Source organism: Equus caballus, chromosome 8 (genome assembly GCF_041296265.1).
Source record: "Equus caballus isolate H_3958 breed thoroughbred chromosome 8, TB-T2T, whole genome shotgun sequence".
NCBI classification, from domain to species: domain Eukaryota; kingdom Metazoa; phylum Chordata; class Mammalia; order Perissodactyla; family Equidae; genus Equus; species Equus caballus.
This window is the reverse complement of record NC_091691.1, coordinates 70,549,100-71,125,815: the sequence shown is the minus strand read 5'-3', so window position 1 is coordinate 71,125,815 and position 576,716 is coordinate 70,549,100. Positions and strand designations below refer to the sequence as shown.

The window sequence follows — 576,716 nt, the reverse complement described above, 5'->3', positions numbered from 1 at the left end:
AACATGACTGCCATCTACTTTAAATTGACAACTCCCCTTTGCAAGAAAGGTGAAAAGGCTAAAACTGACATGGGTGTGCTAGAAGCAAAGTGGGGTGTAATGAAATTCAATTCAGGGGACAAGAGACTGCTCCTTTTGTTGTATTGTGATTTGAAATAACTTCCAAGAGATGAAAATGTTACAATAGCATGATATGTTCCACACAGGCTTACAACTCAACAAAGAGGGTTTAGGTCTGTGAGCTCAACGGAGCCTAAATGCAGAGAGCTCCTCTCTATTGTGAAGGATGGCCACTTCCCACTGTGGCATCCTTTAGTCCTCAATTTCCCAAGAGTACCACAAACGTGCAGGGCTGTCTTACAAAATTTCAGTCATTAATCAAAATATAAGCTATAGAATTTTAGGACTTGCAGATATCATAGAGATCTAGTTAACCAAACATCCTCATTGAATAGATAACAAGACTTTGGTGAGGTGCCTGATAAACAACAGTGTCACCAGTGCAACCTACTGACATAGAGATCAGAGCATTACATACCGCTTTACAGAGCTAGCTTGACACTCACAAGCAATGTGCAAGTAGTTTTCTAGTACTTCATGTTTCAGTCTATCTGAATAACTTATTCATTACCCTTTGCATAATTACAAAGAAAAGCCTTGGCTTGGTGGATGGTTTAGTTTGATATAGAGTTAGAAGTTTAGAAATGGATGATTTATTGAGAATCTGAAGTCCAATCTGGCCAGATGAAGAGCAGCATAAGGGTGTTTGACTCTTCGTGAAAGTGAGGGTGTGAGATAAGCGCCCCAGAAAATAATGCAGAAAGACTAGGAAGGGAGACATCATCTTTCACTGACCAGTTGTGTAAAAATTCATTTCGCTTGACCTAAGCTTCCTTATCTTTAATAGACTATTATTTTTCTGGCCATACCAGTTATGGATGACAGCAGTCATAATCAGTAGTCATTGGAATCCTCCCTCAAATGGTTCTGATTCTAGCATTCTCAGTTCTCTCATCTCTTTATTCCCAACCCCACATAATCTTCTGTTTCTAAAAGCTCCCAGGAAGCATTACCCGTATGCACACAAGTGCGCTATTAATGCTGGCCACTTTATTCTACTCGGTAGACATCTTCTCTCCCTGTAGTGATGTTCTGGAAGCTTCGAGGGCTCCAGTGATGCTCCCATAAAGTCACAGTGAGCTTCAGACTGCCACTGTGCCAACACTGCAGGCAGGGCTCACATTGCAACCAACAAATGGCTTCCTATCTGAAGCTCTCCATAGACCCAGAGCACCAGCGTTGTCAGTGTGAGCAGCGTGGTGTTGTCCAGAGCTCAGAGGTCACACTGTAACGTGTGGAGAATTTCCTATCCCTTAACTTTGTGTCAAATTATGTGCATCCTGGAGAATCGCCCTCTCTTGTTGCTAGGCAAAGATAGTTCTTTTCAGAGCCTTCCAGTTTTCACTCTGCCAGTTAGCTGTGGCCACAAGTTATGTGTGCCATTGCTCAGGGATAAGACCAAGGGTGCTGAAGTGGAAAGTAAGCTGAGGGAGCTCTACTTTGTGCTACTAATCATCTTCTTCCACTATCCCCCATATCTGATACACTGCATTTGGATTAAGCTTATACGTCCAATGTTCTCTCCCTTTGGATGGCTGGTCTCCCTTGTGATTCTATAGCATCACATAAATAGAACACTGGCAGTACCCTTGTACGTGCCCTACATGTTTTCCAAACATCACTGAATCCCAGCGTGAGTGGAACCCAGTCTTGTACTAGGCAGATTCCTGTTGCCTATAACATTAGGAGAGTGGCTCAGATGACCTTTATGGTTCTCTCAGCATCAAAGCACTGGCCTCAAGTTAAATATTTTCCAGAATTATCATGGTGACATCATGAGTAACCAAGTTCCTTTCTCTGAGAAGCTAAACTAGTGCTCTGAGATTTTGAAATTGTTCAACTATCTAGAGCTAAACAGTCTGGTCTTCCAAAGATCCAGGGATATTTCACAAGTAGCAAGTATAATTTGTGTAGTGGCAGGGTACTTTGTGTAGTCAAGTGACATGGGAGAGCAATGGGAATTTATTTTAAATCAAGGAAGGCATTAAGTGCACAAATGCTTGGAGAATTGTAACTGATAGGATCAAGAGATCAACAAAACATGGTTCCTGTCCTTAAGGCCTCACAAATATAGACATACATGCAAGACAGAATACAGGGCAGAATGTGTTCCATGTTATAATAATGATATAAACTATGATGAGATTATAGGAAATGGAGAGAGTAATCATAACAGAAAAATTATACTGTTATTGCAGAAATAATTTTAAGCCAAAACTTAAAAGTTTGATATTAATAGGCATTTATACAAGGAAAAATACAAATACAGTAAGAGATAGTACATGACTTGTCAAACATTATCAAGCAATCCATTGTGATTAGGGGATAAGTACTTGGGGAGAAAGTTAAAATATATACTTTGACTAGATCTTGGAAGGCTGTGAATGATCTGCTAAGGCACATATGGAGTAAATTGGAATTTGTTTGTTATTGTTTCCTTATCCCTTTGGGTTCTGATCTTTAACCAAAAAATGAAGGAAACAGATGAATAATTTTATTTATTTATTTTTTATTTCCCCCAATAAAACATAATCTCAGTAGATTGCTGAAAAATGATCTTTCTCTTTAAATACACATTTCTAATTCTAAGCAGGTAGAAACAAAAGTTGAACCTGAAAATTAAATTTCATATCATACATTTTTTTCCCAGGGTTGGTTATAAATTGAGCACTACAGTGACAGTATATCTTGATGAATGGTTGCTATTAAATCATAGACTTCCACTCCTTCCATCCTCTCCTTGCCAAAGTGGACGTCTCAGTTCTTTGTTTTCTGTCTGTATGAAGTACATTGTTTCTTGGGGCTATAATGTAAGTTAATCAAAGGAGCGTGTGGTTTAACATCTCTAAGGGCTCTAAAGAAAGTGACTTCTGTCCCCCAAAGTTTCTTACAAGAACTAATGTGATGATAATGTAAATGTATAGAATTTCCAGATATAAGATTATAATCATTACCATGATTACTAATATTACCAGTAATAATATTAAGAATTAATTTGAGGAACCGCTCTGCCTCATCCCTTTGTCCTTGGACTCCAGCTTTGGTGCACTCTTCCACTGTCCTCCCTTACATGTAGGGGCATCAAATCCCCCGAGGCCTTGGCTCCCAGTGCTGAAACATCCTTCTCCCTCCCTTACAACAACATGGGCAAATACCTGTCTTACTATGACTAGGCTCTGCTTTTTCGGTGTGGTAAAAACAAGCTTCGATGAGTTCATTGGGTAATCACATATTCAACGTTTTGGGCTGATTTGTGTTACCTTCCTGGAGTGGGAAAGGATTGATTAAGTTAAAAACTAATCTGTTTAAAGAAGGCTTCCAGGATACCTGCTTTCTGGCAGTGATGGTAGCTGATACTCGGACTCCTTTTGAACAGGAAGGCACTCATCTAGAGCACCGCCGCCTCACTCTACATCTACCGTCCCTGTAGTAGGTTTCCCAGGCACACACGTTATAAGTTAACTCTTAGACTAGCAGGACTCTTCCCAACTTCCAAGCTCCTTCTCCTTCACCAACATAAAGAGATTACTCTTCCCCCAAATACTTGAAGATGGATGAGGCATATGATTTATTTGGGTCAATTAAATGTATCCAAAAGTTATGTCAGGGGCTAGCCTGGTGGCGCAGCGGTTAAGTTTGCATGTTCTGCTTCCGTCGCCTGGGGTTAGCTGGTTCAGATCCCGGGTACGGACATGGCACTGCTTGTCAAGCCATGCTGTGGCAGGTGTCTCACATATAAAGTAGAGGAAGATGGGCACGGATGTTAGCTCAGTCTTAAGAAGAAAAAAAAGGAAACAAAGTTATGTTGTCATTTTATGTGGAAGTTTTAAGAGCCAGGAATTCTTTGCCAGAATGTCCTTTTCCTCTGCTCTGGTTGGTATTCAGTGATGTTTCAGATGGAGTTGTTGCTCTATTATCCTGGCTTCCATGATGTGGAGTTGAGCTCATGGCTAATCCACTATGGTTAAAGTCACTGAGATTTAGGAGTTGTTTGTTACTGCTATTATTCTCTAAGTCTCAAAACGCTCATCTAAGGAGTAACATGACTTTTCCAAGGTCAAACTAGTTTGAAGCAGAGTACTCTAGAATCTTACGATCAGTTCTGTGATTTTCCTACTCTGCTCTTCTCCCAGACTTAAATTCTAACATTTTCTTACCAATTCTGTTCATCTAGCATGTTCTTTTGGAACCATTACATCTTCAGTCTTTATCAAGATTGCTACCATTGTTTCTCTTTGCAGAACTGCCTTCTTTTAACTGTCTAAATTTGTTCCCTTCAAGCCTAATTTTAGCATGCTATAGATTTTTTCAAGAGTATCTCATTATAACATAAGTGGAGGACCAAATACCGTTTTTAAACCACAAATTTAGGACAATTTACTTGTGCGAGACAGAGATGAAAGGAAAACCTGGGAACGCTGAAATTACGAGTTGAAAGTACAGCTGGGCACAGAGCTCAGGTAATCTTCTGCCAAGCATATTTATTTTCAGATCAGATAGCTTGCTATTCAAATTATGCATATTTCACTGAAATTTATTCCAGAGAATAAAAAAAATCTGCACAATTCTCGAAGAGTACTAACGAATCTGGAAAAGAATGAATTAGTCAATCATTTCATTGTAGCGGGTGAAGAAATTTATGTTACATTTCTTGAAGTGTTTGTGCACATATTTCTAGTTATATTTCTACTTCTAGGTATTTTAAAGCAAAATTTTTATATTATTAGTTCTTAGTGTCTCTCTTTTTCATCAGCATCACAGCTTTTCAAAACTTTTTGTTAATCTTGTTATGTTGGCAACCCCTTATTACATGTAAGCATCATTCCTGGTATAAGTTTTTCTTTTCCTTTACTCCCAGCTCACAGCAACTTCAGAAAATGACCCCTAGGCATTTAGCTTGGATTCTTACCTACCAAGAGAAAGTTTGGCACAGCTAGAAAGTGTACAGACTTTGCCAATAGACAGATCATGGTCTGAACTCCACCTTTCTCAATTATTCGCTGTGTGACTTTGAGCAAGTTATTCTGTGACTTGCTTTCTTCATCTGCAAAATGGTGCAATGAATACTTATCTTGCAGGTCTTCATGAGAAAATGTAGTGTAAACTGCTTGGCAAATCATAGGTGCTCAATCATTGGAAACAATTAAAATATCAGCTCAAGATTTGAATCTGCCCTCTGCTGTACTGCAGTTGTCAGGCCTGGCTCTACAATACTGGCTCCCTTCGGAAAACATTCACCCGTATCAGGCCCTTTTTCATTTTTTCTCACCTGGCAAGGGTGCTTAACACCAAGGTCAAGAATAGATAACACCTAACTGGGCACATTTTTCCTGCCATGGTTAGGCTTTATATGGGCCAACACATGCGAATCAGCCTTGGATCAGCAGTACTGTCATAAGTCTCCCTGTCTTATCTCCTTTTCCTACAGTTAAATTTTTCCTCCTTGTCTTTTAGATAGAAACTCCTTTCCAAATTCATAGGCTACATCTTTACCATACTTTGATTATATTTTATTTCTTTTGACTCAACATCAGCAGACCTACTCACACCCTATATCATAAGGTTTCCTCTACAGTACCCCCTCCCTTATCCACAAGGGATATGTTACAAGACCTGTAGAGGATGCCAGAAACTGTGGATAGTACCATACCTTATATCTACTATGTTTTATCCTATACATACATACCTATGATAAAGCTTAATTTATGAATTCGGCATAGTAAGAGATTAACAATAACTAATAATAAAATAGAACAATTACAACAATATACTGTAATAAGGTTACCATAGATTTTAGCAACCTCAGCATGTGATTCCTTTTCATTCTTTATTGAGTCAAGAACTTTTGCCTTTTCACTTAAAGAAAACACTTTATGGCTTCTCTTTGTCATATCTGAATAACCAGCATCACTATTCTTGTACTTTGGGGCCATTATTATGTAAAATAAGGGTTACTGGAACATTAGCAATGCTATAATGTGACAGTTGATCTGATAACCGAGATGACTACTAAGTGATTAATAGGCGGATAGTGTATACGTATAAATATAATGCATATGCTGGACAAAGGGGTTATTCTCTTCCTGGGCAGGACAGAAAGAGATGGTGGAAGATTTCATCACATTACTCAGAACAGTATGCAATTTAAAAGTTATGAATTGTTTATTTCTGGAATTTTCCATGTAAAAATTTTCAGACGACAGTTGATCGTGAGTAACTGAAATTGTGGAAAGCAAAACCACAGATAAGTCAAGACCACTGTACTTTGGCCCTTTTCAGATGCCAACATGTAATCTCCTGAGTCATATTTATTTTTTTCTGGTTTGAATGGAAAACTTAAGCTCTTACCTGATATTTACCTTCTGAAGTCCGTAAAGCCATGTCTAGTCCATCCTGCAACTACTTGCTTCCTGCTACCAATAGCTTAGCACTGATGCTGGGAAATACAAAATGTGGACTAAAAGTCATGGACGCTCAACTGTGGATCATAAGCACATAAGTACGTAAGCACAAGAAACGGACCAAGTGAATTGAATCATGACCTCATTTCCTTTTACCTTACACATTTAGGCACCAATGCTACTGCCATTCCCACTCCTCCTAGATCATTGAACATGGCCCTGTTTCCAACTGGGAACGCATCTAAATGGGACATAGGGTACTGGAAGCTGAGCATTTCTGCCAACTTTTCCATCTGAGAGCAGCTGAGAAGACCAGAGAATATTCACGGAGAGGCTGAGCTGTGTCTCACTCAGCAGGCTCAAGACCACAGATCATTTGAATAAGCAATTTTTCCAAGGCTGAGATCCTGACCTTAAAGGGCTCATCAATATCCATAATGTCAAAAAAGATACTACACTTGTGGTATGTCTAGCATACAGACATTAGATCTAGCTTCTATTGAGACCTCAATGAAATTTCTCTGGCTTTGTGTTAAGTGTTCACTCATTGATTGCTACTCTTTCAGTCAAATCTATCCACTGAATTGACGTGATTTAAACCTATTAGATACATTTCTGTGTAAGCAGAGACTTGTTTAATGAGATGTCAGACATTTGCAAGTAAATTTAAAACTGAAAAGTCTAATTCTTGGATGTTTAAGAAGCGTCCAGATGACTAGCAAATTCTTTATGTCTCCCCCATCCCCTAGAGTCATGGAGGGGCTCCATGTGTAGTGTGGCGCGCCAATATTCATAAGGATCCCAGTGACTCTGTGTGTGTGTATGGTGAGGTGATTAACAAATATTTGTTAAATACATGGGTCTGATTTACTGGGTTATAGAAGTGGAGAGATAGAAAGGTTAGAGTCATCTCATTGCACGTGTATTTCCCATTTACCATGACCTGATGTGCATGTTTGATAGTTGTTTACTAGAATGAACCAAAGTCTTGAAATGAGGAGACTGATTTCGAATCTTAGCTTTGGAATTTCCTAATTATGGGACATTCAACAAAACATTTACTTTCTCTGAGTTTCAGTTTTCTTATCTGTAAAATAGGATAATAATATCCTACTTTTCCAGTCTGTTGAGAAACCTGTGGGTAATATGTTAAAGTGAGTTTTCAAGTCATTGCTGGGATTAAGGAAAATACTTCTGTAAAATTAGGAATTGTCCTCGCAGCAGATAAATGGATCCCACAGGCCATGACATTTGCTCATGTGTAATATATCTAATTTGACTCAGTTCAACTCACATCCATTTGCTGAGCAATAACTAAATATTTAGTCATGGGCTATTTGTAATGTATGATTTCTACCTGAACCAGAGGGGAAGCTAAGATATAGAGAATTAGCTAAGAGCAGTATGCAAGTTTAAAAGACTAGAGGAATGCAATAAATAAATGTAGGCATATTGAAGAGTGAGTCGTTATTTCTATCTAGGATTATCCAAAAAAAGAGAGCAGATGAAACCAAAGTCAGTCTTAAGTTACTAGAGGAATTTTGAAGAATGGATAAAGGAGAGGCACTCTAAGCAAAGACATCAAACCAAGTATGTTCTAGTAAAAGATAAATAAGATTGGGCTGAAGGCCAGGACATGTCTAGGGAGAAGTGAGATAATCCTGGGAAGGTAGATTAGAGCTGGATCATTGAGGGCCTTGAATTCAAGGACAAAAGGACAACATTCTATAGACAGCGGAAATATGTAAGTGTTTGAGCAGGGAGCTGACAGAATCTAAGCAGTGCTAAGATAAACGAATTAGCAGTAGTCTATAGGAAAGACAGATTAAGTGAAAAATAAAAATGGGTAACTAGGATGCAGAAAATGGGTTAGTTTTTCCTCTTCCTATTGTTATTGTCAGTAGTCAAGTAATGCAACATTATGTAGTGTGAGAAAGAGGCTGCAGGTAGAGAGCTTCGCTATGCATCTGTACTAACATATTACTTCTCACGTTATTACTTAATGACCCCTATCTCTTACTTTTGAAACAGATTTTTGTTTGTCTTATTTGTGCTTGTATCCTGCCCAGTAGTCTCCACTATTGTCCTTCTTCCTTCCTAAATTCAGCTCATCTCTTTAATGTCAGATCAAGATTTACCATTCCTGTGAAGCCACCACTGGCTCTTTCAGCTCATGTTATTCTTCCACTTCTTTGAATTCATTGTTAATTTATAATCTAATGCACATAAATAAGCAATCTAGTTATGTTCATATGTTGCATGGTTAACTTATTTACTGTGTGTTCATCTTGAATATATTTCACATCTTTGTCTGTTGTGTTCTATAATATACAGTTGTTTTTGTCTTGAGCATGTGGTAGATACTCAGGGAATATGTGCAGAGGAATTACTTTGATTGGGTTATGGTAATCCTTTCACTGTAATAGCACCTATTCTCATTCTCCAGCTCCTGGAAATCAGTCAGTCGGCACAGGTGGAATTTTCAAGTCAGATAGAGACAAAGAGATGTTCAATTTCAAGTCTCCAATTTTATAGGAGAAACAAACAAGGCACCAGAAAATAGGGACGGATCACGGAAAACAATTTAACATGGTTCCCCTCCTAACTGCTGGCAGGGTTAACAGTCAAAATCAAATCTTCAGATGCTGGAGAAGATTTGATCTTTGGATGTGTGTTTAATCACCCAGATTCTTACTTTTCAGATATACGAGTATATGGATATTTCTCCTCATGGACAAAGAAGAGAAGGAAGTTATTCTTTTTCAAATCTTGGAGGGAGATAATACGAAAGGTGAAATTAATCAGTCTCTTTACTTATATCCATAAAATGAAAGATCTAAACAGAAATTCATCTGAATTTATGATGGCTCCCTCCTGCTGCATGGCTTGGAGAGTTACAGATTTTAAAGGGCATCTTATGTTTTATGAACTATAGGAAAAGACAAACAGAAAACTTCAACTAAGTCTAAATTATCTATAAAAACACACACAGTAAAACGTTAGTATTGATGAGGAAATAGAGGCTTAAAGAGATTAAGTTACTCTTCTATGGTCATTCTTTAAAATATGAAAAAATAAAATAAAAATACCCGATATGTTTAAATTCATGAGATGATAGCTTCTTTCCACCTCATTTTGTGGTTATTTGATAGGGCATCATCACTTCAAAATATTCTGAGCCTGTAAGTAGATCTAAGAGGAAAATTTATAGGGTATGTATGAAGGAAGTGAAAAATCTAATTTTCTAATGATTTTTTTCTATAAAAGCAAGAAAACACATGGTTTCTACATCACAAAATTTGGGATGATGTCTTTGAATTTGGTTACTACTTACATCAATGTGGATGAGGTGGATACACAAGTAAACTGGTGCACGAATAGGACTTCAATAGTAAAGGTGGCAGAATATTTTCAAGTTCTTCCAAATTTAATCTAAACTCTAAATTCATTTAGAATTTATTAGTTTTCTGAGGATATTGAGCTAATTGAATACCTAAATTTAGTGATAATTTTCAAGCTCCAGATATATTCGAGTCACAAAATTTGACCAGGTCAACATGGGGCTATTTAGATTAGTTTTTTACTCCAAAGAAGTAGATATATTTTCCTGAGAAATTGCCAACGAAAGTTGAAAAGACAGAAGAGGAGAAGTAATTGAGTTGGAATTTAAAAAAACATTTGATACAGTACCATATAAAAGAGTAATATGTAAGTCTGGCAGGTAGTCGGCCTTGATGAAATAGTGAATTGGGTAAAAAATTGGCTGGCATACAGAGGCCAGACTACAGTAGTAAATAGCCCTCCTAATGGAAATCGCGAAAGTTCCATCACTCAGGTCATTTACAATTGAGTTGGTCAAAGTATTAGAAAATATTTTCTGATAACAACCCTGGAGGAGATGGAGTAGATATTTTAGTAGGTTTTTCTTTTCTCTGCTTAGGACTCCAAGTGGCTAAGAATCAAGTAAGAAGTTGACAGGTAGAATATTAAAGAGAATAAGCTCTGAGTACAAGCCTGCTCATGTGAGACAGTGTAAGAGTAAGAGAAAAGTACTGCTGAATGCTGTCTCATGAGGCAGGTAAGGACTCCATATTACTTGCTTTAAATTTAAGGAGACCAGCGCAATTCAGTATATCTTAATTCAACAAATAAGTAAATTAAATAAGTAAGTAAATAAGAACTCTCTTATTCCAAGTTTGTCTCAATTAAATACATATAACCAGATTAAGTTGACAACAATTTGCAACATACTTCATAAAAAGAGCTATTTTTTATTGGTCTTTACAATTTCAGTCTCTAGCACAGTGTCAGACATTAAAAATTCTCATTGAATTGATGAGTTGATTAGTTAATTAATTGATATACTACACTCTAGAAACTATACAGGATATGAAACAACAGAAGACATGACAGGGCTAGGAAAATGCACATACATATGACAATAATGCTATTTCCTCTATGGTGAGAACTAAAAGCATAAACTAGAATGGAATTCAAAGAGGAGAAATTAACATCTGGCCAGGGAACTCGGAAAGTCTTCATGAAAGGCCATGTTTGTGATGGACAGAATTTTAATAGCTTGAGATAGAGAAGACATCTGTGAAGAACAGAGAGATGAGAATGACAAAGAAGTTGATAGAATGTGTAGGGACAATAGTAAGTGGTGTCAATTTCATTGACTTGTGCATATGTCTAGAGAAATTTGAGGGGACAAGCTGACAGATGGAACTTCAGGTCTAGTACTCAGTGGCTTTTCTCTTTTCTCTATCATGTGCTTTCAAAGATCACCTCTCTAATAAATTAATTGCTTTCAGGAGAACCTAAACAGAAACATGCATAAACACAATAATATAATAAACATCTACATTTGTGTCATGTCAATCGCTACTGTTTTGTTACATTTCACTCACATATATTTATATTTATATAAAATAAAATATTATCTCCTTTAATTCCATTATTATTCCAAGATATAACCTATATAGACAATTTCAGGGATGTTCTCTCAGTCCATTTTTGGGTTTTATAATCATATATATGAGTATATAAATAATATATTGGATTTTTTTGTATACAATGTAAAATACATGTGCAACTATTATGACACTTTGTGTAATATTTTTTCATTTTTTTCACCCAACATTGTATATTTAAAATTGTTCTATATTTGTATAGTACTTCATTGTGTGAATATAACATTATTTATATATCTAATCTCTGCTTATGGTCATTCACCTTGTTTTCTTCTTTTGCACTATTTCAAACAGTGGTGCAGTCAGCATCTTTGTACTTTTCTCCCTGGACTCAGTTCAGAGGTTCCTCTAAGGAAATGTTTCTCAGACTCCAGCATGAATCAGAATCACATAGAGGACCTGATAAAACAGATTTCTGGGTTCACCCTCAAATTTAAATACAGGAAAGTTAAATAAGATTTTCCTTGAATTTAAATAGAAAAGGCATGGGCCCCAGAATTTGCATTCTAACAAGTCCCTGTTGATGTTTATTCTGCTAGTCTGAGAACTATACTTTGAGAATAACGGCTCTCCAGGATAAACGAAGAAGCAAAATTTCTGCAATGTAGAATAAGTATATTTCCGGGGTTGCTAGATACTGTCAAAGTACTCCTAAATTGCCTATTCCCTTACACACCACAGAGTATAAAGAAAGTATAGTTTTCTCCATCTTGGTGAATACTCAGTAAAATCAGCCTTATTAATGTTATTGTCAGTGTGAGGAGTGAAATTATAACTATTGTTTTAATTTGCATTTAGATGGTACAAGTGAGGATAAATGCTGCCAAAAATTTGGGGCTCATAGTTTTCCTCTTTAGTGAATTTCTTGTTCATATCTTTTGCCCATTTTTTCACTGAATTTCTCTTCAATAATTTGTGTGATTTTTTTTTATTAGTGTGGATCTTAAGAGTGTTTTCTGTTGTATATGTTACAAATAACTTTGACCAGTTTCTGTCTTATCTTTGTCATTTCACATTTAATCTTGTTGGTTACCTTAGCTGGGATGCGTTTTCTCCATTTCACAGACGATGACACACATGGTCCTGTGTATGACAGCACAGTCACAGGGTATGAGGGCAGGATCCAAGTTGAGTCTTTTTTTCTGTCTTTCTACTCTCCTTCTCCAGTGTCTTTCTAGCATATTTATTCTGGTCATCTGAGATCCCAATTAATACACCTTGATTCTCCTGAATATTCTTGAATATTTTTCCACATTTTGGCATTTTTATTTGGATAGTTTCTATGAAGGGTACTGCATAATAAAAATGGGACAGTCTTAGCATATACAATAAAACACGTGCATAAGCTAGAAATCACAAGCCTGTATTACACCAGTAAGTAGGAAGTAGCTACATTTAAATGGGCAAAACGTATGAATTGAAATGTATGTAAAATTTAATTGTTCTTCCCATGTTATATTTGCTCAACAGAGTGGTTTTGCAGACATCCATTAATTAAATTAAAAGAATGTATTCTCCTATTCAAAAGTAGTTTTAGGCAATTGTTCACAGATAGGCTGCCTTAAAATTGTTTTTTTGATGATTTTAGTTAAGGTGAAGACTCACTGTATGCTAATTACCTATCTCATTTAATCCTCTCAAAATAATCCTGCATTTCTCATTAAAGAGTTTCATTAAGTAAGTAATACAAATGTGGCCCAAAACTGTTAAACAACCTGACTAATGCACAGAGCTAATAAGAGTGTGAAGTCAGGATTAAATCTTAGTCTTTTCCATTTTTTTTTTTTAAAGCCTGTACTCTTTAGTAATACCAAAACTGCTTTCAAGAGGAGAACACAATTTAGTTTTCAAAAATAGGACTAGACTACCTAAATTGAGGACGTGCAATTTCCATTGTTCTTTTCCTTGGTTGAATCACATCCAGGGCATTGAGTTAATTATAGGATGCAAAGTCTGTCCAGAAAAGAACAACTTGGCTGCTGAAGTCACAAATAAACCATATGACGGGGAGAAGAAGGAACTAGAGGCATTTAACTAGAGCAAGAGGAGGTTTAAGTCTTAAATTATCTCCAGATTTTTGGGATGCTGCAGTAGTAAAGGGGGATTCATTTTATCCTGTGAAATAATTCAATGAAAAGAAGAAGTCACAGAAATTATTTCAAAATGAGAAAGGATTTTTCTCTTCCAGAAAAGCTCTAGACACATATTCTATCCATATCTTTATTATCCTTGCTTTGTCCCAGACAAGCTATAGTAGATGGGGTGTTATACTGATTTCTCATAGGATCAATGTAAACCATTAGAGAAGATTTCGCCCTGATCAAAGGTTAGTTTAAATGTTCTTTTTAGTAAGAGATAGCTTTCATTGATGAAGTTTCCTCCAAAATACATGCAAAGAATAGTGCCTTCAATCATCTGTTTTTCCATTTTTCCTACGTATAAGTCAAAGTGGACCTGGCGATGGTTACATCCTCATATGACTTGCTTTAATGTTTATTTCCATATTATCAGAAATACCTATTCTTTTCTTGAACTCTTAAAGAAGTATTTGTAAGTCCAAACTTCAGTGATGAGTCTGCTTAAAAATGCTCTTTAAGAGCAAAATTCCTGTTAACACAGAAAAACCAAGATAATGATCTCAGACACAGTTTAGTTCAGACACAGCAAATGACTTAAATAAGAAAAATATTAACCCTGGAGTGATATTATGCCTCCTTTCTCAGATCTGCTCAGTCAAACTTGGATTCTGCCCTTGACTTTCTGATTTCTTGACCATCGCCTATTTTTACCCTCAGTGTTCTCCACCTACTCTTACTCTCTGACTTTCCTGGCCAACTCTCAACCCCTTCTATCCCTGTCAATTGCTGGGCCTCTCCTCTTATGAATGAGAAGACTTCAGACTCAGAATCTGACTAGTCTGATGAACCAAAATATTCTACTCCAATGGTTCTCAAATGTTATCGTGCACAAAAATCACCTGAGTGTAGAGAGAATGTACAAATGCAGATTCCACAGACCTATCCTCCCCAAATTTGACTCAGTAGGTATAGAATGGAGCACAGAAATCTGCAATTTATGAAGCAGTCCAGGTGATTCTGATACAGGTGGCCCATACCAGTTGCCTTATCATTAAATTTGGTAGTATAATAATAACATCGTTTCTGCTTGTCTCAAGGGTTTTTGTGAACCTCAAAGTGAGACATTTGGGTTGATGACTATGATGCTTATCATGATTATTATTGATGTTTATGTGTTTTGTCCCAGGCATATTGCTTATTCTTTTTGTTAGTCTAGATTTCCCTCCAGTAACTAGGTGATGTCAAGAACTGTAGAACTCTAGAGATGGAAGTAATTGTGGAGATTCTGTGCATCAAACCTCTTTATTCGTTAATTCATCCATTCACTCATTTGTCTACTCAGTTACTATTCTGGAGCCAGGTAGAGCATTTATGGAGAAGCCACAGGAAAAAGTTACCAACTTCCAGGTGAAGCCAAGAGAAGATTTTCAAAAGCATACTTTTGATCTGGGTCTTGAATGCAGAATGGAATTTTGGCAAACACTTAAACATGGTATGGGTGTAAGGAATGATTTGAACAAAAAGACATTCTAATAGAGAAATTTGATTCTGCCATGCTGCTGGATGAGTTTGGAATTAGTCCAAGAGGCAACAGAGAATTATTGTATATGTACACAAACAAAATGTGTGATGATTATGTTAGCCATGTGAAGAACTGAATGGAATGTGAAGGTGAGGAGACAAGTTAGGAGTTTATTATAATAGCCTAGGTACAGAGTACAGAAACCTAAACTAAAGGTGTAGGAGTGAAGAGGAAGAATGTGATTCAGGAAATACAAAATTAAAATAAACATAGTTCGTCAATGATAGTCCCTACTAGGGGTTAGAAACCAGAGCTTCCTGATGTCTGCTATACTTTGTGGTGGGAAAAGAGCCAAGAATGGGAAGACGTCATTAGTTGGGGAAGCTAGTAGTTAATGAAAGCCACTGGCGGTAGGTGGTAGTTAAGCTCTTGAGAGAAGGTATCATGTGGAAGAGGAGGGTAATGCTGGGTGTAAGCTGAGCTAGATTAGATTCTGAGGTTTAAACCCAGAAAAATCAATTTACCAAAGCAAAACTTGAAAGCAAAGAACTACAGCCATAACATGGATCTTTTGTCCTAAATTAAAAGCAACGTTTCTTTGTTTCTTATGCCTATAATTGTCTGCAATATTGCTTTATGTCTTGTGCCCACTTTTTTCAAAAATTGGTCATAAATCATAAGATTTAAAATAATACCCTTCTACATCTCCCTGTAGCAGGGGTTTCAAAATAGTTGGAGATTTTTTTATTTTAAAATATATTCTAAAGATTTATACCCATTTAAATATTTTTAAAATAAGATGGAGAAAGATCAAAACAAAACAAAATGAAGATGAACTCAATTGTTTAGGACATCAAATTATTTCTTTAATTCTTCTACTTGTTTTTTAAGTGTCAATCTAACTTGAATTATTTACATTCTGGACTTGGCCTAACAGTGAAAATGTTCTTTTTGTCCAAGGAAGAGAGACTGTTGGTTTTAAAGATAAGATAACCATTTACAAGTCCCTATAGTTGTAAATACTACAGGAAAATGCTGAATTATTTGTTATCCGAAAGTGTATAGTTAACTCTCTGAGTAACGGGAGGAAACTGAAAAGGGTAAATTGAAGGGATTCTCAGGGAACCACTCCCTCAGGGTGAGACATATTAGAGGGCTGATGCAGAAACTTCCCCATGTGCAGTGGGAGCTCTGGTATTTTAACTACTTCATTCACACTGGGAAGAGGCTGAAAATACTTGCCAGAGGAAAATGATCCTCTGAGAAAAGAAGGGACCCGAAAAAAGTTAAAATCCAATCGTGTCACGACACTCAGATTCATCCAATTTTTTTCATTACTTTTCAAAAAGGGAGACAAGATTGAGGTGATCAAGGCTGTACATATCATTACAACACAGGGTCCAATAGACGTCTGAAAGACTGAACTAAAGAAAGCAGTGTGTGTCGCCAAAGCCATCAAATGAAATTTGCAATTTGTGATTCTTCTCTTTGATTTTTTTGGAGTTTTTACCTTGAACTAAGCCTCCACCATTTCTGCACGTGCACACACACAAACACACACACACACACACACACACACACACACAGGAACCACCTCTCCCCTCCACATACATTTCTTTCTCTGAGATAGCACTGAGACTTATTGTAAGCACAATGAGGAAAAATAAATGGGAAAGCTGTTTGCAAACTATACATGGCTCTATAGAGAAGCTTGCTAATAATTGAGGACAATTAACTATTTCACAATAAAACCACATGCCTGTAAGTTAGTAATTGCACTTTTTTTTACCCTTATCTAAATCCAATTAGGTGAATTTGCCAACAGTTTCCACTGCAATTTTGGTGTCTATGGTAACCCCTGAGAAGGCAAAAAAAGGACAGCCTTTGTGTTGTTCTGACCTCACATTTAAGGAGTTCTTAGAATGTATATGTTTTAAGCTATAAGAACTATAATAAGTCACAGAGTGTTTTTGCTTAGCAGCGAATCATGTCCCTTAGGGAAGAAGTGTCATGTTGAAAACAAGCACTATTTGAATTAGTGGTACCAAAGAGAGGTACTACAATGTACCTTGCCCTTGAATATGGCCAGCCACAGCTGCAGAGGTGCCACGATGCCACACTTTCTGAGATACTAGGTGAATGAGACAAAGAGAAGGAGGGTCGGGTCAGACATCTCCAGACATTCCATGAACTGTGCCCCATAGTCATCATTTTTGTGGTGCTCGGTTGGGTATTTTCCCTGTCTTATGAAGGGTGATAGAAAGGGCTTTCCCATATTCAGCCATTTCTTTCCATTGTCGAGAATAAAGGAGAACATGTTTTTGATGTCTCTTTCTGTTCACTTTGATCAGAGTTTCCTTTCACACCAGAGTAGCAGGCTCTGTTATAAGGCGGGAGCAAGATGGAACTTTGGAGATCTGACTTGGATTATAAAGTTACTATTGAGTAAGGCATGGATGGTAGTGTGTAAGAAACGGTAGTGAGCCCCAGAGAGAGAAAACAACTGTCCCAAGATTTATCAAACTAGTCAATGGAAAAGCTTTTTCTGACTTTCACTATATTTCTCCACTCCAACATTCTTGCAATGAGAAAAGATATAAATATACGTCATGGAGGCCCTTATAGGACCAAAATGACATCCTCTTGCATAAATTTTTTTCCTCACAGTTTAGCAGGAGCATGCTTTGATTCATATCTAATTAGAATTTCTGGTTCAATTGCATTTTAATTCTCTAACAATTATTTAGAATTCAATTTTATCCTGAACTGCATCATTTAATTTTCCACCTGCAAATTACTTTGCACTCCCCAGAGATAATACTAACCAAGCAGAGGACATCATTAAAGTATTCCTATTACTTGATTGCTACAGGTACTGATGAATAACACCAAGCATGGTGGCATTTATTTTCTACATGATGCCTGATGTCAGCAATTCTCCGTCGGTCTGACTAACGTCAGAAGTTGCCCTCAGTGATGTAGGAGAAAGGGGAGCGTATGCTCTTATTCCCTATCTAGATTGAAATATTCTTAAGAGAAAAGACCATTTCTCATGCAATTGTAATTTTTCAATGCCTAGTACTAATAGATATCATTTACTAAATCTTAACTCTGTGTTAGGGAGTTTAAAAACATTACTAATCCTCATACCAATCTCACAAAGATGATATTAGCCATCTATCTTCTCCCTTTTTTATTACAGATAAGGATACTAATGAACATAACAGTTAAGTAATTTATTTAAAAATCTCGCAGCTAATATATGGAAGAACAGATTGAAAACTATTAGAGTCTCTTAGAGTCTGTCTTCCAACTTTGTCCATTACATCACACGCACAGTATCTCATTCCATATAGTAGAATTTCCATATTTCTGTGATGTGCAGAGTATTAGATTAGAGTTAGGGCTTGTGAGTGATGAAAGGACTCTAAAAGGAAACAGAAGGCATAATCAATTCCATAAAGAATTTTGCAATTATAATACAACATCGCATTCTTTAACATTCTCCAATGCATTCTTTGAATTCACAGTATTTTCTTTTTTTTTACGTTATGTTAATAAACGTTATTTTCTACATTTTTACACAAAATGGTGCTGTTCCACAGAAAAAAATAATCCATGGCTGCCAGCCCTGAAAAAGAGACTTTAGGGATTAGTAGACACACGTATAACACGGAACAAGTAATAATCATGGGAAATATTTGCTAATTGTTTACACTGTGCCCGCTACAGTGTTAAGCATGACAAAAGTTTTATTACATCTAATCCCAATGTCACACCTGTAAGGTTGGGGATACATGAAGTTAGAGAGGTAAAGCATCTTACCCAAGCACAAGTTCTAACTAGAGGAAGAGTAAGTGTGAGGATTTCCCCCTGAGTCTTGGATACAAGCCTCCTAAATCTTGTTTGTGTTCTTTCCTGGATGCTTAGTTATCACCCAAAATATGACCACTTTCCTCATTATAATGGCCTTTTCCTAAGACCAGGCCCCATGGTTTAGAATGTTACGAGAAAAACATAAAAGCTTTCCTGTAACTTCAGCTGCACTTCCACAGCCTTTAGGTCTCTTGTAAAGCTTTCTTCTATGGACTAGGTAGCTAAAGAATGATCTCAAATCACATTTCCAAATATTTGGGGTATCAGGAATGATTTCTTCTGGAAGTAGCGGGCTCTGCTGCCTTCTACATGATTGTAGTGATGCAAATGTGTTTTAAGGTAGTCCACCGCATAGAAGTCTTGCCTCCTCAGAGATCTTTTACCCAGACCAAAGTCAGTGAATCAAATTTGAAAATATCATCTCAAAAACGACATTTCCCTGCTTAAAACCGTTCTCTGTCTCTCTCTTTCATTACAATGCAATCTGATCTCCTTCCAGGAATGTGGACATCTGCTACAGTTTCTGTGATTTTTTTCTCTCTTGTTGGAAATTTACCCATTCCTCCATCTCAGCCCATGTGATTGGGGCTGCGCTGACTTTCCTCCCAGTACCATTGAGCCGTGTGTGCTCAATCAGCACATTCCAGCTTCATGGCCTGGATAAATGTTTATGGATACACATGTGACTAAAGCTTGAGCAATGAGAATCTTCACTGGGATAACGGAAAGAGTATCAATTTCTCTTCTGAGAATGCCAAGGAGAAGTAAGATGAGAGTTGCTGATGGCCGCCTTCCCCACTACATCTGAATGGAGAAAGTGGTTGAGAAGAAAGGAAACAGTAAAGCCGGCCTGAGAAACTGAGAGAGAGGTAGAGTCCTGACAGCTTGCTTGCATCCCTACATCACACTGTATCTTTAAGTGAGATCTACTTCGGAATTTTCAGTGATTTGAGTTAATATAATCTCTTTCATTACTTTAGCTAGTTTAATTTAGGTTTCTAACACTTGAATCTCCAAGGGTTCCATGTAAACCCATATGGGTTATAAGTCCCTCCTTGATCTTTATGCTGCCTACTTGCCAGTCTTGCCTGAAATCATCCTCCTATTTGCTTACTCTGCTTTTACCTCACCGACTTTCATTTTCTACACGTCAAGGTCTTTCCCAACTTCACACATGCAGTCCATTTGCCTGGAATTCCCTCTCCCTGATACTTTACATGGTTGGCCCCTCTCTATATTTAGATCTCAGCTCGAATTTTACCTACTCAGACAGATGCACCCTGACTGCTCTCTCTAAATAAACCCTTCCTACGTATTGTCAATTGTAGGTGTCTGTCAGTTGCTTTGGTGCAGTTTCCTAATTTTAGTTTCATATATATTATTTCCGTATCTTATTTTGCCTTGCTCTCTCACATCTAAATGTATACATGCTCTATGATACTTAGAATCATAAGTGATTTATTCACTACTTTGTCAGAATATAACACTGTCTCTGATACATAGTAGCCATTTATTTTTGAATGGACAAATAAAAACATTATCCTCTAAACTGTAGACTGGAACCATACAAAGTAAATTAAATTGGAAAAGAGAAAGACAGAGATGCAGACTGAGACAGAACTCCTGAAAGTTTTCCTATGAGCAAATCAGATAGCAATCATGAGACTTCAAGATAAAAGAATCTTCACACATGACTTATTTTTTTAAAAGATGTTATTTACTTGAAAACACGCTGTTTCACAAGATAGTTAAATAATTCAATGTTCATTACTTAATACTTTTTTCTTTTGCAGGTAGAATATGTATTACAGACTATCCTTTTCAACTTTTTCATTTTATAGGTAATGAAATACAAGTACTAAGAAATTAATAAAATTTCTAAGATCACACAGCTACTTAGTAGTAGAATCATGATAAAACTCACTCTTTTTATCCCAGCATATTAAATTTTATTTCAGCTATATCATAATCAATGTCTCCAGTATTTACACTAAGACTGGATATAGATGTGGATACCATGTATGGATTCCAGTGAATTGGGTACTTAATGGACACTCTCTGCACTAGTGACAGGACCTCTGTGGTATCTGGTCTCTCTCCCCATTCTTCCTCTATAAATTTCTCTGAAATAGCCAGAAGAAATTCAATTGCCTCATCTATTCATCTACAAATAGAGACAACTAACTCTCAACTTGATGCCTTTACTCATTTCATACCACCCCTAAACTTCTTGCCCTCCCTTCTGACTAGTCAAATCCCATATAGCTTTCAAGAAACACTTCTCACAAGACACCTCAGCTGGCTACTGAAGCCTACACTGCTTTCCTCCTCAGAAGTGAGTATCTTTTCTAATGATTTTAGCAGTGAAGCTGGCCTTGCTCTTAATTTGCTTTCTTCTCTCAGAGATGTCTTCAAAGTGGGAGAATGATTTTTTCCTTCTGTGATAGTTTCCACAATGTTGAGCATATAAACCCTTAACAACTATTTTTTTGTGCATCAATTGATTTATTGACCTTTGTATAAACTTAGTCAGGCCAACTGAGTTTAAGCAGGTTATAATGAAATCCAGGGATAATCCCCAAGCCCGTGTTAAAGTATTCAGTCTTATGAGTCAAAAGAAATATTGATAAACAAAATCATCGTGTCAATTAAATTTCACCTTTCTTGTAATGATATGATCAGAGACCAGAAAAGGAAACAGATAATCCTTCTCTGGAGAGTGCAAACACCTTAGGATGCCAAGAAAGGAGTTTACAGATAAAGCTCTAGTCAACTGTGATTGTTCACAGTGCTAGAGTTTGGTATTATGTGCCACTATCATGTTTAAAATCCAGTGGCCTCTCTTCTGTTCTGAGACATAATTGCCAGTGTGAAAGTTCGAGGGACGCAGAGTAAAAAATGCAACAAAACAAAACAAAACCCACCATGAGTGGAGATTAAGAGGGAGCTGTCAGCAGCAGGTATTAAAATAATCATCCTTCAATCAGTAAGAATGATTTTACTTGGGGGATCTATTATTCAATAGTCACTGCCTGGAATAAAATTTTTATTGGGGCGGAAGAAAAAAATTAAGCAATAAATAGACTGTTAGAAAAACTGTAGCCTGTGTGATTAGTGCCGCTTTATGAGAAAGTCATGACACAGACAAAGAGTAATCTGTGGGAAATTTCCTCCCAAGGCTTATAAAAACCATTGCTTCTGATTGACTTCTTTTATTTTTATGGACACAATATTGAAGGATGAATTATTTATTGAATATAAGAGGCAAAAAGACTAATGAACAGTTTCTAGATACCCTTATTAAACAAACAAAATAAAGCAAAAAAACAACTCAACTATTCATGCTGCGACAGGAAATGTGTTCTTCCACGGAAATAAATGCCCATTGACTTCTGTGCAAACTTTGGATTTCACTCATTTCTGGAGTTTTACATCAGGAAAGAAAGGGCATTCATCACTGCCGCTTCTCCATATGACCTTTTTTGGCCTATGTCTTCCACGGTCAGAATGGGTGACTTAGTCGAATAGAGAACACATGTACCCAAAAGAATCTAATTGGATTGAACAAGAGATGACAATTTAAACCAGATTTGGTGATAATTTTATTCAAACAAACTTACTCTGCTCAGGGCTCACCTGAAGAGGCATTATCTATACTTCCCTTGTCAAATCGTGATTCAGTATATTCCTGATCCTTCCTCTGTCATCAATCACCTCACCATCCTCTTCTGATGTGGCTCTGTTCTCTTAAATTAACATAGAGGTAGAATGTCGGAAGGTAAAAGAAAAGGAAAGACACATGAGAACATTGTTACAGGAAATCGGGGAATACAAAACAGACTTTGAGGTTTGGTAGAAGAGTCATTAGGGACAACCAAGAGATATAGTTTAACACAGGAGAAGGAAGGAGAGATGTCTGAAAGTCCTAAGAAGGAAAGCGGAGGGAGCTAACAGTTTGTGAGACCATTCTAAACCAAGTATTTCATATACACCCTCAATTCACAAAACCTTAGGGAGTAGATGTTTTTATTCCTATTTTAAAATGAGAGAACTATGATTCCCAGGGACTAAATGACTCTTCAAAAATTCACGTAGCTGCTAATCAGGGTTCTAGGCTGGATTCAAACACCATCCATCTTACTCCAGAGCCCATATCACTGCCCCAACCCATCCTTTCTTTGTTATATCTCATTGGTAATTTCCTGGACCTCAGGTTGCCTTTGCTAGTAATTATGTATTTTATTATGTAAGAGGCACAGTTTCGCTGAAATATTAAAACTCTTTGATTTTGACTGGATGCATGTGTATCTAGAACATTTTCAAGCTTCTGTGAGATGGTGAAAAATGATAGAAATTGTCTAATTTTTCCAGTGAAGTGATCAGAACATGTTTATCACTGCCTGCTCTGCCTAGTCAGTGGATGGGCTACCGACATGGAAGCCATTCTTCTGCAGGTGTTCTGCTCTGAATGCTGCTCCAGCTACAGACCTTCAGACATCGAAGTAAAGGGATGAGGTAAAGGATGGAGGGGAAATTTCTATGCAATTTTTAGTACAACTGCTGGTCTAGGCAATTCTAAACCAGTCCTCAAAAACAAAAGCCGTTTTTCCTGTGTCTGCCCTCTGCTAGAGGAAAGTGTTCTTGGAAAGAGAGTTCATGGGCTGACCAGGAGTGTGGCATCAAGTAAAGAGACACTGGAACGAAGCTTAGGAAACAGTATTCACTAAATCGCTACATGATCTTGTAAACTGTTTAAACTTGCTGAGCCCTGGGATCACACCTGCAGGTAAAAACATGTTTATTTTATGCATACCTGACTTGATCAATCTGAAGTCAGGTGAATAGCAATAAGCAGTGTTTCTCTGGCTTGCCCCTGTTGGCTATTGCAGGAGTTTCTGCTTGCCACCTATTGCTTACCATCACCGATCTCTCTACCATTTGACAGAGGGTCTCTGTAGGTGCCTTACATGTATAAACATCCTTTCTCTCTCTTTTTCCTTTCCCCATACCCCAGCTATCACTTTTTCCCACGAAGCCACAGAAAATGGTAGTTACTGGTTCCTTCTTTTTCAGATGTCCACATCCATGAAAAGGGTGCTTACCCATCTCCAATTTGAGGCCATTACAAATCTTTTTCCACAGACTGAACTGTGTTAATGACAGATTTTACCAAATTCACTGAATTTTTGTGTGTGCGAGAGCATCTGTGGAAGCAAGATAAGATGAAGTGGTCTCTACCCTCCTTATCCACATTCTGGTTTTGAAAACATACCACATGTGGAATGATGTATAATCAAGATCCTTGAAGAAAAACATAAGATGCAAGTGACTATTTGAAGTCCTACTGAAGGTAAGTCAAGGCCTGGCTGCTGAGAGGAATGGGGCACTGTAGCTCCAAGGGGTCAAAGAACAACCAGGGGAAATGAAAAATATAGACTGGGGTTAAGGAAATACAGGAACAAATGATTGGAGATGGAATAAAATCTTGATTTACTTTACAATTTGACTGGGAGTAGCCCCAGAAAATTGCAAGGGCTTCATGGACAGGAAATTACAGCTGAAGGAATTTGAAAGATTATAAAAGTTCAAGGTGATGAGAGAGAAATTCCAATATACATGTGTGTCATGGGATATTAAAACTTTAGAAAGGCCTTGCTCAGAAAGGGGTCAAGTTGGAATCTAACAACAGGCTAAGGGTAAGCAAGAGAATGTGTAGGCTGAAGGGAAGAGAAAAGAAAAAAGACCTGAAAAAAACGAATTACACAACTAATGAAGGAGATCCTGGGAAAAAATCAACTGAGAATAATCCCAAATATTCAAATAATTACAAAGAAAGCAATCCCGCTAAGAAGGGAATGCATCTACATTTGTTTTGAGAGAAAATGACTTTAATGGAATATTAAAATATAGCATATCATGTGCTTCTATAGTGGGAAAATAGGAAAGTTTAGGAAGAAAGGATCAGCCAAACCCCAGAGTCAACTGAAGAAATAACTGTTACCCAAGTCAGCTGAAGAAATCTCAGTGAATGCCAAATTAATACAAAGTCTCTTAAAGAAGTCTTGTAAAGAGTGCTGTAAGTAAAAAAAAAAAAAGAAAAAGAAGTGAAAAGAAAAGGAAGAAAAAATTTGTCTGGTAGACAACCCCTACCTAGACAGTTGAAAAATATTAATACAGGTCACAGTCTCTGGTACCTTTATGTATGTAAGGACATCTTTGAAATGAAATGAAATGTAATAATAATATGAGGATAATTGAGATAACATAAATGGAAGCACTTTGAAAGTTTTATACATTATTATTAATGTAAATATTATTAGGATGTCAATGAATGGGATTTACAAAATAGAAACCAATTACTGTCCAAAGCCAAATGATTACTATAAAAAGTAAATGAATAAATTGTTTACTAAGGAAAATGGTGGAGTGAGGTCTTTATGGCAATAAAGTGCTGTGTTTTAACCAAACCATATCGACTTCCAGACATGGGAAAATTATGTTTCCCACTCCCCCTGGTGTTTAAGCTGGGATATATAACTCATTCTGGCCAATGGATTGTGAACAGAAGTGATATGAGCCACTTCTAGGCCTAGCCATAAAACTTGTCTTCCCCTAGGTGCTTTGATTTCTTCTTTTATGCATCTGGAAGCAAAGGACTGTGAATGCCAGAGTCCTCTGCAAGACAAAGGTGAATCCCTGAAACACCACATGGAGGAAAGTGGCCCTGGAGAACTGAGCAGTAGCATACATGTTGCACATTACATACTGATGATATAAACCTCTGTTATGCTAGTATACTCTGATGGGGAGTTTATTTGTTTTCACCAGATAGCTTATCCTACTTGGAACAGTATATTGCTAATTACATATACTTTCCAAGAAACTCTTTTTCTTTTTCCTGACAATAGGAAATGCAGTTTTACTGGTGATACAAAGTCTGAAATGTCAACTTTGCCCAAGAGTTTTATAATTAACTTTATGTCTCTTTCTCTCCATGATATCATCCACACACCTTATTCATGTGAAAATGTGGAAATAAGATCTAATGTGATTTGACTAGCACAGATTCTATTGTAATTATTATCTGCTTTTATTCTGGATGAATATCTTCAATTAAATGAAATCTAAGAATTAATTAGACATTTTTAGTAGCTGCCACTACAATTTTGTAGTTGACTCATGTGATATTGTGATTTATAGTAAGAAATATATATTTGGTCTTTGACTCCTTTCATGGCATGGAGCTCCTAAAACCCTTGAAGTTTCCTGTGATGAGAGGGATAAAGTTGTGGTTTATTATGTTAGCGAGGTGACTTTTGGAGCCCACCTAAGGACTGGGGTGGGTTGCCAGTGGAGCCAGCCATGTGATGACAGGGTTGCAACTTTCAGTCCTACTCCCACACCTTCCTCTGGGGAGGGGAGAAGGGATGAAGATTGCGGTCAATCACCAATGGTCAATGATTTAATCAATCACGCCTATGTAATGAAGCATCCATCAAAATCCAAAAAAAGTGGGTTCAGAGAGCTTCCAGGTTGGTGAATATGTCGAGATTTGGGGAGAGGTACTCTCGCAGAGGGCATGGAAGCTCCATGCTCTTTCCATGTACCTTGTCCTATGCATCTCTTCCATCTGGCTTTTCCTGAGTTATACCTTTTTACAATAAACCAGTATTCTGGTAAGTAAAATGTTTCTCTGAGTTCTGTGAGCCTCTCTAGCAATTAACTGAAGCCAAAGAGGGGATTGTGGGAACCTCAGATCTATAGCCAGTGGTCAGAAACATAGGCGATGACCCAGACTTGCATATGGCATCTGGAATGGGCAGTTTTGTAGGAGTGAGCCCTTAACCTGTGGGATCTGATGCTATTTCCAGGTAGATTGTGTCAGAATTGGGTTAAATTGTAGGACATCAGCTGGTGTAGAATTGCTTGGTGTGGGGAAAAAACCTACATGTGAGAACTGAGTGCAGAATTGTAACTCAAGATAGGTTTGTAGTCATCTATGATATCATTTATATTAATTGTGGTTAGGGTAGATTATTCAGAATTATCCCTCAGTATGCAGTTTTTACTCAGTTCTCTTGAAGAGTTAATATAGGTTTATTTTTTTAAGACTATTTTTTTAGAGCAACTGCAGGGTCACAGGACAATTGAGCATAAAGTGCAGAGTTCCCATGTACTCTCTATACCCCCACATGCACAGCCTTCCCTGCTATCAACATCGTGCATCAGAGTGGTACATTTGTTTCAGTGAACCTACACTGAGGTAGCACTATCACCCAAATCCATAGTTTACATCAATTCACTCTTTGTATCATACATTCTATGGGTTTTTAACGAATGTATAATGACAGGTATCCACAACTATAGCATACAGAATAGTTTCACTGTCCTAAAAATCCTTTGTGTTCAGCCTATTCATCCTTCCCTCTCCCCCAACTCCTGGGGACCACTGATCTTTTTACTGTCTGAATAGTTTCAGACTTTTCCAGAATGTCGTATAATTGGAATCATGAAGTATGTAGTCTTTTCAGATTGACTTATTTCACTTAGTATTTTGCATTTAAGATTCCTCTATGTGTTTTCATGGTTTGATAGCTCATATCTTTTTAGTACTGAAAGTATTCCATTGTCTGGATGTACAACAGTTTATTTATTCATTCACCTACTAAAAAATGTCTTGATTGCTTCCAGTTTTAGCAATTATGAATAAAGCTGTTATAAATCTTCACATGCGGATTTTTGTGTGGACAAAAGTTTTTAACTCATTTGGGTAAATACCAAGGAATGTGATTGCTCTATTATATGGTAAGAGTATATTTAGTTTTCTAAGAATCAGTCAAACTGTCTTCCAGAGTGGCTGTACCATTTTGCATTCCCATTAGCAATGGATGAAAATTCCTGTTGCTCCACATCCTCATCAGTATTTGGCACTGTCAGTGCTTTAGATTTTGGCCATCCTTTAGATACGTAGTTGTATCTCATTGTTGTTTTAACTTGCAGTTCCTTAATGACATATAATGGTGGGCATCTTTGCAAAGGCTCAATTGCCATCTGTATATCTTCTTTGGTAAGGTGTCTGTTCAGATTTCTTGCTTATTTTTTAATAGGGTTGTTTGTTTCCTTATTGTTGAATTTAAAAAGTTCTTTGTATATTTTGAGTAATAGTCCTCTATTAGATATGATTTTGTCAATATTGTCTCTCAGTTTGTGGCTTGTCTTCTCATTCTCTTGACAGTGTCTTTTGCAGAGCAGAAGTTTTAAATTTCAATGAAGTTTAAGTTATCAATTATTTCTTTCATGAATCATACCTTCGGTGTTGTAGCTAAAAAGTCATTGTCAATTCCAAACTTATCTAGATTTTCTCTTACATTATTTGCTGGGAATTTTATAGTATTGTGTTTTACACTAGGTCTATGATCCATTTTGAGCTAACATTTGTGAAGATTGTAAGATCCATGTCTAGTTTTATTTCTTATATGTGGATGTCTAGTTGTTCTAGCAAATGGATGTCCACTTGTTGAAAAGATTATCTCGTCTGCATTGTATTTTCTTTCCACATTTGTCAAAGATTAGCTGACCTTATTTGGGTGGGTCTATTTCTGAACTCTCTTTTCTGTTTCATTGATCTATTTTTCTATTCTTCTGGTTAGTCTAGGTTTTTAACATTACAGCTGATTTCTATGAGAAATGGCTTCAACATTTTGCAAAACGAGAGTAGGCTGATTTTCAAGTCTTCCAAGACTTACTATCTTTTTTTTTTTCCTGAGGAAGATTAGCCCTGAGCTAACGTCTGTGCCTGTCTTCCTCTATCTTATATGTGGGATGCCTGCTACAGCATGGTTTGATAAGTGGTGCATAGGTCTGTGCCCAGGATCCGAACCAGTGAACCCCAGGCCACCAAAGTGGAACACATGAACTTAACCACTGTGCCACCTAGCGGGCCGAAGATTTACTACCTTTTGAAAGCCATACCAGTTTTCCACCTTTGGAAAATTCATTTTAATGGCATGTACACACTAGCACATAGGACAAGGTAACCCAACTTATTTTACCCAATCTTCTTGTGAATAAATATATAGTCAACTCTCTTGGAAAAAATCATGTCTTTAAATCTAGAACTGACTACAGAAAAGAGCAATCTTTTACTTAAATTTTATGATTAATTGAAAATTACCTCTGAAGTGGAGATTGACCAAAATTTTAATTTGCCAATTTTCTTAACAGTTAGAACCTTTTTTATCATCCAAACTGAAATACAACCATTTTAACCTTTCCTTTCCAATCTAGTTATAATTTAATCACTGAACGTGCTCAGAAATTGATAATACTTTCTTCCACATTCAGCACGCATTGGATTGTTTGCAGTACTTGATTACTGTTATTTCATAAAAATGTTCACTTTAATATACAGGAGTGAAACAATTTTAAATATGTTTAAAATTGATTAGATTTTGTTCATTGAAATACTACCTAAGAAAGACTTTCACTTTTTTCTCTTTTTGCCTAGAAAGAAACAGAGAGAACAAATCTCCCTATAAGGTGTTTTTGACCTAGTTACTTAATGCGTTCATTTGCATAATTTAAATAGCGTTTTCTTCATTGTGAGTCTAATACTAGGTATGAATCCAGGTGCAAAACGTCTCTGCCAATTATACTCTTGGATAAATAACGCTGAATTGCTATGATTATGAGGAGATTCTTCTGCTATTCCCTTCTAAGGGCACTCAAGTAACTGGGGAAGTAAATTCTTCAACCTCTTGATGTAATGTTTTTTGAATAATTGCTGAAATACTGAAGAATATTTCTAACAGAAAAGATTTGTAAATCTTGAAAGTAACTTACTCTTCAAATATTAATTTTAAACAGATTTCAAGAAATTGCGATGTATTATTTTTTATATTTATGTAGTTGATTATATATGCTTGTGAATAGTTTATCATTATAAAAATATTTTAATGTTTCTTTACAAACCCTTTAAGGCTTGAAAAACATGGAAAACAAAAGTTACATTGCAAACAGAGTAACATACATTCCAGACTCACGTAAGAGTAGAATTGGGAAAGAACTTAGAAATCAATCAGTATTAAAGCTTTCATTTTCTAGATTGGTAAACTGGGGACGAAAGAAGAAAAGCCAAAGTCACAGACAACAGGCAAAGCACTATCGCAAATCCTGAAAGATGGAAAACTCAAGAGATAAGTCTTTAAGTTGTTCATTTCTTTGCTTGACGAAAGCGAATTCATTACAGCACAATGAGCTAGAATCCCTTCAGAATACAGGAGTCTTGCTGAAATGAGGAGGCACAGAAAGAAAAATCTGAGCCGAAACTGAAGCAGATGGTATCTGCAATGCAGCAGAGATGAGGGAACTGAGCAAGTCATATCCAGAAACCTGTTTGGGTCTCAAGTGAATCCTTAGCTGAGGGCTGAGCAGCACATGTACAGAACAATACTTGATGGTTACCAAAAATAGCAGCTATGAAGTTGAGAGCAGAACAGATATACTAGAGGGCTAGCGATGCTGGGGGTAGGAGTAGCATTATATTTTCAAAAAAGTGAGAGAACTACCTAGTACCTTATTAACACTCAGACATCCTGCTGAGACACCAGAAAATTCCCCTGTAAGAAGCAAGCACCACACCCTAGAATAGGACCTAGTCTGGATCCACTGTAACAAAGTTTAAACCAAATCCTTACAGATAATGCAAGAAAGTCAGAGTTTGGAGTTTGAGCACCATCTAGTTAGAGGGGCTTGAGAAACATTTTAGGTTTTCCAGAGACCTGCCCTAACAATGCATCAAAGCAAGCCTATGGTGGGATGCGGTAATCACTCAGGAATTATACTGCCGTCTACAAAAATCAACATCCTTCAGAGGAAGATAACAGAATCCAAAATCTTTACAACATACTAGCTACATTGTCCAGTCAGCAAAAAACGAGTTACTAGATATGCAAAAAACTTGAAAATTTTAACCATAGTTCAGGAAAAAAGCAGTCAATAAAAATTGACCTTGAAATAGTCCAGATACTGGATTTAGCAAACACTTTAAAGTAGTTATTATAAAATATGTTCATATCATTAAAGGAAAGTATAATTTTAATCAGGAAATAGAAAACTTAGAGGAAATATAATTATAAGAAAGTACAAAATGGATGTTTTAGAAGAGGAAATTGCTGTAAGAAAAAGTAATAAATATGTACGCATATAATAACAGAAATATCTAGATTACTATAAAGTTAAAGAAATTTAAAAATAGTTATATTTATATAGGAATAAATATTGAAGATAATGGAGAAAAATAACAGTCCAGAAATTGATAAAACATCTATAAGTTCAATTGTTTTCTAACCATGGCACTATCGTAACCCAATGGGAGAAATTGTACATTATTTTAAAAGAAATGTGACTGGCATAACTGAATATTCATATTAAAAATATAAATATTGACCCTTACCACATATCATAAACAGAAATTAACCCCATGTGCGTAATAGACCTAAATATAAAAGTTTAAATATAAAACTAGTAGAAGAAAACATAAGCAAAAATATTTATAATGAAATTCATCAAAATAAAAGTTTTCTGATCTTAAAGCACATTATTGTGAACATAGAAGAAAGTCACAGAGTAGGAGAAAATATTCACAATACATATATCTGTCAAAATATTTGCATCCAGAATATATAAGAACATCTAGAACTCAATAATAAGAAAAAAAAAAACCTAATTTTTAAAAGTGGCTAAGTATTGGAGAGACACCTAACAAAAGGAGACATATGGATGCAATGACATATGCCTGAGGTTATTATTCATCTGGTAATTTCAAATTAAAATGCAATGAAATACCACTAGACACCATTAAATTGCCTAACATAGAAAAAGAAAAGCTTAACAATAGCAAATGTTGGTGAAAATTTAGAGCAACTAGAACTCTTACATACTGCTATATTTGTAAAATTGTAAAATTAAACAACCAATTTAGAAAACAGTTTGGCAGTTTCTTACAGAGTTGAAAATACATTACCATGTAAGTCAGCAATTTTTCTCCTAGGCTTTTTCTCCCAATACAAATATTTGCCCCCTGAAAAGTTTTTTTTGTGAATTTTCATAGTAAATTTATTCATAGTATCCCAACTTGGGGGAAAAAAAATGACCATTGACAGGTGAATGGATAAACGGATCGTGGCATAGCCATACAATGGAATATTATTCCACAATACAAAGTAACAAACTATGGATATATACAGCAACAAGTGTGAAATTCAAAAACATTAAAATAAGTGAAAATAATTCAGTTATACTAACTTATAGTCATAGAAAATGGTGAGTGGTTGTCTGGAGCCAGTGGTGAGTTTGGGTGGATGAGGGAATTGGGAACAGATTGAAAGTAGCAGGTGGAACGTTTTTGGTTGATGGAAATGTGGAAAGGTTATATATGTTGAATAGTAGGTGGCTACAAGGTGATATACATTTGATAAAACTCATCAAACAGTTCTAGCTAAAGGTTTGTCAATTTTGCTTATCTTCTCAACAATCCAGCTCTTAGTTTCATGGACCTTTTTGTTGTGTTTACTAGTCTCTATTTCATTTATTTCTGCCCTAATCTTTATTGTTTCCTTCCTTCTGCTAATTTTAAGCTTAGTTTGTTCTTCTTTCTCTTGCTCCTTGAGCTGTAAAGTTAGGTTGTTTATTTGAGATCATTCTTCTTTCTTAAGGTAGGGATTTATGACTATAAATATCCCTCTTAGTACCGCTTTTGCTGCATCTCAAAAGTTTTGGTATATTGTGGTTGTACTCCTGAAAAGTATATTTTTAATTTTATGTAAATTATATTTAAATGAAGTTGATTACAAACAAAAAAACCAAATATGAATGAAGGAAACAAACAAAATCAATAATGAGCCTATCCTCCACTATTTATTTGGTTACTCAGTGAGCATTATGGAAAGCTCAAATGTTAAGAAGAGAATAAAAATAAATATAAGGCAAAAATGAAACATTAATCACAGGAAACATGTCTGTAAAATTTAAAAATAATGCCAAAAACATAGAACTTTGATTCAACAAAAGCGTGTATATAGTAGGTAAGACATCCCAAATCACTTTTTAATCACTATTTGGAGCAAGATGGTTAAGAAAGAGCAATCACAAAATGTAGAAAAAAGGGAGTGATGTTTATATGATTCCAGTACAGGATTACAGACTGTAAAGATATTTTTATCTCTTTTCCCTTCTATGATAAATAATGAAAGTAATTTTTTTTTTAAAAGGTAAAAAACTTCAGTGAGAAAGAGAATGGAGATAAGAAATGGAATACTAAGATAACGACATTTTTTTCAACGGAAAACTGGTGAATGGCAAGGATTTTGTGGTTTGAAGGAATCTTTAAACGTATCTATTGGCAGAGTGCATCAGTGCAAAGGGAGAGAATTCATTCCACTCATCATTACCCCACAAGACCTGGAAACATAAGCTAATAAATTAAAAAGCAAATTTGTTAATTTAATAAGAAATTAATTTATTTATTAATAACAAACTAGTTTATCTACAGAACAAAAAGATTTGATAACTCAATCTAATTTAAGCTATATCTTTGAATAGACAGATGAAAATACAAAAGTGGCTAGTATATATACTTTTATTTTGAGGAAGATTAGCCCTAAGCTAACATCTACCACCAATCCTCCTCTTTTTGCTGAGGAAGACTGGCCCTGAGCTAACAATATCTGTGCCCAATTCCTCTACTTTATATGTGGGACGCCTGCCAGAGCATGGCTTGACAAGCAGTGCGTAGGTCTGCACCTGGGGTCCAAACCAGGCAACTTGGGCCACCGAAGTGGAATGTGCAGGCATACCTGCTGCACCACTGGGCTGGCCCCAGCCAGTATATTTTTTAATTGAGAAAACACAGCACTAAGTAATGAAAAATTAATAGAGTATCAATGAGCAAAGATGGAAAAATTTTAAAATATTCATATATATTTATGTAATAAATTTGAAAATAGTGATAGAACTAAAAATTGCATAGAAATATGTAAATTATTAACATTTATTCAAGGAGTTACCCAAAACAAGATGACTAGATAAGTATTTGAAAATAAAGTAAAAAAGAAAATACTAGATGACATTGAGACAAGTTTTTTTTCAATTTCTTTAAAGGTCAAATCATTTATTTGCCTTTTATATACTTTAAAAGCCTGGAAAATGAAAACTCATATAGCACAAGTCATTTTTCTAACTTAAAATGTATCTGATTCCAATACTGTATGTAAAGAGACAAATCTCATAAAGAAGATTTTAGTAAATTCAGTTAATTAGAATAATGGTACAAGCTCAATTAGAGCTTATTACAAAAATGAAAGAAAGGCTATTTATTAGGAAATGTATTATTATAATTCATTATATTAAAACTTCAGAAAATAAAAAAGTGATCAGTGTAAAAGATGCTAGAAAAATATTTAATAAAATTCAATATCCATACCAAATCTAGCAATAAGAGACTATCCTCTTAAAACAAATAAAATGTGTAAGTCAACCAATGATTGGATTCACTTCAAACACTAAGATCAGAGAAAAGAAGTATCTACTATTTTTTGGCAAAATGAAAAGATAAAATAATCACATAACTGTTATTCTATATTGGTATAATTATTTACCTAGGAAACAATAAATTTTGCTGAAAAATTTATGAAATAATAAAAATGTTTAATACTGTGATCAAATAGTCAAAAAATACACAGACATCAAAATTATCATCTTTCCAGGATATCAATAATAAGCTACAGGAAAAATTTATGCAAACACAGGTAATTTATTATTTCAAAATGATTTATATTTCTTGGAGTAGCATACAATTATATATTATATAATATGATGTATAACATTCAGAGTATATTTTTATTTGAATTATTCTAAGTACATGAAGAAAATTACACTATTTTCAGGAATATAAAGTAATATTTGAACAAATAAAGTTGTTTCTAAGATAGTAAGATAGAATATTATAAATAAAATTATTTTTAAGTTAATTTATTAAATTACATCATTAAATGTCAGTAAAACTTTTTAAATTAATAAAATAAAATCTAAATTTTGTGAGAAATAGTACGTAAGTAAAAATTTCCAGTATTATTTGAACAAGCATATTACCCTATATATTAAACATATATTAAATATGTTAAAATTGATGCCACAATATTTAACATGATATGATACCAGCATCATATTGTACTATCTATAAGCAGATACAAAATATTCAACACTTTAGTAAATTATAAAAATGGCATTTAAAATAATTGGAGGGGCCGGCCCCATGGCCAAGTGATTAAGTTCATGCACTACACTTCAGTGGCCCAGGGTTTTGCCCATTTGAATCCTGGGCTGGGACCTAGCATCACTCATCAAGCCAGGCTGAGGTGGCGTCCCACATAACAGAACTAGAAGCACTTACAACTAGATTATACAACTACGTGCTGGGGGGCTTTGGGGAGAAGGAAAAAAAGAAAGGTTGGCAATAGATGTTAGCTCAGGTCCAATCTTTAAAAGAATAAAATAGTTAGAAAAATAACAATTGGTCTCAAGATAACTGCATAATCACTATTATATATCTTATGTTATGGCATATCTAAAGAAAAAGATATATATAAAGAGGCAAATAAAGATTTAGAGACACAGAGAAAGAAAAAGAGAGAAAATGAGAATAGATTGAGAAAAAGTTGAACTATGCAAATCTGTAGTTTGCTTCTGAGTTAGCCATCAAAGTAATTAGTTCTAATTAGAGAGAATAAATGAAATTTAAGTTAAAACTGAAGATGGCTTTAATTTAAGTAATTCCTGATTCCATGTCAGCCAGTCATGTAGCTAAAATCTATTTGACCTCTTGGGTGTGTTATTCCATATCCCCAAACTTGTCATATTCTAATGAAATGAACTTCTCTCCAGAAACTTCTCAGGTTAACACTTTTCAAACAGTGCTCCTTCATATGTTTATCCACAAGTGCTAATTTAAACATTAGTTTTTAATGTATTCCTAATAATTTAGGTCATTGAATTTGCAAGATCAATTTACAAGATCAATTTTCAATTTACAAATTAAATTTAACAAACAGGAAATGACCAACAAATTGCATTGGCATGCCAGGTTTAATTTGTTTCTGTGCAGGTCACAGAATAAAACTTGTTCCATTTGAGCTCCTTGTAAATGTGTAAGAAAGCTCTCTACTGGTCTTTGTTTTTTGTCTGTTTCCTTTATTGTTATGTTTATTTGTTTGCTTATTCACATGAACTTACTGAATAAACCCGAGACCACAAGGACAGTCACCTATGCTGAACATGGGGAAAAAGACTCAGGCCTGCCTTCTAGGCTCACATTCTTGTCTTAGTGTGATTGTCATACAATAACCGGTGAACATGGAACCAGTTACCTTTTCATAATACTGTGTTATAATTAGTCAACTTTGGGGTACTTCCTGTTCATAATTTACTAAGATAAAGAATCACCATTTAGATGAGCTGGGTCTCAAAGTTACCCTGTTTAAAATTAGACTCAACCTGCAAAACTAAATAAAATTTTCTGTTTGGAAATTTTGAATGAATGTCTAAGAGGTATGGGCACTGAGATGTCTGACATTTTCAAGATTACATCTTTAACTTATTCATGCAAATATGGGATACACTATCTTTGGAGGATAATTTGGCAATATCTATCAAAGTTACCTGAACATGAACTTTGACTAAGTAATATCAATTCTAGAATTTATCTGTGATAGAGATATATATTGTCCCCACACGTTCACATCTCCTTTCCTTCTGTGCAAGTGAGGGGAATTATAATTCTACATTTTTGGCAGTTAAACTCATATAACTAATTCTGGCCAATGAGTTGGAAGAAGTAATACGTATCACATACGCACTGAAGCGTTTGGTTACTGATATGATTCCTCCGTCTCTCTCCCCTTGCTGTGATGATCATGGAGTTGGCCAATGGTTGAGATAACAGAACCACAAGTTCAAAGTAGCAGAACCACTGTGTCCCCACAAGGAGGACAGTTCCTTATGAGATTCCTTAGAACTGCAGCTGACTTTGTGGATGAGAAATAAACTGATTAAACCACTGAGACTGTGAAGTTGCTACTACAGCACAGCATTCTTTACAAAAACACTCTCTTATGCACTCCAAGAAATAAGTACAAAAATGTCGATTGCAGTATTGTTATAATAACAAAAAACTTGGAAAAACCAGATTTCCATAAATAGGAAGCAGACTAAATAAATTATAGAACATTTATACATTGCATATGAAAGAATACAGAATAAATTTTTGACAGTAACAATTTTCGAAGAGCCATGGGATTTGGTGTCAAGGTAGAGACTCATTTTACAAGATAAAATCTTCTGTATTCTTTGAACTACATAATGTGCTAATATGTTAATTCCATAACAATCCTTTTTTAAAAGTTTAAAGTAATATATACTGACAGTCTACTATGTACCAGGTATTTTCAGACCTTAAAATTTTATAAGATGTATTAGAAAAATTATTTTGGCTAAACAATGAATATTTAAATATGTCTGACTAAATTATTCACTAACTTCAATTTAGGAATTAAAAAAGCTGTGTAAATATTAAAATTAAAAATTAAAATTTGAGGGGCCAGCCCAGTGGTGCAGCAGTTAAGTGTGCACATTCCGCTTCAGTGGCCCGGGGTTCGCTGGTTCAAATCCCGGGTGCAGTCAGGACACAGCTTGTCCAGCCATGCTGTGGTAGGCATCCCAAATGTAAAGTAGAGTCTGTTCGTTCAGGGCCAGTCTTCCTCAGCAAAAAGAGAAGAATCGGCAGCAGATGTTAGCTCAGGGCTAAACTTCCTCAAAAAAAAAAATAATAATTAAAATTTGAAAATTGAAATTGAGTGTTCAGAATTGAAAAAAAATCTAATTTTCAACTTGAGACTAATTTGATGGAAAGTAATTCTAGATTTCAAATGGATTAAAAAGATTATCATTTGTAATATTATAACTTGTTAAATCATGATTTTCAACCTACACAAAATACAGAAGTATATACTGAGCCAGATAATTCATGTATAAACCTTTTGATTTGAAATTTTTGTGGTCATAAAATAGAGATTCTTTCTATTGCTTGGTTTTATAATAAATAAATAATTATTAATTTAAACTCAAAAACTGCCTTTATGCTTATCAAATACCGATCTTATGTATTGTATTACCACTTAAGATTTTACTTGCACAAATTGTTCTCTAATGAAAACGATCATGATGGATCATTTTCCAACTCTAAGATTCAATGATTCTATGATCATTTTCTAATAATTATAAGCCAGAGTTGATAATGTTCATCAATCTACTTAACACCTGACGCATTAAATATACCTCTTCAACAGAGCTCAAATCAGAAAATTATTACCTTTTTTGAGCCAGAAGACGAATATTCACGACACACAAATTGCTTAGTGTTGGAATAACTCAGTGAAGAAAATGGAAATAAAGAACGTTTGACAGGCTTTTCAGAAGCAGTCTTCAGGGGCAATACCCTGTTTACGTTCATTTGTGAAGTTCCTAGTGATAATAGCTTCACTTAAAATACTACCAATTGTTTAACAAGCGGGTCATCAATGAAATGCAGACAGTTTAAAGTTAAAATAATTCTTTGCAACTATTCTTGAAGTGTTATGTTCATTTCACACAGCTTTTATTGGAACTTAATTTCAAAGAAACTTACACATCATAAAATATCCCAATTTAGAGACTCAAAGCATTCATCTCTAAGCTTTTAAAATGCTTTTATTGGGCAGCAAAACTATGCTTTCTTAAGATGTGATTTTCCATGGTAAATTACTACCCAATAATGTCTCTGTTCTCTCGTAAATTATCTTATAGTCTCTCATTTCAACCATGTTGTATTTCAGAAACAACCCTAAGTGCCAAGCACAGTGCTTGGCTTGAAAACATGATCGCATAGGTCTCCCCTATTGAAGAACTCCCTGTCTATCTGTTATTCTGGTCTCTCGTTCTGTCTGCCTGTCTCTTTTCTATACAGACATATACAAATAACATGCACATGCATGCATGTACACGAACATACACTCAGACTATTACATACAAGGCTGCACTTCTCCAGAGCTTTATTACTAGTTTTGTTCTGACATCATTAATTTTCAGCGTTATAATAGCTGTTTTCAAGTAGAGAGGGTGTCTGGGTGCCACTTAGGAGAGGCATGGCTTCCTGCCACAGAGCATGTTAATTTGTCAATCTATTCCTCAATCCAAATGATGGGTTGCCTGTAGGAGGATAAATGGCTCATAGTTTTCAATAGACTAATAGCAGGATCATCTCTGGAAGACACCGACGAGTTTTTGGCAAAGGTTGGCAGCCGGGGAGCCTTTAGTTAATCTGGTTTTCTTGTCATCAGTTAGGGATATCTGAAATGAGTAGAAACGATGATGGCGGATTTTCAGGAAATGTATATAATACCTTCTCTGTTCTTTAAAAGTCAACTTCTGTGCATCTAAGTGGTCCATATTGACTTTATGAAACTTCTCTGTTTATATTGATTATTCCAATTATGGAAACTAAGAAGAAGATGTGAGAAAGATGTAGCATATCATTACCTGGTATGGTGAATTATAATGACTTGGTTCTCATTCAAACGGATGTGTTTCTCTCATTTTTTCCCTGCCTGTTTTGTTGTTAGCGGTGATTTGGAAGGAGAAGAGAGAAAGATGCAACTCTGAGAGCGACAAGGAACATTTGAGAATTATGCAAAGACAGCATCCAAAAGTGTTACCAGGGACTTGAGTTAAACACAGGGTGAAATTCTAGCTTGAGATGCTGTCTGAATTTTAATGATATCATTTGGTTCCTAACTTATGTCTCAGGCAGTCAAGTTTAGAAAAATGTAAAATATCTTGGGAATTGAGGATGACAAAGCCTGACTACACCTGTCTCCTCACTTAATTCTGAAGCGTTTGTCAGTTTTACCTCCATGTGGCAACTCTTTTTGTTATCATCCCGTGGTAGTTAAAGTTTCTAGCTTCATGATGTTTTGCTCAAATTAGACTTTTCTTTAGGAAGGCATCACTAGTGGCTTAGGGTACTCCAAAATCCATAAGTAAGCCCCACTTAAGTTCAAGTCTGTAGTGTCATAAAAATTAAAATTAGCCAAAACGTAAAAACAAAATCATAACTTTGTATATACTATTATCAGAGAGTGAGAATATTTTTAAATAGCTATGCCAACATTAAATTAAAATAAAGGTGAGTCTTCAGAGAACTCACTCTGAGAGGGAGTACGCTCATTCTATTAGTGCAGCTTTTCTTAAACCTATTTTTGAGACGTCCTGGGAGATTGTCTTTAAAATAAGAGTATAAGTTGTGTAAGAAATTAGACTTCTACTTAGACTTCTACTTTGTGTTAGGCTCAATGAAATATGTCTCAGTTTGATTTTTATGCATGTACCATGCACCAGTCTTGAGTATAGAGGATACAAAAACAAATGAAATAGTCCACCAATGAACATCCTGGACATTATTGATCCCATCATAAATACTGGTGCAATGAAACTTACATGCCATGGCAGACACAGATATTAATCAGCTCATCAAAAAATAAGCCGTAAATGGGGCCAGCCTGGTGGCGCAGCCGTTAAGTGCCCACATTCCACTTTGGCAGCCTGGGGTCCTCCGGTTTGGATCCCGGGTGCGGACATGGCACCGCTTGGCAAGCCATGCTGCGGCAGGTGTCCCACATATAAAGTAGACGAAGATGGGCACAGATGTTAGCTCAGGGCCAGTGTTCCTCAGCAGAAAGAGGAGGATTGGCAGCAGATGTTAGCTCAGGGCTGATCTTCCTCCCCCCAAAAAAAGTTAAAAAAAAAGCTCTAAACTTTCTTTGATATAAAGAACTATACATACCTATAAAGAACCCTGATATAAAGAATTATACCTTTGACATTAAGAATTATAAAAAGCAGTACATAGTGGTGTGAAAGTGATAACAGATAGACTTAATTGAGAAAGAAGAAAATAACATTTTATGTGGGATGTAGAAGATAACTTTCTAATGTTGGAAGAAATTGGAGATAAAAAAATAATAATTCCCCTGGAAGGTAAATCATATAAAAAGTATCTACCCCTTGAAAAGCACTGCGTATTTAAGGAACTGAAATGTGTCCTGGGGCCGACTTGTAAGCTCCACGAAGTATAGTGGTCTTTCTCCTAAGACCAATTGTCTTCCACTGTAGTGTTTTATGATGGGAGTGATGTGGACAATTAGGAGAAATCAAAGATTTACTGACTTGGTCGGCTCAAGGCACATCTGGCAATAGTTTTATTTCTGTACTTCTATATTCCTCACCCATGGAGAAGGGAAAAAATTCATCTACCTCTGCAGGTATCGGTCCAAATTTTGGGTAGACTGAATCTCAGTAGGAAGTTTCAACACAAGCGAGGCTAAGGGAGAACAGGGTTGCCCCCAAAAGATGAGTCAAATGTGCACTCTGTTCCTAAATTAATTATGGTTTGGGATGGAAATGACATCATCATCATTATCATAATTGGTAAAAATTGGTACAACATGTGCTTGCTATATTCTTTGGGAGTATTTATTCAGCTCTATTAGGGAGAAACACATGGAATGGATGAAAACCATGAGAAGGGATAAATATACATAATAAGTAGGTTAGTAACTTGTGAGACATATTAGTCATAGACAGAATAAATGGAAAACATGCGTTCTGAATATAGATAAAAAGGATGGAAAAATCAGGAGAGTCTTATAAATAGAAAAGGATAGAAACACCAAGTAAATCTGAAATACAGGGAACATATCATGACGGCTCCAGATTGACAACTTTGTCAAAACTAAGTAGACACCCACTGATGTAGGATTGCCAGATTTAGCAAATAAAAATATAGGACACACAATTAGATTTGAATTTCAGATAAACAATGCCGTTTTTTTTTTTTTACTTTAAGTTTGATCCATGCAATAGTTGGGACATATTCATACCAAAAAAACTTATTCTTTACCCAAAATTCAAACTTAACTTGGTGCCTGTATTTTATATGACAAACCTGTCTTGTGACACCCATTAGGGTCCAGTTTTGGCCCTATGCAGATAAAGCCAAGAGCTGCTAAGCACTTCAGTTGGTGAGCTACAGCTGTGGCAGGTGTTACCCCTTCAATTCTGCAGCACTCGCTGTAGCTACCTTGCATCTGTCTCAAACCTCAATCTCCTGTCTCAAACCTCAACTCTAGTCCTGGTCAATTCTGGAGACTTGGAGGTCCAAAGTCAAGAAGCTAGCTGATTTTGTTCCTGGTAAGAGCCATCTTCCAGGTTTGCAGACAGCTGCCTTCTTGCTTGGTGCTCACACAACCTTTCTCAGTGCACAAGCTCTCTGGTTTTGGCTCTTTTAAATACAGTAATCCTATTGGATCATGGTCCCACCTTTATGACCTCATCCAACCTTAATTATTTCCCTAGAGGCCCCAGCTCCAACTGCAGCCACACTGGAGGTTGGGGCTTCAACATATGAATTTGGTGAGGGAAGTGGAGGGAGTACAATTAGGTCAATAAGAGGCAGAACAGTATTTCAAACATATGTGGACTCTCCTCCAAAGGGGCTAACTTGCTGCATCTCATTTTCATTGATTCTTGCTGTATGCTTTTAAATGGTATGACTTGAGCGTCTTGATTTGGTCTTCCATCTCTCTGTTCCATTATTACTGGATAGATTTTTAGGTAGGCACTTGTTGGCAAGCATTACATCAGCATAATTTCCTACACACAAAAGGTGTAAAACTGGTCAGATTCTTTAATCAAGAAATTCTAGGGGCTGGCCTGGTGGCGCAGCGGTTAAGTTCGCATGTTCCGATTCTCGGCAGCCCAAGGTTCGCCGATTCGGATCCCGGGTGCGAACATGGCACCGCTTGGCAAATGCCATGCTGTGGTAGGCGTCCCACATATAAAGTAGAGGAAGATGGGCACGGATGTTAGCTCAGGGTCAGGCTTCCTCAGCAAAAAGAGGAGGACTGGCAGTAGTTAGCTCAGGGCTAGTCTGCCTCAAAAAAAAAAAAAAAAAAAAGAAATTCTAAAATTCTACTTTCTACTTCTAGAAATGTATTCAAAGATAATAACAATAATAATAATGAGATATGTATAAAGATATTCATTGTGTTATGTTTAAAAAAGGTGAAAACTATATAAAATTTAATACACTAAAAGGATTTTTAAAATAAATTCTAAAACATCCAAAGAATTAGACACCACGCAGCCACTAAAAATGATGTTATAGAAGAATATGGATCAAAGGAAAATTACACAATTTTATGGTGAAAGCCAGGGTGCAATGCTGATGGAAGTATAAATGGCTACAGTCTTCTTGAAAAATAATCTGGTGTAATATGTTAAGTTTTTAAATCTATATTCCAGCATTCCATCTGATCTAGGCCATAGACTAAAAGTGTCAGTATGTAAGATTACAGGTGTAAAGGATGTTTTTCATTTTCTGCCCCAGATCCGCACTGCCCCTCCTCTACCCTTTTGCCTCTCCCCCTCCCCACTGGGCTAACCTGTAGAGATTATCTTAATGTTCTCCTGTGCCATCTGGCTCATCTGGCTTCTGGTTGGGGAATCATAATAGGGGGTCAGGGGAGAATCAGGTAAGAGAGAGATCAGGATATTTATTTTCTTGGCTCCATTGAGAGGAAACATGAGGCTGGCTGTGTTTTACAACTACAGGTCATTTGTCATCTTAAAGCAGTCATTTTTACATGATTCTCTTCTAGTTTCTAGAAGGGACATCTACCTCTCTATGTGCCTTCTGACTCACAGCGGGTAATAGCTCCATACTACTAGCCCAGGTTATAGGTATAACCCTTGTGGTGTCCTTGCAACTTCACTTTTGAAATGATCTTTGAGGCCTGATTGACTGAAATATAAGGATATTTATTGAAGCATTGTTTTCAAAGTAAAAGCAACCAGAATTACAACAAAGGGGTAACGGTTCATTTAATGGAATGCAGCTGTTTTATAGAATAAGTTAGATCTATGTTAGTTAAGGTAAATAGATTTCCATAACAAGCTGTTCAGTTAGAAAATCAATTTAATGCAGTACAGAAAGTACAATCCCATTCTTTTCCAAACAACCAACAATATCTCCTATATTTGTGTGCATAATTTTATGTATATTTATGTCTGTATATCTTTAAATATATGCACATATTTTGTTTACGTTTAACTTCAGGGGCATTATTTATTGGTTGCAGTCAGCACATGTTGTTTTCATAATTTTAAAATAGTAACTTAATAAAAAACATTTAAAAATGCAGGTACAATCTGTTATTTCTATATACTGGTAATGATGCTGAATGCTGAACATCAAAATTCTAACAGTATATATTTGTGTGTCCTAGCATTACAGGTGACTTATTTTCTTCTTTGAGCTTCTTCTACTTCTTCTTCCTCCAATAAATGGAAATTATATTTGCAATTAATTAAAAAAGATTTTATTTTTAAAAGTATATATCATAAAAGAGATACAAAGTAAGTTACAACTTAGTTCTGACTGGGTGCAACAGAAGTGGCTTTAAGCAAGAGATGTAATTTGAACTGACTCTATAAGGTTGTGAAAACTTCAGACATGGAGACATTATGGGGGCACACAGCAGGGGGAAAGAACAGTGTGGGTGAAAGCATTGCATTTGTAAATTGTGGGATATGCATCAGTCTTAGTAAGCCTTTTATCTTGACTGAATTATAGAGTGTAGGAGTAGGAAAGAAGGTTTGAAAATCAGCTTGGGATCAGGTCATGGGAGGTCATGTCATGGAGGGACTTACAGAATTTAATGGGATGCAATGAGGGTCCATTGGAGGGTATTTTGTTTGTTTTTGTTTATCAAAGCAGTGTCATATCAGGAGTGGTGCTTTTGGAAGATCACTCTGGCATCATTGTCCTAGGCAGACTGAGACTTTTAGGCAAGGTGGAGAGAGAACCGAAGACAAAGCGTGAGAGAGGAGGCTGCTTCAATGGTCAGGAGGAAGTGGAGAAGTCTGCACATCACAGGGGGCGTCTGTACTGAAAATGAGGAGTGGACATTAGAGGTATGTAAGGAAACAATGTATTTTCATGTGGTTGCTGATTTTTTTCAAAAATATAATTTTTGTGAAAAGGGTGATGGAAGAGTCAAAGATATCCAAACGTCTGAGCCGGGTGACTAAGAGAACCCTGAACGTGTTGCTCGAGCAGAGAACAGCAGGCAAGGAGGAGATTTCACTGGTTTCAGGGTCATTGTTTTGAGCATTCCATGTGCCTCCTTTGTTAGCCTCTCTTTTTTCTTTAAAGTAGCTATCCTCAAGATTGCTCGAAATTAGAAACTGTTTAAACATTCCTATTTTAGGTGCTGATAGAACATCTGTATTGGAATACATGGGAGTAGAATATTGGAAATGGGAGAATCTAGTCCAGAAGAAAGTGACCAAAGCTGTTGAAATAGATGAGGGAGATTTCCCACAGAAAGTTGATATCTGATGCTTGAGAATTGCCTGAGATCATCCTCAGGGCACAGACGGACAAGACTAAGGCAGAAGGAATGATTTCCCAAGGTCAGAATGAGAAGAGCAACAAAGTGTCATTTGAAAGAATATGTCCCAGACACTAAAGTCTATTGACAAATTGAAGCTGTAGATTTTTTTTTCTTTAAAGGTTGGCACCTGAGCTAACATCTGTTGCCAATCTTCTTTTTTCTTTTCCTTTCCTTCTTCTTCCCAAAGCCCCCCAGTACATAGTTGTATATCCTAGTTGTGGGTCCTTCTGGTTGTGCTGGGTGGGACACTGCTTCAGTATGGCCTGATGAGCGGTGCCGTGTCCGCGCCAAGGATCCAAAGTGGTGAAACCCTGGGCTGCTGAAGCAGAACTCGCGAACTTAACCACTCGGCCACAGCACCAGCCCCTAGACCTTTCTTTAGTGTACTGTTTTGTGTTATTTAATAGGACAAGGACTCTATAAGAGGGGAAAAAAAATCACTTCCAGAAACATAAGGACAGTGAATCTCAAACATTAGTTTGCATCAGAATCGCCCCTAGAGCTGTTAAAATACAGATTGCTGAGCCCCACCCCAGAGTTCCTGGTTCAGCAGGTATTCAGTGGGGCCCGGGGACTTACACTTCTTACAAGTTCCCAGGTGATGCTGATGTGCAGAACTGGAACACATTTTAAGAACGTCTAGACTAGGAGATATGAGAATTGAATATTGTTATTCATCAAAACTGCTTTTAACCAGCTGAGATTAATAAAATATCATGTACTTTGAGCGATTCCAGGACAACATTCCAGTTATTGGACCTAACTTTGAACCAACTTGTGTAAGTCTGTGAACTCATTCTGACCTATCCAATGTGCTGTCATGTATGACCATTGTGAACACCCATGTTTTAGCTTTTAAAGCATTTTTTACATTTTTTTTTCCTCAGTGGACTATTCACTGGACTATTTATTCACTGATATATATTTTCTTCCTGGTGAGTTAACAGACTCAAGTTACAATGTATCTCTGGTTGTATTTCTTATGCCCTTTGATAAGTCTTTGATCATTTTAGAAAACTTATAATGCTAGAGGTTCTTCAGGGGATCCCATTTGGATGAACATTACTAAGTAAAACCTTCTTTATGTAGCCACTTATCTCTCCAGATATGTTTATCATAGCACAGTCACTCTCAAAATATTACATTTTTTAGTGTAATTATGATTATTGTCTTTGTTCTTTACAAATGAACAAGGAACTATCAGAATCTGGTAGTGCTTTTTTTAGTCATTGACACTTATGTATTTTTCTGTCATTCCCCCTCTAGAAGGAAAAGCGAAGTCCTCATCTGCTTCTTTACCAGTGGACTCCCAGAGACTGTCTTGGAAAGGAATTAAACATTTTTTCTGTATTGCTATCTTGTGGAAAGGAGATATCATGTGGACATTTACTTGGCTTCCTCTCGCACTTCATTCTGTCTTTGTGTATGACATTGTACTTCTCCACATTAAGTGTTTTCTTGAAGTTCTTTCCTCTTTAAGAAAAGGGATTCTGTGATCCATATATTATTCGTAATACCTAAGAATAAGCCTTTGGCATTTTTCAGATTCTATGCTAAGCATCTTATATGTAATAAACAATGCAATATTCTCAACAACTCTATGAATTATGTTCTAATATGATTCTCTTTTGAGGATGAGAAACTTAGAAGTTGAAAAGATAAGTTTAACAAAGATCACAGAAAAAGCAAGGGGCAAAGAGAAGCCACAAACTCAGAAATTTCAACTCTTAACTTCACTGACCAGCCAGCAACAGAATTAAGTTTTCTTTATCTTTTTCTAACAATCCATAGGAAAAATAATTTACTTTATGTTTCTTATAATTAGAGTTTATATAAACTTAGCATTCTAACCTATAATGCAATACCAAAATGGTAGCTCATATTACTTAACATTTATAGAGGTAATGATCCAGGACCATGTGCCAAGGCTCTTCTATGGCTTCATGGGTCCACTTTTCACACCTGGGTATGACCAGGAGTATTTTTACTATAGTTGGAAAGCATGGTTATATGAGACTTTAATAATCTTATTATTTATGTTGAAGACATCACATCTGCCTTCTAAAAGATTAATTTGGAACACAAATCGCCTGTAAACTAATAAGTGGAAAGTGAAAAGAGGTACCCTGTATCAAAATGTGATAATTGAACAAAATTCTATTTATTCAGGTTCCTCTTAACTGGATCTGGTAACACTACATTCTTGTGCTTGATAATTTGCTTTTTAAACCAGAATTTGGATGAGACTTACCTGTACAATGGGGCATCAAAGTTTGCAGTTTTGTTCTCTTAACTGAGACTGCTAATCTTCTTAATTGTTGAAACAACATCTGGTAAATATTAATAATGAGGACAACAGTGATGAAGATGATAGTAATAATAGTGGTTGTAATGTCCAAATCCTTCCCACGCATCACCTAATTTGAGGGTCCCCTCTTTATTATGAGGTGATTATTTTGTTTTCATTCAACTCTAAGAGTTTTGGTTCTCTGATTTAGAAATTGACTTGCAGTAAATCTTAATCAACAATTTCTTTGGAATTTTACTTTATTTCTTTTATTTATGCAGCAGCTAGACTCTGACACTTACGGATTATTAATGAGGGATATATGCTTAGTTTTAGATGAGAAACATGAATCCACATAGATATTTTATTCTTTTAAACTGTATCATAAACTATCACAGAGACCTGCTTCAATTGTTTGGGCACAAGACAATACTCCATAGTGAAGAAACCCACTTCCAAGGAGAGCGAGTGCTTTAAGAGTGCTGATTTAGTGACTTTGATCCAGGGGTCTGCTACAATCTAAATACTAATCTTATCCATTTACATTAATCATAATCGCATCCATTTACATATCTGAATAGAAAACCATGAGTCTGTTTTTTATTCAAGTATATAAATATAAGACACTAAATAAATTAACATAGAGGAAAAATTAGCCTACATTAGTTTGAAGTCCTTTGATGGACATTGAGTCTAGCCACTTCAGGAGACCAGAGCAATATCAAACTTTATGAGGGTGATCAATAACCATTCAATTCCAATTACTTAGCTTATATGTAGGTATCTCCAACTCAGTGTGCATTTAAAAAAGTAGCTCCTTTTCAGACAAGTTGTTTTCAAATTTAAATTCTCTCTAATTTAAATTGAACTTCTCATAATCGTCTCAAATATGTTTGATGTAACTTGAGTTCATGGTAACAGATGGGAGAGTTGGTTCGAGAGAGAAATGTCATTTTAAGCTTTTCCAGCTTGTCTACACTATAACTAAAAAATGAATCCTCAGAACAGCAATATCTGTTAATATTTGGCCCATTGTTCTACAATAATCCAATTTGCTTGTTTGGAACGCGGTATGGCTAATGAACTGAACAAAACATGTGAACCAGCAATTGAAAAGTTCATATTAAAGATAGCGTGCAGCTTTCTGGGTAGGCTCGGGGCTCATCTTTGGCACAACAGCTATTGAACTGTGGCAGATATAATCCAGGGCCAACTGACAGTGGAAATGGCACTCATAAATTACTGCTGGGATTGGTTATTTTTGGCTCTGGAAATAAAATCTACAGACACTAATGTAAAAACTCTGTAATAAGAGTTATAATTAAAAATATGGGCAGAATTAAGTTCCTCATACCCACCACCTTGTCACGGCAAAACAGGGACATATTGCAATGTTATCAGCCAAGTTAATATTTGAGTTCAATTGATTTTACTAGCGATACACAGACATAATTCTACAAATTTTCCATAAAAACAGTATAGAGAAATGAACCAAAGTTCCAATTCAGAACAAAGGATCATCTTCCCTGAGAGAAGTCAGAAAATAAGGATGAAAGTGCCTAGAGTGAAACTAACTTTAATTCATAAAGAATCTGACATTCAGGCTTTATTTCTTAGGTTATTTATTTACCCCGCAAATTTGTATTGATTGTCATTGTGTACCTGGCATCATTTTAGGCCCTGGGGAGGAGACAGAGAATGTCTTAGAAAATCTATAAAACTGTGTCTGTGGCCTGGTCCCCTGCCTGCCAGCTCCTTAGCATGTAAAGGACTTAGTTAAACCTTCAATATCCCAGGAAAAGTTAACAACGCTTATCTTAAAATGTCTGGAAAATGCTTAACACGATGTACAACACAAGGTATAACGCAAGTCTGTTAATACTGGTTGATTCTCTTATTTTGACCTTATTTTGGGGATTTAAGTATGACTAATACATGATTTTTACCCACAGGAGCTAAGAAACTAGGGTAAGATATGAACGTAAACAAGTACAAAGGAGTATGATGAAGAATCAACGTTGGTGAAAAGGTTCTCAAGGCCAGACACAGGGCTATGAGAATTAAATATAAATATTATATATATATTTATATATATAACAACTTCCTGAATTTCAGAATGGATACAAAATACAAACCACAAAGCATGTATGAATATATGATGTGGACCAACATAATCCAAACATACAAGAGATGATGGTGATGAGGATGATGAGGAGGAGGAAGATGAAAATATTGTGTCTAGCATTGGGTTAAATGTTTTATATGATTTTAGTTATCCTCAAAGTAGCACAATTAAGCTTATGTTAAGATTATTGCCATCTGTAGAAGTCAAATATTATAAATGTAAAATAAGTTTCCCCATATCACACAGCAGGTGAGTGTAGAAGGGATTAAACTCAGCTCATGTTCGTAAAAACTAATCTTTTATTAACATTCCAGCTTAGCCCTACACCTCCACTGCCATGTTCTCAACTCAATTTTACATTCATATGATTTGTTTATTTGTTATCTAAAATGAAGACTGTTTTAATGTTTACAATATTTTTATTAAAAATAGTGAAAATGAAGATTATAACTAGAGATTTTCAACACAGCATTCACTTTATAAATTAAAAAAATAAATTTATTATTAAGATGTGATTTTAACCATTCTAACTGTAAAGACATTTACTGCACACAATGTTGTCTTTATGTGTGAGAGAGCTCTAAAACAACCTAAAATGCACATACATCTATCTTGGAATAACCTAGAAATTACTGAATTCAGCCAACTAGAGGCCTTCCAGCTGTTTTCATATATAAACTAATCTCACTTTCATTTCTTTCCCACTGACTTTCTTCTCCGAGGTGAATTTTCTCATGATATTACATTGTTTTTTTCCTCCCGAGGCGCCAACAATAATGTATTCTTTATACTTCAAGCGTGCATTTTAAGTGATATCTTCTTGAAATCCCTTTCATTTTACTAACTTAACAAATTTAGACTCTATTAATAACCTAGAATGCTTTAAATAATATAATATAGACATAATTTCTATAGGTAATATTCATTACTTAATCAATATCATATAGATTTTTACTTTTAGAGATGATGATTACTTTCATAAGATCACCTGCATAAACAAACGCCCAACTACTTATTGGTCTGAGAAGTAAGTGTGGCAAAAATATAATTGAAATACACAGATAATTGCAGGGGAAAAGATATAAAATTTAGGAAATTATTACAATAATACAAATAAGAAATATAGTAGACTTAAATTAGTACACTGGCAGTGGGATTGAAAAAAAGCACAAATTGAGAAACATTGTGACATTGGAATGCACCTAATTTGTAGAAATGGTTGGATGTCTGTGTAAAGAAGGAGACTAAGATAAGTTTTGGATTTTGAACTGACTTGGGGCACTATGGAATCATTGCAGCACAGAACAGGAAGGATGTTGGAATTCACCTGGTTCTGAGTCTGACGGAGGTATTTGGCAGTTAAATGACTAGTCTAAGGTTTCCAACTAGTCCAAAGAAAAAGACTCAGAATGCTGGAATGAGAACCCCAAGCTGCCAAGTGTTCAATCAAGTGTGTTTTCAGACATCCTTGATTCATAATCAAAAATGGGAGAATCAGCAGATAGAGGTGAATGTGTGTGTGTGTGGTTGTTTGTGTGTTGGGAGCTGCAGGTGATGATTTTTATATGAGACAACAGATTGTAAGCAGAAAGTTTGTGTTTTTTAGTCTATTCTGTTTCAGAATCAGTGAATGATAAGCTATAATTTGTTCCTAATATGATTCACCATGATGATGCTTTATTTTTAGTACATTGACGTGTAAAGGTGTAGGTTTCTATCATTTGAACATTTCCTTTTTGAGGACATTCTTTTCCTACAATATCAGATAAATATGATGGTGGTGGTTTGTCTCACATAATGTAGAGACCTCTACAGTTAGTCAAAATTTACTATCAAAGTAACTTCTGTTATTTTTCTAATATAAGAGCAAATATAACTGACTAGACTTTAGAAATCTGACTTAGCTTTCAGTGTTCAGCTCTCCTCCTTTGCTGGTGGGAGCCTCAATACTACAACCTTTGCTGAGGACAACCCAGCGAGATCCGTTGACAGAGCAATGTTCATCCTCAGAATGCTGCTTCAGCTATACCTCTAAATGTGTGTAAGTGGACGTATATGAGATTACTGATTTCAGCATTGTTTGCATGCACAAAAGGTTAGAGTCATCCCAATCCCTTAATGCAGATTTTTGAAAATCTAAAGAATAGAGTTGGAAATCTCTGTCTTTTTTACTGTGGAATGCTATCCAAGGTGTTTTATTAAATTAAAAAAAGCATCATTTTTCTGAGAGGAGAAAAAAGCATACACATGCACATACACATGGACACACGCACATACACACACGTGCTTGCATATGTATAAAAACTTAGGACTCATATAAAAAACCACAATAACAATGGCCTATCTATTGGGTAACAGGAAGAGGGTGGATAGGACAAAAGAACGGGTGTGAAAGTTTTCACTAAAATCGTTCTGTATTTTCAAGGGTTTGAAAATATGTGAATCTATTAATTATGCAATAAATAAGCAAAGAAACTTTAGTTCTCTACTTTCTTGGCAAAGTTTTTTTTTTTCTATTTTAAGACAAAAATTTTCATCTGGTCAATTTCTTTCTTTCTTTTTCTTTAAGGTTTTAAGACATTTAAAAAGTCTATAATGCTAGCCTCACTTAGGAAGATATAAATAGACACACCAGACTTGCCTTCTGAGGAGTTACTTTATAAAGACATGTTTCTTTGTACTCTGATTATATCGTGTGCAAGTCTAGGACCAAACAATGTAATTCACTTGATTTATTCACTGGCTTTACCAACTACGTTGTAGCAAAAACTAGTCCCTCTTCTATTGCACCTGATCGTTCAGATAGTGAGTAGTAACAGAGTGCTTAAAGCAAGATGCCATGTAAGAAGGCAAAAATCATGCAGTGATAATTAATGTTTTTAACATGCTTTAGAATTTGCAAGCACTGTATATTACTTCCTTGATTATCTCAAGTAAATTTCATTATATTCATTTTCTAGATAGGAAAACTAAGGTTTTCCTTAATGTAGCCATTTGTTTAAGTTCACACAATTAGAATATTAATGGGATAAGTCAAGAGACTAGGTCTACTTTTAAGTCAGCATCGTACTAGATTTATGAGATATTAGGTATATAGTTATTAATAAGCTTCACTACACAAGTAGAGAATTTACAAGGACCTAAAATGGAAAAGAAAAGCAGAAGAGTGCCCAATTACTGCAAGTCTTGAGCCAAACTTCAGTTTAGGTTTAGTTGGAAAACAGAGGTATAATGTTCCCTAACAAGACTCGCTCCTCCATTCATTTCCCCCCTGTTGACCTCATACAACCATGAACGTCTCCCCACCCTGAACTCCATCAGTTTCCTCAGCATTTCACTGACTAGAACCTCCTTTTCTCTTCCTTATCCTACCTATTTTTGACTTCCTAGGTCAAGTGCCACCTTCTCCACATAGCACCTATCTAGAAGATGGCTTCTGAGTTGAAGGGCAGGAGGAAAATAGTGTTGTGTACTAACTAGTACATTAAGACATTATTCTTATATTAAGGTTTTTTATGTCTTGACAATTACACAAAAGAAATTTCCATGTGAAGAATGCTTAATGATGTTACTAAAGGTATCTGTATTCTACAAACTGATATTAAAATCTTTTAACTCAAGCAAATGTTGGTCTGATGGCGGAAAAAAATAGTTTGGCTGGGGGAAAGGACATTTTTCCCAGTCTCAAACATAAGATTTATTTCTCCTTCACATAGTCCAAAACAAATTTTGCTGATTAGCAGGCAGCTCTTCTCCAAGTGGAACTTCAGGGAAAAATTTGTGGCTCCAACTTTTTCAACGTATGGTTTTCAAATTCCCCTTAATCATGATTTCAAAGCTTGCAGGATTGGGAAGAGTATGGAACATCAAGAATGAGAAGGTTTTATGGGCAAGACCTAGAAGGGAAGCACAATGTTATACTCATTCCACTGGCTGGAACTTCACATAAGGCCACAGCTAACTGGTTACGAAGTTTCTCCTTTAAGAAGAACGGTAAATTGGTTTGGTGAAATGCTTGCCAGTTTCTGCTACAATAGACATGCAAATAATATCAATGCCTTTTCTTTCCACCAAAACATACTTTATTTAGACTTCCTTTAAGAGGCAATTCATCATATATAAATATAGTTAGTAATAGAGTACCTTTCCAAAAATTTGGACTAGGGTTTTCACTCTTCTTAGTCAACTCATCTAAAGGCTTCCCAATATCTACAATAAGTACATAAATAAATAATCTCTCCAAATTTTATAACTTCATGTTTAAGATCTTTTGCTACCTCATGCCAACTTAACTTTGTAACAGGTGCTTTTCATCTTCATGCACTCTACACTCAGATTAAATAGAATAGTACAACTAGTGTGGTAAAGGTGTCATTCAAACCATCCTGTATTTTGGTCCATGTATTTATGTCTATAGATCTTGTGGTTAAGATTCGGCACCCTCATTGCCCTGGTCTGGATTCATTTCCCGGTTAGAGAACTACACCACCTGTCCGTCAGTTGTCATTCTGTGGCAGCTACATGTTGCTGTGATGCTGAAAGCTATGCCACTGGTATTTCAAATATTAGCAGGGTCACCCATAGTGGGCAGGTTTCAGCAGAGCTTCCAGACTAAGACAGAGTAGGAGGAAGGACCTAGCTACCTATTTCTGAAAAAATTGTCCATAGAAACCTTACAAATAGCAGCAAAGCATTGTCTGATATTGTTCCAGAGGTGAGAGGATAGTGCAAAAGCACTGGGCAGGGTTCCGCTCTGCTGTGCACCGGGTGGTTAGCAGTCAGAATTGACTGGAGGGCACTAACAGCAACAAATTTGCATCCATAGGGATGACACATTCTTTAGTTTTAATATATCCAAATTCTGTCTTCAGGTATTCCTTGTAGACCAGTGAGGCTTGGTATATAATGTTCGCCCAGAAAGAAATAATGCCTGTGGGGCTGGCCCCATGGTGAAGTGCTTGAGTTCGCACGTTCTACTTCTCATCGGCCTGGGGTTCGCTGGTTTGGATCCCAGGTGCAAAGGTGGCACCACTTGGCAAAAAGCCATGCTGTGGTAAGCATCCCATGTATAAAGTAGAGGGAGATGGGCATGGTTGTTAGCTCAGGGCTCGTCTTTCTCAGCAAAAAGAGGAGGATTGGCAGTAGTTAGCTCAGGGTTAATCTTCCTCAAAAAATAATAAATAAATAAAAATAAGAAATAATGCCTTTGCCTATAGTTGTGGTATAACACACTGGGGTAAATTATTGGATGAAGTCATGAAAGAGGGAAACCAGAAAAGAATCAGAGATGCCCTAATAATCTTGATTACTGAATTCAAACAGTATTAAGTAGAGTCAAGAAAATTGGGCTACCCAGAAAGGAAAGAAATTTTAAAGGATTGGAGAAAGGCAAGTCTGGCCAAATGTCTGATCCCAAGCATTGATTGCTCTTGGTGCCTTTTTCCAGACTACTCAGAGTCAATATATGAACAGCTGGGACTACTTAGAACCTCTGAAAGGCAGGATATTCTCACTGTCGTTGAGTCCCTGGACCAATGTTGGCACTTCTGTGGAAATTTCCTTGATTCTTTCCATTGAAAGTTAAGTTTTCTTTTTTAGAACTGACTTTTACCAAACAGCTCCTATAAATGCTTTGAAACTTACTATATTTTTGTAGTATTCTTATTTGTATTCATATCATAACTCTTTCTACCAAGTCATCCATAAATGAGAATTTTATAAAATACATAATATATTTAAAGCACCAAACACACTATTGACTGCATAGTAATAGCTCGCAAATATACCCCCTGGAGGATTCCAAACTCCTTGCCTTCTTTATTTCTTACAAAAGAGTTATTCAAACAATATTTTTTAATGAATGAATCAACAAATGAATGCAGTAAGGAAAATTAGGAAATTAGCAGGTAATAGTGATGACAGAGTCACTTATAAACCATGACCTAGGGAGAAGGTTTAACTTCCCTTAAAGTTTACTCTCTTCATAGTAAATAAGTGTTAAACAAGAAAAGCTCTCGAGGCTCCTGCATACTGCTAATGTGTATTTTTTTTTATTGTTTACCAAATTATCACTAATTTAGTGGCTTAAAAGAATACCCATTTATTATCTCACAGTTCCATGGGTCATAAGTCTGGGCACAGCGTGGCTCAACTGGGCTCCCTGCTTGGGGTCTCACAAGGCTAAAGTCAAGGTGTCAACAGCTAGGATCTTACGTGGAGGCTCTGGGGGAGAATTCACTTCCAAGCTCCTTTAGATTGTTGGCAGAATTTGGTTCCTTATGGTTGCAGAACTGTGGTCTCTGTTTCCTTAACATGGCACATTGACCCTTTCTCATGCTTCGGATCTCTGACTTTCTCTCCTACTTTTAATTATGTCAGAGAAGTTCCTTTGCCACGTGACATCATACTACCACAGGAGTAAAACCAAGGAGCGAAGATCATGGGGACGAAAGTTCTACCTATCACAACATTCTACAATGTCACAGACACTGTGATATTCAAAAGACCTCTAGAGCTGTACAAAGACAGAATGAGTAGCTTTCAGAAGTAATGATTGTCCTCTAATTGGAGGGTTTCAAGCCGAGACATTTTAGAGAGAGAACGATTGAAACATATGCTTTTGCGGGGGGTGGTGGGACTTTCCAATCCAGAGAATAAATGATTGTCTGCTATATAATTGTGATTTAAACTATTAACTAATTGAAGTTTTCTATTTACTGAAGTCCAGTGGTAGCTATTTGCTGTCATGGACAGAATAAGGACGGTGCAAAAGGTTCTCCAGGGCACAGCAGGTTCAATAAGGAAAGAGATCTTTGAGCTCCTTTCTCTCTTTCCAAAGCTAAGAAACCACAATAACATCTTCTATAAAATGTTACATAAATGTGCACTTAATTTATGCCTCCTAGTTAATTCATCTATCTAAGCCTGCCTGACATAAGCTTAAATATTAATGCACATATTGCAATACAGCTACTAAACTTGGAAAAGTATGTGAAATGTATTTAGAAATAATGCAAAGTGGAGAAAGGAATTTTTCAAAAATATCTGGAATGCCTCTGAATGCAGAATGAGCATCCTCTGGGAATATTCCAATTTCACCTGCTGTCATCTCTCTCCAAATTACTTCAGAAATGCCACGCTTGGTTGAATGCTGTACCTACAGGTGGCTCTGTATCAATGGTGTTTAATGATGGCATGCTCGAGGAAGAGGAAGAGTGAAATACTGTTTTAGAATATGTGACTTTTAGTAGAACTACATTAGCAAATGTAAAGCGTATTATAATAAAACCTCTATCATCTGGAAAGCTATTGAAGAAGGAAAAGTGTTCCAGCCTCCTGAATTTCCTGGTCTATGGCTGATTACTCTGAATTTCTTTCCTGCTTGCACACTTGTTGAAACACTTTTTAAAATGCATGCATGTACTTTCCTGGATTAAAAACTTCATCATTAAGAATATTATTGAAGTTTTGTTCAAGGAAATCTAATACAGATCTTTGCTAAAGATTGAGAGTAGAAAATAGATGAACTATTTTGAAATAGTTGAACTAGAAAATAGATGAACTTTAAAATAGATGAACTAACTAAAGTGGATTAGATTGAACTGCCCTGAGCCCAATACGTGGCTCAGAAATGGTGTGTGCAAGTAACATACTTGAGGTGTCAAATATATTTGCAATATTGACCTATGTTGTTGTCATTTAGCATCAACATTGTAATGTGATGAATTCAATTAGTTTTGGATATCAGTGAATAGAAGCTTGTTTTGCTGTATATGTGTACTCACTCGCAAAGTAGGAAATCAATGCTGTGCTGGCTCTATATTCTTTTAACCATTCTTGTCTCTGTGGCCAGCTAAAAATTGAGGATAGATATGCATTGTAGTTAGGTGAAAATCCTTTTTTACAATTCCTTATGGAACCAGGGACATTGAAGAAATGGCTTCAGAAGTCATAAGACAAAGTGTCAGTTGAACCACTAACTAGTAATGTAAATTTGAATGCTAGTTTTTTCATCTTCAAAAGAAAAGGGCTGGATTAAATTAATAATTTTCAAACTTGAGGCATGTATGTTTAATGATCATACATCCCAGTTTGCCCAGAAAAGATCTGATTTATGCTTGGTCTCATCAAGTAATTATCATTTATGTTCCCCTTCACTTTCGGAAGTATCCCAGTAGGATAATAGATTATATATGTGTCCTATTTATGGGCATTGTTGAGAGGGAAAAACTTATTCCTGGATCCTCAGTGTGCAAAACTAAAGCTAAGTAAAATCTACATATGATTATAAATCTTACATAACACTATAAACAGAATAAATTTACAAGTGAGTTAAAACCACAAAACCAATAAATTCTAACAACCAACATTAATTTATTGTCATAGATTATGTTGTTTTTCTGAAATTAAATCACTAATGTTGGGCCTAATGGTGTAAAAATCTGGGTCGAGAACATTTTCTACATTTAATCTGTGTTTTGGCTGTTATATTTTTAAATATATCCATAATACTTATTTTGAGAATGCCTATTCTCCTAAGTTTTTTCATACAGATGTTACCAATAATTTCAAAGCTTTGTTTGTTGGGGAAAATCAGATTTTGAATTTTACCAAACTCTACCAGTAAGAGATTCTTGAATGCCATTTTTCCCCCTCTTTTTGCTTGAGCAAGATTGTCACTGAGTTAGCATCTGTGGCAGTCTTTCTCTATTCTGTACGTGGGATGACACCACAGCATGGCTTGATGAGTGATGCATAGGTCCAGGCCTGGGATCTGAACCCGTGAACCCCGGGCCGCCAAAGTCGAGTGTACAAACTTAACCACTATGCCACCGGTCCACCCTTTTGAAAGCCATTTTAAATGAAGTTTACTTGATAGCTCTGTAAAGTTTTTCCATTAATATTGCAACTCTATTGAAATCTGTAATAAAAAGTTACCTAATTATTTGCTAATATTGGAAGCACAATATAGTTTATTAAGTATTCATAACTTATTGTCAAGAACTATTGCAAGGTGACTTGCCTAAAAAGCGTCTCTGGTTCCTTGATCTCCACATATCTTTGCCATTACCATCGTGAGCCATGCCCACACTCACTGCAATTCTCTATCTTAGTTCAGTGGAAGCATCAGATGCTAGATGCTTGATGCTTGATGTACTGGGAGATGACGGGGCTTTGACCTGGTGGAAATATTATCTCAGATCCAGATGCAGAAGAGGGCATTAAAACTATGGCTGTATTGGGTTACAAATGCAACTGGACGAGGCAGAATATGGTCATATTATATGCTATCACTACAAATGAGAACTGTGAATTCAAACTTTTTAGAGAGACCTCAAGAACCTCTCAGAACATGCTTGGGCAACCCCTTACATGTTGGATTGAGAAGCAAACTTATTGGAAATTCTAGTTATAATTTGGTGATTCTAGTTGTAATTTGGTCTTTAGAAATGAATTACAGCACATTTTATAACATTTTAAAATGATTTGGAGAGTAAGGTACATTAAAAAAAATGATTTGAAGTTCATTGTTTCATCAAGTCCTAAGGTGATGTGAGTTTGGCAGTTCCTACTTTTTAAACTTTATTAATTTTTTTCAAGCAAATGAGACTTTGAGAAGACTGAACAAAAATAAATCACAAAACAATTTAGAAGTAAGCCAAGGAATTCTTGTTGACAGTATTGGGGAATCAAAGATATTAAGCAGAGTGGTAAAAAAAAAAACCCAAAGCCTGCAGTTCAGAGACCCCCAAGTCTGCCACGTTCTTGTTTTCTACTTGTGATATAGATTTTGACATGCCATTGTGTGGTGTCAAATACCCCATGCTGTGCAAGAAAGGATATAATCAAGAAAATACAATTTGAAATGTCTGCAAAGTGATTTGCCAGCTAAAATTTTTCCAATGAATCCCACTCCCTTTTTCTTTTCCTTCCTCTATATTTTCCCTATTCACCTTTCAGAGGTAAATCAATGCCTTCAATTATCAGCAGGATTTTTGTTTCATTCCAATAAACATTTGTAGATTCCCAATCCTTGCAAAGTAGCTATTCAGAACTGTTGGGACTTGGAGTGAAATAGGATATAATCAGTTCTCTTACTTATAAAACAATTATGACAATAATATTTTCCTCAAAATAAAATTGGAAAGCCTATTTATTGTAGAAAGATTGTAGGCATTCCTGAGTTGCTGAGCATAACCTGGTTTTGAAATTATTTTGAATTTACATTGAGACAAAGAGGGAAATGTGTTGAGAATTTTTTCCTCTGCATTTTGAGAGGTAAAATCATGAAATATAATATTCCTAAGAGACAATACAGGCTGAAAATTACATAACTTCAGATGCTTAACTGCTGTGGGAAAATAGGGAATTAATGAATTATTTGGACCCATTATTAACTTACAGAAATATCAAAATTTTTATATCACACTAAAATGTAAACTTCATAAGGTCAAAAAATCTGTCTTGTTCACTTATGTATCAACAGGGCTTATACGGTTCCTTGCCACAGAAGGTACTCAACACGTGTCTCTGAATGAGTTGGGGTCAGCAACATAATTCTCTGTGCTGGAAATCCAAAGGGAGTCTTCACTAGATTATCCAGTTGGGAAGATAGGGCTGAAGTTATATGTTCTGGCTGAAAATTACCAAACCATTTAAATAATAATCCTGTTAATTTTAACATTTTAATAATTGCCTACATGTTAATTTCCCACTGATTCTCACCCAGTTTTGTACTAAACCTGAAATTTTAACACAGGGAAACTTACAAGTCTTCTAGACAAAAAGAGAGGGGAAATGATGGCAGGAGAGTTTAAACTATTTGATAGGAGTCACTTGAAAGATTATTAGAGAGAATGATACTATTTGACTCCCAGTGCATGATGTCATCTGTGACCAACGTAGGCCCAAGCTATCCATTCTTCTAGATCATCCAGATCATGACTTGGTTGAGCTGCAAACTAATTGATTAAAGGGACTGTCCATGACTAGACATCTATAAGGGTATGTGATTGACCTGGTATCATTTGCTGATAAGACCATACTTTCTTCACTGTTCTGCAGTATCATATATGTTGTAATTCTTATTTCCACATATGTGTGGGACTATTTTGTTCCACTGGTATGTTGGTTTATTAATGTCTCACTACCACATTGTTTTTGTTATTCTTTTATTTATTTTTATTTATTTATTTTTTTTGAGGAAGATTAGCCCTGAGCTAACATCGGCCACCAATTCTCTTTTTGATGAGGAAGATTGGCCCTGACCTATCATCTGTGCTCATCTTCCTCGATTTTGCCTGTGGTTTGCCTGCCACAGCATGAGTTGATGAGCGGTGCATAGGTCCTCTCCCAGAATCTGAACTGGCAAACCCCAGGCCACCAAAGTGGAGCACGCAAACTTAACCCCCATGCCACCTGCCTGGCCCCTACTCTTTTATTTCAATCATTGTTGATAGCATACCAAGTCTTCCAATATTGTTGTTCTTCTTCAACACTGATTAAATTTTCTTGATTTTTTGTGTATTCTTAGGAATTTTAGAGGTAGCTTGTCAATATCTACAATGAATTTCTGTAGGGATTTAGATTAAGTCTAGAATGAAATTAAAGATTTATTTGGTGAGATTGACACTTGTAATACTGTTTTATATATAATTTAAATTTATTTCAAAATTTTATAATTTTCTAGATGAAGGTTTTTCACATCTTTTGTTGCGTTTATTTCAATGAATAACTTTTACTTCACGTTTATTTTTAACATTTTAAAAGGAATCCACTTGTTAATTTCATTTTAAGTTATTATTTGTGTATGGAAAATATGCTGTTTTTCATATTGAATTTATATCAGATTGTAAAACTTCCCTCAAGCATCACATAAGCCGCATCTTAAAAGTTTGGGTATATAATTTTTATTGTTAAAGTTGTTTCTTATTTCCTTGTGGTTTCTTCTTTGACCATTGAGTTATTTATTACTGCTTTGCTTAATTTCCAAACTTTTTATGGTTTTCTCTCTCTAATTTAATCTTCCTGTGTTCAGATAACATTTTATGAATTATATCAATCTTTTAAAATTTAATACTTGCTTTTAGGCTAAGCTTAGAGTACATTTTAGTAATTTTCCATGTAAATTTTAAAGAAATATGTATCTTGAAAATGTTAAATCAATTTTTTCAAATTTATGTACTATGTTGTTCAACTCTTCAACATCCTTACATTCCCACAGTTGTGTATGAATGTTCCAATTTCTCCAGATCCTTGTCAACACTTATTGTTTTCTGTCTTTTGATTATAGCCATCCTAGTGAGGGTGGCATGGCATCTTGTGGTTTTGATTTGAATTTCTCTGACAACTAATGATATTGGTCATCTTTTCCTGTGTTTATTAGCCATTTGTATATGTTCTTTGGACAAATGTGTTTTTGGATCAATTGCCCTTTTTCAATTGAGTTTTCTTTCTATTAAGTTGTAGAGTTGTTAATATATTCTAAATACAAGTCTCTTATCAAATATAAGATTTGTGAATATTACTTCCCATTCTGTGAGCTGTCTTTTCACTTTATTGATAGTGTCTTTTGAAGCACAAAAGTTTTAATTTTGATTAAGTCCATTTTATCTTCTGTTGTTGTTGGTTGTAGTTTTGGTGTTATATCTAAGAATACTTTGCCAAATTCTAGGTCAGGAAGATTTACTCCTATGTCTTCTTTTAAGAATTTTATAGTTTTAACTGTTACATTTAGATTTTTAATCAATTTTTAGTTAATTTTTGTACATGGTGTGAGATACGGATTCAACTTTATTCTTTTGCATGTGGATATCAAGTTCTTTTAGCACCATTTGTTGAAAAGACTATTCTTTCCTCATTGAGTTGTTTTGGGACCCTCACCAAAAAGCATTTGACCATAAATGTGAGGGTTTATTTCTAGATTCTCAATTCTATTCCATTGGTCTATATGTCTATCTATGCTAGCACCACACTGTCTTGACTATTGTTGCTTTGTAGGAATTTCTTCCTTAAATGTACTTGGATTAGGGACAGTTTTCCATAATTTGTATCAAGGATTGAATTAATTAAAGATTGCATATACTCTTTGGAGGGATGTTGCTTTATACTTAATCTAGGGGTACAAGCCCTTAGAGTTTTCCCTTGAAACTTGGGGTGTTTAAGTTGGTTTCTCTACTTGGCAGAGCCTGAACTCTATCAGCTATCTCCTTCATCCTGTCACATTGCCCAAAGTTCTGTTCAGCTCCTGAGACACTGCCTTTGAATTTGAAAATGCTGCAAGGCAAAATACAGCATCAAGTGTCAGGCTCACCTATCTGTACTTTCCTCTGTCAAAGAGCTTTGTCCTTCAGATCTTGGAGGCATGGTAGCTTTCTAATGCCTTCGATCAAGTTTTTTTCAAAATATTTTACAAAGCTCTTCTAGTTCTTCTCAGTGGGAGAAGTGGTCAGATATTAGCTTCTGCCAAAGCCAGAAGCAGAAATCAGAATTGCCTTCAATGCATTAATAAAATTACAATCTTATTGGAGAAAAATTAGCAGAATAGCCTTTGATAGAAATTATGCATATAATTTTGAAACTCATCATAGAAGCATTCTCTAAATTTACAAAGGAAAAATAATATTGCGTTATACAGGGAAGTCTTCCTCGAGGACGTAGGACCTGAGTTGATCTTGAAAGAAAAGTAGAATTCTCAATAGGCAAAGAGCTATATGGAACCAAACATTCAGTAATAGCTCTTTGATAAACAGCATGATGAAATAAAAAGTCAAAGAACAGAAGAGATCTTGGGACAAAAAGTACACCTGGTGGAAAAAATTCTGATTCATATTATAAATCCTGCAGTCATTCTACTATTGCAATTAAATCAATTACTTTATATCAATTATATCCTTTGAATTCTGTTATCAGACTACAGATAGAACCTACAGAAATAAAGTCTATCAATTAGAGGGGAAATAAAATTGGGAAACAGAAGAAGAGTAATAATTTGTATTATTTCGATCAGTAACTAATGCTAAATCAATTAATGCAAATAAAGCTCCCTAAGATGCTTTGATCGAAACATCTTTGAAGTATCAACTTAGTATTATTATTTATTTAAAAAGAGCTTATTTAATTCATTGTGCCCACATCTGGAGGTGGCATATATTATAATATAAATAGGAGGAATTAGTGATTTATAATACACATTTTTCTTTTCTATAAGAGCAACAGCAGTGTTCTTTGGATGAATTCCTGGTAAACTACAGAGCGCTGTTCTTTTCTTTCTATGCCCTTGTCAGAGCATTTGAATCACTCCATATTCCATTGAATTTGACAAGAGCCCCACCCCCTGTTCAAAACCTGTTTAACCCGTATTATAAAGCAAAGCAAGGCTTTTCTCAGGAAATTCCTCTCCATTTTTGAATGATTGAAAAAGAGAAGTAAAGAGAGGAGAAAGGTGAAGGAAAGGCTCTACTGAAATGCTTGTAGATCTGTTGTGGTCACAGCAGCAGAGACAATGGCTCTTGTAATTCATAAGGTACTATCAAACTTTACGGTGAGGTTACATGTCTCAAGTCTCAGTTCAGAATATCCTATCATGGTTCTTTGAATATCAGTTCATGGTTCTTTGCTAGGTACAGATGTAATTGTCAATATTAGCAAATTTTCAAAAAAAGAATCTTTCAATTAGAATTTCAGCACGAGCCAGGGTTTAAGTTTATAAACACGAGAAGATAATACAACCAGAAGACAAGCAACACCTCCATGGACCATCACCATTTAATATCCTCTGAAAACATTTCCCATTTTCACTAGATGTGCCAACATTCTCTCTCTCTCTCCTGAATTCTAATCAATCACAAGAAGACTGGCTGCCAAGAATGATTTCCTCAAACCTGGAAAAAAATTGTACTATCTCAGGCTAAGAAAATCATAACACATATATTTTCTATATCACTTCTGGACTTTCTCTCCATGTGCATAAACTCATACCAGTAAGAGGATGTGTGTGCTAACAAACTAATTTCACCAAAATAAAGAGTCAGGCAAATGATCTTGATGTCTCAGAATATGTATTGTCAAATTATGATATCATTTTTAAAGTTTTTTACCTTGGTTTTAAAATTAATACATGAATGTGTAAAGCAGGTTTTTTAAAACAAAATATGAGAATCCCCTGCGGGGTAGATTGCCATAATGGCTCTAAATCTATTCCTGACTCCTTTGCCATGTGACATTGCAGGAGCCTCTCACCATGAGAGGAATGACTTAGTCTACTGCTTGACATTGGTATCAACCATATGATCTACTTTGGCTAATGGGAAGTGACAGGCATGACCGTAGCAAAGGTGTGAAATGGGCCTCTATATTGGGGCTTTCCCTTTTGTACCTCTGCTGTCACCATGACAACATGCCCAGGCTGCTCTCTGCAGAGGCAGAGATACTATGGTGGTGTGCCATAGTTGATTCATACAGGCTTGTAAGACATCATTGTTTATTCAAGATTTCAGGAATTTTGTGAACCAGTCGTTAAACCACTGGTAGCTTGAAATTGGCTGTGGTGGGAGTATTTATACCATAGAAATGAGCAAATGCTACAAATCAGGGCTTCTTTTTCCCTTTTTTTTTCCTGGAGAGGCAATTTCTCAACAAACCACTGTTGGAGAAGTAGAGCCGAATCCCTCCGTTTGCCCCAGACACCAACCAGTCAACTCCCGAACATGTGAACAGACTCAGCTAAGATCAGTCAATCTGCATTACAAAACTCTCATCTGACCCCGGACATCTGAGAAACAAATTTATTGCATATCACTCAGGTTTTGTGGTTCCTTTTTACACATTATCGTGGTAATATATAACTGATATAACAAAAAAAGAGTGTTTTAAAAAATAAATGTAAGCAATCACTGTGATGCAAGCCATGAGGTTTTTGATGCTTCTTAAGACTTGGATCAGACATAAGCAAAGAAGACTATATAATAAATGAATAATTACTTCATTGTTTACTAAAGAGAGAAGATAATTAATATTTAGTGGATACTTACGATGTTCCAACAATTGCATACCTAACACCCACAGCAAATGTAATAATGTTATTTACCATCAGACAGCAAACTAAGGCAGATGTAATTTTCTAAGATGGCTGCAACAAGATTTCCATATTGTATGTTCTTCTTATAACGTGACATTGACTCTTTCCCATTGAAAGGAACACTCTCTCCTCTTGAATCTAAGAATTTCTATGACTATAGTAGAAATGATGCTATGTGACTTCCAAGGCTGAGTCATAAAAGGCACTATAGCTTCCACCTGATTCTACTGGCAGGCTCACTCATGAAAACCAACTGGTTTTTGGGGGCCCAGGCCACATGTAGGTGTTCCAGATAAAATTCCCAACTGAGGTACCAGATGACAGCCAGCATTAATTACCAGACATGTGAATGAGGAAGATTTTGATATGACACCAAGCTCAGACAGAGTAATGCTAAACAAGTCTTGATAATCTGTATCACCTTCTGGGCCACCTTAAAACCAATATCCAAAGTGGAGAAACTATGTAAAATTTTCTGTATTTTCAAACCTCAAATATTTTTATCCCAGAGAAATTAGATTGTGAAAAACAGACAAATTTGAAGAGGCAAAACTCATGCAAGGTAACTTGAGGCCCGTGCCAAGAGAATGGTCAGCCCTAGTTCCTTTGGTATCCTTCTCACAGAAATGGAAAGGGAAAGAGGAGATTTTACGATTCGCCTGCATCTCAAGGCCTCCTAAAGATGTGCTAGGTCACAAACCTATAAGTAAAACCCAACTATTAAAAGTCTGCTCATCTTCAAGGTCGAATTCTCATTTCGCTTAGTTTTTAAATGTCCCCCAACCTCCTCTCTCCCTCTCTGGCTAGAATTCGTTACTGCTCCCTCAGTGCTGTCATGCAGTTGTGTGTTCTAGTTAAAGCATAGCACGTACTTAGAACTTCATATGAGTTATCACATGTTATGCTCCTGACTATGTAATGAAGCAGATATTGCTTTCCCTATTTTACAGATGAGGTTGCGGAGACTGGGAGAAGGTTAGTGACTCCCCAGTGCTTGTTTCTGAACCTTCTTCCAGCTCAAAACCAGAGGCTTGGTCTACTCTACCAGTCTTGTCCTTGGCTCTCATTATTTCATGAAAGAATTATGTAAAATACTCTTGAAAATGACCTAAGGGCCTTTGCTTCACAACACACAATCTTTCAGGATATCCCCAATCAGATGAAATTTGTGTAAATAATTAAGCATATCAAAATCCATCATTAGTTTATCTTAACAAACCACAGGAAAGAATACAAATTTCTTCACCTGATTTTAGGAGCCTCCGTTCTTTAGCCCTAAGACTCCCTGTTAGCTTTCTCTTTCAGTGACCACTTATCCTGCCTGATCCATCCAAGGTGACTTCTCCTTGTGTTCTAAAATACTCCATGTGCTCCTGCTTCCATGTTTTATGTACATTATGTTATTGTACTTTAAATATATATAAATCATAGATTTATATATATTAGAGATATAATAGGTATTTTATTTATATTTAAAAATAATATATTTTATAGGGCAATATATATATATATCTAATATATGTAAATATATAGAGAGAGAAGGAGTCTCAACTAATTCAGTAACTATAATGCCTAAGAACTGTGCATTTTAGTTATTGTGAATTATATTTCAATAAAAATATGAAAAACAAACAAAACCCTTCTCTGGTTTATACTTCTTTGTCCCCTTCATTGTGCTATGACTGATTTTCCAAAATTATAGACGTAGAAGTTGCAATGGTGGAAATAAATCCAGAGTTATTTCAGTATATTTCTTGGATATTATCTCTTAAAATATAGTAAAAATACAGCCAAGATGTCATCTCCTCCCCGCTTTAGAATATACCACTTTCTACAAAGCGTGTGCAATAGAATTCAGATTCCATTAAATGAGGACTCAACTGGATGAACTCCGATAAACGGAGGTTCTTCTTGCAAGGGAAAAAAGAAGGGCTGCCCAGCGCTTTCCCAGTCTGTAATCCTGCCTCCTGAACAACTCAACCTTCCATCCCTCGTTTTCTAGCTCTTGAAGAAGGAGATAACTCTATAAAATAGTTCCGAAGTTTTTTTGAAGTCTTGGAATACAGTCAGTAGAAAAGTGAAAATCATTTCTGGTAGTAACTGCTTTGGAAATAATGTGGTATTTAAATAAGATATAATAGTCAATTGTTCTAATAATAATGTTCTGACATGTGGAATCCTTAATGTCAGATACATGGATAGTCTTTTCTAATCTCACTTTATGTTACATTATTTTCTTTGTGAAATGGTTTTATTATTCTTCGTACATTAAGTTCAAACCAGTAACCATATTTCAAGCCTTATCATTCTGAAGAAGCTATCTTTAGTGCATTTCAGATGGTATTAAGACACTAGACTGAAGTTGTAGTGATTTCAGTTATGCTGAATTTCCTGAGATAGCCTATCTTATTGCTGTCCAAAAATAAAATTTGGATATAAAATGTGAATTCTGATTAGTCTTTCCTGCAGTCAGTATATTTATGGTTAAGGGTGTGAGATTTCTGAAAGCTGCTCAGAATACCTCATTGTTCTCTATTACAAACCCACTGACACCAACAGTGTTGCTTGAATATGCTAAAGGAATTAAGAATAAAAACTATAGTTTCATTTGATTTGCAGGGTATTCTAATACCAAAAATATAATGCTCTTAGATTTCTGCTTTTTGTGGGGGAATGGCATGTGACATAGTAAAGGAAATTTCTTCCTGTATGTTCTAAGTCTAATAATAATGTAAAATAAAAACAAATCTGGCCTTAAGAAAGGATAAATGTTATTTAAAAAAGACTATTGCAATAGGGCTCCAACCTTAGGATTTGCAAGCGTTTCAAAATCAAACAAAGAAAAGACTTTTTTCTTTACAGGGAAGGGCAAACAGGGCTAACAGGAACCATTGAGGGAAAAGTGTGCAAGTGAACACACAGTGTGATCAGAGTGGTTTGAAAGGAAATATTTTTAGCTATGGTCTGTCGATCTTCAAAACAAACTATTAAGAGGGGATGTTCTGTACTTTAGTACTTGCATAGACTTGGGGACAAGACAAATTTCAGGGACCTGTGGGCAGGAGAGAAGTCTGACTAAAGTTTGGTCACATTATGTCAGTGGGTAAGTGATGAGCAATTGTGAACACTTGGTCAACGGTTTGCCAAAAGTCCTGTTTTTAAATCAAATCGAAACCAAGTCAACAAATATGTTTGAGTGCCTATCATGTACAGGACGCTACGTACTGTGGAGAATGATAAACCCTGAGGTAATCCTATCAACCATGACTCTCTCTTTCTCCTTGGAATTGACCACTGGGAACTTTGTGTTCTACTGTGCCTTGATCGCCACTTGTTTGCTGCCACTTGGAATGTTTCAGTGAATAAGTGATGATGAGGCAGTAGAAATAAAACAAAGTTAAGATTTGGGAGTTCACAAAATAGCCCATAGGCAGTAACAGGCATTGTGCCAGTGAGTGCATTTTTCTTGGGTGAACTTATAAATAAGTTACGGCAATTGGGTATCATGGTGTATGTGTGTGTGTGTGTGTGTGTGTGTCTACATATGTGTTTCATGTATTGAGATGGTGCCTAAAAGAGGCAAAGAGGAAAGATGCAAAGTTTCTGTCAAGGACAAGTGGTCCATGGTTGGACTGAGTGCCTTTTCTTCAGGTTATAAGTTGAGGCTCCCTGAACAGAGATAATCACTGAATTCACACACGCGTTGCCCAAGAAACGATAGGAAAGAGCAATAGGCAAGAAGCTAGAGTTCCATTTTCTTCTACAACTGTCTGTAATAATGTAGATGATGTTATGCAAGTCACTTAAACTCTTTGAACTCCATCGCTAATATCTACAGAATGAAGGTATTTGATAAGATTTAGAGTTGCTTCCTCTCAAATTTAACAAACTGTGATCATCATTGATGATTACAAAGTTGCACAATAAATTGTACTTGCATTTGTAGAGATGAAAGGAAAGTTAAAGAGCAACATTTATTTGCTTAGAGACAACACACCAGATGCCAAATAGTGCATATATGTGATTATCAAAGAAATACTGCAGACATTTGTGTAGAAGCAATTCATAGAAGAGCGAGAACACTTCCAAAATGCCTGAGAAGAAACTGCAGAGCTCTTTGAATTTTCAATTTAGTTTTTTTTCTAAAATATGTTAGGGAGTCTTATTTCTGCATGTTTGGAAGCTGGTACGTCAGAAAAAAAGGCACAAGACTTATGATTTCTCTAGTTTGAGAAAATTTAAATGGAACCACTTGTGAAAATGCTTTTTCAAGCTAATCCATGTGTTTATGAGAATTAGATCTGAAATATATGATCCCTTTGAATGTATAGATGCAATTTTAATCAATATTTATGATATTTATATTTACCAGCAGGGTGATATAATGTTTAACTATGAAATATTGCTTACAGGTAATAATAATATCAACTTTCAAAACCTAAGTAAATGAAAAATGAACTTGATAGTTTTTTGATGTTATCAACCTACAGATAAACAATGGTTAATAATTAATTGTTTACTCTCAAATTGTATTGAACTTCTTAACATTTTTGATAGAATCTATTCAAATGTATCAGAGGAAAAAATAAGTTTGCAACAACACACATAAATAAGCTGTAAATACAATTCACTTAGATAGACGGTAGTCTAATACACGGTAGTCCTCTTAGAGTGGCCTGAAAGATGACATATTCAAAATAGCATGTGGTTATTATAGATGAAATAAGAATGAGAATACAAGTAGCCATGGAGGTGGAAGAATATTAATCTATGTTTAAAGAGAATGTCTGACTTTTGGGGAGTAGTATTTTGGTGTAGGATAAGATAAGCATTACATGATTTGCTATGAACTAGCAAACAGGATTAATCTCTGCCCATCTATCAAAAAGACTGATGGCCCCCTTTTGCTGGTTAACGCAGGGTCCATTTTCAAGTATCAGATGTCTTTGTGATGTGAATTTTATGGCTCAACAACTTTCCAAGGTTGCTCTATTTATGGTGGAGAGTAATTTGCCAATTCAACCACTGTTGCTTGGAATAACATTCATTCTGATCTCCAACTATAAGTTCACATTTATTGTGATATATGATGAATTACCTGTCACAACTGAGTGAGGCCCAGAAAGTTTCCTGTGGTGACTAAAAAGCAGTCAAAGCTCACCCAAAATTGTTCTTTGGATTTAAAATATAAATGAGCTAATATTCACATCTATTTTTAACTGATTCTCATGCTTACCTATTTATGCCACAGAATTTCCAGGGTCTTTATTCTGTTCTTTGTTACAATCGGTGAAAATAGAGCCAGTATTATTTAAAACTTCTGGAAATTTATATCAAAATTCAGTGAGTTTCAACCATGCTTTATAAATACACTAGGTCTGGGAGTGGGAGAGAAAGCTAAGCGGGCAACTAACATCTACTGAGAGCTTGCTGTGTACTGGGCACTGTGTCACATATACCATTTCATTTAAATCATAAAACATGTTGTTACTGTGAATATTTCATGAGTGGCTGTAGGACACAAAGGTGAGTTGTCTTTTGGAGAAAGAGTTATAAATACACTCATATCTCAAACAGGCATTTCCACAACTAAATGCAAAGTTATTTTGATTTATATGTGAGCAGTAGTACCAGCCAATTCAGAAATCTGGAAAACCATACAGAGAAGGTTCTGAATTCAACAATTATTTACAAAATGCTGTTGAGCGTCCGGCACTGTCAAAGGGTGGATAGGTATCAAGTGATAATTTAAGAATTCATGGAAGTGAGATGTCACCATGGGCCAAAGTAGTTTGAGAAGTTAGAGAGGAATATTTTCAGGTAGAAAGATGATAGAAACAAGGAGTGCAAGGTAGAAAGGAGAAAGAAGATAAACAAAAAGACTGGAGGTCATAAGGAGCAGGCTAGAGTCATGGTTCTAAGATAAGGACAAAACAAAGAGAAGATTGGATAGGCTTTGGGTAAACATATATTTTCCTCATATAGTCCTTCTAATTTGACAACTTTTTTCCTGTTCATGCCTGGTTTCTCATTAAAATGCTTCTGCAAAGCCATCACGTAATTTTGCTTTTCTGTCTGGCACTTTGTAAATGTGAGGGTGGATGATGACTCTTCCTTTAATGAAAAGACAGTGGTTAATGAATTTTTGTCATCAGTTTTATTCACTGCTCTACCAAATATTCCAGTTTTCAGTATTTACTCCTAGAGAAAGGCTAATTTTCAGCAAAACTTCTCTGTTAAATCTAGAAGTATGAGGCTTTATTTTAGACAAAAAAAGAAATGAACAAAAAGGCATAAATGACAATGAAAGAAGTCAATTATTAAACTGTTTGGAGCTGATTTAAAATGCAACAGGCTTCATAGAGAAAGTACAAGTTAAATTGGACTAACTTTTACTCAAATTAAGTGAATCTATTGCTTCTGTTTTATGGCATATATATTATATGCTCATGAATAAAATTAAATCAGCAAAGAAAACAATCACAGAGAAAGTAAAAATCACCCAAAATTCATCACACAGAGTTAATCACTATTTTGCTAATCATCCTTCTAGGCATTTCTCCCTCTTTTTTTGTGTGGGAAGGTTCAGTCTTTACTTCATTCAGGTCACTACTCAAAGCTCACCTGAAATCATACTCTCCCTTGTCACACACTATGTCCAAGGCCTGCTATATTGTTCTTCAAAGCACGTTTCCTCACTTGACTTATTAGGAATTGTTGATTGTCTCACCCCCACTGGAGCATAAGCACCGCTAGAGCAGGGAGTTTGACTGTATTTTGTTCGTTGCTGCATCCTCAGAGTAGAAGATACCCGGCCCATCATAGTTGTCAATAATAGATAAATTAAAGTTGTGCGTGGTATTTTATCCAGAAAAATTCCATTTTAAGCATTTATCCTCAGAGAAAAATAGAATAAGTGCATATATAAACACAGATATTAAAATTGGTGTTGTTTATAGTATATCCTTCATTTGAGAATTTATTGGTATCTCCAATGATGAAATAATCAGTAACTAAACAAATTATTTGTATTGTTGTTGGACATTGAAAGCTACATCTGCAAGACTTCCTCTAAAATAGAAAAGGAACATCAAAAAGGAGCATTTTAAATCGGCTCCAATGGGATGGGGACTCACCCTTCCACACCGAATCTGACTGAGCCTGGGACACATTTCAATAGATACAAGGTGACAGAAGTGACACTGGGCCCATTTGTGTGGGACCTACATCTCTAGCAGGCCTGCAAGTTTCTGCAAGTGTGCCTTGGGGAGCCCTGAACCTCCACCAAGTGGTGCAGCTACCCCACATGGAAAGGGAGAGGCCCTGAGACCACACATGACATACATTCCTCCAGGGGATCAAAGGCATTGTAAACTTTACTTTTGATATAGTCAAATTATCCTCCAATGTATTTACACTAATTATACTCCCCAACAATGTATGAGAGGCACCCTTTTCTGGAGAATTATCCTTGACTGACATCAGCCTTCTGGCCAGGGCTTCAGGATGCCTGGCACCCATTCCCTCCCCACAGCAGCCCACAGGAGAGGGTGGATTCAAAAGCCTGTTCCTCTGCCCCAGAGGAAATACCCCTGCAATGTTCCGCTCCAGAGGCACTCCCCTCCCCACAACAGGTGAGGAAAGCTGGACTTTTCTGAGCCCACATTTTTGTTGTCCTTCCTCTTCCCTATCCTGCTTTCCTCCTTTCTTTACAGGCTTTACTCATAAACTCAAAGCCCTATCTCAGGCTGTTCAAGGAAATCCAACTCAAGACAAGAAGAATCTTGTAGCAAGGGGTCAGCAAACTACAGCCTGAGGGCCAGATTGGGTCATTTGCCTATTTTGGTAAATAAAGTTTTATTGGAACATAGCTTTGCCCATCCACTTGTGTATTATTTGTGGTTGCTTGCACACTACCATGGCAGTTTGACTAGTTGTTTCAGAGACCATGTAGTCGGCAAAGTTGAAAATATTTACTCTGGCCCTTGACAGAAAAACTTTGCTCATCTTTGTTCTATGACAACTTTGGGGGATTTTATTTATTGCCATGATTGATCTGTGCATTAAGTGACTATCTGCTGTGCCTCATAAAGTATAACAAACTGTGAGAGATAATTCTATCCCTCAGACAATTTTCAGTCTAAAATAGGACAGATACACACGAAGACAAACAATAAGTTAAACCAGGGTAGGAGTTACCTCTCTCTTCTTCAACCGTCTATTCCTAGGCTTAACAACCACTTGGCATATCTTAAGTAATCGTATACTTGTTGAATTGAATATTAAAAAGAATATTAAATAAAGGTATTGTTTCGTGTTGAATTAAACATTAAATTAGTTTGATGTATTTGGGGACTTTTCAGAAAGAAGGAACATTTCGATCTGGACTCTGAAGAAAAGTGAAGATTTTAAACAGTGAAGAATGAGGATGGATGATCAGACAAAAAAAAAATGAACTAAAATACAAACCTGAGAATGCATATAGCGGGTTTGGACACCATCACAGAGTAGTGTTCCTAGTCTTGTTTTTGTTGTTTCTTCTTTTCTCTTTCTTTTCCTCCTTCTTCTCTACAGTTTTGTAAACTAAAGTTATACAGAAATATACAAAGAAGTTTTGTTCAGTTTATGAAAGATCCCAGTGTAGGCTGAGAAACTTTTATTTATTCTATAGACATTAAGGAGGAGATTAAATGATTGTTTTTAAGGAGGTAATAAGTCCCATAACCAAATGGACTCTCACAGTAAACTTTATAACCGTAAGATTAGCATATTCATGAAACAACTTCTTCGTGAAATCAGGCAATGATTACCCTTAATTTATTCTTCTAATTAGAAGTAACATATACTTATTGGAGTTAATATCTATTGAATAGTGTTTGTTTATACTAGCAACCACTTTATGGTATTTTTTTGTATTTGCCTTAAAACATAAACATCATTTACTAATTTACTTTCTTCTTAAGAACATGTATATAAGAACTTGCATACTCACCATCTTTAAAACCTAAGGCTCATTAGACATTTTCATGGGCACTTGGTAAGTCCTTAGTGTCATGTATCTTTTCTGCAGCCATCCTACCTCACCATTCTCCCAAGCAGAATACAATCATGAAATTACCCAAAAAGAAATATGATTAATATAAATGTGACACTTACTCCCATAGTTACATTCATTGGTGAAACGATGGGTAAAATTCCAATGTAGTAAATTTTAAAAGGAAGAATCCTTGGTAGAAAAGAGGAAGAAAGTATCAAGGGTGAATATTACTAAAAAATGAATCTCCAGTCTTTAGTACCTATAATTTTCCTGTTTCCATCGATGCACAGTCATAGTAATCCTCTTTTACTGTCTCTTCTGGTGAGATATAGATTTTATGCTTTTGAAAAGTCCAAAACGATAGACTAGTTAATAAAGTATAATACTGATTTGGCTGTTTATGAATAGTAAATACATAAAAGACTGGAAAATAGAAGATCACATGGATAAGATAAATGAGAAGTTGGCCAACGTGTGGAGACAATATATATGCAGAGTTGAAACACAATAATCTAAGATTACTTTGTCAACAATTCTGGCTAAGACTAGGTGAATGGAGAAGTTAGGCCAAGATCATGCCCAGCAATTTGTAGACTAAATAAAATCTTCTGTATCATTACTAAAATGACCTTTACTGCTGGACAAAAAGCATAGTGTGGGCACAGTGTTGAGGTATAGTCATATCAAAAATGTAAAACACTGATAAATACTGAGAATATTTTAGTGCAGGTAGGAAACTTCACGGAAGAGCAGCGTTAGAAGGTTCTATCACAGAAGGAGGGACTCACAAGTGTATAGCAGAGGTTTCAGTAAGTCTGGGTTGTCTATTTAAGTTGCCATGAGACTGTTTCCAGAGCTTAAGTGCCTATTGAAAGAAAGGCTGGCTGGGAAGCTGTGTTCATTCTGTTGCTCCAGATACATAAGGAAACGTCAGTGATTATCCGGACAGGGTCTCAGAGATTAAAATCTCTCCTTGGATTTTAAGATCATTTTTGGAATTAATTTTTAGATGTTTTAGCTATTGTTTATCTCCATAACTCCAGTAACTAATTCAGAACTTTGCACACAGTAGTAGATTAGTATTTTTTTAAATCAATGAATAACATATTCATGTCTAAGTGAATTTTTAAGGAATTCAAGAAAGTTTTCAGGGAAAAAAAAGTAGTGAAAATATTTCTCAATAAAACAACAGCAATAAGTTCTATATCCAAATGAACTTGACTCTGTCATGCTCTCAATTGGGTCACTCTATTTCAGGGGAAATTTGATGGTTCATCTGTTTCTCAAAATTCCACTACAAATGATTTAGCTTTCTTGCCTGGCTTAGACAAAGAGAATCTAATGTTTTGGACATCTTAGAATATTTTATGCCTTTCCCTTCTAGTGGTCATAACTCTTACAGATCGCTTATTCCTAATGCTATAAGCCACAGGCAAAATGGAAATGCTAAAAAGTAATTTGTGAAAGTCAGGCCTGTTTCACAGGGGCTTTGGGTTAATGTGAACCATTAAGAACAAGTGTGTTAAATATTCACTTGAATATTTTTTTCTCTGTATTTTATGTTTTTTTTTACTCTAACTTTTTAAATTTATCTTAAAATCATTTACTACATGGTATAAAATGAGGTGATAACTTGATTATTCCCCTAAATAATGTTAGGTAATAGATAATATGATGCTTCTCTTACCCTGTATGTATGTCACCATTGTTTTATATATATATATATATATATAAATTCATATATATATGGTATAGGATTATCTGTTTTACCCCACTAATCTTTCTCTCAATTTTTACAAAAGCCCCGCATTGTTGTATGAATATTGAATAAAAACGCCACTTTTTACTACTTTTTATTTTTTCAAAATATTTTAACTGATCATTGTTTCAGACAAATGCATGTTCTTTGTTTTATCCAAAAACAGATATCTACTGAGGAGCTACAAGGTACTAAGTGCAACAAATAAGACATATGTGGTCTGTTCTCATGAAGCTCAGAGTGTAGTCAGTGTATATTCCTGGCTAAAGCCTCTGTTCAAATTCTCCTTTGTGTTTCTCCTGAGGTGCACTAGCCCAGACTTTGAAGAAGTCTCATAAATATGATTTTATCTTGCTCCCTTCATGCCTTAATCAGAGCTGGAATTTATCAGGCTACTTCATCCTTTCACCTTGTCTGCTCATCAGTCACTTTTGGATCTAGAGCTGAGGCACTCGCAAAAGTAAGTTACATCTCTGCAGCCTCAGATCCATGGGGGCAGGAGCTTGATCTTCCTTATGCTTGCAGTATCCCCAGCTCATGACACTGTTCCTGGCACAAAGTAGACAGTAAGTATTGGTTTAATATAACAGACTTGTCATTGTTATCTTGACCCGTCTTACAAACATCAAACATTGTTGCCAGATTGATACTCTTTTTAGGTCTCCTCAACTCAGAATGTGTTTATTCATTCACTCATTCATTCAGTCAACAAATATTTGTTGGTTACTTACAATACACGAGTAATTTCATGCTTCCACCAAAAATTCTAGTCCTTCACCCTGAGGCAGGTAAAAGCAGGTCTTATTTTACAGTGGCTTCACACTGAGTGTGCCCATGCTGCAAACATTTCATCCTTAACACATCTTAGAGCTCTTTCTTGAGGAATTTTGAGGAAGAGAATGAACGCAGCTATCGATGTCTATCAAAAGCCTGATTTCTGGTACCACAGATAAAACTATTTTAGACAACTGCCCATCTAAGATAGAATTCTTTGCTGGCTCTTTCCATCAACATCATTAAATGGAAATGGATGAGCATAGCTTTAAGCTGCTGACTTATCCAAATGAATTCATTTCTTTCCTATTGCAGAGGAGTTCTTTCCCTCTTCATTGTCTCATCATCCTTATCCTGTCTCTTATGTACAAGTATTTGCAAGATTTTCCCTGTCTCCCAAACCGTTTCCACCAAATTACCAAGTCCCATCTCCATTCAGCACATCACTTGACCCAGTGCCTCTGCTTTTTCCCCACCCCAACATTATTGTAGATCAAGTGTATCACTGATGTTACACCACCCAACCCCTGTCCTGGCCAAATGGTCTTCTTTCCTGCTAACTTGTTTCCTCTAATTAAAAGTATCGGTACCCAGTTGCTTTTCTAAATCATTGATCTGATCTTGTTCCTGATTAAAAATTATAAGACAAAAGGCTGTTTCTCATGAGAAATAAATTCTCTTTTTATAATATAAAATCAATAACTCATTAGATTTCTAGTTTTCCTGGACTTGAACTAAAATCCATGCCCAATTTCAGCAAGTGTCCTTAGCTGAGATTTTCTGTTAAAATTACCACAGTCACTTCAGTTTTGGCTATCTTTTTTGTCCTTTTACAAGAATGTGCTGTTAAATCTAAAATCCTTTAGTGAAACTGGACGGATTAAAAAAAATAATAACAACTGTAGCTAAAATTTGAAGCATCTTTGTTCTCTTAAGCAAATTAAATTTAAATGCATAATAAAATTTAGCTTAAAGGTAAATTATTGCTTTTTATTCTCAGAGAACCTCTTAACAGAGCCATCACTCTGTGGTCTTCAATTCTGTTTGGGGACAGGAAGCTATATCTGCATAGATCTACACTTCTTATATTATAAAGTATGTAGTGGTCTCACCGAGTTATGTATTTCAGTGGACATTCTTTGTTGGCTGTTCCAGATCACTCACCAGTCCTCTTTTAGTGCTGACCTGTATAGACTTCATCAACTGGGACCTTGGCCCTTTGCTTCTGGTTGAATTCAGCCAAGGAGCTGTACCAGCAAGAGATCAGGAGAGAGAAGAAAGAATTTGGGGTATTTATTCCTTTAGTTCTCTCCCTTGCTCATGGGTGGTTGTGCAGCAATGGTTGAGTTTCTATCCTCTGTCGGATGAGCATCTCCTACACTTACAGGTCTCACTGGGTACATAATAGCATTCTCCTCTTATAGTGGCTCCCCCATTGTTACTAGCTGTACCATTCCTTGTTGGCCTTCTTTAATACTGCTCAACTTTGTAAATAGTCTTTATTAAACACTCTTTAATTACCTTTTTGAGTTGCCATCTCTTTCTTGCCTGTGCCTGGCCAATACATGCGAGTTCTTATTTGCTCGAGCAGGAAAATTAAAGTTGATATCTCTGCCCATCCAACCCATTCCTTTTAGGCTGCTGAAAGTCATGAGCTTCACCATACATGAGAGAAGAGTCAGAAAAAGTAGCTGGATTGGACTAATGATGTGATATATTATAAAACTGACTAATTTATAATGTATTAAATATAATAGATTAGTCCATTATATTTTGATGTAATTTAATTGTCTTAATGAAGGTTCTAGGCCAATATAATAACTCATGGGAGTGAGAGGTTTTACTCTTCATCAGCAACAGAAAGAAATGATTCTGTGAAAGGATGTGAGAATGTAGGAGATGGGCCTTAAAGGAGAAAGAAGAAGAAACGTTATTTTCTCTCTGAGACATCATGTTAGGTGGGCCTGGATTAAATGGCATGATAGATCTGGGGCATTTCTAGGGGATATAAGCTGAGTTTGCATCGAGTGCAGTATTAGATAGGAAGGCAGCCTTGGCAATTCCAAATAATGCCATTTCAATTTGAAACAGTTCTCTATGTTGTACTTGCCTTCCTTATGAAGATTTTGTCAAAAGTTGGATTAATGCAATGATCTGGCCTATTGGGTGGATTAAAGTTTTGGCGGCCCAGTGATGATAACTGAAGGATAGTCATCATCAAAAGAGGTAGCAACAAAAGCACATAGAGACCAGGAGCCTGGTCTTGTGCCTACATGTGGTAGTAACTATGGGTACTCAAACTTGGGAAACATCTGAGGTAAGCTAGTTTCTGGCAATCAGGCCAGAAAGAGCTAATGCATTTAAACCACAGTTCCTATAAGAACACTTGACTCTATTTTATAATTAGCCATTGACAAAATGAGGTCATTTGTATTATAATTGTTTAATATCTGACTATACTCTAAGTTCTAAGGTCACTGTAAGCTGACCTTTACTTTTCTTCAATTCTTTCTGGCTATTGAGATTTGAATAAGAATAAATGATTAGGTATACACTCAGTAAAATATGTATAAAAAAGAGGGGAAAATATTAGATAGTTGAAAGAGGCACTATTGTATAGTGGGCGAGGGCCAAGAGGTTTAAGAGCTGTGTGACCATAAGCAAGTTGCCTAACACCTCTCTGCCTCAATTTTCTCATTCGTGAATTGGGCCTGATAAAGGTACTTGATATGTAGGTAGGGTTGTTATGAAGAATTAAATCTTTTTTTTTTTTTTTTGAGGAAGATTAGCCCTCAGCTAACTACTGCCGGTCCTCCCCTTTTTGCTGAGGAAGCCTGGCCCTGAGCTAACATCCGTGCCCATCTTCCTCTACTTCATATGTGGGACGCCTACCACAGCATGGCGTGCCAAGCGGTGCCATGTCCGCACCCGGGATCCGAACCAGCGAACCCCGGGCTGCCGAGAAGCGGAATGTGCGAACTTAACCTCTGCGCCACCAGGCCGGCCCCTAAATCTTTTAATATATGTAAAGCACTTAGATCAGTGCCAGTCGTATAATAAGTTCCAAACATGTCAGCTATCAATATTATAACTACACTTGTTATTATTTCCATTACTACCATATTTAAGAAAATAATTACAGAAAGTAATTGGATAGAAACAGGATAGCAGTGTCTTCCAAGAGATTTTTCAATAATTCTCACTAATTATTTTCATTCACAGTCATCTCTCTAGTGTTTGAATCACTCTGATCTCATTATGCATGTATACAATTGGGCATAGAATGACACATTACTTTACTTTTCCATTTGTCTCATGTGTTTTACTGCCATGAGATTTCCTCAAATTTATCATCTCCTTAAAGACTAGGCATTTTCTCTCTCTGCTCCTTTTTCACTCCTTCTTGTTTCTCTTATATTGTTAAATAAAGAGCTCGAGCACAAATTGTACTTGCAAAACCACAGAAAGTGATTAGACAGGAAATTATTATGAACATTTTTATAATTACTACATATTTCCACATCATTATTTTAGATTTAGTAATTAGAAACTATAACTATTGCATTAATAATACTTAATAGACAAATAGAGGATTTGATTATTTTTCTATGTCTATAGTTTCTCTTTCACTATAATACATTAGATAAAGTGAAAATGCAGGGGCTAGAAGGCCAGAATGTACCTGTTAGCTTTGGGGGAAATAATGGTGAACATGACACAGATGAAATACATTTATTTCCAAGTATGGATGCCCTGAGGGCAGAGGAGCCCAGTTTGCTTGGACTATAGCATTATCACCATCCCAGCACACTCCCTGGAGAGATGGGCCTTATACAGCAGACCTGGCAGCTGTTTATATTTTTATTCACCTTATGATATTTGAGAAAGCCATCTCCCCAACAATTATAACACCAGAAGTTCCATCATTAATTTTTTTTCCAGTAGATGGTGAATTGCTCCCCCCACTTACTTTAAAATACAAAGAATACAGATGAGAGAAAAAATAAGGCCTTATATAGGTTAAATAACTCTTCAGGTCTTCCCCCCAAAAGGCCGGCACCTTGGAATGAGATGCAATGGATACAGGTGATTAAAGAGAAAGAATCTGGCCTCATGAGTCAGGCCACCTGTGTTCTAACTCAAAGTCTCCCACTACCTCAGTATACAAACTTCTGCAAATGTGTTCATTAGTTTTAGTGTCATTTTCTCACTCATAGAGCACCTCTGGGTGAAAAATGGTTCACTGGGATAAAATAGCTTCCAGTCTTGAGAATATTACAGCCCATTCAAGGAAACAGGAGGGGCCCACATCAAAAGTTAAATACTGGGGCAATGCAATATATAATTTTCAAATGACTGGTATAAAAATATAAAAATTAAAAGGATAGAGGATCACGGTGAAATGAAGGGTAGTGGAGATAGGATCTGTGGAGACTCTGAAAGATGAAAGGGGCTGAGGTCAGGGAAAAAGTACGACGTGAACTAGGAAAGTGCACTATATTAGGTAAGACATCGGGTATAAACTTGGAATACAAACTTTTACTGACTCATTTGAAATGACTATAATGAGGGCATTTAGTTTTATGATCTCATTAAAATTCCTGATAGTTTATATAGAATCTACAGTTCCATCTTCATTCAGTTTGTTAGCCAAGAGTTAGCATTCACTATATAACTCAGGATTTATATGGGAGGGAAATAATTGTGAGATCTAGTTCTTTCTCTCTGCTTTAATACAAAAAAGAAAGAGAGATTTTTTAAAACAATTCCAAATGGAGCCATTGATTTTTATTTCAAACTAAGCAACTACGGTATATTCTCTGATAAAAATGAAGAATTTCCTTTTCAGCTGATAAGGCATAGAGTATTTATCTTTGGCTGATCATAGAAAGAAGTTGGCCTGGGCTATCCATCTGCTTTTATGAGGCTTTGTTAACACAAAGAGACAATGAGGCTAGAAGTGGCTTTTGACTTAGCGGATCCTTATCATTTCTGGCACCCTTTCATGAAGGAAAATAAAAGTCAGATGGCACTTAAATTAGATGAACTTTTCTAAAACAAAAACAAATGTGGGAAATGGTAGGTTGCTCCCCTTATTTTCAGGCACCATATGAGAATTAATGTTGCTTGTTACTTCATAGAATAAAGTTCACTTTATCTCCTCGGCCTTGATGGCATGTGCTTAGCACAGCATGTGAACAAGGGAAGAAACATAGGCATTAATCCCACACCAATCTGTTTTAAAAGCCTCCTTGACGATTATCTTAGAGGAGCAGGTTGTCCTCCACAGCTGGAGGTTGTAATGCGGTTACTGCTCAGGGAAGGCAAATACATCATGGGAAGAGAATATCATTTTTTTCTGATCTTGTAAGTTTGTTCTATGCTATACTCAGAACTCAAGAAACATTCATTTTAACATACTAAAAAATTAGAATTTCTTAGAAGCATTGATTATTTAAATGATAACTTGTGAGATTTATTTTAGAAACAAAGTCTCCTTTCTGATTCTTTAACTGCTGCATCTACATCTCAGGATGCAGAGAAACAACCTCAACGGCCACCTTATCTGAAGAATTAGAAGCTCTTCTTAGGATCCTCAGCAGGTGTTTCTTTAAGATGTGTTCGAACAGCTCCATTACAGGGGTTTCCTACCCCTGGATTCATCTGGTCCTGTTGTGCCCAGCTTAAGTTGTCAGGCAACCTCTCTTTGAAACTTCTCTGAATATACACCAATTATTAATAGTTCTTACAACATAAAAGGTTCTCTGTCTACACATTAGTGCTTCCAATATTTGAAGAACTCCTTTTTACCTTAATGTTCTCACCTCCTATAACTCTTAATCATGTAACTTGGTTTCTAAGCTTCTTATCATCCTGGCCATTCCACTGTGGATTCACCTTAACGTAGCAATAACTCCTTTAAATATTTTATCCAGAACTGAACACTGTACTCCAGGTGTGAGCTGATGAGTGCAGAATACAGGAAAGTTTGATTTAGACAGTATTTTTGTTAACGTACTCATGTTGATTTTCATAGCAGTCATATTGTGTAACTTGCAGTCAACCAAACTCTCGAGATTTGTTTTCAGCCTGATCTGCTGATACATACTTTCAGATAGATACTTAAAAAAAGAAAATCCGGGTGCAAGAATTAACATTATTTCTGTTAAATTTCAGCTTGTCTTTTGGGCCTTGAAATTGCTACATGCTGAATTTGTATATTTATGATTCTAGGACTTCTGAGACATTGTCTAAAACACTAACTACAAACATTGTAGGCAATCGTCATGGAAAGAATTTTCAGTGGCTTTCAAGCCCTTCTTTGTCAATAGTCGCAGTAGAAGGCTCTTCTCTCCCAGACTTTCTTTGCTGTTCCTTAACCTTCCCTAAAGTCATTAGGCCCTAGCAGTCATGTCAAGTCAAGACTAGACTAAAGGGGAGCTTCAGGAGCAAAGGCCTGTCCCTTTCTCCCAAACCCAGAGATATTTTCCAAAATTTTAAGCGTCCAAAGAGAAAGTAAGATAAAGGAAAGGAGAGTATTCATAAAAATGCAGTGCTTTCAGAAATGAGATTTTTACACCTATAGGATAAGAAAGTCCATTCAAGGAAGCTTCATCAAAATAGTCAATTAGCTAGTAACGGTAAACCGATTAGTGGTATAGGGCATATAGAGGAGGCTAAACATGATTTGTGCTCTAAAGAAGCATACCTTCTAATCAAGGGACTCGGGGGAAAAGACGAACAAGTGAAGAACTTGAGGAATATGAAATGTTTTAAATAGATATTTTAGCTGACAACGTAGCCGAAGTTACAGACAAGTGGAGGAGTAATTGTCAAATGAGGGTCACAGATAATGAAAGAGTAGGTTACGTGGTGGCACGGTCCCAGGAAGCTCTGACAGGAGGGACAGCTTGAATGAGGCTTTTAAGGGGAAGATTGGGGACAGTTTTCTAAACAGAAGAGCAGCATAAATTGTCTTAACTGGCACCTGCTTGGTTCATATCCGGCATATTTTGCCACTCCGTTCATACGATCAGGGTCATATATATTTTGGAAAAATAACTTAATTTCATTTTGTTACAACTCTTGAGACAAGGAATTATTTATGGTTCCAAGTAGTGCGACTGAGTTTTAAACAAACGTTGGATTTGCATATCCCACTGAAAGTTATGTTTTCTTTCTTTCCAAATGAAGACCTTGGGAAGCTACACATCCCTTCTGGAATGCTGAGGGAATCAGAAGAGCAATGGGCTGGAGCAGTACCAGAATGCTGCAGGAGCCAGGCTACACGCGACCGCGACCTGCGGCGGCCTGCTCTGGGGAGGGCCGTGAGTCTCAGGAACAGAAATTCAAGTGGGTCCACAGAATTTTGTAGAGAGCTTTGAACCACACAGTCCAAGAATAAGTCTAAATTTAGGAATGTTCCACTTTGTCAGGAGCTAAAGAATGTAAACTTGACCTTAAATAAATTTCAGGATTTCTTCAGATCTCCTTCCTCTGAACTGTTTTTATGAGACTCTTTACTGAGATACTCTTAGTGGGTACCAATGGGCCTCTTATACTATATACTTAGACCAAAGATGCTGTTTTGCTGAAAGCAATCTTAGATGTTCTCTTAGGGAATTTCCATCAATTGTGAGGTGTGTTTGAAATATGGTCATTGGATAGGACAGTTAACAATTTGAAACTCAGTAAATCCCATGAGGCTTGTGCTTTATGCATTTTGTGAACTGGATCTGAAGATAAGTTCAAGAGGGGAGTTGGTGAAATATTTGAGCACCTTGTGAATAGCTACAATAACTGTAATAGTGTTACATGGGGACTACTTTAAAGAATAGTGTTCACCTGAGTGCATGAGCTTTAATCTACTTATAAACATCTCAGTCCCATTAATTTAAAATCACATCAGGTATTATAATTATGAGCCTATAGAATTAAGAGGCAGGTAATTCTAGGTAATTCTACATTTTTTGGAAAAAATCATTTATCTTTCATTTTCAATTTAGAAATTATTTTTCTTCATATTAAAAGGCCAAACTTGTATTCATAGTCATCTTCTTCTAACTAAAACAATTGCAATTTTTAAAAGTCTGACTGATTTCAAATTTGGTTGAAACATTAAAATGCCAAAATCCTATATGTTAGAAACGATCCACAAGATGCTGCACTAAATAATGCTGCCAGGGGAGGATGTGGGAGCAGGGGATGAGGACATCATGGGAGACCAGGTGGATCACGTACCCTTCACCCTGATCTATAAGTACTTTTCAGATTCAATAACTATCACTTGTCTCTATCAGCAAGGTAACAAAGAATGGAATGGAATGGAATTTGACCATCCTGAGGCTCCATATGCTTGATGACCACATGACTTCCTTTGCATTCCTTTTCAGTCTCGATACTGAAATTTTTGACCAACTCAAACTTGAAAGCAATTACCCTGGGATTTCTGAGCTTCAAAGTCCTCATGAACTACAGACTATATCCTGCACTTTTTTTTCCTTAGTACACTGACATGACGTAGAAGTTTTGCATTTATATGCATTTTAATTCAGAGATGGTATGAAAAAGTAAGCTATTACAGAAGAACAAATGTATTGAAGAGTTCAAGAAGAAATTTTCTATTGGTTGAAGAAGTGGAGTCCCTCTTGCCTACGTGAATCAGTGCCAGACTCAGGGAAAAGGATTGTGTCCTAATGAGTACAGAGAGCCTGGGAATGCAGGGGTGCTGCTTTCTCCTCCAAGTTCTGCAGGGCGAGGTAGCTATAGGAACATACCCCTAGAATGTAGTATCTCCTGTATTACTGCGCCATAGCACATAGCAGAAAACCTCAGAAAATGTGCAGCCTTTATTTGCTTTTTACAATATGCCTACGTAAAAAAGAATAGGGAGCCCTGAGGCATAATTCAAAGACTACAGACCAAGTTTGAATCCTGTCCCCGCCTTGATGGTCCTGCGTGTGGACCTCTGTCTCCTCACTGACAAACAGTAATATTAATCCTTACCTCATGCGCATTGAAGTGAGGATTAAATGAGAGAGTCAATGCAGTATCTGCCTGAGACAGAGGTGTGCCCCATATCACCACTTTTTTCCAGTTCTGTGTCTGGACTACTTTTCCTTCAGTTTCTTTCAGAGTGCATGCCCCCAATCAAATACATCCTCCTTCATGAGGACGTTTTTTTGTCTCCCCAGAGTCTAAGGGGCTCTGTCTGGAAGACCAATCAATGGTCTCCTCTTAGCACCATCAAGGTTTACTTTTCTTTGAGTTGTTTATTGGCGTGGTCATCTTCCTTTGTAGGCTGTCAAACCCTGGACAACAAGACCCATGTGTGTTACACATACTTGCAGGCTAGGTCCTCCTCCCTCTAATAATACCCACGGCTGGTACCCAGTCTCTTCTCCATCCAGCCAGGATTCCTCCTTGGTGAAATGAGAAGGTTGGAGAGGTGCATATTAATAGAGTCAAAAGCTAGCTCCTGCTCAATTTATTTAAATCCCCTCTGGTATTTTTCTTTTACTATTTTCTAGCTCCGTTCCTCAGTTTTTCTTGCCTTTTTTAGACTTATGCCCTCTGGACACATCCAGTGCATTTGTCAGCCACATTATCATTGTGTCTCTAATCAATCAACTTCTGACTCAACAAAAATGAGCTGGTTCATGTTCCCATTTACATTGATTTGACATACGATATTTTATGTTAAATACCAGAAGAGGCACAATTATAACGCACTTAATAAAATTAAATGGGCGGGAGGATCTCTTTATTATCGAAAAAAGAGGGAAGTATAAGTACTTACATGTCTGATAGGAGGGCTCCAAGGCCTGCCAGCAGTATCTCCCTCTAGACTACATTTCAGCATGCAGGAAGCTCACTTCCACACTCAAAATGGCATGTGAATGCAGCTGGCTTCTGCACTTTGGCATTCATGTTTATTATAGCAATTTTTCCCCTAGGGACTGAGGAGTCAGGAATGGGAGAAGGATGATCAAATGGAAAGGGTATCACCCAAGAGTTCTCAGTCATGAGGGAGCTACAGTGGTTTGATTTAACAGTATCTCATTAGCAGCAGTTGCTTTGAAACAAAGTATTTAGATGGTGAAATTTAATTAGTCCAGGTGTAATTTTACCCCATCCCCCAACCTATGCTTTTTCAACTGGGCCATCTTGCAATTTCCAAGCCATCCCTGGCTCCTGGAGTTGATGCTGGGAACCTGAGGGTTCCTGTAGATATTCAATAAGAACATGATTGCCTTTTGACCTTGTTATGAATCTTGTCAATTTTCTGTTTTCTGGTTTAACTTGAGGGGTGACTATGGTCTTGCTCAGGTCAAGTCTCAAGGATTTGTGAGTTTGTTTTGTAGAAGAAAGAGAATGCCTTTGGGAAGGTTGTGAGCACCAGATGGCTGGCCCCAAGCAACCACTGCAGATTGCCCAGGGCCTTATCAGGAGTAACTCCTTTGTTACCTGGAAGCTCCTCCTGCCAAGCCCCTTAGCTCTATGAAACCCCCCTGCTTTTTGCTCTGGTTAAAGTGGTTTTGAGCAAACCCATGCTCCCGCCTTGGCCAACTTGAAAGGGGCCTTTCTCCATTTCCAAGCACAAATGCCTCAGTGCTTGGCTGCACATCGGACACACAAATTTGAGATTAAGAGGTTCTGTATCAGCGGGCCCCAATACAATGTCCGCATTTAGGAAAGTAACGGAAGGAAAAAATTCTGGGCTGGTGTCTGAAACTAACTTGTTTTAAGAAAGCTCAGATTTTAAAAGTAGAAATTAGGCAGAAGCAGCAAAGCAGTCAGGTAATCACTAGACTGGGAATCAGGATACCTGGGTTCAAGGTCTCCATCCAGCGACGAACAAGATAGAGAGTGAGCCTGGACAAGTCACCCAGTCTTTCTAGATTTTGGATTTTTAATGTTTAAAATGAGATATAAATAAACCATCTCTAAAAATTGCTTTCGCCTCAAATATATTGTGAGCATATAAATCACCAGACTTCACAACACAATGACCCCATATGAAGTAGACATTTGAAGTTTAGATTCCCTTCCTAGTATTCTCAAATCCCTCATAAAGGTGACCATATACTCTGCTTATATGTAAGACCAATTTACACAAGATCCCCACACAATCTCAACTAACAGACAGTCCTGAGCAAAGTAGGCAAATTCATACACGGATATATGAGTGGAGAAGTGACCGGACACAGGTTGATACCTAAAAGAATATCACTGAAAACTGTGCTTTACACATTCGAAATGCTTGAGAAATATCTTTGAGATGATTTTTAAATAAAATCAGAAACAGCACCTGAATTATTTTCCATCTGCAAACTGGTAATCAAAATTTGGCATACTTTGTACATCACAGTAAAATTTTCTTATTTCCCATTTAAAATTTCCTATTTTCCATTCAAATTAAAATGCATATTTCATCAACTTCTTATTTAGAAATGGTAATGAAGCATTTAAATTAAAATCAGATCATTCACCTGTGGCATATGCTACCAGGAAGTGGGAGGTGGACTTTTTCCAGCCTGATTGTCAGTTTACTCAAATCCAGTTTCATGGAAAAACAAGGCCATATCTAGAGTTGTTGATCTCCAAGTTCCTCTTCCAAATGCAAGTTTTTGTTTAAGTTGGAATTTTTATTCTAGCCTTTCTTGGCTTACTAGAATCTGTAAACTGTGAACAAGTATAATGTTGATTATTTTTTAAAGAGCTAATATTTTATTTAGAAAGAGAATTGACAGAGAAGGAAAACTCCAATTAGGCCTGTTTGCACATAGGGTTGATTTCTTTCCTTTTATAAATTCAAGACTAGAGAGAGCAGCATGCAAATTTTGGTCATTTTGTGAAAATCAACTGTTTTCAACTGAAAATGTAAACACTTCTTAGTGCTGAAGCTTCCCCCAAAGCAGTGTCTCATCAGCTGGAAGTGACAGGCTGTTTCCTTACACAGACAGCTTGGAGAGGAGACGCCTTGCTAAGAGGCCCAGTTCCCCGATTTGAAGGAAACTTTCATATCTTCAAAATCCTCTCCAATGGAGCTCCCTGGGGGGCTTATTAATCTCAAAATCGCAGTCCGGAGAATCAGGCTTGACCTTCTGCCTCAGAAAGCCACATGTTCCCTCAGCTGCAAGGGCAGCTTGATGCTCCACTGAGTCGGAAATCTTAAGTGCTCTCCTTACCACTGCCGACGCAAGGGGCGGCCAGGTTCCATCTTGGATGTCTTACAGCTGACTGAATCTAACCTCCTCTGTGGAACTACCTCCAAATTTCATGGGGGGGGTGACAAGAAAGTCTCCAACTGTCTAAAAGCGATTCCTTGATCTGATAAAAATGTCAGAATTTGTGTTACCAAAGAGTTGGCTATTTTCCTAAAATAGCTTTAAAAAAAAGAAAAGAAAATGCTCATAATTTGGAACACATTGACTTAAGAATGCTGAGAGGAAAAGAAAAGAAAGAAGGAAAGAGAAAATATGAGAACGAAGGCTATATTTCAGGTAATGTATATGTTAATGTATATGTACATCACGTAATATATATTAATACATTAATAATGCATGAATATAATATAATACAATATAATATAATGCAGTATAATTTAAATACAGAGGATATAGCAAAAGAACTGTCATTTGTGGAAAGGATGGACCAGGATACAGAAGAGAGGGCAAGTTGCCCAAACCGGCTCAGTTCACTGGAACTTATAAGGAGAAGCCCTGCACAGTGGTGGGGGTTTGGGTAGGGGCTGAGCACCTCCACCCTGGGTAATCAGTGCCTCCTGCAGTGCAAGTGAAACCTTTGCTTACCTGTGACTTAGATCTTCATTGCCAGATGCTCAATGTTTTTCTGATTGATCTTCAATTAGGAATGGCTCCAAACCCTTTAGCTTTAAGTTTCACTTCTCCTTCTCCCTATTCCTCTTGGTCTCTCAATCAAATGGTTAATGATCTGAAAACAATTAAAGGTACTAGAAGACTGGGATGCTATTAAGGGCCCTTTGAGAAGTGGACTTTTTAAAAGAAATAATCATTTGCTAACGTATTAGCAGTACTGTTCCAGGTATACGTATTTTCTTAAAGAGGCCAGCTTGTCCTATGCCTTCATGTGATGCAATGGGGATGCTGTTGTGTGGCTTACATATGGACACTGTGAATATTCACACCGCAGGCTTTTATTGAACGTAATTTAATTGCATTGGAGGTAGATGATCTTTGCCAGCCCCCTTTTTTCCTTTCCTGTGATTCTAATTTTCTTACCCTGTGTGAGAAGAATATTCAAATAAATGACTCTAAGAGGCTGCTGGGACATTAGCTAGGCTGTTGTCTATTGAAATTTCAAGTATGGTTTAATTAGATTCAATTTAACTTGTTATCTCTTTGAGGACCTACTCTGAGCCTAGAACTATGCCAGGTGCCATTAGTTTCAGAGGAGTAATCTTTACTCTTAAAAGTTTGACGATCCATTTAGTGAAATAAGTAACAGTCATAAAGTAAACAGTAAAAGCAGGATTTGAATGAATATCCATATGCAAAAATTAAACAAAAAATTATTTTTTTAAAAAGCACAGCTGTCTAAGCTAAAGATGCCTAAGTAAAAGCATAGAATCCTGGTTCTGAATCATCTCACTATCCAGGAGCACTCAGTGATACTGGAAGTGTTATGTCCACCATTGTAACACTGAGAAACCAGATATGATATGCACAGAGGAAGGTGAATAGTGTAACAATGTGTGTGTCTGGCAAGAGAAACCCTTCTGGTAACGTAGGGTACTTGCCTCCAAAAGACAAATCTAAGCTGGTGAAAAATAACTACCTCCAAACATTTGAACATTTACTTTTGAGAAGGATTATATTTGCATTCTGATGCTGCGCACAGTAAAACTAAAGCAAATGCGAAGAGATTACAAAGAAACTATTTTTACTTCAATACATTGTAGTCTTGAAAAAATTAATAACGAAAGAACCATATACTATATGTTTGTTTTGTATTTTGGAACAAACAAACCTCAGCTATCTTCTTATAGTCTATGGTAGATATTATTCTTATTTTATGATTTTTAAAATGTTTTAATATATATGTGCGTATATATATATATATAATGGAAATTTTAAAGCATAGGACTTCATCCTTGCAGTAAATGCAGAGCTAAGAATTAAATCTTGTTTTCTGGTGCTGGGTCCCTAACTGAGCCATCACTGGCGCCTTGGATTTGTGCTGAAGACTGAGTTTGCTGTCTGTCACTGAAGAGATTCAAGCAGACACAGCAGGACTGTCTGTGGGGGTCCCTAATTAGGAGGCAAATTTTGCTGGGACAAACTCTCAGCACCCCTGGCAGCTCTACGACTCTTTTTCATTAGTTGTAGAATCTTCAAAGTGGTTCATAAGACGATTTCTGTTAAACTTGTTCAGGCTAAGAAGGACTTAGATGTGTTATTTTCTACTGATCCTTCTCTTTTTTGAAAATCTAAGTTTCCTAGTTCTACTGTCTATAGATTGCCCTGCTGGGTTTTCGGTTGGGAGACTCTTACTCTCTGTTTGAAGCATCGAACAGGTATCTAATAATATTTCTGCCTCTGTCCTTAGCCAGCCTCATTCTGTTCAGAGTCTGCAGAGAATTGAAGGCTGTAATTCTTGGTGAACAGTGATTCTTTTAAACGTATCCTGATCTTTCTTCTGCAATACCCAATAATACCTCAGCAGCATTTCTGATGCTTTAAGAGGCTTAACATGTGTACTTAGACTCACAATTAATCAATACCTACCATTCTCAATAAGGATTTTGTCTTAGTTTTTAATTTGCCTAACATTTAGTCCATGCTATTTCCTTAGAGTTGCCACTGTCTGTCTTCTCCCATTGGAGATTGAGATTAACCACCCAAATCCACTACACTTTACATTCCTGGTCTATTTTGAGGTGTTTATGAGATGCACGAAGTGCATCAGCAAGCAAGGAGAAATGCACAGCGAGTGAATATTTCATGGCTTCTGCTGTCCAGGAAGTTGGTGGAGGCATTTCTGCATCCAAGCACAAATCTACGTTTGGGAAAATATGGAGGCTGAGCCCATGTGTATGTAAAGCAGCAATTAAACCCAAGAATTACTGCAGTTGGGACTTGGGGCCACATAGAACAGTGTGGGATGTTTGTTGAATACTATGACTGCAGGTGACTTTTATCACTTTCTCCAGTCTTACTGTAAGGAGGACCGTGTTTAGATTAGTTATCTGCGTAGACAAACAGATAGTGTATGAGTTTTCTAAGATATAGGAATAGGAAAAATTTAGAAGAGGACTTTTATTTACGGGTGACTATGGTACTGAAAAGTCTTTATCCATGTCACAAAAGTGTTTTGGAAACTAGTGGTGTTGTGCTTAGAAAGAACAAAAGGAAATAAAATAATTCTGTTAAAGGATGCAAAGGGCTCTCTCATCAAAGTGGGACTAGACTATTTCCATCTCACTTCTTTTTTTCTTCTTCTTCTTGTCCCCAAAGCCCCCCAGTGCACAGTTATGTATTCTAGTCGTAGACCTTCTAGTTCTATTATGTGGGACGCTGCCTCTGCATAGCTTGATGGGCAGTGCTAGGTCCATGTCGAGGATCCAAACCAGCAAAACCCTGGGCCTCCTACGCGGAGCGCAGGAGCTTAATCACTCGGCCACAGGGCTGGCCCCCCCATCTCACTTCTGAAGGTAGAACTAAGATCAGAGAAGATAACAAGAGAAAGACGTCAGCTCAATATAAATAATTCTTTGCAGTAATCACAATGGTAAAATACTGAGTTAGCTCATGCAGAGCTCCAGGTCTCTGAAGTATCAAGCCCAAGCTGGATGAATGCAAATCTGGAGTGTTGCATTCCCAACATCCTGGGGAGGGTGTTGCCAAGATGGGGACATGGGTCCAGGTGACTGAGAAAGTCTGTCTTGAAGTTCAGGATTCCGATTATCTTCCTGGAAGGGCAAATCTCAACCAGAATTTTGTTCAATGGGCACAGAATTAATACGATCCAAGTGCTTAAGGGAGCGGTGGGCTCTGATGTTTCCTAGAACTCTCCCCAACACAGGCAGAGCCTCATGATCTGACACAATCTACATGGGCTGAGGCCCTGGTAACTCTTTCTCCACTGACTCCCATTTCATTTTTTAGGTTTCTTGCTTGCCATCCGTCTTTATTAGATCAACACATTCTTTCCTAGGCATCTGAATGAACTATTCTCACTAACACAATAAGGCCTCTCATGTAGGCTCAAAACCTGATTGACACATGAATTAATTACTTGGATTTATATAAATAATTTATATTTCCTGGAAATCAGATCCTTTCCAAGCAAAGTTGGCTCCTGGAAAAGCTATCTCCCATAAAACATGTGAAGACACCTAATTAAGCAAGGATTTATCAGTTGAGGAAATTTCTCCTGGGTAGCTCTCCCAGTGTCTGATTTGGATTCTGTTTGTTCTGGAATTTCTTTGTTTCCACATTATTGGTGTGATGTTGGGCTCCTTCCTCAGAGTAGCCTCTTTTGGCCTCTGGCTTGATTTCTTTCTAAGACGCTGTTTCTTATATTTCTTCCCTAAGTAATACTCATAACAGTTAAGACAAGAAAAAATTCTACTTCCTACCTACCCTATACCTGCTTCTGCAGCAACTGGCTTCTGACTTTGTGGTTTAACTGGAGCTTTGCATCATATCTAATGATATGCACAGTGTATTCACCCTCCACTTCTCTGAGAAGAGTAGGAGAAGAAAAATGAGTTAGGTGAAAGTTCAGTGTCCTCCAGCTCTATCATTTCTTTCATCATTATCATCAACTTTCTTTTCCTCTGCATCCTGGGAGGAGTTCCTAAGTTTTTCCTCCACTCCACTGATTCAAGTTTTAATAATGTCCAATATGATTTTACCATCTTCAGTTTAGGTTTAAACTCCACTATTGAAACAGAAGTTTTGTTGCATTTTTCAATAGTACTTCTTATTATTTTTTAATCAGTCTATTGTAAATGCATATAGGAGCTGATGTTTGATGAGAACCTACTATGTTGCAGTCCTGGTACTAAAGTACCATGCATTACTTTATGATCATCACATTGTATCTCCCCCTACTGTACTTTAATCTGAGATTCTTCTCTTTATATAGTGTTCTACTTTTATAGAGAGACTCTTCTCTTTTTATAGCTTTCTACTTTTCTATAGAGGCCATATTCTGGCATATTCTGAAGAATTTGTAAGTTTTCCTTTGGAACAAAAATTATAGAATTTTAAGATTTTCAGAGGTCTGATTTTCCTCTTTGTGATTGTGATGTTTTCTTTTTTCTTATACCACCAGCACTTTTCAGAAACTCCCTTTCTTGTTATTCATCCTCAAATGCATGGATCTGGCTAAGCCCGTTTGACCAGACAGATTGGTCATTACTATTTGTTTCCTATAATAGCAGTATTTAGATAATCCATAATATCTAACATGTCTTCCTCCTAGGGCCATCATTTCTCTGGTTTTGTTGAGACTAATCTTCTAGTTTGCAATACTTAACTATCCATGCCCCTTTCATGTACTGATCTACTGCCATTTTCTATGAGTTGCAATAATGAATAGATTTTTTTTTAAAAAGGTAATGGTTAAGCAGGCTTCTGACCATCTCAAAAATTAACATATAGAAATTGGAATGATCCATGTCCAGTTTCACATTTGGTGCCAACCCTCGTCTCTAAGCCAGGGGAGGGTGCAGAATGTGCATAAGTTTCACACTTCTCCTTAGTAAGTTTTGGGACAACAGATTGGTTGATTTCATCAACCAAGTCCAGAAATGTCAGTGATATTTTTTTTGTCTAGTTAGCTTTGTTTTTCCTTGGCTTTGTCTTCAGTGTCATTGCTTGTCTATTTGCTACATCTTCATACGCATTTTAGTTAGAATATAGGAGAAGCTATATCTTTGCTCTTTGCTAGATGTCAGTTCAAACCATTAGCTTTCCACCATGATTTCTCTTTGCAATACTGACAAGCTATAGAGGTTAGTTGAAAAAAAAAAAACAGAAGGTCAACAAAATATATCCCAGGATTAGAGGACAAGACATGAGTTGAGACATAAGGGACTAAATTTATACAGTCTACAAAAGAGAAGTGTCCAAGGGAGGCTCTCTCTGACATGATCTATAAATATCATCAAGGTAACAAAATAAACAAAGCAAATTTTTTACAGTCACAAAAGATAATAGGACAAGAATGATTGTGTTGAGCTAAGTGAGGGATAGTTTACAATAGGTTATAAGAGAACATTTTTAGCCAAAAGCAAAACCCAGCAATATAACTAACACACAAAAGTCAAGATCTATCACAGACTTGTGGTAAAATATAGTTTAAAAAACTTACACGAGTAGCAAAGAAATGTGTATTATTTTTTTGACAATGTTTACTGTCAAAATTAAGACCAAGTGTTGATATTTCCTGTTCCCTACCTGTAGGATCTTTGACAAGTTATTTTTAAATATGTATAATAGAAGAACAATAATTGCTACATATGAATATTGTGCCCACTATATACTAAAAAGCATTTCCCATCAATTCTATAATCACTTCAAGTCATATTTTCAACAAGGGCAATATTTGGTCTTATCACACTCTTTTCTGTCACTACAAGATTTTTGAAATGAAAAGTACGTATGCCCATGCTTAACTACTCACCTCCATCTCTTATTATCTGATTTCCATTCTCACTTTTCTACCAAGAGTGCTTTGTTCACTAATGAGCTCTCACTTCCCAAATGGAACGACATATTGTCACTTTTATTCTTACATTACCAATATGAAGCATTTGAAAGCTTTGGCCAATTCTTGCTTCACGAAGATTTCCCTTGCTTAGATTCTATTCTTCTGGTAGCTTTCCTAAGTATCTGTATATTTCTTCTTTATCTTCTTAATAATATGGATATAAGCCTCATAGGATTATTTGCAGAATCAATAGGAAAATGCACAAAAGAATTCTTATCAAAGTACCTTTCTCAGAAAACTCTACAAATATCTTGGTTGATTATACTCCATCTATAATGGCATCCTTTGTTCTCTCCTCTTTCTAGCAAGCACTTCATAAAGAATCTCACTTCCTGCTGTGTTTTCATTTACCACTAATAAACTGAAGATTTCATAATCCATAATCCATATCTCTAAGCCTCACCTCTCCCCTGATCTCCAAACTTGTGGTTTGAAACTGCTTTCCTTACGTATCTAACTAGATATTCCAAAAGCACCTCAAACTTACTCATTATTCACATCTCTCTCCTTTAGTGTACTCCTGCCCACTCTTTCTTCATTCTGTTTCTCAAGCAATGGTACTGTTACCCACCTAGTGTAACCAGTGATCCAAGCAAAAAACCTCAGCGGCCTTCGGTTCCTGCCCATTCCTTATTCCCAAACACCTTCGGAACACTAACACCTGCCAACTTTTCTCTGGTAGTGCCATCTGGGTCACATTCCCCTTTCTCAGTTCCTCAGCCATGTACCTCACTCATCTAGTTCAGATTATTGTTTACTCTCTGCTGGACGACTGAAAGCCACCCAACCATTTCACTGACCCCTAGATTATCCTCATTGTAATCCACTCTCCACGTGACCTCTCGAGAGAGCTTTGCAAGTTTTGTAAATCACACACTTGTTCATATTCTATCTCTGCTTAAATACCACCCGTCTTCACATCACCTGCTGGGTAAGTCCAAACTTCTCAGAATTGCAAAAAAAAGACAGCCATCAGTTGACTTCCAAACTGTCTTTCCTGATTTCTCTTCTACCACACTCCTACACATAGTTCATACTGGGCAAAGCAACATTCCCCAAGCATTAAATGCCCTTTCTTCCATAATTTTGTACAAACTGTACCTCTCCCACTGACCTTTCGCTGCTTCAACTCAGTGTTCACTTTGTGTGGGACTAAAATGACCAAGACCCTCAGACCCATTTCTCTGTTTGTTGGATGGTGCTTGATAAATGCGTGAACTTTCTAATATTTTATTTTATACCATTAATGAGTGTTCCTGGGCAAAGAACTATATCATCTCCCTCGAACCCCAAAAAAACAAGTATATTAATTTTCTGTTTTGCAGATGAGAAAGTAATGCTCTGAGAGATGAAAAGATTTGTCCATTTCCATACTTTTAATAAGTCAGCAGAAGAGATCAGATCAATAATGAGGCCTCTCTTACTCCAAATCTGGCTGTCTTTCCACCCCCTTAGGTGGTCATAGGGGGTTACTATGTAAAGTAATGGATTCTTTGATACTCAGTATTCAAAGAATAGAGAAATAATCTGTGATTATGAGATCTCTTCCCCAGATGGAAGGTTATACTAAGTATTTCCAAGGCACCACCCCAATTCTAATTTCTTATCTCTCAGGGAAGCTGAGGCAGTCTCACAACTAAATCATAATAGAATTATAATAATATCTCAATTTTTAAGCACTAGAAAACTATTATCTTAATTTAAATAGCAAGGCTGTGTGGTGGCATTTGCAATGGAATATAAAATTATCCAAGTACAATATTACAAAGTTTGATTACCTATTTAGTCTGATGTAATGCCATTTTGTGCATTAATGTAGTTATGGTAGCCTCTTATTTATCCAGAATTTGAACACAATAATATATTCTCATTATTCAACTATTCAAATTGATAATTAATTCATAGCATCTATTTTAAGGTAAAATCATAAAAAGTTGATTGTATCAAAAGTATACTGAATAAAATGAAATATTTCTTGGACATTATATTACAGGATCTCACACAGCCTCAGAGTCATCATTACTACCTACATTAATTATAATTGTACCGTAGACATATGCAAGTAAAAGACAATTGAAAACTCTGGAAAATAAAACGCAGATAGAAAATTTGTATATTTCTCTGAAATTTACCAGTATACAAAAAAGTTTTATTATCATATGGTTTCAATAGTCACTCCATTATCTTGTCCATGTCTTTAAATGGCCTTGGCCTCATATTTTGCTTTTACAAAGTGAAAGTCAATTTTGATGATTGAATAGTAAAAATTGCACTCAGTAGTACCATATCAGATTTTATTATGAAACATACTTGTCAAAAAAAATCTTAGTTTTTTTTTATTGATTCTTTCTGATATGTCAAGACTTGGGCCCAGAACCATGGGATATATAAATAAGAATGGAACAGCAGCTCCTTTCTCAAGCGGATTACAATTAAGTAAACTGTAAAATGCTAAGTGTCAAATTGGTGACTATAACAATAATAAATATATAGAAATTTAGTTTAGCTACAAATTATGGGAATTTTGGAAAGCCACAAAGGCTCAATGAAAGAAAAGTAATTTGAGCCACATTTTGATTTCCCTGTAATCAGAAGCTTGTGTTTCTGCCTATTGTACTTCAAAGCGGGCACTGTGCTTTGCTTAAAGATAAAGGTAAAAAATAAAAATACAAAAAATGAAGAAAAGAAATCCAAACTCAGTATAGTATAATTTAAAGCTCTCCATTATTCATCTATAATCCAACTTTTGGACTATGTTCCTATGTTCTTATGCATCAACCATAAATTATTAACTTGCAGTTCATGAAACACCCTATTCTCTAAACTGTGAATACACCTATCTTTTGTAATTTCTTCCATTTGAAGTCCTGCTTTAACTCTAGCCCGAGGAGACCCCTTTCCTTGACACCCCACCTTGCCTTCCTCTTTGGAATCAGTTTCTCCTTTCCCGTGTTCCTGTCAGACTCTTCCCATTCATCTATTCAGTTACCTGCCACATTCTGGTTTATTCCAGATACTGGTATGCGGATATCTTTCTACCACATGAGGATATAGCCGCTTCGAACTCATGGACTATGTTGTGTTTTCCTTTGTCTTTCTAAAAGCCGTAACACAGTTGAATGAATGATTTTGAGAGTGAGCAAGTTAATCCATATTTAATGAGTGCATTTGTGTTGAGTGAATAAATGAATGAATGTAGAGTAGATAGATCACATGTAGATCCCTCTTTCTGGAAATTGTAACTTTAATAAGCCTCAAGAATAAAGTTGAATCCTACCACAACTAGAAATATTAGCACCTCCTGTGAGTTTTACTGAATATGCTTATGAGGAGGCCTCCCACTTGCAAAATGATCTCTTTTCTGTTAATCCCTTGGCTTTGCTGTTTCCAGTTTCTTTTTTGTCTTGAACAGCTGTGCTCTCTTCTCATTTACAATCGTCTTACATTTCATGGTGAAAACACGCACGCCAAACATTAATTTACCCGGAGCTTATCAACAAGTTGCTAACTGTTTCTTCTCTCCATGATTTATCTTTTCATTAGGGTATAAATAGTAAATAATACACTTTGAAAGGTTAATTTCATGAATAGTGGCAGTAGACAGTCACCCACTTGGTGCAATTAATTCCCTCATTTAACAAAAATGTCTTTGTCGTCCAGCACATGCCAGGCACTGTACTAAATTCTGGAGAGATAAAAATGAATCTGGCAGGGTCACTGCTTTTGAGTAAAGTGGACTGGAATGTAAATAAATCATTGTAATAAATATCATAAATGCTCTAATAAAGGGAATAGTGGCTTCTCACAGAAAATCCTCAGGAGCTCTGCCTGTCATGACTGGAGAGGTAAGAAAAGAACTCTGGATGTGCTAAACTTCCCCCTACAGTGAAGTAGGATGTCGCTCACAGAGACTGGGTGCCTTAGCAGTTCCTAAAGGAGCTTAGAAAAATATCCGTATAAATAAAGTTAATACATTCCTTTTGAAGGAATTGCTTGTTAAATTAGTTTCCCCTTACGTCCTCTAAGAAGGACTAGAAAGGAGAGCAGCAAGTGACAGAGATGAGGTGGAGTATACTTGGACCTTGCTGGGAGAGTTGAGTGGCTTTGAATGAACATGGAACACCTGGGTCTTCATTTGATGGAGATGAGCACTCAAAGGGAACCACGTGACATTCAAAAAGGATGGCAAGTGCCAGGGTAGGTTAGAGGAAGTGAATGCAAACGTCAATTATTGAATAGTTTTCTTGAGAGCAAAGCCATCTGCCACGCAATGATTTTGGTTACTTAAAGATTCCATTTCAAACATCATTTATTCACTCGCAAGATACCTTTCTCTCTCTCCCTCTCCCCGTCTCTGTCTGACATGCACACACACACACACACACACACACACATCTCTCAGACTCTTGGGTACACTGGTCAAGGCACAAGGCCTGCTAATTTGCAAAGTTCACTTGCTAAAACTGAAAATCAATAGCATTAGAATGCTCAAAAATCAAACCATTATCAATCAGGGGGTTTTGTGTCCCTTAGTAACTCAGGGGAAGGGGCTAGTGTGGAGTGCCTTAGAATTTCAAAGAAGAGGTAGATAAGGAGGGCTTTATAGCTAGGAAAGTCTGCCTGCACCTCTTGTTTTTCATCTTCTATGTAAATAGGGAAAAATTCCACTGACTCTCATTTGAGGAACATGGACAGACAAATTAACCATTGAGAATAAAGCCAATTCACTCGTTAAATTTCCCTCTCACAGTGCCCACTGATATTTGGCAAGCCGTTCATTTATTTTCTGTTAAAGGACATTTCCATGTACTCCTTTCTTTGAACCGATATTAAAATAAGAGTGCCAGATAAAGAAGAGCACCAAGGACACAGCTGGCATGACAATTCCTGCTCTTTACCACCAAATCAGAATGGCTGACATGGAAAACAGAGTAACAGATGGCAGGACAGATAGCTAGAGGGGTAAGTGATTTGTTTAAGGTCATAAGAATTTTGCACCAGAAGTAGAAACAAAAACCAGAAAGACCTTGAAGCTAAATGCTATTGTTTACATATCTCTTTTCGTTGAGGAATAAAGTTTCAATGAATCAATTAGAGGATAATTACAATACAGCTATAGTTCCTTATCAGATCCAGTTATGGAAATGACAGTGTTTTGGAGGACAGGCAAGTAGCTCACTTTGCCTGACTCTATTCTATCGAGTGTAGGACATGAGACTGGAATAAATATTTTGTATCCCTATGTGCCATTCTAAGCTATTGGATTGCATTATGTAGGTGTTTGATTTATGAATATGTGTACAATAAGGTCAGTCAGGTGGACATTTTAGGTGGCTTTCCCAACATCATGGTCCAGGATGAATTGAGCCATGTGAAAGGGGAAAGAGCAGGGCAGGTGTACTCAGGGAGGGTAACTTATGGAACTGTTGCCATCATATAAGAAGACACTGAACTAAAGCTAGGATTGGAAGATGGCAATGCTCCCTACAAAGATAGAGAACAGTGCTGACCTTGATAAGAGTGATGTCTTTTTGGACATACTGAGGTTAAGATACAAGCAGGGTATCCAGTTGGGAGTATCCAGGAGACGGATTCATGTTTGAAGCTCAGAGGGAAAATTGGATCTAGTGGTACAAACTTGGCAGTTAGCCACAGAAAGGTGAGAAGCAGAGCCATGACAATGGGTAAAGTTGCAATGAACTGGTAAAAAAGATGAAAAGAGAATCAAGAATAGAATCATTGGACAAGGTATTATTTAAAACCTGAAAGATTACCCATAAAAACACAAATTGAACTCTATGAAAATTTAAAACTCCTGTTCTTTGAAAAATACTGTTAAGAAAAGCCACAGACTAAGGAAGAATATTTACAGAACACATATCTGATAAAAGACTTACACCCAGAATATGTAAAGAGCTATCAAAACTCAATAATAAGAAAACAAAACACTTGATACAAAAATAGACAAAAGTTTTGAACATATATTTCAGCAAAGACGATATACAGTTGGCCAATAAACACTTGATGAGATGATTTTCTTTTTCAATGAGTGCTTATAAACGGTGGGTTGGGAGCATCATTAATTAAAAATAATAATAAAGTAATCATAATGCCATACACTGATATAGTGCTTATAATTTGCCAGGCCTTGTACTAAGCACTGTATAAACATTAAATTCCTTACTGAGTTAATAAAGTAGAGGTTTAACAAGCCATTTCATTGATGAAGAAACTGAGGCACAGAGAGGTAAAGTAATTTACCCAAGGTCACACAGCTAGTAAGAGGCTGAGCCCACTGAACTCAAGCAATCAGACTCCAGACTACGACTTTATACCACCTCTCCAATTACCAGCAAGAATATATTGAGTACCTACTCTGTGCCCAAAACTTCGTCATAGACTATAGAGTCATAAGGAACTGATTAAATCTAGTTCCTTTCCTAGAGGAGCTTAAAATCTCGATTGAAAGACAAGCCTATGTCCACCAAACACTTGACTGCATCTAATCATAATCCAATTTCACAATCCGAAAATAGACAATAAACACACAGCATGTCCTCATCACCCTGTTTGAAGGACAGGGTCTAACAATGATAAGTAGGGATTATTGAAAGCATCCTAAGACCTCTATCATTTAGAAGCTTTCCACAGAAAAGCAAAGACCCCAAAGCTTTTAAAGAATTTAAATAAGAGGTAGGAGTTTGGACATTTGAAAAATAATCTTCTGTGATCTTTTATGCTACCAAAATTGTCCGCAAAAATATTTAGCATGTATGTCTTTCATGTTGGACAGGATCCTTGTGTTTTAGGTTGTTCCTAATAACCCAGAGTAAACAAGGATGAGCCATGTCCAAACACGACAATGACCTAATTCAAATACCTCCTTATGTTAGAACTGCAACTGTCAAATGAGCTGACACAATGCCTGCTAGCCAGCTTTTATTTCAATAACACTAAAGACCCATCCTTAAGAGCCCTGAGTTACTGTTTTGTTTTTTCTTCTAAATTGGTAACATCCGTTTTCCCGGAATGAGAACTGTGCAAGAAGATGGTGATAAAAAGCAAGCAGATAAGCAACAGACATCTTTCTTAATTAATTGACTCTGATTAAAAGAAAATAGTGTCTTTGAAGCTGTAGCTACAGAAGTCAGCCTGTGAGACATAGCATCTTCTACTAAGTCTCAGATTCAGTTCATTCTAGCAGCTCAGCCTGGAAGGTGGCCAAATATGTGTGCCTCTAACAGCTGTGACTGTGCAGGGGGCAGGACAGAGAAAGGAGAGAGACAGAGAGTGAGGAAGGGAAATGGAGAAACAGAGGAGGGAAGGGGGAAGAAAAACAGAGAGAGAGACAGACAGAGAGACAGAGAGAGAGCGCGAGAGAAATCGTGGGAGACGTGAAAGAGTGAAGGATCGGAAGGAGGGGGGGGATGTAAAAGCCAGATTTTTATTGGAAGCAATTGAAGTGGTTGCTATGAGACCCGCTGGAGCAGAGGACCAGCAGCCAGCTCGACGCTGATGGTTCTTACCTCGTACTAAACCTTTCTTTTGACACAGTTTTAGAGTTGCTTAATATCTGAGCAAGCACCTGACACGGGCGACTTTTTCCTTCTTTTTTCTCCTCCGGTCCCTCGGGTAAGATGGAGGTAGAAAACGAAGCCAGCTGCTCCCCCAGCAGCGCATCAGGCGGGTCCAGAGAGTACAAGGTGGTAATGCTGGGAGCAGGGGGAGTTGGTAAAAGCGGTAAGTTTTAATATCAAATGCTGGGGAAGGAGGGACCTCTGTAGAGGCAACTCTATACAGTGAATAATAATAATAATAATAATAATAATAATAATAATAATAATTATGCTGATGCTTTCAGGGGTTAGCTGGCTGTAGCAGTTAAACACCAAGTATCTGGCAGGATGTTTAAAAGTATAAGGACTGTTAAAGGGCTGCTGATGAATCAGGAGAATGGAGAGATGGCCAATGATGATATAAAGAACTTGAAGAGGATGATTTTTTTCCTTTGATTTCCTGCCGTTTGATGTTTGATCTTAATTTATGTATCTTTTTAAAAAATAATAAGATGATATTTATGAAGTAGCCATGGTATGAGAAAAAAATGTGCTCCTGTTCTCAAAGACAGAAGTGCTATGAATATTCAATGAAACACACATATACAAACACAGACACACATGCAGGATTATCAGTGCTGATTGTTGTGTTTGTTCCTTTGATTAGGGACTTCCTGTCTCCTTTTCCTTGTCTGTGATCTGACATAGCATGCGTGGGCTTGAAATGCCAAGAGGAAAGTTGGGTTTTGAAAGTGACAGGGATTTAAGGAATGGTGTGCATTGTGGGACCTGTGCAGGATGTTCAAACCAAATTTTGTGGTTAACTGAATTCAAAGAGAAAGACACAAGAATAAAGGAATCTGGGATGCTAACGAAGGAAAAGACTGGCTAATTTGTCTTGATATATAAAAAAACAGAAGTTGTCAGTTGTTGGGTTTCTCCAGGGGCTGAAAAGGACAAATATAACATTAAAGAAATAGGTATGAGGTAGTGTTTGAGGCTGAACAAATGTTGGATACCTTGGGATTATGGATATCGCCAGAAAATAAACAGGTAAATATAACTTTTTATATAAATAAAAGAAGACCCCCATGAAGGATACATCTTTGGGGATGCCAAGAGACAGAAGAAATGGTAGAGTTAGCGTGGATGAAAAGTAGCAAAAATACTCAATATTTTTATTGCTTGACAAAAAGATTCAACGTTGAGGCCAACATTCTTGATACAAGAATCCCCCCCCAAAAAAAAGCTGATAACATTAGTAGTGGGTCCACAAGTGATAAGGAAGTTGATCAGTAAAGAAAGAAGAAAAAAGAGTGCGACTTTAGAAAACAGCAAAGGTGAAGAGGTTAGAAAATAGCAAAAGACACGAAATTGAACATCCCCAACACCGCCCCCCTCAAAAACAAACCCACAAGGGATTACTATACAAAGAAAAGAAATAGGTGGACCTGGATGTGGTCAATCACTAAATGCTTGTCAAAGTGAGAAAAATTAGTCATCTCTTCTAGAAAGGAAACGTGAAGTGAAAAACTTCACAACTGTGTATGAATGAGGATTTTTCTAACAGCTTTCCTTTTTTTTTTTTTAATGTAATGGTTGAAGGGGAAAGAATCAAAATAGGTGAGGATTAGAGAGGCAGGGATGGAGGAAGGAAAAAGAGAAAACAATCCATATAAAATAAGACTAAGTTTTGAAAGAATATAGTCATTCAGACACAATGAGGAAGAACAATGTGAGAATAAAATAGAAGAAAGAGAAACAAATCTAAGAAAAAGGCAGAGACTAATTCATTCACAGAAATGCCACCAGCAGCTTGTGAAGTCGGAGAGATCCTGCAACAGTCCCATAATGTGCCCATGTATTACCTTTGTTCACTGGCTTGGTATTTTCTTGTTTCACTAAGAGCTTGGGGGATGTGGGAATAGAGTGACTAGTTTGTAACCATTTAATCCATTGAAATGGAACTTGGAGAGAAGACGTGTGGGATAGGAGCATCTTTTTGTAATATACTTATCCTAGAGGTGATATTATGTCTATGATTTTGATTTCCTCCGTGTATTATTAGTACTGACTCATCATTGTCACCATTCTAAAGGCTAGAAATTTTCAACATCACATTATGGTCAGCAGAATGGTGTGGGTTGGTCTCACCCGCATGTTATACAAAAGAAGCCAGTTCATAAGTAAATTCTTGAGCAAAACTTTCCCAGTGCGATAAAGACACGAGTAACCAGCTCACCTCAGAGATGGTTAAGAATAAAAAAGGGTAAATAGTTCAGTTGCACTGATTTTATAAACAGCTTACTTGGCTGTTACTTCAGAGAGAATATAGTTCATAGTATTATTCCAGGCCTGGAAAATGCCTTCCTTATGGCTAAGTCTTTGGAATCAGAGCCATAGAATCACTTCTTACACGTGGACTTTGCCCCTGTGATTCATTTGGTGTTATCAGTATGTAAATATTCAAGCACTGATTCTCCATATTAACCTTCTTTTGAAGGTTGAAATGTTTGCTTTCAAATGAACTAAAATGTTTTTTAAAAATTAAAAAGCCACTTTTTGTATTGTCGAAGATCTGGATCAATAGAGGTGCAATTTACTTTTCTACCCACAATTTCAGTGCTTATGAGAAAAGATTGTATAAGCCAATTATAGTGGGTTGTATGAAGGGATTTCAAGAAGTCTGCTGTTCTGAAGACACTAAAGAAGATGGATCAAGCTATCATCTGTTTCCTATTCTGGGTCCGTTCTGAGTCAGCCTTGGACATGAATGAGAAACTCAATTTACTGGGACCATAATTTTTAAATGAACAAAATCTTGGAGATTTTATGCTTACTGAGAAATTAGGGTTTTTTTTTTCTCTCCATATTTTACTAAGACACACTTTTATGAATAGGAGATTTTGAAAGGATTTGCAAAGGATAAACTAATTTACTGGAGCAGAAATTCCCGTAAGATTTAAAAAATGAGGTGAATAAATGTACTGTGTGTGAGAAACTTCAAACCACAAGTAATCAATCAAGTTATTGGGCATACACTATGCACGGGCCCTGTAGTAGTTGCTATAGAGGGAAACAAGAAGGAAGTGAACCTTTATGAAGCACCCACTGTGTGGAAGATATAGGTTACATGGTTTTCATGGTTATTTTCATCCTCACTAAAACCTGATTAGGTGTCACCATTTGACAGATGGGAAAATTGAGGCCCTAGGGAAACAATTTGTGGCTGGTCAAGGAGTTATTAATTTATAGAGTTCTGTGGAGTTTTATCTAACTCCATTACATTATGTTTAACACCCTGGGGAAGAAGAACAGAGTTCCACCACTTACTATTAAGAAGAAAACAGGGCTGTTGGTAATGCATTCACTACTTCCTGAATGTTATATTTCGAAGAGATCTAAACCATCTAGACTAACACCCTCATTTATACATCTATTCCTTTTTAATCTTTAAATCAATATAATTAAACATTATACATAATACTTATATTCTGTATAAGTAAAACCATATGTTTATGTTGTATTTATATAATTAAACACTACACCTAATATTAACCAAGAATGCTATAAGTGCTGAGAAAACAGGATAAATAAGAAATAGTCCCCACTCTATTTGAAAGATGTGGAAACTGAGGCCCCGAGAGTTGAAGGGGCTTGCCAAATCCATGCATACAGTAGGGGCAGAGTCACAGCTAGAATGCAGCCCTCCTGACCCCTTTTAAGCCGTTTTTCCACCACACCCAAATTTGTACACAGGGTAAGCTAAGTAAAAATTGGACTCATTATTCAATGAATTTCATGTAACTTGGGCACATTCTTAGCCTTCTATCTCACTGTGTTCCACTGCCTACCATCCCTTCCCCTCTCTCAAAAAAAGAGAAAAAATCAAAATCTCAAAGCTATAGTTTAAGAGTTTCATGGAGTCTAAACAATCCTAACTATTTTAAATATTGACCTTTGCATATCTTTGTAGTTTGATATAAAAGGGCTGTTTCTCAAGGACAGAGCATGATTCGTGTCTGCCTGCTTTCCCTGTTTTCACATCTGGTTCTTCCAGGGCAGACTCAAATTATTCAGCAGATCTTATCCAATAATAATAATATCTTACTTTCCAAAATACATTTTACCTATTCGGTTTTGTGACCTTATTTGAGGATAAACTAATTTAAGGAGACGAGTGGGTCATCTATTCCCTCTGTTCAGATGAGGCATCTAAAGCACAGAAATGTTAAGAGATTTATCCAAGAGTACTCAGAAGTAAGTAAGAATTTGGAAAGAAACTCAAGCTTTCGAACTCTAGGTTGTTTTTCCATCATATTTCATGAGAAAAGTAGAGAAAGTATCTAAATATCTGATGAGATCTCCATGTTCTTCTCCAGTCCCTAGGACACATCTTGGAATTATCTTGGTGACATGTCGTTGTGTGAAATATGTATGAAATATTATGCAAGTCATTGGGAAGGGAGAGGCTGTTTTTCCTAACTCCCATTCCAGACGTGACCTTTGCCCTCTAGGAGCTCACCATCTCATGGGGGAAATATAACGAGTACTACAGACTGATAACTTTATAGCAGCCTCTGTCATAAGAGCTGTGGAAGCTCAGCGTAAGGGGTGGCTGAAATCACATGTGAAAGTTAAGAAGGCATCACAGCAGAGATGATATTTGAATTGTGTGTTAAAGGATGAGGAGGATTTCTTGCGGTTGAGAAGGGAAAGTATAGGGGAAGCCGGGGTTGGAGAGGAGGAGAGTTTAGAGGGAACAGGGCACGCAGAGACAAAAGGGAATGTGAGGCTTATCATTTTTCATGAAGGGATCTTGATAACTCTGTCTTTGGGGCAGGGGCAGTTGGAAAAATCTCTCCTGAGATTTGCTTAAAACCTATCGTAGGAAACTGTGAAAACTAAAACAAAAGAAAACAAATAAGCTGAAAACATAAAAAGTGTTAGGGAACTCAGAATTTATTAGAATGCATCCATTTCACAATGGATTTCCCTTTTTGTAAAGGGAAAGCTCGTCTGTAAAATAAGCAGTCTTACTCTGCCCCACCCCCTTCTCTTCTCTGCAATTTGTCTCTTTTATACACTGAGTTTTGTGTAGCAGGATTTTATAAAATAAAGCAACAACAGTATTTTCTGAGGTAAACAGAAAGCAGTGCAAAACCAATTCCTTCAACATCAATGATCTGGTATAAGCAGGTAGAGAATCGAGCCTTTATCTGATGAATTAAATAAGGCGAATCACCAAGGGCATTGTTCAGGTCCCTGAGGCTCCATGTTTTACCTCATTAACAGGGCTTTGGATCTGATGAAATGGAAGAATTGTCACATCATAAGCATGTGTTATTTGAATCCTTTGAATTGCAAAGGCAAAAGAAAAAGTAAACAAGGGAAAACTGAAAAGATTTCCAGACTCAGGGGTCTTCTGCTCTCACCCTTAATTGTCACTACCCTCATTATGCTGCAGATCACCACTCACTGCAAGACTGTCAGTGAGAGAGGTCCAGGTAAAGCTCAGTGGAAAAGTAAATTGCTATCTACTTGCTCAAGGAATGATTGGAAGTGTAATTCAGGTAAAATGTGTTGACTGACAATATTTCCAAGATTATAAGCACTCTATAGATTTTAAATTGATAAAAAAGAGTTAATACAGCTCTATGTCTTTATCAGAGAAAGGTTGGAGGTGAATGAACTTGTATTGGTCCCTGACTACCCACATGCTGCTGGGCTCCTTACATTTACACATTCGCTCTGGTGTCCCAGTGGCCAGTGGTCTATCCCACTCACCTGGCCTCCATTTACTCCTCACCTTCATCTTATGAGATAGGCATCAGTGTCTGAGTTTTATAGATGAGAAAACCGAGGCCCCCAGAAAAAAGTAATATGCCCAGAGACACAGAGATATTAAATGATGAACCCAGGGTACCTACACATATATATCTAAGTTCAATGGTTATGCTATTTTTGTTTTCCCACCCTAAGAGTTTTTATTTTATTTCTTGAGGAGATGGTACAATGATCCTGAGATCTAACTTTAGCTGAATCTTCATAGATATATTTTAGACATCAGACAAAATCATGTACACCAAAATACTTGACAAATTTTAATGTTGTACAAACAACAGGAGTGTTACTCTTATTAGGTCAGGTAGAGGGTAGCATGGGAAGTTCTGACCAAACATTTCAACATGTGGGTGCCAAAGACATAATACATTTTGGTCCATTCAGGGACACCTAGGAGCCTTGACCACATAGGGAAGTGATGACAATCCTCTCAACTTGAGAAAATCAAGTAACCCAGTAATGATAAGAAATTATTAAAACCTGGAATTATGCTAATGAAGAAAGTAAACAAGGTATTAAATACATCAGGTGGATTTTTTAAGTCTATTAGGTGCTGATACATCATCGGGAGAATGTCCTCTCTCCCTCTGTCCCTGTGTGTGTGTTTGTGTGTCTATTACAGAGTAATTGATAGGGACTATAGGTCACAAATGGAAAATACCTTCCCTGTCTATTTATTAATGAGAATAGAGGATTTGGTGTGTGTTTGTAGGTATGTGTGCATGCCTAGACCTCTGAAAGGCCCTGAACTATTACCAAGAATTAGATACAACAGCTGCCCTGTCTAGTTGGATAAAGAGGATGTGTAAACAGAGAATTCTAATGCAATGGAGTACATGCAAAGATAGAGTTGTACACATGGTATTTTTGAAAGCAAAGCAAACCGTGGATGAGGAAGTAAGAGGACCTACCATAGGTTGCTCAGCTGCTCAGCTGTAGCATTGGGACAAAAAGCCTCCTGAGTTCCTGGATCATGGATTTTTCCATTAGATCATACTGCCTCCCATAAACCAGTATAAAATCTTCCTCTCCTAACTGGAGTTTAGGCCGCTCATGGTGACTGTTTTTGAGTGTGTGTGTCTTTCCAGTGTGGTGGAATTGTGACTGTATGCACTGATGGATGGCAGTCCTCTGCATTGCTTACGTGCATGAAAGAGACTCTCATCACTGAATTTGGCTGTTATTTGCAAAGCCCATCAATGATCTCAACTCAATCACTCACGCTTTGCTCATAAATGTCAGCTTTCTGATGACCATCACCTAAGGTGCCATCTGCTCTTCCGGTTTGTCAGCAGGCACCAGTTAAGCGGCATTACTGGTAACTGTGCCAGGTAATCTCTTCTGCCCTTTCTGTCTGCCATAACCCTGCTCCAACTAATACCATAGCATTAGCATCAGAATATAACCTGTTCTGATCTCCACACTCAGAGGTGCTTCAGCATCCTGCCACTGCCAATTGTACTGGAGGGAGAGCAGTATGTGCCCGATTCTCCCTAGAGTATGCATGAAGGGTGGAGTATGCTGCAGTTTGCTGAGGAAAGTGGCTTTTCTGGGGATGTTGCATTGGGAGGGGAGTAAGAGGAATCCCAGGAAAAAATCATTAATTGAACTGGAATGAGATTGTATAGAAAATTTGTGGTCTGACAGTGAAACACTAAACAAGGATCTTTAACTAGTTAGATACATTGTGGTCATGCGAGGAGGGCTTGGTTCAGTAGACTGCTCATATAGGGAAGGTGTTGTTTGGGTAGTTACCTATTGAATGGATAAGAAAACCTTAGATATTTTATTACTCCGTAGTTCCTCTTAATACGCTTTAAAATGAGAAAGAAAGATGTCAGTGTATGTGTGCATCAATCTGTGGACACTCACAAGGAGGAATGTTTTTATTTTGTCTACACTATTACTCTTTCAATTGCTTCCCCCAATGAAAGCAAAATAAGAGTCCACATTTTTTGAGTCTCACATACATCTGTCCCTGTTCTAAGTGCTTTATGTATATTATTTTATTGAATCCTCATAAAACTCTGTGGCATAGGCATGGCAATTGTCCCTAATTTACAAACAAGAAAAGTGAGGGTTGAAGAGGGTGAGTAATTCGCTCAGGAACCTAGACCTGTCATGTCTGTGCAAGTCTTAGCCACCCCCAGATCCCAGGCTCTTAACCACCATCCACTATGCCACTCAGCATCCTATGTTCTAGATCTGCCGTGATCTGCAGGACGAGGCCTCAGCATAGAAATGATGAAAGAATAATGTGAACTAGAGGCTTGGACATCCTAGGATATCCAGACTTGCGTTTTCTTATCTGTAGAACAGGGATAACAACAATAACTCTGCGGTGACTCATACTTGTAGAGTATTTATAACAAAACCTGGCACAAAATAATCGCTAAATAAAGCTTGTAACATAAATGGATAACTTTGTTTTTAATTATTTGTCGTTAACAGTATTTGACCTTGCACAAGTCACGTAAGCTCTTTGAGTCTCCATTTGCCTCGTGTTAAAAATTACGTTAGTTAAAATTAGCTTACAGAGTCGCTGGATAGATGATATTAGAAAATACTAAATAAAAACTGTGAATTACAGTGCCCAAGATATTACATCCTCATTAAATCTATTGCCTGCTGTCGTTCCTCCCTCCCTTCTTCCTTTCCTCCTTCTTCTCTTCCATACCTTCACCCATGGCAGTTTACATCAGTAGGGTAAGGGAGGGTGATGGCAGAAGGTCTTTTAGATGGGTTCTAGGAAAATACAGTTTGGGTTGAATTTTGTAAACATGGTATTGTATATCCACCTGCTCTATGCCTACTCTTGCTCTCTATATCGTTATATTGATTGGTTTCAGCTTTAATCTCTTGAGTGGTAATTTCAGTGACAATAATAACAGTGGCTTGCTAGTTATCCTAGTAAACAATCCCTTTATTCATCCTAATTGACCCATCACACACACACACACAGCACTGCCTGATAGAGAAAGCAATGAGGACTTAAAGGACAGTCGCCTGGCCTGCTACAACAGCTGCAAAGGGCCTCCTTAGAGGGACTGTGGTTTATAACAGAGCATGCCTGTGCATGAATCTGGACTGAAATTAATTTTCCCAATATATGTGTTGTTTTCATAAATTTTGAATAATAAGATGTTTACTTTGTTCTCCACAGTAGCTACGTTTAAATGGAAAGAGTCAAATTTAATGGCTGCAGGAAAAGCTAATAATAAGCTGCACATGTGTAGATTTTTTTAAGCGGAAGAAATCAGACTCCTTATTGAGAAGCACAAAGGCACAACTGCTATTTGAAATTGTAAAGATTTTAGCTAATTGAGCCCTTCCTATAGTTTCTAACCCACCACATCCCGCCACTTTCTGCTCTTTACACCACTGTCAGGCCGAGTGTCCTGAGATTCCATTTTGCTTCTTTCTTCTCCTGCTCAAATGTCTTCAGTGGCTCACCCATTGCCAAAGATCTGACATCCAAAGCCCATAGAATTCGTGACGTCTGAGATGTCAACTAGTCATCAAGGAGGCATCCCCGAAGCTAGTCAGACAGGAAGCGCTTTTGTGTTGGATGGCACAGAGGAGTCAAGCCAGAGAGGACAGAAATTTGGGGGCCAGGGAACAGAGACAAATATCGGGAGTCAGGAGGGGTCAGTGAGAGATTGAACTGGAAAGTCAAGAACACCGTGGCAACGGCATCAGATGAAATACAAGTGGGAAGATTTAGAACGGAGGTTGCAAAGGCTGAGGTGCTGCAGAAATGTTATTCTCTGTGGGCCTTGATATGATATGATTTGTTGGACTCTCTCTCTCATCTCTCTCTATGCCAGTGTTTATCTCTCTGGCTCTCTCTCCCCCTCTCTCAGTGTGAGCTATGCCCTGACCTAAAAAGGCCCGTGACTACTGGAACTATCCTTCTAGCTTTGTTTCTGTCTTCTAGACAAATTATTCTACTTTTAGTCCCTCCAAATTCTTGAGACTTCTCCTCTGTATTATCCATATAATTACCCAACATAAACTCTCTCCTTTCTCTCAGTTTATCCAGTTTTATCCATCCTTCCACATGCAGAAGTGTTTCCTGTTCCTTAATGTCTTCCCAGTCTACTCCAGTCTGACATAGTTCCTCTTACACTTAAAATTCCTCCTATTATTCACTTAATAACTGCTCACAATTACACAGGTTCTTCCAGCATCTGGTTTGTGGTCTTAAAATGTTACTTAAATCTCGCATTTTTATTTAGCTTGTAACCCTTTTTATATTTGATCTCCCCATCTTGATTGCAAATTCCTGCAGGATAGGAAATAGATTTTATATTGTCTTTTCTCCCCCATGAAACTTATGGCAGTAAATTCTCAAAAATATTTATAAATTTAATTTTCTTCTTTCATCTTTGAGAAAATGCAGAGAGTAAGACGCCAGACATATGTAATGAAATAAAACTAAGCAATATTCTAAAATTTTATGATATAAAGAACCATATGTAGAGAGAAACGGGCACCAACAGAAACGTGACAAGTATGTGAGCACCTGGTAGTTTGTAGCTAAGAAGGAAACTAGATGTAGCCAGCATACATGGTCTTTGGTGACAATAGATTTGAAGATGAATAAACCCACCCTATGTTTAGGATGCTCAATAACACAAGGAGGCCAAAGTAAGTTTGGGGACCAAAACCTGGCAGAGAGGCAAGAACAAGTATGATGCAAATGCTGCGTTATGAGAAGGAATTGCATGTCAGGCAGATACTGTAGAGTCAGGAGCAGTGCATGTTCATTGAAAGCCAAAGGACAGAGACAGCTGGCAACAAAATACACAGAAGATACTGAAAATAACTCATCTTTTATTTCTCAAAGGATTTCCCACTGGACACCAGAACTGTGAGCTGCTCCTGAAAAATAAGGTTTCCCATAGTGGGGGAAAGAAAAGTATTTTGTGAAATGTTCTGGGGAAACCTTAGTAAATAAGCCTGTAGAACTTTGTTCACTCCTGTATTTTTGAGTCCAAAATGCTTATGAACATCTCAATGAACAAATGTTTCTTGGTTAACACTGAGAGAAACTGAGTTAGATGATGATTGCAACTCTGAACTCTGAAGCAACCACAAGCTTCCATGTATTTTTCCTTTAAGGGTGAAAACCATCCTGGGCCCTGATTTAATTTTGACAATCTCCATTCTAAAATGAAAGGAAAGGAAACCCTGAGACGGTAGACAATCACAAGACCAGACTGTAATCAAGACGTCACAGCTTCTCCCTGATTTCAGGATACTCTAAAATCAAGAAGGCAGGATCCATTTCATAGGCAAAATTGTTGCTGCTGTCAAACAAAAAAAAAAGCCACAAAACCTTCTTTGCCAGTGTTAAGAGCTTTCCTTTCTGCTTTTTTCCCCTTTTGCTAACATACTCACTCCTTTCTACTTGCTTGGTTATAATGAAAGAGCTTAAGAAATCTAATATCAGCTTTCACCGTCTCTTTAGACCCACTTCACAAAAGCCTTTAATATTTTTCTGCCCTTAAAAAATATGTCTTCCACTTACTTCATCACAGAAAAGGAAATGGAAAACATTTTTACATTGAATACTCTGCTGTGACAAGCACACAAATTATCCACCTCTCTGAGCTTATTTGCATTTTCCTTGAGTGTAATTCTGAGGCAGCCCAGCATCTTTGAAACAACGTGGACTTCGAAGATGGATAGAAGTATATTGAAATTCAGTTCTGCCACTCACAAGGCAGGTGACTTTGCTGGCTTTTCCTCATCTTCCTGATCTCTTAATGTTGGAGGACCGAGGCTCATTCCTTGGGCCTCAATTCATCTTTAATTTCCTAGATTATATCCTTAGCTGTGTTTATATATCTTTAGATTAAATTAAATTAAATTTACATCTAGATTAAAACCACAATGACACATCACTAAAATGGCTAAAATTAAAGAGACTAACAATACCAAATGTGGAATAGGATTTAATAGAAGTATATATTATACAATCACCATGAAAAATGATTTGGCACTAGGTATTAAGTTGAAGAAATGAGTAAGTTGACTATATGATCTGGCAATTCTACTCCTAGCTATATACACCCAACAGAAATTTACATATGAATGAACCAAGAGGCATAGCCAGAGTGTTCATGTCAGCATTATTCCTAATATCCAAAGTAAATGTCTAAATGCTCATCAGTATAAGAGTGAATAAATCAATTGTGTTAGAATTGACTTAATGTAATATATGTATATATACATATATATTTGGTATGTACATATACATACATGTATACATATATACATTACATATTATATAAATTACATACTCATGGATACATATATATATAAAAATATATACAGAGAACAAAAGAAGAAATAACTATAAAATTGGGATATTAGTGCCCTGCTGAGGGAGGGAGGAGGCAGTGATTGGCAAGGGCATGGGGGGATTCTGGAGTTCAAGAAATGTTCTCATTTTAGTACGGGTGAGGGTAGCATGAGTATTCACTTTGTGATAAACTTTAAAATTGTAAAATTTTATTTTGTGCATCTCCTTAACGTATGCTAAATTTCACAAAAGAAAAGATTTATGAAGTTTTAAAATATTGTATCTCCAGTCCAGACTTCCTTCCTAAACTCTTGTCATATGTTCAACTCTCTACTTGGCATCTCCATTTAAATAGCTAATAAAAATTTCAAACAAAAATGCTGAAAACTAAACTATTGATCTTCTTCCCAAACTTGTTTCACCTACAGGAGGAACTTCCCTCCTATCAGTTGATAATACCTCCATCCTTCCAGTTACTCAGGTCCCAAACCTTGGCCTGATCCATTGTTCCTCTCACTCTCTCATGCTTCCACATCCAATTCATAAGTAAATCCTTTTGACTTGGTCTTTTACATATATACAGCGGTCTCCATTTCTCAAAACTCAACTATTACCACCCTGGTCCAGCTACCATCCTCTTTTGCCTGTATCTGCATTATTGCCCTAACTTGTCTCCGTGCCTCTACATTGCCCCCTAGAATTTATTCTCAACGCTTCTTTCAGATTACATACATAAATGAGATCATACAGTATTTGTCTTTCTCTATCAAGGTCCATCCATGTTGTTGCAAATGGTAGAATTCCTCCTTATTTATGGTTGAGTAATATTCCATTGTATACATATTTGTTGTTGTTAGTGCAGTCAAATGGATTCTGATAGCTAGTGACCTTGTGTATAGTACGGTGAAACCCTGCCTAGTCTTTTGCACCATTCTCTCATCTTCCAGAGCTGTATCAGACAATTCTTTGCAACTATTTGTAGGATTTTCATGGCCAATGTTTTCAGAAGTTGTTGACCAGGTCCTTCTTCCTAGTCTGTCTTAGTCTGGCAGCTCCACTGAAACCTGTCCACCATGAGTGTCCTGCTGGGATTTGAAATACCGGGAAGCCTCAGTTTCTTCATTTCTAAATTATAGATAATAATACCACTCTTGCCAGTGGATTGTAAGATTCAGGGTGGTAGCAGTGCAGATGAGAAGTGATAAGATTCTGGATATATTTTGGAACAAATACCAAAAGCATTTAATGATTGATAGGAGAAGGTTGTTGGCCCAAGCAACTGGAAGGATAGTTTTGCCATTGACTGAAATGGGATTGTTCTATGTAAAGTTCTCAACACTAAAAAACCCAGAAGCGTATTCTTTTAATCTTATCTAGCAAAAGAAAGTGTACATAGCTCTTTACATTGCAAAGCAACAAGACAGAGACACATTTTATGATCACTAGCTGCTTACATTCCAGTTGGGTTCAAGACCTTTTCAAACAGAACTAATACTGTAGGTCTGATGGAAAGATTAAATCCAAATAAAGCAGTCATACTTATAGTAGGTGTTTGATAAATGTTTGAAATGCTTCTTCTTCTTTATATTAATAAAAAGGCCCATACTTGAAGTGAATAAGAAAGGGGAACATTAATTGGTATAAGACAAAAATGCAAATTTACACATTCTAAAGGAAAGAGAGTAAATGAAAGCTATTTATAGATCACAGTAAACTTGGAAATCTCTCTCTATTAAGGAGGTTTTGAATCAAACCATTCATTCATTTAATAAGCAGCTTAGATGTACTGAGTTCTTGCTTTCTAGCCATTGTTCTGGGTACTAGAAACACAGCATTGAATTAGCTCCCAACCTATCTTCAGAAAACTCTGGCGTAATGATAAAGAGGGACAAATAATTGGGAAATTACAATTACGGAAGCTTTAAAGCTGACCTTGCTGGTGTTCACTTCCTGCTTATCTTTCTCCTGTAAATTTGTCTTGTGTAATTTATGTAGAATCAAAATAGAAAAGCAGACAACTCCATCCCCTCCTGTCCTTACTCGGTGCTTTCTTGTCACAGTCATATGCCAATAGCATGAAGGTTCCCCCCGATGTGCACAGCCCAGATGTCACCTTCCTGTTTCTCTCTTTTATCACCAATACTCACATGACTGTTCACTCATCCAAGGCTGGGTTTGTTTTGTATAGAATGCGCTTAAGAGCACAGTTTTGAGATCCTGCGACTAGCATTCAAAACCTGGTTCATTCACTTAGTGGTCGTGTCATCTTGGGCACATTACTCAGCATCTCTGAATCTCACTGTCCTTCACTGTCAAATGGGTTGATAATACAATGGTCTTACAATCAGTTAATGAATAGGCTTCCAGTGAATTAATGAGAGTAAAGTGTTCAGAACAGTACCTGGCACTTTCATATAAGTGCTAGCTACTCTTGTTGTTAATGTCATCTCTATTTTTACTGTCATTGTTATGTCTTTCCAAAAACACTATTCACTCCTATTCAGGCTGAAGACTCTTTTCTACATTTTGTCCAAGGCAATTTTTCCAATGCTGAGATGACTTCCTTTTCCTCTTATTCTCAGAAAAGCATTTCTCATTTACTTCCCTCCCTCTAACAACTGTTACTCTGAGTTCAGGGTAAAAAACATTCATGCAATACTGAGCAAATGGGCTAGAGAGATGGGGACCAAAGGCCACTTTGACTAACCAGTTCCTAGGGAAGAAGGCAGTTTCTGATTGCCAAGCTACCAGTCCTTCCCAAAAAGGAAGAGACCTGTTTCTGTACTTTTTGAAAACTCTGCTTACCCTGACGAGTCACTACCTGGAATCATTCTGAGCACTCAGAGAAGGATTTTCTAATACTTCTTCCAAGACTGCAAGCTTTTGTCTAGTTTTTTATGTGGAAAAACTCAGGTGTAATAAGATTTTAGAATCAAGTGAATTCAAAGGAGAATTAGGGAAGCCAAGATAGCTCCAGCAGTTTGTTCAACTGGAGCTTATCATGGAAGGTCACACCTTTTACATCTCTCTGAGTTTCTCTCCATCACTCCTGGTATGTGCAATTATTTTTAATTTTCAAACTTTATAGCTAGTGCTTGAGCTACACCAGCTAATCCTTATCTAACTAATAAGGTCCTCTGCTTCCACCATTATTGATTAATCATCTGTTGGAGTTTTTAATATCCATTTGTGTTTAATTGCTGATATTAAAAATGCCTCATTCCTGAAAGTGATGAATGGGCTTCCAAAAGACAGGACTTTGGTTTTGATTTATGTAATATTAAGTTCACTGGAGTCTGACTGGAAATCTGCCATTGGAGATCAGTGTAATAAAGAGCCCTGTAAGGGACAATTTTCAAGTCTTTAAGAACTTCCCTACTGCCTGGTGGATAAACTGTTTTTTTAATTCAGATTTCTATGCAGCTCCTCTAGCACCAGCTTTCAAAAAGACTCCCCCAAAGGTAACTAATGTTTCTTCGCACATACTCTTTGCTCCAGCCAGTGGGACCTGATTGTCTCCCAAACTAATTTTATGCATCCCAATCTAACTTTCACATAAGTGGTCCTACTCAATGACCTTCCAGTTCCAATGATCTTCTGGAATTTTCTCTGCTTATTTAAATTCCATTTATTTTTCAAGAGCCTAGAGGTGAACATCCAAACCTTCTGTAATTTATTCTTCCTCTCAGTATTTCCAGCTTCTACTGTCTGTACAATTCATTTTATCTTTAACATATTCTGATATGAATATTTAACTTTCTCTGTGTGTGTCCTGTCTGTTCACTATAAAGTAAAATCTTTTAAGTTAAAGTCTAGTTTTGTATACTCTATGCCAATAGTTCTCAAAGTGTAGTTTATCCCCTGTAGCATTTGGGTACTTGTTAGAAATGCAAATTCTCAGGCTCCACCTCAGATCTACAGATTTAGAAGCTCTGAGGTTGGGGCCCAGCAATTTGTGTTTTAACAAGCTGTTTTGGTTTTCCCAATATAAGTTCAAGTGTGAGAACCAAACTTGTCCGCAAACTTGGCTGCATGTCAGAATTGCCTGGGAGAGTTTTTAAAATCCTAATACCTGGGACCATTCCCAGAGACTTGGATTTTATTTGATCTAGGGGGCAGCCTAGGCATTGAGATGTTTTCAAAGATCCCCATATGATTATATTGTGCAGCAGCATTGAGAATCACTACTCTACACCATACTGCTTTCTTTCTTTTCCAGAATAGCCAGGGCTAGGCGTGTACTGCACACTCACACATTTGTAGTTAAAATGAGTTTATTCTAATTCTAACAAGAGCTAAAACCTTTTGGATAGGAACAAAGACACATCTCTTCCTAAGCATGAATCTGGTTTGGGAATTCTTTTCCCATTTCTCTTCATTCCTCCATTACCTTCCTCTCTCAGTCCATTAGATTTCATCTTCAGCATCATACTTTCCCAGAGAACTCCAAATTTGCATATAATATACTTATTCAAGCAACTATGACATAAAAGATTTTATCAATTATGTTAAGTAATTTTCCTGAGATTTTATTTTTTATATTTTTTAGTATGAAATACTTGATACATATAAAAGAATATATGTAACCTTAAAGTCAAGAAGAATAATAAACACCTTAGCACACCACTACTCAATTTAATGGGTAATTTTAATTGTTCTATGAAATATCTTTAATGACCGAAAAAACCAACATGATTATCAAACCATTTTAGATATTATTAAAGACTGATAAAAAAGAGAGATAAAAAGGCAAGAGTATCTCCAGCAGCCACTAAGACATAATACGTACAGAACCTCTTCCCATGCTAGTGTGTAGCTTTGAGTGGTATGAAAATATAAATATACATTGTCACTTGAACAGGAATTTGACATGTTATGAAATAATCTTCACAATCCTTCTGCGATATGAGGAGCATGCTTTTCTCTTCTTGAAAATGTGGATAGGTTTTTTGATTCAGGAGGCCTGTCACCCTTCTAAATCTCAAGGGATAGTGTTAATAACCTGACAAGGGAGAACATGGTCCCTGGCTCAGTTCTGTGAATTACTAACACATGGACCATGGAAATTCAAATAAGCCACATTTTACAGTTCTATTCAATTCTTCTGTGTCTGTTTTGCTGGTGCTGATCTGGACAGCCTTAATTAGAAAATATTCTTCCCTAGACCTCCTAACAGACCCTAAGGACACACTTGTTGACAAATTAGTGCTAATATTCACTCCTCTGTTTCCTTCCTTCCATCTTTTGCTCCAATTTGGAATGTTCTTCCTGCTCTGGTTGTCCTGTTTCTTGAACATGTACTCTGTAGGAGACTTTTCCTACTATCAATAGCTCTGCAAACTTTTAACTATTATAAATGCAGATGTATAGAAATAGTCACTGTGCCCTGAGAAGCCAGAATCTTTCAACAGAGAATTCAGAGACCAGCATCTCCTAATTTTAAATTCCTCACCTTTGACAGTAGAGTAAGGGAAAGAGGTAAATTAGATAATATCCAAATTCCATATACATTTTTTTTCATAAATAATAATGTTAAATACCTTATCTAATCAAACCATCATGGCAATTGAGTTAAATACTTAGAATCTGCATCTTTGAAGTATTCCTCAATTTACCAAATCAGCCAGTGCATGAAGTTATCCTGCAGATAAATGCGTAGATAGATATTATAGGTATAGTCTCCCTGAGGCCATTTTAGTCTAGATAAAATGATTACATTGAATTTAAAATGAAGTTTGCTTTTTTTACATATAAACTGGTGATTTAAATAAATTTTCTCCTAGGTAGTAAGTTTTAAATTTATTTGTGTACTTGTATATATTTTCAATCTGGATTTATCACCTCAGTTTTTCTAATTGATGGGAATAACAGCTTGCTAAGTCATGTCTGATATTTGACTTATTTTTAGGTCAAAAATGCCGTTGTATAATAACTATAATAATTAATTAGTTAATTGTGAAGTTTTTATACAAACAATGCAGGCACGTTCTCAACACAATTTCCCAAAATATGTTTCTCTGTGAAACTCAACATCATTTTCTGTGTCATCAAACCTCTATTGTCCTGAATGTCTTCTTTAGTCCTTCTGATGACATTCAACTCAATTCAGAGCAATTCAAAATTCATGATGTTATCAAGAACAAGTGAAAGAGAAAATATATTGCACAATATATGGCCACTGATACACAGTGTGAAATGACTGAAAGCAAGAGGGAGGTGAATTTGAAGCTGATCTATATGCAGGCATTTCATGTCCAGTTCCAACCAAAATTCTGTAAATAGTCATCCTGTATAACCCCTCTCCTATGATGTTCAATGCCATGAAACTAGATAATCACTCAATTTCTCTTTGGCTTCCCTTGATCTTCCATCAGAGCTGTACTGAACTATACAGGAGCCCAAGGCAAAATAAAAAACCACTAATAATGATTTTGATGGAGTTTTTGCATCAACTTTGAATTTTAAAATATAGTATTACAATTAATTTTCTTGATTACTGACTTTTTTGGCTCCTGCTAAATTTTGTGCTTGCCTCACGCTACTCCCATCCTGGCTTCCATTTTCAACTTTTGTCTACACATACATCATTTTCTATCTAATCCAAAGCTTGATGGCTCATCTTGCAGAAAGTCTCTCAATATAATGTAAAAATGAAGATCATGTAGTGATGGTAAAATTTAGTCTAACAGGCAGTGTCAGTACTGATGTTAGTGACAACTAGATCCCGCAACAATTTGCATGACCTTCACCCAGTTCCTACTGATGTCTCTGTCTCTCATATATCCCCTTAACCATATCGTTGGAGGTAAGCATGCAGAAACCAAGTTTTCTTTTCTTCCACTGAGCTAACACAGAATTTACTTCTTGGGAAATTTCACTTCTGAAGAAAGCATTGTTCCTCCATGTTGACAGGTTCCATCACCTCCAGGATATTCATTTTCTATTCCCTTCTCGCATAATTAAATGTGCTTCTGAGAAACACGTCTCCCACCACTTCTCCGTTATGAGACGCGGAGACGGGGAATAAATAGAAGAGAAGGGTCTATACAATAAATCGTGGATGGTAATAAACATTTTAAAAAACACATTTCCCTGAAATATAGCCAAAGTAAGGGTGATTTATTGCTAAGGAAAATCAAGGAAGCGCGTTTTCATCTTCTCAATGAAAACTGGTTGTTAGAGGTTGCCATTGTTAGCAGAGAGTGAGTTACAGCAGACTCTGATGGACTCAGGGAGATGAGCATTTTTCCTTGATTGACAGTGACACAATTTAATAAGAAATCCCACAGTAACCTTGACTCCTTTGGGGCTCAGTTCTCTCATTTAAAAAATGAAAGCACTGAATTAGTTTAACTTGCGTTGTTTTCCAGCAACTTAAAAAAATTCTCCCACCTATTCACATGATTCCTCAAGAAGTTTTTCAGTTTGATTCAAGCTAAAAAATAAGTGGTAGTGGGATTACGCTGTAATTTATTCTTTTTTTTTAATTATGATAGCAATTGTGTGGAATTTGTATAGAAATAAACCTGCTTACATACAAAAACACACCATATCTTTATCAAAGCTTACATTAGCTAATGGTTGGTGATGGAAATTGCATCATTTAAATTGTCCCTTTCACTAACAAGAAAGGCTGAAACTTTCCTTGACCATTCCAAACTGATCCAACACACAGGCAAAATAAGAGACCTATTATAGGAACTAAGTTTCAGCCATGATTCCTTGCTTTAGTGCTGCTGGATTTCTTGAAATTATATAATGCTATTTCACCTCACTGTCATTTCTCAGGCATTTACTTGCCAATAAGAAACTCTTTGGGCACAAAGTGTTGCTCGCAAGCTGAGCTCCTATTCTCAGGAGTCAATATGGAACTTATACTTGGAATCATGATCCTCCCAATTTGCAATCACACTATTCTTTCAGCTGAAGGATGACTTAAGATGTCCAAAATGCTCCCAGGGTCCCTAGAGTTCATCTTGAGACTATCTCTAAGTCTCTCAAACATACATTCCATATTCAGTGAGAATCTAGTCCTCCATTTTCATGTGGTGAGATAACTAACCTGATTTAATTAAATAGATTTCAGACAATAAGAGCAACTTTTACACTGAGTATCTCAAGGCATCTCATTCAAACCTCATAACACTGTGAACCTGTCAGCCAGTTATGATTCCTCCATTTTAAAAATGAAGAATCAAAGCTTGGATTGTGCGTCTTAAAATAGACTAAACCCTGAGTCTTCGAACTCCAACAGCCTCAATTTAGGGGATTAAAGAGTTAGATCTCTAAGGAGGTTTTGCTAAAAAAGCATGTTCCCTGGGATGGATAACTGTTTGGGCATCTTCAGAACAAAGAATTTCTTTCCGTGTGCTCTAACAATTTTACAAAGCGGGTAGATATTCTGGTACCTTGGAAAACAGGAATATTTTTAATAGTGTATCTATGTGTGATGCTATAGATAGAAGAGTTCTGTGACCTGCTCTAACCATAACCATCATTATAATTATCCATTAAGTAATGCATATGGAGCGACAAATGCATCAGGATATCAATGCTTGGAGTTATTTCACTTAGATATATATAGCTAGTGCTTAGCTAGATGTAGCTAAGATCCAAGGAAAAATGGAGTTATCAGATGTTTTTAAAATATTGCTAAAGGAGGAAAGGTTAAATAAAACAGATGATATCTTCTCTCAATTATCACAGGCAGGGATGGGACCGGGAGCGTTCAGAATCCTAAATAACAGATAATCCAAAGGTCATCTTTGTCTTTGGAGCATATAATGCAATTTCTTTTGTAGCACATCTTCTTCCTGCTATGTAACTGAACAGCCAATTTTCTTTTAAGTTCCGGGGAATGATCCAGTTTAAGGTGCAGGGCTTAGGGGCACACGTGGCCCCCAGGAAATCAGGCTCACAGTCACAGTCACAGGAGAGGGCTCGAATAAAGGTACAGTAGTCACCCCTCATTTGCAATTTCACTGTCTGCTGTTTCAGTTACCTGAGGTCAACCTCAGTCCAAAGATATTAAATGGAAAATTTCAGAAATAAACAATTCATAAGTTTTAGATTGTGTGCCATTCTGAGTAGTGTGATGAAATCTCAAGCCGTCTGGCTGCATCCTGCCTTGGACACTAGGTCACAGGGCCTATGTCATTCACCTCACTTCATCTCGTCATGTAGGTGTTATACCAACACACATCATCACAAGAAGAAGGGTGAGAAAAATACAACAGGTATTTTGAGAAAGAGATAGAGACTACATTTATATAACTTTTATTACTGCATGTTGTTATCATTCTTCCACTTTATTCTTGGTTATTGTTGTTGATCTCTTACTGTGCCTAATTTATAAATTAAACTTTATCATAGGTATGTTTGTATAGGAAAAAACATATTATCTATAGGGTTCAGTACTATCTGCCATTTCAGGTGTCCACTGGGGGTCTTGGAACTTATCCCCTGCAGATAAGGAGGGACTACTGTAATCACACTTACTGCTTATGTTTACATTTACCAGAAGCAAAGAATTTCCAAATGGGGAGATGGAGAAGGCTGCGTTATTCATCACTTTATTTCTTCAACATCTTTAATACCCTCATTTGTTATATCACCCAAAGCAAATCCACAGCGTAAGTGCCAAGGCAGATAATCAAACTTCTAACTAAGGGCATTAGTGAAACTCACTGGGCTTGGTGAGAAAAAAACAGAAACAGGAACAAAGCATGCCACTGTCTCAAGATCTGCGTGTGGAGTCTAGTCTCCCCCAGGAATTAGTGTAGAAACACTGTGAGGGCAGCAATTATATTTTCTTTGTCTTGCATCATAGCACAGAAGCCAATGCCTTAAACAGTGTAAATATTCAATTTATATATGTTAAAAAAAAAAAAAAAAGGATGAACAAATCACATTCTCTTTATTTACTTTTAAATTTAGAAGGAAGAATTTGGGAAATTGATTTAAAAAACTACCTGAAGAAGTATACATTAACATTTAATTAATGGTATTTTCAATGAACCTTCATTCTACATTTTCCCCCAATAATTGAGGACAAAAATTTTACAATATATTTTTTCCACAGTTAACAGTTTCACATACATTTCCTTTGATTGCCTCTGTCAGGGATAAATATTACATGGAGAATCGTGAATGTGGATATGTTCCACTCAGGTTTCCCTTTGTTGGTTACAATGGATTCAGTTAATTCAATGTGGTTGTTTGATAATGATCCAAGGAAAGTGGAATGGGAACTGCGGAAATGACAACAAATATTTTTGACCAAAGGCATGGTGTTCATCAAAGTTCACTTTAAGTTGAAGAAAATATTTACGGATAAATTTAATGAATAATTCATTTTGAATTTTGCTATTAGCTGTTAATGAAAATCTGAAAAGGATTTCTGATAGACTAACTTGCTAAAACTTAGTTTATTTCCCTCTATCCTATTTCTATTCTTGTCCTGAATTACATCAGTTCTTTTTCTGTGAGTAAAAATCTATGTAATAGAGATATCCATAAAAGCCAACCTCCTATGTTCATACAATATAGGGACTAGGCAACTTTTCATGCTGGTTCATTTTTCTAACAAATAACTCTTACTGTCCAGACTACAAATAAAATACAATTGATTAGAAATATTTGAGCACTGAATAACTTGTAACTGGACATCAGTGTTATATACATCACCATTATTAAAACATTGGGCAGCTGCAAAACAGCTCCAGAAGCCTGCTTCAAATAATGTCATTAATAATTCTTTTTTTTTTTTTTTTGAGGAAGATTAGCCCTGAGCTAACTGCTGCCAGTCCTCCTCTTTTTGCTGAGGAAGACTGGCCTTGAGCTCACATCCATGCCCATCTTCCTCTACTTTATATGTGGGATGCCTGCCACAGCATGGCTTGTCAAGCGGTGCCGTGTTCTCACCTGGGATCCAAACTGGCAAACCCCAGGCCGCTGAAGCGAAACATGTGAACTTAACTGCTGCGTCACCAGGCAGGCCCCAATAATTCTTTAATAACATTTGAAAGTCTTTAAAGTTTTGCATTGTTCCCCTAAGAGCCAAGGGAAGATGGTTTATGGAGTAACTGTGTATTTCAGAGTAATGCGTATTTCAGGAGTAATGTGTATTTCAGAGATGAAGAATCAGAAACACTGATAACAGTTTTGCTCAAGACTACATGGCAGGAATTGAACTAGAGCCCAGCCCTTCTGATTATTGGCTATTAGCTTTGTAACTGTTCCTAGATGAGGCTGGTGCTTGAGTCATAAAACTAGTAAGACACAACATAATTATTATGACACAATAGACTACTAATTGTGTTTAACTTGAGGCAAACTTTGACTTCTAGATGTATCTACCATATCACTTTTACTTGGTGTGTTTCCCAAAACAGGTTGTTATATTTGTCAATGTCACCGAAACAATACACCCTTCTATGGGAAGCAGAGTCTCCTTACCTCCCTCCACACCTGTGTGCTTCTCTACTCTGACTCCTGTGTGTGCACTTGTATAGTGGTGTTGAGGCTGGTGAGCAGAACGCTATCTGGCCTCCAGCATTACCACACCAAGAACCACCAAAACACCTGCAGCAACTTTACTGCAGGAATGATGAAAAATAACAAATACCAATCGATAATCGTATGAATGTTCCCTATACTATTGGAGCAGTTAGAAACATTTCCTCAGACCCCTAGCTGAAACTAAGAGGAGGAAGATAATACAAGAATCATATCTGTTGAAAGGCACTTTTGAAATATGGTCACATGTGGTTGTCAGTCATAATGTTATTGAATACAGATACTCTAGCATCAGAGAGAAGAAAGAACTACATCGCTACTTTTGGGTAGGAGTGAGTAAGGTAAACTGACCATTGACAAAAATTAATCAAAAACCAAAAAAACTTGTTTTGGGTTCAAAGGGAGAAATAGGTGCTTAAATGCCTCATAGGGGTGTTTTGAAGATTAGCTACGTTAATATGCATAAAATGCTCAGAATAGTGCCTGGCACATAGGAAGAGTGGTTTGTTATTATTTATAGCAAATACTGAAACATATCTAAGTGTTATCATGATTATTTTTAAGATAGATTTTATTTTCATCTATTTAATGGTTTATGAACACCTACTCTGGGCCAGCTGTTGTATCAGCCATTGGGAATCAAAGATGAACAGCATATAGTCCCTGCCCTGAAGGGAGATTTGGGCTCTCCTTGAACTCTACTTAATCCTGTTGTTTCTTCAAATTGTCTCTGAAAAGCCACTGAGTGTGGCCTTTTTCCTCTTTCTTCACCACAGCAATGTGCCAGATATAGCATCATCTTTATACTCAGTCCTCAGGCTTCCTAGCATGTGTCCACAGCCCTCGCTCTGGTTCCCTTTGGGTGCTTTATTTGACTGGCCAGTATAGCCTCCGAGTTTGTGTTCTGGGCAGCTCTTGAGTACCCTTTGTGGCGATGCTACTGAACCAAAGTGGGTTCCCTCCGGGCGAGTTAAATCAGCCTCTCCACCAGAAGTAGTTGTCTCAGTAAAGCATATTTGCAGCAGAGAGGAAACCATGAGGAATCATTTCCAAAGTCATGCTGTCCCTGAACAAAGGGAAGCAGGGATATTTATTTTGGATGGGGAATGAATGCTCAAAAGGGAGAGGTGAGTATTGTCTTGCACAGGCTCAGTGGGAAAACATGCTTCCACATATACTGCGGGTTAGGGTAATAAGACCTAAGTTCCTCCTGGAGAGATCTTGCATTAACAACAAGGCAAAGCTCATAGGAGTAGCACTCCTACTGAAGCTGAGTCTGGTTCAGTGTGGTTGGTGATTGCGTCTCCTTAACATAACCAAAGAAAAAAGAATAATTTAGAAAAACAGTTAAAATATCCAAATCCACCCTTGAGTTCCTCGGGTAACTAGTTGGTGACAGAGTGAGATGTCATCCCCTCCCCAGCCTTCACATTAAAGTATGAATCCTACAGGGGGTCATAAAAGCCTTCAAGATCTGCCCCCTTTTGCCCGACTGGCCACGTGTAAGTCCCGCTGCAGAATCTCTCTTCTTTCATTCTTCCCTTGATCTTGATCGCCTCCTGCCTGCCTACCTGCACTGCCACCATGGCGCTTCCTCAAAGAAACCCTCCCCTGCCTTCCGTTACCCCTCCTTCCTTCTCTTTTTTCTACCTTCCCCCCTCATCCCATCTCCATCCACAGGGTGAAAAGGTGTTCCCACTTCTCCTCACACATCACTATGGTGCAGACTACAGGAATTCTTGATTCATTGCTCTGCCTTCCCCAGTAGATCGTGTCTTAAAAGAGTCACCTTATCTTTGAATGGCCTGCACTTAGCCCAGTGCTAAGAATCAAGCAGGTACTCAAAGATGTTAGGTGAGAGAAGGCAGGAAAAGAAAGAAAGAAAAATGGGAAAGACAGAGGGAAAAAGGAAGGAAAGAAGGGAAACTAAGGAGTACAAGAAGAATCGCGATTGGTATAGGTCTTGAAACACACATTAAAGGGTCAGAGCAAGACCTTGTGAGTGATTGTGTTGATTAAAAATAAATTTATTATTCATGAAGTACTGTGTGGTAAAAGAGAGGAAATAGGCAGGAAATATAAATACTTGACTTTTAAACAAAGCTCTCTCACTTAGTAATCAGGAGACTTTTAGGAAGGACTTGGCCTCTCTGTGCCTCAGTTTGTTCATCCATGAAAGTGTGGGGGACTGGAATTGACCACCCCAACATATGTCTCTTTGGCATGAGGATTATTTGGGGCTGGTTACTTTTAAAAACTGCAGGGGCCAGCCTGATGGTACAGCAGTTAAGTGCACACGTTCCACTTCGATGGCCCAGGGTTTGCCTGTTCGGATCCCGGGTGCGGACATGGCACTGCTTGACAAGCCATGCTGTGGCAGCCAGCCCACATATAAAGTAGAGGAAGATGGGCACGGATGTCAGCTCAGGGCCAGTCTTCCTCAGCAAAAAGAGGAGGATTGGCAGCAGTTAGCTGAGGGCTGATCTTCCTCAAAAAAAAAATTAATAAATAAAAAATAAATAAAAACTGCAGACATGAGAGAAACTCTGAAAAGCAGAAGCTACCCTTTGTTAAGAGACATTTACATTTGTAAGGGAAATATCCATCTGTAAAGGTGTCTCCCTCTCTGTACCAGGAAGAAGGGGGATGACCTTATCTCTGGAAACTCTTATCAATGCATAAGGCAAGGACTTAAATCTACATAATAACCTTACTCTTGTCTACTGTACTTTTCTGATAATCTCCCAAAACTGACTCCCCCACCCCCAACATCCTCCTTTGTCTTTAGCTGAGGATGATATTTAAGGTGAGAGCTTCTGCCGTTTTGGCGAGTTATTCAGTTTTTCTGGGTCTCTCCCATGTATAGATGTTATAAAGCTTTGTTTAATTTTTCTCCTCTTATTCTGTCTGATGTGAATGTAATTCGTTGTCTGGCCAGAAGGACCCAGAGTAGGTAGAGGAAATGTCTTCCTCCCCTACGGAAGAAACAGGAAAGATGACACATGCCCTGTTTATCTCAGGGTGAAGAAACTAATAACAGTGTTTAGAACAGTGTTAGAATCTAATAGTAGTGGTTAAGAGCACATGTTGGAATCAGAGTTAGCAGCACTGTGTCAAAGTTACCATACCTCTTTGTCCCTCAGTTTCTATCTCTGTAATGTAAACAAAACAAATTACTCACTCCTTACTTTACTCAGAAGATTGATTGAGAAAACACATTTAAAGCATTTAGGATATAGCAGTTGCTCAATAAATATTAACCATCATTATTGTGATCACCATGATAATTAGTATATAGTTTTAAAAATAATTATATTAGCTGCTTACAAGAGCAGTAGAAAAATCATAAAATGCTGTGACACAAGCAGTGCTACAATTACTGTTCTAAGTATTTTTATATAAAAAAAGAAATTTAAAATTGTAAAATATTTTAAGGGCTTCTGACTAGTGTTTGTACACATCCATGAATAAACCTATATTTGATGATTATTGTATTACTGAGAAAACTGGATTGCTTTTGTTGCATAACAGGGACCATCACATGTCACTTGAACTTCTGGCAACTTGCTAATAAGCATCATGATTTTTTAATGAGAACTGCAGCTTCATTAAGACTTCTATATTGACCATCTGCTCAGATTTGCCCAGGAATCCTGGTTTATTCCTGTTGTGCTGGCTTAATTATTAACAGAAGCCCCTTTCATTCTCAAAAGTGTCCTGGTCTGAATAATAAATTATATGGTCATCCTCCTTAAAAGAAAGAAACCCCAGGAAAGGAAACAGATCATAATACGAGTAAGAGTCTGTCCTTACAGTAAGTGGGCGGCAGCAAGGGACATTAAGCCAGTCACTGAGCTGCTACTGTGGGTTTCAATTTCTGTTGCAGTAAATTGGGAAACTTTAAGTTTCCCTTCCAGCCTTGCTTTTTGAACCCATCAAGTGAAATAAGCACACAATGGATTTTGAAAAACAAAATGAGTGACTTAATGTCAATGTCAGTTTTTCAAATTTAATGGCAGAAAAAACAAGCCACAGAAAAGCAGTAAAGGGGGAGAAAGGAAAAGTTATGGGCGGGGGTGGGGGGGTCGGGAGGTAGATTATTTTGTCATTTAGCTTGGGTTGCTCCAGGCTGGATGTCTGGTTCAATATGATCAAATATCCCAAGGTTGCACAAAAGCCCTACTCAATGGTGAAATTCAGAAGCAATAAAAAAAGGGACAAAGAGTGTGAGGAATCAGAAAGACCTGGATGCAAATTCCACATCTATCACTCACCTGATGTGTGGCCTTGGGCCAAACATTTAGACCCACTACAGACCTCATTGTTCTCATTAGCAGAATGGCAATCATACTACTTGCCTTTGCAGAGTCCAGGTGAGGAATTAGGTGATGTGCGTACTTTCTCTAACAGAGGAAGGTATTCTGGCACAAGGTAGTGACTGAATAAAGATTAGTGGCCTAAAAGTCAGTGAGACCCAGAAATCTTAGTTTCTAATAAATAAATAGAAAGATAAGAGCTGAACGTGGTGAATACTGTGAAATTTAAGGTTTGATGTCTCAGTTCCCTCTCATTGCTTAATTTTTGGAGATGGAAATGAACCAACATCTTGATGAAACTACAATGTCTAAAAACATCTTTTGTCATGCGTGATGGTGGTGAATGAGATTTGCAGTCTCTGTGAAAGACCCAGGCATATGACAGAAGGCAATTTTGTCAGCTGAAGCAGCACACTGATGCTCAGGAGTCGTTCTCATATTCTAATCTGACAAGAACTCTGAAATTCAGAGGGGAGACACTTTATTTTCTTTATAAGTGAGAAGTCCAATAATGTTGAATTCTCTGGCCTTTAATGAGTCTGATGAAGCTAGAATTATAGACTCCAAACTTACTTTTAAACATAGTGTGTCTCTAGCTTGCTTAGACATGCTGCCAGAGCTAAGAATACAAAATAGAAAAATGGCAGTGACTTTAGATGTGGGAAAGGAAAACCATTTTTTTTGGTCTAAAATGTCATAAACCATGTCGTCCTCACTTGCAGTTACTCCATGGCACTCACTTGATGGCTTTAGTTGTCATCACAGCTGTACTTAAAGATGACCCTGGAGGATCCTGCCAGCCCTATAGAAAAACTTAGAAATTTCCCACTCTCAAATTAGTTTTGTCTTAATACAGATGAAAATATCAGGATAATGTACATTTCCTTAATGTCTGGTCATTTGACCGCCAAAAATTTAATACTGGATTAAAAAAATATTGATTATATTGCACTCAATTGATCCTTTCTGATTTTTCAGTTTAATCATCCATGTTTTATTTCCAGGCTTATTAGTCAAAAACAAATAAATCAAAACAACCAAAACCAAAACAAAACAAAATACCCCCCACACACGTCTCCTCATCCCTGGCATTCAATAAGGGATAATCGTGAGTGAGTTTTATAAACCCTTGTGACTTTGTTTTGTTTTATTTTGGACTTTCCTTTTTGGTTCTTCATTTGAAAAATTAAAAGATTGATTTAGATGATTTATAAGGCTCTATATTCTATAAATAATTTGGATACCTCCTGAAACAATATTTATAAAGTGACTGTGAGACAATTGTTTTCTATTAAATGAAACTATCTCTTTGATGTTTGCCCAAGAGAGAGGGAGTGCTAAGTATCAAAAGACAATGTAATGTATCTGACTTGACTCCACTCTGTCACTGGAATTATGTTTAATTATGGTGTGGATCCCCCAGTTCAGCCACGGCACATCATTTAGATTTTCCATGCCCCTTGCTTTGCTCCCCTCGGATGTACACTGGCCCTTCTTGGCTCTCTAGATGCCCCCAAACAAAGATTGATGCAGCTCAGATGAAAGGGGGCATAGTCACAGAGAAATAAATCAGAAGAATATTAAGAAAGAAAATCTGAGATGCTGCGTCCTGCTCTCCTGGGTCCAAAGTTCCATTGCTGAGACCAATAAGGTCTGGAAGAGCAGGAGTCGAGGATGCCCCTCACCCTTCTTTTTGTTTTCCTGCAACTGTGTATCCGTACTCTATTCCCGGCCTCCTCCGGGAGAAATTCAGGGTAGGCAAGGTACTATGTGGAACCAGCAATGTTTAGCATGTGCACAGTACAAGGATCAATGTGGCTTAAAGGAACTTACAGACTATTTGGGGATGTTGGACATGTCCATAAAAATAAATTTTAGAGTTTCTGGAATTCAGAGGTTATAGATTTATAGAGGTTTCAGTGATTAGGAAAGGCTTTTTTGTAAAGGTGGGAATTTAGCTATGCCTGGAAGGAGGACTTGCTGAAGGAAATGAGCAGACCCTTCCAACCAGGCTTGTGCAAAAGTCCAGAGGCAAGAATGCCCCTGACATGCTCGGGGAGAGGACTGGCTCCATATCTGGAGGGTATAGGTTTGTGGAGAGTGGAGATGTGGTTAGAGGAATGGAATGGGGAGAGACTATGGAGAGATTTGAAATATCAACCAGGGAGGTTAAAATTAGAATATTACATGTTAACAACGCAAAATAAATATTTACAGTAACAACTTCAAAAGCAGAAAGCTTAACTGTCCATGATGCACAATATGCTGGGATTGAGTACAAGCTTGGGCCTGGATGTGGGAAGACTCTCTTTTATTTGCTTCCCTTTAGGAAGAAAACGTCTTTGGGGGAAGCAAAGAATGTCTGTTCGAAAAACACAAATGTTTTAGTAAATTTGAGCATTTGACGGCAATATTAGTCTAGATTCGCTGATAAGAAGTCAACATCTAGGTAACTTTCACCTCACCTTGAACAGAAAACAGAAACATAATACCATTGAAAAAATTTAATGTCCTAGAAAAAATGTTACACACTATTTATTCTAGACACTATTGTTTTAACCTCCAATTCAGTCTAGTAAAGATTACATGGGGAAATATACGGAGACTTTGTACAAGAAATAGACATGAGACATGAGGATAGGACGGTGGGCTCCATAGCTATCAGATAGGTAAAGGGGCGTCAGATAAAAAAGGACTCAGGTTGCTCATGTTACAATTTAAATCCTAAAGATCTTACATGAGTCATCATAGCTGTAAAGCTAGTTAGTGTTCAATCGTGGACTAGAACTTGAGTCTCCTGACAATGCTTTATTCTCACTAAAAATATAACAAAAAATGAAACAGATAGGATCTCAAGTAACAAAGGGCCAGACTTAAACTCAACATGAAGTAGTCCATTGGGATAAAAGCTACCCAACAATAAAATACCACAGAGCAAAGTGTTCAAGGCAGCAAAGCTTTGGGCATCTGGTCAGGGACATGAGCAAAGAATTTCTGCCCCAATTGCACGTTTGCACTAGATGCTATTAGCTACCTGATAGATGGACACTTTGAGGCTAAATTCTCTAATAAACATCTACATATGCACAGACAGAATTTGTCGTCTCAATAGCTACCTCTAGAAATCACTCTTATGGGTCTTCTTGACTTCCCATCATCCCGTACCTGGACTTGCTCTGACAGTGCTTGTGAAGAAACAGAAATTATAGGTTATATCAGTATTCGATTGATTTGGACTTGAGCCTCTTAAAAAGAAACAACTGTCTTTGTCATTGTTGTCCATGTCATAAGAGAAGGTGCCATGGGAGGGAGGAAACCCCCACCCTAACTTAGGAGGCAGGAGTGCTCAGTGAGCAATGAATACAGCTCTAGAGGCAGACACGCCTTAAAACCAGGCTCTGAAATTCATACATGGCGTCACTGTGGCAACTTATTTAACGCTCTATGCCTCCGTTTCCTCTTCTGTAAGATAAGATTAGTATGTGTACTTACTTTGTAGAATTTCTATAAGGATTAAATAATGAGTTAATGAATGTGAAATACTTATACATTTTTTATGTTCAAGGAGTATTAGCTGCTGTAAGAATCATCACTGTTATCATTAATATGATATTTCTTATATTTTTGGCCAGGAACCTGTATACCTTTTTTACACTTCACGTGTTCCATGGTTTTACATGCAAAAATTCTGTCATAGGAATTCACTATTTCTACTATTACAAGATATGCGTGTGTCTGTGTGTATGTGTTCATGTGTCTGCGTGCTGTTAAAATTTTCATGGGAACAATTTTAAGCACTGCCTTATATATAGTAACAAGGTTTTCAAATATGGAAATATAATATATTGGTGACTCTCAGTTATGCCTACTCTCTTTTTTTTTTTTTGTTAAAGATTTTTTTTTATTTTTTCCTTTTTCTCCCCAAAGCCCACCGGTACATAGTTGTGTATTCTTCGTTGTGGGTTCTTCTAGCCGTGGCATGTGGGACGCTGCCCCAGCGTGGTCCGATGAGCAGTGCCATGTCCGCGCCCAGGACTCGAACCAACGAAACACTGGGCCGCCTGCAGCGGAGCGCGCGAACTTAACCACTCGGCCACGGGGCCAGCCCCAATGCCTACTCTCTTTTTAGAAACTTTAGAACTGAGCTTTAGACCTAGTGAAAAAGAGTTGTGGGTTGATTATCAAAGAGCAGGATTCAAAACAGATGCCATTAATTATTAAGCAGGTGACTTTGAGAAGATATTTTCACAATCCTAAGCCTACATGTCTTCATTTGGAAAATAAGGATAACACTTTATCAATATCATGAGGTGGTTATGAGAGACAAATGAGAATAAATGTAAAATTATTTTGAAAACGGACTGACCTATACAAATGTTATTCGTTCTATATGTGCATACGTCCAATGTGTGCATCTCAGGATGTGTGGGTATTTGTGTGGCACAGCAACCAGGAATTCCATGACATGGAGGCCGACCCACACCTGGCTTGGTTCCACTGTTCTCTAGCTGAGCACACATTTCAGTGCCTTCCTGGGTAAATGAGCTCCCATGGTTTGTCTCAGAGAATTGATGAGAGGATTAAAATAAACACGATATGTAAAGAACGTAAAATTCCTGACAGGTATTAAGTACTCAAATGGTTATAATAATTTCTACTATCTCTCAGGAAAAAAAAAAAATGTGATCAAATCCCCTGGGCCTATATGTGATGTCTAGTAGCTCAGTGAGTTACTCAGAGATGCAACAAGAAGGAGTAAGTAAATTCTAGAAATTCTGAATCACCTTTAGGATTTAACTCGTGTCCTCCCATTCTGGTTACAGGAACCTTCCCTGCCGTCTTTGGAGTCGTGGACTAGAGATATCCCTCCACATGTCTGCAGGGCTTATTACTTTACATCTGTAGGGCTTTGATCAAATGGTACCTTTTCTATGAGACTGTCCCTCACAACCCTCCCATACCCAGACCCTGGTCTCTCCTTAGCACCCCCCATAATCCACCGTAACTCACATTTCGTGTCCTTCCCTATTATCTGCTTTTTACACCCTATCATCTTCCCCTGACCACGCAACCTAATTAGAATATAAGCCACATGGGGCAGGGATTTTGGTTTTTCTATTCTGTTCACTGCTGCTGTCTCAAGCTTGACAAATAATAGATGCTCAGTAAATACTTATTGACTCAAAAAAACCATCAATTTCAGGGGAAGAAGGCTATAGCTATGCGGTTCTAGTACACGGACATTTCATAAGCACCTAATGAACTGCAGAAATAGGAGTCAACACATTTTGGGGACTGCTCTGTTCCTGCCACTATCCTATATATCCAGATTTTATTCCTATTTTAAGCTCTTTAGAAGGAAGACATAATATATTCTCAGAATCCAAATAATGTGAAGCTGCAAGTACCACATTGTAAAGCAGAGGAAATTGAATAGAACTTAGATATGATCACAAAAAGGAGCCTTTCTAGGAGAGCCAACAACACTCTAAAGCCAGGTCTATGTTTAATTGTCCTCCATCTCAGCTTGTTTCTATTGAATTGGCTCCCCATGTTAAAATGATAAAAAATGATACTCGGTGTTGCAGGATTTTGCAAATATCCTTTTATTCACTAAAGCCAGAAAGGAAATGAGCTTTGGATTCATACAGAATTCAATCATCATCAAAAAGCCCGTTTTTCTCCCCTTACCTTTTTGTGTAGTGCAACTTGAAAAAAAGCTAGGGCGGTTCTGCTCATTTGATGAAGCTGACAGGGTTTTTAGACAAAGTGGGGGAGGCAGAATGAAACTTTGTGGCAAGAGGCAAAATGGCAGCAATTTTGAATGATGACTGCAACCACAGTTCCAATTAGGATTAAATTATGCTGAAAATAACATGCGTGTATATTTAGGCTGAGAAGCAAGTAACAGATTTAAGCAAAGTCTACAGGAACTGCATGTTTTAAATTATGTGCCTTAAGACAGAATTCCATTTAATAGTCTATAAAATACCATTCCACTTAATTTTTTGTAAGAAGCCAATCTTTAAAAAATATAAGATGTGTGTGTATTAAGTATGCTCAGGACTAGCTATATCTAAGCCTCCTACAGTTTCTGAACGAGTTAAACATTAACATTTACAAAGGAGTCAATTTCTTGTCAAGGGTTCATTCATGGACAGAGAAAAAAGGAAAATGCTAGCAAACTTGCATCACCATAACTTCTATTCATCACCAAAAGTAAAGAAAACGCTAGCAAACTTGCATCACAAGAACCTCTTCATGAGAGGACAAACTAATATTTTTGTGCTTGTATTGTACATAGATTGGTGGGAAAGAATGGAGTGTTCATTGGGAACAGTGGTCATATTAGAAGTAAAAGAGGCAGAGCTATTTATTTAAAAATTAAATATACTCAGAGAATATGCAAGCCTGATACCAAAATATGATGTATTTGAGTTTAAACAACAACAGCAAAACTAAGAATGACAAATGATATGACATATTTTGGTACTGTGTCCTAAAAATAACCTTATGGCACAAAACAAAGAGGGACAGCACACACTCTGCATGGGATCCCAGTACAGACAAATGAACTCTAAAAGACATTTTAGGAATCATTGGGGAAATTGGAATAGTCCAAATTTCAAATAAAATAAACATTTCTTGAAGTGGAAAGATGGAAATTATTCACTGAAAAAGTAAGTTATAAAACAGTATGTACCATATGATCTCATTTTTTGCTTAAGAATGCATATATGAGTTGGAGCAACATTCACTGGGTCCACCAGGACCAATACCAAGCACTGGGACACTGGGCTGTCATCTGACTAGGAAGATGCGGGCAATAAATGCTCCCTATTATGCAGCCCGTCCCCCTTTCTCTTCAGACAGCTGGAGTACGGCCCACTGGAGAGTCCTGCACTTGAGCTGCACTTCCAGCTAGAGATAGCCGTTTACTCTGAGGTCACTTTTAAAATTCAGATCCTCATGGTATCTGTTAAAACACACCAAAGGCGTGTGAGGGTAGCACAGTGCAGAGAAGAGGGGTCTGGGGGCGTGTATGAGGGCCTTGAGGAGGGGAACCATGCCTATTCCTCTTTCCCTCCACAGTGCCTACCACCCAGCAAGTGCTTAATAAATGCTGAACGAAAGAATAAGTGGATATCTTTTCTCTATTAGTATCAATTCCATTAGGAGATTAATTAGTTGCCACCTTGCAAGATATGGGAAGTTGCAAAAAGCCTGAGGAGAAAAGATTCAGAATAAGCAGATGCAATGAATAGCAGGGATTTTGAGAAGGGACAAATTTGCGGAAGAAATTAGGATAGGAGAAAAATCCCCAATGTCCTCTGGCTGATAGCTAGACCGGCAATTCATGTAGCTACTTGGCTGGAGTTGATGACTAGCTCGCTAATTGATTGTTTTGTTTTTCACTGTAACATGAAAGTTGTAATTTCCTGAGAATTTGAAGGGCTTCTTTCTTTTTATCTTTGAGTGATGTTTTAGTTCCCTTATGAAGTTCTGCATAGTCGTAAGAAGCTCAAAAGAACTCTTAACCCTAAATGACTGGCTGAATTTTTAACTCTGCTGACAATCTTAGGAGCACATTGATCTGAAGAAAGATTTATAAGGTAGATCCCAGCTCTGGACTTCTCTCGGTGAACTGCTCAGGAATAAAACTACCAATAATGAGAATACCTAGAGGTGTGACGGAATATTCTAAAAACTCTCAATTCTTTTGGTAATAATCTGATTCAAAGGGGTCTTAGTTTGCGTGAACAAGAAAGAAACAGGCTACTCCAACCCCATCTGTCAGATTTTGAGTGATAGACACCTTTGACGGTCTGGTGAAGTCTATAGAACCCCTCCTCAGAAAAAAGCTTTTAAACACATAAAATAAAGGAGATGGAGTTACAAAGGAAACCAATTATATTGAACTACATTTATCGCAGTCTTAATAAATATAATACGGTAATGTTTCTCTAATAACACGTTAAATCAAAGCAATCAGAAGGAAAAATAGCTACTGTAATTTCAAAGTAGTGATAATCATTAGCTGCATCTTGAAATAGCTACACAACTTGCAGATGATTTGAAAATAACTGTCATTTCTATTGGTGACAAAATCACAAGTACTGTGAATAGTACTCTGGTTGGTTGAATGCCAATTGTCAATTAAAGCTTAGTTAAAAATAAAGGTGTTCCCTTTTTGTCCCATTCAAATTCACAGAACACCCTAAATTGAGAACCTGTGATCTAGTTGCATTTATTTTGGCATCTCCAGGGATAATACCATAGATTAGCATTGAAACAAAAACATGAGACTCTCGCAATTCAGAGTTATCAAAGAAAATTAAGGCTGATTCCAAGGCAGTTTTGAAGGAGAGGATCTTTAGGAATTTTAAAGATAGTGAGTTCCAAGTTTCAGAGGAATTCAGCCACTTAAGCAAGCCTCCGGATTAGAAATTCTCATCCTTCACAGATGCAATGGAATAAAGGCTACGTGATCTCTATCAGATGGAGGAATCCAGAAAATTATTGGGAAAAATAAACATTTCTCTTTGAAGTAATAAAAAATACAAGAAGAGCTAGTATTCATGTTTGTTTCTCTGTTAAGTTGTTTCAGAGGCAGGTTTTATACAAGTGTAACAAGAAAAGGTTAATTACCAGCTCCTTTACGGGGTTTAAAGGGTGATAAAACTGGCTGTATGTGGAAAATAAGCTGATAAATATAGAGTGGGCTTGGAATTGCAGGAAGCATGTGGACTGTTACAGCAATACCCAAATCTATGGGCAGACATTTAACTGACTGGATTACTGCTGTATTTCTCACAGGCATTATCATTCCATAAAAGGGCTGCTCTCGTAATTTTCAACTGAATATATTCATTGTGTTGGGGAAATTCACTACATAATAGCTGATGCACTTAATGAACACTGCAGTAAATAGGCAAATCATGTTTTCATATAAATAACAAGATCAATAAAAGCTGCTCTTCTTAGCCCCTGCTGCATTCACTCTGGTTAAAAATACACCCTGTGTGACCTGAGAACGAATGTGATTTCTTTTGGTCAGCCCATCATTTTTCTTTCTAGAATGGCACTTCCTTGTTGGCATCCAGCACAGCCCTGGGCACTCAGGGACTCACTGTGGTTTTGGTGAGTTGAACCAACATTATCACCCTTATAATTACATTCTGCATTGATATAAATAAGTAATTTAGAGGACCATAGCAGGTTTTCTCATCTGAAATATTTCTTTTTTTTTTTTTTATTTTAAAGATTTTACTTTTTTTCCTTTTTCTCCCCAGACCCCCCCGGTACATAGTTGTATATTCTTCGTTGTGGGTCCTTCTAGTTGTGGCATGTGGGATGCTGCCTCAGCATGGTTTGATGAGTAGTGTCATGTCCGTGCCCAGGATTCGAACCAACGAAACACTGGCCCGCCTCCAGCGGAGCACACGAACTTAACCACTCGGCCACGGGGCCAGCCCCTCACCTGAAATATTTCTATGTGAAGAAAAAGAAATTGTGCTTACAGTTCTTCTTTGCATTCTTAAGCTTTCAGATCTCGGTGAACTGATTGTAAGCTATTGATTATCAATTCCTGCTACCTTATATTGTCTATTTGATACTGTGGTGATATGCCTTCTTAAATGGCAGCACGGAAAATTATCTGCCAGTTGAAAAGATTTCTAAAGGGAACAAGGGGCCTCCTTATTTTCCAGCAATGTGCAGCATTGCTATAAATGTGTTTTCCTTTCTTTGTCTATTTAGCACATATTTTTGAGTGTTAATCTGTGCAAAGCTTTGGTCTAGCTGCAGGAACCTGTGGAATTTACATTTTAGAAGAAACAAACATATACATATAATGTATTATAATATATAAAATATAAAAGACAATGAGAAAGGCTATGACAAAAGTCAGACGGGAAAAGAAGGGCAGGGAGTGTTGGGAAAATTATCTTATTGTGTTCAAATATGTCCTCTCTGAGGAGGTGACATCTGTGCAGAGACTAGAAGGAAGTGAGGGGAAAAAAATCTATGTGAAAATACATAGGGAAAGAATACTCCAGAAAGAGGCCTATTAAAGTATAAGGTCACAGAGGCAGCATAGCCAGATCAGGCAGGCCGTGAAGGCCTTGGTCAGAATTTTAGATTTTATATTAAGTGTAATAAGAAGACATTGGAGGATTTTGAGCTAGGATATTACATGCTTTGATGTATGTTGTCCAGGTATCATCCTAGTTGCTTTCTGAAGGTGGGCTGTAGGTGGGTGAGGACAAAGCAGGGGGCTTCCGTGGATGGTGGAGATGAGTCGAGTCCAGTTGGAATTAAAGAGATGGTGATAACTGATTACCAAGTTAACAGAAATAGCACTAAGCGTTATTTAGAAGAAGCTGAATTTAGGGAAGGTTTGGGAGCTGCACAGCCACGCAGACTGGTGCCAACACAAATCAAAGCTTATGGTCTTTCTCCTTGAATCTCTCTCTTCCTTTTCTCTTCTTAACTTTCAAAACAGTATTTATAATCACCTCAACCAGTTACCACCTTACCAATTATAATACCTCTTATATTCCAAAATTCTATGGAAGCAGCTTTCACAAATGTCATCTCTTAATTGCCAAACAAAATGACTTTTTACTGGTTTCTCAAATACAGTTATACTATTGACCACTGCTTTCTTCTCCAGACTTTTTTTTTGTGAGGAAGATTGGCCCTGAGCTAACATCTGTGCCAATCTTCCTCTATTTCATGTGGGCTCTCACCACAGTGTGGTTTGAAGGGTGGTGCTAGATCCGACCCCGGGATCCAGGCCTGTGAACCTCAGGCCACCAAAACAGAGCATACCAACTTAACCACTAGGCCACCAGGCCAGCCCCTATTCTCCAGACTCATGACCACCTTGACACTGTGCAGCCTGGTTCTCCGTGAATCTCTCTGATCTGTCTCATTCATAGAGTCACCTTTCAACAAAATGAAAAATAGGAAACATGAAATGCTGGTGCACCCCAGGGTTCTGCCATTGCCCACAGCACCTCCCATTACATATTTTCCCAGAGAAGCCATATAGTCTAGTGCTTGGGGTGGGTTCCACGGAGTTAGGTTTCTTAAGCTTCAGTCTGAGCTCCAGCCCTACCAAGCTGTGTGTCCTTGGGCCAATTCACCTCTTGACACCAATCCCCAATTTCTCATTTGCAAAATGGAGATTTTGCTAGTATCTACTCCATAGATTTATTGTGAGTCTTAAATGAGATCACTCATTTAAAGGATTTTGGAAAGAGCCCAGCCTCCTGTAATTGCTTAATAAGTTGTACCTATCTTAAACAGCATCATCAGATTGTTCAATTATTAGGCTATCAAATCTTAAACTGTATTTCTAGGCCATAGCATTTGCCCAAGTTTGGGGATTATATATTTGTCTCCCAACCAAGTTTTTAATTGGATATCCCACAGGCCCTATACTCTCAATATGTCAAAAACTAAACTCATCATTTCCTCTCCAATGTTTTTCGCATTATATTCTCATTCTCAGTTGATAGATATCTCTAAGCTGGAAAAACTAGTTTATCCTTGATTTCTTCCTTTAAATCACTCTTCATGTATAGTGACTATCCTTCTTCTTAAATATAATTTTGATCCTTCGATTATCCATCTCTGTCACCAGCATCCTAGCCCAGGGACTCATCCTCACTCTAAGTAATACTATGATAGTCTTCTGTCTACCCTTTCTATTCTTCTCCTCAGTTATCTCACTAAAATACCAAGTCAACTTTGTCATTCCTTGGTTCCCATGCTCCAAGAGCTCTCAAAGGCTTAAAGGTAAAGCCAACATCTTTTTTTTTGTTTGTTTTGTTTTGGTGAGGAAGACTGGCCCTGAGCTAACATCTGTTGCCAATCTTCTTTTTGCTTGAGGTAGATTGTTTCTGAGCTAACATCTGTGCCAATCTTCCTCTATTTTGTATGTGGGATGCCACCACAGCATGGCTTGATGAGCAGTCTGTAGGTCAGCACCTGGGATCCAAATCTGCAAACCCAAGGCCACCAAAGTGGAGCATGCAAACATAATCACTGTGCCACCTGGGCAGCCCATAAAGCCAGCAACTTAATATATTGCAAAATATTAAAATATTAAGGTTTAATATATATAATATATAATATATATTATATATTATATAGTTATATAATATATGTATAATAATATATAAAATTAATATATAATATAATATAATAGGGATCTAGCTGCTGTCTACCTTCCCAGTTTCATTTCCTAACATCCGCTGCTTCAAACTTTTCACTTTAGTAATGTCAGAAGAACAGTTATTCATGATGTTCTTTCTTCTTTAAGTGCCCCATCCCTGCCCCTACACACACACATGCTCAAACTTAAATACGATTTCAGTTCACTGTTTAACACTTAGCCTAGTCATTCAGTCTTCTCTGGCCTCCAAGCTGGGTTAAATGGCACTTCTCTGTCAATCTCTCTACCATTGCATCTCCATATTTTATTATTCTTATATGTCAGGAAGACTTTTTTCTCAACTAGACCATGAGCTTCTTTGTGGCAGAACCATGCATTCATCTTTGCTTCTCTACCTAGCACTTAGGTGGAATTTAGGGGCTTAGCTAAATGTTAGTTGATAGAATAATTTAATGAATAAGTTGTTTCAAAGATTCCCCAGTGTCTCTTAAGAGGAAATTCTCTGGAATATTTCTTCTAAAGTGCCAATTTGATTGTACTTTTACACTCTATGGCTCTATGTTGACCATGAGGCAGTGCCTCTTAAATTGGGGTGTACAGATCCTTGCTATCAGGGTATGAAATTTCTCTATGGATTTTCTTTATAATTTTGTGAATTCATTTAAATAGCAACTCACAAATCAGTATAAGCATATTCTAGATCATTCTGAATGGCCACTTTGCAATCCAGATTTGCTACTTGCTTTCAATGCATGTGCTTATATTCTTATTACAACGATGATGTATCAAGGGTTCCCTTAGCTAGTTATCACTCACTTTTTAATTTAACTGAAATCTATGTCTGTGAGACTTTTGGAAGTTTTTTTTTTTTTTTTTCAGGAGATCCACAAGGTCTTCAATTTGAGAAATACTGTGATACGTTAAAATCTGTTGTCTTACAATTAAACCACGCTATTGATCTGAACAAAATTTTATGGTCTAAACATAAATGCTACCCATTAAACATAACATCACCATGTTTTTTTTCTACCTCAACTCCATGTTTTGGATTAAGCCATTATCTACATAGATCAAAGATGTTCCACCTGTGTTTCTGCCTTTCTGAATTCTATTTATTTTCCATTTCCTCACTCAAATGCTATGTTCTTGATAAAATTTCCATGATTGCAGTAAATAAGTTGAAGTTACCTAGTTATACTTTCTTTTCCCCTCTTTTGTTGCTTGTAACACAATTCCTAATAGCATGTAAATATGCCTGCTTAGTGTCTTCCATTCTTTTACAACAAAATTTGGGGTGGCTTGTTGAGGACAAGAATGTTATTCATTCAAGTGAATAAAAAGATAAACTACTTTGATTACTGTTAAAGTACCTGTGTAGGCACAAATGGTTGAAAATATTTTCTCCACATGCCAGAAGGTTGTACTTATTAGCATTAACTCAAAGAAAGTATAGAGAAAACAAAGCAAAAACACAGAAGTATCCTTTTAAATGAAGTAAGCTGTGATCCTGCGATTTATTTTACATGCTTAGAAAAGGTGAAAGTGGGGCAGGACAGAGCTCATGATGAAGAAACTCAGTAAAACCTAACACCTCCTAATAAAATAAATCTATTTGAATTTTTATTGTGACTGTTATAGAATATAAAAATTTTGGTTAAATTGTAGTTAGAGTGACATTTGGCCAATTACATCACTAAGCTTTAGAATTTGATGCTTTCATTGTGACTTTTTTAAAAAAGATCTTTATTGGGACCATCATTCTTTTAGAACTTCATTGTAAAAGGTATTTCTGTGTTAAAACACATCATATGAACCCAGAAGAAAAATTGCTCCAGAAGTCATATTGCTCTAGTGTTCTTTAAATGTTTTATGGAGACCTGCCTGGCATCTACTGATCCCAAGTACTGTGTTCTGTGTGAAATTGCATCTCTTTATTTAATTTCCATGTTATCCTGAGTGAAATGTGCGTTGCTTAGTAATAGGATGTAAAAAGAGATTTGTCACCTCCAAAATGTACATTACTTAGAGCTACTGCAGTCAGGGGAATAAGCTATTCACCAATAATAAATGCACTTAACTCTCTTCTGAAAAGGCCATGCATTACTCTAACTTGAAACCAATGCTTAACAAATGTTTTTATTAGTTTATTATATATTCTGGTCTATGACTTCATGGTGAGTGGAGATTTCTGGAGTTGGAAAGATGCCATCATTACCCCTGCTTTGATCTACTTCCTTTCAACAAAAATTGAGATTCCATTCATTTCTGTTCTGAAATTTGTGACCACCTTTATGAGGGCATCCATCCTTTAATTTAACATACATTATTGATTGGACGTTAGGGAAGTCGTGAAATCTCGCGTCTGCTTCCAGTACTGCCAAAGCTTATCTGTATGTCCCTGGCTAAATCCTTTAGCCTCTCTGGACACAAGTTTTTTCATCTGTAAAATAAGTGGTTGAAGTTTGAAGATGCTTTTCATGTTGAGACATTGGAATTCTGTACTGAGGTCTTGGCACCTGGGTGAGGCCTTACCCCTCCCTGTGATTTCCACCAGCCTCAACTCTCAGCTTTCATGGGTCCCTAATAGACATTTCCATCATCATTCCCACAGCCCGCTTTTCACTATTAACATCATATTCCTGGTTGTCTGTTTGGTAACAAAATGAAATAAGTCTCTAACTCTTGAATTTGAGAATAGTGTTTTAGTCCTCATTATTTGTTAATTTTCTAAGCTGTCACTCAAGAACTATATTATTTTCATCTTAATATTGCCAAAAAAAAAAAAAATCTATACCCTACACAAATGAAAATAACTTATGAGTCAGAATTGAACTTTAAAGTCTTTGGATTGCATTCCTGATTGGAACATATTACTAAAGAAGGGGCCATAAAACATCTCCAACACAGCTTAAAGTCAATTTCAAGAAAGAAGTCAAATAAATGACTTTTATTAAATGTGCCAGTGGCTTAGAGTCACTCATCCCCACATTATTCATTACACAAATGGAGAGGTCTTGTGTTTTAGTTTCCTGTATATAAACCAGAGATTGACAACTTCTTCAATCCCAAGGGTCACACATGGAGCCAAGCAGGTCAGTTGATATTGGTTAACACTGTCATCAAGCTGAAGGCATAGACCCTGTGCTTTTGATGGCTGGCTGGGGATAAAATTTCCAGACACACATATGATGACTCTTATTTTAAACAACCCTCTCCCCTTGATAAATTGTACACCATAATGATTCCATACTGAAATTCATAAAATATATTATCTCTTTTGTTACCCAAATCTACTAATAGCTACTGAGAGATTTTTCAAAGCAAAGCATGACTCCAGCCACAATCTCCTCTTTACAGTTTGACTTAAATCTGCTCTTTTGTGATTTAAGCTTCTTGCTCTTGTTTTCACCCTCAAAGAAAATATGTAACTGCTGCCAGAGCCACCTCTTCATTATGTCCCTAACTTCAGTATGTCCTTAGCCTTTCCCTTTTTAAAAATAACCACAAGTTTCTAATTATTTCTTAATAAAGTCCATTTATCTTGTCTGTCACATACTATCTAAATTATCTACATCTTGGAAAGCCTTTGTCTAATCAATGTTATCTATGCCACTCTGAATCCTATTTACGTGTCAGAATTACTTTTTCCTTTTTATGCATCCAGTTTATCCTGCATCACTAGCCAATATTTAAGCAGGTAGTCATTCCTTTCTGTCAAATAAGATGAATATTTGTCAAAAGTATATTAACTTTTTCCAGTGCTTTTCTACAAAGACTAGGCTGTTGGAGAAGATATTTAAAATAATGATCTCTGTGTTGTGGAGCTCACCAATTTACTAGTTCTCATGGGGACAAAGGGTGGCTTCTCAAGTCTCTGGGAGTATGTATGTGATTTGAAAATGCACCTTCAATATTATAATCCAATATTTATTTTCAGTAGACTATCAGGACTCATAATTCCCATACTATAAACTACAAAAAGTAAGCAAAATCTCTTCAGCTACTGAGGATTATGGACTATAGGCTGGCTATATGAAGTTATACAGAGTATATAGAGGAGGAGGGAATGTGGTATTCTTATTTGTAACCGGGACATAGCTGGCCATCATGAGGAATTTCCTCACCTATTGTGTTGAGACACAATATAGATATTTACTCTCAACTCTCTTGAAGGGATAGTGAAGGGGTTTTCACAATACATCACCAGCAAAATGTCTTTTTTTTTTCATCCACCCATATCCCCAGTATCTGAACAACAATTCACATAAAACATTTAAGACATGTAATCCTCCTTGCAGCATTCAGGACCCTGACAAAAGAGGATGGTCTCACAGGCTTATTATTTTTCTGTCATGGACAAGAGGAACCTGGGTTTTCTGTGACTAAGTTTATATATATGGAAAAAAAAGCTTAAGGGCTTAAAAAGATTGAGGAATAGTAGACTATTTAATGGATCATTCTTCCACATGAGTCTAATGAACGTGAGTGCAAAGTCATTACTATAAAAAAATAAAGAAATTCAAATTGTCTTAGGGAGCCAGAAAATAAACCATCATACAATGGTTGAGAGTACTGGTACTGGTTTTGTATTCTGGCAAACTTAAAGTTAAATTATCTCAATTATTTATCAGTTATGCGACACTGTGCTAGTTACAGTGTCTCTGAGCCTCAGTTTCTTCATATATAAAGTGAGGATTACGATATTTTGGACACTTGTATTGCTATAATAAGTTAAATTAAAGTGTGTGGGAGGCACTTGCCGTAGGGTATGCCATACTCAACTACTTAATTGCTATAGTATTGATTTTAAAAATTCTGGGCATCTGTTCTCTACCACACTCATTTATGGCCTATGTCAGGAATAATGATGCTTTTGTTTTCATGTTGGAGTGGTGTGGGACACTTGGTTTTATATGTGGGATGGAGCTGAATAAGGACAGAGTTTGATTGCCAAGCTAACATCCATGAAACCCTTTTCCTACCGTATACAACAGAGACATCTGTGACAATTTTGGTTGTGTTCATTTGCTTATTTTTTGCTGAATTACCTTGGATGTATTTCATCCTGTTACTATGTGATCATATTTTCAAAGCTCATATGTATACTAATCCTTTCCTCCGTGGAGTGAATGTCACTGGCATCAACCAAGTGATTGGATCTAGCTTTGTCAGTGGAAGCTGTACCAAACATCCTCTGGAAACACAGTGAGGCATTGCCACTTCCCTCAGAGCATCTCTTGATCTGATCACCAAACACTTGGGAACTCAGTTATAAGCACAATTTTATCTGCTGGATTATTTTGGCATCATGATGACTATTTTGTAGAATTTGGAATCAAGTGCATCATTAAAAGAGATTAGTGACATTGAGCCTCCTGCCTGACTAGAAGTTCTATCACTCAGTCAAAACATTATCACTCAGTCAATTTGCTTGACTGTGGATACAGTAGCAGATAGCGAGGATAATATTGGACAGGGTATCAGGAGATCTTGATTCTAGTCTATCTTGTTTTGCTGCGTTGGGCAACTCCCTTACTGTCTATGAACCCCGATTTCAAATTCAGGGAATTGGAATGCTATTCTCTCTAGTTCTAAGATTTTATTGCTCTCTGAAAAGTACCTTTCAAATCTTCCTTTCAAGTTACTTATTTAGTTAAAACTCTGTGCTATCATGGATAAATTTCAGTTAACAAAGGGAATGAAGACTGCACCTTAAGCCTAATTGTCCCTGATGCAAGCTTCCTGGAACTTGTCTGAGACACCTCCTTAGACCCTGAGGCAGCTGACCTGTAGCTTACTTCCCACCTGGCATAAATGTCTAAGTCCCTGAACCTACTCTAGGGTGTCCCCTAAAATCAAAGATTACCCAGAGCCTGCGAGTCAGTGGATCTATAAACATGCTAAAAAAAAGCTAAAGACAGGACACAGTGACATCCACTCTCTAGGATAAAAGACTAAGATGTGAGAACGTTTCCCACTCCCTCAAGAAGCTCACAGTATAGCTGGAGAAATCACACATTTCTCATGGCAATAGAACAATTCAAATTAGTAAGTAGTTAAAGTGATTTGAGTCCAATAAGTCTTTATAAAAGTTCAAAATGGGTTGGAATAGCTCTGCACCAGTTTAAGAAAACTCCATATAAGTGTAAAAATTGAATTGATTTACATAGATGGAGAAGAAAGTGGACTTTCCTTGTTCTGTTTGCTGTCCTATTTCTAACCCAATAATACTATCTTGGTCTGATTCCCGATGTATATCTTATCGATGATAACTCCCACTAAATCCTGATATTGCTCAAGCTTAAACTAGTGCCAAATCCCTGTAATTTGGTGGCTTTATCTGAAACAAGAATAATATAGTGGCTATGTTGTGTGAGTCCTGACTCCTCCACGTGCTACGTGTGTGACCTTAGGTAATTTACTTAAAGTTTCTGAAACTCACTATCAACATCTGTAAATTGTGAATAATCATACTCATGTCACATTGTCATTAGGGGGATAAATTACATGATGCACGTGAAACCCTGGCAAGGGAAGTTTGCTCATTGTATGTGTTCAATAAACCCTAGCAATTACTCTTATTATCTTAAAAAAAAATTAAGATGACCCTTATTGGAAGTATATAGAGGACACTTCATTCCTACACATTGCTCAAGTCTACAGCCCCAGCAGAAGCTTTCCCTTGGTATGAGATCAGTAGAGATAAGAGGCCATGATGAAGATTTGGGGCAAGTGGTTTCTGAGGAGCAGGAGGCAGGAAATGGTATTAGTTACAGGCTCAAAGATGCAATGTATTGAAAAATGAAACAGCATCTTTTGCAAACTGAGATTTTCAATGATAGCATGATTCTTGTGTACGGGTCCTGCACACTCATATACACAAACACAGACACACTGGATTATCTTAGTGTAATTGAGTGCATCTCAAAGTTCTATGTGCATACAAATCACCCAGGGATCTTGTTCAATGATATTCTAATCTAGTAGGCCTAGGGTGGAGTCTTAGTGTCTATGTTTCTAACAAGCTTCCTGATGAAGCCAAAGCTGGTCCACTCTCATTACACGACTCATTACTCAAGGTAATGTAGAATCTTTATTTCTGAGTCTGATAATTCATAGCCGGGCCTTTTGTGTTAGCCACTTATTTGACTCTTCCTTCGGTAGATACAAAGGTAATTTTTGTGTCACTGCACATTCAAGTAATTAATTTTATCTAATATATACATATATGTATATATATATGTGTGTATATATATATATATATATATATATATATATATAGGGGCTGGCCCTGTGACCGAGTGGTTAAGGATGCATGCTCTGCTTCAGTGGTCCTGGGTTTGCCAGTTCAGATCCTGGGCATGGACCAACACACTACTCATCAAGCCATGCTGTGGCAGCGTCCCACATAGAAGAACTAGAATGACTTACAACTATGTGCTGGGGCTTTGGGGAGAAAAAAAAGGAAAATTGCCAACAGATGTTAGTTTAGGGCCAAAAAGCATCACTAGGCTTAAGGTGCATCACTTCAGCACCAAAGAGCATACCTTACAAAAAATAATATAGATAGATAGATGGGTAGATATGTTAAAGAATGCTTCAACACTACCATCAACAAAGCTACAACCAGGCTTGTGGTTCTAAACCATCTAGAATGGCAGGAAAGTACTTCTGTCCTAAACTATTATCTACTTCATTTTTCTCTCATCTTAATTACCACTTTAGTTATAATAAACTGACCAGATGCTGTGCTAAACATAAAATCTTCCTGATTCGGTTCCAGTTAGCTTTGTTTGTTCATTGTATGTTGCCTCTTCTCATATAAATCCAGAAAGTTCAATATTGCATTTTGTGTTTGCCCAGGCAGGACACACCAAAATTCTCCTAAGGATATTTGGCTTCTGAGCTAATTCTAATTTCTTGGCCAAAGCCATTTGCTGCATCAGGCTCTGCTTTAGATGATATACAAAAAAGGAAGTGTCAGTCCTTTGGAGGTTAGCTCCATTGCTAGAGAAAATATCAACATCTGCTGCTCCATGATTGTTTGACGTTCTTGGGTGGACTGTGGAAAGCCTCAGGATGCTATCACCAAATCTTAAACCCAAATGAAAACGCCTTCTACTTTTCCTGCTAAGTATTAAATGCCTGTTTAATGCACACACATGATAGATCCCCACCAAAACCAATCCAAAATGATCCCTGCTTAATACTCCCAATTCCTTTACACTATTGAGAATATGTTGAAACATGAGATTCATATATGCCTAACTTGAATAGAGGCTTGCCCTCTTTCAATGTGAAGTAATATCAAGAAAGAATGTGGTGCTATTTGAAAAGAAAATCCTGGAGATGAGGTTGACAGGTTTATGGCGCTGGCCTTGTCTTATTTGCAGTAACTCATTTTATATATAGTGCTTCACATTGGGAAAGCCAAAGGCTAGAGCCTTCTGTGACTTAACTCAAACAATAAGTAAGACTGTGGTATCAAAGAGGGCAGAAAATAGGTTTGTTGATTAAAACAATCTATTAGAGGACAAGAGGATGCAAAAAAAATCTGGATACAACAAATATGAGTAAGCATTTCATTCTGTTAGCAATCCTCCCTGCCTTAATGAATAGACAACACAATGTACTATATCCAGAAATATTCTGCACTGGCGTCCCACATTTATATACCCCCTGGGATGTTTGAACTTGCTTATCTAACCTCCATCATAAGAACAAGAACAAGGAATTTTTTTTTCCAGAACTCAGACCATGGAAAAGCAAAACTATATGAATATAATTAAGTAAAAGTTTATTTTGGACCTTTGAAGTATCAGAAGGCAGGAGTAATGAAAGAGGAGTTTGCTTTATTTGCTGAAGGTGACTCAAAGATTGTAACAGCTTTTTTCAGTCAAAAGCCATTGTCCCTGTCATTCCTCCTGGCAAGGCCTAGGGGACGCATGACGGCTGAGGTCCTTGCTGACGCCCAGAGCAATTCACACGTGCTCGGTACCTAGAATCCATCTTCTGAGTCTCCATAGGATTTGAGTTCCCAAGCCTAGGGTTTCAAAAATCCAAATTCTTTACTACCTTTGTGATTTATTTGTTCAATATGTTCAAAGTGTAATAAAACGGCTGTCAAGTGCCGACTTCTTGTTTCATAAGTGCCACCACTTACAGTGTCCCCTATTGGTCATTTCTCAACTTAAAATATGATGGGTGATAGAGTTACCTTTAAACCATGACTCCTGTAAGTACATAATTCCCTGGGAGAAAACAGCTCTGGGAAGCTTCCCAATAATCTTTTGCAATAAATGTTTATTAACTTTGATGACAGTGTCTGCAGAGTCTTGGGAGGAATATTACTTTTGTTGGTTTTCAGATTCAGCGTGCTGTGGTATTGATGGGTTTTACAGTGATGGCCTAGCTTTACAGAGAGCTCCAGTCATCCTGTAGTACCCTGGGCTTTGTCTTTACCAGTAACATTTTAAAATGTAAATACTTATTTATACCATTACATATATCATTGTGCAAGAAACTCCTGGTCAGCTTAGGCTTCTGCATGTGTAATAATAAGAGCCAGTTATTGAGTGTCCACTATGAACAGATATAAGCCTGTTATTTACATGTCCTCATTTAATTCTCACTTTTGCAAACAGGACTGACTCTGTCTCTATGTAAACATTCACCTCCACTCTCTAGGTCACCCACATACACCATGGAAGCCAATAAAATTCAGAGAAGAGTTGAGGGCTAAGTACAGAATTCACCTTTACTGGATCCTAGTCTTTAGGTTGCTATTGCTAACCCATAACCTTAAAGACCTGTTTGCCAGCACCTAGAATATCTCTCCACCCCTGGCTCATTTATCCTACTTCTCCAAACTCACGCTCTTGCTTAGTAGACCCATAGTGAACTGTTATGTTCCTTTGAATCCAAGTTCTTCCCTCCTAGGCCAACATCATGTGCAAAAACCTCCTACAGCGCTGTCCCTGGTACTAGATGATGTCGTTTATTCAATGTGAGAACTGAGGATTTTCACTTTATGTTGTATTTTAAACTATATCATCTTCTCCAAACACAATGGAGAACAGTTTTTGTCTTTGTCTTCAAAGAGTTACAAAAAAAAAAAAAAAATGTAGCATGCATCCTCCCAGTCGTGGATAAGGATGAATCTATTTTATTTGATCATTTTGTATTCTTTTGTGGGGACCTTGAAGAACATCATGGGCACCTTCTTCTGACTTAGAGGTAGATACACTTGAAGTTGAGAGATTGACCTAACTAATCTGCTCCTAATTCAGCCTCATATACAGAGTTGTCAAACACTCACAACCATAATTTCCATCTTGATGTCCTAGCACCATTTTATCATTGTTTTTGTCACCAGGCATCCATCAAGCACTCCCAGAGGACGTGCCCTGGATGAGGCCCCATGGGGAGGGCAGAGGGAATTGTGCTGCTTGCACAGATTTTCATCATAAGAAGAATATGGTGTCTCTTTCTGTTTTTTGAGGTTGTTATTTACATAAACAATTGAGAAGCCATCTCTAATTTATCAGGCTACCCTTCTCTCATAAACATGGCATGATTTTATTTCAGAAGGCATAGTGAAGACACCATGAGAATCAACAGAAGAATTTTTTTAAATAACGATATATCAGCCCCTTGCTGATTCCACGCTTCTGTAAGGGTATCCATGAATTGATACATTTAACAGCAACCGAGGTGAATCCAATGCACAGCTAGATTTGACAACCCCAGTGTAGACAAGAAATATCAACAGATTGAAAGCTACAAATATCACCATGGGGGCATCTCGACAGATTCAAAAGCTTCTTCACTTTTCAGATTCAGAAACAAACTTTTATGAGTGTACCAGGGGAACAATAAATCCTGAGATTAATTCACTGTAATCAAATTTTTTTGTAAAAAAAGAATAATTTAAGAAGCAGAATGGCCAACTTACAATGAGAGTTACTTTTTTTCAAATGATCAGAAACTTATTTTGGGCTATTTCAAGAAGCCCTTTAATTATCAAGGTATCAATTAAACAGAATAGGAAAACAGACAAGTTTTAGAACATGAAAGAGTGTAAGGAATTGGAGAGGGCTGTGGAAAATTTTACCTAGATTATTTTAAGGATCTGCCTTTCTGATTATTAAAACACTCATTTTCCAGATATCAATTATATCTCCTTAGTCATTGCTGAATGAACCCTGGCATGTAACTCCTCTTCAATTAATTTTCTTGATTCTATGTGGACCAGCTTTCTTTACTACAATCCCCCCACTTTTTCTCTTTGTTTAACATGTTACTTTGACATCATCCAATTTAACTTCCAGGAGTTACAGGTTAGTCCTTTCTCTGAGATATAGTGATGTATTTGTAACACATTTATAAATTGCCTCAAAGGGACGCCTTTGGATCTCATAGTAGAATTCTCTGTGTCCTCAGCTGGATGATGTCATTATCCCATCTACCTTCAGGTCTTCCATTTTTTCCAGACAGGGATATTTGAGTTCTGACCCAGCTGCATTCTCTAGCCTTGTCACCCTTGCAACCAAAGACACATATTTTCAGGGAGACTGGATAGAATTCGGAGGTGAGGATACAGTAAAACTAACTTTCAACAAAGGGCTGACTCCACAGCTTTTCCTTTCCTGGTATAGAATTGCAAATCGTCAGAGAGTTCCACGTATCCAGTGCATGCCGGGTGCTCTACTGAGGGCACTGTTAGATATCAAAGTGTCCTAAAGGGAGTAATGAGAGAAAATGATGGAACAGAGTCCAAAATACATTTGGGTTGCTATCTTCTAGGCAAGTATGAATAAAGCAAGTATGCAGATTTTGAGGTTGATCATGTTGATGGTTTCTGCTATTGAAGGTTGCAAGATCCAATAAGGAAATTTCTCCTGCAAAGAGCTCTTTCTCATATGGTAGCAGAAAACAAGGCTCCATTTGTTTACTATGGTTTCCTAAAATAATTTAATACTATACTGATGTTTCTGTCAATATTTGATAACACCCTATCTTTTTCCTCCTTACCATCTTTCAAAACAATATATTAAGTAATGAAATCAAACGGTATTTATGAAGCTGTAATTGTATACACAGAACCACTTTTTGAAGAGATAAAAATATCTAACCTATGTCCCCGGCCCTCCAGACACCACAGTCAAATAATGAAAACAACAAACAGTATTTACTTAGTTACTATTATGAGCAAGTCATTATGCTTAGTGTTTCCCTATCATCCCATTTAATCCTCAAAATAATCTTGTATTCATTTTATACATAGGGATATTGTTGCTGCTTAAAGGGAGTGTAGTAGTTTTCCATAGTGGCATAATGATGATTCTGAGCGTAGGCTCAGACTGCGGGGGTTGAAGTCCAGTGGTGTCTCTTCTTCTATGACCTTGAGTGGATTACCTACACTCCCTGTGCTTCTGCTTCCTTATTTATAACGTGAGGATAATATTAGTATCATGGCTTAGGGCTCTTGCTCATAACTTTACCTATAATAAAGTTGTGAAATCCTTAGCAGAGAACGTGGAAAATGTTTAATAAATTAGTTCACACAGTCGCTGAGGAACAGCATTGCAATTTAAACCCTGGCACCCTGATGTCAGAGCCCATGCGCGCTACACTGGCAATGAGTAAGAGGAGGAAAAGCATACACCAGGTGGTACTGGATTCAAATCCAGCTCCTTATTAAGAGCTGAGGGGGTTTGGACAAGCTATTTGAACCTCTCTTGGTCTTATTTGATCATCCACAAATAATAAAATCTATCTGAAAGTACTATGAAAACTTGAGAAAACATGTAACGCACCTGGAACTGGTAGGCAAGATCTAACTGGTATCCTCTGTTCACTCCTGGCCCCTTTCCCTGCCCTCTTCATCATAGACTACATGGAGACACAGATATACATATAGCAAGAAAGTGAGGAGTGAGACAGAAAATAGAGCTGAAGGTAATTAGAAGTCTCTGAAAATTGGAAGGATCAGTGAAGTTCTCAGAGAAGAAGAAAAACTGAGCTAAATGTTGTTGAGTTTAGAAGAGAAGGAAATAAGCAAATGGAAACACGGCTGGGTCCAAGTCAAAGGTGGAGGCTAGAAAGGAGATGGGCCACAGTTCACAGTTTTATGTTTAAATTCTGTCTAACAGGTTAGAGTGGAATTTTTGAGCATCAAACTAGGGAGTTTGAAATTGATCCTATGCAATGGAGATTAGAGAGTCTTACATGACGGATTATATGATAAGTCTAATGAAGGATTTGGGAAGTTAGAATTAGGAAATATCGTTGTCTGTTTTCAAATTAGATTTTATGTCATATAAGTTAGCATGGATATTATAATAGAAACAAATAAATCCACTTAATAAATCATTCCTATATGTAGCTCTTTATTCTTTACATAATCCTAATTAAATTTCTTGGAGCATCCATATTTTCGTAATGATTCAGGTTCCTATCTTTTTCACATATATCAATGGAACTATTTAACTTTTTAATTATATATGTAATAAAAGTCCATGCCATAATTAAAGGTTGATGTTGTGAGAAGGAAAAAGGACTTGATTGTTATTTATTAGTCATTGTTGAATAGAAGGACATAAGCAGTAAAAAGACAAAAGCTTAAGATAAATTCATGAGAGAAGAATATCATTGTCCAGGAAGCTATTGCCTGGCAGTACTTGGCTTGTAGAACTTTGGTGGAGCCCTGGGTACCCTGTCTGTCTCTACATCGTACAGGAAATGAAGAGTCTTGTCATAACCCAAAAGCTGCACAGAAAGATAAGGAGTAGAAAATAGAGTAAAAGGAAGCTTTAGCTTGAAAATGTAACAATTTCATCTGGATAAAACTTATTGCGGGGTGGGGCTGGCCTGGTGGCGCAGTGGTTAAGTGCACATGTTCCACTTCTCGGTGGCCTGGTGTTCGCTGGTTCAGATCCCAGGTGCGGACATGGCACTGCTTGGCAAAAGCCATGCTGTGGTAGGCATCCCACATATAAAGTAGAGGAAGATGGGCACAGATGTTAGCTCAGGGCCAGTCTTCCTCAGCAAAAAGAGGAGGATAGGCAATAGTTAGCTTAGGGCTAATGTTCCTCAAAAAAAATCCAAAAACCAAATTGAGGGGTATCCTAAAATATGTTAGACTTCAAAATGGGGGCCACCCCCATAGCATAGTGGTTCATGTTCTGCTTCAGTAGCCCAGGCTCATGGGTTTGGATCCAAGGTGCTGACATACATCACTCATCAGTCACGCTGTGGCAGTGACCCACATATAAAGTGGGGGAAGATTAGCACAGATGTTAGCTCAGGGCTAATGTTCCTCAGCAAAAAAAAAAAAAAAAAAAAGACTTAAAAATGGAAACGTCTTTTGGCATTTCTGATTTTTTATTTTGAGGGTTAATTATTAGACAATAAGGCTTATATTCCTTCTGAGTTAATGAGCTACTTTAAAGCAAGAGCAACACATATAGCAAATAAATAATATTCATTTGTTCAATTATTTAGATTTAAACTGGTGGCTACCACACAGCCAACACTAAAAAGTTTTTATTACTTAAGTAAATTTTTTTGGAAATTGAGTTATAATATTATTTGAAAAGATGTTTTAGGGTTCATCTCCTGATCTCTAGACTCATATGCCCAATTTTTTGATGGATAACTTCCATTATAAATCCACAGGAACCTTAAACTGAATCTGTTCAAAATGGAAATTCATCATCTTTTCTAACCTTTTCATATTCCTGTGGTCTCTTGGCAAAAGGCACCACCTCATCCACCCAGAAAAATAACTCACTTCCGTGTCTCATACGTTTAATCACTCTTTAATTCCTACAGATTCTTTTCTGTAATATTTATCACTTCCATTCCTTCCTTCCCACCTCTGCTGCTGGAGTCTTCTGTCAAGCCGTCATCATTTCTCACCCAGCTTTCCCACAGCACCTTCCTAACAGGTAGCCCTGCACCCAGTAATGCCACTTCCTATCTATTCCTTATTTCTACCAGGGGGTGTTGTGCAATGCAATTCTGAATATGTCACTTCCCTCTAAAAAATCCTTTCACGATTACCCACTGCTTTCAGGAGAAAATCTAAAATGTTTAGCAGGGCATAATGGGCCCTTAGCCCTATGACATTGGCTTCTTTCTCTATCTTCCATCTGGCCCTTCCACACCCAGGCTCCATCTAAACTGAATTACCAGAAATTCCTGAATGTTGCTTGTTTCCCGAGCCTGGGTCTTCTGAGCCATTTCTTTTGCCCGAGAGGTCTCCGCTGGTCTCTACATCATGCACATTATTAACACATAGTCACTCTTCAAGATTCAGGGAAGGCCCCACCTTCTCAGGAAAAGAATTACTTACCTCTCTGGTTAAATTGCACTCCCTTCTTCTTTGCCTAAAAAAGACCTTGTGATTAATTATCGTAACATTTATTGTCCTTCACTCTACTGTGAATTCCTTAAAGACAAAGTTTACCTATTTCAACTCTGTGTCCCAAAACTTAACAGGGTACCTAACTGTAGTGTAGTTGTTTGTTGAATAGAAGTACAGAGAATAAAAGTTAATAAAATATCTAGTACAGCCCTCGTGGTTTAGAGTGAAGGAATGAACGAAATCTGTTATTGTGATTTGTCTGAATTAACTTAATGAGCTAGCATTAGCCATTGTGAGAACTCAGCTCTCTTGACACCATTGCTCAATGATCTCTCTATCAAACCCTGGACAGATTCCAGGTAGTTCCTACTGTGTCATTGTTTATGAAAGGGAAGACCAGGCTGTCTGTGAGACTTCACATGCCAGGATTCGCTATTGTTACGTCTGTCAGTGCTGGTGTGCCAGTTATCTCTCTGTGATTCACTTAACTTCTGCTCCAGAGTCAGAGAGCTATACTAGTAGTGCTACAATTTAGAGATTGGGAAAAGCAAACAACAGGAAACAACCCTAACCAAGTAAACAGGGTGTATGTTCTAGATTCAAGCAACGTTTTCAATTTAGTGTGACATGTGGTCGAAATTATTTTTGAAACCAGTACCTTGATTGTATTCTCTTCTCTACTGATTCATTAATTCAACAAAAAAAATAAATGAACAACTGTCATTCCCATGATAATACATGGACTATCAAACAAAGTGTGCTCACAAAAGCAAAACATCAGTTGATTGAAATGTTCTGTTTCAAACAGAAGGATAGCATCCTATGGACATATGTGAGTTGTGATTTACAAAAACATCATATTCTAGCTAATTTGACCCTGAGACCACAATACAATATTGAAATACAGAAATCATATAAATCATTCCAAATAAAAGAGTTTTAAGAATCATGGTAAATAATGTTCATTGAGAGCTTAGAATTGCCCAGTCACCAGCCTAAGTTCTTTACATATATTGTTTCACCTTCTTTTCATAACAACCAAATAGTAGGTATTAGTATTAACCCTATTTTACAGATGAGGCAACTGAGAAACAAAACAGATTATTTATTAACTCTTCCAAAGTCACAAACATGTAAGTCATGGAGTCAAAATTCAAATCCAGGAAATGTCTTAATCCTCTAGCATTTGCTTTCTTAACTGTTTCACCAGACTGACAATTGAGTGCAATCTTACAACCTAAACATTCATTGCTTTGAATTAATGGTTTAAAAAAATTTGATGTATTTATTTACGTCAGGGAAAGTCAGTTACCAATCTTTGCTGAATACTTATTACACTTCGTATCATGTTTGATAATGAATATTAATAACAGGATACAAAAGAGAAACAGGTTCCTTGTTCTCGATCTCAGTTGACTTCAAATCTCAAATTACATGTAGTTGAAGATAACACTAACCGATATAATGCAATGATAGTTAAAATAACTGGAATAGAAGTCAGAAAATCTCTCAGTTTAATGGTTCAAACCCCAGTACAACACACTGTGGGAAGATCAGTCTGCCTTTGTCTAATTTTTGGTGATTCCAAAGGTGACATACATTTCCCTTAGTCAATCTACATCAGCAGCCACTTCATTGGTCTTACGTGCTTTGAGTTTTGCTATCAGCCCCAGGGACTGCCATCATCTTTAACCAGAAAGCCTCCATCCTATGGTGGATCAAACAGTAGAACCCCCCAACATTTTGTGTGTAACGTAAGTTTAGTAAAGAGAAGAAACAACAGAGTATAACTTAAAAATAAAGTGAGAGCACAAATTTGACATCTGTCATTAAATTGTCCCAAATTTTCTAGCCATACCCAATTGCAGAGTTTCTTCTTAGCATTTCCGTTCTCTCTGGGAGAAATCATTCCAACAAAACATAATTTAAAAACAAATCTTGATATATAACAAGCCTCTGGCTCCAGACTTTGTCACAGCAATTTCTTCCTTTTTCTTCACATTTCACCCAGTCTTCTTTTCTGAAGACTCTTCACTTCCTAGTTCATAAATAAAATAATTTTCTTTTATTTTTACATTATTTTCTCTTTGTGCTGTTCTAAGAATGTTAAAAAGTGTCTTGAGAAAAAGTCAAACATGATATTAAAGTATAAATTAGAAATTTATTTTTGGTGTTTTTTCAGGTTTTCAGGAATGTCACAAAAATTTTAATTTTAGCTATCTTAAGAGGAGAGCTTTGATTGAAATACACTAAAACTTTATTATTAAACAAAGCATTTATTTTTAGTTCCATAATTTGATATTATGTGTATTTATGGTAGTAGTGATGTAGAAAAATATGGCAGCAAGTTCTGGGAAGGAAGAAAGAGAAGGACAGGGAGAAACAATTGGTTACTGAAAGGAGATATTGTGAGTGAAAAAAAAAAAGATGAAAAGGAAAATACATAATCACAATAGCCATGAACATATGACATAGAGACAGAGAAGAAAAGATAGAAAACAAAAGGAAACGAGAAAGAAGGAAAATAGAGATCGGGACTCATATTTAGGTATCTTGACCCAGTGGGCTTTCATTATAGGCTTTTGAAATATTATTAATTGAGGTATGATATGAATAATAATAGTTCTTTCCACTTACTTTTATTTAACCAGGATGAGATTTCACTTTAGATGAGAGGTACTCAAACTTTTTGGTCTTAGGATAATTTCATTCACTTGAAAATGATTAAGGACCCCCAAAGAGCTTAGATTATACAGGTTGTTTCTATTGTTATGTGCCATGTTATAAATTACAACTAACATTTCATAAAACTGAACTAGTTTATAAAAATTTATAATAAATATTAATTTAAAATATATGTGAATTTTTAAATCTATAATTTCCAAAACAAAAAATAAATGACAATGACATTATTTTACATATTTTTAAATCTTCAAAGATATCTAGCTTAAAAGACAGTTGAGGGGCCGGTCCTGTGGCCTAGAGGTTAAATTTGGCACACTCCACTTCAGCGGCCTGGTTCAGTTCCCAGGCATGGACCTACACCATTAGTCAGTGGCCATACTGTGGTGCGACCCACATACAAATTAGAGGAAGATTGGCAACAGACGTTAGCTCAGGGAAAATCTTCTTCAGCAAAAACAAAACAAACCAAAAAGACAGAACTGTCTATCTACTTCTCTATTCAATATGCTGCAGGATGTTGTTTTGGTTGAGTATATAAATAAAGTCCAGTTTCATAGAGATATGAAGTTGGAAAAGAGAGAACATCATTAACCCTGTGAAAGGGTTTCTCAGACTCCTAGGGGTTATTTGACTATACTTTGAGAACCACTGCCCTAGACAGAATAAGGATGATTCAGTTCTGTAATGTTGAGAGAGTAAGGAACTGTGTTGTCTGCCAGCACAGGGCTTCCAGTCTCCGGGAAGCCAGGCCCCTGGCCTATCAGCTGTTTGTAGTTCGGCAGAATCAGCCCAGCAGTATGCAGGCCTCATCTCAGGGTTGTGTTGGGGTGCAAACATATTCGTCATGGGGGCTGGATGAAATCCAGTCCAGGCCGGAATCCAGCCAGTGGATTTGTTCATGTTACCATAACAAATCCAGTATAAAGAACCAACCAGTGATATGTTGAAATTCAATAACGTAGTCAGAAGCTGCCCTAAACTGTGCACCTCCTTCAAATTTTTTCTTAGGTCAGATAATTATGTAGACCTAACCCTAACCCCCACATCTTTCTTTATTTGAACAGATGTCATACTAGGTCTACTCATTCTATACTTTTGTAATGATAAAATTGATTATTTGAACTAAAATACAAAACTTTTGTGTTAATCTGTTACCTTTCATCTTTCTAGGTTTGGTCCATCATTCCAGCCTGTCAGGATTACCCTAAATCTTGCTTCTGACACCCAGTCTACTAGCCTTTGCCTTTAGATTTATATCATCTCACATATGTTGTGAAAAGAAGTGTATAGTTTAAAATAAAGTATAAACCAATTGATGCCATGAAAAAGTGTAGTATTATAAGGGTTATTATAATTATTAACATTATTAATGTAAATAGAGATGATCTGGGTCAGGCCATGGAAAAAGTGTCTTTCATTCAGGATATGGCCCATCCTCCCTTTTCAGAACTTTTCTCCCTGGCTGAAGCATCTATTGCATCATTAAGGGCTATAAAAACTGATAGAAGCTAATGGAGTTTTAAGAAGAGAGTCCAGGAATCCAGAAACATTCAAGGTACAGTCACTAAATGGAAAATTTCAGCCAGGAAGAAGAGAGATATAATGGGGCAGGAGAATATTGTTCATGCCTTCCAATGATGCAGCTGACTAGTGTAGGGGAGGAAAAATCTCTTCCTCTACCTGTCTTAGGTTCTCATGCTGGAGGTCTGTAAATTGGACTGACAAAGAACAGATTAACAAGAGAAAGCACACAAACTTATTTAAAATAAGTTTTACATGACACTGGAGACTTCCTAAAGAATTGAAGATCAGAAGAAGTAGTTAAGCCTGAGAATTTTTATGGTAGGTGTGATAAAGAGCATAAGGTCATGGAAAATGTGATAAGACAAAAGAGTATGAGCTAAGAATAGTATCCTGAGGGGCTTAGCAAGGACTGTTTGTTCTGATTCCTCTTGGTGTCCCTCCATCATCAGAGATAAGGATGCTCTTTTCCTCCGGGTATAGAGAGGGTGTCTTTCACAAGAGGGTCTTATGGCCAGCTTCAAGGGAGCCTAGGAGGTCAGAGTCCCTCCTGTACCTACTGTTTCTCAAATTCCTTTAGCTTAAAATATTCAAAATGCCAAAGAGCCATATTTTGGAGCAGCATGTCATGAACCCTGTCACTAGCCTTTGACCTAGTCTACAAAGAGAATTAAAAAATTCTTAGAAATAAGAAGGAGATTCATCAAATAAAGGAAAATACTTAGCAAATATGCAATAACATAGCAACACTTAAATCCTAGGTGTTTTATGCTTTGGGAATATTCATCTAAACCTACTAAAGGAAAACCTTCAGCCCAGAAGATATGTTGTCCATTAGTTACTAAAATGATGAAATGCCAGAAAATGCTTTCACTGTTGGATCAGGATGTCACGACAGACTAAATTCTTATTATGGCAAATAAAAAGAATATAAATTCTGATATAGACTAGATATTAATGTCTATCATAGCTCCCATGACAAATAATAAACATTCTAAAATCTGAGCACTTTGGTACTCTTTCTGATTACCATCAACCATTCACACATAAAAGAGAATTCAATAATTGTCTTCATTAATTATTGTGCTCTAAGAATGGAGCTAAAGAGAAAGATATATTTGTGTATGTTAGTACATGTATTCAGGGCATCAACAGTATTTCATTTACCTAAGGAGATGAGATTTATCTTAACTGATAAAATATTTGAAAAATGATTGGTGAAAATGTCTATTTTCCTTCTTTGTTTCATTGAGTACAAAATAAACTGTCAGCATAGAGCAAATAAGCAATAACTGGTATTACCAAGTTTTAATATCCACCACTTCTTTTTGTGTCCCATCAATCATCCTTGAAAATCACTTAGTGAAGATGAATAGAATTTTTAATGTCCTGGGAAGCACCATTTCTTTCTTTTAGCAGTGGGTTTATGGGGAGAGGAAGAGAAAAGGAAGTGAAGGAGAGCATTCCATGGAAAGGGAACCCTCAGGAAAAGGAAACTGCAAGGGTTGCTCTCTTATCCAACCCCCTAGTTTAGTGCCATTCCCACAACCAAATGGTTCCATTTTCTAATCTATCCCTCAAACCCCAAATCTCAACCCCTCCCTTCTCAATCATCCTCATCCTATATCCACACGTCTAGTAACATGGAAACACCTCAGGCCTTCAATCTATGTTTTATGAGTAAATGAACAAATTAAATTACATTATCATATTACCTGTATATCTTTGAACTGTGATGATTCTGTTCCAAGAAAATCGTTGATGGAGAAAATCCAAATTTGTAGGCTTAGGGTTGGCATATGCCTAAATTCCTGAGCTTCATGCATCTTGAAGTAAATATGTTGATTTATGCTTTTGATGTAGAAGGCACCAAACGACCCGTGTTGAATTCCTCTGTCTAAATGTTAATTTTATGGATTTTAGAACCTGTAGTACCCCTAGAGAAAACAGGAGAGAACCCTATTCATGTTAGAAATGCATTAATTAGAAGAAAGGAATGGTGGCATTAACATGGAAATTAGGATTCCTCTCACCTAATTTTGAATTCAGCATTGTTTTCAGTCTATGCAACAGTTCCACCTCTTCAGCACTCAAAACTGCAAAGAGAAATAAGGAAGACTCTTTGTATATCTTTGCCAAAATTCATGAAGACCCTACTAGACCACTATTGTTAGTGTTTCTCTATTATCTTGACTTTGGAAGGGTCCTATCATTCTGTTTAGGGGCATTCCAGGTTGGTGGCCCCTTCATCTCAATCAAGTTACTCAGGAGGGTGGCATGCCCTCTTTGGGAAATATCCCATGCTAGGGCTTCTCATGAGGCTGTTTCTGACCTTTGAGGCAATGCATTTTGGAAAATGTTTGTAAATGTGAGTTACAGTGGAAAAATAAAACTATTAACCATTTTCACTTGAGTTTAACTGTAAATCAAGAGATGATAATCTGAAAGAGGCAAGACAAGCAAATATCTTGGAAAAGAACATTCCAGTCAGGGGTAACAGCATCAGCGAAGGCTCTTCCTTGAGATGGATTGTGGCTTAAAAGGTTTTGAAAAACTCCTAGGAAGAGAGTGTGGCTGGAACAGAATGACTAAATAGAAGATGCAAGTACAAGAGAGATAACAGAACCAGACCCTAAGTGGATGAAGAACTAATGATGATGGTGACAATGAGATGAAGACAGAGGTATTGCAGAATGCTTAACCTGGATGCAGCTTTAAGTTGTCTTTCCTTCCTCTTGTCACTGTGCAGACAAGAAAATTGACACAAAGAGTTTAAGTAATTTTGTCAGGGTTCCACAACAAACCAAGAGAGGAATGAGGTTAAATCTTAGTGATCAGATACCCATTTCATCTTTCCCATTCCACTGACAGGCCATCAAGTTCCAAAGGAAAAGAAATTATTTGCCAACCTCTATCTCTGTGGTTATTAGATTATACCATTCTCCAAAGTGTTTCTGCTTGGTGTTTTCCATAAGTATCAAATTCTTTAGAGCTGGTGGGAGATAGGGAGAGTAATAATGAAGTAGTGTGATTTTACGCAGCATTTTAATCCTTTTAAAAAGTTTTGTAGACAATGACTTCTTTCTTTCCATAATTTTTCTTTTCCGTAACTGACAGTTTCTGCCTCTGGCCAAATACCACTGACATTCCAAGGAGGGTGATACATAATGTTGTCAGATTTTTCATATCGGTAAATTTGATGGCTTAATATTGAATTATGCAAAGCAAGAAGCAGTTGATTTAAACTTAACTTTAAAAGGAAATAGTAAATTATTGGGATACCTGAATAATAAAATGGAAATTTAAATAAAAACATATGCATAAAAAAGAGGAGTCCAATCATAATGCGTTTGCTTAAAAAAAAGATTGTATTTAATCTCTCACCACTACTTCTGTAAGAACATTTAAGATGCAATTGCCCATTATTTATTGTATGTATTTAATGAATATTTTATAAAGTCCTGGCAAGTGCTACATTTATATAACATATGTTAATGGTATGACCACTAATAAAGGCAAAGAGTCTTTAATATAAAATCCATCAGGCACTTCCTGATGGTATCTGCAGCTGAATATTAAGTAAATGTTCATTTCTAAAAGGTAAAAAATTATTCTTGTTTCTAACCAGGGTCATCCACAAACTGTAATAATTTTGGAAGTCAAAAAGACCAGGGCTATTTGAGTCCACCAAATATTCTGTATTTTCATTCCTAATTACTTTTAGTAAGGTTACAATGGATTACTCAACTTTCCTGATCTTTAAATGTCTTCTCTACTTGTACGCATTCTGTACTTTCTTTATATCCATGAAGCCGGGGAAAGACAAACTGACATAAGAGAAGCATTTATGTGCACAGAGTGTGACAAACCTCCTATCACTATTTCTTATCCAGGACTTTTCATGATGACCACAAAGTTGACCTGAAGAAAACACTTCACCCATCACTTTACACATATTCCTAGCTATAGAATTAATTTTTAAATTTATAAAATTTATACAGATTTCTCTCATGTAGATTGCTGTAACTTACAAAATTTAAACAAGTGTGGCTTCTTGTAATAATTCCTGGAAGTATTCAGCAAAAATTAAAGGATACTTTATTTAGAAAAATTTAGAAGTATCACTTATAGAAATAAGTATGGAAGAGAGTAGCATTAAGACCGAAGTCGGTTTTTCAGATAATGATTTCTCTTTTTGGAGGGAGGAGGATGACATTTTATTTTCTTTCATTTGACATTTTCATATTTCCTTGCATGTGCTAGAGGCTGCTATGTGTTCACCAAAACCCATTTCCTTTTCTTCTTGACACACACCTCAGCCCCATAGCTGTTAGATGGAACCAAGTAACTGTGCCTGATTAAAAAAAAAAAAACATAGATATAGTAATATACAACATTTTGGAGACTTTTTCCTAAAAATTTTCTTGCACAATATTCCATGAATTCACTCTCTTCACTCTTCTGCCATTTTGTTGCAAAGAATGCAGTAAGAAAGCTAACAAAACATATACAAAATCTATATGAAGAAAAATATAAAACTCTGATGTATGAAATCAAAGAAGAAATAAATAAATGGAGAGATATTCCATGTTCATGGGTAAGAATACTCAATGTTTTAAAGATGTCAGATCTTCCCAACTTAATCTATACATTCAATGCAATCTCAATCAAAATCCCAGCAAGTTATCATATGGATATAGACAAACTGATTGGAAAGTTTACAGTGAGAGGCAAATGACCTAGAATTGTTAACCTAATGTTGAAGGAGAAGAACATAGTTGGAAGACTGATGCTACCTGACTTCAAGACTTACTATAATGCTACAGTAACCAAGATAGTGTGATTGGTGAAAGAATAAACAAATAGATCAATGGAACGAAACAGAGAGCTCAGAAATAGAGCCCCACAAATGTAGGCAACTAATCTTTGACAAAGGAGTTGAGACAATACCGTGGAATACAGATAGTCTCTTTAACAAATGGTACTGAAACAACTGGACATATACATGAAAAAGGTGAATCTTGATACAGACATTATACAGGTCACAAAACTTAATTCAAAATGGATGGTAGACCTAAATGTAAAATGCAAACTTATAAAACACCTAGAAGATAACATAGGAGAAAACCTAGAGGACCTTGGGTATGGTGATGCCTTTTTAGATACAACACCAAAAGCAACATCTATGAAAAAAATAACTAATAAGCTGAATGTCATTAAAATTAAAAATTTCTACTCTGCCAAAGACAATATCAAGAGAATTAGAAGATAAGCCACAGACTAGGAGAAACCATTTCCAAAAGATATATCTGACAAAAGACTGTTATCCAAAATATATGAAGAACTCATAAAACTCAACAATAAGAAAAAAAAAAAAAACACAATTTAAAAATGAGCCAAGGACCTTAACAGACACCTCACTGAAGAAAATATACAAATGGCAAATAAGCATATAAAAAGATGCTCCACACTGTATGTCATCAGGGAAATGCAAATTAAAAAAACAATGCGATACTACTACACACCTATTAGAATACCCAAAATCCAGAACACTGATGACTGCAAATGCTGGCAAGGATGTGCAGCTAAAGTTCAAATGAACTTTAGAAGATAGCTTTATGGTTTCTTACAAAACTAAACATACCTATTATAAATATATCCAGGCTTTACCCAAAGAAGTTGAAAATTTATATCCACACAAAAACCTGCACATGGATATTTATAACAGGTCTCTTCATAACTGCCAAAACTTGGAAGCAACCAAGATGTCCTTCAGTAAGTGAGAGGGTAAGTAAACTGGTACATCTAGACAGTGCAATATTATTTAGTGCTACGAAGAAATGAGCTGTCAAGTCATGAAAAGACATGGGGGAATGTAAGAGCAGGTAAATATGAATAAATTTAACTTGCCTATTGAAAGAAAACAATTTTCAAATTGTCTCAAACAAAATTCAACATCATGTAATATACAGTAGACACACCCAAATACAATGATTTAAAATGTTAAAAGCAAAAGAGTGGGCAAAGATAAACCAAGCCAATTAAAACAAAAATAAAGCAGTGATTAAAATCTTGACATCAGACAAAAAAGAAAAAAAATAATTAAATGAGATGAAGAAAGAAACTTTTAAATAATACAAGCAGCAAACCATAATTAAATTACTACAGTTAAAAATACTTACACACTAAATAACACAACACCAAATATATGCACCAAATATAGATAACACAACAGTTATCTATAATGGGTGAGTTTATACATCATTCTCAATACAAGACAGAGCAGTGGACAAAATATAAATAAGAATATAAAAGAGTTAAAATATAATCAATAAAGACCTTATTGATGCACATATCAATATGAAAACCATTAAAATTAATTATATATTAAGAGACCAAAAATTGTAAGTTACATAAAGATATCAGAAATAATGCTCTCTGATCAAAAGACAGTAAAACTGAAATTAAAAATAAAATAAGAAGCTATAAGTCTCGTCCAGCTGGAAATTGAAAAGAGCTTTCAATTTATCAACTTGTAAGTGAAAGGAAAAATACAAATAGAAATTATAAATTTCTGAAAAATAATATCAGAACATACAGGGGATATATAAAGCAGAGATCAGAGGACAGTTTGTATCTAAAAAACTTTTACCAACAAAAATTAAAAGAATGAAAATAAATGAACTGAGTTAACAAAAAGTAAACCAAAAGAAACACAACTAGGGAAATCATAAAGGCAGAAGCAGTAAGGAAAAGAAAAGAAAATCAATGGATAGTAATAACAATAGCAGTAGTGGTAATCATAATGAAATCAAAATTAAAATTCTTTGAAAATTAAACAAAATAGACAAACTACTAGCTAATTTAAGCAAATAAAAAATGGCAACAGCAAACATAAAAAATATAAGGAGGAAATAACTAGAGAAAAAATGAAAATTTAAAACATCATGTGATAAGCCTGTATACTTCTTTGAAAATAAGATTGAAAACCTAGATGGATAAGTTCTTCAGATAGTAAAATTCCTAAAATTGTCTCCAGTAGAGTTATAAAACTTAGACAAACATGCACAGAATAAACAGAGAGAAGTATCAAGCAACTACCTCTATTAAAAAGGCAAATGGCCCAGATGGTTTCACAGGTGATTCTACCAAAGCTTTAAAGACCATATAGTTCCAAAGCTATGGAAATTATCTCAGAGCATAGAAAATAAATGAAAATCTCCTAAATTATTCTATAATGGAAACACAAGATTGATACCTAATCCTGATAAAGATAACCTAAAAAAGAAAACTGTAGACAAATATTACTTATGGATAATAATATGAAAATCCTAAATAACGTATTAGCAGACCCTAATACCTCAATAAAAAGTAAGACATCATGACCAAATATATTCCAATCCTGGAATGCAAGGTTGGCTCAATATTAGGATGTCTATTAATATGTCACCATATTAGTGATTCACAGTAGAAGAATAATGTGATTATCTCCAGTATACTAAAAATGCCTTTGAAAAAGTACAACTCTTGTTTCTTATTAAAGGTTTCAAGAAAGCAGAAATGAATAGCTACTTTCATAATATAATGAAATATGTAAATATATCACAATACTAACACCAGTGTCTCACTGGGGAAAAAAAAGTTATTTCCACTAAGGTCAAGAAAAGTCAATGTTGATCACTATCTGCACTACTATTTAATATTTTACTGAATGAGTTAACCAATGAATATACACAAAATAAATTAATTATAAAATAAAAATTGAAAAGTAATTCTATTTGTAGATGATATGATAGAAACTCCTAAAATATCATGATAAAACAACTAAATAATAAAATGATTTAGCAAGGCAGAAGACTTTAAAATTACATCTAAAATCAATAGTCTTTCAGAAAACAAATGATAACTATCCTAGTGGTTCACTTTGATATAGAGATTCAGTTATCTAATACCAGTATTAACCTGATTCATACACACAGTTTTACTTTGATCAAGGGCTATAAGATATTTCATGAGATTAAATCAATTCTTGTGCTTGCCTCCCGTCATGTCATTCCTTCCTCAGCATTCTTATTCCTGGCTAATATCTGTGGCCTCCTGATGAGTTCAGTGATCCAGTCTCTGAGATAAGAACTGCTAAATGTGCTTTGGCAATGATTATGACTGAGTGAATCTCTGAATACAGTAAGTCCATCCTTGTATTATCCAAAAGCTCAGTACTTTGCACAACACTTCTTAAGTATTTCAAATATATAAATACAAAAAGACTCACCTATTACCAAAAGATGGCAACTTCTAGTAAACTTTGAAAAATGGTGTGAATCTGTTAACATAGCAGATTTTCTAAAGCATGTGGAAAAGTTATCTTGGCCTCAAGTAAGATTGCTCCTCTTCAAAATTTTCCAAGGTGATTCTTGTTAGTTTTTACAGAATGGCAAATCCACAGCCAGGGTGAGTTCTAGGATAATATTTGTGAAAAATATTTCTAGTACTATCCTTCCCTGGTTTCTTATGTCTTTCCTGAATATACTGAGTATAGGTTGGCCACCCTTGCTAGGTGAGTTTTCTCAACTTCATCCATTGAACTGGTTCACATTCAAGAGTAAGGAACTTTCTATACTACTCCTCAAGGGAATACTTTCTTTTTAAAGATATATATGCAGTAAGATATAAATATCTCAGCTGAATTTTAGGAATTCCTGAGAGGTAGATTTCACATTGAGGTTCTCAGATGCTCTCAAACCTGTTCACGGATGTCCTCTTTTTAAGAAAAAGGTTGATTTCTGACATATGTAGGTAATTTCTAGGACAAATGTTTTTACTTGAGAGCTATTGATTCCTACTTATCTTTCAATTTTGTGCACATATGTGTATGTGAATGTGTATTTTGGGAAAGAGGAATAGACCCTCATTTTCATTACATTCTTAAAAACCAATGAATTAAGATATTACAGATTCAATACAATTGTAATCTCTGAAAAGAGAGAAGGAGCTGGATTGAGTTTCTCACAGAATGACTCTTGGAAAAGAAAAACAGAATCCTCAAATCTTTAGGATATAAACCCATACATGGTAAAATGAATACAATTTAGTATTCAGTCCAATTGATAGGTATTTATCAGATTGCTTATTTCCAACATTGAATTTGATAGATATTTAGGAGAGAGTTTTCAAACATTCTTTGTTTTACATATCATCTCTGCAAAGGGAAACGGCTCTTAGATGTTCCATCAGGCATCCACTTTGTAAAACACAAAAGAAAGTTTTACAGATCAATCTTTCTAAAATTATCTTTTGAAGTTCTAGAACAAAGCTCAGCTGGCTTTCTCTTCTGTGGTTCCGTCTCAGTGGTAGGTCAGAAGATTTGAGAATTGAAGGGCTTGTTCAATATAATAAGCAGCAGGTTTCCATTAAAGCACAAACTCCATCATCTAAATATATGCTAGGAGTTCTTATAAACAAGTGTAACACGTAAATCCTTGACTGATTCATTTATTTCAGATAGTCCTCTGTGATTCTCAAGTCTAATATCAAATACATCTATCAGTTCTTAAAATGCTTATATATTTTTCCTTAAATTTGTTCCAAACTTCTTCAGCCATCAAAATTATTTCGTAAGTTTATGGTAATTAACTTAGTCTGTAATTATACCCAGTGTTTCCTAAGGCTTCTTGGTAGCTTCCATGACTATCATGTACTGGCATCTGGTAAATGAAGAGTTTAAATGTGTTGATTGAATGGTATGACACTTGAGTGGAGATGTGGAACATTATTAACATTGCTAAAGAAAAACAGGGCTGAACAGTAATTAAAGAGGTGAGAATAGATTTTATTCAGGAACTATTGCAAAAGGGAAAAGAAAGCTCAATATACAACTAAGCTCAATTCCAAGTTCAGGAATAACAAACGGAAATTTATAGCCAAGGAGCAAGGTGAGGGTCAGTGGATGGAAAATCACTAAAACGTTAGGGAGAATTCTGGTTAAACAGACTGAATAGAATTCTTGCTGAAGGCAGGCCAGGGTACCAGATAGCACATGAAGGATGATGGAGAATGAGGAGTTTGATCAAATATCAAGGATGATCACATATACAGTGTGAGGAATTCTCTTTAAACTGACTTCTTAGCAGAATTCTTTCTAAAAAGTGGCAATTGAGAGATGAACATGGAAGCATAAAAGTCAAGGCCTAGTTTAGAGGAGTGCTCAGAAGGGCCTGACTGAAGTTTCGTTAAGGACAGTCTCTGTCAGTATGTTATCAAAATGAAGGAGAAGGTGAAGACCATTCTAAGCCATAGGATATAGGCATGGTCATGGATGGAAAGTACTTCAGTAAGTCTGAGGACATAGAATAGCTGTTTGGACAGTGATGAAAGCCGAGGCTGAAAAGGTATGATGGGCGTAAGAAACACACATATGCTAACATATCGTGTTAATAACTATGGTCTTTACCCTAATAGCTGCTAACATATGAATGAATGATATGATTGTTTTTAAAACGATGATTCTGGTACCATTGTGAAAGTTCTAATGGGAGGGAAAGAAAATAGCTACAGAGAAATCAGTTTTGAGTCTATTGCAATAGAGATTTTTAAGAGAGAGATAAGACTCTGGACCAGAGTAATATCAGAAAAAATTGAGTCATATATGAAACATATTTTGGAGGTGAAAATGAAAATTCAAGGTAGTCATGGTGACCAGACAAAGGATATGAAAGGGGAAGTGTCCAAAGACATTCTCAAGATTTTAGTCTAAATAATTGACTATCACAAGATGGATGGCAAGGTTCTTAATCACATTAGTGAACAGACATATATCTCTTTGCTTTGAGTAGGGTGGAGTGGGAATTTTAGTTTCAAATTTTAAGTTTTAAATTTATTGAGTCTGGGCTATCTTTGAAATTTAGTTGATTGATTAGCCAAGCCAACTTTTCACCATGAGGTCACGCCTCTGATCTCTGTGCTCTACTTCAGAGTCAACCAGCCAGGGATTAAGAGATAGAGGAGACTGCTATTTTAAAATTCATGAAAAACATTTTCCAAATTCTCCTTGATATCCACTTAGTAAACATGTTGCTTTGGCTTGTTTACCTGAAATATTCTAACTCCTAAGGCTATCTGTAAGGAATGTTGATTTGCATTTCAAAAATTCACCCTAAACTGTCAAATTGAATAATACTTTCCTTTGGAGACTTCCTTTGTCAATGCAAAGACAGGAGGTAAACACTGTTAAAGTGTAAACATAAATTCTCTTTCACTGGGTCAGGTTCCATTTCTTTGCATTTCTCAGCAGGGTTAGGATAATGCCTTGTACAAGTTTGTTGAATTTAACAGCCTTCCATGCTCTGAACATTTGCTGATGGGTGTATACACTTTGAAAGGGAAGCAGAGCCAGAAGTAAAGTGGAAACAACAAATTTTATTCAGGAACGATTGCAATAGGGGGAAAAGGACTTCATTATAGAACTGCACTCAATTCCAAGTACATCAAGGAAAGGTGAGGAGTTACAGGCAAGGAGAAAGGGTGGGCATTGGTGGACAGAAAGTTATGAAGAGGAGACATCAAGAGTAGGTGGATTCTTGCTAAACAGATTTAGCTGGATTCTTGCTGGAAGCACAAGACCAAGGTGGTGAGATATCAAGTGTGGGGGATGAGGAATTTGATCTGATAATGAGAGTGATCAGATGTCAAGGGTAGGAGAATCTCACTAAACAGACATAGCAGGATTCTTGCTATAGCTGAGCTATCCAGGCCAAGCCAAGACAGGGGCCAAGGTCAAGGCTTGGTTGAGAAGAGGACTCAGAAGAGCCTGACTAAAGTTTGGTCAAGGAAAGAGTCTTTGTCACACATACACACACACACACACACACACACACGAAAAAAAGGAAAAGACTTTTATATACTAATTTTTCCCCTTAGTTTGTTCCTTTACTTCAGAGTTCCCTTCTCCTAATAATGGAAATTTAAATGAGGAAACTCTATAATAGAGACAATACAAATGTTTTACAAAAGTATAGATTTGAAAAAAATGTGGAGAATTTAGAGGAGATATCAAAAAAAGTAATGAAAATTAATAAAAGGTTCTAAATAACATGGATTAGGCAAAATAAAAGTGACAAATAATTTTAACTACGAAAAGCTGACTAAGGATAAAAACTCACAGAATCATCTGCCTTATTACCAATAGAGACCTGAGAGATTCTCTCTTTATTTTAAATACAAAGAAGTTAAGTTCCAGAGAATGTGCAGGACCTTTAATGAAAAGATCTTTACAATACCAACTGTTTAGCCAGAGCAATTCAAGAAGGATCCTACAGTTAGCTGACACTCTCATTGTGTCGAGAGCCTCCTTATTTTTACTCCAACTCATTTTTTATTGAAACACACTTAAAATTTGGACATATTTATTCCAGAGAAGTATCTGGCATTGTTTTTCACTCTAGATACAGTTTTTCCTTCTAGAACTTTCTCTTATTATCATCATTTGTGGTTCATATTGTGTAATTAAATAAGTCACTCACAGAAATAAGTCATTCGCTAGAATCTATTAAAAGACTGATGAACTTACATTGGATGATAACTTGTTAATGAATTGGTGAATGTTTATTAAATTAAAATTCTTTCTTTTTCTTCAGCAATGACAATGCAGTTTATTAGTCATCAGTTCCCTGATTATCATGACCCTACTATTGGTGAGTAAAAGCTTCTTTTCTCCTTTAGCCCAAATAATGACATTGTAAATAAGTGGTTTAGAAATATTGTTGGTGTCTGTTGAGAATGAGAAATGTATTTTACACTATGACTTAACACAAACAGATATAAATGTGTAATATGTAAGCTACTGCAATAAAAGCTTCAAGAAATAATATTTGTCCTTACTTCTTGCCATACACTCTCCTACTCTCCGTTCTATTCTGTTTCTTTCTGATATATGATGTTTGGAATACCTTAAGTTGATTTCAGGATGCACTAATGGATAATTACCTGCATTTGAAAAACTGTGCTCTGGATAATAGAAGTGATGCTATTGTATGCTTATTTGGTCATTTTCTCCCTTTATCAGTCTCTAGATCTTCTGTTGTAGAATTGGTTAACCATGTTAATGGTGCATTTGGAAATGACGTAAGATATAGATATAGTTTTATTCAATATCCTCATCTTGTGGATGAAGAAACTGAGACTCAAAGAGTCAAAATATTGTTAAAGCCCTAATCCAGTCATGTTTCATTTTTCCTACTCAGTTTTCTTTCTACCATATATAATGCTGGACCATTGCACTTGGGAACAAGTTTTCTTCCTCAATCAAAGCAGAAAAGATTTCTTTAAAACTGCTTTACTCTTTTAAAGAGCTACTTTAAACAATCAGTTTAAAATTCCCAAGCAGAGCCTGCCATAGCATTCTTTGTCTAGAAACACATTGGCATTGAAAACACATCAAACTTTATTTTGTGGAAGAAGGAAACATATACCTTCTGGACTCCTCATAATTGCCTGCTTGCCTGGACTGTGCACTCCTTGGACTACACCTCATCGCTTACCCTTTTTATTTCCTCAGTCTAAATATCTCCTACCCTCACTCCCAATGGATACGATCCTCCAGTTCTTGTTCTGCTCATCAAGCAATTTTAATTCAACTTCCTACTGTGTATACAAAAAGTTATCCTATACATAATTCTCTTGCATCATTTCCTGAAAATCCTCCGGGATGTTTGCTTGAATACTATTGCTAAAATGAATAAAATGTACTTACTTTGTAATTTCCTGTGGGGAATCAGAATTGGCTGCCTCAAAATAGGTCTCTTTGGCTTGATTATTTTTAAGAACAAAGGACTCTGAAAGAAACTTTGACCTTTCCCCTAACTGCCTAAAAGAATTTAAGATAAAGGGCCTGTCCCCCAGACAGGTCATTGCCATAGAGTAGACTATGAGGGTCCTTGTTAAGCCCATTCTTATTAAAGTTCTGTTTACCAAACATTTGTTTTTCTATTTCCATGTGAATTGCCTTCTTCCCCTTTGAAGTCCCAAAACACCACCCACAACACCCTCCTTTGTCTTTAGCTGAAGATGATATTTAAGCTGGCAGCTTGGCCATTTTGGTGAGTTACTCAGTTTTTCTGGGTCTCTCCTATATATAAATGATATATAACATTGTTTGATTTTCTCCTGTTATTCTGTCTCATGTGAATTTAATTTGTAGCCCAGCCAGAAGGACCTAGAGGGTGTCGACGAAAATAATCCATAACCAATCTATAAATGAAAATTCGGGTGAGTTTATTCTGAGCTGACATCTGAGGACCATGGCCTGGGGCCTTTCTTCCAGAAGGAAGAAAGGGCACCAAGGAAGTGAAGTATACAGAGTGGTTATATACCCCCAAACAGGCTGTTTCACATATGATTGAAATGTCCCTCCCACAATAGTCACAAGATTGCCCTGTCGGCACAGCGCTTGATGGACACAGCAGGTAGTGGGTCTGCTCTCTCAGAGGGCATAGCAGGAGGCAAGTCTATTGTCTTGAGCTGGGTGGTCACAGGTGAGCGCAGCAATCAGTTTCTAGCCTAAGGAAAAATGCTTAATCTTTAAAGAAATGCCAATTTTGGGAGGGGGAGGGAAGTTGCACCTTTATCTCAAGGGCCTTTGCTCTTGCCATAGGGAATATCTAAAGCAGATATACAACGCATGCTCAATGGCCTCAGTCAGGCCGTTTTGGAAAGACAAGGTCAGGCCGAATTAGGTTTACACAAAATGGCTTCCTCGTATACTCCAATATATCCTATTACTTGCCATTTTTATTTGTCAAGGGTAAAGGATTTGTCTTCCTTCCCTACAGCCCCGTAATTCAGCAAGACCTCTTCATCAGTTGAACTGAATTAGTAACATTTACGTGCAGGCGATTAGTATGTTGTTAATCAAGAAGGATTTCTTCGATGAGTTCAGTTTTGTTTCTGAAGGGAAAATAATCATTTTGTAAAGTTTTAGAAGTAATTAGCTACAATTCTTGTTTGATAATCATCTAAATCCATTTTTTAAATATCTTGATTCTGGAATGTTGGTAACTTTGCATAACCCACTATGAGTTACAAAATAGGAGAAATTGTGAGGCAAAAGTTCTGAATATTTTAACTTGTCAGAAAGTTCAACAGAATAATATATCATTTACAAGATCACAAACTCACTCTGTTGTTTGTTATTTTTCATTATTTTTAAAACTTTATATGCACTGGTGTTTCAAAAACCTTACCTTTTTCTTACCAGCCTCTCAAGTCTAATGGCTTGAATAGGGCAACACATGTGAATAAATAAAAAATGGCTCCTTCAAGAGGGAGAAATGAGAAGGATGTGATGATGACTTCTTTAGATATCCATGAGACACATCCATCATTTGAGATTAAGCTAACTGGAAATTCCATATTAACAGCTGAAATCATACCTTTATCTGGCTATAAATAAAATAGCTTCAGAGGAAGAAGTTTAAAAAGGGAGACACAGAGCACTTTATTACTTTCAATTTGATTTTCCCATCATTTCATTTCTTGGCATCTCTAATGGGAATATTGGTTAACAATTTTCCCTTGGTATTCTGCTCAAGGAAGATGAAAGTCCCAAATAATTTACTTTTTACCTGCTCAAGCTGCATAACTATAACAGTCTAGCTATGTTTATGACCCCTAAGGGGAAATTCATATTAGTACATTTTGAAAATCATACAAATTAGAGAAGAGTGTGCCTATCAACTATACTTATTTCACAATTTATATAGGAAATGAATATTTTTCAACCCCTGTTCAGATCTGTTTGTCATCCTACTGACTGAAGCTTTTGAAGTTTTTCTCCAAAATCTTTGATGCATTTGCATCCTTTTTTCTCCCTTATATTTGGCTTAGAATTATTTTTCTTTCAAATATACATCAATTCTGAAAGTTTAGGTTCCCGTCATCACTGACAAGAATTAGGGATATTATTTGGTACCAATGTTCTTTCCAAAAGAGTAATTGCTCTCCTTGTTAACCGGCAACATCTTCAAAGTTGGTAACCAAATGGATCTAGTGTGTGTAAATCCACAGAAGATATCTATGAAAGGAATATTGAAAGGCATTGATTCTAGTCTTCCATGCAAGAAGACCTCACTCAAAACTTAAATTAAGTTCCTTATAAAGATGCCAAATATGGATATATTCAAGTTTTAATTTAATCTTTAAAATGGAGTTATCTCTAAGCATTAGGCATTGTAAGTATGGTTTGATTTTTCTGGAGTGAAATAATTATGGAAATAATAAAAAGAGATGTTTTGACCAAAGGCTTGATGTCCAACCCTTCTTACTAATAAACACATGTGCCATTTTTAATTAACAATAAATCATTAGAGTTAACCATTATATGCAATTCAATGAGCAAAAAAATATTTAAATGCCTACTATTTGCAAAGCAACCTGTTTGTCCTTTAGAAATAAACAATTAAAATAGCACAGTTCATGCCCTTGAGGGATTTTCAATTCAGGAAGAGGAGTTAAGACAAATACAGGAATATTTATAATATCTTTGAAATCTGTTATTACTGTAAGAAAGAAGCAAAGTCCTAAGGGATTTTGACAGGAAGGAGAGGCAGTTCAGTGATCCTCTCTTAAGTTGCATTCACTGAGTTAGGATCACAGCTGTTTATATAGTTTAAGAGCCAAGAAACTCCTGCTATCCATTCTAGAATTCAAGATCCTTTGAGGAGACTTCTCAAAGACTTTTGAGAAAGTGACCAAGGATGGTTTGTTTTGCTATGTCCTTTTAATCTTATGATAACTTTCTTGAAATTAGAAATCTTATTCTATATAATTCTAGTTTAACGTGAATTAGATATAAAGTTATTGATTTCTTCTTTGAAGTAGAATCTGGTGTCCCTTTCCTCAAAATCAGCAATATAAATAGCAGGTTCTCATTTGTGGACTGTATATTTATTTCAAATTCTTGTTTACTAATACCTTCATACATTGAGAATTGTTTCTGTTCATGCTTACTGATAATCAAATGAGGGCAGGCATGTGAGCATAGAAAACCAGCTCACTTCACTTGGCAAATTAATACAGATGGAAACAAGAGAGAATCTCAAATAGCTTGCTCTGGATAAGACATTTGATACTGGATGGGAAATTCTGAACCATGAAGGATTTGTGTTCCCTCTTTAGTTACGGAGCATGATAATTTTGATTAAGTAATATATGTAATTGGTGATTATCTCTCACTGTCCTCAAAGACTTTCATTTTAGCCTCCTTTCTCTGCAAGCCTGTAAAAAGTTTTCATATATAAATATATTTAGAACCTATTATGTGCCAGGTACCATGCTAAACTTGGAATATATAGAGACGAAAACACAATCTGTGCCTCAAAGCATTCCCAGTTGGGTGGGGAAGATAAGCAAGCAAACAAGACCACTACGAAATAGAAAAGCGCAAGGTGCTGAAGAAGACAATGTAGGTACAGCTCACTTGACCTGAAGGGGCATGTAATACATGTGGAGCAGATGCTCTCCACAGCGGTTTATAGCATGAATAGGCATTAGACAAGTAAGGAAGAAGGAAGAATAGATATTTCCAGAACAAATAGTATAAACACCCAAGCAAGACAGCACAACATGTGACTGAGATGGGGCATTTGGGGAACCAGAAGTCCTAAGGATGAAATAAATAGCATAATGTGTAGGGTAGCAAGAGAGAGGTAAAGATATTGTCAGGGACCAGATTTGTAAACATCTTGTAGGACTAGCTAAGGGTTTAGATATCTACAGTCTTATACTCGCTTCTTAGATAAAAATGAATATACTGACAGCTTGCTTAACTTTTACATTTAGACAGCTGCAAGACAGACAAAGGAAACACGCCGCAACTTGTGCTAGCAACCGACTATCTCTAATAGACCATCGCTTCCTTCAGGGTTCTTCATTGTGGTGAAGCCCCTTCATCCACCAGGACCTTATGCCCATACCCAAGAGGAATCCTTGATACCTGTTTCATCTTCACCTACCTTAAATCATTCACCAAACACTGTTGTTTCATTCTTCTAAAAATATCTTGAACCTGTCCCCATCTCTCTGTAACCTCTGCTGCCTTCTTATTCTGAGCCACCCTCATTTTCAATTTGGACTAACTCTTCCAATTTTTTACAGAGAATCCAGAAATATCTTTAAAAACAGAAATATGGCCTTCTTAGCTCCCAATGTTGTCAATTATGTTTAAGATGAATAATAAAATACTAAGCATAGAGTGAAGACTCTCATGGTCTTGCTGCTGTTGCTTACACTCTTGCCACCTTCCAACTCCTTTTTGAGCTTCAACCGCATCCACCTTCTTTTAGACTCAATCCTCTTTCTGCCTTAGGACATTAATGTAATTATTTTAACTCTGAATGCTCTTTAGCTTTCCACCCTACATTTTTGCCTGGTCAAGTTTCAGCTTAAATATTGCTTCCTCGAGAGAGCCCTCTTTACCTACCCAAAATAAATGAAGTCCTTCTTTCATTCATTCTTTCGGAATTTTGAATATTTACTTAAAATCATTTATCTCTATGTAATTAAATAATTTCTTACTTAATTATCTCTTCAATTAAGGTGTCCTGAGGGTAGGAACTTGCAATCTGTTATTCACTAATGTGTCCCCAGACCTTAGCAGAATGCCAGGCAGATAGTAGATCCTCAATTAATATTTGTTGAATGAAAAATGAATGAGCAAATACATTTCTGGGAAAGCATTAATCATTTGTAGATTTTTCTACGGTTAACTTTAGAGTCCTAGGGAGCAACTAAACTGATAATTAATCAACAATGTGCTAGAGTTCTTCAGCAGAAATTTTCTGTGTATGTTAATAGCTATTTCTTGACCTGAAATGGTTACCAGAAGAAAATTTCTTTGAAAAATTAAAAGCTGCATGCTAATGTCAATTATTATTTCTTCTGCTCTTCTTACTCTTTCTCCTCTTCTGCTTCTTCCTCTCCATTCAATATCAATTAATTAATTAACAAATATTTGTTGGGCAGCTATGGTGTTCCAGGCATTGTTCAAGGCACAGGAATCAATGGTGCACAAAAATTGGCAGAATGCATTCCAAATAGAGCTTCCCTGCCTAATTTTATTTCAGCATCTCTAAGAGCTGATCATATCTCTTTATCTGGAGTCCAATTGTCCTTTTTTTCTCATTGTATCAGGATGACTTGAGGTCGTTATATAAGTACAACACACAATTTGATTAGACTAAACTGGCCTTAAGGACCTATCCAATTGTTTCTTTGGGTTGTTTTTCCTGCAGAAAGAAAATACCCTTAAGAACCCAGGACTCAGTTATTATTTTATTAATCTACCTGCTCATACATTTATTCAGTACTCACAGTGACCAGAAATTCATATGACCAGCAAGTTTTCAGCTGTACTTACGTATCCTATTTTCAAGGAACATGTTCTCGTGTAATTGACTGAGCTGTGAATACTTTTCTTCTTTTAGTGCTTTAGACCTCCAATTTCACTTACAACCCATGAATACTGCATAATACACTCATCTGAAAGATTTATATTCTTCTTGAGCAATTGGTAAGGACTGTAACGTGCTCTATAGGAAAAGAACAAAGTGTCCTATGTAGAGTTAAGTCTTCCTGAATGATTTAGGAAGCTTGAAAAAACAAGGACCTCACATAAGTGGCAAAGTACATCAACAATATGGACAGGTCATCTGTGGACAGCATCGGTTCCAATGACCATCATTGCACCACAATGCATGAGCATGAAAAGTATCAATGTGATTAGACCAGTGTAGGACGAACATAACACATTAAGTACACATTTCTCAGTATCTCTGGTGGCATACAAAGTTCCTAAGCTAAGGAATTTAGAGAAATAGTGTGTTTGAATCACAGTGAAATGGTCTTCTCAGTGTCTAAAATGTGCACTAATAGAGTCACTTCTTTGTGCTACTAGAAAATCCCTGTTAAAATGTAAATGCTCAGGGGAGAGGTAATGCCCAGAACCATTAGGAGTCATTTATACATTAGCCTAGATTAATGTATCCAATTATTCTAGTGAGCAAACCACAAAACTATGGTCTACAGAGCAGCGCTGAGGGATAGCATGAGATTTGGAGAAGGGAGGGTATTATCGCCAGGTAGAATAGATGCTTGGTATAATTCTTGAAGGCAATCAAGGCTTATAAACTGAAATTGAAGATTTATATTTATTAGTGACTCTGGAATGCTGAACACAGTAGAATAGAAAGGAAATTAGTATAAAATCAGATCAAAAATTGAATTCTGCCTTCACACTGGCCCTTGATTTTCTTTTGAGACTCATCCCATACGTTATGTCTCTTGTTTGCTGTGCTCCAGTCACACTAGTCTTCCTTCTGTTCTTAAATATGACAAACAAGTTCCTCCATGCCTTTCAGTTTTTCCCAATGTGCCATATTCTCTATCTTGAACACTTTTCCTCTCGTCTTCACATAGCAAGTTCCTTTTCATCCTGTAGGTCTCAGCTTGCATATCACCTCCTCAGAGAGGTCTTCTTCTAAATCAACTGCTCAACACATCAACATACACATAGGCATGTGCATGTGTAATGTACATGCTTTATTCTCAACATCAACATGTGGTTTGTTCCCTTAATAATATTTATCAAATTCTGCATTAAAAATTGTGTTATTCTTTTGTCTGTCTCCCCATGTGGGATGCAGGCTCCATGATGGTAGGGATTGTGTCTGCCTTATTCACTATATTTCACACAGAAGGTAACATAATGCATGGTTTACAAGGGATGCTCAAAAAACCAGTTGAATAAAAGAATGTATGAATGATTTCGGTGTTCTCTTTTTCCCTCTTAACCTAAATTATATTCCATCATCACAGAATTTCAGATCCCTTAGCCTTCTCTATAGTAAGCTAAGCAGCACCTAGGTTAAACCCAAACCTTCAGCTGTTCTGCCACTGGTTTGGGGCAACTGAACACGACCATGCTGCTTGGTGTCACTTTAAATTATTACTAGGGATCTCAAATGGGCTTTGACTGATGCCTGGAAAACACATTTCGGTCCTAGTCTCCTGGCTCTCTAATACCAGCAACGTCTCCCGTCTTCACACTCTCCCTAATGACCTTGCTTGTTACTTTAGCAAGAAACACTAAAGCGATCAGATGATAAATTTCCAAAGACTCCCATCCAGAAGGTATTTCCAAAAGCTATTCACCACTTTGCAGCCATACTTGGTCTTCCCACTAATTTTATGACTTAGGTGAAGCACCCATGCTCCTATATAAGCCAGTACCACACTGTCCATTCAGTAGATCCCAGCCCCCTCTCCTGCTCAGGAATTTTACTCAAACAAATTTTCTTTTGGAGCATTTCTCCTCATCACAAAAACATGCTATTATTTCTTTTACCCTAAATATAAAAGGAAACAAATTTAAAAATCTTTTCTTGATCCTACTTCCTCCACCAGTTCCTGACCCATTTTCCACTGTCTTTACTGTAAAATTCCTCAAAGTATTGTTTATACCAACAGTTCTAACTCCCCTTCTCTTACTTTCTTCAATCAACTCCAGCCAGGTTTTCAATCCCATCACTCCACTGAAATTGCTTTTATCAAGGTTATCTGGACTCTGTAGTGGCTAATCCAATGGTCAATTTTCATTCCATCCATTGTGATCTACCAGCAGCATATGGTATGGTCTACCACTCTTAGATGTCATTCAATTTTTCCCTTGGCATCCAGGATGCCATACTCTTGGTTTTCTTCTAACCTCTGTACCAGCTTCTCTGATTCCTGGCCTGGCTCTTCCTCTTCTTGATATTGAAGCTCCCCTGTGACTCAGTGCTTGGCCTCTTATTGTTTCAATCCACATTCCCTTCCTCGGTGATTCCCTTCAGTGTCATGGCCTTGGGTGTCATTTATACGCTACAACTCCAAAAAGTGTATTTCCATCTCATATTTCTCTCCTGATTTCCAGACTTGTATATCTAACTTCTTCCTCAAATTCTCCATTTGGATGTTTAACAGACATCGTAAATTACCCTGTCCAAAACTGATTTCTGGTTCTTTTCACATAAAAACCTTTCCATTTATAGCCTTTCTTATCTCAATGGCAATCCCATCCTTCCTGATGCTCATGCATAAAACTTTTCAATCTTCCTTGATTCCTCTATTTTTCCATACAGCATGCCCTTAGGAAATCCTGTTGGCTTTTCTTTCAAAATATATCCAAAGTCCACTTATTTCTCACTACTTATACTGCTACCATCTTGATAGGAGCTGCAGAATCTCCAGGCTGGATTACCACTTTAGCTCCTATGAGGTTTCCCTGTTTCTACTCTTGCCCCACTCGCTAGTGTATTTTCACAACAGCAGAAAGAGTGATCTTTAAGAAAAAATAATCTACATTATGTCTCTTTGTTCAAAACCCTCCAGTAATTCCCTATTTCACTCAAAGTAAAAAGTAACACACTGACAAAAGCCTATAAAGTCCTCCAGGGGCCGGCCCAGTGGTGCAGCTGTTAAGTTCTCACATTCTGCTTTGGCGACCCAGGGTTCACCAGTTCGGATCATGGATGTGGACCTATGCGCTGCTTGTCAGGCCATGCTGTGGCAGGCATTCCACATATAAAGTAGAGGAAGATGGGCACGGATGTTAGCTCAGGGCCGGTCTCCCTCAGCAGAAAGAGGAGGATTGGGGGCAGATGTTAGCTCAGGGCTAATCTTCCTCAACAAATAAAAACATAAAATAAAATAAATTAAAAAAAAATTTTTAGAAAGTCCTCCAGAATGGTACACCTTGCCCCTCTGACTTTATTTCTAACCATTCTCCTTCATTCATTTGATTTCAACCACACTAACCTCCTTGCTGTTTCTGGAACATGTCAAATAATTTCTCATCTTGGCCTCTGCAGTCGCTGTTTCCTTTCCTGGAACACTTTCCCCGGATACTCACAGAGCTAACATCATTACCTTCTTCAAGTCTTTCCTCAGGGTTCAAATGCCTCTTGTCAGTCAGGGTTATTGTGACCACCACCAGAACTCCTGAAAACACTCAGCCTCTTCTATTTTCTCACAGCATATAGTACCTTCTTACTGACTATATAGTTACATCTGTCTTCCTTAGCTGGAACATAAACTCTGTTTTGGTCACTGAAGTCTCCCAACAATCTAGATCAGTACCTGCTTCACAGCAGGTGATCAATAAGTTGGATGAGTGAATGTCTAAAGTACTCACTGGCCCTTCAACCTTTAATAAATTAGCACAGATTGCTGACTTTTCCTCATCTTAAAAATGAGGTGATGATACTATTTCTCATTATTGTTCTGTGTGATAACATAGATATAACTGCTTCACATTCCGCTCAAGACAAAATGAATATTATGATTTCCTCAGTAGGAATCAATTGAATTGGAAGATAAAAATGGTAACAAGGAAAGATATCAGGAAAAGACCACCTAGATTTTGTGCTCTTTTTTGAAGACCCAGAGAATCCATCCAGTGAGGATGGCAAAATAACCAGAATGACAATTTATTAACTCGCAATGATGTTACTGTCACTGCAACTGGAATTACTCAAAGCGCTTATAATTATGATCATTTTTCCTGTGGCCAAACTACGTAAAGGAGGACAAATCATAATTACAAATCCCTGATTCAATTTACTATGTGAAATCTCTATCAAAAAACTGGAAATGAGTAGCATATCACCTCCACGACTGCTGTTTTACATGGGAATATAAAAGTCTGTTAGGCATTGAATCAGTCCAAAGGAAGTTAATAGAACTGAAAGTTCAATGATATCAGGCTAAGAACACGGAACGCATCCATCAGGACAGCACTGGCATTGCACTGAAGACCATAGCATCTCCTTCTTAGCTCCAAAACAGACTATAATTAGATCACTCCTGGAAATATTGAAATAACACTGCTATTTTCTCAGTATTCATGATAAGCCAATGTCCTGAATGAGACATTCTTTGTTTATATATGGCAACCTAATCTCATTTCTCTTGAGTTCTGTGGGTTACTGGTAATTCCAGCTCTTTCAGGTTGCTTTTCCTATCAGTATTCTGGCTCATGTCCATTCATTCATTCTTTAATAAATAATTAATAAGTACCCAATGTGTGTGGAGAACTCTTCTTGGAGCTGGGCTACAGTCATGGACAAAACAAAGCCTCTGCCCTCTCAGAGAATACATTTCAGCGGAGGAAACAGATATTGCAAACATAGCAATAAATATATAATGTCAGGAGGTTAACTTGAGGACATATTTCACCTGAGTTGAATCATATATATTTATTTGATTTGCACTCACTTCCATATATAGTCAAGTTCTCACTAGCCCACTTGATATGGCTTCCGGAAATATTCCTACCTCTTTAAGAAAAAAAAGATAAAATTTTGAATGCAAAATTAAGAATAGAGCTTTGGAAGGGATCCCTGCAAGTGAGCAGCCCTGAAGCTTCAGCTTCATGAGTATTACAATCTCTTGGGGTCTGAGGTGTCCTCTGCCTCTTTCCCAACCCCTCCCGATATTAAGGACAGTGTGAGAAAGGGAGTCAAAGTGAAAGGAGACAGTGGTCTGAACCAAGTGGGGTTATTTTAACAAATTTTACCAAACTGTTTGACCTTGTGCTCACATTGCCAGGGCACATATGTATCAAATCTTCAAGAGGTAAAAAAGAAAAAGAAAAAGGAAGAAACTTCATATCAGCACAGACATAGTAACACTGCAGCTCTGGACTATACTGTCTACTGTTCTATTCTTGCAATGTGTGTGTGTGTGTGTGTGTAAGCTTGCAAAAAGAATTGTCTCCCTATAGTCACCCAAATGAATATTATTATTGATTCATTGTGAATAACATGAACCTTATACAGCTAGGGGCCAGTCCTGCCACCTCATAGTTGAGCTCTAATGGATCTGGCCTTAAATACCTGTGATTCCCAGCTACGTGACCCGGGGAAGTTGTCTACATTCTTAGATCTGATTTATTGGACTCTACTTCTTCACCTGAAAAATAGAAATAATAATTGTTCCTATCATAGAAGGCTCTTATGTGGATTAGTAATCATCTCATAAATCAAAGTACTGTTAGTACTTAAATAAATAAATCTTAGTACTAAATACTCCTGTTGGAGGAGGTCATTGAAAGGACATGACCCCAGTGGACACAGAAACTGGACTCAAGCAATCACAGCCTCCTCATCCCCTCCTGTCCTTGGAATGGACATTCTGCCCACCATTCCCACAGTGGGAACCATTTTCCAGGATGCAGCCTTGAGAGAGCAGTGTGTTGTTGAGACCATCTGCACAGTACACATGACTGAACCCAGTTAAAGTCGCCACAAAAACTTTAAGACTCTGGTAGGCAAGTACTAAGATCTACCCATCTTGCAGCTGCCCACGACAAGCCTCTGGCACATTGAAATGGCCCCCTACCAATCTGAAATGATCTGCCTCTTCGGTAATAGCTACCTACCACCTACCAGTCTGAAATAATCTGCCTCTTTCTTCAGTCTCTCCTTTTCCTCCAAGTACAGGGCTAATTTGCAACAAACAATTGGTGAACCATCCAGGAAGCTGAAGAAATGAATCTTGGGAAAGAGGCATCTGAGGGGGAAGTCCCTAGTTGGCCTCTATGTGGGGAGGAGTGGCCCATATGTTAGATATTTATGGACTGCTGCGTGAATACAGGGACATGATGTAAACACTGACTGGTCTAATGCCCTTGTTTGAGGAACTGCATTTAGTACACGGCAGCAAAGAAGAGAAATGAACAGCTGCTGTAGTGGGATGACTTCTACTGTGGGCAGTTCAGCTGTCCACTGATGCCCAGGTGGGGGCTAAAACTCAAGTTAGAAAATTGAAAGAAAAACTGAGATTAAAGAAGGACATGCAGTTGTCCACTACTGTGCTAGCTTTGGGGCTAACAGACAAGGGGGGTGAGTGGGATAATAGATTGGAGACCTTAGTGTGCCATTTTGAAAATCTAGGAGAGCACAAGCTGCGGCAGATTAAGGTCCAAGCACTTGTGACAAAACCTGATTGAGACGCTAAGAGGTGGAATCCCTGGGAAAATCAGCATAGCAAAGGGGAGGATGTTATGGTGATTGACAATGAAATAGACAAGCACCCCATGTCCACTGACCCCTAATGTAAAGAAAAATTTTATAAATTACCCTAGACTTTTGATAATAGAGAAATATACCCCAAACTCCCAGAGAGCAAACTTACATTCTTTCTCTCTTCCTTGAAGATGTAAATCTTATCTTGTCTTTGAAATGTGAACACCCTAGGAGAGAACTAAAACAATGCCCACAATTACCTGAGAAGAAGGCAAAAAAAAAAAAGGAAAAAGAGGCTTTTTAAAATACAGACTGCTTATAGAAGATCCCTTGCCCAAAATCTAGTCCACAACTGCTATGTTAAATAATAACAACAATGTTCCTATAATTATTCTTTTAATAGAGTTTTCAGATAGTACCATAACCATGAAAACTTTTAGTTAACCATCTGTGATCTTGACTATAATCAGTAGTTGATTAAAATTATCTGTGGTCAATGTAAAGAACTAGAGACATGCTCCAATTCTGTCATTTTGTGTGGATGTAGATGGCCTTGAGGAAAGTAGTGTACCTACAACAGAAACACTTCTCAAAATTCCCTTTGCTTGTTTAGTGATCATAAGTGAGCACTTAGTATGAAGTTAAATGATTTGTCTTTTTATCAGCAGTTTATTTTTAAAGACATCTTTAGTATTCTATTGGCTCCTAATGAGCACATTTACATAAACAATTAGACTGAGAAAAAAATATTCATACTGGCGTGACCTAAAAGTTGGCTGATTGCTTATGAATGCACCTTGTGATATAAAAATTATTTTAAGCGTATCTTAAAAGAGCTAACAAAATTTATATTTATCTGCTGTAATTCAAGCAGTTAAAAAAGTGGAAAGTGTAAAATATTCTACTTAGGGAAACATTTAGAACTGTAACATACCTCTTGGTATCTTAAATCTTTTAGTGTTATTTAGATCCATTTACCCAACGTCATTTGTTTAGAAACCTGTAGAACTGGAATCCAAATCCATATTTTATTTGACCCCAAAGTCAGAGCTTTTAACTATTGCCTCCTAATTTATGGCCTCTTCAAAGGGAACATTCAAAGCCTCCATTATTAGCCATGGCTGATTCTACTTAAGGCTTTTAATTTAATTAGTGTAATTTTAACTACTGTGTTGAAATGACTCTTGGACAATACAGAGGTCAACATTCTGACATTTCACATCAAAGTCGTCCATATCAGCGTGTATTTACTCAGCGTGAAATGAGGACATGGAAAGAGACATTTAGAAATATTTGGTTAGTTTGATTCATATAAATGATCAAATTGAACATGTAATAAATATGTCCATGTTCTACAATTTGCTTTCTTTGATTAAAGACGTTTCCATAGTGTGCATTCTCACTAGGACAAAGATAGATATTACTCTTTAACATGGAATGTTTCCTGGACTCAGCAATTTAAGCTGATGCGCATGTGATTTATCTGGGGAAAACAAAACAAAACCTTCTTTGATAACTTTGTATTACAACATAGCCAATACAAATAGAAATCATATGATGGAAAGAGACTAGACTAGATGTCAGACACACGGAGTCTGAATTAGTCATGTCATCCTCCACAAGTCATTGATCCAGGGGAACCTTTGTTTTCTTATCTGTAAAATAACGCCTGCCATGTTTGTCTTAAAAACAAAATTGTTTTGAAGCCAAAATTAGTTATGTGGAAAATCAATTTGAAAATGATCAAGCACCATACCAATGTGAGCAACTATTTTTATATTAGAAGACAGTTCTGAATTTTTTAACTTCCTATTTTTGTTAGTCATGTGAAATGACAGTAATAAAATTTTCAAGATGTGCAGTTTATCTACGAACATCAGAGATATTTGCCAAGTGATTTGGGGATAGACTCATGCCCTACATAAGAAAAGTTGATTCATCTTCATGCTTACTTGGCTATCTGAATATCTTATATGTTAAAAAAAAATACCATCACTCTGTTTTTATTTAGAAGCTGGATAGTAACATTTTAAAAAATTATTACTTTTCTAAGGTCCTATATGTCATACATCTAGGGATAGTGAAACCTCCCTGAATCAGAACCAAGTTAGCTCATTAAAGCCTTCTTAGCAGTGGACATATGGGGCCATGGCAGACTGTAAGAAAGGCCAGTTCTACAATTATCAGCATGTGGTTGGTGCTCTTACCTTACATTTTTCCATACACTGTCATATTTCATGACATACCTTCTCCTATTTGTGTTAATTTGTCAAGTTGTGTTTTTCCATTGAACTACTCCTTTATTCTCTCTTTACTATCACCTTTTACTGGCCATTACATCTAGACATTCCTCAAGGCTTAATCTCAGACCCTCTTCTCACTCTTGGCTCTTTCCCCAGACAATTCCACCCATTACCGTGGTGTTAATTACCATCAATATGCCTATGATGCCCAAATTTAGATAACCTGAATATATGAAAAGAATTATGTCAGATTTCTTTTCTGACATCTAGACCTACACATCCAACTACTTTCTTGACATTTTTATTTGCATCTTAATGTAACTCAAATTTGACCATTTCAGATTAAACTCATGATCTGACCCCTATCAAAATTGCCCCTCTTGCAGTATCCTCTGTATCAGTGAGTGACAGAGAGTATCCCTCTAGTAATTCAGGCTCTGGAAAGGGTAGTCATTCTTGACCCCTCTTACTCACCCCTCATAACCATACCATCATTGACCTACTGATTCTAGATCCTGAATATCTTTCAAATACATGTTCACTATCATAACTGCTAAAGCATCTCTCTTCTTGAATTATTGCAATAGCTTTCTCACTGAGGTCACTGTATCCACTCCACCCTGCTCCATCCATTCTTATCCCCACCCTGCAGGTAAAATAATAGTTAAAAAAGTAAATTGTGATTATATAATAGTGCATGTCTCTATCACCTTGTAAAAAATTAAGATATTAAATCTTCCTTTAATCATCCACTTGCAATATCCTCCTGACTCCAGAGATGATGACCAGTATTGGTTAGGAACATATACTTTGCCTTTGCATAATTACATATTAGGAGAAAAGATATAGTATTGCTATTTATGTCTTTTTAAATACATAAATGGTATTCAATCGTGTGCAACGTTCTACAGAACTTTTTTTTTTTTTTTTTGCTGAGGAAGATTCACCCTGAGCTAACATCTATGCTAATCTTCCTCTAATTTTTGTATATGAGTCGCCACCACAGCATGGCCACTGATGAGTAGTATAGGTCTGTGCTTGGGAACTGAACCTGGGCTGCTGAAATAGAGTGCACTGAACTTAACTACTAGGCCACAAGACTGGCCTCAAATTGTATTTTTAAATAAAAAATATGTCTTGGAGAACTGATCATGTCAGTATCTAAAGGACTACGTCCATAGATAAAGAACTTGTCAGGTCAATACATAAAGAGCTACCTCAATCTTATTAGCTGATATATAGCATTTCATGCTATATCATATATATCATAGTTTTTTAGATATACAATTATAAACAGTTAAATTATAGCAATTTCTAAGTGATGTATTAATATTTTATTAAATTTTAAATAAAATTTTAATTAAATTTTTAATTAAAAATTAATTTCTAGCCATTTCCTAAGGATAGACAACTTATTTATATCTAGTTTTTCTCTTATATTAAAAATACTGTAATAAACATCCATCTTGGACACATACATGAGTGTTTCTATAGGCTACATACTGATAAATGGAATTACTAAGTCATAGAACATAAATATTACATTTTAATAAAAATTACAAAATTACCCTCTGAGGATGCCTACTAAATTCCATGACAGTTCTTAATTTTTATAGCTTGCCCAACACTTAATATTCACTTTTTTCATTTTTTGGGCAAATGAATGAGATATTATATATCATAGTTTTTTTTGGTTATTTTAAACGTTTTTGAATATGAAGCATATAAAAGAGTGGACGAAATGAAAATCACTGCTCAGTAACTGATCACACAGTATCCACTCATATAACTACTACACAGCTACAACAATGTCACTGTCAGCATCTCAGAAGCACCCTGCATGCCACCGTTAACTGCATTCTCTATAACCCAAAGTTGTCCTCGCTTTTCTTAATAGTTTTTAAACTGAGCAAGCATCCCTAAACATTTGGCTTAGTTTTAACCATTTTGTAATACTTATACAAATGGAATTGTCCAGTCCATATTCTGCATCTGGACTGTTACACTCAACATTTCATTTATGAAATTCAACCACGTGATTGCACATAGCTGTAAAAATTGTTAATTTTTGCTTCTCTATGATATGGCACAGTTTATCAAAGGTTTTATTGCTGTGTATATATGTAGTTTATATGAGAATTTTTCCACTTAATCAGATCACTTTTCTTTTTAATCGATTAGTCTAATCCATCACATTTTTTTGATTACTCGTGTCTTTGGCTTCATTGCTGCTGTCCTATTTTGTGTTTTCCATTCACCCATGGTTTTCTTTGCCTTTATTCCCACTTTTCCTTCAGGTATTATTCAAAGTTTTTAACCCACTGAGAGTCTCTTTCTTGGCAAAGTTAGGGCACTATTGATTATATTTTTAAAATACTGTTTGTTTTTAATTATTTCTAAATATTTAGGGCAGGAGTAAAGTCCTCTATCTTAAAATGAAAACTTCCAGAGTGATCTTTTGAGAATTCAAATATGATCATGTCTTCACATACATTCACACAACACAAATACACACACACATATACACACATTCACACCTTTCTTTCTGCTTAACGTTCTTCATTGACTGTCCTAGTCAGTTTTGGCTGCAAGAACAAACTACTACAGATGAGATGGCTTTAAACAACAAATATTTGTTTCTCACATTTCAGGAGGCTGTTAGTCTGAGATCAGGTGCCAACGTGGTCCAGTTCTTGGTAAATGGCCTCTCCTTGGTTTACAGATGGCCCTTTTTATGCTGTGTCTTCACATCGTGGAAAGAGAGCTAGCTAGCTCCCTGGCCCTTTCTTATAAGGGCACTAATCCAATTCATGAGGGCTCATCTTCATGACCTAAATACCTCCCAAAGGCCTCACCGCTAACTACCATCACTTTTGGATTAGGGTTTCAACCTATGAATTCGGAGAGGATAAGAACATTCAGTCCATTGCAATGACTTTCTTTGGCATTTGAGAGAAAAAAATTAGTATATCCTGCTAAACTCTACTTGGGCTTATCTTTATCAACTTTTAAGCCTCATTGGGCACCACTCTCTCTCCTCTTTCTGCCTTTAAGCAATACTGTCTTTCTTTTTGTCCTAATCTCAGTGCCTTTCTGCCACCCACAGTGTTCCTTCACTAAGGGCTATTTGAGTTTAAAGTATGTTCTTATGCCTTTCTCCAGCTTTACCTTTACCTCAATGTTCTCTTCTTCAGAACTCAGCACAAATATTTCCTCTTCAAGGATCAGTTGCCTGACACTCTCCTTCACCACAAGCCACCGTGTCTTCATGAACGTGATTATTGGTTTCATGAACATTTTTGCCTTTGAAATCCCAGCGCCATGTCCAGTAGTGAAACGTTAGAGAAACTTAATTTGTATTTGGTGAATGAATTTAGATATTTTATTTTTAGTCCTCAAAAGAAGCTTAGGCAATATTAGGGCAATATTTCACATACCCAGCTTAGAGCTGATGAATCTTAAAGAAAACAAAAAGGACCCAGTTTAGAAAAGGTATTTAAAAGAGAGGATCTTGGGCACCTTGTCTAAGTCAGTTTACCTTTTACTTTATCCATTCACAATTTTCATACACTTATTTATCTAATTTCCAAGTCGGTAGCATTGGATAATAAAAATTTCAGTGGAATAATAGATAATACAGATGATCGCTCTTATACTACAAAAGTAATAAGTTTGAAAGGAAGAGACCATGAGTCATAAAATCCCAATGCTTTGGGTCCATATAATGCAGAACAAAACAATTATGTTATAGAAATGTTTCAAAAATTTTGGCAGTGTAAAAAAATATCCCTGCTGTCTTGCCCTCAAATGATCGCATGTCTTCCTGTTAGAGTTGCGTTTTCCTTTTCTGAGCTCACCTACAAATATAGGAACAGTAAATTTTGTCAGCGGATAATGAAAGTTCAACATTCTCCCTGCTGAGAATCAGAAACTGCAAGAGCAGTAATTCTTAGTCCTGGTCTCCACACACTATAATATCACTAAATATCATGAGGAAAAGTGAAAATGATTGATATGTATTTATATTCACCACACACATGCACATTAGCTAGCTAGCTATATCTCATATTCAATTTGCTTTAAAAACAAAGAAACCATTGTGGTTGATCATAAAACAGTGGAATATGTGTAAACAAAAGTACCAGAATCAAGTATTGAGATAAGATTATTTCCTTGAAAGTCATCTCTTTGAATAGCCGTCATTTCAGCGGTGTTGCAATCTTTGAAAAGATGACTCTATTGTGCATTGTACACACACGTAGACACAGGAAATATTCACTCTTAAAGAGAGGATTTGACTTCTGGAAAGGGAGAGGAATTAAGTGATCAGTTTGGAGAAGCACATCTGGTACACAAAATAACGTGTGCTAATGTTTGTTTTTTTTTTTTCCTTTATATGGCTTACTGTCAACTGACACGGGAGCTTATGTGACAGAAGAACTAAAATACCTACAAAATCAAATATATTGTGATAAGTGTGTAGCATCTTCATGTGATGGATTTTTTTCAAAAATGCTTGTTTTTAGCAGATTACTTATCCTTTTGGAACCAGAGTATCTTTAATTACAAAATGTGGTTAATATCTATCTTATCAAAATGTGGGATTGTGATAAGGACTGATTCAGATAATATATGTGACTGACTTTATAAACTATCAAAAGTCCTGATTTAAAGATTACTTTAGTCTCTATTATCTTACTTAGTACATAATGCGAACTATTATCTATATATAAACTAACACGTAAATATATTTAGCTACATTATCCTTGGGGGATAGAGTATAAAAAGTAAAACCAATAAAATGAGTAGGGATAACACTCAAAAAGTCAGGAATGGGAAAAAAAATAGAGATAGTACCATGTATTTCCCTAAGTTTAACTTAAATTTGAGAATTTATTATTTTCCTTTAGATTCTCGGAAATATACAAATCTCCCAGAGTAAATGATCTCTGCTATATTTTAAACAGACAGCTCTATTGCACATCAATTTGAGTTTAAAATGCAGCTCTGAAGAGGTCACATATAGATATTACTTTTCCCATTTGAAAAATACTGTGATTTTGATTTATAGAAGCAAAGGAAAAAAGAAAAGAAAAGCAGTATCTGAAGGCAATCAGGTATTTTTCCATTGCTTTAGAATCCAGTAAATTTTAAACAAATAGTCTTGACCTTTACACAATAATGCTCAGTCCCCAGTAATTTATATTTCTAGGTTGCACCATCTTAAAAAAGAGAAATGGGATGAGCATTAAAGAACCTTAAGTTTTGGGGCCAGCCCAGTGGTGCAGCAGTTAAGTTCGCACCTTCCGCTTCTCAGCGGCCCGGGGTTTGCTGGTTCGGGTCACGGGTGCGGACATGGCACCACTTGGCACACCATGCTGTGGTAGGCATCCCACATATAAAGTAGAGGAAGATAGGCACAGATGTTAGCTCAGGGCCAGGCTTCCTCAGCAAAATGAGGAGGACTGGCAGTAGTTAGCTGAGGGCTAATCTTCCTCAAAAAAAAAAAGAAAAAAAGAACCTTAAGTTTTAATGTTAACCCCTTCACAAGTAGTGAACCCCTTCACAACTAGTGTTGGTTATAGATGAACTCTTCTTGATGCTGTCCTAGGGTGTGGACTGAGTTGAGCACAGACATGGAAAGAATAGACAGTTACCCAATGGAGTAATTTCAGGGACTCCAGAAAGCTCTCTGACCTTAAACATCTTACCATCTGTATCTCATACAATTTTTGGTTTAATATCAAAATATCGTGCCCCCTTTTAAAATACGGAAGTATACTTAATAGGTATTCGTTAACACTCTGTTTCATATTGCAAGGAAATGGTATTTATAATAATTGTCCCGGCACTTTAGAAATCAAAAATGATCCTTCTGAGTTACAGAAGTCTCAAAAATTGCTAGGAACACATAAAACTGGAGCTGACGCTGAAATAACTCTAGGATTAGTAGGGGGAAGGAGTGTTTATGGGAGTGGAGTGGGGAGTGAACAGAGATAAAAGGCTCAAATTCATATCAGTGGAGTTTAATGTAAATTTCTTCAATTAGGCCTAGGAATAATTCATCTTCAGGATAAATACTCCCATTTGCTTGATTTTGGTTTCTCTGTTATTCCTCTTTACCAAATTCTTCTTAATCAAAATTTGTTTGAGATACAATAAAATAAGAAGTAGGAGAAGATCCTGCAGTTTATGCTAGAGATTACAATTCCCCTGCCCCATGATTCTTTTCTTGTCCAGCTCTGGTCCAGCTTCCATCCAGTAGCCTGAGGGACTTTTCTGTCCTTTGCTTTGTATTTCACTTGGAGTAACACCACTGGCTGACACCTTTGGTTGCATTATGTGACTTTGCCTGCCTCTCTGATCTCATGCTGCATCCTGTTCCACTCTAACCCTTGCTCATTATTCTCCAGTCAGCATCAACTTTATGCTATACCTTGAACACACGAAGCTTGGTCCTTATTCTGGTGCCTTTACCCTCTAGCTGTAGGGTAAAGGGTCTTCGTCTACCTGAAGGCCCTTCCACCTATTTCCTTTGGCTGAATCCTTTTTGTCATTCAATTATCATCTTAAATGTCTTCTCTTTAGAATCTGTTACTCTATCATACCTCCTTTATAAAATGTTCTGCATACAGACTTATCAAATCCACTATTTTTCTTGGACATGTATTTATTGTTGCATTGTCTGTCACAGGAACCGGGACCTTGTCTGTCTACCTCAGCGACATGTCCCCAGCATCCAAAATTATATCTTGGCATCAGCTCTTGTTTGCAAAGCCATAGTTCTCCCGTCTTTCTCACCAAATTATGTAAAGTTGACAATGTGGAAACTTTCCAATCACAACACAATTACCTCTGCAGTTGTTTTATTTGTTTTTAAATTTTATTCCCGTAAAACTTATTCATGGCCTAGAGCTCTGGTATGTGTGCATGTGGGTGCATTTTCAAAGAAAATATCCAAAGGTCTTCAATTAAACTGGTAGTCTACCCACAAAAAGTACAGAACCAAGATTCCCAATGGCTAGTATTCCTTTGTGAAACAGAAATACAGCCTGGGACTTCCACTGAAAATGTAACCATTTTGTTAAAAATTATTTTATTTTATTTTCAAGAGTTTGTAATTATTATTATTGACTCAAACCTGAACAAAACTGTTGCAGAGGAAACACAATGGTTATCTTTTTGTATTATGCATAAGCTGGAAAATTGTCAATTAAATTGAGATGATGTGAAAGGCAGAACAACAGAACTTAATTTTCATATTATGGCTGAATGTTCAAGGAATAGAAATTTGCAAAGTTCAATCGAGTTAGTGAGAGGGAGAAAAAAGAATAAAATATGCCAGTGAGAAAATAACTTGCCTCTTCAGTTTTCTCATTATAAAGCCATTTTTACATTTATTCTTTTTTATTAGAGGACTGAAGCCTAATTCAAGTTCTACAGCAATAGCTCATTATGAGAATTTCCCTACAAACCTGCTGTGTTTTATTTAGAGACTGGGGGTGAAGGGCATGGAGTACGAGTTTGGAGTGTGATAAATATTGAATATTGAGTAGTTGAAAGGTTTGGTCTATGGAGTAAGGGGAAATACTTGCTGATACACATTTTAACAATTAATTATCCTCACCAATGGAAAACAATTTCTAAATTGCAGTGGATGTGATTGTTTTCTGGAACAAATGAACAGGCATAATTTGTACTGTGTGCAACCACTTGGCAACAGCTGGGAGAGTTAATCGAGTGTGGTGATGGGAATAAGGAGAACATGACAAAGTCGATAAAACTGGACACTCTCCAAGATGCTCATTAATCACGTGACTAATCTGAAAATGAATGCATTATGTAAATTAGAGGTGAAAGTGGCTTCCTGGTTTGGAGAGATACCAGCATGTGAAATTGTGTGGATTCTCAACACTGCATCAGGCGGGGGCATGGGATGTGTCAATGTCATGCTTTAATTGGAATATGGTGGTGGGTGGAACATGTTTTAGAATTAAACATAAATTTCCATAAGATTTAGTCTGGTTAAAATGGCATCCAGTGATGCAGAAAAGCATTTCTGAAACTGTCTTTAATAAGACCATAGAAATATTCAGGCTGTTCAAAGAAGACATGGGGGTAGATTGTGAGAATATTCCAGCTGCTCAATTTCTCTAAACTTACCAAGGACCAACTTTCTGTGGTTGGACACTCCTCTTTTTCTACTCCATTTTTATTGAAAGTGGAAGCATTTTAACTCTTTCAAGAAGTCTGCTTCTTCTTATCCTTGCAAAGCTGGCGTGAGAATACACAAAAAAAATTCTAAGTACAAGTTCTTTTGGGGCCATTTTGTCTTAAATAACCCATCCATTCAGTCAGATCAACATACTGAAAAACATAGCTGACATTTTCTTGCATTTATTTTCCTTCTTTGAAAACAGCAACAATATTACATTTTTAAAAAGTTGTTAACTGTGACTTGGTTGTGTATATTCAACCAGAATATCAGTTAGACATGGGGAATTGGAATGTCTTAGATTATATTTAGATAAGTTCGAGATTGTTTACTGGCTTTCCTACTGATTTCTTGGTATCTAATTCATATTTGGAACACATACAAAATATTTAAATTTTTTACTATTGGAAGATAATTTAGAGTAGTGGGAGTATGGCACATTTCTTATTGATAAAGTAATGCTTTGTGTTGGTTTTTCATGTTTTCAAGTCAATATTTCATCTGATCCCCATACAACTTTAACAGGACAGACATAATCCCTTTATTTTTTAACCCATTATGGAATTGAGCTCCATGGAGACTGCAGATTCCTCTAGTCCACATAGCTAGAAAATAAGATTTTTCGGAATCCTTTGTTTTATGTATTTGTTGTAATAAAAAAAATTGATGCTATTCAAGAGTAAATTATCTTATTTATCAAGGGGATATTGCTATCTTTTTTTTAAAAAAATTGTTTTAGGACAGAAAGAGATTTACACAAAACTATCCAAACTTTGCTTTTGATAGCTCGTAGAAATATAAGATGTGCTCAGGGGTTGAATGTTGAATGGTATAGTAAGGTTTACTTCAGAATGAAATTAAAAACCTGGATAAATAGAATAAGCACTTTAGCTCCTTTTCTTTACTTTTTATTGCTCTTTATTGAAAATAACATCAAACATGGTATAGCTTAATGAATTGTTATAAGGAAAACATCCTTGTAACCACCACTCCTGAAAGAAGATTGAACCTTGTCACTCACCCCCAAAGCTCTCCTTGTGCCCTCTACACTACAAGTTATCTCTGGCCAGCTTTTATGAAATTGCTTCCTAACTTGGAAACCTAAATTTTCATTCAATTCACTATAGTTTAGCCTTGTCTTCCCAACACCCCCATGGATATGTTATATACCTATATGTATATATAATTACATATAAGATTTTATATGTATGAGAACTTGTATATATACATACGTTTATATACATGTTGAAGATAGTTTGTCTACTGCCTTTATACCTGAAACTTCGTTTTCAGGATATAAAATCCTTGGTTCTCATTTTCTTTCCTTAAGTACCTGAAACAGATTACTCTGTTTTCTTCTAATGAAGAGTGTAATGGCAATCTACTTTTCTTCATTATTTATTACTTCTTTTTTTGCCTAGATGCCCCAAGAACTTTTTGTTTTTTAATAAAGTCCAATGATTTTATGAGGCTTTGTTTTAATGATGGTGGTTCTGGGTTGACTGTCTCAGGTACACAATCTATCTTTTTAATATGCGATTTCAAATCTTTTTTAATTTCAGGGAATCATCTTGAATTATAGTTTTTAATATTTGCTGTCTTCTCTTGCTTTGCTCTCCTTCTTTGGAGACTACTATTATTAACCTTTTGAAACTTCTATGCCTGTCTATATACTTGTACTTCTCGAATCATTTTCATTTTAAATTTTCTTTTTGTTTAAAAAATTTTTCTATTTTATCCTATGCTATTCTTAAGGCATTGCATTTATTTACTTTTTTGTTCTTTCTTCTTTAATATTTATTTCTGACAAGATTTCTTATTTCCTAAGTCCTATCATGTTGCTTCTGAGTTCTCCTAATTCTGATTTATGTTATATAATATCTTGTATTATTTTCTTAATGCATTTTAACTTATTTAAAAAATATTTGGTAATATTTCAAAATGTTGGCCAGCTATCATTCTAGTATGCTTTTCTTGTCTAGAGGGATGTTATTTTCTCCTTAAGCCTTTTTTTTCACTTATATTTGTATAGAAATTGGCTTCAATACTGCTATACATTTTTACGTGAAATTAGTCTTCCTAAACTTTTAGAAAGAAGCACCATTTAAGATAGATTTCTAACTTTACAACTATAAAGCACAATTTTTCTGTTCGAGGCTTATTTTCTGGGAGCTTCTTTCTTTGTTCTCTTCATCCACTTTTTTCTAAACCTTTATCCTTTGTCTCTATTAAGCCTGTCATGCTCAATACTTTTTCTCCAGAAGTTTCTTTCCAGTGTGGAACTTGTCATGGAAGAGAGCTGCTTGCTTTTGGAAGTATCTGGTGAGCAGTCTACCCTAGCACTTTCACACTTACTGAGGATCCCTTGCCCTCACTGACTACTGAAGTGTGCAAATCCCTCCCAGTTTTAGCTGTTATTCTCCAATTGGCTTTCTGATCTTTTGAGTGAATACCAGTTGGTTATACTGGTATGATCAGTATACTTGGAGCCATCAAACCTCATGTTACTTACCTCTGTTTTCTCCTGCACAGACGCTGATCCCATGTAGGACTTGTAGCTCTTAGTAAAATGTGTCTAGCCCACTCATATTTTGGGGTATACAGGATACTTTGTCATTTAGGTTATGGTTTTGCCCTTGGGGCTTTTTTTATGGGGGAATCAGGAAGATTCAAAATCTATGTCTTCTCATCTTCCCAGAATCCCACTTTGACTTTTTGAGAAAGACAACAGTAAGTTTTTTATCTTATATCATTGCTGCAAAGTTGGGCAATGCCATGGGGCTTACATGGGACTTGCTTTAGAGTAATGGAGTAAACCTTTCATAATGGAAAATGGATGTGTAGTTGTCACACTGTTTTCTCACTATCCTTCCCTTCAGACATATTATCTCATAGTCTCAAAACATGGTCTTCTAATCTCAGCGATGAGAAAAATATTTATTGTAGGTATTTAAAATATTCTCTTTGTAAACAATTGCTTATATATATTGAAATAGAAAGCAATAATACTTTATTAATAGCCAGTTTTCATGCCATTTTTATAAATCAACTTTATAGTATCTATTCAACTTGCAAATATCGCCTTTTTATAGTTAAATTTTATATTCTCAAGCTTTGATTATCAAGAGTTAGTCACAGCAGCATTTGAAACCAGATTGAATAAAATGAGACAGAATTATCTCAAGCATTGACAGTAAAGAGTTGAGGACTGAAGACACTCTATAATTTAATAATTTTATGTCATTATTTGGACTATTCTATTTTCCCTACTCTCTTACTTCCCTATCCTACATTGGGCTCCCTCCCTTCCATGGGAGGACTATGCACTATTCAGTTAAAAGAATCAGTTTTTCAATTTCTCTAGAGCCTTGGAAACTGCACAAGGGAACTTAAAATACATTCTCTGTACTATTTGAAATGAACCGTTGGTGGGAAGATGGGTGCTGATAGGAACATTTCTGAGCACTGTGACAAAGGGAAGCTACCCATGATCGTTACCAGTTACATTTTATTTAGCTATGAGTAATAGTGACTTATAAAATGGGGTTTGAGGGCCGGCCTGGTGGCACAGTTGTTAAGTTCACACGTTCCACTTCAGCGGCCCAGGGTTCACCAGTTCGGATCCCGGGTGCGGACATGGCACCGTGTGGTGGGTGTCCCATATATAAAGTAAAGGAAGATGGTCATGGATGTTAGCTTGGGGCCAGCCTTCCTCAGCAAAAAGAGGGGGATTGGCAGCAGTTGTTAGCTCAGGGCTAATCTTCCTCAAAAAAACAAAAAGAGGGTTTAATCAGAAAAGGGAAATTGTTCTCATATATCAAGAAGTCTAGAGGCATGGAATCCAGAAATTGTGACAGCTAAGAGAGGCAGTTGGGCCCAATATTCTTATGAATTCTATTCCTCCTTTGTCTTGTTTGTAGTTATAAGCCTGGTGAACAAAGGGTGGCTCCAGGAAATCTAGACACTGCAACTACATTCAAGACAGAAAAAAGAAAGACAAACTGCAAAGGATAAAACAGAGATGCAAGATTTAAAGTGCTTTCCTGGAAGCCTCTTCTAGATAATTGTCATAAGTGAGTCATATTGTTATCCCTGCCTGCAAGAGAGTATCAGGGGCTGATAAGTATTATGACACAGCTATTCTGAAGAAAATTGAGTTCTTCTTATGACAAGCAGATTTTTAAGATGACTTGCAAGGACTTATATCCTTATGTAATCCCCTCAACTTGAGTGTGGGCAGGACCTATAACTTGCTTCTAATAAAATATGGCAAAAGTGATGGGATACTCTGCTCATGAAATGTTACACTATATGGCAAAGGTGAAAGGATTTGGCAGGTGTAATTAAGGTTCCTAATCAGTTGAGTTTATGTTAATCCAAAAGGAGATTGTCTTGGATGGTACAGACCTTATCAGATGAACCCTTAAAAAGAAAGTCCAGAAGTCAGAGACTAAGGAAGTCAAGAGATTCTCTTGTTGGCTTTGAAAATGTAAGCTGCCATGTTGTGAGAGGACCCATGTGGTTAAGCTATGAGAGTGGCCTTTAGGAGCTGAGAATGACCTCTAGTCAACAACCAGCAACAAAACAGTGATTTCAGTCCTATAATGCAAGGAACTGGATTCTGCCCATGACCCAAGTGAGATTGGAAGAGGATCCAAAGTTGCAGATAGGAACACAGCCCTGCTCACACCTTGACTTCAACCTTCTGAGACTATGATAAGAGAAACTAAGTGTGTCCTACTCAGACTTTTGGGCAACAGGAATTGTGAATTAAGAAATGGGCATTTGTACTAGCGTCTTGGGCTACGATAACAGAATACCACAGACTGGTGGCTTAAACAACAAAATTTATTTTCTGAGAGCATTGGAGGCTGGAATTCCAAGATCAACATGGCAGCAGAGTTCATTACTGGTGAGGCCTCTCTTTTGGCTTGCTGATGGAAACCATCTTGCCATGTTCTTATGGGCCTTTCCTCTGCAGAAAGAGAGAGTTCTGGTGTTTCTTCTCTTCTAACAAGGACGTCTGCTCTATTGGATTAGCTTCTCACCCTTATGATCTCATTTAACTTCAATTACCTCCTTAAAGGCCCCATCTCCAAGTACAGTCACAATGGGGGTAAGGGTTTCAACGTAAGAATTTTGAAGGAACACAATTCAGTCTATAACAGCATTGTTTTAAGCTGCTAAGGTTGTGGTAATTTGTTTTACAGCAATATAAAACTGATGCAGTAATAAGAAGGATAGAAGAGATACTGGGCAAGCACCTTTACAAGATCTACACAAATAATGGTGGTTACAAATACCAGGAAACCTTGGAGAGGGAGATGGTACAATAGCAAAGGCTTGCAATGCTAAAGTTTCAAAGCACTTTCCTATTATCTAAGTTTATTATAATAACCAAGTATGAGGTAGGGAGGTTATATATTTCTGTTATCATTTTATATATAGTCAGTTCTGCTAACACACCATACCTTTGTAAAAGTCATTGCACTATGTAAAATTACACTAATCAGACAAAAATGAGCTTATGGAAAAAATGGAATAGGGAATCAATGCTCAAAAACTTTATCAATGACTTTTTAAAAAAATGATAGGAATGTAATAAGAGAAGCACAGTTTCATACACGTTAAAAGATTAAGAACTACATAAATACTATAATAGCAATGGCTCTTTTCCATGAAAAAAATTTAAAGGTGTCTGTGTGATCTGAAATTGGGCAGAAAGTTGTAATACCAGATGTGGATGGGTGAGGCTCATGATACATGGTGAACTGAGGTAGCTAGTAGGTTGGTGGATGTCTGAGATGTGTGTGTGTGTGTGTGTATGAAAGCGTGTATGTATGTGTGTTTTCTATTTCTACATAGTTCGGTTCATCTGGATGAAGTTCTCCGCTTTCAACTAGTATTTCTCAAGGAACAAATCATGCTAAAAAACATGAAATTTACTTATGCTCAAATTGTCCCGATATATCAATTGCTTTGAAACAAATTTGTCCTTACAAAACAAGTGATATAGCAGAAATCACTATATAAGGAAACTGAGTCTCCGAGGACCACAGTGATTTGTTTAAAGGTAGACAGCTAAGAAGTATTAGAGCTTACAGATGAAAACAGTTTTTCTAGATTCTGGCAACGTTGTTTCCTCTGCCCAACCACTCTCTCTGGTAATTTGATTCACATTCTATCACCCACTTAGTGTGTTCAGTGTTATAGAGATATACAAACTTGAACAAGACACAGTCATGGAGCCTGCAGATCTGACAATCTAATAGGGAAATAATAGCCAACATAAATAACTACAACAATAAAAGCAATGTGAAAACCTTACAACAAAGGATAATCAGTGAGTGAGAGTAACAAGGGGCAATTGTTACTTTGTTCTAGTGAATGGTCTCATGAAAAAGGAGGAAGTACCTAGCCCAAGTCCTGGAGGATGAGTGTGAAGCACAGGTGGAACAAGGGCATTCCTGAGGGAAGATGAGTGTAGGAGCAAAGCCTAGAGTCAGCACAATGGACTCATTGGTCTTCCCAGAAAGCACAGGGCACACTGGGGGCATCTGAGGTCTCCTAGTAGATTTAAATCCGCTTACTGGAAAGTCCTGCTACATGGTTCATGCTAACAATAAAAACAAAAAGCTTTTGAATTATTTTTAAAATGGTTATAGCACCCCTTGAGATACTGGAAATACCATAATGTATCACACTCCAAGTATTGGGGGTCATGTTTCCATAAGACATCTCTAACTGCAGTTCTGAATGAGCTAAATTTCCTCTAGGCAGGGCACCGAGAACTGACCTGCCAAGTGTGGGCCTCCCCGAGATAGGCGTGTTGCTTCAGGCCAAGGAACAGGAATGGGAAACTCCTTAATAGCTGAATCTTTTTATTATAGTCCCATTCTTCAGGGTCCTCTACCCTTAAAGGTGGATTTATAAATAGTATCATGAAATGAAAGCTCTTTTCACAGAGACACAGTGTTTTAAGCAGAAAAGTTCTCAAGACTAACCAAAATAGTCATCTCGACTGATGAAGAGCTACCTTAGGAAAAAAGCAATATAGGTCATACCCAGCCCCTTCTCCTGATCTGATGAATGGGGTACAGAAGAGGTAGACAAAGAAAAGACCTGTTGCCACAGAATGAGATCATACTGACTATCTTGAGGGGAGGGAGAATGAGATGTTTTTTTTCTTTTCAAAGTAGGGATTAAGACACACTATTCTAGACCGTAATGCCCGTTCTTCAAAATCTTGTTAAGTCCACGGGAACAACATCAATGTGTGTTTGTGCATATATCACTGATGGGAACAAAATTGAGAATGATAGAGAGGAGAGGATTAAAGCTCTGACATCAGAAAGACAAAGGTTTGAATCTCAAATCATCAATTTACTAGCTGGTTGAGCAGAAGAGGCCCTGAAAGAATTGTAAATTCCTTCCTTTCAAATTATTAAAGACATTGGCCCCAGGGTCAGTTAAATGGAAGTCAAGAAGCAGATGTGATTAGCACTGAAGAAATTCATTTGGATTCAGTGAATTTTTGCTGGGGGAAAAATACCTGTATGAGACTTGTTAATATAAGAAATTTCCTTCTGAGGGGATTAAACAAACAAGCTCTGATTATTGTTCTTAAACAAGGTATACCAAAATCCTTGTGTTTTCACTCAAAAAGATGTTACATATACGCAAGTGAGAGAAGAAAATTAACATTAGCAAATCTCTTTTGTAAAACTGCCTTGAAGTGAAATCCTATTTCTTCGCTAGTTTTGATATGTCCCTTTGTCTCCCGAATAAAGCTAAAGGACATTAGGACTGGATGTTGCACTAGTTTTCTATTTCTGCCATAACAAATCACCATAAACACAGTGGCTTAGAACAATACAAGTGTGTTTTAGTAGATTTCTAGAGGTCAGAGTTGTGACACAGGTCTCACTGGGCTAAGATCAAAGCATCAGCAGGGCTGCATTCCCTTCTGGAAGCTCTGGGGAGAATCTGTTTCCTCACATTTTCCAGCTCCTAGAGATTGCCTACATTCCTTGGCTTGTGGCTCTCCTCCTCCATCTTCAAAGCCAGCGGCATAGCATCTCTCCAGCCCTGCATCATTCTCTGACTCCCTTCTTTGGCCCCCTCTTCCTCTTTAAAGGCCCTTGTGATTACATTGGGAAGAGCTGGATAACCTGTCTATTCTGAGGTCAGTAGATTAGCAATGTTAAATCTATTTGCAACCTTAATACACCGTTGCCATGTGATGTAATATATTGATAGGTTCTGGAGATTGACATATATCTTGGCAGGGGAGCATTATTCTGCCTACTACAGATCTTAAAATGGATCACAATATCTACGCCAAGTAAAGAAATAGAATGGCTCAGAATACTCCCTCCTCCACTGGCTCGGTGATGCACTAGTCCTTGCAAGGGCTCAGCTGGAGGGTAAAGCGAATTCTTTCTATCGTCTGCTCCTTGAAGAAGTCACCTTCAGGCAGAAGGTGATACTGTGTCAGTCATATCTGGGTATTTTAAAATTACCTTTGATGTGGAGGAATACCTTTGAATTTTTTTCTACCTCCTAAATTCTGAAATTTCCATCTTATTTTACACACGAACACACGTGCATACATATCAGCAGGAGAGGCTGGATTCTTAATTCTCTTAATTTTGCCATACCTAAAACAGAACTTTTTATAAGTGCTTAATCCTTGTTAACTCATGAATGGCCCTTCGAGAAAAGGCTAAAAAAGTATTAGTTAGAGGATGTAAGAAAAAGAGAAAACAAAGAAAATAAAGTTTCAAAGAAGAGAAATTAAACTTTTAAGTCCCCAGAAAAAAATCTCAAATGCCCTGATGGACTAAACACTATTTCTCATTTAATTTTTATTCTAAATTCTCTTTAAAATTATCTTCCTCAATTCTGTTTCTCTGATCTCCACTTAATAAGGTGGAAGAAATCTTACAGATATCCAGGCTAACCACCATCTTATGTTTGAATCCTCTTTACCGCGTCTCCTCTACTACAACACATGCTTGCCTGCGTCCACTGTCTTTCAAGGAAACCCATCTTATCTTTTGTTAGTTCCTTGAGTAGATATATATTTTTCTTATGTTGAGCTAAAATATTTTTCCCTGTCCTTTAACTAAACAATTTAATTATTCGTCTTCCTCTTCCTCCCTTACAGCCACACAAAAAAATGTCTAATTCTTGTCCACATGAAACCACTTAGAATATTTGAAGATATTAAACATTCACTGTGTGACCTTTCTCCTCTCCAGGCTGAGCATCCTCCATTTCTTCATCATCTCTTCTAAAGTCAGGCCTCAAATTCAGATACCCGTCTTGTTCCTCCCTGTGTACATCACAGCCTATCAGTATCTCGCTCAGAGTGGTATCCCATTGCAATGAATGTAATATTTTGCTTACAGCCTGACCAGGAGGGAATATGGTAGGTTCTCAACTGCTTGTTCTAAATAAATGTAGATAGTTCCACATTCCCAATCCCAACCTGCAACAACTCAAGAGACCTTGCCTGGTTTTTATAAATATCTTACTTTGTTGACTCATATTGGCATCCTTATCAATAGAAAAATTTTCAGATATTTTATCGTAACTAGTGTATTGAATCCAAATCTCCTCATCCTGTCCATAGGCATTAGGGAAGGGACAAAAAGCAGCCTCAGAAAATTACATTGATCTCCAGTAACTGTTGTCTTATTATAAGCAGTCCATTTTTCAACCCTGTCAATGACCTTTTGCATACCAATTGTGTTATTTAATTATTCACTATTCTGTATTTTTAGCCGCCTTCCCATATGAACATGTATTATTCTGTACCTTCATTAAAACCATTAATAAAATGGAAAAACATGTTGTAACAATAGACAAGGTATATAGAAAACAGCTAGAAAACTTCCTACATCCTGAAACAATCTACCATTTATTGCGGTTGATAGAGTAATTCAAACATTTACTAATCCCTCCAGTCGTCTTTGTCCTGAGTTTATACTTATCCATTTTATCAACTGAAATTACAAGTCAAACACCTCTCTGAAGCCCATTTCCCAGCACAGTGATGGTTCAAAATGCCATTCATGCATTTTTAGAAGTCTAAAATGTCATTAATCTGAAAAAGCAGGTTTCACTCCATTGGCGTAGCTATTTACTCCTTTAAAATCTAATCACATATCTTAGTTTATTCTCTCTTTACAAATGTTAGTTTTATCTTCTGATTCTCATACAATTCTCCTACTAAAAGAGGATAAGAAGCCAAGAAATTCTGATGTTTTGGCCATTCATCACCCTTTTTCTCCCCTTCTTTCTGGATACATTGTCTTTTGTATCTTTTGCAGATCTTGACTTCTCTAAAGTGAGATTGAAACCTTCAACTCTTCTGATAAAATCCCCAATGTCCCTGGGCCAAGTACTGTTTCTCATCCAATTTCTAGTCCTAAATCACTTTATGATGATCTTGGCCCTCTCTGTTTTTGGAACTCCTCCTTAACTTGTCAACTTGGGTGGCTTGACCTTATCTCTCCAGTGGACATGCCCTCTACTGCCCCAAGAATACCCAATACTTCTTCTAGCTGCAAGTGGATGGGACATGCACATTCATACATAAGTGCATTACTTGTTCTCTCCCTTGCCTCACTACCCAGGGCCTTTGCTTTTTATAACCCCAGGTGATTTCTTTTACACGGAGTTTAAGGGAATGGGGGCCCTCTGCAGTCTGTGCTATATATAGCCTATATGGTCCTTAGCATTTGCGTTTTTAAAAAATGTGAACGTGCATTTTGAATTTCAGATTAATGTGAACTGATCAAAGTAGTGAAGAATATTATTTTCTTCTTATTGTTCAGTGCCTATGGAAAAATCATAGCATAAACAGAAGTTTAAGTCTTCTTATAGAGGTGTGGAAAATTGATTTGGAGTTGTTGAAAAGAGATATATTAGACAAGAAAAGGAGAGGTAAGTCACATCCTTACAAATCCTTACAGAGGAGATAATATTTGGACTGGGCCTTAAAGCTTGATTAGCATTTTCCATGATAGACATGTAGAAGAAGGCATTTCCTAGTAAAAATAGAGACATGGAAGCTTTTGGTCCCATGGTTTATTAAGGCAACACAAAACAGTCCAGTGTGCTTAGAATATAGGATGCACAGCACAAAGTGAAAGTCAGTTTGGAAAGTTTATTGCGGTGAAAGTGTCAGGAGCCTTATTGCAGGCTTTCTTGTACTTCGCTTTGGAAGATTTGGGGAACAATTAAGTTTCAATTGTTTTTCACTGAAATTCTTCTTCCTCTGCTTTCTCCTCCTCTTCCTCCTTCTTTTTCTCCTCCTTCTCCTCTCTTTTCTCCTCCTTGTCCTTCTCCTTTATCAATGACCTGTCAGTTTTAAATCCCAGCTGTTGTTAGCATCTCTTCATCCTCATTAGTTGAATGTCTCTTGGAATCACTGACTGTTTTACAAAAGTTGGTGGGAACACCTTGATTTAATAAAAATGCACCTGAGTATTTATCATCTTTTATTATTTTAGGTTCTCTACCTTTAGGTTAAAAAAATATGAGGGCAGTGATGGTATCTGTTTTGTTCACGTTATTCCCCAGAAGAAGATATGTACAAGGTGCTCACACTATTTTTTGAATGAGTAAACGAAATCCCTGATGCCTCATGTAGGATACAAGGTTAACATCACCAGCTGTTATGTCTGAACATCACCACTTTTATGTCTGATATAAAAGTATGGAACAAAGTGAACTTTGAGATAGGTGATAATTCCAGGTCAGTTTTTGTTTTTGTTTTTCTTCTCAAACATTCCTTTTCTCCAAAATTCAACCATAACATTGAAAATAAGAGGGAAGGGAGAAGAAGAGGCAGGAAAAAGAGTCACATCTATAAGTACCTCGCAACAGCACCTAACCAAGTAGGGGGGAAAACGTGCCAGTTACACAGCCTCCAGACTTGGCAAATATCTTCTACATTTGGTGCCCAAGAAGGGAGAGAAAAACTGAAGTGTAAATTATGTACTATAAAAATCAATCAGCAGTTGCATGCCCTTGTCTTCTGGCTAAAACACCAGGCTTTTCCCACTGCGTGGTGGAAAGGTAAATGGAGACCAGATGTTGGAAAGTGACACATAGACTATAAATGAGAACTGCTGCTGTGGACAAGAGAAGAAAAAACTAAATCATGCCCATAAGAAGGAGAAGGGATTAGTGCTAGCTCTGGGAAAAAATCCTTGTCACTAGAAGAGCTGGCCTAGTGGGTGGTCAAGCTCCTGTCCTCTTTAAAGAGGTGTGGGCAGTCACTTCTCTAGGATGATTTGAAGATGCCCAAAATTGGAAAGAACTTAGGCATACATCACTCACATAACCTCCAGTGGATACAGAAAAGTGAATTCTGAGGATATGCATCCTGAATCAGGCGTAAATTATAGTACTGTGGTTGCACCAATCGAGCAATGAAGCTGCCATTGCTGCCACTGTGCATTGGAGTGGTGTTTGCTATGCTTTATAATTCCTCCAGAAATTCAAATACCCAGGGCACAGACATCCTCATATGGCTCACATTTGAATCAAGGATTTGATTGGATATATCTGCTTGGCACAGCTTAGGTCACATGCTTGTAACTTTGTTGTAAAGAAGCCTGGGAAAGTGAGTTGTTGCTTCTCCCTCAGTCATGGGATGTAGGGCTTAAAGAAGTTGAGTGGCTACAAAGTTAGCAATTGTCCACTACACTGCCTTTTCCTGTCTTTTACTAAATGTGATTTCATGAAAGATTCAACTCTCTATTATTTACATCTAAATATTAATTTAATCTTGGAGCAGATTTGAGAGTTATGTATTCATTCAATTCATCTAGAAGTAGCATCTAAACTTCAAAGTAAATCTCTTTACTCATTTGATTAATCTTTGAAAAGCAACCAGTGTAGCAAAAAAGAATAGGTTTTGGGGTCTAACAGATCTAGTTTAGTCTCCCAACCAGCTCCTACTGGCTTTATGAGCTTTATAAAATTTAATGCCTCTCTCTCTTTTTTCATATTTAAATTGAGCGTATTGATATATACACACTGTGTCATGCAAATTAAATAAGCTAGCACATCTGAAAAAAATCAAGCAGAGTGCCAGACACAATGAAAGAAGAAGGGAAACTGAATTTATTGGCCACTTACTATGTGCCTGTCAGAATGCTAGAAAATGCATATACAAAGATGAATAAGGCATGCTGGATGCTTCCGAATGGCTAAGACTAAGAACAATATTGAGAACAGAATGTTTAAAGTGCTTTAATGGGACTGTATGCAAGGTGTTTTGGAAGTACAGGATGGGGCATAAAGTTCCTCACTGGGCAAGTAGAAGAAGGCTTCAAAGGGAAGCAAGATCAGTAATTTTATGTGTCAACTTGATTAGGCTGAGGAGTGCTCAGATATTTGGTGGAATGTTATTCTGGAGAGTCTTTGAGAGTGTTTCTGGATGAGATTAACATTTGAATAGTACTGAGTGAAGTTGATTGCCCTTCCTAATGTGGGTAATCCTCATCCAATCAGTTGAGAACCTAAATCCAATAAAGAGGCTGAGTAAGAGAGAACTTTGCCTGCCTGACTGATTGAGCTGGGACATCCGTCCTCTCCTGCCCTTGAACTGTAACTTACATCGTCAGTTACACTGGCTCTCCAGCTTGCTGACCTCAGATCTTGGAACTTCTCAGCCTCCGTAATTATGTGAAACAATTCCGTACTGCAAACAAATAAGTAAATAAAATCTTACATCTTAAGATGTAATTTAAAGGTTTAATTAGTATTTTATTAAATATTGGTTCTGCTACTCTCAAGAAGCTTGACTAATACAGGAAATAACCTATGAAATACTACCTCAATAATAAACAAGAGTTTAAAAAATAATTAAGGATGCCATTCCTTTATATTTTAAGCTCATATTTGGTCTTCTTTAATCAAAAAGGCCATCAACGACAGTGAAAGAATATTCTATATTTGTATTTTCAGTCTATGGAGATATACTGTCTTGCAACAATTTATCCTCTCTCTAGATGTGCCTTGGCCAATACAATAGCCCTGAGCCACATGGGGCTGTGGTGCATGTGACAAAATTGAGAGGTACTATAAGTGCAAAATACACAGTAGCTTTCAAAAACTTAGTATAAAACAAAAGAACGTAAGATATCTCATTAATATTTTCCTAAGTCGCTTACAGATTCAATGATATTTTAGATAAATTTAGTTAAAAAATATATTAAAATGAACTTTATCTATTTCTTTTTACTGTTTTAATGTGGCTAGCAGAAAATTTAAGCTGCATATGTGGCTAGTATGATATTCCTGTTGGACAGTACTGCTATAGGTCCGATAGCATGGGTGTGACCTGGTAGCTTATTAGAAATACAGAATCCCAGCCCCCAACCTACTGAAATAGACTGTGCGCTTTAACAAGATCCCCAGGAGATTTGCATGTACAGAAAAGTTTGTGAAGTACTACGCTAGTCCATTGTCCTAAAAATACCCCGTTCTTCCTCCATCCATAGAGTAAGTTTCATTTTTGCAGCCCTTATTCCTAGAGAGACTGACAAGGAAAGACTGATGTCACAAAAGGCAAGCCAAGAATTCTGAACATCGTATTTCTCTATGTCAGATTAATCTTTGGTATATGTACCAACATAGAGTTCAGTTGTGGAAACACCATACTCAGCACGCTTGGGACACAAAACAACTTCCTTTTTTCATCAGTTTTGAGAAGGAGGAGGGATGAGCCGTTTCCTTCCATGCATACATTGCTCTGCAGCAGGCTGCTCCCAAACCTGGGGTCCTTTCTGGTTCTCAGGTGCCCACATGCCTCCTGCATGTCCTTTGTTTCTCGGGTACTCCCCCAGTCTCTGCACCCACAGCTGTCAGCAGGGTTTTCCCTCCTCTTCACTCCCTTTGTATCATCCCTGCACATCATCCCCTCAGGCCCTGCTTTCTGCTTCCTCTCATGACAGCTAATTTTGTGCAAAAGTAATCTCAGAGTAAGGTGTTTGTGCTTGATAATAGCTTAATATTTTACCTCTCCTGTAGTTTTATTGCATTTTAATAGAGAGTTCCTGGAAATAAAATGGCTTATCTCAACTAGAAAGAATGAAGCAGAAAGGGTAGAATTTGGGGCATCACGCCACGCCAATAAGAAAGATATTTTGGACAGAAAGGTCTTTTAGTATCATTCTGTTTTCCGTCTCTATAACCTGTATTCATCAAGATTGCCAGATTTTATTCAACATGAAGATTAAATATGTAGAAGTTGTCATTATGTGAGATAAAATTGATATAGACTAGACGAAGAAAGAGAAAATCACTGGAAAAAAATTACTTAAGTCACGGACTAATTTTGTGCAAACATTGTGCTACTGTAAAAAATACAAACAATTAGAGAACTGGAACTGAGCATTTTCTCCTTTTTCTGACATTTGAGTTATTTAAAACATTCCCTTTTTAAAATGTTTTTAAAAAGTAAAGTATAATACAAATATAGAAAAGTATACAAAACAATGACTTATCACAAAGTAAACATCCAAATAATCTCCGTTCTGGTTAAGAAAGGATTTTCCAATAAATATAGCTTAGTTCGGACGTTTACTTTTGAATTTTTTATGAATGGAACATACTATGTGCATTCTTCTGTGTCTACCTGCTTTCACTCAACATTATATTGCTAAGATTCAACCATGTTTTAGTGTGCTCTAGTTTTCTAAATTTCATAGCAAAAATAATCCACTGTATGAGAACACTAGAGTTTATTTGTATATCAACTCTTGGTTGTTTCTAGTTTAGGGGTAGTTTGAATAATGCTGATATGCATATTTTCATTCGTGCCTTTTGTGCACATGTATGCACGAAACTGTATGCGTGCATATATTCCTGATGAGTGAAATTCCTTATAACTAATTGCCAAAAATCTGGTAAAAAATAACATTTATTTGTCCCTCACAGACCTGTAGATTACTTGGGATGTCTTTTCTTCAAACTGATATCTATCTTGCTTCTGAAACCAGCTGGCGTCTCAGGGCATATTCTTCTCATAGTGATGAAAGACTCAAAGAGCAGAGCACAAGTCCCACTTCATGCCTCTGCTTACATGAGATCCGTTAGCATTCCATTGGCCAAAGTCAGTCTCATGGTCAAGCCTAAAATCAAAGAACAAGGAAGTACTCTCCCCCCACTAGAAATCTATGGCGAGGGAGTATATATATATATCTGTACAGAGAAGAACTTGGAGCAATAATTCAATCTGGCACATAGGTTATGTGCGTGATCAGCTTTAGTAAATTGTCCCAAACAGTTTTCTAAACTGGTTGCATCATTTTATACTCCATTTGTAGTATATGAAAGTTCTCCTATCGCCACAAGCTATTCCCCACTATTTGAGGGTCAGTTTTTTAAATTTGCCATTCTGATTGGAGAGCATTTGCATCATATTATAATTTTAATTTGTTTTTTACTGATTATTAATGTGGTTGTGCAGCTTTAAATTTATTTATCAGTTGTTTGAGTGACCTCTTTATAAAAACTCAATCTCTTGTGCTCACTTCAGCAGCACAGATACTAAAATTGGAACAATATAGAGAAGATTAGCATGTCCCCTGTGCAGGAATGACATGGATATTTGTAAAGCATTCCATATGTTTTACCCCATCACCTCCTCAATCCCTGATGCCACTATCACTGCCTCCTAACCTCAAGGGAAGGAAGAGAAGGCAAAAGACTCCATACTTTTTTGATACTGCTCCCCCTACCTGGGAGACTCCTTCCTTGTCACCCTTCCCCAGTTCCCTCAGTGAGATAACTCTTAGGATACCTGAAGTGTCACCTCTTCTACGAAGTCTTTACCCGTTCACCAACCTCCATCTTCAAGTGGACTTATTGTATGGCTCTCGTTGTGCCCTCATTTAATGATAAAGGTCACATCTTATTGATCTTTATATCTCTAGTCCCCAGCAATATTTTCAAACATATTAGAAACTAAATAAACCTTTCATAAATGGATAACAAGTGAATGAAATTTCCTCTACAATACCATGGCGATTAAGACTTTGGATTCAGGCAGGCCTAAACCCTGTTTTTATAAGTTGTGAAATTGGGCAAATTATGTAACTTCTCTGACTTTTAATTTCTGATCTGTAAATGGAGGTGAGAATTTTTCCTTCATATGGTTTTTACGAGAATTAGATGACACAATTAATGTAAAAAATATACATATTTTTTACCATGCTTGTACAGTTTCAAGCTCAATAAATGACAGTAATAAATGTTATTACTTAAAAAAAAAAACTGTGACACCAGCCTGGTGGCTTAGTAGTTAGGTTCTCATGCTCTGCTTTGGTGGCCCAGGGTTCATAGGTTCAGCTCCTGAGACCAGACCTAGCACTGTTCATCAAGTGACACTGTGCTGATGCCCCACATAAAATAGAGGAAGATTGGCACAGATGTTAGTTCAGTGACAATCTTCCTCAAGCAAAAAGAGGAAGATTGGTAACAGAGGTTAGCTCAGGGCCAATCTCCCTCACAAACACACAAGCACACAAAAGCCCTTGATCTCCTGCCTACTTTTCATTGGAGAAGGTTGCCTCTCTCTGATTAACTTGTAGGAATTCTTTACATATTGTGGATACAAGTCTTTTGTTACTACGTGTACTTTATTCCACACTATGGCTTGCATTTTCCTTCTCTTTGAGAAGTGCGTTTGGTGAACCAAATTTTTTGTTTTAAGGTAGTCTCAATTTTACTAAATGTATTCCAAGTTGTCAATCTTTCACTCTGTAGTTAGTGTGTTTATATTAATTTTTTAAGAAATCTTATCACTCAAAGCTATGAAGGTGTTCTCCGACAGTACCTCCTGGAAGCTTTATTGTTTTGCTTTGCATATTTATATGTACAACCCATCTATAATTTATTTCTGTGTATATTTTAAGATAGCAGTTAAGTTCCATTAAGTTCAGTATTTGTTTGTGACTGATAGGACTACTTATTGAAAATATTTTCTTTTTCCTATTACTGTGAAATGCCAATTCTGTCACCTGAAAAAAGGATTCATTACAGGTTGGTCCCGTGGCATAGTGGTTAAGTTCATACTCTCCGCTTCATAGGCCCAGGATTCACTGGTTCGGATGCCCGCTGTGGACTCAGTCACGACTTATCAAGCCATGCTGTGGCAGGTGTCCCACAAATAAAGTAGAGGAAGATTTGCTCAGATGTTAGCTCAGGGCCAGTCTTCCTCAGCAAAAGGAGGAGGATTGGCAGCAGATGTTAGTTCAGGGCTAATCTTCCTTAAAGGGAAAAGAAAAAAGTATTCATTAATGTGTGGGCTCTCTATTCTGCCAATTTTCTATCCATGTGCCAATATCACATTGTCTTAGTTGCTGTAGATTAACAATGTCTTGATATATGGTAAAGTTTATTGTTCTTTTTTGAGATTGTCTTAACCATTCTTTGCCTTTTTTATTTACCTATTAATTTAGAATCATTTGGTGAATCTCCATCCTTCCCCCACATTGGTTTGGTATACATTTGTAGATCAATTAGAGGAAAATTGGCATTGTTGACATATTGAATCTTCCCATCTGTAAACATGGTATACACTTCCACTTACTTATATCCTCTTTAATTTTTCTCATAACATCTTACAGCTTTCTTAGGAGAAGGCTTGCAAAACTTTTGAAAGATTTATTCTTTGAAATTTGGTATTTTTGATGTTTGATATTTTTTGATGTTATACCATTAAATCATTTCATTTTCTATCTGTGTTGCTCACATATAGAAATAAAATTGATCTTTCTGTATTGACTTTACTGCCAGAAAACTCGTTAAATTCATTAATTTAATCTTGTAATTTATCTATATAATTTTGGAAATTTTCTACATACCCAAAAGATATTTTCCATAAATAGTGACATTTTTCCCTTTCTAAGCTGTTTTTCACATCATATTTTTGCCTAACTGAACTCATTAGAACCACCAGGACAAAGTGAATGAAAGTATTACTAATGAGTATTCTTCTCTTGTGTCCAATTTCTGAGGGACGGGTTTTAGCATTTCTCCATTAATCACGTTTGCTTTAAGTTTTGTTTAGATACTTAGTATTAGATAAAGCAAGCTGCCTTCTAAGCCTAGAGTTTGCTAAGATTCTTCTTTTTTGAAGCTTTGGATATTTTTAAATATAAGTGAACATTGAAATTTCTAATTAACTTTTTATTTTGAGATAATTGTAGGTTCCCATGCAATTGTAAGAAATAATACAGAGAGATCCCATGTTCCTTTATCGAGTACTCTCAGTGGCAACATCTTGCAAACTATAGTACGGTGTCACAACCAGGATATGGATATTGATACAATCAAGATACAGATCATTTCCGTACCGACAAGGATCCTTCCTGTTGCCTTTTAATTGCATACTCCCCTCCCTTCATAATGTCTAGCAACCACTAATTTATTCATATCCATAATTTTGTGATTTGAAGAATATTATATAATTGAAATCATACAGTATGCAAGTCTTTTGGGATTGGTTGGTTTCAATTAGCATAATTCTATGGAGAGTTATCTAGGCTGTAGCATGTTTCAACATGCCATTCCTTATTTTATTGCTAAGTCATATTCCATGATATGATTGTATGACAGATTGCATAACCATTCACCTATTGAAGGATATTTAGGATATTTCCCATTTTTAGCCATTTTGAATAAAGCTACTATAAACAACTTGGAAACTTTTTTCAATTTGTTTTTGTGTGACATAAATCTTCATTTCTCTGCAATAAATACCCAGGAGTGCAAATACTGCTTTATATATTACATGCAGGATATATATAAAGAAACTTCTAAATTGTTTTCAAGAGTAGCAGTACCATTTTACACCGCCACCAGCAATGTGTGAGTGACCCAATTTTTCCATATTCTTACTAGCATTAAGAGTTGTCACTATCTTTGGGGCTGGCCCCGTGGCCGAGTGGTTAAGTTCGCGAGCTCCGCTGCAGGCGGCCCAGTGTTTCGTTGGTTCGAATCCTGGGTGCGGACATGGCACTGCTCATCAGGCCACGCTGAGGCAGCGTCCCACATGCCACAACTAGAAGGATCCACAACGAAGAATATACAACTATGTACTGGGGGGCTTTGGGGGAAAAAAATAAAATCTTTGGAAAAAAAAAGAGTTGTCACTATCTTTTTAGTTTAGCCCTTCTGATAGGTATGTAGTGATAGGGTGTTGTGGTTTTAATTTGCATTTACCTAAAGATAATAATGTTACACACATTTTTATGCACTTATCTGTCATCTATAATCCTATATGGTAAAATGTCTCTTCATGACTTTTGCTCTTTCTAGTTGGATTGCTTGTTTATTTGTTTCTTGTTATTGTTGAGTTTTGAGAGTTCTTTATGTGCACTAAATACTAGTCCTTTGTCAGATATGTGGTTTGTAAATATTTTCTCCCACTCTAGCTTGTCTTTTCATCCTTTTAATGGGGTCTTTATTGAGTAAAATCATTTTTTTTTATTTTGATGAAATCCAATTTATAAATTTGTCTTTTTATGGACTGAGTTTTTGTGTCAAATACAACAACTTTTTGCCTAGCACTAGATCTTGAAGATTTTTCTTATGTTTTTTCTAAAAGTTGTAGAGTTTTACATTTCACATTTACGTATGTGATCGATTTTAGACTAATTTTTGTATAAGACTTCCCTGGAGGGTCTTTTTAACCCCCTATGGATGTTAATTTTTCCCACTCCATTATGTTGAAAAGGCTATCTTTCTTCCATTGAATTGCTTTTTCACTTTTGTCAAAATGTAGTCAGTTATATTTGTGTGAGTTTATTTCTGGATTCTCTGTTCTATTCCATTGATCTATATGTTTATACCTCTGTCAATACCACATAGTCTTGATTACTACAGCTATAGAATAAGTGTGGAAATCAAGTAAACTGGTTCTTTTCACTTTATTTTTCTTTTTCAAAATTGTTTTAGCTATTCTAGTTCCTTCCGTCCTCATAAAAGTTTTAAAGTAATTGTGCTCGTATCCATACACACAGACAAAAATACATTCTGGGATTTTGATAGGAATTGTGTTAAATCTTTACATCAATTTGGGAAGAATCAACATCTTTACCATGAAAATCTTATGCCTCTGCATTTATTTAGATCTTTAATTTCTTTCATTAGTGTCATGTAGTTTTTAGCATGTAAGTCCTGTATGTGTTTTTTTTGCACGTACTTGGGTTTTTAAGCTGTCATTTTATTCAGTTCCAAGTGTGAGATATATGAGGCAAAAAGAAAACCCAAAGAAATCACCACTTGGGTCCTGAAGTTCCTAGCCAGTCTGCCTCTTTCTCTCCTCCTTTCAGAATCTTCTTATGCTTGTTTTGTATATAATGCTCATGGTTTTATGCTGTATATAGCAGGAGGCACATGGAAAAGTATATTCCATCTTCCCAGAAACAGTAATCTTGGTATAAATTAAACCTCTGCTACTAGACATTCTCATATTGTATCTTTGGGATCCAGAGGTCCCTTGGAGCCCTTCTGGAGGTGTCCATCAGGTGAGGGTGAAGAACCAGTAGGACTCTGAGACTCCCATGATTGCCCTGAACGTAAAAGCTCTTTTGATTTCTGTGAAGAGATCATCTGTATTTAAACTCATTCTATCTTATAAAACCTCTGGAAGGCAACTATTGCACAGATCACGCCCTTAGGATCATCATAAAGACTTCCACCATGGGCGTGGTGAATGGGGGCAAGAAAAGTAGAACAAGTGATGCCATCTTTCTCTGCTGAAGAATCTGGGAAGTAGAGAACATCTGCTTCTTTTCCTCCTCACCCAAGAGCAACAATCAAGTAAGGCAGAAACAAGGGTCTTGAGACATTCCACATCAGTGCCCGTGGCCTAGTCTTGTTGCCTCTCCTCTCTATTTGACAGAAGAGAGCCAGGGGATCAGGTTTCCTGTGGATCCCTCCATCTTCTTGGGCTGAAAAGTAAGGGTTATAGGGCACTGACATTGAAAGGATGTCCTGAAACATTTTCTGTAGATGACAGCTTTGGGGAAGAGCATTGGTTTGTCTGCTGTCTCAACAACCTCTTGCCCAGGCTGCAGGTCTATCACTAGAAGATGACTAATATTTCCTATCAAAAGCTCCGTCAGCTTGTCCTTGCTCTGGGAAGCCATAGTTGGGAATGTCATCTTCCAGTAGTGGTCCTCTGCAAGTGAAAACCTCCAGATGGTTTCCTGAGGTTCCAAAGGAAGCACTCCAGCTTGTGACAACTCATTGGGTCTAATGTGTGTGACAAGACCTCCTGCAAGGCCAGGCAGAGTCATTCACTGAAAAATCTACCTGCAGACCCTTCAGAATGCATACAGTTGGCCACCATGGGATCAGACATCCAGCAACATTTGGCTTCTCCCTGGTGGTGGCAGAGAGATGCTGGTTGGTATGGCCTACCCTACAAGGATCTGCTTGTATGTGTAGGGGAAAGATTGCAATTGCTGTATAACTCAAATATCATCAAGAGACCTTACCTCTCACAGACCTAAAAAAATTTGACTCACTCTCAATTTTACAGCATGGCAAAAAAAAAAAAAAAAAAAAAAAAAAATCTAAACTCTTCCTTATAACTCCTATGAATTTCCAGGACTTATTTTCTAATGGCACCTCTTTCTTCAGCTGTTATTTCTATGGCAGGGAACGGTGTTCTTTTTCATCCTGAGTCATCTTAGAAGCTAAATTCAGTCAGTTTTCAAAAGCTTTTCCCTACCCAATTAGTATATAAATCCAACAAACATGTATAAGATTTCACAGAATGTTTAGGTTCAAGAGGAGAGGTTCTATGAGAACACATGTAACTCTCTTTCTCTTTTTTCCTGGCATCTCTCAGCCTCCCTCTTTCTAAATCTTATTTTCCACCTGCTTCCTTTGAGGGCTGACTTCAGCTCTACTTCAGTTCCTCTGAGCATCTTCTGTCTTCCCAAATAAGCACCTTTCAAAATGTATGTGCTTCTAATGTAGCACTCATTAAAATACAGTGTAATTGCCATTCATTTTTATGTATTCCACCAAGACTATGAACTCTATGTGGGTAGAAATCAACTACGTCTTTTTCAACATTGTAGACTCTGTGCCTATCAGAAGGTGTAGCACAGATTACACACTCAAATAAGTATTGACATCATTATTGATAAATATATTGATACATTAGATTTGTGTCAGTCCTGATTCAGCCATGATTTAACTTCTTGTTCAAAAGAAAGTGTCCAGTACAACGTGTTCCAGGATGCTTCTGCTTTGTACACACACACACACACACATATATACGATTAGGAGGATTTATTTAAGTAATTCTTTGAGAAAGTTCTTATAGATACATTATTCAAATAGCTTTATATTTTTTATTATCTTTTTCTTAATGGGTCAGTGATTAATGTCCTAGAAATGTGTAATAGCTCAGAGTTATAGAAATATATCTTTGCAACAATATCAATTATACATGTCTGATATTTGGGTAAATCATATAATTATTCAAGTATCATAAGATTTTTTACAAGTCATTTAGGGAAAATTCAACAATAACCTTCTAATATTTTCTCTCAGTTTCAAATTGTGGTTTTAAACTATCCCAATTTCATAGTTACAACCAAAATATTTTAAAGGTATTTAAATACATGTTTGTCCTGTAAAGAAATTAAATGGATTATTTTGGGCAAATTATCCAGAACACCTTAAAGTTTTTAAGTTAATTAAAAGCTTTATTTTTTCATGATTATTGCAAATATATCCTGCTAAACTCTCTGGGACTTACTTGTTGGGAAAAAGCTGTTCCCACATGGGTAAATATAAATTGCAGAAGTGATTTAGTTTTAATATAATTTCATGCTTAATTTGAAGCAATATTTTTAAAAAGTTACGACATAGCATGCCTTGAGTTTGAATTTTGGTTTCTTTTTTTTATAGGACATCATATATGCCATTTTTGTTGATCCTTATAAAACTCTTATGCACTGGCTAGCATGTACTATTATCTCCATCTTACAAGTAAGGTTAGGTGGCTGGCCAATCATAACTCAATATTTAGTGATGGATTTGAGGCTTTAACACAGGCCTTTGGTGATTTCTTCCTGTAAAATTCTGCTGAAGATGGAGAGTGAAGAGGACACATTTTAAGAGAAGCAATAGTCTCAAATCAAACAGTATTTTCAAATGGATTTTGAGGTGGTAGATACCTCCAACAATGTTACTCCATTGTGTTTTCTTGTGCAAACAATATAGCAGGCAGTTGCTACCATTTCTGTGTTATAAAGCTTTGTGCACATTTGGTCTCTTGCTCGGGAAGATAAATGAGCTCACTTCAGGGTTAGGTCTATAGGCAGATGATTGAAATTCGGCGAGTTGTTTATATGCATTCAAGAGAGTATTTCTGTCACTGCATTTCTGCATGGGAGGTCTCAAAGGGAGTGGATGGATGGCAACAGATGGGAAGATTGTTTATTGGGAGGAAATGAAAAGGATTAGTTTCTATGGAGGCCAGGCAAGTGACCTAGATTCACATCACTGGCATGTGTACTCTGATAGATACTTTTTAAAAGAGAGAAAGAAATTGGATAGAAGGCCTGGCTTAATTTCCAGCCAATTCATATCAAGTCTCTTTGAAAGGGTTTTCTGATCCCAAGAGAAGCTTTTATTTGATATACGTTTCATGTGATGGGTTTATCTAGGGCTCAGATAATCACGCAGAGCAGTTCTCCTCTGGGTTACTCAGCATGCTCCTGGCCTCAGCAGGCTCTTTTTTGTGGTCTTTGTGTTTAAATAAACAAACATGAAATCTGAAAGACTCACGTGTGATCCTTGGGTCACAGTGCCCTTTTCAGAGTAACTATTGTTATTTCCCTATGAAATCGAAAAACGATCTTATGCATCTTCAAAAAAAGATTACAAGTAATTCCACAAGATTTCTCTTTTTGTGAGAGGAAGGTTAGTGAAATCACAAAGAACAGTGGAATGGAAAATAGAAACTTGTGTTGTTCATACACTGAATGGTATAGAATGGCTGGTAGTTGCTAAAACCACACTAGATTGACTTCCCTGTGATTTATACTTCCCACAAGTTCATCTTTCTGGAGTACAGTCATAAGGAATGAATTTCCTCGAAGGTAGGCTATCTTCCCTATAAATTTTTGAATCTTAACATCTCATTGCATATATATGTGTCTTCCACTATGAAGGTACAAGTTTCTTGAGAGTAGAGACCATGGTTGTGTGTGTGTGTGTCTTTATATCTCCAGAAGCTAGCAAAAATCCAATTTTGAGGAGGTGCTCAGTACTATGCATTGAAAAAGTGCCTCCTGTGGTTGAGCATTACTACTGTCTTAATTTTGAAAATAATTCATTTGTTTATTTGTACTTCACAATCAACAGCATGAATAATTATTGAATTGTGCCCAAATTCAATTCTGTTCTAAATGCTTTTAGTAGTGGTTCAGTTTGCTCTTTATTTATAATATAAATGGTGAGTAAAACAAAATTGATGTAATGAAATAAAGCTCTCAGATCTCTCCCCAGAGCTTCAGAACCAGAAATTCACTGTTTTCACTTGAATGACACATAGACACCGCAGAGTCAACATTTCCCAAATTGAGCTTGCGGTCCTCCTCCTTTCTTCCCTCTCTCAGGAAATGTCATAACTATCTGCCCATCTGCCAATGCCAGAAATCTGAGAGCTTCTCTTGCGTCCTGCTCCTTCCACCTTATATGTCTCCAAGTGCTATAGGTTCAACTTTCTAAACATCTTGCAAATCTGTCAGCTTTCCTCCAATGCTATTGCCACTATCATGTTATAGGTCTCCATCATTTCTCACCTAGATTACCAACTATCTACCTAATCTTTCTGGCTTTCTACCTTAAAATTCATTCACGATATTTCAGCCAGAGTAAGCATTCCAAAATGCACATCTGATGATGGTCGCATAATAGAGTCCAAATTTCTTAAAAACAATAACTATACTTAACCCTTATTAAATGTTTACTACATCTAGGATATTGTACTGGTTGCCTTCCATACATTATCTCGTTGAACTCTTTGAACAACTCCATGAGGTAACTACAAATAATATCATCATAACTTTTTCAATTGAGTAACATACATTTTAGAGAGATCATGTGATTTTCCTAAACTTAGACAGCTGGTAGTGGTAGAGCCAGGGTTCAAACTCAAGCAGTCTGACTTCAGAGGCATCACTCAAAAATATGAGTCCACTTAATATTTATAAGCAAATTTAAATTCTCAAATTTTATCTACCAACATTCTCTTTCCTAAGTTCTAGGATTTAGCCACACTGGAATTATCTAAGTTTCTCTTCTGTTCCATCCTCTTTATAACATCTGGGATTCTGGCTTTCAATTTTTCTTTCTCTCTCTTACTTCTCTTTCTTCTAACTTCTGCTCAGTTTAGGTGCTACTTCTTCCAGGAAGCATTCCTTGATTTTCTAAGTGTATGTCAGAACAAAGATTGAAGTCATGCAAAGAATCTTTTCCAATCACAATGGAATGAAACTAGAAATAAAAAGGAAAAGGAAAATTGAAAGACTTATGAATATGTGGAAATTAAACAACAAATGGGTGAAAGAAAAACATCAGAAAGTAAGTTAGAAAATATCTAGAGATTAATGAACATGAAAACACAACATTCCAAAACTTATGAGGTGACGCAAAAGCAGTGCTAAAAGGGAAATTTATAACTGTAGATGCTTCTTTACAAAGAAGAAAGATCCCAAATTAACCACCTAACTTTAAACTTTAAAGAACTAGAAAAAGAAGAACACATTAAACCCAAAACTAATAGAAGGAAGGAGATAGTAAAGATTAGAAGACAGGTAAATAAAATAGATAATTAAAATCAGTTGAGAAAATCAATGACACAAAGAGTTTCTTCTTCAAAAAGATGAACAAAATTGACAAACCTTTAACTAGATTTACTAAGAAAAAGAATTTACTCAAATAACTAAAACCTAAAATTAAAGTTGAGGACTACCAATGTCACAGAAATAAAAAGGATAATAGGAGAATCGTATGCAAAAGAATGAATTTATACCCTTACCAAACAACATATAAAAATATTAACTGAAAATGGATTGATGACCTAAAGAACAAAAGTAGAATTATAAAACTCTTAGAAGAAAACACAGGATTAAATATTCATAACCTTGAATTTGGCAATAGATGCTTAGATATGACCCTAAAAGCAAGAACAACAAAAGAAAAATTAGATAAATGGGACTTCAAAAACATGAAAAACTTTCATTCATCAAAGGCCATTATTAATAAAGTAAAAAGATAACCTACAGGAGAAAATATTTGCAAATTATATATCTATAAGTGTCTAAAATCCAGAATATATAAAGAATTTGTACAAGCTAGCAAGAAGTACACAACCAAAACATTTCTTAGTTTTCACTATACAAGTCTTCACCTCCTTGGCTACATTAATTCCAATGTATTTGATTCTTTTTGATGCTATTGTAAATGGAATCGTTTTCTCAATTTCTTTTCAGATTGCTCCTTGTTAGTGTATAGAAACATAACTGATTTTTCTGTGTTGATTTCATATCCTACAACTTTGCTGAATTTATTTAGCAGTTCTAACAGTTTTTCAGTTTCCTTGAAGACTCTTTAGAGTTTTCTGCATATAAAATTATGTCGTCTGCAAGCAGAGAATTTTATGCCTTCTTTTCCAACTTGGGTGCCTTTTATTCCTTTTTTTGCCTTTTTGTTCTGGCTAGAACTTCCAGTACTATGTTAAATACTAGTGGTTAAAGCAGGCAGCCTAGTCTTGTTCCTGATCATAGAGGAAAAGCTTTTAGTCTTTCACCATTGAGTATGAAGTTAGGAGGCAGTGCAGTGCATGATTAGGAAAGAATGGATACATTTGTTCCACAGCTTGTTCTCTAGGTAGCGTGACTACGGCACCTCAAATCGTGAAATTCTTCTGAAGAAGAAATCCACCTGACTTCATTTTAAGCAGAAACTACTGTTTCTATAATCCCTGGGGTACATCCTTCTCAACCAACGTACTTTAAGTAGATTCTCTGATTCTCTTAATTAGTAACCTATTTAGAAATTCTTCTTTGTTATGAAATCTAAAAATAAATCATACATTTTCACTTGGATCTATTTAAATGTAAACTTTGTCTTGTGTTTTTTCAGAAGATGCTTACAAGACCCAGGTTAGGATCGACAATGAGCCAGCTTATCTGGACATCTTGGACACTGCTGGTCAGGTAGGTGATTTTCTTAGATGTCTCCAGTCTCTGAGGCCAGTTTGAGCTTTACCCTCAAATACCTTTATCACAAAATGCAAGATGAGTTTAACTATTCGAACAGAAGAAGAACTAATTTGCAATAGCAATCAGGAATTAAATAAGACAAGAATTGGCAGGAAAATGTGACTCTTTGCCAACCAGACTATTTCAATATTGCCATAATTGTCTTAATATAAAAGTGTAGGTGTAATATTGCCAGTGAGACAGTAAAATCGATGAAATGGTTTATTACTCTTCTTCAGATGTGCACAAAACTCTGTCTTAGACCCTAATCCAATGATGATTTTTATTGGAAAACTTTGATTGAATAGGAAAAAGGAAGATCTACTTAGCAACTGTGCTCATGGAACCAAGTCTAGGGGGACCGTTTACTGGAATGGGGGACATAACCAAACTTTATCATAATATAATACATTATTTTATAAACTTGTAAACAAAAACAAGAAAGAGGAGGAGAAGAGACTAATTTGTGGGATATAAAAATAAACATAGAACTGAAATACTACCCAATAATTTTAAGTAAAATAGGAGGAAAGGAATCAGAGTTAAAACATTTCAAAGTCTTGATGTGTTGGGAAGGAGGATATAGATTCTATTTAACTCCATACTTTTAAAATAATCACGTTAAAAATATAAATACATTGAGGCCAGCCCCGTGGTGTAGTGGTTAAGTTCGGCACAACACACTTTGGCAGCCCGGGTTCATGGGTTCAGATCCTCGGAGACGACCTACACCACTCATTAGCCATGCTGTAGCAGCAACCCACACATAAAGTGGAGGAAGATTGGTACAGATGTTAACTCAGGGCTAATCTTCTTCAAGCAAAAAAAATAATAATAATATATATATATATAAACATATCTATTAAACTCCAGACATAAAACATATAACTCTCTAATTTGTTGTAAATGTGAAACAGCTCTAAAAAAATGAAGTCTTAAAGACTATAACTTAAAAACTAGCAGAGGGGAAAGGGAAGAATAAATTTTAAAGAATTATTAATAAAATATACAGCATAAGAGAAAGAAGGAAAAACAGGGTAAAAAGAAAACATAATATAATATACAAATATAAACATATCAGGAACTAAAATAAATGGAAATGGATATCTCTCTTCCAGAATAGGCAAGTATTGTCGAGGTCATACAAATAAAGAAACAAAACTAACGTATATTTGTTTGGTTTAAAAGATACATAAAGGTACAGAAAGGTGGCAAATCAAAGAATGATTAGAAAAATGTAGGCTGAAAGTAACCAAACCTAAAGCAGGAATACCTGTATAATATCAGACAAAATAGATTTTATGGCAAAAAACATTATTACGATATAAAAGTGTCAGGCTGTAATGAAAAAAATCGTCAAAATCATTAAAAAATTCTAGCATATAATATCCAGGTCAAATGGAGAGAATTATACAGAAAAATATATAAATCCAAAATCATATATAGTGGGAAATTTTAATGCACCTCTGTCAGTGAGCGTTGGATCAAAATGTAGTATAATTGTAGCAGATTTGAAAACACATTTAACTTAAATAGAATGCTGTAGTCAATATGAGTAGGCATTCTTTTCACACACACATTGTTTACTTTTTTATTGTTTTCTAATCTAATTGTGAAGAACGTGGTCTGTAGAAGATTGATTATTTGATGTATGCAAAGTTTTACGTTTTGGCTTAGAAGATGATAAATGTTTATGATATATTTAAGCTAGTGTTTACCCCTTAACAGGAAAGGAGAGAGATACAAAGTGGACTTCAACTCTATTATAATGGTTTATATTTTATAAAAGTTCTAATTAAATACAAGAAAATGTTAATAGTTGAAAACTTATGTCATGGGTACACAGGTCTTCATTATATTATTTTCCTTTGTACTTAAACAAATTAATATCTTCCAAAACGTGTTTTATTATTTCATCTATTTGATGAAACTATTTAAAAATTAACAACATTAATTGAAATATTGATAATGTACAAGCCACTGGATGTAGGTGATCTCTTTCTATATTTATAAGATATATCAAGACTGTTTGAAATCTATATATTAACAAAGTTATTTGTTTCCAGGGACATTGGGATAGTGGACTTACAGGGGGGAAAACTGTTGAAACTATTGGGGATACTTCAAATGGAAAAATTATTTCTATTATTTGAAAGAGCTGTCATATCCAAGGGAAAGTGCACTTTTTCTTTTAGGGAAACTTTAGGCCAAATTGGAAGATGTCTGAGTAGGTTAAATTTCACTCAACCTAATAAGGTATTTGTAACAACTAAAATCCTCAAGCCAAAAATGACTGCTTTGGAAAATAGCAAACTTATATCCATGAAAATACTCAGCTAGAATTATGCTTTGGTAGAAAGGAAAATCCTTCATTTTTAGAATATTCTTTTAGTCTACAAGTATGTATGAATGTGTACCTGGTCCCAACTGTGGTGCTAATGTAATCGTGAATAGTGGAGATGATTTTCCTCCCCAGTGGTGTACGGTTGGTCGTGTTACTGCTTAGGTCAATGGAATGTAGGCAGATGAGGCAATCTGCTAGTTCCGGGCCAAGGTCTCATGAGGTAATAAGGATGTTTTTGCTATACCCAAAAAGAAGAGCATGAGTTAGGTAGTCCTTGGCCCCAGGAGAATGAGGAAGAATGTGGAGCAGACCTACACCCAAACCAAAGACTGGAACAAAGCCCAGCCCACTCACAGCCTGAAGCAGATCTGCTCCAGCCACCAGATAGACTTAGAAAATCATGAACAAGAATTGGTTCAAGTCCCTACATTTGAGGTGGTTTGCCATGCAGCATTTTTGTGGCAATAGCTGATCGATCCAGCATAGTGGAGCATTTGTTAGTTCAGTATGGCTAGAGATGGAGAATACTACATGTTTGTGGGGGAAGTGGTGAGTGATGAGAGACAAATCTGCATACATTCACTGAAGTGCTTTCTAGCTCTGAGACTCTGTGCTCTGAAAAGAATGAAAAACTTGCAAATATACAATTAAAAAGATAGAATTATTACATTTGCATACTATTAAGTATTTTTCTAAGCCAGTCTCAACTGCAGCCAAACATACATCAGGAATGCATCAGGCTTAAAAGAGGGTGACTTGTTGGTTCCCAATCAGTTGTTATACTCTCACATGCAAGAGAAAGTCAATACAGCTGAGTCAACAAAATCCAAGGAGACAATACCATTGAAATATTTTTAGTAATACATGTTGTGTTCTTTTGGTACTTTTACTTTTTAACACTTGTTGAAATTTATCTTTACAACAAACCCAGGAAATAGATAGAAAAGTTATTATTACTGTGAGCCCCTAAAATTTGAGTAAAATGTTATGCAAAGAAATGAAGTGGCTCTCCTTTTGGAGACAATTTTGTACTTGGGCTAAGTCCCACTGTGCTTCAGTGTTTGTGCTATGCACATAGACTTCTAAAGCCTCAGTAATCCCATGGGACAAAGGGGCCATCACCAAAGCTCATGTTGGAAAGGACTTTTACCCTAACCATTCTTCCAGTGTTACGGTTCTTTTTTCAATGCCCAATGCTCCCACCTAATGCTCATGAAACCTATGTTTGGTCACTTCAAGTGATTAGGTACTCTGCTTCTGGAAGCAGATAAGGAGAGCTTTTAGGAAGATTTAATTGCTAGAAAGTGTTTTCTTGCAATGAGCTAAAATTTTCCTCTCTATAGATTCTACCTACTTGTCTCAGATCTATCCCTTGGAAAAAAATATATTACTCCTTTTATAAATGGAACATATAAGGCTCATAGAGATTAAGTGATTTATCTGAGGCAACACAGCAAGCTTTTGAGCCAGCTTTCTTGACTCCATCTACACTCCCATTCAAGTTCTTTCTTATTTCAGTTCTCCTATAGAATCCCTTAGTGTGTACCAAGTACTATCCTAGGTCAAAAAAATGCAGAATAGAGCAAAATTGAGTCTCTACTCTCAAATGCTTGAGGTTTGGGCAGTAGGAGGACACTAAATTAAAAATTGCAGCAAGTTGTGATAACAAGTATCATAAAAGTATACAAATTTTAGTAATGGGTTATCTCCTATGCCTAAATTATTTTTTGTCCTGGCCTAAACACAAAAACAAACAAAAAAAATATGTTATCTAAATCAATAGTAGAAGAGAGGGTTCATTTGTTTTTTATAATTGATAAGCATACTTAAACAAACCTATAACAAAATATATACAGTAAATTTAACTTAATGACAAGTGTATTGAATCATCTTTATCCTTATTAGAACTAATAAAAGTAATTCTCCTCCACATATTCCAGATTCTACTTTTTTGATGTGCTAATATCACCGAAATTCCCTAGATCTAGGCATTGTCCCCAACACCTGGCTACTGCCTGGATTAAAGTATTCTGAAGCAATGGGAAATGTAATTGTAATCTGGCATCTCACTTAGCCTAACCATCTCTGCAGTCAAAGCAAGTCCTTTATCCAATCTGGACTTAATTTACTCCTCTATGAAATGAGAGCATTGTATTTAAAGTCTCTTCCAGATTGTGATTTTCTCAATTCCTACTAGCCTGACTTTTATATAATTCTTCTCTGAAAGCTTTAATTGCTTTTTAGCCACAAACTCATTGGGTTTTTTTTTTTTTTCCCCCTGTATGTGGTTTATCCTTAAAGGGAATGCTTTATGGCTTGATCCCTTGGTCAGGAATCATCTCATCCCACCAAAGGTTGTGAGTACTTTAGTATTCAAGACAATAAAACTTGGGCTAGAATTGTTCTCAAAGTGCATATAGATGACCAAGAGTTCCTGTTAGAGTGTTATTTAGGACAGCGTCTCACTAATTATATCCTATTGTCAAGGCACATTCCCCATTTCTTCAGTCAGCTCTTATTACATTTTAATAGGTTTGATTATTTGATAGATGGTAATTCACTAAGAGTGAGTGCAGGCAAGGTCACATCAAAGTTGAAAAGCATGAGACATGGTGCCTCTAAGAATGCTCCCAATCTTCAATTTGACAACAGTTGTCTTCAATTAGATATATTGGGAGCTGGGCATTAAGGAAGTCTAGAGATTTCTGCTGTCTTTCTCTTACCTCCTCCAGTATCCTTATCCTCACTGCTGCCTACCCAACACCACACTCTAACACAGGTGTCCTATACTATAATCTTCAAATGTGTGTTCCTTTCACGTACCTTTCAAATCACACCATGCAGGTATCACCTCCACCTAGTCCTTCTAGAAAGAAGACACATTGTAAGAAACTTTATTTTTTATGAAGATTGCCCTGAGTTAACACCCGTGCCCATCTTCCTCCATTTTATATGTAGTACGCCTGCCACAGCATGGCTTGATAAGCAGTGTGTAGCTCAGTGCTGGGGATCCAAACCAGTGAACCCCAGGTGGCTGAAGTGGAACTCAGGAACTTAACTGCTATGCCACCTGGCCAGCCCTAAGAAACTATTTTAACTCTAGAAATAAGGCTTTATCTGAAGGGTTTGCTACAATCAGAAATATATGAAGAAAACATAAAAGAAAACTTTTTACAAAGGTAAAAATACAGCCAGAGATTAAAGTGCATACTAATACTGTAAGCATGGTCATTAGGGAATCAACAAAGGTCAATCCAACTCTAAATGTGAAAAGACAGAGCATGTTCACAACCTGACACATGTCCTGAATTGATACAGTTTAATCATAGCCTTTGATCTTGGGAAAATGGGCCAATGTCATGGTCATCCATTGTGTTGGGTCTGCGACACTTGAAAACAATTCACTATTAACATTACTGCAAATAGGGTGGTCATGAATCTTGATTTTATAAGAATATTCCTAGTTGATGCCTGGTGTAGATCAATGAACAGTCTTGTTTTTTAGCACTACCTTTCACTCAAAAGTGCTGTTTGCGTTATCCAATTAACTACAAACTATTAATCTTTCTTCTCCATTAAGGTGGCCCTAAAACATGGCTATAAAACCACCTGTGATTTAAATATAAAAGGCAGGAAAGCAAACCACTGTAAAAATAAGACCACAGACCAGAAACCAAACAAAAATGATTCTTAGTAGCCAAAACAAATGTCAAAAAGTTTCATAAAATAAAGTTTCCTGTGTTCTCTATGAACTTTCTCACGACAAGGAAGACTCTTGGATTCTCATTCTCAGTCTATTTGACATTAGAGCCAGAAATAAGATGCTGATTACCTATTTTTTTTTTCAGTTTATGACTTTTAGAACCAAACTTTCAGAAGTGTATTTCTAGAAGCAAATATTTTTATAGTAAAATAAAATGACAACCTATAGTTTAGGATCACGAGAAACTTATTTTAAAACACAAGATGAAACACAAAAAAACATTTTAGAAGGATGTAAGTCTGGGGTCATTTTCTGTAAAAGCAGGCATTTCTATAGCTAGGTGCAATAATGATATTCATAAATAATATTATTAAGTGAACAGGAAATTATATTTTGGATTTTCTGCTAAAGAAGACAAAAAATGTGTAATTAAAAAATAATTCTACAAGATGACCACTTTTAAGTGATGCTTTAAAGATAAATTTCTATTGACTCAGGGAAAAAATAACTAGACCATGAATTGTATACAAATCTATAAACGATTCAGAGGTCAATCTCAATGTCGTTAGTGACTCAGTGTACATGAGATGCAACTATGTGAGATTATAAGTCTGTACATATCTGTGTGTGTGTGTATCTCACAGTCTCAACATGATTAATTGGGCATCCATAGATTTACAACATTGGACTCATTCTTCCACAGGGATACAAAATAAATAACATCTCTGTGGTTCCTTACCTTAAAGAGCTTACACTTTTATTTTTGCACGTGTTTAAGAAAGAACTCTAGACTCAAAACTGAAGAAAGAAATGTCAAATGTCATTGCCATGTCTTTAATCACATCGCCTCTTTAGCTTTCTTTCATAAACGGTCAGTGTTCTTTATCAAAGCATGTTTTAAGAATCTAATTACTCAGCAATACAATATGTAGAACATTAAGATTTATATTTATCATTTATATTTTGAGCTGAAACTTGGCAATTTCAAAACTAAACCCACCAAATTAAAAAAAAAAAGATTTGATTTATACTTAGCATAAATGTGCTAAGTAAAATGACTACCAAGACTCTCTGAAGCATGCTTTCGATAGAAATAGCTAGAAAACAGAATGTCATTCAATGACCTCATCACTCAAAGCATTTCCTTCAGTATTCCATTTTTATGGTGGACAATGCCAGAGTTTTGTATCCTATAATTACCATTGGGCCACTGTGCAAACAGATCTTTCACTGAAAATAGTCCTTAGTAGGAACTCTGTGGTCAATTCATAAATGTTTCTACCTCGTATCCATGTAAATAACTATAATTGTGAATATTTAAAATTAGAGGGTTTTAGAGGTCACATATTTTAGTTCCCTCTATTTACAAATAAAGACCTTGGGGCCCAGAAGAGGATAGTGGCTTATCCAAGGGTATGTGGCTTCTAAATGCCAATCCTAGTGCTATGCCCATGAGGCATTCCTGAAGTCCCAAGGTGATGTGGCTACATTGCCTTTTCTAAAAGCCATCTCTGTGAACAGTATTGGACTATTCATGACTAGCAATGCTTGCTATTTGTATATTACTTTTTTGACAATGTCAGTGATATTTTGATTAAGAGGGTGTTAGTTGAAAACCCCTAGTACAGAAAACTGGCAAGAACAGTAGCTTAAAAACCCAAGATGGTGGGGCTGGCCCCGTGGCCGAGTGATTAAGTTTGCGCGCTCCGCTGCAGGCGGCCCAGTGTTTCGTTAGTTCGAATCCTGGGCGCGGACATGGCACTGCTCATCAGACCACGCTGAGGCAGCGTCCCACATGCCACAACTAGAAGAACCCACAACGAAGAATACACAACTATGTACTGGGGGGCTTTGGGGATAAAAAGGAAAAAAAAAAATCTTAAAATACAAGAATTTGTTTACCACTATCGTTTTTTCATTCTTTGTATCTTTTACAATATCTTACACGAAGGGTTTACCTTCCCTAATTCTATCCATCAGGGATATTTGTTTGTTGTTTTTCCTTGTATTACATTATCGATAAATTATTCCATCAGGAAAGAATTTAGATGATATAATTGATAAGTGATCAAATTAGCAAGAACAATAGCATCAGCCCAAACCACTTGCTGTAACTCCTATGCAGCTATATCATGTAGCTGGGACCCAGTTAAGAATAAGTACTCAGTAAAAGTGAATGAAACATTTGCGAATATGACCTGTATTTTGCCCATATCAGACATTAATGGGAAATGTAGAATTAGACAAAATATATATTGTCTCTGTAATTCACTTTCTTCCCATTTTTTAAATAAAGAGTATGAATTAAATGCTATTTAAGACATTTTGTTCTCTAACATTCTATCATTCTCAAAACTGGTTCATTCATTCAACAGTGAATTATTATGTATTGTATTGGAAACTGAACAGTGTTCTGTCAACAGTGCTAGTAGCTATGACAGATTCAAACAAGTTTGAAAAATGTTTCTTGCCCTCAAGAAATTTTCAGTTTAGTAATAGAGGCAAAATGTACCCGGTTCATTAAGAGAAATGTCACTAATGCGTTGTAAAAGTAGCTCTCAATTAAGTTTAAGAATAAAAATCAATGATGTTTGCTCTGGCAAAATGATAACTAGTTAAGGATAATGCAGGAGAATTTCTCCCCACAAACTGATACTTTCACTGAGGAGATATATATATACACACAACTCCCATCTCTGAGTCTGTTAAAAGAACAACCAGTGGGTAATAATGCTTCTCCTACAGACATTTAGGAGTAGGACATTGTGATGATAAAACCAAAGGTCTTATAAAAACTTTTCCTTTGACTTCTCTTTTTTCTTCCTTCAGAAATATAGCAATAGTATGACGTTAAAACTTGTTTTCTATGTTCTTTTGTGCGACTAGTCAGAAGGTGAGAGTGATTCTAAGTGTGTTTGGAGCATCTTGTATATCTGGAAAGCTACCAGGGGTCCAGACAGGAATCGGAGGAAAGGAAATGGAAAACTGGGTTATTGAAACTAAATCAAGGGTTAAGAAAGAAGCTTGATGTTTCTTTCTAGATCGTATTTCCACACTTTACAGCCCAGTTCAGCAGGTTGGGAACATATATGATAATAAGGGGAAAAAAAGCCTTACCCAGAAATAAGGACATGCCTATGGCGGGAGTGCCTTATAGATCCTGAGTATGGTAAACAGAATGCAGTAGAAAATCACTTGGGAAATATCAAGTAGTCCTTATATTACATACTTTATAGCTAACACATCAAAATTTAAGTAGGTCAGTTAGTCTCCTTTACAAGATTAAAAAATCCTTTAAGTGAGGAACCATGTCTTCTTTTATATCACCGTCTATGTCTGGTGTCTCGTTGGCTATATTGTAGGTGTTTCTTAATCATATAGCTTTTTAAATCAATTAGAGAAGAAAAGAACATGTCTGGCTTTTTGTTGTTGCTGTTCAAGACTCCTGATAAACTTATTTTGTGTTAAGCCTATTCTTATTCCTAAGAATCTTCAAAGCCCTAGCAAATAAGTATGTTGCATTTCATTTGAAATTCAGAAACAGATGAAGTTTGGGGAACCAAACTTCTCCAGTAGAAATTAATTCTGCAATTAGGCAGCAGAGCTGCTGGAAAGCTCTCATTCAAGGAACCTGGGTTATTTGCTGGACCAAGTACTGGTAAATAGCATGCTAGTTTTCCTTCAATGAGCAACTGGAAACAAAGTGTGACAAAACAGTTGGACAATATATTGCCCTAGAGCTGTTAAGTGCCTTCAAAGTGAGTAAGAAACTTCTTTTAATCAATAAAATTTGATGAGGAGCCACTTAATATAGGATTATCCTGGAGGCTAAGTTTATTTGTATCCTAAAAAATCCTCTGAATTCTGAATTCTTTTTAATGTAAATAAAAGTGATCATGAACATCTCATTCAGAGATTATTCAAACTAATAGGGGGTCTAGGTCTCTGTTAGAACGACAGTGTGAAACTAAATGATGAGTCCACCCACTAGGCTAACAAGTATCTTTAGTATCACTAAGAAATCAAAAGACAGGGGCCGGCCTGGTGGCGCAGTGGTTAAGTTTCCACATTCTGCTTCTTGGTGGCCCGGGGTTCGCTGGGTTGGATCCCCGGTACGGACATGGCACCGCTTGGCATAAAGCCATACTGTGGTAGGTGTCTCACGTATAAAGTAGAGGACGATGGGCACGGATGTTAGTTCAGGGCCAGTCGTCCTCAGCAAAAAGAGGAGGATTCGCAGTAGTTAGCTCAGGGCTAATCTTCCTCAAAAAACAAAACAAAACACAAAAGAAATTAAAAGACATATTTCTCCTGCCAGGCCCCTAAGCCAAAAATTTTGCACCCTCCTTTCAGCTTTGAAGCAAAACTATTTGACTCCCAAAGTCTCTTCAGATAAACACACTTTCAGATCCTGAACATAATACTTCTGTGAGTTGCTCTGACAATTATCTGTTTCTTTCAGCTTATTATCCAAAAATGCTGTTCTCTCATCCTGGATCAGTTCAAGTTTCAAATGAAAGCTATAACATCTTGTCTAATGGAAATTCAAAATGCATTTTTATTGGTAATATTTTTAATGGCTCATAAACTGAGTTCTTCAAAGGATAAAAATAATTTTGAAACCATTTAAGTGGGTTTCCCACTCCCACTTTCTTTATTTTTTTTCCTACTGTAATGCGGGAAAGCCCCATTTACGATAAAATGCAAAGTGCTTTTACTTTTCTTTGCAGATATCCAACTTTGATTTCAAAATCAAGTTGTTGTTCTGGGAAACCCAAAGTGCTTCCTTGTAGAATGACTGACTATTTTATTTTGGGCAGGTTTCCTGTATGAGTTTGGTATAGGTCTGCCTTTATGCTACCCACACTCACTCCTAAACTTTTTTCTCCTTTACTCTCATACCTAAAATTTCACAGAAAAAGTGTTGAGTTATAGAGCTATAAAAACTAGGCATGACACAGGGCCGGCCCCATGGCCAAGTGGTTAAAGTTCTGTGTGTTCTGCTTTGGTGGTCCAGGTTCGCATCAGATCCCAGGCATGGACCTACTCCACTCATCAGCCATGCTGTGGAGGCATCCCAAATACAAAATAGAGGAAGACTGGCACAGATGTTAGTTCTGTAGGTTAATCAATAGATGTTAGCTCAGGGCAAAACTTCCTCACCAAAAACAAAAATAGGCATGACATGAGTAAGAAAGTCATTTTTGTCTAAAAATCTAAGAGAGCTAAATCCAGCCAAAATTATCTTCTCATTAAACTACAGGAAGTCAATGGAACCAATATGTTTACAGGAACTCTGGTGCCATTTCTATGTAGAAGGCAGGCCATCTCTCCCCTCTGAGAGAATAGTGTATTAGTCAGTATTCTCCACAGAAACAGGACTAATAGGATAATTAGATATATATATATATATATGAGAAGACTTATTATAGTAATTGGCTCATGCAATTATGGAGGCCAAGAAACTCCACAATCTGCTGTCTGCAAGCTGGAGAATCAGCAAATCCTATGGTGTAAGTTCAAGTGCAAAAGTTTGAGAATTGGGGGCCTGATGGTGTAAGTCACAATCAGAGTCCAAAAGCCCAAGAACCAAGAGCTCCAATGTCAGAGGGCAGGAGATGTTGGGTGTCTCAGCTCAAGCAGACAACAAGCCAATTCACCCTTCCTCCCTTTTGTTCTATTTGGGCCCTCAACAGATTGGGTGATGCCCACCCACATTGGAGAGGGTCATTTTATTTAGTCAGTTCAGCAATTCAAATGTCAATCTCCCCTAGAACCACCCTCAAAGATATACCCAGAAATAATGTTTTTCCAGCTATCTGGGCATCCCTTAGCCTAGTCAAGTTGACACATAAAATTAACCATTACAAATGCCTTTTGGGGAGGCTAGTCTACTAATTGGTATCAAAATATCAGATGAGTTTGTAGGGCAGCAGAATTTTCTACCTCAAAATTTGTCTCTTTGGCATGATTATTTTTAAGAACAAAAGGCTCAGAAAGAAACTTTGAACTTCCCCCTAACTGCCTAAAAGAATTTAAGATAGAAGGTCTATTTCAGGAAGGAATTAATATCATGGATATTATATTATACTATAGTTATAGTATAATATAAACTAGGTGTGGTAGACAAGGAGGAACCTAGCAAAGCCCATTCCATCAAAGTCTTCCCCATGTCTCATTATCTTTGTAAGGTATGGTAAACATTTGTTTACCAAACAATTGCTTTTCCATTTCCATGTGAATTGCCTTCTTCTCCTTTGAATTCCCAAACCACTACCCCCAACATCCTCCTTGGTCTTTAGCTGAAGATGGTATTTAAGGTGGTGGCTTCAGCCATTTTAGTAAGTTACTCAGTTTTCCTGGGTTTCTCCATATACACACGTTATTAAATTTGTTTGACATCCTCATATTATTTTGTCCTATGTCAATTTAATTCTTAGGCCAGCCAAAAGAACCTAGAAAGGTAGAAGAATATTTCTCCGTCCCCTACAACTTCATTTAGTAGTTACGGTAGTTAAAGAAAAAATATTACTTCCTTCATTTTGTGGCTCTGGTGAGACCAAATGAAATGTAGTCTAAACAGCAACACACCTGGTGGCTCCAGGGTTATGCTTATAAAATTTAACTGTGGAGTCAAATCATTCATGGGGCCATGTCTTCACCATAGATCAACATGATCATGATACAACTATTCTCGTGACTTGGTCATAAGTGCCATGTCTGTTTCTACCTTGATCTTACACTCCTATTGAGATAAGAGAAATGTGTGGTTACATTTGAAAGTCAGCCAGCAGAGGGGTAGTCTTAGAGTAAGCTTGCTTGAGTCTTGAATAGCTTTAACTAGGTCTTGATGAGAACTCTCAATAGGAGTGAAATCATATTAGGGATTTAGCATTCCTCTGTTGAACCTGAGTTGATATGGCCAGCTATAAGTTGACCTGCCTTACTGTGCAGTCATTTCCAAACTCTGCCTCTGGAGAAGCTGGTAACAACTTTAATAATATTTCTAACAAGACCATTTATGAATCTTTGAGATAATAAAGACAATGCAGAATTTGAGTTGCTTCAAGAAAAACTGAAATTCTTGAATTGCTCTTACAGTAGAGAATTGGCATTAATGTTAGCTGGGTATATAGTGACTATAACATTTATGGCTTCTGATTATTTTATTCTTTTATGTATAAACCGTATAAGCCAGAATAACTTTTAAAATAATCCCCAAAGCTATATTATCTGTTCATCCCATGAATAATATAGTCTTGAAATATGGCACCACATCTGGGATCCTACAAGTCAGACTAAGATGCACTGAGAAACATGAGGATCATAAATAGTAAACAAAAAACTATCAAATGAGTAATTTTATACATTAAAAAAACTCTAGAAGAAAAATGATTGATTAAAAATATGCATATGTATGATACTTTGAGAAATAAGTTTAATTAAACAAAGATGATTTTTCCTGTATCCTGAGGGAATGATGAGCAATACCTTCTGTGAGAAAAAAATAACATACTAGTCAACATATTTGCTGGTAATAGCAAACTATATATAATCTTGATGAATATGTGCTAGCCTACACCATTGGAATAGGTTCTGTTAAGAAAATATAGTTTGGAAATATCTTCACATCTTATTAGTATTGTAGAGTTGATATCAATCTTCAGCTCAGACTCATGACCATTTATAAATACTACTACAAATGTTGGCAATAACTCAAAGAATTTTCCCAGAATCTTCTGAATTCCATATGTAAGTTTGCCCACATAAGTTTACTAATGATGTTAGATAATGTAGACTTCTGTGATAAGTCTTAAGTTTCTTTCTGAGTGATTCTCAGAACAGTGCAACTTCATGAAGATTCTGTGTCCTTGGAAACTTACCATGAAGTTTGAACAGGGCTTGAGACATTCCAATTACTCTATAGACATGAACATTCTGATTATTTGCTATTGATATTCACTTTTCAAAATATCCTCTTTTATCTCATTGCCTGTTTGGTAGGGTTTATATTGTCATTCATATTTTCTTGAAAATTCTCTTTTGCTGAATTTACTTTAGTGAAGAGATACCAACTAATGGCATCACCAAAGGCTGCATAGTGATCTCCCTAGTCATCATTTCAGAAATTTCTCAGAAACTCATATGAGCATAAGGTGAATAACTCAGTTTTTTTTCCATAAGGCGTAATGTCTTCACGAGGTTTTGATTCCCTTTGAAAAGGTAAGCCTCTAAGCAGTGGTTCATAGTGGAAGTAAATTATGAACTTTTATTAATGCACAATTTCATCACATGAATTAATCTTAAATGGAGTACAACGACCAAAATGTGACAAATGACCATTAGAGAATTATGACAATAGCGAGCTTCTAGCCTGGGCCTTCAATACTGTTTGCTTCCAAATAGAATGAATGCCTCTTAACATGTAAATCCCAGAGAGTAGACTGGCATATAAAAATTTTCAATAAGTCACAAAGCTGTCATTTTAAATTTAGTGTCTGTTTAGGATCTACAGTGAAAGCTGTAGCTGTTCAACTGTAGGGTTGAAGAGTAATGGTACATAACTTGTCATACTTATCATTTTATGTATATTATCTGTATTATGTATATTTTATGTATAACATATCTGTTTGTGTATTTTAATACTTGAAATCAGAAATGAGGTTTCACTTTCAATTTTTTTAAAGTCATGAAAGCATTTTATTTGTCATCTTAAAATGGACTATGTCCTAATACTGACAAATTTCCTGCAGTTTTTAACTCTAGCAATTAAAAAGCCAAACAAAAAGACCCTAAATTGTCTTGTAAACAGTAAAAATACCTGATTATTCAGCAAATTTTGATTAAGAGACTACGACATTTACACATGAACCTGGACACAAGGAAGCGGATGAGCAAAGCAGAGACGGACTCTTACCTCATGGAGCCTGTCATGCAGAAGACAGATGAAAAATCTATAAACAAAACTAAACTAAACTAAGCTAAATGAGTAATTGAAATTGTGCAAAAGGAATTTGCCTAATGTAAAGGGTTAAGCTTAGCAAAGGCTTTGAGACATGAGTTTGAGTTCATGAAGCAGATAGAGTGGAAAAAATTAAAACCATTCCAGGTACAAGGATTGGCAGGTGGGGGTGTCTGTACCAGGGAAGAAGATGGTAGGTTTGCAAACTAAGAGATGCCCAGTACTTCTCAGACAGGGATCATGTGGGGGTCATGTGACAAGACAGGGCTAAAGAAGTCAGTCTGGTCATACCAAGCCAGGTTAGTAGCATGGCTGGGTGGAGGGAGAGATGTAGCTCACTCCAGAGTCATTTCAGACATAGAAATAAGATCAGGGGAAATGTTCCAGAGTGACAAACTTGGCAGTATCGTTATGGTCTAGTCATGGTCTGACATTTAGTATTTTTCATGATCAAATTATATATTGTTATTTTGTAGGATTATTTTGCTTTTCCCTAATTTTTATGAAAAGCACTCCTAGTTTGTTTAGGTACTGTAAGCATGGGCTATGTTATTGTATTAGCTCACTCTAGTTTGCTGATACTTTTATGCTAATGCTGATACTTTTTTATGCTAATCAGAAATGATATTATACTTATCCCAGCTCCTGGAACCAGCGAAAAGAGCATTTCTAGTTTCTGAATGCATTTGTAGGCATTGAAAGGCTAAATACCTTGGTCAATATTTTTTTATATATTCTGCAATAAAACAGATCCAGACCCTCAGCCCTATATAGAACAATAGATGTGAATTGCTGAAATGCTGTTGCAAAATTACATTTGAAAACAGAAATGTAGATCTAACTTTATAAACCTGCAACAGTCGCAAATTGCTGCTCTTGAAATAAAGCTTTTATAAGAAACTCATTTTTACACACCATTTTTGCCTTGTAAAAGTGGGCAGTCCCTGGTTTCCAGAGCCCATGGCGGAATACCTTACTCTGTTCTTGCTCCCTGTTACAGTAGGATCTCTTTTAACCAGGCTTCTCTTTATTTCACCCACCAGGCTAACCAGTGGCCCCTACTCCCTCTCTAAATCATACAGACAGCTCTTGGCTGCCTCATTGCTCTATTCCACATGAACTTTGACTCTCCCCAATATGCTTACCAAGAGTTGGTGAAGTTTGCTCCCCAACCAGTTTATCCCAGTGGTACATAATTTTGTAATTATATAATTTAAGTAAGTTACATCAACTGATAAATATTGTGACAAAAGAGTCAACATTTAAACTAAGTGGAGTGTTTCAAAATAGTATGTTAATGATGATTCTCTGCTCCCCCACCTCGCAAATCATCATTAAAATAGGGGTGGGCAAGATGATTAAGAAATTCTCATTAAGAATTTATGAATCTGAACTCAGATGAATTCACTAGTGTCTTCAATTCTTGCTTCGCTTTAAAGATATCAAAACTTTAAAACAAGAATGATGCATTATGAATGTTTTTTGCAAAAATAAGACTCCATTTGGCAGACTTATTTTTGAAAAGGGGTGTGTTGGCTCACCGTCAAAGATTGGGAGATGAACATACATTTGTATGTTTTAAATGAATATAAAATGTTTAATGTATGTATCACTTAAAACTATTCCACTTCTCAGCTGATGCCAATTAACCAACATGAGGCCAGATCCAGGCTTTTATTGTCGCTAAGAGTCCTTGGCTACACAACAGCTCAGACACCAAATACTCTTTGCTTGAATCATCAGTAAACATTCTGTCCTCTAGATCTTTACTTCCCTGGGCTGGAATCTGGCTTCCCTGATTTACAACAGTCTCCACTTTACCTCCTACCAAACAAGCTGCTATTCAGCTTGCTCTCATCTCTTCTCTTACCTTCTTCTCTTCTCTTCTCTTCTGTGACTCCAGGATTCCATTGCAATTTGTGACACATGTGAGGATCAAACCTTTCACCTATGCCTCATACTGCCCATTGTGAATAGTGAGAAATTGAGGACATCTGAGCTTTTTTGGCTATTTTTCTCCCGCTGGGTACCAAGAGAGGAATAATCAAGATAGCACCAGGTGCAAACATACCCTCATCCAAGAGACTGCTGCCTGATGCCTGTCGATGGTGCAGCTCCCTGCAATAATTAAAACAGGCAATTTGACCACAGATGCATTTCTCTTGTTAATTATCAGGTCATTAGCCTTAATAAGATCAATCTGTGATTAGATTCGCCATATCTCAAACCAATGAAACAGAGCAGAGAGGAAATCAAATTTCAGCACGTTTCATTTATCTCTAACCTTCATCTTATGCCACAAAGCAGGAATAGTCTGTGGAGGTTATCAATGTACTATCTTGATGCCTAAGTGATCAAAGATTCAACAAAATGACAGCAAAAGGGGGACACATAGAGGAATAAAAAGGACTTATTTAGTGATCTGCTCTTATTTCTGGAACACTGAACCAAGGTTGGCTGAATTACTAGGGATTTGACCTATTTCATTTAATCACTAGTGTCCTCCAGCAGAGATGTGAGGTGTGGATAGAAACTAGCATTGCTCTTCTGGTGCTAAGGGAGATAGATCTCTCCTGAATTTCAAGGATTGCCTCGAAACCATAAGTAAACCTAGATCCTCAGATCCCCCAGTGAGTCAGTCTTATATCAATTATCCAGGATAGGCAAATCCGTAGAGACTGAAAGTAGATCAATGGTTGCCAAGATCTGGGTGGAGGGGGAATAAGGCATGACTGCTAATGATTTGGGAGTTTCTTTTAGTGGTGATAAAAATGTTCTGGACTTGATAGTGATGGTTGTACAACTGTAAATATACTAAAAAACACTGAATTGTACACTTTAATGTAGTGAGTTTTATGATATAAGAACTAAATCTCAATTTAAAAAACAATTACAATTTAAAAACATCATGAGGATCAGGCTACACCAGACCAATTACATCAGAAGATCAGGGCAGAGACTCAGGCATATAACCAGGAAATAGAGATCCCAGCCTCTGCTCTTACATTGACTTGCTCTTTCACATGGGAAAGCAATGAAATCGTAAAAGGTGAGAAGTGGAAGGACTTTGTGACCCTTTTGTTCCTGCCTTAACCTAACAGTACCCTCTTTACAACTTAGCTGGAGAAAGTTTTGGGGCAACCTCAACACCCAAAAAAGATTAGTTCGTAGTCAAGCCGCTATTCTTCACGTGCAATCATCGTCAATGACATCATGGTCCACTGGCCTCTTGCCATCACATCAAGCTTGTATCTTTGTGGATTCGTTTTCTTACTCACTTATCTGTCAAAATTTTTATCTGAACCCTTGGACAGTCCAGCCTCCACCCTTCTGCCTGCATTTTGGATGTCAGCAGCAGTAACTCTTGGCTGAATTAGCAGCAGTACTACCAACAATTTCAATCTGTCGGTACAGCTCTTGTGGTCTCTAATTTGAAACAGCTTGAACTATCGTACTCAACTGCTTTTCTGATAATTTGATCACTGCTTATCTGACTTCCTAAGAAATATGTTAAAATAGGACCTCATGAGACCTAATTTAGCTTTCCATATCTAACATGGAGACAATTGTGTGACCTCCTGGAGAGCTCCACATATAATAGATTGTCTGATGTAAAATGCTTTGATATGCCCAATAACACAAGTATTATTAAGCAAAATATAACCTATTGCTTTCTCGTTTATTGTGACCTAAATCTGCTATACAGAGAAGGAAAAATAATACATTGATGATGGTAAGATGATGAATGTAAAGTGATTTATAATTTTGAAAGGATAAGGCTGACGAGAGATGATAGATGTCTTCAAATTAATGAAGATAATAGAAACAGGGAAGATGGGCTCCATTTGATCCTTGACAGAGGCAAAGTTCAGTCTCCAGAAAGAGCATTCAGTACACTTTTACAGTAAAGAGAGTAAACTAATGAAACATGTATTTCTAAAACAGTTTAGATGTATTATGTATCTAGTTCATGAATATATTTATTCAGAATTCCACCTGTATTTTAAGCTACTGTTTTACATTTACTAGTACACTTTTGCTTTTGGCCATTTCTATCTATTTAACATAAGTTCTCAAACGTTCCTGCATGATTCTAAAAGAAGAACAGGAAAGGGTGGGGACAATTCCTTGTATATTAGCAATTGTTTGCACAATCCTTAGCAACATTTCAACTGACAGTGTTGCCAGTAATTAGGGCAATTCCTCAGCAATGGTGTTGACAAGAATGGATTTGAGGTGATATGATTTTTATGTATGTTCACTAGAATTGAAAGTTCAGTATCAGTATTAGAAAAAATAAGTGCAGAGTTTCACATGAGTCCTTTTAAACCAAAGAACGTGACAACAATCATTGCTCATCCTCCTATGAGCCGAGTCTACTCTAGAAACACCTTTCTGATAGAACATGGAGGAAGCACTGACTCGTGGGATGAGCTGGACATCAGGAACCTAAAAATGCACTGGGAAAATCAGTTAAAAGTCTGTATGGTTAATACAAATCTCATTAAGACTTTCACTTTTTTTTTTTAAAAGGAGAATGAATGTTCAAAATATATTCAGCTTCAAGCTACTAAGAGATGGCTCAAAAACTAAAAACTGGAAGTCTACATAACGTGGAAATTTGGGGGGAGTGTGCATCTTAAGTAAGAAAAAACATGCTTCATGAGACAGATCATATACTCAACCAAATTTTTATCATTAATCTTTCTGGTTTCCTTTGGAAGCTGATACTCCCTAAAAATTTTATTCGCCATATTTTTCAATTATATATAGCACTTTATTTTTTCTTATTCTTCTCTATGAGACATTTATTTAAGGAACTTCAGGAAATTAATTCTTATGGTTTGCAAGGGAATCCTGTTCAGCAAACTTGTGAGCCTTTCTTTTCAAGTCTCAAACGAGAAATAGAAGCCCTTTTGGAAGATAAGGAAAGCAAGATGTCTGTACTCAGCCTGCAACATTGTAGCCAGAAGAACTCTAGATATCATCTGATTCTCAGTGTTATTCTTTAGCACTTTACTTTTTAAATCCCACTCTTTCTGATATTTCTTTTAAACCTTTATTTATAGAGGTAATAATTGAAACTTTTTTAAAGGATAGCATTGGGAATCACAACTAAATGTGGAAGAACGTGGTGGGTTATAGGTAAAAAGACTCTGTGGGACATACCCCAGGCCTTTAAGGTTGGTGTTGACAAGGCTGTTCCGTGACACGTGTTTTGGTGACTCTGTAAGCAAATGATCTTAACCAAACGTGGGGTCCTTTTAAGCATTCCTGCCCCTGATAGGCCACAGTCAAAGGGCTGTGGGCATCAAAGGCTCTGACTCCTCTGCAAATGCCTCCCACGCTTTGATAACGCTCTCTTTGTCTTCCCATATTTCCATGGCAACAGCTATGTCTGGCCTTATGTGTATATCACACACTTTCAGGTAACACTGAGCTGGCCTTCTCTTCCATAAAATATCTTCCCTTTCTAACGGTTGATTCTTGGAATCCCTTCGTCAGAAGTCAATACCTTAACAAAGGATAGGTCTTTGGTGAGAGATTCAAATTTATATTTAAATGATATATCAGATATTGACTTACAGATAAACATTGCAGACTGTTAACATGTGTCTATTTTCTCTCCCTTTCAAAATGTATTAAAATTATATTGAAAGACTAAGACTTGATATTAAAAGACTAAAACTATGTAACAAAGACAGAGAGAGGACAACAGATGAGAGATTGCAACATGTTTTTGGAAGAAACAAAGTGAGCAGATGAATGGAGCTGATCTTGTCGATTGTGGGAAGCTATAAGCTAGGTGCCTGCAGAGAGATAACAATGAAAAATAATGTGATTTATTCTGTAGATTCCTAGAAAAGCTCAGAAGTGGAGGTATAATATACTGAAAAAAGAGGGAGCATATAACTCTAAAGAAAAGAAAGGGAGGGTAAAAAAGTCAGGATAACGTTCCCTTCAGGAAGAAGAGCCTTGTTCTCTGGGAGAGACGTATAAGAAACTTCAATAGTATAGTAATATTTTATTTCTCAAATTGGGTAGTGGCCAATATTATTCCTTATATATTATAGATGCTATTTATATATATCTGTATATACATGTATGAATGTATATATAAAATTTTGTATTTGATTAAATTTTAAGAATATCTTTTATTACGTTGAAGAGGATAAGGCTTGAGGTTAAGGATAGAAGAAGTGGCTGAAAATTTATGCAGAAGGATAAAGTATGGGGAGGAGTAGGAGAGGTAACTGGTGTTTTTTGGTATAAGCCTTGAAATATGATTTATTTCCACCCTGTACATGAATTGTTTTAATTCGAAAAAACAAAACTTAGAACTGCTACGAAATGCTTCTCTATTTTGTGGATGTAAGTGAGAAGCAGATATTGATTCTTTCCCTCCGGTGTATACATAGTGCAAAGGGAAAGAAAGCGCCCCTTGGGAACAAATTGGAGTGCAGATCAATTGGGATGGGGATTCAGTGTGATTTTTCCTTTTGTGTTCAACCACATTGATTCTTCAAATATTCTCTCCGCTGGGGAGACAGTCCTCAGATTACGAAATCCAAAGTCCCACGTGGTCTGTCCTTCTGCAGATCTGTCTTTCAGAGTTTCCGACCACCCTCAATTCAGAAGGGATGGACAAGCACTTCACTGGGTTCACCCCCCCCCCCCCCCCCCCCCCCGCCCCACATACACACCTTTTGGAGCACGAAGATGTGTGATATAGTTCTTCTTGACTTAGAAGCCCTAGTCTATGTCGCAGGGTATCTAATTAGAGCTCCTCGTTGTGAGTATTGCTGCAGCAATCTCTATTTTAATTTCTCTCCAGCTGTGCAACTGGCTGAAACACAGATGGGAAGTAGAGCTGTGGGAAATCAGAAGAATTGAGAAGTGAGTTGAGAAACCAATGAAGCTGTAACAAGAGCAGAGTTGCTCTGAGAGTTCCCAGCTCCCAGGCTGGGCAGGATTCTCTGACTTTTTCATTTATTTTCCTATGCTTTGGGGTGTAGCTGTCTTGAGGTGTAATGGGGAGGAAAGTGGGTGACTGGGGAGTGACTTGGGAGAAGGGTCTTGCTATCAGTATGTTTTGCTTGCTCTAGGTTCACTCCAGCTGAGGGAGCAATCCCCCAAATGAAGTCTTTTTCTCTTGATTTTTCTATGATGAAGATGACCATGTACTTTATCATCCAAATGACACACTTTTCAGGATATAAGGGAGATATTAATAAACAACCAAGAAAGTCAGGCATAATCCAGGACTCCTTGGGCAAAACTAGGACATTCTCTAGTTTGCATTCTGCCCAGGTCCGTTAGCTAGAACATGTGTGCACTTCCTGAACTTGTGTTCTGTGTCTTGACTTCCTTTCTCATCCTCCCATCTGATGTAGCTCATTCTTAGACTGATAATTCAATGATAAGTCACCTGATCATCAATGGTCCTGGAAGCAGCCAGACTGGTGCTTCCATCTACCTGGCAAACCCTCCCATGCTCCTTAGGCTTCAGACTGTCACTGAGGAAGATCAAAGATCAGGCCCAGTTGTAAATTTGTAACAGCCAAACCTCCCCCCTCTTCCCTGACTAAGCTTTCTAATACCCTTAAACATTTGAGAAATGTGCCAGGCCATTGTTTTATAGGAAAATTATTCCCAACCCTTGTTTTCCATCTCTCATTATACTTAAAGATATCACAGATGCATCAATATTCTCTGCATAAAATTGAGTTTAATTTATTCTAATTAAAAACATACTTATGTGCCACCATTAGCATGGTAGGAGGTATGATGTATCACACAGAGACAGAAACAAGTCTGTTGAAAACTGCATTTTTTACATAGTTCTACTCACTTTTTAGAACGGGCACAATCCATCTAATTCATATAGATAGAGACACTGATATAAGTATATATAAATTATACCTGCAGGAGGTATTTAATTCAGATATTTAGGTATAGGACAAAAAATGATAAAAGAGATAGTGTCTACCCTCTAGGATAAGGACTAATATATTTCCTTCTTCTGTTTACTTAAGCATATTTTATATTCAGCTACAGTGAGCATTGAATATTAGTGTTGAGTATCAATTCTCAGTTCCTCCGCACTTCTCTGTCTTGATGTGGTTTGGGCTATACTCCGTCCATGTACCACTGACCCTCCTTTTTTTTTTAAGTCTAACTCCTTTGTCTGCCTCATGGTTACTATTCTGGAATAGTAGCCGTGTTACTGATGCATGGCCTCATTCTCTGTGCAGAAAATCCTTCATTTTTATAACTTTACCTTTTAAAGTTCCTATAAAGTGCAGTGTTTGTCAAGTGATTTCTAAGGGGCTTGTTTCCTTGAAAATGCTGAGCAAAATCAGAGTCATGAAAAGGTACAGGAAGTAACAAAGGTTAATACAAAAATCCAAAACAGACCGCTGGAGAAACTTAATTCCAATTTCTTAACGTGCTCAGCCACAGGCAAGGAAAGATTCACTCATTGAAATGTAAAGAATCAACTGATCACAACATTCAGAAACAATTTGACCTGAACTCTACAAATGAATTAATCAATCCAGCTGTCAACCTTGTTTTCAAGACAAAGGAATTCAGTTTGCTCTCATTTAAGCCTTCTCTCCAAATGGAACCACTAGGCATTTATGCATCTTGATTTCCAACCTCCTTGCCTTTGAAATACTCCTGTGTGCTCCTGTAGGGTCAGTTCCCCCCATGTCCACATGTCCAAATTCTATCCCTGGGTCAAGAACTAACAGAAATCTAGCTCTTCCATGAGTCACTCCCTGACCTGCTCAGCTGGAAATTCTGTAGGGTCTCCTTATCTTCATAGTCATACTTTTCACACTGAGATATAAGAGAGAGAGAAGAGAGAGATCCTTTCTGGTCCAAAGTACCTCTTGCCAGGCAAAGAAAGTCTAGAATGAAGATGAAAACAGAAAAAATATAAAAAAGCCATCTTCTTTTGAGCTTCTAAAAGCTTAGGTCAGGAAATTCGAGGCTATTAAGAGATTTCCAGGGCTAATTTTGACCCTCCTACTTTTTTCTTCACTATCTTTGGATCCTAACTGATTGATTGCACTTCATTTACATCACTTCTGAACTGGCGGGGTACTTTATGTTAAACCTTCTGTGGCAGGCATGATACTTTTGAGGTTTTAGGCCAATATATTATCCTTGATCATTCTTAGTTCCTAGGCTTTTACAACTCCCTTAACAAGAACAAGATTCAAATTGTAGAGCCTCTTATACTGTTTAGCAAGAATATCTATGCCTAAAATAATACCCTCATTAGCAAATAAGAAAATAAACAATCTTTAACCAATTGTAGCCCCTCCGAATTGTAGGAACAGTATATGTGACTAAATAGAGCATTTAAAGAATTTACCCTGTAAATTAGTTTAATAACTGACAGGAAACATTAGATTCACTGGGTCTTAAAAGAGTAGACTATTTCCTGAATGCAAGATTTTGTTTTGTTTTGTGTTCAGTAGAGTCTTAGCAGATTTACCAAAAAGGAGGGATGTAGAAACACATCTGCTACATCAATGGTTTTCAGCGTGGACCCTAGACCAGCGGTGTCTATATCACCCGGGAATTTGTTAAAAATGCAAATTCTGGGCCCAGCGATCTGAGTGTGAGGAAGCCCTCCAGGTGATGCCGACACACGCTAAAGTTTCCAAACCACTGGTTTGCATTGAGTTTGCAAAAAGCTTGACTTTTTGATAAGAACGCCATATCAGTTGCAAGTTTGTACCCCTTTAGACTAATCTATTGTATTTTTCCATAGTGCCTACATATCATGGTCAGTTTATTTAATTTTATATTTGAAGAACTTTAGTTTTGTTTTAAAGGATGGTGTGCAATTACATAAAATGTATGTCCAAAGTATTCATAACATTGAAAATTTGATTCTGTATGATTTTTTTGAAAAGAACTAAAAAATAAATAAAAACATTGCCGAATCAGTGCTTGTTTGTCTAAAACAACCCAACTTATCTGACATTCCTCTTTTTATGTGTTGGCTCAGACAAATATTTCAACTGGTACAACTACCTAAAAATCAATCAAATAATGTTTTGACTAATTTTTTGCCTCTTAGTTGTTGATAAACTGATTTGATCTGACTGTCAGATTTGCTCTGTGTAGCTTGCTCATGTTGTAAACACAATCTTACATAGATACAATAAAAATGAATCCTTGCGCACATCTGAGAAGGAAATAAAAAGTATTCGTTTTAAAAAGGAAAAAAAGACCAGAATTGAAAAAAAGACCTCTGTGTGCTCATGTAGGTTTCCAGCATTAGAAACAACCATTTCATGCAGTGTTGGTGCACAGAGTCTCGGAGGCACGTTCAGCCTGCAATGTCCTAACAGAAGGAATCTTTGCCAGTCTGTTTCTCCTCTTCAAAGAAGAGTCCTATGCTTAAATGAGTGTTATACTGACATCCCAACATTTCCTCTCCTGTGGGACAAGAAAAGATTTGTTTCTTTAAAAAGCTAGATTCACTCATTGGCTATGCATGTTTGTAGAATGTGATTACCCTTTGCAGAAAATCTCTTATGGAATAGATATCAGTGTGCAGTTTAATTAAGTTAATGTTAAAAGGTCAGTGACATAAATGCACCTATAAAATATGTAATAAAGTTCAAGTGCTAAAGTTATCAGTTGGAAAGAAATTACATTTGAGTAAAAATAAAATTAGGTAGACATCTACCACAATTCAATAACGTAATTAATTATTAAGGAAAATGTTGAGAAATGCTATTTTATACACAAAACAGAACAAATCCCAAAAACAGAGGCTTGAGTTTTATTAGTACGCAATAATTAAGACAATCACTCTCAGAACTCCTTTAATCATTGTGAGTGCCTTCTTGCCTCTTCGAGATGGCTTAATGGAGAGACTTTCCAGAAGTGATATAATCTCTCTCCTAGGATGGTTGAAAGTACTGACTTTTATAAATTATACATTTTTGTGGCCCTAGGTCAGTGGGCCTGTGGAATCTTTGAGTGTTAGGTCTAAAAGGTTTCTTAGCATCTCAGAGGCTCAGAGTAGAGCCACAAAACTGGTGACTTGTGGACATACCTGTCCTTGTCCATATAAGGTTTGTTTGGTTTGAGGCGCTAAAGCAAAACAATAATAAAAAACTTTTTTGAATCATTTTTCAGGCTTAAAGTCAGGAGCTACCTAACAAAAATCCAGATTTCTGGGCCTCCCGACTGTGTGAAAACAGTACATTGGAGCTGAGTAGAGCCTGCCTCATTGAGCCGGACACTGCTCTCCAAATCACAAGGGCCCACTCGGCCAATCACCCCTTCCTTTGACTCAGTGATCACCTGCCTTGTGCTGGGCCTCGTCTAGGGACTAGAGGCTATAGCTACAAACAAAAGGGACACAAATCTCTGACCTCAGGAAGCTTACATTGCAATAGAGGAGACAGATAATAAACAACATATATAAACAAACAATAGTCTGTTAGATGAGATAGGAGCGATGGAGAAATAATAAGCAGGGAGTGTGGAATTGGGGAAGAGTTTTAATGATGTGGTCAGAGAAGGTCTTTCTGGAAAGTAACATTCAAGTAAAGCCCTGCAAGATAGGAAGGAGTGTGCCATGTAGACATCTACAGACAGAAGGAGCATCTAATGCTACAGCCTTGAGTCAGGAGCTTGACCAGCATATTTAAGGCACAGATAATAGGCCAATTGGCTGCAGTGGGATGAGCAAGAGGAATGTAGTAAGAGACATGATCAGAGAGTTAGAGTGTGAGGGGCAGTCTGCATAAGGCGCCATGGCCGTTGTCGGGACACTGTTGTTTCCACTGAATGACTTGCGGAGCCATTAGGCAGTTCTTAGCAGGCAAAGGACACGATCTGGCTTATATTTAAGAGGCTCACTCTGAATGCTGTGTTGATAACAGACCTGAGAGGAACAAGTGGAGGAGCAGGAAGAACAGCTGAAAATGAGAGAAAAGTTCCTGTCAAAATAATCCTAGTTCTACCACTAACCAGCTATGTGATCTTGGATGAGTTGCTTACTTTCATGTTCCTTAGTTTCTCTTCTCTTTAGTTCCTTAGTCCTTTCTTCATACAGTAGTTCTGGAAAATAATTAAAATGATATATACAAATGTATGTATGTGTGTTTATATTTATCTAGCATAGAGTAACACCTGACTGATAGTAACTATGAAATAAATGTTGATTCTTAATTCTACTTAAAGAGGTAGGTATTTGTATTTTTAAAGCAAATAGTAATGTATTACATTTGTTTAGTACTTTTTTGCCCATAGAAAATTGATGTAGCTCATTCACAACAATCCTGCTTGTTAGGAATAGAGATGGTCATCACCTTTTCTAAAAATGAAGAAACTGAGCCTTTGAACACTATTGCTTGTTGAACGAGATCATCAAGAGGATCTAACCTCAGTTGACCTGGGAGCTGGCCCCAGGTAATCTGAGGCTCCTCCCCCACCTGCCCTGTCCTTGGAATATGTGTTCTACCCACCATTGCTTTACGGGGAGACATTTCAAGGACGCAGCCTTCAGAGAGTAATATGTTATTGAGACCATCTGGGCCATATATGTGGCTGTACCCAGTTAAGGCCGCAATATAAACTCAAGATTCTGTCAGGTGTTGCAGAGATCTACTCATCTTGTGGCCACCTAAGAGAAGCCTCATAGATATGTTCCCTCCTTATTGAAATCACCACCTAGCAATCTGGAGTAGCCACCTCTTTCTTTGGTCTCTCCTTGCTCATCATCTCTGGGGACGAGTTTCAGACTTCAACCAGGGAACTCATGAGGTTGCAAACCAACAAGGATCACATAATGTGTGGCAGAGTTTCAGTTCTTTCAAGGACACCCTGTTTTCCCTGGAATGTTATGCACGTGAGATTGAGACATCCTGAGGCTGTTCTTCAAGTTCTGAATATCTATCCATGATTGCCATGGCCAATGCTGTAAATGGGTAGGTGAGTAACAAGAGCAATGAATTCAAGGAAGGTGTTTTTAGAAACATACATCTACATGCCTTATTCTGGATTTATTTGTGCTATTTTAAGGAATTCATTACCCCTTGCTAATCAACTACTCCACATTATGTTTATGAGTGGCAAACAATGAAAGATTTATCCTTCTTAGATAACGGACTTGTCTGTGAACAGAAACTTTTGATGCTCTAACTCAGAAAAATAAGCAGCACTGGAGGAGGAGGGAGGTCAGTAGTAAAAGTATTTTTAGGCAAAGAATGGCTTTTAGTCTCCTTCAAATCATACTATCTTGACAGTTTCCTATCCTGTGTCTATGTACAGCCGGTCTATTTTCTTCCCTGACAGAAGCTCTTGGCTCCAGTCATGCAAATCTGCTTAAAATGATATACTCCACTTGCTCATTTCTCTTTTGCTTCTGTAAAGTCTCAGTCCGGATATCTCTTCCTCAAATTCAAGATCAAACTATGCCTTCTCTCCCTTAGATGTGGTTTAAAACTCCCCTTCTGCTGAATAATGTCAGTAAGCCAAATATATGTGTTAGAAGCCTGAGTGTCAACCTGACAGAATGAATGTGATATTCTAGGTTATAAACCAGAAATAAATGGGACCCTGGTTTACACTATCAGAGGGTTGCATTTAAAGTCTTACACTATTGGGATTTTGTACAATAAAACAAATGGCATTGTTGCTCTAAGAGTCAGCAGAATTGCCAGCATGGTACTGTGGGAAGTGCACCAGAATTAGCATCAGGTGGTTAAATTCAAATCTTTCCACTCACTCACTGTGTGATTTTGAACAAGGTACTGAATATTCTTGAGCTTTATTTTCTTAATCTTTAAATTCTTGATACCTTTCAATACTGTGGTATTAAAGAAACAAAGTTCGTGAGAAATCCGTATAAACTGTAAAGGACTTTGTATGAAGCGTGATTCTTCATTTCCTTAACAATCATTTCTGGAGGACCTACTATGTGCAGTGCACAGGCACCTTACCAGGCAGCCTGCCATACAGTAGAGTGTAGATCAGGTGTGTGTGTGGGGATGTGTGTATACACATGATTGTAGATATAAACATGTTGTGAGACTTCACAAAGCTAAGAGAGCATTTCTACTTTGAATAGCAGCTTGAGAAGATGTGACCTGCAACATTTACATTGAACCTTGAGGAGTGAGAAGGGAATTTGAGGTGCAGAGAACCACGTGAGCAAATGCATCCAGGCATTAAAATGCATCTTTCCTGAGCCATTGTTATTCAGGTTTAGTTACATTAACTTGCACAAATACATTAAAACGCCTGTGTTGGCTTCTTCTCAGAGTGTTAATCTATGATTTATGTCTGGAAGACTTCCATTCAGGAAGACAGACAATAGCGGAATGGTCAGATTAATGCAAATTGCCGCAGACTTGTGTGAAACCCTCTCAAGCAAATCCTTTTGGCTGTAGTCATTATATTAACTGTTATACTTACAGAAATTTTAAAAAACTCATGTGTTTTCATTTTGTTTTCTCTATTGTATGATGTGCCGAGAGCTACCAGAGGTCATATTGTCTTCTAGCGCAGTGATGAAGGGAGAATTGTGTTTGTAACCAGAATTGCAGTTCAGTTTTTGGAAATGAATACTAATGCTACTGCAATAGATTTAAAAAGAAAAATTATAAAAGCCTTTTTACTTGAAATAAAGAACAAACACTTGAAATCAATATGAAATAAAACAATTTTTAAATTTAAAACGTGTCTTTTATTTTAGTAGGAATACTGTATTAAGCCTTAGTAAATCATTTCAGAGGATAAGTAAAATTTCCTTCTGTAAGAACTGTCTATGGCTTTAGACTCATTTGCAACTCTGTCAGCCTAAAATAGGTAATTAAAAAGAACAAATCCAAACTGCAAATTCTGCATCCCGTTCTTGACCATTTATGACAAACAGAGCCGATAGATCTATCTTGGGTTAACCAGAAGAAACAGACCTAGCAGGACAAGCAATATTAATAATAGCTGAAGTGTATTGGCTCTTATTGTGTCAAAACTCTTAGAAGTGGTTAAAAAATGAAATCTTCACTGAACTTAGTCGTATTAATTCACTTGGTCCTCAACACTACGTTATGAAGTAGGTACTCTTATTAAGACCATTGCATAGATGAAAAACTGTGGAGCTCCAAGGTGGCAGTCAGAATTCAAACCCAGGCCAGTCTACTCCAGAGCCCCATGCTCAATGCCCGCCTCTCCATCCTATTGCTAGTTGTAATTCTGCTTGTTTTCATACTTCCAAATCATCTGCTTTCTTATGGCATGAATGACTCTATTACAAAATTTCTAAGTGAATTTTGTTACCTAATCTCTTCCAAGCAAATCAGAAGTAATCTACCCTGTGTGATACTGATAATCTTCTATCAGAGTAGGTTAATATCTCTGTTGATTTTTGTTGTTGCCTAAAAATAAATAGAATATTTTCTGTATTTGGACCATTCTTCAGTTAATAATGCTAAATTCTAACACTGGAGTAGACAGTTTGCTGTTTGTGGAAGCAAATTCATCCCTTTTTCTAATTCTTTTTTCTTTTATCTGTTCAGCTTGGGTGATTTCCTCTAGTCTTTTGTCCCACTTGCTGATGCATTCTTCTGTATCATCTACTCGGCTATTGAGTCCCTCTAGTGAATTTTTCATTTCCTGTATTGTATTCTTTATTTCTGATTGCTTCTTTTTTATATTTTCTAATTCTTTGTTGAAGTTCTGAGTTCATCTGTTCTTCTCCTAAGATCAGTGAACATCCTTATGACTTTTTGTTTGAACTCTTTGTCAGGTAGATTGTTTAGTTCTGTTTCATTTAACTCTTTTTCTGGAGTTTTATCCTGTTCCCTTACTTGGAACCTATTCTTTTGCCTCCTCATTTTGCCTCATTCTCTCTGCTTATATCTGTATATTAGGTAGGTCAGCTACGTCTTCTGATCTTGGAGAAGTGGCCTTATGTAAGAGGTGCCTTATGAGGTCCAGCAGTATGCTTCCCTCTTGTCTCCAGTTCCAAATGTTCCAGGGGTGTCCCCTGTGTGGGCTATGTGTGTCCTTCTGTTGTGGCAGGGTTGCTCTTGCTGCAGGTTCCCAGGAAGGCTAGGCTGTCCCCCTAGCCAGCTGGTTGTAATGCTCAGGTTGGTATGGCTGCTGTGGACCCTTCAGTCACTTTATCAGGCATGGGGAGCCCCAGCACAGTTGGCATCAAGGTCTAATAGCACATTCCTGTTGCAGTTTTTCTGTTAAATGAGTAGGCCCTGAGCATGGCTGGTTGCTAGACTCAGGGGCTTACAGTTGCTGTAGGGCTGCAGCCTGCAAGGCTCTTGTCAGCTCGCTCAGGATTGCAGCTGAGTGGAGCTTGCCCCAGGCACAGGAGCACCCAATTGTTTTAGGCTTTGGAAAGTGGGGCTGATCCCTTATGTTGCTGTTTCAGAATCACATGCCTTCTGCAGCTGACAGGCCCCATGGCCGACATGTTCATACACTGTCAACAAAGTCCTTCCCCATACATGCTCCCTGACCCCTAAAGTGTACCCAGTCACTCCACTGAAGAAGTCCCACACACTCCACCAACACCCCACACACTCCACCTGCTCCTCACGTATGCCCTGCCCCTGAAAGGTGGACCCACTTGCCTGGCAGCAGAGGATACAGGCACCCTGCCTATGAAAGCCCACATGTTGCCAAAGGACTTGCTGTTGGGTAGAGCCAGTCCCTAGGGCAGGCTGCCTGCCCTGGCTGAGCTGGATTAAATCAATTCTCTAGAGGGTGGGGCACCCCCTGGGCTAACAGGCCAGGGGAGGAACTCCAATGGCATCTGCCAGCATCTGTGTCAGCATGCCTGTACGAGGTCGCAGTAATGGCTGCCATCATTATCTCAGTTACTGTGGAGTTCCTGGAGAGGTCTCACCTCTCACCAAGATGCACCCAGAGCCTATCAGCTGAGTGTCTTTTCACCAAAGGACAGTGCACCTTTCTTTCTGGTGATTTTAGGTTGCTTTCTAAATGGATGAATTTGCGTGTGGGCTGTTTAAGAGCTGGCTTTTTTCACCTCATGTCTGATAGCTTTTCTGGGGGTATTCCCTGTTGTTGTTAGTAGTCGGCAAAGCTAGATATGATGCTTGTCTCAGTTGTGCTGAGTCCAAAAGACGCTTATAGTGGTAATCCTTTCCCACTCACATCACCCAATCCTCCAGGGAAAGGTGCCTGCCTTAGGATTGCTCCTGGCTGGCGATGAAGTGCTGTGGCTTGTGAAGGTGGCTTTTTTTTTTTCTCTCAAGGAAGGAATTTCTTGCTCTTCCACCTCAATCAGAACTGTCCCTTGTTGTGGGAGTTCTTTTTATCCAGTTTTCAGTTCTCTCTCAGGGGTAACTGTTCCAGGGTAGTTGTAAATTGGTTGTGTTCATGGGAGGAGGTAAGTTCAGAGTCTTCTTATACTGCCATCTTGACATCAACTCCATCAAAATCAAGTGGAAACTTGGTTATCTGGTTAAATCTTCCTTCAGCAGCTTTGAAGGACAGTATTTGTAGGAGAGAGGAGGAAAGGACTTGCAAACTTTGGAAGTCCCAGCCAAGTGTTATACTCCCTACCGAATCTTGAAAACTAAGGGAGACATTTTATACTGTCATGTTGCTGTTCCCCACCTAAGAAAGAAATCTCATGAAAAACAAGAGTTCTTGCTTATTAAGTTTCATTGCAAATATCTCTGGGACTAGCACTTATATCATCATATTTTCTGCATGTGTTGCTTGATTCCTTTGTTTTTATTTTCTCTCATTATCCTCCTCCCATTATTTTGTCCCCTTAGTCATACTCATCACATTATCTCCTTTATCATGTATAACTTTCAAATATAGAATTTCAAACATCTATTGTGTCAGGTGGAGCACAGTTGCTTTTTTTTCCTTTTTCTCTCACATCAATCATATTACCTTTGCGTTAAATACTGAACTCCTGGAATACCTTAGAGACCTGTATTTGAACGTCATTCTATTTATCTACTCTGCACCTCATGCTGGGTTTTGTTAACACAGGACAGTCTTCTACAACCATTGGAGTCCTCTGTCAGAGGCAGAGAACTCTTGGCATTGACCGCACCTTACATTTGCCTATCAAATAACAACATGGCCAATTCCTTGCCTCCTGAAGGGTTTTATTTATCCTATTACCTCCCTAAATAGTCACAATTACTTTTTCCTGGGTTCTCTGATAAGATTGGGTTAGCTTTTATTTTTCCCCAATGCATTTTTATCTGTTTGCAAATTTGTATAACTTCCTGAAATATTCCATTCATGTCTTGTTTGCTCTCTTTTCTATTCAATCTAGATCTGAGAAAATTGGATGCAACCCTAAAATATGTAGAGCAGGAAGCTTTGTGGTTAGTTGATAACTAAATCAGCCTTGCAGATGGATTTGATGTTCTCCAGAGCACATCTCCTACTTATCTTTTTTTCCTCTCCTACTTATCTGAATCCATGCTGGCCAGCCTACTGGCCACCATATTGCCAGGAGAGTCAAGCTCTTACTATCCCCTTCATCAGCCTCTCTGATATACCTCTGAGGTTCAAGCACATAAGACATAGTTTTAGAATCACTCTATAAGAGTGCTCTCCACATGGGCACTGTATATCAAAGCAGACATGTTTTCAGGGATTTTGCAAATAAAATTGGTGAACAAGTTATTTAGTAATAAAACATTAAAATTAAATTTTGTTACTTTGGTTTCTATGAGGATGGAAAAAGAACAATAGGAGGGATATAGCTTGTATTTTTCAGTGGCGAGTCATTTTAGAACCAAACAGAGTATAAGGCATTTTTATATATAATGACATGTCCTATCATTTAACGTTCATATTGGTGGTATTAAAGAGGCATAGATTTTTCATATTCCAGATGAAGAAATAGATGGTTAGCAAAGTGAAGAAATTTGCCCAGCAAATTCAAAGTCATGTTTATGGGGCTCTCAAGTCATCTTTTCTTCATTATATCACCAGTACTCTGATCCTGATGCAGATTTGGAGTGATAAGACTACCACATGTAATATACAAATATATAATTAAGTGTTATATTGATGATCTAAGTATGGTAATTAATGAAATATGGAGATCATAAAGTGGTGAAGATCAGGAAAAGTAGGAGGTCAGAAAAATTTGCAATATCTCCTACAAAAATTTGTAATATCTCCTCCTTTTCACTTCACTAGTCTAAAATTTCTGAGAATGATCCATATTCATGAGTTTCCTGAATTAAAAAAAAAATACCCTCTTGTACTTTTCTTTGTTTCAAATACTTAAATGAGCTTCTCTAATATTACCCAATGTGACAGGAAATTTGGGTTCTACTTTTGTTATGACAAAAGCTGGTTGGGAAATGGAAGTTTTATGCATCCTGAAAATTTTGCTAGTTCAATGCTAATGCACCTGATACTGTGATTTTAAAAGTTCATTCATGTATTAGTTAATTGACATATGATATGTCTAATATTATATATCAGACACTATTGTAAGAAAGCTATATAAGAAAGAACACACTAGACAAGTCCCCTCCCTTATGGATCTTAGAGTCCAGCTGGGGTGTGACAGACACCTGTGCTGACACTGTCCGTTATGCGTTGTGATAGATTAGTCCAGGGCATCATGGCACTTTACCAGCCCCAAGGCGTCAGTGTATGCTGAAATCTGAAAGGCTAACAGGAGGTAGACTTCCACAAAAAAGGCAAGAGGGGAGGAGGTATTTGTTCGAGGGATGATGTAGGGGATTCCATTAGTACATTTACCATCTCAGCAGGATCTTCATTCATTTACCTCTGCCCTGCTCTACTCTCTTGCGAAGCAGTTCAGAATCACCTCAGCACCTGCTCTGCTTTCTTTCTGAAGTCCCCAGCCTCCACACTGGGATGTTCCCCAGCTAGATCTTCCGCCTTCCTTAACAGGATCAGCAGGGTTTTGATCAGGGGGAAAAAGCCATGGCTGCTAAGGTGGGGTAAAGGGGTGTCATTTGTCCTAGCTATTCCTTTATTTAGTTACTCAGATAACTGCCCCCTGCCCCACCCTTACTTTTTCTATATGTTGGTGACTCAGTGTTTGAAGATTCCTAAGTCTTCATTAGGAAACCTTTTAATAATCTTTCTTTTTTCTGTTTTCACCTTTCATTTTCTAGAAATTTTGAAGTACTATTGCCATCATTTTGTTTTCCATTGATACTATAGATATTTACAAAAATTCTGGGATTGCAGTTGCATTTTGAGGAGGAAAGGACAAAGGAATTGTCTACCATTTGAAAAGCACAGTTACAATTTTTATATGTTGCTGCAATATAGACAGTTTCAGAAAATGATCGCTTCAAATTTTTATACGTACTGGGTGCTAAAGTGAATTTTTAAAATAATAAAGTCTATACGTTATACACACATATATTAATATCTATGCTTTTTTACTGGCTATTGCAACTTACTAACAATTCACAAGAACTATTATCTTCCCCTGTGAATCTATTTTGAGGCATCTCACAAACAACAATATGACAGTAACTAACCTTGATAGTTTTCAAACTCAATTTTACTCATAATCTTCTCTTTCTCTGTTATTGCCATATTTTTCAGCTTTAACTTTATGCTATAAGCTGTTTCTTGGAATAATTGTAGCTGAATATTTAATTCTTAAGTTATCACATTTTGAATAGATAGATGAAAGTGATTCTAAAATTATGAAACTAATATTACCATGTTTTGTCTGTTAGTGAGGAACCAAGTATAAGAGTGCAATGAAACACAATTACTTCCGTGTAACCAAATTATTTGGTAGAGCACGGTTACTGTAGGAAGTTGAAATGATTTGGGGCAAATAATGATTTTTGTGCATTCAAAAAATTTTTTTAACATATTGTTATACAAAATTGCAGACACTTTAAAAAGAGAGATATTGGCTGATTTGAGGACAAATTCTGATTTTGCTTGTGCAGAATTTTCAGAACTGTTTCCTCCAAATTTTGCTAAATTAATCAAGGAAAATGTCTTTACAAAGTCTTGTAGTATTAGAAGCTTGCTTATTATCTCTACTCTAGAATACATACATTCTCCATAGAACAAGGACAACTATTTACTTATCTGAAATGGCATTTATCCATTCACAAAGCAGCAATTTAGTTAAATTTTTCACCTGTCCCAAATCTGGGCAATATAAACATTAAACACACTTTAAGCCTTCATGTCAACCCCCAGAATGTTTAAACTCTCCTTAATGTCACAAATCTAACTCACTTAAATAATAACTATATGAGAAAGATATAATTGCTAATTTTTAGGTTCATAAGTGATGAAAATATACAATACAGAATAATTATAAGGACTGGGTTTATTAGGCATAGATTAATGAAAGAATGTAATTGACTATGACGAGTGTGTGCAACTCAGGTCACTGAAGGAGAAGGGTGACTTCGTACACAGTATCAAAGTGATTGGAAGACTGAGTTTTTTGACCAGGCCATGTTTTAATTAGCTATGAGAAAATGATGTCATCACTATTTTTCTGGGCCTTGATTTTTCTCATCTGCAGAGTAAAAGGGTTGTAGCCAATAATCACTAAATGTTCTATTAGCTAGAAAAAGTTCAAGTGTGGGGAACAATGCGAAGGCACAAGAGTGAGAGGAGCCAACTAACGTGATCAAGGCTTGAGAGAAGTGACCCCATTAGAGTAGAGAGTGCCTATTCAGGATTAGTTGGAGATAAAGCTGGATATGCAGCATGATATTAGATTATATAGGATCTTAAAATCAGGCAGATGGGTATGGATTTGATGTGAAAGCAAATAGGTACCATTGGACCTTTGGAGGCAGAAGAGCTGCATAATGAATGTAGTGCTTAAAGAAGATTAGTCAGACAGAGAAATAAATGAATGATGGATTGATTGGAAAAGAGAGAGCCTGGGGTTAAAGCAGCTGCCCAGCAGGCTGTAACTAAGCTGGAAAGAGAGGTATAACTAGCACTTTATGGGGGTCAGGAACCCTGTAATATCCACCTGGTTGTTAGAGAAAATTAGAGCTGGGCACTAGTTAAAATGTTAAAAACACATTCAATTCAGGAATATTGCATTAGGGGAAAAGAGACCACAGTATAGAACCAGGCTCAGTTCCAAATACAGCATGGGCAACAGGGAATTTATAGCCCAGGAGCAGGGTGAGGACAGCTGGATGGAAGATTGCTAGTAGGAAACATCAAGAGTGAGGGGCGATTCTGGCTAACCTGTCTTAACAGGATTCTTGCTGAAGGCAGGCCAGAGTGGTCAGACATCACCTGGAGGATGGTGGAGGTTGATAAACCCAGTTAGATATCAAGGATGGGAGATTCTGGCTAAACCAACTTAGCAGGATTCTTGCTAAAATTGGATAATGCAGAGACAAACATGAAAGTCCAAAAGTTGAGACCTAGTTGAAAATTTCAGGAGATCCTAAGTAGAATTTGGTCAAGGAAAGAATCTTTGTCCTTGTAATTCTGATATTACAACGGACAGATACATCTTCTTTGGGCACCACTTTTCTTATTTGTGTGGTGAGGGAGTGCTGGCTTCTCACTAGTACAACTCTAAAATTTTAGGATTATCTGGAGACAAAGTATTCTAAGTATTACAAAACAAGATGATTTTGTTTTTACCTGGGTTGGAACCAAACAGTAATTTACTTTTTTCCATTTAGCCAATAGAAATATGAATTTTGTATGATAGCCTTTTTAGAGCATTTCATATATACATATTGTATATCATTTTTCTTTATTTATAGTAGTATCCTATCATATGCTCTACATCAACTGTCAAATATAATTTTTCCATGAGGATTTTCTCATTCACTGTATTTTTGTTGGGATCATCCTTCCAGTATCACATTGGGAATGACTAAAATGGAGTGATGAAATCCTTTCATAATACAGTTATGCTGCCTTCTTCCAAGACGTGTTCCTGCAGGTTTTCTCAGCAGTAAAGCAGCTCCCACTATGAGTGACCTCCAGGATAAACAGGAAACCAGCTGTAATAAGAAATATCTTTTAGTGGATTTGTACCACCAGAGGCAGTCATGAAATTTTAAGTCTTTGAGGAAGTACAAGTCAAACAGATAGGGAGAGGCAAGCAGACTTCTATGGAAAAGAAATCTGATGCAAAGACAATAAGATTCATTTTTCCTCTCTCGTTAGAATAAGACAAATGATTGAAGGTAGAGAATGAAATAAGAAGCATTAAATTGCTTTTTAATTGATGCAGATGTCAGTAGGATGTGCATTTACATAAAAGTTAAACTAGACCTGGCCTTACTTGTATGAGAATGAGTAAATAACTAAAAGCTTTATTTATTTAGAGATTTGATTCCCTTTTCCTTTTATCTCTAGCCTCCAAACCTCACTCTCTTTAAAGTGCATATCATCCAGGGAATGGTAACATTACTCAAAAACATTTAGCTTAAAGTAAGTAATTAACCAAATGATAATATAATTATCTATTGGGCTCTGATCCAGGCACCATCCCTAGTGCTTTGGAGAGTACAATGCTGAATAGTCCTTGTCTCAGGTAATTTAGAGTGTAGTGATGGGAATGAGAGCAGAGCCCATGAATCACAATACAAAGAAAGAGATGTAAGTGCCAAAATCTGAGAACAGTTAAGTATTGAGCGTGTTTGGCAAGAGGGAATAAAACTAGACTATAGCTATCAAAAACTATTTTCATAAAATCTCCTTTAAAACTGATAAATACACTCTTAACGGGACAAAGCTCCATATTCCAAAAAACAAAAATTGGCAAAAATAATCCCTGTCTCCCTAAACTGATTCAGGCTAGTTAATTTTATTCCCTAATTCCTGTAGCTGTAATCAATCCAAAAGACTTGCCCCCTGATTGTGGCTTTCACCCCTGCCCCATTCAGAATTTATTCTTTCACGTAAAAGATATTTCCAGTTACCTATGGATAGTTCCTTTTAGTTATCTAGTGTTGACTCTAACTAGACAAGTACAAATCTGTATGAGACATAACTGACCTTAAGTTATATACTTTCTGAATCAACTTATTTCTGTTACTTCTGCTGTTTTCTGGACTCCACAGCTACAAAAACTGGAGCCACATTTAATTTAATTCTTCCTTTCCTTCGAAAGTCAGTGTAGTATGTGTCACTGATTTCCCAATTGGTAGCTCTAGGACTTTGGCCATATCATTTAGTTTCTCTATACTTCTATTTTTTCATATCTAACGTGGGAGCTCATAATATAACCACAGAGGTAGGGCATGTGCAAAAGCCCAACTTATCACCTAGAATGATTGATTGGACCATCAATAACATTTTTCCATTTCCTTTCTCTCTTAAGCCCAAACTGTTGGACATCAAGTCTTTCTTCCTTGAAATATTAGAAATAGTTCTCCTCTCTCCATCTCTCTGTATTGTGACCTCTCACTCAAGTATTTTTCCTATTCCTTCCCCCATGGAAACTCACTTCAGGATTACTGCAAAAGCCTGAAAGATTTTTTTCCATTCCTTAAACCTCTCTTCCCTATATTACTTCTACTGTTGCCAGACCAATTCTACTGAAATAGGGCTGCATATTACTTTCCTCCTGAAAATATTCTCTTCAGTTCATGCCTTACTGTCACATCAAATCCAAAATCAGGTTGTCAGAGCTTTCAATAACCTGACTTCACTCAATAAGAGCAACATAGATGCCACCCACTTACATGAGCCATACTCCTGCTTCTTTCTGTAACAACATTTCCCATCTGAAGTACGTGTCCCAGTACCCCACCATGTCTCTCTCACTTTCTCCACAACCCCATACTTCATGCCACCTTGCGCATCCATTACTGTCCAGTCTTGTGTCCCTCACTGGGGTCAGAATGCTTCCATAGTGACTTTGCTTCTGAGCAGAATTGTTACTGCCCCTTCCTCTGGGAGACCCATCCAGAGACCTCTCTTTGGAGTGCTCCTCACATGTGCTACTTGCTTCTATTTTGTGATTATACCATTTCAAATGGGCTGGCTTCATGGGCCTGGAATTTGCACAATTGCCCAGGGATCCATGCTCAGAAGGGCCCTGTACTTGGTTTAATGCTTTCCTGTTGTTGTCTTGAAATTCTTAATTTTTCAACAAGGGGCTCGACATTTTCGTTTTGCATTGGTCCCCAGAGATTATGTAGTCAGTCCTGCATTGCAACCTTAGTGTTTTTTGTTTGTTTGTTTTTCATTTTCAGTTGTATTGATGTAGGAGCTTTCACAGGAGTCATCTTCATTAAATCCAGAGTCCAGGTCATCTTCCAGTGTTTAACACCACACCAGAATCAGAGCCTTCCTAGTTTTTCAAACATTAAAATCAAAAGATTTTAACCATCTTCCTCAGTCTTAATAAACTCTTATTTCTACAAATAACTTTTCTGTTATCTCACTTAAGCCTTGCAATAGCATCATTGAGTAAATCTACAGAAATGTTTAGTGAGACTTACATTGAAAAATGCATTCGCAGACTTAGTCTTAGGAAACCTGCTACTACAGATCGTGTTGACATTGAGGATATTGTCCTTTTTCTGAAAACCCATAAGAGAAATTGCTTTCAGTTCTAAGTGTTTAGGGAGACTGTTATGTCACCTGATATATAAGTATGTCATTATTGACAGCAGGAGTGATGTAGTTGATCTTGTTTCCATTGTAGCTTTGCTTACCTAGAAGCTGATAGCCAGACTTGCAAATCAAACTCTGTGTTCTCACTTTATCTTAGTTTTGATGTTCTAATTTCTATTTGTTTTCTTCCATATTTATCCATATTTTGTTTTATTAAGTGCATTATTTTAAGCCATCTCAAAACTTACATGCGTGTCATCACATAGGAAGTGCTCAATAAATATTTGATGAATGAGTTAGGTAGGATTCCATGATTTACTGCATTCCTGAAAGCACATGAGTGTCAAATATTGAAAGATGATAGATAAATTTATAACCATGGAGATGGCTATGTCCTCTGAAAACTACAAAATAATATAAATTGCTTAACTATATTTTGTCTTTTAGACACAATCTTTGATAACATATTAGCATTTATAGAAGCTCTTTGTTCATTTCCATTTCAATTGAACATTCTTAAACTGCTTGAGGCATCAGATTGAGCCTGAAGAAACACCACTCCTACTGATTCCAATCTTTGTACTTTGCATAAATTCCAGTAAATTTGTGAAACCTACACTGTCCTCACTCTCATGCCATTTTTATTTTCTATTTTAAAAAAGTGTGCAAACAACAGCAACAACAAACATGTTGCTCCTCTGACAGCCCCCAAAAACTGAACTGTTGACTGGCATACAGACCCTAGATGTTTAACTGCCATGCAAATGCTGACTTTGGATCATTAAAGGTTGTTTCAGGGTGACAATACATAATCTTTGGAGGTGGGGTTGCATGAAAGTTGAGGAGCTCTTTACAAATAATAAACTTAAGAAAAAATAGCACACCTCATTTCTTCCGCCAAGCCCTCTTTGCCCTCTTCCTGAAAACTGCCCTTCCCCATCTGTGAACCCCTATGGATCATTTGGCACTTAATTTAATTGCTCTCCGTTTGTTATATCCTGGCCTAGTTGTGTTTCTCCAACTAGGACAGGGACGTACTATTTTTTTACTTGTTGTATATCCCACCACAGGGTATAGTGTTAGCTGCCTGCCAGACATTTTTTTTTATTTTCTTTTTTTGTAGTGGGAGGATAAATTTGGTGTGGCGATGTGGTTATGTGGGTATAGCAACCAGTATAGACAATGGTGTGGGTGTGTTGCACTAGGAGGCAGTTGAAGGCTGGTCTGACAGTAGTGCTAGTACATTTGGTAAATCGCAAGGCTTTCATACGATGCAGTACCACTAGTTGAATAAAATGGGGAGCTGGTTCAGTCCCTGTTTCGAATATCTACTCAAAATTATTACTCTGATGATCAAGAAATGGCATATGAAATCAATCAGCAATTCTTTCTTCAATTTCATAATTAAGAGAATTCTAACACTATTCTAATACAAGAAGCACATCAAAGGGCACTGATCAAGCTGCAGAGTTATACTCAGAATTGCTTGGAAGATATTAGAAATGCTTATGTTTGTAGCACCTTACACAGTGGGTCTGTTTCATAGATATTTTGCTACTTATGGATAGCAAATGGAATCTAGTTATGTTCCTGAATAATTAACCAACGAGTTTCATTTATAGCAGGAAGCAAATGAAGAAGATATTAATTAACATTCAGGATACACAGAACATAAAGCACAGGGATCTTTAATTCATGGGTGAATGACAACGGAAGCCACATGTTGAACATTGCATTTTTCCTTATAAAGTGATTTCAGTATCATATATCATTAAGTCGATACATAGCTGCAGAGCTTCTGCTCAATTCAATGGGCCCCACCAGCCTCCAGTGCATCTTTAAGTAAAACACATACTTACATATGTAGAGATATATATATATGCTGTGAGAAGAGTTGGTATGGATAAGGTCAGCTAAGAGGAAGTAGCCTCCCCACTCACTGGAATAACTTAATTATATCTGTTTAATTGGTGGAAAGAATCTCCTATTTGAAAAAAAAAACTTAGTAATTTTCTGATTAAGCATATTTGAGAAATACTTCCACATTTATATTTAATGCAGCTCAAAGAGGATTTCATGCCTGTTCTCCTAGTGAAAGGTTATATTCTGCCGGATTTGTACCAGAGATAATAATAGGCTTAATTTGTACTGTATTTTAAAAATTCATCAAAGCGTTTTCACATCTGTTCTTACATTTGATCCTTTCTATAGCCCTGTAAATCAGGTTACGAGTGTGTCCTAATCCCTTTTTGACAAAGAAGGAAATTGAGGCTCTGAGGGTTTAGACGATTTGTCAGAAGACACGCTCTAAGTGAGTAACAGACCTGGAAGTCATGTACTATGACTCCCAGATTCTGTACTCAGGTTGTAAAGATGACTTTTGGACATAAACGGAGTTACGTGCCCCCACATAGAGGTACAAAAAAAGTCAACCAAGGAGCTCTTTAAAATACTAATTCTAGAACCTCATACCTGGAAATTCCAATTGAGATCAGATGCAAGCCCTGGTATCTCTATTTAGAATATGACATATATGTGTATTTGAGTCTGGTTAACCAGCACTATTGGATATTCACTCATTTATGTATTTTCTCCATGAACTTTACCTTCGTATGCTTTGCTTGTCTTCCTAATAGATTGTTGGAAGTTTTCAAACTTATTAGTTTTTTCTCTACAGTGTAGGCATTGTCAAAGTAGTCAAATTTACTGCTTTATTTTATGTCTCACATAGAAAGAACCTTCTCAGTCCAAATTTTTTTTAAAAATCTCCAATTCACAAATCAAAAGCTACTTCATTTCTTACAACAAAATAAAATCCATATCTAGAAGAAAATTCGTAAAGGAGTAATAACATAGAAGATGCTCAATATAACTAAAAAATAAAAGCAGATGAAAGGAACAAGATAATATATTTTTTACCCTAAATTTTATAAAAGGTAGAAAAATTTGATAAGCAGCATTGGCGAGAATGAGGGGACACAAGCACGTTTATATAGTGTTGAAGACAGTGTTACTGGCACAATGTCTTTGATGGTGAGTGACACTCTCCAAAGTAAAATGAATGTTCCTTTTGATCTAGCAACGCTACTTCTCAGGTGTATATAGATCCCTCTGGTGTAACATGTATGTTTAAAAATGTACATTTCAACATTGTTTATAATAGGAATAAAAGGAGGAAATCAAAACGCCTGTTCATAGGCAACTAGTTAAATAAATTATAGTACATGCATAAAACGAATTTTGATACATCCATGGAAAAAAATAAGCAACATTTGCGTATGCTTCTATGGAATGGTCTCCAAGGTATATTAGGGCTATTAAATTTTAATTAAGAGTAAAAATAAAAATCGTATATATTATTTTCCCATTTGAGTTTGAAAAGGTGCATTAAGGTGGAATGTGAATGCCTATGCTTGTGAATACATAAACTATTTCTCCGAGGATAAAGAAACTATTAACTGTGGTGCATTTGGGAAGGAAAACTGGGAGTTTGAGGAAAAGAAAACTAAATTTTATATATTAATGTATCACAAATATTTTGCCATGTGTATGTATTTTCAATAAATAGTAGAGTAAAAATAAAGAATTTTAATACTTAAAATAATAATTGGCAAGTAGAGTAAATTGTAAAATCGATCTTCTCCACTTTGGTTTGCATTTTTGTTATGGTTTCAATCATATGCAACTATTGTAACAAATCCATTTTCTTGAAGATCATATATATTTCTATGATGATTGTATCATTTCTACTTGAAAAATTAATTATAAGTTTGGGAAACGTTAGTTAGCAATTTCAGCCCATACTTCTTTAGGCTATCCATATCAACTATGGGATTCTGATTAAGGCATAGGGTTTTCAAAGGCAGAGAATGTCAGAACAATGAGGAATCTCAGATATTTTATAATCTAACCTTGTTTTGGAGATGAAGAAACTCTGAGGTCTAGCAGGACTTTTTTTCTCCCATGTTGGTACATTTCACTCACATGGTGAAATTTAGGATTGAATTAAAGTAAAATGGAATACTAAGTACATTGATATAGTGAGAATCGAGAATATGAATTATTCAAACCAACACTACATTAGCTGGCTATCCATTCTTGCACAAGTCTTCTTTCCTCTCTGGGCTCTGGTTCTTGCAACTTTGAAATGATTGGTTGAACCCACTGATACTGTTTGCATCCATTCCATATTGACTAAAAGTAATTTGAGATTCACCCACTAACTCAGGACCTTATTAACTTTATTACTCTCTCTGGACTTGTAAGCCCACTTCTCCAGACTTTCTGCATCTATGTAAATGCTCCCATCCTTCAAAAGTCATCTTTAATCAAATTATCATTTGTTTAGACAGTTACTCTAAGCAGGGCATTTTAGTAATATTTGTAAACTCTTTACTGGGTAAAGAACTCACATCTTTTGAAAATCTTCAAACACAGCTCAAGCTCATGTGAATTTTGCTTCATTTGGTTACTTATTTCACAAATCGTCCAAGTCACAATATGTTCTTGTGCTGTCCTTTTATTGTTTAATATGGCTTTTTCCATAGCCAGAGTCTAAGTTTTATATTTCCTATCACACTGATCTCATTAGCCCTTGTAATTTGAACAATAGATCCAGAAAAATAAGTAATGAAAACAGATATTTCAGACTGAAAGGAAGGTTTCAGATTGCAATTCAGACCAAACATTGAATTTTCAATTACCAGGAAATTATAGTTAGGTGGAATACAACATGAAAAAGGTTGGAACGTTGGTATGTTGTGGAAGGTGACCCTGTCTTTCTCTGCAGAGAGATAAAAGGATGAAGGAGTTAACAGAATGTAGAAATGGCCCCATGATTCAGCAATCAAAATCCCTCTGTTTATACCCTTTAGTGAGACAAATCTAAGAATACTCAAACATACAACTGGGTCTGAGATTATTTATGCTAATAACCTCCTCCATTCACAAGGATAATCAAAGTTAAATTCCAATTTGTTTTCATATTTTTCAGGAGAAAATTAGTTCCTTTAGGTCTTGATGTTTGCAATATACAAATTTTATATTTTGTTTCCTAATATTAGGTCATTAAGTAGAAAACTATTAAAAGTGTACAATATATATATATATATAATCCCCAAGAGTTCATGAGTAAATCTACTATTTAACATATCTCCCCCAAGATATCTTAAATCAAATCTCCTATGATTTAAGATCAACACTCTGAATAATTGAAAACACTCAAATTTCATATGATACCTTTAGACCTCAATATTGCTTTTCTATATGTAAAGCCCATAAACACACTTTTAGATAATTCCTACCCAAACAACTTAGTCTCATAATTTGTCTGCATTTGACCTTTAATTTTATAGACGTTTGTGTTGGCTTCATTGGTTTTAAATTATATAACGACTTTGCTCTTTTCCTGCAGGCGGAATTCACAGCCATGAGGGAGCAGTATATGCGAGGTGGGGAAGGATTCATTATCTGCTACTCCGTCACTGACCGCCAATCATTCCAGGAGGCTGCCAAGTTTAAAGAGCTCATTTTTCAGGTCCGCCACACCTATGAAATTCCCCTGGTGCTGGTGGGAAACAAAATTGACCTGGAACAGTTCCGTCAGGTGAGTGCCAGTTTTATCTGTTAGCTTCTGTGTGTTCCTCCAAGAATACGTGGTACCAAGTATGGCTGCTTTCCAAGGTTCGTGCTGAGCATTATGAGAAAGGATACACATGATTTTTTTTTTAAAGATTTTATTTTTTTCCTTTTTCTCCCCAAGGCCCCCTGGTACGTAGTTGTATATCCTTCGTTGTGGATCCTTCTAGTTGTGGCATGTGGGACGCTGCCTCAGTGTGGTTTGATGAGCAGTGCCATATCTGCGCCCAGGATTCGAACCAACAAAACACTGGGCCACCTGTAGCGGAGAGCATGAACTTAATCACTCAGCCACAGGGCCAGCCCCAGGATATACATGATTTTTCTAAGAAATCTTTGAGGTCCTGTGGTAGATTGTGTTAGTTACCACATTATATGCCATCTCATATGCTACTTTGCAGTGCTCTTACCACTCTCCCATCAAGAGGCAGTCTGCTTCTCTCATCTCCTTGGATTTGGGCTGGCTCTGTGACTTGTTCTGAGCAGTAGGCTACAGCAGAAGTGATGCTGTATAACTTCTAAGGTTAAGCCTTAAGAATTCCTGAGGTTCTGCCTTTGCCATTTGACATACTCACTCTTATGGCCCAGCCACCATGTAAAGAAACACAAGTTAACCGTGTGGAGAGACATGAGGAGAGCCATGAGGATAAAGTAATGCCCAGCCTCACATCTGTTCCTGCCAAGGCACCACACATGTGGGCAAACCCATTTTGCATGATCCAGCACCAGCCACCATCTGACTGTAGCATCACTATATACCCTAGCCAATCTACGTGGAACAGAGAAATTTCCCAGCTGAGCCTTTTCTGGATTTTTGATCCACAGAATCATGGGCAAATAAAATAGAATTGTTTAAACCACCATGTTTTGGAGTAATTTTTCATGCAGCAATAGACAATAAAAACAAGCCCCTTTCTACCTTCCAGAATTGGAACAAGCTACTATTACTCAGGTTGAATAAAAAATGACTCCCATATACCACCAATCTGCTTCAAGCTCCTCTTGCTGTACCACTATGTTCCTCAGTCTCACAATTTCTCCAAACAAACAGAATTGGTCAGGAGGAAACTATGTGTAGTTTAGACTGATTTATTACCAGATTTCTCATCTGGTCGGACACTACCAGGACTTGATGGACAAACTATGATGTCCCCATCTCTGAGATCCCTAAAGAGTTATCCTTAGTACTCCTAAAGAAACTAAAAGACAAAAACCTTGTTCAGGGACCAAGAAAATCACCTACAATTCCGTTGCCATGACTCACTTTGTATAACGTTGTATTACTGAGAAGTTGCATGCAAATCAAATTTTTGTAAATCAGATTCTCTAAATCGAGTGGCTTAGTTATAATTTCAGATGCTTCATCTTTATTTACAGTGACCTTAAATTTGAACTGGATTTTAATAGTCTGTTATTCCAGTTAATGATTTATTTTTAGACTGCTTAAAGTAACCTGCTATAAAATAAAACCTTTTACTAAGGTAGCAATCTTCACTAAAATAGTTTCTTCTATTTTAAATGTTTCACATATTTGGGGTTTTTGTATCTAATGCAGTTTAAGTTTTATTAAAGTGAGAAGATCTCATATAAAGCTAATATTTATAAATCTATGCTTAACACAGAAACATGTTCCTATGATTTAGTGCAATGCATCTTGTGGCAACATTTGTGGTATATTTTATTTGACAGTCTTAGTCTCTTAAAGTGGCAGTGAACTTCTTTTAGGAGCTATAATATTTGTCTCCTCTGCACCTGGTCTGCTGTCTTGCTTTCTTGTTTCTCTTTCTCCAAAGCAATGTGTGGTATGATATGGTTACATTACTATGGGTTAGGAGTTCAAGTTAATCTCACTAACTAAATCCGAATCTATTCTCGGATGCTTGACAGAAAGGAAGAAGAGAGGGATAGGTCTAGTGGTGAGCCCTTCAATACTCCTCTGAAGAGTGGGGATGCTTTACTTTTGGGGGTACTTCTGGGAAGTGGCATGAGGAAGCACCCTGAGATGCAAGTGTACTGTCAGTGATCACATGACCAACTTTGGTGCACTTCTCAGAATTCCTAACCTTTAAATGGCTGTTAGCCAAGAGAGCTATAATTGATGACAGTGAATTTGAAAACATTAGGGAAACTTCTTCAAGCAAACATTAATCAGATTCTTTCTAGAATGATTGCTTCTCATGATTCCAACACTGGCTGGCATTGACTTTCTCCTCATCCTCCTGGCCCTGCCTCTACTTTCGTAGGCTCAAAGGTGTTCCTTAGCATCTCATAAAGGGATGTCCAAAATGACCCCTATCTCAGCCTGGGTAACTGCAGATTAGCAGTGATGCGAATCCCAAGCATCACAAATGTCACTGAAAAGAATATTCCTCAAAAAGGCCTTAAACTGAGTAATTTACCAGATTTGACAGACTGTTCCTTTTAGATAAAAGCAAGTAAACAAGATAGTCACAGAAAGTGCAAAAGCCATGAAAACTCAAATTACAATCTTTTTAAAAATGCTCATGTACCAACGTCTCCAATAATGAAGTGTTGATATGCAAATTTGGCTTCTGGCTGTGGTGTTTGTAATAGAAATAATTGTTCCTATAATTGGAGAGTGGTTTTTCCCTTTCAAAATGCTTTCAATTCACACTTTATTTTAATCCTGTAACTGCCCTGTGTAGTCGTATGGCAAGCATTTGATGGATGAGGATATTTGAGAAATGAATATACTGATAGAAATTGAGTTTAAGAAGCTATTGCTATTAGTGACAAAATTAAGACTAAAACCCAGATCACATGTACTCCTTTTATTGCGTCAGTATTTAAAGGTATAAGTCTCTGGTTTTCTTCATTAAAAACAACAACAACAAAGATGCTGACACCTGAGAGTAAACTCTGAAAGACCCTGAGAGAAATCTTGCTGGTGCTTTTGTTCAGTGCTGAGAGGCAAAGCAACAGGATTCTCGCTGGGCAGCTCTTCCTCCTCAGTCTACGTTGAAAGAGATTGAAAGGACAGCATGCTGATGACAAAAGTTGTTTCTTATATTTGTTTGTTGGAATAGGTGCCTGCATCCTTAATGCATTTTGCTGAATCTCAAGTCTCAAATTCCACCAAGAAAAATAAGCAATGAGTTTTAACCTCTGGTATTTTTATCATCATTCGCGTCTTTGAGCTAAAATATCTAAGGGCTCTGTTTAAAGTATACTTTTTACCTGGGAACAATATTAATTTTGATGCTGATGATGCTGATGATGCATTTAGTAGTTGCAAGGCTCTGTGCCAGGCACTTAACACACATAATTGTATTCATTCCTCATCACAAGCCGGTGAATAAGCTCCTTTATGATACCTATTTACCTACGAGTCAACTGAAGCTTTAATACATTAAATAACTTGCTTGAGGTCACACAGCTAGTTAGGGCTGAGAGACAATACCCAGTATGTTGTGATTTGAAATCTCACTATGTTCTATGGCAGCCTGCAAACCATTGTTATTTTTCATGAATTAGTTTTTATATCAGATTCAGGATCTTCACATGCTCCTCAGAGAATGGAACATAAGCAATTGCACTTTACTGGCAATTTGGAGCAGGAAGGATCAGAATGATAACCCTGCCTGTGGAGTGAGAAGGTCCAGGCCCTTGACAAGCTAGTAATAGCCACAATTTTGGGGGAAGAGTGTGAGGAAAAATAAGAGTAAGGAAATAAGGTTCAAAACTACTGACAGGCACTGTTTTCTAATCAGCTGAACAATTTTGTCCGGAGTCCATCTCGACTATTCTAAAGCCTTTTTTAAATTCCTGGACAATATTAGATCCCTGAGTTTCCATGGTCTTTGTCCCTATTAATCATTTCTCTGCTGTCATGCTGAGGAGTGGATGGGGATAATTCCTATTTTTTGTTTTTCAAAACCCTGACCAACTGCGCAAAGTAAAAATGGTGCTATGAATGGAAAGAAGTTCAGGGGTTTTGGAACTAGATTAGAAAACTTTTATGTCAGTGGCAGACCACAAACTGTTTTATTCTGAAGATAGACCATGACAAACCCCTCAGTGCTGCCAGTCTACTTGCAGCTTAATACTCAGCTTGAAGCCTTGGATCTCAGCTTTCCACTGCCTGAGTAACTCTTTGAATGCTGACTTGAGATTGCGAAAAACTCTTTGTTTATTTTTCAGTGAAACATCTAATGAAAATAGTTTCATTCCTTTATTGAGAGAGGCATACAAAAGCTGTGGCGATCAGGAATTGCTGTATTAAGAAATAGAGCAGCTATTTAGTGTCATATCAAGCATTTACTTATCTGTACAGAGTGGTGGCAGCTTTGGAGTACAGTAGAGAAATAAGGAAGTCAGTCTCTGTTCTCAAGAACTTTCCTGTCTCCTCAGAAAGGCAGGAAACCATACTAAACAAAACTAAATGTTGAGAAATATGGCACTGTTCATAAGTCTAATTGTCAAAAACCAGGGAAGATCAATGTGGGCGTCATATTTGAGGAAGGAAGTTGCCTAATGGAGAAGCATCCTGACCAGGTCGGAAGGACCAAGTGAACAGCAACAGTTCCTTTAGGAAGGACCAGAAAGAGTGAATCCAGAGAACAGGAGACGAATTGTGGGACTGTGAGTGTGCACAAGCAATGGAGTGCTTGGGGGAGCTGGGAAGACCAGCCTGCCTAGTACGTACATATCAAGCATCCTCAGAATAATTTTGTAGACAGGGCTTGCCTTGAAGACACACTTATTCAAACACAAACCATAAATACATACCAGAGTATATTGGATATGCTGTAATGCAGTAATTAATTGCAAATACCTCTCAAATTTAAAAAATGAAAAATAATAATACTTTAATCTTCTTTCATCATCACTATGTTAGGAAATTCGTATAAATACTTTTTACTAAGGATGAGTTTATTTTTTAAAGGAAAAAAAAAGCTTGGTAATTCACCCAATATTATGGGGATAAACACCCAAATTTAACTGCCAATTATTTAGGCCTGGTTATCCTTTCCATACCATTTTCTTTATATGCTATTTCATTTATTAAAAAATATGACCATATTGACTCCAATTAAGATGGAAAACAAAACAAAACAAAACAAACCACAGAGTTTTATGTAATTTATCCACACTGGTAGGTTGTGGAGCTATATTTTAACCCAACTCAGTTTTCTGACTCTTACATAATTTTTTTTCCCTGCCATCATTTTTTTTATTCAATTTCTTTACAAATATTTAATAATCACTCAATGGGGTAGCAGACACTGTTTTAGAATCTGGTTGTTCAAGAGCAACCATGACAGGGGCCAGCCCAGTGGTGCAGTGGTTAAGTGCGCATGTTCCGCTTCTCGGTGGTCCAGGGTTCGCCGGTTCAGATCCTGGGTGCGGACATGGCACCTCTTGGCACACCATGCTGTGGTAGGCGTCCCACATATAAAGTAGAGGAAAATGGGCACGGATGTTAGCTCATCCGTCATCCGCTGTGAGTAAAACTGTATACACATCTATACATTTATGCATATACATACACATACATGTGCAGAGAAATTATTTAAAATATTTGAGCAAAGTGGTGGCATGAACGCATTTTCATCTTCAGGCTAGCTGTTGGGTGGAGCAAGAATAGAAGCAGGAAGACCAATTGGGAGACTTAGACATCAGGATGAGGAATGGTGGTACTTGGGTGAAAGCAATAGCACTAACTACTCACGGATTCCACACTCATGCAGCACATTGACAGGATGACAGGTGACAAAATTACAGTGAGGTCTGGAGACTCGTCATGTAGGGACAAACTCTGCTACATTTCTCAGGTCATCATTGCATTAACACACAATACAATGAATTTCCTTGATGGACTTCTCAAGACATGGTTAAGAAATATAGTTTGTAAATATATTTCAGAAAGTAACAAGGTATATGGTCAAAAGAATCAGAGAGTCTTGAGTTTGAATCTTTACTGAGACAATTACTGTGTCCTGGGACAAATCAGTGGTAGACGTAAGATGAACACCCAAATTCTCCTTCAAAGAAGTTCTTCATGCCCTGAATGGAGGTAGGAGGTGTAATCAGAAGACAGCTTCTCACTGTTAAATGCTTCAGGGCCAGCCTCAGCTACACAAAGTATCCTTACCTGAGGTCCTACTTTTCCTGAGGAAATCCATTTCCGTTGGGATGTTGGCATAAATGTCCAGCCACTGCAGCCCAATGTGAAACACTATGACAAGCAAATATTTCTCCAGATCCCCTTGCTGCTGTGGCAAAGACTCTGTCAGGCTTCCATTGTGGTTCAAGTTCTCTCTCTGCCAAATCTGGCTTCCTTCTCCTTCTTTTCACACACTGATCCCTGATAAATATCATGCACTCCAAATTCCCAGTGTCTGCTTCTGTAGAATGGGTATAATAATACATCTTTCATAGGTTATAAGGTAGGGTAGATGAGATAATGTCAGTAGATTATCTAGCATAGTGCTTGGCACATAGTAGGGACTCAAATATTAGATCCTATCATCCTCATCCCTCACCTGGATTGTTGTGATAGCCTTTGGGTATCATTATGTTCTAATCTGCTGTTTGACAAGTTAGAGACTAGCAAATCAAAAGTAGAAGAACTCTATGGAAAGGAAGAGGAATTAAATTTGGGTGAAGGCCCAGGGAGCTTTCTGGTGAGCAAAGTGTATAGATTCAGTGCTTGGATTTTGCAAAATCAATTTTGAAATTATTTTCCTAATTTTCAGGTGTGAAACATAGAATAGTGGTTCTGAAGTACCTGAATTCTGAACAACAGAGCTTTGTAGAAATCAATGCTTTCTTCTATTAGTTCATGAACTAAGCAAAAGTGAGTAATCTGGAGACAGATGAAAAAGACATAAAAAAGATTGGCCATTCCAAAAAGGCAAAACTAATATTTACACGTATGGACCAACTCAGCCTGGATGAGACCTGTGGTTCTCAAAATGTGGTCCTCCAACCAGAAGACTCAGTATCACCTGGAAACTTTGTTAAAAACGCAAACTCTCAGGCCTCATCCTAGTCCTACTAAATCAGAAGCCCAGGGAGTAGGCACGGCAATCTATTTTAAGCAATCTCTGGGTGATTCTGAAGCATGTCAAAGATAGAGAACCACCAAGCTATAATATAGATGATAGGATAGGAATGGTACATTTATCCTTTAGAACATATAGGAGAGAGCCTAGACCCTACAAGCACTTCAAAGGTCTTCTAGGAAATATTTGAGATCTAAAAGAAAAAACACACACACGCACACATACGCACATGCACATGTGCACACATTTAAAATATAAAAATAATTTTAAAAATAAAAATTAATGCTTATATAAAAACAGTCATGAAAATATTACAGATTAAATCCAGCTCTCCAGGAAAATGTGTCATAAAAAAGATCTAAATTTCCCTGTCTGTACATCTGTGCACCTACAACTGACCGGGCTTCCATTTGACAGTATCGTGTTTTGTGGAAGCAGAGGTTGTGTCTGCTCTGTTTGAACTGACATCGTAACCGTTTGCTTCCCTTCCTTATTTAAGTGGTGTTACACTGAATTGTTTGGTTTTCATGGATCATTGACCACATTTGTAAAATTGACAAGTCAGTGAAAGCTTCTAGAAATAAGCTAGTTCCTTTTTAAGGAAAAAAGGAAAGAAAAGTGGTATGGGGAATAAAATCGGTTCCTTGAAATGAAATCCAAGATTACAAAATTGCTCTGATCTCTTAATTTTTCAAACCAGTCACTTAAAGGAGCTGCCCAAAAGGAAATAAATACTGAGTGGGTGAAGTTTTAAATTTATTTATCCCAAGATTTCAGCCCTCCATGCCCTTTCTTAGGTATCCTGGCCAGCCCAAACTCTGACATTTGTAAGAATTTTTTCTCAATTCTCAGTCAGGCTTCTGGCTGTACCTAATAAACCTGTGTGTGTGTGTGTGTGTGCATGCACACATACATGTACAAGTACAGGCATCTCAGAGACCAAGGCAATCCTGTAAATCTAAAAGAATGATATCTATCGGTTGAATTACAGATACTCTGAAAGAGGAACACTTGCTATTTGTACACTGGGAATTTTTTAACTTTATTCAACCGCATGTTTAGGAAATTATATAATTCATCCTGATTTTAAACTTTTTATTTTGAAATAATTATAGAGACACAGGAAGTTGCAAAGAAATGTGTAGAAAGCCTTGTGCACACTTGTCTCAGCATCCCCAGTGTTAACAACTTACAGAACTATAGAGTAATATCAAAAACAAGAAATTTACATTGGTTCAATCCATAGAGTTTATTAAATATCACCAGTTACACATATATTCATTCATGTGTGCATGTGTATAATTCTATGTGATTCTATCACATATGTAGCTTACATACTCACCACCACAATCAAGATACCTAACTGTGACGTTACCATAAGGCTCCTCGTGTTCTTCCTTATGGTCATATCCACCCCTTTCCCATTCCAATCCCTAACTCCTGGCAAACACTAGTCAGTCCATTCTCCATGTCTACAGTTAATTTTGCTTCTTGATTGTTACATACATGGAACCATCTAGTATGCATCCTTTTGAGACTGACTTTTTTCATTCAGCATTATTTCCTGAGGTACATCCAAATTTATGCGTTTATCAGTAATGTGTCCCTTTTTATTACTGAATATATTCAGGTTTGGATGTACCACAGTTTGTTTACCCATTCACCCTCTAAAGACATTTGGGTAGTTTCCAATTTTCACTTATTATAAATAAAGCTGCTATAAACATTCATATGCAAGTTCCTGTCTGAATACAAGTCTTTAATTCACTGGGATAAATGCTCAAGAGTGAAATTGCTGGATTTTATGATAAGTCCATTTTTAGTTTTGAAAGAAAATACCAAAGTATTTTCCAGAGTGGCTATGCTACTGTACATTCTCACCCTTGCCAGCATTAGATGTTATCACTAGTTTTTGTTTTAGACATTCTGTTGGGTATATGGTGATATCATCACAGTTTTAATTTGCATTTCTCCAGTGACTAATGAGATTGGACATCTTTTCGTGTGTTTATTTGCCACCCGCGCAGCTTCTTCTGTGAAATGTCTGTCCATGTCCTTTGACCATTTTATAGTTGGATTATTTTGTTTTTTTAATGTTGAGTTTTGAGTGTTCTTTATATGTTCTAGATTCAAGGCCTTTATCAGATATGCTGTTTGCAAATATGTTCTCCCAGTCTGTAATTTGCCTTTTCATTCCTTCAACAGGATCTTTTGTAGAGAAAATTTTTTTTATTTTACTCAGGTCCAATTTATTGACTTTTCCTCTTATGGATCACGATTTTGGTATCAAAGTGAAGAGCACCACTCAGTCCTAGGTCCCGAAGATTTTCTCTTATGTTCTCTTCCAGAGGTTTTATGTTTTGCATTTAAGTGTATGACCCATTTTTAATTATTTTGTTATAAAGTGTTCTTTCCATGTGTGTGTGAGGAAGACTTGCCCTAAGCTAACATCTGCCCCAATCTTCCTCTATTTTATGTGGGATGCCGCCACAGCGTGGTTTGATGAGTGGTGCTAGCTCTGCCCTCAGGATCCAAACCCACGAACCCCGGGCCACCGAAGTAGAACATGGGAACTTAACCACTATGCCACCAGGATGGCCCCTCTTTTTTTTTTGTGATGGACATTTAATTTCTCCAGCACCAGTTATTGATAAAGTTATCCCTTCTCTATTAAAATGCTTTTGCACCTTTGTCAAAAATTAATTGGGTGCATTTTGTGGATTTATGGCTGTTTAATTGATCTATATGTCTAGCCCTCTGCCAGTATCAAACTGACTTGATTACTACATCTATATAGTAAGCCTTAATGTCAAATTTTTTCTTCTTTTTAAAATTTGTTTTGTCTATTTTAGTGTCTTCCCTTTCCATAGAAATTTTATAATAAGTTTCTCAATGTTTACAAAGACACTCTGTGAGATTTTGATAGAAATTACATTAAATCTTAGATTAAGTTAGAGTGAATTTGCATCTTCCTATGTTGAGTCTTTCAGTCCACGAATATGATATGCCTCCCCAAGTATTTACCTCTTCTTTGATTTCTTCATTGGCATTTTATAATTTTCATCATGCTGATATTGCAGATGTAAGATTTACAACCAAGTATTTAATTTTCTTTGGAGCAATTGCAAGTAGTATTGCATTTTTCATTTCTGTTTCCAATTGTTCCTTATCAGTATATTGAAATGCAATTGACTTTTGTGTATTGATATTGTATCCTACAACCTCACTGAACTTACTTATTGGTTCTCAAAGTATTTAGTATATTTCATGTGGTTTTCTCTGTAGACAATCTGTCATTTGCAAGTGGAGGCAGTTTTATGCCTTCTTTCCAGTCTGTGTGCCTTTCATTCCCCTTTCTTACTTTATTGCAGTAGCAAGAACTTCCAGTACTATGTTATGTAAGTGTAAGGAAAACACACAGCCTTGCATTGAACCCAGTTTTAGAGAGAAAGTCTTTCACCGTTAGGATTTTAGGTACAGTGTTTTTTGTAGGTGCTGTTTATGAGTTTGAGAACATTCACCTGTGTTTCTAATCTACTGAGAGAGAATTTTTATCATGAAGGGGTGTTGAATTTTGCTGTATGCTTTTTCTGTGTCTACTTATATGATCATATGATATTTTTTCCCTTTAACCTGGTGATATGGTAGATTACATTGATAGATTTTGAATATTGAACCAGTCTTGCATATCTGGAATAAATCTCATTTTATCATGGTGTATTATTCTTTGTATATATTATTTATAACATTTTGCTAAAATTTTGTTGAGAATTTTGCACCATATTCATGAGAAATATTGATCTGTAATTTTCATTTTCTGTGAAGTCTTCATGTAGTTTGGATATCAGGCTAATATTGGCCTTATTATATGAGTTGGGAAATATTTCCCCTTCTACTTTTTGAAGAAATTGTGTAAAATTTGTGTTCTGTTTTGAGTGGTAAAATTTTCCATTGAAATCTTCTGAGCTTGGAGATTTCTTGCCTGAGAGCTTTTAAAAGAAAAATTTAATTTCTTAATATTTATAGTACCATTCACTTTATCTGTTTGATGTTGGCTGAGTTTTGGCAGTTTGTAGTATTCAGGGAATTGGTTGATTTCTTCCAATTTGTTGGGTTGACAAGTGTAAAGTTGTTCATAATATTCCCTTATTATCCTTTTAATAACTGCAGGATCCATTGTGATATCTTCTGTTTCACTCCTGATATCAGTTTTGGGGTCTTCACTTTTTTTTATCTTCGTCATTCTTCCTATAAGTTTACCAATTTTACTGATATTTTTAGAAGAACCAACTTTTAGTTTTGTTAGTTTTCTCTCCAGTTTTCCTTTACAATTTCATTGATTTCTGCTCTTTATTATTTCCTTCCTTCAGCTTGTTTTAGGTTTATTTTGCTCCTCTTCTTTTCTTTCTTTTTTTTTTTTTAAGTATATTGTGTTTTCATTTATATTTTTATTATGTTTACTGCTTTTTAAGTATGTTTACTCCTTCCATTCTTCTTTGCTTTACGAAGTTTCCAATATTCTGTTATTGTCCTTCTCTTTGGAGTGTTTCTTTGAGCCACCCTGTAAAGGCAGATCTGCTGGCAACAAATTCTCTTAGTGACCCTTCATCTGAGAATGTCTTTATTTCCCCTCATTGCTGGAGGACAGTTTCATCAGGTACAGAATTTGAAATTGACAGCAATTTTCTTTCAGCACTTGAAAAAGCTTGCACCATTTCCTTCTGGCCTCTATGGATTCAGATGTGAAATTCTCTGTCGTTCAACTTGCGTTTCCTTTTTAGGTGATGTATCATTTCCCTATGGATATTTTAAAGATTCCTTCTTTACGTTTATTTTTTGGAAGTTTAATTATAATGTGTCTTGGTGAAGATTTGATAGGTTTATTCTACTTGGATTTTGCTCAGCTTTTTGAATCTGTAGACTTACGTGATTTGCTAAATTTGAGAAGTTTTAAGCCATTATTTCTTATTTTAGTGGGTTATTGCCAGATTTACAGCAAATATGTGAGTTCTGACCTACATTTGTGGGTTTTAGCCCAATGACAGTTTCATTTTTATACTCTTTGTGATTCTATTCTGGTCTCTTTCATTGCATTAGTGCTGTTGGATCTCCTTCTCAATCCCTGATGGTGTCTGCAGGGATGGAAGGAACTTTCCTAGGCCCCTTGTGTCTCTGCACCAACTTCACTGTGAGGGCAGTGCAGAAGCTCTTGGGTCTGGGTCTCCTTGTGTCACTGATTGAAGGGCAGGAGGATTCAGGGTTCTGCTTACCTTAGTTCTGTTAGTGGATTGGTCTGCCTGCCAGTGTCCTAGTTGTGAAGTAGATCCTGGAATGATCAGTGTTTCTTTGCTGCTGTTGCACAAGACAGATTGGACCTCTGTATATCTTTTTTCAAGGCTATCCTGTTTCCAAATTATAAAATCCAGTAGTGTGTCAGAAACAAAATGAGGGCTGCTATCTTAACTCTTAATGTATCACTAGAAGGTAGCTTTGCTGAACTACAGAGAAATCTTTTCTCATGTATATTCCCAGTTTATTTCCCGCTTGTGCTCATGCCGAACACATAAATCTGTTGCTTTTTCAATCTCACCAATTTTCTTTATTCCCCAAGACCCAGCTCAAATTACACTTTCCTTACCATGCCCTAACCAAAATAATTCCAGAGAGAACTTTCTTTTTTATGACTTCCTTCAGTATATATCATACTTTTCACTTTAATGCTATAATTATTCTTTGTTCTGGGTATGTTTATTTTTTGTTTCTAAATTATGCTGTAAATCCCTCTAAGTCAGTATCTTTTAATTTTAATCCTCTTAAATTCCTCATAGCAGCATCTTGGTACATATGGGGTGTTGCATAAACACTGATTGGTAGATTTATACATATTTCTGTGTCCTCAGGACTGAATTCTGGGTACTTGTTGTTTTCTTTCTGGTATGGAGATTTGATATAATGTTTGGTATTGCTAAAGGAGGTGGCTCTGTTTTTACACATCCTGGCAATATTTGGTTGCAGTTATCTCTTATTGCTACTGGGTGGGGGTTAAGAGCCGTGTGTTCTGAACCCTCTGCCTTTAGCTAAGATCCCCAATGGTGGAGCTATGCTGGGCGGGTAGTGGGAGGAACACTTTCTCCTGCATGCTTTCGGGGTTTTCTCACTCTGCTCTCTTTACCTGCTCTCCTGGGGTGTTGGCTTGATGAGGTCACCCCTCGTGAAAGCTCTTGCCCCCATAGAGGTCTTCCCTCTAGGTTGCATGGGCCCTCCAGGATCCTTGATGTACCCATGACCAAATGTCCCTTCCCCAGTTCCTTCCCTCTTGGAGGCCTCCTGTGGTCCCAGATCACAGTCTTTGCGGGGTGGGAGGGAGTTTTCCCTTACCCCGTTCCACCTCCTCTGAGGGGGCTCCAGTCTCTCTGCCCTCCATTGTATGGCTGCATGTGTCTCTCTGACATTGTTTGTGTTGTATTTGGATGTCTTCTGTTGGAGTATGGATTTTTTTTGCTGTATGTTGGGGGGAAGATTACCAGGAAAATTCACTCTGCCATGATGCCGACCTCACCTTGAGACTTTTCTCGTTGTCTATAATTTTTAGCAAGTTCAATCTGATGTACCTATGTGTCTGTCTCTCTCTCTTGCTCTCCCTCTGGGTATGTGTTACTTCTTAGTATCTGTAGTGCTTTTTGAGTTACGGCTTCTTTTTAAAAAAATAAGATTTGCAACATTCTTAGTCATTATTTCTTCAAATATTACTTTTATCTTATTCTCTTTCTTCTTTCTGGGATCCCAGTTAGACCTCTGTTAATCCTTTTCACTTTATCCTGTATTTCACTTATACATTTTGCTGTATTTTCTATTATCTTATCTCTCTAGACTTCATTCTAGATATTTTCTTCAGAGCTTTCTTTTTATATACTATTTCTCTCTTCCCTTATACCAAATCTGATTTAAACTCATCCACTGAGTTTTTAATTTTGATTATTATATTTTAAAACTTTAGTAATTCTGCTTTCTAAATTTCATTTTATTTGCTAAAAAATTTAATCAACAAGAAAAAGATTTATCCTTGCTTTTTTTAGAAAAATTTGTTTTAACTAGAAAAGATCAAGTAATAAAGACACCTTTCTTATAATCACAGGAGGCATTTCTTATAAAGAAATTCACATAGTAATAAATAACATTTAATGTAATACAATTTTAGCAGTTTCATGATTCTATTTTGCTGCATATTCAGTATTATGTGTCTGTATAAAAATGAGACAGTATAAGATGATTTTGTTTCCTTTTTTAGAGAATCAATGAAAACTTGTATTATTTCGTTCCTGCCTGATGGCAGTAGAGCCATAATAATGGACAGAACGTATAACTGCATATGTAATGGGAATTCATGCTGGCTGGGTGCTCCCAGCCACAGGACACATCCCTCCCTGCTTATTGAAACTTGGCATTCTATATGGAGGAGCACAAACTTTCATTCCAAGGGAGAGACAGGGCTTAAAATGTAAATACTCCTGGGAGAGGATATGTAGCAGCAGCTATATATATTCAAATTTGCCTCTGTTGCTTTTATGTAATAAAAAATATTGCTTTAAATGTAAGTTTCTCTTTTTCTCTCCTTAGCCTTTATCCCTTGTTCCGTATACTAAAGCAAGCTACCTACCTGTTCTCTGTTCTCTAATCATTTTTATCACCAGTTCTAGATTCTGGCTCTTTGAGAGCAGAGATAATCAATACCATAAATACATATTATTGTACATTTACAAAACATGTGTATTTAGAAATGATATGTATTATTATTTTATGTACTGTAAAATGTAAATAAATTTAAATACATCATGTAGGATATACACACACACACATATATTTATATATACAGGTATACAGATCTATGTCTGTGCATGCATCTTGCTCTTTTTTCCCACAACGTTATGATTTTGATATCTGTGTTGATACATACAAACCTAATTCATTCATTTCACTGGCTTATAACAATATTCCAATCAATTAATACACTAAAATTTATATTCACCTCTTATAAAATGTTTCCCTCAGTTTCTTCTCATTGCCAGCAATGCTGCCATGAACATTTCTGTGCACAGCTCTTCACAGACATGTGCAAGAACTTCCCTAGCAGACAGCTTGAAGTGCCACGGACCTGAGTGAACGCAGACAAATTTTCAGTTTTGCTGGGTATTGACAAATTGCTTTCCAAAATAATTGTATTCTTTGTGCTTTCCAAAATAATTTTCACATCCTTCGAGATAGATAAAAAATCATCTTTCTACAACCTAAGTTTTGAATTTTAAATTTTTGCCAGTCTAGTGTGAAATTTTATCTCAATCTTTTGTTTTGATTTCCATTCTCCTGATTGCCAGTGAAGTGGACATTTTTTCAAGTACCTGTATTGTCCCTTTCTATGAATTGTCTTTTTACGCACTTTGCCCACATTTTTATTGTTACCTACCCTTTGTATATGAATTAGAGGAGTTTCTTATATATTGTGACATCCTTTGTTTCTTATGTCATACGTGTACATATACCAGTCAGTGACTTCTTTTTTCAGTTTATCTCTTAAGTTTCCTTGTGAGTTGTATCTTGCGATTTGCTTAAAAATTTCTTCCTTAACAGGACAGAAATACTGTTGTTGGTCATCTATCTATTGTGTCAATTTCATATTAGTTTCTTTATTATATCAAATTCTAAAAGAGGTATGAATGAGAGGTGTAATACTAAGATGAAGATTTGTCCACATTTTTTCATAGTTTTTTTAGTTTGTGTCATATACAAGATGGTTTTGTTAAAAGCATGTGAGTACACAATTCTCGAATCTTCCAGGTTGCTGCTTTTTCTATTATTTTTTTGCCCCTCTCCATCCATTTCACTGCTTTATACCTCAAAGTCTATAGCTATAACTGTTTTTTAGTTGTCTTCTCTAATCCTTTATCTTTTCTGTCATTTTGTTTAAATTGTCCTTCTTATAAGTAGCATATAAAAGGATTCTGTTTTAATTTTAAATCTGACTTTATAGGTTCATTTAAAGACAATGTTAATCCTTTTGCATGTTTTATCATTATTGATACATTGAGATTTATTTAGTGTTTCCTATTTATGGTGTTTTTCTTTTTTTCTGTTTTAATAAATTCTTATCTTTAGTTAAAAATTCTTTGTTCCTTTTTTATCCCTCTTATTGTTTGGAAGTTGTAGCTTACATTTCTATTATATTACTCTCCAATTTTCCACATATTTGTATTTATTTTTTCCTAAAAGAAACCAAAATTATTAGGTATGTTTATTCTCTTAACAAAAAGACATTAGCACACTCCAATTGCCTTCCAATATTTCCCACTCCCATCTTCCAGTTAATTGTTATTTAGAGTTCTACTTCCATGTTTTAAAATTCTGAAGTAGTTGATCAACAGAATGTATGTAAATTCTGAAGTACATAATAATAAAATGCACATCCAGAAACTCTACACCCAACTTAAGAATCGGAACCTTCTCAGTAACATTGGCGCTCCCTATGGGCCTCTCTGTGACTGCACTTCCCTGTTGTCCTCTTCTGCATTTATATCAAAATAATTTGCTTTAATTTAGACTCTTGCTATGTGTCTATGTCCTAATCATTTTTATGACACATTTATACACATTTTATAGGTAAGAAAACATAAAGGCCAGTAGTTCTCAAGAATCCCTTCACGTTCCTGAAATTATTGAAGACCGTCAAAGAGCTTCTTTCTATCTGAGCCAGATCTGTTGATATTTACAATATTAAAAATTAAAACAGAACTTTTGAATTTATTATTATTTATGTCATTTAAATGAACAATAGTAAACTGATTACTCATTAATTTCAATAAAATATTTTTTAAATGAAAACAAATTTCCCCCAAATTAATGAGAGAATGACATTGTTTTATGATGTTTGCAAATCTCTTTAATGTCTAGCCTAAAAGAAGACAGCCGGATTCTCATATCCGCTTCTTTGTTCAATCTGCAGTGAACAATTTTTAGTTAAAGTATGTGAAATAAAAGAAGCTCAGAAAAAGGGAGATATTTGTATAGTGCTTCCAGATAGTTGTGGATATTCTTCTTTGACAATACAGGAAATTCAACAAAATGCATTTTCTTAAAAATTAATTGTCATGTGGAATCTAAAGCCATGCCAATGGAATTTCATGCTCTCCTACCTTACAGTCCATTAGTTTCCCTTACATTTTGAATGGACCTTTTACCAAAACATGCTTGCCTTTATAACATCACACATTGGTCTTTTGGAAAATATTGTTTCACTGAGTTATGCAGATCTTCCGAACGGTAACTCATTTGATTATACAATATCAAATCGTCAGATTCATTAATTTTGCTATCAATCTCATTTAAAAAATCTTTTAGAATTGGTAAGTTAAGCTCATGGTAGTGGGTACACGTTTTTAAACATTCCAATTTTTGCCTGAAAGCTGCGATTTTATTATGGGTGACAAATATTATCAGTTGTTCTCCTTGAAATGAAAGTTTCACTTCCTTAATTGTCAAGATAATGTATGCCAGGTACTCAAGTCTGAATAACTATGGTTTGTCTGTTAATCATTCTTTCAAGCAAAAATAGTGTTCCATAAAAACGTAGCTAGTGCAGCTCATAACTCAAACAATTGTATAAGTGCTTTAATTCAAGACCGCCATTGTACACTGGCAGCAGAGCTGCTTTATGCATACTTCCAATTTCATTACACAGAATATTAAAAAGATGTGAACTCAAGGGTCAATATTTAATCAAATTAATAATATTTACAGCTTCATCAAGTTTATTCTTAAATTAAAGTGCCATTCTTTATCATCTGAGCATGCAGCAGTAAAGAATACAATAGTACTAGTTCGATTTGGTGCCACTGCTTTGATTTATGCTGAAGCACCAGTTGTTTGACCCACTATTGTTTTTGCAACATCAGTACAAATGCCAGCACAGTGAAAAAGGCAAATAAAATCTGAACCATAGTATGGAAATAGTTTTGACCTCACAGATGCATTGAAAGAGTCTTGGAAATGCCCAGAGTTCTATGTTTCACACTTTGAGAGTTACTGTTAAAGATAAACCCTCTTTACTTACTTTCTGATTCTATCCTTTCCTATCTTTTCCGTGATGTAATTTCATAAATTTTTCTGTTTCACCAGCATTTTCAAATTTCCTCTTTCAGCCCTTCTGCCTCAGCATACAGAATTGAATCTCCATTATCCCTACATATCTTGTTCCTGAAAGACTATCAGTATTGATCTTAAAAAAAGGGAATTGTTTAGTAGAGTAGATGATGGTATGGTATTTAGATATAGCCAATACCAGAAAAAGAAACTCTTCCTAAAAGGTATTCACAGACGTTCTTTTTAGCTTCTTTCTTACTGAAAGCTATGGTATGGTGAGGCCATACACTGTTAAGCTGGCACATCCTAAACCTAATAATTTATATTTGGGAATTAGATTAATTTCAACAGTGCTTGTGTCTGCTCCTGCCACGGCATGGACTATTAACCTGACTTCCAAGGTAGATTGTCTTGACTCCAAGGTAGATTTTGTGAAAAGCCCCAGAGACATCAATTTAATCTTAAAACTCATTAAGTGACTATATGGTGTCTGGCACATGTGAGGTATTATACTGATATCTTCCATCTAAGAGAAGCAGAAATTTACCCTAAATTATACAGCCTTAAATTTCATAGAATGAAAAGCACCTCATTAAAAATAAATTATCTTGTTTCTTAATCATACAATTTAGATTAAGACATATAATACATGCTGTTAAGTACTAATTGATTATTAAATATTATTAATAGGATTTAGTTAGCAATTAACTTAATTTCTTTCTGGTTACTCATTTTCATTAATTTCATTAATTCAATTCCATTAATGGTTTTTAAATTGTATAGTTTTATGTTTATTGCTCAATTTAATAATATATGAGATTGTACATGTAGTGGATGTTGAGGAAGAACGTACTTTTACTAAGATTTTTTAAAAATGTGAACTATGTTGTTAAATGGTGCTACATATTTTGGTGACATAAGAAAGTATAAATGTTATGGAAATTTCTTAAATAGTTCTTGACTGCTGCCATTAGAATTTAATGTAGTAAGCATTTGGAAAAACACTCTTTCCTAATGTATTTAGCTGTATAAATGTTTCAGGTCATGTTTTCTTAGCTATTTCACAACCAACTCATCTGAATGATTAAAGGCTGTAAGAAAAAAGGCCTTGAAATTTGGAATATCCAAATTCCAGGGCATGTTCAAACACTTTTATATCTTAAGCAATATTTCCAGAGGGAAATGAACACCCCAGAGCTGAGCTCTTAATTCACTTCAGGTTCGCATTACCTCACCTCTTCGACCATGAGTCAGAATAAAGGTGATCATTGTAGATCTCATGGATAATAACCAATATGAACTGAGTCCTGAAGGTTGGGGAATCTTTTGATAAACAGATACTGAAGGAAAAGTGTTTTAGGTATAGAAAACATGAGCAAATGCTGAGAAAACACAAACGTCAGGGATGAAGAGGAGACATGGTCAGACACTACAGACAAGGAAGCCTTTCTCTCTATACATGGAATCTCAGCTCTCTTGAACTCTCCCTCCAGCCAGGATCTCTGTCTCACCCACCGAACCCCATAATTGAAGCATCTTAATTTTTAACTACCTCAAAATTTCTCACATTTTAGGGGGCATACAAATTATCAAGCATCAATTTTCAAGCTTCCTGTTCCTTATCTACAGATTCAGATTCATTGTGTCTACGAGAGGACACCAGAATCTGCAGGTTGATGAGTACTCAAGAGGATTGTAATGTAGGTAGGTGGTCTGTGAACCACTATTTGAGAAACACAGCCCAACTTGATCCCTAGCTCTCCAGTCCGACTCACTGTTGTGATGCTCTGACAGCTCTCCCAGTTCTACCCACGGGCTTCTTGTACTCTTCATTTCGACCAGTCTATAACCTCATACTTCCCATTGAAGTCACTTAATCCTTTCTTATTCACACTCTGCTCACACTCCTGCTTATTCTTTTTCACCATCTTGGTATGCTGACAAGCACTCAAATTCCTTTGTTACCAACCGAATCAGTCTTCTCGTTAGTCAGATGTCATACACCTTGCAGTGAGTTGAATATTGCTTCCTAAAAAGATATGTTCACGTCCTAACTCTCAATATCTGTGAATGTGAACTCTTAGAAAAAGGATTCTTTTAACTTTTTTAACAAAGTATTATTAAAATTATATTTTTGAAAATTGTTTTTAAATAGATTTTTTTTCAAATTTACTGAGGTATAATTGTCAAATAAAATTGTGATCTATTTAAAGTGTACAGTGTGATGGTTTGATAAACATCCTAAAAGGATTTTCACCATGGAGGTAGTTGAAACGTCCGTCGCCTCACATATTTACTTTTATTGTTGTTGTTGTTGAGTTCTACACTCAGCAAATTTCAATTATAAGTTACAGTATTAACTATAACCACCATGTCAGACATTAGATCTTCAGATCTCATTCATCTTATAACAGAAAGTTTGTACCCTTTTACCAGCCTCTCCCTGGCTCCCCTACAACCCAGCCCTGGCAACCATCATTCTGTCTATTCTGTTTCTATGGGTTCAATTTTTTTTTCACTTATAAAGTTGTTTTATTCCTCAAATTGCTGATTGTTTTACCACAACATGTTTTTGTAAAAAAAAATACTTCTCCATAATCATTTGTTAAAATATTTGTGATATTTATGCTTTTTGCATTATCATCCTTTTACTCATTTTGCTTATTGGAACTGCTTATCCAGTTCAACAATTCAGGTATCTATCCATCCAGTCAGTAAAATGAAACTTTAAAAATAAAAAAATCAGCTACCTTTGTCCGTGTCTGAAGATGAAAAAACAGGCAAAGCTTTAAAGAAAGGGCATGATGGATCCTGTGACGCACCACCTAGAGCTCCCTTTGGGTCTAAGGCACGTGTTCTTCTAGCTGTTGGGAGTGTTGATTTCTGATGGCTCACAGCTGAGTCACTCTTTGGACATTGCCCTTGGCTGAAGTCAGCTGCCTCATCCAAAGTTACACTCCCCCTGATGCAGCCTCTCTCTATATATACATGTACACACATTAATATATATACCACCTTCTTTTTATTCATTCGTCCATTGATGGACACTTAGGTCATTGCCATATGTTGGCTACTTAAGTCATTGCCATATGTCGGCTACTGTGAATAATGCCACAGTGAACGCAGGGGAGCAGATATCTCTTTGAGATAATGATTTTGTATCCGTTGTATATATACCTAGAGGAGGAATTGCTGGATCAAATGGTAGTTCTAGTTTTAATTTCTTTAGGATCTTTCATACTGTTTTCCATAGTGGCTGTATCAGTTTTATTTCCACCAAGAATGCTCCAGTGTTCCCTTTTCTTCACATTCTTAGCAGCATTTGTTGTCTCTTGTCTTTTTGACAATAGACATCCTAATAGATGTGAGGCAATATCTCATTGTGGTTTTGATTTGTGTTTTCCTGACAATGAATGATGTGGAGTATCTTTTCATGTACCTCTTGGACATTTGTACGCTTCTTTGGAAAAATATCTGTTCATGTCCTTTGCCCAGTTTTTAATCGGGTTATTATTATTTGCTATTGATTTGTATGAGTTCTTTGTGTATTTTTGATATTAGGCTCTTGTCTGATATGTGGTTTGCAAATATTTTCTCCCATTCCACAAGTTGCCTTTTCATTTTGTTGATGGTTTCCATTGCTGGGAAGAAGCTTTTTAGTTTGCTGTAGGCCTACTTGTCTATTTTCACTTTTGTTGCCTTTCCTTTTGGTGTCAAATCCAAAAATCATTGCCAAAACCAATGTCAAGAAGTTTACCCTTTATGTTTTATTTTGGGAGTTTTATGGTTTCAACTCTTTAATCCATTTTGATTGATTTTACTGTATGGTATAAGATAGAGATCCAGTTTCATTCTTTTGCATGTGGCTGTCCAGTTTTCCCTGCATCATTTATTGAAGAGACAATCCTTTCCCCATTGCATATTCTTCACTACCTTGTTGAAAATTCAGTGACAATATACACCCTGTTACAGGCGATGGATGAAAACCAGCTTATTTTTAACAATTGAAACAGTACCAGTAAATCTAAAGACTGCCTTTGATTGCCGTCCACTATACCCCTCCGACCGCCACCATCCTGGTTCATCCTAGAGAAAACCACTGTTATCAGTTTGGCGTGTTCCTCTCTAGACCTTTTTGTATAACTTTTCATACTTTCCTAAATACATATTGTTCTGAAAATTCCTTCTCCTATTCTATGTTGTGACTGAGAGATCTCTTTATGTCATCTAATAGAGATCTCAGACTTTGCACGCGATAGAAGAGAGCGAGGCTTACCAAAGATGAATGACACTTCTAAGATCATACAACTATTAGTGAAAATCCTCAACAAGAATCCAGGTTTCTTGAATTTCACTTAAAGAACTTCACCTCTCAGATGTACTCAATCAGAAGAGTCCAATAACATTATTTCATAGTGGCTTTTTTCTTTGGTGTTACGAGCACTGTTACTTTAATATTGAATTCTGTGATCAGATATCCTTCTTACCCAGATGGTTCAAATTTTGAGATTGACAAACGACTTAAAGAGTAGATGAATATATGTCTTTGAACAGAATTCAACCAGAAGTCCCAAGATTGTAATGTGGAGGAAATGAAAATGTTTCATTTTCAGAAAATTCTAATTTAATAGCAAGAATCTAAAATACATCTGTATCTCTATGTCAGAAAGTAGGGGAAAAATTCTATTTGATGTGAAGTCTTTAATTGGTAATCATTGCAAACAATGTCAAGGGCATAATTGAGGGTCTGAGTTTTCTGATATAGGGTAATGTAGTTTTGGCAGAAAAAAGAATCACTCAAAGGAAAGCCATAAAGACCGAGGTGGGGTGGGAAAGATTTGAGAGAAGTACTCAGTCACATCCTATATCTGATTGCATGAGATTAAAATGCCAAAGCTTAATTCCTGATCATAAAACCATCTGCAGATTTCCTTATTGCAGATAAGGGGGAACTCTCTCTCCCTCTACTTACACTGAGGCTTTCCCTCCCAAAATAGGATATTTATAACCTAACGAGAGACGGAGTAAACACCTGCATTTCTTGTCATGCTAGCTACCTGGAGTGGGAAAACTACAAGTCATTTAATCCCTTGCTAAAACTGCTTCTCTTTTCACAGAGCAATTATGGAAAGTGCCTGAACTTTTTCATGCAAATTAGCTTCTACAAACTATTCAAAAGTATATCTATGTACAGAAAACAGTATCACTTTCCAAAACGTGTGATTACCTTATCATACCACAGTATCATTTCTTCACATAGCACACTGCAATTTTATGTAAATTGATTATAATTGTAAATTGTGTTAATTTTTACTCTACTAGGCTGCTCACTTTATTTCATCTTTATAGTTGATTTCATAGTCTATTTACCAATATCAGAACATTCAAAAATTTAATTAATTATCATCCAGCTCGTATACTGATTGAACTACTATTTTATCAGTATATTAAAGTGAATTTGCTTTAAACGTGGTTCTGCCAAGAACCGTATTGTTCTTAACTTATGCCTTTGGGAAGTAGTGAGTTTATCCCATGATAATTGTATGCTGCTTGCCTCTTGGATAGTTTTCTTCACTGGAGATTGAAATCTTTCCATGTGTCTTGCTGATGATTGTGTTCTCATCAGTTTTCTGTTGAGTTCTGCTAGAATTTGGCCTCCAAGAAATACATGGTCTGTGACAACTATGCCTTTTTGATAGACAATCGTTTTGTTTTGCCAGCTACAAAGCACTCACTGCTTTGACTATGCCAACGTCCCTTCTTCTCCCCATTTTCATGTGTCATTGACACCATAGGGTACATAAGGATGTGACAGAAGCGATGCACAGCTGCAAGGGCTCGGCTAAACTGTGTTGTTTCCACTGAATGCCTTCAGCCTTCTGACATAGACAAAGAGCTCTATCAGACAGGCTGCCTTGAACACAGCTCACACTTGGTAAATTACTGTTACTAAAATTTGATTTTTAGGGGCAAAGATTTCATGAAGAGAGTAAATCCTATTGCTAATTCACTTTTCAGTGTCGATTGTTGTAATCTGATGACTTAAAAACACTTTTATGAATATGAGCTTTGACTGAGTGAGAAAAAAGATCAAAGAGGAATAAAAATGAAAGAGAGGTATACCAGCCCATGACAGAATGAAGTTAATGCATCTTTCTGTCTTTGCTTCCCTATTTCTTTTTTCTCTTTCATCTTTGTTATAGATACTTGGAAATTCCCTATTAGCAGGAACATATAAAAACCTATTTCAAAGGTGGTGTCTCAGTTTTAATGTGTTTTGTTCCTTAATATGACCAACTCCATGTTTTTAAGATCCTACAATTAGAGAGTTAGCCTTTAAAGAGCCTCGGGTAAATCTGAGGTCTCTAAATGCCCTGAGCTTTAGATTTTAGGGTGCACTGATTATGCATATGAATAGAATTTCCAGAAAATCCACCATGCTGCAGTGATGATGTTTGCCTTGAAGCCTGATGGAGGCTGAGGCAGTAAACAGAGATAATCAGTGTTAGTTCCCACACTTCAACAGACTTAACTTAGACCCCCTTGAGAATGGACCATCCCGAGATCTGCTAAGAGAACATCGTGAATTCAGTACGCAGACTTATTCCCAGGCAAAGTAGAATGAATTGGGCAATCTTTTATAAGACAACAAGACTGCAGGTAATTTTGTTCAGCCACTTATATCTCAGGGAAAAATATGTATTCTTTGTTTTCTCATGAGCATTTTGCCATTAACGCTTAATTTATATACATATCTCTAGTAGCCTATTTCCCAAATATCTTTGATGTTTTCTCTAACTACATTTTCAAATGTTGCGTTTTTTTAATATTTGAAGTAATGCCAGAATCTCAACATTTAAGGTTCAGCCAGCACAATGGCAGATAAGATTTAATATGGGCAAAACCTTTTAGGAATGCAGATCTCAGCTTCTTAAGCAGGATTATTTCCTCTGAAGCAGCAAGATATTCTGAGAACAGAGATTTTCCTCTTTTAAATAGCTTAAGAATCTGTATAATTCAATGGACTCCAATTAAGTTAGTATTAAAATACATTAATTCATGAGAATTTCTTAATCCTAGTAAGTCTACCCTTGGGCTGGATTTTACAGAAAAATGTTCACTTGAGCTGGGAAATGTGGCCTACACATATAAAAGAGTTTTAACAATGAAAGGTAGAATATATATATGAAAGTCTGAATTAGTGCTCCAGGTGGGAAGTGCTATAGAATTCAGAAGTGAAAACTCAGAGTGTAGATGGGAGGAGGCAATTATGGACTTTGGCAGGAGGTAACACTCATCTGGGCCTTTGACCCTGGAAAGGTTTGTTGTTTTTAATAGATTTCATTTTTTAGAGCAGTTTTAGATGCACAGAAAAATTGAGCATAAAGCATAGAATTCCCATATACTCCCTGCCCCAGCATAGGCACAGCCTCCGCCACTATCAAATCCCCCTACAGAGTTGTAGATTTGTCACAATCAATGAATCTACACTGACACATCATTATCAACCAAAGTCCATAGTTTAGGTTCTCTCTTGATGTTACACATTCTAGGAGTTTTGACAAATGTATAATGACATGTATCCACCATTGCAGTATCATACAGAGTAGTTTCACTGGCCTAAAAATTCTCTGTCCTCTGTCCATCCGTTCCTACCTCCTCTCCTGATCTCTGGCAATCACTTACTTTTTACTGTCTTCATAGTTTTGCCTTTTCCAGAATGTCATAGTTGGAATTATACAGTATGTAGCCTTTTCGGATTGGCTTCTTTCACTTAGTAATATGCACTTAAGTTTTCTCCGTGTCTTTTGATGGCTTCATGGCTCATTTATTTTTAGCATTAAATAATACTCCATTGTCTGGTGGTACCACAGTTTATTTATCCATTCACCTACTGAAGGACGTCATGGTTACTTCCAAGTTTTGGCAACTATGAATACAGCTGCTATAAACATCCACACACAGGTTTTTGTGTGGGCATTGGATAGGTTTTTAATGCCCTATGTATATAAGATATAGAGAAAATATTTTAATGAATCGAGCAGGGTATTTAGAAATCATAACAATCATTGTTAATGTTTTCAATATGGAGATCAAGGACTATGTGATAATTCAATAAAAGCATGTGAATATCTGGGAAGTTTGTACATTCAAGTGGCTAGTGTTAAAATATGAGTAAAGTATTCAATTTAGGATGGAGGCTGAGTGCAAAGGAAAGGCAAGGAAGATGGAATGCTGGTACCAGTACTGGGTCTCTGCTTTGTCATTCTGCTCTGTCCCCTTACTCTAGACTTGGCCAAATACAAGCTCTGCAGTTATCCAGATCTTTCTCTTTTTAAGCCATTGAATGATGATCTATTTTGACTTGAATATTCCTGTTAGGGAGCTCAGCCTTCCCTTTCACCCAAAAGGCTTATCAAAACCCTCCTTCCAACTACAAACTGAACATAACTTCTGGTAAATATAAATTTCTTCATTGTGTCCATTTCTAGTGATGCTTTAGTATTTCTCCTACGATTATACTCCAGGCAGCTATCTTATTGCTTAATATAGCTCTGAGTTTATGGAAGCTTAATAAGGCAGAGGGGAGATAATTTATCTTGATTTTTTAATTCAATGGCTATATTTTTTTTCAGATTTGGCATCATAGCGAAGAGAATGTGTAACCAAATTGAATAAGTTTAAAATACTAGGCTGTATTAATGACCTTGGCCATTACATGGCAAACACCTAAGAGGGCAAATATTCTGGACATTTTTGTCGGCTCTTAAAAAGTCCCTTTTCCCTCCCTCCCTCCCTCCCTCTTTCCCTTCCTTCCTTCATATTTAAAAAGAGTTGCAAAACTAACTTTCTTGCCAAATAGGGTTCAAGCCGTCTAGGAATTAGTATTAAAAAGAACTTACCTACAACTAGATACAAACTAACCTAAAATTCTCATTGTTGGGTTTGTTTTTCTGCTTTTTTGCTACTGGCAAGTTTGGTGACAATTTCTGTTTAGAAGTTTGTTTATAATAGGTTGATGATAAGGAATAGTCCGAGTAAAGAGTAAGCATGTTTACTTCTCCATAAAGAACATAGACAGTTAGAACTGGAAGGCAGTATCATGATAAACTGTCATAAAGCTCTCATTTTATAAGTTGAAACCATTCAAGTCAAATGATTTTCCTGAGGTCGTCTCAGTGGCACCCAGAAATGGTGCCAAAATCACCCAGCTTCTTGCATTATAATGCAAGGGATAGTACCGTAATGCCTAAACATGTCCATATATTTAATGATAATGGAAATAAATCATCCTGGAAAGTCCGAACATTTGCAGAAGGTGGGAGGAGGTTTAATCTCTTTAGATGTATCTCTTTTGTGGAAAACAAAACTTCACAGCACAAGGGCAAATCTAGTTGAGTGAGCGGTGATTGTTATTGCTACTTGAGAGTATTCAAAGTAATAGACTATAAATAGCAATACAACCTAATGTTCTTTCTGCGTTTCTCTGTCCCTTTGTTGTCAACACACATGCCTGCTTATGTTACATGAGATACAGTGTGTGTGTTTATCTTCTGTAATTATATGTATAAATGTTTGATAGCGGTATACATTTTTAAAAGGAAGCTTGTCAATAATGTGTCCATCACAAAATGACTTTTCTCCTTAGCTTTAAGGCACATTTGCCATTCACCAACCCGTTATAAAAGAAGCAGATCGCCGATTTTCCAATTGGGACGTTGTGAAACCAGCACTTTTCTTCTGGTAACGACGCCTTTGAATTAATATATTCAGGGTCATAGGTCTCCCACCATAATAACGATGTTAAGAAATTAAATATCCATGGCAGTATGTAGTCAATGATGAGTCTACTTTATTTTCTTGCAAGAAAGCAGTGCAAATAGCTACATTATACTGACATTATAGTTATAATGATATGAAGAAAATAATCCATCTAGGATGGAGTGACGATGACAATTTTAGCATGTGGTAAAGACTAAGAATCCTAGCTATAAAGAGGTTATTTAAATAATTTATATACTAAACTGTACATTGGTGAATAAATTGAGTAATGTTAGGTCAGTGGAATCTCTTCAAATATCAGTATACCCGAGGGAAGTTGGATAACCTGGGTGTTTTTGAAAAGGCCATATGCCATTTATTTTCAAAACAGGATATATTAACTTCTTATGTAACAGATGCAATTGATTGAATTACTGTCCATTGTATTAAAATGCATTTTAATTTTGTATCTTTTTTCAAATTAATAAGCCTTACTTTTTAGAGCAATTTTAGGTTTACAGCAAAATTGAATGGAAAGTACAACGAGTTGTCATATACCCCCTGTTCTTATACACACACAATCTTCCCCACTATCAACATTCCACACCAAGGTGTTATATTTGTCACAGTCAATGAACCTATGTTGACACATTGTTATCACCCGAAGTCCATAGTTTACATGAGGGTTCACTCTTAATACTTTACATTCTATGGCTTTTGACTAATGTATAATGACATGGATGCACTATTGTAGTATCATATATAATTGTTTCATGGTCCTAAAAATCCTCATTGCTTCACCTATTCACTCTCGCCATGCCCCCCAACCTCTGGCAACCACTTTTCTTTTTATTGTCTCCCCAGTTTTGCATAGTTGGATTCATACAGTATGTAGCCTTTTCAGATCAGCTTCATTTACTTAGTAATATGTGTTTAAGTTTCCCACATGTTATTTTGTGGCTTGATAGCTCATTTCATTTTAGCACTGACTATTCCATTGTCTGGGTGTACCATAGTTTATTTATCCATTCACCTACTGAAGGACACTTTTATTGCTTCCAAATGTTGGCTATTATGAATAAAGCTGCTATAAACATCTATGTGCAGGTTTTAGTGTGGACATAAGTTTTCAACTCCTTTGGATAAATACTAAGGAGCACGATTGCTGGATGGCATGGTAAGGATACATTGAGTTTTGTAAAAAACTGCCAAACTATTTTCTAAAGTGACTATACTATTTTGCATTCCCACCAGAAATAAATGAGAGTTCCTGTTGCTCCATATACTCACCAGCATTTGTTTTTGTCAGTGTTTTGGATTTTGCTCATTGTGCCCAGGCGAGTAGTGATATCTCATTATTGCTTTAATTTGCATCTTTCTGATGACATATCACGTCAAGCATCTTTTCATATGCTCATATGCCATCTGTATATCTTCTTCAGTGAGGTGTCTGATAGGTTCTTTGGCTCATTTTTTCATTGAGTTTTTTGTTTTCTTTTGAATTTTAAGAATTCTCTGTATATTTTGGATAATAGTCTTTTATCAGATTTGTCTTTTGCAAATATTTTCTCCCAGTCTGTGGCTTGTCTTCTCATTCTCTTGACATTGTCTTTCACAGAGCTGACATTTTTTATTTTAATGAAGTCCAGTTTATCAATGAATTGTTCTCATGGATCATGAGAAAAATTTTATCTAAAAAGTGTTTATCTAAGAAGTCATCACCACAGCCAAGGTCATCTAGATTTTCTCCTATGCTACATTCTAGGAGTTTTACAGTTTTGCATTTTACATTTGGGTCTTTCATCATTTTGAGTTAAATTTTGTAAAAGGTGAAGAGCCTGTATGTAGATTCATTTTTTTGCATGTGAATGTCCAGTGGTTCCAAAACCATTTGTTGAAGATTATCTTTGCTCCATAGTATTGTCTTTGCCACTTTGTCTCTATTCTGTTCCATTGATCCATTTGTCTATTCTGTCACCAATACCATATTGCCTTGGTTGCTGTAGCATTATAGTAAGTCTTGAAGTCATTTTGTCCTTCAATATTGTGTTGGCTATTCTGGGTCTTTTGCCTCTCCATATAAACTTTATAGTCAGTTTGTCGATATCCACTAAATAATTTGTTGGGGTTTTGATTGGGACTGTATTGAATCTACAGATCAAGCTGAGAAGAACCTAATACTTGACAATATTGAGTCTTCCTCCCCGTGAACATGGGACATCTCTCCATTTATTTAGTTGGTCTTCAATATCCTTTTTCAGTTTTGTAGTTTTTGTCATATAGATCTTGTTCACATTTTCTTATATTTATCCATAAGTATTTCATTTTGTGGATGCTAATGTAAATGGTATCATGTTTTTAGTTTCAAATCCCACTTGTTCATTGCTGGTATATAGGAAAGCAATTGATTTTTGTATGTTAACCTTGTATTCTGCAACTTTGCTATAATGGCTTTTACTTCTAGGATTTTTTTTGTTGATTCTTTCAGATTTTCTGCATATGACCAATTATAGTTGCAGTGGTAGACATTCATGCATACACTGGTAAAGAGGGTATGTAGAGGAAACTAAAATGGCTTAAGTGATAGACATTTTTAATTTATTATTTGCTAAGGTACTGAGTAAGGTATTGGTAAAGGAAAATTCCTGTCTGGTTTAGTAAGCTCTGAGCAAGGCCGATAGCTCTGAAGGAGCATATAAAAGAAAATATTCTTTTCTTGAATTGTCATAAAATAGAGCAGCCACTCATTTGATAGTGATAATATACCCATATCTTCAAATTAAGGACAGACTAAATTATAGTATCACAAAACCAGCTGCTCTTCATTTTGAAAGAATTGTCTCCGTTACTTAGTTCATTATTAAAAATCAAATATTACAATTTAAGATGGGTGAGATGAGCAGTCTTCTTTGCTATTATCTAAGAAGGGATTAGCCTAAGGATTTATACCTCTCACCCCCATTTTTAAGTCATGCTTGCAGAAATGTAGATTAATTCCTTTCCCGAAATTCATGCTTTGAGGCAAAGTAGATCACCACTACATAATATTATGGGGGTATTTGTAAATATTGATCAGCCCCCAAATCTTTCCCCTTCATCAGCTGGCAAATTACCAAAAAAACCATGATTATCTGGGTGCCATTAGCTGGAGACTCCAAGTTTGAGGACACATTACAGGATGTGAAAAAGAAGAGAAGAGAATCTTTCAGCACATTACAGAGAAAACATATTAGCACTTTGTTACACATTACAAGGGAAAACATATTAGCACCTTATTATGTGATTGATTCCTAGTCCTTTGCTTCCTAACTATCCATTTCCTCTGTGTTAACTTGCAAAAGGAGAAACTGGATTTTTTCTGTAACCTGACTGGCTCATGATGGTATCTTAGGAAGTGACTTTGTCAATCTGCTATATTTATTTAACAGTTTGGGGGGGATAAGACCCAGAGCAGATAGATGTTTTATTTTCCCTCATTTTGCATGATGAAGTCCTACCTAAAAAGAAAGCATTTTCTTCACTAACAGAATATTATTAGACATCAAGAAGGATCCTGTTTCTATTTTTCCATATGATAGCATCTTAGGAAAGAAGATCCTGACACTGCCGATTCCTTAGTATCAAGGTGGTAGAAGCTCTGGAGCTCAAAGAAGTCAATCAAATCAATGTGTTAAACAATGAAACATCCTGAAAAACCACCCAGGAATCTACAGAATTGGCCATTGTTATTTGCCAGACATGTTGATGATAGCAGTTTCTTGGGAGAGTAGTTCTATGACACATATTTATGAATCAACTACTACCAAAGGAAATGGCAAATTGGGGGTTTGCCATATTTGAATCTCTTCTGTCACTTCTGAACAAGTTTTCATATTAAGGGTGAAAGTTCGAATAGCCCCTACATCAGTTGTTGTGACTGTTGCCATGTAGCACACATTTATTAGCTCATCCTGACTACAGAACCTGTCTTCATCTTAACTCCAAGGGAAAAAAAAGTAAAAAGGTTTAGATCCACAACTTACTGATTAACCTGAAGCAACCTTAATAACAGCAATACTAACAGAAGCAGTTACCAGTGATTGAGACAGTTGAATGCCAAGCATCGCTATAGTTAAGTATAAATATGTAAATATAAATCTTAATATAAACACACATACACACAATACCTATAACCAACACTGTAATATATTATTAAGTTAAATTTTCAGGTGAAGACACTACAGCTTAGAGATAATTCAATATCCTTCCCAAGTCTTATAGATAATATTGGCATACTTCACTCTAATAAGTGCAACCGGACCTATACTTTTCTCTATTTTGCAATTTCTTTTACACTTGGCCTCTAGAATTTCTCCCATTATCAAGTTTGATTTCTAAAACTATAGTTTCTTCCCTACACTTGGCTCATCATGCCTTTTCTTTTCCCATTCTCTTCCGCACCCCTATAGTTTATATTTCTTGGTACCAGGGGTCTCTTGCCTATGAATGTGCACAAATGACCTTCCAAGGGCAAAAACAGGAAGAGTAGTACATAATTAGGATAGAGTGTGCCTACTCGAGACCCTGTGTGGGGTAGTTTTGTGAGAGTACCCTGGAGTCAAAATAGATTGCTTCATAAACTTGAGAGTCAGTCAGATGACCCCAAAAAGTGGGGACCCTTACAATAGAAATGGATTTGAGGAAAGAAAGGCCTTCCAACCCAGAACAGGTTGATGGGGAGTGAAATTTTGATGTGCTGAAAGATAGTTTGGAGCTCTGGATACAAGACTCCAGTCTCTGTATCTTTTTGAATATGCAACTTCACGCTGTCCAGTTAAGCTGGAGTATTAAATTGCTCTTCACTGAATCGCGTACTCTGTGATTGAGCCCCCATAGCATGTTGCCAGTACCCCCAACTTTCCATGACATTATGTGTTAGCTGCCTCTGAACCTTCCTGAACTTTGCCATCTGTTTCCCTGGACCTCTGGAGGCTATGCTTGACCCAGGTTCTTACATCATTAACTAAACCTGAACCCTGGGACTTCCTATTTCATGCTACTTGTCAAAGTCAAGGAAAGATTTCCATGAAATCACATATGCACATTATCAGGTATGAAATTCTAGTTAATCTTATTTTCTTCAAACAGAAGGTATATTTTTCTTTCTCAAAGGGACCACTGTCTTCTCTCTTAATGTTTAATTATAGAATGTGTATCAACTAAATACTTCGATTTTTTTATATAGTTTATCTCCTTAGTAACTACTCCAATAAATATTTAAAGTTCTACGTGCTTTCATTTAGCGTAATATCTATTTACATATGATTCATCTTAAATTACATCTCTCTTTGCCCCAAACCATGCTTTTTAAATTTTTTTTTTATTGGGATGAAATTGGTTTATAACATTATGTGTGTCAAGTGTACAACATTACAATTAGATATTTGCATACACTGCAAAATGATCACCACCATAAATCTAGTAAGCATCCAGCACTATACAATTGACCCGCTTCACCCATTTTGCCCAGCCCCCAACTCCCTTCTCCTCTGATAACCACCAGTCTGTTTTCTTTATCTATGTGTGGGTATTTTTTTGTTTTTTGGTGAGGAAGATTGTCCCTGAGCTAACATCTGTGCCAGTCTTCCTGCATTTTGCTTGTGGAACACCACCACAGCATGGCTTGATGAGCAGTATGTAGGTCCACGTCTGGGATCCAAACCCACGAACGCTGGGCTGCCAAAGCAGACCACACGAACTTAACCATTACAACACCAGGCCGGCTCCTATGAGTTTGTTTTTGTTTTCTCCAAAACTATACTTTAAAATGAGTCAAATGGAGCAAAACATTATTCTTAAATAGATGTATAAAATGTGATTAAAATTGTTGTCTACGATTTTATAACACATCAGCCCAGTCAATTTCTATCTTTTCTTTCTAGAAACAATCCTGTATGATCTAGAATTTGAACTCTGTCGTCCTTTAGGAATGAATGTGTCACTGAGGTCTTGCAAAGAGAAAATATTAGACCTCTCTTCTGTGCTTTTCTAGATAAAGTGTTTCTAATTCAAGAAATTTGGGGGACAGCCAGGCATCTCTATATTATCTCATACTATATTATCTCAATCTTACTACCACCATTATTTGTAGTTTAATTTACGTATTGCCCTTCTACTATTCTCTGTGTTGGTTCATTTCATTTGTTGTATTAATGCTATGCACTAAAAAGTATGTTACTGCATATTATTATGTGCTACAAAATAATCTGCCAATCCACTCACATACTGCATAGATTTCATTAAATCGAGAAAGAGTAATAAAATGTAAGTGCCCAGTTACCTTCTCTCTTCTAAGATTCACAACAATTTACATAATTTCCCAAGTGTTTTCACAGATCTACTTGACCAAGAAAAACTCTAAGACAGGTGGCATTGGAATCTCTCTACTTATAATAGAGGCAAATCACTAAGTTATGAGTTCATAAAATCCAGACATTTCAATTTATTAATGGCCTGTCTTCTCCTATTTCAATATCTAACTTATCATTTTTGTATTACAGTCTATTTATAGCCCATTGATTATTACTAAAATCATTATATTATTGTTCTGCTCACAATACAATTACTAAAAAATTTGTTTAAAATATTCATCCTTCTGTTTCCTCATGGATTTTTCAGGATGCTTTTGCTGGAAAGCAAATACTGCAACTGACAGAAATGGAAATGTATTTCAAAATTTCTACTTTTAAAATGTATGCTTTAATCAGCCGCCTATCAGGGAAAATCATAGGCCCCAGTAAATCAAAGATTACCACTCTGCCTTTCTTTCCCAATTTAATTTAAAGTAAAAACTAAAAGGAGTTCATTTTGAAGAAAAAAACATGCTGAATTAATATAATCACATGTCTTGGTTACTAATAAAATGCTTCCTATGAATGAAGCAGTATTATTTTGGGACTCAGATCTTTCAATCATCATGTCAGAGAACTAAGATAATAGGTTTACTTCCATGTTTGGTCACTTGCAAATCTATGACGTTCGTAAAATATGGGAGCATTGGCACTATAAAACTGTGGGATTGATTATTAAGCCAAAAATCTCAGAAATTACATATGCAAGTTCTGAATGTTTCAAGAAAGTCTTGCATTTATTTTAAGTGATTTTGATTGTTGGTCTTTCACATCCTTATGGAATTCTATAATATGAAAACTAACAGGATGTTATTACTATCCCACTAGCCCTCTCCTGTAATAATAAACATTCATGAAAATATATTTGTAATATTTCTTATATCTCTCCCCATTGTGGGCTCCAATTGACTATTTTTTAATTGGCAACAAAGTGCTCTCCCTATTTTATTTCTATTAGTAATTGTTGCTTTAATTAAAGGTATAATCGAGTCCAGTTTGTCACCTCTGAAATGAATGTTACTTGCAAAGAAGCACTTCAGTTTTGGGGTTGTCCATGTTTGTTTTCCACTTCCATTGGAATTCTCTCATTTTATCTTGCTGTCAGCCGTCTTCTGTTTACCAAGTGTTAACCTGATTTAGGATGAAGTAGCAAGAGCAGCAATCCAATACCACAACTGAGTTGAGAGTCAGTCCAACTGTATGATCTGATGGCTATCAAGTCATTTACTTTGGTAACCTTTGTGAGAACAGTTTCAGTGGGAATCTGTAGTAGAAGCTTCTGGCAATTGAGTAAAGAGTGAACTAGAGCTGAGGAAGTGAAGGTTTTAAGTACAGATAACTTTTAAAGAAGTTTGCCTCTAAAGTAGAGAAAGATTGTTGAGGTGGAGTCCAAAGATGTCCTCTGTGATATCCACTGATTGCATTATAACAAAAAAAGCCTATTCTCTTCAAGTTTTAAAATTTTCTAACTTCCCTTAACCAAAGTCTTATCTATTTTGTGTCTATTTCCTTGAGCCTATCAGGAGGCATTTTACTCATCTGACAAGTTAATCTGTGATCTGTGGATAGTAGCAGGTTACTGGATTACTATAGCAGGTGGCATAAGGATACACTGACAGAACTCTCCAGGAGGATCAAATGAACATCTCTAATAATGGCGGCAGACTGGAGAATTAATATTGAGAACAAATGAGACATCAACACCTCTGGAATGATACAAGCTAAGAGGTCTACATAAGACCAATAGCCATGGTGAAGAAAAAATGGGATAGAAATCTATCAACTATGATGAAAGTTAAACCTTAAGGTCTTTTTGTTTATTTCAGGGTTGTGTATGGAGATTTCCAAAGGGAACTTTTCTCATATGACTAGTATTGCCTTGGGTTCTTATAGTTATGACCTTAACTGTTGACTCTAGGGAGGAGAGAGAAGCTGATTTCCTTTGAGAATCTATACCCTCTGTGCTGAGAGAATTCAACTGACAATCCATAGGGATGGGCAGCCTCAGAGGATACATGCAGTTCAAGAGCTGTCAGTTCCATGGAGGGACTGCTTCGATCTTGGGTTACCAACGTCTTCTTAGAAAAACCTTTGGGCTTCACTGCTGTGCTGTCTTTAAACTGACAGAGTTTTACGAACATATTTCTAAGCTAAGTCTTAAGATATTGAAGGCCTTAATGTTGTGACAACTGTCATTTGCATTTATTTAGATGATTACGTAGAATTTTATTATTTGCAAACTTCTTTATATTTTTTTAAAGCTGAATTACCCTAAACTTCTATGATGTATAGTATGGTGGAAAACATACTGATCTGTTACTAATGAGCTACATCATTTTACGGATACCATTTAACCCTTTTGCAATTCTGATCACAAATGATGGTAGTTGGACGTATAATCGTTAAGACCTCTTTTTTTAGGAGTAATAGTTGTATCTTCTGAACAAAGGATCTCTGGAGAGTCATATATCTGAGTATTTAGGATCACCCAAGATTTGAATAAAACTTTTCTCTCTTTATATGCCTAGAGTCATAAAATGCTACTTTGAAGGATTATTTACATATTCACAATTCAACTATTTCTGAAAATAGCATTGTGGTTTCCCACTGAGAGAACAGATTTGTGCTTCCTCTCATATGCTGGACAAGGCAAAAGGAAATCTGAGAAACATCAAGCATTCACCTATAGTAACCACTTTGCAAAAGTGCTACTGGGCATCTCTCTCCTGCTGAGGCTCTAATGTCCAATTTCTTCGACAGAGGATTTACACATGAAGTATGATAATGTTTGGCAAGGAAATTAACATAGTCATAGATGGAACAAATACAGAGTACCTCAAATTAACTACAGAGCAATTACAATGACATTGTGCGCTGTGCAATAGTCCATTAAGCAATATTAGATCACCAGCTTCCTCTGTTCCTGGCTTTATTGTCAGGAACAAAACTAACTTAGCCTTAGTAGCATTTTATGTAGTATTCAGGATTTTACATATGCTAACACACCAGGGCTGGCTGGGGCTCTGAAATGCATTGCATTTTAGAAACACGTACACATGCATACACACACACATCCCACTTCAAGCTCCAATGCATTTCTTTAATTGCAATTCAAAAACGCTCTTAGTTTGAAACTTGTAGACATAACTATTAGTATTTAGATATACACTGAGAAATTTTTTAAATTCTTAAATAATGATTTATTAATATAAATCTGAAATTTATATTAATATATAATTTCATATATGATAATCATATTTGTAAAGTGTGTAAAATTGTAAAAAGTCATAGAGGGATCTTATCAAGAGAGAAGACATCACACGATCAGATTTCATGCTATCCCACTGCTTCCAGTTAGATGTTATATCATCCTGGAGGCTATCTTTATTTAGGTTGAAAATGCTCTAGACAAAACAAACTTGCACTCTCCTCTATGTGCAATTACAGAATATTTTTTTTTTCCTAGAAGAAAATTTCCACACATAGTAATATAAACATAATATCTCAAGGTTATTTTTTATTATTATTTCTATTCTGTGTGGAGAAAATCAGTGTTCATATGCATACAGACCCACATAGGCAACTGCAAGCTCATGAAGGACTTTGTACTGTTCATCACTGTGCCATTAGCATCTAGAACAGTTTCTGGCATACAAGGGATGCTCAATAAACATGATTTATACTGAAGTAAGATGCTCATTTAGAAAAGGAGGGATATAGACAGGTGCTGTCAGTGAAGTCCCATTTGCAAAACACATAGTGGCCATACAATGACTACCTCAGCTATCAACCCTCCTACTCACTGTCAAAAGTTATTTAAGTGTGGGGGAAGGCAAATTATTAATCTAGAAGTGTCCTTAATTCTCCATAACTTTCCAGAATTACAAGCAGCATATGCGTAGGCTGTGAGAAGTGTTCTGGGACCAGAATTAATTACTCAAGGAGATAATTACTCTATGCTCAGCATTAGACTCTGGTCCTCCTCTCATCCAACCACTCCGTTTGCCAGGAGCAGAAATCAAAGCATAGAATTTCACTGATTGACGACATCAGGCTAGCAAACAGTGCTAGTGACTAGACCCAATGACCTTGATACCAACTTTCAGCCTTGTTTCATGCTGACGTGACCAACTTAATCCCCTTTGACTGAATTACCTGGTTAGTTCTACCAGCCAACCCAATTACATGTAGTGTAAAGCATCAGTGTGAATTAACCAGTTGTTTAACTGGACTCACGGCTCTTTTTAGGTCAAAGCACTTGAAGTATATAGCCACAGTCCCAGGTATAAGTAACGGTTTATCACTAAATTTAACAAACATTTTTAAACAGAAAACGTGTAGGAATGGAAAATCGTCAGCCTTATAATAAATAGCACACCGCAGTCTGAGATCCAGACCCCTCACATTCTGGACTACAAGCATTTGCAGACAGATGTCAAGTGTGGAGAGAATGGATCAGCACTGCCTCTAATTTGATACATTCAATGCCTCAGTAGCTGGATGATTTCCCATCTTCAAATACTGGCCCATTAAGTTTGTCTTTTACTTCTCAGCAATAAACCTGAATGGCAGGAAATAAATAGTTAAAAACTAATCAAATGGAAGGCAAGGGCCCAACATGATCTCATTCATCTGAAATACGGAGGTATAAATGGCAACCAGAGGCTAATTTGGAAAAAGCATGAAATGCTTATTTTCTGAAGCAAAGAGAAAATAAGTTCTTTATAGTCATGTGAAAAAAATTTTTAAATGAACAATGAGCTCCAGAAAGATCTATCCTTATGCCTAAAATACAATTAAAAATTTAAAATATATGCTTCTGTTATAAAACATCCAGATGATGTGATTCAGAGCATACATTGAGTAGGCAAAGCAGAATGGAAACTCAGTGTGGACTTGAACAATAGTATCTTGATGGTCTTGGCTGGATGGTTGTTTTAAATTTGCCTTGCTGCAAGGAAGGTCCAATCAGCTGTCACACTACTGATTACAAAGCGTGACTGAATATAGCAAATCAACTGTCCAGTTCAATAGCGGTCCTGCCATAATACTCTGAATTAGAAATAAGCCCTCTCTTTGCTTCCATGCAGACTGATGGATGCAAGTAGAAATGGATTTGGGCAAAGTTATGAATAATGAAAGTTTTGTCTTTATTCTCTCCCAACTCCTTCCTTTACCCAAATGCATCCCTTGGATATTCAGGTCTCCCTATTCATTGCCTGGATATACACAACAGGTAATGTTCATAATTGGAGTCATCTTTCCTTATTCAACCTTGCTCTCATTCATTAATCCAATAATCTTTCTCACTCGCTACCTAAGCCTCAGTTACTGTACATCAATAAGTTACAATTCTCACCCTTCATGTAATAGGCTATTAAGCTCTTGATCCAAGGGGCCATAATGAGCATAATGTTGAAAATGCTGAGAGAAAGTTATAAATAGGGAGCACAGAAGAGGGGCTTCTAACCAGCCTGACCGTGCTGGCAATGTTTCCTAGAGGCTATGATGTCTGAGTTGAAGTTTTAAGAAATAGCTACCATTAGTTTGATAAAGAAAGACATAAAGGAAACAGAGTATGCAGAGAAGAGAAGGAACATGGCCAATTTGTAGAGTGTCAAGTCATTTGCTAGAATACTGCGTGCATGTAGAGGAGAGAAGTAAGGATGCTAAGGAAGCTGGAGACAGACTAAGGAGCAAGATCATGGAGAGTCTTGGACATTTACATGAGAATTCAGACAAAGAGGTATGACGAAGTTTAAACAAGGGAATGACTTATTTTTATATTTTAGAAAATACCATTCTGAAGACAGGATAAAGAATCAATTGAAGGGACAAAACCTGAGTCTATTATAATAAGAAAAGAAATGAAAATTTATAATAGTGAACGAGATGACAGTTGCAATGGGAAGACAAGAGAGAGAGAAGATGTTATTGAGATAGTAAAGACAATGAGATTTATTGACCAATTGGATGTGAGAAACAAATGGAAACAAGATGTCTAAGCAAACTCCCAGTGTTTGTTTATTTTGTTTTATTAATCACGGGGTAGGTTGTGATGCCATTCACGATGAGGTTGTAAGCGTAAGGGGAGCAACAAGCTTGTGGGGTGGGAAAGAGTTGGAAAGAGGAAGAAATTTGTATGGGACACATGTGCTTGCAGTTATAAACACTGTTCTGAAAGAGAGCATGGAAACAGAGTCAAGATTCTAATTTCAAGTCATCAATGTATATGACGTATTTGAAGTATGATGCAGTTTCAGAGAAGGAAGAAAAGATATGGAGACAGGAAACTCTGGGGAACATTATTGTTTTAGAGATAAGGGGAGGGATAAATACCTGGGAAAGAAAATAGGAAAAAAAAAAAAACATAAAAAAGAAGAATAGGAGAGAACAATGATGCAGATACCAAAGGCAAAAGCAATGTTTCCAGAATGACAAAGAGGTTCCTGCTCAGATGGTAGATTGAATACACACACACACCTTCAATCCTCTTGAAACCCCACCAAACCAATAGTAAGGGGATTTGATTTTCAAAGGGATAAAACTACAGGATCAAGAAAACAGAAAAGAAGACACGAACAATAAAAGTCTGGAAGCTGGAAAGCATGTCATAAATTAGCAGTAGAGAAAACTGAGAAAAAAATATATGCCACCATATATTTTAAGTCTTAGCCTTCTTCTTAGCCACATTAGGAGAGTGGAGTCAGTCTATCTGGGAGAAAACAAGTAGCCTATGAGAATCTAACACTTATCAATATATTGAGATCAAAACTCAGTCACCCCAGGCCAGCCCAGCAGCCTAGTGATCAAGTTCACATGCTCCAACTCGGCAGCCCTGCATTTGTGGGTTGGGATCCCAGGTGCGGACCTACACAGCACTCATCCAGCTGTGCTGTGGCAGCGTCCCACATGCAAAATGGATGAAGATTGGCACAGATGTTAGTTCAGGGACAAGCTTCCTCAAGCAAAAAGAGGAAAAAACTCATCCAATCCCAAGCAAATCACCATAATATGAAGCCCACAATTGACGTTTTGCCTGTGCCTCAGAATTTCTTATCCACTTTTTCCCCTTACTTTTATTTAGCTTTTTAATGCCCCACTAGATGGACTGCTCCCTATGCTAAAGAATGCAGTGGTCCATTAAGTGAAAGTGGACTTTAAGACTGTGAGGGGCATAACTCAAAGGGTTTGGATTTTCCACTGCTCTTGCCAGGGCTGGTAGAACTTTCTAAAAAATCTACATCGCTGAATTTCCTAAGAATTGATCTTCACATATTTTAATGCATGTCATATCAGTTAATTTTCACAAAATATTGTGTACAAACAATTAAATACACCCATTAAAAAACTGTAAGAGTGTAATGCTACCATTTAACAGTGTGCTTCCCAGACCATTGGCTGTTTTCTGCTAGAAAAGAACATGTACTCAAATAAATATAGATCTATAAATAAATGAACATGAAGAATGCTATTTCTCAAAATTACTTGGGAACGTGTTTTCCAGTGTTATTTACTAAGTTTACAATATTCAGTAATAACGTTATTCAGGGTTTCGTTTTCTCTCCTCTCCTTGTGATTACTTTTCTTACAAGTGGTGGAGACCAAGGAGAGCAAAGAAGCATGAAATTGAAAACAAAGTTAAGACCTCATTTCTTTTCTCTCTCATCCTAAATACTCCTTTTCCTCTCTCCTCCCTTAAAAGTGATAACTCATGTGAATAATCTTTCTCAACAAATCAGGATATTTTCTTGAAAAAAAATTCATATGCAGTTCAGTTAATGTTTGATTTCAAAATACATTGAGTATTTGAATATGTGATGAAAAGAAGCTGAACTGGGGGTTAGAAGACCTGAGTTATAGAATCCTGGCTATCCCAATGAGAGATGTATTAGTCACCTCACTTCCCTGAGACCTAATTTTTATACTAAAAGTCAGAATATTGAACTAGTAAATGATCTGTGAAGACCCTTCCAACTCTAAAATTTGACTCTAATACAGTTCGATGACTAATTGAATTGACTTTTTTGTGTGTGTTTGTGATTTAACATTCAGTCATCTGTTGATGCTTGAGGAAGTATCATAGCTTAAGGGAACTCACTGCCACCCCATCTCCTTCCCAAATTCCATGTGATGATGACATCATCTAAGATTAACCCCTTGGTATAAAGCATTCTTGGTTTTCCCTTCTCTGTTCATCTCAAATGCAAAGATCAGCGTCAGGCAATGCACTGTATCTCTAGAACTCTGTTATGATTAAGTTGATTAGATCACTCTCTTCACCTTGAGGAAGCATAGGAAAAAAAACAGAATAAGAATGTTTGGGTGGAGATGGATTAAGGAGACTAAAATGGGTGGCAAAGGTGTTAGAGTTCATTCCTTTTCTCCATTTTTCCTGAAGTGATCTGCAATGGTAATACACATCACCCTGGTTTCCAAACGCACTTTTTATAAGTCCCCTAAAATGTCTTTAAATAACAGTGCAGCTACGTGGAATCAACACATTGAATAAGGAGTGCAGAAATGGTACCAGCTAAAGATTTACCTGCATCAAACCCAGCATCTCTGTGTTTCTACATATTCAAAGGTTTGTTATTCGTGGAGAAATAAAGACGTCAGTCACAACACAACACCCTTCACCAGGACATTATAATACGTGAAGTGCTGTGCTTTCTTTATGTGCTCATTCAAGCCTCACAACAGCTCTGTGAAGTAGGTATATTATTCTTTTTCTTTCTTTCTTTTTCTTAACGGAGAAGGCAACTGGGGCTTAGCAAGAGTAAACTAATGTGCCCAAGGGGGAGAGCCAAAACTTGAAACAAATCGAAACACAGACTCTATCCATTGTCACTTTCCTCAAAGGACAAGAATACCATGCTAAAGCTACAGAGAGAGGAAAAGAAAATATGGGGAGACCAAGAAGGCCTAAAAGTGGAAGGAATTGCAGAAAAGAGGCAGCAGAAAATGCAGTAAGGAGAGCTGAGAGATAAGACAGCAATATGCAGACCTGATATACTTTATCAGGTATATTTTATCAGGATAGCCATGGCTCTTCACGGCGCCAGTCTCCGTGACATGTTGACTATTCTGGTTCTAGATGTTTCTGCCTGCTTAGATCCAAACTGTGTTGGGTATACCACTAAACCACATGCTTCATGTATATGATCAGTTCCACTTCAGAGGAATAGATTCCTGGATATGTGCTGTGATTGTCAGGGCACCAGGCAGCCCTGACTGAGCCTTCTCTGTCCTCCTTGCAACCTGTCCCTCACATGGGTTCCATTTCTTTCCTCCCAACTATGAACTGGTGTACAAAATTATCAGAAATAGAGCTTAAAATTTTGATGCCTAAGAAAATTAAAATTCTCCAGCAAAGGGAAGTTTTGTTTTTGTTTTTTTCCAACCATTCATGTGATTCATAACACAGTATGATGAAGATTCTGCAACCAGGATCTCATTAAAGGGAGACATACATTGTATACCAGAAAATGAAACTTTGGTTTCTCTGGCCTGCAAGACAGGTCCTTGGTCCTACACATACATGAATAAAAATTCAGCATTTAGCCACATATTACTTTTTCTGTTAAAATCTATTATCTTCATATCCAAGAGTTCCAACAACACAAAAGAGAACAAGTCTCCTTCTGTCGCAAAGATTCCCATTGCAGTCACATACAAATTAGTTGTGTTTATGCAAAACAGTTTGAGTAAAACATGGATCTCAACAAATCTGCAAGTATAAATGTGCAAAAAAGACGAAAACCTCTTTTACATAGACTTCAATTAAATTACAATATTAAGAAGGCTGCAGCAGGAGTCCATTAAAGATTTAGTTACCTTCTGTGGTGAACATTAAGAAGCTATTACTCAAATTCTATTTAAACTGTTAAAAGGAATTAAAATGTATAAGGAAGACCATTCCATATCACGAGCTAATTTTCCAACAAAAGCTCAGCAGCTGATAGAGTGTTTAAGCCTCTCCAAGGTTTTAGTTTCATACTCAATAATTCAGAGGCGAGAGCAGGGTTATGTTGATTCATAATTTGCTCCCGTCCGTCTCTCAGCGGAATGATGCTGTGATCGAGAATTGGCCTTCATTTCCCATTCTGTGTCTAAAGCTGCATTCTCCAACTTAAACTCAGCAATTATCAACAAGAAAGTGACATTGCATTCTCCCAAGGTCCACACATCACTCACCATTGCGTTTTCTGATTCCCACTTCAGTACTCTTTGCACAATACCATCCAGCCTCTTGCTGTTTCAAAACCATTGCCAAGGACAGAGAACTTAATTTTGTTTTATTAGCTTAGAAAATGTGTCCCCTCCTCCCTGAAAAGAAATTATTTTTAGGAATGCAGAGTTCCTTCCTTTTAATTTTATTTTTGAGGAAGAATTGCTATAAAAAGTTTCCAATATCTGCTTTCATCATCTTGAATATTCTTTCTGTTCAGCAGAAGAAAACTGTGATTTCTTTCTCCTAATGTGTTCTCACCATTTTTTTTAATTAAAATATCATCAAGGAGCAGCTAGGAGAAGGAAAAAGAAAAAATACAAGAACTGTAAAATCACTGTAAAATAAAACTGTGTAAATTGTAGGGGATGTATGGAATGGAAATGTTTCTTGGTTTGCTTTCTGTGTTTTCGCTCATGAGAATTCCTCTCACATGCACAGTGAATCATTTATTGAATACCATCTTTTATCAGATCATTGTTGTTCTCCTCATGGAGGGGAATCTGCTAATATGAATTGTGAGGACTTTAATGTATGAAAAGTACGGACTTTAAATGTAACAGTTTCAACTATAGAAAATTTTCTTCTCTTGGGGAGCTGTAAGTTTCACCCAGGAGATAAAACAGAAGCAAATAAATAATGGTTACGTTTCAATAATAAAGAAAAACAAACTAGATGTAACAGACATCTTACTGCCCAGGAACACTTCTTTTTACCAAATAGCACCTTGAATTATTCCCCCAGGGAAACACCTGTCCCCAACTCTCAGTCACATGGAGTCAACCTCACCCTCCAGTCAGGGACCAGCTGAGCCCAAGCAGCATATTCTATCATTCTGATGGCATTCATAGTCCCCAAACTGTAGGCTGTGGAATATTGTAAATTTTCCAGAGAATCAAAGTGATGCATGACTTCTGTTAGACTCAGAAACAACACTGGATTGTACAATGTTTCTTCCCATGGCATTGTATATTTGTGAAACTGATTTTTCAATGGTGGCTGTGATAAAAATGACAAGTATTGAGCGAAAAACCATTGTGGAACAGGAAATAAGGGTGGAGGTGTCCAATCTGATTCCGAGATTTGAGAAATTGTACAGTGCCCCATGCATCCCATTAGTAAGTACTCGTGGTTATTTAAAAATAAGAATTTTTTAACTTACGTGCACTACATTTTCAAACAGCTACTATGTTGTTAAGACATAAATAGTAATTAGTTGGTTGGATCTATTACTTAGTAAACAGGTGTGTTTTTGTATTTCATTTGGCCTGGGGTGCCAAGAAAAAGCTATTGAGACACAAGGACAATGTGAACAGAGAAAGTTTGGGCTTCCCTGGACTACATACATGATTGATTCAGTGTTGGGCACAAGATGCAAATCCAGCCAATGAGTTCTAGGAGTAGGACTTCTATTCAACTGTTGTGGAGAGAAGCTCTCTTCCTCTGGCAGCGATTTTGTGATCATGGAGGCAGAGGATGTCTGGATCTATATAGGTCCGCAATGTGGACCTCAAAGATGGAGCCAATACAACGGACCAAGAGGAAGAAAGAGAGAAATTGGGGTCTTAGTGACATTTCATATCTGAAACAAGACACATCTGAATCCATTCCTGTCTCTGGACTAAAAATATATGAGCCAAGCAGTTTCCTTTATTGCTTTAACCAGTTTGAGGGCCAGTTTACTTGTAACTAAAATAATTAAAATATTACACTGAAAGAAAAAATCTGTCAAATCCTAGCTATTTTCTTTAACTTAATGTAAAAAATTCAGATGCGGAGGGATCATTTTTTACAGCACTGTGATAAGAGATGAGAGGGGGTGGCCCTGGATGCTCATTTCCTTTCCTCATTTAGCAGCCTAGCAGAGAGCTAGTTCCCTGGATCGAGCAAGTCTGTGGGACAAGGCCATTGGCTAATGTCCGTATTCCTGACACATAAGGATGTTCCCAGGTTCCTTGTATGCACTACCTACCGTGGGTCCTGGGCCCACAGATCATTTGAAATAGCTCTAGTAACTTAGAAAAACTAAGAGTGACTTAGCAGCTTTTGGGCTGACATATATATTTTTTGCATGTGAAGGGTTGGGGCTCACTGTCTCTGTTGAGCGCTTTCACTTGCCAGGCCTGCCCACCATGTCACACCTTTGGCCATGAGGTACATAGGACATTTATACCTGGCTGGCCTAAGCTGTAGAATAATGAGTGTGGAGACAGTGTTTGCTCTATTATTTCTCTGTTTATCAGTTTCCTTCCAGTGCTACACATCCATGACACTTGATGATCTATAAGCATAAATCACACCTGGCTTAAACAAATTCAGTATGGATTTGTGGTATGTCAAATTGTTACTTTATTTAGAATAAATCATAATGCACTGATCCAGTTTTATTTTGGCATCATGAAATACAAAATGTGTCTAATTAATTAGCAAGTAATTGTTGGACTATACATTATATTTATCTTCACATCATAAATATATCTATAACTTCTATGAAGAGTTTAAAGTATTGTTTAAGATACAATTTCCCAGATGAAATATCAGATCAGACAGGGAAATATTAGAGGAACATTAAGTGCTAAAATGAGTTACTGCTTACTAGTACAAAAACATCAAGAAGGCTTAGGTGATGAAGATTGGTTGGAACAGTCATAGAAGACTTAGTCTTGGAAGTGCTTTACAAACATCAACTGCATAATTATCTTCCATCATGAGGTAGTCAGTTATTGTACGAGTGGCCTGTTGTGTGATGTAGGTCATCACAGTCAGAACGTAGACTATAACTCATTAACCAATAGTTCTGCAGGCCACATAATAAAATAATAACAGACTTGTTTCTATTGATGAGAAAGTTAATCCTCAATATGGAATACTAAGTCTTTTAGAAGAAAATGAAGTTTTTAAGGAGTTAAGGAGTTGTTTGTGTACTGTAAAACTATTAAGTGGTATATTGGTAAAATAGCTGAAAGTAAAGTTCCTAAGACTTAAGGCAAAACTTTTATCCTTAATGTTCTTATCAATAAGTTTCTTTTTTTGATCATCTCAGCAGAGCTGCCACATTGCCCAACTTTATAGGGAACCATTCATATGGAACACAGTGAGGTTGCCTTGCTTCTTGGTTTATTTAATGATTGGTTTCCTGCCCAAAGTTTTCTCATGTATGGGATCTTCATTAGTGATATTTTAAAGATTAGTCCTTGTTTCTAAAGTGTTTTATACTTTTTAGAATGTTTCATAATTATTAAGTAACAAAATTTCACCCTAGGGAAAAAAAATTATAGAAGGTGGAACCTCCTCAGAACATTATCTAGGTAAATCTCATCTGATTCTATCATTAAGAAGAGTTCTGATTATCCATGTTTGCTTTGTGTATAAATTCAAACCAGATAAAAAGTCAAAGTCGTCCAAAGAGAAACTATATTTTCTCAGTAAGGTATTGAGGCAAACAGTCCTTGAAATAATTCTGGTCTAAGAAGCCAGAATTAAAAGACTAAATGTGGAAGAAAGAGTAAATTTGTTCCCCAAATGATGTTAGGACATAAACCAAAAGAAAAGTTATACATATAAACACATTTCGGGTTCTGTCTGAGGGAGAATTTACCCGTCAGAGCTTCCAGCAATGTAATGGGCTGCCTAGCAAGGAAGTGAGAGCTCCTTCACTGAGTGTTCAAGCCAGCCCTAGACTATCGCCTGTTAAAGATGTTTTATAATAGGTATACTGACTGAGGAGAAAGCTGGAAAAAGATGACCATTAAGATTCCTGATTCTGGGGTGGCCTGGTGGCCGAGTGGTTACGCGCTCCACGTCAGTGGCCCCGGGTTTTGCCGATTCAGATCCTGGGCGCAGACATGGCACCCCTCATCAGGCCATGCTGAGGCAGCATCCCACATGCTACAGCTAGAAGGACCCACAACTAAAAATACACAACTATATACCAGGGGCCTTTGGGGAGAAAAAGGAAAAATAAAATCTTTAAAAAAAAAAAAGATTCTTGATTCTACAATGATTCTATGATATTCCAATTTCCAACTGCATGCTAACAATAAAAAATTGCAGCATGCTGGTACATGGTTATTTCTAAGTCATCAGTGAGCCTTTGCTGTACAAATCCTTCGGTTTGGGTATTAACAAAGATGAAGTTATGTCCTCATGAATCCTATGTATAGTCCAACTCCATATAGTTGAACATTATTTAACAAATATTTCTTGATATAGTTTGGAGTGGAAGTTAGGAGCATCCACAGTGCCTACACTGCTGCCTAACAAATAACAAGCACTCATTTCATAGTTTTTTAAATGAAAGAGTATGTGAAATTAAAAACCATGTTTGTTATATTTTCCACTTAGTAGACATAAGATCTTGAAAAAAATATGACATGTCTTTAAACAAGCCTCAGTTTCATTAAAATTCAGTTTTTAAAGTAGAATCTAGCCTCCTTTTCCCCCTGCAAAGCGCTAGCATAATGTTAGCTGTCATTATTAGTAAGTTATTGAATATGGACATAGAAATAAAGGGGCAATTATAAGAGAGTCCACTGGGGAAGAAAAGATACACGTGAATGGACTGTTTATTTAAATCACTTTCTTATTGTGGGTGATTGGGCAAAGGAAGAGATGGACTCAGTAGTTTTAAAAGAATGTATGGAAAAACTTTGTTGTGTTCATTTTGTAGGTTGGCAAAGCTTGTAGTATAAATTGATAAGACACACTCTATCTTGCTCTAACTTTCTAACTCTAACTTTCAAACTTACTGATTTTGACTTGTGAAAAAGATACTCCTTAAGGTAAGGTGTTGGTTATCAACACTGACTACACATTGGAATCACCTGTGGAAACTACTATGCCTGTGCTTCAGCCTGAGAAATTCTGATTTAATTGACCTGGGGTTTGCAGATTTGAGAGCTCCCCACATAATTCTAATGTGCGGCCATTGCTGAGAACCATGGGGGCAGGAATAGCACTTTGTTTTTTTTAATCACTCAGTCTGTTTAGGATATTGATTGATTGTCTGTTGTACCAAGTGCTTATAGTTAAGAGTATAATAAAACTAAATTCTATAGGAGTGTGGTTCTCAAAGTGCAGTCCCCAGACCAGTTGCATCTGCCAGGAACTCATTAGAAAGACCCATTTTTGGATCAGCCCCATGCTTACTGACTCAGAAATCTAAGGTTAAGGCCCAGCTGAATGTGTTTTGCTCAGGTGATTCTAATGTATTCTGACTTGCAAATCACTGCCATAGGACGTATGAATTTTACAGAATACCCAGAAAGCCTGTTGTTAACAGCCACATTTAATTAATGTTCTCATGTTAGCAGAATTGGCAGTGCTAAAAAGGCAAAAGCAAATCAATGGGAGGTCATAAAGAAGCTTTCCTCCCAATTAAGGTAAAGAATAGTCTTATGAGGAGCATTAAATAACATTTAAGTTGAATATATGATGGCTTAATTTTTACAAAAAAAGAGAGATTTTTAAATTTAAAATGTGAAGGTGTTAAACTCAAGGCAGGGGATTCAAAGAGTAAGCGCCTTTGGTGACCTAGAACTGGGCACAATCAAGCAAAAGAAGGCAAAAGAAGTACAGGACGACTATCACAACATGACTACAGTAAGGACTTTATGAATTGTCTCAAGATGTTTAAAAACAAAAGAAAATGAACCCTTCAAATATATGGATCAATTTATTATTCAACTGGACTAAACAATACTGCATGTGAATATTTAGAATAAAAAGTGTTGCACATATCTCCTAAAGATTGCTGAAGAATTACATTAATATGTTATCTGAAAAGAGAGAAGGACCCTAGAAGACCATGTCTCCATTGTCCTTCTTTTAAAAGCACAAAATCAATGTGGAAATAATTGTCCTCTTGAATGGCACTGAGCACAGATTCTTAAGGGAATATGACCTTGAACATGGAAAAGAAGCATAGCACTCTCAGTGTCGGTAACGGGGGTGTAGCTGGTTGGTTTTGAAGTGGGACAGACAGGAGAGAGATCAGAGCAAGGGGAAAGTAGTTTAATGGAGAGGTTAGGGGCCAGAAGGGACAGGAATATATTCTTTTCTTGCTTCACAGTGTTCCCCGGAGTTGACTCTGCCCACAGATCACTTGTCTGTGAGTGGGTGTATATTTGTTTGTTTTACAAATATTAGGCAGTATTATCAGTGTCTTGGGATAGAGGTACCTTTGTTCCTTTTTAATTATTAAATGTTTCTTGAAGAAGGACTGATAACAAGACACGTGCATGATTTTAAGGTATACATTGCAAACGTGAATGGTTTAAATAGGTGGGTATGGAAAGAAATAACTCACTAGCGTCTTGTGTCAACTGTTTCAAAACCGTAATCTCTTCTTAGCATTTTAATGTCTTAGTTCTTTTTTAAAAATCACATACTGCAAGATACAGTACTGTACTATTTTGCTGCTTGTTATCCTGTAAAAGGATCTAGGACCGTGTTCTTGAATGAATGAGTGATATCTAGAATGTATCACAAATTTGGGGAGGATCTCCTATGTTAAATTTCATGCTTATAGGTTCATACATTTATGTCTGTCATTTATCTGAAATAGCCTCATATACTATGTGAAAGCTTCAGGGAAAGTTTCTGCCAAAGGATTAAATTCAATCTATGTATGCTGGTAATCAGAGTAACAGATGTGTTTGGGTCTGAGGTACACAGGGACTTCAACAGCAGGTCCTTGAGCAAGAGGAATGGACTGAGACCCAGAAGACCATGCTTAGGGAGACAGAGGGATGGCAGCTATACACAAGCAGTCCTCAAAGCTTGCATTGGTTTAGGACCGGCATTATAGTCTGGGATCTAATGTGAGGGATCATCAGGAAAATTAGGTAACAATACTTGAGGCCCAGGCAGTCTATTCGGTTAATAACTGGGCTATAACCAGCTCTGGGTGTGAAGTACAGAATCCAACCTCTTGGGAATGAGAGCTGACAAAATTGAGTCACAAGGTTTGAATGCCAGTCAATCAGACTGAAGTTCGCAGGACTATGCAGGTCCCAGAAGAGCAGCTGTTGGTCCATCCAGTAAATGAGGGTGGCATTTTGGGCTCCATACTAGGCAAAAAATTTCCTTAAATAGGTGAAGACTGTGGGCACATATGTCATATAACGAGCTGAGTGTATGGCAGTCCTCATCTGACAGTGTATGGAGGCTCCTAAAAGATAGCTTACCTTGGAAAAATTTACTGGGAGAATGGGAGGTATTGAACTTGTAGGTTCATGTCACTGGAATTTCTAGCTGACTTGAAATGAGGAAATTCACATAGACTCAGGCTCAGTGAAAAAGAATCATAGTTCTTTACAAAGCACAGAACTTCTTCCTAAAAATAACAAGAATTTCAATATGAGTGAGTCCTTTTGAAGAGCATCAAACTAACTGATGAGAAAATCTTTAATTTCCGTCCTCTGCTTCACTCATTCTGAGACATGGTCCAGACCTCTGGCTACTTTCTGTGAAAGAATGGTGGCTTCTGTTCAGAGTATAGCAGAGTACGGAGTGTGCAGTGGAAAAGCCAATTACTCTATTAATGATAACGGTAGAAAGGGTTGAATAATTAAATGACTATTGTACACAGGGGTTTCATGGGGATTTGTAATTTATAAAACTTTTTTCAATTATTCAAGGGCATAACGTGGAAAAAGATGAAATTGAAAAGCAAATTGAAAATCTCATTAGTGGCGGGGGTATCTCAAGTGTAGATACCACATTCTACTTCTTCTGTGATGGTTTAGGCTTTTGAAGTAAAAGGCAGACAGGCATGATAACCAGCAGGCAGGCATGAGTGAATGATAAAGAAATGTTATTTAGTGTGTTCTGGGTCAGGAAGTTATTGAAAAGGCTGATTGATTCTGTTTCACAGTGTCACCTTCATATAGTTTTTCTCCATTTCTTTAAAAAGTATTTTTATTCAATTTGTGAATAGAGTTGCTAGTTCCCTGGATCAATGTCTTATAATAGTTTATCATTATTTGTTTCTTTTCTATGGAACCAGTACCTAATTCAATTTGCTTGCCTTCAGTCTCCCAATTCATAGGTATCAATTATCTATTTCTGCTTTTCTCTAATTTATTTAGATTTACTCTTGAAATACACACTGTTTGGTGGTTATTTGACGGGGATTATATAGCATGACCTGAGATTAGGATTGAGCTATTTTGCAGCTGTATTCCAATTTTATGCACTGGGACAGTAACTCATTTGGCCCTGGTGGAAACAGGTCTGGAGAAGTGAGGAAGGTTCCAGTGAATATCCTAGGAGTTCATGGAGGAAGAATTGAATAGCTCATTCCCTAGAATTTCCAAGGGAGCATCTTTGGCTTTCAGATCAAACTTGGAAGATATTTACTGTACTGTTCTGTAAGAGCTCCAGCTCAATTCTTTACTTTCATTCAGGAAAGTGTTTTCTAGCTGAACTACAGAAACTAGGAAAGGCATGGAGGGTGACTTTTGTTCTCATTTCTAAAAGCATGAAAAGAAGAATCAGGAATGGTCAAATATAGGCAAATTTGAATGGAGAATAATAGTAGAGATAAACTATGATAATTTGGATTAAGGGTCCCTTGATTTTTCAAGCTTCACTGAAGAAAGCTTTTAATTCCTCCTACACTGCTTATGCTAAGGCCGACCTTGGAGTGATGCTTTATACACTCTTATCACTTACTGAATCCACAACAGCCTGATAGAGGCTCCAAGGACACCACATGATTTAAATTAGTGGCCCAGAAACTTCTCTTAGTGCAAAAAGCACCAGGGAGGATTTTTGGTTTGGTTTTTAAAAGCAGACTGGTTTTCCTACTCCCAGTTTGATTCAGTATTTCTGGGATGGGACCTAGGATTTTGCATTTTAAAACGAGTATTCCTGAGGATTGTGGAGGAGTATTCATGGACGAAGACTTTCTGGCCATTAGCAAATCAAAACAAGTATTCTTCAAAGTGACTTTTTGAGTGATGAGAAGCCCAAAATACACACACACACACACACACACACACACACACACCCCTGAAACCCAAAAGTTAACAGGAGGAAGATTCTGCCAAATTAAGTATACCTCTCTGAAAGTTTTCATCTATAGTGGAGTTTATTTCATTGGCATATCAACACAGCAAATTCTATAAGTCCCACGTAGAGGATGATCACAATCTATAAATATTAGTCTACAATTACCTGGATTGAAGCTTCCGCTCAGTTCATTGCATCAAAATACTTCATCTTTTTGATGTATCTCTTCCCCAAAGCAGAGGAATAACAGAATACAACAGGAAGCATGGGAATCCAACATTGGTATCTTTGTGGGGATACAAGGATTCTAAGTATTAATGGATTATTTAGTATGTGTTTATGCTCTCTAGCATTATGCCCAACTTAATCATAAGTGTTATTGAAAATATAAAGAATTAAGAGATTTGTTCTTTGTCTTCAGAAGTTTCATAATCTCATTAGGAGGGTTAGATATGCTCACAATAAAGAGTTAAATTATAATGAAAAGCAGTACCTGCTCAGGAGGCTGAGTCACTTGTGTTGACCAGCACAGATGTGGGTCCAGGCAGCTTGGGTGTTGGGTTGTAATGCACGGTAGATAATACATCACATACAATAAGGACATTAGCAAAAAATGTATAGAGATCCTGTGAGAATTAGGTCATATTTTGACGGACTTACAAAATATGGAATTCGCACTACAGGTTCACAAGTTGCAATTTGAAAATGGTGACACCAAGTTTGTCGATTCCTGCTTTTTGATGAATGCTATCGTATTAAGTGGTATTTGCCATAGTGAAATGTCTTTGGCTTCATCAATCACAGCATCTCTCTGGATCATATCACAGATATATGTAATGGTTATAGTTTGAAAAAAAAGAAGAAAAAGAAGAGCAATATCCTTTTCCCCTTCGCTTTTCAATATGCCTGAACTTCTCCCCCATCAGGTTTAAAATGTCAACTTCCCAGTAGAAGATGGGCTTAGGATTGTGGTAGCGGGAATACAGAGAGAAAGATAGAACGTCTGGCATTCAAAATAGAATTATGCTTTGATATAAAGGAATTAAAAGCCAGCTACTATTGAAAGAGACAAGGTTTTCTAATTTCCTTTAGGCCCTGTTTAGCATGGGACTAATGAAGGGGAGAGGAAGTATATTGGATAAATTGACAGAAATAGAAGACAGAGAGATTATTGACACACTTTTAGAAACTCTAGAAGAATGCTTCTCTGCAGGATCCCTCAGCAAAATGAATAACCCCAAACCAGCATAGGAAGAATGTCAAATTGTTAATAGGGTGGAACAGCATCATAAGAGAAAGAGAAAAAATGGTCTACTCTGGATTTCTGAGGTGTGCTTTTTTCTCCTATTATGTGAATGCTCCACTGAGAATCATTATGCCTGCCATGAGTCCTACTGTGATGGGTACCTGGTGGTGTCCCCACAGAGATGTAGATTAGAGAGTCTGAAATAAGTGCCTAATTAAACACATGGCAGAGACTTAGAGGCATGAGAGAGAAGGAGATGTTGAATCAGCTGGCAGGCCCTGACAGAGTACAAAAAGATGGATATATTCTGCTATCCAAGCCATAGTCTCTTAGGGGGGAAGCCAGAGCTGGAACTTAGGTCAAGCACATCTCAGAAGATGTCACCCAGGAAAAGGATGAGAAATCTCCTCGTCCTGTCAGTGGGTTACTCAAACCCCTTCTCCATACTCATATGCCATTTGAGAGTGGCTAGAGGTAGAGGAGATGTTTGTGGAATATTGAGTAAATCATCGAATGTAAACCTAAACAGATGGTTTGAATTATTAGGTCCTAATAAGCTTTAAAGCAGATTGCCCCAAATATAGCTGTTTTATTTTATTTCTTCACTACTCATAGGGATGTCTTATAATAAAGATCAGATCAATTATAGACAAAATAAAGAAGCTACATCTTCTCTGTACTTTTGAGAACAGTATGAATAGATTTGTGACCCAGACACACACACACACACACACGTATTCTTCACAAAGATAAAGATTAATTCTCAGAGATGGATAGATATTAAGGAAGAAAAATCATTTCTTTACACACAGTGTAACCTACACAGGTCCTTGCCCTCCTGGGAATACATGAACATGGCTGCACAGAGTGAGGTCATTTTTCTCTTTGGTTCATCTGCTCTCTTTCAGGCTCTGCCTGAGGGCTTGCCCACTGGAATAAAAAAAAAAGTATAAAAATTGTGTTTAATAGAAAGCCCTCTATTAAGGATGACATAGAGATTGGCAGATGCTTCTATATCTCAGGCTGGATAGCACTCCTTCCAGGAAGGGTATTCTCGGTCTATTACCCTATTGTCTCCCCAACTACAGATCAAAGGAAACCATGTAATTTTTGTTCAAATTACAATGGGACAGAAAAGCACTCTGGAATGGTGTAATAAGGACCTCTGAAAATCTGCTTCTTCATAAGAATAATAAGAACACTGGCAAAAAATGTCAAAATCAACTTTTTCAAAACTGTAAAAATTAACCATATGCTTGCAACAATCAATGAGTCCATATTAAAGAAAAATGTCTGACTCTCAGGAAGAGCAACAAGCTTTGTGGCATTTTAACTTGCCCCGTTCCTTTCTCTCTCTCCCTAGCTGCCATGGCTATACTCCTGAAAGCGCTTGGGTGTTTTAGAATAGCGTGTGTTTTCATACAGGAGCAGAGTAATAACCCTCTCCCCATATCTGTGTCACATTTTATTACTTGGATGCTGAAAGAAGTTCTACTTGAGGCTGAAATTGTAAAGTCTTTAATGAATGTTATTACGTCAGCTTTGCTCTTACCTTTCTAGCCATAGGCTCTTTCCTAGCACAAGGGTCGTGAGTGTTACCAGATACATTGTAATTTCCTCCATGAATCTTTCTTTAGCCTATAAACTGCTCCTAATCAAAGCATCCCATTCACACTAGTTGCAAAAGTAAGGACTCCATTCAGATAAATAGATGGAAAATATTCTGGGGCATGGCCACTTCGTTGCACAATTCTGATATTGTGAGGTAGGGGGGCTTTTCCAGGGGATGGCTGTGATGTGTGTGGGATGTAGTTGTACAACCATACCAGCAAGGCTGAGCCTTTTCATCCAAAAATTTCTTGTTCTATAAACATGTGTCCTTTTACTCGTAATTTATTTCTATTATTTTATTATTTTTTTGTGTATTCAATTATAATGCCATGTGCTAAGGATCTGGAAGACTAGGTCAGAAAAAATAACACTAGAGTAATGAGTAGTAACACTAAACTAGAAAACAACACTAGTGTATCTCACAACAAATCACTCAGTGCTCTTGCCTACAAATGTGTAGTAGGTATAAAAATGTGCAGAAAAGAATCATGTGAACAAAGATGTTAGAGCGACAATTATAGAATTGGAAGGGATCTTTGAGATACTTTAGTCCAGGGTTCTCAACTGGGAAACTATTGACATTTTGGGATGGATGATCCTTTGTTGGGAAGGGTGGTCTTGTGGTCTTGTGCATTGCAGGATGTTTAGCATCATCCTTTGCCTCTCTCCACTAGATGCTAATAGCTCCCACACCCAAGTTATGACAATCAAAAATGTCTCTTTGGGAAGAGAGGACGATAATTCCTCTCCCGCACCAACTGAGAATCACTTTTTCAGTCTAATCCCTTCAGGTTCAGAAGAGAAATTGACACTTAGTGATTTCAAGTGACTTGTTTTTGGTGACATGTAAGTCAAAGCAAAACCTGGTTAGAACACTCTTGTGACTTCTTGTCTAGTGTTGTTCCTGATGTCACCCTCCATAAAGATGGGAAAGATGTGCTGGATCTTAAAATACTAAAGTTTCACTAATTTCATGATTCACCTGGAAGAGTGACCTATCTATAGTTCAGTATTTATCAAATGTTTCCACATCTGTTTACTCTTTGTGTTGCCTTCGATAGAATGTCTGAAACAAGCTAGAAAACTGTATGCTATAGATGGTGGAGAGAACAGGATTCAGCATGTTCTACTAGGTTAATCTCTATAGCTATTATCTACAATGCTGACTAGACTCTGTGAACTTTTTAAAATGGGAGAGAGGTAAGATTTATGAAAGATATATTGCTAAGTAATCTAAGGAAAACCATGAGATTACAGCTGAATGGTGACTTTAGAAGGTATAATTCTGTGGCATTTCCCCCTTTCTACTTACATTTTGGGTCAAGTGTACAGATGAATTTATTCCACTTTCTGTTCTCATTACAGGTTTTGTCAGGAAAAGTGAGTTATCACAGAATTTTATTGTGTGATACATTTGGTGAATTATAGCAGCGAGCAGAAGATGGTTAACCTCTCTTATAATTGTATATCTTGAGTGACTATTCTGCCCTTTCCAAGTGCTTCTGGAATAAAAATTTACCTCTTAATCTCTATATAAATTTCAAGATGATAATGCTTAACTGGAACTATTAGAAGGGTTAAGAGTATTTCCCTGATGAAGAACAGTTTCTATCCCATTATCTAACCTCAAAAAAAAGCAAATTTCCAAGAGGCCTTGTTATCTGGAGAATGCAAAAATGTGTCATACTTCATCAAATAACATTTGATGTACACGTGTCTTAGCTCTGCAAAACATTTTGCTGGTTTTCAGAAGTGAGAACACTTATAATAAATATGTAATTCTGCTGATCGTTTCCTATTTGGCATAGGAGAATGTTGACTATTGACTCTCCCAAAAGCTCACCATAAAAACTTGTTAATAAGGTAAATCTAAGTGTTTTACATCTGCTGTAGTAAGAAAGAACATCACCTTGATAGGCTTTTAGTAGTATCTTGAAGGGGGGAGGTCAGAGGAGGATATTTATAAGATTCTTGGCCTGAGATGTGTGATTTTTATGGTTGGTCTTGCAAGTAGGATAAATGGTTGAGATTATTTAGAATTTACGACATACTGTCTTTGGATTGATGGATACAGCAAGATGAAGTGCTTAATGCAAATTTTGATGAGCAAGCTGTAAGCCTTCATATGAAGTTTATAATTTTAGTTGGGTCACAGACTTATCTTCTAGGAACAAGAATTTCCTGGAGCAAAGAATTTAGTTATATTGCTCATTTTCAGTATTTTTTAATTGTATGCTTCTTCTCATTATTGTTTAACACATGGGTAGGAAAATATGCCTGATCCCAATAAGGCAGGGAAGAAAAATTATATTCATTTCAGTTCCAAAGGCCAATTTGAATTCACAGTCACTATGAAGACCCTAAAGGAAATGTACTGACTAGCGTTAATAACAGAGCATCCTGGGTAAGACAGTAGGCTCACAACAACCCCACATAAGAATGTTCCAGCCCTGTGTTTATTGGGAATGTGGGTTGGAATTTTGTCTCTCAGATCTTTCACTTGCCAGTTACTTGTTACATGCTCACTATATTAGAGATCTGAGGCAAGGAGCTATAGAGATATAATATATGAACGATACATAGGCCCCTGCCAATTCAAGCAAAAGTTATATCATCCTCCTCTCTGACTTACTGGTTGGAGAACTGGCATCCTTATTAATTAAGAAAACAATAAAGGTGTATGTAGAATAACCACTTTGTGCTAAGTTCTGGGCTATGGAATATAGAGAACCAAAGTAGAATAAGTGTAGCTCTTGCCTTCAAGGAGTTTAACTGTAGAGATAAAGCAAATTTGTAAAGAATAATTTATAAAAAAAAGTTATAGAATAAATTGCTAAATTTTGTGATACAATTAAAGGATGAAGCAATGTAATAAGCTGCCAGTCATGTGAAATAATAAGAGAAGGTAGGGAAGGAATAGCTTGTTTCCTCTGAGTCTCATTTCAACAGAACTTCCAAGTTGAAAATAAGGTTCTTTTGCCTAGAAAGAATTTAATCCTTTGATCAGCGTATTAACCCAGAATTTCTCTCTAAGCATTTATTGCAACCTATTTTTAAACACGTGGCCAGAGATTTAGGAAGACATGTTTGAATTGCACTTTTGCAGAGCCAAAAAGAGCTTGAAAATCTATGCAATCAGTTAACACTATTGAGCATAGACACAGAACCTTAATAACCTCTATAGGAGCAAGAGATCTATAAGATTCTCAGAAATCCTGCTAGAGAAGCAGAATTAACATTATAAAAGTAGCTTAAAATCAGAGGACAGGAGCCCAAAATATAGTTATAACTAAGAAAATGAATCCCACAATACTGGCAACATGTTCAAGTATAAGATTCTCTGTTTCCTTACTTCAGGTTTTATGCTTTTAACATGCAAATACTAGAAAATAAATACTCTTGGTGAAGTAACAGGAATTCAGAGAACAGAGACTGTCAATTTATTCCAAATGATGGATTTAGATGCTATGCTTAGACATAGCCTGAGTTTATGCCAATGACTTGGATTCTAACTTGTGCGTGATCAGGGTTTATGAAAATATAGTACCTTGTCATATGCAGCAGAGCAGTCTCAATTGTGACAATCCAACAGCACTCATTAAATACCCCAGATGACTAAGCAGATAGATCTTTTTTTTTTTTTTTTTTTTTTAGGAAGCTTAGCCCTGAGCTAACATCTGTGCCCATCTTCCTCTACTTTATATGTGGGACGCCTGCCACAGCATGGCTTGCCAAGCGGTGCCCAGCTCCGCACCCGGGATCTGAACGGGGGAACTCTGGGCTGCCGAAGCAGAACATGTAATCTTAACTGCTGCACCGTGCTGGCCCCTAGATCTATTTTTTATTCTGTCAACAGCAAAGGTATAAGAAATTAACTTTAAGAATACATACAAGAAAGGTATCACAAATTCATCTCAAGTCATTACAGAATCCTTAAAAGAAAATCTCAAAAGATAATTAAATCGAATCCACTTAATTTTAGAGAGATATGTAAATTATAAGCTGTAGAGGCAGAGCAATACAGTTGAGAGGGCATGTGATCATGAAAAAGGCAAGATCTTTGAAAAGGAGAGCACTTGGAAATGAACTTCCGTTACCCTTTAGTTTTGTCCCTATACTCTGTCTCTCAACAACACCTCTGAGTAACACATTAAGGATGGAAGAGAGGAAGGAGCCCCAGAGCCAGAATACCATGAGGAAAGAGCCAAGTGACTTCAGTTCATCTCAAACCCTGTATCTACCACATCAGTTCAACTGTTCAGGGCCTTATTAGTGTTTTATCATGTTCCTTAGTTCACTAGGATTTTTCACTTTGATCCTTTATATGTTGAATTCATTATTGCCTTTCTTGCTACCTTCGACTTCTATCAAAGCTGACCTTTCCTAAGTTTTAGAGCCATGCTCATGGATTTTAAAGCAACAGCCAGGAGCCTGATTAACTAATTCATCTAGGTGTATTAATCTGTAAATGAGAGAGAGCTATATCATAATCTGCTACCACTTTACTGTCTTAAGGTACACTTTGCATTTGATCAGCTGTCTTCGGGACTTAATGACTTAATTCAGAGAATACAGTTATCTGGAGAGTTGAGGGTGATAGTAGATGGTGACCAGCACTCCCGCTGGAAGCCTGGGCTTGTTAGCACCATTCTGTGTCAGACTTCTGATAGACTTCTCAGAGTCAGACATCTCCCTGGCCGGGCAGCAGGTCCAGGAGGCAGTTCACTGTTATTTATGTCCTATGGTGTACTTCGAACTGGAATCAGGTACACAGCCCTAGCATCGGGAAGCAGGCAGAGATCAGGGTTGACTATATGCGTACATGGCACCTGATGTGTCCTGCATTCTCTCTCAACCCTGGAGCCACCTCGTAGAGCGAACTTTACCGATAAGAGTTAGCGTTCCCTGCTCTGAGTCCCTTACTTGTCTTTCAATAGCATAGAGGTAAAAACAAACAAAAAAAACCAAGTTGAAACAACTGCCTTTCAACTTTTCCACCTATGCCTATGACTAGTTCTAGAAACAAGATGTGCTAGGCACGGCTGAGCACAATTTTGAAGAATCATCCTCTTTTTTGTTGTTGTTGTTTGTGTTGCTGTTGTTTTTGTTTTGTTTTGCTTCCAAAACACGTTACCCACCATTGTCCTATTCTGTAAATACTTGGATTCTAAAACTATCTATAGGCAAAATTAGGATTTTTAAATTTGCTACTAGCTTATGGTCAAGATTAAACAAGATTCTAAATTAGAAAGTAAATTTTAAATTGTGAGCCCATCGCAAATGTAAAGTATCAAGTGGTTCTCTAGAGGCCGGAAAGACAATGAGCACCTCAGAATGGTCAGGGACATCTGAGGAATAGCAGTCTCATTTAGCTGGATTTTTTGGCATCATCTGCATGAAATAGTGGAATCAATTGAACAAGATTAGGTAAAGTTTCGGCATCAGTACTAGCGCTTAGTTCGTGAGTTCATGAAGTAACTTATTTTCTTAATTTCTTCACTCATGAGCACCTCTTATGTGTACACTCCCGTAGGAGGCAATATGGAGGGTATGAAAGAACACAACATCTGGTTCCTGACTTCTGAGAATTATAGAGTAGTCGAGGAAACACCGCATACAATGATGACAGGACAAAATAGTAGAAAGAATGCTGCCAAGACGGTAATGTCAGAGGTGGATGAGATCATTGGATGTGGGAACAGGGAGTTAAGGAACATCCTGGACAAAGTGGGACTCGCAGCCAGAATTAAAGAGTAAATAGGGGCTGGAACCTTTCTGTCAAGGAAACAACCGTAGTTTATCGCCTATGAAAGCCAAAGGAAAATCAAAAGGTAAATTTTGAGTTGTCTACACAATAGAAGAAAATTTGTGAATCTTTTTCTTTCCATTCACCCATTCTCAATAGTCTGCCTCAAGCCTTTGAAATCACTCCATCTTCTAGTAATATCTTTGCCACTGACTCTGCTTGACTTGTAAAAGGAATTCATGCGTAAAGGCTATTAACACATTCATCATCAAATGTGGTCTGCCACCAGATTTATGTCCAGACCAACCTTACTCTTTACAATACAATCCATTAACTGTGCATAAACATGTTCAAGCAATTTAGATAATGCGGGTAATGGTGAAACTGAGTGATAGCCATGCCCCAGGGTAAAATGATTCAAAACTGGTGGCATTTTGAATTTCCTGGCCAGATGTTAACTGATTGTTTTGATAGCAAATTAAACATAAAGAGAGAAAAGGGGGAGCATTCCAAAGAATTATTATTGCCAGATATCTTTCTTCTCTAAATGTCCCTATGTGGCCCCAAAATAGATTTATTAACATTCAATTCATTTTGTTACATTTATTTGTGCATACACACACATGTGGGATGTTTTTGCTTAAATAAAAAAAATCTACTTCCTAGAATATTTTAGGAATGGGAAGGAAGTGTATTTTGGGCTTTAGTTTTAGAATACTTAGCATGAGAATTATGGATTATTACAGTTCAAAGAAAACTTTGAATTTATTTAATGCAGTTCTAATTATATAGATGAGAAAATTGAGGTCCAACGATGGGTTAAATGGCTTGCCCCAGGTCAGACAGATCATTATTGACTGAGTTGAGTACCTGGTACATTTCTTGCCTCCCTAGAATTTCCCAGTTCATCATGTTTGGTTGGGTTAGAGATAGATAATTCATGGAAATTATCCTGCTTCATTTTATATAAGATGGTGATGGATAAACATCCCATGATTCACTGTATGATTTAGAAAGATCTTCATTGAAAAGGGTTTTTCTTACTGTTGAAGCCCACTCTCAAACTTGAAGACCATTTGGTGCTTCAGCAGTACTAATGTAAATATTAATAGTAATCAATAACTGTATTGGGTGCTTACTACATGCCACACAGTGTGCTGAACACTTAACATACATCATCTCAGTTAATTCTCATGGTTAGCCTGGAAAAAACTACGAGTTTGCTTTTACCCAAGAGAGAACTGAGACTCAGATGGTATTAAAGCTGGTAAGTGGGGTGCTGGGATTAGAATTTGGGTAGTGGAACTGAAATATGTTTAGCTGCACTGGGAAACACAGACGCTAAATCAAGAGTTATTCCTCTGGTTTCTGGTGATTTTATTTCATAATTACAAGAGGACAGGAGGCCTAGAAATAGTGATCTACATGTTTACAGAGCCATCTTAGACAAATCACAGTAATCAATGATTTTGTTTCTCTTCAAATTACACAAACAATTTCAAGCACCAAAGTAGCTGTTCCAATCATCAAGTTTTTCCAGATTCTAGCTCCTAAAATGAGATGATTTGATAACACTCTACTTTGAACATATTTATCGTCATTTAACAAATCTTTACAAAGTGCTTTCTGTAAATGATAAGCAGTTTAGCCAATAAGGTGACAGCACTCTGCAGCCACATGGCCTGTTTGAATTCTGAGTCAGTCGTTTTCTGTCTTTATGACCTGGGCTAGCTCTTTAGTATGTTTGGTTATTAGATCATTCCGTTTGAGGGGTGTCTGTGTCTGCCAGTGCAGACAGACTCTGAGATGAGATTTAGCATGTACCATGTTTATTAAAGAGTGCTCTTGGGATCAACCCCTGTGAAAGGCAGGAGAAGAAAGCAGAAGTGAGCTGAGGGAGAATCTGAGCTGCAATGGAGTCTCAAGGACAGTCTCAGCCAAGCCCATTTGAGGAAGCTAGAAATATTTGGTTTTTTAATATTAAACTTTGAATTCCTAGAATAAACTCAAGTTGTGATGTATTGTCTTTATATATTGATGGATTTGGTTTGCTAATTTTTTATTGAGGATTTTGCAATCTTTGTTTGTGAGGTTGGTCTATAATTTTTCACTGTTGTAACTCTCTCGTTAGATTTTTTTAATCAAAGCTGATACCATACCATACCAAGCTAGAAGAATTTGTGCAAGGTTATTTTTTCCCTAAATATGTGGTAAAATTCATGGTCAAAAAGTCATTTCTTTTCGTAAAATCTCTTAGTTACAGATTCACTTTGTTTTATAATTATAAGATTATTCTGATTCTTTGTGTGTCAGTTTTAAATATGATTCTTCTGGGAATTTGACCATTTAATATAAATTTTCAGAGTTGTTTATCTTCTTCATTTATAATCTTTTCAGTGTCTAATGGGAGTATATTGTGCTATCTTTTTTCTCCCTGATTTTGCTTGTTTTCTGCTCTCTCTCTCTTTTTCAAACTTGCTCAATGTGTCTGGAGATTATTTCAATTTTATTGAATATTTTCACAGGTTTTTGGGGGGCTATCTTTTTTATTAGATTATTTTCCACTCTTATGTTTGTTATTTTCTTCCTACTATCCACTACATCTTTTGCGTTAATTTCCTCTTCTGTTTCTTGTTTCTCAAGACTGATATTTAGCTTACTGACTTTTCAGATTTTTCTTTATTTCTCATAGGTGCATAAAAAGAAAAAGCTTTGAATTTTCCTCTGAGCACAGCTTTAGCTGTATCCCTCAAGTTTTAAAGCAGAGCATTTTATTTATAATTTATTTCAAAATATTTTCTAACTTCCATAATGATTTCTTCTTTGCATTGATTATATGAATATTTATTAATATCTAAATATAAAAAGATTTCCTACTTTAAAAAAATAATTTCTAGCTTAATTCCACTATTACAAGACAATATACTCAATGATTTCTATTCTTTGGAATTTGATGAAACTTTCATGATGCAAATATATGGGCAATCTTTGTAACTGTTTCATATGTACTCAAAAGTAATGTGTATATTACAGCTATTGTACATGAATTAGGTCAAGTTTGAGAATAATGCTCTTTAAATCTATATTTCTACCAAAATTTTTGTGTGTTTTATCTGTCAGTTATGAAGTCAAGTGTGTTAAAATTCCCATTATGACTATGGATTTTTCTACTTCTCCATTTAGTTTTGTCATTTTTGTAATGTTTTGAACCTATCTTATTAGGATTATCTACATTTCAAATTGTTATATTTTTCTGATGTTGTAAATTTTTCTGTGGATTTGTGAAGCGTGTCCCTAAATTCTGGCCTTAAATTCTCAATGTTGTCTTATTTCTTGAATATATTAATCATAGTTATATAAAAGTCTATTGTGGGTAACTGTATTGGCTGGACCCATTGTGGGTCTGTTATAATATCCATTGCTTCTTTTGGATTTAATCTCTTTCTTGTCATCTGCCTTATTTTTTAATATCTGAATATTATATGAAATGTTTTAGAACTACCATAAGTTGTAGTATGATACTATTTTCCTTTAACCAAAACTGATGTTTATTTTTTGGGGGATGAAGTCTAGGAGCAATATGAATCTGGGATAATCTCAATTCATTTTCAGTGGTCGAGATTATTGGAATTGGGGTTTAACACTTGCAAAAACCAGCTTGTGTCTGACTCATCCCTGTGATGGAACCCTCCAGCATCCCAATCCAGAGCATGTGGATTTATTAGGGCAAAATGTTAGTGGACCCAGTACTCCAATATTTGTCCTGCAATCTCCCACAGGACCTGAAAATGTCTTCTTGGCTTCTGAGACTCTCACATACATTTTTCAGAATCAGAATATACCTCCAAAGAAGGGAAAAGTGGTACCAAATTCTGGGAGGACCATTCTAGATTTTCATGTTTTCCACCTCCTTATTGCCATTGTAGCACTTCGAACCTTCAAGTACATGCTTTGAGTTTTTTATTTGCTTTGTGTGTGTGTATGTGCGTGCATGTGTAGTTTGTTATACACACATATATATATGGGAAGGTTTATCCAAAGTCCCAACACCACTGTTAGTAGAAAGAGAATACAAGTAGCTGTTTTATTACAATTCAGAGCACTTATTTTTATTCCTGTTACTCATAGTATAAGTGTATGGCCCAAGTTTTATTTTAGATGCACTTTCTTTTCTATCCATAAGGTATAATATAAAGACTTTATAATTATTATAATTGGTTGAGACCATATACAAAAGAAAAGTGATAATGCTACTAAAAATTCTATTACTCTCCTGAATAAAAGAGGGGAAGTGTGGGTAGACAGAATCCTAAGAATGACCCCAAATGATCCTTGCCTTTATAGAATCCCCTCCACTTGGGCATGGGTGGAACTTGTGAATATGATGAGCTATCACTTCTGTGATTATGACACATTATTTGGGAAGAGAGAGATTATCCATGTGGGCCCAATCTAATCACCTGAACTCTTTAAAAGCACAGTTTTCTCCTGCTGGTGGCAGAAGGAAGGGAAGTCAGAGAAATAGTAAGCATTGCTCTAAGGGATTAAGATGTCCATATAAAAAGGAATATGGGCTGCCCTTTGAGACAGACAATAGCTCCAGGCTGACAACTGCCAAAGAAACAAGGACCTCAGATCCATGACCACAAGGAACTAAATTCTGCCAATTCGTTGAATGAGTTTAAAAGGGTCTCTTTCCTCTGAGCCCAGATGAGAGTTTAGCCCATCAACATCTTTATTTTAGCCTTGTTGAGATCCTAAGCAGAGAACCTTGGTGAGTCATCCCAGATATTTGACATACACAACTGCTAGCTAATAAATGGGTATTTTTTTAAGCCACTAAATTTGTGGTAACTTGTTACACAGCAAACAAAGAAACAAACAAAAAACCAATGCAGGCTATATCTGATAGTCATCACATAGACATGAGATAAGAGAATCTTTTTGAAGATTGTCAAAGGGTGTTGGCTTAGCCACTGCTGATTATCAAAGAGACCATAGTCATTACCTTCTTAGATCTTATTCATTCTCACTGCATTCTGTCCTCTTTTCCCAATACCATATTGAAATTACTGTAGTCAAGCTTACCAATAACTTGTTTGTTGCCTACTTTGATGGACTGTCTTCATTTAGTATCTTATTTGAACTGTTTGCGCCATTTGAACAGGTTAACTACTGCCTAGACTCTTTTCCTTTTGCCCTTTAATTTTTACTGCCCCATGGAGTTTCATCTTCAACTCTTTTTGTTTTTCCTGTACAAATAATGCCTGAGAAATCTCTTCCATTCTCATTGTTCCAATTGTCTGCAATATATTAACGACTACTAAATCTATATTATCATCAAGACTTTTTTTTTTTTACTGAGTTCCAATTCTATATATCCAGCTTCTCAATTTTTATATCCTACAGCTCTCTCAAATTCAAGGCTTTCAAAATTGAACTCATCATCTTTCTTCAAACATTCTCATGTTTTTGTGGCAATAAATGACAGCAATGTCCACTAAGATGCCCTGTCCAAAAACCTTACTATTACCCTTGATTATCTTACCATCCTCCCATACAATTAATAATCATATATTTATTGAACATCTCTTATATGTGTGGCACTGTTTTAATTATCAATTAGAGTCTATCTCTTTAACATTTCTTAAATCATTTCAGTCCTTCTATCTGTGCTGCAAGTAACATATATCCTCTTTCAGGAATATTTTTAGCCTTTTTCTTTACCAAAGTGACTCTTAATTGTCTTTCAAATGTCATCTGAGGCATCAATTTTTCTGGGAACTTAATCTATGTTCTGAGATTTTTTTGAGCTGAGAGACTCTGTTTCATCACTTTCTATGCAGTCATTGCTACAAACCTGAACAATTTTCTGATATCTAGGTTTCGGTTGTGTACCTGCCAAAGTTCTATAGAAATAGGTCACAGTAACATTCTAAATTGGGACAACCCTGAACTTGCTTGCTTTATTCCAGTGTCACTGAGGCCAATATGGAATGGAGTTGTGCTTTGAACCTGGAGCTCTGGAGAGAGATATATATATATATTCCTGCTTCAGCACTTTTCCTTTGTGTCTCTGTGTGTCTGAGTTCTGTGTACCAAGTTTCCAGACAGGAGGTCATGCCCTGGAAAGGATATTGATCAGAGCATCAAAGAGTTTCATAAAACTGTATTTGATAATCTCCAATTATTACCCTGAAATTAATATTTTATTGCTTCCTTTTGGTATCTTATTAATGAGGACATAGATGTTCATAGGAGAGACCTGTAAGCAGCTGAGGACTTTTGAAAGGCTGAGATGGCAGATTTTAAAGTTTTAGGGGGTTTTAGGCATGTACTTATTAATATAAGAAGTCTTCGTGGGTGATATTTTTAGTTTGACCTGTTATCAGTCTCTCGTTCTCCCCCACAATCCAAGTACGATGTCTTTCTTTGGAGTCCCGTAGCCCTGTGCTCACCCCTCAGGAGCACTCATCACACTCCATGTGAATCGCCTGTTTACCTAACTGCCTTGACTACTAGTTGATAGCTATCTGATGACAGAGACTTAACACTATTCCTCATTATATCCCTGATACTTAGAATGATATCTAGTACACAGTAGGTGCTAAGTAAATATGTTAAATTTAGTCGATTCCAACAAAGACATAATAAAAATATCATTGGCTTAGGAATTGATGGTAACCTAATAAAATCACTGAACTTCTTTGAGTCTCAGTTTTCTATTCCTTAGAATGATATTAGAAGAGATTATCTTCAAATTGTTTTTCAGCTCTAACAGATTATAATTCTAAGAGGCTCCGTAGAAGTCATCAGGAGCTTGTCTTCTTCAGTTCTTGACCACATTTTCTTTTGGATGACTTCATTCTCAAGTTCATTCCTTCTAGTTGCCAGCAGTACATTTCCAGAGTACATGCAAACAGAAAAGAGATCCCTTCCCTAACAGTTTAAACAAAATTTAGGCCTGACTCTCATTGTCCTGAAAAATGGGGTCCTATGGCCATCATCACTGTTTTGAGAGGGGTTAGAATTCACTAATTGGTTTAGGCCTGGGTCAAGTGCTCACATCTAGATTGGGAAGTTGAGTCAGCCTCATTCAAACCACATAAATGGATAATAAGTTAATTACCATATGGGGAATTTAATGTTGTTAACCTAGGAAGGGAGAGAGCATGGTGAGTATTCAAAAAACAGCTTCACAGATATCCACTACAATGAATGAATGTCATAAATATTAATACTCCATACCCCAGGCATATTAAATGAAAGTTTAACATTTGAAGAGAAATCATGCCTTCTGGTGTATGTCCTTTGGAACCTTTATGTTAGGCCAGAAGTATCATAATGTATATAATTTGTATGTTTCAAATTGTCCCTTATTTGACATACATCTGCTATTGGTTTATATCATTAAAAATAGTTTCACATGTCTATACTTCCTTGCATTCATCCTAGCCTTAAAGCCAGTACTGGACATTCACCATACACTAACTTCATGTGCATTGACTTATTGTTTAAGCTGCAAAGTGATTTGGTGGGAAGTTAGTTCTGCCATAGTGGAAGCTATCAGGACTGAAGACTTTCTTTATCAAGCTGTAATACATTTCTTCTTAAAGTGAGGGATTGAAAGTGTATCTCAGCTAGGAGGAAGATGAAGTAAATGAATTTCCTCTTAAAGTCCCAGCTCCGCCTGTGTTTCATAAACATCTGAGGGACACATTTACCAGACTTCCAGTCACTCCACCTCCTCTAATACACATACAAGTATATTAATTTTCTTATACAGAGTTATATTCAATAAAATGATGGTTTGAGGGAAAATCAAATATTTTATATCAGTAATTTATATTTGCATCTTCTATTTCAAACTCTTCCCGACTAGGTAATTTATATACTTTTGTTAGAAGATGACAGACACTGATAATAAGAGACCCAAGGCGATTTTATTTCCTAGACAGGTTGATAATATCCCTGTACCCTTTCCACCAGATGGAAATTAAATTAAGTTGTGGGTGCTATATATTAATGGATCAATGAATGCAGATAAAATTAACAAATGACAATCAGACGTGCATCACAGCAGAAGGTGAATCTGGCAAAGATCCTGAAGGAACGCTTTCCCCTGGAGGAAAATGTCATTACGAGACAAATTAGTTGCATATCAGCCCCCAGCAAATAAATGCTTTTTACCTCCTCAATTGGCTGGAAGTTGTCTGGAACAATGGAGAGACACCACAAAATGAAATTCAGTAGGAATAAATGTGAAGTCTGAACTTTATGTTTAGAAGAATCCATTATATAAATGTAGGATGCAGGCTATACATGACCTAGGTGACATGAGCTTTATGACAAAGCTCTAGAGGAATGAGTGAGAAAAGAGCCTCAGTGTCCCCTAATGGTATAAATCAGCTGCTTCAAAGCTTGAGAAGTCTTTGGCTGAATTAATAGAAATAAGGAGATTGCTCTCTTTTACAATCATGAAAGCATATATATATTTTATAATATTAAAGGAACATTAAAACCCACATATGGGAAGGGAAAATAAATATGACACAATCTAAATTAATATAATTATTCCATGGATATAATATAGGTATTGAATAGTAGATACAGGAATAGAAAGAGAAGGTATGGAATACCTTAAACGAAACTTAGCACATGCAATCTGAAACCCAGTGTTTAGATTAGAATTTAGATTAGTCCTAAATTTGACTCTAATTTTGGGTTGCCAGGATATAAAGAGGAAACATTACGGGTTATATAGTTTTATTGTTAGATGAAAGAAGCAAACCATCAGAAGCAAGAACCATTTTTTCTAGGAACCACATTTCACCTAAATTCATCATATAGCTCTTTATAGATGGGAAATTAGAAAACAATAAGATTTTATCATTCCATAATTTAAAAACTGCACATTTTCCTAAAGGAACCTGATGATTTATTTAGTTTAGGCTTTATGGATGAGAAGCTGCTATAATGCCAACTGAAGACTGTTCTTTTGTTGGGTTTTCTTTTAATGAGTTTAGCGTGAGCAAGGGATTGAGGAGAAAGGAAAATACATGAGTTTCTCAGATATGCCTGTCGTAATTGCTATGCTTGTTATTTGAAATTCTTTTAAATGGGTTTTTCATCAGAGCATTTTTGAAACATGCCATCGACATCATTCACTTACTCTCATCTCCTTCCTCTCCCTAATGTAACACATCAGCTGTGTTCCCTCTGTTTAGGATCCTTATGTGGCAATTTCTGCCTCCTCTCTGACTCATAGATCAGCATTCAGGTCATCCTAAGTAGGAATTGTGTGCAAATTTCATTGTGGAAATGCCACATTGAAAGGTAGTCTAGTGGGAAAGGGGTTGCGCTTTGCCATCTGACGATGTAGTTTGTAATCCTCAGTTCTAGCACTCGAGCATATTGTTAAAAGTCTATAAACCGTAGTTACCCCATATGAGAATGACAATATCTACTTCAGAATATTGTGAGTTAAAAGTAGTATTTGTCAAACTCTCACAACAGTTCTTGGGATATAGTAAGTAGGGTTGCCAGAATTAGCTAATAAAAATACAGGATGCTCAGTCAAATTTGAATTTCAGATAAATAATAATTTTCAGTATAAGTATGCCCTGTGGAAATAAATGAAGACCAACACATGAGAACAAGCAAAGGCTATTTGTTTGTAGCAAAGGAGTCAACCACTGTCACTTGCATTTCGTCAGAGACTCAGGGCAGGCAGAGGACTGAGGAAGCTCTACGATGGGAAAAAGGAAGGTTTCAGGTATGCCCTGATGGAAGCTGGTGGCACGAGGAAGCTGCGGGTGTGCTAACTAGATATAGGCATCCTGTGTGATTGGTTAGGGATGCATATTTTGCCTTCTCTGGTTGGTCTAAATTGTAAGCAGAGACAAAAATTAGGAAATTTTGATCGGTTATTAATCAAATTCTGGCCACTTGGGGCCACTTCTTAAGAAAGTTATTATTTGGCTTCCTGGATTGTCCCTAGAGATAGCAGTCTGACTTATAGTAGGCTGGCTTCCTGGGAAGGTTATTATAGATAAGGGATTGGTTTCCTTGATGGGTTGTTGAAGGCTGTAGGTCAGAGTTCTATTTTTAATATATGATCTGGCCATTGTCCGTTTGTATATTTAGTCTCTCAGCCCCAAATATTATATGGTGTTTTGAATTTTGTCTGGAAACACTGATATTAATTACTCGCTAAATGGTTGATGTTCTATGACTAATATTACAATGATAATGACATGATGTGTTAGTCTCCTAAGAGCACTTGCATCTGATAAGGAGACCAATGAGAACACAATACTTCAATGAGACAAAGTCAGTCTCTTATGATGTAATTCTAGACTATGGAATTTTTTTAAGGGAAATTTTTAGGTCAGTTAAGCCTTCAAATCACACTGTGCTATTAACCATCTGCTCATAAAGTCAACGAGGCCAAGACAAACTTTTTCAGGTGGAGGAAATAGTTTAGATTAGTGAGAAAACATGTGGCTCTCAAGCAGTCTCATGCGATACCTCTCCTTTCTGCCAAATCCAGTATCCTCACTGTACTTTTTTCTTTCTTCACTCTCTCCAGTCCCTCTAACGCATATTGATTCTGCTTCCTTTATCACTTTCCATTGATTAGTGGGTGTCTATAGTTATGCATTAGGGGTATTGATCCTGAAGAAATGGTCCTCTAATGGGGGTCAGCTGAAGTCAGACATGGAGCTTGGCCCTTTCTTGATTTTTGTTAATTTGGTTTATTGGGATTTTGCTTTTCTCATTTTCCAGTGTACAATAGCTTGCTTGGGATGAAGGAAGATTTTTAATATGTTTACTAGCTGGGCTGGTTTCTGTCACGTTAGAATCTCCTTTGTCATTCTGGGTTGGGTGCTGTGATGCATATTGCCAGGACCCATCTGGCTTGTGTGAGTTGTTGCCAGAAGTTGCTCTGCAAGGTGAGATGTGCACTAATTCTGATAAAGTCTTCTCAAGTGAGGGAAAGTTGTGCATACCAGTTGTAATAATGTATGTAGCTATTTCTGATGCTTGTTCTTTTTGGTTGCAAATAACAGCTGAAGCAAACTATCTAGTGCTTAATCAGAACCCGTGGGCTTTAGAATATCTAAAGGAACCCACAGGTTTGGGTTTTCAAATTCTAAGACCTTCAATCAAGAAGATATTGATGGTTTAAAAAGGTAACATGGCCTATAGGAAAAACGAAGCAATATGAAGAAAAGAGGTTTTGGACCCAGACAGAGCTGTTTTAATACTTCATAACACTGCCATTTAGTAGCTGTGTGAGCAGGGACAAGTTATCTGACTTCTCTGAATTTCAATTTTCTCATCTGTACACCTGGCCATAATACGTCTTAATGAGGTGTAAGATTGGAATGAATATAAAACATACAACAGGTAGTGTTGGCATCAACCTGTACCAATAATAATAATTAGAAGATGAAGAAGGACTTCTAGAAGTCATTTTAAAATAATCACCAAGGCTCCAATCCATCATGTTTTCTAACCAAAAATGCTATTGCAGGATAAACTTTTGAAGGATACTTCCAAAAGACCTGAAAAAGTGGAAAGGGTTATTCTCTGGAAGCTGACTCTTTCCTGTAGAGCAGAAATCAACATAAATTCTATGGAGTCACAGAAAAAGGGCATTATTGCATGAAATCAGCCTTTGGTAAGCTTTCAATCTGCTTAGAAACAAAAAAAGTAAATACATGAAACCATTAGCAGTACAATGGTATGTATAATTGGGGATCAGATTGTGTGTGTCACCTAGGAATGCCAGCACTTCAGAGAAGAAATTAATCATCCTTGAGTTGGTGAGGTTTTTATAACGCCATGACATATGCACTCCTTTCTTCTATATTTTCCCTCAAAAGTCACTCCAGCGTTTTCCTTCCTGCAATATACTTGGTAACACGCTTCATTTATTTTTCTACTTAACGTTTCACTGTTACTTATGCATTTGTACCTAATATCCTTGGTCCTATGCAGATGCAGACCTTGAGTATGCTGCTTCCAAAATGCCGTGTTTAATTTCTATTAAAAGAACTTTTTTAAAAATGAAAGTAATAAAAATAAAACAACAAAAATAAACAACAAAAACAGGGCAAAATGATTTCACAGCTCAAACGAGGACTACAGAAAGACCAGGATTTGCCCCCAATTCCAGTATTTTCTTTATTCATCTTCCTTTCATGTAGTTGTGTTCCCTAATCTGGAGAATCTTTGAATGCTTTGAATAGCATTTCTTCTCAAAGTAGTCCCCTGAACAGGTGCCCGTCCATGAACCGTATATTATTAGTATAAGATCACATAAGGACAGAACTTGAAAGTATTTCTAAATTTTTATAGCAATTTAACATTGCCATGATATTCAAGGGTATAATCAGTTGAAGTGTTTCTTTGAAGAGAGTTTAGATCATTTTGAACATGATCGAATTCACACGGGACGTTGTCTATGGCTTGGAGACAGGCAAAGTAGGACTGTGTATCTACCTGCGACAGTTGGAAAAAGAAGACAAAAAAGAGTCTTCCCCACAGATAGTTTGAAGAACACTGCATTAGCAAATCTAGTGGGTCTGTCTGGGTTTCTTCTCTTAGTCCATGCCTGTGATGCACACAGCCACAGAGTCCTTATCATTGAGAGCCGCATTCTTGAATTCTTGATATTGGGGAAAGCCTTGATTAAATCCTTCTGCAAATCATAAACACTTTAAAAACTGTGAGGTACTCAAATCATAACTCTTTTCTTTTTGAAGGACAGATGGGGTAGAGAATAATATATCATGTCTGAATAATTAGTAATCTCAAAGTAAAGGGAACATTACCAGTACATTGCTATTTCTCAAGAGAAGCTGAAAAGCCTGGTAATATTTCTCTTCTCTAATACTATTCATATCATATCTATGGGCTTAATGTTCCTTTTCTTTGTGTTTATTAATCCAGCATGAGAAAAAGTTATCGAGTTATGATCCCCAGAAGTTTCTCCTCACTACCATTTGAGGTAAAACTCTAAAGAAAGCGAAGTTTGGCTACTTTGCCTCATCACATTTTTTTCTTTGTCTTCTTACTTTCTGGTGTCCAATGCCCAGGGCACTCATGCTGCCTTTTAGTCTCTGGGACTATTCCACAGAAAGCTTGAGCTCCACCCTCCCCACCTATCCCACTCTTTGTAGTTTCCTTCAGCCTCGCTCAGACACTGATGAGTCTAAATCTAAAATGGCGGTTTTGTAAATCATTGCTTCCAGGGAGGCATAAACCATCTGTGACCTGAAATTCAAGGAAGTATGGCTGCTTTCTTGGGAGAAATAAAAGATGGCTACATATAAGATGAAGGTTGACTCATTTATTTTTGGTGGGTAAAGTTTGTGTGCCATTTGCCCTTATGGTTTATTATTATCCCAATTATTTTTCTGACCCACAACTCTGAAGTGAGGATAAGAACTGTGTAAGAAGAAAGTTCCTAAGTAAGAAATAAATATATTCAGCTAGAAAGGGAACTTAACGATCAGTTAGTTCTCTGCTACCATTTTACAAACTAGAAAAAGGAAGCCCTAAGAAGTGAAATGATTTGGATACTTTGGCTGCAAATAAATGCATTTTTGTTGAAAATGAAACAATTTCATATTTGCATGAATACAAATGTATTAGTTTTATTTAAATAATTCCATTTTGAGCCATAACAAATATTCTGGCCTGGACAATATGACACCCATTCATTTACAGCTCTTTATTAATCTCCAGTCACTCTGAAAGTATCAGGTCCCCATGTTATCTAATGTCAGTTCCAACATTTATTTGCAGGCATTAATTCCTTTACATTGAAAACCTTCTTCTTCTTCTTCTTTTTTTTTTTTGAAGATTAGCCCTGAGCTAACATGTGCTACCAATCCTCCTGTTTTTGCTGAGGAAGATTGGCCCTGAGCTAACATTCATGCCCATCTTCCTCTACTTTATATGTGGGATGCCTGCCACAGTATGGCTTGTTAAGTGGTGCGTAGGTCCACAATGGGGATCCAAACTGGTGAACCCTGGGCTGCAAAAACGGAACGTGCAAACTTAACCACTGCGCCACCGGGGTGGCCCTGAATACTTTCTTTTTAAAGGTTATCATTCTAGGGTACAATTCTAACTTTACATGTGTTTATCTGTACATATCTATACATGTCCTGCTGTTATATCTATTGAATCTTGGGTAGAAACCTTTGATAAACAAGTAGAAGTAGAAATTTTTAAAAGGAAATGTTGAATGAGTAGAGTGGACTAGTGTAAGCTCTGGAGAAATGTCTTCACCAGTGCATTGAGTGTGGTCCAAGTAGAACATGGACTTCCAAAATTATTTTGACCTGTAATTTTACTCTAGTTAGAATTAGCTAAAAGTGAGAGATCTTTACTGGAAGCTTCAGGGGTTATGACTGTATACGGACCTCAAGCAGAATCATTTGTCTCCTTATGTGAATGGTAGAGTGAGGACAGTTCGAGGACTTTTGCTTGACCAGCGCATTCAGCAAAATTAAATGAATTTTGTTTTGTGCTTAGATAGTTTAGCAATCATGTCTGTTATGGGACTAATTTATGTCAAGTGTGTCAAAAGCATTCTAAAAGATGCAATGAATTCACTGTGGCATCACCTGCTTTTAGCTTAATTTATAGGTACATATTTAAGTGGACAAAATATCAAAGATTTCTATTAGAGTGTGATTTTTTTGAGAAAATAGTGTGGTTTTCCATTGTATAACTGTATTTTAAACTTCTTTCAATTTTTAAAAATTTTTATATCAGTAATTCAAATACCTTTCCTTTATTCTTAGTATTAAGCAATTTATATATAATCCTGTTTTAATTGGAAAGAAATTTTGAAAGCTATTTAAAACCATTGTAGAAGTGTGTATATGAGAGAGAGAGAGAGAGCAAGTGATAACAAAATTCTACTCCCCCATTGCATATATAAATAGTGGAGTTGCAAATGTCCACTTATATAATTTAGACGGGTAAAGTTTAGTTAAAGCATTATTTTAGAAATAGGACAGACTTTGGGATTTTTTAAACCCAACCTGTCATTTATAGGTGGGAAAATTAAGTAAGGTTAATGGAGTTCACATTTTACATGAATTGCCCAAGCCTACAAAATGAGTTGAAAGCAGATAAAATCTAGACTGCACACTTTTTGACTCTCTATCTAGGAAACTTTTAACTATACCGTGAACGAACCAGGGACTTTGGACAAAACAGTCAGTCCCATTGTCTTCTCCTTGTGAACTTTCATAATAAATGAGTTTTGCCTTTCATTTATTTATAGTCCCTGGGAAAAGCAAAGTATGGTGGGGAGAAGACATGAGGCTGATGGAGTCCACTCCACACCAGCTAGGGGGGTAAGGTGGGGCAAGTTATGGAACTTCTCTTTGTTTGCACTTCCACCATATAAAAGAGAAGCAATATGTGCTTTGAATGATTGTTGGAAAGATTAAAATAGATGGCACATTTTAAATCACCTAGCACCATACCTGGCAGACAGTAAGAATGACATAATGTTTTCTTCCCCTTTTTGCTTCTCTCAGATTTATGTCTTTTCACTACAGTCTTGCTGAAAGCAACACAATATCTTATATTTCCCTTTTTTTTTTTTGCTTTCTATCAATGCTTACCAAAATGCTAGGTACAGTTGGTCCTCAATAAATATTTGTTGAATTATATTGACTGATTTGAGTTGAATCAATCAATAAGAATACATTGAATAAGTGACCCCTCTAGTTTAATCTGCAATTGAGATCACTTGAGATTTTGACTCAGGAGAATGAGTGTGAGCCCATCTGTGACTTTGAAGCTGCACACTCATAGGTGAGAGTTATTATTTTATTTGTTTTAGTAAGATGAGCTACTATATGTGAATGAGCATGTACTGTAAAATGCTATACAAATTCAAGTACCTATTGCTAACAGTTTATCGTCTCATTTAAATGACAAGACTTGCATTCAGGACCATTTTACAGTACCATTTATTAGGAGTTCACTTAAACCTTATTCTGATATTGGGAATTGCTTGAAAATCAGCTTTTGAGTAAAATAATCTAGGAAGAAGAATACCAGTTTATAACATTTTGGCAGGGGTGGAGAAGTGACTGATCTATAAGTTTATTTCATCAATACGTTCCACTCGATATTTATATCATTTGGAAACTCCCTGATCACATATTTATTCCAACATTTGGCTCTTGACTGCTGCTTCACACTCAAGATTAAGGCTAACAGTTGGGTTCATTCTCACCTGGGCCAAATATTAAGGACCAAATCTAGTGGCACACACTGGACCACAAGCTGCCTCCTCACCAACATCCTCCCTGATTCCTTATTTTTGCCCCTTTTCCAGCATTTCCTGTAAAACTCCACTAGTGACAGTGTGCCCTGAAGCTTTCTCCTCTGAGTCTGCATCTGACCTAGGAAAAGAAAGTCAAGTATAAAAATAAGAGACATACCATGCTGTGACTTGGACTTGCCTAAGTGTTTGTAGGATCGGAAATAAATCAGGTGGGTTTCAAGTCCGATCATCCAAGTCAGTGATCTAGAAGCCAGGAGATCGATGCAGGATCACAGCTGTTTCAGGGAAGGGGAGAGGCAACAAAGGGTAGGAGCAGAATTAATCACTCAGATGATTTTCCTGACCGTGATTCCCACTTGATGCTCGGGAGAGGGAGAAAGGACAGTCAACCCTTCTTAGACATCTCTTTCCAAGTCTAGTGTTTTGTGTATCTGTGTTCCATACTTGTGGGAATCAGGTCTGACGTAAGACCTGTTAGCAGTCACAGATGTAAACTTAGTTAATTTTCTCCCTCCTGCTTCCAGTCGCACGTCCTTTGACTGTGTCACATGTTCTGCTCTTTAGGGGCTATGCTTTAGGGCCTCAAACAAGGTCCCCCCTCCACCTTTGCACTGAGCATACCCCTGTCTTCTTCTCATTTAGAGGAAAGGATCTGATAAACCATTCCTACCAAGAAAAACTGTCCCAACTACCGATGGATTTGAATTAAGCAAAACAAAGCAATGAGGGTAATTCTTAACCCAAAAGGACAAATCGGGGAGAAAAGCAAAAGTGAAAACAGGAGCTAGTTTTATGGAAAAAAGGAGCTCACTACTGTCCTTCAAATCAGTCTTCCTCTGAAGCATTTGCTTGTTTAGATATAAAGTCAGCTTTATGAGACAACAAGTGTTTTAACACTGAGATGATCCTAAGCACAGATGTTTAATTTGCTTTATTTGAGAAACCATTCTTGCCTCTCATAGTATACATAAAGAAAAGAATAAACTATCAAGCATGCTCATTTACATAATCTGTTCAGTTTAAAATGATAATTAGTTAGTCCCAGGCTAGAATGTACAACTCAGCAGGCAAAAGTAATTTTAAAATCATTAGACTTATACATCATGGTCAGGAGGTCAGCACACTTGAATTTCATTATGCAATAAGGAAAAGCACTTCCAGTTCCTACATCTTTGTTCTGGGCCCTTATTTAGAAAAGTAAATTACAAAATACCGTGGGAGGAAGAATCCATTTCTACCAATTACTTTCTGAAAGAAAGTAAAATTGGTGACCCCACGATTCTGGTTTTAAGTGGGAAACTTGATAAGCTTTGATTCATTTAATGGTCCTGAAAATGAAAAGAACACAGCAGATTATTGTCAAAAAGCATTTATTATGAACCTGTTTATGACTGATACAGGGATTGTTCACCATCTTTCCTCAAATTCCTACAGCACCTATTGTTTTACACTCACAGGCCACTCCAACAAGATGGACAGCGATGGGGAGGACCCTTGAGATCTAGCCTCATTTAGAAGCCCTGTTTCTAGCTCCAGATTATTAGCAAATGTTTGCCTTTATTTACTTCCAGTAGAGTTTGGGTCTACACACTTTATGGATCCAAAGTTCAATCTTCTACTATTCCAGTAAATTCAGTGAACAAGTGCGATATAACTTCCCCTGGCCCTTTCATAGAGGCTCTCCTTGAGAAATTCTTCCACAACTGGATGAAGTCTTTATTGGGAGTTCTCACTGGTGTCCATTTACATGAGTCATGCAAAAACATTACTATGTTAAACATCTTATAGGGAAAACTAGCATAAATCGCATCCAAATAACTGTTGTGAATAGAAAACCACTGAGCAGGCAACATCAAAGCAGGGTGTTTTCTTAGTGTAGACTGGCAGTTGCTTTTGTGACTCAGAAACTGTATCAATAGCTCTGTGATACAAACTCTTGTTCTCATCTTTCCAGGGTGGCTTTATCAGCCTGCCCCTTAAAGAAGTGATAGCTGAGCGGGTACAGCTGACAAGTTATCCCCGCATTCTTCGTGGAATGAGAACTGACCCTTCGTGGTTTCTTGAAAGGAGACTCAACGTCAATTCCAAGGAAAGAAATGTGGAAGGTCAAGGGACTTGTCCTCATGGCCTGGAGCCTGAGGAGTCATAGAATCCTGCTCTCCTAGGGGAAGCATACAGAAGACTGAAAAAGCCTAGCCTCAGCCTTGTCATGTTTCCTAAAAAACTAAATCTATGTTCTAGAAGTGAAATTAGCATCCTCTTCTTAGAATCTGATATTCAGTGCAGGAATAGACTATCTAAAATAAGTCCTAATCTTGAAAAAAAAAAAGAGGTTCTTACAACAGGGGCATCCTAAGAGGATCACAGGCTGGGGGTAGTGGTTGGATATCTATCAAGAAGGAAAACTGGCAGCTCTGAGAACACTTACAAATTCTCACTCCTTGGTTGCATCTATCTGTCATCTTCTCACTGTTTGATTATTTTTTTGTCATTTAAATATGGCTTTCTTCAATTTTCTTTATTTTTTTATACTATATTCATATTATTATTTTAATTTCTACCATTGGTCTTCAAACCCATCTAATTTTATGTTTAATATTTTCATTTCAATTTTGTCATTGATTTATTTTCTAGTCTTTAATTCTCTACATTATAACATGTTATATATATTTTGCTTTTGTTCCTCCTCCTCCTATTTTAGTTTTAATTACTTTTTAATCCATACTGCCTCATCTCACATACCACTTATATCCTCTCTCTTTCCTGTCACCTGATAGTTTTCCTTAAGTTTCCTTGAGTTTGATCGCTCTCTATGCAATTTTTCAGAAGCGTATCCAGAAAAGCAGTGTTGGTTTGAGAAAGTCCAATCCAACAGTAGGCAGGCAGATGGGCTTCTCCTTGACCTTTAACTGCTACCACATGCTCCTCAGTCCTGGAAGCCACACTTGAACTTTCCTCCTTCTCCCTCAGAAGATCTCCCTGCCATTTAGGCTCCCCCTAGAGACACAGGAAGCACACAGGTTAACCATCCAATGAGAGCTAATTATCCCTGTATAAGTAGCATAATTTGACTTTTTGAAGGTATTACTCCTGGTGTCTCGTACTGTCTAGACTTTATATAAGGAGTTGTGTGTTTTATAATATTAATATTACTTTTACTTTTGTAATCTTAGTTTTAAAACCTATGTTTTCAAGGCTGTGATCTTCTAACATATGTTATCCATCAAGTTTTGGATGAACTATGCCACTTGGGGCATGAACCACAAAGATTAAAAAAAGCAGGTCTTCCTCAAACAGGGGCCTTCTTTGTTCACTGACACCTTCCTCTTCCAGGACTGATTTTGCTGAAGAATCAAATAAAATTGGACCTCCAGAGAAGGGACCCTTTAAGGATTACAGTCAGGCTTCTGGCACCAACTTGTGTTTAATATGCTTACTTCCACCTGCCCAAATGGTTCCTCCTGCCATCTAGGCAGCATCTTAATGAATTTCTCTCATTGCTCACTCCCAGTAACCAAGATGAAAGGGCTTCTCAGCTGTGCCCCTGTTGGAAGACCCTCTTATTTTTTTCAGGACTTATTTTAGAGAGTCTTTTCCTGTGCTGAATATCAGATTCTAAGGAAAAGGCTGCTAATTTCACTTCTAGAACATAGATTTAGTTTTTAGGAAACATGACAAGGCTGAAGCTAGGCTTTTTCAGTCTTCTGTATGCTTCCCCTAGGAGAGCAGGATTCTATGACTCCTCAGGCTCCAGGCCATGAGGACAAGTCACTCGACTTTCCACATTTCTTTCCTTGGAATTGATACTGAGTATCCTTTCAAGAAACCACCAAGATTCACATCTCATTCCATGAAGGATCTTGGCCCATTACTGTCTAAGCTGACTGGTTGATTGTCTTACACTAACTCTACAAATTTGATTGCTTTAATAACCAATTGACCTTGTTAGTTAATTTCTGCCAAAATGAAGGGCTACATGTCAGCTATGAATTCTAGAACCGAAGATAGCACTTTAAATAGAAGCCTCCCGTCACATAACTGGATGGTAGTTGAGAAATCTACTGGCATATTAAAGTTACCTAAGTAGATATTTTGTGAATAGATGGTCTTTAAGGATGCTTCAAGTAATGTCAAGATAATGTATTTATTTTATTGGCACACAACTCTGAGGGTTGTTTTAACGACTGCTATAAGTGTTTGATAATAAATGCACTAGATATTTCTTAAGCTATTTTTAAGATTGATGAATTTACATGTATAATATATTAAATATTGACAAATCACTCTCCAAAGTGGTTATAAAAATTTATGATATAGCCAGCAAGGTCTCAGAGTTCCTTGTCAACATCTATCCTTACCAATATTTGATGTTGTCAAACTTTTTTTCTGGTGGGGATGAAATGGAATCTCATTGCAGTTTTATTTTATATTTTTCTGATTACTTACAAGATTGAATATCTTCCTATGTTTATTGACCATCACATTTTACTCTTCTGTGAATTGCCTTTATCCAATTTCTATTGTCTTATTTCCTTTTCTTACTGATTTGTATGGGAGTTCTTCATATTCTTCCCCCCAAAATGGATTCCCTATTTACTTTCTGCTGCAAATGTTTACCTAGTATTTTACTTATTTTTTGATTTTATTTTGTTGTTAGAGTCCTTTCTTATAAAGAAGTGTTCAATTTTTCACAAAAAATATTTATTTTGTGTATGATTTTTGCCTTTTGTGTCTGATTTAAGAGATATTTTACTATCCTGAGGTCTTAAAGCCAGTATCTTGTAATTTCTACTAACTGTTCTAAAGTTTTGCTTTGTGAGTTTTAAACCCATTTGATTTTTATTTCATATGTGATTCAGTATAACAACCTAATGCTATATACTACTTTTTCAACTAGAAAGCCAATTGTCACAATACTATTTGTTAAAATATTCTTTTCCCAATAATTTCTAATACCTCTTCTAAAATATAAAATTGCTTATATACTTGTTAGTGTCTGAATTCTCTGTTCAGCTCATTCTTGCATAAATATCATTCTGTTCTAATTACAGTAGAAATAGTATTGCACTAAACCTTGAACTCGCTAGAGCAACTCTTTTCTCCTTGTTTTTTGTTTGTTTGCTTTAAGAATTACATGCTTGGACCATTCTGTGAATCTGGAGAACGTACATATTTTAAATAACCCAATAACTATAATAACCATGATTTACCTTATTTTGTGTTCTCAATTATATTTTGTAGTTTTGTCTTTTAAAGACTTACATATTTTTGTTAGATTTGTTCTTAAGTATCTTATACTTTATTTTGCTAATGTGAATTTTAGTTTTCCATATTTTATTTTTCTAATTTTTCAATAGTTGTAAATATAAATGCTATTGATTTTTGAGCACTTATATCCAGCAAATTTACTGAACTAATTCTTATATTTTTTTTAGGAAATTCTTAGTATATTCTATATGGATAACCATAATATCTATAAATAACATATTTATTCTAATCCTTCAATCTTTTTAAATCTTGGTCTACTGCCTAGTACTTCCTGTATAATATCAAATTGTTGGGGTGATAATAATTTGACACATTCTTTTTCTGTGTGTGAGGAAGATTGGCCCTAAGCTAACATCTGTTGCCAATCTTCCTCTTCTTTGTTTTCTCCCCAAAGCCCCAGTATATAGCTGTATATCCTGGTTGTAGATCATTCTAATTCTTCAATGTGGGATGCCACCATAGCATGGCTTGATGAGTGGTGTGTAGGTCTGTGCACAGGATCCCAATTGGTGAACCCCAGACCACCAGAGCGGAGTCTACAAACTTAACCACTCGGTCACAGGTCCGGCCCCAATTTAACACATTCTTACTTTCATGGGAATAATTCTAAAACGTCAACATTACATATGATATTTGCTTTCAATTTATCAGGTTACTAAGATGGAGTTTTTTTGGTGTGGGGAGGTATGAGTATGAAATTATATGAGCTATTCTTTCTGTATCTCTTGTAGTAATAAAATGTTTATTTTCTCTCAGTCTGTTTCTGTATCCAATTACAATAATGGATATTAAATGTTGAGATAAATCTAACCATCCTTTTGTTCAAATTCTGGCTGTATCACTTACTATATAAGTAGCCTTCGCAAAGTTACTTAATATCTCTCTGTTTCAGCTTTTTCTTTGGTAAAATGGGTATAAGAGAGTGTGTACCTCATTGGGTACATATATATATATAGGATTTTTTTTTAAGAAAAAGGTAAAATCCTGAGTGTCATACAAATTTGAAATTAACATATGTCCATAATTTTATTTAACTAACTAATGAGTGAACCAGCAAGGTGTCACAACGGGTTCAAAGGAGAATTAAATGTACCAAACATATAGGCAGTAAGCAATGCTGAAATAAATTTACAAAGATATACCGAACAAGTCTTTCCACAGGGCAATAATAAATTGCATTCCACAAGACACATATCATTCATATTTCTATATTCAAGAGTTATGTGCATTAAATCAGTTTTCTACAATTTACAGAGTTATGAAATAACTCAAAGACAGTGAAAGGCACAGACTGCATAGAATCAGATAAGCCCAGAGGGTATGTATGCTAGACAGTCACTAGTTTTCAATTGAACACACACAATATCTCTTAGTTCATTTTAAAAATTTATCATAATTTTCCCTAGAGATTGTTGTAAATTAATATAGATAAAACATACAGTGTTGGACATGGCATAAAATTAAAACTGTTCTTTGCTACAATTATTTTTATTGATATTATTTTGTATACTAGTAGAATTTATTCGCTCATATTGACTTAGCATTTTTACATCTTTACTCTGAAGTAAATGGGGCTATAGTTTTCTGTGAAATACCTTGTGTGTGTATATATATATATATATATATATATATATATATTTTTTTTTTTTTTTTGAGGAAGATGAGCCCTGAGCTAACTGCCGCCAATCCTCCTCTTTTTGCTGAGGAAGGTTGGCCCTGAGCTAACATTCATGCCCATCTTCCTCTACTTTATATGTGGGACGCCTACCACAACATGGCTTTTTGCCAAGCAGTGCCATGTCTGCATCTGGGATCCAAACCAGCGAACCCTCAGCACCGAAGCAGAATGTGTGCACTTAACCACTGCGCCACCAGGCCGGCCCTGTGTGTATATTTTTTAATCAGATATATTCTAGCCAATGTGATATGGTAGTATACCAAGGGTGGATACTTGAAGGATGTTTTAGAGGACATTAATTCAATGCCTTACTCCTTTAAGAAAATTTCTTTTGGGGCCTAGTACTAGAAATGTTTGGTTTTCATTAAGCAATCATTTAATTTCTATATTGAAGACAGTGACTTATGTGGCTGGCAGGCCATGTCTCCCTGTTTGTACTGTCTGTTAAAAATTTAGAACTAAATTCATATTCCACCTCTATCTTATGTTTAAGATATTATGGAAAGAATTTGACTGCATGCAGTTTTTTTATTCTTTTCTTTGTCCCATTTTCTACATATAATTAATGTTTATTTTGTCTTGATAAATTATGTATATTTATGGAAATCACATTGAATCAATTAAAAAATATCTGAAGTGACTATTATTTTTCATTAAATTGAGAAACATAAGTTTAACTAAATCATCAAGTTATTTGACTAACCAGAATTATGAATTCAGTCAAAATTGTAGAACTTGTTATGTGTGCAAAATGTCAAATTCCTGCAATTAACAGAATTGATGAGAACGGTCCAATCCAATATTTTTCCTTTTAGCCTGGTAATGGAAGTTAATTCAACTTCATGTACATGGCCCTCTGAACGTGACCTTCTATCAGATTCAGACATAACTTGCTGAAATTTTACAAATAAAGCAGTGATATTATGTAGTCTGCTTTTTTCTTCTTTCTCACAATTTTTCTCCTTAGTTCTTTCTCCCTGTAAAGAAAAAAAAAAAAAAGCAGGATTTAAACTAGCTTGAGCAAGAGATTCGCCTAGGAGAATAATTTGATATGAATATCATTATTAAAATCCCACTGCTTCAAATGGATTTTTAGATTAATATATCTGCAGAGAGATAAAATTATCTGATTTATAACTATGCATTATTAGATCTGAAATGTCAGTTATTATCTCCTCAGCTTAATACTTAGATTACCATATAATTTTATGCATCTTTGAGAAAAAGGTTGAAAAGTATCATGGATATGAATCTTCTGTCTACTGTTACAACTGGAAATGTAGTGTCAAGAATAGCTGTGAATATTGTACACTCATATTGACTTAATTCCAAGCAAGAAGGGACAATGGTAATGAAAGGAGCACACTTCTTCAGAAGTCATTCCTTGTTTATGATTATTTTTTGCTACAGACATTTTGACTTACTGTTATGAACTTCCACCTATTTTTTTGCTTTTAAGTTGTGAATGTATGAAATTAAACCAAGGGAATTTATCAACTCAACTGTCACTTCCTTCAGTATATAGCAATCAAGGTTAACAATATGCTACATGTTGAAACAGAGAACTTAAAGTTCAAACCTTTTACACAGAGTCCTATACTTGTGAATCTAGAAGCCATTAGTAATAGTAAAATTGATCTTTATTTGTGATTTGTTAACCAACACTTACTTTTATATAATTAAAGGAAGTGAATGGAGGCTCTATGAAGATGAACCAGAAGATATCCGAAAAGATGATAACTCATAAGTGATTATGCTTTATATCTATAGAATCTTGTGAGATAATGGTAAGATTGAACACACACTTGTTCACCAAACTCCCAGTCCTAGAATGAGGAAAGGGTAAGGTGATGGGGAGAGATTGGCTTCAGTCCAAATGCTATCTCTTGCTCACTTTCTCATTGTGGCTCTGGAAACTCACCTTCAGTTTTCTTATCCATTAAGTATGGATATCTACTTCAAACATTTGCTGTGAGCATTAAATAAGATGTTGGATATAAAAACTCCTATCAGTACATAAAAGACAGTCAATAAATTGCACACATTGTATTTACTACTATTTCATTCTAATCCACTTCTCTTTGTACAATTAGGGAACCTGGGTATACAGAGGTAAGTTGCCAGCCTCATGCATAAGCATATTAGACGGAACTTAGAAGTAGAAACTTGATCTCTTGACTCTCCTACAATGCTGTTTCTACTAAAATATGCCTTTTATATTAGCAATTATTTAATTGCCTAACGTTTGCTTGTACAGTTTTTACCAAACTGCCTTGCACAAAGTAGGCATTTGATAAATGCCTGTGGAACTCAAATGCATGGAAATAACAAGTTCATTTTCGTGTCGCTGAATTTTCAGTGTAAGGGTAAAGACTAAATATTAGTCAGGGATTAGTTCTTTGCCATATCCATCCCCATAATTTTGAAGCAAATGTGTGAGACATTTTCTGAAGTGTCCTTACAGTTCTATATGGCTGACTCCGTGGTTTTATTTCATAAAGTAGTACAATGGAGGAAGTGCGCATGGAGCTTTTTCTGACTAAAGACTAAGTGGCTAATTTGCATCCTTCCCTGTAATAAAGCAGGCTTTAGAGTTGTCTGATTTGAGATTATCAATACACTTGACCTATCAGGACCTCCACAGGATCTAGATGCCACATTGTCCCGAGGTTGAATTCTTTGCCACAGATGAGCTTCTCACCATAGCCTTCTCTGGCACAATCTCAACAGTGGGTATCAATCACCTTTCTTGTGTCTGACTGTGCTTCCAAGGGTGAATGCCTGCCTTGCCAACTTTATTGTAGTTGTCATTCTCTTTGAATGTTGGCCAATGTTTTGCATTTCAAATTTCGTGTGGATGCTTTTTAAGCTATGAATTTCCAATTCTTGTTTTCAAATTGCTGTGTATGCCTCCATATTAAGATAGTAGGTTTATGCATTTTTGTATAGTCTCAAAGAAATGGTGTCATTGTTTCCTTAAAAATGTAGGATAAGAATATGATTAGTAAACCTCTTTAGCAAAAAGGAACAGACACACAGTTTCTGGAAGTTTCTATATATTACAAAATCATTAGAGCAGAGCTGGAAGCAGGTTCCAGATCTTCTGCCACTCAGTTTTGTGTGCTTTCCACCGTTGTTCCAGACTGGGCAAGTGTGTTCTGGTGTCTCTATTATGTTGTATTACAAATATTGGAGCCATACATCACAGATGAAGCAGACTGAATTATAAGGTCTAAGGAGACTTATGACAGCTCCATTTCAAACTGCCACCCTCATCTTTCTCCATCAACATGCACACAAGTTTTCTTTAATATGAGTGAAATTGCCAAACAACTTTAGGGTCTAAACTTCGATCTAGAGATTTGCGTATGGTTAGCCATTAAGCCAAGTTATAATTACTACATTGATAGTACATTCCTCATAAATGTGGAAGCCTTGAAAGGAATAGGTTCTTAGTTCTGGACAATTTACTCTCTAGTTGGAGATAAAACTGTTTCAAGCAGCCATGAAATAAAAATACTCTAACAAGGAATTGATATACTTTACAATTTAAGTACATATATCTACATACATGGATGGCGTTGGCCAGTTGCTCCTATTTCCAACCACTGCACGTGCTGTCTCCCCTGTGTTCAGCTTTCTTCCCTTCTTAACTCAATTCACACTAAATTCTTGTTCAGGCAAGTCTTTTCTGACCTCATTGATTAAGCCAACCACTCCCTCCTCCCATTTTAAGTTACTATATTTTCACTGGTTATGTATAACATAGCTTCTATATTATATTTATCTGTGTAATTATTTGATTAATATCTTCTTTCTTTGTTTGATTCTAAGCTCTGCGAGGTTAGGGTCTGTGTTTCCTATTGTATGCTCTTGTAATACAGTGATTTGCACGGTGCTGTGTACAAAATATGTAATCAGTAAGAATTTGTTGAATTAATTCATTAATCTTCCCTGCCTAGCTGAATTTTTATGGAAGGGCAAGCTGTCAAAGGGTGCCGAATGTATTCCAAAATTGGCTGTCAAGTAGGGCTTTGTAACCTTTGCACTACTGATATTTTAGGCTAGATCATTCTTTGTTGTGCTGTCTTGTGCACTGTAGGGTGTTTAGCGTCATTCCTGGCCTCTAGCCACTAGATATCAGTAGCACTTCCCCTCACTCCCTGGCCACACACTCTCCCCTCACCCCCCTCACCCAGTCTTGACAACCATGAATGTCTCCAGATATTGTAAAATGTTCCCTGGGGACAAAATTGTCCCTGGTTGACAACCATTGCTTTAAAGTAATAATTACAGCCTTATTTCCCACATTTTCACAGCTTGAATTGTCTGCATTATCAGAACTAACCTACTTACAGTCATGTAAATCCTCCTTGTACCATCCTTATGCCATTGTTTAAGGTAGCATTTTTGTTCATTTCTCCTTTAAATCTCCTAATTCTACTCTGTTTCCTTGAATCATCTTCATTCTCCAAAGCCTGGTTCTGATTCCCATCAGTTACATGAAGCTTTCTCTATCAGTCAGGGTCCTCACAGGAAACAGAAAACACACTCAAATAAGAATAAAAGGACTGTATACAAAGGTAGGAAGAGTGTAGGCAAGAAAATTAAAAGATAGTACAGTATTCCACAGTTGTTAAGATCCCGAGGCCTGACAGGATAGAGAAATGGAGTTGTTAACAAATCCTAGGAAGGAAGAATCACCTTTATAGCTTCTGCAATTTCAGTAGAGGATCCAAGGCAAACCAAGGTGACTTCTTAGGGAGGAAGCCAGGTAAAGAAGCAGTTTGATGTCACCCTTCTTCATATCAGTTCCTTCCATAGTTCCCCATTGTTTGAACTCTACAGAAAATTACAGAGAAAGAAAGTCTATAAATGTCGCCCCTATGGACCAAACTGGTGGGACAGAGATCAGAGTGGAGAGGATAGAGAGTGAAGCTGGAGAAACAAATGGAAGATAATTCAGCCCATCTTTCCTCTCTACCTTTGTAAATAAAGCAGAATTGCTCTAAGCATTTATAACACATATAATTTGTATTATTCCTATGAAATTAACTTATATGGCAGACAATAGCTCTTCCTTAATTGCCTTGATTTGTATTTTGAAACCAATCCTCCCTTATTTATGTGTTAGCACACCAATCAGAGTGAATCTAAAATTCTTTAAAAGCAGGAATTGTGTTTTAATTTTAGTACATCCTTTCGGACATAGATGGTTACTAGAGACAAGTTTTAAAACTATTTATAATATTCTGTTACTGTTTAAATTAGTTTTGGTTTCTAAATGGAAAGTATGCTAAGTACATGGATCTCATGCTTGCTTTGTCCTTCTGATCTTGAACTAACTTCGTAAAGCACAGTGTCCTTTCCTTCTTGTCACTTCTTGTTGACATTTCAACCCCACTGTAAATACTCTACCACCATCTTCACGGCACTCTATTTGGTCTGATATAAGTCTATATCAGTGGGTACACAATTTCATTTTCTTATCAGAACCCCTTGCATTGTTTGATAATGAAGACAACTCTTTACCTTAGAACTTTATTTTTCATCAGTTTCTTTGACGATGAATCTTTTATACTCCTCCTAACCCTCTGACCATTTCTTCTTCTACTTTGTCCCGTCTTCCCTATGAATCCCGTAAACAGCAGTGTTCTCTAGACTCACTTCTCTTTTTGCTGTAAATATCCTTTCTAGGTAATATTGTATACTCTCATGGATTTAACTTCTGCTTACATACTCATGATTCCTCAATCTGTAGCTTTAAGTCATGAGCATGTGATGTTGCAGAGGCCCTCAAACTAAATGTTTTCAAAATTAAACTTAGTGTCTTGCTTCTTTCCCAAAGCAGCATTTTCTCCTAATTTCTTTGTCTCAAATGATAGCTACACTATCCACCTCAGAATCATCAAAAACCAAAAATCTCAGAATAATCCTACTAGCTGATACTCTAGCCAGCTCACCTTCCTAATTATCCATACCTAATCCTTTATAAATCTATTGTAGTTTATCTTCTAAGTAGCTTTGAAATGTGTTTGTTGTATCTTATCCTTCTGTAGTGTGCTTTAGATGAAACCATGGGCATTTTTGCATTATCTATTGTCATATTCTCCCGTTTTCTCTGTATTATAAGTAAGAACTCACTGGAGTCTATTCTGTCCTTTCAAAGCCAGAGATTAGAAGTGGTTCTTAAGAAGCCAACAGTACTAACAGTTAGTCCAAAGCAGGGAGAAAATGTGCAATAGCTCTAAGTCAGATCATAGAAAGTAAGTAGCTAGAGAGACATAATGTAAACACCAAGTCCAAAGAGAAAAGAGCAAGATCATAAACCAAGGAGAGAAGCAAGAGTCAAGAACAAGAGGGAGATTTGTGTAAATGAGTTAGATAATTAGCAGGATTAGTATTCAAAATATTTAACAATCTGTATAGCCTTGGTACCCAACTACCAGAAAGGGTGCTGGCCATAGACTTAGAGCAGTTCCTGTAGATACCCCACTTTATCTTGAGATCTTAGTGGAGTACCCAAGGAGGGCCCAATATGACTGGAATAGCAAGTGAAGGGCCCTTGTGGGGCTCAAGGTAGTGGCTTTCTGCCAGCTCATGTGGAATTAGCTCAGCTCAATTGAAATTTAGTTGTATGTCAGTCCTTGGAGAAAATGAGAAATAAATGGGTAAAAATCTATGGAGTGGACTGCATCCCATCATGAACCCCCACGTCCCTGCATATGCTGTGCTTAATAAAACCTATATGGTTGAAAAGGACTATAACTTGCTAATTAATGTGTGTTCTCCAGTAGTATCCTTCTCCCATTCATTCTCAATATTGATGCTTGTGATCTTTTGAAATAGATATGTTGTCATGGCCCTCTGTTGCATAAACTTTTCTAGAGCTCTCTAGATTGGTATACATTCAAAGCTCTCGAGGATTTTGCTCTCACTAATCACATCTGTGTAATCTCTCACTTTTTCTCAACTTGTACTTTACAGTGTGTTAATACTGCACAGCCTTGAATTCTTCAAGCATACCAGGCTTGCTGATTCTTTTGCTCATTTGCTCATGCTGTTGCTGCTTCCTGGAACATCTCATAGGTGCCCACATAGAAAACTCTGACTTGTCCTTCAAGAAGCTACAGTGTCATCTAATCCTAACATGACTCCTGCATCCTTTGCTCTTGAATGAATTTATGCCGCCTCTTTTTCTTGAATGAAAAAGAATAAATGAAAGAATGAATTTATGCCCCTTCATGCATTCTTTTTCTAAGAACCCTCAGAATTTACCATGATGTTAAACTGCCTTGTTTCTACCTCCTGTTAGACAATCAGTTTGTTGTTCAAGGTCTGGGTCCTGGTGATATTAATCTTTAGATCTCTAGCTTTGAGCATAGTGTCTGATGCTTAAAAGGTAGTGAACAAATTAATGAATATTTGTTTATCAAAGCTGAACTAAAGATGAAAGCCAGAGGTGAAATAAATATGTAATTGAATACTCATGTTGAATCATATAGGAAACATTCAATTTCACTAAACTGTTCAAGTAAGTTGGTTAAAAAATTAGTGACCCCAGTAGTCATTTGGGGTTTGTGTATACGTGTGTGTACATATTTGATTGGTTTTTGTAGCTAGTGCTCTTTGTTTTTTGTTGGTGTTTTTCCTGAATTCTTTGTTGACTCAAGTGAATTGAACAGGTAGATGGAATTGGGCAATGAACTCAGATATGTCAGTGGGACATGTTAGTAATGTCATTGTTTTCCTGTGTAATGTAAAAACAGGAACTTCATCTCTTAAGACCTGGAGATTACATGAACATGAAGAGTGAATTAATTCCTATTTGTAGAGTACAATGAGTTATGCATAAAGATGTGCTTTATTTAAATATAAAAAGATACAATAAAAGCCCACCGTGCTGGAGAATATAACATCATAAAGTCAGTCAGACTTACTTTAGAAAAAGAAAAACAATAAAATTATACCTAAAATAATAAAGATTTAACAAGATATTCTTTGGAAATAAACAGTCTATGAATTGCAATATTTTTTCTATGTTTGACATATTGCTTACATGGTATTCCAAATATCTGGTGATTTTAATGAAATGGAACTAAGGGGCTTCAGCATCAATTGTTAGAATACAAATTTGATGACTGTAGCATTTACATTATTTTTGCATAATCTTATTACTTGGTGAATACAAATTTGGTCACTCTCATGATTTGAATGCTACCAGTTCCTCTTCAGCTATATCATCTCATCACACAATGCAGAAAGAGAAGCACTGGTTTTAGATAACATTATCTCACTTTTGTTCACAAGCTGAATTTCTAACCGCCTTTGTCTTCATTTGTAATTCATTTTCTTGAACAAATGATTTTTCTGATCTAAGCATTGGTGTAGTGTTCATATGACTCTTTGTCTTCTTCTCAATTCTGTACAATATGTTTATCACATTTAACACTTGAAATAAAAATAAGCAATGGGAACATATTTCAAGATTCAATATTTGCGCACTTTTTGGTGATTGCTATATCCCTTCTGGCATGAATTTTTCTCCATTCCAATTCTTCCCACATGGAACCATCCTAATTGTTGACTTAATGCCCTAACTTTATTATGTTGCTGTTCTGCCTATCATGTCGTTCCCAATGCTGCTGTATTCTAGTCCAGATGCTCCATAATCTGCCCCGTCCTACCTAGCTAGCTATATTGACCATGTCTTCTGAGGATTCACTTAGCACCACAGTTAGTGACATGCCTACAATGTTCTTTGCTCATTCTCATTGCTCTGTGTCTCTGCATTTTGACCTCCTCAGCTGAGTGAGCATGATCTACTGCTGCTTGCAGCGATCTTTACAAATCCAACCCAGCCTTCAAGATCAAAAATTAGACACCAAGGCCTCCATAAGACTTATTTAATGATTGTGTTATCCAAAGAGTTCACTTTTTTTCTAAATATTTACACATACAAAGAGTTAGCATCATGCATTCTACCATTTAAGAATCTAGTCGCTTCATGTGTGAATCCTGTCCTCCAATTTCTCAAGGGAGAAGGATCACATTTTATACTTTAAAATGTTTCTCATGGTACCAATTGCAATATGTAGTATAAACAGGCATGAATAGAATTATAAAATTCCCTTATGGATCCAGCTTACCTGGTTTTGCCCATTCTGGGCATTGGTATCATGACCGAGGTATATATCTGGTGATGTATGGACAATACATTCTGATTTAAAATTAACTCATATTTATATCATGCTTTATATATTTTTTAAAAGTTTTGTATATAGTATCTCATTTTAATAACTGAGCATATTAAGCAGATGTTTCATTAATAATAGTGATGACTGTTTTTCATAAACTCATCTCATGAAATATCAAAATAACATGACTAATATATTACTTTAATAATATGTACTCTAGTATAAATACAAATTTCATATTTAAATAAATTATTCATGTTATATATTAATAGAAAATGTAGCACAGTAAATACTATAAAATTTTCCAGACTAATCATGATAATGATTATTTATTATAAATGACTACCTATTGAATGCTTTTTTGTGCATGTACTCCACTAGATACTTTATAAATAGTATATTTATCTTCGCGGCAGTCCTGAAGATAGGTATTATTATCACACTTTGACGTATGAGGAAATTGAGGTTCAGACAACCTGGCTTGTCTCAGGTCACACATTATTACTTGGCCCACCAGTTTCTAGCTCAGATTTCAATGGTTCCAAAGTCCTTTCTTTCCCCTGGACTAAGCTTCATCTCTCAATCCCCATTTAAAGATAAGTGGCACTCATCAAAGAAACCAATGCTGATAGACTTTGAATTTCAAACCAGTTTTACTTCCATTATATTGCAATTGCCTTCAAAAGCTATGCTAATCTGTTATTTTAAAGTCCTTTAGTACATATCATAATTATGACATCTAATAAATGTTAACCTTTTGATGGAAGTAATTTCAAACCTACATGAACATTATCCAATTAATTATTCAAAGACATTGTTGGATAATAATTGTGAAACTAGTTATTATAGATCAAACTGGTCACAAAATGGATTTTTTTCCATTATGCCAACAAAACTCTGCAAATCTAATCCATTGTCTTTCATTCTGTGAAACCATTTAACTAGATGAAAAGTATTAAAAGAGAATCAACTTTGAGAACACAGTGATCAAATGATCAATTTAACCTCAACTGAACTGTGAATATTTTACCTACAGAGTGAGTTCAGACCTACTACAAAAGCTGATGTGATTCAAATACGATTTCTCTCCGTCCAGCTCCCCTGTGTGCTACCTGAGAGAATCCAGAATATCATTCTCTGAGACAACCAGATGTTGTGTTCAGGCTATGTCTGGGCAGCTGATTTCAGCTTGACCAGGTTTGGATAGGAACTTCAATCTAGCTCTTTCTCTTTTTTACTTCAGAGCCAGAGTGTGAGAAACTAAGAAAGTCTTACTGAAATCTAGATCCTTCTGTTTGAATCATGGTCGTCAGACCAGCAGCAACACACCCTTTGGAAGTTTGTTGGCAGTGCAGATAAGGCAACTAGTTAAAATAAGCACCTCTCAAATAAAATGCTGAGTATACAAACATAACCTTTAGTAAAAACTCTCCATTTGTTCTTACTACTCAACTAGATACTATTGAATTCTTGGAAGTTGGTATATGTAAACAAGAGCTACTCATTACATCCTTCTCTACCTTCTCTTATGCTCCTTGCCATGAAGACATTTACCTTTAAAGTGGACTAAACTAGACTATAACATGAACTTAACCTCAGGATCTAATATTCGTTGAAGCAGTCATGCAAATAAAACAGAATATCCTTTAAAACACATATGGGTATCCACTGGAAATGTAAGTTTTAAAATCTGTTGTATAACTTGTGAACAGACTAAAAGGTTTACAGACTTCATTTTTTGAGAAATAGTCCTTGTATGATTGCAGCATTACAGCTCTTTGAGGGGTTCTTTAGAATGTATTCGTTTCTGGGAGGGATAAATATGTCACTCTCTGGAATAGATCAGTCTATCAGATATGCAGTCAGCATTAAAAACCCGAGAGACTTGCATCAATCCTTTCTTCCGTCTTTCGTTCCTTCTCTCCTTTTCCCCTCTCTCTCCTTGCACAAACATGCACTGGAGATCTTGCTAAATGCCAAGTATTGTACTAGACCCTGGGGATACAGAGTAAGGCAGCTATGCATCCTGTCTCTGAAAAGGGCGAGTTCTTAGGCATAGACCAGTCATAATCAAATTCTTTACTATGTTATCATGTACAGTAAAGAAATGGATGCATTCTAACAGATCCCCTCAGGCCAAATCTGTCATTCAGGATGAACTAGTTTATGCTGAAAATGTTCCCCTAATTTCAATGACTTAAAACGACAAAACTTTATTTCTTTTTCACTCTTGTCAATCTTGGGTTGGCAGAGAGTTCTATTTTGTGTGACCCTCAATAAGGGACTTGAGCTAAGGGAAGCTCTTTATCTGGGAGTCCATGATTCTCAAGGCAGGAAAGTGGGAATTTGAAGAGTTGTACGCTAGTTCTTAAAACTTCTACTCACGTCTTATTGACCAAAGCATGTCACAAGTCCACAACTAACTTTAAAGGTGTCCAGGATATACAATCCTACTGTGCCCTGGAAAATGGAGAGCCAGAAATAGTTGGTAAACAGCACTGGTAACATCTGTACCAAGATTCTTAAGTTTTTCCTATCACATGTAGCACCCTGCTCTGCATACTTCTAGGTCTCTGAGTTTTCTGCTGCCTGCAAGTGTCTTCTTTATGTACTTACAGACCAGGCCTTCCATATTTGTGCAGAGTGTTCAATACTTAGACAGAAGTGCCTCATGTTTACTTTATTTACCTAATGCTTACTTGAAATTAAATCTGGGTCATTCTATTCTTTGGGTAATTAATTTTTTGTGACATTCGTTGAGCTGTTTTCCTCATTTCATCACTGTTTATATGTTCTCTTAGCATTTTATGGCTTTTCTTCAGTGATCATATATCCAAAATTCGAATACCTGTTATGTGTTTCAAATGAATCATTCAATTCTAGTTAAACTGTTCAACTAAATTATGACAATTTGTAGATTTTTAGATAGTGTTTGTATTTATCTGCTAGATATTTTTCATTTTACCTGTTTTTAAATTTATCTTTTTTACCAAAAAAAAAAAAAAAGGCTGCCTCCATTATTAAGGAGGTTAAACACAAAGTTCAACCATCTGATTGTGCATAACTCTTTGAGCTCCTGCTAAATCTTTATAGCCTGGGTGAGGTTCCCAGATTACTAATCAATTGTCCTTTCTAGTCGTGGTCATTTGCAGGATCCTTCAACCCTAGTCCAGCTCTTTGTTTTCTGTCTGTGGCCCTGCTTAACATTTGCTGCTTCATGTGTCCTTACACATACACATCTCCTGCAAATTGGCAGTCAATGTGAACAGTTTATGAGCTTTCAAAAATGTTTTCTGTTGTTGGCAATATGGTCCTGTCATTTACTATTCAGTGGGAAACCATAGATAATGCTCGAACTCCTCGAAAAGCAGGGGTAGCATTTAAATTTTTTCATGTCTGTGCTAATCATCCCTTTCTAGATCTTCTGTTTGGTCTGCAGCTTAATGACAGATGATACTTCAGGGATTAATAAGAAATAAAAAGGCCTAAGAATTGGAAGGGGATTCTGAGGGCATCTGCTTTAACTTTCTGGCCCAAATCTGAAATTTCCTGCACATTCCTGAAGTTGAAGGGAATGAGTCTGGCATTGCAAACTGAGAAAATAGCATGAACTAAAGCAAAGCCAGGAAAAACTGTCACCTCTTGGAGAGATAATAATTGGAAAGGTTTGTCTGAAGCTTAGGATTCAAATTAAGAGAGCAGGCGATACTGGGAAGCTGAACCGGATAGCTAGTTAGGGGTCATAATGTTCAAAGGCACGCAAATCAAGTAGTTTAGATTTCTTAAGATTTAGAGGCTTTGTGTTGCAGTTAGTGAGAAAGTATTGAAAGTTTCATGCAGAGGAATTGCTCAGAACTTTAGCTCCTATTCTCGTCCTAAAGTAATCTAAGAATTTCCTCAGGAGGAGAGAGATTTAACGTCATGGGTAGAGCTTTTTAAAAGGAAAGCAGTTATTTATAGTACAATGAGATCCTTTGCTTGAGATTAATGGACTGGTCATTGCAGAGAATAGCCTCTCTATTTCCAGGTAGTTGAATGCGGATGACCTAATAGTTCTCTTTCATCTTGGATTTTTATGGTACTGATTACATTAATTAGGGGAAGATACTGTATAATGAAGCTCGTCAGGAAAAAAAATTAATAGGTTACTTTAATAAGTTTTCCTGTGATTTGTGTTGCTGATATGAACAGCAATTATTCAGCTAAGTAATGAGCCACTAATGAGCATGTCTTTCTTCGATTACGTTGCAAGTTCATTAGAGGAGTTATACTGTAAAGGCAAGCAATGATTTCTTTTCTGTAGGTAAGTAGTTTTGACAGGAGTGTTTGTGAAAACCCACAACAGTGAATGTCATTACTTATTAGTATGACCCCAAAACACTAGTCTTTAAATGTTACCCTGCAAGTCTTTAATTCTTTACCTCTTTCTTTAGACAGTTATTCTGTTACACACAGATTCATGCAAAACCTTTCTTAGGGCTGGTAGTAGTCAGCTCTACACAGTAGACTCATACAGGCGAGATGGGAAATGTGAACATTTATCCCAGTGGATGAGAGCTACAGGATTTCATTTAGAACTGTCTCTTCATAACTAAGTAAATAATTCAATATGGCTTTTGAAATTTGTTTGAAATTTTCTAGTTCCATGGCTCAAAATGAAGCCTTGTTTGATGAAAGTCCACATAACATATGATTGGGCACCTTAGCGTGAGAGAGAGAAAATAACACAGGGATTTAGGAGATGTGAATTTAAGTCTATCTCTAGTTATAGAATTTTTGTCAAGTCTTTAATCTTATCTCTACTTTTTTCATTTGAATAAATAATTTGGCTCAGGTTTTCTCTAAATTTCTTTCCAGTTCTAAAATGTTATGACTCAAATTAGATTATTTTCAAAACACAATATAATCAGAATTTTTAGTTGAATTTAATAGTGGTTTCCACTATTTCTTTGTCACTAATCACATAATGCAATCAGTATATATGGCCTCCACTTTTTGTTTTGCCTATCCTATCTTAAAAGTATTGTAAAATCCTTGAAAAGAAGGTCAAATCTAATACAAATTTTCCCGAATGTAAACACATTCTAAATAAAGGCTGCCTCTTGTTTTAATGGTATTAATAGAAAGCTTGGGAAAGTCAGATCTTCACTGTAAACCTTGAGAGGCTAGCATTTCTGGTAGCATCGATATCACTTTAAATTTTAGTAACTGGTACCCGTGGAAAACTGGTCTGAATAGAACAGTAGAATTACGCTTTAGTTAGTGCTAGAGTTGTTCACGACTATGTATTGGGTCCAGTCTTTGGTGAATTTTTATACACAGTGATGACTTACAAGAGCAAATTACATCTTACCATTATTTCTGGTATTTACAAAATAGGGCAGAAATAGTTTTAAGAGGGAACTCTACTAAACACAGACAATCTAATTTTCAGTTCAATCAGACTTTTAGTTGGTAGCCCCCTTTTCCTCTTAATTACCAAGTAAAAGGATACTGAATTCTCTTTTTTCATTTTTTCCCGATTTTTTTATTCCAATAAGATGTACTTAAGTTTATTTAAACAGATGTTTTTATCATGGCTTCTACACTGAAATATGATATAAGCTATCCTTTCTCTTTAGAGAGAGAACAATAGCTCTTCTCTTTAGCAATAATATGGGGGGAGCTCCAAACAAAATGGACTTTAGGTGTGTTCTTTGTATGAGTTTGTAATCTCTTTTCCTTATGAAGTACATCATTTTCCAGATTTTCTTGATGTGTTTTAGCAGAATGTAGACCCTAAAGCATGCTAAATAGTCAGCATCTGTGATGCACCACTTTGTGTTAATATTTTAGTTCTTCCCAGTAGTAACTCGGTCTTTTCAGTTAACTTATATGACTCGGGCGAGAGAATAGATGCTAAATGATTTTGCTTTTGCTCCATTGAGCAAAACAACCTTGAGAGATGCCATGCTAAGCCTTCCAGATATTCATTAGTCCTTTGTTCGTATTTATTCCAGCATACTGAGAATTCTGACTAGCTGGCCAACTGACAGCTCATTAGAGTCTGCTGAGCTCTTCCTAACACATCATCCACGTGTGCCAAAAGAACCAGCCTTGAGTCTTTTTTCATTTCGCTATGAGCCAGCGTAATCAAAAATCCTACCTTAACATCTTTAGCATTGATTGCTAATACCCCAATACCTCCTGAAGCTCCCAAGCAAATTCTCATCTAATTTACTTTATTTCAGATGAGATATGTACTCACTTTGTATTAAAATAATCCTGTTTCTAGCCTTTGTGATTCTAAGGGACAGCAGTTTCCGTAATGGCAAAAGCACAAGGTCTGGATATGTTTTATTTTTTTTATTCTGACTCAGTATCAATGATATAGTTTTTAGATCCCATGTTTTAAAATATCAGCAGTTTTCTCAGAATACAAACACTTTATCCAAGGCTGCTTAAAGTGTATGAAATGCATGACCCATTCTCAAAGAAAACAGAAGAGCCTGAGGACTGTGTCTTGTCAAGAAAATTCTGGAGGAGAAATGACCCACCCAGAATAAACATTTTTTAAATTTAAGGTAACAAATATATTATATTTTATAATACATATATTTTTAATAAATTTCTCTTTTATAAATTGAAAGACTCAGAGGCACATAATTTAAAAGACCCATAGCCTGGGGATAATGAAATCAATACAGAAGTGTAAGAAAATGTGAACAATTACAACCAATACAAGATATATTTTAAAGCCATACAGTCCCCCATAAACACATCATGGGAATCATCCTTCAAAATGACCATGATAAGAAGTTATTTTCTTCAAAGAAAAATAATTCTTTCTACATGCTGAATCTATAAATTCCTATTTATAAACTGTCTTGCATTTCATCAATAAAGCTTAATATGGCCTCGTCTATTAGGGGAGTATGGAAAATTTTATAACTATTTCATTTGCAAATTCAATAGTCATTCACATCCTAAAGTCAAGTAAATTTAAGTTAACTTCTCTGGAACATGTTGATCTAGAACAGCTGCCGTCAGAGCGCGGTCCGCAGACCCCTGAGACCCTGTGAGGTCAAAACCATTTTCACAATAGTTCTAAGTTGCTACTAGTCTCTTTTACTGTGAAGCTGCTGGCCCTTTAGCACAAATCAAAGCAGTGGCACTAAACTGCATTAATAGTCATTGTATTCTTCATGGCCATGCAGTCCAAAAAAAACCCCCCAAAAAAGCCACTTCAAAATGCCCTTGATGAATCAGTAAAAATAAATTACGAATTTTACTGAATCTCTACCCTTAAGTATGTGTCTCTTTAATATTTTGTCAATGAAATGAGAAGTCCACATAAGGCACTTCTGTGGCATACAGAAGTACGATAGTAATTGTAGCTTCTCTGTCCATAAAGATTTCTCTTTTGAGCTTGGTAGTGATATTAATAAGTGTGATTCTTTTGATATTATATAATCAATGTGTTAACATTGATCCGCACTGCTCAGTGAACCAATATTTTCCAAATGATCTATACATGATTTTACAAAATCAGGCATGAGTAAAAAAAAGATCCATCCAAAATGCAACATAGATGAATAGATTTACATATAAGAAGGTACAAGCTATTTACTCACATGATTTCTGATTCTACATTCCAACTAACTTTTAGCCATGTTTTGGTATAATGGCAAAGAACCCTATCCATGTATTACCCAGAGAGAATGTTCAAATACTCCTCCCTTTTGCAACTTTGTAAACCCAAATTGTCTTGATGTACTACACCAAAACAATATTTTGTAACATAGTAAATGAAAAAAGCAGATATCAGAAGCCAACTTTTTTATATTTGGCCAAATATTAATGAGATTTGTAGAACTGTAATACAATGCCATTCTTCTCACAAATTTCTTTTGTTTTGGAAAATACATTTTTAATGAAAAGTTACTTATGTTAACAAGCAGTGATATACCATTGTTATTTAAAAATGAATTCATAAATGTAATTAAAAGTTTTAGTTTTAATTTCTAAAATGGTAGCTATCAATAGATGTAACTCACATAAACCATTAAGAGCCATTGATCCAGAACCTTGATCTTTAGTCTCATATTTTGATATCCAAATAAAGATGAGTATTTTCTTTTGGTTTTGCTTTTGCTTTTTAAAAAAATCTCTGCTGGTGAAAATTGCCTCAATGATCTTCAAGCCTCCTTTCTGATGTCCTCAAACTGCCCAGAACCCTGCAATCCCACCTCATATCTCCTCTTCCTGATTAGGGCATATTAGAAAAACAGAGAATGACAGAGGCCAGGTTTTTAAATTCATCCCTCCTTGGAAATTAAAACAGTAGTCAGAGATTATCAGCTTTGGTCAGCGGGTGATGGTAAAGAACCTCAAGTAAATAGAAACAGTTAACTTGGGTGGCAGTGGGATGTGATAGTTGACGCCTACTTTGAGGACCAAGGCCATGAGTTAATCATTTATATCTTGTTAGATATGGATGAAAGCTTTGGAATACATGAAAAACATTTATCTTTGATTTCTTAAGAATGTAAACTTTAATCCATGTTGAGATCAATGTTCTTTCTGGTCCAATTTATGCTTGATATGTACATTGTTATCCTGGAAATGCTGAGGTGTTTGTAAAAAATTCCCTTAGGACATCCTGACTTTTTAAGTTTACTGTCATTTTTTTGCTATATAACCTACCATCTGTGACTCTATTCTTCAATTATTACTATAATTCTTGACTTATAAGTGGCTTGATTCAGTTGCTAGTCAGAATGCCTTAAGCCCTTTTGGTTCATGTTTTCCTTTTAGATTTGAATGTAACAAAAATTGTGACATTAACAGACTGTTTTCTTAAAAACAGCACGACACCTCCAAACTTACCTGTACTATGTTCTATTCAGTCCTATGCTAGCCAATAATCACAGATCCTATTTCTTAAAATGGAAACATTTCTTGAAAAGTAATTAAAGCAAAGTTCTTACTAAAATTGAATTTTTAAAATGAATGTTTCCATTTTTATCAGAGCAATGTTGTTTATAAAATGCTTTATAGGACTGTTAATAAACACCTTGGGCAACAAATAACATCAGGTTGAAATGTACCAAAACATGTATTAATTGCCCCATAAAACATGCTCTGTTGTGTCTTATTGCTTAAATTAGGTGGAGTTGCCACGGCAACCCTTGCATCCTACAATACCACTATGGCTAAAGGAGGGCATGCTGAATTCCATGCTCCGCTTACAAAAAGGCTGACAGGAAAGCTGTGCAGAAATGACGAGTTCTCATTGTTTACACTCCACTGCAAACACACTCACACTGACATACAGTACTCTAGCAAACAATATTAGATGGAGATCAAACCAGGTCAGATACCAGTTATTTTCCATGGACAGTTGAAACAGACAGCAAAGGCTTTCATATGGGAACTAAAGTCACATAATACGTGAGCATGAAGATACTCTTTTAACTTCCCAACTCTACATTCTAAGTGCATGAAAAAGCAATTGATTTTATGTTTCAAGTGAGATCTCAAGGCCTGATCCACCTTAGAGTATTTGCACTATTTCCTCATTATTTATTCATTCATTTATTCATTATTGCTTTTCTTTAGTCTGTTATTAAGTACAAAGTGCTTTAATAGTGGCTGAAGGTGGCTACTTTTTGTTTCTAAAGTCTAGAAGCTTATACTTTGCTCGAGTAAGTGCATTAGTGATGGTAATGCTTGCTGGCTCCTGTAACAATCAACAACAAAAATCTCAGTGGCTTAACACAAGGCTTTATTCTAGTTAGTGTCATAATCTGATATAGGTTGAGCAACTCTGCCGGATGGCTTTTTTCCAAATAGTGATTCAGGGATCGAGACGCCTTCCATCTTGTGAAATTGTCATCTTCAACACATAGTGTCTACAGTTGCCATAGAAACTGTGACTATACAGGTGATTTTATGGTAGAAGTATACTGGTCTTCATCATGTTTTAATGATTCCTCTCTGTCCAGTGGCCTGTACACTAAAAAGACAAGTTGTTAATCTCCTGTCACATTCATATACAATGACAGAATAGTAACTGAATAATCCAATCGACCTTCCCATTCAGAAAATGGAGCAAATAAGAAACACAGCAGTTGCCACTCCTTCGTAATTCTGAAATTCACTTGGACAGCTATTTTAAAGGACTCCCCCTAGAGGGCAGGGAGGGTTAGCTAATTAGAGCCTGTTTCTTCTCTTGCCCATGGTCTCCATGGTACCTAGTCTTCACCTCTGATTTGAACATTGAGGAAGATGCTTTCTTCAGGGCATATATGGACTACAAGCTGATTCTTGTCCACTAAAAGCTGTGAACTGAAGGATTGTTTTAGGTCTTGAATAGTCAGCTGTATTTAAATTGAACACATGGTTTCTTTGGTGATGCAATTCCCTGAAAAAGCGGTTAGACTTCTGATCAAAGTGCTTCAGTAATCACTCTCAAAATTGCTTGCAAGACATAACTTTTAAATCTGATTTGTTTATTTGCTTTCTCAAACTACGCTTCTCTTTTTATGATTAATGGCAGCCACCTTAGACATATCTGAAATAATTGAGAAGGCTGCACCTTAACCTAGTCTTTGCCAGAATCACTTTACTCAATTGAGAAGTTCTACTAGTCCGTTATTGCTCAAAGCCTTTTCAAAATCCTATCTCTATCTATTTAGGGTCTAGGCCTGCACTATTCAATACTGTAATTACCAGCCACTTATGGCTCTTGAGCACTTAAATGTAGCTAGTCCAAATTGAGATGTGATGCAGGTGTAAAATATTTAATATTTTTATATTGATTAAATATTGAAATATTTTATATAGATTGGATTAAATAAAATATATTAAAATTGATTTCACCAACTTCTTTTTACTTCTTTAATATGGTTACTAGAAAATTTAAAATTACCTATGTGACTCACATTATGTTTCTCTTCAACAACACTGGTCTAGAAGCAATTATCCAAGCAAGGTGCCAATTTTCTGAGTTCTCTCTGCTTTCTGAGTTCTGCTTTCATAGCTTTTTGAAAGCTAGCCAATTATTTCTTTAACTTATGTCTATCATACAACCTCTTGCCAAGCAGAGACAATAAAATCCAACACATACCACTAACGTATTTTCCAAAGTCTTGCCTTAGAGCCACAATCTCATTAGGCAAATGAGTTGTCTTCTAGGGTGTATAGGATAACAATTTTGCTAATTTTCATTTTGCTACTGTTTATCACTGATTTCCATCTTTCTAGCATCTGGTATTAGTTTTTAGTTTGCGTGCTACCCAATTACCAAACCAATTTTATGAGCTTTAGCTTTGGGTTGCAGCAGCCCCCCATTCAAGCATCAATTACTCAGTGAATTGAAGTAGGCTAGACTCTTGTAGTAAAAGAGAAACTCAAACTCTCAGTGACTTAACACAGATACTCATATTAGAATCTAATGTAGTTTGGACAGTTCTTGTCCAGAGGGTGACTTAGGGGTCCAGACTTCTCTCAGGCTTGTGACATTTCTCTTATGGTTTGGGAATGAAAAGAGTGACAATGACACAAGGCCTGGAAGTAGCTTACATCACTTTGACCGCATCACATTAGCCAGCTTCCAGTCACATGGCCCCTGAGTGCATACAAGGAAAGTTGGGAAATGGAGTCTTCTTGTCTGTTCAAAAAGAGAAAATGGGATTGGTGAGCATTTAGCTTGTCTCCACCATGATAAATGAGTTAAAATACCATATAAGGCACATTTAATAAAGGATATGTGAATAGTCTACAGAGCTTTTGTGTGTTCAAGTACGCATAACATGTGAGTGGGAGATATATTTGTTGATATTTGAATCCCTCAGGAGAGCCTGTTGGGGACAGAGGTGATTTGAGTCCCAGGGCAAATCGTAAGATAATGACTGAAGAATGTTGAGATGCCTAGCACATTGCCCATAAAACTAAAGGCACTTGGTCAATAATTGTCACTGGGATAAGATGAGGCCTGTATTTGAATAATGAATTCTGTTTCCTAATATTGTGTTAAGAATTTTTGCATCTATATTCATCAGGGATATTGGCTTGTATTTTCTTTTCTTATAGTGTCTGTTTCTGGCTTTGGTTTGAGGGTAACGCTGACCTCTTAAAACAAGTTTGGGAGTGTTCCCTCCTCTTTAATTCTTTGGAAAAGTTTGAGAAGGATTAGCATTAATTCTTCTTTAAAGTTTTTGTAGAATTCACATATAAAACCATCTATTCCTGGGCTTTTATTTGTTGGGAGGTTTTTGACTCAATCTCATTATTCATTATCAGTTTGTTCAGATTTTCTATTTCCTCATGATTCAGTCTCAGTAGTTTCTGTATTTCTAGGAATTTATTTCTTTTGGGTTATCCAATTTGTTGGCATATAATTGCTCATAGTAGTCTTTTATTATCCTTTGTGTTTCTATAGTATCAGATGTATTGTCTCCTCTTTCATTTCTGATTCTATTTGAATCTTCTCTCTTCTTTTTAGTCTAGCTAAAAGTTTATCAATTTTGTTCATCTTTTAAAAAACCAAATCTTAGTTTCATTAATCTTTTCTATTATTTTTCTGATCTCTACTTCATTTATTTCTACCCTACATTTTTCATTTATTCATTATATTCTTGAGCTCTTGAATTTCTATTTGATTTTTTTCTTCTATGATTTCCGTCCCTTTATTAAACTTTTCATTTTGTTTTTGCATTGTTTTCCTGCTTTCATTGCATTCTTCCTTGTAGCTCATTGAATGTCCTTAAAATGCTATTTTGAAATCTTTCTTGGGTAGATTGCACATGTCCATTTCTTTGGGGTCGGTTACTGAAAGAGTATTGTGATCCTTTGTTGGTGTCATGTTTCATTGATTTTTCATGTTCCTTCAAGTCTTGCATTGCTGTTTTCTCATTTGAAGTAGCGATCACATCCTCCAGTTTTTACTGACTGCTTCAGGAGTGAAATACCTTTTTTCGGTCCTGGTAGGGATTCTGAGACTTTCCCAAATCTTCTTAGATATATATATATAAAATAAAATAATTGAAATAAATATATATGTTTTATTTTATTTTATTTAGGTCAGTTATTTTATTGAGGTCATAATGGTTCATAATGTTGTGTCATTTCAGGTGTACATTATTATTTATCAATTTCTGTATATTTACTCTACACTCATGGCTCCCTATTTGGCAGAATTCTTAGTTTATACACCTTCATTCTATCCTGCTAGACTATACCACACCAAGTACTGACAGCCTCTTTTTTACTTTCCAAGAGCAATGCTATGGCACAAGTTTGTGGTCTTTCCCTGGCCCACAGATTCAGCCAGCTTTCTGTGCATGCTCCCTAGCCATCTGCCGAAGCTTGCTCTCACAGCCCACAGGGAGCGACCCATGGGGTGGGGTGTGTGTGGTAAGGCACATGAAGTGCTAGGGGTGCCCATGAGCCAGTTGGGGGAATCCACAGGCAAGGTGCCCTAGTGGCTTACGGGCAGGCCTCCCAATGGAGTCCATGACACAGTTTGTAAGATCCACATCGTTTTGATACATCGAGAGCCCTGACTGCTGTTCTCCCAACTGCTCACTGCCCCCTGGTTGTACAGCTCATGACTCTGTACTATGGATGAAATGAGACAAATGGGCCTCTTTGGCAGTGTCTCACTCACCTAGGAAAGCTTCCCATTGACTCACAAGCTCTCACCTTCCCACATGGGAGAAATCATGGGTTGAGAAGGGCTCTCTTGACACTGAGCTGTGCCAGCTTGTGAGAGGAATGACGTTGGTAAAGTCAAATTATTTCTCTTACCCTCTTCGATGTATCCAAACTCATGTTATTGTGCTCTAATGCTGGGCTGGAACTTCTCCACTGGACTCCTGGATTTCCACAAAGATGCTCTTGACCATGGGTGATTGTCTAAATCAGTGTTTTTCAGGGGCTCCAGGACTCTGACCAAGAGGGGCTGGAGCCAGTTCACAAGCCACTTCAGGGTCCCCAGCTGGGACTGAGATCTGAATTCACATTACCCAATGCAGGGGTGGGTGAAACTCCCCCTGGATTTCTTGGTATATTGTCCTGGATCCCACAGCTCCCAAAAAGGCACTTTGTCCATGGATGGAAGCCAAATTGTTGTTGTTGAGGGGGCAACATGAACAAGGGGCATCTTATTTGGCCATCTTGCTGATGTCACTCCCCTGCATAGGAATTTTTTATGCTTGCTCTATCACACTGGAAACTTTCTGCTTGTCAACTAATGTGTCATAAAAAGATTTGCTTATTTAGAGGGTTCAACCTTTTCTCCTCTAATAGACGAATAGTCAAAAAATTATTTCAGATATTGTTTTATCTATAGCTGACTATTAGTTTAAAAAAGACACTTGCCAAACCAATATAAGTACTACAAATTATCAGAATATCAAATTTCTGCATCAAGTGAGATATGTGCCATTCTTCAATCTAACTTAAAACATAAATGTTATTTAATCAGCTGAAAAAAAAGAACAAGATAATTATATCAAAAACCATTGAGAATCATCAGATGTTTCTACTTTAAACCAAATGTTTATTTTTTATATTTCTTAACTTGTTTTACATTTAAATAATATTAATTGTGTAGCCTCATAACATTATTGAACTCAGCTGCCTACGCAACTTTTCTTATACTATTTCAATATATATAGACTAATAACATACTTTCTAGTTATGACAAAAATTACTATCACAATCTGTTTGAATATGCCTTTTTGGGTCTAAATTCTAGTAATCTTACCAGATAAGGGAGATAAATCTGGATAACTTGAGGGAAAATTTCAATGAACATGTAAATGGAATAGAAAGATAATTAGCTCCTGAATCTCAAACTTAACTTCTTAAATATTATTCATAAGTAAATACAATGTATAGTTAGCAAATGGCCGTTTGAGAGGTAGAAAATTGGTTTCTTTGAATAAAAACATATAGATATTAGTGAATTCAAAAGATAACAAGCTACTTCCACTCATCCTCCTCATTTATTTTAGTATTAAATAATGTGGCTCTTAGTTTCTTTCTTTGGATTATGTGAAAATGGAAAAATTTGGTACAATAGGTTTAATCCACCCAAAGAAATAATTGTGTAATAAAGAATAGGTTGAGATGATGAAGTCTTTGAAATTTACTGTTGAAGAATAGTTAATGTTTACTGAATGCTAAATAGATGTACAGTGCCTATAGCAGACATTAATGAGTGTTTAATTAAAAATGTATCAGTGAATGAAGGGTTTAGTGCCATTATTCTCTCTATCTTACAGATGAGGAAACTAAGACTTAGCAAGGTTAAGTATCTTGCCCAAGGTCACAGTCCCTCTAGGGGACAGAGCCATGGTTCCCTGAGGGCTATCTAACTCCAGTACCCATAGTATACTGCCACTTAAAAAAAGCTTAAATGGGGGCTGGCCCCATAGTATGAAGGTTAGGTTCAGTGCAGTCTGCTTCGGTGACCCAGGTTTGGGTCCTGGGCACGCACATACACCACTCATCAGCCATGCTGTGGTGGCGACTCACATATAAAAGTGAAGGAAGATTGGTACAGATGTTAGCTCAGGGCTAATCTTCCTAAGCAAAAAAAAAAGAAAAGCTTAAAGGAAATATGTTAGAAGTTTGTTTTGTTTTGTAAATAGATAGGGCTTATGGTTTCAAATTACCTGACAACATGGTTTTGTAATTCTAGGACACAGGTGTAAAGAGAAAATGAGAGAGAATATAAACATCTATGTAATCCACAATATCAGGTTATTAGGAGAATCAATCCTGACTATGAACAAAGTAAAAGAAGACCCCTATATGTGGATTAAAGAGTTGCTTTATGATAAAACATATTGTAAATCCCAGAAAGGATTCACAAAATAACTAATGCCTCCATCGTTTTAGCCTTTTCTCTTTTTAGCAGTATTGCCCATTTTTATCTTGTCAGTGTGCAAACAAGAAATGATACTAGATGTTGTTACTCATTGGTCTTTCATATTAGTGCATACTTCTGTAAGTATTTTTCTTAAAATGTGACTTCCAAAAGTGCAGACAAGACTACAGATGTTATCTGACCTGAGCCAAGAGCAATACAATAAGTGACTTTCTTATTTTTAGTATTTTTATATTTATTCAACCTAAAATTGCATTCAATTTTGTAACTACATCATACCATGGTTTGATCATACTGAGCATGTAGTCTAATAAACTGCTCTCTCATTCTGCATGAACTGGTTTTTAAATGAGATCTCAAGCATCTTTGCATTTTTTATGATTTTTTGAAGACAAGTATAAAACTTAACATTTATCCTAATTATAATCCTAATTAAAATTCATGCTTTCAGGTTTTTTAAAATTTTATTTGTTTTTTATTGAGGTAACATTGGTTTATCATATTATATATATTCCAGGTGTATATAATTATATTTTGACTTCTGTATAGACGATATCACGTTCACCACCAAAAGTGTAGTTGCCATTCATCACCATACATATGTGCCCCTTTACCCCTTTTGCCCTCCCACAACCCTCTTCCTCTCTGGTAACCACCAGTCTGTTCTCTGTATCTACATGTTTGCTTATTTGTTGTTTTTTATGTAACACATATAAGTGAAATTATATGGTATTTGGGCTGACACTTCATTTAGCATAATATACTCAAGGTCCATCCATGTTGTTGCAAATGCCACAAATCCCAAGATTTCATCCTTTTTATGGCTGAATAGTATTCCATTGTGTGTGTATATATCACATCTTTTTAATCCATTCATCTGTCGACGGGCACCTAGGTCGTTTCCAAGTTTTGGCTATTGTAAATGAATCTGCAATGAACTTAGGGGAGCGTATATCTTTTTAAACTAGTGTTTTCGTGTTTTTTGGATAAATACTCAGAAATAGAATAGCTGGATTGGGTGATAATTCCCTTTTTAGTTTTTTGAGGAATCTCTATACTGTTTTTCACAGTGGCTACACTAATTTACATTCCCACCAGAAGTATAGAGGCTTCCTTTTTTTCCACATCCTCTTGTTATGTTTTGCCTTTTAATCATAGCCTTTTTGACAGGCATGAGGTGATATCTCATTGTGGTTTTGATTTGCGTTTCCCTAATAATGAGTGAGGTTGAACATCTTTTCATGTATATGCTTATTGGTCATCAATATATCTTCTTTGGAAAAATGTTCAGATCCTCTCTCCATTTTTTAATTAAGTTGTTTGGTTTTTTTGTTAATTTGTAAAGTTCTTTATATACTTTAGTTATTAACCCCTCATCACATATATGATTTGCAAATATCTTCTCCCAATAGATAGGTTGTCTGTTCATTTTGTTGGTGATTTCCTTTGCTGTGAAGAAGCTTTTTAGTTTGACGTAGTCCCAATTGTTTATATTTTCTTTTGTTTCCCTTGCCTGAAGAGACATTTCCAAAAAGATATTAGTAAGACTGATATCAAAGAGTGTACTATCTATGTTTTCTTGTAGAAGTTTTCTGGTTTCAGGTCTTACATTCAAATATTTAATCCATTTTGAGTTAATTTTTGTGTATGGTATAATATAGTGGTCTACTTTCATTCTTTTGCATGTGGCTGTCCAGTTTTCCCAGCACCACTTATTGAAGAGATTTTCCTTTCTCCTTTATCAAGAATTAGCTGTCCATAAATGTGTGGGCTTATTTCTGGGCTCTCAATTCTGTTCCATTGATTTGTATGTCTGTTTTTCTGCCAGTACCATGCTGTTATGATTACTATAGTTTTGTAGTGTACTTTGAAATCAGGGAATGTGACGTGTCCAGTTTTGGTCTTTTTTCTCAGGATTGCTTTGGCTATTCAGGGTCTTTTGTTGTTCCATATAAATTTTAGAATTCTTTGCTCTATTTCCGTGAAAAATGTCATTGGGACTTTGATAAGGATTGCACTGAATCTGTAGATTGCTTTAGGTAGTATGGACATTTTAACTATGTTAATTCCTTCAATCCATGAGCACAGAATATTTTTATAGTTCATTGTGTCTTTGATTTCTTTCCACAATATTTTATAATTTTCAGTGTACAGCTCTTCCATCTCCTTGGTTAAATTTATTCCTACGTGTTATATCTTTTAGTTGCAATTGTAAATGGTATAGTATTCCTGATTTCTCTTTCTTCTATTTCATTGTTAGTATAGAAATGCTACTGACTTTCGTATCTTGATTTTGTACCCTGCAACCTTACTGTATTTGTTTACTATTTCTAATAGTCTTTTTGTTGGATTCTTTAAAGTTTTCTATTTATAAAGTCATGTCATCTGCCAATAGTGACAGTTTTATTTCTTCCTTTCCAATTTGGATTCCTTTCATTTTTTTTCTTGTCAAATTGTTCTGGCTAGGAGTTTCAATATTATGTTGATAAGAGTGGTGACAGTGGGCATCCTTGTGTTGTTCCTGTTCATAGAGTGATAGCTTTCAGTTTTTCGCCATTGAGCATGATATTAGCTGTGGACTTGTCATATATGGCCTTTATTATGTTAAGGTATTTTCCTTCTATACCTATTAAGAGTTTTTATTATAAATGGATGGTGAATATAGTTGAATGATTTCTCTGCATTTATTGAGATGGTCGTGTGATTTTTCATTCTTCATTTTGTTAATGTAGTGTATCATGTTGATTAATTTGTGGATGTTGAACCATCCCTGCAATAAATCCCACTTGATTGTGGTGTATGATCTTTTAATGTATTATTGTATTTCAGTTGCTAGTATTTTGTTGAGGATTTTTGCATCTATTTTCATCAGTGATATTGACCTGTAATTTTCTTTTTTTGTGTTTTTCTTCTGTTTTTTGTATCAAAGTAATGTCTCATAAAATGAGTTAAGAAACATCCCCTCCTATTCAGTTTTTTGGAAGAGTTTGAGAAGGATAGGTAATAAATCTTCTTTGAATGTTTGGTAGAGTTCACAAGGAAGCCATCTAGTCCTGGACTTTTGCTTTTTGGGAGTTTTTCAGTTACTGTTTCAATCTCCTTGCTAGTGACAAGTCTACTCAGATTTTCTGTTTCTTCTTCATTCTGTTTTGGAAGGTTGTATGATTCTTAGTAATTATCTATTTCTTCTAGGTTATCCAACTTTTTGGCATATAGCTTTTCATAGTATTATCTTATAACCCTTTGCATTTCTGTGGTATCCACTGTAATTTCTCCTTTTTCTTTTCAGATTTTATTTGAGGCTTCTCTCTTTTTTTCTTAGAGTCTAGCTTAGTGACTCACTACCTTAGTGAGTCAATTGTGTTTATCTTTTCAAAGAAGCAGATTTTGTTTTCATTCATCTTTTTTATTGTCTTTTGAGTCTCTATTTCATTTATTTCTCCTCTGAGAAATTATTATTATTTCATTATTATTATTATTATTTCCAAGAGACCTATGTATACATGCACCATCCTATATCTTTCTTTCTTTTTTATTTTTTTGAGGAAGATTTGCCCTGAGGTAACATCTGTGCCAATGTTCCTCTATTTTGTATGTGGGTTGCTGCCACAGCATGGCTGTTGAGTGGTGTAGGTCCATGCCTGGGATCCAAACCCACATACCCTGCCCACCAAATTAGAACCTACCAAACTTAACTACTATGCCAAGGGGCTGGGCCCTATCCTACGTCTTTTGATTGGGCCATTTAGTCCATTTACATTTAAAGTAAATTTTGATAGGTATGTAGTTATTACCATTTTACTACTTATCTCTGGATGTTTTTCTGGTTCTTCTCTGTTCTTTTCTTCTTCTCTTGCTCTCTAAGACCCTTGTCATTTGGTGACTTTCTTTAGTGTTATGTTTGGATTATTTTCTCATTACTTTTTGTGTATTTAGTATAGGTTTTTGGTTTGTTGTTACCATAAGGTTCATATACGACAAACTACGTGTATAGCAATCTATATTGTTGATAGTCTAAGTTTGACCTCATACTAAAAGCCCTGCATTTTACACCCCTACACATTTTATGTTTTTGACATGAGATTTCATCTCCTTTAATTTTGTGTAGCTCTTAACCTCCTATTGTAGATGTAGATGATTTTAGTACTTTTGTCTTTTGACCGTCATACTAGTTATTGGGTGGAACAGGTCCCCAGCATGGCTGGCTTTGAGGCCTGGTAGATCACAACAGCTGTGAGCTCACTGGTAGGCAGGACAGGCCTCTGGTGCAGGCTTCTTGTGCTGCCCGACTACATATGATTACCTTGGGTACTCTACTTGATGGGGCAGGCCTGGCAATAACAGCCTAGGGGAAGGATTCTAAAATGGCACCTGCTAGTATACGCATTCGCATAGTGAATTAGGTCACAAAAATTACTGCCCTCAGGGGATCAGTCCCTGGAGAACAGGGGGCCCAGCCATGTCATGCCTCTTTAGGAGGCTCTCAGAGCTTAGTAAGTGAGCCTTTTTTATCAGTGGACCAAGGCAATTTTCTATCTGGTGCTTTTTTTTACTGTTTTTTTTTGGGTTGTGTGAGTCTATGTATGAGTCCTTTAAGAATAGGTCTTCTTTTCCTTTAATGCTATAGGTTTCCTGGGTATATTTCCTGTTTGTTTTCAAAGCTAAGTGTTTTAGTGTCTTGTCTCTCTTGTGTTGGATCTAAAGGCTGAGGTGCCTAACGTGGAGCTCTAATCCCTCACTTCTCCCCCAAAAGCTCTGTATCTTTGAGATTGCTCCTGATCATGAAACATCACAGCTACAGTGTATTTTTCTTTTCCTCAACAGGACTGTAGCTTCCTCCTCCACCTTTCTCTGTGTTGTCTCTTGTAGTGGAGGTCCTTTTCATCGAGTTTCCAGATCTCTCACAGAGGAAATTATTCTACATGTAGTTGGACATTTACTGTGTTTGTGGAAGGAGGCAACTTCAGGATCCTCCTACAGTGCCATCTTCCAAATTCTCCTCATGCTTTCAGTTTTGATCCTATTTCCAAGTCTAGCCCATTCTGACTGTGATATCCCATGTATTCTACATTTAAGCTTTGCAATTTGTTTTTCTTCTGTTATTTACAGGCCTGATTTATGTCATTTTTAAGAGTCAAATAAAAATTAATTAATTATTTAATTAATAGTGTTATAGACAGGGCTGTAAGCAAAGCCCTGCAGTTCGTGGCATTTGATGTTCACTGTGACATTGAGCAGCAGCACAATGTCACATGCTGTGAGTACATTGTTCAACAAACTGCAACTCTATCTAATAGCACTGGCATCCAGTTAATGTTTTTGCATATTGTAAAATAGACTGTCATGAGAAACACTTTGGAATAGCTCTTTAATTCAGGCTTCTTCCTTTTGCAACTCAGGAGCTGAGTATGTGAAAGAGATAAAGAATGACAGTCATCAGTAATTGGCGCTAGTGAAACCTATGAGAGAAGATGAAATTGCCAGAGGAATGCATGCAAAATTAATAGAGTGGAATAGAGAATATGATTGTGAATTCATCAAAAAATAGGAGCCATTCAGAGGAAGAGGGTCTGTATAGAAAATTAAGAGGAAAATGTGGGGCTGGCCCAGTGGCGCAGCGGTTGAGTTTGCATGTTCCAGTTCAGTGGCTGTGGGTTCACCAGTTCGGATCCTGGGTGCAGATCTATGCACCACTTAGCAAGCCATGCTGTGGCAGGCATCTCACATATAAAGTAGAGGAAGATGGGCAGGGGTGCTAGCTCAGGGTCAGTCTTCCTCAGCAACTAAGAGGAGGATTGGCAGCATATGTTAGCTCAGGGCTAATCTTCCTCAAAAAAAAAAATTAATTAATTTAAAAAAAGAGGAAATGTAAGAGATGTTGAAGGAGTATTAATAGTGTAGCGTCCTGAAAACAAAAGGAGGGACAATTACCTTAAGGGTGGTTCTGCTCTGAAGTTTTCCTCCATGTATAATTTAAAGCCAATGTGCATAATGGTTTCAATTTAACTCCCAAGTAATATAGGAATCAAGATCCTGAGGAAAACAGCTAGCAGATGAAACCTACTCCTATGTATACTGGATAAAGTTACCAATAAAAGCTAGCTTAAAAACTAACAAAGGTGCTTAAGGGGAATGTGCTATCTTCAAATACGTATAGGACCAATTGTGTGTAGCTCCAGAGAACCGAACTAAGAAGAATGGATGGAATTTCTGTGCCATTAATGGTATGACCTATCTCACGAAAGAGTAGTTTTAAGTGCTATTTTTTTCATGATGTCATTTATTCCACCGCTCTTTTGATTAACCAATATTTATTGAGCCAGACCATATGTCAGATACTTTTTGAAGTGCCGAGAATCTAGTGCTGACCAACACAAGCATATTCCTAAATTCCTGGAGCCTCAAGCCTAGCTGAAGATAGGAGATATGAAACCTATATACAAACAATTATTTAAATTTTGATTAAGATGAACTCAATGAAACACAAGTACAAGATCTATAATAGCATGTAGTTGGAGAATTAGGCTAGTCTGAGAGACTCTGGGAAGGCTGCTCTGTATGGAGTGATGTTCTAGCTGAGAAGATTACCAAATAGAGAGATGGGGGAAGCACATGGGTGGGAGACTAAAACAAAAGTTGCTCATTGCAAATAAGGAAGCAAAAGCAAGCCAGTAAGGATGGAGACGTGTCATCATGAGGAAGGGTATTCTTAGATGGAACTGGAAGGTTACGCAGGCTCCAGACCATGCAGGGTTTTGTGAGATTTTTGTCTTCATTTTAACATTAAAAAGGAATCCTTGAAGAAAGGAAGTAACATAGGTTGCTTTAAAGAGATGGCTCCAACTTCTGAGAAGAAAATAAATTAGTGGGGCTGAGAGAGAGAATAAGGAAGTAACAATTAGGAAGATATTTCAATAGTTTTTTTGTTGTTAGTGTCATTGAGTTGTTTCCAAGTCCTAGAGACCCTGTATACAGCAGAGCAGAACCTTGCCTGGTCTTTGTACCACCTTCTTACCTTTTGGCGCTATATTAGACAATGTTCCCCTGCTATTCATAGGGTTTTCATGGGTAATTTTTTTGCAAGTGGGTTGCCAGTTCCTTTTTCCTAATTTGTCTTAGTCTGGAAGCTCTGCTGAAACGTGTCCACCATGGGTGACCCTGCTGGTATTTGAAATACCAGAGGCATAGTTTCCAGGTCAGAGCAACATGCAGCCACCACAGTATGACGATCAGCAGACAGGTGGTATGGTTCCCTGACCTGGAAACGAAACCAGGCCTTAGCACTGAGACAGCCAAATTTTAACCACTGATCACCAGGGCTGGCTTGCAATACTTTGATCAGAAAATAACAGTAGCTTGGGCTACAGTAGTGGCAGTAAAGATGAATAAGTGAATTCAGTATATCTTTAGACATTTATTTTGGTGTTCAAATGGATATGAAAGAAGAGTATTCATGAGAAATGCAAGAGTGAGAAGTTCTGCTTTGGATAAAGGGTTTGACTAGGTTATTTCTAAAGTCCATTCCAAAAAAGGCTTAATCCTATTATTCTGTAACTCCGTAGTATTGACTTATATTGCAATTTCATGACAAAACAATAGACTTTGAATCCATTGTCATAGCTCCACTAGGGGTGCGGAGGGCAGGAAGGTAGAATTTCATTTGATTCACTGTATTCTTGTTTCTTCAACCACTGAAGACTTGACGGAGGTGCCCTATTTATTTAGTTTTCAGAATACTTAATTCCCTCCTGATAACTGCTGAAGTTAATATGTTGACAGTGTGACAGTAGTGGAGGATAACAAGTAATTACAAACAAACACTAAAACTAAAATAAACAGTTTATGCAGTGAGACTGGCTGCATTTCTTGGGTTGATCATGATTAAAGACCTGTGCAAATCCTCCCTCCACAATGATTTTCTCGCATGCTGAGATCCTGAGGGGAGGGTTCTTTATGGCTCCATCTGCATCTGAGTTATCACCAGGCTCTCTCTAACAGAGGGACAGGAGATTTTCAATTAAGCCTTTGTGAATAAAGACAAAACCCTTTGCTGAAGTAATTGTCTGGAAATCAGTGGCAACCCAATTTTCAACATGCAGTGTAGCCATTAATTGGCTAGGTGCCAACAGTGGGCGGGAGGGGTTGGGGAGAAGCTGTCAGAATAGAACATAAGGCACAACTTAATGTCCCTGGCAAGTTTGCTTCCCTAGGGTCCCATCAGAAGGGACAGTCTGATTGAAGATCTGTAATTATCTTTCCAGTGTAATATCTATTGGTCATGTGCTCTGTTCTATTTATTTTTCTAATACTTTGTTTTAGCTCAATAGACTTTTAGGGAGGGAAAGCCAATATTGTAATAAATTATTGGAAATTAGATTAAAGTAAATTAGCTTTCATCAAATATACATAATCCCAATGCTTAAAAAATAAGAAAGGGACTTTTGTTTCCTGGAAGTAGTTTCAGTTTTAACTTTGAATGACTGTGGGGTAAGATTTTCCATAATATTAAATTCATAAATCCTAGACTGTTTTGTTTCTTCCAGAAATAATAGTAATGAACCCAAAGGGAAACTTCTTGACACAATTGTTTAGGGCTTTCTGAACTCAGAGTGGTTCTTTGCATGTGGGGGGAACTCAATGATGAGTAGTCAATGACTGAAGACAAAGCACAGTCTCAAATACGTAGGCTGAAAAGATAGGCAAAAGTTCTGTTGGCATAATCCCTCAAAAGATCGGATAATTAAAACCATATATTCCATAGTAATATAGGACAGTCTGCATATCTTTATGGAAGTTCAGATTTATCATCCAGAATAAAAGAATATGTAGACATGAAAAGAAATATAGAGGATGGTACAAATCCTATATTTGGCAAATGAGAGTACAGAGAATCAGATATCTAAGTTATGGAAACTCCAAATCCTAGTCAAAATGATGGAAGCAGAATTTTAATCCAGGTCTTAACTTCTTGTCTATTGTATTTTCCATTGTTTGGCCACCTTGTTGTAGGGGATCATGCTTTGTCATTTTAATGTTCCCTAAAACATTTAAATTTGCCTTTTAAGTAAGTACATTCCTTTCTTCCTCCCACTAGTGACAAATATGTTGTTTCACATGCATTCTTTCCATTTACATTCAGTTTATAGAGAGGGAATGTTTGCAGAACTCAGCTGAAGAGGCAAACCTATTCTGAAACCGTCTGGGTCAGTCCTGCTTCAACGCCAAATAGTGACCCAGACCAAAAGTCACAACCAAATCTTGATTGTCTTGCATCTGCCTGTGCTGAGATTGGTTGTGAGGGCTCTTCCTCAGGACTTGTTACAAACAATATGTAAAATGCCCAATTTTGCAAATTATTTTTAACAAAAAAAAATAGCCACAAATTTATCTCCGTAATACTATCACTCTTATTCACTTGGAGTTTTTAATTTATTTTTTCTTCCGGTGGGATAAAAAGAGATGAAGTTTTGGTTACAGATCACATAGAAGTACATTCTCTTCATGTGTTTTTTTGTCTGTGTGTGAGGAAGAGTGGCCCTCAGCTAACATCTGTGCCAATCTTCCTCTATTTTATGTGGGATGACGCCACAGTGTGGCTTGACAAGTGACCCAGGATCCAAACCTGTAAACCTGGGGCCACCAAAGCAGAGTGCGAACTTAACCACTACACCACCAGGCCGACCCCTTCATGTGTTTTGAGTGAAGAAAAGATTGTGACACCACTGAAGTAAAACATCTTGTCTTCATTTTCAGTACTCCAATACATAACCATGGACTTTCTGATTTCCTAAGTGACCTTCTTTAAGACCTTGAGTTCTTTTTTAGGTTGTGTACCTAGTTCATTTTCCTTTACATCTCTTCTACACAGCTACAAAGTAGGCGAAGGAGCAAGGAAGGAGATTTATGTTAATTGAGCGTCTGCTGTGTAGATGCTCTCCGTGGACACATGTTTACTTAATTTAAACCTCTCAATCACCCTGTGAGTTTCTATTATTCCTTGTTACAAATGGGCAAAAATAAATTTGGAGATATCTATCAGCCAGCAAATGAGTGTAGAAAAAAAAGGATTTTAACTTATTTTTATTGCTTTTACCAAAAGTCTATTTACTCCACTAAGCTGATGTCCTGATCGAATTCCTGTCTTTAGTTAAGGAGGCAGGAACCATAGCTGGATGCTTTACAAGACAGATGTGCAATCATCTTTGCAATTTGTTGCATTTTGACCTTATATTACACTTTGGGGAATGGAGCTTTCTGGAAGAACTCAGCATACACATACGAGGGAAGGTTGTTGAAGAGGATTCAAGAAATGCAAAGGATCCTGGTCCTGTTGACTAGATAAGGAAACAGGAAGAAGAGCAGATTCTAAGGAACTATGATGAATTCAATTTAGAGGAGGTTGGAGGAAGGTCATATGAGGAAAAAAAATTGAAATACGTGGTAATAACATTCCAAGTGTTTTAAAAACCACACTAAAAGAAAGACGGACATCTTTTAGAACTTAACTTAAATCCCATCACATACTAACTATATGAACTCAGTCTTCTCTTTTGGAAAAACGAGGATAATGGCGCCCACCTCATAGGGATGCCTAGTGAAAGGCAACCCAATGAGAAAACTCCCTGTCAATCCCCCCACCCAGCACCCAGCTCACTGTGGTCAGGAGCAGATATGGGTGCTTCCCTGTCCTTCTCCTTAGTTTCAAGGAAGGGGAAACATTTAGCATATTAATGTCCACCTTTTTTTACAGGCTTTGACATATTCAAGATATTTCTGTGGGGAAAAAAGTGCCCTAGGTAAATTGTGTATGTCTCTCACCAGTGTCAACTTACTTGACAGTTATTGTCATCATTTTTTATTATACATTATTTCTCATAATCTTGAAAGAAAAATTGCCCCCTCCCCTGTTACCAAAGCAGGCCTCGAAGATTTTTCATTCTTCTTTTGATAAATGACATGATATGAATCAGCTTTTACTGCACAATATGAACTGTTTCTATAATAAAAATGCACCATACAACAATTCCATTGCCTTTATTGGATTTAGGGTTTTTTATTTTAGTTGTTTGCACTGAGATATCCATGTAAACGATTTTTAAAATCAGAAGTAGAAATCAGAGGTGTAAACTGTGTCTTTAAGGCCTAACTAGCTATTTTAGCTTAAAAAAAACCAAAAGCAAGCCCATATTAGCTTACATTTCTACCCCTCATAATCAAGAGAATTGTTAGGAGAATTTTGGAAAGAGTAATGGAGAAGCAAGCATTGAAATTAATGCAAAACTGACTAGTTAATTAGCTAAACCCATTATTTTCATACAATAGATTATCCAATGATTATACTATTCAATGTCACATCATATAAATGACATTTGATTTCGTCTGGATAGACATCATGCTTTAAAAATGAGGATTCCAGTCATTAAAAGAATAAGTGACTTGACTGATATTGCCAAGTCAGTGTTAGAGCCAGGACTAGGACTCTTTACTCCTTGCGCCTGGTGCAGCAGAGCTCTTACTGAATGTGTCTGAGTGGTAATGTTGGCATAGCTCTTTGACGGGCACTATGGAAGGAGAAAAAAGAAGAGGGCCTGGTCTCATCAAGAAGAGGTAAATATTTTCTTGGGGGGTAAATAAAATGCATCTTTGTAAAATTACTGTATCCTTTCACATACACTGTTCATGTGCTAAACTTGGGAGCCCAGAAAATATATGACAGTGTCAGAAAAAGTGTTCATTGTGGGGTGCTGACGAGAAATACGAAAGGGCTTAGATATGAGAGAGGGTTTTCCCAAAAATTATTCGGCTGTCTTAGAAAAAACGTGAAAGGACAAAATCAAGAACCTTTTGGTTAATCTCCATCCTCCTCTCCCCCATCAGATAACGAAAAGGATGAGGGAGCAAAAGTGCATCGTGGTTTAGCAGCAGTGTTTGGCACAGCTGACCACTCTCTCCTCTTCGAAATACTCTCTTCTGCTGCTTAATTTTTTACTTTGGATCTTCTGTCTGTTTCTTCTTAGACATTTTTCCTTTGGTTCCTCCTGACTTTATCAGTCTTCAGGCCTTTTTTTCTAACTGCACTCAATGAAGAGTTGATTTCATTCAGTTTCAAGACTTTCTTTAGCATCACTGTGCTGAAGTCCCCCAAATGCATTTTTCTAGCTGAGCTCACTCCCTTAAATAAGAAAAAAACTCCAGATTAGAAAGAGGACTAGATTTTGAGGAGTCAGGATGGGCTTCACGGAGTTGGTGGGATCTGAGCTCGTTTTAAATGGTGAAATAGGTTTTTAGATAGAGAAGAAGGAGATGTGCAGTTTATGAAGAATGGTTAAAAATGTCCTGTGCAAAGGATCGAGAAGTAAATTAGTGAAGTTTAAATGGAGAATTAATATTGGACAGCATAGAGAAAAGAGCTTAGAAAATTTGATTGGGATCATCTCATGGATAACATTCAATTCAAGAAGGGGCCAGGCCGGTGGAACAATGGTTAAGTTCGCACGTTCCGATTCGGCAGCCTGGGGTTCCCCAGTTTGGATCCTGGATGTGGACATGGCACTGCTGGGCTAAAGCCATGCTGTGGTAGGCGTCCCAAGTAGAGGAAGATGGGCATGGATGTGAGCTCAAGGCCAATCTTCCTCAGCAAAAAGAGGAGGATTGGCAGTAGTTAGCTCAGGGCTAATCTTCCTCAAAATAAATAAATAATAATAATAAAAAAATTTTAATTCAAGAGGTGAAATTTTATTTTACATATAGTTCCTCCCTCCTATAACCTAAACATTTAAAGGAATCACTTGTAATCCTCTTAGTTGGTTCGATACTACAGTCAATTCAAACAGTTCTAAGGGGTACTTGGAAACTAATAAAAGCGTAAGAGTTAAAACACATATTTCACGTATTTTTTTTTGAGAGCTCTAAGTTAACATTGAGGATGCTTATGGGGAGGGAGAATTTCCTAAACTTTAAATTTCCCCTGGTATTTGGAGAAGAATACTCAATAATCAGCTATTACTTTGGAGAGAAAAATACAATTAACGAAACATGACTTTTACTGCAATTTTGCACAGGAAGGCAGAAAGAGTAGAATTGGACCTTTGAATAAAAGCTGACATTAATAAGGCAATTTTTATATGTCTTATGACTAATAAGAAATTGATTTGGAGGGTTGTGTATTTGTTTTACAAATTAATTTATGGTTAAAAAAAAAAGGTCAATCGGTGGAGTTAGGGCAGTAAAGGGAAAAGGACCTTCAACTGGAAAGGGGATTTGGCGTGGCTTCGCTAGGGATTCAGTACATGAACTTAAGCCTATCGTGCCATCTATGCATTCCTTATTGTTCTTGTTTGTAAATTGTAAACCCTACCTTCCCCACTTCATTGAACCAATCAGCTGTGGATTAAAACAGATAATGAACATGAAAGTTTTCATGTTTATAAAGCACAAGGCAAATGACAAGTGGCGCTTTGGTAACTACTGTTATTATTATAAATGATATCGTATATGAGCAGACCAGGACAGGCAGGAAAGTAGAAACAATTGAGAGTTGATCGTGGTTACATTGAGGTGACTGATGTTGTGGATGTCAAGAAGTGAATTAAATTGACTAAATTATGGTTCAATTTTTACTCCTTTTCAGTTCACTTTTTCAGCCTTTTGACTAGCTTTTAAGGTGCTAAATGGAATTACATTTTAATAGAAAATGTAAAATTTTCCAATGTTATGGCTCAAAAACCCAGTAAATCTTCAGAATGATCAGCCCTATTCTTCCTTCAAGCTGCCTATGACAACTCTCTCTCCTCGAATCTTAAAGAAAATAGAAAAATATTTTCATTAAAAAATAAAATCAAACAACATGTTCAAGAGTAAAACCCTTACCCAAAAATATATGTAAGACCAAACAATGGCAAACTTCCCCATGAGAAGTTGAAGACTGATATAGTTTTCTTGGTTATTTTTTTTGTTTTTTATATTATGGTTCCTTAAGCAAGAAAATGTAGAGAGTGAAGCATCTTATTTGTTGACTCTAGAGACAAAGACTCATATTAGGTCATTTATGTCAAAACTCCTTATAGCCTTCTGAATTATCTGAAAAATTGGTCTTCTTTTCTTCTCATCTCAGGAAATACTGCCATTGTCATATTAGTTATTAAGTTTAAAGCCTACACAAAATAAAGTGAGGAATGTGTTTGACTGTTTCATCACTGGGCTTATTTAGGTCATGACAAAAATAAGTAGTTTTCTCAAGATGTTGAAATTATTGAGAATAGAGGTTTTGCTTTTTTTTTTTTTTTTTGAGGAATATTAGCCCTAAGCTAACATCTGCTGCTAATTCTCCTCTTTTTGCTGAGGAAGATTGGCCCTGAGCTAACATCTGTGCCCATCTTCCTCTACTTTATATGTGGGACGCCTGCCACAGCATGGGTTGCTAAATGGTGCATAGGTCCGCACCCAGGATCCAAACTGGCAAACCCAGGCCACCGAAGTGGAGCAGAGAAACTTAACCACTACGTCACCAGGCTGGCCCTTGAGAAATGGGGTTTTGCTTTTGTCTGCTTTTTCTTCATCTTAACACTGTAACCAAGAATTCCTTCCACTCACATACTACTTCTCCTTATCTTCACTCCTAAAACATTTTTATTTGTCTTTGCATATGGATTTGCAATGTGTTACTATCAACAATCAAGTAGATATTGATGAGGGCTTGATGAGCCGAAGAGTAGAAAGAAAGATTTCTTGGACTCTCAAGGTCTAGTAGTAGTGCCCCTTTATTCAAAGAATAGCATGGGGACAGGACTAACAGGTAGTGAAGAGCTACAGTGTAGGGTAGGACCTGTGGGCTGTGAAGAGCTGCAGTGTGGGAACAGGATCCATGGGCAGAGGAGAGCTGCAAACATGGGTTAAGGGTAGGGCTAAAGTTATAAGGCATAGGTATGTGAGTTAGCTCTTTACAAGACAAAGGAAAGATTATGTAAAAAAGTCGATAAAATGGTATCAGTGCAGCTGGGGCCTGGTTACTTGGTAGTCCTATAACTTTAGATAAGAATCAGATCGGATCAGGTCAGAAAGTCCTATGCTTGCCGAGGATGATATAGGTCAGTATGTAGGAAGCTTCTGTAGCTGGGGCAGTCTTGATCCTCGTCAGATATGGGTTCTAATCCTCATTATGGTCTTCTCTTTTCCTTCTTGGTGTACTGTGTAGGGGAGGAAGACATTTCCTCTACCCACTCTGGGTCCTTCTGGCTGGACTATGAATTAAATTGACATGAGACAGAATAACAGGAGAAAATTAAACAAAGCTTTATAACATGTATACATGGGAGAGACACAGGAAGACTGAGCAACTCACCAAAATGGTGGACGCTCTCACCTTAAATAACATCTTCAGCTAAAGACAAAAGAGGATGTTGGGGGTGGAGGAAGTCACTTATGGGAGATTACCAGAAAAGTACAGTAAACAAGAGTAAGGTTATTATGCAGATTTAAGTCTTAGCCTTCCACGTTGATAGGTGTTTTTAGAGGATAAATTCATACCCCCTTCTTCCTGGTACAGAAAGGGAGACGCCTTTACAGATGGAGATTTCCTTTACAAATGTAAATGTCTCTTAACAAAGGGTAACTTCTACTTTTCAGAATTTCTCTCATGTCTGCAGTTTTTAAAAGTAACCAGCCCCAAATAATCCTCATGCCAAAGAGACATATCTTGGGGTGGCCAATTCCAAACCCCCACAGCTGCTTCCCTTCAGAGATCTGCCTGGTCCTGGGCTTATGCAGATTCTGCCTCCTGTCACAGTACCATGCTCCATCAATAATCTTTTAAAAATAGGAAAGGGAGAAAAACAGTGGTTTTTAAAATGTATTTATAAAATATGCCCCCACTCATTTATAAAACATGCCCCCACCCATTTATAAAACAGGGATGAAGTGTTTGAGGCAGTGATTGGATAGTGGAGAGCCAAAGTGATTCCACAGAGCAGAGGGTTACAGTCAAGATGACAATAGTCATGAGCTACTTGTCAATCTGTGAGTCTGGGCTTGTTCCTAACTGAGTTGGTAGCTCAGAGTGATGAATGGATATGGAATAGAAAGCAAACACCAGGGGAATTCCTGCCAGAAGAGCCCTTTGTAAACAGCATTCCTGGGTCTAAGAGGAGGAGATAAATAATTTTCTGAGGGCACGAAAGGACACATTACTCTGATTGCTGGCACTTCTGTTGGCTATGAAAAAAAAATATTTTGGCCAAAGTAGTGCCATTGGTGGCCCAATATCAATATAACCTTAGACCAGTGGTTCTCAAAGTGTGATACATCAACCCCTGGAGAGATCCCCAGATTTGTTCAGAGAATCCATAATGTCAAAACACTTTTTTTTTCTTGGTGAGGAAGATTGGCCCTGAGCTAACATCTGTGCTAATCTTCCTCTATTTTGTATGTGGGATACCACCACAGAACAACTTTATGAGCAGTGTGTAGCTTGCACCCGGGATCCGAACCCGTGAGCCCTGGGCTGCTGAAGTGGAATGTGCAAACTTAAGTGCTACACCACTGGGCTGGACCCTCAAAACTCTTTTTGTAATAAAACTAAAACAATATTTCCAGCTTTTCACTGTATTCACGTTTGCGCTGATGGTACAGAAATTATGGTAGATAAAACTGCTGGTGGCTTAGAATAAGTCATCACGGTGGTAGCAAATACTGCTAGTGATTATTTTATTTTTGACCATCACACACTCACAGTAAAAATATGCCAGTTTAATTTAAGAATGTCTTTAGTGAATCAGTAAAAATTATTAATTTTATTAAATCTAAATCTCTACCCTTGAATACATAGCTCTTTCATATTCTGTATGAGGAAATGTTAAATGTACATTAAGCCCTTCTGCCTCAAACCGATGTTAGATGGTCGACTCCAGGCAAAGCACTTGTGCAACTGAGTGGCATGCTACCTTAGCCACTTTGTTCATAGAAGACCATTTTTCATTTATAATAATGACTGACTGACAAAATATGGTTATTTAGACTAAGGTATTTGGTGGATATTTTCTTAAAAATAAATGAATGAGCTTGTTACTTCAAGGAAAACGAATGAGCGCATCATCAAGCTTTCATAGAAAAAATTAGAATTTTGGAAAATTTGTATGTGACACATGGAGCTGGACAGTGTTTCAATATTTAAAGACTTTTCTGATGAAATTGGTAGTGATATTAGTGAATCTGACTTCTTCATATCTTATAATGAAATGTGTCAAACTTAGTCTGTAAACCAAAGTTTTCCAAATGCTAAGTGTAGGATTTTTCAAAACAATTCGTGCATAAAGATTCACTCAAAATTCAAGATTCACCAATGGATTTTAAATGTAACAAAGTGTAAAGAGATTATTGATTTGATCTCAGATTTCTATGTTGCAACTAACGTTTAAGAAACTACCGCTTGCCAAGTTTCGGTGTGGAATCAAAGGGGAACGTCCATAATTATCTGAAAAGGGAAATACTCCTCCCTCTCCCAACTTCATATCTGTGTGAGCCCAGATTTTCATTATTTACTGTAACCAAAAAACATATTGGTACATACGGAAAATAAGAAGCTGTATTAGTCAGTGTTCTCCAGAGAAACAGAACCAATAGGATATATATAGATATGTATAAGAGGATATTTATTATAGGAATTAGCTCACAGCATTACAGAGATTGAGTAGTCCCGTGATCAGCCATCTGAAAGCTGGAGAACAAGGGAAGTTAGTGTTGTAATGTAATCGAAGTCTGAAGGCCAGGGAACCAGGGGAGTCTATGGTCCTGGTCCAAGTCTGATGTCCAAGGGCAGAAAAAAGGACAAATTCGTCCTTCCTCTGCTTTTTTGTTCTATTCAGGCTCCCAGCAGACTGGAGGATGCCACTTGCTTTAGTGAGGATGGATCTTCTTTCCTCGGTCTACTGATTCAAAGCACAGTCTTTTCTAGAAATACTCTCACAGATAAACCCAGAAATAATATTTTAGTCAGGCATTCCTTAGCCTAGTCAAGTTGACACATGAAATAAACTATAGCATGAGCAGATATAAAAATCTAGCTGTCTCCTATTAAGCCATATGGATTTGAAAAATGTAAAACAATGATGCTCTTCTCACCAAATATTTTTTTTGAAATTATAGCTATTTTGCTTCATAGATTTTATTTATGTTAACATATAATGAGGTTTATTGTATTGTATTGTATTTATTGTTAAATGTATTAATAAATGTTGTTAAAAGTCTGTTTTAATATATGATATAAAAATGTTAATATATAACCCATATAAACAAAAGATATATAGAGTTCTCAATAATTTTTAAGAGTAGGGTCCTGACCCTTATCTTACACTACTCAAAATATATTAAAGACTTAAATATAAGACCTGAAACTTTAAACTCCCAGAAGAAAACATAAGGAAAATGCTCCCTGACTTTGATCTTGGCAATGATTTCTTGGATAAAACGCCAAAAGCACAGGCCAAGAAAAGATAAAATGGACAGATTCCCCTTATCTGGAAACTTCATTTTGCCATTCAAGGCTCCAGTCTTTCTATGTATAAATTTCACGACCTCTTGGGTCTCATTCTGCTCTGAAATTCTATGATGACCTAGTATGATAATAAGAGCTGTATAAACTCTGAACAAGATGAGAGTAAAACAATGTAGGATCATAGAGAAGTTCTCTGGAGTGATGAGAACAGATCTGAAAAATAGGCAAGTTTGATGGACGGAAAGAAAGCTGGTAGGCTTTTCAGGTGTAACAAAAAGTCATAACATCCAGAATGATTATGAGGATGTGTGGGTGGGAATAAGGAGCTTTCTCTGACTAGAGCAAAGAGTTCATATAAAAGATTAGTGATAAATACCACTGGGACAGCAGGAAAAAATAGGATGATTGTCAGTCCTGAGACTTAAGACTTTAGACTCTATCTAATTGCCAAACATGTGCTCCCAAACTGTCTCTATGTGAGCTAGCAGAGAAAGGCAAGCACATTTAAATAAACATACATTTACGTTTTAATATCTGTATGTTTTGATAGTTGTATATGTGTTTTAATAAGTGAATTTATTTTAAATTCTAATAGAAACAAGTATATCAAGTAATTATAAAGGTATTATGGTACTGACATAAAATTCTTTTATAAATATATTTACTTCTGGAATAATAAGTCAATTTTTAAATTCCTTAAGTAAACAATAGTACATCTGAATGGCAGATATCTAATTAAGTAATTTTGATTAGAAAACTCTTCTCATTAAAAAAATCAAACATGATCAGAATAAATTCAGATCCTTTATGTACTGGAAAACTGAAATTTACACTAATAAAAATCAAGCGACTATCAAACCAAAAGTCCTAACTTGGATATGATAATTGTCAGTACACTGGGTCTCCTTGCCAGTTGTATTTCTGGGACAGTTTCCCAGTCATTGACTTTTTTTTTTTAATCCCTATATGCCAGAGATTTGGGCCATTTAACTCTCGTTTTCATCTTGTTTGATCTGCTACAAATTACTGTTCCACTGATCTGGTTCTGAAATGATTTACTTTCATACATAGCACATTAAATTTTAAAGAGGTGCTTTTAATTGCTTACCCAACGGATAACCTGAATATAGGTTCAGGAAGCCTGTGTTCTCATTTCAGCTGCATTGCCTTTGGCAAGTTATCCAGGCATCTGTATTCTTTGATGATGCTTGTGACTCCTTATCATTCTAAAATGTCTGAAGAATGCAATGTGCTAGACACAATACCAGGTGTTCTACATGCCATCTCATTTAGTTAATTATCCAACAGTCTGTAACTGTAGCTATAGACAGCACCATTTTGTAAGTGAGATTGCTGATGGCTAAGGAGGGTAAGTTCCACATATGCTCAAATATGAACTAGCCCTTATAAAAGGAATAGCCTTATGGTGGAGTCCTTCAATATGACTCAAAATTTGGAGTACTCTCTCAGTTACCTTATTTTATAGAATAAAATGACATGTGAGGACGACATGCTAGCTGGAAACACCCTCAGTTACTGCTGGTGACAAATGTTTAGAGAAGTAGAATTGGTTTAAATTTCTGTAAAAAAAAGGCCAAGAAATTTAACATGGATTTAATAATGATTCCTGGGAATATGAGCTCACAATTCCAATAATGAGGATGGTTACAATCTATTCCAACAAGACAAATAGAAAAAAATATTTACTGTGCTAAAACTATGCAAACAAAACAAGACAAAGTAAAATGTCCACTGACAGCATTTTTCAGAAATTCGAAAAGTTCAATATCTCAAACCAGATCCAGAAAACAGTACTCGATGACCTTACAAATGGCTTTATTTATAAGACACTGATATCAAAGATGATTATGAAGAGTTTAAATAATTTTAATGTATAAAATATGGTAAAAGAATACCATATATAAATTAATGCATTATTTTATTGATAAGTAATTTAAAATCTATAACTGTATTTAGAATTAAATATTATGTAACTCAGTTAATCAATTCAAAACTTCTTTTGGATCTTCTCGTTTGGAACTTGGGAAGTCCCTCATATTTGATCAATTATAGTTACTCTCTAATGATATGTAGCCAAGGAAATGACAGAGAAGGGATTCAAGCTTTGAATTCAAAGCACATTCTATATTCTATAAATCATGTTGTTAAAATTTTGTGTAACTTCCTAGAATACCAGGATAATTCAAAGGAAATTAATGGTTACTGAGGTGTTTGAGAGAGTCTTAATGATAGATGCAATGTTTGAACTGAATGCCGAGGGATAGTTAGAATTTTTATTGACAAGAAAAACATTGTTAACAGTGAATATCAAAAATAGTGTCACTCCATTCTTAAAAATGTACCTGTTTTGGTGGTCTAATAGTAATACTGTTATTATTACTACCAAAAATGCTTCACATTTATTGAGAATTTACAGTTAAGCACCATGCAAAGCCTATCAGAAAATGGTCATATTCAATTCGTACAATGACCCTGAGGATTGCTATTTTTCTCTTTCTAACACAGAGAAAATTGAGACTAAAGGGAGATTAAGTAATTTGCCTGACATCATAACGAAAATAGCAAAACTGATCCAGACCCAAGTATATCCAAATCCACTACCCGAGTTCATAAACCATAGCACTCTGTCGCCTTAATCTTTCTTTCCATTTTAAGGTCAAAAAGTCTTGAGAGAGAGAGAGAAAGATTAGTAAAGACTGGAATTGTCAAGGAAGCTTTCATGCAGGGTTATATTTTGGTTTGGCCTTGCAAGATACTTACAATTTGGATATGCAAAAACGATATGGGAAACTATGATCATCTGAATAAAAAGTTATAACTCTGGACACACTATGGGGCAAGTAGGACAGTGGGAAATGTATACAACCGTGTTTATCCCAACTGACTAGCAAACAGGAAGACCTGGCTTCCCCACTGTTAATTCTAGGCATTTTCCTGCACTGAAAGTTTTCTTTGAACATGTAAGAGTACAGGGATCCTGAGTGAGCATGACTGACCAGGATTTCAAGGAAAAAATGCCCATTATATATTACTCAAAAGGGAAGGATAAATGGCCATGCCATAACTGAGTTGGCACCTTCCATTGATTGTTAAAACTTTAATCTGGCTCTTATGTCTCTGTCCACCGAATGTTCACACATGAGTTGTTTTAAATATGAGGTCAGTACTGACAGATGCAGTATCATGTTCCATGAGACTTGCCTGGTGTTTGAGAAAGCCTAGGAAAAATGAGCTATTGAATTGCTCCTTTCTCCCTTTCCCCCACTCACGCCTCATGGTTGCCCCTGTGATGCTTTGAGCAGAACTAAGTAGTGCTTGATGTAACTTTGAACACAGACATTTCACACACAGGCCTCACTCAGGCTGTGGGCTCCATCGTCCCCTCTGTCCAGCCTTGTCTTTGAAGTATTTAGATGCTCTCAGTGGTCATGTTGTGCTTGGGCTTAAAGCCAAAATTGCTAGAGCTATCCACTTTTCAGTTTCTGTGACTTACCCTGTGAACACTGACCACCAGAGATCTTAGAATATTCTTAGAACCTTGATTTCATAATGAATATATGGTGTTTTGTGTGCTGTTCTTTTCTTTATCTGAATTGTCTTATACTTAGACACAACTATTGTCTTATACAACATGTATATATGTCTCTACCTATCATCTATCTATTTATCATCTTGTCAACCAGGCAACCGTATATATTAATGAATAACAAATTATATGTGATAAATATCTTCATTTAAAAAAAGGATCATCTTGCTGCTTGTTGTGTGGTGTAACAATTTAGCTAGAGAGAGCCAAGTAACACATCACGTAACACTCAGGACTAGGAGCACATTAGGCGCCCAGTAAAATATTTGTCCTCAACAATACAAGAGCAATAATTCCTGTTAATGTTACTAATAATCTATAGAAACAAGAGACAGTTTTTGGGCAGCTGAACTTAGTGTCTGTTGAATTAATGACTGTTTTTGAGACTCCTAGGGCAGACCCAGTCCTTAGCATCCAGATAAAATCAATATTAAGCACACAAAGAAACTGCGCATTTTGCTTATGTTTTCAAAGATACTGCACAGTTAATGCTTTTCTCTTATATGAAATTAATATATAATATATTTATAAGATGTTATTATAATATTTATTTTAATCACAATTACAAAAGAAAAATTTACTCATTAGGAAAAAAAAAATGCCAAGAATAGAACAGTGCAGAAAAGAGAGGGTCATTACCCATTACCCAACAACCAAACTTCAGACAGCAGAAGTCTGTCATTTCTAACTCTGCCCTGTTAGACCTTTGCTACCACTATACCTGGATGCTTTCATTTAAGTTTGTATAGCTCTCCTTGTCCTTGCTTGTCCCACAGGATGTGTGTTAACAAGTATGCAAATAACTGAAAAGCAATGAGGAAGAGAGAGAGGGGAGTCAAGAGAACAGAAATCCTCCCAAATCAGAACTAGCTCATATGCACTAGTACATTTTCATACACAGCTATCAATATTTATCAATAACCCAGCTCAATTCTACCATCTCTGATGCTTGAAAATCACAAGAAATATGGTGACAGATGTGTGGAGCACAGACCTGACCTTCAGAATAGCTGCCGCTGAGGCTCTCAGGGAGAGATCCAACAGGCTGCTATGGGCGGGTGGCCAGCAGAGTAAACAAAAGGAGAGGAGCTCAGCTCCAGGGCCTTCTCTTCTCTGCTTTCAGTGGAGAGAAGGCACAAATTCCCATCTGTCCTTCTCGATATTATGAAGAAAAACATTCACTGAGCGATGAGGCTTCTGATCCAAGAATGTAGATATTTAAGCAGAGTTTTCAGATAAGTAGGAAAGAACGAGACAGATTTGTGTTCTTTTAGAATGTAGAAACTGGAAGGCATATCAGGAAAGTTCAATTTATCAAGTTTATGTTTATTACTCCTCACATACCAGAAAGCATAAAATCAGAGACATCTCAGAAGTCAACTAGTTGTCCTTTTTTATTTCAGAGTGGACATTCATTTCTTTTTATATGTGTCTTATTTTCTGTGTGTTTGATTTTTTTCCATTTGAAAGCACTTTCACAGATTTTATTTTAGTGAAGTAACAGGGAAGTATCGTGCTTGATTCTTACTGTAGGTCAGCCATTTATGAGGTAAAAATTTAATTGAGGTATCTCTATGCCTCAGTTTCTTCATATGTAAAAAAAGAATGACAATAGTAGCACCTAAAGTAGTGAGAATTGAATGATTTAATACATATAAAGCAGTTTTGAACGTTATAGCTGCCACATCATAAGTGTTCAATAGTTGTTGGCTGTTTTTAAGTCTCATAACACAGATCAGCTGTTCTCCCCATTTCACAGATGAGGAATCCAAGGGGCACAGATACTGAGTAATCTGCTTAAGGTTACAGAGTAGTCAATGGTCAAGTCAGGAGTGCCCTGTGCACACTATGACCTTTGGGTTCACATAGGTGTTAACTAAGGATCTTATTTATAGACTATTTCCAAATCACATTGACTTCTCCTTTCACGAAACCTCTATTACCCTTTTTTTTTTTACTAATTCTTTTGTGTATTTTTATTTCTATTTATTAAACAGATTATAAACTCTGTAGGATGAGAATAGCATTTTTATTTCTACCACATCTTTCACAGCCCTTGCTATGAAACTGTAAAAGAAAAATTACACTGGACATTTTTTAAAAATGAAAGAAAAACTTTATTCAAGACTATCACACTAGGGGTCAAGACTATTGCAGTGAAAGAGAGATTGCACTCAATTCCGCTGAAATAAAAGGTGGGAAGATTTTAAACGCTGGGATGAGCTCATAGAAAAAAGAAACTGGAGGATATTCGAGGAAATTTGGTTAGTGTGGTTAGGCTATCTGTGATTGCTAATTGTCACTTACTGAAGTTAGGCTTCTAGGCTTCCACAGAGATTGGGAGTCAGAGGCCCTGTGTTTCTTACTGATTGCATTTCAAAGGGATGGCTCCCAGGCCGTTAAGAATGACTTTTTTCTAGATTGTAGAAGATTTGTATCTCAAAGAGGTAGAGACTGAATTTACTGCAAGTTTTGGGAAGCAAATGTTCTAAAGCTTCATTAATTTATTCTTTGGAATCTGAAAAGATCTTAGTCAAACTTCTTATTCTTGCAATGTGTACTGGTTGTGTTAAAATTTTTTGTTGGGGAGGGAGTTACATAGAGAAGTCAAAAAGAGTGTCTAGTCAGTCAATGAGTTTAATGAATCATGACCAATCTGTCCAGGGGTAAATCTTTTTCTGAGTGCTGTGACTGGCAAGCAGGCAAATGTATTGCCTCTTTTGTGTGTGTGGTGTCTGCCCTTTTACTGGTGGAAGTGTTCAACAGTATTAAGATGCTCACGAAATAGCTAAGGAAATACATGAAATATGAAATTGGCTATCCAGATTTAGACATTTGGAATGTTTAAATCTATGTGGAATCTTTAGCATCTAGGACTCAAGAGAAGGGATACAGGCCTCAGGTGGAGGGGACTAAAGCTGGCAAAGGTGACTGGAGAGTCACTGGCATGGTGCTGATGCGGGGCCTGTAATAGAATGGCTTCTAAAAATGTGAGGTTAGTCCGTGTATGTGTGTTGTCATTTTTACTTCAAAATACATTTAAAGTGTTCACCAGGTGAAAGTTTTCATCTCACTAATGTGTCAGTATTCTATTCAGTATCAGTATATTTTAGAAAAGGTCCTTACAAAAAGTCCAGTAGATATTAGTACTTAGTAATTATTAGTGATCACATGTTAGGATCTTTTACAGAGTTAATAGATCAACAGAAGAGGAGAAATGACTGACAGTAAGATTTCCAAGGGTTAAGTAAATTATCTGTTCTCTTAATTGATAGAAAGTCACCATCTGGAGCTGCCATATTTTCCATAAAGAATTTTTTCTTTTGGTGACACTATGAGAGAGGAAATGAGCATATAATTCCTGTTCTGACTGTTGAAGGGAGCAGTCCAGACCTAATTAACGAAAGAGCTTAACGGTAGGATTTTAGAGCACATGCGTACGTCAGTCCATCTCTGTGCCTTTGCTCTAAAGGCACAGCAGCCTCAGAGAGCATGAGGCTTTTGAATAACAAAGTTCCTGATGGTAGCTGTGGACAGACCAAAACCAAGCTTTCATGAAAGTCAATTTGCAAGTGAAAATCAATAAGAGAAACAATAGATAAATTTGGCGTTAGAACCATGCCACTGTTATGTATTGTCAGTCATTTTATGAACTATATCTCTGTAATCTATGATTGTTTTATTTAGCAGTTAAAGACTATATAGTTTATACTGGCTAAAATAGTTATATTTTAATGCCCAGATACTAGACTAGAATTTGGTATTATTTCTATATTGTAGCTTTTTATGTATGTAGTGTACTTAATCTTACAGTGTTCGTGTAATAACCAGATACTACTGCTGGCAAGGACATGATTTTAGGAGAAAGTAGCCAGCCTCTTCAATGGAGTAAACCATAAAAATTCAATTTTTGTTAGTAGAACATTCCGCAGATGATAGGATAAGACTGTGGAATAATAAGGCTATGTTTCAAAAATCTCCAAAAAGTCAGAATTGGTGGATGACTTCTAACTAAATGACAGTATGAATATTGCCAATGATTTCCATCATATCGAATCCCGTGCTTAGTTCACAGTCTATCTTACTTGACCTATCAGCAACATTTGCCACTAATCCCTTTTTATTTTTTGTTTTTTTTGTGAGGAAGATTGGCCCTGAGCGAACATCTGTTGTCAATCTTCCTCTTTTTGCTTGAGGAAGATTGTCGCTGAGCTAAAGTCTGTGCCAATCTTCCTCTACTGTATGTGGGATGCCGCCACAGCATGGCTTGATGAGCAGGGCTAAGTCTGTACCCAGGATCTGAACCTGCGAACCCTGGGCTGCCAAAGCAGAGCGTGCAAACTTAACCACGACAGCACCGAGCGAGCCCCCCACTGATCACTTTTTTTTTCCTTGAAACTTGAAGGATTCTTGACTTGGCTTCCAGGATTCCATGTTCCCCAGGTTGTCTTCCTAGTCTATCGACCACTGCTTCTAAGTCTCGTTTGTTGGTTTATCTTCCTTTCCTTGATCTGCAAATGTTGAAAGTCCCAGGGGTTTATTTACATCCAAACTCCCAGAACTATAGCTTAAATACCATCTACATGCTGGTGAATCCTAAATTTATGTCTCTAGACTTATTTTCCTTCTTTTGAAATCCAGACATGTGTTTCCAACTGTCAGACTGACATGTCTTCTCCATTGGGATAATTAATAAGCCATCTCAAACTTAAAGGTTTCTGAACACAATTTTCCATTTCCCTAACCCCAAACCTTCTCCTTCCATGTTTGCCTCCATCTCAGTAAACAGTACACCATTCATCCAATTAACCAGGCCACAAACTAGAAGCAATCACTTTTCTGTTCTTTTCTTACACCCACATCCAATCTGTGGGCAATCCTTTCAAAGTATGTCTTAAATCTGATCATTTTCCACCGCATCTTCTGCTACGACCCTGATTCAAACTACTACCATATATTTTCAAAATACTTCTATAAATGCCTGCTTTCATTTTTCTTCTACTGTAGACTCCCTTTTACATATGCATTGATCTTCCTGAAAATGTAACTCTGATAATGTCACTTCCCTTTTTAATCCCTTCCCCATGGCTTCTCATCACACTTAACTCCCTCATGGGACTTATGTGTGCTATTTTGTTGCAGACAATAATTGTGAGGGACAGCCCACGGAATCCTTAGATTTGAATCTAGACTCTACTTTGGAACTTGCAGCAAATTATTAATCCTCTCTGAGCCTCAATGTCCTTATCTGTAAAGAGCATGATGATAGTACTATCTCATAAGGTGGTTAGTTTTGAGAATTAAGCAAAGCGTTTCATAATAATCACTTGAAACTGGCATTTTCTATTTTTCTTGTATACTTTTCAATAAACACAGAGAATGAGCTTGTAGTAAGTACTCAATGAAGGTTAAAGATTATGGTGATGAGGTTTGGTTTTGCCCCCGAGCCTACGAGTTCTATGAAGACAAAGCCTAGGTTTACCTCGTTTGTTCTGTGTCCAGAGCCAACCATAGGGTTAGCACACATCAGGAGACCAGTAAGTAATTACTGAATGAGTGAAAGAATCTAATAAAACTTGTTGCCTATCTTTATCCTCAACTCCTTTTCCTCCTTTTGATTTTCTCTTTTCCAGCTATTTATATATTTACATTTTCCTAAGACCTGGAAATGCCCGTCTTCAGAATCCATTCTTACTAAAACAGAGTCATTCCTTTCTGTTCATGCCTTTTTCCTACCCTGCTTTTACATTAGACCCCAAAGCCAGAACACTGGCAGCTGTCCATTTTTTTACCAAAGTAAGCTGAACCCGCCTTTCAGCTTTTAAAGCATCTCTCATGTTCTCATCACATCAATTTATTGACTGAAGTGTTATACTTATGTCATTTATTTCTCTGCTTAATAGTATTAGGAAGAAGAAAAGAAAGTATAAAAGTGTGTGTGTATTAGGTTTCTTCTACCCTGGGAATTAGCTTTGGGAAATCAGGCAAAAAGGAAATCCATAGATTGCTATCAGAACTGTGTTTTGGTCCTGAAGCTACTTTTCATTCCTAAAGGATATAGCAATTATTAATGCTACACATGAAATATAACTGACTCTTTGCCGTTTGGATACATAGTAGATGTGCTCTTCATAGTTTCCTTATGTTTGTAGGGAGTCATGCGATTGGTTCTGGCCCATGAACTGTAAGTGGGACGATGTGTGTCACCTCCAGTCTAAAGCATTTACTTGTTACTGAGAGGCCCTCTAGAGCTCTTTTAGGCTCCGGCATGGTGACTGACCTTATTAGAGCTGGTGGCTGTTCCAATAGGCTGGGTCCCTGAGAGGATACATTGAGCAGAGTCCTCAGGCAATCTGTGATAAACACTTAGCGTATGTAACAAGTAAACTTTTGTCATTTTGTGCCACTGAGATTTGCAGTCTGTGTTGCTTCAACATGACCTTGCCCATTCTGACTTATACATAAGTTGATCTTTTCAACAAAACCATCATTTTCTACTTCTCGTTTCTTTTGAAATGAGAAAAATATCAATGAGGAACGTGCTCTGTGCTCGAAAATATAATAAAATTTTAAGTCTCAGTCTCTGCTGTCATACTTTTGCTGATAAACTGATTAGAAAAGCATGCATATGGTCATGGTTGCGCTTGTACTTCTGTCACTATATTTTAAAGATCGTGAAATTTCAGATTCTACTCCAAGCCTCTCATTCAAAAATTGTTTTGCTTGTGAGAAAAAAAAAATAAGACAGCTAGCTAGAAATCTAGTTCTCCTTCTATTTCATGCTAATATTGATATTAAAAATGAATAAACAAATGGAATAAGGTGCTATCTCTATGGTGTCAAATTATTCATTTGTTTTGGTTAAAAACAATCCCAGTCAATCTGAACACTTGATAAGATGTAGAGAAAGTGTCCGGTTAACTGATTGACCTGATGTCTCTGTACTACATACATATTGTCTAGGGAGAAGGTAATTGTAGTGTTTCTGTGCTTCATCTTATTTTTTAGCCTAGGCTAAGACTTTCATAGAAAGTGGACTGATATTATCAGTTTGGGGGGCAGGGAGAAAGCATACTACTCTCTAAGGAAAAGGAGAGAAAAAGATCTTTTTGGCCTCTTAGAGATTTTCTCCTGGAGTCAAATTATTAGACATTGTCTGAGAAAATAACCCAGCTAAGTCACCCATGCATTTAGAAGAAGGGAAAAAATAAAAGCACACCATTATGTCCAACACTTCAACGTGCAGATGTTAAGATAAAATTGGTCTTGAATTGAAACTTAAAGGAGAGAAAATATTTTGTAAATGTCTGAATTGCTTTCCTTTTCTTAAGTTCTATGGGCTTGGAAATATCTTTTTAACTTGGTTTAGAGGAAGTGCTAACCTATTGGCTCCTAGTGACACTGATTAATTGCTTTTCACAGCATTGGTAAAATTGTCAATTCCATTTCTTTCTCATTCATGCCGGGTCTAATATCTTCCACAAACTCTTTTGTGTAGCCTTTAGAACTTACAGAAAAACCAAGTAAAGTGAAAGAGGGAAAATATTTTTCTGTGAGTCTCTTTAAATAATTATTATATTAAGGAGTAAAACAGAGGAATAGTCCAGCTGTTGTGTTATAGAGATAGAAATGGTAAATCTAGTTAATGCTAACTCTTCTGTCATCTCTCTGCTCAATTATTCTTTCTTCAGGCTCCTTTCTCTGCCTTACTTGACAGGATATATTCAAATTTTGGTATTGAGTAAAGCTTCATGCAATTATCTTTCATAGCATTTATCATTATTTTTTATTAAATTGAATAAGTGCTACATGTTTTGCATAGTGAATATAGATTCATTGAGGGCAGGAACTATATCTGATTTTGTTCATCCAGCATATGTCACAGACTTGGTGCTAAGTAAGTACTTAAAGCAAATTTGTTTAAAGAAGGACTTATTTCAGTCTGTTTACCTCTATATGGGCTAACTATTGAAGTCCACTGTTGTTAATACCTTAGCTTGCCATGCCTGAGATCTAGAAAAAATTATTCTCCTATCCATCATTTATAATCTTGACATTCTTACCTTAAATTGTTTTCCAATGCTTCTGTTCTGCTTCTGTCATTTATTCCAAGCATATACAAAGAGCTCTCTTCCATTACTTTTGGTTTGAATTGATTTCCTTTAGATCTGTTTTACTCAGTGAGTCAGAGATGTCAGATCTGCCTCAAACTTTATGATCAGTTTGTAAATATCAGGAGTTTTAAAGACTTTTGCTTGTATACATGCACATAAATATTTATTAGGAAAACACCAATATTTAGTCTTTGCCTTGCACAGAAAGGGGCTAAAAACAATTTTGCTTTTCCTTGGCTGAGTAGATATTTTTTACAGTGTATTAAAAAACAGGACGTTTTTATGCTGCTTACGAGTGTGGCTCTCATTGGAGGGTAAGTCGTGTCAAACCAGAGGATAATGTTATATACACACATGTCTGCTCTCTTCTCCTGACCCTTCAACCAGACCAGTGGCTCTCCAAGGTCACTGGTGTGTGGCAGCAGCAGGTATAAAGAGTTTCCCAAAGGTAATGACAAGCATCCTTCCTACCTCAACCCTTCCCTCCTTCAATATTCTTGGTTGAAAGCCAATGCATGTGGATAAATATAAGCAAATTTAGTGTTATATTTTGTAGGGGAGGAAAAAGTTTTCCTTGATTAACAGGAGAAATGCACACAGATTTATTTAATATGTTTTACGTGACACAGGAGCCTTCATAAGGAAATGAAGACATGAAGAAACAGTTAGACTCGAGTATTTTTATGCTAGATTTGATGAAGAGTGGACAGTCATGGAGGAATATGATAGGTTAAGGAGTATGAGGTAAGTGTAGTAAACCAGGGTAAAGTTAGCGAGGCTTGTTTGTTAGGATTCTTCTCAGTGTCTCTTTGTCTTTGGAGATAAGGCTGTTCCTTTCCTCCAGTGTAGGGAGGGCGCCTCTTACAGGACGGTTTTACGACAGATTTTAGGCGAGAGGGGCAGGGGGAATGTCAGAGTGATCTTGCTTCTGCTGTTATCTCAGACCCAGAAGAGCAAGGATCAGCAAGAGAGCTAGAAAGAGAATCATATTTCACAAAATTCAATGGAGGATAGAATTGAACAGGAGAGTGGTGATAAACGCTATAGAGATTTTTTTAAAGATAGACTGGAAAATAATCATGGATATGGAGATACTAATTTTTTCTTTTTTACTTTTTTTGAGGAATAACAATAAAATCAACCTTTACTCCAACTTTTCTGTAAAATAGGATAGGATCTTTATTAACATGTTTAATAATTGTGGTAAAATACAAATAGCATAAAACTGACCATCTTAACAATTTTTTAAGTGTACGCTTCAGTAGTGTTAAATATATTCACATTGTTGTTCAACCAATCTCTAGAAGTCCTTTCATCTTGCAAACCTAAAACTCTATGATTATTAAACAACAACTTCCCATTTCTCCCTTTACCCAGCCCCCAGAAACTACCATTTTGCTTTCTGCCTCTGTGAATTTGACTAATCTAGGTCACTCACATAAGTGGAATCTTACGGTATTTGTTCTCTTGTGACCAGCTTATTTCACTTAGTGTAATGAAGTCAAGGTCCATCCATGTTGTAGCGCGTGTCAGAATTTCCTTCCTTTTTAAGGCTGAATAATATTCCATTGTATCCATATACCACCTTTTGCTTATCTGTTCATCCATCGATGGATACTTGGGCTGCTATCACCTTTTCATTCTTGTGAATAATGCTGCTATAAACATGCATGTATACATATCTCTTAAGACTCTGCTTCCAATTTCATATGCGTACCCAGAAGTGGGATTGCTGCATCATACAGTAATTTTATTTTTAATTTTGAGGAACAGCAGTGTTGTTTCCATAGTGGCACCACTTTACATTCCTACCAACTGTGCTCAAGGGTTCAAATTTTCCCACATCCTCACTTTTGTTATTTTCTTTTCTTGATACTAGCCATCCTAATGGATGTGAGGTGGTAACTCATTGTGGTTTTGATTACATATCCCTAATGGTTAGTGATGTTGAATATCTTTTCATGTGCTTATTGGCCATGTCTATTCAAGTCCTTTGCCCATTTTTAAATCAAGTTGTTTCATTTTTTGATGTTGAATTGTAGGAATTCTTTATATATTCTGAATGTTAACCCTTTATTAGATATATGATTTGCAAATATTTCCTCCCATTCTCTGGGTTGCTTTTCAGTCTATTGATTGTGTCTTTTGATGTACAGAAATTTTAATTTTGATGCAGTCCAATATATCTGTTTTTTCTTTTGATGTTATATCCAAGAAATCAATGCCAAATCCGATGCCATTAAGATTTTCCCGTTGTTTTCTTCTAAAAGTTTTATAGTTTTTAGCTCTTATGTTAGGTCTTTGTTTCATTTTGAGTTAATTTTTGTGTATGTGTAAGATAAGGGTCCAACTTCATTCTTTTGCATGTGAATATCCACTTTCTACAACATCATTTGTTTAAAAGACTGTCCTTCCCCATTGAAAGTTCTTGGCACCCTTTCCAAAAATCATTTGACCATATATAGGAGGGTTTGTTTCTGGGCTCTCTATTCTATTCCATTAGTCAATATGTCTGTCTTTATGCAAGTACCACATGATTTAATTACTATAGCTTTGTAATAAGTTTTGAAATCAGAAGTATGAGACCTCTAATTTTGTTCTTTTTCAAGATTGTTTTGTCTATTTGACATCTCTTGAGATTCTATATGAATTTTAGGATGGGTTTTTCTATTTCTGCAAAACACATCACTGGTGTTGATAAAGATTTCACCGAGTCTATAGATTGCTTTGGCTAGTATTAACATCTTAACAATATTAAATTTTCCAATTCATGTACATAACATGCCTTTACATTTATTTCTGAGTAGCTATTTACTTTTGTCAAAACAGCTTCAGCGGAGAGGTGAGGCAGATGACAAATTTTAGCAAGTTAAGTTATTTATGGTATATGAGTATGGACTATTCTTTGAACAAATCAAATTGATGGGAAAAAGGAAAGAAACTAGATGGTGACCAGAGGGAACAAAAGGTTATCCAGAAAAAAAATTTCAAACATAGAATATATAGTGTCACACTTATTTGGTGGAGGAAAGAAGGCGATAGAGAAGAAAAAGTTGAGAGTAAGGGGGAATGGGAGAAAAAATAATTTCCTGAAGACATAAGAAAGAATAAAATCCGTAGATCAAGTGGAAGAATTGGCCTTCAAAGAAAGTGCAGTTCCCCCTCTTATAAATAGATCTAGAAAGGAAATCATGGAGTCCAAACTCAGACAAATTTGATGATAGATAATAGTGAAAGCTTTTGCCCAATAGGCTTTCTTTTCTCTGTGAAGTAGAGGGACAGGCCATCTGCTGTGTTAGCTGTTGGAAGGAGCTGGCTATGGCACAGGAGGAATGTGTAAAGTTTTAAAGCAGTTACAGGGTGATGGGTGATGGGGAGCAGTTACAGGGGTGATGGCCACAGAAAAGCGAAAGAACAGTTGCAAAGGACTGAGGATCCAGCTGAGATTTGCGGAAGCATCAGCCTGGGGGTTTGAACAATTTTATCTGGCAGGATTTGAATACTTAAAGAAGGGCTAGAAGTTTGTAAGCTTTTTGTATTGAAGAATAAAAAGTTGGAGAGTTGAGGGTATTGTTGAGAGAGTTCTTCATAAGGTTAAGCAAGACATTTATGTATGGAAAGGAAGGAAGTAAATTCAGGAGGAAGATGCTAGTTTTGCAAAAAAGAAACAGAGTCAAAAGATTCTGCCTTCAAGGACAGTGAGGAGGTTTCTGCCAGTGCCAGGCATTTGCTACATCCAAAGAAATTGACTTCCAAGGAGCAATTCTGAAGCAAGAGGAAGCACTGTCATGCCAGTGTTGTTAAGCATTGAACGTGGTGTCAGAAGAGTTGGGGCTCATGTCAGCTCTATCATTAATTTGCTGCATGGCCTAGAGAGAGTCACTTAATTTCTGAAGGTCTCCAGTCCTGTAATTGGATAACTTCCAAGATCCTTTCTGGCTCTAATTCTTTGACTAACCTCCATGGAGTTTCTTCTGCCATCACTATGCAGTGACCCTCTTTTAGCTATTTTATATTTCTTTGGACCAAAGATAAATGCCATGTCAACAAGTCATACACAGACTGACAGTCATAAAAAAGGTTGCAAAGGGAAATGTGTCAATATTTCTAATTCATGCCTCACTTGAAAGGTCAATGCAATTCTCTTCACTACAATAAAGCCCAGATTTGAGGGAGGGAATATGCCCTGAATCACACTGCTACCCATCAATAAACACCAAATTCTATTAATTAGGCTAGGTTCTACCAGATATAACGTAATTCCATTTGGAACAGAAATATGAACATTTTATAAATTATTATTTGTAACAAATATCCAAGGTTAAGCTTGTCTTAACACTGTCAAGGTATTTATTCAACTCAATTCACTCAGTTTTAATAATCAAATATTTGTTAAATGTATATACTATATGGTAAACATTATACTGAATTCTGGGAAAAAATGAATAACAGGTCAGCTAAGGCTCAGAGAGGTAAAATAATTTGCCTAATGCCATGTAACTAGTAACTACTGAGTTAGGATTTGAACAGGAATTTACATTCATGTTTATAAGATTTCATTTTGAATTCTTAAGCATAAGAATTCATGCTTATAACCATTACACTAAGCTTCTCCCCTTCCTTCAAGGGAGCTTAATTTTAAGTTAATCAATAAGAAAACAAATATGGAAAGAAACGTGATAAATGCCATCATAGAATAATGTACAGGTACATAAAAGAAAACTTTTAACTTATCTTAGAGGGGTCAGGAATGACATCCCAATGAAACCAATGTTTCATCTCTGTCTTAATATATGATTATTGGTTGTTAAGGCCGACAAGAAAGGAAAGATAATTCCAGCTAAGGGAAGAGCAAGTACAGAATAACGGAAGGAAGGCTAGCAAAGCGCATTCAAGAAAATCTGTTATTTGGTATGGTTTGAGCCAAGATACCAGAGGCAAAATGGGAAATGTTTGTAAAAAGTAAATAGGCAGAGATCATAGAGGTTCCACGCAAGTCTGTGCTCTGTGTCCCAATGCCAGTCCTTGATGAAATTTGCACCATTCTGCCATGAAGTAAAAAAAAGGTATCATGGTGATTTTTCACATTTACCCTATATGAAATGCCATCTTTTGTTTTGATATGTTATTTCCTCCTCATTTGATACTTTGCTTTGAAAATGAACTTTCTTAATGAACTGCTGGTAATATGGATTGAGTCCCTCCTTGTTTTCTCCCTTCCTTCCTTCCTTATTCTTTTAGTGTCTGTACTTGGATGGGAAGATTGCATTGAGCAGTCTAAATCCAGAGACATAACTGTAGTCTTTTTGCTTTTTGAAGTCCCTACCCATAGTGAACTGACAGGGGAAAGTAGGAAATTTAATATTGCCAATTAACAATATCTCCATCCTTTCCAAATAATATCAATCATGTCCTTCAGCTATTTAATCAGTTCCAGCTTAAGGCTATCCTATTTCAGGTAAACATTTAACCAAATCTAGGTGTTATTGTTTGTCGTTGTTTGGTTCAGAGTCCCATCTTCAAGAGCTGGGCTGAGGTCTCCCAGATGTAGAATGATACTCATGCCAAGGGTGGAGAATACTAATTTGCCTTCCTCTCCCCCTCTCCCTCCTTGTTCTGTCAACCATCTCTCATTGCAGAAGATGCATGAATATATGTGGGTAGTAAGAAAGGTAGATATGGAAAAGGAATTGGCATCTGCTTCTATCTGGATAGAAAGCTCTGCTTCTGGGTCATTGTAACTTCTCTACTGGTTGTGCATACTAGTGACCACCCCACAAGCTAGTCTTTGGCATTGACAACGCCTTGACCCATCTGTGCTATATCAGCTTGTCTTTCAGTGCCTGGGTGGGCTGAAAGAATTTGAACATTGGAGATCCCATGGGGCAGTTGCACTTTCTTCCTTTTCTCATCCAATGGTCTCTGTGTATCTCCCAGACACCAATCCTTGGCTCTCTAGGACTGTCTCTGAGTGGCCAACCTGGAACTTCAGTTAGTTCCCAAACCTGGCCTAAGCCACAAGAAAGCCTAGGAATTCAGCAATGACTGCCTTGTATTTGTGGGAATCAGTATTGGAGTTCACCAACTCACTATGTCATTCTGCCCTTTCCCGAAGGTTCTTTTCCTGTTGCCCAGTGGCTCTGGGCATGGCGGCATATCCTGCATTTTAGAAGACATTCAATCTCTAGCTAGGAAATGAGGTATCATTCTTACAGGTACAATCATATTTTATAAGCAATCACAGTTTGAGTGGCCCTCTAAGTCATGTGAGATGGGAGGGAAAGGAATAGATAGTGTCCTACTCACCAATTTCTGGTGTGCCAAGAAAACAGTTTTCTTTTTGCTTTTTAGCCTATTTAAAAGATCTCTGAAAGCAAACAATACCTAGCTAGCCCTAGAAATTTGATGCAAAATATGCATATCTAATGCCAGGAATCAGGATCCCATTGAACTTGGTATTTTTAAATTTATCTTCTTTGTTTCCAATTTTGAGCTTTTTCCACAGTAATTCCTATAGTTGTTGGTAACCCCAGGGGACCAGAAAAGAGTCTCAGTAACGCTTTACATCATTGTATAATGTTTGCTGAAATAGAAACGATACCTGTATTAGACAGAACGCATTCAGTTCTTAGAGAACTCCATGTCTACTAGCTCGAACAACTGTCCCAAGGGAAATTGGGATGCTATTTCAAAAAAGGGGAGAAGGTCTTCTGGGCAGGCAAAAATAGTAGATGTCTATCATTGAAATGCCTACAGAACCCCACCCCATTCTCTAAAAAAATATCTTGTCCATGAAAAACAGAGGTCTGGGAATTTCTGTTTTAGGCAACAGGGAATCAGTCAATAATATTAGAACAGCAATAAAATCAGATCTGAGTTTTAAATTTTCACTCTACTGCCTTCCACAATTTTAGTTCCTCATCCTTTTTTGTCCTATAATTAAAGTGGGCTTTAGAAGCCATTCATAGAAACCTGCTTCCCTCTGGCAACTAATTAGGCTAAACTGCACTGAACTCCAAACCATCGTGTTTGTGCAAAGAGCTTCTGAAGAGTTATCATTTCACCTGTATCCAGGATGAGGTATCCATGGAAACCTTGAACTTCTAATGACTGGTAGTTGGCAGGCTCGGGCACCCAGAGGGCAATTTATTGCTAGGCTGCCTTAAAACCAGCACTTGGGCCTGCCATCCTGATTTAGATGATTTTGTTAATGGTAACTCCCCACCAAAATCTACCTTGGGCTGACCCCAGCATCATTCTGACAAACTCATCCAGAAGGGTACATATACAAACTCAATTAGATTAGCAAGGATGAGCTGCAGAAACCTCCTGTGAGGATATGTCAAGGACATGGAATAAGGGCTGCATTTTTTTTCAACCTCATGTAGCTGTATATATATACACGCATTATACAGTATATCATACAAAAACTATATATATATAAAATAAATGCCTCTATAAATAATACATATACAAGTAAACATTTAAGTGTATATATACATAAAAGAATAGTCTTTCCCCTTAGGCCAGGGCTGGAGATCACTGAGGTTGACGTGCTTTGTTCTTTCAGCCTCCCTGCTCTCGCTAGACCCTGTGTTTTGCTTTTGTCCTCTCTGTATGTGAGGGCTGACCTTAGCAGAGAGCCGGCTGTCTTAAATATGGCAGGTCATCTATCAATTCCTCCCCAGGCTGTCGGAGTTCCTTTTAATCTCACTTGTAATTTTCCAGGGGAGGTCTACAAAAGCCACAAACAGAATTTTAATGCTGTAAAACACCTATGGAGACAGTAAATATTTCCTTTTTCATGAGGACAGGCTGTGTGTCAACTGGTCCGAGAGAGATTTTCCAAGTTAAAGTTGATTACACTTAAATTGTCCATGAATGGGGTCATTTGCATTACTCTTCTGTAATGATTCTCTTTACATACAGTTACAACTTAGGCACAGGCATACATTTCTTGTTATTGAATGCCTGGTTCTTGAAAGATTTTTTTCTTCTCACACAAAGTATTAATTGCTTTCATAATTGCAAAATATTCACCCCACTAATTTGCAAATGCATTCATTATGCATTCCAAACATAAGATCCAGAAACTAATGGCAAAATTAATGGATATTCCAAGCCCCCATTGAGAAGAAAATATAGATTCAGGGAAGCTTGCTGATGAAGGGTAGATTGAGTGCCCCTAAATATTAAGGCAATAATGACTTTTCAAGATAGCTAGATAAATGGACTCTCAAATTTTTCAGATCAGCCAGCAAGTAAACACTATAAACTAAATAAGGCTGCATCACAAATTAGTTTAGTAAGTGAGCTTTTGTTTTAATTATTTATGCTAATACTTCATAGTTTCCTCAGAGATGGTACATACTTAGCGAAATAAGAAGGTCGGTAGAAAATCTTCCCATAGCAATCTCTTACACAAGTCTGCAGATGAGAGGATAACATAAGTGTCCTGTGATGCTGTGACTTTATTTGTGAATCCAATTCATTCAACAGATATTTATCAAATTCCTGTGATAGTTAAGTTCTGAAAATGCAAAACAAACAAGATAGTTTCTACCCACAAGAAGTGCTATTTATGAGGGAAAAGAGCATTTAGCCTATAATGTACCTGGGAAGATGTACCAGATCGGGGGGAAGATAATGCTTCACTTCAAAGACATTGGAGGTTAAACCTTTAAGGAACATGGTGCATTCCCGGCAAATGTATCTGGGCAGAGGGAATGATATATTCAGGAAAGCGTAAGTAGTTTTAAATGGCTGGGGTGTAGAGTATGGAGGATGGGGTAGTTGGCAATGAGTGAATGTAGGATAATACTCCTGGAAAAAGGACACAAAAAAAAGAGATTCAAAAAGAGAGGGTGGGCAGGCATGGAGAGAGAAAGGTAAAAATAACGAGTTTTTTAAATCATTGAAAAATGGGGGCAGAAGAAACTTTAGATATCTTCTAATCCTCTCCCTTGAATTTACAGATAAGAACACTGGTGTCTAAATCCATGAGGTCATTATGTTGCTTTGCAGAGAACAGCTGAGCTCATCTCCTTTAAAATGGAACTCATGTGTAAACATCATTTCTAAGTTTCATTGGTTTTCTCTTCCCTGGAGCATGATTCATTTGATCCAGATCACCTTCCTCTTTCTCTGACAATCTAGGGTTGCTCACCTTAGATACACAAAAAGCAGAAATATTATGGGGCTCATCCTGCTGATGTTCACACGGACTATTCTAGGTTGGTAAATATGTCTTGAGGATCTAGTGTGTGCAAATACAGTGTGTTGGTTAATTGGAGAAGAACAAAAACATTGCAAATGTCCATAAGAAGTTACATGCTAGTGAAAATGTACATGGAGTAAGTCATCAAAGGAAGCTATTTGCTAGGAAGTGGAGAGTGCTCATAATAACACTGAAAATGATATATTTCAGCCTCGTCTATTTTTGCTTGTTTATTTAACAAAGAAATTAAAATGCAGTGGCCCAACTATCAGCCGTTATCCTAGCAGATGGAGTAACACGCATAGTTAAAAAATCTTTAATAGCTGGTTTGGTTAGCAGCTATGCATTCTCTGTGGTTAGAAAAGCAATGATCTTACAACCAAAGTTTGATTGTCGTTGCTGCTATTTAACTGTTTTAGAGATACCTGGTTTTTTTTTGGTCAACCATTACTCTGGAAGAACGAAACAGAATGCAGCCATCTACTCATTTTTCTTCTCTCTGAGTTGTTTTTTTCAGTTTAAGATTCTGCAGGATGAAGACTGTCTTCTGAAAACAAGACAGCACCATCTTCTGAATACAATCGGTGGTAAAGCCATGAGAGGAAGACATCATCTGTGTTTTCCAATATTAAAAGAGTTGTCATATGGAAGGAAAGGCAGCGGATTATTCTGAATGTCTGTATAAGGCCAGAATAAGGAAAATAGTTAGATAATCTAGAGAGAACATATTCTTCTTAATATTATTAACTTTCACCCAGTGAGAGCTAGACATTGTTGACCTGGAATTCTCTTATGTGAGACTAAAATCGTCACTGGAAGTGTCCATAAAAAGGTCTGTACGCACCATCTCACAGAAATATTTTAGAAGTAAGGGTGTTCAATATCCTTACAACACTAATGTCTCTAACATCTCTGGTTCCATGGTCTGTCTCTCTACTCACATTGCTTGCACTTAGACAAAGCACAATTGGCTAAGGAAATTGAGAATTTTGCTGAATTAGATACCACTGCAAAAGACTCAGATCTGATCTCGAGAGCAAATTTAGGTTGCTTTGATAGTCACATATTATGAGAGGAGAATAAACTAAGAAAAACTGAACCCCTAAGGCAAATGTTGCATTAATTAGGAGTAGGGGATAAGTGTATAGACCATTAGTTAGCTGTTAGTGAGCTTTAGGAAATAACAGGAGTCAGGTTTTCAAGTCAATTTGGTGATTATTCTAGGTGAAAGAGACACAAAGGTGAAAGGAACACTGCTCGTGTGCCCATGAAACCTCCCCTAGGTACAGAGCAGAAAAGTATTAATTGTAATAAAAGCTGAGTGATAAAAACCTAATGCTTAGGGATTTAAAAAGAGAGAGAAATCATACTCAGTCTTTGGGGATTGAGAAACACCTCATGAAGCAGAGTCTGGGAATTGTGTTAGAAAAGCCTAAGAGTAGTAGAATGTTGGCTGGTGAAGATAGAAAGAAGGATGAGAAGGATATATAAAAAGGATGGCAAGAAAAGGTAAGGGAATAAAATAGGATAATGGAGGGAAACAAGAAATTTAAAAGGCTCCACAGGAGAAAGGTGAGTGAAAATGGGAACTGAAATAGGACCATGGCTTTCAAGGGACCAAGGAAGAAAAAGGACTCTACCCTGCATTGATTAAACATAACAATAAAATATGCCCAAAGGAGGATTCCGGCACCCGAGGATAGTAATGGTAATGGAGTCAACTGTATCAGAATAACTCTGATGAGAGAAAGTCCCCTAGCCCACTCTGGTGGTGGTTGTAAAGACGAGAATCAACCTTCTCACTCATCAGGACTGCATGGTTTCTGAGGGAGAGAAGCCAGTCACATGTATTAATGAACAAACAAAAAAGTCCAAATTATAGTACATGTAATATGTAATAAGCACGAGGCTTTTTGTTTACCTTCTTTATATCTCTTACTAACCCCATTTTAAGATAAGGACATTGAGTATTAGAGAAGCTGAGTAAGTCAATTAAGGACACTCAACTAGTAAGTGGATGAGATGGGATTAGAACTCAGGACATCTGATTTCGGAAACCCTCCTCTTAAAAAGGATACTTTCCCCCATTGTATCTTAGTGAGACCTGATGTTTTGACTAACGCAGACTATGTTCTCAGCTGCTTCTGCGGAGGATGGAGCACAGATAATGTCAGTGAGCTGACAAGTCATTGCAGCGATAGTGTTGTTTGCCATGTGCTCTGACATGACCAGAATCTGGAAGAGAAAACAGGTGTCACCGACTTAGAGATGCAGTCTCAGGCTGCTGCTTCTTAACAGACTTGTCAGGATTGCCTTCCTTGCGCCAGCATGCTGTGTGCCCAGCCATGAGAGGCAGTAATTTTGTCCACCTGGGGAGGGATCAGGCAACTTGGCTTGGGAAGCAACAAATGGAAGGAGTTTCTAAGGCCACAGAGGGGTTTTCTGTACGAGTTTAAAGCTGTCATCTGTGCAGTCACTTGAATCTACACATAATATCTTCCAAACCCAAAGGGTTGGGAACTTGCAGATATACATTCTATTACAAAATAAATTTAAAGAATATAAATTTTGGGGGCCAGCCCAGTGGTGTAGTGGTTAAGTTCGCACTCTCCACTTCAGCAACACAGCATTTGCGAGTTCAGGTCCCAGGTGTGGACCTGTGCATCATTCATCAAGCCATGCTGTGGCAACATCCCACATACAAAATAGAGGAAGACTAGCACAGAACTTAGCTCAGTGACAATCTTCCTCAAGCAAAAAGGGGAAGATTGGCAACAGATGTTAGATCAGGGCCAATCTTCCTCACCAAAAAAAATAAAATAAATAAAAAACTAAATAAATATAAATAAATAAATAAAAAAGAATATAAATTTTAAAAGTATAAATTTGAATTTTAATAAAGTTAAAGCCCCAGATCAAGATGTCCAGAGTCCTCAGCTGTTCTCTGACTAAATAGGGGGAAATGGCAGCCACCTCTAATTTCCATCTTCCCCACCTCCACACCCACTGGATTGCCTCAGGAAGTCTCTTCTCAGAACCTCTCCTTCCCAGGTGTTCTACTTGTTCCATGCACCGTCTCTTTGTGTTCTATACGAAGCGGCAGATACAGTGGTAAAAAGAGAGTCCTGTGTTTTAGTGCCAACTCCAAAATTGAAGAACTATACTCTCTTTGAAATGTAGGTACTCCCACACTGTTGTAGTTTATTTCATTTATACAGCAAAGAATTTGGAGTTTAGTATGCCTAGGGACAATTTCATTTGTAGAATCAAATTTCCTTCTGACTAAATGAGAACCTTTAGCAGAAACAGTCATTTTACAGAAGAATATGAATGTGTGTGTCTGCAGAAATCAGTCAATGAGAGAGATGCTGTGGAGGCGACATATGCAATGACTTGGTGGCTTGGAGATTACCCTAAAGGTCATTGCAATCCTGAATTCTTTTGTTTTGAGGATATCCCACACCTTTTTAATTCTGTTAACCCAATTGACGACATTTATTCTTTTAAGGGCCCAGACTCTTCCATTAGTAATTATTACTATGTACAGATTTATTAAGTACACTCACTGTGCTAGAAGGTTCTTGACCATATTGCTACATAATCTACTGTAATCTGTATAAAAACCTTCTGAAGGAGATATTATTATTTTTATCTTAAGGAGAAGGAAATGGAGGTTTGAGAGGCAGACTTACTTATCCATAGTAAGAGGTGCATCTCACCTTATCTTGTAGTAATAACTGTAGGAATAATATCACTATTTTTTTTAGCACTTATTATGTGCTATTGATGATGGGGGAATGACAGAAATAACTTACATTGGAGAGTTAAATATTTGCCTTTATGTTCCAGAAACCTCCCTCTGTCTAGAGTATGAAGGATAGATTTGAGGGGCTCATATCTGAAGGTAGAAAATCATTTAGGGGATAAATTAACAAGAGCCTGAGTTAAGGCGATAGTCATGTAAATGGAGAGGGAAGATAACAGCATTTGGTAATAAAGGGATAGAAATGAAATGACTTAATTAGCAATTCAATTTAAGGATATAGAAGAGGAATCTAGAAGGACTTCAACAATTCTCAGCTGGATTACTGGGACTATTGGTGTCATCAACCAAGAAGGAACATTTTGGGAAGAAAAGTAATTAATTTAGTCACCTTAATTTTGTAGTGCTTATGAGCCATTCCAGAGGAACTTCTCACCAGAGAACTATACATGTGATTCTGGACTTAAACTGAAAGATGAGGTGTGAAGACATTAATTTGGGACTCATGAGCACTCTAATGATTGCTAAAGCTATGGATTTGAATAAAACATGCAAGGAGGAAACATCAAATGAGGGTAGAAATAAAGTCAAAGACAGAATCCATGGACACATAATTATGAAAGGAGTGAGTGAGTAGCAGGATTTTTCAGGACATTCGGACAGGATATTCTGAAAGAGTAATCATAAAAAGGCTAAAAAAAATCAGAAAAGAAGGGGGTCACCAAGTCAAAGGAGAACAGTTTAAAGAAGGGAGTAGTCAGTTTATCAAATGTAGATGGTGAAAGATCATTGGAAGCAACTATGGGGTTTGGAAGCAAACCATTTCAAAAACCATTTTAGGAGGATGGGTGAGGAGGGGGTCAGAATACAGATTGTGAAGGTTGATGTGTAATCAGAAGTGGTTAAGAGAAATTAGCACATAAATCTGTGACATATTTTCTTTTGAAACTGTGCATCCTTCTCTCAATTGCTTTCTTGCTTCAGCCCCATTCTTCCTCTTTTTAACCGTGTACAAATATTTTCCCGAATAATCTGCGTTTGATGGTATATCTGTATTTTAATGAAAGGACATATAGAAGAAAGTAACTAGAATTGGACTGTTAAAATAGGTGGCTTGCATATTTTTCTGGGGAAAAAATGGACTTTTAAGAATGAAGTCTGAAAACATGAGACAGAGGGGGCCAACCAATGGTGCAGGACTGAAGTGGATATTAAAGAAGACTCAAAGCCCAGATGGAGGTCACAGAGACTGAGGAGAGTAAGATAAGACATCCAATGACACAGATGAGCTTCTGGGTGCTAGTCCCAGATGTTAAAGGCATTCTCCTTGGATGCTTTTATTTCCTCATTGAGGTGAAGGAAGAGGGCAAGAGCATCTGCCGAACATGAGGAGAGGGTCAAAGACCTGAGAAGAGAAGTGAAGATTCTGAAGAACCAAATGAAGAATAGAAAAGGGCACTGGCTAATAATAAGTAAAATGATTGACAAGTGCATGGATGGCTCTGCTAAAATTGAAAACTAAAGTTACAGTGGTGCCAATAAGCACCTGCTTATACATTTTTCAAAAAATGCCCAGCTCCTGTGTGTAGGACCAGAGAATAAGGGACATTGGTTTATTTCTGCCTTCTGTAGATCCCAGAATTAGAACCTAAATCAAATTTGTTTTTTTCAGGTTCATCCTTCTTTTCATGGCATACCTTTTCAAATATAATCCAAAAGGATACTCAAGTTGACCACAAGCTTAGAGGAAACCTGATATCTCTGGTTTTCCTTCCGACCTCATCACAGTCATCTGCCACTGTGCTTCCCAGACTCCATTCAAGCAAGCATCATGATCCTGCTCTCTTTTTTTCTGCTTAGAGATTCTGGAGAGCACTTATTCTACACAGAGAGTCTATGTCATAGACCATTTGTGTCACTTGAAATGAATTTTAATGGAAAGGATTTAAAACCCTCAGCAATTCAAGTGAGATTCTAGCTTCTGAGCTCTCTAGTTAATTCATGGAGAGTTTTGGCTGTAGTAATTAGTTGATTCCTCCTTGGTCACCTTTCTGTCCATTTATTCACCCACCCATTCAAAGAAGAGACAGGAAAGATGTTTATTGGACATAGTTATGTGTAAAACACTGAGGTGGTGTTGGGAATGCCATCTTCCTTGCCCTCATGGTCTTGGATTCTGCAGGGGATCCAAAAATTATAGTTACACAACTTATTGCTTAACTATAATTGTTGCATGTGTTACAAGTATAATACATGAATTCCTTCTTTCTAGTTTTACCTAATATAAATTTATTAATGTAATAAATTAACCATTGGCATATTTTTTGGTGCTTAGAGAGTAAAATTTTGGGCCACTTAGAACACTTAGCTTTTTATAATAACTAATTCTCTATGGTTAGGGAGAGCCATTCATTTAATATACATCAAATACACACATTTATTTATTAGTGCAAATATATGACGATATCCTTAGGCATGCACATACATATATGCATACTTATACATAGGTATTCCTGCATGCATATTTCATATACTGCCTAAGTTTATTGATTTATAATTTTAACGGGACATTTTAAAAGTAAAGTCCTTAGGAGAAAATTTCAAAGAAGAAGCCAGATATTGCTGTTAGCAAAATATTTAGCATTAACCTTCTCTTTTTTCCCTTCATAGCAACTACTGGCTGCCATGGCAACCTCTCCCCCCAGCATATGAGAGCTTTTCGAATGAAAAGCACAAGACCTTGGAGACTTCAAATGTCTTCTGTACAAAGCAGTCTGAACCCTTTACCCTGGAGCCATTACCATCCTGTGCCTCAGAAGGACTGGCTACACCGTTTAATTTATTATGTCCTGCTTTTCTCTCCATTCAATCAATATCTCTCCAGAACGGCAGGAGAGGGAAAACCTTTTACATTTCCTTGCACAGAGTAGGCTCTCAAGAAATAGGCTTCTTTTTTATTACTCAATTGATGGGTTCCAAACATATTTCATATGAATTTAAATAAATGAGGCATTTAAACTCACTAATTTCTTCTGATTGTGCTCTTCATTCCCTCATTCTCTGGTTGGAACCATATTAATTACTACTGAGCCACAAAAGTGCCATTATCACTTCTGCCCTAGGCCTTTGTTCATCCTTCTATCTCAGACTCCTTCTGCTCCCCAAACACCCTGCTTTCCCTCACCAACCTAGGTAATTCTTACTTATCATTCAGCTCTCATATGAGCGCTCCCTCCCTCAGGAAGCCAAGAAGCACTAATAAAGAGCTGGGCATTACTTATAAATGGTGCCGCAGTGTCCTGTGCTGGCCACTGTCATGGAATTGATCACAGTGATCTGAAATTTCCTTTTTATTTTTCTATCCCCCTAACCAAGAACTAACTCTTCTACTTTTTGTAAGCCCAGCTGTATTCCCAAGGCCAGGGCTCCAGTGGTGTCATTCTACAAATATTGAGTGCCTACTAAGTGCCAGCCACTATGCTGTGACCCCCTTCAGTCTTAAATAAGACTGACCAAGTTGCTGCAGTAATAAAGCTTACACTGAATGGGAGGAAGACAGAAAATAAACACATGAAGAAATTAGTAAGATGGTTTCAGAGAATAATTAAGTGCCCAAAAAGAAATAAGGCACAGTAATGGGATAGAATTACTGGCAATGTACAGAATAATTTCTAGAGAATAATCAGGCAAGATGTCTCAGTGGAGGTGATATTTAAGCTGGGACACAAATGATGAGAAGAAATCAGCCAAGAAAAGTACTTGGGGAGCACATTCCAGGCAGAGGAAATAGCACTTGCAAGCAACAAGATCGCACTGGGCGTGTGTGTGAGTACACGGCTGGGGGAAATGAGTGACGGGAGAGAGGTATGAACTGTGCTTGGGGACGTGGACAGACGAACCATCAAGAGGGTTTGTAGGTCATGGTGAGAAGCAGGATAAATCTAAGCAGGGCCAAAATGCAATCTAAAAGAACTGAAATTTTTCTCTGACCTTCTTTCCAGACATTGAAAAAAAAAGGTAATATTTATTGGATGTACACAGTATGCCAGGAACCATGCCAAGTGCTTTCCATGTCATAGCTCATTGAATCCTATTAACAATTCTATAAGGTAGAATTTGAAAGATGACGAAATTGAAGCACAGAAAGGCTAAGCAACTCCCCAAGAGCCCAGGGCCAAGAAGTGGTATGGCCAGAATTTGGATCTTATAATCTGATTCCAGAATCCATACTCTTATCTGCTGTGGCAAGATTTTGTCCAGTGTCTTACTGGAAGTCACACTATGGCACAAATAAATTTGGAAGTAATATCCTGGCTTCTGGAATTGCAGTTTGATGTACTCATTATAATGGACTCTCTGGTCACCAGTGACTGCTTATGGGATGTCATTACCAACATCATCAAGATTAAATATTTAATGAGCATCTGTCACCCGCAAAATTTGTGGCTAAGCACAGTAAGGATTAAAAAGGACACAATATGGTTTCTGTTCAGCTACCTTGCAGTTTGGTTGGTGAGCTAAAACAGCTAAATTTTAAGGCCCGTAAACTTCTCTCCTGAATGATAGGTTGCAGAGCAAAGCAGAGGCCACTGAGATCACCGTACTCTGGGATTGTCTGTGAAGACCTGAGTAGGTCTGGAAGAGGTGGGGCGGAAGGAAATGGAAGACTTACTAGATGGAGAAAAAAGCAAAATGGAAAGATCTGTGTAGAGGAGTTGTAGGTACTAAGGTGTAAAAGGGACTCCACATGGTAAAGAGAGCCCCAGACAATGGACAATCAAAACGGCTTTGCTGCCTCCTACCCTCACTGCTCCCCGATCCCCAATCCCTTCCCAGTCTATAACGTCAGAGGCTGGGAATTTGAGGGGGGAGGGTGGCAGGAACCTGTGTTCTTGAAGCCAAGGTGGGATGCTTTTCCTTCTCCTTACCATGAAGAAGGGTAGAGAGATGCTTGCACTCCTCCTTGCCAAGACAAGAGAAGGAAGCACCAACATAATCGCTCCTAAAAGTTAGAGGACCTGCTAAAAGAGACTGACATCTCTTCTCCAGTTGCACCTCTGCTTAGGTCATAGGCTTATTGTTCACTCACTTAGAAAAAAGGGTTGGAGAAAGACAGCAGGATGGAGGGAACGTAGTGGGATGGAACACCCTGTAGGCCCAGTCTTTGTTCTGCCAAGAACGAGTTTCCCGTGTGTCAATGACTGCCGCTAAGGGTGGAACATTCCTGCCAGGACTTCGCTTTGTTTTGGTTTTCCCTATAAGGAGTTTGAGATGACATCTATGTACTTACATTCAAATTCTAAAAAAGTTAATAACTCAGATTAAATAAGTAAATAAATAAATCAGGTTAAATGAATCAAAAGCACTTTCATTGGAGCTGGTCAAGGAAAGTGCCAAGGCTCCTCACAGTGTTAAAATTGATCAAAACCAGGGCCAGCCTGGTGGCGTAATGGGTAAGTTCATGTGTTCCACTTTGGTGGCCCTGGGTTCGCAGGTTCAGATCCCAGGTGTGGACGTAGCACCACTAGTTGAGCCATGCTGTGGCGGCATCCCAGATAAAATAGAGGAAGATTGACACAGATGTTACCTCAGTGAAAAATCTTCCTCAAGCAAAAAGAGGAAGATTAGCAATAGATGATAGCTCAGGGCCAATCTTCCTCACCAAAAAAAAAAAAAAAAAAAACCAAAACCCAAAACAAAACAAAAAAATGATCAAAACCAATTACACAACTAAACAAAATGAAACTGAAGAATCTAAGTTTGGGCAGCTTTTCCTTCAAGCTAACAAATAAGATGTTTTGCCCAAATTTCCCTGGAAACTATGATTCCTGTTACCTTGATGATGTAGGCTATATACTGAAAATTAATTACTCCATGGGTAAGAATGAAGTGAAACATAGAGACATTAAAAAATATAAAACAAATCCCAAAGAGCTTGTTCTGTACACTAACTGTTTTAACGGTGCCCAGTAGACTTAATGGTGAAGATATTTTGCTTACGAAGCTCCTCCTGGAAAAGCCAGACCCATCTTTCTGCCAATCTTTCCTCATTCAAGGTTAGCAATTATAGCAGATCAGTCTCAGAGTTTCCTTTTGTGCTATTACGAATCATATAGCTTACCAGACAACCACCATTACCCCGAATACCTTTCCGATAATTCAATTTAATTTATTTTTACCCAGCTCAGGTAAAAGATAAAAAGATGTAAAGAGCGATGAAGCCCCTAAAGTCAGCAGATTGTTGGGAATGGGACTCTAATTGGCCAGCATGCTTGCCGCTTCCCACCAGCAGCTGGGCCTGGACTGGAACCGGCTCTACTCACCCTAGTGCCCCAGCCGTCTCATCAACCCCCGATGCAGCTGTGACTGTGTTCTCACGCCTCCTCTGGCAGATGGGAAATGGCATTTTAGGGAGTAAGTGGCATATTACACGGTGACCTTCCTCGGTGAAAAAGGTCACATATATTAAAAAGATGGCTCCCCTGGGTTCTTGAAATTTTCTATTACTTCTAGGAAGGGTTTTTCTTTCTTCCTTTTTTTCTGCCAATGCTTTCTGAGGCCTCCAGGTGGCACATTTAATCACAAATTGCCCTTCTTTGCCGTTGAGGGGGAAGGGAGTGTAATGAGATCTGCATCAATGGCTCCTCTCCCCCAAAATAATCTTTCTACAATATCTATTTTTTCCTATGATTTCCCTATTTATTCAAAGTTTTATTTTTAGGTAAATGCAATATGAAATATTCTATGCCATTTATTTATCACTTAAGTATTACCTTATTTTGTAACACTTCACACTAGAATAAATCAATTAAATCTAAGTGAAATATTAGCAAAGGGAACTGGAGAGACCCCATGAGAAATAGCAGGAAGGACTGGAAACAATATTTGATGGAAGAGGGGAACTTGATGGTTGTTTTACTTAATTAGGTGTGTGACCTTGAACCATTTGCTTAACCTTTCTGGGCCTGAAACTCCTCATTTGGGAAATTAAAAAAAAAACGTAATTCCCTTCTAACATGGCACTTCTTTCTTAGCAGTTCCTGTATGATGTGAATGAATATTTGTGACTTAAAACTAATTTTACTTGAAATTTGAATAGATAAGATATAATACATTAGAGGGATACATTAATTACCCTGGTTTGGAACCCTAATGTAGAAGTTGTTACTGCTTGTTAATGCATTCTGGTTCTGAACCAGTCAGAACACCACTAAGTGGACAAAAAATTACTCCCAATGATACTATGGCAATATTTGTCACCTTTAAACTAACCATACTTACTAAACAAAAAGCCTAGAAACCTGTAAAAATTAATGTTTGTTGAACTTATTTTTTCTTACATATTTGGACTCAAGTTCATCCCTTGAATTTATAGTATATAAATTCCAGAGTCAAGGTAGTGATGACATATATATGGTTTGTCAACATTGGTGGAAGATAAAATTTATTGAAACATGGGAATTTATTTTTAAAGTATGCTTTCTCTTTAATATTTTTCTTAAAGTAAAAATTTTAGGTCACTGATCTAATAAGAATTTTTTAAGGAAATATAGAAGAGAGCAAATATTTTAGTAGTTAAATTTTCATTTACATTTTACTATAGTGAATGTGAAAATCACTTATTCAATTAAATAAAATGAAATTAATAGTTCGATAATGAATCTAAGGATATATGCTACTACTTTTCATGCTTTGAAATAAAGAGTTCATGATTCCTACATCACTTACAAAAGTAATGGGTAGTCCAGAGTTAAATATACTTCAGCCTGCTACAAATAATAAGTTACAGGTTTCCCTCGCTGTCCAAAAGTAGAGTGAACCTGTGAAATCCTCGTAAGCTGAAATGGCAAAGCAAAGAAGCAATTACCATTAATTTATATGGAACAATTTTGTGAACGTTCCCAGACACTGAAAATAACCTCCCAAAATAAATCTAGATGAAGCACAGATGCTCACAGACACTGTTCGAAACTATGGCAGCTTGATGCTGAGTGTAGTTCCCGGGGAAGGCGCTTGGCAGCGCCTCTCTCCCCGCTTGGGGTGCGCTGCCTCTCTAGGCTTACTGCAAAACAAACACGACGCTATTTTCGCTTTTGACCTTTTTTCGTGAAAGCGAAAATCTTCCTTAAATTTCTTTCCTTTAGCGAAAACAGGTACTAATGTAGGTCTTTCGTAAAAGCAAAGCGGCATAAAGCGAACTTTCAGATAGCGGGGGCTGGAGGGACCTTAGTGCAGTTATGTCTTCTGTTAAAGGCGCTGTGTTGCTGTGTATGATTTCGAAAGGAATCTTCACATGGAATTTGTTTTCAAATATTATTTCAGATTAAGCTTGATTGTTATATTGGACTTTGATGTCTCCAATGTGATGTTTACATTGGATAATTAGGAAACATTTCATAAATATATGTGTGTGTTTGCATAGAGAAATTTTTTAAATGTGTAAAGAATAATTGCAGATTTGGTTAAAGCCTTAACTCCAATCCCTTTCTACTTCTATTCTTCCTAAAAAATAGTGTAAATAATCTCCATACATCAAAAATGATCCCAAATGGTAACTCAATGTCAGTGTACCATTGGACGCACCTTAATTTCCCCAATGATTTGGAAGGCCACCCCAACAATCTGTCAAGCTCTGATACATATTTTGATCTTGTTTCTAGCTTCTCTGTTGCACCGTATTTGTCTGCCTGTCCTGCCCTTAACTAACACCCCAATGCTTGAACTGCTGTAGCTTTATGGAGAGCCTTAACATGGGGGGTCCAACATCACTGTTACTGTTCTTCTTGCCCCCTTCTTACTAGAATTAAAATATTTCTTTCCTATTTTTACCTTTATTCTTCCCCGTTAATTTTAGTATCTCTGTATGATATTCTGTAATTCAAAAGATTTCAGGATTTGAATGAATTTGTATTGAAATTATACATTAATTTGGGACTATTTATAACCTTGATGATATTGAATCTTCCCACTAAAAATATAATACAAGTCCACAATCTGTAATCTAATTTCAGAAATGTAAATAGTATAAAAAGTAAAGTTTTAAAAGTATAAAAAATAAAGTTTTCTTAATGTATTTATTTATAAATCTGACCGGAACCAATTCATTTTGTGACAAAACATGATCTGATGTGATCCTAGTCTATTTAGAGACTTTACATATCCCATTTACTGTGCATATTTAAATATGTGGCTGTAGAAATATTATTGCACTTGAGGACAAGACAATGTTCCAAATTCAAACGGAGTGCTGCATATTATACAGTGCATTTGTTTGAGTTTTTAATTGACATATTGTAGATAGAAAGTATATAAATTATAAATGTATAATTTTATAAATTTTCACAAAGCGAATTGACCTGAAACCACCATTACAGATCAAGGAAGATAGACTCTCTTGTCTCTCAGAAGACTCTCTCATGTCACCTCTCAAAGGAAACACTACACTGACCTCTAATACTAAAGAACAGTTGTCCTGTGTTTCAACTTTCTAAAAATGTAATTATTTATCATATTAGTATAATAGGAGAAACTTTATGTGGAGTATATAGGAACTATCTGTACTGTGTCACATTTCTATAAATCTAAAGCTATCTAAGACAAAAAGTTTAATAAAAATGTTTCCTAGGTCTAATTTCCTTCACTAAACATTATGTTTGTAAAATTTATCTAAGTTTTACATAACAAAAATTTATTCATTTACATTGAACAGTATTCCATTGTATTAATACACAACAAGTTATCAAATTTACTGATGATAATACTTGTGTTGCTTTCAGGTTGTTTTTTGCTATTACTGATAATGCTAATATCATATTCACTGAAGAAGGCTTCTGGTCATAGAAACTTAATTGTGGAAAGGTTTTAATTACATGTCTAATTCCTTGACTAAGGTATAGGATAATACAGATTTTCTGTTTCTTCTTGTGTGAGTTTTGGCAAATTTTGTTTGACAGGAATTTATCCTTCATCTAACTTATCAGAATTATTGGGACAAACATAATATCTTTCTTGTATTTGTAGGATCTGTAGTGATGTCTACTTTGTCATACTTGATATTGTTTATTTGTGCCCTTTTCTTTTTTTCCCCCTTTACTTTGTTTTGCTTATGCTTTATCATTTTAACATCTACAAAGAAAACTCATTGGATTTAGTCTTCTCTATTGCATGATTGTTTTCTATTTCACTTATTTCTATCTGTAGCTTTATCATTTCCTTCTTTCTACTGTCTTTGGGTTTAATTTACTGGGCTTTTTTTTTTGTAACTTTTTGAGATTGCCACTTCAGTCATTAAATTTGAGTGTTTCTACTTTTCTAAAACGTGTGTAATGCTATAAACACCATTCTAAACAAAGCTATCCCACAAATTGTGATGTGTTACATTTTCATTATCATTCGGTTCCAAATATTTTCCAATTTTCTTGTAGTATCTTTTTTGAGCTATTTACTATTTAGAAGTATATTTTTACAAAGTATCTGGGGAATTCTTAGTTACTTTTTTTTAAAAAAAATAATTTCTATCTTAATTCTGTTTTGGAATAGCCGTAATTTTGATTCTTTGCAATGTTTTGAGATTTGCTTTATAAATGATCGTGAAGTCAGTTTCTATAAATGCCTCACATTCACTTGAAGAGAATGTGACTTTTTTATCTGTTGGGTACAGTATCATATACATATAAATTAGATTGTGTCATTTTGTTCAGATTTTCTATATCTTTATTGACTTTTTGTCTACTTATTCTTTCAATTGCTGAGGGAGAGGTGTTAAAATCTCTTACTATAATTATGGATTTTAGTTCTCTCAACTTTTCTTATAAACTGAGGCTATGATTTTTAGTACATATACATTTATAAGTATAATATCTTCCTTATAGATTGATCATTTTATCGTTATAAAATATCTCCCTTTAACTCTAGTAATTTTTTAACTTTCTATCTACTTTGTCTGATATTATGTCAACATACCAGCTTTCTTTCTGTATTATTCCATTCATATTTCACTCTTTCTATATCCTTACATGTAAGATGTTTCAACTACAAGTGAGTTTCTAAGAATCTGGTCTGACACTTTTTCTCTTTAGTTGGAAAGTGTACTGTATTTACCTCTAACTGATTTTGGTAGATTCTGTTATTTCTTCTCAGTTCTTTCTTTCTTCCCCATCCTTGCCATTCTTCATAGTGAGCTGAGTGTACATCCTGTTTCAGTGACTTTAGATTTCTCCATTTGTCTTTTGACCATTGCGATGTGGGTAAAATTATCTCTGCCTCTCGCCCTCCTTCTCTCTGTCATGGGAACATCACACCACAGATAAGAAGTGCTTTTGCAGCCTGAGTCCCAGAATAAGAAGATAGAAGGGGCAAACCAGAACCCAACCAACAGCCTGGAGCTGAGCTGCCACAGTCTGCTTTCCAGCTGTTAATGAGCAATGCGAGCACAAAAGAAATATTTTTCAAGCCAGGGAGATTTTGAGGCTGTTTTCGTATACATATAATCTAATGAAAGCTGATTAATCTAGAAAATAGGACCAGAAATGTAGTGTTGCTATAGAAAAATGTAAAATACGTGTCATTGCCTTCAGGGTGGGAAAATTGTTACAGGAGACAGAAAAAAAAATGGCCACACAAGCTATGCCGTGTCAAAACATTTGATAAGATTATTGCCTGTGGGGTTCCAGTTCAAGATAGCAACCTAGGAAGATCCTAAATTCACCTCCTCCCATGGACACAACAAATCTACAGCTATAGCTGGGAAAATTGCCTCTGAAAAAAATAAAAACTGGTGGAGTGACCCCTTCACATCGGGCAAACAAGAGGGAAATCATATCGAAGTGAGTAGGAAAGGCTGAGACACAATCTCGCCATAAATCCCACCCCAGCACAGTGGCCTATAATCGAGAGGGACCTCAAAACCTGGAGCTTCTCCCCAAGGAGCAAGGAATTCATGCTCCCCATTGGGCATTCCAACTTTTAAGACTGGCACCTGAGAGATGAGCCCCTAAAACATCTGTATTTGAAGACCAATGGGACTCACACTCAGGAGACCCATGGGGCTCTGGTGAACTGAGGAATGTCTCTTAAAGGGCCTGTGCAGACTCACAACCCCCCCCCCCCACCCGGCCCCCGCCCAGGGCCCAGTGCAAATGTAGCCCTTTGAAAAGTTCCCAGACTTTATGCAAAAAAGACTCATTTCCCAATTTTAAATCATGGGTCTAAGGAGCAGAGGCCTGCTGGAATACCCTCCAGGGATGGAGGCTGATGGGTGCCATATTCCTGCTCCTCCTCTGCCTTGCTAAAGCCTACAGGCATCACTTTTTTCTTTTTTTTAAATTTCCCTTTTCCTTTCCCTCTCTCTCTCTCTCTCTTTTTTTTTTTTTTTTTGCCTTTTTTTGGTAAGTACCATCTTTACACTCTCCCTCTACCTAACTCCAGATTGCCAGTATCTCCCAGAAGGGAGCTTCTGCACATCTGGTGCCTTGGTTTTTATGTCTGGTGACCCAGTTTCTATGTGTACCACCTAGGAGATGCCCCTTGATCTCCTGGCTCTGGAGGCCAGGGGTCTTACATTCCTGGGTCCTATGAGACTGTAACAGAGAGACAGTTCTTGGCAGATGACCACTCCCAAGGAACTGCTCAGATAGCAGACTGAAACACATCTCCAGTCTTTCTGAGAAAGAGGCCTTTTTAATTACCCAGGAGCTTTATTCTGATGAGCAGGCTTCCGGTCTGGCACACTTATAGGAACCTACAGAGGTGCTCTCAGTGTCTGCAATCCTTGTACTTTCCCTCTGCCTTGCTCCAGCTCGCCTATATCTTACGGAAAGGAACTTATACCCTTCTCTGGTGCCCTGATGTTTTGTGTCTGCTTCCAGGGGACACCTCTACATTGCCTGGCTCCAGTGGCTGGTGGGACTTATGCTCACAGGTCCCACAGACTGTAACCAATGGAGAAAACATTCTTAATCAGCTACCACCCCTAGGACACAGCAAGAGGCAAGAGAATCAGGAGCTCAATCTTTCTGGAAAGAAGCCTGTTAGCTTATCATCACAGCTCCAGCCTGAGGGGCAGTCTTCTAACTAAACAAATGTTTAAGGGCAGACTCTAAGCCTCTCCTGAGACCTCAAAGGGTGGGCACTATCCTCGCTCTTTCCCTCTGCCATGTTCAAGAGGACCAGCACTTGTTGAAGGGGAACACTTTTACATGCCTGGTACCCCAATTTTTATATCTGGTGCCCTGGTTTTTGCAGCTGCTGCCCAGAGGATATCCCCTGATTGCCTGGCACTAGCGGCCAGAGGGCTTGTGTTCCTGTGTCCCACGGGATTATAATAATCAGAGAGATAGTTCTTGGCAGTCTACCACCCCCAGGGCACTGCATAGACAGCAGACTAAAACACTCACTGTCTTTCCTTTCCGTGAAAGAGGCCTACCTGCTATTCCTGAGGCTTTTGCCTTAGAGCCAGGCTTCAGGTTTGACATACAGGCTATGGAGGTGCTCTCAGGGAGCATAGAGCAGGGGATGCCATTTTTGTGCTCTCCCTCTGCCTCACTACAGCTCACCAGCATCTTCCAAAAAGAAGCTTATATGCTCATCTGGAGCCCTGATTTTTGTGACTGCTGCCCAGGGGACACCTCCAGATTGCTTGCCTTGTAGGGCCAGTGAGGCTTATGCTTGCAGTCCCACAGGAGTGTGTGTATTTTCATTCTTTAAAGCTGTTGCCTGAAGGTTTGGCTTCCAATCCTCCTGAATCTAGGAGCTGCTGAGATCTTCCTCTTTGGGACACTGACTGGTCTTGACCACCCTCTACTACTGGGAATTATTAAAAATAAAACAGACTGCTTGGACGTTCACAAAGGTTTGAGAGAAAACTAAGAGCTAGGGCATGGTTGAACAATAATGATCATCTCCTATGCAAGGCTAACCCTTCAAGACTGGGAGAAGAGGATGTTTCATCTAATGAATAGAAACCAACACAGAGAGTCAAACAAAAGGAAGAAACAAAGGAATATGTTCCAAATGAAAGAATAAAATAAAACCTCATGCAGCCACTGTGGAAAACAGTATGAAGTTTCCACATAAAATTAAGAATACATCTACCATATGATCCAACTATTGCACTACTGAGTATCTATCCAAAGAACTTGAAAACACAAGTGCATAAAGATACATGCACCTCTGTGATCATCGCAGCATTGTTCAGAATAGCCAAGACTTGGAAACAACCTAGGTGCCCATCAAGGGACGAATGGAAGAGGAAAATGTGGTATATGTACACAATGGAGTACTACTCAGGCATAAGAAAGGATGAAATCCAGCCATTTGTTACAACATGGATGGACCTTGAGGGTATTATACTAAGTGAAACAAATCAGAAGGAGAAAGTCAAATACTGTATGATCTTACTCATCAGTAGAAGATAAAAACAACAACAAACAAATAGCAAGAGAGATTGGATTGGTGGTTACCAGAGGGGAAGGCGGGAGGGAGGAGGGTGAAAGGGGTGACTAAGCACACATGTGTGGTGATGGATTGTGATTAGTCTTTGGGTGGCGAACATGATGTAATCTACACAGAATTCAAAATATATTATGATGTACACCTGAAAGTTATCCAATGTTACTGCAATAAAAAAGAGAGAAAAAATAAAATAAAATATTGGAAAAAAAGAACAAAACAAACTCTCAAAAAAAAATTTAATGAAATTGAGATAAGTAATTTATCTGATAAAGAGTTCAAAGTAATGGTCATAAAGATGCTCACCAAACTTGGGAGAAGAATGGATGAACGCAGTGAGAACTTCAACAAAGAGATAGAAAATATAAGAAAGTTCCAAACAGAAGTCACAGAGCAGAAGAATACGATAACTGCACTGAAAAATACACTACAGGGGTTCCATAGCAGACTAGATGAAGCAGACAAAAGGATCAGTGAATTTGAAGACGGGGCAAAGGAACTCACCAAAACAGAGTAGTAAAAAGAAAAAAGAATGAAAAAAAGTGAAGATAGCTTAAGGGTCTTATGGGACAACATCAAGCAGATTAACATTCACATTATCAGAGTCTCAGAAGGAGAAGAGAAAGAGAAATGGGCAGAAAACATTCGAGGAAATAATGGCTGAAAACTTCCCTAACCTGGGAAAAGAAACATCCAGGTCCAGGAATCCTAGAGAGTTTTAAATAATATTAACCCAAGGAGACCCACACCAAGACATATTGTAATTAAAACATCAAAAGTTAAACACAAGGAGAGAATCTTAAAAGCAGCAAGAGAAAAATAACTTGTCACATACAAGTGAATCCCCAAGAGATTATAAGCATATTTTTCAACAGAAATTTTGCAGACCAGAAAGGAGGGGCATGATATATTCAAAGTGCTGAAAGGAAAAAATTTCCAACCAAGAATACCATACCAAGAAAAGTTATTCAGAGTTGAAGGAGAGATAGTTTGCCAGAGATGTAAAAGCTAAAAAATTTCATCACCACTAAATCAGGCTTACAAGAAATGTTAAAAGAACTTCTTTAAGCTGAAAAGAAGGGATGCTAATTAGTAACAAGAAAACATAGGAAAGTCTAAATCTCAGTGGTAAAAGAAAATACATAGTAAATGTAGGGAATTAATCACTTATAAATCTAGTATGAAGGGTAAAAGACTAAAGTAGCAAAAATAGCTATAACTATAATAATTAATTAAGGAATAAACATGACAAAAAGATGTAAAATGTGACATTAACAACATAAAACACAAGGGGCGGAAAATAAAAATGTAGAGCTTTAGAATGTGTTCAAACTTAAGTCATCAACTTAAAATAGACTGCTATAAGTAAAAGTTGTTATATGTAAGCCTCATGGTAACCACCAAGCAAAAACCTCTGGTAGATAAATAAAAGATAATAAGAAAAGAATCTAAGCATACCAGTAAAGAAAGTCATCAAACCACAAAGGAAGAGAGCAAGAGAAAAAGAAAAGAATAGAAAAATGACAAAATATCCAGAAAACAATTAACAAAATGCCAATAAATACAGATCTATTGATAATTACTTTAAATGTAAATGGACTAAATTCTCCAATCAAAAGACATAAAGGGGCTGAATGGATAAAAAAGGAAAACCCATCTACATGCTGCCTACAAGAGACTCACTTCAGATGTAAGAACACATAGACTAAAAGGGAAGGGATAGAAAAAGATATTCCATGCAAACAGAAACCAGAAGAAAGCTGGGGTAGCTATACTTATATAATAAAAATAGACTTTAAAACAAAGACTGTAATAAGAGACAAAAAAGGGTATTATGTATTGATAAAGGAGTTAATACAACAAGATATAACGTTTGTAAATATTTATGCACTCAACTTAGGAGCACCTAAATATATAAAGCAAATATTAGTAGGCCTAAATAGAAAAATAGACAGCAATGCAATAATAATAGGGGAGTTTAATGCCCCGCTTACATCAATGGATAGATCATCCAGACAGAAAATCAACCAGGAAACATTGGCTTTAAATGACATGTTAGACCAAATGGACTTAACAGAATATACAGAACATTCTATCCAAAAGCAACAGAATACACATTCCTCTCAAGTGCACATGGAACATTGTTCAGGATAGCTGATACCTTAAGCCACAGAACAAGTCTTATAAAATTTAAGGAGACTGAAATCATATCAAGCATCTTTTCTGACCACAATGTTATGAAAGTAGAAATCAATTATGAGTAGAAAACCAGAAAACCCACAAATATGTGGACACTAAACAGCATGCTACTGAACAACTAATGGGTCAATGAAGAAATTAAAAATAAAATAAAAAATTGCTTAAGATAAACAATAATGGAACTACAACATACCACAACTTATGCAATCCAACAAAAATAGTTTTAAGATGTAACTTCATGGTGATAAATGCCTACCTCAAGAAACAAATCAAATAAACGACCTAACTTTACTCCTCCAGGAACTAGAAATAGAAGAACAAACAAAGCTCAAAGATAGTAAAAAGAAGGAAATAACAGAAATTAGAGCAAAAATAAATGAAATAGAGACTCAAAAGACAATAGAAAAGATCAATGAAACTAAGAGCTGGTTCTTTGAAAAGATAAACAAAATTGAGAAAACTTTAGGTAAAATCACCAAGAAAAAAAGAGAGAAGATTCAAATAAAATCAGAAATAAAAGAGGAGGTGTAACACTAATACCACAGAAAAACCAATGATCATGAGACTACTATGAACAATTGTATGCCAAAAAACAGAAAATATGAACAGACCAATTACCAAAAAGAGGATTAAGTCAGTAATTTTAAAACTCCATACAAATAAAAGTCCAGGGCAAGACAGGTTCACTAGTAAATTCCACCAAACATTCAAAGAAGAATTAACATCAGTCTTTCTCAAACTCTTCCAAAAATTAGAAAGGAAGGAACACTTCCAAATTCATTTTATGAGGCCAGCATTACCCTGATACAGAAACCAGACAAGGATACTGCAAGAAAAGAAAATTATAGGCCAATATCCCTGATGAACATAGTGCAAAAATCCTCATCAAAATATTAGCAAAATAAATTCAACAATACATTAAAAGATCACACAGCATGATCAAGTAGAGTTGTTTCCAGAGATGTAAGAATGTTTCAACATCTGCAAATCAATTAATGTGATACACCACGTCAACAAACTGAAGGATAAAAAGAATATGATCATCTCAATAGAAGATGCATAAAAAGCATTTGACAAAATTCAACATCCATTTATGATAAAATCTCTCAACAAATTGGGCATACAGGGAATGTACCTCAACATAATAAAGGCCATATATGACAAGTCCATATCTAACATCATACTCAATGGTGTAAAGCTGAAAATGTTTCCTCTAAGGTCAGGAAAAGTCAGGGATGCCCGCTTTCATCACTTTTATTCAACACAGAATTGGAAATCCTACCCGCAGCAATTAGGCAAGAAAAAGAAATAAAAGACATCAAAATTGGAAAGGAAGAAATAAAACTATCACTATTTTCAGATGAAATGACTTTATATATAGAAAACCTTGAAGACTCCACCAGAAAACTGTTAGTACTAATAAACAAATTCAGTAAAGTTGCAGGATACAAAATCAGTATACAGAAATCTGTCGCATTTCTAGACACTAATAACAAACTATCAGAAGGGGAAATTAAGAAAGCAATCCTAATTTACAATTACATCAGAAAGAATAAAATACCTAGGAATAAATTTAACCAAGAAGGTGAAAGACTTATACACTGAAAACTATAGGATAATGATGACAGAAATTGAAGAAGACACAAATAAATGGAAAGATAATCTGTGCTCATAGATCGGAAGAATTAATATTGTTAAAATGCCCGTACTACCCAAAGCAATCTAGAGATTCAATATAATCCTTATCCAGATCCCAATGACATTTTTCATAGAATAGAACAAACAATTCTAAAATTTGTGTGGAACCACAATAGACCCCAAACAGCCAAAGCAATCTTGAGAAAGAAGAACAAACCTGGAGATATCATAATCTCTGAGTCCAAATTATACTACAAAGCTATATTAATCACAGCAGAATGGTATTAGCATAAAAATAGACACATAGATCAATGGAACAGAATAGAAAGCCCAGAAATAAACCCATGCATATAAGGTCATTTATGTTACAACAAAGGAGCCAAGAATATAAAATGTGGAAAGGACAGACTCTTCAATAAATGGTGTTGGGAAACTGGACCACTGTCTTACAGCATATACAAAAACTAACTCAAAATAAATTAATGACTTGTATGGAAGATCTGAAACCACAAGACTCCTAGAAGAAAACATGGGTGGTAAGTCTTAGTGATGATTTTTCGGGCTTGACACCAAAAGAAAAAGCAATAAAAGCAAAAAGAAAAAATAAATGGGACTACATCAAATTAAAAAGCTTCTTAACAAAGGAAATCATGAACAAAATGAAAAGACAACCTACCGAATTGGAGAAAATATTTTCAAATCTTGTATCTGATAAGGGGTTAATATCCAAATACCTAAGTAACTCATACAACTTAATAGCAAAAAACCAAACAATTCAATTAAAAAAAAAGGCAGAGGATCTGAATAGACATTTTTCTAAGGAAGACATACAGATGGCCAATCAACAGGTAGGAGAAAAGATGCTCAACATTACTAATCATCAGGGAAATGCAAATCAAAACCATGGTACGATATCACTTCATCCCTATAAAATGGCTATTATCAAAAAGACAAGAAATAATAAGTGTTGGTGAGGATGTGGCAAAGAGAACCCTTGTGCACTATGGGTGAGAATATAAATTGGTGCAGCCACTATGAAAACAGTATGGCAATTCTTCAGCTAATTAAAAATAGAACTACCATATGATCCAGGAATTCCACTTCTGGGTGTTTATCCAAAGAAAATGAAAACACTAACTCGAAATGATATATGCACCTCACTGTTCATTGCCACATTATTTACAATAGCCAAGATATGGAGAAAACTTAAGTGTCCATCAATGGATGAATGGATAAAGAAAATGTGGTGTGTGTATATATGCATATATATACATATATTTATTTATATTTTATTTATATTTATATTTATATATATTTATGTATTTATATATATAAACACATACAGGATGTATATATATATATATATATATACTTTGTATATATACTATATGTATTTGTGTATATATATATATACAGTGTATATATACTATATATATATATGTATATATACACATACACTGGAATATTATTCAGCCATAAAAAATGAAATCTTACCATTTGTGACAACATGGATGGAGCCTGAGTACATTATACTGAGTGAAATAAGTCAGACAGAGTAAGACAAATACTGTAAGATCTCACTTCCATGTGTAATCTAAAAATAAATAAATAAAAAGTAACAAAATCAAGCTCATAGATACAGAGAACAGATTGGTAGTTGCCAGAGGTGAGGTGTGGGGGCAAAATGGCTGAAGGGAGTCAAAAGGTACAAACTTCCAGTTATAAAATATATAAGTCAGTGTGGTGAATATAGTTAGTAATACTGTGTTACATTTTTTAAAGTTGCTAAGAGAATAAGTCTTAAAAGTTCCCATCACAACAGGAAAAAAAAATTTGTAACTATGTGTGGTGATGGATGTTAACTAGACTTGTTGTGGTGATCATTTTGCAATATATACAAATATTGAATCATTATGTTGTACAACTGAAACTAATATAATGTATGTTAATTATATCTCAATTATAGAAAAAGAAAAAAAATATTATTGCCTGTGATTACTTGGAAATAGACAAGTTACTTAACAAACTTATGACTTTGTCCAGTTCCTGGTAAGACATAGTGTTGATAACTTGGTTGCTTTTAGCTGCATTTCTTAAGCTTCAGAAAAGGATTGGTGTGTTTTCCAACAGGATGAAAGAGAAAGGAGAGAATCCAGACATTCTGTGTCTAACAGGGTGAAAACATGACAGTTACTCATCTTTGTTTAGTGGCCCTTGGTGAGGTTAATCTATCAAAGACTAGAATGAAAGACTTGGCTTTGGAATCAGATAGACCTATTTTCACATCCCAGCTCAACCCTTTATTTGCAATATGGTATGGTATATCAGTTAAGAAAGCTGGTTTATGCTCTGGTTATAAATAACTCCAAGAAGTCAGCAGCTTAAAATAACAAAGTTTCTTTCTTAGTTAGGCCACGTATCCAACATGGGTGAACTGGGCACTCTGCTCATCACAGTCCTAGTCACTCAGGGTTCCACACTGATGGAGTCTCCAGTTCACCATATACTTCTATTGGGCAACATATTTGTAAAATGGTAGTATATTTATAATATAAAAGTATATTTAAGTATATAAATATATATTAAAAATAGATAAATGTGTGAGTGACTTTAAGAAAATAAATAAACCAGTATGGGCAACAAGGCAGTCTGAACATATTGAGTAAAGGCAACCTCATTCCTGCTTTCTTAGAGCCAGTGTGAATAAGATGGTAGAGTTTAATGGGAGTGCTAAATTTCAAGCAGGATTACTAGCATCCAGCTACAGTGACATTTAATCCACAATTTAAATATTTGTGCATCATTTATGTTTACGTCTTAATATTTATTAAAACCTAGGTATTTTTATTGATTATCTTTTTAACTCCTTTAATACCTCTAATGGCAACTGAGATACCAGGCACTGTGGTAGACAATAATTGATGATAGATGAGGCATAGTCCCTGACCTCAGTCAGTTTATAATCTCTAGAGGACCCATTGCAATAGCATGAGCCACGGCAGAGTTAAGTGCCACAGAAGACTCACAAAGCTCTAAGGACACATGGAGGGCTCTGCTAGAGAAAGGCTTGTGTATCGTAATGGTGGTGTTTTGCTTTTTATTTTGCCAGAGTTTGTTTTTAAAGTTTCATGACAACTTCATCTGGACTTATTCTTAACTGAAAGGTCTAGACTATAACTAATAATAACTAATATATGTAGAGCTTCAAACATGTGCCCAGCGTGTTCATTGCACCTTTACGCATGATCTCATTTAACCCTAACAAAGAGCCTTTGGGGCAGATGTTATTCTCCTATGTTAAAGATGAGCAAAATCAGGCTAAAAGGTTAAGAAATTTACTCAAGTTGGCAAGCCATAAAGTAGAACTGGAACTTGAAACCAACTAGTTTTAATCTAAAGCAATACTTTTGACCACAATGCTATGTTACTTCTTTTGAAGTCTGTAGAGAAAAAAAAGATTTCCACTTTTAATCTGTTCTAATTGGCTGCCCTTTCAGAGATTCTGATTTCTTATTTGTCCACCAAATTCGGAAATTCTAGGTGTCTTCCCTTAAAATGAATTCTCACAGTTTTGGATTTTTTTTTTCTTATAACTGAGGCCCACAGCCCTGGTAGAGAACAAACTTTTGGAGCTCAGAGTCTCTCCTTTCCTCTCTTTTTAATACCATTTATTTTTCCCTTAGGTCTCTACAGAAGAAGGCTTGAGCCTGGCCCGAGAATATAACTGTGCTTTTTTTGAGACCTCTGCAGCCCTCAGATTCTGCATCGATGATGCCTTTCATGGTTTAGTGAGGGAAATCCGCAAGAAGGAGTCCATGCCATCCTTGATGGAAAAAAAACTGAAGAGAAAAGACAGCCTGTGGAAGAAGTTAAAAGGCTCATTGAAGAAGAAGAGAGAAAACATGACATGATATCCTTGCTTCTAACTCTCTTACTCTCGCTCTGAATTTTATCAGCTGGACAATTCCAAATGTTGCATTCTGCTTCAATATTCTCTGTCTTTCTGTCTGTCTCTCTCTCTTTAAATATCTGCCTATAGGTTAAAGCAAGATATGCATAACTGTACCTTTTGAGAGAGTTTTGTTTTGCCCTTAACAGTTAGATGGATTTTGTCAATCAGCTGGATATGCTGTTTAGTTTTTACAATGTATTACTAAATAAAACTGACATTCCAATTGCCTCATTTCCCTTTAAAGAGTCTAGCTTCATTTGGTATGCTGTCTGGTTATAGAGGAAATATTCGAAATTGCAGACAGAATGATAAAAGGCTCAGGGGATCTGCCTTTGCCTGATAAGACTCCCGTTGTTTGCATTTCAGGAATCTCAGTAAATAATGAAGAAGCTCAGGAAACAATTCAGAGCAAGAGTCTGCAGCCTGGTCCTTCCTTAAGTGTCGAAGTCGTGGTACTTTTCCGTGGTACATTCCTCTGGGTGCTCCAGAGATGAACTTTAGAGGAATTATTAATAATAGGAACTGTTTGTGGGTCATTGGAGGGCTGAAATGAAATATCCTCATATTTACAGCGCTCTGTCCCTTAGGCTTTGGCAAAATTATCACAGGAAGTCACTGGGCTGCAGCAAAGGATATTCTCTTTGTAGCAGGAAAGCAGAGGCTAATATGAATTTGGTGGTTCATATACCCATAAAAGGACACCCCGCTCCCTCTCAGGGAGGAGTCCCTCTTAGGACTGCTTCACCTGCCTTAGGACCATCTGCAGTGCAAGAGGCTTGTTGACTCCAGAGACCCTATGTTATTCTTACATTGCCAAAATGGCCCCTCTCCTCCTGCTTGAACTATGAAACGCCACCAGTTAGAGGGCTTTTGTTCTTATTTGTTTTACAGTGAACTATTGTGTAAGATGAAATTGCCCATTCACTCATGTATCCCATTGTGTGAATTGGTTTATGCAAATTCAAGCTCAGAAAGCTTGATTCTGAGAAATCAGAAAGAACTATTGCGAATGTTTAATGGACAAGTGTTAAAAGGAAACCATAAAGAACAGACAGCTAAGCATGAGATGGCATCCATTAAAACAATCTTCATGGGTTAGGGACAGTTTTTATCATAAATTAGAGAAAAGGAAGGATGAAGGGCATAGTTATCATTCAACATGCAAACACTTATTCTTTTATTCACAATTCTCCAGCATTTGCTAATCTCTGGGAATGCAGAAATGAATCAAGGTAGTTTAACACGTAGTTGGAGGACTCGCTTGGCTGAAGATCAGTGGGATTATAAATTATTATATGACATATTTTACATGGAAACATATATACAACTGAAAGAAATTTAGAGATTATAAATTTTCAACTGGTGGACTAAAATTTCAGCCTTTCAGAATATTGTACTTGTGGCTCCTTTTACTGCTTGGGACCAGGGCCTTTCTCAAATCCAAACAGACCTCAATTCTTACTCCTAGGCCCTGGGATCAAGTCACTCAGCATGCAATTACCATTTGTTAGGAACTGCTGCCACTCTATCCCTTTGCATTTTTCTCAACCCTCATCTTCTATAGGCACAAACTAATCAATTTTCCCATCCCATATTGCCCCTAAAACCACTATAACTTTTCATTCTAAGGTATTCAAAATTAGGGAGAGAAAACGCAAAATATTTAAAAAATACATATGGAGATGATCTAAAGAGAGAAAGATTCTTAGAGTCAAAGAACTGGTCTTTGGTTCCTCCTTTCCTTGGTTCTAAATGTTTAATACTCTGCTTTCATCCTGTTAAAATGGGTTAGTACATTCTTTGCCTCCTGTATGTTCTTTTCCCCCTACAACCGCTGACCCTAAGAACCCTTCCAAGCTGGGGAGGACCGTGTGAATACTGCCTTCCATCAGGCTCTTCTGTTTGCCAGAAGATGAAATCTAGGAAACATAGTAGTTGGAACTTAGTTTCGTATGATGAACCTACATCTTTGGAAACCTGATGACTGCCATCAATGGATACTAATAGTGTTGGTGCATATCCTAACACAACTAAGTCTTTGTAAATTTTATTTTACTGCCAGCTACCCTGCTTTTGGCTCTAGGGTTTTATATCTCATTTCTCTCATTCTTTCTCTGTCTCTACATGCCTCAAATCCTGATAAATAATTTACAGAGTTTAGAAATTTTTAGTGAGGTTTAGATCGAGGAACAGTTATCAAGTCCGACCATTTCATTCTGTAAAAGGAAGGGGTTCTGTCACTTATCCCCTGGTGGGCTGTACAAATTTAAGACAGTTCTCACCAGCAGAGCTAGAAGCAGACTTCAAGCATTCTTTTAAACTAGTCTTCCTTTTAGAAGACTGGGCCCGAAGGAAATGTTCCAGAAGAATAAAACCTAGGTATTTCTGACCAAGGGCTGTTGATTGACTCTCTTTGGCATAAGACCAAAGTGCCAGGATCTCATTTTTGATTACTATTCCTGAAGACTTCTAACAAGATCTAGGATATTTAAGTGAATCTCAAACGCTCAGGGAAGTGAACCACAATGTACATATGCCTACATTACCAAGGGAGTGTCAAGAAACTGTTGAAAATAAGCATTTGTGTCCAGTGTAAATGAGTGTGTAGTTGCCCGACACAATTTATCAAACAGTGACTAAATGCCTACTATGTACCAAGCACTTTTCTAGATACCACACTCATGTGTATGTAAGGGTGTGTGTGTGTATGTGTGTGTGTGTGTTTGGTGAGGTACTCAGCAATTGTAAATTCAGTTTCTGCCCTCTAGGACTATCACCTATCTATTTTTAGGTATTTGTCATTAACTTATCTCATGATAAAATAATTTTTCAGATCAGAGACAAAAGGCAGTCTAAAATATTGTATTTTGTGTTCAGTAGGCCCTACTTGAGCCTGGGAACTTCTGTAGAAAATACCAGTGAAGAAAAAACATGGACTTTTGGGCCAAACATATTCACATCACACTCAGGTGTTCAAGGAGCAGATAGCTGCTTGATTTCTCTATAGTTCATCTCTTCTTTCTCATATTTTTTGTTTCATTTTGTTGTTCTTAGTGTCGTCCAGTCAATTCTGACTCCTAGTGACCCTGTGTACAACAAAGCAGAACCCTGCCTGGTCTTTCGCGTCATCCTCTCACCTTCCGATGCTGTATCAGACAACGCTCCATTGCTGTGCATAGGGTTTTCATGGCGAATTTTCTCAGCAGTGCTTGGTTGGGTTCTTCTTTCTAGTCTGTCTTAATCTGGAAGCTCTGCTGAAACCTGTCCACCATGAGTCACCTTGCTGGTATTTGAAATAACCATGGCATAGATTTCAGCATCACAGCAACACACAGTATGACAACCTATAGATGGGTGGTGTGGGTCCCTGAGCTGGAAAGGAACCCGGGCTGAGGCAGTGAGAGCACTGAATCTTAACCATTAGACCGCCAGGTTTGGCTTTCTCATGAGCCTCTGACTAATGGGTAGCTGGGGACAGGGAAGAATAAATTTTAGTTCAATTCAGCAATTTAGTGCTAATTTGAAGAAATAGTTTAAGAAATATCTTTAAATAACACAGCCTCTGCTTGGTGCACTTAGGTCAGGCTTTGATCATTCAAAGTTCTGCCCTATTTACTCTCTTTCGAGAAGTCGCATCTGGGTATGGGGGAAAGGTGTGGCTTATGTGATCTCATGACAGTAGAATCCCCTCCTCTAATCTTCTAAATCCCACAGTATCCTCTGTGTCCTCTTTGATCATTTTAACCAAGGGTCTAGACTGGTTTTGTGGGGTTTTTTTGGTGAGGAAGATTGGCCCTGAGCTAACACCTGTTGCCAACCTTCCTCTTTTTTTGCTTGAGGAAGATTGTCCCTGAGCTGACATTTGTGCCTATCTTCCTCTATTTTGTATGTGGGACACTTCCATAGCATGGTTTGATGGGCAGTGTTTAGATCCGAGCCTAGGATCCAAACCTGTGAACCCCAGGCTGCCGAAGCAGAGCACACAAACTTAACCATTATGCCACCGACTGGCCCTAATTTTTTTTTTTTAATTTTACTTTATTTTCATGAAAACACTTGACATTGGATCTACCCTCTTAACCAGTTTTTAAGGGTACAGTATATTATTGCTGACTATAGGTACAATGAAGGACATCAGATCTCTAGAGCTTATTCATCTTGCTTAAAACTTTATGCCCTTTGATTAGTAACTCTTCATTTCCCCCTCCACTCAGCCCCTGGCAACCATTTGATTCTGTTACTGGACTGGTTGACTTTGAGGTGTGTTGAACATAGGCAAGTGGGGCGATAATAAATAGGCACTTTCTGTTGGAGTCCATGAACTTGCCCCTTTGCCTTTGGGTCTCAAAGTCCTTCCCAACACAGTCTCTTTATTCTGAGCTCAGGTCTTTTCCAGTCCACCTCTACCAGCACCTTTGCCTCTCTTTGGGATTCCTGCATGTCACACTCAGGCCGTGTGGGTCCCTGAGCACTGCCTCAATAAATCTGTTGCAGCTCTCTACCCAACTTCTGTCTAGCTCATGTGGGGCTGCCCCAAGGAATCCAGCTTACTCCTAGTATTCCCTGGCAAAAGTGATAGACAAGCATAGACCAATCAGAATGGAGATCAGCTGCAAACAATAAGTGTACCCTTGACCATGGAAATTTGGCCACTAGCCCCAGTGTTCTCAAACTTTCTAGTGGTTGTTTGTAAGCAACTTCCCACCCTTAGTCACCCTGAAGGGCCTAGGGTGGGGCATTAGGGAGAGGTCCTGATATATGGCCCATTTTTCATTAGTGTGTCTTTTCCAAGCCATCTGCTGGAAGGGAGTAGGGTACATGCTTTGCCTTTCTCTAAGTAAGGCTTTAACAATATGTTGTCATCTAAAATAAACAAGAAAACAGAATTTGATAGTCAAAGGTGAGAAATGACTTCTTTGTTTTAGGTGGCTTCCGTTCTGCTGAAGCACCAAAATCTGTTGCTTCAAAAGATGGAAACCCATCTCAATAAAGACGTTATTTATTTATTTTTTTAAAAAGAAAGTCATGTGTCAAGAAAATTTCAGGATAGGGGAGTATATCCAGAAATATTTCAAAACATAATCATCCCTGTCACACATGCAAAGTCTAAGAGTCAACCTTCTGACCATTTTTATGTATGTTAAAGTTGTAGTTCTTCTGGTTTGGGTCTTTACATGATACTAAGAGCTTTCCTAAAAGTTACCAGGCCTAAATCCTCTACTGTCAGCTTGCACTTGAACCCTTCTACTTGGCATGAGATTTTCCCATTAGAGTTTCTATGAGGCGTTAAACGGCAAAAGTGCAGTCATTCTTTCAGGTCACACATCCACTCTAAATGTAAATGTAAGAAAGTAGGAAAGCTAGCCATCTCACTAAAATATCAACAACATAAATATGTTTGTCATATGATCTAGTTGCTACTTTGAAAAGCAGAACAGGGGGACCTATGGTGAAAGAAACAAAGAACACGTGAATCTTGATGAATGAAAAAGAGAACCTAGACCATGCATCATTTTAGGGGATGATAGGTCTGAGTAGCCTACTACACCTGGGAACTCCAGACATATAGGATAGAACAAAGGGACCAGAGGCCACAGAGTGAGAGGGTTACTATGGAGAATAAAGGGATACTGGCCACCAGAGCAGGGCAGGAAGTAAAAGTGGAACACAAACTCATATGGATGACTATATCCTCCTTCATTCATCCTTTTGCTTCAGTCTAGCTCTGCCTCTAATACTCCATTACTATTTATAGTCATGCATTGTTTAATGATGGCAGTGTCTTCTGAGAAATTCATCATTAGGCAATTTTGTCATTGTGCGAACATCATAGAATTGTACCTACACAAACCTGGATGGTATAGCCTACTACACAACTAGACTCTATGGTACTAAACTTATGGGACCACTGTCATTTATGTGATCCATAGTTGACTGAAATGTCGCTATGTGGTGCATGACTCTATGTAACTTGGTGTAACTGTCTCCTTTCCAAATACTAGTGCAAATCATTAAATTCTATAGAAAAGAAAGCACATCAATAAATCAACCTTTCAGCCATGTAAAACTCAGGTGCAAAATTTTAATAATAATGTCAGGGTGATCTGTATCCCATTCATTTTTTAAAAAAATATTCCATAGTAATTAACCTTTGTACCCTGAAAAAGGTTAAATTAAATAAAAATAAATGTTAAGTAGTTAATTAAATACTAGCGCTTCAAGCAACCATATAAATCATGATGACCTGGTTCCCTCCTATAGATGAGGAAACTGAGGACCAGAGCAAAGAAAAGGGATAGGAGATGAGTCAGGCCTCTTGTCCCTCATTCCGGTCAACATATTAATGCCCCTCACAGCCCTTTAGGGACCTCATAGGCCAAAAACCAATACGATCATGCCAGTGGTGTTCTGATCCATTTGATGTTTTCTTGTCTTTCAAGAAGGAGGCAAAAAGGGAAGAGAAATATGACAGCTTCAGAATTGTGAGATGTCAGGAACTCTAGAGACCAATTTTTGCTAGAATAACTTTAGGTTATTGTATCCTCCAGTTCTAATAAAAAAATATCTCAAAAGAAGGAAAAAAGTGGCACCCAGCATGTCACTAAGGTTACAATAATTTGTTCTGCTGACTATCTGTGTTGGAATTTGGCCATCATTCAGCTTTCCCCAGAGGGGTAATTAAAGCCAGTTAATAAATAAAATGAAAATATGGCTTTTGGAAGAGATCCATAGTGTCTCTTTAAAATATATAAAATACGAAGACAGTTTACCTCCTTTTCTAGGTTAGGCAAATAGGATACTGAAAGCAATGCTATTGTAAGTCACTCCCTCCAGAGCAGCACATTAGATAAGGTGGAAAGTGTGTCAATTAAGGGGAGTGTGCCAAAGATTTTAAATTTCTTGCTAGTGAGAAGTGCTTGACTTAGAGCAATCAGAAAAATTAGTATATTTATGTATAGAAGGAGTGAGCAGATAAATAAAAACACTATCAGCAAGCCACTACCCTGGAAATGTCTAAAAAACTCATAAGAACTACCCATTATAGACTCAAGAGCTTTCTGTTCACATTGTGCCTGAATTACAGACAGACTTTGTGACTTTGGGTGGGTCAGATCCTTCACCTCTCTGACCACTATCAGTCTCCATATAAAACAAGGATGGGATGAGAACACAGAAAGATGGATAGTCTTCTAGCGATTTATCTTGAACTTTGGCATACATTGTATAATTTATTTTATAGCATATCCTCTGAGTTTATTAGTTTTTTTATAGGTTAATAATAGAAATTATAAAGAAAATATTTTCTGAGCACCTACTCTGTGTCAGGTACTGCACTAAACTCTGGGGGTACAATTATAGGAAAACAACTATGGTCCTTGATCTCTTTGAATTTAGTATAATCAGGAAGAAAGATAGCAATCAAATATTTAGATTTGTAATTTTAAAATTGGGACTATAACCAATGCTATAATCAAGAGTTGCAGGGTGTAAATATTGTCCATAATAGGAGGATTTGACCTAGTTGAGGAGGTCAGGGGCTTCCCTGAAGATGTGAAGATTGGGTTGAGACATGAAAGAGGAGCATCATTTATTTAGGCCAAGAGGAGAGGGACGATGTTAAGGCGTTTCAGGCAGCAAGAACAGCGTGGGCATCAGCCCCACGGCAAGTGGATGCACAGTGCGTAGGGATGACCAGTACGGCAGGATGGAAAAGAGAAAAGAATTCTGTGACTTAATGAGACAGGAGGGGAAGTTGGGAACAAGACTATGCAGGTCTATTTAGGTGAGAGCTACAAATTTAGTCTCTATTCTGAGAAAAATGATAGACTGTTAAATAGACATGAGAAGTTGGATGAAGTAACAATTATTTGCCTTTTAAAATGGTAATTCTGGCTCTGGAGAATAGGTTGGAAGATGAACAGAGTAAAATACTATAATTCTATTTTATTTTATTAGAAATTAATTCAATTCCTGTTCAATTCAATACCTATAATTCAATACCTATAATTTACTCAGGGCTGAATAAAACTTAAAAGAATTGGTACCTCTGAAAGAAATGTGATGCTGTCATTTTCATAGGAATGACCACACATTATTTCCTCCTATTCACATAGAAATTTTCAAAACTCTTTTCTAAACACATGAAGGAGTTTATTCACGGTGTTCTTCAGAATTCTTTCCAGTGTATCTAGAAAAGGATGGCTAATGTATGCCATGATTTGATTGAGCATCCTTACAGTGTTCTCTAATATGCTGATTTTCCCTAGATCAATCCTTTGCCTATTATGACACCTTGATTTCTACAGCCCATCCCAATTCATTAGGCTCACATTCTTGGAGAGTTAGAACACAACTGTAGAAATTGGTTGAGGTGAGATTATTTTGTCATGTTGTGTTGTGTGGTGTGGTTTCATTGTAATTGAGAAGGCAATCAAGCTTATAGAGATGAGAGAAGGAGAAGGGAAGATGAAGACATCAAACCTCATTAATAGAAAGAGGATGTGTTTGCTCAATAACTGAAGACTGTTGTTATAAAGACAGAAGGTCAGCAGCCCTTAAGAGCTCATGCCTAAGGGAAACAAATGAGGGGAGATGTATCACATTCATGAGAAACACAGGATTATGGCATTTGGGGTTTTTTCTCTAAGTTTTTCTAAGCCTGTAGCTTGATCCTGTTGCTGATCTCAGTAGAAGGCAGGAAAGTCAATAAATATTTTGATCTTTCCTTGTATCTTTCAGATATATTCGTCTTTATGCTTGTTCTTCTAGTTCTCTAGTTCTCTAATTTAGCATAACTTAAGTAGACTCATATTTTCCAAGAGAACTTTATCCCTTTAGAATTCTGAGGGAGAAAAGGAAACAAAAGTAAACAAAGCACACGACAAAGAACACAGTGATGCTCACAAAGGGCAGGTTACTCATCCTATAAAACTAACCCCTTACCAGGAGTGCCGTAAGTATACACTTTCACAACATTTTTTAATCTTAGGTTCCTCCTAGCCACTATTCTCATTTCCTTTGTAAGTCCTTCTCTTCCGGAAAAAGAGGCTAAATCACAGATATTTTTGAACAACACACTATGGCAGACACAGGTAGAGGTGTGGTGTTACCTCTTATCAGCTATTATATAAAGACCAATGGTGACCTATATGAGTGATATACACATTTCAGATAGAAAGCCAAAGTTCTCAGCAGACGCATATTGATAGAATAGGATTTGGAAAGACTTATGGTTCTAGAACAAGATGGCAGAGATTTACTATTCCCTGATTCTTCCCTTTAATGCAACAAAATAACCTTGAAATTCTCCATCAGACAATGATAAAAGGACTCTGACAGCTGGAAGGGGGAGGCAGGATAGGAACCTCAGGAACTGAGGAATGACAATATAAGTCTCCTGGGTCTTTTTATTGTCTCTCATATACTCCTAGACTAGGCGCTAGAGACGCCTGTAACAAAAATAGAAAGAAGAAAAGGAAGGAAGGACGAATGGAAGATGAGGGAGGAAGGGAGGGAAAGAAAGAAAGGAAAGCATGCTCTCTCTGGCTAAAGGACTGAGAAATCAAGCCCAAAAGAGAGATAGTAGGAAGTCTGAGCCCTGGCTTCATAACTGAGCCCTGGCTTCATAACTGAGCCCCCAGCAATTGCCCAATCAGCCAGCAACAGCCACAGAAGGAAGACTGGAACCGTGAGCTTCCACTCACATCCTGGGCTGGCAGTAATTTCATCTGCTGACTGTAGGAAATGCCAGGCCTCACAGCTCCAACTTTATAACCAGGGCAATGTGAGCAGAGGACCACCATGACTGGTGGTGCAGCAAAACTTCCAAACACTACAGGCCCCACCCCTCAACTGATGTGCTAGCAGTAGGCTAATCTACTGGCAGTGACAGGATCAGCAGCTTCCTGCTTCTCCCTGCCCTCTACCTAGGGCATTAAGAGGCCTAGGCTCAGTGACTTCTGCTCCCTTGCCTACCCAGATAACTAGTGATATAAGGCAGCCTAAGGAACTGCTGTCAGCCCATGCAAATGGCACCAGCAGAGAAGAAGCCCCAGCACTTAGAAATGAAGCAGAACAAAACAACATTGTAAGAGCTCTACCACTATATCCAAGCAGAGTGACTACCTGAAATTGGAGAATTAAATAGGGTCAAGAATCTCCTATCACGATAACTAAAATGTCTAGGATGCAATAGGACATAACTTCTCATAAACAAATGGGAAAAATCATAATCTTAACAAGAAAAGACAATCATCTGATGCCAATAACATAATGAATCAGATGTTGAAATTACCTGACAAGTATGTTTGTTTTGTTTTGTTTTTGGTGAGGAGAACTGGCCCTGAGCTAACATCCATTACTAATCTTCCTCTATTTTGTATGTGGGATGCCTGCCACAACATGGCCTAATGAGTGGTGTGTGGGTCCCCACCTGGGACCCGAAACTGCAAACCCAAGGCCACCAAAGCGGAGGGCATGAACTTAACCACTACGCCACTGGGCTGGCCCTCCTCTGACAAGTATTTTTAAATTACTATCATAAAAATGCTTTGACAATCAATTACAAATTCTCTTGAGACAAATGAAAAAAGTAGTAACTCTGAGGAAAGAAATAACAATTTTGACAAAGAACAAAATAGAAATTATAGAACTGAAAAATACTATAACTGAAATTTAAAAAAAAATCTTACTGGATGGTCTCAAAAGTAGAATGGAGATGACAGAGGATAAAATTAGTGAATATGAAAACAGAACAATAGAAATCACCCAGTATCAATGAAGAGAAAAAGTACTTAAACAAAAATGAATGGAGCCTGAACATTCTGTGGTATAATGGCAAAAGATCTAATATTCATTTCATCAAAGTCCCAGGAGACCAGAGTATTGGAATGAAAAAGTTTTCAGAGAAATAATGATTGAAAATTTCTCAAATTATGTCTGAAACACATAAACCTACAGATAGAAGAATTGGAGAGAAGTATAAACAGAATAAATCCAAAGAAATTTACATCGACAAATCAGAATTATTTATGAAAGCTAAAGACAAAGAAAAAAAATCTTTAAAACAACCAGAGAGAAATGATGCATTAACAATAAAAGGAAAACCAATTTGAATGACAGTAGATATCCCACCTGCAACCAAGGAAACCAGAAGGAAGTGGCACAACATTTTTCAAGTGCTGAAAGAAAAGAACCGGCAACCCAAATCCAGTATCAGGTGAACTATGCTTTAGGAATGAAATGGAAATAGAGCCATTCTCAGATGACAGGAAAGGAAGAAAATTTGTCATTAACAGACCTTTTAGGTCTGTCTTTTAGAATGGCTAAAGGAAGCTCCTCAGAGAGAAAGAAAATGGTAATAGAAAGCGTCTGAGAACTTCAGAAAGATAAGAACAATAAAATAGGTAAATACAGAAGAAACGACTGCACAGAAGATAGCTCTTGAGATAGGCTGCTCATGGACCAGGGCATGGCAAGATAGTAAATCAATGTTCCCAGGGACTTCTCTTGCCATTCCATTTTTTTATGTTTTTCTCATCCTTCTAATCCTATTGAATAAGCCTCTAATAATTTTATTCTTTCAAAATTGCCTATCATTTGATCCTCACTGGTTTCATATGAATGGTCTTAAACAACCAAATAAGCAATATAATGTTAGGAAAGTTACAATCTCTCTGAGCTCTGAGACTCAATTTCTTACTTCGTAAAATGGGAAGAATGGGAAAGACTATTTCACAAATTGGTATGAATAATAAATAAGATTATGTATATTAAAATATCTTGCAGAGTTTCTTATATAGTGGGTGCTAAATGAGTAAGTAAATGAATAAATGCAGCCAGTGTTGTTGAAGTAATATAATTGTGCTCTGGAGTTTGCATATAAGAAGCAGGAAAGTCTTTCCATAATGGTAGAAATATGTGCTTTGGCAGAAAATACACAAGTCCACTTACAAAATAAATATTAACCTTCTACCTTCTAGAAGTCAATCAGCCAGGGTGCCTTGAGTAAAACAAAGATAATTTATAGTTCTTAAAGGATAGAGAGGAAAGGAATGCCTTTTTTTGCCTCTAGACAGGAAGGACAAAGAGGAGGGTTCCCCCACTACAACATTAGCCTGATGGGTATCACTGCTAAAGCCTCATGCTCAGAAATTAGAGAATGAAGTCTTAATAGAATATAAGGTGCACCGCATTCTGTTGAAAGGCAGGTCATTGCTGCCTATGTCTCATGTTTTAATCAAGTCATTGACCTTTAAGTAAATCAAAGTCTTAACAAAAAACGGAAATTTTTCCACTGATATTATAATATCAATAAACTTATTAAATGCTCTATAGTTAAACTGATGTTCAACAACACCATTTCCATAATGTAGTAGAACAGCCAACAAGCTTGAAACCAAAGCCCTCATGATGCACAGATCTGTTTAGTTTTATTTTGTTCAAAGAAACGGAATTTAAAAGGTCTTTAATGAACATTGTTTAAATATTTAAGCAGGCACATTCTAGAGGACACGTAATAGAACATAACATAATTTAAGGGAAGAGGAAAAGGAAAAGACATCTCAGTTTTAAATATGTTGTATTTCAGTCAAGCTCCAAATTTCACTCAACTACAAAAGTAGCAAATTTAAGTCTTCGGAGAAGAATCTAAGGGCTCCACATTACGAAAAAGAGATAAAGACAATTAAAAATGGGAAATAACATATTCACTTGTAGATTGGATTTTCTAAATGTCAGTCCTAAGTATGGAAATTCAATTTACGGTAAAAATTCATTCAAGACTAATTATTTACTCTGCAAAGGGATTCTTGAATTATATTGGTATTCACTGGTAAATGCAGCCCTCACCCTGACCCCGTGCATTTAAAAGAGTTTTATACTTGGAGAGACTAAATGCCCTTAAAAGCATACTCAGAACCAAGGGCCAAATAGGAGAGGGAACAGAAGAGAAATAAGGTCAAAATTCTAGATTTTGATTAATAGCGTTAGTGTTAAGATTACAAGAATTACAAAAGATCAATGAAAAGCAAATGGCTAAGGGAAAAGACAAGAAGAATGGGAAGCAAATCAGCATCATGGTGTATGAAGACTTAACTCCCAGGAGGGTAGAGACAACAATTGGAGCACACAAAAATGTATTAAAAACGGCAAAGTCAAATCTTATCACTTCCTTGTTCAAAAACACTAAAGGCTTCATCACTATAAAACTTTAATGCAGGTCCTAAACTCCTGCATGAACAGGCCCCTGACTATCTCTCTAACTTGTCTCTCAGTCCTTTGAGTCTATTTCTTGAACACAGACCTTACATAATACTTGTAACTGAAGCCGACTCAACATTTTCTTTACCTTCTATAGCTGTTGAAATTATTTTAGCTTTGAGCAACAGAATAGCCAACTCGGAAGAAGTTAAACCATAAATCAGCTTTTTTACATCACATAAGAAGAAGTGTAAGGTAGGATGGTCCTGGAGTGGCTCCTAGTTGGTTAATTCAGTATCTCAAAAGCGTTTTGAAGGACTCACATTCTTTTGAGATTTTATTCTGTCATCCTTAATGTTTGACTAGCTCCTCCATTGTTGTTAGGGGCCTGTGACATCACATATCCCCATATCTATATCCATAAGAGAGAAAAGGCACTATCCCTTCCCTGTTATTGACATTACTTCCCTATTACTGCAAACTTATCCTCACATTTCATTGATCAGAGTAATGTCACATGTCATTGGTGAGGAGAATGTTATTACCATGAATGATTTAGACACAGCACGAGTTCTCTTTCTAGTCCAGCCTTTGTTGATGCGCATAGCCTTTTGCTATACAACAAAATCAGAGTTCTTTTAGGAGGTAAAGGCTGTGGTGGGGGAGGAGAGTAGAGAGTAGGCTTCTGAGTAGGCCACAAACAATGGCCGCAACACCGTCTTTATGCCAAGTACTTCTGTGCTAGCCAGGGAGTGTCCATGGAAAGACAAAGATCACTTGAAATTCAGGGAACTGTGAAGTTGGTACTTCTTGTTGTAAACCTTTCTTATTTTACTTTGTGTGTGAGTGTTAAGGTACGTCTCTGAGGAAGATCAGCTAAGGTGTTTTTGTATTTCATATTTTGTCTATTCTTGGATCCAGAACTACGCAGAACTTTCCTAACATTCAAAGAATTTACCTATAAATAATAATTTACCACTGGACTAAATATGCAGGGTGTTGCTAAAACACAGAGGAGACAAGTGAGGTCTATCTGTGTATACCATTTCTCTGAAACACAAAAAAAGAAATTTGTTATTTTGATGTTTTCTTTTCTCAATTTTTCCAATTAGTCTGTATCTTTATCTTCAATATTTCTGAACTTTTGAAATAGAAAAGTTAAGATATTCACTACTTTGCAAACAGAAAGATGAATATGACATTACTGATATATCTCACTGTAAATAGTAGATAAGTTCTTGAAAAACGGTATGAATAACTTCATTTTTATCAACTTACAAAATGAAAGATGCCTTTCAAATGATTTTGTGTATATATATCCATATATATATAAATTGTGTGTAGTTAACAAAGTTTTGGGTGCAAGTTAATGTCTTTTTTCACTAAATTATTTATAAATATGATTCTTAATGACTACAGAATAGTCCATCATCTTTACGTGCTATATATTATTTAATCATTCATCTAATTTTGGACATTTAATTTGTTTTTGGGTTTTCAATATTATGAATATAACAGTGATGGCATATTTATACATGATTTTTGTCTGCCTTTCAAATTATTTCCTCAAGATTTTTGGACAAATTACTAAATGTGCCAAATTGTTTCCCAGTAAAGTTATATCATATCAATTTACACTCCCCAGAAGGTGCTATGAATAATGATTTATTTCAACTGTAAGTACAGCTAGAACTTGCTACAGGGCAAGATGTAAAACACCAGTAATTTCTTAAAAGATTTACATTTCCTATCGTTCTGACTTTAGATTAAAGTGTTTTTTATCGTCTTCTCCCCCTTGTTCAAAAGTCAACTCTCACTGAAAAATTAACCTCACTAAATCGCTAAGTTCAGCGAGGTTGCACAAGGGCTCAAGTTCACATGAAAACAGACACAAATCTGCACATACTTTTGTTCCTTGACTGAATTCTCTCTTGTTCTCAGCTCAAACTGCTTCTGTCTTCTGTCCCATCACCAGCCGTCCCCTCTCTGGTAAGGCAGGCTTGCGCAGACTCCCATCTTGAAGGAAGGCACAGCTCCCTGCTGTTCAGATTAGGCTGCCTGCATGTTCCATAGACTGACTTGTCTGAGATCTGACTTAGAGAAAAACTTTGAGTCTTCAAAATAATCTATGTATTGGAATTAATAACGACAACACAAATCATGATCTATAGCCAGCTAACTGGGAAGGTATCCAAAGCCCATCCTCAAACTTGAATCTTCTAGCTAGCGTACCTGCTTTCCTCCATCTGCTAGGCATATTTATTCTTGCTTCTTTCTTATTTGTTCTTACTTACCTCCTGCCTTGCAATAGCCCCAAATGCCAACCCCCTAAACCAATCCTCAGATAAAATATAGACAAGATGTCTATGTCTGGTCTCCTGAGCAGCCCCTGTGGCATAGGCACACAATGCATATTCTTTGAAATTGAAGAAAAACATTTTTATTATAAAATCAACATGTATTTATTATGCAGAAAGGATAAAATACAATAGAGAAAAATAAAAATAACCTACAACCCTTGTGATCACAGATAACTACAACTAACACTTTGGCATATAGTCTTTCAAATCTATATTTTGAAATACCTTTTATGATTTCTTTCTTTCTTTTTTTTTTTTTTTTTGAGGAAGATTAGCCCTGAGCTAACATCTGCTGCCAATCCTCCTCTTTTTGCTGAGGAAGACTGGTCCTGAACTAACATCCATGCCCATCTTCCTCTACTTTATATGTGGGATGCCTGCCACAGCGTGGCTTGATAAGCAGTGCATAAGTCCACACCTGAGATTCAAACCTGTGAACCCCAGGCCACTGAAAAGGAGCGTGCAAACTTAACTGCTGTACCACTGGGCTGACCCCTTTTATGATTTATTTATAAAAATAAGATTATTCTTAGAATTCCTTTTTTGTGAGCTGCTTTTTTTCCCCTAATACTATATTGTGAATTAATTTCCATGTATCTTTACATTTTTATAATATCTATTTCAATGACTGGAATATTTTTAAATGGCTTCCTGGTATCCTATCATTTAGATGTAACATAATTTATCTAAACCAATTTTGTATTGTTGAAGACTTGGCTATATTTCAAAATTTTACAATTACAAATAGAGTTACGTTGAACAAGGTGCCATTTTTATCTGAGTGGCAGTGAGGCCTGATGAAGGGAGCCTTGGGGGCCTCAGGAGACCTGACCTTCTGCCACGGCTCTGCCACTTACCACATTTATAGCTTTGGGAAGCCACTGAAACTCAGTGGTTTTCAACTTCCGCTTTGTAAAATAAAATGTGTAATTAAAAGATGTCTAAGTTACCTTTAAGGGGAGGATGATAACTTGACATTGGGAAATCCATTACACGCTTTCTAAGTCTTCAGGTGACCCACCTGCTTGATTCAATGCTCCCCTAGTTACCTGTTTCTCACTAAAGTGCTTGTGTTAGTTTCCTGTAGGTGCTGTAACAAATGCCAACACACTTAGTGGCTTAAAACAATAGGAATGTATTCTCTCTCAGTTGTGGAGGTTATAAGTCAGAAATCCAGGTGTCAGCAGAGCCATACTCCCTCCAGGGTCTCTAAGGGAAAATTCTTCGCTGCCTCTTCCAGCTTCTGGTGGCTCCAGGAATTCTTTGGCTTGTTACATCACTCTAATCTCTGCCTCCATGGTCACAGTGCTTTCTTCTCTCCTGTCTCAAAACTCCCTGTGCTTCTCTCCCATAAGGATACATGTGATTGCAGTTAGAGCCAACCCAGATTATGCAGGATAAGTACCTCCTTTCAGGATCCTTAACTTAATTACATCCTTTATCACATGCAGTGTAATGGACTGAATGTTGTGTTCTCTCAAAATTTGTATGTTGAAATCCTAATCCCCAGTGCAATGGTGTTAGGAGGTGGGGCCTTTGGGAGGTAATTAGGTCATTAGGGTGGAGCTCTCATGAATAGGATTAGTGTCCTTATAAGAAAAACCATGAGAGCTTGCTTCTTCTTCCTCTGCTCTTTGCCATGTGGGAAGTTGGCCATCTATAAACCGGGAAGAGTGCCTTCATCACACACCAGATCTGCTAGCACCTTATGTAGGACTTCTCAGCCTCCAGAACCATGAGAAATAAATTTCTGCTGTTTAAGCCACCCAGGATATGATATTCTGTTACAGCAGCTTGAAATGACTAAGATATATGGTAATATTCACAGGTTCCAGGGAGTAGTTCATAGATATATCTTTTTGGAAGCCACCATTCAGCCCAGTAAAGTGCTAAATAGAAATAATTTCTCCCTGAGATGTGCCCCATGCCCAGGGCCAATTGCATACATTCAGGCTCAAACAAAAACAAACCATGCTAGGAATACCTAACTCGAAACTCTGAAAGGTAAATGATTCATTTCATTAAAAATTTGCATTTAAGGACTTGGATATGTTCACAAAACTACCAATAGACTTACAGGGTTATATGTATGGTGAGCAGTGGGATTGGGCAAAGGATGAATCTAGAAAGTTTAGAAAGGCCTCTCTCAAGAAAGGTAATTTACGTAATTTCAAGCAGGTTGGATTTTATTTTGAAAAATATAGGGAAACTTCAAGAAAGATATAGCAGTGGAGAAAATGGGTTGAAATAGACAAGTACAAGAGCAAAAGTCCAGTTAAGAGGCCCTTGCAGCAAGTTAATGGGTAAATGATGGGTAACTGAACTATGCAAGACATGAAAGAGGTAGAAATGAGAAAAATCTTAGTGATTGATGAGAAGTGAGCATCCTTGGCCTCTCAATTCATCTATTTTAGAAGCGTTCCTAATAGTAATTTGGTGTTAATTTCTTTTCATGTGGGCTCTTTAACATGGTGTTTTGAAAGGCTCCATACATAATAATAACAGTTATGCTTTGTGCTACCACAAGGCAGGATGCTTATTTGATCATCAATCATCCATCCCACAATCCATTTGGCATTGTGCCACAAGTAGTGGCCGGTGAAGCCCTCAGAAGGCCCTGCCAACAAGAGCAGTTGGCAATGGCACAATTGAGTGAGGAGTGATTCACAAAGAGAAATGGCATCAGCAGTTTAGCAGAAATTGGCGAAGACAGGCGTGTCAAAATCCCGCTCCAAGTCATTCGGTTCCCTTTGCCCCTTACGAAGCTGAATGCTGTTATATCTGGGGTCATATCAGCCAAAGGCTAGAATGAGGCCTAGAAGCACTTTCTGTAGGAGAATTTCCTTCTTTCCTTCAAAGAGGTGAAAATGCCCTTACGCTTACTGCCGAAGAGCAAAATGGAGTTACTCACACATCTTGCCTGATTGTTACCACCTCCTCATCCAGCAAAGGAACAGAATCAATGATCAACAGACTATTTAAAGTGTTAGAGCAGGGAAGGACAAGAGAAAATCGAACACAACCCCCTTCTTTGTTTTTAAAAGTAAAGAAGGTGATATTCAGAGAAGAAGTAATTTGAATATTTGAATAAAGTCGCAAGTCTAGTAAGTAGCAATGCTATGACTTGAATCTGGTTTCTCTTATTACAAATATGTTGTCTCTTCTGGTACTATAGACTTACTTGGTTTTACCCAGTAATTTAGCTGAGTAGAGCTCTGCAGTTAGGCCTAGATTAACAGAAAGAGATGTGGGATACAGTCTCAGGTATGTCACTAACTGAATTTTTGATCACGAAAATATTTCACATTCCTCTGGGCTTTGGTTTCTTCATTTGAAAAACAGGGGTAGTGATCTATAGCAACCTGTCCATTGTGAGGAAGAAATGAGGTAAAATAAAATAAAGTTATTTCATTAGGGGTAATTTGGCATTGCGTTCTTTAAATTCATGTAAATTGTTAGGAATTTTATTTAAACCCCGAAGCAGGATTTCTTCTAGAAATGGATAGGAATGCGGAGAAGAGATTATTATTACAGAAGAAAGATGCAATCAGGGCAGAGATTTTGATGCGTTTGATTTGGAGAATCTAATTCATATGACTAATAATCCCTGATAATTGAGTTTGGTGAGGGGAGGAAGTAGAAGGAGGAATGTTAATAAAGCGTCTACAGAGATCAAATAGAATGAGCATGACAGGAAGAAAAAAAAAAGAAAAGAGTAAACTTTCAACAAAAATATTCATTCTTTGCAAAGAGCTCTGAGTCTAATAAAAATGGACCTACACTATATCCTGAAGTAGAGATTAGATGTACAAAGGATCTGGGAGAATGGTTAGAAATCCTTGGAAGTAAGTGAGGCAGGATCTGCCTAGGTTTTGATGTAGTCGTGGTGGAAAAGAAGGATGTGAAATTTCTTTAAATCCTTTTTTTTCTTTAAATCTTTTTTGTGCCGTAGATTATTTTTGAGAGTCTAGTCAAAGCTATGGAGTCTCAAGAAAAACACACATAGAAATATTTACCTACACATATGTGTATATTTACCTACAAGTATACGTACACTTACAACTACAACTACGCCTACAGATACAGAGGCTTCTGTGTGTACATATACAGTTTTGTGGAGTTCATAGATACCCTGAAGTAGGTCATAGATTCCTAGATAGAAAAACTTCTACCCTGCTCTAGAGATTAGCTATAATCTTTGTGTTATGATCTGGTGGTAACATACCTAAGTAACAGAAAAGGAAAAATTCTGAGACAGAGAATGAACACGTTAATACTAAAGCATAACATAGCAGAACAAAATGAAAGTTTAACATAACTCTTTAAGCTAGTTCTAAGGTAAATGGACAAGTTTCTAACAATTCTATTCATTTATAATAGAGCACTTCTCATGCCACGTGATAGATGATAAGTTAAATGAAAAAGTCAGTTAAAGCAGAATTTTTTAAAAAAACTCATACACCTAAACATAATATTTTAATTTATGTATATGTGCAAATTATCTACCAATCTTTTTCTATCTATTTTATAATTTTGACAACCTTGATCCTGATTATACAAAGGAAAAAGGATTTTGCATGTCCAGGTTCTTTGTGTTTTGGACTGAGAATGGATTAGCTTTAGAATCAGAATGCCTCAACTGTCTTCCTGGACGAGATACTTGACGCTAAGTAACCTCAGTCAAGTTACTTCCATTATATGAATCTTCCTTTCTGAAACCTCATGAGACTGTGATTAGTTTTGAATGAAGTACGTGTCCAAAGTATTTAATAAAATGGCTATTATATAGTAGGCATTCAGGAAATATGTTAACATTATTACAGGAATAACTGTAATGTTACTAACTTTGAGGGTGAATGAGTTGGACAGGCTCTAACTGTACAGAAAGCAAAGGTATAACACAAGGATCTGATGAAGTCGGATACAGACCAATAATGGAGACGGCAGAGCCCACGAGAGAGTGATAAACATGGTCATGCGAGGCCAGCAACTAAAATAAGAGTCCACCTGTCCGAAGGCTTTCCCCTGGGCACTCTCTGGCCCACAGATGGGAGCATGGGTTCTGACAAGTGTGACCGCAAAGAATTAGTTCAGGCTCAGGATGGTTTTTAGTCAGAAGGGAAGGTGGGAAGAATTCTGAACGGGGGTCAGCAAACAGCTTATGAGTCGTAACATCAACATTCTGATTCACCTTGAGAAAATAATTAAAACCTTTGGCCTTAATTTCCTTATCTAAAAAAGGACAGAACAAAAAAATATCAGCCCAAACACCTTCTGTTATTATTCTTACTCCTTGTCTGAATTTACTGCAAGATGGCTTTTGAATATTTATATCACAGATCAATGTATAATTTATATGAGGCTTCGAAAATATTTGAAAATAGCTTTTCAGGAACCCTAGATTAGGAATTGCTATATAAGATAATCCCCAAGCTCTCTTCCAGCTCTCAAAAAATTTACGATTTTAATATATTCCATCAATACACCTAGTGGCTAATAAACAGCACAATTTGCTAGGAACAAAAACATTATTTTCTTTGCCTTTTATTATCTGAAAAAAATATATATATAAAGATTTTAAGGTAATCACAGCTAGTGGCATAAATGAGACAAGGACATAAAATAATCTTTTACTACCTTTCAAATAGCCATTTCCCTTTTTGTTTCTTGGACCAGTACATGAGCTTTCTGTCTGTTCAGGAACAAGAACACACATAAAAGCAGTTTTTGTGTGAATACACCAAGATTTTATCTGTGTCATTAAATTTGCATGTCAGACTGCTCATGTTGTAAAATCAAAGGAAGGAGACCGAATTGAGCATTTTAAAAAAGTCAATTATTTAGCCCACAAGGAAATGATTTCTTATAGACCAGAAAGGTATGAAAAGACTGGTGTACCAAAAAGCCAATCTCTTTGTCTACCTGCACATTAAGCCTAAGCAAAAGATGGATTATATAAGGAAAACATGACTTTCAGAAGTCATAATTGAAAGGGAATTTAAACATCTTGACCTAAATTGAAAGTTGAAGAAACCAAGTTCAAGAAATTGAGTGACTTGACCTGTCTTACAGCTAGGCATAGAACCTAGATGCTCATCTGTTTTAGGGAGCAACAGAGCAATCTTTTTATAGAGAGCTTAAGAATATGGTAAATGCCAACCCATCTTGAGTGGTCTGATTTTCAGAGAGATTTGAAAAAAATCAGCAGCCAATATCATCTTTTACAATTATCTAAAAACTCAAGGTCCAACTCAATTCAACAAACACATATGAAGTTAGTTACTTACTGGCAGTTACTTACTATATATGAGGTAATTAAAGGAATAGAGAAATAAGATATCATCTTTACATAAGACTATTAGGAGGTAGAAATAATTGTAATAAAAAGAACATAGTAAGTTCCCTTAGACAAGAACAAAAAAGTAGAACCAAGTTTCAAAAGGAAAGGATTATATCTGAATTAGATGAACACAAAAACCTCCATAGATAACAAGGAATAAAATAATAATGATAAGAAACAATTACTAAATATTTTATATGTACCATCTTATTTAATATGTACATCAATTATCTGAGGTAGGCAGGTATTATCCACAATTTTTAGATGTAAGAACGTTACTCATCTGAGATCACACAACTTTCAATGAGTGGAGCTAGAACTCAAACTCAGTTCCATTTGGCTCAGAGTCAATGTGTTTAAACTCTAGGATATACTACAAATGAGATGTGCTTTGATCTCTGGATGGTTTGGTAAGAAGGATTTTTTTTTTGCATCCCAGGGAAAACCACATACAAAGCCTCAGCAGCCTGAAAGCATAATTCCAGAAAGAAGTCTAGTTTCAGTTAGGCTGCAACTCACAGTGTATTTAGGAATACAGTTTGACAGGTTTGGAAAAACAGACTGAAATAAACTTTGGAGATCAGACTTACAGGTGCACATTTTACTTTTTAACAAATGAGATTCCAAAGAAATGGAAGGTATCTTTGAGAGAGGCTATGGTGCATCCCTGTATTAATTACCTATAGCTGCATAACAAATTTCTCCCAAACTTAGCACCTCAAAAAAACAAAAAAATTTATGTCCCATTTTCTGTGGGTCAGGAATCTAGATGTGCTTAGATAAGTGCTTCATACTCAAGGTCTCTAATGAGGTTGCAGTAAAGCTGTCAGTTTGTGCTACAGTCTCATCTGAGGGCATGACTGTGGAAAAATCCACTTCAGATTTCAATCAAGCAACTATTGGAAAGGCTCAGTTCCTTGCAGAACGTTGGACTGAGGGCCTCAGTTCCTCAATGTCTGTTGGCTAACGGCATCCTCAGTACCTTCTCACTTGGGCCTCTCCATAGTGCAGCTTTCAACATAGAAGCTGGCTTCCCTCAGAACAAGTGATCAGAGAGGTAGAGAAAGAGAAAGAGAGACAAGACTTGGTCTTTCTACAATCTATTTTCAAAATAGACAAACCATAAATTCTTCCATATTCTATTCTTGAAGGTAAGAGTGTCAAATAATTTGTGGGCATATTTTTAAAACCACCGCAACCTCTCTACCTTCAAACTAGATGAGTAACTATCCAAGACACTTGCTTGTCTATTAACTTCTTAGCTACCTCTCTTGACAGTCATCGTCTTTTCTCTGAGAGTCCACACAGTCCTGTTTGAAAGGTTTAGGTCATGGTTTCCTTGTTCAGACACTTGGAGGAAAAAAGTTCTATATGTACTTTATAAGCACTTCCTGTGTTAAAAAAAAAAAAAAGCGATTATGTCACATCTTACCCTGCTTGCCTCTAGGATAAAAACATCCTAAGAGAAGTAAGAATTATAGAATTGTGGCTCTGGGAAAGTTCAGGAGTCATTTGCTCTAAATAAGACTGCTTAAGCCATATCAGCAAGATATAGACAATAGAGATATTATAAACCAGCTGTTTAATTTCATGGCTGAAGATACTAAAGCTCAAAGATCTAACATGATTTACCAATTGGCAGTACTGGTCATCGCCTTGATATTAGAATCTGAATCTATTTCCATTTCATCATCTTACCATTTCATGTGCTTTTTAACCATTGATTTTCCTTCTCAATTTTATCAATTCTAACCAAAATTCTTTTAACTTTATCCTATTGCTCCTATAATTTCCACTGCGATATTTTCAGTGAGTACAATGGAGGTCTGGAAACAGTTCAATTTCCAATGGAAATGATGGTATACCTAAACTTTACTTGGGAGTGTACATCAGGATCTCAACACGAATTATCATAACTTGTGAACCTTTGTTCAGGCAAAGATTAGGGGGGTGGGGAATGTAGCCAAGAATGAATATTAGCATGTTGGAGGGCTTTTGTCATTACCTCTCTCAAAATGAAATTGGAGACCTATCCAGAAGGCTTTTAAGGGAGAAATAGGATCGGAAGCCAAAATTTTTTGGTCAACATTTCAAGATATAGGCCAAAAAAAAGAAAGATCAGCAACTTAGAGGCTTCTAAAGAGGCAAAATTACGCAGGCCAGGTACTTTACCCAAAATGAGGTGAAAATACAAGAGTTATTGAGGCTTGGGCTGAATAGGTTTTTGTTATGTTTTAATAGAAAGACTCCCTCTTTTCTTGATCCCATCTTCCCCCAAATTCCACACAAGGACCAAACTCTCACACCTCCCAACGCGTATCAGGGTTTCTATACCTTCCCCAGTTTGCCATTGACAAGCTTCTTAGTCTATTCCATGATGATTCTTTAGATGTAGAATTTAAGGGCTCTGGGGCAGGAAGCTTTTTGTTTTGCTTACTGCTGGATCCCTAGGGCTTAAGAGAGTGCCCAGATCATAACAAGAGCTCAATGATGAACGTTAAGTGATGGAAAGCACGGAGGAACCTGTAGTAATGATCCAGGTAAGAAAGCTACTCACCAACTTTTCCACAATTTGTCTCCCCTGCCTTAATTTTATATAATAGTTATTCTTCCCAAATAACTATGATAGACAGATGCCATTCTACTTAAAATCAAAGGTAATTTGTTTTATGGATGATAATTATTTGATTGATATCATTGACAGTTCAAGGTATTTGGAGATAAATCAGTAATTTTCAGCCCTGAGCCAAGTTAAGTATTTTCAGAGGCATGGACTAGTATTTGAAGGGATCCCAAAGACTGCTTTGTTCATCTCCATGATTTTGCAAAGAAAGAGACGGAAGCACATAAAGTCTAAATGATTTGTCCAAAGTTCCTGAGGTAGTTAATGAAATAGAAAAGATCAGAACTCAGGTTTTTCAAAAGTTTGATGGCTGTTTTTATCATTTAGCTTATTACTAACTCTGATATATCTGTTTCTTTATAAAGCATGTGTGAAGTGAAAGAAGACTTAAAAGCTAATATGTTTCTAAACAAGAGAGATGAAAACAACATAAATAGTCAACAATTGACAAGTAGTTAGGTACATACTAGTACTCAGAAAAGAACCATATCAAGCTTAAGAAATTTTTTTATCTGAAGGTAAAGAAAATCTATAATTTCAGAAAATGGCCTATTGTTTCAAGAGTACAGTTATGAGACTGCATTTCTTATGACTCAATAGGCCCTAGACGTACATGTCCTTAAATGGAGGAGGATGTACAAAGATAAAATGATATCTGATACTTTTCTACAAAAACATGTAAAGCTTTTTCTCCATCAGAGCAGGGAAAGCTGTGTGGATTATGTTTATTCAGAAAAATGAAGCCTGCCACAAAATGAATTGAGATTGTCCTCTTTGTGAGAATTATTGTTTGTAATGTGTATTTGTGTGTGTGTGTCCAACGTGCATAAATGCATATGGTGAGTTTGATCTAATGGTTTCTCAGATGAAGGCTGGAGAAAGATGAGAAATAAAGATATCTTCTCCAGACACTGGCAAAGATCACACAGGGGACCAGAACTGATGTGTTGCTTCGGGATATTATATTTTTTAGGTGAGTGCGGGGTCAGGGAGAGCACAGCTCAAGACAGTACTGAAAATCAAGACAATGGCAAACACAGGAAGGTATTAATGTTGGCTCCTTTGCCTTGGATTCCAGGAATGGCCATACTCACTCAGCATCCGGGTTATTTTCCACCCTATCCCCTGTCCCCAGAACTTTGATCACCTCTGGTTATTCTCTATCTTTTAGTCAAGTGTGTTGCACATGTACATTCTTTCTATGACATTCAGGAAAATTCATAGACAGCATCCTTGAGGAGCATGCTTTTCTCTGCATCACCCCTTTGGGGTGGTCAGCACAGTGATCAGAAGAGACCAGATCAGAAGAGAGTTGTCCTGGATTTAGAAATAGAGCCTCTACAGAGGGGACAGTGGCACTAGAGGGGAAGCAAACTTGCAAGAAGGAGCACCTGCAAAATGAATGGACTTGGGGACAGTTGTCTGGCAAATTTTCCTTTTCCCAAATGTCTTCTAGATGATCTTTGAAAGGGATGAGGTTAACACTTGGAATCACATAAAACACAACAAGTGTCACAACTGTAAAATGGGGGGAAAAACAGGACACAAAACTGCATACATAGTGTGACCACACCTTAAGTAAAGCATGACCTATATCTATATTTATTTGTATCTATATGTTTCATATAATTATGTATGCATGCAGTTATAACTATATATGGCATATAGATAAAACCATTTTATACACATGCATATTACATAGTTTACAAATAAAAGACTAGAATTTAATGATTAGAGTTTTTAACATTCTAAAATTTTAGCAGTGGGGTTATATTGAGGATTTAACATTATGAATTATTTTAATGTAAACTTTTCTAAATTTGCCATATTTAGTATCTATTTCTTTTATGTTTAGAAGAAACAGAATTTTAAATCCTGAGTAATAGTCCCATTTGGAGAGCCATGTAGATAGTGGTGTCTTTAGGGAAACGTGGGCAATATCAGAAGGCCTCCTCCATTATAAATTCTCACTTTAAATACTTTAAATTGCTTTAAACCAGGCTGAGCTCCCTGCTGAAGTGAATTGCCATTATAGCACACTAATTAAATCTGGCCTTACACTGGAGTATCGTAAGGTTTATTTGGTTAATTCTTCTTATCCTGGTTATTTCAGGAGAAACCGAATAATAATTAAAGAAATACCTATTGTTATTCTTCAACCTAACTTCTACTCTACTGAGGTCTCTGCTCAGCCAAAGAACATTCTGCCATACAGCCCGTGGTGCTGAGGCCCACCCTGTAATGCCGATCTCCTCTCGGTTCAGGTATCCAATTCATCAAGATCCCACGCCAGGAAGGTTTCCTGATAATGGCTCTCGCCTATTGTTCCTTCTTATTAACTATCGCTCTCATCTGTTACTTCCTCAGATATTACGTTACATTCTCTGTATTCACACTGCTTGCTTCTGCTGCCTGCTCTGTAATGATTTCAGATGTGGACTAATCATAAGATCATGAGCTCTTACTTGGCAGAAGCTGTTTCATGCCTTTGGTCTTTGTTGAAATGCCACATGTTTCAGGTAACCTCTTCTTTCTCCAGCCCCTTGATGTGAGCCTCTCACATGACAGACATTACATCATCGTCTGTGTTATAACTATTTGTGTCCCCGCGTTGAAATAGCAAGCACTTGTGCTATGGAGAAGAAGAAACAATGGGATGGGAAGCAGATGACGTGGATGTGCCTCGAAGCTTCACCACCTACTCACTGAATGACTTTCATCACTTTGCCTAGATAGCCTTGGTTGATTGTCCAGAATTTGCTCTGGGAGTCAAATAAGATATTGTACACAAAACCACTTTGTAAACTACAAAGTACTCAAAAGTATAAGCAAAATGTCTAAGCCATCTTCCATACTTGAAGTCTGATTCATGGTTGGTTATCCTTGTGACCTCCAGAACACCCAAAACAAGGCTGGTCTCTACTGAGAACTTCATAAATCTTGCTACTTAAGTTACTAAATAAATAATTGATTCATGAAAAACTCATGGAATATGAACCAAACAGAAAAGTTTGAGAGCAATCCCATCCCAGGACTCTTTTTTAAAGATCAAATTTTACCAATTTTCTTAAAAGTTAATGCTTTGATGTGTCTCCTATGCCTCACGCCCATTTCTTCCTATTGCTGGTTTATGCGAGTTTGCCTCATTCATGGACAGATTGCTTCTGTCTCCCATGCCTTCCATTTACAACCAGTGCTCAGGCTGCCTCATATTTCTTATTGATGGCTTTTAAAAAGCAAGCCAGCCTTCATCCCAGCACAGACACCGCAGTTTTCCTTTTGGATCTTGTTCATCTGTTTACAAGGCAACAAAACACACATAAACATCCTTGACACAGCCCAGTGGAGGGAAAATATGATAGCAATAATCTTGGTTTTCAGGCAAGTAGTGAATGGTGTATCTATATCCCTGAAGAGAGGACGTTAGAAATGATTACAGCATCCAGCTGCCATATGACCTACCACATATAAATGATGCTGACAAGAACTAGGATAAAGATGTATTTTTGTGATTTTAATTGGCTCTGCAGTGATTAAAACAGCTAAAGTGATGATTAGGGTGATGATACTAATAAAAAATAATACCCTATTTCAGTGTCAGAAGAGACATGCATTCCTGTATCTTATTTATTTCTCATAAAGATCCTTGAAGTAAGTACGACATTGAATATTAGCTCAAGAAATAGATGAGGAAACTGACGTCCTAGGTAACTTTTGTGTGCGCCCTTCATTTGTTTATGAAGTTCATGTAAAGTTGTGTAGCTGGTCCTATATGTCCAGCACTATTCCAGAGAAAATCTGTATTCTAGACACAGTATTCTAGTAGTGGGAGTTGTAGAAAGCCCAGAACAAGTAACGTGCAAGACAGTTCAGATAATGATAAATATAATGAAGGAAATAAACATGTAATGATAATCTTTTAAAAACCATAGAGATTACTAGAAGGGAGGATAGGATAGATAGGGGAGCTTCATCCCATAGTGAGTGATCAAGAAAGGCCTCTCTGAGGGGTAAATATTTGGTCTGAGATGGAGGAAAGAGGATATAGCCAATGGGAAAGGTGTTGAAAAAGAATTCGAGGAAGAGGGAATTACAGGTACATGCGCCTACAAGGCAGGAAAGAACTTGATGCTCCATAGAACAGGGTAGAAAGCTCTGTGGTTAGAATCTAGGAGCAATGAACAGAGACACAGATTAGGTTGAAATAGGTAGGCAGGCACCAGATTATGCAAAATTTATAAGCCAAAGTTAGGAGTTTATATGGTAATTCATTGTTAACCCTTTGAACACTGATATAAATCCTATTTAATTGTGCTATAAGTTCCTGTATGGTACTGTTGGAATTGATTAGCTAATATTTCCCTTTGAATTTATATATTTAATTGTCATCTCTTATCCTGTCTATATCTAATTGAGCATAAAATTTATACAAGCCTCATAAAATAATTAGCAATCATTCCTTGTTTTCTGGAAAAATATTGTGTAAGATGAAAAATATCTATTTCTTAAAAGCTTGATAGAAGACACTTAAAAGTTATCTAGGACAAGTATTTTTATATTTGGGTGGGGGAAAAGAAGGATTTTTTTAAATCTAACATTTCATTTTCATTAAAAGTTACTGATGTATTCATTTTTCTGTTTCTTCTTAGGTCAATTTAGCATTTTAGAATTTTCTGGGAATTTCTACTTCTCATTTTTCTTGGCAAATTTATTGTGACACATTTTATGATGTTTTAAATTCTATTATAGCTGACCTATTTCCTTTTTTAAATTATGTTTTACTTACATCTGATTTTAAATTTTTATCACTCCTACCAGAAAATTGATTATGTATTTAAGAATAAGAGGTCTTTTCAAAGAAGCAACTTATGATTTTCTTCCTATTTCTTTTTGTTTAGTTTGTTGCTCTTTCTTTTGTACATATATAATGTGTAACTTACCAAGTAAAACATATAGCTTTGTGATATCATTTTAATGGCTGCATAATCAGTTTTAATCATTTCTCTATAATAAATTGCTGTTTCTAATTTTTTCCTAATGTAAATGATTCTGAACACTTGTTCTATTTTTTTAATTATTTTTTTTAAAGTGGACTTACAAAATCAAAGGTTATAAACATTTCAGGCTTTTAATGGCTACCTTAAGTGCCCACTCCCCCGATCCATGGAGGATGCATTCCAAGACCCCCAGTGGATACGTGAAACCACAGATCATACCAAACCATATTTATTCTGTTTTTTCCTACACATGCACACCTATGATAAAATTTAATTTATAAATTAGACACAGTAACAGATTAACAATAACTGATAATGAAATAGAACAATTACAACAATGAACTGTAATAAAAGTTACCATAGATCTTAGCAACTTCAGCATACGATTTTTTTTCTTTCCTTATTAAGTCAAGAACTTTCAGCTTTTCACTTAAGGGAAACACTTTGTGTCATATCCAAATTGCCAGCATCACTACTCTTGTACTTTGGGGCCATTATTAAGTACAATAAAGGTTACTTGAACACAAGCAGTGCCTTACTGTGCCAGTTGATCTGATAACTGAGACGGCTACTAAGTGACTAATGGGCGTGGGGGACAGGTAGCATATGCAGTGCGGGTATGCTGGAAAAGGGATGACTGAGGTCCTGGGCAGGATGGAGTGGGATGGTGCAAGATTTCATCACGCTACTCAGAATGGCTTGCAGTTTAAAACTTATGAATTGTTTATTTCTGGAATTTTCCATTTAATATTTTCAAACTGCCATTGACTGTGGGTAACTGAAATTAGGGAAAGTGAAACCACAGATAATGGGGGACTACTGTATTACCAAAAATTCCTTCAGGAATGTTGATCAAATAACACTCTTCCCAACACACAATTAAATTCTTCAGCTCCTATTTCTTCTCACCTTTTCCAGGGCTCAGTGTTTATTAACCATTTTATCATTTATCTGAAAGTGAAAAAAGTTCCTAAAATGTCTGTCCATCTCACCCACCATAAATTACAAAGTCCTTAAATACCTACAAAGCCCTATATGAACTGGCCATTACCTCCCCAGCCCTTTACACCCCAGATGACCTTGTCTCTTCTCAGTCTCTCCTCTTTCATTTGGTTTTGCTCAGGTCCCACTAGATTCTTCACTGCTCCTCACACTAACAGACTCCTGCCTTAGGGTCTGTACTTGCTGCTTCCTCTAACTGGAACACCTTGGAGGTTTGCTAAGCTTGTCTTCACTTTCTTCATGTCACTTTTTCTATTAGGCCTTCCTTGAAAACTCTATTTTAAAAGCACCCCCTCCCCACTCATACCCAACTTGTAATGTTAAAGCTAATCCAGAAACAGCAATTTGAACTCATGATTTAAAAAAGTGAATAAATCTTTATTTATCCAACAAAATTGTCAAGGAAACAGATCATCCCTATAATGCAAAACATACCCCAAGAATTGGATTTTTCTTTCCAATATAATTTTCATCCAAAAGAATTCTGGATTCCTCAGAAAAATGGCTAATTCCCATATGTGAAGAAGGGATGATGGGGGGATGTATGGGGTATCTTGTGCCAGAAAAGAAGGAAGTTTTCAAAGATTAATATAATCACATCGAGAAAACAAAGGTAGGGCCGGACCAGTGGTGGGTGGTTAGCTTTGCACACTCCGCTTTGGCAGCCCAGGGTTCACAGGTTCTTATCCCGGGCATGGATCTACACACTGCTCATCAAGTCGTGCTGTGGTGGCATCCCACATATAAACTAGAGGAAGATGGGCACAGATGTCAGCTCAGGGCCAATCTTTCTCCCCCAGAAAGCAAAAAATAACAAAACAAAGGTGACAGCGTGAAGGGGGCTCTGCAGACCAAAGTTGTGACAATGTGAACATCAACAAGATAATAACGATTATATTGACTGACACACATTGAGGCCATGAAAAGTCATTGGTCCATAATGATCCTCAAACTGAGATAAATCAATACGTAACATACAACATCACCTCTGATATCTCTTTGGAAAAAATATTAACTTATATTTAACTGAATATTTAGAATTAATTTCCAATATATAGGAGTTACAGGGATAAAGAAAACAATGAAAAGGTACCATGAATAAGTAATCACACAAATCCCAAAGGAACAATTTACGGGTCAATTGGCAGAATGACATTACAAAAGTGACTTGAAAATTGAAAGAAACGTAAGGGAAATAACAACCAGATGTAACATATGGTTAGAGTTGGATCATGATTGGGATAGAAAAAGGACAAAGGACATCTTTGAAAAGAAGGGCACATTTTATTGATTATTAGATTATGGTGAGGAATTGTTATTAATGTTTTTGTGTTTGATGGCATTTTGTAGCTATGGAGAAAGACACTTATTTTTTGGTAAAGCACCTCGAAATATTTAGGGATGTACCATTATGATGTCCACAGTTTGTTTTAAAATACCTCAGCATAGGCAATAGTATGTTTGTGTAGAGTGGAGAGGTTGGTGTTAGTTTTGATCTATATACCAGAGTAGCCCATTGATTTAATGACTAACCACAAATGATGATACATATATTCACCCTTGGTTTCTGATGAATATTTATCTTAACACTCAGCCATTTGGCATATCAGCCAAAATGTATATTTCATGTACAAGTTAGTTAGCATAATGAATATTAGAAATGAGTTTGCAATAGCAAAATTAGTGGCTTGTTAATTAGTACGAAGATTGTAAAATTTTGAAGTTCTGTTGGTGAAATTAATGGTGGTCAAAATGCGTGGATTGCCTAAAATATTATTCAGACAGTCCACACTGTTGCTTGCATAGGGTATAAGAATCTGGTGAGTTCTTCACTGTTGATGTTTCAAAATCATTCTCTAGGTTCGATTCATGACTGGCCTTGTATCTAGCAGCTGACTCTTGGTGGCCTGATTTTCACTATCAGAATCAGCTGGATCTTGCCCCGAATGTATTTATTACTGTCACATTTACTTGGAGTGCACTTATCTTGCAAAGTGCTGTTGGAATCCACAAAGGGCCAGATCTGAGATTTCCTCAAGTTGACTGAAAAGGTTATGCGCCTACTTTGTGCTTCCTTGCTAATAAATATTTGTATATGTGAAGTTACTTTTTCTCTTAGTTGTGGAGGGAAAAAAAGTATACTTATCATCTATCTATAACTATTGATAAGGACTGATTTTTTACTATAAGATTATGATATTTTTCATGACCAAATTGACTTAGGTTAGTTCATAATAACAAGACTTCCTCTAAAATTCAAAATAGAAAGGTGTTCATGGGCACATGTACTCACACACATCCCCACACCCATGATCATCCTCTTTCTGTATAGTTCTTACCTATCCTTAATCTTTTGGGCAAAAACTGGTAAATATTAGAGGGAAAACAGAGAAAATTATGTATACCATGGTGCCCTCATTTCACCTCAAAGGGTAATCATATCTGGTTATAAAAGAGGGTCAAGCGGGTTTAATTTATAAGAAATGTTCATACTGCATGCTATGACTGATATTAAACACCTCAAACACAAGTTCCTTAACATGAATATAAAGTATGTTTCAATGATTAAGAAAATACATACACTACTTTTCCCTTCCTCCTTCTCTTTGTCTGGGGAGTGGTTTTGGAAGGTGTGCCAGGGTGGAGGCTGGAAGTATGCCCAAGGCAGATTGGTTATGTACAGGAGAGACTGAGCAAATAATTACATACTTTGATAATTTTTTTTTCTTTTTTTAAAGATTGGCACCTGAGCTACCAACTGTTGCCAATCTTTCTTTTTTTTTTCCTACTTTCTCTCCCCAAATCCCCCGGTACATAATTGTATATTTTAGTTGTGGGTGCTTCTAGTTGTGGCATGTGGGACACCGCCTCAAGCGTGGCTTGACCAGCAGTGCCATGTCCGCACCCAGGATCCAAACTGGCAAAACCCTGGGCCGCTGCAGCGGAGCGTGTGAACTTAACCATTCTGCCAAGGGGCCGGTCCCTACTTTGATGATTATTGGAGCCAGATTTCTCACTGCACAAGCATGGAAAGGTGGATATTAAAATGAACCTGTAGTGTTGGATTGAAATTGGAGGGAGTGGGTTAGACAGATAAATATATAGAAATATGTGTGTGTCTATTTGATTTCTAAACAGCATTCTTTACTAAAGAATAAAAAAGAAAGAATGAAAAGTCCTTGGGGAAATGGCTGACTCCAAAACTGATGCACAAAAAACAGCAGATGAACCCAGAAGAAATTATAACAGAAAGTATGCAAAAAATGATGGATGTAGGCCTAAGAGACAAAGGAGCCAGCTTGAGAGGTTTCTTCTTATCAGCCAAGACTGGGATAATTTGAGCATAAGATATCCATATATATTTATCTATATAAATATATATAGATAAATATAAATTTATCTACATAAATATATATTTAAAGATATATATATAAAGATATATAAATAATTTATATATAAAAACAATTTCAGATTGTAAATTATGAGTAAAATAACAAGAACTCATTATATTCTGGTATAAGTTGATAAGTGAAAAAAATAAATGGGAAAGAAGGAACAACTCTACAGTAAGTCTCTACAGTAAGTCTTAATATCTTCTCATAATATGCTTATTACTTGATAATTTAAAATACTTATTATTAATTAACTTTACAGTGGAGAAACAAGTCAGATACCATCTCAACGAAGTGATAAAAGTTAATATACCCAGTAATGGAACACATTGACACCGTGTGTTTCCTAATATGATACAATGAAAAGAGCACAGCATCCCTTTTAATATATTGCTGCTCCTCCCAAATTGTTATTTGTTTATGCATAAGTTGTGCACAAATTATGAAGGCATACAATCAAATCTAAATTGCTGGAAATTCTGCAAGGTAACTGGGCTATACTCTTTGAAAAAGTCAGGAAAGACTGAGGCATTATTCCAGATTGACGGAGATTAAAGGCACATGGTAACTCAATACAATAGATGATTCTGTACTGTATAATTATAACTGAGACAATGGGTAAAATTTGAATAAGGTAAGTTGATAAGATGGTAATATTGGATAATATTAATTTTCTGATTTTGATAGTTGTACTGTTCTCATGAGGAGAATGTTTCTTTTGCAAATATACACTGAAGCATTAAAGATTAATAGAGTTATCACATCTGCAACTTACTCTCATATTGCCCAGAAAAGGAAAATGAAAACAAAGGAGAAAATGCTAAGGCAGTTGTGGAAAGAGTTAACAGGGGCGGCGGAGGAGGGAATGGCATACAGGAGCTCTTTGTCCGCTTGCACTTATTCTGTGGATTTGAAATATTTTAAAATAAACAGTTCAAATAAATAATATTGCCAAAACAAATCATTTTATAACAATTGCAAAAGCAGTAGTCCTCACTCTTTCTTTCAATCCTAGAATTCGGGGATCCCTGATGAAGTTTAAAGGGATTCTTATAAAAACCCTCATGTACCCATCACAGCTATATCGATTGTCATTTATACGGTCTCAGAACTGTTACTTGTTAATACAAAAGGCCTCTGTATCCTGAATCACGACACTAATACCTTCCCAGACTCAGCAAAGCCCCGCTCACCAATAAATCCTATTAATTACAGGAGAAATTACCCTGTGATTTTTAAATCTAAATTAGATACATTTAGATAGATTAAATGTAGTACATAGAAATGTCTTTAAAAACCAAAGTATTCGTGAACTAGCCATGTTTTTCTTTCTTTAAACATCAATAAACCTGAAGATGTGCAAAAAAAAAAATAAAAGTATGGCTCACTTGCCTTTTTACCCATGTAACCATCTTCAAAGAGCATATAAGAAACAAATAAAGTAGATTAAAATCTCTCTAGTCATTTGTTATCAGTTGTGATATCTCTTTCTCTCAAAAACTCATAGTAAACTTGTTCCCAGAGCAACACTGATAATGTCCAGATAATAAATTGTCTAAAGGTATATAAAGTTATGTTGGTGCAAGAATGTGTGCAGAACAAAGTGTTTCAGCCTAGAACGAAACTCATCCGATTTCCACTGTGCTTACTCTGTGGAGTCCTTCCAGGCTGAGCTGACTGTATCTTCAAACTATGGATAAATCAAACTCAGGGTACCTTCCTAGGGCAAACTGTAAGCTGCCAGCTCACTGTCTCAGAAGCTGTCTATTACATTCAAGTTCATTACTCTTATGAGATTGCATTTTGCCATTGTTGTTAAGCACTGATGAAATGAAATACAAAGTCTACAAGGAAGAATGGTTTCTTTCCCTGGAATTCCATGGCAGTTTTTTCTGCCATATACACAGCTCTTACTATGTGTCACACCAGCCAGGATGAACACTCCTTGAGGGAATGAATTGTATCTTATTTATCTTGGTATTTCCAGGGTTTTTTACACGTCTGGTGCAAATAAGCACTTAAATATTTGTGGAGTTGAATACAAGACATTCATTCTCTTTGGAGTTTCACAAAACATAAAACTTAAACATCTAAGTTTAAGAGAATAGAATGCTCAGGGGTAACAATACGTCATGAAAATGGCTTTATAACAAAGTTGAGAGAGCTCTGACCTATTATTTGCATTTTTCTCTAGTGGGTTTTAGCCTTAGTAAAAATCACCATATTAAATTAACCAAAAAATGTGAGAAAGATGCTGAAAGGTTATGTGAGATGTCAAGAAAAGATGCCAAGGGAGTATATCTGGTTTCCTTCCTGAAAATCTTCATTAATTGTTTTTTTTAAAAAAAAAGTCCCAGGAAGACAAATTAGAATTTATAAGGGGAAATAATTAGAGACACATAGCCTTTAGGTAACCCACAACTGCAGCTGAACGTATGTGTATTCAAAATTCAAGATGCCTAGTCTTTGTTCTGCTTTTTTTCTCCCCAAAGGGCAAGACCAGTGAAGAAACTATTGCTTCATAGACAGATGTGTGTGCTAAAGGCTCTCTTTGCTGTTCTCTATAGATAAAAAAGGTTTTTGTGTTAAATAAAACCTATGCTGCTGGCAAATTCTACACTTAGGTCATTTGCCTCATTTAGCTGAACTATAAGGAAGCAAAAATTAATGTTTCCAAGGGCTCGTTATTTTTTACCAATGAAGTCAGTATTTTCTGGAAGTTAAAACTCTAATTTTGACAATTTTGGGGTAGTGATTTAAATGCAATGCATCTCTTGGGCAAAGTAACGGGCTTTTTTTTTTTTTTTTCCATTTATTCCAGGTAGTCAACATATTCTTAATATTCCATTAGATAAATATCAAAAACGAAAGACACTGAAGGCAAGGGTCTTGGGTTAATCAGCCATGGGCCGCAGCATGCGTGAGAGCAAAGGACAACCTGAAGAATTAATTTCAAAATTATAGATTTGGAAGAAATGGTTAATTTTAAAGTTTGTATTTCTTTTCATGACATACTTGCTGTACTTACAAAAGATTTATTGAATCCTTTAAACTTGGCCCATTTAATTCAATTTCCCTAGTTAATTGTTCCTAAAACCTCACATGTAAACCACTTAGAAAACTCCAACATGGTATTAGAAATCATTTGTGAAAGGAAGCAACTGCAGAGCATTATGGAATAATCTGGTGGGTAACTTCTTCATAGCTCTTGGTCTAGGCTTCCTGGCTTGTGGACCGTGGATCAGCCACAATCGCTAGTGAAACCCTCCATGGAATGACACGCTTTGTAGTGGGGAGGTGATGACAGTCCTACCTCAAAAGGACTCTCTAGTTCATTATTACCAGACCCAGGGTTCTTGATTTCTCGAGCTGTAACTAGGTTATATTTTCTGATTCATGATTTTGTATCTTTCCTGAAATCTCTATTCTAATTGGCAAACCAATTTACCTGTTTTTTCCTCACATTTTCCAGCAATTCTCTGTTATCTCTACCTTCCTCATCATCACACTTTGCTGGCAGAATCCTTTGAATGCTATCTACAACAAAGGAATTATTGAACCTCAATATGGCACTTTTCCAAAATTAATTCTGCTAACCAACCTTTATCAGCTATCATATAAACTATGTGTATTTACTAAATCCAGACGTCTGTGTGTTTTGAATAAGAAATAATTATCAACTTTTGCTTCTGGCCAAAATATATTAACAGGGCTTGGATTTACCCTCCCACCGTGTATCAGCTGCTAGGGCTGCTACAACAAACCACCACAGACTGGCTGGCTTGAACAACAGATTCTGACTATCTCAGTTTTGGAGGCTAGAAGTTCAAGATCACAGTTCCTTCTGAGGGCTGTGAAAGATAACCTGCTCCATGCCTCTCCCATGGCTTCTGGTGGTTTGCTGACAGTTGTTGGCATTCCTTGGCTTGTAGATGTATTACCTCCATCTCCACCTTTATGTTCACATGGCATTCTCTCTGTGACTGTGCCCAAATTTCCCCTTTTTAATTTTTATTTATTTTGTGAGGAAGGTTTGCCCTGAGCTAACATCCATTGCCAATCCTCTTCTTTTATTTGCTTGAGGAAGATTAGCCCTGAGCTGACATCTGCACCAATCTTCCTTCACTTTGTATGTGGGTTGCCTCCAAAGCATGGCTGATGAGTGGATTGGTCTGCAGCTGGGATCCGAACCTGTGAACCCAGGCTCCCAATGTGGAGTGCGTGGAAATGCCCCAAATTTCCCCTTTTTTAAACACACCAGTCATAATGGGTTAGAGGCCTATTCTACTCCAGTATGACCTCATCTTAACAAATTACATCTGCAATGATACTATTTCCAAATAAGGTCACATTCTGAATATTGAAGGTTAGGACTTTAACATATGAGGTGGGTTTTTTTGGTGGGGGGGGTTGGGTAAGGGGATTGCAATTTGACTTACAACACACCTAAAATAACCAAAAAAGAAAAAAAAAAGAAAATATTAAAACTACTATCAGAAATAACAGATGACATCAGAATAGCTCTATACCAATAAATTTAAAAATATCAATGAAATGCATGAATTCCTTGAAATGCAAAACTATTAAATTTTATTTATGAAGAGATAGATAACTTGATTAGCCCTGCCTTATATCCATTATCGAAATTGAATCTGTAAGGTAAGAAAAAGAACTCCCACAAAGAAACGCCCAGGCCCAGATGGCTTCATGTATGGATTCTAATAAACCTCTGAAAAATACATAATACTGGTGGCTGGCCTGGTGGCGCAGTGGTTAAGGGCACACGTTCCGCTTTGGCAGCCCGGGGTTTACCGGCTCGGATCCTGGGTGCGGACATGGCACTGCTTGGCATGCCATGCTGTGCTGGCATCCCACATATAAAGTAGAGGAAGATAGGCATGGATGTTAGTTCTGGGCGAGCCTTCCTCAGCAAAAAGAGGCAGATTGGCAGCAGTTAGCTCAGGGCTAATCTTCCTCAAAAAAAAATACATAATACTAGTTCTATACAAACTGTTGTATAAATTTATTCTGTGAGCTCATCATTACTTTGTTAGTTTCTTGGGATTGTTATAGCGAATTGTTATAAACTAGGTGGCGTAAAATGACAGAAATTTATTCTCTCTCAGTTCTGGAGTCCAGAAGTCTGAAATGAAAGTGTCAGCAAGACCACACTCCCTTTGAAGCTTCTAGGGGCAAATCCTTCCTTGCCTCTTCCAGCTTCTGGGGTCTCCAGATGTTCCTTGCCTTGCGGCCACATCACTTCAATTTCTGCTTCTGTGGGCATATTGCCTTCTCCTCCTGTTTGTCACTGTCTTCTCTTCTGTCTCAAATGTCCACTTGCCTCTGTCTTAGGAGAGCATTTGTTATTGGATTAAGAGTCAACCAGATAAGCCAGGATATGCTCCACCTCTCAAGATTCTTAATCACATTTTTTTTTGCCATAGAGGTGATATTCACACTTCTACCACATAAGATAATATTCTCAGGTTTTGAGTATTAGGATGTGGACATATGTTTTTGGGAACTACCATTCAGCCAACTAAACCTTGATGTCAAAATTGGACAAAACCATTATTATGTAGGAAAACTAGAGACCAATACCATTCATGAAATCAATGAGAAAATTCTAAAGAAAATTTTAGAAATTTGAATACCGTAATATGTAAAAAGTACATTATGACCAAGTAAGGTATGCTAGGAATGCAAGGCTGGTTGAATATTTGAAAATCAATCAATGTAATTCACCACATTAAATGATTATAAAAGAAAAACTTTGATAGGCAGCAGATGTTAGCTCAGGGTTAATGTTCCTCAAAAAAAAAAAAGAAAGAAAAACTTTATGATCTAGAGTTTGACTTAAATTAGTAGCTCAGCATCAATGAACGGTCTGCTTTCTCTTTCAGACCTTCTGCTGCACAAATGATGAAGTCTTCACTCGACCAAGGGAAGTTTGATAAATAAGATTTCTTTTAAAGCCAAATTTATTATTTTTTACAACTGATATTATTTTATTACATTTATCATGTTAAAATGTCCTTTAGGTTATCAAATTATGATGATGGTAGATGGTATGTATGGTTATATTTATTTACATATAGATACAAATTTAACTGGGCAAAATAGTATCAGAAGATTCTGTAAGTCTCTGGCAAAGTTACTGATCCACGAAATTCCAAAGTCTGAGAGATACTGTCCTAAAGCAGTGCATCACGTTATTCGCCATTGTATAACATGTATATTCCAGTGTCGTGCCTCTTCTGCCAGAGAGAAAAAGAAAACGACAGAGAAAGAAAAAGAGGAGGACAAAATATTCTTTCTGAAATAAGTGTAATAGAATAGAAAAAAAGAAGGAAGAGTAACTTCACCCACAAGAAAACTTGGTCCACTCAGTGTTCTGGAATCTTATGACTCCCTAAATGAGCAACTCATCCCCCTACCCCTTTTAGTGATGGGCATGAGTAGGAAGGAGTTAAGAGGAAGTTCCATCCTCATAAGAGATTTTGGCAGTTGACTGTCTAGCCAAAGGAAGATTCATTCTTGTGCCAGTCTTTGCTTTAAGTCCCGTCCTCTTCCCTAAGATGGTAAACTGAACCAAACACAGAAGAACAACCTACCAGGTCTCCAAAAACTGCTAACTCTGTGTTTTCCCTCAGGCTGCATCCCTCTAACCTTTCACAAGCAAAAGTCTCACCTATCACTAAATTGCACCCTCCCAAATCTTGCCACCAAGAATGCCACACCAAAGGGCCTAAGAAATGGAATGGAATGCGAGTGGACATGTCTTCTTCTTTCAAAAACAGTCCTTTCTTTGCCACCAACTCTGTCAAAATCTGAAGAATATTGAGTATCTGATGTTTACTAAGTCTCACACAGATGAGTAGGAGAGGCAGAGAAGGGGGCCGTGAAACCAACCTGGGACTTTAGGAAATAAATTGTAACTATCAAATGAAGACAGAGAGAAGTAACTCAGGATGTATTCTTCAGCACACCTTTGGCCAGGTATACAATTTTGACCTTGTGAATCCCTTTATTTGGAAAGTCAAGTATGGGGATAGCTGTTTATTTTCATTTCTTTCTACCTCTGCTTTTGAAACTTGTTTGGGAATGCTAGGCTGCCCCTCGTGCTGCTCCCACCATAACAAACCTGTATAAATGTCCTGTTTGCCAGTTTAACATGTCTCGGTTAAGAAAAAAACATGTTGTCATCTTAGTCTGAGATTTGAATTCATCTTCACCTAGAAAAATAAGGAAAAGAAACACTGACAGACATATGTTTCAGAGTACAGATTTTTTATCCTACCTTAACTCAGCCTGGCCACATGAGATGGATGGCACAGTCCACAGGGGCATGATGCCAGTCTCTTTTTCATTTGGGCCTGCACAGACCTCTTTCCCCTTCCATTCCTTGGTCATTTCTCTCTCTTCTTTCTTTAGATATTTCCCACTCCAGTGGCAAAATTCAAGCCTGAATAATTGATAATTTTAGGAGGGCCATATTATAGTGTCACTTCATTGACACACTGATGCAAGTTTCTGATCTTTGAGCATCTTCTTTCCATTTAAGGTAAAGAGAACTTTTCCTTGACTGTAAATAGAAAATGGGAGAGCCAAGTGAATTTATATTGAGCAAACTGTTTTTATGTAATATAATCAAGCACAGAGATACTTGGAATTCATGTTGATTATGTAAATTGCTTATGAATGCCTCCACAGAGTTTGTGGGCAAGCTGTCTTTTCTTATGAAAAGGGAGGTTTTTATAATTTCCTTCTTTCTTTTTCCCTAGAACAACTTAGAGAAACTGGGAGCAGACAGCCACACCCATCTTTCTTTTTTTTCCAGAAACACAAGACCTTTGATTCTTTTCAGAATGAGGTTTTGCAAAGCGAGCTGACTGAAAAGGCTTGAAAAAAGCACAGTCAAGAAAATGCAAGGCAAACATGAAACCCCCGGCTTACTGAGAGAGGAGGGTCTCCGTAGGCTCTATCTAGCAAGATCTGAACCTCCAGGTGAAGGTATGTGGATTTCGTTTATGAGAACTAGGTAAATTGAAAGCTTGTAAATTAGAGAGGGATATGATAAACTTGAAGATTGAGGAAGATGAATCTGGAAACAGTGTACAAATGAGCGGGCAGAGGGGAGAGAGTGGGTTAAAGTATATCCATTTGCCACATAAGGAGCCCTATAGCCTTCCCCATCAGAAGGAATTCTTTAGCAGACCACCAGGTGCCACTTGCACAAGTCCTCTCATTGTCCTGCCCTCCCTGCTCAACATCAACGGGTGCGTCCTTCTGGTAGCACGCATCCCCACAGGGAATTAGGCTGAGAAAAATACACACATCCACATGCACATATATATTCACAACGTAATACATTCAATCTGAAGGTGAGCATTTTATAGCATATAAAACGTATATTAAGTTACATTTCAGTGACAAATAGCATCCAGGTTGTCAAATGATTTAATACAAGATGTCCTCATTAATTCAGCTCTGTGGATCTGTGCTCATACAGCATCTAAGCTCCTGATGTGCTTTTGGCAGCATTATTTATTTAATGCCACTTTCCCAGGTGTCGATATTCCTCACCTAAAAAGGAACTTCTCAAAAGTTCTTCAAAAAGCGTTACTGTTATCTCCTCAAATCCATATCCTCATTTAGTAACATCTCTTTTTTCTTAGTCACTTCCTTAGAGTTCTCATTTTCAACTCTGTTTATTTGTTGAAAAAAGATGACTTTTTGGTGTGAGCTCTGCACATACCTTGGGAGTACAGGCTGCAGGAGCCTACCTTCAAACTCGGAATTCAGAGCATCAAAACTCAATCCTTTCCTCCAAATGTCTCTCCCCATGGTCAGCTAAAGTACTGAAAATATGCACTAAAAGCTGTAATTCGCAAGCATTGAGAACTAATTTGAACTAAACTCTTAGCTTGTTCTGGAGACAATAAGAGCCTCCAACGTATTTGAGGCCCTGTGATGCTCCCTTCACAGCCTTACAAACAGTATTACACTGAAAACCAGTCATAGACCAGATTTTGCCTCATAGAAAATGTTTATTTCAAAAATGAAACCAACTTTATTGCAAGAAGACAGAAATCATTCATTCTACCTGTTCTGTAAGCTTTTTTCCGTGCTCTGCCCACCACTCGCCTGAAAGGTCCACTCATGGCACACCTGACATCCTTCCACAGGCAAAATTCCGTTACTTTTATCATCATTATCAGGCAACTATCAATTCTCTTAAACCAATGGCAGGACCATACAGTCTCCAGCAGTCCCTGACATAAAGACTACTAATCTCACTGGGTTTGTATGCTCTGTGTTTGCAAAGGTGGGCAGTGACTCCAAATTTTTTGATCAACTCACATACTTTGAACACCTTTCAATTTTGCCCATGAGCATCATTTTTATCATTTACCATTCTAATTATAAAATAACTCATCTCACCAATAAAAATGTTTCTGGCATTCACCAGTCTAACTTGCATAATATGAGGTGTTGATCAAGATACCTTGTAGTAGTTGCTTCTAGAATATAGACTTTTTCATATGATGCTAGCTACCATCCCTGCATGTGGACAACTGCTTCTAAAACTGAAACTGAAACTACTTAGCACGTACATAATATCGTACTGCCCATGCCAGAGTACTTTAAAGTAAATTGTAGATATCATAAGCTAGCTAATATATTTGAAAAATACTGGCCTGGGAGTAAGTAAAACTGAAGTCTACTGATGAATTTATTACAAATAATATTTATGATCTTGCAAAAGTTACTCTTTCTAGTTATTAGTTCCCTTCCTTCCTTATTCTTCTTCATTTATTGAATAGGTAATCTCTATTACTCTTTCTATTCCTAGTATTATATGCTGACTAACACTACATAGCACGTTATAGCTTTAGAGACCATACAGCATAACCTACTGGTATTATCATTACTACCATTACTGTACTGCAGATGGAAATAAGGCTCATAGAGGGGATGCATTGGAGCTCCAAATGGGCCAAGTCTGATTAATATTTTGTGGTCAAGGGCAAGAAAATTTCACTACCTTTGTTTCTGTGATGTCCTCTTAGAGGTGTACTGCTGTAGGGCCAGCTTACTCTCTAGTATCTGACTTAGGTCTCACTAAACACAGCTTCTTCAGAGGTCTTCTCACAGTCCTCTCTATCTACCTTTTAGGTTGTACTAGGAGCCTCAGTCCAAATCCGAGAGACACATGTACCCTCTAATGACTAGAGGTGTGTTACTGGGTCAAACTTTTCTGTTTGATTCTTCTCTTCAGAGAAGGTCTCTCCAATGAGGCTTCTCAGCCCCTTGGAGCTATGGTGAACATGCCCTACAAATTCGGCAGACATAGCCAGCATCCATGAATCTGCCTGCTATTCACTCTTGGCAATAAATTTCAGTACCTACATAAATCTCATTGAGAAACTCTTCTTGGAAAGTGGAGACATTGGCAGTCCTTTAGATTGTTTCCAGAGACATCAACACCCAAAGATGTAAGGTCCTGAGCTATATAGACAGCTCCTTTTTCCTGCTTTGTTAAGCATTAGCTGTGTAAATGGATTTGGGCAAATGATAGATGTATCGTTTCTTTCTTCTAAAAATTTATCTCACAAGCTCTTCCTTGAGATGACAATTTTCTGCTTCCCAAGAACTTTCCATTCTAGACGATGGCATCTCCGGCTCTTTTAGTCCTTCACGTTTTGGGGATAAACACTCTGTTCAAGGAGCTGTAGGCCGAGGAGAAGTCACTGCGCATTGAATTGAAGGCTGCCTCAGAATTGAATGACAGTTCCTTTCTTCTTCTTCATCTTCTCTGTTTCATAAAGAAGTAAGACAAGAGGGACCTTCAAACCCTTTCTGCAGAGTCCTTGTTTTCCCTGACTTGCTGTCTGTCAACTGGGCTCCAGGGTGGCAAGTCAGCAATACTATCGGTCTCCATTTAAGTGGAGGATATTGTTTTATCTGCCAAGACTCTTTCCTCCTTGGGACTACAGTGAATTTTGTGTAGCTGGAATGAGTCAAATACTTGAGGAACCAAGTAAGAGGAACCATGAAAGTGTTCTACAAGAACTTTGACTCTGTATCACATGCAATGCCCAGACACTTTTAGCTATTTTCTACCTTGCCTTCAATCCTCTGTCTAAAGGTCAGACACCTCACTTCTCTGAGTGGACCTGGCATTGCTCCTTTTTGATTAGGGGCAAACAATCAGTGTCCATGACCTTCAGTAGTGATACCATTCCAGCAAGTGGCAGGGATATTCTGACCTGTTTTGTACCTTTTTTGAGGACAAAAACTACAGAGCCTGTCATAAAATTTATTCATAATCTGCTCTCTCATGCCATACTTCCAAGTGTGGTAAAACCCCATAAGACCTTTATTTTCTGTTATATTTGGGTCAACAAAGGGACAAATCTCATGTGGCAAGTAAGCTCAATTTCTAAGGAAAGTAGTTTTAAGCAGGAAATACGTATGTGTAGTCCTTCTCTCACAGTGCCCCACAGATAACCTATGGGGAATAAACAGAAACTTGATCCCAAAACTGGCTGTAATTTATTGATCTCTCTATTCTAGTAAGATGGAAAAAGTGCTCAAGTGGCAAAATCTGCGGAGTTCGGGTTCTGGTGGAGCTTTGCCCAAGAACTCCCTTACTAGTCATGTCTGCGTTTCTACTTAATTAAATCTGCATCACTTTCTACATGCACTTTGATCTGCTCTTCCACCATCCATACAGAGATTCATTTTCTTAGGCAATAAGTGGTTTCATCCTTTACAGATATGTCTATGTTTTATAAAAATTTATAATTTCTATCACTGCCCTAGATAACCATCTTGGGCTTAATGCTTTTCATTGTCATAGTTGTGGTCAAGTATAACGCTTCTTAATGTTTCTCACCTAGTTTAAGCTCACACTGATTGAGGATTGCCGAATCCTCACTGGTATCATTCATTCCACAGTGGAAGTCTGTTCTCAGTTCTCATGACACTGTAGACATGCATCGGGAATGGAATGTTACTTGCAGGCCACTATATTCCATAAATACTCAAATTTGTGACTGAATCTCTGAAGTGTAGATCCATCTAAAACATAATAAAATGATGATAGTTTAATATATATCTTTCAACTGATTGCCTCCTTGGAGGCAGTACAGTGCTTTCAGCTCTGGCACTTGAAGAAATGGTGTCACTTCCCAGGATTCTCAGTGACCCTAACTCCCCCAGTGAGGACTTATTTTTGGTATTCTGTGAATATGTCCATTGAAACAGGAAATTGTTTCCTAAGCCCAAACCTGTAATATGCACCTTTCCATTACAGTCAAGTAACATAACCAGCCACCACTGAAGACCAGTTCTGCCTACCTTAATACTAGTTATAAAGCAAGTTACAGAACTCTTGTTACTTCATATCTAGAAAGAAACATCACATGTATGTTTTTCTTAGAGTCTCTATATGATTGCTCGCTCTGGAATTAAGAACTTAGATTTTTGATAAAACTTCTGTTGATAAAAGCTATAGGATTCTTACCTGTTTTGCTTTAGCAGTCTGAAAACTGCCATCAGTGAAAGAATGTGTAGGACCTAGTAGGATCTGTAAGTTTTTGTTCTGAAGATTGAACCAAGAAGCCTACCATAATCTTCTACCATAGCTTTGCTTACTTCCCACACTGATTTCTAAAGGGTTCAAGAGATTAATGGGCGTTGTTTCTCTCTTGTTCGTGAAACCTGTTTTCTAATTGGGTTCAATATGAGACTTGAAACCTGTTGGTTAATTTTTTAATGATGGGCTAGTTCATCACAAATATCTCAACTAGAACCAAGCACTCAAATACCTCTGGTATTCTCGATCCTTTTTTCATCTCTGATTTTTCTGCATGTCAGCCTCATTCTCTCCCGTTGTAGACTTAGAAGATTTCATCAAATTGTGGGGACAAGGCTGTCAAAAGCACCAGAGTTCTATTCAAGAAAAAGTGGACTACGATAACTGCAGTTTGAAAAATCCTAGGGAAGAACTCTGATTGGCCCCTTTTCCAATCAAGCATGGACTAAAGCAGGTGCTCAGAATTAGGTGTCTAGCACTCTACTAGACAATGTGTTGGAGGTAGGGTTGCAATTGTCAGCCCAAAGGTCTAGTGGTTAATATTCAGCGCTCTTATCGCCACAGCTCAGGTTCGTTTCCTGGTCAGGGAACCACACCACTCATCTGTCAGTTTTCAAACTGTGGCCACTATGTATTACTGTGATGCTGAAAGCCATGCCACAGGTATTTCAAATACCAGCATGGTCACCCATGGTGGACAGGTTTCAGCGGAGCTTCCAGACTAAGACAGACTGGAAAGAAGAAACTGCCACCACTTCTGAAAAAACTGGCCATGAAAATCCTATAAACAGCAGTGGAGCATTGTCTGATATAGCACCAGAAAGAGGAGAGGATGGTGCAAAAAGACCGGTCAGGGTTCCACTCTGCTGTACACAGGGTCACTAGGAGCTGAAATCGACCTGAAAGCACTAACAAGAAAAGGGCTACAATTAAATAAGAGAAAAGATATTTCTGGGAGACATCACGTGGAGAAGGAGAAGAAGTTTCCAGAAAAGTATTTCTGCTTATAAGAAAAGTGGAGGAGAACTGAGCAGGCAAAACACTAAGTATTCACTGCAGAGAACTGACAAACATTAAACTAATAGTCAGACACAAAAGTAAATCACACCTCTGGTAAATGCTCAGTTGTAACAGGGCATCTCCTTAGAAGGTTGGGGAAGGCCTTTTTAAAGAAGTGTCATTTTCTCTGAAACATAAAGAAGAGCAGGGAAAAGAGCATTTCTGCAAAGGAAACATGATATTAGGAGGCCTTAAAGTGGGGAAAGTGCTTAAAGTCTTAAAAAAACTGACAAACAAAAAAGAAAGGCTATCGTATGTAGAGAATAATGAAAACATGCAGTACCACAATTTGAAGTTCTGAAGGCATGGACCAAATTGTGCCCATTCGAGGCCAAGTTGAAGACAGAGTTTTTTTCCTCAAGTGCAATGGATTTTGATTAACAATATGATAGAAACCAATGGATGTTTTTATAACTTATATTGTACAGCTGAGAATTCTGGGGACATGAAGGATAAAAGTAGAAGATATAAAAAAAGAGAAAAAATTTGCTGTTGGAGTGAAGTGGGAGCTGAAGACTGAAATTACTCGCTACAGCCTTGCTATTTTGCCAGATCAACCTTTTTTTTCTCCCACTACGTTGAAAATCACCACATGGAATATCTATATTCATCCAGGCTGATGGAGTTTGACATTTCCTAATATATGCCCACCTGTTCCAAGATTGTGAAAACAAATTTAAGTGTATCGTTTAGACACTGGATTAAGCTGTTATGTGAGGAAAGAAAAAACAGTAAGTTTGGAACGACATCTTTCTGTAATAATTATTCCATAAAAATAACCATGTCATAGTTGTAGGAAGTTAGAAATACCTATGAGATTTCATATATCCCATTGCCCAGATTTCAGCAAAACTTTACCAGACTTTAAAGAAATCAGAGAAGTTCAGTTAACAATATCAATTAAAAGAGAAACAAACGCTGGAGATACTTGTTTTCATTTTTCTCTAATAATGTTTCTGGAAATAGAATTTGCTTGAGATAAACTTAGGACATAGCTACAATGGAGGGCAGCAAAGGATAAAAATACTCCTGCTTCTACACAGTGAGGATGCACGTGGTCTGGCACTGACTCCATAAACTACTTTTAAAATAGAGCAGAAATGGAAAATCAGTCAAAACTTACCAGTTACTTTTTCTATGCATTGACCTCCAACCAATTTGATGGAATTTTTTTCAATTTACTGACTTGATGGCTAATTTTGTTCATGCATAAAGATATCGATTTAATCATCAGGATAAGTTCACCAATGAAACAAATATACTTACACTGCACCATTTTTTTACACAGTGAACTCCCCTATATTAATTAATTTCATTAAAAATATAAAGAATGCCCCCTGGTTAGGATAGACAAAGCTGTTCTACTGCCACAAGAGACCGAACAGTAATTTAGTGGCTTAAGAATTAAAAAGGTCTGTTTCTCACTCGTATCATAGTCCAGGGTGGGTGTTTTGGGTGGCAGGCAGCTCCCCATATGCCATGATTCAGAGACCTAGGGGGACAGTGGTGAGCGACCATGCTCTCATCATTTCAGCCAATAGGAAGAAAGAAAAGAGTGTAAACGACAAGCCATCTAAATTTGGGGAGTCCAAGTGAGAATTCAGTTACATGGCAATGCCTTGTTGCAAAGAAGGCTAGTAGGCCAGTCGAGTCTCAGCCCAACTCTATAATTTTGAAAGAAGGAGAACGCGGATTTTAGTGGATACCTAACTGTCTCCATTAGATGTGTAGAAAAATATACTTTTCAGAAGAAAATAATTCAAATACTTAGAAAGACTTAACATTTAAGGCCAGTCCTCAGTTCTGCTGTGGGTCCGTGGGACATCTACCACCTTGGCCAGCAAAGCAACTGTTGGAGCAGTGAGGGGGATGTTCCTTCAAGGGCATGGGTGCCAGCTGCACTCTGAGGCTGTATGAACTCAATTGTTCTCAAAAAGTTTTCTTCACAGGTTATGGTGTGAATTTAATGACTTTCAGTAATATAATAAAGTAAAACAAATAACTCAGTGGTCAGCAGAGTCAGAACTCAACCCATGAGATTTTGTGCCTTTCTTTTCCACCTGCTGCCCAGACAGATTCCATCTTGTGATGGAAACAGACTAGACAGCTTCAGACAACACAGGGCTGCCCCCTCACAACGCCTGATAAATTTAAGGATTAGGGTATGTTTGCAGATCGAGTATCATTTAGGGTTCTATTCGACGATACTTAGCTTCACCCACAAAGGCCTGTGGCCCATCCTGCCCTTAACCCCTTAGAGTTCCCAAAGGAGCAGAACATGTCAGGAGGACGATCACTTGATTTCAGCCAGGCACCCATAAGACTCAAGGTGGGAGTGCCTGGGCTGGGCCAGTGCCCATAGCTTGGCTTCCCTCCCTCTGAGGAAAAATCAAGATTTTTATGTAAAGTATTTAAGCAAGATGGAAGGGGTATGGTGACACAGAAAAAAAGAAAGAATATAAATGAAAGAATTGGTCCTATGTAGTCAACTTCTTCAGCCAGCCAAACGGAAAGAGAAAATAGAAGAGATCTATTAGCAGGTGTATTCATCAGAGCTCAGAACCAATAGGAAATGTACATAGTAGGAGTGTCCCTAATTTTTCTTTTTGGCAAGGTTAGGTGACAAAGCTACTAAAAAAAAGTTATGAGCAAAGACAATCAAATCAAATAGGGAAGAATTATCCTTATATAGGCATTGCAGTAGAGCATGGAAATCTCAATAATTTTACAACAAATGCATCCTAAATAAATAATATCTATGTCTTTTTACGGAGAGAAGAGTTAATATTTAATATTAAACTTACTTTTATCAAAAGCAGGCAAGAAGGAACTAGGTTACTGGTTCTGGAAACATGCTAAAATGCAAGCAATGTGATAAATCTTTTGTAAGTTGTATTTTTATAAGTTTGTTCTAAATAGTGTTGCTGAATATTTTCTGATAAATTGTACAGGAAATTGGCATCCTTTAAATCTTCTGAGGAATCAAATAGTAATAGAATATATTAGGATGATGCATAGCTACAATTTATGGGAAGCATCAAAGACATAGGATAAATTTCTTTTAAATGAGAAAAGTTTATGAAATACTTAAACTATTTTTCTGACTAGGAAAAAACAATTTAAGCCCAGTCCTGTAGAATTAGCATATTCCTTTGTCTGTGAGGGTTGAAATTTTATGGAGATATAAACAACAAAAGGAATCGACAAACTGTAATGTACCTAAAGATGAGAAAACTGTATCTACATAGAAATTGTTACAAATGAACAATTGTTCACTCTTTGGTATATTTAGTCAATAGATAGTCTGAAAGCGCAGAATATGTAGGGCTCTGGTGAGAGAGAGAAAATCTCAACCCTCAGAGCAACTTTTCTCAGCCTCATGTTGTAGAAATATTCTACAAGATAATGTCATATTTTTTCAGCTCATGCTGTCAAAATGTTTGTTCTGCTAAGATGCAATTGTTTTTGATAATAAAGCATTTCATAAGCATGCTTCATGGAAAAGGGGGTGTAAGATAAAGTGTTTCAGACTCACTATATTGAAGGGTTCTTTTCTCTGAAGGAATTTTAGTAATAGTAGGCGTTAAGAATTTATAAGAATATAATTCTAAAACCCGAACATAAGAAATCCCCCATTGACTATATCTCTCATTTGCTCAAGAATGTCCATTCTTCTCCCATTGCCACCAGCACTGTGGCTAGCCTGGAGATGACACATTACAGATTCCCTTAATCACATCATCACTTTACAGAGATGAACATGACGACTCAGCTTGGGTTTTGTACAGTGTTAGTCCCTATTTGCCATTGCAATATAAGCAATCACAGTTCATGTAATGAAAGTCACATATGTTACCAATTCCAAGCTGTAAAACAGTGAATTGCAGGAAAAAAATCATATGTACACACATAAGTGTGTGAATATACATATAGACATAAATTTTTTCTATCCTGGTGATGTCTGTGTTTTCCGTAGAATTCTTCAAGTCTGAAAGAGGACTTATTGCTCCATTCTCATTGAACCACCCCTCACAAGCATCCATCCATTCACACACTTGCACAAATACCCACACACACACACATGCATGCACGTCAAAATGTATTGATTTTCTATAATCTACCTTATTAAATTCTGCTTTTATTATTTTCTTCTTGAGCTTTCTTTTGTTTGTCTTTTCTCTAGTTTCTGGAGCTGAGTATTTAATTTCTTTTCAGTCTTTCATTTTTACTGGTGAAAATGTTTGTGTTATGAATTTTCTCCTGACCACGAAGTGTATCCCACAGGTTCTCACGTACTGTTATTTGACTGCATTCTGTAGTTTCAGTCTGTATTTCCCTGTTCCAACTAAGAGTTGTCCAGCAGAAGGTTTTTAAAACATTTCCTAGTGTAAAGGCCTTTTAATCTTTTGATTTGTTAACAATTTCTACTTATACTGTATTGCAATCAGAGAGTATTGTTTATATTATTTCTGCATTATAGGACTTCTTGATGTTTTCCTCATGAACTACTATATGAAAAACTTTGTAAATATTCCATAAGCATCCAAAAAGGAAGTATATTTTCTATTATCAGCGTCTACAACTTGGTATATGATGTTAAGATCTATTTTATTGATTATGTTAGGTCTTCTAGCTCCTTAATTACTTTTGGTTTGTCCACTTCATTTCTTTTTATCTGAGATTGGTGTATTACAATCTTCTATTATTCTGGTGTTTCTATCTGCATTCTACAGTTTTACTTCACAAAGGTGACTGCTGTATTATTTTGTTCATATATATTCATGAATTTCATATCATCACTTTGAATCATAGCATTTAGCATTAAAAAGTATCTCTCATCAATTTTACTGCTTTTTGGCTTGAATACCGCTTTATCTGGTATCAAGTTCACATCCCTCCTTTCTTACGGTTTCTGTGGGCCCAGTACACCTTTGTGTATTTTGTTTGTTTGCTTTTCTGAATCATTTTTTTTTTTTAATTGAGTCCCTTGTATACAGCATACGGCTGGGTATTGTTTTGTAAACCAAAGTGAAAAACCACATCCTTTTAACAAGTAGATTATATTCATTCGCATTGAGATGATTGCTATGTCTCAATTCTGTCACAATAGTTTTGTAATATGTATATTAGGTTATATTTGCTATGCTTATATCTTTACAATATGTGCATTTGTTCTTTAATTTAAATGATAATTAAGAAGGATTATATTTTCATTCTAAGGGTTACCTTTGAATTTATGAATATATCTTCTCTGATGCCTTTTGCCTTATGTTTTCTTTGGAAAACAGTTTTGAGTCAAAATTCAGACTGAGGTCTAGTCTTACAATTTTACTTTCTGGTTTGTTACTTTTCAATGGTATTCTTTAAATTCTCCCTTTTGCCTTTATAACAATCAATGAGCTTATTCTACTTTCTACTTTCCCTCTCTCTTCTCCATGCGGTATTTAGTTGCTTTGTTTCTTCTTTGATATAAAATTTAACATCAGTGCATTCACCTTCCATTCTCATTCATGCCTCTGTCTTTTCTGAGACCTATATCTGTATACATTAAAATATCCATCATCAGTCCCTTTGCTGAAGTCTTCCCATTCATCTATGGATTGAGTGAAGCTAATATAGTGAATTTTTCACAGGGGTCTCATGGGTAGATAAAGTTATAAGTTGTATACGTTTAAAAGATTTTTGTTTTTTTTTAAGTCTTGATGTTTGACAAACACCTTAGCTAGACATAAAAATCTGTGTTTATACATTCATTCATTGAGATTTATTTTTCTAAAGCTACTCCATTGTTGTTTTTCCTTGTATACAGTTTTTAACAAGGCTAATATCCTCGTAAATTATTTGATATTTTACCTGGAAGGCTTGAGAGTTTTTTCAAGTCTAATAATTTTACTAGGCGCAGTCATTCTGAGTTAATTTTCCCAGCTTCCTAGTGGGTCTTTCCAATATGCAGACTCAGGTACTCTTTATTTCAGGACAGTTTTGTCTGATTCAATTTTTTGGTTTATTTCTCTAATCCATTTAAATTTTTTAATTTTTAATTTTTTATATTTTATTGCAGTAACATTGGTTTATAACATTATGTAAATTTCAGGTGTACATCATTTTATTTAGATTTCTGTGTAGATTACATCATGTTCACAACCTAGATGCTAATTGCAATCCATCACCACACACATGTGCCTAATGACCCCTTTTGCCCTCCTCCCTCCCCACTTTACCTCTGGTAACCACCAATCCAATCTCTGCCTCTATGTGATTGTTTGTTGTTGTTTTTATATTGCATTTATGAGTGAGATCATACGGTATTTGATTTCCCCCTCTGACTTATTTCACTTAGCATAATACCCTCAAGGTCCATCCATGTTGTCATGAATGGCCGGATTTCATCATTTTTTATGGTTGAGTAGTATTCCACTGCATATATATTCCATATCTTCCATATCCATTCATCCCTTGATGAGGATCTAGATTGCTTCCAAGTCTTGGCTATTGTGAATAATTCTGCAATGAACATAGGGGTGCGTGTATCTTTATGCATTCATGTTTTTATATTCTTTGGATAAATTCCCAGCAGTGGAATAGCTGGATTCTACGGTAGTTCTATTCTTAACTTTTTGAAGAATCTCTATACTGTTTTCCATAGTGGCTGCACCAGTTTGCACTCCCACAAGCAGTGTATCAGAATTCCCTTTTCTCCACATCCTCTCCAACATTTATTGTTTCCTGTATTGTTAATTATAGCCATTCTGACGAGAGTGTGGTGATATCACATTGTAGTTTTGATTTGCGTTTCCTGACTCTTAATGATGTTGAACATCTTTTCATGTGCCTGTTGGCCATCTATATATCTTCTTTGGAAGACTGTGTGTTCAGATCTTTTGCCCATTTTTTAATCGGGTTGTTACTTTTTTTTTATTGTTGAGATGTATGAGTTCTTTATATATTTTGGATGTTAACCCTTATCAGATATATGGTTTACAAATACCTTTTCACAATTGTTAGGTTGTCTTTTTACTCTGTTGATGATTTCCTTTGCTGTGAAGAAGGTTTTTAGTTGGATGTAGTCCCATTTGTTTATTTTTTCTGTTGTTTCCCTTGCCCATTCAGACACGGTACTTGAAAATATGCTGCTAAGACCGATATCAAAGAGTATACTGCCTATGTTTTCCTCTTGAATTTTTATGGTTTCAGCTCTTCCATTCAAGTCTTTCATCCATTTTGAGTTAATTTTTTTGTATGGTGAAAGATAATGTTCTACTTTCCTTCTTTTGCATGTGGCTGTCCAGTTTTCCCAACACCATTTATTGAAGAGACTTTCCTTTCTCCATTGTATTTTCTTGGCTCCTTTGTCAAAAACTAGCTGTATATAGATGTGTGGGTTTATTTCTGGGCTCTTGATTCTATCCCATTGATCCATGTGTCTGTTTTTGTGCCAGTACCATGCTGTTTCAGTTACTATAGTTTTGTAATATACTTTGAAATCATGGAGTGTGGTATCTCCAGCTGTGTTCTTTTTTCTCAGGATTCCTTGGGCTATTTGGGGTCTTTTGCTATTGCATATATATTTTAGGATTCTTTGTTCTTAATACCTATCCTTCTCAAACTCTTCCAAAAAATTGAAGAGGAGGGGAAGCTTCCAAACTCATTCTATGAAGCCAACATTACCCTGATACCAAAACCAGATAATGACAATACAAACAAGAGAAAACTTACAGGCCAATGTCCCTTACGAACATTGATGCAAAAATCCCCAACAAAATACTAGCAAACCGAATACAACAATACATTAAAAAGATAATATACCATGATCAAGTGGGATTTATTCCAGGGATGCAGGGATGGTTCAACATCCACAAATCAATCAATGTGATACACCACATTATCAAAATGAAGAATAAAAATCACATGATCATTTTCATAGATGCAGAGAAATCATTTGACAAGATTCAGCATCCATTTATGATAAGAACACTGAATAAAATGGATACAGAAGGAAAATACCTTAACACAATAAAGGCCATGTATGACAAACCCATAGTTAATATCATTCTCAATGGAGAAAAACTGAAGCTATCCCTCTAAGAATAGGAATTAAAGATGCCCACTTTCACCACTCTCATTTAACATAGTAGAGGCAATCCTGGCCAGAGCAATCAGGCAGGGAAAAGAAATAAAAAGGATTCAAATGGAAAGAAAGAAATAAAACTGTCACTATTTGCAGATGACATAATTTTATATTCAGAAGACCTTAAAGAATCCACCAAAAAACTTTAGAAATAATGAACGAATACGTAAAGTTGCAGGATACAAAATCAACATACAGAATTCAATTGTTTCTATACACTAACAACAAAATAGCAGGAAGAGAAATTAAGAATGCAATCCCAGGCTGACCCAATGGCGCAGCAGTTATGTTTGCACATACTGCTTCGACAGCCTGGGGTTCACAGTTCGGATACCGGGTGCGGACCTACGTACCACTTGTCAAGCCATGCTGTGGCAGGTGTCCCACATATAAAGTAGAGGAAGATGGGCATGATGTTAGCTCAGGGCCAGTCTTCCTCAGCAAAAAGAGGAGAATTGGTGGCAGATGTTAGCTCAGGGCTAATCTTCCTCAAAAAAAAAAAGAAAAAGAAAAAGAATGCAATCTCATTTAAAATTGCAACAAAAAGAAATACCTAGGAACAAACCTAACCAAAGAGGTTAAAGATCTGTACACTGGAAAGTGTAAAACGTTGTTGAAAGAAATTGAAGAAGACACAAAGAAATGGAAAGATATCCTGTGCTCTTGGATTGGAAGAATTAACATATTAAAAATGTCCATACTTCCTAAAGCAATTTACAGATTCAATGTAATCCTGATCAAAATTCCAACAACAGTTTTCACAGAAATAGAACAAAGAATCCTAAAATTTATATAGAACAACAAAAGACCTTGATTCTATTTTTAAATATTAATTCTATTGTATTGTTTAGTTTTCTTCTTCAGGGTCTCTGATTATACGTTTATTATTACCATTGTGTCTGCCTTCTGTTTCTACCACTTCATCTTTGGCCCTTTTTACTTCTTTTCTTATCTTATTTTCATTTTATTAGTAATTTTCCTGCCTTTCTTTAACAGTCTTCCTTTGAGAAATAATTTTGTATTTTCTCCTATTTCTTTCCTGAGCACAATCAACTCTTTTTACTGCTTCCTGATATGTATTTGTTGAGTTTTGGTCCGTTTCTGTTCTGTTTCAAAATGGTTTTTCCTATCCTCAAATGCACATTGAGGATACTTAATTCTGTTTGGAGTCTAATCTTATAATTTCCTTCTGCTTTATGTTTCTACAGGGAAAACACTTTTTGTCAATTAAGATGTGCTAAATCACATTTTCTGATATGTTAGGGCAATTTTGACTAGATTTACTCAACTTTCTTTAGCTAATTCTGTGGATTTGAGGTGATTTACAAGATTAATAGTTATAATGGCATATTCCTCTGTCAGTGCTTCGAAAGTCTAGGATCTTCAGTGAATTTTCGTCTTTTTTATATGTGTTTGGTTGAGGAGGAACAAATGTCTTTCCCCTTTGCTTTTCCTCTTATCAGTTAATTGCCAAAAGTGTTTCTCCATCGTTTTTGCCCTTTTTCTTCCCCAGAAGCTTTGAGGGGCATCATTTCACGTGGCAAGTACTTGTAAATTCCTTCTCATCAGGCATGCTCTGAACAACCAAGACACACTGTTAGTATTTTCTGAATGGATATAATTGTTCTGGTTGTGTTTTTGTTTTAACCTGACTCCAGTCACTAGCTCCCTTCTTGTTTCTTCCTTGCACATTTTTCAGTCTGCTCTTGCTTGATCTCAAAATCTTATGAGATGGTGGGAACACAAGAGATCATTTGCTGGGAATTGGTGGTTTTTTCTTACTTTTTATTTTGGTTACAGTTATTTTTAAATTGCCATACTCTATCTTAAGGAATGTGCAATGTGTCATTCATGTGTAGTTTGTTTATTGTTCTTGTTTTGCTCTATGATTATGTAGGAAATATTGAGAGACATGGACTTAAATGCTACTACTTCTTCAGTTCCTCTCTTCTCTTTGCCCTGAGTAATCAGTGTTCAAATTCTTCTTGCAGGGAGTATCTAGAAGGCATTATTCAAATGCTTCTCAGTCTTAGGTTAGCACTATTCTTGAGTCCTTACAGTGTACCATAGCCTAACTAGGTCTAAAGTAAATTTAATATTCTCCTTATTAGAAATTTCTTCACTCGTGCCCTTAAAACTACTCCCACAAAAGTGAGGGGATAAGATTGCGGGGTATCTAGGAAGATCTTCTGCATTCAATATGCTTAAAATCCCAGCGTAAATAACTCTAGGGTCCCAATATCCTAAATGTCTTTCTTGTGACTAATGAGCACACTCAGCAACCAAAAATGTAGCTTCACCTCTGAAGTTCAGATCTAAAAGAGCCCTTAGAAATTATCTGGTATGATTAGAAATGAAAAACTTAGGTAAATAAAACGATTTTTTAAAATCGCCATAGATATTAACTGAGTCACTACCAAAAGCCATTTCTCTTGTTTCTCAGTCCACTCTTGGTTTTTGTTTTTGGTTTTGGTTTTGGGCATCCTATGCATGTTCATTTATTTTGTACTTAGAAAAGAAATTGCCCACCCCTCTGCTCCATTCCCCCAAACAGTGTCTTTTTAGAAACATTTAAAAATCAAAACCAAATGAAGATAGACAAGTTAATTTCAGCACTATTATTATTCAGTGTAGCTCTCATCATTATTAGAGTTTAAATTTCCTACAAGTGACCTATGTCCAAATGACTTACAAGAAAATCCTGTCGATTGGCCAAATGGAAAATTTTACCTTATAAGATGGCAAATTCTAGGACAAAAATAGTCTCTGTGTTGGAATAGCCTTTCCTTTTAAAAGTATGGAAGGCTCCATGAATTTGCACGTCATTCCTACTCAGGGGTGAGGCTAATAGTCTCTGTATCATTCCAATTTTAGTGTTGGTGCTGAAAAAGTGAGCACTAGTGCTGCTTCTTGTGCTTGAATGCCTAGTTTGTAAGAGAAAATACTCAACCGTATTGAGAACTACATTGTCATTAAGGGTTAAGTTTAGTTCTCCAACCTGAAGAGAAAACTCAGACTCTATATACTTCCCATAAGTTAGTTTACTGCCAACCAGAGCTTCTGAATAACACAGAGAACACAAATAACAGTATTACTTGTGCCTTGAGTCGGTATCAAACCAGCCAAAAGCAAATAAAGTTGATCCTTACACCAACCGGGAAATGTATGATCTCCAGCAAGTTTTATGAAATATTGAAAGTTGTTATCAACCTTCATTTCCACTGTTATAGATTGGTGGTCCTCTGTGGACTGATGAACTAGGTAGGAATCCATGAACCAGATGATTTTTTTAGATCCATTTTAAGTAGGACATTCTTTGCCTTCTGATAATATATCAAATCATTGTGTTATTCAACAGAAGACCAAGAAGACCTACCTCATTATAAATATGTTAATTGTTAATAAGGAATTTTGCTTTTGATGTATTCATAAAGAACTGTTTTCTTCCATGATGCAAAAAATGAGTAAGTTTATATATATGAAGGTAGGGTAAAGATCGATCAAGATGGACTTTCCAAGCTCTCAAATACTTGAGCCTCTTTTTAATACAGTGTTCAAATCTAGGATGAAATAAACAGATTGGTTTTGCTAGAGACGCTTATTTCTCACCACCATCACCTGTGGGTATTACGTACATGAGTGCACAGTTTTGTCTTAGAAGGGAAGAGGGGAGACTGTCTTTATGAGCTGATTTTCACATAAGTGACATTTTCTCATGTTGCCAACACTCAATATTCTACCCATGCACTTACAAGTTATCATGAACACTTGAATGCAAATGTGATGCTAACCCTGAATGAAGCACATCTTTTCTCTTAAAGCCATTGGTGCCGAAACAATGGCAAGTAATAAACACTCACCACTGGCCCATTTCCACAGTGAAGTTTCTCATTGCAAACTCACAGACAACTTTTGGCCTCTGGACCCGAAGACCATCAATTACCCACCTTACAGAGATAGAATCCAGTGAACTGGTAGCATCATTTGGCTGTCACCCAGTTAACATCCCATCATAGATTGAAAAGTAATTCGCCCAATATTTCAACTGCCAGGGAGAATTTTTTATTAGCTTTTGGATAGGTTTGCCTTTCAATCAGGTGATTTGAATAACTTCTTGGTAGAAAAGATGCTGCCCTCCGATAATGATTTTGCATTTCACCTCATCATTAATGCTTTGGACCTCAAGGGAAGTCACTGTGCCTTTTATGAAGGGCAAAGCATTTTATAACCTTAATAAAGACTCATAGCCTCAGGAACAGCAAGTGTGAGCAAGTGTAGGGGATTGATTGAATAAAAATGTAACTAAATTGCCACTTTACACTACACTAGTTGGAGAATTTCAAATGCAAATCAATGGTTAAAGAGGACAATGGCACCCCAAACTTCACTGCTATTCAAAAAAACACACACAGAAACTGGCATTATTCAGAGAAAAATGAGAGAAATTATCTTTTTCTCCTTTCTGGAAAAGGCTGTTTTCTTTAACTTTATATTTAATTGCTAAATATTTTATATGAGTGTTATACAGAGATAGGTTAATAAGCATCTTGATAAATTTAAATTCCAAACAATTAATAGTCACAGTGGTTCCTAGTTATGTAAATTTATTCCTACATAGCATTTAGGTCACTGTATCTTGAAGTGTGAAATGAATACAAGATAATAAGCAAGAGTGATTTGGAGAATTACATTATTGTCTACATTTCCCAAGGGATAAGTCACTTTATCCCAAATATTACTAATAATTTACAGCTTTCGATAACTTACTTAAGGGTAATCTCCAGTAGAATCATCTTAATTTGCAAATTCAGTGAACTTTCTTTCAGTTTTCCTACGTTTCTACTTCCTTCCTTCAGGCATAGTTCACTGGCCATATTTATATTCGCAGGAACTGAGAAAGAAAACAGGAGCGGTTATGCCAGGCATTGTGATAGAATAACAACTCATCTTCTTTTTCACAGAAACCTTTAGAGGAAGGTCTATTATTCCTATTTACAGACTGTGGATCAGAGAGGTTAAATAATTTTGCAAGGTCATATTCCTGATGAGTATCAGAGCTGAGTTCTGCTGAATTCATCCTGTCTTTCAAGAACAATAAATCATACTGTCTACTGCAGCAATAAAAGAGAGCAGGCTTGGGGGTCGGGGAATGATCTGGAGTCGGACAATCGTTGGAAGACCTGAAATGATCCTCAGACTAGTAATACGCTTGCCCAGAGGGCTGGTTCTCAGGGTGAGTACTGGGAAGCCTGACATGACAGGCTGACCCCGAGGCAAGTAAGGCTCTGGGTTGAGTTAGCAGCGTGAAGTGGAAACTGAATAGTCAGCCTGGTAGAGTGGCAACTGGCTAGAAGGCCAATGAGTTTCCCAAGAAATCATCCCATAAGGTGCAGGAAAGTTTCAAATTTTCGATTTTGTTTACTACTCTATGAACTTGAGCTTTGTGAGGGCAGAATGTGGATCTATTTTTCACTTTGTTCCAAATATCCAGAAAATGCTTGCTAAAAAGCAGGTTCTCATAATAAATGAAAGTGGTCAAAATTCAAGCTAGGCAGAGGACAAAAGTCAGGTTTCAGGCCCATCCTAAGCCAAGGGCACTATTCCTGGGAGTAGGTGACACCCAGCAATTGGAGCACATTCATATGTCCAGGAATTCCAGAATTTAAAAACAATGCCTATAAACATGAACTTCTTCATTAAGATCTGCCACATCAATATACTGACTTTTAAAACCAGAGCTTCTCTTGAGCTGGCCAGACTTGCATTACAGAGCAGAGAGCCATTTGATTGTTTGAAGTTTATTCAATATAGTCCTACTGTCTTTGCAAGTTGTAGATATACCCACCATTAACCCAAACCTGGACCTGACCTGTCCTGGGTCACTCTCTCCAGCTCCAACAAGCACCATGTCTCAGCACAGGCACTAAAATGTCTTTATCTTCTTACTTTAACCTTCAATTATTCACTCATTCATTCCTTTGTCCTCAAATATTTATTAATGCCATACTGTACCAGGAAATGGGGATAAAATAGTTAGCTTAATAGTCATCATGGAGCATCCTCGTTGGCAGGGAAAACAGGAAACTAGAAAGAACTTACAACGTAAAAGGCTTTGATAAGTATGAAATACCAGCAAATCACACACCTGGTATTCCCAGTTATTTTGCCTGAGGTCAGAGCATCCTCCTGGCATCTTCTCCCTTTATTCTAGTCTTCGTGTTAGTAGATATAGCAAAGGGACATTTTCAAGGAAATCGATCAACACAGGATGTGTCACTCACATCTCAGCATCAAGAATAGCTCTACTTCTTGCATCAGCTTGTTTGTCTTCACGGACACTGTGAATCTCATGTTGATCTGTATTCCCTCGTTCCTTTTAAACGAGGACAATTAAAGCTAGACGCGCAACCTCACCTGCAGGTTCATTTCTTCCTTTCCTGATCTTGTTTCCCATTTGTCTCATTTTCTTTACTACTAACTTCATTCTCTTATCTTTTCTAAGTTGCCTCAATGAGGGGGATGAGATGGGATATGAGTAAATAAATATATCATGCCAGAAATATTCCTTTTACCTATTAGGCATCTGGCAACTTGGTAGCCAGCATATTGCCTTGTATTTTTATTTTCCTTCCTGAACAACTGAGAATGAGATTGAAATTTCCTTTTAATATTTAAGTGTTGAGACACCTAGAGGTATTACTTCCAATACAATGAAGTAAGACAGAGGTAGAAAGACTATACGTTCACTTATTCGTTTACGCGTTCCTTTATTCACCACTTTCTTATTATGGGGTCACTCTGTGCCAGGTACTGTTTTAAACACTGGGAGATTAAGTAGCACAAATTGAAAAAAGATAAAAATCCTTTCCCTCATGGAGATTGCATTCTAGAAGAAGAGGGAAACAATAAATATATGCTCTCTTTGAAGATGAGAAGTATTATGATAAAAGGTGATGCAGAGAAGGGCGATGGAGATACATAGGGCACTGTTTTATACAAGAAGGTCAGAGAAAGAATCTCTGGTAATATACCTAAGGAATGCGAAAAAATGACCATGAGGTTTTTCTGAGGAAGAACCTTCCAGGTAGAGGGAAGAGAGATTATAAAAACCCTAATACAGGAGTTGTGTTGGCAAGTTTGAGGAACACTAAGGAGGCCACTATGACTGGAGTAGAATGATGGGGGTTAATAGAAAATGAGGTCAGGAAGATAAGGATCTTTCCGATTGTCAGATGAAGCAAGAGTGGAAACAGAATGACCATTGCAGAGATAATCTGAAACAAAGCAGGAAAGCAGTGATGGTGGCTTAGACCAGAGTGGCAACAGTGGGGGTGCTGTGAAATAATCAGGTTCCAGAGACATTTCGAAGGGAAAGCTTAGAAGTTTGGCTAATACATCTAATATTGGATGTGAGCAGCCAGATTTCCAGTTTGTGAATAGGAAATAGAGGACTGATCAAGTTGATCAAGAGCGAGATTAGGGTATACAAGTACAAATCAAGCAAAGGTCAACCCTGCGTACAGAAAGGAGGATTTGGGTGAAAGTCAGGAATGAAAAAGGGGCAGGCAAAGAATAGAGTAAGGGCAAGGAAATGGAGAAAAGCAATCTCACCGTCAAGGGCAGCCTCATTTTAAGCTTAGAAGGGCACAAGAGCTAAGTGTTTATTGCCAAGGATCAGGAACTACTGACTACAATTGCAGGACCAGCTCTCCTCAACTCCTTACATTAGATACAGGACCTCATTAGAAGGCAGTCCACAAATTTCTGGTCTCGGACCTGCTTTGTTGACAAAACTGGCTTATAAACAGTTACTTGAGGGGCCGGCCTGGTGGTGCAGTGGTTAAGTACACATGGTCGGCTCCTGCGGCCAGGGGTTCGCTGGTTCGGATCTCGGGTACGGACATGGCACCACTCATCAGGCTATGCTGTGGCAGGCATCCCACATATGAAGTAGAGGAAGATGGGAACGGATGCTAGCTCAGGGCCAGTCTTCCTCAGCCAAAAGAGGAGGATTGGTGGCAGATGTTAACTCAGGGCTAATCTTCCTCAAAAAATAAATAAATAAACAGTTACTTGAGTAACTAATGAGCAAAGTAAGTATCACTAATGTATACTTCCTTATGTGGATTCCAAGATTGATCCACCTTAGAGTGAATTCTCCTCTAGAGTTAATTTGGTCACAGTGAGTGTACAGTTTTTTTTATGTGTACTTGTGTGTTTCTTCATGAATGTGATTACATTTTCATCTGTGTATTTGCTCTGACATTCTCAATAACAGTAGACATTTTGAAGCAGTGACAAGTGTGGGATCTTTCTATCCATAACTCCCAAACTGTAGCTCCCTCCACACTAGCTAAAACCAAGGCTGATTTTTGTTTCCCCAAGACAGAAGGAACTCATTTAGAGTTGTATGCCAGATAGCCTTGCTCTCCAGGGCCTTGGACATTATTTCACTGACAAGTGGTAGCTTTCTTTTAATGAGGCGTTTAGAGAATAATAATGCCGTTAGGTCGGGTCCATCAGGGATCTTATTTATGAGTCTAGATATAAACTCTTTTAACAAAAACACATTTTTTTCTTTGCTGCATTATAACAAACGATCCAGCCCTTTCTAGAATAGTAAGATTCCCTCTTCCCAGCTCTACAAATTAGGTGTTGTTTTTAAAAAATGTGATAGGCATTGTAAAGGCAGGGCCGCTTTTCTCCTGCTTGAGGGAAGATGGATTTTTTAAAGCTGTGAATGACATAGGAAAAACAGATGAAAATAAGATTTTTGCACTGAAAGATTAACAAAAAAAATGGACTCTGCTTCATGGAGAACTGTAGGTGAAGTGGAAGAATGTAATGGAGAGGCGACATTACAGCCGTGGGGAATGATGCCCTTTCCTCAGACTTGTGGGAGCCAGGGGGATGAATGAGCAAGCTAAAGACTCCCAAGTTGGAATCATGTTTATTAAATAGTTCCCTGCATTCAGAGAACAATTCTCTCTTTATAATATAATAAAATGAACCATTTTTTGTCATTAAAAAAAATAAAATAAAAAATAGGCATTTTCTTCTGGAAGTTTATGTCTGAATTTCAATAGCTCCTACGAAGTAGAAGGTTGTGTGTTATAAAGAGATGTAGACCAACAAATAGATTTTGAGTTTGAAAATCAAACCAGTTATTAGAAGAAGATGACCAGCCTCTAAAGCTCCTGTCTCGTAATTTGAACCTATTTTAAAATGTGGGAAAGAGAAGTAATGAGATTCCAATTTTTTCCTACAATGTACGCATTTGGCGTTAAATAAGTCCTGACTAAAATTCTTCAGTAATCTCCAGATGAAATCTATCATTATCAGAAGTTTTATGGGGACCTTAAAAGTAAAAATTGTTGTTAATAGTTACTAAAGTCTATTCACAGAAATAGAAAGTGGGTAAAGGTCCTCATGAAACAACTCTCTCTCTCACATATACACACACACACACAAATATCTGTTAAATAAAAGAGAAAATGTTCAATTTTATAAATAATGCAAGTAAAAACAATGACATTATTTTCACTTCTCAAATTGGTAAAGATCTTTTTAAAAGATAACATCCAAGTTGACAAGGAATCTTTTACGAAATAGATGGGCCTTCTCATACATTGAATAGATGATAAATTGGTATTTTTAGGAGAATAGTTTGGCAATATGTGCTAAAATCATTAAAAATGTTGATACATTTTGATCCAGACATTTCACATCTGGGAATTTGCCCTGAGAAAATAAGCACTGCGTTATAGATCGATGTTGAGTGATGTTTATCAAACTATTAACGGCAACAATGAAATTACAAAGTGTAAATATTCAAGAATAGGGAATATTTCAATAAATTATAGCATGTTATATGGAGATTAAGTATGTTTTAAAAATGACGTGGGAAAATTTTTTTTTAACATAGCACAAAGGGGAAAAATTAGCATACCAAATATATTTGACAGGATTGCAATTGTATTAAATAAATAAATAATTTATATATGCCATAGAGGATAAAAAAGCTAAATGAAAATTCACCATAATATTAGCTGTGCCTGTTGGCCATCTGTATATCTTCTCTGGAAAAATATCTGTTCATATTCTCTGCCCATTTTTTGATAAAGTTGTTCATGTTTTTGTTGTTGAGTTATATGAGTTCTTTATATATTTTGGATATTAATGCATTATCCTTTGTCAGATATAAGATTTGCAAATATTTTCTCCCAGTTGGTGGGTGATCATTTCATTTTGTTGATGGTTTCTCTTGCCATGCAAATCCTTTTTAGTTTAGTGTAGTCTCATTTATTTATTTTTTCTTTTGTTTCCCTTACCCAAGGAGACATGATATTCGAAAAGATACTTCTAAGACTGATGTCAAAGAGCATACTGCCTGTTTTCTTCCAGGAATTTTATGGTTTCAGGTCTTACATTTAAGCCTTTAATCCATTTTGTGTTAATTTTTGTGTATGGTGTACGATAATCAAAATTACAATGAGATATCACCTCACATCTGTCGAATGGCTCTCATTTAAAAGGCAAGAAAAAATAAGTGTTGGAGAGGATGTGGAGGAAAGGGAACTCTCATACACTGCTGGCGGGAGTGAAAACTGGTGTGGCCACTATAGAAAACAGTATGGAGATTTCTCAAAATATTAAAAATAGAAGTATCATATGATCCAGCAATTCTACTTCTGGGTATTTATCCAAAGAACATGAAAACACTACTTCAAAAAGATACATGCACCCCTATGTTCACTGCAGCAGTATTCACAATAATCAAGACTTAGAAGCAAACTAAGTGTCCACCAGAAAAGGATGAATGGATAAAGAAGATGTGGTATTTATACACAATGGAATACTACTCTGCCATAAAAGACAATGAAATCTGGCCATTTGCAACATGGATGGATCTTGAGGGTATTATGCTAAGCGAAGTAAGTCAGATGAGAAAAACAAATACCTTATGACTTTACTCATATGTGGAAGATAATCAAACACATAGATAAGGAGAACAGAGTGGTGGTTACCAGAGGGGAAGGGGATTGAGGGAGGGCAAAAGGGGTAAAGAGGCACGTACATATGGTGACGGATGGAATCTAGACTTTTGGTGGTGAACACAATGCAGTCTATACTGAAGTTGAAATATGATGATGTACATCTGAAATTTATATAATGTTATAAACCAATGTAATTTCAATAAAATAAACAAAAAATATATTAACTATGATATCTTTGACCAGTTAAACTATGGGTGACTTTTTATAAATATTCTTACCTATATATTTCTCTAAACTAGATTGTAAGCCAAAAGGAAGGAGGGGGGTAGGTTTTTAAAACCTTGCATTCTGTACAGAGTGGGTGCTTAGTTAAGTGAAAGAAGAAATATAAACAAGCAAATATAGCCATTAAATATAGGCAAAGCCCAGCCTTGCAGAGAAAGCCACAGACTGACAACTCTGAGGATAATGTATGGGTGACCAAGGCAAGCAGCATGAACACTTTCTCTTATGAAAGAACCATGAGATTTTGCATATTTAATGTAAAGCTGTGAAAATGTCTGCTTTCATGATCTGATGTGAATGATCCACACACATAAAAACTCCTCGGTTTGTCTACTCTACTCAAAGACTGAATCAGTCTCTCCCGGGGAGTAACTCACCTTTCATAGAATCTGGACATCATGATAAGCCAATACTGTACCCAAATAACTGAATGTTTCCTTTAGGACATAGACTCATTTTATTTATATATTTTTGTGTGTGAAAAATAGGGAAGTTATTTTGTATATGTCTATTGATGATACAGCATCACAGAATATTCACACTCTATGTTTTGTGCATTCCCTTCTCTATTACTTTTGCTCATTTTCTTATTCCTCTTAAGATGAACTTATATTTTCTCCTCTGCTTATGCAAGTCTAATAACTTCTCCAAGGCCCAAAGTAAGTCTCCCATCATCCATGAAAACTTCCTTGACTCAACAGTGCTCAGTATATCTCTCCCTTAAGCATTTAAAGCACTACACAATTTAGCAATTGATCACAGAGTAATTTTTTCCAATGCTTTCCCATTAGTCAAAGAGTGCTAGAAGGCAGAAATCTTGAGGTACAGTTGTCCTGTTTTTCTCCCCAACGTCTAACACAGTGATGCTCACATTCAATACAGGCTAATTGAATGATTTCCAAACATCTTTGAAGTAGCTCAGTATTCCTTCATTAGGTTTTTATCAAAACAATTCAATGCATTGGGTGCCATGAGGTTTTTAAAGAAAATACTTGAAGGAATGTAAGAGAACTTGGACCAGATGGGTGTTCATTTCAATATGGCAGGGAAACATTTCCAATGCTGAAGGACTGCTTCTTTCCACCTCCTCCTGTGTAAACTCTGGCTTGTCACACCTTAATTATTTAAAAGCCCCTGCCTGGCATGAAACCAGAAGAGATTGGCTCATTAAAGTTCCATTCCAGTACACACGCTTTCCAAAAGCCTTTAAGAAACTCATGAATATTTCATTGTCTCCATCAGTGCCAGGAAGATGGCACCATTATCTGAGAAACCAAATGCTACTTGCTAGGTTTGCTTCCCTGAGCTGCTTACACACAAACAGGGCACATTTCCTCAATGATCATTTCTGTGAGTTCATATACATTAACAGGTGACATAAATGAAAAGCAGAATCTGAAACAGGGCAGTCAATCAAAGAAAGCATTTGGGGGACCTCGTCTCTTTAAGGGCAGATATCTGCTTCCAGCTGTGTATATAAACACAATCAGAGCCCAGGAGGGATTAATAAAGTTTAATCTAATTTCTTAGTGGCATACAATGAAAGTAAAAAAAAATGAGGGAGGTAAATCTGATCATGGAAAATACCTTAATAGCCAAGGGAACAGACTGATCTTTTTCTTTTCTTTCCTGATTTTTTTTTTTTTTTCTTTTTAGAGAGAATACTTCAAGCCAAGAAAACTCTAGGGAGTTTGAATCTTTAATGTTATGTTTTCCCACCCTTTTCTTTCACACTCTTCCCTATATGCTCAGCAGCCATATGATTGGGGCCGTAAGGAAGAGCTGCTTTACTCAAATGTATCCAAGCTGTGAGCCAATTTTGAAAATAGAAACTAAAAAAAAAAAAGTAGCGTGCCACATTTCAAAGTACCCCAGGTCCACAATGGCTAGCAGATTATGATGTATAGGACGTAAGAATGATAAGCCCTGCCTTACTAAACAAGATTACATTTTCCAAATGCCTCTTCCATTGAAAAAATACATTAGACACCTTAGAATTCCTGCAAAAGGCACAGGCATTATTTTCCCATTTTATAGGTGAGAAAACTGACATGGAGAAGTTAAATAATTTGTCTCTAAAATGTATGGCTATCTGATGGCGAACCTAATTGTAAATGCACACCATCTGATCAGTCCAGATCTCTTTAATTAAAACCATGTGCTGTATTCCTAAGGGACATTCCTTTCCTGGAGACTTGATAATGTTCTCTGGGAAAGATTAAACTCTCAAATATAAGCACTGTTTCAAAGTATTTGGAAGTTGGGTGCAGGACCTAGTTCAAAATTGGCAGGGAAAGCTCTGAAATATCTCCAGCTGACAACTAATTATCTTTTTTCCATAATTTTAAATCAATTTTTGAAATTATCTGATCACTAAGAATGTGCCATTTAGAGTACAGAATTGGGTGCAAACTCCACAGCCAGTACCACCCATTTGAATTCCTCATTAGACCATGTTCTTTTCTGTTTGTTTCCAAAGGCTTATTTTATTCTATTTTCATGAGAAAGACAGGTCATTATTTGAAATTTGACCAAAAAAGAGACAATTAAAATACAGATTGACCATTACTAAAATAATAATAGAGTTACCTGTATTATAACTTCAGCTAGTAGCATGTACTTTTTTTTTTTTTGTAAGGAAGATTAGCCCTGAGCTAATGTCTGTTGTCAATCTTTCTCTTTTTGTTTTGCTGGAGGAAGATTGTTGCTGAGCTAACATCTGTGTCTATCTTCCTCTATGTTATGTGGGTGCCACTACAGCATCGCTTGATGAGTGGTGTTAGGTCCACACCCAGGATCCGAACCTGCAAACCCTGGACCACTGAAGCAGAGTGCACAAACTTAACCACTATGCCACTGGGCCGGTCCTGCATGAACTTTAAAAAAATAAATAAATACGGTTTTTTGATACAATTTCTGAAGATTAAAATTTGCTGTGGTTTGAAATTATTCATCTCCCTGATAATCAATCCAGTACTTTTACCTAGACCACTTGTCCTCTTGGCCGGTCAGTTTTGCTTGTAGAAAACTATGGAAAACAAATAACATTGATGAGATTTCAGGGGCAAAGAGAATACCCCTACCCTAATTGCCCCCACCTACTGACTGAACAAAGTTATTGCCAAGAGCAATGCTGCTTCTAAGATTCAGCAAGTGCAGTGTGGTTCCCAGAGTACTCTGAGACTGGACACAGAATCAAGCCAGCCACGTTGAGTGAAAAAGGTTTCAGGCAATTTGAATGGGCTTCTTAGGTGGAGGTGTTCCTTCAATCCTCTAAGCCATCTACCAAGTAAATGTTTGATGGATGTGTCAACTTGTTACTTCCATTTAGATGAGAGTAATTATTCTTCATTTCAAACATATCAAAGGAACTGGGGAAAGGAAGGCAGACACAAAAACTGGCAAGATTTTATGAGCTAACTACTTGAGATGTAAATGTCACAAATGCATTGATTGAACTCATATAGTGCAAGATCTTGGGACTGGAAAGTAGAGAAACTGAATTCTCATCCCAGATCTGTCACTAAGTAGAGATAAACGTATCCTCCTAGCCTATCTTCCTAGGCCATGTAAGGATGTGATGATTAATGTGAAAGTTAAACAATGATGCAAGTGAAGGTACTCTTATTAGTAGTTTATTAGTATAAATGTTATTAATAGATGAAATAAAAATAAAAACAGAATATAAAAATACAATTATAGGAATATCTAAGTATTTTTATGATATAGCTGTGTAGTTTTATATCCTATACAGTACAGTCTTATAACTGAGGGGATTGTTAGCTGCCTGGAAACTAACATAAAAATAATTACAGAAGAATGCTCTAAAAATTCTCTGGTAAAGTTCACCAAAACTCTGGGAAACAGAAATTTTTTCTTTTCTAATTTTTTTCCTAAAAAAGAAACCTAATCTATTTCTGAAATTTAATATCATGTATTTTACTCAGAATCTCATTTCCGAATCAAGCAATCTCAACATCTATAGTGGTTAAACATCAATAAAATCTTTATTACATACACTCTTACAGTGTGTTCAATCTCTGTTTAACCCTGGGGACACACAGAAGCAGAAGACGTCCCCTGCATTGAAGAGGTTTGCCATCTAACTTTATGAGAATTTAGGATAAAGTACAGGAATTGCTCTAGGATTAGAAGTGGAGTTCAAGTTAGAATGTGGTGTAGATGGCATACCCTGTAACCACCGATGGAAATGTACTGTGGATCATTCAAGAACACCTTCTTATCCTGTTATGTCTTAAAATACATTTTAACCCCACACATTCATTTAATCACCATACTATATTGTATTTTCTCAACTCCAGCCATGCTTTTTGAAAGCCAATTGTTTCCTGAGGTCTCGTCTGCATTGCCTCACTTCCTCAAGATGGCCACTAACAACAAATAGACACAACTAAGGATCTATCTGACAAACTCTACCTACAGCTGCCAATTCACTTGGGGCATATGGTCTGCTCTTCAATTTATTACAGGAAATAATTTTTCCAAGCTTTTTACCACTGCATAACATGTATAAGCATCTCTTCAATCTCTAATATCAAGTTTCTCCCTGCTTGCTACTTGACCGCTAGCCTTTGCCATGTGTTTTAGGTGTTTCTTATGGTAGCACCCTACTTCTGTAATAGTCATGATAACAATAACTGCTACTTTTTAAAAATGCTAATGACTTAAAATGATAAAAATAACTTCTCTTTATCCCTCTTCCACCAATGCAAAGTAAATCAAAGGACTTTGAAATGGCAGAACCATATGATGGAAGGAAACCAGATCCTTGAGTTGCCACTTGGAAAACTGTCTTTTCTTCATCAAACTCTGTTGTGAGCAACACAAAATCTTCTATTGTATTAAGCCACTGAGATTTTGAGGTTGTTTGTTATAATGACTAGCATTAATCACTCTAATAAACTATTACTCCTAATACTCTGCCTATTTCAGTGAACAGCACCACTACAAGCCCAGTTGGCTAAACCAGAGACCTGGGCATTAGTTTCGGCTTTACTTTTTCTTATTCCCTTCATCCAATCTCTCACAAAGACTTCTTGATTTTACCTTCATATATGTAGTATCTTTGAAACGTGTACCTGTGTTTGTACCACCAGTGCAAACTTATTTCAGGCTACCAATACTCTTTTGCAAATTATACAGTCTCAAAACAGTTTATCCTCCACCCCAACTCCTGATACCCCATAATCCATTTTCCACATTTTAGCTTGAGTGACCTTTTAAGGTTCAAGTCCAGTCATATCATTTCCCTGCTTAATCTCTTTCAAGGAATTGCTGTTGCCACAGGATGCAGTCTTAATTACATAGACCAGTTGTTAAGACCTCTCATGACCTGGCCACTATTTTCCTCATCAATCTCAATTCACCACTTGCCCTTCAACTTTACGCAGCGTCTTGAATGCACCATCCTCTCCCATATCTCTGAGCCTTTGCATATCCCTAACTTCTATATAAAGCTCTCTCCATGACTGCGATGCCTCTTCCCCCTTGTTTTTCATTTTAAACTTTGCTTCTTGGATGTTTTTTGTATCTCCCTAAAATAGCTGGATTATGTGCTTCATGTCGCATTGTCGTAGAACATCAATCTCATCTATAAACACTGCCTTCTTGGCAGTCTTTCCCTAAACCCTATATTTCTTATGATCAGGGACTGGGTCTTAGTCTCCAATGTATTCTGAGCCTCTGGCTTAGTGCCTGACTCACAGTATGCTCAACACATATTGGATAAATGAACGACCAACACTCTTTTTGTATAAACAGTTACTTGTGGAGAGGGCAGTGTAATTACAGAGAAAAGTCTTTAAAATCTCCAGGGTTTATAAGGAGTCTTACCTGCGGTTTTAAATTCAAGATTCCCACTGTTTTCCACCTCTGAAATATAGAATATAGAAATAGCCTTGAATATACAGGGCTAGTGGCCAAATATCTAAAATGAAAAGCTAGAAATTTAATATAGATATTTATATTCTTACATTTCTATTCCATAGGCTAACTATCTGTTTAAAAACTTTGCCTGTTGCTACTTGCACACACACGTACACACAAATATACACAAATGAAAGTACTTCTTCATTTTTCAAATGTAAGTGAATTTCTTAAGACCTGCATGCATACCTAGAGACATATTCAACAGATATATCCATATAAGCACAATTCCAATCAAGACAAAAGATTGGACTTAAACCAACAATAAGCCCTTAGAATCAAAATCAACAAGGAAATCCAATTCAATCATATTGCAGTGTTTATCCTTTCAATAGTCCAAATTTTACCCTTGACAATAACCAATGCAATTTCTTCTGATATTCTTCTGTGATTTATCCCAAATACTGTATACAAACTCATCTAAACGCTCTCATCTGAAATATTGAGTTCTATTTAATAGATTCCTTTTTATTGAAAACAAATGATTTCTTTGTGTCAAAAAAACTAAAGTGGGTCGTTAAAGCAATTGTTGTGACTATGTAATTTTATTACCAAAATTACCTAAATAAATAGCATTTACTGCAGCAAAATGCAGGCTTACTTTCTTTTCACTTACTTTCAAATGAAAAGTAAGAAGAGCCAGCTGTTTCTTATGTTCTCAAAAGTCCATACTTCAGGTAGATAGGATGGTTTCTGATTCATGAGAACTCAGGTGCTTCCGTCCCACAGGTTCCACAGGCTTTTAAATCATATTCAAATTTATCTTATTTTTTAATATTTAATAATTTTACCCTAATTTTAGTTATTGAAACTACGTAATACAGCGGTGCTGATCTATATCCAGACTTGCAGCATGTAACATTACATTCTTGCCAGGTGCCCTGGAATTCATTCTGTTGGTCTTCTTAGAGACATGCATAGCTCTCAAAGCACCCATGCATGTATTCAAATATGCTCATCTTTTCAATTGGATAGATTCAAAACTCGTTGTTCATAAAAAAGGAAAATAAAATCTAAATACTAGTGGCTAATTTTAGGGTGTTAGGAAAGGGCTTCCTTTTAACTCTAAACATTTTCTTGCCCTGCATAAAAAAGATTCAAATCCCTTCAGTCAGGCACCAGTCTCCTTTCTACTCCTACAGGTAACGTTGAAAATGCAAATGCCCTCAAGGGAAGGAAACTGATGATTTGTAATATTTGGTATTGGAATAACTATTATCAGTTTCTAATGACGTTTTAAGGAGTACGAGGAAAGACACTGAGGCCACTGGACATGGCACAATGAGGAGGGCAGGATACCAAAGACAAACTTCATCCATTTCATAATTTTGAAGCCAATAACTCCTTCTTCTCCACTTATAATTTATCCACTCCTGACTCTAGCTGATTCATAGTTGGTGAAGGAAAGACTTCGGAACATGTGGTTCATTCTTTACCCCTCAAAATTGAACACACAGTCATTTTTTTTTTGCAAGAGCAGGTACCCTTTGATATGAATTCCATCATAGTATATGAAGTCTCCTAAGTCATTCAATAATGACTCAGAAAAATTGGAGCAGCTTTTTGTTTTGGTTTTAGAATTTGTTGATGTTTTCTAAGCTTGAGAACTTCTGGTTTAATCTAAGAAAAGGAAAAAGGATTCCTTGTTAATTTTAAACATCTTCAGAAACAGAGGCATCAGCAAGGTGAAAATCAAAGTCAGGAGAATCATCATTTATTGAGCTTTGAGCATATATACCCAACTACAGACTTTATCCATGTAATGCTTTAAATCTTTGCAAAGACCCTACAAGGTAGGTGTTCTTAGCTCCATTCTGAAGATAAACAGCAATAAGAAAACAATGTAGAGGAAAGTTAAGTAATCTACTAGCTGAAGTCACACAAAGAGCCTGCAGAGTGTTATTAGATCTCAGTTCTATATAACTCAGAGACCCTTGTGATAGGAAGGTAGGTGGCAGCAAACCTAGCTTGAAAAGAAGGTCTGTATCTCATAGATCTGGTGCTGGGTAGGAAAGGCCAAGAACAAAATAAAGCTGGAACAGAGTAGGAGGGGTCTGGAAGCTACTCTCAGTCTCCCAGACAAGCACAGTGCACACTGCAGACACAGCAAGAGTTGGGCCTATAAATAGTAACACTGAAATTGAATTCTGATTCTACAACCAAGACTTTGGGCTCTCTGTTATAAACCCTGCTAGGAATGGGTGGTCGTTGTTCACCCAAATGTATCTGGAACAGGAAACAAGACCCTAGCTCCTGATGAGGATGGTCAGGGAGTCCATTCTTGGAAGGACTTGCCATCTTCAGAAGAAGTGCTTAGAGATAGAGTGGAAGGAAATAATGTCTCAAAGAGAATAAGAGCATATCAACTCGTAACTCTGGCCATTCTAAGGATTTCTTAACAAACTAGGTGTTGAGGGAAGAAACGCCTCAGACTTTCTGGGATCATATATACTTCTCTATAAGGTCAAGATCAAGGTTGGATTTTGCACGGATAAGTTAGACAACCCATCATAATGTCATTTGAGGGGAGGCCAACAGCTTTTTATATCTCCATTTCTGGCTTCCAATAGGTATTTAAATTCCCATCATGAGAGACCATGGCCTTTCTCAAGAGTCCACTATTGAAATATGAATTCATGTACGATGGGTAAAACTCAGATTATCCCTAAACACCCCAGTATAAATTGGTTTGGAACCATACTCACAAGGATATGCTCCATTAGAATGAAAAAGACATAAGTTTTGGTTTAGGAAAAGGATGAAAAAGTCTGGAGCGTGGGACCTTGCCCAAGAGGGAGCAGTGTGGTCAGAGGAATGAACTATTCACTTGCCAGAACAATGGAGTGAAGACCTCAAGAGAGGGAAGTGCTTGGTTTTGGAAGGCATTTGCAAATGTTCTGAACAGTTAAAATGTAAAAAAAGGGCTGGTACATAGAGACAAAATATAGAGACTCCTATCTTTCTTGCATTTGCATAAGTCTTTCCTCCTCAACCAGAGTATAAAACTTTTTCAATACCTTCACGGTCTTACACGACAAAGGACACATAGTCAGATAGAAAATTCTTGTTGATTTGAAATGCAATGGTTGATATCTGCTTTATTTTTTTAATGAAATCTGCTAACAATAGTCCACATCTCAGCCTCAAGGGCAAACCTATCAAAGTATAATCTAAGCACCACGGCAGGTATTGCTCTGCTCCACAACTCTAGTTCGGAGAAGATTCATCTTCTCTTAAATACATGCTCAGAAAGAAAAATGCACATAGCATTTGTAATTGAGTACAAACAGCCTGGAGCCCTCAACCTAGCTAGCATTTAGAGCATTTCATTTGATCAAGCATTTGATATATGAAGCAGCGGACTAGCTGTGAAGAGATCTCATGATCATAACTCCCAGGACTAGGGTGATTCCAAAATAACAACTCAAAGAAGCCATCTACCAAGGGGAACAATTAAACCAGAATGACATTCTATTCTGCTGCTGCTTGCAGATTGCATCTCCCAGCAGTTTACCCTGTAATTTCCATCTATCAGCGTGTACGGCTTGCATATTCAAGCACTGTAGTTTCCTCATCTATCAAGCAACTTTTCAAACACGGGATAGGAAGAAAGAACAACCGGGAACTGCTGATTCATAAAATGAAGCATATTTTGGGATCCTTTGTGTGTAGACAATTAACTACTTTTGTTTTTTCCTTCTCTTACAAAGGTTCCTGATCTTTGGAAAAGATGAGAGTTATAATTAAAACTGCAATTAGTGACTAGGTAATCAGGAGTGATGAGAACAAAAGAGAGGAAACTGGAAAGTGCTATTATGTTAAATCAGAATCTAACCGGATTCCAAATATAGTCTGCTGTGGTCTAAAAATAAAAGAATACCCAATTAATTGTGGGCATAATTCTACATGGTTTTTCATTAAGGGGGGAAAAGAAACCCTAGAGCAATTTCAAAGTATTCTGTATTTATCATATTCTAAGGGAGGAAGAAAAGCATGAGCTTCACATATATGGAAATAAACGAACACCAACTGAACAAGAAAAGCAAAGGCTATTTATTCAGAGCTTGCTACAGCAAGGGAGTCAGAAACCATTACCTGTGTTTTGGCCGAGTCTCAAAGACCAGCAGAGGAGAGAGGAAGCTTAATAGTGGAGAAAGGGAAAGTATTAGGCATGCTCTGATTGGAGCCTGTTGGAATGGAGAGGATGTAGTTGGCCTAACCAGAAGGGGGATCCTCTGTGATTGGTTAGGGGTGCATAATTGGCTTTCTCTGGTTCATCCTAAGTTGGAAGCAGGGACAAAAATTAAGGAAGCTGTCAGTTATTAATCAAGTCCTGGTAATTTTGGGCTGATTGTTACAGAAGTTATTTTTTAGCATCCTGAATTGTTCCTAGAGATAGTCATCCTGCAAGTAGGACTTATAGCAGGCTGGCTCCCTTGGCTGTTTATTATAGATAAAGAGTTGGTTTCCGAGGTAGGTTGCTGCAGGTTGTGGGTAACAGTTCTATTTATATGTATGGTCTGGGCATTGTCCACTTGTAAACTTCGACCCTCACATACATTTAGATCAAGTAAGAATAAAATCTTTTAAATTCTATAAAAAATTGAAAGAGATGATTTTATTATTCTATCAAGAAACAAATGGTAATATACTAAGATGGCCACAGAGCCTCTAATACCTAGTAGGAAACGGACTACACTTTTTGAGATGCTCTGTAAACATTTCTCAAAATACTTAGAAAAAATATCAAATCAGGCCCCTATAATTATAGAAACAAAAGACTGTCTTTTCTACTGTAAAATTGTTCTCAGTCCATTAGATATTGTGGAGTGCTGTCTTTAAAGGAATATATTCATCTCTGCCATTTATTACTCTCCTAACAAATCTTGTTTAATGCCTATATCGATTCTTCTCAAAAGAGGTCAACCCCCCTTACATTCTGAATAGGCTTGATTTTCATTTTATTTTATTCTACTATGTTTTATTTTATTTCCAATTACCAAAAGTTATATAAGACTAAGACTCCTTACTTTATGGCTCTGGAATGGCTCCAAGTTTTGAAATGGGATTTCCCCAAAGAGTTTGGGCACTGACAATATTAACAGAATCATGATGTTCCATCCCAAAGTAACCATATGGAAGGGGATCCCACACACCATTAATTTACTCTCAAACAACATATAGGGAATACATGCCGTGTGCAAGATACTGAACTAGCTGTTGGAGTTACAGAGAAAAATGGCATAGGCCTCCTTCAAAGAACTTAAGGTCTGATAGAGGGAGACAGACTTCTAATCAAATACGAGTAAGTGCTAATTAGTCATTTTTTGTAAAGTCATTCTAGAAGTCTTTGTAAGATGCAATGAAGATCACAGAAGGAGGGTGCTTCAGTTTTCTGGAACAGGGGTATGATGAAACCTCAACAAAATCTGTTTATAACAGATGGTTTTTGGACTTGTATCTTTATCCACTTGGATAAAGTTAGAAAAGGCATTTAAGACAAGTGAACAGAGTAAGGAAAAGCATGGAGCAGGAAGTCACCTAATTCATTTGAGATACTATAAGTAGTTTATAACGGCAAAAAGAAGGTACATGTTGAGGAGGGCTAGAAGTAAAAAAGAGGGTTAATAAGGACCAGATCGTGGAATGCAAGAGTATACTACCAAAGATTTTATACTTTATCTTGTAGGAAATAAGGAGCTTTAGAGAATTTTAAGGTGGACTATATTTTTAGAAAATGGCTTTTTAGAAGGATGCATCCACTGTTGATACATATATCCTTGTATATTTTAAAAATAATTTTGCTTCCTCGTAGCTGTTACAGCCACGCAGATGAGAACTCTAATGTTTCTAATAAGAACATTTACAAAGAAACGTCTCTATCAGAACCAATTTGCATGGCAGAAATGAGATGTCTAACATCTAAGGAGACAAAAATGACTTGGAACAGGAAAGAAGAAATTGAGTTTCAGCGAAATGTAGAAAACTAGCACAAGAAAAGACTTTAGAGATCATCTACTTTAACCTCTTCTTTTACATAGACGGGATGTGAAGTTAGGAATTTTGTTGGAAGATGATGTGCACCAAACAGATAAGATGCACCAAGAGAGCTACCGGACCACAGTGCAAATTTTCAAAGGAAGAAGTAGAAAACCAATTATGAGACTCAAGGGAATAAGAGGATTTGGTCATTGGAGATTGAGTGAGTGAATTTGGAGAGCACCTCTCTGGAAGGAGGTGTTTCTTTGTTGTGAATCTCTCCCTCTAGGGGTAGAGGTGGGAAGTGTCTGCCCCTACCTCCGGCTTGGTGAATGGGACGTCAGTGTAACCTCTCTGAGTGTGTGATATGTGTCATCTGCAGATGAAGAGGTGCAGGGGATTGGTGTCTGACTATGGACTGAAAAAGCTAAAAGCATGAGACAGCCGGTTGGCAGCGCGAACAGAGGGAACAAAGGTGAGGTAAAATTGGTGACTTGCAATCTCAGTATTAACCAGAGCAAGATGCATGAGTGTTTCTTACTGATTAAATGTGGGCCAAGCTTGAGAAAGCAGCAGTGTGGGTCATCTCGGATATTACCCAATAAGGCATCTACAGAGGCAAACAGGTCCCAGGAAGATATGCAAGGTATTTTTGTCAGAAAGATCACTGTAGCTAAATGTCCCCAGTAAAAATAGGGAGTCGCTAAGGATATAGAGTTGTCAGATTTAGCACGTAAAAATACAAGGCACCAGGTAAATTTGAATTCCAGAAAAACAACAAATAATGTTTTAGTATAAGTATGTCTCAAATATTCCATGGGACATAAGTACACTAAAGACATCTGCTGTTTATCTGGAATTCAAATTTAACTGGGCATCTTCTACTTTATCTGGAAACCTTATTGAAGAACCTATATCAGCACTGAATGTTGGCCAGACTCGGAGAGCATAACCAACATGTGACTATACCAGCCAAGTAAGAACTTTTCTCTTCCCTTTACTATTCCTCGTTCACTACAATTCAACCCTGGAGGGCTCATAAATTGCATATTTGGGGAAGAGAATCAAGAGAAGACAGAAGAATCTGCCCACATCTCTATCACCCACTGCAGCAACGTCCAGCCAAGGAAGGAGGTGAAGCAGCTGTAACTGTGAATGAATTTGACTGTTCCATGGGACTGAACCTTCTGGGTGCTGACATAAATCTGTTCTGAGACTCAAACTGTCTGCAGAACATTGAATTAATTAAGAGATGAGAAAAGTTATGGGCCTGCCTGAGTCTTCCTCCAGATTAAGGGGAAAAGGTAGCTCCCTTCTTCCTAAGCAAAGTCACTGGGACAAAGGAAGAAAAAAATAAATTTATGCTCTGATTACCTTTCTGAGCCTTGCATGTGTTCAATACACCAGTTATGTGCAAATTAGTAAAGACCTAGCAAGATCTAGTGACTACACTGACAGCAGAGGGCTAGAGATGGTTAAATGTAAAGAGAAGCCCAAGCCTCCCACATACGCTCTGCTACTCTTTCTAGGGTGATTCTGTGTCATCCTTCTGCCAGTAATGAGCCATCCTCACCTCCCCACAAATTCCTCTGGAACCAGAGAAGCTATAACTGGCAAGCTGACTCAAAAATATCCAAATAATTATCATTTGAAATCTCTCTAGAGAAACTTGCATGAAAACTCAAAATAAATTTACCTATTCAAGCTACATGAACTATGAGAATATAAAACCATTGCTTGCCTTTAATCTGGGCTCTGCCTAGCTGTGCTTACCAAAAGGAGAAGCAGCCCATCGCCCATGGGTGTAGAAAGTGAAACAGCATGAGAAAGTATTTTATTCTCCTGAGCACAGAATGATGGGTTATTTTTCCATGCTGTGGCCCCACTTTCTAGGGGAATATGAGCCAATGAAAGGCAGACCAATTTTGAGAAAGACCTAGCAAATTGGGGAGGATGAAAGGGAAGGAGAGCAGGAAAAGAGACAGACATGTTAGAACCATGAATGTTGTATTTATTTCCTATGGCTGCTGTAACAAATTACCACAAACTTAGTGACTTAAAACAGCAAAAAATTATTCTCTTACAGCTCTGGAGATCAAATATGAAAAATGGGTATCACAAAGATAAAATTAACGTGTCAGCAGGACTGCATTTCTTTGGAGACTCCAAGGGAAAATCATTTCCCTGACTTTTCTAGATTTAAAGGCATGTGCATTTCTCAGCCAGTGGCCCCTTCCTCCAGAAAGCCAGCAACAGCGACACTCCTACCTCTACTTTTAGCATTACATCTCCTTTACTGACTCTTACTCCCTGCTTCCCTCTTTCACTAATAAGAAACCTTGTGATTACATTGGACTCGCACAGATAATCCAGGATAATCTTCCCATCTCAAGGTCTTTAACTTAACCACAGCTGCAAAGTCCCTTTGTGATGTTAAATCACATATTCACGTGCTGTAAGGATTCAGAACATAGACATCTTTAAGGACCCTCATTCCGCCTACCACAGATGTGTTCTCTTGTCCTTCTTTTTTCGGCAAATTCTGAGTTATGAAATGTGAGGCAGGAATGGCTGCATTGGGTGGGATTTCTCCCTTCATTCCTTCCTCCTTCTAATAAAGTCATTCATCAGCCACATTTTCTTAACTCAAAAACCCCCAAACTTTTGATTAGTTTTTGCCATAACAGAAACTTGATATCTAACAGTCACCTCTTAGCAGCCCTTTATATCAATCTTTAATCTGGCTGCTTTCTCCTCCCTATGACTATACCTCCCTGGTCCCCCGGGGACTACTGTTCTTCCTTCACTCCAACTGTGTAGTTCTGTCACATACGAATCTAAAGTCCCCCATCCCATAGCCACAGGTGTGGACTTGTGGCCCAAGGTTGAAGAACAAAATCCTTTTGAAGATCTCCAGTGAAGTAGGGACATGTCAAACCACTCCAAACCATTGACATTGAAAAGCAGGATGAAATCTAGAAGAATCTGTGTCACCTCTCCCAACAAACAGAAGAAACCAGTTTGCAGTAGGAAAGAATGAATCTGAGACTCGGCGGAGAAAGATAAATGAGACGAAGAGGCAGTTGTATTGGCAATTTGATTCCCTGAATTTACTTGACCTGAAGATCCACCACACCTCTATCCTTCCGTTTTGTTTGTTTGTTTAAGCTAATTTAAATTGCATTTCAATCATTTGCAACAGGAATATGCTTTATTAGTATAGTCCTGTGCTGAGCTAAGTGTTATACTTACAAAATTCCATTAAATTCTCAAGGCAATCTTGTGATGGTTTAACACTTATCTCTATTTTACAAGTGAAGAAACTGAGGCAAGGACTGGTTAAGTAACCTGCCAAAGTTCATATTGGCAGTAGGACAAAGAGTCAGAATTTAACCCGCATCTCTACATCAAAAACCTAGTCTCCCGACCACAACACCAGACTGCCTCCTTTTCTCTCTCGCAGTGAGACAGCACACCGTGTCAGCCAGGACGAGTCTCTGGCACCCTGAGTGTGTTGTGCTTAACCCTGTATTTTGCACATGCTGTTTCTTAGATCTTCTTGGGTAATTGCTACAGTCCTGAGGACAGAATATGCTTACTGGATAACCCCTACAGAAAGGAAACACTAAGCATTCACTGCTGGTTACACTAGCTGTTGTTCTTAAAGAAAAAGAATACTTAGACCACGAATTGGTGATTGAAACTAATGATGCCCAATCTCCCATGCCTCGAACTTCTATTGTGTGTTGTAGGCTTTTCAAATTTTAACTTGTTTTGAGTAAAACTTTTTACTTCAATGTGATATTATACATTTGAGGGCCTAAAATAAATATCGAGTTCTCAGAGAATATATCAAAAATGACTTAGACATGCAGCCTTCCAATGTGCTCCGAGCTGTAGGGGTAGTGAACAATTCTAAGAAACTTACCAGGCTACTGCCATGAAGAACCAAAGGGTAAGTTCCAGATTGGGGACAGGATAAGCAAGGGTTGTGGGAGAGGTGGAAAAAGTATGTCACTCTGCATGTGCCAAGAGTTTTAAGGTAGGCTGAATTCAGCATAAATAGCACTACGGCACAGATGTTTTCCTGAATTCCCAGTCCATCTTAGTTCTCCAATTATATACTCTTTTAGCAAGCTGCACTTCTCCTTTTTAGCACTTACTCGTATAATTAATGATCAATTATTTATTTGTTTTCTGTGTTGCTGCTAGACCTGACAGCAGGCTCCATGCTTGCAGTGGTTGTGTACATCTCTAGCACCTAAGATCAGAGCGTTGCACTTGTTGAAGGAAAAGAGAAAGAGACAAAGGCAGGGATGTTGACTCAGGATACAGTAAACTGGATGAAGATCACTTTCCATTGAGGCCCAGGGAGGTCAACGGTGGTACAGTGATGTCAATTTCATTCTTTGTTTTGGCTTTGCCTAAACCGTCTACAACCTGTCCTTTCATTTTATCTCCAGCAGAACTTCTCATACCATCTAACTGATAGACAATTTTTATCAAATTGCTATCTGTATCTCTCGCTCAATCCCTATTATTAGTTGTAATATCATTACTGAATATGCTAGAATCAGTTTGATACGCAGATACAATGGGATGATGCTTTGCTCTTTTATTTGAGGATTTGATGACATTTATTTCCGGGTTCCAAGTCCGAGTCTTAATTTCAGGACAAAAGGGCACTCTTTGCCATTAATAGAAATTGAAGCTGGGCTTCACACAGACCAGTTTATTTGCCCTTAAACATTTGCTCTGGGTATTACGGTTCTACAAATTATCCTCTCTTCTCTGATCTAACACTTGGTCCTCTAATCAATACACGCTCTCTTCTCGTCTCTTATCGCTACTCTTCTTGCATAACTCTTGTGGAGTTCTCTTAATTCCATGATGTCTCTAAGCAAGTTTCTTTTTTAATACTCTCATTCGTTTCACTATTTATTCACGTGGCTTTCTGGCTATTCCCGTCCCTTCCTTGCCTCTTCACTGTCTATCTTTGCTGCTTATTATAAAAGTCAGTACCTCTAAACTTCACATTTGCCCCAAGCATATAAACCCTCATCTACAGCGGTCATGCTAAGCCAAGGGAGACAGGCATTTCGATGATCAAGTGAGGGGCCAGATGCAGGAAGCTGAGTACAAATGAAATGAATAGACCAGAGGCCATGTAAACAAAAATGAAAACAATAAGGATGAGGCTACAAAGAGAAGAGATCAAGTCAAGGAGTAAATTGTCCACGAAAACAGTTAACAACAAAGAGAGCTGCAGAGAAAGATGGATAGTAAAACATCTTGTTAAAATAATCAGTAAAGAGAATGTCTCCAGTGACAGAGAGAAGGGGCCAGAGAGCACTGAAGGTTCAATGAATCTATAGCAAGAAGAGTGCCTGATGCTGAAGTGTCTTTTGCTTCAGTCTTGGGTGCCTACAGTCCTGCCTGTTCCCAACCAGAGCCAGCTATGGATAAACCACTCCCGAAAATAGCAATCTGGCATACAAGTACCCTTTAGAAACTGATCCAGTGCTCCCAAGAGTGGGAAAAGGGACATTTCATAGCACTGATTTAATCAGATATTTTCCCACTTTGATAAATTTAGCTGCCACTTTAAGAAATGGAAAGAGGGATTATGATTTTTGAATGTGACTGCATTAGAAAAGCTAGCATAATTTGCATTTCCCTTCAAAAAGAAACCACTCCCCTGCAAACCGAGCTGTGTTATCACTAAAGAATGTTGTCCTGCAGAGAGAGCTCTTACCTCCATAACCCTAATTCTATTTCCCTCTCATTGTTTTTTCAAGACCACCATGGTGATGTTTTTAAGACATTGTGAAAATAGCAAGTGAATTTAACTTCATGTCATATTTCTCAAAGTACTCCGATTACTTTTGGAGTTGTAGGTCTTTTTTTCCACCTCACAATATCCCCCTATTTCTAATGTAAGGATTCTCTATCAAATTTTGATGAGTTTGTTTATTGTTTTAACCACTTTAATTGTGAAATATAACATATGACAAAAAGGTGCACAAAATGTGTACAGCTCAACAAATCCACAGAAAGCAAGCGACTGGATAAACATCAGCCAGGTAAAGAAACAAGTGCTGACAACATGGTGAAGCCTCCCCCTCCACAATGTCCTTTCCTTATCACTTCACTCTCCCAAGAAATAGTTTACTAACCCCAGCTGTATAGTATTCTATCATTTGATACACAAAATTATCAGTCTGTACTACTGTTGACAAAACATTTGTGTTTTATGTTGGAGCTATTATGAATAAAGCTGTTGAGAGCGTTCTCATACCTGTCTCATTGGACACATATTATTGGGTGTAGTCTTAGATGAGTATCTATAGCTTCAGTAAATAATGTCAAAAAGACTTTTCAAGTGGTTGTGCCAATTGACACTTCCATCAGCAGTGTGTAAGAGAACCCAGTGCTCTTCTTCCTCTCCGATGAATTTTTAACCAATGTGTGTATATGGTTCATCTAATTTGTGTTTTAATTTTAGATTTTATTTTTATTGGTTATTGATTATCTTCTTTTATGAAATGTGCATTCCAGACTCTGGTCTAATTTTTATTATACTATCTCTTCCTTATTGATTTGTAGATTTTATATATTGTGGATTCATGTCTTTCAAAGGTTACATGTATTGTAAATGTCTTCTACTCAGTGGCTTACCTTTTACTTTTCTTAAAAGAAGTTCTTAATGTTAACATGGTTACACTTAATCAACCTTTTCTTTTATTTATCATGCTTTCTGTAAGCTATAAGAAAGTTTTTTCTCTGCCTAAAAGTCATGATAGCACACAACAATATTGTCTAATATAAATTCCTGAAGCTTTATTTTTTAAACTTCAATATTTAAAATTACAATGCACCTGACGCTGATTTTTGTATATAGTGTGAGGTAGGGATCAAGGTTTGTTTTTTCATAAATATGTATATCTAGTTGTTCTAGTGGTATTTATCAGACTATCCTTTTCCCCACAGCTCTGCAGTGCTAACTTGATTTTAAATCAAACATTTATATACATAAGTGTCTGCCAAGAAACTAGCAGAATCTATTCAAGTTAAATGTATTCATATATTATGATCTAGCAATTACATTTCTAGGTATATAACCAATAGAGGAGCATACATATTTATAAAAGACATGTATAAAAATATTTCAAAACAAAATTGCTTTTAATCGGCCCCAACTAGAAACAAGCTAAGTGATTATCAACAGTAGAATTGATCAATATATTGTATGAATTTATTTAGCACACATATCCTTATAATGAAAATACTAAACAGTAATAAAAATGTTGAACTACAGTTACATATTTCAGAAACGAATATAATGTTGGGCACAAAAGGTCAAAAGAAAAAAATGTATACTGTATGATTCCTTTATGTAAGATATAAAAACAAGCAAAATTAATCTATTGTTAAAATAAAAAAATAGATACCTTTGGGAGAATATAGAAGATAGTGATGAATGGAAAAGAGGACACAAGGAACTTTGAATTACGGATAATGCTCTATTTCTTTACTGTATTGTTTTTACGTGGTTCATTTTGTGAATTTATTAATCAGAGCACTTACAATTTGTACATTATTTTTCTGTACCTATGCTATATTTTAGTAAAAAGTTTATTTTAAAAAATCAATAGGGTAAAAAGCACACATACATTTATGTTGACATGGCATGTATTTTTTGAGAAGAAAACAGGAATGCTTTATGATGCAGATGAAAGAACACAAGAAAGTCCTCAGAAGATAAGGTTTTTGTTGTGGCTTTGCAAACCTCAACTAGTTTTCAAACTTAAAAAATGCCCTATGACCTCTCTGGATTGTTATTTTCTCATCTGTAGAGTGAAAGGCATTGGAACCTCAATAGTATCTCCAGAAATTATATCTGAAATTACATTTACCTGTATAACTAAAGCAGAGTTGCACGCTTTCTTTATGACTGTCCCCAAGGGAACTCTAATTTTTATTTCTGTTTCCTGTGCTTTCTCTGATGGTTTTATTGTTGGCCTATCTCTACGGGCTTTTCCCATAATAGATTTCATCTTGAAATAATCAGAAGCTGGTTGGGGGAAAAAAAAAAGAAAGCAAAACCACTTCAGTGTTTCTCAGTGGCATGTGTGGCTGGCCATCTGGTCGCATTCACAACTATGGCAAGATGACGTTTTCCCAATCTTATTAATTCAGTGCATATCTTTCTTTGAGAAGTTAGATGGCCATATTCAATTCCAACTTTCCTGTCAACACTCACGGGGAACATTTGGCCCTTTTAAGTTATAGCACATGCCCATCCCTTCACCACATTTCTTAATGATGGGGCAGGGTTTGGTATGTTAGAGCATGTCTTTTAAGCACATCAAAATAAACATTCATACAGTGATCTCCTTTATTTATTACCAAGATTTAGAGCCATGCATGCACCAAAATACCAAGATTAACATCTGTCCTTGTGCCCTTACATCTGTTTTAGGAGTTAATTAACTTTCTAGTTGTGTCATGGTGCCCAATTTCTCCTTGATCCAATGCATCTTGCATGTCAATCTTCCCAAAATACAACTTTCAAAAGTTTTCAGTAGCTTCTGATTTTTCACTCTATATCAGACATCTAAAGTTTTAGCAAGGAAAATAATCACAATGGGTTAGGCACTCTTTTAAAAGACACATTGCACATCCCCTATTTTAGATGTTGATTTAGTTAGTCAAAGAGTGAGGCCCAGAAATCCACACCTGTTTGCCTGTCCAGTTTGGGGAAAGATGAGAAACCGAGCACTGTTTCTGGCTTTGTGGTTTTTTTTCCCAAGGAAGACTTGCCCTGAACTAACATCTGTACCAATCTTCCTCTATTTTCTATGTGGGTCACTGCCACAGCATGGCCACCAATGAGTGGTATAGGTCTGCACCCAGGAACCAAACCCAGGCTGCCAAAGCAGAGCACACAGAACTTAACCACTAGGCCACAGGGCTGGCCCTATATCCCTGGAAATTTTATAGATGCTTCTCTGCCCTCTGTAAGTAGAGGAATAGCTATGTAAAAATGAACTCTGTGCTTTGGCCAAACATCTTACAACACCGAATTTGTGTGCTGCCCAGAAGTCACCTCCCTCAGCAAGTTCCTCTAGATAACTTTAGAACTTTCCCTTAGCTATTGCAGTAAAACTTGACCTGACTTGAAACACAGGAAAAAAAAAAAGCTAAAATCAACAAGGAGTGTGACAGCAGGGGCTGTTTCACAGGATTATTTCTCAGAGGTTAGGATAGGAAACATTGGACAATTTCCCAAAAAGTGACAAGTGTCAAGCAGCTGCTACCTGGAGCTCTTCAGTAACCCCTTCAGAATAGCCTTTCAGGAAGAATCAAGAGTAGATCTGACACCATCAGAGAAGATAAAAAACCCTCAGAATGCTACAGGAGCAGTCACTGAAACTCTTGGAACAATGGAAAAATGAATGGACAGATGATCCATTGGAGATCAGCAGAGAGACATTAGCAAAAGAATGTTTTATTGTTTGAAGATGTCCATTCCCTCATCCCTCCACCCAAAGAAATTATCCATCATGGGATACACACAATATCATTTTACATGAAGTGGAAAACAATAGATGGGGGAAAGTATATTTTACTCTAAGCCTAACAAGAAGGGAGGACTAGATTTCCCATAACAAAATGTCGTGGGAATGGAAATAATCAAGATGTGTTATAGTATTTTGTGGGTACCACCCTTTCCTATTTCCTCTCTCCCACTCACTTAATACTTTTCTTCTGCAACCAAATAATAATTAGCTCTTGTTCTGCATACATTGGCTATTTCATGTATTTACAATATACTTATATAGGCTCTTCCTTCTGCCTGGAGTTCCAAACTGAGTGCCTACTCATCCTTCAGATCCCAACTCAAGCTCTCCACTCCCATTCTAGCCTTCTCGGACCTACTAGAAATAATTGATTATTTTTTTCTCTGTTACCCTCTGCTAGGACTTTACCATTTATGTACTTTTATGGTGCTACATATAACAATAAACTAGGATCATTTGTTTTCCCCACCAGGCTGACTCCTGAGGATAGAATCTAAGACTTTATACTCTGTATATTTCTTTCAAACAAAAATGGAACATACTTTATTTGTTGAATTAAACAGAATTTAAAAAATTGAGAGGGGTAGCAGATTCACTATGAAATAACCAAAGAGTAGCCACATATTCAATTCCTAGCAAAAAGGGTAACGCTATGGGAGAAACACAGATATTGTATCCTCCACAATGGCTAAGACAGGGGACATACAAGTGGTTTCCAAAGACTGACTGACTATATGATTAGTTGATTATTGTACAAAATGACATTGTGAGTTCACTTAAATTGGCCAGAGAATAAAAAAATAAAGGGTAAATTCCGACCATTGACCAATGCGACTATTTTTATTCATTGTGCCACTAAACTAAAAGATATATTTAGTCAGAAAGGATAAAATTGTTAATATGGGCTCACGTATCTTGATCACTTAGAATAGATTGGCACCATGTTAAATATTTCACTCATAAAGAGATAATGCATTATCTCATTTAACACAATAATCGGATGATGTAGGTACTGTTACTATCTTCACTTGGAGGAACCTGAAACTTAGTGTGGTTGCATAACTCACACAGGATCATGTACCTGTTGGGGTTTGCAACTAAGAAATGTGACTAAAAACTGTACGCAAAATAATTGTATTATACAGTGCATCACAAGATGCAGTTATTAGGAAGAAAGGTAAAGTGCAATGTAAATTAGGACTTTTTTTGCATCAAATAAAATTTTCACTAAAATGCTCTTTGAAAACTGTTAGTAAGTTTAAACTCTTTAAAAATTAATTTTGTGGATTTTTTTCAAATGTATATTTGTGTTTAAAGACCAGACAGCAGAGGAAATTGTTAAATGACCAATTTTAAGAGATATCTCTACTGGAACTGATATTCAACAAAATCCCCTTCGTCTTGTATGGGAAAACCCATAAAAAAAGTCCTTCTGGCTGGTACCTTATGACCACATTCAGAGAACGAAAATAATAAGTCTCTGTACATACCCTCCCAAAGAAAACAGGTAAGAGGATGGTGTTCCTCTTAAGCCCTTGGGCTCCAATAGATTTTCTCAAGCTAAAGGAAATGGGAAAGTGTAACAGAAAAAATGGGCTATGTCATTTTTTGTGGCATTTACCAAGTAAGAGCCCCAAGTCAGAGATTGCAAATGAGGTGAGTTCCTGTTAAAATGAACGGTCATCTAACAATGTCAAACTCGCAAGTTTGAACTCCCATAGCTGCACTCCCTCAGTTTGGGTGATCTGAGCCCTCCATTCCCACCTGTATTTCCATGAAGAAATTTAGTTGATATTCATTGACTAGAATAAAAACAAGTTCACTGGATCTCTCACTTCAAATGACTAGGAAATTTCACAGTATCACACAATTAGTCAACTTTCATTAATCCTCATCAGAGAAAACTTAACATTGAAGCTAAAATCTTATATGAGTAACATTAGAAAATGACTAATAAATACAATTAAAGGAAAATATTTCATCCACCTGGCCAATCTGCTCCATTCTGCACAAAATTTTAGATTTGAAATCATTCATGAATAATTATTTGGTGGTGTTTTTGTTGACATAGTTATGGAGAAAAATTTTCTTTTGGTAACATTTTCATTTTGATATAATTTCAAACTTAGAGAAAAGTTTCAAGAATAGTATGAGGAACTCCCATATAATCTTTACAGAGAGTCACCAATTGTTTGCATTCTGCCCCATTTGCTTTTTCATTTATTGAAATGCAGGTGAAATGTCTAAGTCCTCACTTTCAGTAAAGACAATACTTATTCCTTGAACCTTCTTTTCCAGTCTATCTCTGGGGAAGTACATTAACTGCCTAGGTTTCATCTTACTCCTGTAGACTTGACACCTCCCAAATAGGCATGGTTATGCAAGACCTCACCCCTCAGTTACTCATCTATAAGTGCATTCAGCATCTGATCTTCCTCACTTAGGTAAACAGTCATTCATACTCATTTCCAAAACAGAGCAGAATCTTTCTCCCCTCTCCCCAATCTAAGCCCCATCTGCATACCCTATCTTGATTAATAGCATCCAAGATTAAAACAGTTAATCCAATTTATAACCAACAATTAGGTAATCCTTGACATCTCTGTCTGTCTCATATTCCATATCTTTCTAAGAATCTAAACTCCTTCCCCTCAGATTTCCATTTGTCACTCCATCACCACTTTCATTGTCTTAGATAATCTAGCTCTATTCCTATCACACTTGGACTTGAAATAAATAGTGTCCCATGCATTTCCCTTACAAATCATCTTCCTCATCTAAAATTCATCCTCGACAATGCTATCACAGTGAGCTCTACAAAACGTGCCATCATGTCGTCATGTCACTCCTCAATTTGTAAATTTTGATAGCTACCTGCTACCTAAAAGATTAAATCTAAAGTCCTTAGAGCAGTACATGATGTCTTTCAAAATCTGGCTCATGTATCTTTTCCAGGTTTAAGCCTTTGTATTCTTCCCCAACCCTTATGAACGCCAATAACTAGATAAATGAAATCATGCACCACTAATTGGTCACAAAATTGCTTTGAAGCACATGCAAACTCAGCTTCTGTTAGGATTAAAAACCAACCCCTTCTCACTTACAATAACTTTTCTCTTCAGAAAACTCCAATTTATCATACAAATTAGAGCTCAAATATCACGTCCTCTACATAGTGTTTTCTGAACTCACCATCTGCCATTATTCAATTACTCTTCTATATACTCATAATGCCTTACCCATGTTTCTCTTTGTTTCTCGTCATATTATAATGCTCTTATTTATTATATGTCTATCATTCCATTAAACTGTGAGCTGCTTAATGGTATTCTGTCCTCAAATTCTAGCTTGCTGCTCGCCCATAAGAATTGCTCAGGACATATTTTACAGATACTACTGTGGCAATAAAGAGCTAATAATTATTGCACCATTACTGTTTTCCAGGAACCACATATATTGTCTTCCTTCATCCCTCCCAAAACTCTCCAGGAATGGAACATCATGTGCTACTAATAGCCCCATTACACAGGCAGGAAAGTGAAGATAAGTCATTCTCCTGATCTTACACACATAGTAGAGTCATCATCAGAAGTCAGCCCTGGATGTACTGATCCAGAGCTTGGGCTCTTAGGCCCTTCATTATAATGAAAAGAGTAATATAACTTAGTCTTTCTTGTACTTGAAGTGAAGAATTTTCTTTTTCCTAAACAGCAATGTCCTTGACATTTCTCTCTATCCGTGCAATAAAAGTCTGTGTTTCAAAGACTATCTCTCAGATTTTTAAACATTTGTCCTAATAGCTTTATCATCTCTTCAACATTTTACTTGCTTTGTTCTCTAGTCAAGCCAGAACTTTTTTTAAAGCTCTGGATTGTTTCGAATGTAAATAATTGTCATTCAGATCCTGGTTTTGAATGACTCATCCAGACCTTTAAATTATTCAGTTCATGATTATTGCAAATAATGAACTGAATCATTCCTCAAAACACTCACCCACTCTCTGCCACACCAAGGGAGCAGTTCTTCCCTCAAGAAAGACTCAAGAGGAAAGCCTACAAAGGGTAAAGGGATTTTGCTATTAGCGCTAATTTTAAGGTCATCGTCTGCACACACAGAATTTAGAGAAGGAGGAGCTGAATTCAGCAAGACCTATTACTTCAAATTTGAATATTTATTACTCCACACTAACTGCTTACCTTAATTACACCATTCATCCGGCCAAAACCAGTTTGTGAATGTAGATGCAACGTAAGTCTGGTTTCTCAACTTCCTCTTTACTCTCTTAGACTTTGGTTGTGAGATAAAAACTTAGGGCCATCCACATCAAGAGCTCCTGTTTGACAGAACCCAGGTGTATGCAGGTACGACTTTTGTTTTGTTTTGTTTTGTTTTTTTGGTGAGGAAAATCAGCCCTGAAGTAACATCTGTGTCAATCTTCCTCTATTTTGTATTAAGCGTGGCTCAATGAGCGGTGTGTAGGTCCACGCTCAGGAACCCCAGGCTGCTGCAGCAGAACACACAAACTTAACAACCACGCCACTGGGCTGGCCCCATGATTTGTGTGTTTAACACTTTTTTTGCCACTTTCAGTCTTGTAAGCTTGAAGTGACTATAGTAAGTAGAGGAGACATTATTACTAAATTCAACATGTCTTCTAAAACTTGGTTGAATCTCTTTGAACAAAATCCTGAGAACTAAAGGGTTATTTGAAAACAGATCTAGTTCATAATCAGATGAAAATGCTGTAGGCTCAGATAAATTTCTTCTGATAAACCTTCTTTCTTTACGATCTCTTCAACGTCTCCCAGAATGCTGTAGTTTCTTTCTTTGACTCCTTCAGAAATGAAATCTGTCTACTATGTGATTTGGGGAAACAGATGAGTATTCACTGAGTCCCGTGGGAACAAAATGAGGTTAACAGAAATGGAAATAACATGAGTTCTTCTTAGAAAGCTTTAAATTGGGCTTTAGGAAGTTAGAGCTGGAAGGGCCTTGAAGATAAACTAACATACATTTTATGAATAAGCTGAGACTCAGGGAAGATAAAGGACTTATGAGTAACACGGCCTCTTAGGAGCAGAGCTGGGCGCCAAGCCTGCCAACTTCACTCTGTAATTCTGGGCTGACACTCACCATGCTCCCTGGGACCGGATGTGATGGTGAAATGAACAAAGTGGGCATGCCATCTCTGCCATGCCCAGGGCTTTATAAGAGAAATTCACCTAGATAAAGGGGAGGACAGTAGATATAGGCTTCCCCTAAGTCTTTTTCTTTATCAACGTAACTTGTATTATACTTAGGGCTAAGGAAATAATACTTAATTAAATATGACTTGTAATTTTAAAATTAACTAAATTTTCATTTCAATATGGCAAAGTGCTTTTAGTGTCAGCTTTAATACCCTCCTTCCCTGTCTGTGCTGATCAAAAGTCCATTTACGAAAATATACCATGTTAATACTTCTTTCTCTGAGTGATGGGATTAAAAGGTAATGCTATTTTCTTGTATATATATTCTTGCATTTTCCAAGCTTTATGCACTGAGCACGTGTTATTTTCATTCAAAAAATGTATTTAAAAAGAGAGAAGGAACTATCCCTTAAGGAACATCTTTAATAGGGTCCCATATTAGTCTCCTATTGGTGCTGTAACAAATTACCACAAACTTTGTGGCTTAAAACAACACAAACTTTTTATCTTACAGTTCTGGAGGTTGGAGTCCAAACCAGTTGGCACGGTCACATTGCTTCTGGAGGCTCTGAAGGAGAACCAATTCCCCTGCCTACTCCAGCTTTCACAGGTCACCTGCATTCCTTGGCTCACAGCCCCTTCCTTTGTCTTCAAAGCCAGCAGCATAGCATCTTCAACTCTTTCACTCTCTCTTTAGCTCTCTCTTTCCCCTCTGCTCCCATCATCACATCTTCTTTGACTCTCTTCTGATTCTCTCTTATAAGGACACTCGTGATTGCACTGGGCCTACTTGGATAACCCAGAATAATCTCCTCATCTCAATATCCTTTATTTAATTACATCTAAGTCAATATCCTTTATTTAATTACATCTAAGTCCCCTTTGTCATGGAAAGTAACATTCATGGGTTCCAGGGATCAGAATGAGGAATCTTTGTGGGGGAGGGCATTTATTTAGCTACCACAGACCCCTTTTATCAAACCTTCCTGATTTCTTCCACACATTTTCAATCTCTCCTTTATCTACTACCTCCCGCCTGACATGCACACAAATACACACACGGTTGCACACACACACAGATCACATTGCTTTTTAATGTCTCTACAGGGTATATAAACATTCTACTTAATATTATGCCAATTAACATTCTTGATACCTTCCCCTCTGGACTTTAAACACTATTAACTTTTTTCTCTTTATTTCCCTCTCATTCTCCCTTCTTTTATTCAATGATCAAATATGAATTAAGCACCTATGCGGCCCCAGGCACTATGTTCTGAAGACAAAGTGGTGAACACCACAGATGAGGAACTTTCATAATGGTAGGAAGAGTGAAATAAACCTGCAGACAAATATATAAACAAATAATTAGAATTTTTTTCTAAATGCTGGGAGGAAAACAGGCAGGGTATGATGAAAGACTAAAAGAGCAATGGATAACAGGATCATCAGTGAAGTTCTTTCTGAAGGGTGAAATTGAGGTTGAGACCTGAAATGGGAGAACAAGGTGGAATAAAACCAAAACAGATCGAAAAACTGTGGATAAAGACTGTCCTGAGTCATTTCCTACAATATCTACAATAGAGCCATGGACAAACCAGCCTTATTTAGCGGCATGAGTACTTATTTGGGACTTGGGAGACATAAAGAAATAATAACGGAATAGTCTTCAGTTTCCTCATCATTAATATTAGTGTTGAATAATAAAATCAAATATTCTACAGGTGTTGAATAAATATGTATAAAATTTCATTTCACATAGTTTCAGGTGCACTGTCCTTTGGGATATTGAAAGTCAAAGGCATTTGGCCCTAATATACTACTTTATTTAGATCGTACATATGTGTGTATGTGTGTGTGACTGTCTGACAAATGTTGAGTTGGCAGAGTGCTTCATTCTAGGAATCATCAAATAAGTCAATTGACTGAAAAATAATTACGAGTTTATTATGGCCATCTAAGTCTATATCATTACCATTTCTGAAATGAGGCCTCTGATTCCTTTGTGCTTCTGGTAAAAGTGCACGCACAGCCGAAGTTTCCTGCTCTGACTCAGACATGCTGTCCAAAAGCTGTGTTCGTCCTTTCACCACCTCTCAGCGCTCGGAAACGGTCTAACATTACTGACCCCAATATGGCTTGGAATCTATTCAATACCCAGGAAAACATTATAGATCATTCTTATTTGATCATAACAAGGCAGCTCAGCCCTGGTTTATAATGGCCATAAGTAAAAATAAATAACCAATTTTGTCTGAATGAAATAAAATCAATATTTCTCCTTTGCAATCTGCTTCTCAGGAAGAAAGTCCACGCATTTGTCTCATTTCTAAAGGTCTAGTAGCAAATCATTCCGAGGTTACAATTTTTTTTAGGTCAGCATGAAATGGGTCAAAACGCACCATCCAGATTTTGCATGTGCCCAAGAAGCTCATAGTGTCTCAGTTTAAAGTAATTTTTACGGATGATTACAATGGATATATATCCTTGTGTCCCTTAGAACAACACAACCTAATTCTTTTTTGTGACCAAGCATAACATAAAATGAGATTTATCTGTGTGCCCACAATATCTATTAGGTGCTGTAGAGATGGAGATGGGGTGAGCCACCTGCTTATTCAGTAAGACATTATCACCCATGGTGTTCTGACACTTACGATAAACGCAGCTACAGTAGCACAGCTATAAAAGTCATTCCTGGTGGGAGTTTTTCTTTCTTAAAACCCCCAAGTTTATGATGTAGTTATCAGGAGAAAGTATGAACCTCTCTCTTACAAGTATTCATCAACTTTTCTGATTCCTTTATGAATTTTTAACTAAGGTGGTAGATAATATAAAGAACATAATCAAACATTTAATTTTGTTAAGGAATAGATTTAAAAAAAAGAAAAAAGTTATAAGCTTTTAGAAGTTAAAAACATATCTGTTTCACCCAGTGATTTGACGAAAATAGAAATAAAGAGAAATAAATGCAATTTCAAATATTTTCATGGTTTATAATTTTTTTCAAGCAACTCCAAAAATTTGGGGTAGTTTGTATATTACATATGAACCAAATTAAAAAGCATGCAATTAAATACATTCTTTACTTTGTTGGGGCCTTTTGCTTGTTTGTGTCATTTTGGGTTTTTTCCCACTTGTTGATTATTGAACATTATGGGAATAAATGTACAAAGGTAAAAGTGTTTTTTTTCAAATGTATTATAAGGGGATAGACTAGAGTTTATAACAGTCAAGGATGTCCCTCCTGTCAGATTAGTCCTTGCAGAACAGCAGAACCACCTACTCCCCAATTCTACCTACTGGGAATCATGCAGTCCACTGTTCAGAGATACCATAAGCATTTAAATATCGTCTAGATGGCATTAAACAAAAATAGCACAATACTGTTGACATTTTTAAAATGTCGTTTTCTTCAGTGCTAAACATGGGTGCTGCTATTTTTAAGAGTAACTTTATGAGTATAATTATTGTAAGACATGTACAATGGAGTCCAATTCTGAACTCTGAATTAAGGACCAAGCATCCTGTCATCAAGAGGGAGACATTCTTCCCCGTGTTCCGCTTCTGCTCCCCGGGCCCATGGGTGTCAGTGTTACTTCCTTGTGAGGCTGAGATTCCCCTCATGCTCTGATGTACCCATTCATCAGTTCACACCAGCCTTAGGGGAGGGTAGAATATAAGACTCTCTCAGTTGCAACTTTAGGAAAAAGGAATATTGAAAGGAATACAGAGTATCTTCCCCTTGGATATGGTAAGAGGACTGAATTGGAAGTTGAAATCCCAAGTTCTAATTTTTACTTTCTCCTTAACTATAGTGATGCTGGCTAATTTATTAATCTCTCTTTACCTCAATTTCCTTACATATAATAAAAAGAGGTTCAACTAGGTACTCTCCAAGACTCCTTTTAGGATCCTTATGAATTCCCAATTTCAGTTCTCTTGACTCAGAAGCTGTTTCCTTTTTCCTTTCACCCTCTGGTTCATTTCATATAAATGACCTGGAGCCGCAAAACCCTTCATCGCTTGCCAGCTGAGCTGACCTCCATTTTACACTGCCTGTGTTTATAAGGCTGACTGGTTTGACTATTTGCAAGTCAGCCTTCTAGCAATTCATCTTATCTTCGCAAGTTGGCAGCAATTCAATGGTTAAGACAACTGGAGTAATCTGACCGTGAAATGGCCACTCCCTGGCTCCACTTTGGCACAACACCAGCCTTTTGTTGTCTGAGGCAGCTGAGCCTCATTCTTACAGTATTTACCTCGGAAGTTTAACATTCTTAGACTGATCTCAGAGAAGATGATGGAGTAGCGCTGCCGTTGAAAGGCTGCACAGCCATTTCTTCTCAGACAGGTAGTCTGAAAGGCAGGCAGAGAGTGGCACCACCATGTCCAAGAGATAGACCACCCTGAGGGACGACCACCTGCACATTGCTCCACCCATACCGAAGCAGATACAAACCTTTTCTCAAAGAAAAGCCAAGTCAGCAGAGAAAATGCACAGATGACACATTTGTCAACTGAAAGGAATCCTGAGAAATGGAGAAAAATGCAACTAGATCTTCAATACTTCAGTGTTCATGATAAATTTCTGCCTAAGAAAACGATGTATTTGTCTTGAGGAAGGGTTAGGGCCCAGGTTATAACACCATTGACTCAAAGGTCAGGGTCAAAAAATAATTCATGTCTATTCTAACGCTGTGGTACATTTTTAAGGAGCTATATAGTTTTAAATATCCTTTTGTAACAAGTGGTGACTGCTGATAGAAATAGTTTTTCTTATGACATCAGTTGTAAGGATTGCCGACCTATCCATTCTGGGTACTACAGGCCTGTAGACCATATTTTGATAAACACTGCCATAAACTGGCTTTTGGCACTGAGAGAATTACTTTTAGGTTGACTGATATCTGAAAAAGCACTGACTATGCTTCTTTCCTACGTCACCTTATTAAACTGCACTCACTCTCTACTACAGGCTAGAGCAATCCAAAGTATTGATGTTTAACTCTTTCTACCTGCTTGGTAGGCTACTCTCACACATGCATTAGCTCATTTGAATCTTACAACAACCTTTCTCTCAAAAGAACTGAACACCATCTCAAGATCACACAACTATCAAGGGATGGTCCTGGGATCCTGACTCCAAGCCTGGTGCCTTTACCATTGCACACAGAAGCACAACTCACACGACTCACAGAGCTGCTTTGGGCAATCAGATTCAATGTTAGAGTATGGAACACAGGAGTCAGGAATCCAAGAAAATGGACCACGGAGGACACTCAGAGGTAAAAGCTTCTACTCCAAGTGATAGCGGAGATAAGTTGAATGAGATGGTACCAGGCATAGAGTTTCGTTCATCAAACCCTAGTTCTTAAGTCTTTTTTGACCCTGACATGAAAATTTCCACCAACCTTTTAAGTGATTTTCATTCTTTATTTAACTTGCTGCTTTAGAGAATTATGGAATGTCTTTTTTTCCCTCTGAACTACTTTCCCCTCAAAATGATGGCTGGAAACCTCTGATACCTAACTGCTTTGCTAGTAAAAAGCCAACGAAACGTGTTTGTGGACTTAGATTTTAGCATTTAATTAAAGCCAGCTATCATTCTTTAAAATTAAAATAAATAAAACAATTTGTTCTCTATAACCAGTGTGTGAATGGACATCAATGAAATGCATAGTATCTGGGCTAGTACCCCATTCTGAAACAAGCTACTTAAAGCTGAAGTATGCACATAGCCTATGTTGGGCCCCTGAAGGTCATGTTGTGGAACTTAGTTACAGCTTGAAATATGTTGCCTGAATCCCCAGCATCATTCATTTCAAGGAAATAGAATGACAGGCAAATAGAGCTGACCAAAATAAATTGCCGTACACATTCAGTGAAGCTCACATTAAAATAAAAAGAAGAAGAAGAAAAGAAAACAAAAAAAATGTGTTCTCACCAAGTGAAAGCAAACTCAGTTCTGAATGGAATCATGTCACTCCTCAGTTCTATAAGAGTAAATACAATTTAAAATATAGCCAAGATTTTCATTGAACACACTGAACAGGAAAGCAAACTTTGGCGATAGAAGCATCCTGTTTTATTCACATGATTGCTCTGTGGATTTTGAGAGATGGATTTATGCCTTTCGTTTCTAGGTATCAGAAATAAAACTAAGAGGTATGCATTGCCCCAGTAGATGTTCAGTATGATTTGGGTTACTCCAGGTCATACTTCTAAATATTTCAGACCTCTGGAGAATTCACTATGCTTCATGCATCATTTGTTTCCCAGGTTTAGCCAGACTTTTTGTCAGAACTTCAACACTGTTATATGATGAATTGTTGCTACAAGAATAATTTCTCCCCTTAACACACACATGTAGCTTTTTCTAAGGCTGTGTCCACATAACACACAAAGGACTCATTGAGAGGTTCAAACACGTCCATCAAAAATTGCTTTTCTAATTCATGAGGCAAATATCTTGAGTGACTGCTTTGGGAATTAACTGGACTAGTTTTTTGGCACTGTGAAAATATAGCTTTAGTTTTAACAAGGATTTGCTGCAAATCCTAGAAAATGGACTTGTCAACTGACAAAGGCCTTTACTCTGTCTATGGTCTGTTTCTGAAGTGCTGGAGTGTTCAATTTGGTGGAATTGTGAAGAAAACTAGATTTTAAGCTTTGATAGAATCTGGAGTTCCACAGAAATGCATCTGGGATTTCACAAAAAATTTATTTAAATTTTAATTAAATATGTTTACTTAATTATGTTTTAACATTTTTAAATGGTAGCAACAACATGCAATCATGTTTCTTGTTTTGTTCTCAAAAAAGTTTATTCTTCCATGTGTCACCTATTCTTCTCCAACTCTTTTTCCTTTCCTGGAAGAACACTAGCCAAGCTTAAACTCTAAATCAGGAACAAAATCTCTAAAGCCTTCTAGGGCCAGGAAAGCAATGCAAGTGGCTGACGTAAGCAGGACGTGGACATCTATGTTTACATTGGGGAGGGGAGGGATGGGTGGAGGAAGCAGACAGACTCAACCCCATCCACTATTGTGGTGCTTACCTCCATCCTGGCTTGTTTTCTCCCATCTTGAAAGAACAGAGTAATTTTGTTGTGTTCATAGCCCAAGCAGAAGAAAACATTTGCATGTACCTTAAAGTTTAAACGAATATGCTGGGGTTGTAGGAGATGTTGGAGAAGTTAGCTTGAAAAAGAAGTAGTCCCATCTACACTAGGGATGACTGGATAGGGGTAGTCGGAAAAAGTGAGCTCCTGATTGTCTCAGCTTGCAAATCTTGATGCAGATGCTATAGTGAGCCTTAAAGGCTGGGGCATAAGGATGGTGTTCAAACTGGTGAACAGTATGGCTTGTTCCAGCATCATGAATCCATGATCCTGTGACTTCTTGCTCCCCATTCATTGATCTATGCATTCAACAAAAGCATTAAATCTCTTGTGTGTGCTAAGTTCTGTGTTACATGTTAGGGACACAAAAACTGTTGAGTTAAATGGAACTCAAAGAAGAAGTAGTTTGTAATTTGGAATTTAAAAAAATGATGAAGAGATAGCTTCAATGAAAGAGATAAAATCTGAAGCTCTAAAATGGACTTAGTGTTATCTAGTTGACTAGGGATGAGGGAAAGAAAGTCCTATTTTAATCACAGAGAGCACTGGAAGCAAAACAAGGAGGCAGGAAACAGGCTGGCATGATGGTGGCAGATGAAAGTAGTGAAGATGCTGGAAAGAGGAGAGCATTATGAGGAGGAGGGGTGGAAGAGGAGTGAGAAGATTAGAGATGTGGGAGGAGGATCCGGTGTCAGGGCGATGCCTTAAGGTCTTGAACTATCTTGATCAAAGGGAATGTGAGCGGCACGGTTTGTTTGGTTTGTACAGCATATTACCATTTTATTTACATGTGTGGAATCTGATGTTCAGAATTATAGTGATTTGCCAATAGAAACACATTTACTAAGCAAAAATGGCATTCAAACAGAAGATTTAAACCCTAGCGGTCTGACACCAAACTCAGGGCTTTCTCTTTTACAAGAAAAACTTTTGCAAAACTGCACCCAGTCACCCTGCTTTGAATATCCACAAGTGCTCACAGATGCCTCTGAAAACCATAACAGTCAAAAATGGAAACAAAAGTCACATGCAGAGTTTTAAAATGTCATTTAGTTTGGATGACATGGATGCAATTACGTCTCATTTTCCACCTTCATCCTGCTAACATTGCAGAGCCAGAGCCTCTCTCTTTGGCCTGTCTGAGCACTTTCAGTGGAGAACATCTGTGCCTACCATACCTAGCCAGAGCCTGTGCTGGAAGCCCCACAATACCACACCAAAGGTCATACATGAGCTATTGCTGCCACAAGTGGAGCCAGGAGAAGGTCTGTTCTCAGAGATTTTCCCACCCAACTGAGCAAATCCAGCTGCGTTAGGTCAAAATATAAAAAAAAAAATCATCCAAAACAGGGAAGTAGGGAAGAAAATGATCTTATTCTTACATATTGCCTAAATATTTCAAGTTTTGTTGGGTTTTCTCCCAACATTGTATTTTAGTGACTCGAAGGGAAAACACATCTTCACTGGGGGCTGCCCATCAACATTCTCCTGGGCTGATCAAAAAGAAAATTACTCCATGTTTCCACTTCTCTCTGTTCTCCAACATATTTTAATGTCAATCTCATAGTGATCCATACCTGCCTTCTTGTACTCAGAAATTACATTATTATATTAGTTCCTCCCAGGCTGGCCTCAGATTTCCTACTTATGGCCTGACCATTTAAGAGAAAAGAAGTGGACGACTGGTGTTCCCACAGATTTGCCTATTTCCTCTGGTTACAGGGATAAAACCAAATGTCCCCAGTTTTCCAGCCTTCAGGAGATCATCCTCTCTTTAATATCCAGTTACTATCCGTCAATCCTTGGCAGTAATTCATTGCAGGCAGTTCTATCCACAGGCAGTAATGAGTAGGAGTCCTAGCAGGTAAACCAAGCACTGATGATGGTTATTTGTCTCTGGTCTCTCTAATCTACCTTCCTCGTTGGTTCACCCTACTCTCCTGCTCCACATTGCTTTGCCTCTTCCTTTTCCACCTCACTCTAACCATGGCTGAACACTCCTCCCTTTAATCCACCCAGAACAGCAAACACTAGACTGAAAATTTGGCAAAACTTTCTAAACACTTAGGGATGGGATAAGGAAAAGAAACGAACTGGGTATCATGGATATTGTTCCCCAAGTCCATTGAGCATAGTTCTATCTGCCAAAGGCTTCCTCCTACCCTATCCTCCTTCAATCCTGCCTGTCACCACATTGTTTGACATTTTATGCACATATTTTTGGTGACAATTGGGAGGTAATCTTATCCTCAACAGATGGAAGTATGTTTGACCATCTCTCCCTCTACTCAGAATCCAGGCCTCCAAACCTCTTTTGAACCCAAGAGGGAGGAGGATCCTCCTTTCCCTACTCCACTCTCTTCAGCCTGCTTCAAGGTCATCCTAGAGCTGATCCCACTGCAATGTCACTCTGCTCCAATGATGACAGCTGTTCATATAATTATGAAGTGCATATTAGTCTCTCATTTTCTAGACCATCTCCATTCCAGAGAACCTACGCAAAACTAAAAGAATGAATTTTTCCAAATAGACCTAAAGATGAATAAAGAAACGTACTTAAAGGAAGCCTTTCAATAACATCTTGTCCCTGAGACATTACTTGTTCACAACTTGTTTCTAGGTTGAACATTCATATTCTTTGGATTCTTACCTCTCCAGCCCATCTCCTGGCTTGATTCTTCAACTTATCCCAGGTGTTAATGGGGTAGATTACATTCAGTTGCCAGGTTTATGATAAAGATATAATTATTTTACAGATACAATATTTAGTGTGTTAGTCTCCCCAAAGATATTCCAGTAATTATAGTATATATTATATTTTTAAGATTTTCACACAAAGGACTTGCTTGATGATTTTAGTAGATTCTTCCATAAGTCTCTCAGAAATACAAAATAATCCAACAAGTATCACGACATTGTTAATCACTGGCACTGTAACAGGCCAGACACACAGAGGAGGAAGGCATTATCTTGGCCTTCTTCACTAATAAGGAAGGTGGACAAGGAGAACACATATACCAATAAAGATGAAAGTAAAGTTCAGTGGAAACTACGTAGGAAGAAAATGTGAACATATTTATACAGTGAGAATGGCTTAACACTGGAGGTGCACGCTGACTTGGTGAGAAGAATGATCAGGATTTGGATGAGTGGAGCTGAGAGACAAAATTCAACAGTGGAGGCAAGTGGGATTAAGGGAGAGAAATTTTGCACGTGAGGAGAACAAAGGAAGTGAACATTTACTAATTTCTAATAATCAGGATTTTGGTACCTGGGTGGAGATGGACCTATCACCTTATCTGCTTTTGCAAATTTGGGGAGACATTTCCTGTCTCTCCTTCCAGTAGATGTATACCAATTTTCTGGGGAGCCCTTTTGAGAAGGGAGAGAGCCAATTTCTTTCATTGTCAAAAATATATCATTTTCAATGGCAGTAGCCAGCATTTGAGATTAACCGATAAGAAAATGCTGTGTTCATTCCAAACCAAAGATGTGTCCTGTGTCATAGCGCCTGGAATTGGCACTCTGAAAATAAAGAGATATTTTACAAAACATGTGCCTACGATGTAATAAAAAACCAGACCAGCAGTCATCCCAGTGTTAGCTGAGCCTCTCCAGACCTGGCAAGAAGGTGAGTCTGACGACCTCATTAGTTTTCTCAGGGGTGGGAAGTAACACAGACAGATGTCCTGGGCCATGTGACCAGGCGAAGACGAAGAGCTAGGATGCAGCTGTGTAGACAGCTGTCTAAACCTATTAAAAAATAGATCTATCCATTCCCCTCAGTACCTTGAAAGACTCTGGGATTATCACAATTTATACACCAGCTCAAATATGTCTCCTGCATAATAACACAGCTTAGCATTTCCCTGTCACTGTAATTTTTCAAAGCTCACTGGAAACATAGATTCAATTTTAGAGTCTATAAAGAGGATAACTTGGAATTTCTAGCTATGCAGATATACCAATGGATTGGAGCATTGCCCCCAATTAACTAATTAAATCTCTGAAAAACATTTTAGGATGTGTGATCCATGATGTCATGACTCAGCTGAGGACATGCAGCCACAGAGACCTAGAGACAAAGCACACATCCTAGGCCACACATTTTGAGTAATAAGGAAATCAGGCAGCTTCAAATTCTGGGTATAATATACCTATCTGTGACCCCACAATCCCAATGCTAAATATTAACTCAGGATACACAAGAACACGCAGCCAGCCTGGTTGTGCGGTGATTAATTTCGTACGTTCTGCTTTGGCAGCCCGGGGTTCGCTGGTTTGGATCCCGGGTGCGGACATACGCACCACTTGTCAAGCCATGCTGTGGCAGGCATCCCACATATAAAATAAAGGTAGATGGGCACGGATGTTAGCTCAGGGCCAGTCTTCCTCTGCAAAAAGGAGGATGATTGGAAGCAGATGTTAGCTCAGGGCTAACCTTCCTCAAAAAAAAAAAAGATACACAAGAACAAAACAACTCAGTTGTCCATCAATAGGAGAATGGACAATGTTAGATATTTGTGCAATGGAATTCTAGTCAGCAATGAAAATGAACAGTTTACCTTTTCTGCCGCACTTCAGATGAGATCACTGAGGCTGAGGTATGAAAAGACACGTACCATGTTGAGGTTAGGTAGGTTTGCAGCGCCAGCCCAGGATCCATCCCTTTTTCTTTCATCACATTCCAGGTGGGAACTCAGACCTTTGCAACAATGACCACGGAAACTGTACTCTGTGGGAGTCCTTGGCAAAACTTTTGTTGCTGATTTTGCTTTGGTAAATGTAACCATTTTTCCCACATTCTTGTTTTCTGACTTGTAAAAAAGCAGTGTTTTTTAAATCACATATCCAATAACTAAACTATTTCACTAATCTGAATAATTTGAAAATTACTTAGGATTCTCTAGGTATATTATCAATCACCTGAGAGCAATGACGATTTGGTTTTATCATATCTGAAAAACAAACAACCAAAGACTTATATAGTCTATATTTGGAAGATTTTCATCCAAAATTATTGAAATAAAAAAAATAAAAAAACTGAACTTTCCAAAACAAAACAAAAACATCTGGCTATGAAGCAGATGTTTTTGTCCTCTTACAATGGTAATTCACAAAAGCGAATCAACAAAGTAGCTTGGCCTCGAAAATAAAATAACAACAAACCTTATAACCGAGTAAATATTGAAGTGTAACATGAAACAGAAAAAAAAATCTTTTTAATTAAGGAACTCGGCAAGCATAAAGCATGATGAATGTGAGTGTAGTGATCACAGATAAGGAAGCCAGCCACACTTGCTATTTTAAGTATTATGGAGTGGGAGATTAATCACTGTTGTAAACTGAAGAAAATCTAGACTCTCTTTCCAGCTTTGCCACTAACGAGTCTTTGACCCAATGGAAGTTATTTCACAGGATATGGACCATGTAACACCTGTGAGCCTCTCCATGTGAAAAATTCTATTTATTGATAAATAGTCAGAAGTTATTTCAGTTGAACTTAAGAAAGTGTTTTAAATGATTCATATAGCCAAATTGTGATAATTGTTGTGATTAAAAAAAATAGTAATGCCCTTTACTAACATTGTCTTTCAAAATGCCTTTTGAACCAAAATTTTCTTTAACTCTGACCAGAACCCTGAACAATAAGTATAACGGGGAATTTGCAGATAATGTAACTGAAACTCAGAGTTGGGAAGTGATTCATCAAAGACCCCACAGCGGTGTTGTCACAGAGCGGAAATAGTACTTAAGTCCTATTAAGTAAAACCTAAGAGTTTTAATTCACATTCCTCCCAATGGTACACATGTTAAGCTCAATGAAAGGTGAGTGACATTCAGTTTGGTATTATGAGATAGTATCAATGGCTAAGAATACATATAAATATGCTACATAAACTTTTGCATTTGAAGAGCTTACAATTTTTGAGAGTCCTGGGATTGGAAGAGCGGTGATCAACAGGAAGTCACCAGGGTAGTATGTGGAAGCTTAGGTGTCCTGGGCTGCTATGTCATGTGTGAAGAAATGAGACTAGGCCACGGATTCTGGATGAGTAAAAATGAATGTGGACACGCTGTGCTGAAGATGTATTGAGCTGTGATGTGCTATGCTTTAAGGATGATTTTGGCTAGCGGCACAGTAAGAGAAACTTGCTTTATAGTAATGACATCTGCATATGTGGTCACAAGGCAGAGTGAATGACTATCTGAATAGAAAACTCCAGATGTTAAGATTATCCCAACTCCTGGATGCACAGAACAGGAAGGTGTGTTGCCAGATTAGAGCAAGATGCCAGGCACTGGAGATCCCAGTGTGAAGTTGGTGGAGTCCATCTTGGCTGCAAATGAGATAGTTCCTGCTGATATATCTGGGTCCAGGAATAAAGCTACTCACGTGTTCTGAGTTCATGGCTTCAGAGTGCTCCCAGTGACCCTCAAAGGTAGGCCCAATATTGTAGAATCTCAGTGCTATCAACAAATAGTGTCTGTAAGCAAATATGAGGCCAAACACATGCTCAGAATCCATTCTGATTTATTCACTTCTCAACTTCCAGTTCTAGATATTCTTTCCTTATTCTTACATGTCTTTCCAGAAGACAGTCAATTTGCTTCCTCAGTTAATATTTTCTCCTAGAATATGAAGTGATTTCAATAGAAGTCTGTGATAGACTGAATTGTGGCCCCCCAAATATCCCCCAAAGACATCCTCATCTCTCAGAACTATGAATATTACTTTATCCAGTAAAAGGGACTTGCAGATGTGAGTAAACTGAGGATGTTGAGGTGGGGAGATTATCCTGGATTATCTGGGTGGGCTATAAAGGCAACCACAAGTATCCTTATGAGGAAAATGAAGATTGACCCTGAAGAAGGCAGTGTAACCACTGAAGCAAAATGCTACACTTCTGGCTTTGAAGATGGAGAAAGGGGTCGCAAGCCAAGTACAGTTACATGCTGTATAACAACGTTTTGGTCAATGGTGGTCCCATAAGATTAGTACCATATAGCACTAGGTGTGTAATAGGCTACATCATCTAGGTTAGTGTAAGTACACTCTATGATGTTCATACAATGATGAAATCACCTAATGACACATTTCTCAGAACATATCTCTGTTGTTATGTGACATGTGTCTGTAGTGCAAGAAATGCAGCTCTAAAAGCTGGGAAAGGCAAAGAAAACAATTCTCCCCTAGATCATCCAGAGGGAGTACAGCTCTGTTTTGACACACATTGATTTTGGCCCAATGTAACTAATTTTGGTTTTCTGATCTGCAAAATTATAAGAATAAATGTGTACTGTTTTAAGTCACCAAGTTTATAGTAATTTGTTACAATAGCAATACAAAAATAACACAAAGTCTAAATAATTATGAAAGTTAACCTGGTAGGGAGCAAAATATCCCATCTGATATCACAAAACTAAACAGATAATCCCTTGGTTGTTTGACTTTCTGTGGGTCACTGACATCACTCTCAACCTCTATGAGGTTCAGTTCACCTTTTATCCATATCATTCACCTAGTTTGTAATGGCCTTTCCATTCTCCATATCTACATTCTACATGTATTTCAAGATTTACTAACTCAGGGTCTCCTCCTCCAAAAATATTACAAGTCTTGGACCAACCATCCTTCAGGGCAGATACTGTGATTTGCTTTTGGCTTGTTTCATTGGGAATGTCAGCTTCAGATTGTTGCATGTGGTGGTGTTTAGTAAATATTTGTTGAGTCACTCAATGGTTGATTGATTAACTGTTCTCAATAAGCATTGAACCAAACTAACCATGACATGGCTAAAATAAATAAATTGGCCCTTCATTTGCAATGAGGAAGAAGGCCTTCTTTAACCAGCTTAAGAGCAGACAAAATTATGTAGTGCCAAAAAGGAAAGCAGGCTTACGGATCCACACAGCCTTCACATTCTATGATGTGGAATTAGAATCTTTTGGGGAGTGTTCCCCAGTAGGTGATTTTGAAGAGATGCTGATTCTGAAGACTAGAGGCTGGAATCAGTGAAATAACAGTGGCTAGTGGTGACAGACAGCCATTCAGTAATAGCTCTTCTAGCCAAATCAGTTATGTTTGGAGAGTAAATCAAGTGTGAGCAGCAATCTGAATCAACACAAGCTTAGGAAAAAAAATTAACATGAAGACTATAACAACAATCTCCATTTAAAGAAAGCAATTCTCTTAAAATCAGGAGAAATTACTATGACAAAATGTAAGAAAAAACAACTTATATAGTACACAAAACAGGTCATATTTCTACTCAATTTCAAACTGTCGTGACTATATGACCATTGTCAGCAGACAAAAATCCAGTCTTTAGTTTGATCCCAAGCATATACTTTTCCATTGTTTGTTCAATTTAGTACTTTTGAACAAACCCTACTTTGGTGAACTTTCTCTAACATGTAAATTACTTATACTTTTCAACATTTATGCAAAACTCTAAGTAAAGGAACCCTTTCAATGTTTTACAAGCTATTTAGTCTAAAGGAAATTTGTCAGCCTTGATGATTTAAAAACTGTTCTCGTTGAGTAATCTGTGAAACTTGTAGGTTCTCTTTTCAATTGAGGGAAAGTTCTTTTAGAAAGAAACCTTTATCTGGAGGTACGATAAAAGACAATTAATGGTCAGGCATTTTCATGTGAGGACATCCTTTTCCGGAAAGTATGGCCTTATTGCTTTGAAGAACTTCTTCCTTATCTGGTGGATGTCAATCCAGGACTGGAGAACAAAAGAGAAAAAACTCAAAACTTCATGAGATATTTGTTAACCACCATTGATCTCCCCTCTTCTCACTTTAATGCTCCTTTCTTTGTACCAACTTTTGATTTGTTCCTCTCCGACCTCCTAGCTTGTCTAGTGTTTTGAGTTTGTAGTTCTAGTTGATGAACAACTCAAGTTCACAATCACCTCCTTTGCTTTGTCTCTCCTCTTTCTCCCCTTGTCATGGCATGTGTTTTCTCCTAGCTCATAAAGCATGTCCTTCCGACAATTCATTTTAACTCTTAACTATAAAAATTCCAATGGGATCAAAATTTACAAACTGTTAACCAGATTTCAAAAGAATGTAATTTCTAACTTACTACCTGTGTTGAAGTTCATCCATCTCTTTCATCACTGCTTCCATCTTAACTAAAGTTACCTCAGCCTCTTACAATTTATAGCTTATTTTTATTTGGGTAATTATTTGGACTTTTGGGAGTTCTCTCATACACTTTAGACTTTTCCATCCTTCTCCCCCTTTTAAGGGTAGGGCCACCCCTTAACAAAGGGAAATGTTTATAGCTCGGAGTTCGGAGTTCGGGGAGTTGTACAATCCTTGCCTGTCCTTCAAGTTATTGCTTTGTTGATTTCAGTGCCATCTGTGTCACCTCATCCATAGTACCCTGAACTGACATCAGTGAGATAGGGCTGGTCCCATCTGGTCTTTGGGGCATGATTTTGGCTGTTGCTGAAGTCAATGGCCATTACTTCCTTCTCAACTTGATAACTGCCTCCACAATAATCAGCTACATATAGCCTTATATATTCTATCACTAAATATGGAGAAGTATGCATCCTCCACTGGCTCTGCCTGAGAAATTAAAAATCAAACTCCACATTCTTGAATCTTCCCAAACTGTCAACGTTTTCTATTCCTCACACTTGCCTGTGACCTCTTGCATATAACTTCCTGTCTCTCCTGGCACTTCCCACTGACAAGAAAGATTTTCCCTCCTCTGTGTGAAACAAACCTCACTTACTTATATTCTTTTGACTTTCCTATACATTTGCTACAATACGGCCAAGCTTCCAAATAGTTACACTTTTTCTATATTTCATTTATTACTGTTCTAATTTTTATTATTTCCTTCCTTCTGTTAACTTTGGGCTCAGTTCTTCTTTTTCTTCTTGAGAAATAGAGTTAGGCCTTTTCTTCTCTCTTATGTAGGTGTTTATTGCTACGAACTACTCTCTTAGAACTGTTTTTGATGTATCCCATATTACTATGTTGTGTTTCCAGTATCTTTGTCTCAAGGTACTTTTTTATTTACCTTTAATTTCTTCTTTGACCCATTGGTTAGATCAAAAGAAAGTTGTTTAATTTCCATATATTCACAAGTTTTCCAGTTTTCCTCCTGATACTGGTTTCTAGTTTTATACGTTGTGGTCAGAGAAGGTACTTAGTATGATTTCAATTTTCTTGATTTTGCTAAGACTTGTTTAGTAGCCTAACATATGATTTATCATAGACAATGTTCCATGTGCGCTTGAGGAGAACGTATAATCTGCTGTTGTTAGATAGAATGTTCTGTATATGTCTATTAAGTCCATTTGGTCTATAGTGTTGTTCAAATCTGCTCTTTCCATATTGATTCTTTGTCTGGATGATCTATCCATTGTTGAGAGTGCAGTATTAAAGTTCTCAAATATTATTGTGTTGCTATTCACTTTTCCTTTTAGCTCAGTTAGTTTTTGCTTTACATATTTAGGTGTTCCAATATTGGGTGCATAAATATTTATAACTGTTATATCTTCCTGATGGATTGACCCCTTTGTCACTATACAATAACCTTCTTTGTCTCTTTTTATCATTTTTAGTTTAAAATCTATTTTATCTCATGTAAGTATAGCTACCCCTGTCTTTTGCCATTTTCTTCATTTTTTCTGGCTTTTTGTAGACCAAATAGTTATTCTTCATCTATAAAGGCCAAGTTTTGCATTCTCAAGTAAAAACAGCCTGCCTTCGAGACTGTTACATAATAAGGAAATCTAAGACGCCTTGTTTGAAATTCAGGTCTGGGCAATAATATGTTTTACTTAGTAAGATCCGCTTTCCTCTTCTCTACAGTACTAAGTCTGGTGGAAGAGTGGCTAGGGAAAATGCCAAATCAGAGATATATTTGAAAATGCTCTCTGTCAAGCTTACCTTACATTTGTTTCATGAATTCTATCTCTTTATGTAAGAGAACACATGTTGTGGTATCCATTTTATTCTTAATAATTTTCATCAGCTTTCTAAGGAAAATGGTCACTAGAGGTTTCTTTGTTTTCTGGATTTGTATGTTCTGAATAAAAATGAGGCTGGGTGAAATCCATTGGTGATTAAGAGTTGTAAGGGGAGGGGCAACAAAAGATGCAACTAAAGGCTGCTGGTTTGAGAGGGGACAACTGGCGAGGAGAGATATACCAATGGAGATTCTGCAGGGAGTACGCTGATGGGCATGGTATGCAAATGCTCTTCCATTTCTCCTACCAACTGCTCAATTAAATCGATGTATTTCACTAATGTTTTTGAGGAGAACAGATTCTAGTGGTGGAATGTAAAGAATTACTGAGTCTATCAAGTTGCTGGGTGACATTGGTTGTCAGGCCAAGACACAGTCAACGAATACATTAGTTACAAACATTTTCTATCTTGAGGCTATATGAACATCACATTATATTTCTTTCATATCTTACTACATTTACACCAGGTATGAGGGCATACTAGATAATTAAAAATGCTTAGTGAGATAAATTAATTAGGTCTTTTATATAGAATTTTTAAAGTATGAATTTTTGTTGTTGGTGCCACTGAGTTGATTCTGACTCCTAGTGACACTGTGTACAGTAGAGCGAAACCCTGCCTGGTCTTTTATGCCATCCTCTCACCTTCTGGTGCTCTAACAGATAATGTTCCATTGGTATTCATAGGGTTTTCATGGCCAATCTTTTTGGAAATAAGTGGCCAGGTCCTTCTTCCTGTCTGTCTTAGTCTGGAAGCGCCACTGAAACCTGTCCACCATGAGTGACCTGCTGGTATTTGAAATACTGGCGTCATAGCTTTCAGCATCACAGCAATATGTAGCCACTGCAGTATGACAACCGACAGACAAGTGGTATAGTTCCCTGACAAGCAAAGGAAACTGGGCTGTGGCAGTGAGAGCACCGAATCTTAATCAATAGCCCACCAGGGCTGACTAAATTATGAATACTTTGCTGAATTAAACATTACAAAGTTCACCAGAACAGGAGAAGGAGCTGTGTGAATGTAGAAACAAGTGTAATATCTCTATACTGTCTGATTTTCCATAATACGGAAGGATCAGAGTGAAAAGAAAATTTTATCATTAAAACCACAGTGCTTTTATTTCTATTACAGAAATTGAGGAAATTTAAATATAACAAATACCACACACGCAGTAAGAACATCCTTGATCTAGACCTGTCTTATTTTCTCTCCTAGTCCCTTCAGAAGCCATTTCTTCTAAATCCCTATGGTCAATGACTGTCTCTGAATTCCTAGAAAATGCTTTGCCTAACAGATAGAGCATTAAATATTTCTTTTTGGTTGAACAAGTCTTTAACCACCTAAATGCACAATTTCCCAATTACCTTTTCAGAAATGATGTGCAGGAATAATCCAACTAGAAGGTGAAACCTTAGCTCTTTCACTTATGTGAAATTGATTGCTTCCTTTGTTCCCAGTGATATTTTTCTTAAAAAAAAAAAAAAGAAAAAGAAAAAGGCAAATCAATTTAAGTGTTGAATTGACAGCCTGGAGACTAGAGCGCCAGTAGACATTTATTTGCTAAAAGATAATATGAAGTAGCTATAAAGATAAAGCAAACTTTCCCATGGTAGAAATTAAAATGCCTCAAGCAAATTGGTACCTACAGCTGGGTGTTCCTAATTTTCGATGCTGGGCCAAATCACCTCACCCTAAAAAGGTATGAAGCCTGATATGCGGGGTTGGGCCCCTTCTAGAATACTTCAGTAATTTGCTCTAGATTCCTGCTTCTTCCTCAGCTCCTAGTGTAGACTGACCAAAGTTATAAAATTTAGGTCTATTTGTTATAGTTCATACTGTTTTCACTTGAGTATTGTCAATAATGAAGCAAAGCATTAGATCTCTGGATAGCTGAACAGATCCTGATGTCAAAACGTTGGACAGTCATTGAGCATATAGTTCAAGAACAACCCAAATCCTTTTGCACCAGGTTCTGTTTATTGTGAAAATCACTTGAAATACTTAAAATAAGTATCATGCTTATATGACCCTTTTTCTTTTTGATACATTCAAAAAGAAGTAGGGAACTATTTGAAAAATAGAATCAATTTACAATAGGATAAAATGAAATCAAACAATATAAACTTTATTAGGAATCAATGCAAAGTTTTGTTCTTATGTTAAAAGACAAACCAGAAAAAGGCACGAATTAGAATCTGGATCACGTGAAGTTCATATGAAGAAGCCTTAAGAGTTTTAATGCACAGGAAACTTCATATAATTTAGAGGCTGTTGAAAAGGTAAAGCCATTCGAAGCAGTTTGCTAGAAGTATAATACTCAGAAGGGCACACCCAGAAACAGACCACACTGTGTTGTCGTTCAGTTCCCAAGCAAGATGGCATGTTCAGTTCTGGTTGCTGCATTAAAGTGGACATTATACTCCATGAAATCCATTCACAGATGAGGGTGGTAAGAATGTTAATTCTAGAGAAGACTCAATTAGACCATGGTGTTCTCTTCAAATAATAGTAAAAAATAGCCAACATTTACTGAATGCTAATCTGTGCCAGATACTGTTTACACGTATCATCTCATTTAGTAGTATTAGCAACCTACTGCTGCTATGAATAACAGTAGCCACAGCCCTCAAATTTGATACTAATATTAATCTGCATTTTTCAGAAGAGAAACTAAAGAAAAGAGAGAGAAAGTAATTTTCTCAGGGTGCAAAGGACCACCATGAGAAAGAAAGGTTAAAGTTATTCTACTTGACTAAGACGAATAGAGCAAAGAACAAGGGTAGAAGTTGGAGGGAGGCAGAATGTCACTACATTAAAGGAAAATGGCTTTAAGATCTGGATCTAAGGCATAATGTACTCTCTCTGTGGGGTTGTCCAAGTGCCGTTGAATGGTCACTGAATGGCGATGGGACGGAGGGAATGTCTGTGTCTGCTACAGACCTAGCAATTCTCTAATCTCTGCCCACATGCTGGTTTTCTGTGAGTCTAAGAAAATCATTAGCATTTTGGTATAATACAAATCAATCTATTGAAAGAAATGTGGTTTCTGACTTCAGTACAATAGATTTCCTGACACCTCTTTCTAAGTTTGTTGGAGAGAGAGAAGGAGATATGAGTATCATACATGCTGGGTTATGTTGCAAGAATGTGAAGGGGCAGGGCATCGAATGATGAAATAGAGACCTCCCCCCAATCTCTTTCCAACCATCTTTAATCCCAGTCTACCATGAGAATATAATCCCTCTTGAAGACCATTTTGCACCCATCACTCCTGTCATTATATAGTTCCTGCCTGAACAAAAGAGAATGACAAATTTTTACCACGGTGTCAGCTTGAAAAGGTAGTTAACAGGCTCTGGGCTTTGGGTCAGTTTGTTTGCAGAGAACAATAAAACCTTTCAAGTGGGAGAGAAAACGCAAATTCTCTACATTTACATAGTTGACGTTTCTTTCACTACTTTAACTGCCCCAGTCCTTTATGGAATGTGATTTATCTTATTAATAACATTTTTAGCACTACAGCCTTTAGCTACCACAGGTCAATATATTTTAATAAGACGTTTCAATTTTATCTAAAATAAATGCTTCCAGGCAAAACTAAATTCTTCCTTTCTGGTCAATTATCTATAAGTTAAATAAAAGACCCTTTGTTTCCTGGTTGACAGTGAAGGGAGGATAAGATTTTCAGGAAGTTGATCAAAATCTCAGTTTCAACTAAAGCAACTTTCTCAAGGAACAAACTGGTCACCGTGTAAAGGGGAAATTGCATTGGTCATCCTGGCTAAAAGGGATAGAGCTAAGACCAACAGGTCGAGAGCAAGTGGAGTAGCTCACCGGCAGGTGGGTAGATTGGTCCTTCTCTGGCCTCTGTTCCAGATTCCCCATGGTCTGGTGCCCAGCAGAGCAATTGGATGGGCCTGCCCATGGCCTCACTCCTCTATGTGACAACATAGTGGTGTGAGTTGACCATAGAGCAAGGAGGAGGACGAAAAATTGAAATCCCCTCCTATCTGCATCCCTAGTTCTTCCTCTTCTTTCAATTTGTCTTTTTCTCTCAGTTTTAAAATTCTGACTTCTCTCTCCTGTAGTTTCCTGGTATGGAATACCGGGGTTACGATCAGCAGTGGAGAAAAGTAAGAATTACTCTTTTCCTCTTCTTTTTTTTTTTGGCTAAAAAATTATTTCTTGCTAAGAATTATATATAGTGTCAAATTAAGTAATGAGATTACAAAAAACAATAAAATTATTTATTCCTGTGCTTGAAGAGCTCAGAGTATGTGCGGCATAAAAGTGCAAATGAACAATTTTGAAACAATATGGCAAGTATATTGTTCGTGATAACTGGGAATTGTAGAAGGAATAAGGATACCTGAGGCTAACCAGCGAAGGGACTCAGGGAAGGGCCCCTGGAAACCTTCACAAGCATTGACTCTTACTTTTTAAAATTTATGTTTATTATTTTCATTGTAAATAAGTTGCAAGTCCATCAAAAACAAATTCAAAAGGTACAAATGAGAAGAGAGTGAAGGTGAAGTCTCTGTCCTCCTTTTGACTTAGAGCCACCTACTTTCTCCCCCAAGACATAATCCAATTTTTTGCATGTCCTTCCAGACACCACACCCCATGCATTTAAAAATATATATTCTTTTTTTCTACTATGAAGAAAAGCACACTGGATGCCAGCATTCTCCAAAAGAAATATAATTTATATTTTAATTTATTATAATTTATAATTATTTAATATAATTTATATTTAATTTATAATTTAAGTATAATTCTAAATTTTCTAGAAGCCACAGTAAAAAGACGCAAGTAAAATTAATTTTAATATTATGGTTTATTTAACCCAGATATTCAAAATAGAATTTGAATGTGTAATAATTTTTTTAAATTATTAATGAGATAATTTACATTTTTTGTAAGAAATCTTCAAAATCTAATGTGTATTTCATACTGACAGTAAATCTCAACTTATACAATGAATTTTCACCTGAAATACTTGCTTTGTATTTAGACTTCATAAAATTAACAGTTTCAAAAGCAGATTCACATATCTAAATTATTCCAAGCATACTCAAAATTTTTCCAATAACTAAATCAAGAATCAGATTTAAATTTTAATTAACTAAAAATTCATTTCTTCTGTCACATTATCTATATTTCAAGTGCTCTAATGCCATAGGTGGCTAATGGCTACCATATTGAACAACTCAGGTCTACATATCATTCTATATCTTGCTTTTTCTTTCTAACAATGTATCTTGGAACTTTTTTTCATATTACTACATAAAGTATCTTCATTTGTATAAAGGCTACATAAAATCCCCATGTACAAATGTGCTATAATGTATTCAAGTGGTCCCTCTTGATGGACATTTAGATTATCTTCCAATCCTCTGCTGAAGGCATATCCTGTGTACACAGGTCATTTAATAAATTTGAGTGAGTGCATCCTTACAACACATTTTTAGAAGAGGAATTACTGGGACAAAGGGCTTTTGCATTTCTTATTTTTGAAATATATTTCTAAATTCCCACACAAAAATATAAACAGTGCTTGTATACTTACAATCTTCTGTACCTCATTATCAAACATTTTATCTTTGCCATTCAGAAAAGCGTCCCACAGTATACTTTTAAATGCACTTCTCTTAATATGAATGAAGGTGAGGATGTTTTCCTAAGCTCAAAAATTATTAGCATTTCATTTTTTGTGAACTGTCTGCTCATTGTTGTTCACTATTCTGTCTAAGAATTAATTCATAGAACTCTGAATATTTTAGAAAATTAGTCATTTATGTTATATGAGTTGCAAATATTTTGACACTCGTATCTTGTCTTTGTTTTTCCGCAACATACAGTGTGCCTGTGCATGTGTTTTTCTGCATTGTATATGTCACCATAAAAGCATTTTTCTTTTTACATAATCAGCTATGTCAGGGTTTCATTTCTTTGTTGGTTTTATTTCTTTATGGATTATTGTTTGGTATTATGCTGGGAAAGTCTTCCTCCATTCTTAAGATTATTAGAAAAGTTTCTTCCATCATTTTTACTTTTATTCCATTTATAATTTCATTGTTTTGATATTTAGATAACTAATCTACCAAGACTTTCTTTTGGTGTAAGATATAGGGAACCATTTTATGTTAATGGAAACTAGTTTCTCTCAACACTATTTATTATATAATGTATCTTTTCCTCATTGATTTCATTTGTAACCTTCATTATATACTAAATTCCTGTAGGTAATAAAGCTTTTAAATGGAGTGGTCTATTCATAAACCTGGCATTAAATCTTAAAGAGGGAGTGTATTCTGTCAGGATGGGGGAGGTAAAGATGTTACTCACAACGGAGCAGAGAAATAAACAAAAGCACAGAGTAAGGGAAAAAATAAATAAGCAAGCAAGCAGGGAACTACAATAAGTTTTATGTTAATAAAACAAAACTTTGGGACAAGAATTAAAGAAAAATACCACAGAAATGGGCTGGCAGCAGACTGTAAGTGGCATTACCTGCTGCATTCAGTAAGTTATACTTTCTTATGGAAAGAGTCAATTAAACAATTTTCAGCAGAACAATGTGGTCTAATCTATGCTTTAGAAAGGTTGTTTTAGTGACAGAGGGGAGACTGGGTTTGAAGAACCAGAACTGCACAGAGGTGGCCAATTTGAGAGACTGTTGTAACAGTGAAAGTGAGAGATGGCAGACTGACATATAACAGGGATGGAGAAGAAAAGGTAGACTCGAGAGATATTTGGGAGGAAATCTGTGGCATTTGATGATTGGTAAAAAGGCAAATTACTTAGAGAACAAAATAATGAGTTTATTTTAGACTTGTTGGATTTGGGATACCTACTGAATATACAATCGGATATGTGAAATTAAAGCTTAAAGTTGAGCTCTGTAGTATTGGGATTCAGCATGTAAATGTTAATTGATACCATGAGGAGACATGAGACCCACCATGAGGGAGTACACATAAAGAAGGGGAATGGGCTAGGGACAGAGCCCTGAGGAGTACAACATGGAAGAGAAAGGACCATTACAGAGAAAGAGAAGACCAAAACTATGTAATAGTGCTATGTAATCGGAGAAAAGAAAAAAATAAATTTTGAAGTAGGAAGTAATCAGCAAAACCAATGTAGCAAAGAGGTCCAGCAATATAAGAATCTGAAATGCCTCCTGCATTTGACAATAGGAATCTTTGATGAGCAATTCTTAGAAGATGTACAGAGGTGGGGTTAATGGGATTAAATATTGGTTTCCAGTCATGTGAGAAGAGAAAGAGAGCCAGGAAATGAATGTAACAGGTAAGGAATGAGAGATTAGAGGATGTGCAAGGGTTGAGCGGAAAGTCAATATAGACAGAGAGGTTGAAGAAATAAGAGAAGCAATCATAGGACAAAGGGCTCAGTTAGAAAAGTTGCCCTTGAGCAAGAGGAGGAGGACCTCATTCTCTGAAAATGGAGAAAATAATTATACTTCTGAACCTTAGGTACATATGGAAGTAAGTGTATGTATTGTACAGAAATTTTAGGATGATTGCTCTTAATGACACTTTTTTTTCTTTTTTTTGCTGAGGAAGATTTGCCCTGAGCTAACATCCATGCCAATCTTACTCTATTTTGTATGTGGGTCACTGCCACAGCATGGCTAAAGAGTGGTGTAGGTCTACATCTAGAATCCAAACCTGGGCTGCTGAAGTGGAGCACACCAAACCGAACCACTAGGCCAAGGGACAGCCCCAATGACAATATTTTTGATATAATAAAAGACAAAGTTCTCTGCTGACAGGGAAAATACAGAAGTTGAGTAAAGGGTTTGTGGAGATTGAAAATATTTTGCAATCATTGCTGAAGAGAATGTTCAGAAAAAGGAAAAACAAGGGAGAGTGATACCAAGGGTCCAGAGGATGCTTTCATACAGAAAATGTTTCATTTATTTAAAAAAAAATTGAGAAACTAAGAACCCAGAGAGTGTTAGATAGGAAGAGAATAAAACTAATTCAAAACTCTCATGTTGTTTATGATCAAGTTAGAAAGGGCTTGCATGCACCCAAGGAAAACTAGTTTCCTCGTAAAAAGTACTAGTGAATGGTTTTGACATGAAATGGAGAGAAAGAACTCAGAAGTTAATAGAAGAAACCTTTACTGGGTTGAGAAATCAGACCTCGGGCATTGCAATGCAGGGGACTTTTGATATACAGAACAGCAGGAGAGTGTGGGATGGGAGGCACATCAGGAACACAGCTGCCTAGGTTGAAAGGGCTATGAGTTAAGGAGGGGGCAGTAGAGAAAGTGCTCATTTGGGGTTAAAAATTAGGAGAGGAGGTTGAGGAAGAGAGTAGCAGACTTTATAAAGGCTCATGGAAGTATGCCTAGGGTTTTGCATATGTATGTATATGCACATGTGTATATATTTATAGATATATATATATACACACACACAATGTCATATATATATAATATACACACAGAATCTTGTGTAACATGTAATATATTAACTTTGCATTCTTAGTAAATGAGTAGAGTATTTGACACTCTAATTATAAACGAGCAAGTGGTAACCCAAGCTCTGATATATATAGTCAAAAGAGAAGATCAGCTCCGAGGTACCTCATGCCACCTCTTTCTTTCACGGAGCCCGTGCCTCACATCCCAAGTGCAGTTTCAGGGACTGATTTTTTGAAGCTCTTCTTAAGAAACAGTGTCTGTGGATCAGCCCTGACAGGGAAATGAAGGCAATTTAGAGGATTACAGGAGATTTGGGTATTGAGCGCATCACTTAGGTTTGCATCTTTGTCTCAGTGATGTTATGCCCATGGTATCAGCACTTTGATTTGCTTCTATCCCCTTAGTAACCCAAGGATAAACACAAAAGCTGAAATTATCCGTGGTCTCTGAAGGTGAGTGCTTCTTTCCAAGTCAGAGCTAGTTGCCAAAGTCTTTATTTGCCTTCTTCAGCGGTCCTAGAAACAGGAGGCTGTGTCTCTCGACAAGGATACAAGTTGAGCTTGTTCAGCAGAGCGTCCTCATGAGGATGCTTATTCTTATTTCTCAAGTGAAATGGAGAAGAAAAAAAGCAACCTTAAGATCCCCTCATGGACTCTATATTTGTTAAGGATGAATTTCTATTGAAATAAGTAGTATATGTGTCCTAATTTGGAATCCCCCAGAAATAGGCACAGATTCAAAAATTCAAGTGTAAGTATTTTATTTAGACAGTGAAGGAAATGCTGGTATGGTGGTGGGGAATTGAGACAGGGAAGAGAAGCACAATAAAGAGAAGGGAAACAAGAAAGGGTAAATTTTCAAGCCAACTGCAGCCATGGACAACTGGAGATTAAGCCAAGAGGGTAACTCTAGGAGTTAGTGCAGCATACACTCCTCAGAGTTGTTCCATCCAACGGTGCAGAGCTGGGGGTTCTCATGGCAAGGAAGAGTGTGCAGGTAAAGAGACCCGGATGCTGGAATTGGAAATTGACTGGCATGCACAGAGAAGAGAAGCCTAGAGGATATGGGTGGGGAATGGATAGTAGACGCCTTCCAAAGACTGAACGCTTTTTGTGAGATTATACATGCCATAAATTATCAGAATCTTGTTCAAATCAAAACGTCCTAGAATCCAAACGTTTTTAGTTTTTTTGCAATGCTCCTTCCCTTTTTGTAAGCTGAGCATATGCAATCAGTTTAGGTGCTAAACTGATTTTACAACAGCACAAGGAATCTCATGATACTAATTATATGTTGTATCCTAGTCAGTAAAGATCTATTTAATTTTTCTAGAAAGAAGGATTTACTTCAACAACTTCCTTATCATGGTGAAATTTCCCTTCTCTTTTTGTAGTACAGCATCATTTATTAACACCTACTATACACAGAATAATCTGGTTGTCAGCACAGATACAAAAGAAGCTGAAAACATAATTGCTGGCTTGTGGAATTTATACTAAAGAAGAAAATTCTTGACAAGCACACAAAAAAGATACAAAACATACAAAAAATAAAACATAAATAGATGTAAACAAATCAATCAGAAAATATTTATTGAGTACCCTTTCTCTACTAAATCACATATTAAATGCTACATGACTAAGTCAAAACCTTATCCTCCCCTAAATTTACAATACACTTGGAAGAAATCATAACAGTGAAACAATAAGAGAATCCTACAAGAGAGCACAGACTCAGTCTATAGACTGGGTAGTACATCATCAAGTGATTTTGAAATAGGAAGCCATGAAAATAATCCTTTTTGAATGCATTTTGCCTTGAATTCTAGAATATTCTTGAAGTTAATATTGTCAACATTCTCTTTTTGCTTAAATATTTTCCATTTTATTTCTATTTTTAACTGTTGTATATGACTTTATTCTTGAGATGTTTTAATAAGCAGTATAAAGTTTTTAAAAAAATTCTAAGTCTTCATGTTTTAATCAGCCTAAATTAAGTAATAACTGATATGTCTACATGTTCAATTATCCAGAAAATGTTTCATGGAGGAAGAACAGAGAGAACATTCCAGATTAGTGTTATCAAAAGAAGAGATGAGGGGCCAGCCCAATGGTGTAGTGGTTAAGTTCATGTTATCCCCTTCAGTAGCCCAGGGTTCACAGGTTCTAATCCTGGGCGTGGACCTAGAACATCTTGTCAAGCCACACTGTGATGGCATCACACATAAAGTACAGGGAGATTTGGCACAGATGTTGGCTCAGTGACAATCTTCCTCACAAAAACGAAAAAAGAAGAGATGAACACATTGTGGAAAATGAGTAATTGTGTGGATCTGCTCTTTTTACCCACCTTGAACTGACCAGTGTTTTTCTGAATTAATTGAGCCAATGTTCTTTTGGTGACAAATACATATCTTCAAGCATTAGTTACAATTTCTCAATTATTATAGATAAAATAAAGTAAAGATACCTGGATGCAAACACCAAAAATAAAATTCTCATATCTAAACGTGATAATTGGACCTCTGAATGGATTTTGTAAACATGATGTCAAATATGTCTCCAGAGAACCAGTCTTAAGTTTTCTTTCAATGGAACCCAAAGATTGTCCTTTGTTACCATGACAAAGGAGCCAAATCCACAAAAATAAACAAAATAAAAAATACCCAAGAAAGTCTCTGCTATAGATTTGAATGTTTAACATGTACTAACACATAATTATTGAACACCTGCTACGCATGGGGCACTGTTGTCATCCTCCGTGTCCAGACAGTAGTCTAAGAAAGTAAAATGTAGAGAAACAGGCAAGAATAAAATCCAGCCAGTGACCAAATAAAACCCTTCAGCCATGGGAAAGCTACTGGAATTATTAATAAGGAGAAAAGCTTAGGAACATTTAGAAATGCATTATTTATTAAGAAACTGTCAGTGGGACTCATAAAAGGCAGGCTGTGAGTGAAAAATACGCGTGTTTGGGTTGAGTATATTATTGCAGACAGGCTGGAGATAAGCTGGAAACAAAGACGAACATTAATCTGACTCTCAGGAAAGCATTTGTTATGGCAGCAACTACTGCAGTGGTTTTAAGCAAATCAATCACGATATGTGGTGTAAGGAGGAGTAATTAAAGAACAAAGGTTGTACATTGTCTCAGCAATAGAGCTGAATTTAGTCATCTCACCTTGGGGCCAGTAAGAGGAGAGTCAGCACACCAGACTGCCTGACCTGTCTCTTGGGAAAGGAGAAAATGGACAAGAGACAACCAAATACAGGAGGATTAGGGAAGAACACTTGACTGAGCAATTGAATGATGGGGCTTATTGCTAACAAGAATCATGTGCACTATCAATGGGTGCGAGCCCTTTCCCATCCCCGCAGCGGACTAGATTGTGAAACTGCTGGCCAGAACTCATGAAGGCCAAGCCGGGGGTGGGGGGTGGGGGGTGTGCTATAAGTATTTGCTTACGCCACTCATAAGCAGGAGAGTAAAATTAATGCCACATGGAATAATGCACCAAGCTCAGACCTTTGAACAAGCAGATCTGGATTTGAACCTGGATTCTGCCACTTATTGTTCCCAAACCAAAGTGGATTGGTTTTCTGGCAAGTTAAAAATCACACTCTCCACCAACAGTAGTTGTCACACAAAGTAGAGCTTATTTGCAGCAAATAGGAGACCGTGTGGAATCATTTCCAAAGTCTGGCTGTACAGGAGAGCAGAGGCCTTTTATTCAGATGGGGAATGAATATTGAAAAGGGAAAGGTGGGTGCAGTCTCAGTTGGCTCATCTGCACAGGCGCTGTTCTTTCTAGTGGGGCTTCCTCTGGTCCAGGGTGGTTGGCGATTGCATCTCTTAACATAACAAAAAAGAATAAAGGCAACACAATTAAATGCTTCCAAAACCTCCCTTGAATTCCTCTGGGCAATTAGTTGGTGACATTATTAGCTATATACCTTGGACTGCTGTTCTTGGAGTCTGTGTGTGTAAAATGAGAATGGTAACAATCAATTTCGTATAGTTGTATGAAGGTTAAAAATTGTAAAGAGATAATGAATATAAAATAGCCAACACAGTTGCTGGCACATGGGGCCTTGGTGAATATTGCTGCTTTCTCTTTTCTGGACCTAGCATATAGTGCACTCTTAAACACAAGTGGAATATTCTATATGATACAAGATTTGATATGGATCTTATTCACTTAGATTTGGGATTATATTATTGATGTACTGTAAAGCTTCTGTATTTCTCTATTTGGTTCCACATAGGTTAAGAGAGGTAAGTTAAAAATCTCACAATAATTTTGTGTTGATTTCTGAAAATGTTTGTTTTATATGTGTAACTATAGTTATATTTGGTACATGAAGTTCTTGGTTTTTGTATCTTCATTGTAGATTCTACCTTTTATAAAATAATCCTCTTTTATCCATTTTGCCTTGAATTCTAGAATATTCTTGAAACTAATATTGTCAATATTTTCTTTTTGCTTGAAGGTTTTCCATTTCACACCTATTTGTAACTGCTGTATGTCGCTTTATTCTTAAGGGAATTTTTATAAGCAGAATCAAGTTTTAAAAAATCCTGAGAGTCTTATGTTTTAATCTGCTCAAATTAAGTGATAACTGATATATCTACATGTTCAATCACATTATTGTGTTTTTTATTTTCTTCTTAAAAATATCTACTTTCGTATGTATTTGCTCTTCACTTTATTTCACTTTTTTTACTATATGTATTATATTTCCTTTCCTTTCTTCTCCAGGAATTTATGAGGTACAAAATATGTTTTAACTCTACTAAAATTTACCTCTAAGTTTTTCAAAATATTCCTATACCTATGTTTTTTCTAATTATTAAAATAAAAAGTGCAGTGGCATCTTTGGACACTTTTCCTCACCCAGCAAGAGTATTTGAGTCTTTTACTCCTCCTCCTGCCATTCCCTAGTCTTAGTCTTTCTTACTTTTCATTCACTTGTATCTCTCTGTTTACATATGATGTTTAAACCATGGACTCCATGGAGAAGAGACCTCCCTTCAACTTCAGACTCATCTAGCTAGCTACTCAAAACTTCACATGGATATTTGTTAAACATCTCAAATTTAATAAGCTCAAAATTCATTTTCTGACCTTTCCCTAAAAATCTGCTTCACCCAGAATATTCTATATCTCAGCTGATGGACATCTGTCCTTTCAGTCACTCATGCTAGAAACCTTGGAGTCAATCTTGACCCCTCATTCTATCACTCACCAAATCTTATTGGTTGTCCCTTAAATTTTTATGTAATATCCTGTCTCTCCTCACCTCCACCTCTAACTCTTTTCTCCAACCATCATCACATTTCACCCGCCTAGATTGTGGCAATAGTCTGTTAACAAATCTCTTCCTTCCCTACGTTGTCTCCTATAGCCTATTCTCCATACAGTAGGCCAAAGGAAACTGGTCAAACACTATCTTTTGTAACTTTCCATATACTCATTTTCCTCACCTGCATGCATGTGGTAATGAGCCACTCTAGAAAAGATGCCAAGGTCCTTGAATCTCTTTGCTTGAAAGAATGTCACCTAGGAGATTCTTCTCATCCCTTACATCACACTAAGAAGTAAGCTAAACATATCCTTCTATTGAGTTAAAGCCATGAGATTTCTGGTGGAGGAGGTTGATGCTACAGAATAGCCTCAACTAACCCAGAAATTGGTACCCAAATTAAGGTGCCACTGAAACAAAATCTTAAAGCGTATGGCATTGGC

The 576,716-nt window shown here is 36.8% G+C and overlaps 1 protein-coding gene and 2 non-coding genes across 4 annotated transcripts; 2 read left to right on the top strand and 1 right to left on the bottom strand.

The window, feature by feature from the left end:
* Positions 1-103,666: 103,666 nt before the first annotated feature.
* On the top strand, positions 103,667-450,932 carry RIT2 (Ras like without CAAX 2). 2 transcript variants are annotated; one of them, XM_001497798.5, is made up of 5 exons: positions 103,667-104,138; positions 176,334-176,390; positions 228,423-228,496; positions 274,542-274,733; positions 450,433-450,932. In XM_001497798.5, the coding sequence occupies exons 1-5, from the start codon at positions 104,036-104,038 to the stop codon at positions 450,658-450,660; spliced, it is 654 nt and encodes a 217-aa protein (XP_001497848.1). In that variant the 5' UTR covers positions 103,667-104,035; the 3' UTR covers positions 450,661-450,932. The 2 variants fall into 2 exon arrangements, with proteins under 2 accessions (XP_001497848.1, XP_070131732.1); XM_070275631.1 differs by lacking the exon at positions 450,433-450,932 and adding an exon at positions 431,135-431,488.
* Positions 216,765-216,871, top strand: LOC111774847 (U6 spliceosomal RNA). Its single transcript, XR_002810150.1, has one exon. It is a non-coding gene; the product is annotated as a U6 spliceosomal RNA (small nuclear RNA).
* A 58,265-nt stretch (positions 450,933-509,197) lies between the features above and the next one.
* On the bottom strand, positions 509,198-509,304 carry LOC111774856 (U6 spliceosomal RNA). Its single transcript, XR_002810157.2, has one exon. It is a non-coding gene; the product is annotated as a U6 spliceosomal RNA (small nuclear RNA).
* Between the last annotated feature and the right edge of the window lie 67,412 nt (positions 509,305-576,716).

Coding starts and splice junctions, on each gene's coding strand:
- RIT2 (XM_001497798.5), top strand. CDS start 104,036: ATGGAGGTAGAAAACGAAGCCAGCTGCTCCCCCAGCAGCGCATCAGGC. Junction 104,139..176,333: donor AGGGGGAGTTGGTAAAAGCG/GTAAGTTTTAAT, acceptor CTTTTTCTTCAG/CAATGACAATGCAGTTTATT. Junction 274,734..450,432: donor ACCTGGAACAGTTCCGTCAG/GTGAGTGCCAGT, acceptor TTTTTCCCTTAG/GTCTCTACAGAAGAAGGCTT.